Genomic DNA, 576,716 nt, shown 5'->3' with positions numbered 1-576,716 from the left:
GCCACTAACAATTTTCTTGATTAAAATAATAATTCCCTTAGCACTAATAGATTTAACATTTTAATTTTGTATTGTGAACGTTAAATGTCTTTTCTTGGATTGTTTCAAACATCTGTGAAATGACCCAACTCATGAAACAACAATTAGTGTGGAAAATCAATGATGTTTTAAGGTCGTACCAGTAGAGGTAAACCGCTCGGCAGTGAACTTTCTAGACTCTTCTTGAAGGTCATCAGAATATAGAAATGCTTCATCTTTGTTGAGTTTTAAGATGAACAGCTCACTTGATCATCTTCTTGTGGTAGAAATTCTACTAAAGTGGTTCCTGACAGCGTAAGTTGTGAGTACTCTGAGCATTCAGTCTCTTCCAGCCTGATGTTACACTCCACTTCTTACTTCTTATTCCAGAAAGTTCTGTTCAGTGTGCACATGGCTCATTCATGGCCCATTCACAAGATAGATGTCGATTTTATGATTTTTATCTCCTCTTGTGGCTGGAATAAAACTGTACCCATGGATTGAAAAATGGTGGCAGACCTAAGAAGTTTTCTTTGGCACAGCAGCTGAAAAGCATTGGATCAGATATTAATATAAACATCCTGGAAAATAGAAGGCAATTATGATATAAGTAAGAAAATGACAAAGGGACAGCATTAGAAGGAGAGCTAGTTAAGAAAGGAAAGCCCTGGGTGCTTCCTGTGTCTTTGCCATTAACTCTTGGGCCCTCCCGCCTCACGTGAAATTCCTCATCTGTAAAACAGGGTGGTTGAATCCAGATAGATCATGTATGTATAAGAGGTTAGAACACGATCAGGATGAATTCCAAATCCATGTGTTCTAGTTTGCTAGCTGCCGGAAAGCAACACATCAGAGACGGATTGGCTTTTAATAAAGGGGGATTTATTTTGTTAGTTCTTCAGAGAAAAGGCAGCTAGCTTTCCACTGAGGTTCTTTCTTACGTGGGAAGGCACAGGATGGTCTCTGCTGGCCTTCTCTCCAGGCCTCTGGGTTCCAACAACTTTCCCCTTGGGTGATTCCTTTCTGTATCTCCAAAGGCCTGGGCTGAGCTGCGAGTGCTGAGATGAGGAATGCTGAGCTGCTTGGACTGTGCTACGTTGTGCTTGCTCATGTAAGCACCCGCCAATTAAGTCAAACATCATTCATTGCAGCAGGCACGTCTCCTAGCCGACTGCAGATGTAATCAACAACAGATGAGGTTCACGTACCACTAGCTCATGCCACAGCAGCAGAACTAAGTGCCTTCACCTGGCCAAGTTGACAAATGAATCTAACTGCCACACCATGGTATATTGATCTAAACATAAAAAAAGAAAAAAAAATGCCAAAGGAAAAAGCTGTGGGGCATTTTTTACTATCTTGAATGTGAGTAGCTTTTCTTAGTATAATATAAGCCAGGGGGGAATGCAAAGACTAATAGATTTAATCAAATGAGAAGTTTAAATGTCTACATGATTAAAGACACCATCAAGATCTTTTTTTGAAAAACCATACTATAAAAAAACACATGCACAAACCTGAAAGACTAAGAATTAATATCCTCAATCTATAAAGAGTGCTTACAAATCAAAAAGAAAAAGAATACCACAGTAAAATGTGGCAAAGGGTAGGAACAAGCAATTCATAAGAAAAGAAACACCAGTGATAATAAACACAAGAACGTACTAAAGCTTATTGTTATTTAAAGAGATGCAAGCTAAAACAAGACAAAGTTATCCTATCTTGCCAGATAGCATTGATACCCAATGTTGGTGAGGGAGTGGGGAAATGTGCGCTCTCAAACACATTATTAGTGATAGCATAAATTTATTTAATCTTTTAGAAAGAAAGTTAGCAAGAGCTGTTAGAATTTTAGAATTGCCCTCCTAAAATTTGAGTCAGCAATTCCAGTTGTGTTTCTCTTTTTTAAAAAATTGTTGAAAAATTATACAAAGATACTTGAACAAAGATATCTCAACCTTGCTTTTTAACATAAAATACTGGATCTATCCTAAATGCCCATCAGTAAGGAACTGGTTTAAGTACTATACCTCCATAAATTTGGAGTACTATGTAGCTATTTGAAAATGATAATTAAGATCTGTATGTACTCATAGTTAACTACATTGTTTTTTAAGTTAAAAAATAGCTTGTATAGTACACCACCACAATGTTTTAAAAAGAAAAAAAAAAGAAAAAGAAAAAGAAAAAAGTGCATATTATGTGTCTGTGTGTAAGATAAAAATGCCTGAAAGAGCGACCCAAACTTAACATGGGAGAATAAGTATATTGGTGATTTTCATTATCTAATTTATAAATATTTGACTTAATTAATGCTTTTTGCAGTGATTATGGCTCAATGTTTTATCAGAAAACACTTGCAATTTATAAAATAAAATGAAAGGTTTGTTAGATGATTTCTGAATAAATCTGAAAAAGAGGCTATTATTCCTGGGATAACTTTACATTACTCAGGAAGAATATCAAATCTTTTCCTTTGGAGACCTTCAGCATGGTACTTAGTAGCTGGGCTCATGAAATGATTTTTGAATGCATAGACAGATGAATGAATGGATGGATAAAAGGATAGGTGAATGGATGGATGGATGGATGAATGGAAGCATGGATAGATGGATGGATGGGTGGGTGGATGGGTGGATGGATGGATGGATGGATGGAAAGAGGGTGGATGGATGGTTACTCAGTTATCAAAGATAGTTTCTTTTTTAAAAATATGAGGTAGACATCCTTCCAAAACTGCCAGGACTATTGTCTACCAGGGCTTTTGAAGTTTGAGCCTCACAAACAAAAGACCTAACAAGAAATCTAGACAATGTGAGACAACGACTAAAGCAGCTCTTCTTGGCTTAAGACAAAACTTTCCCCATCATGTACAGTTTTCAATGGACCCAAGCCTAGCCTTCAGTCATTCATTACTGTAGACAAAAAGGGGGCAAAATTGACTCAAAGTGCAAATGGAGACCTTATAATAAGAAAAACCCCACTGGGGAGACTATAGTATCCTTGGAATATTAACTTTTTCCTCTGGTATATATAAGATATATAAAGGAATTTAACTGATACTATCTTATCCCATAGTCCAGAAAAGGCTAAAATGTGTAATTACCCAAACATGTCTGGACCACTAATCATAATGTCCCCAGATTTTCTTATCTCACTGCCATATGTCCTTGCGGGTCCCCCTTCATTATTCCCAGGAGTCTTGGAGGTCATTTCATATGTTCTCTGTCTGTCACATATTGTCTCCATGCTGAATCCACCCCTTCCCTCCTCCCTTGTCCCAGCTACTCCTTGCTGATGTCCACTGATCATAAAGAACTTCAGAGGACCTCATTGCTGCCACTGCTGTCAGAGACCAGCATGAAAAAGCAGTGGGGGACTAAAGCAGTGCCACATTCCACACAGAGGTGGGAAAACATCAGTGTTCTAGGGTGGGGTCACATTGGCACAATTTAGGGTAAAAATGAATGATGGTTATGAATGCGAATAGGCAGTTCATAGAAAAGGAAATCTGCATGGCTAAAAATTTAAAGCATGTTCTAGCTCCCTAAAATTCACAGCTGTGAGCATTAAAATATTAATGATCTCCACACCTATCAGATTGATAATAATTAAAATAAACAGGCAACCTTGAGTGTTGGGAGAAATGGAAAAAACAGGCCTTTGATGGGAGTGAAAATGGATACAAGCACTGTGAAGAGAAATATGATGTAGAAATGTAGAAAAGTTGGTGATGCTTTACTTTACACTCAAGTGATTCCATTTCCAGGTGTATACTCTAGAAGAAAAATCTCACACAGTTGCTTGAGGAGATGGGTAGGACAGTATTTATAGCATTGTTGCATTAGCAAAAAAACTGGAAACAGCCTAAATGCCCATTTAGAGGATAATGGATAAATAAATGGAAGACTATTTCACAAAGCAGGTGAATGAAATAAAGCTACATGCATTAAGGATAAACCTCAAAAATGGGATGTTGAAAGTTGAAGGCTGTGTTGAGTATTATCCCATTTATACAACATTTCTATGCATACGTACATTCACAGAAATGTACAAAAACATAAATTCCAAAGTTTTCCTAATGATTACTTCTGGAACAAAAGGGAGAAAATGAGAAAGGAACAGATACATAAAGTGTTGCAATTCTATTTGACATGTTTCATTACTTTAGAAAACTCTGAAACAAATAAAGCATGATGACAAGGTATTATATAGATGAATATATTTTCTGTTATTCCTTATTTATTTCCATACGTTTATTTATATTTTGCAATAATGTGGTAGATACAATCTAAAGTAACCCCCAGGAGTCACGTTCTTATATAATACCCTCTCTGTGACTGCAGGTAGAACATGTGTCTTGCTTCTAACCAATAGAATATGGCAAAGGTGATGGGATGTCCCTTTTGTAATCACATCATGTTATACAAGATTAGATGAACTAGAGTGAGACAACTTTGCCAGATTTGAGAAGAAAGCTGTAAGGAGGGCCACGTGCCAGGAAATCGTGGATGGCCTCTGGAGTCTGATTGCTGCCCTAAGCTGACACCACGTAGCCACAAGAAATGAATTTTGGCAATAACTGAATTTTTCAGACTCCAGACAAGAACTCAGCTTTGGCCAATAGTTTATTGCATTCTGATAAGACGTTACCAGAAGGCCCAGGAAAGCCTAACTGGACTCCAGACCCACGAAGTATAAAATAACAAATGTGCACTGTTTTAAGTCACTAAGTTTGGGTTAAGTTTTTACACAGCAGTAGAAAATGAATACTAATGAACTATTCGTGTAAATCAAAGTCAGGAGTTCAGAGGAAAACCATAAAATTGTGATCTCCCCAAGTTTAAGGTTGAAGAAAGAAGCGATTAGCTGGACAAATATCCCCAACATGAGAGTCAAGGATGACCAAGATATCTGTCTGGGCTTTTAGCAGTTTTGGAGTAGTAGGCAGGTGAGAAGTGGGGTGCCAGTGGGTTGAGGAGCAGGTGGGAGTTGAGGAAGTGGAGAGGACTAGGAAGTTTATGAGGAAGGGAAGCTCAGAGGGAAGGAACGACCAGCTGCATGGAAGCCTGAGGCTGAGGGAGGTTTGGTGGTGTGGAGTTTTCTTTTATGAATCAGGAGAAACTTTAGTATGTTTTCTTGGGTATCTCAAAAGCTCGTATTCATAATGGGATGGCTTTGCACAAAAGGCTCTCAACTCAGACTGTACATTAGAACTACATGAGGAACTTGCAGAAATGTGCCCCCCCCCACACACACAGTTGTATTTCCATACAATAGAACAGTACTCAACAATAGAAAGGAATGAGCTACCATTATCTTCTACAATACGGATGAGCCTCAAAAACATTATACTAAGTGCAAGAAGCCAGACACAAAATACCACATACTGTGGGATTCCGTTTATATGAAATGTCCAAAAAAGACAGCTCTACAGAGACAGAAAGTAGATTCACAAACTTTCTCCACTTATTTGTCTCCAGGTCCTGGCTCCCGGAAGTTCATCCCTCTTGTTGGAGGTCACGCCATCCCTCCAGGTGGTTCTCACCTGTGGCATACTTTTGAAGATGACCCATGGCTGACTTCCTTCCATTGGAAATGCAGGGCAACCTTACTGTGTGAGATCTGGGGACTGCAAACTGTTCTGGGCCACAATCTCTCATCATTCTGCTTCCAACCAGCATCTTGGGATTTTAGGCATGTGTCAGCTAACAGTTACTTTACTCCTCAAGCTTCAGGGCAAATAGTTGAACCTTTCTCTTTAACTCCCATACCACCCTCCCACCACCATGCCTCATGGCTGGAAATGAAGAGAAGGGAAAAACTCATCAACACTCCAAAAACTCTCTCTCTAAAGACACCTTCACTCTCCAGTTTCTTCACTCTCTACTCTCTTCACCTACTACATGAATCTTTAGCTTTCTCCCCCATAGTCTAGAAGCTAGGAAAGGACTAATGCTACAAAACCCAGTTTGGGAGCCACCCTTTTTGCAAGTCCTGCAAAGCCAAGCACCTGACTTAGAATAGGGGGACTCTTGACCCCTACTGCTGTCAGCATTGGGAACTCATCCAAAACTCTGCAAAAAGGACACTCTGGTTTTAACATCCTGAAACATCCATTTCATCTCATGTTGGCTAATTGTAGCATCCAGAACGTGTAAAGACCAAATTGTGATTTGAGTACATGTGTTTCTTCCAGGTAAAGACATGAATAAATAAATATGTTGCATTCAAAGGAAAGGTGGGCTCAAGCAATGGATCAATAGCATTAAGACATTGTCAGGGTATAAGGTGATAGTGAGTGTAACTTGAAAGGGTTTTCACTTGGACATAATTCCACATGGCAGTGCTGACGGGATGGATGCTATTCTAGTTTGCTAGCTGCTGGAATGCAATGTACCAGAAATGGAATGGCTTTTAAAAAGGGGAATTTAATAAGCTGCAAGTTTATTGTTGTAAGGCCATGAAGATGTCCCAGTTAAAGCAAGGCTACAGAAATGTCCAATCTAAGGCATCCAGTGAAAGATACCTTGGTTCAAGAAGGCCGATGAAGTTCAGGGTTTCTCTCTCAACTGGAAAGGCACATGGCAAACGTGGTGATGTCTGCTAGCTTTCTCTCCAGGCTTCTTCTTTCATGAAACTTCCCTGGGGCCATTTTCCTTCATCTCCAAAGGTCACTGGCTGGTGGATTCTGCGTCTCTCTTCAAAATGCTTACTCTTTTAAAAGAATTTAAAAGGATTTCAACAAACTAATAAAGACCCACTTGGAATGGGTGGAGGCACATCTCCATGTAATCAAAAGTTAATATCCACAATTGGGTGTGTCACATCTCCATGGAGATATTCGAATCAAAAGATTTCAACCTACATTATTGAATAGGGATTTAAAGAAATGGTTGCTCCTACAAGATTGGATCTGGATTAAAACATGGCTTTTTTAGGGTACATAATCCTTTCAAACCAGCACAGATGCTGTTTTGAAATATCACCCCCCAGCTTTTCTCATCCAGAAACACACACTGGTTCAATGAGGCAATGTCCCAGTTCAGCAAGCTCCTTTAATGCAGAAAAAAAATCCAAGAGTTGGATGAATCAAAATTCTGCCACATCCTGTGTGTAATCTGAACCTTGAACCATCAAACTATGATACATTCTGTTTCATGGTCACATTTCTGTTCAGGCAATAGTTCTAAAACTGAAAAATTTGAGGCAGCCCATTATAAATTCTTCCCCTTGAAATACACAATTGATTATTCTCTAGCACAGTGGTCAGCAAACTTTCTTTTTTAGCCTTTGCAGTCCATACGGTCTCTGTCACAACCACTCAATTCTGCTATTGTAGCATGAAAGCAGCGTAGACAATATATAAATGAGTGAGCGTGGCTGTGCTCCAATAAAACTTTATTAACAAAACAGATGACAGACAGGTTTGGCCCATTTTGCAAGGTTCTGCTCAAACCAATTGGACTATTTGTCAAATGATAGTGAATAATGCTTTGAAAAAGATAGGCTATATTTTTCCAAATAGCCTTGTTTTCTTGGAGTCTTATTGATTGATTGACCAATAAACTGTGCATTTTCAGGAAAGGACTTTTGAGATACTCTAATAAACGTTAATAGATAGGAGCCAATGGATAGGGAGATATTGAAAATGCTGGAGAGGGGATTATTGATGGAGCAGAGAACTTGAGAACCCAGGAGGGGGCAACTAGAGAACATGTGAAAGGGCTTTCCAACAATGATAAGGGAGGAAAGGAAGAGAAATTGGAAAAGAGGAATTCCCCTTTGACAAATGGCTTCCACGACAAAGGAATCACGGCCATCTCCTCAGAGGATGGTAGACAGCCAGAGGTATGAGAAAAGAAGAGGCTTGAGATTCCCATGATCGATAATTGGGAGAAAGCTGACAAGGGGCATGGAAGTCCTGGAGACCAAACACAATACCACCTGCTTCACCAGGCGATGCTAAGTGTTCAGATCTCGCCGGGTCAACTGGGTATCTAAGAATTCTGGAATGTCTGGAATTCTAAGGAAGAACCTTAGAAATTCTCTAAGTTTGCGCAAATGACAGAAGACTATCACTGATTTCAAAGGTTGGTTTTATGGGGTACCCAAATGTGACATTAAAAATGATCAATTTCGGCTGCGGTGGTGCAGTGGGAGAGTCCTCGCCTGCCATGCCGGAGACCCGGGTTTGATTCCTGGAGCCTGCCCATGTAAGAAAATTAAATGAATAAATAAATAAAAGACTCTTAAAAAAAAGATCAATTCCCATGGTAGAGATAGATGTGCTTCCCTTATTCATTCTCCTTCTACCTTTCTGATCACCTCACATAGAACGTCTCAGTCTGGTGCTGGTGCATCTTTAACACCTCTCTGAAATGTGCCATTTTCCTGTTTAACACATTGGGCAAGCCTCAGACTCAGCACTTCCAATGTGCAACAGCATCTGAGTAGAATGTAATATCGTGGGTTTGTACACCTCCTCTTTACCTTCATGGTTGTTTTCTAATTACGGCAATTGGCAATTGGCTTTCCATTCATGATACAAGTATATCATAAATATTATATAAATTTTCCTTTTAAGTTCATTTAAGGCAAGTTATTTTAAGGAAAATATGGTAAGTAAAGAAGTCCACAGCTAGTACAAACATGGCAAAATAGAGAGGGTGTTATAAGAGTGAGCCAACCCAGAGTGGGGGAGATATGCCAGAGAAGGAAAGGAATTTCTCCAAGATGACACAGCATGCTAGAGGCTGAGCTGGAATTAAATAGCAAGCCTCTCTATCCCTAATCCTATAGTCTTTCTTAGACACAAAGCCTCACTCTCACCCAAGACGTCCCATCTATTTGCATTGTATTGTTCAAAGCAGAAACCTCATCAGTGACCCTTTTTCTCTCTCTTTGCAGAGGTGCACCTTGTTAGGAAATAGAAGCCTTCTCCATCAGCCCTCTGGGGTAGAAAATGTAGGAAAGGGCCAGTTAGGGTCCAGGCTCCGGGATCAAGTGCTTGAAAATAAGTAAGGGAGATTTGGGGAAGATGCTGAGGGTGAGGAGGGGGGTGGTAGGACCTGAGCTGGGGATGGGGGCTTCTGGAGGCCAAAGGGCCAGGACCACCCGGAACCCAAGGACAGAGCCTGTGTTGCCCATTTCTCAAATGGAAATTGCTGCTGTACTGTTTGTTCAGGAGAGTTATTTATTTCGTACATTTGTTTCATGCACTGTTCCAGGATAGTCCCTTATCCTGGAACACAGACACTCAGTGATAATCTGTAAAATGAGCCTGAGGGATGCTGAGTCAGAGAGAGAGAAGTGCAGGGGGAGGGGTGCAAAGCTAAGGAGAAGAGAGAAAGACTGCATTCACCAAGAGGGCAGGGACTGGGTCTGACTTCCCCAGTATTTCTCCAATGGTTAGTCCTTGGCACATAAAAAATCTCAGTGTATACCTTTTGAATGAATGGATAAAGAAGAGATAAGAAACATTCATGAGTAATCATAATATAATTTAAATAGCATTGATTGAGCACCTACTATAAGCCCTCAAGGTATGTTAACTGGTACCACTATCACTGGTTCCACTGAATTCTGGGCACAGTGCTGGAGCTTTATTGAATAATTTCATGCACTCTTCATCATCCTTTGGGGCAGAACATCTTGGTGCCCCATTTTACAATGGAGGTAACTGAGACTCAGAGAAGTTGAGCATTTTGCTCTTCATCACACAGCTAATAGAACGGTGAAGCCAAGACCCCTTCCAAGTCTATTTCTTCCCCGAAGCCTGGGGTCTGTCCCATACACAGCTGTGCTTGACCATGACACCTAGAAGGGCAGGTAGGCTCAGTGAAACAATGTTGCATAGAGGAACCTACCAATGGATGTCAAATCAAAGAGATAGCTGTTATCATCTGTTAAAAAAGAAAATCAACATCAAACTTATTGGAAAGGCAGAATATGAGAATCTGACTGGCCTGGGTGTCTTAGACACATCCCCTAGCCTCTCTGAGCCCTTTTCCTCATCTGTACCATGGAATTGACAGTAGCACTAACCTCATGCTGTGGCTACAAGGATTAAATGAGATTATACACATAAAATAGCATCACACCCAACACAGGCTAAGGCCTCCAAAAGGATAGCTATTAAAGTCGAAGAAGAAGGCAAGGGCTGATCAAAGATACATGGACATAGCTACTGACACGGATAGAAAAATGCTAATTTCCTTCCTTCCCAACAATGTCCGGTGAATCCTGAAAGGGGGCCGTTTTCAGGCCTGCAGGGGTTAACCCTAACGAGCGCACGCACACGTGTGCACACACGCACAAAGGCACACACGACTGCCCTTTGATCCGCCTCCGAGGCAGGAATTGAGATGGAGTCTGCCAACTGTGCAGACATAATTGCATTTTCTTCCTGAAAGAGGGTCTGGTACTGAACACCTGTGATGCAGCGCTACGTGCCGGCCAGGCTGTCGTGCAGGCAGCGGTGGCACGGGCAGCGTGCAGATTTGGGGGCTCTGCGGCCCGCGCAACACAGCCAGCCCCTGGCAGGTCCCTGGGTGCCCCTTCCAAACGCCACTCCCATCCTGGAAATGGAATGCCCCACTCGAGGGTGGGGGCAGGTTAGAGTTTTGCAATTAGTCTCTGCTCAGAAAAGAGGGGTCCTAACATTTTCCTGCTGTCCCACGGGGTGGAAAACAACTGGTGGCTAAGAGCGAGAGTCTTTGAAAAGCAGGAGCCAAAGTCCAAAATCAAGCTCTGAAGTTCCTGGTTATGTGACCACAGGCAGGTGCCAGATGCTCTCTGGAAACTGCCCTCCTCAGCTGTAAAGCATGCCCTGGTACCATTGAGCGCTTGCAGGATTAAAGAGGATGATGTATATAACGTACGCAGCCACTACCTGGCAGCAGGTGCCTGATCAATTATAGCCACTATAATTAGAATGATTCTTTCATTTTACTGGATAAACCTTTACTTTGCATCTACTACGTGTCAGGTGCAAGGCTCGGAGGCCGCGGGCAAGCCTCTCAGGCCATATTTCTGCTTCTGTGGAGCTTAGATGCTGGTAGAGAGAGGAAGCATGAAAAGCAATGACATAATTCCAGCCCAGAATCAGTGCTTTGAAAAAAACAAGACAGGATGATGGGAGAGAAAAGCAGCTAGCAGTGGGGATCCCTACTTTAGCCAGGCTAGCCAAGGAAGCCTGAAACTATTGCAGAAGAACCAGGTGGCAATTACAGGAAGATGGAGGGATGTGTGTTCCAGGGGACCAGCAAGTGCAAAGGCTCTGAGGTTGGTCTCCCAGCCATCAGGGATGAAGTGGCCGAGGAATTCTCTTGAGCTACAAGCTACCTTTCATCTGGGTTCATGAAAGCTGGGTTCAACAGAGGTTTGTTGGATACCCCAAGGCTCTAAGCCAAGAGCAGAGAGAAAGACCAACACCAGATGTTCCATAAAACATGCTGCAGGGCGGGCCGCGGTGGCTCAGCGGGCAAAGTGCTTGCCTGCTATGCCGGAGGACCTCGGTTCGATTCCCGGCCCCAGCCCATGTAACAAAAACGGAGAAACAAAATACAATAAAACAAGAAAATGTTTAAAAGATGTTTCCCTTTCTTCCTCCTTTCCTTCCTTCTATCCTTCCTTCCTTCTCTCTGTCTTTCCTTAAAAAAAAAAAAAAAAAAAAAAAAAAAAAAAAACATGCTGCAGACTGCTTTATTCACTCTACAAATATTTATCAAGCACCTTCCATGTATCAGGCACTGCACTGGATACTGGGCGAGACAAAGGTAGCTCTGGATGGTGTTGCCTTCTAGACTTGTGCCCACCTTATGTCCCAAGCTCCAAACCCAGGGTCCAGAAAACAAAAGGTGCTCAGCTAATATTTGCTGACAGAAGTAATAAAAATTACAATATTTGTTGAGTTCTTACTCAGTTCTTCTACACCATAAACATTTTAACATTTCATTTTCATGACAGCTATTGGGTACGCTTATTTCCCCCATTTCACAGGGGAAACTGAAGCACAAAGAAATCAACTTGCCTGGGATCACACAGCTAATAAGTCAGGATTCAAGCCTTTAGCATGCTGGCTCCATGACCCTGCTCTTAACCATCGCCAGGATCTGTAACTCTCCTGATTTGCCTGGAGTTGTTCTGGTTTTAGTGCTGAAGACCATGTGTCCTGGACAAATTGGGACAGTTGGTCCTTCTAACAGGATGCAGAAGAAATAAATTTTAATATGTTGAGTAACTACAATAATAAATGCATGCATACCTATAGAGGTAGCAAAAGAAGGGAGTAATACATTCTATCTGGACATAAAGAAACTTTAAAGTAAGCTTCCTTGAGGATGGGACATACAAGATGGGTTTTGACGAATGAATAGAAGTTTTTTCTTTTCCTTGTTGGATAAGATATGGGAGGGCTTTATAGGCAGAGGAGAAATGTCAACAAAATGGTGTGGGGAGTGGATCCTTAACAAGTGGGGATTATTGAAGCCTTGGAGCTTTGAAGCTTAGTTTTCGAAGTCAGAGAGGGACATAGTCAGATTTGCATTTTAGAAGGATCATTTGTGGCAGCTTTGAGGAGGATGGCCTGGAGGGCTATGAGGCTACTGCACATAGAAGCTAGAGATAGTGAGGCCCTGAGCTCGAGCAGTGGCACTGAGATTGGAGAACTTAAGTGATGCTTCCATGGAGAAAACTTTGCATAGGAATCAAAACCTTTAGCAGTGGTCCAGAGGTAAAGAAGACTTTTAAAACTAATTGTCCCTGGTATCACAGGGACTAGATATCCCACCTGACATCCAGACTTGCTCAGCCAATGCCACCTTTTCTGTATTTGAAGGGCAGCATCACTCACTAAAATTAACGTTCCCCACTTGCTTTATCCACTCAGTCACTCATCCATTCATTCGATAAGTACCACCAACTCTTTGCTGGGCACCGTGCTAGCCATGGGCATTGAGGGTCTGCAGCAAACCATGTAGGCATGGTTAAGCTCTCTTGTCATTTTCACTCTAGTGAGAAAATAGATAGTAGATTATCAAATGCACCTAAAAAAAGAATTGTACATTGTCAGAAACTACGAAAACAAAATAGGAAGCTAAGGGAGCGAATGGCCTCAATTTAAACTGGAGAATTAGGGAAATCCTTCCTGATCTGAACAATGATCAGGGGCTAGACAGGTGATGATTACACCTGTGAGCATTCCAGGGAGAGGGAGCTGATCATGCAGAGGCTCTGAGGTGGGAAAAAAGCTTGGCATGAACCAGAAGCTTCAAGAACGCCCGTGTGGTCGGAGCAAAAGGATCAATCCAGCAAAAAAAAATGAGATGAGGTAGAGAAGTGGGCAGGAACCAGTCAGGGGCCTGCCCCAGGAAGGGAGTTTGGATTTCATTCTAAGTACAAAGGGAGAACCCACTGGAGGGTTTCATTAGGGGAATGAATGTTTGCATTTCACAAAGAGCTCACTGGAGGCCGGATGGAGAACGGATTCCAGGTGAGCAAAAGTGCCGCAGGGGCATGGAAGAGGCCGTTCCAATAGTCCAGGCAAGAAATGACATGAATCTGGACCAGAGTGGAAGCATAGATGAAGAGGAGTGGACGCGATGGAGATGCAGTGGAGATTTGTTTGGGAGAAGGTAGATGCTTCCCATTTTGAAAGATCATGTTGAAAAGAAACCTCTGCAAATGGCCCCACCATCCCCCCAAGTTACTCAAGGAACCTGGAAACCATTTTTTTTCTTGAGAGATGATTCTCCACTGATCAGGGATTAATTGCTGTTCAGGGTCTCCTAAGGCCCCAATTTCTAAGGAAGAGCAGACAGTTTCCTACAACTTTGACCTCGTTCTCCTTCCCGAGGGCTAAGCAGTGAGTGGACCAGAATCACTCACTTCTCTTTTGCTGATGTTGGTGAGAGCAAAGCTCAGTGTGATCAGTTCCGTGGTTCGGACTTCTGGAGTCAAGACAGAAATAAACCCCATGAGTGGTTTTCACATCTGCACAATTAGGCAAGTCTTAAACGGTACAAGATATGACTCTCAATAACTCCAGTGGAACTCTCTCTCTCCAAAGTAAGTTTTCCATCTTTTTTTCCTCTCTCCTGTTCCATGGATTTCTCCTTAACCCTCTGGAGTTCAGCAGGGGCACACCCATTTTCCCCATCTTAAATACACAAGAAGCAGAGGCAGAGAAAAGGTCTCATTGAAGGGCAGGCATAGGGGATGCAAGAGTAATTCAGTGGTAGAAGTCTTGCCTGCCATGAGGGAGACCCGGGTTCAATTCCCAGTCCATGCACTTCCCAAACAAACAAAGAAACCAACAAAAACAAACAAGTAAACAAAAAATTCAACAAATGGTGCTACGGTAGCGGGATACTCACATGGAAGAAAAAAAAAAAGAAATGCAACCCTGCCATACAGCATGCAAAAAAAAAAAGAGGGTGTGGGGGAAGCAGACATAAACTCTTCTATCATAGTTGCTACCACTATAAGTCAAGTTTTTAACTGCAAGCAACAGAAATCAACTCCAGGTGATTAAAACAGAAAAGAAAATCATTTAAGTCTACTAGGGAGTTTTCGAATTGCCAGGAGGACTGGAGAGCCAAGTTTGGGGATTCTGGGCCAGGATCAATTCCAGAACCACACAAGGAACTGGACATCTGAGGCTACCAGTGCCACTGCAGTAGAGGACACTCTCGGTCCCTGCGTCTTCAAGCCGACAAACGTTTGCAATGGATAAAGCCTTGGTCACCACCTGGGACATCCAGCTCCAAAGGAGGCTGCAAAGCTGGGTCTCTTCCACCAAGACCCATAAGACAGGGAATTCCTCGGACACGGAGAAGAGTTTGCACTAACGAGGTAGCTTGTGTCCTCTCTGCTGCCATTCATTGTGTCTTCTCTCATAATAGTCTCTGTCAGCATGGATTGCTGTAACCAGGGAGGGATCTGGGTTACAAAGATGAATGACAAGCTCGCTGCCTTCCCAGAGCTCCCATTAAGCAGGAAAAAGGCAACTGGAGACAAAGAAAGTTCAGCAGCCGGGATTGTGGGCAGAGCCAGCCTGACCCAGGAGGTGGGAGATGCGGGTTCCCAGTCCAGTCTGAGCCTTCCCCAGTTCAGCAGTGTGAAGCTTTGGGGTCTCAGTTTTCTCACCTGTAAAATGGGAATAACAGTTCATGGACTACCTTTAAAGGGCGGTTCTGAAGTCCAAAAGACAGGATGCAGTTGACGGTGCTCTGTGAAGGTAAAATAGTCATTGCAGTAGGTTGATTGCAAAACTGGCCGCAATCCCCCGCCTGTGCCTGCATTCACACCGTCTGCAATGTGGCTTCGCAGCTCCTTTCAGAGTTTCTGTTCGGGATGATGGAAAAGTTTTGATAATGGATGGTGGTGATGGTAGCATAACATTACAAATGTCATTAACGCTGCTGAATTATATATTTGAGTGTGGTTACAAGGGGTAATTTTAAGTTATATATATATATATAAAACTAGAATAATTTTTTTTAAACTATAGACTGGACAACACAAACTAATGTAAGCTATGGACTGTAGTTAATAGTTAAGTATAACAATTTGTTTCATCAGTTGTAGCAAAGGCACCACACTAACACAAAGTGTTAATGATGGGAACACTGCGTGTTTTGGGGAAGTGTACGGAAACTCTATATTTTCTGTAAGCCTACAACTCCTCAAATAAAAGATAAATAAATAAATAATAGAACGATAGCATCTTTTTTTCCCCATTTCCTGAGCCAGGCTGGACTTATGAGTTGTTCTGGCCCATGGGATACAGTTAGACGAGATTTCGAGCCTAGATCTGCAGACCTTTGCTTCCTTACATGCTGTCAGGACCCTGTCACCACCTTGGGAACAGCCTGCGCTAGTTTAGGGCAGGGAGGGGTCTGCCCGGGTGGGAGGCCAGCCTGAGCCAGCCGAGCCCACTACCAGCCATGAGAGAGCCCAGCTAAGACCAGCGACGCTTCCTACGTGATCCCCCAGGCAATGAGAGAGCCCAGCGAGGCCAGAGAACCTCCCAGCAGCGGCACAGATGGCTGCTGTTTCCAGCCATTGCGTTTCTGGATAGCTTGTTGCACAGCATTGTGGTGACAATAGATGATGGATACAGCTCAGTAATCCAGGCTGCAGAACATAAGACTCTGTTGCTACAACATGAGATCAATTCAAATACTACATATCACTTAAGAAAAAAAAAATTAAATAGGTGCGGGCCGCAGTGGCTCAGTTGCAGAGTTCTCACCTGCATGCTGGAGACCCTGGTGCTTGCCCATGCAAGCAAAAAAAAATCAAATAATACTGAGCGGACTAAAGCAGGAGTCAGCAAACTTTTTCTGTAAAGGGCCAGTTAGTAATATTTTAGACTCTGTGGGCCACAGGGTGACTGTCCCAGTTACTCAACTCTGCCTTTGAAATGAGGAAGCCACAGACAAAATACAAACAAATGGGCATGGCTGTGTTCTAATAAAACTTTGTATGCAAAAACAGGCAGCCAATTGAATTTGACCCAAAAGCTATAGTTTATTGCCCCCTGGTGTAAAATAAACAGCATTAGTCCTTCTTTTCTCTCCAACTCCCACTATTAACCGATTTTTTGTGTGTATCCTCCTAATCTTTTTCTACACATAAATTTCCTTTTTAAGCATGCATACACGCAAATGGATGTCACCACATAGAGTACATTCAGGATGTATGTATTTGCATTTTTCTCAGAAAGTTTTGGATAGTTTTCTGCATCACCACATATGGGATGGCCTCATTGTTTGTTTTGGTGTGTGTGTGTCAGGGTGTGTGGTCTGGGACTGGAACCTGGGTTTCCCGCATGGAAGGCAAGCATTCTACCAATGAACCCCCCATGCACCCCTCTTTGTTATTTTTTTTGTTTTTGCATGAGCAGGTACCGGGAATCAAACCCGGGTCTCAGGCATAGCAGGTGAGAACTCTGCCTGCTGAGCCACCATGGCCCACCCCTCATTGTTTTTAATAGTAAGGATGGACCATGATTTATTGCTGGGTTGTTTAAGGTTGTTTTCAGCATTTTACTCTGTAAATGAATGTGGGAATGAATGTCCTTCTATAGAGAAGCCTTTGTGCAAAGGATGGGCTGATTTTCTTCATGACCCTCATCTAACAGCATTCGTTCAAAAGCATATTTAATGCCTGCTAGAAGCCTGGCATTGTGGTAGGGGCTGGGGGGTCCAGAGATGAAGAAGATATGGACCTTGCCCTTAAGGCACTTACCACACCACCCAATGAAAATGTCAATGAATTTCCTGAGCACTTACTATGGGCCACGCATAAGTCACATGAATTCTACCACAGTCCCACTTTATAGATGAAGAGACTGAAGGCCAGAGAAGTTAAGTAACTCAACTGAGTCCATACAGCTAGCAAGAGATTGAGTCAGAATTCAAACACAGGCTCTTGAGCACCCTGCTTATAGCCAGGAGACAGGATAGAGGTGACTCTGTAAATGGGGCTCAGAGAGGGGAAGGGAGGACTCTTAGAGAAATCATGGAAGGCTGTCTGGAAGAAGTGACAACTGAGTGGCATCAAAAAGACAAGCTTTATCTAGTAGATGAAGAGGGAGAGGGAATACCAGGCAAACACAGGAGCATGTCCAAAATCACGGGGTTGGGAATGGAGGGCTTCTCAGCCTAGCTGAGGACTCTGAACTTTATCCTAAAAGTTATGAGGAACCATTCAAGGGTGTTTAAAGCAAGAAGGTAAAGATCAAAGTTGCATTTTTTTAAAAGATTGCACTGACTGCAGCATAGAAAATGGATTAGAGAGGGCTGAGGTAGAGAGCAGAGAAAGCCATAAGGAAGCTGCTACACACGTGGGAACTTTGACTTCTTGGAAGGGGCAGTTTTTGCCTTGTAATAAAACACAACAAGTGGTTTCGGTGCTCAAGAGTAGGTTACACCAATGCAGCAAGAGCAGGAGCTCAAGAGTTCCTGCAAAAGCCAAAAGCAGACTCAGGTCCTGCTTTTCTCCAGGATGTGAGAGCCATTAGCTGACTGCCCAGTGTGGGGAGCCTGCCTCATCCCTGGTTCATTTCACACCATGCCCAGAAAGCCTCAGGCTGCAAGTAGATGACCACAGGTCACCCAGCCTTGGTGAGAGGAGGGCATCTTGGGCAGTGGCGTCCGCTTCCATCACCCCCTCAGCTGGCACAGCAGAGCCCCAATCTGCGGGGAGCCGAGCCATGTGGCCGTCAGAGAATGAATCACTCCAGCTGGTTCCGGCCATTTTCCCCAGGAGGCAGAGGAGCCCAGTGGAAGTGCATCCTAGAAAGGCAGGGGACCAGCCTGGCAGCCTGCCAGGGGCTGCCAACCGTGGCTGATGGGGAGGATGATGCCGCCATCCACCCCACTGACCTCGGGGGCAGGGAGAGGGCGGCAGGAGAGAGCTGCGGGAAGGGTTTTGCTCTCTCTGCAAGACACAGCAGCCACCGGGTGGGAGACAAGACACCAATGGTCAACTCATAAAGTTCAAGAGAGCAGCATCTTACTTACCCTTGGCAACTAAAGCAACTAAGGATTTACCAGGCCAGGAGCTGTGCTGAGTACTTCATATCATCATGCATGCCAAGATATTTTAGAGCTATTGTTTCATTTAATCCTCTAGAAGAGGGGCCAATGAAATCCAGCCCGAGGCCTGACTTAGTTCCAGCCACCAGCTAGGAATGGTTTTAACATGTTTAAAAGTTTGCAGGAAAGGAGCAAAGAATATGTGACAGAGACAGTTTTTGACCTGCAATGCCTAAAATATTTACTATCTAGCCCATTACAGAAAAAGTTTGCTGCTCCCTGCACAAGAATATAAGCTCAATTACAGCAAGATGGATGTGTGTGTGAGTGTGAGTGTGTGTTTGTCATGGATGTGTGTGTGTGTCCCCAATTCCTAGAACAATTCTGGCATCAACATATTTGTGAAGTGAATGAATGAATGAATTTTACCTATGAGATAGACATTCTCCTTAGCCCAAGTTTACAGATGAGAAAACTGAGGTTCCGTGGTGACTGCGTGACTTACCTATATCACAAAGCTAGGAAGTGCCTGGGCTGCAATTCAAACTCAGGCAGTTATAATTCAAGGCCTGGGTTTCTAGTTGTGGTGAAAAAGCCTAGTGTCCTAAGCTGAGAAGCTGGGACTGTCTTGTATTGCCATGGCTCCTTATATGCCCCCTTTCCGGGCATGAGAATCACCTGGGAAACTTGTTAAAATTCAGGTCCCCAGGCTCTGACCTTTTGGGATTCTGATTCCATAAATCAGAGTGGGGCTGGGGAGGCCAGGTGGGTAAAGAGGAAGGAAAGTGAGGAGACAAACATGGGAGAGGAAATTCGGGGGTAAGATTAGGAGGGGGTATAAGTTTCTGGTGTGTGGTGAGCATGTAAACTCACTTCTTCATTCCCCCAGAGGAAACGATTTATGTGTCATAAATTCTTGGTCACCTCTGGGTGACTGTCTTGATTTTCCAGGGCTGCTGTGACAAAAGCACACACAGGTTGGAATTTATCAGCTCAGAGTTTTGGAGGCGAGATGTCCAAAGTCAAGATGTCAGCAAGGCTATTCTTTCCCCAGAGTCTACGGGGTACCGTTCATGGCACTCCACCATCCCATGGAGACCCCGATCTCTGGCTTCTCCTACTTCTGGATTCTACTGACTTACGGCTTTTGGTATTTCTCTGGATTCTGCTGAGTTCTACTTCTGCGTCCTATTTCCCTTGCTTATGGGGACTCCAGTCACATGGATGAAGGCCCACCCTGAGTTAATCTGGCCTCATCTATATAGGGTCTTTGAAGTTCCTATTCACAAATGAGCCCACGTTTTAATAATAACCTCTTCAAAGGTCCTACTTACAAATGGGGTCACACACACAGGATGGTCACACTCACTTGGACATGTCTTTGCAGGGCACAAGTTTTAATCCATAACAGTCCACCTCCCAGACCCCAAAAAGATATGATCTTCCCATATGCAAACTATACTCACCCCATCCCCAAAGCCTTAAAGCCTGAACTCTAAGTCCAAAGTCTTATCAAAATCAGTTATGGGTATGGCCCATTCTGAGACAAAATTCTTCTTCTGAAGACTTGTGAAACCCCAAAAAAAAAGTTGTCTGCTTCCAAAATACAGTGGAGGGACAGACACAGGATAAACATTCCCATTCCAGAAGGGAGCAATCGGGAGGAAAACAGGGTTCATGGGTCCCAAGCAAATCCAAAATCCACCATCTAATTTCCATTAGCTTCCAAGATCTGAAAATCCTCTGTGGTTCACAGCTTTGTCACCCAAGTCTGCTGGAACAGTGGCCTTACCCTTTCTAAGCTTTGGGTTGAGACCTCGATCTCCTCAAAAGCTCAGGCTTAGGGCTCACTGTCTCTGAGCACTGGGTTAGCAGCCATGCTCTCCCCAAATAGCAGGGCAGAAGATTTACCTCCTCCAAATCCTGGGGTGGGCCTGAACTTTCCAAATGCCAGGGTGGAAGCCCCACCCTAGTCAAGGGCTGGGGCAGAAGCCCCTCTCTCTAGGCCCATGGAAATTCCTTGTGCCCAGACCTCTGCTTCTGGTTCTGCCATTGAAGTCATCCTTCCCTCATTTCACCTCATCTCTGTCATCTTCTGTCCAGGCTGGCAGTGCTTCTGCTCGTACAAAGTTCTCAGAAACCTTGTTGGCTTTCTGGGCAATTCAAGGCGGTTCAAGCCATCGGGCAAGAAAATCGTCCACAGAACCTTCCTGTATAATTGCATTTCTACTCCTGCCTCCTCTGAGATGGCTGACTGGATACCTGTTCAACCACTCCCTCTTTAGCAAAGGGCTGTTGAGTCACGTCCTTGTGCACAGCCCTGTTCTCTGGGGACTCACTTCCCAGAAGCTAAGGGAGGGCCCCAGTAAATCTGCTTCTGGCCCTCATCTCAGAGCACGCTATCTGCAAAGGCTGAGAGTTTTCCAAATTGTCCATTGTTGATTCCTTTGTGCTTAACAGTTCATTCCTCAGTTTATCCCTTTCCTTTCTCATTTTACTATAAGCAGCAAATAGAAACCTTGTAAACACTCAAGTTCATTGCTTACAAGTTCTGCCTTCTATTTGACACCAGAACACCATTTTGCCAAGTTCTCTGCCACTATATAGCAAGGGTCACCTTTCCTCTGGTTTCCAATAACACAGTCATCCTTTTCTTTTAAAACCTCACCAAAAGTATCTTTAACACACATATTTCTACCAACATTAGAAGCTTTCTCTGTAGCACTCTTCACTTTTTTCTCAGTCCTCACCAAAATCACCTTTAATAGCTATACCTCTACGAACATCTCTTCAAGGCAATGTAGGCTTTATGTATCAAGCACCTCACAATTCTTCCAGCCTCTACCCATGACCCAACTCTAAAGCCACTTCCACATTTGTAGGTATTTATAAGAGCAGCACCCCACTTCCCAGCACCAAGAACTGCCTTAGTTTGTCCTAGGGCTGCAAGGACATATACCACCCACTGGTGGTTGGCTTAACCAACAGGAGTTCATTGGGTCACAATTTTGGAGACTAAGAGTCCAAATTCAAGGTGCCAGCAAGGACAGGCTTTCTCAGACCTGCAGCGTTCTGTCGGTGAAAATCCTCCGACACATGATCATAATCTCTCTCTTTCTGGCTTCTACGACTTCTGTTTCCAAAACCATGAGACAGTAAATACCTATTGTTTAAGTCAACCCACTGTATGGTATTTGTCATAGCAGCCAGGCAGACCAAGGCAGTCGCATAAATAACTACTCTAAGGAAGAGACGTTAATTATTTGAGAAAAGGATGGATTGAGGGTAGGGAGTTAGAGAATGCAGAGCTGATCCCTGGTGGGAAAGTCCAGGTCACATTGCTTATGGTAGTACAGACTGCACCAGGCCAAATAGCAGACTTATCTAAAACGGAGTTTGCACAATTCGGATCCAAAGATCTCCACTAGAGTGCAGAACTTCTGCCTTATTGAGGACCTTAGAGGGAAACAAAAAAAGCAACATACTACAAGCCACACCCCAGTTAAAATCAATTTAATTTAGTGAATAGTTTTTTCCTGTATTACTGATTTTTAATTTATTAGCAGATCTTATAAAAGGCATTCAACAAACATAGTCACATTTATATTGGTCAAGTATCTTTTCACAGGTAAAACAGTTAAGGTAAAGAAAGGAAAGAGAAGCTGTGAAAGAGAGAACAGATGGGAGCAGAAGGAAAAGGAGCTGGCAGAGAAAAGAGAGATAGCACATGGAGAGCTGGCACACAGGAAGAGACAGAAAGGAATGAGAAGCAGGTGGGATTTGGGAAACGTGGGCTTAGAGGCCACACAAGCTTGGGTTCTACCACTCAAAGACAACTGCCTCAGCCAGGGTTTGTCAAAAGGAGAAGAACCACTAGAAGATACATAGATTTAGATGTAGATGTAGATGCAGGTGTGGAACCAGAACTAGGAATAGATACATAGATGCTATTGATGTATGGATAGATAGAAATAGATAGATGATAGATAAAGATAGATAGAAATAGATATAGATAGATAGATAGAAGGATGGATCGATCAATACAGAGACAGACAGACAGATAGATAGAAAGATAGGCAGATAGATGATGGATGATAGAGAGACAGATGGACAGACAGACAGATAGCTAGATAGAAGGGGAAAGAGAGAGAGGATGGATGAATGGATAGAGATTTAGATTTAGATTTTTAGAGAGAGATTAGACCTTACACAATTGTGGGAGCTGGTTGAACAATTCTGGGAAGGATCTTTTTTTCCCTGTCTGTTACTAGAGCTTGAAGTCCACAGAGCAGGCAGTTCAAGAAGGGAAAATGGATGAAAAGTGGGGCAGAAAAAGGGCAGGCTGGAACCCACACGAGCAAGCTGATGCTCGGGTCCATTCTTGGGAGCAAGCGGGTGTGAGAGTCCTGCAGAAGCCAGCTGAGGGAGGAACCAGGGAGAGGGGGCGGTTGCAGCCCAGCTGCTACCTCACACCAAGGAGGGAGCCAGGAGCTAAGCAGCACCACGCAAGCGACAACATGGAGCTTCCACCCCCCAAACCTCAGACCAGAATCTCTTTCGTGCCCCACCTTAACCAGAAATGTTGGGAAAGGGGATTCTAGAAAATGTAGTTCAGTCTGACCTGGTGACACATTATAAATCTACCACCACAGCACTGGAAGAGGTTTTCTGTTTTTGGGGGGAGTTTGGATGAGGGGAGGGAAGTTGAGCTGCTTTGTTTATTATTATAATTACTATTTATGAAATGGAAGAAAAACAGTACAAACTGTTGTGGGTTGAATAGTGTCCTTCCCAAAATAGATGTGTTAAGGCCCTAATCCCCTAGAACCTTCGAATGTAGCATTACATGGAATTAGGGTCACTGCACATGGAATTCATTCAATTAGAATGAGATCATACAGGAGAAGGGAGAGTCCTTAATACAATGTGACTAGTGTCCTCATAAGAAGAGGAAATTTGGACAAAGAGAGGGGAGAACACCATGGGACAACTGAGACTGAAAATGCCAGGGATTTCGAGCAAACCACTAAAATTAGAAAAGGCAATGAAGGATTCTCCTCTAGAAGCTCAAGAGGCAGCTTGGTGCTGCCGACACCTCGATTTCTGACTCCCAGCCACCAGGGCTGTGAGACAATAAATTTCTGTTGTTTTAAGCCATCCAGTCTGTGGCGCTTTGTTCCCACAGCCCTAGGAAACTAAAACAACTGTTAAAGATAATCAAAAAAACAACAACAGCAGATGAAACAATCACTCTCGTAAAAATATAAAATAATCACATCAATGGTTTTATTTCATTCATTTATTAATGAAAGACCCAAAAAAGATGTTACAACTGATTCAAAGAAGTCAAGGAATAGCCACTCATATAGGCAATCAGGATGACTGAAATAAATTTGCTCAATATATGGAAAACTGGCAAATGGAGAGGATAATAATCCACTGCACTCCACCAGTCAAGATTCCTTTGCATTTCTATGGATGAGACTCATATGCATTATGATCAGTTTTCAACAAATTTTAGAGTTGCACAATAGCTCATAGACAAGGAAAGGGGGAAACAAGCCAGATGGGTTAGATAGGACACCCAGTCATCTTTTTGCTCATTTCAAGTCTTTCACAATTTTCCTACCACTGGTAAGTTCTTACCAACTACTCCAAGCAAATGATGGGCATTAAAACCTTCTAATAATGCTATGATGCTGCTACAAACCCTCACTGACTTGGGAAAGCCAAGATAGAGAAAGGTGGCATGACTCACCCAAGGTCACAAAGCCAGTAAACATCAGAGCCAAGATTCAAACCTGCTGTCTGGCTTAAACATTCTGCTCTGGGGTACCCAATTTAAATGTGCAGTGCATGGGATGGGTTTGGGGGAGGTAGGTATTTTGTCACAGACGTTTAGAATTTGTCGCCAATGCATGGTGTTCTAGTTTGCTAGCTGCCGGAATGCAACACACCAGAGACGGATTGGCTTTTAATAAAAGGGGATTTATTTTGTTGGTTCTTCAGAGGAAAGGCAGCTAACTTTCCACTGAGGTTCTTTCTTACGTGGAAGGCACAGGATGGTCTCTGCTGGTCTTCTCTCCAGGCCCCTGGGTTCCAACAACTTTCCCCGGGGTGATTTCTTTGTCCATCTCCAAGGGCCCGGGCTGAGCTGCAAGTGCTGAGATGAGGAATGCCAAGCTGCTTAGCAATGCTATGTTGCAATCTCTCGTTTAAGCACCAGCCAATTAAGTCAAACATCACTCATTGCAGCAGACACGCCTTCTAACTGACTGCAGATGTAATTAGCAACAGATGAAGTTCACATACCGTTGGCTTATGTCTGCAGCAACAAGACTAGGTATGCTCAACTGGCCAAGTTGACAACTGAATCTAACACACATGGTGATGATAAAAAGTACATGCACTCTTAGTTTTACTATTGGTTTAAATTTCTCTGCAGACAATAACACCATCCCTTTATTACCTGCTCCAGAGCAGACCTTCTTATCACCCTTCCCCTTGATTTACCTTCTCCACCTCTTCTCTCATCATTACACCTGCCAGTGTGTAGCCATTATGCCAATCTCTGACTTCGGAATTGCTTTAAAGGGGGATGTTAACTGAGGAGTTGAATTTCTCAGGATACTAGAGGGACTTTTGGAGGATGCAAGGTGAGAGACGAAGAGGAGAAGGGAAAGGAGGAAAAGAGCTGGGGGTCAGGGAAGGAAGAAGGGACAAGATGAGGTCCCCTGTTAAGAAAACATGGTGGGTGAATACATTGATGCTTACAGGGGAGTCTGGTTGGGTTTCTGTAAAGGGCGTGAGCTGGGAACTGCCCTCCTCACATCCATGAAATCTCCAGAGAAAATGGCATTGCTGTTAATGCTCTGAGGAGTTTGTCTCTTTTTGGGGGGGTATGTGAAAGAGTATGGAGCCCACCGGCCTCCAGACAAGGTGGGAAAAAGCAGGGACCCCACTAGGAGACCCAGCAAGCCTGGGTCCACTCCATGACAGAGCTGGCATTGAGATTTGTGAGATCAAATATGGAGTGGGGCTGGTATGGAGCAGGAAGGCCAATCAGGAAGTTCTTCTCGTGGGAATACCAAGCAAAAGAAACTCCTAAATGACTTGCACCCTAAAGATTCCTTCATAGCAGAAACCCGGGACCCAGCCCAAAGACTAACCCAGAGTGGGCATTCAGTGCTTACTTGAATTAAAAATAAAAAATGCATGCTTATCCATTTACAAAAACACATATAAACAAGGTTGGTCTGAGGGTTGTGGGTTATTGTCAAACTGTTTAGCATTGTCTGCCCCCATAACCATGCTTGACTAACTGTAAAAAAAAGTTAAAAATAAAATAAAAAACTTTAAAAACCATGTATAAGCAAAAGGATATGAATGACATATTAGAAATGGCATCCATAGGGACCTGGAGAGATTTAGGGTAAAACGGATTTAATCAATAAGTAATAAAACAAAAAGGGGGCTTTGTGCAGGCATAAGGCAAAAGGATGCAGGAATAACTCAACTGATGGCCCTCGAGGTCCATAAAGAAAGACGGGGAGGGAAGAAAGAAGGAGGAAGAAAGGATGGTTGATGTGTGAATGACAAATTCACCAAGAATGAAAAGAGGCCACAGGGAGGAGGTGGATTAAGAAATCTTCCAGAGGAAGTCTTTGAAAGTTGGCCAAGGATAAAGAAAATCTGTCACCATTGGCTGCCTTGGCGAAAAGCATCCAGGTAAGAATGGATGGGAAGTTTGTCATTGAAAGCTTTTGGCCTTTTGAATTTTGAACCACATGGAAATGTTGCCTTATTTAAGTATAAACTATTTTAGAAAAAAATTTTTTGGGGAAATTGGTTAGATTAATAATGGACAGGAAAGGGCTCTCCAAGTGTCTCCCTCTTTTGCAGACACTTGGGAAATTCCACTTCCTTTCCTTGAAAAGAGCCAGAAGGCCAGTGGTTCCCTCCTTCCCAGCCTTGAAAGTGAAGGTGGAGAGTTTGCTCTCCTCCCAGACACCTTTTCAAGGGCTGTTGCAGTTGACCACTGCATGTCTTGGGAGGTGCCAATCCCAACAGCATAATGTGGATGGGTTGTTCAGTGCCCAACCCACACAACCGTATAAAGTGCTGCCCTCCTTCCCCCACAGCCTGGCCTTCCCCAGGGTATAAAATGATGATCAAGTTCACAGCCTAAAACAGCTTCCACCACGAGTCTCTGTTCTGTTTATTCAAGAGGGAGTTTATGAACCTTGGATGCTCCCTGTCCATCGAAAGTAAGGCAGAACAAAGCGAGGTCTTCTCCAGATGGGCTCATCCTCCCTCCGGCCCAGGGCTTGAGGCCCCTCGCCTTGCGAACAGTCCCCCCCCTCCCCCGCGGGTGAATCGCCTCTGCCCTCAGCAGCCGAGGATGATCCGATGCTCCGTTAGCCGGCTCCGGGAATTCGATCTGAGAAGGGTGGCAGGCTCAGGGAGGGCCGCACCCTGACCGCTCAGGACCTGAGGCTCCGGCTGGGAGAGTCAGACCACAGCTGCTTCTCCGGAGGCAAATGGGTGGAGCCGGCAGGCGCGCCCCCGCCCCGGCCTTCTCTCCCCAGGGGGAAAGCCCCCCGGACCAAGTCCAGCCCGGCCCGGAGTATGTCCCCGAGAGGACCCATCTTCCTGAAAATTCTCTCCCCCATCCGGGGCTCGTGGTGACCAAAACCCTACCATTAGACAGCTTGTCACCGACCACCAGCAAACTGCAGGGTCAAACCCAAACTTCTCGGCATGCATGCCGAGGCCCCTGGGAATCTGCTTCTGTTTCTCTCCTGCCAATTGGGAAAGATTTTCAGACCCCCCAAACACAGCCTCTTCCCTCCTGCCCTTTGCGCATGCTCACTCCTCTGCCAGGAAAGTCCCCCCAAGGTAGGGCATTAGCCAAATCAAACACAGGACATCCCCACAACAGGGTATCCTAAGGCCATTCACAGTGACAGAAGACTATGGAAAAGGGCTACAACATATTGAGAAAAACTGGTTACAAAATAATAGCAGCACCTAATACTTATTATTTATTTCTTATAATTTGACTCTTATAATGTATGAGTTTGCAATTTATCTGTCATAATTTATTACATATTTATTGTATTATGGTTAAAAGCACTTGCATGTAACAACCCATGGAATCCTCAAAACAGACTTCGAAAGAAGGTGCCTTTATTAGGGACCATTTCACAGAAAAGGAAGCTGAGGTTTAGGCAGGTTATCTAATGTGTCTAGATTAGGTGTCTCTTAATAGGCTGAGCTGGGATTTGAACCTGTGCAATTTGGATTCAATGTCTGCACGCTTCATCGCCACACAGTACTGTATCAATCAGAAGGAGTTTGTGCAACTTGATCCTGTTTTGTAAAGACAAGGGGAAAAAAAAAAGAGGGAGATGGTTTCAAAGCATTGCAGTGCTATGTGCCAAAATGTTCGCAGTGGTTATCCCCTGCTGAGGGCATTTAGGAAGAGGGATGCTGCGAGTTGGTTCCCTGGGAAGCAGCCTCTAAGCTGGAGTGTAGCAGGAAGCGCGTCTATTCAGGAATAACCTTGAGTCCAACACTGCAGGGGAAAGGAGGGACTGGAAGCAGGAAGTGGGCAGAGAGAGGGGTCTGGCTTCATGCAGGGAGCTCTGCATCTAGAAGATCCTTCAGAGTACTGAAGATCGAGGTAGCCAGGTCTTTCAAGCACTGAATCCATCAGCCACTGGACGTGGGCCATCCCAGGGATGACGTGACAACGGGCCGGGCAGTGCTGTGCAGCCCAGGCTGTCCCCTCGGCTGGGGGTCTGGGGGGTGCAGCACAGTAATCCCACAGATGATTTTAACACTCTCCCTTTCATGTGTCTGCATGTCCCACAGTTAATGCATACCACTTAGGTAGTAAGAAAAAAAAAAGCAATTAAAAGGAAATAAGTCACCAAACCTCAGTTGCATCAAGGCCAAAGGAAAGCTTGGCTCCAGTTTCTGAACTGAAGTGAGCCAAAGCATAAAGAGTCCAAAAGTGGAAGATAATGTCCATGTCAGGCAGTAAGTAGCAGATGCCTTCCAAGACTTCTTGGGAATAAATATTAGACCAAATTCCTGCACGTGAATCAGCTGGAAGCACTCCAAATTTAGAGTTGCAGAAGCTGTCAGGTGTGAGAAGGACTTTGACCAAGGGTCCTGCTGGCCAGATCATCTGGACTGAAGGGGGCACGGGCCAGCTGCTTTCCCCTACCCCCAATGTGGGGGTGATAGATTAGTGCCTGGTGACCCCCAGTTGAGCTACAGTTTTTTAGTTTGTGCCCTTGGCTCCAGGCTTGGACATGTGTTTTGCATTGGCCAATGGGACGATAGCAAGCATAATGCAAAGATCTCTCCTCTCTCTCTTAGATCCCAGCTTCCATGCTGTAAGGAAGCCCAAGCTATCCTCCTGGAGAGACACGCCATGTAGCAAGGCCTTGAAAGATGACATAAGATGTGCTAGGAGAGACCACACATGAAGAGTCCAGCCAAGCTCCCAGCTGAACACAACCCGAGTGACCCAGTCCATGTGTGTGGAGCAGAACTGCCCAGTCCACCCACAAATCATGAGCACTTGTAACTTGTTATTGTTTTAAGCCACCACATTTTGGGGTGGTTGGTGGCACAGTGATAGGAAATGGAAGCAGCAAGACTAGATTGGTTTAGAAAGAGACCAATGGAAAAGTCCAATTATCCAGATTTGCCTTATCCTGGCCCTGCCCATGTGCTGAGTGTCTGCCGTTAAACCAACCCTACTGCCCACCTGCCACACGGCCATTCACATGTAAAGTTCCATGCAAGGAGACCTCAGGGCTATTCAGAACAATGTCCCAGAGCACTTGTTCTGAATTCCAGAAAGGCAGCTGAGAACATGGGCTCTGGAGTAAGTCTGCTGAGTCCAAATTTCAGTATCCCTCCCCACCAGCTGAGTGAACTCTCTGAGCCTCAGTTTCATCATAAGCAAATGGAGTTGCTGACAGTTCTCACCTTTCTATTACTGTGGTGATTGGATTAGTCATTGCAAGCAGCCCTCTCTATCAGAACTCTTGCTATAGAAGTTGAGGAACAAAATAGATTTGTATAGCTGGTGAGACCTGTACATAGAACAGTATCTGGCACCCGGTAAGTTACTGTTGTAAACCACCTCTCTTAGCAGTCTTGTGGGATTTAGGGCTGCATGTCCCAGGTCAGAGATTTATAACTTTAGTGTATTTCAAAATCATCTGGATAGGCAAGCAATGGTGGCTCATTGGCAGAGTTCTTGCTGCCATGCCAGAGAGCCAGGTTCGATTCCCGGTGCCTGCCCACGCAAAAAAAAAAAACAAAAACCATCATCTGGGGGATCCACACTACAACATGGATGAATTTTGAAGCCATCAAGTTGCGTGAAATAAGCCAGACACAAAAGAACAAATATTGTGTGATCTCACTGATATGAAATAATTAGAATAAGCCAACTCACAGAGTTAGAATCTAGAATATAGGTTACCAGGAGATGGGTTGGGGAATGAGGAATGGATGCTTAATTTGTACAGAATTTCTACTTAGGTTGATTGTAAAGGTTTGGAAATGAATTGTAGTGATGGTAGCACAACACTGGAATGTAATTAATATCTCTGAGTGGTATGCGCAAAAGTGGAAATTTTGAGTTGTATGTGTGTGTTACTATAATAAAAAGTTTTTAAAAACTCTTCTGGGAGGGTTCATTAAAAAAAAGCCTCTGGGCCCGACCACCCTAGAATCTGATTCCTCAGCTCAAGCTGGGGAAGGGGTAAGCTTTTAATTAGTCTTAATCAATCAAAATAAGGCATGCCCCTGACAACTGTTCTTGGTCCTGGTAAGATCACTAAATTGGCCCAATCTGATTGAAGAGAAGAGCCATAATCTAGGCATGACCATGAGATTTGGGGCTCTCCTGCTGCCGTGAATGCCTACACGTGGAGCCCCAGTTGCCTCTGGGGACCCCCTTGCATCAACAAGGAGAACCAGAATGAGGTTGGGGCCAGGAGGGCAAAGAGAGAGAGATGGAAAGAGTCCGGGTCCTTTGACATCATCAAGCTGCTGATCATTCCAGCTCTGGGTGATTAAAAAGTGCATTCCCGAGCAAGCTTGAATTGAGATTTTCTGCCACTGTAGCTAAAAGCATCCTAATAGATAAATCTTTTTTCATAATTTTCAACACACTACTTTTTGCTTGTTTAATTGCCTGGTGCCTCCAGATTTTCCCATTAGACTACAGACTCTGTGATGGCTCTCAGAGCCTAGCAGAGTGAATAGCTCATAGTAGGTACAAATACATGAAAATGAGTAGATGACATCATTATGCTTTAAGAATGAGAGAGAAGGAAGCAGGGCATCCAGTGAGTCCTGAGACATAGCCTTCATTCTATCCCAACTGCGCTTCCACATGTACTGAGTACAGTCACTGAAGTACCTTCCTAGCTACTGCAAATCAAAATCATGTTTACTTGTCCCCTTTTTTTTATTATTACTTAAAATTTGGAAATGTATGTGAGTAAATGCATTTGTCCTCTCTGTAGCTGTCAGCATGTTAACATTCACCATCATCCCAGCTACGCTTCAATGCATCTCTGCACAAACCTCTCCTAGCACCACCCCTGAGTCTTCAACTCTCAGACCCAAAGGAACAACTCGTCATATCCCGAAATGGGCCACCCACTGTTGGAATACAGCCTTCCTAAATATATTAGTTATCTACTGCTGCATAACAAATTACCCCAGAACTTAGTAGCTTAAAACCACAAACATTTATCATCTCACAGTTTCTCAGCATCAGGAATCTGGGAGAGGCTCAGCTTGGTTGGCTCAAGGTTTCTTGTTAGATTGCAGTCAAGCCATATGCTGGGCTGCAGTTTTCTAAAGCATGAGGGGATCTACTTCCAAGTTGAAGGGGACGGCTGTTGGCAGGAGCCTTCACACCCTCACCAGCAGGCCTCTCTATGGGCTGCTCACAATATCACTTCTTTAAGAGAAAGCATACGCATCCAAGATGGAAGCTGCAGTCTTTTTATAACCTAATCTCAAAAGTGGCATACCATCACTTCTGCCATATTCTGTTGATTAGAAATAAAGCAGTGAGTCCAGCTCTCTCTCAAGGGAAGGGGGATTAAGTTCCATGTCTTGAAGCGAAGAGTATTAAAGAACTTACGGATATGTTTTTAAAACCATGTCCACACTCGATCCTTTCTCTCCCCACTGAATGCTTGTCTCCTGGGTTTTGAGAAAGCCACAGTTTAAGTGGGCTGCTGCAAAATAAAAAATCAGCACCATCATTATAACTGTCACCATCATAATTGTTATTCACAATGGAGAATAACCATATTAATTGCTACCATTTTCTGAGACTTACTATGGTCCAGACAGCAAGTTAACAGCGTTTCATCCTAATATATAGGTACTATTATTATCCCCGTTTATAGTTGAGGAAACCAAGCCTTGAGGAAGTTAAGTGACTTGCACAATATCAAATAGCTAAAAAGGAGAGAAACCAGGATTTGAACCCAGATTTATCTAACTGTTCATCCTCTTAACCTACTCTATACTGCCACCCACTTTGATAATAAAGGAAACTCCACCCGTCCCAGCAACCAGATCAGGTTTCCAGATCACAGGCAGGAAAAATGAAACTTTGAAATCAAAAGTCTAAATTAGAGGGTGAGATGGTGGCTCAATGGCAGAATTATCGCCTGCCATCCCAGAGTCCCAGGTTCAATTCCTGAAGCCTGCCCATGCCAAAAAAAAAAAGGATTAATAAATTAGGGAGTGAGAGGTTGCAATACACACAGTACATGCAAGCACAGAGCCAAATGAATGAAAGGAACCCAAAGAACAGTCCCAATGCATGCAAATCTTTGCAGATGTATGTAAGTGCCTATTTATGCAAAGGACCATGCCCTAAAAGCAAAGGAGAAAAGGAGGCAATTTTTTGGAAAGCAAAGTCGTGCTCTTGACTTGCCTTGGTATAGGGTTCTCATTGGGCAGAAGGAAAAAACATCTACATTGAAGACTATGAGAAAAGTTGCACCAGGGATGGCATCCAGACGTTGGAAGGAGTCCAGATACCTGAGATGAGAGAGGCCTGGCTTATTTGGCTTCCCAAAGCTGCCAGATTCAATAAATTAAGAAACATCAGTACAGAAAAATCTTGTCTGCAAACAAGTGCCGTTTTCTTGCCCCAAAGGTAAATTAGCAAAAGCTGAGTTGGAAATTGTTCTCAAACTTTGTTGTGCGTTCAGCTCACCCAGGGTCCTCATTCAAAGTGCACAATTGCATGCCCCTCCTCAGACCCTCCAAGTCAGATTTTGGAAACCTGCGTTCCCAAATAGCATACCAAGGTGATTCTGAATCAGGAAGCCCACAAGTCAACTTTTGAGAAAATTGGCATTAAAAAAGCAAAACAGAGTTTAGGAGCAGACAGCCCTGAATTTGAATCTCAGCAATGTATTTACTAGCTGTTGTGACTTTGAGTGGTGACAAAGTCACAAGGTCAGTGTCCTCCTCTGTAAAATGGAGCTAATTTTAGTCTGTCTCCAAGGGCTGTTGTGAACACTGAATGGGATCATTCATTGGAAGAGCTTGGCATGATGCCTGACACCCAATAAAAACTCAGTAAATATTTGGAATTGTTCAGATCATTCTCTCCTGAAAAGAGCCAACCTAGAGTCTCCCTCACCCAGTGTCCCAGTTGGTTTATAAAATAGGGGCTTCCACTATGATTAGGTGAATAACCCTTTACTTTTCCTCCCACCTCTCACAGACTCTTCCCCTCTGGGAGGGGGAGCAATGGGTCTGATTGGAAAGTTGGCACAAATCTGAGCTCTGTGGGTCCATTGTTCTCTTGGAGGGTGTGCTGGTCTGAAGCTATCATGTACCCCCAGAAAACCCGTGTCCTTTAATCCTCATTCAGTATTGCTGGGTAGGATCTTTCTGATTGTTTCCATGGAGATGTGTCCCACCCAATTGTGGGTGATAACTTTTGATTAGATGGTTTCCATGCAAATGTGTCTCCACCCATTCAAGGTGAGTTGCTTACTGGAGCCGTGTAAGAGGGAACCATTTTGGAAAAAGCTTTAGAGCCACCAGAACCAACAGAGCCCATTGGAGCAGAGGGAGAATGACTCTAGGGAAGCCTTATGAAACAAGAAGCCTGGAGAGAATGCTAGCAGACATCACCGTGTGCCCTCCCAGCTGAGAGAGAAACCCTGAACTTCATTGGCCTTTCTTGAATGAAGGTAATCTCTTGTTGGTACCTTCATTTTGAACATTTTCACAGTCTTAGAACTATAAACTTGTAACTTAATAAATTCCCCTTTGTAAAAGTCATTCTGTTTCTGGTATTTCGCATTCCAGCAGCTTGCAAACTAGAACAGATTTTGGTTCCGGAGAAGTGGGGTGCTGCTGTGGTTTGCAAATACCAAATATGTTGGAAAGGCTTTTTAAATGGATAAGGGGAAGATTCTGGAAGAACTGTGAGGAGCTTGATAAAGAAGGCCTAGAATGCTTTGAAGAGACTGCTGGTAGAAATGTGGACTCTAACGATGCCTCTGATAAGGCTTTAGAGAGAAATGAGGAATGTGCCATTGCAAACTGGAAAGAAGGTGACCCTTGTTTTAAAGCGGCACAGAGTCTTGCAAAGTTGTGTACTGCTGTTGAATGGAAGTTAGAATCTAAAGGTGACAACCCAGGATGCTTTTAGCTGAGGAGATTTCCAAATTAAATGTGGAAAGTGCAGCCTGGTTTCTCCTTGCAGCTTATAGTAAAATGAAACAGGAAAGAGATAAGCTGAGAACTGAACTCATGGGTATAAAGAAACCAGAAATTGATGATCTGGAAAATTCTGACCTTCTAGAAATGGAGACCGTGAGAATAGTGCCCCATGTGAGGATTTAACCAAACATGGAACCAGTCAGCCATTTCAGAAAAAGCCAGGATTGGAGATGGGGCTATTCAGGAAGGATTTGTGGAAAGTCTTATTGTCTGATGGGCTTGATCCCAGCCTACTGTATAGAAAACCAACAAGAGTGTTGTGGGATATTTATAAAAGGAACCATTGCCAGTCTGGACTAGAAGAGACAGAAAAGGGACAAATTGAAGGAAAAATATCTTCAAAGGCAAAACCATGGAAGCTAAGGCCTGAAGCCAAGAAACCACGGGCCAGTAGAGCAGACCCACCCATGCACGTGGAGAAGGTGAGTTTGCCCCAAAGGCAGAGGGTGGGCCTTCCACCTCGCTGTTCAGGAACAGTTGGGCGCCAGGCCTTGGAGTTGGTGGAGCACATCCCTTGGGGGTTAGGGAGAGCCTGGCTATACCACATAGTTCTGAAGGGGTTGAGTGTGTGCCCAGGAGATGGCAGAGAGCCTGGGTACAGCCTGATGTTTGGAGAGGTGGAGCCGAGAACAAGGTGGTCTCTCCAATATCCCCCAAAGTTGCATTTGGAGAGAGCCAGGCCACTGCATAGGCCATTGGAAAGGGTGGGACTGCCCCTTTCCAAATCACCAAGGATAAATGACACTCAGACTTTGAAATCTAATGGTATTTGCCCAGCAAGTTTACAGAACGGTTTAGGTCCTGTGACCCCTGTGTTCCTTCCATATTCTCCCTATGGAAATGGGAATATGTATCCTATGACTGTCTCTCCTTTATATATTGGCAACAGATAACTTCTTCTGAGTTTTACAGGTCCAGAGCCAGGGGAGAATTTTGCCTTAGGACAGACCATGCCTATAGCTAACTTTGATGAGATTTTGTACTGTTTCTGACTTTGTATTGTATTTGAATTGTTACTGAAAGGGTTTAAGGCTTTCTGATATTGTTATGGAATGAATGTATTTTGCATTTGGAAAGAACATGTCTTTGGAAGGGTCCAAAGGTGAAATGTGCTGGTTTGAAGCTATTTTGTATCCCCAGAAAAGCCATGTCTTTTAATCCTCATTCAATGTTTCTGGGTGGGACCATTCTGATTGTTTCACCCAATTGTGGGTGATGGCTTTTGATTAGATGGTTTCCATGGAGATGTGTCTCCACCCATTCAACATGGGGTTGCTTACTGGTGTCCAGTACTAAGAAGGCTGATGATCCTACAGGAACCATTTTGGAAAAAGCTTTATAGCCACCAGAACCAACAGAGCCCACACAGCCAGAGACCTTTGGAGCACAGGGAGAATGTCCCCAGGGAAGCCATATGAAACAAGAAACTGGGAGAGAAAGCTAGCAGATGTCTACATGTTTGCCACCTGCCATTCCAGCTGAAAGAGAAACCCTGAACTTCATCGGCCTTTCTTGAGTGAAGGTAGCCTTTTGTTGCTGCCTTAATGTTGACATTTTTCATGGCCTTAAAACTGTAAACTTGCAGCTTAATAAAGTCCCCCTTTTTAAAAGCCATTTTGTTCCTGGTATGTCATATTCCAGCAGCTTCCAAACTAAAACAGTGGGGGGTTAAATGTTACTGTGCTCCTAACCCCCCCACACTCTCCTCCCTCCTCCCTCCCCTCTTTTTTTCCTCTCTCTCTTCCGTCTCTCCCCATAAGAGGTTTCACATGAGGGTCTCAAGCTCTAGACCAGATTGGAGTACTAAGAAGGCTGATGATCCTACAGGTCCAAACTACGCTCTTCAGATTAGCCAGTGACAGGCCTGATACTTTGTCAATTGCTTTAATTGAAAAACCCAAAGAGCAAAGGGCTGATCATATGTCTGAAAACCCAACGACCAAGTGTCTGCCTTCTGGGTGCCTGTCCTCCTCCCCCAATGTCCATTTCTAGTTCACAGGTTCCCACTGAGACCAATCCTTCAGTTCCAATAAACAATGGCAACCAGGTGCATGCATTCATTTAGCAGCTCTCAAGATATCCTTGCATGGAGCATCCTTTATTTACTTGAATTATGACTTTTTTTCATCAGTTCTTAATCAAGTGGGCCTGTGTGTGCAAAATCATCAAACAGAGAATAGTCCTCACAAACCATATCCAGAAAGAGGAGCCCAGGCGCAGCCTCATTAACAATTAATAATCAGGTTTCAAAGAGGCTTTCAAAAGCATGTAATATGTGTTTATAAACAATACCACTGTCCAGCCAGCTCCTGTGAAAACAGCAGCTGCATCCACAGGCTTCAGGCCTCATGCCAACCATACTGCATGGCACTTTATGTACGTTCATTATCACATTTAATCCTGACAACAACCTCTTTGCAGAAGAGGAGACTGAGGGTCAGAGAGGCTAAGAAGAGGCAATATACACAGCCAAAAGTCACATGGCCCGGATACAAACTTAGGTCTCTTGCCTCCAAAGTCTTTCCTCGATCTCTTTATACACACCACACCATTATTACTTCTTTGACGGTTGTCATGTACTCCCTGGATTTGAAAATATGTCAAGCCAAACAAACCCAGAACTGAATGGGCTAGTTTAAAACTTAAACTAGGTTCAAATCCTCCTCTTCCGCTTGCTGGTTGTGTGATCCTGGGCAAGTCACATAAACTCTGTAGGTCCCAGTTTCATCAACATTAAGATGGGGTAATAATTCTGGCCCTGATTATCTTATGGGGTTACATGAGTGCTAAATAAAATAGTTCTCATTAAAGTATTTCATAATCTGTAAGAAACTGATACTACTAATTGATGCTTTATTAAAATATTTTTGTGTAGTAGGCAGATTTCTTAGATGGGGCCGAGAGATCTCTGTCTCCTTGTACTCAAGCTGTAATGTACTGCTCTCCCTTTGAGTGTGAGTGCAACAAGTTTGACTTGCTTCTGATCAATAAAACAGGACAAAAGTGATAGGATGTCACTTCCATAGTTAACTTACAAAAGACTGTGACTTCTATCTGGCTAGCCGACTTTATCGCCTGCTCGGCTTGCACACTTTGATGTAGCAAGCGCCATGTTGGAGACGCCAATGTGGCAACAGATAAGGAACTAGGGGCCTAGCAGCCCGGGAGGAACAAAATCCTGCCCCAAACCATGTGAGTGTGGAAGCAGATCCCTCCCCAGTTGAGCCTGCAGATGACGAGACACTGGTCAGTACCTTACTGCAGCTTGTAGGAGGCCCTACAGCAGGGGACCCAGTTGAGTTCTGCCTGGATTCCTGACCCATTGAAACCCTGCCATAATAAAAATGTGTTATTGTTAAGTCGCTAAGATTTGTTACGCAACCAGAGATAACTAATACACCAGTTCAATCATTGATTCATTCAAATATTCACTGAGCACCTACTACATACCAAACCCAGTGCTAAGGCTGAGGAGACCGAAACAACGAAGGCATGGTCTGTATCCTTGGGCTCCTCAGTCTAAGGCAGGGTGAGACACGCACAAGCCCAGGAGAAACTGCATGCAACCCACGCGCACAAATGCAGAGGCAAAATGCATATAAGGGCATTCATCAAGATGCAAGTCGTTGGGTTTAAAAATGTAAATTCATAAAGATAAGAATTAGTAAAAGAACAAAAGAAATGAGAGAGAGAAAGGTGAAACCTAAAAGTCTATCTATGGGAAAATGACAGAAAAAAAGAAAGAAAGAAAGAAAACAAAAACACAATTATAATTGTACTCCACGAAGCAGCCATTACAACAATTGAGTCAACGTACATCTATGGGCATGGCAAAAACTCCAACTCACATTGTTGGCCAAAAATTTTTTAAAAGCTGATATCAGAAAGAAGTATTCAATATGATACCACTTAATCTACTCCTTTTTTGTGTGTGCACTGTATGGCGGGGGTCACATTTCATTCTTTTTCCATGTGAGTATCCCCTTATTGCAGCACCCTTTGTTGAACTTTTCTGTTTTGGGTTTGGTTTTTCGTTTGTTTTTTTCTTGCTTGTTTGTTTGGGAAGTGCCTGGGCCGAGAATCGAACCCGGGTCTCCCTCATGGCGGATGAGAATTCTACCGCTGAAACTACCCTTGCACCCCACTAAAAATCCACTCTGACACACACGCACATAGTAGGACTGATTTCCTACGAACGTATGTAGAGAACAGTGCAACGCATTGGTTAAGGGCACAGACTCTGGACTCAGACTTCCTGGGCTTAAATTCTGCTTATACCATTTGCTAGTCATGTGACCTTGGGAAAGTTTCTTAAATTCCTTCACCTTCAGTTTCCTTGTCTGTAAAATGGGGATTATAATGGTATCTACGTCAGCGTTGTTGTGAGGGTTAAATGAGCTGCTGCACTGTAAATTCTCAATGTGTTCACTGTTGTAAATACTAATACAGTGGTTATTACTATTAATATGAATACTATGTTATTATTACTATTAAGTCTATGCTATTAATAATATTGGTATTATTAATAATACCATTATTGCTATAACTACCAGCTGTGTGCACCTTGGGAAAGATGAGAATGGAGAACAAAGGGGTGTTCGGACCTATCTGCAAGTTGCAATTTTTTACAAGGACAATGTTTCACCTATTGTGTAACCAGCAATCGGCATCAGTAAATCAGCCCAGGTGCTCTGCTATCGTGGGGCCCAAGGCAGGAAGTACTTATTCCCCAATGGTGGGAAGGTGTCAGAGCACACTTCCTGGACATTGCACCTCACCATGGGGTCACACCTCCTACTCATGCTTTCTCCATATACAAGTTCCCCTCCGAGTTCCCTATAAACGGTCAACAGGATTTCCTGGGAAGCTGGGCAAGAGCGATCCAAGGGACTGCTTCCAAAGCATCCCCAGAACCCGGCCAGTCCCAACCTCGTCTGGCTGAGCATTCCAGGATGCCCACAAGTTCTTCCAGCCCCATGGAGCTTCCCATGAAGTAACTCCTCAGAATGAGCCATCCTCCCAACTCAAGGGTGCTGCTGCTGACCACTGCTGAGAACCTGAGTCTGGCAAAGGGGTCTGATGGTGATTGTGATGGGTGACCCCATTCCTGTCTGCCCTGATCTGCCAGGTCACTGGGCTGGAGGTGGCTGTAGACAGGAGCAAGGAAAACCCCACTTGGGGCGGGGACTTCTTAGTGGAACCAACTAAATCCCCCCAAAATGGGTGGGCCACGGTGGCTCAGCAGGCAGAGTTCTCACTTGCCATGCCAGAAGACCCAGGTTCAATTTCCGGTGCCTGCCCAGGCAATAAATAATAAATAAATCCTCCCAAAATTTTAGGGCTCAAATCACAACTGAGATCTCATTAACTCCACTTCTAACTGACTCAGCTAAGTGCCCATCCTGAATGAGTAACTCCTTTCCAAGCAATAAATTCACCCAAAGAAAGCAATTAACTGGACCCATAAAGGTAAGGGGGAGCAGAAAAGAAACATTTATCAACAACCTTCTAATTACTTGCCCATTTTTCTTTCCTGGTTGTCTTGTAAAGACAATGTCTTTACTATTATTGCCCATTTTATGTATAAGGCTACACAGTTAAGAAGCAAGTGAATTTGGTCCTTGTCACATTATTACACCCATTTTGCAGATAAGGAATCGGGGACTGGGGAGATGAGGGCTTATGATTACCGAGTGGTGGGGTCATTCTTTCTGAACTCAAGTACAGAGTTCTTTTCCCTGGTTTGTGGCCCAGAGACAGAGGCAGCTTCTCTTCCTCTTCACAAGCCACCTGGAGGCTAGATCAGCCCTTGCCTGATTCCCTACATCACATGGCTTCTTGAAAGGTGGTCCTGGGTTCACCCACAGCAGAATCAAACTAGGGAGACTGCTCCAATGTAGAGTCCTGTGACTCCATGCCCCACCCCAGTCACTGAGTCACACCCTCTCCGATGCAAGGTCAAGAGTCTGCATTTTAAGCAACCCCCCAGAAGGGTCTGATGCCCGCTTGAACCTGGGAGAACCAGACCATTGTCTTTCTTCCCTCGTGCCTAGTACATCTTGATCCGTGAAGGACAAGGCAGCTTTTGAAATAGCACAGTTTTATATTAGTGAGCCAGATTTTTAAATCCATCATCATTTTACATTTATGAAGCTCATTTTTGTCCCCTTCATCAGAAGTCTAAAGGCTGCAGCCTAGAGTCTGTATTTGGCCAGTGCTTTATTCTCCCCACCCAAAGTTTTGAAAAAACCTAGTCAGGGCCCTAAAGACAGAACCTGGGTTCAAATCCTGCTTCACCGCGCTCCAGCTGTGCCACTTAAACACTCTAGTTATTTATCTTGGTCTTCTTGGCTGCCAAATGGGATGATCATAGTTCCTGCCTCATAGATATGTGTGAGATTAAAACCGTGCGTTGAGAGAAGGCTTTTAGAAGAATGTATGGCATAGAATAAATACTCGGGAAAGGTTAGCTATTAATATTAAGATGTAGGTTTCCAGATTTTCTTTTTTAAAAAATCAGACAATCCGGTACAAAAGGCTCACATTTTCACACGGCAGCACTTAACTGGATCTACGCCACATCTGCCCTCTTTGGCCTGGAGCTGCTGTCACTTCCCGCAGAGAGCTTTTCCCTGGTCATCCCTCGTGGGCATTATTTGGTCACTCCTAGCATTTGTGTTGATGACTCTGCAGGCTTAATTAAAAGCACGTGTCCAAGACAGATGGATGGAGTGGGTGGATGGATGGACAGATGGACATGGGTGGACAGATGGATGGATGGATGGATAGACGGGTAGACAGGACGATAAGACAAATGGGGCAAAACGTTAAAATTGATGAATCAGGGTATCTGGTGGAGATGGGGAATAGGGTTCTGTTGACGTTCTCGCTATAGGTTTTGGACTATTTTCACAACTGTCCCATAAGTTTGAAATTATTTTAAAATAAAAATTTTAAGGAAAAAAAAGCATGTGTCTACACTACTGCCCCTCCCCAGGAGTCACAGGTTTCAGTGCTGTCATCCTGCGCCACCAGCCTAGGGCACACTCAGCCAGGGGCCACTCTGGAACTCAGCGCCCACATTCCTGGGGTTGGACCTGGAGCAGGAGGCTTCCCAAGCCTCTCAGAGCAGACCCTGCTCTCCTGCCTGGCCTCACTGCTTACTGCTCTCTGACTCCAACTTCAGCCACAATAGGCCATTGCACTCTTTCAGCAAAGTAGTGCCATCTCTCGTTCCAGGTAAGCCCAAACCTAGCAAGAGTTCCTTCTAAGATCTTTTCCCCCAGCCAACTCACCCATTGTCCTAGTCTCAGCCCAAATGCCACTCTCTCCAATGTGCGTTCCTCCAGCCCATGAACTTCCCACCCTCTTTGCATTCATGGTGTTGAGTTTTGGTTGCCTGTTGATTTTATCTCCCCATGTAGACCAGGAGCTCACACTATGCCAGAGTCTGTCTGGTTCACCATTGAATCTTCAGTCTGTCTTGTTCACCATTGAATCCTAACAAAATATTTAGCACATAGCTGATGCTCAACAAGAGACAAAAGAAGCATTTACTAGCACTTACTATATATGAAATTTCACAACCGTATGAATAGGTATCACAAACCCTTTTACAAATAAGAAAACTGAGGCTTAGAGAGGTAGATGATGTGTCCAAGGCCACTGAGCCAGACCCGGACTCAGCAAAGTTTGCCTACAATGGGCCAGTTAGTAAACATTTTAGGCTTTGTGGCCCATAGAGGCTCTGTCACAACTATACAACTGGGCCATTGTGGCAAAAAAGCAGTGGTAGACAATACATAAACACAGCTGTGTTCCAATAAAACTTTATTAACAAAACAGACAGTGGGCCAGATTTTGCCCATGGCCTGTAGTTTGTGAACCCCTGAACTAGGCAATGTCCTAAGGGAGAGCGAAACCCACATCTGTCTGTTACATACTAAAACCTCTCAGGCAGAACGTTGAAGAAGGTCAGAGGAGTAGAAAAAATGGTCAAGGCCCAGAAAGCAACACTGGCTATAGGAAAGGCCAAAGCAAATAGAGCCTATCTAATCATGGGAACTCACAACACAAGCTGCCCTAGTAAAATTCATTGAGCACCTACTGCATGGCAGGCTTTTGCCAATTATTCAGGATCCCCAAGGATAAATAAGGCCCCAGGCCCTGGCCTCTCTGAGCCTGCAGCATAGTCAATGAAATGATACCTATGCGGCTTCTTCCATTCATTAAATATTTATTGAGCACCTACTATGTGCTACAAGTGAGACTACAGCAGTGAACAAATCAAGGCTTGGTCCCCTGCTTTTAGGGAAGTTACAGCCCAGCTGCAGAAAGGGACATGAAATAATAATCACACAGATAAATATTTAATTACAAATTGGGACAAATGCCATGAAGGAAAAGAACACGATGCTATGAGAGAGGAGAGAATAACCAGAGAAAACTCATTTAGGTTGAGGGGGCTGGTCAGAGAAGAGCTCTCTGGGGAAATGGTAAATGCCCCCAAATGGAGACAGTCTGGCAGTTCAGAGGAGGGTTGGGAAAGTCAAGCTTCTGGAAGGCCGTGACATTGGAACTCGACTTAGAAGGATGGGTGGGAGTTGGGTGGGCAGAGACCAGACCGCCACACGCAGCTGCACAGGTTGTGTACTGCACAACTCCAGAGGATACTTTCACCTAGACATAATAATGCCCCCTGTTGTTGTGCAGGGTGCAACTGTAAGCAGCAGCACTGGGATGGGGAGAAAAAGCATGCCTAGAAGAAGCAACAGGGAGCAAGGTGATGGCTAAGAGCTCCTTGATTTCACCAGGACCCGGTTTAAATATTTCATGTTCTCTATTCTGCCTCCCCCTTCCTTGGGCTGCAATTTGTGCATCGTGGGGCATTTCTGGGCCTCCTCAGCAGTCATGATGAATGCCCCTCTCGTTGCCTGCATCGATTAACCCCAGTGAGACCCTTGTCTGGCTCCTCATCAACCCTCCTTCTAGCTGCAGTGTGTTAAGAGGGTATTCAGCCCCTCACTTATTACTCCCAGCTTAATAAGCTGGCAGCAAAAACTTGCTGATATAAAATTTATTTTTATTGAATTTGACTGTCCCCGAGCCTGCCCTGCCTGTCCAACTAACTTGTCCTAGTGGCTGGAACACTCTGGATTATTGTGTTACAGTTTCGTTGACAGGCTACCTGTTCGTTCATTTCTTTGAACTGCAAGTTATACTCCCCTCACCCTCCACTGAGTGGGAGCAGGCAGACCTTCCACCTGCGAACTCTCAAGCTGAGCTGGGTGAGAGCTAAGCCAGGGGTCCAAATTCATATGTCTTCCAGGACCAGTTGGGTATGGCAAATGAGTGAATTGGGTGAGAAGACAAGAGGGGATGATGAATTGGAGAGCCCAGTCCCCACCCCATGAAAGGGGGTGGCCCTACGTTGGCTCTCACCTCTTGTTGCCATGTACACATGAAGCCAACTATGTCCAGCTCTTCCATTTTCAAAGGACCCGGAAAAATGGGATTGGGCGTATGTGTGAAATTCCTCAATTTGAAATATTTGCGACCCATCTTTTTAAATGTTTTTAAAATGATGCAAACCAAATAAATTATACCTGAGGGTCAAATCGAGCTCTTGGGCCACCCGTTTGCAATTTCTGAGCTAGGGGATGCTAACCGTCTGGGAATAAGACAGCTTCTCCTGGAAGAAACCACAGGTTCTTTGTCCTGAAAGAAACTAGCTTTTGTAAGGGGTAGGACTTAGTGGTTAGGGGAACAGACTTTGGAGTCAGGGAGACCTGGGTTTAAATGTAGTCTTTATCCGTTGTTAGCTGTGTCACCTTGAACAATTCCTCACTTTGCTGAGTCTTGAATTTCTCATCTTTAAACTACAGGGAAGTCCACCTTCCTTATAGGGTTGCCATGTGGAATTCAGACCACCCTTTAAAGTTAGGCATGGACAATGAGACTGGCTTTGACCAATGGTGTAAGCACAATGATATGAATCACTTCTAGGCAAAACTTTTATGAGTCTATGTACAATTTGCTATGTCCCATTTCCTATCATGGGACCATATGTCAAGATTGGGGCTGCCATCATTCTAGAACCCACAGGAACAGTGGAAGAGCACATGCCACTGCTGACCTTAGGCCATCATATAGCATGAGTAATTACTACAGCAAACCCTATCTTGTCCTGACTGCTATGCATTTCATATAGTTGTCATAAGGTTAAATTAATTATTACACATAGAACACGTATGGAGGTATAGTACTTAAACCAGTTCCTTACTGATGGGCATTTAGGATAGATCCAATATTTTATGTTAAAAAGCAAGGTTGAGATATCTTTGTTCAAGTATCTTTGTACACGTACAACAATGCCTAAAATGTAAGTCCCTGTAGTAATCAGCTTTCTTATAATGTTAAATAACCCTGTGCCAGTTTGAAAGGATGTATGTACCCTAGAAAAGCCATGTTTTATTCTAATCCCATTTTGTAAAGGCAGCCATTTCTTCCAATCCCTATACAGTACTGTATGCTTAAAACTGTAATTAGATCATCTCTCTGTAGATGTGACTCAATCAAGAGTGGTTTTTAAACTGGATTAGGTGGATGTATCTCCACCCAATCAGGTAGATCTTGATCGGTTTACTGGGATCCTATAAAAGAGAAAACATTTTGGAGAAAGAGGAGATTCAGAGAGAGCAGAGAATGCTGCAGCACCATGAAGCAGAGAGTCCACCAGCCAGCGCTTTGGAGATGAAGAAGGAAAAAGCCTCCTGGGGAGCTTCATGAAACAGGAAGCCGGGAGAGAAAGCTAGCACATGCCTTTCCAGATGAGAAAGAAGCCCTGACTGTGTTCACCATGTGCCCTTTCACTTAAGAGAGAAACCCTGAACTTCATCGGCCTTCTTGAACCTAGGTATCTTTCCCTAGATGCCTTAGATTGACATTTCTATAGACTTGTTTTAATTGGAACATTTTCTCAGCCTTAGACCTGTAAACTAGCAACTTATTAAATCCCCCTTTTAAAAGCCATTCTGTTTCTGGTATATTGCATTCGGCAGCTAGCAAACTAGAACAAACTCTAAAACTGTAGTGGCTTACGACCACTAATTTTATCTTCTGGTCGCATGGGGAGAAGCATCTCTTATCAGAGATGAGACCAGAGATGTGCCATTCTCTTGGCAGAGGGAAAAGACCAAGGGAGCTGGCAGAAATGGGCAAATAGCTTTAAAGCTGCTCAGACATCCATCACATCACCCACAGGGCCAGACCCAATGTCAATAGAATGACAGCATGGCTCGTCCCATTGGGAGCTACTTCAGTCTTGTGGCAACAGGCAGGGAAGGATAAGCCTTTTAGAAGGAAGTGAATAACTGGGAACAATGAAACAATCTAAGAGCCCTCAGCAAAAACAAGTTCTTATGCTTTTCATATATGGCAGAAGGGGTCAGAATAGTAAGAGGTGTGGGCTCTTAGATGCAAAGATATATGAAAGGATGGAGAGTCTTGGGAAAGGCTGGTGGTCTGTCCCTCCAATTGGGCCCTTAGAGATCAAAGCTAAGGCAGCAGCCAAAGGAGATGTTTTCATCGTACCTCAGAAGCAAAGAGCGACACACATGTCTTAGGTCCATTGGATACAAACTGTGACCTGGAGTAGCTGAGAAAGGCTTTCTTCCTACACTGTGTTTAGGACACCACAGAAATGGACTCTTGTTTCTGAGCATCAGCTATTTCCTCACTTTCATGGTTTGTCTCTTTTCTTTCTTTGGCTGGTGGGGGTGGGGGAGACGAAACTCCTGACCAGGGTCTTGCCATTTTCAGAGGACACAGCTCCACTGTCACCATGAATGCCATCTCTTCTCGTGTCTCCTCATAACAGCCAGGATCAACCAGCAGCAGAGGGACAACCAAGAAGACGGCTCAGCAGGACACATGAGGCACCCCCAGGACTGCAGGGATAATGGAGGCCCCCCAGAAACCACCCTCTGGGTTCCACTGGGGTTAATGCCAGCGTTGGCATGAGCCAACTGAATTGTCCTAGTAAAGAAGGCCCCACTGGTGTGCAGAGGCTGTTGGACCCCATAAAATCAGGTCTCTAGTCAAATCTCACATTTTTAAGGACAGCAGGTACAAATTGAAAAAAATTATCTTTGGGCAGGAAGATTTCAGAGCACGCCGCATGACACTCACAAGCCCTTTTCTCACCCTGGCAGGCTTGAGGAAAGGGGAGTGTCGCAAAAGTTAAGGCAAAGGTGGCAGCTTTGACTGCTGGATGGGGTCAGAATGGGGCCGGGAGAGAAGTAAAGGGATGGTGACTTTTCCCTGCTGAGAGTCCCTAAAGGTAGCCCATATACTCAAAGGAGGTGAGTAATCATGATTTGGACGTGAGGGTTACCTTAATATTCAGTAAGAATTATTATCGCCATTTCTAAAGCTTATTATTAGGTTGAATCATATGGAATTGCTGGCAATTGACCATCTCTGGCCTATAAAAATGGCAATTTCAAATGGTTCATCTTATCATTTGCTGTGCATTGTGCTAAGTGGTCAACATGTGTCATCTCATCCAATACTCATTCCAACCCTCTGAGGTACGTCCCATTATCGTCTCCATTCTGCAGAAGAGACTAAAGCCAATGAAGTTAAATTATTCGCCCAAAGTCACCTAGCAAATAAGTGGCAGACCTACACTATAAGTCCAAGTGCTCCGAATGCAGGGCCCAAGCCCTTTACCACTGGGCCTCAAAGCGAGGTCCGAGAACTACCAGCATCAACGTCTCCTGGGAGCTTGTTAAAAAAGATAGAGTCTTCGGCCACACCCAAGACTTAATCAGACTTCATCACACCCTGACTTAATCAGAGCCTTTTTAACAAATCCCCCAGGTACTCCTGTGCACATTAAAATTTGAGAAACAGTATTGCTAGAATATTCCATCTTCTGGGTACAAAGAAGCACTTGCTGGGGCAGTTGTGAACAGGGGAATGTACAAAGTCATACAAGGTGGGCATAAACGCAGCGTGAAGGGAGGGAGCTCTGAGCACTGCCGTCCCCTCCTCAGCCCCCTTCCCACTATCAGGACACAAGGGCTTGAGCTGCCTCCTCCTTTTCTTTCCCAGTATCAGGAAAGGTGCTTCTGACTCATGGGGTCTTGGCATGCTGGCCATCGGTTGGGACAACTGAGCTCCCGTTCTCACCTTGTTTACCTTGGCTGTTTGGAGCCCCTTGGTTGCCAGCAGAAGTCACCACAGTCCCTCTGAGCTTGACTGCGGATGAAATTAATTCCTCCAGAGCTGAAGGAACTGGGAGGGCGGGGGCGCGTGAGCCGGGCTGGTAGAGCATTGGCAGCAGCTGTTCCATTTGGGGAACTAATGAGACTCTAGGAAAAACCGGCTGAGGGATGCCAAGTACTTGTTTGCTGGTGGGGCTGATATAGTCTTGTTCAAATTGGACAGCAATGCAAAAATGTCCATCAATTTTTGTTCAATTTTGCAGCTCCATCTTGCGTTTCAGGAGAAGGATTAAAACCGTGCCTGTCCCTAAGCTACCCCTCAGCTCCAGAAAGCTTCAGGGAACACAGGCACCTTACAGTGTTGGGTGTGCCAAAAAGACCACTTTTCTGAACCACCTACTGACCCACTCACCTCCAAGCCCTGACCTCACCTCCCCCTAAATGTATCTTCAAAATGGGCTCTGTGCTGCCTTTTGTAGCCAATGCATATCTCTCTGCAGCATGTACAACACTTAAAAGGTGCAAATCTGGGTGGACACAAATATAACCTAATAACTGAAGTTTATTATCTTTCCGGACAATAAAATACTTCTATCTGGAAGCAGTAGATTTAATCCTGTTCGACTGAGGATAAGTGTGGACAATTGAGGGAAAACTCAGTGAAGTCAAGGTTTTGTGGGTTACTTTACGATCTGCTCTGTTCTGCGTCGTCCTTCTAGTTGCATCTGATTTTCGGGAGGCTTACTCGGCATGACAGCATTGGTGAAGGGAAATATCTGCCCCTTATATTATCCTTTTGGTGTTCACTGGAAACTTGTGCTGTCTTATCTTTAATCAACATAATGACTCCTTGTTGACATCACAGGGACCTCTTAATGTCTTCTGGCCTCCATTCAGCAATGGGCCGCCTCCCTTATTCCCTTGCAAGTCTCTCAGTGCCCAAACCATGCTGACCTTGGAAAAAGAGGAACTCATTCTCTTCTCCCTGGAGGTATTGGGGATGGTCAGGACTCAAGGAAGCTGGCTCTGACCAGTCTACTCAGATAATACTTGCAGTTATCTCTTCTCCACCATTCCCAGCCAGGCTGGGGAGGAACTTTTCTACGAGGCTTGACAGCTGAGGCATTAAGTTCTTTTTGCCTTTAGATCCCTAAAGCCACCGATTCAACCCCATTCCCCTGGAGACAATGCCCCTTCTAAAAGATACTGATGGTAGATTGGATTTCCCGAATACAGCCACAACAGTATCTCTCATTCCACATGCTCTTCTTACAACGTGACCTTGGCACTCCATCCCTTGAGTAGCGAGGTCTATGGTCCCTTTCCTTGAACCTGAGCAGAACTCTGTGTCGGCTTTCGGCCAAGATAAGGCAGAAGAAATGCTTTGTGACTTCCAAGCCTAGCTCATTTAAATTCCATGCATTTCCACCTTCCTCTCTTGGAACACTTGCTCATGGAACGGAGACCCCACCCTATGAAGAAGTCCACACAGCCCATACTGAGGAACTCTGCAAGGTCCTTGGCCCATAGACCAGGCTGAGCCCCCTGCCAGCGGCCACCTTAAAAACCGCTCCCCCTGCCATCCTCCTGCCCCACCCCCCATCAAGCTGTCCAAGGTAACACCACTGAAGCAGAGAGGAGCCTTCTGTACCCAGCGCTGCCCAAATTGCAGAATCCTGAGCAAAATAAATAATTGTTGCTTTAAAGCCATGAAGTTTGGGGGTGGTTTGTTATGCAGCAATAAATAACTGATACAATGCTTATCACCACCTAAGTCTCTTGTTCTCCTTTCTCTCTTATTCCAGGAAGATCTTATCACTTCTCCAGCCATAAAACTGGCTCTTCATCAATCCTTTTGAATCTTTTGATTATGGCATAAACCTTACACCCCAACCTCTTCAAAGACTTAACTTTTAATACCATAAAAAAAAAAAAACCTGACTTAAAAAGCAAAAGCCTTGGTTTTCAAAATTATTGCCAGGCATTTAGAGTATTACCTTTTTATTCCTTCCTTGTGCATTCCTGCTGTAACAGTCTCCCCCTGAAGAAGGCGGGTATGGAATGCTACAGCCTGAAATGGGGAGGACAGTAATAAAGGAATTTCCAGGAGTGGTGGAGTATACAGGATATTTTTCTTTCAAAGTATCATATTATCTGTACCAAAGCAGATGCAAATCTCCAGTGTGCAAGATCATCTCATTTCATTATTCTCTTTAAATCAACTTAAACCCAACTCTAGGACCCCATCCCACTGACCTGGTGGGCAAATCAACCACATTATTATCAGAATGCTTTCCCTGTTCACTGCCTGCTACCCCTGAGGGTCCCACGAAAGAATTGCAGGCTTCCTCAGCCCAAGCTCTTCAGGCAGTCCTCTCTGGGTTTTGGCCCATACTGTCACTGCTGAAATGCACATTATTTAAATCAGTCAACAGATTTTCTATGATAGACCAGCTAATAAATATTTTAGGTTCTGCAGGCCATATTGTCTCAGTCGCAACTACTCAGCTCTGCCATTGTATTCCAAACCCAGTCAAAGACAATTGGTAATAAATAAATAAATAAATAAATAAAGTTCATGGCTATGTGCCAATAAAACTTTATTTACACAAGCAAATGGCAACTCATCATTTGCCTACCCTGGATCTAAAGTGATACAAGTCCCTTGAATTCCTGTGGTGTTCTGTTTCTGCCCCATGTAGGGGCATAGAAATCTTTGCCAAGGTGGAAAACTTGGTTCTTAGGTGAATTTTACCAAGGCATCACCTCCAAAAGCCTGCCATCTAAAAGATGCTGCCTCTGAGTGAAGCAGAGGCACCAACTAATCAAGTGAACTGCCAACCTTTAGCCTCCCCTGTCCCTGGGGCTCCGTCTTCTCTCTGACCTTGCCCCCCAGCACCGTCTTTCCTCCACCTCCTCATTCATCTCTTCTGTTTTTTTTTTTTTTTCTTTTACATTTTGCGAAAGATTGGAAGAGTCTCTGACTTTAAGTAGAATCTTCTTTCAGTCCTGTAAAAACCCCTGGGAGTTAGGAAACCCAGTGCCTGGCAACCTCTTGGAATGGAGAGGGGGAAAATAAAGGTAGAATGAACGCAGATTAATGTATCAATGTATTATCCTGCCTAACATTATATTATACTTATCTGTTTACTTGACTTTCTTCCATGCATGTCATAAGCCCCTAGAGGATAGCGAACAAATCTTACTCAAGGCTGGCATTCGGCTCAGCACCTGGCACATTATAAGTACTCCAGGAACATTTATTGAATTAAGTAAAGCTCATACTGCAGAAATGTATGAATTCCCAGAATAGTTCTCAAAAGTTTATTTAGCACTAAAGTAGCTGAAGATGTCCATGTTTGCAGTTCTGTAAGTGGTGGAAGGCAATTCCCGTGAGTGCTAACATCTAAAAGATGGACTAAGGGACAGTCTTTAGGTTCAAGGCAGATGCACAAGTAGGATACCCATAAACGAGGAGGGTGACAAGCAGGTTTAATAACAAGATGACAGACAGATCAACGGAGGAATTTATGTAGATTCTAACCATGATGCTGGGCCCTTTCAATGGCTTTTGAGGTCAATGAGACAGTTTTCTGTGGTATTGGTCTTGTCAGTTCAAAGCTAGAGCTTTTCCATCACTTTAGTAGAGATCTACCACCCAAACGACGGACACACTGCAGGTCTGGTGATTACTGTTTGGGGGCTCTTATGTGAAAAGGAGAAAAGGAGAGGAACTATTTTCCTTCAGTAGAAGAGTTGGGAAAGACGTGGGAAACAGAGTGGCAGTTAAAGAAACGTGGGTGAGTTGTGTGTGTGCCAATGAAACTGCTGAAAGTAGAACTAAGACTTAGGTGTTCAGAGAGAGAAGGCTAAGTGCATACAACCCCCACAATCGCCCGGAAGCCTCCAGGAGGTGCTGTGGCTCTAACTCAGCTTTGGAACTGCCCTGAGTCTCGTTGGGATCCAAGAGAATATTGCGGTCACTCGGAACTGCCCAGCTGTCTGCTGTAGCACATCCCTGCTCTGGCCAGGAGCACCTTCTTGCCTCATGGAATGGCTCACAGCTGAGTCCAGTTGTGGCCCTGATCAAGTGACAGTGTGGAATTTTACCTGAACCCTGTAATCCTGGAAAGCAGCATAGGGTTAAAAGAAATCTCCCACCCACTATGCCACTGTCCCAGGAGGCTTTAACCTCTCCTTAGCTTGACTAAACTTTAGGCAGGCTTGTTCCTGACCCTAGGCCCCTAACATCAAACACCCCGGCCCTCACAGAATCCAGATGGAACATGTTTCTACCTGGCTCAGATGGCAAACTCAGGAGATGACCCTCTGTAATGGACACACTCCATGGCTTGCCCTCACCCTCCAGCCCTCTTCCATTTGCTCATACCAGTCTTTAAAAACTAAAGACTCGTCCTAAAAAATTGTTTGTTGAATGGTGAAAGAATAAATGGGGGCTGAAGGACCCAAGGAACGAGATGATTTAGTTACTTAGAGCATCTGAAAGAGGCAGAATCAAAATCACTCATTTAATCAAGCAGTTTATAGTAGGCACATACACGACATGAGACCTCTTAGGCGGAACATGGCACCGTTTTGTCATGAATGAGCCTTCATCTTGGATCTGACTTGATTCCCGTGGGACATCCCTATAAAATCTCCTAGTGCTCTGCCAGCCGAACAGTCTCTATATTAACTAAGTACCTTGCCCCGAGGAACCTGGGGACCCACTGGAAGGCACAGTGTCCTTGGGTAACCAATAATGAGGAATCTAGTAGAGCCATAAGCCACTGGCTTTCCCTTTGAATTACTGGGCAATTCCAATCACCGCACCTACACCCTCAGCTCTCATGAGATATAAATCAGTGACTTGAATCCACCACCTTCTCTGGCTCTTCTGAGTAAATTCATCTTGTTGGTGTGTGTCAAACCTTTTAGAACCTCAGGGTTAGAAATCAGAGAAGACGAGAAATTTGATGTTGAGGACAAGCCCCAGCAGTAAATCAAGAAGAGATGAAATTATAGGTGCTGTCTGCAAAGTTCTTTCTCCTGTGCTCAATGAAAGATCTGCAAGTTCACCCTTCCAAGCTTTTGCCTTTATGCCATCTGGACACGAACACTTTTCCTGGGAGGGTCCTGAAGTAGGGGGATGAGAGAGGGAGAGGGAGGGAGAGAGAAAGGGAGACCCCTGTAACAAAATTTCCAGGAAACACACTACTATTTGACTTTTTGCCCTTGGGATGAATATTTGATCTCTACTCTAATCCCAGGGACTGAACTGAAATGAACATTGGCTACTGCCCAGCCCCCTCTCATCTTTTAGAAACCATAAGCTCTTCTTTTGAGAAATTGCTCCTCCCCATAAAACTCCTTCCTTTCTTGAGAACCTAAAGTCATGGTTTCCAAGTGTTTTTTTTTTTGCACACTCCATTAATAAAACATGTATAAGCATGTACTCCCCCAATGTATGCATGCATATGTATAAATTATATGCATGCCCTATTGAATGGATATATTGAATAATTATAAAATATTGAAGGGGCTGAATTTTAAATGAAAAATAAAGAGAAATAGAAGTCTAGGTTTTCTTCTCACACCCCAAGGGAAGTCTCCATTTTGAAGTCCATTGCCCTAATAGGCTGAGCCTTCAATCTTGGGGCTCACCCTTATGAAGCTTATTCCTGCAAAGGAGAAGCTAAGCCTACTGATAATTATGCCTAAGAGTTACCCCCAGAGAACCTCTTTTGTTGCTCAGGTGCGGCCTCTCTCTCTAAGTCAATTTGACAGGTGAACTCACTGCCCTCCCTGCTACGTGAGACTTGACTCCCAGGCGTGCAAATCTCCCTGGCAATGTGGGGCATGACTCCTTGGATGAGCCTGGACCTGGCATCATGGGAATGAGAAAGGCTTTTTGACCAAAAGGGGGAAGAGAGAAATGAGACAAAATAAAGTCTTAGTGCCTGAGAGATTTCAAACAGAGTTGAGAGTTTATCCTGGAGGTTATTTGAAGTGGCTAGAAGTAGCTGAAACTGTTGGACTGTGTTCCAGTAGCCTCAATTCTTAAAGAAGACTTTATACCTATGTAGGTTTTACAGTGACTGTGTGATTGTGAAAACCTTGTGCCTAATGCTCCTTTCCATCCAGGGTATGGACAGATGAGTAAACTATAAATAAATAAGGATAATAAATTAATAAATAATAGGGGGAGATAAAGGGTAAAAATTGGATAGATTGAAATACTGTGGGTCAATGAGAGGGAGGGGTAAAGGGTATGGGATGTGTGAATTTTTTTTCTTCTTTTTATTTCTTTTTCTGCAGTGATGAAAATGTTCTAAAATTGATCACGGTGAAGAATACACAACTATGTGATGATATTGTGAGCCATTGATTGCATAATATGTTTGGACTGTATATGTGTGGATATTTCTCAATAAAAATATTTGTTTAAAAAAAGAAGTCCATTGCCCTAAATAAGGAAGGTCTCTTAAAGAAAATCTGAGTGTAAATAATTTATATAAAATAATATTCCTTAAGGGGATCCTTGGTTAGCTACCCTACAATAAACAAACTATGAAAATCATTCTGTTTTAAGCCTCAAACCCCCCCAAAAAACCACTTGTACAACCCAATGTCTTCTTAAATCTTAACCCAACAGTTGAGGATCCCTAAGATCTTGCTGTTTAAAGTATGATTGGGTGACCAGCAGAGTTGAAACCACCTGGAAACACATTAGAAATGCAGAACCTCAAGCCCTACGCCAAATCTACCCCAGACCTCCCAAATTCTGGGTAGTTGTCTGCACATTAAAGCTTGGCAAGCCCTGACCTAAGACATAATTTCCCAATCATAAGAATCACCTGCAGTGTATGACCAAATTAACAACCTCCCCACATCTGGCTCCCCAGGATGGGCTACCTAATGGAGAAGAAAGTGAAGGCAGAAAAGCCTTTCAGAGTTAAAAAAAAAAAAAAAAAAAAAAACAAACACGGGGGTGGGGAGCTAAACATAACTGCTGTAATAAAGGACCATCCCAGAATTGAAAAGAATAAGGAAAACAGAACCCTAAGTGAGGGAAAGAATTTAAACAAATCATGGGTGCTGGGGAGAAAATCCTGCACAGAAACAAACAGAACAGATGAAAATTCCCAGAGAAAGGAACAAACGAAAGGAAACTTTCCCATGGAGATGAAACAATTACACAAAAAGTACAATCTTAAAAATTATTTTTGCATCTCCAGGACAAGAATCAGATGAAGAAGAGCTGAGAAAAGTTGATCAGTTAAACACCAGCTATTCTAAAGTCTAGAATAAGATGAACCAAGTGTCAAAGAAGAGCCTTAACAGAAAGGAATCTGCAATAAGACCCTAGGCAAGAGAGAGGAACTGGCCTTTAGAGTTACATCATTGAGATAATCAGATGCTCACACATCAGCAAAAATTACAGACCATACTAAGAAATGGGATATGGCTCAATCAAGGGGAAAAAAAACTTCATAGGAGACATAAAATTTGGAACAACTAATAAAAGAAGTTCAAACAATCTCCTAAATCAATTCAAGGAGATGAAGGAGAAAATGCATAAAGAGACATAGGATATTAAAAAGATAATGTGTGTGCATAAAGAAGAATTTGAAAGTACAAAAGAAAAGTAACAGGACTCATAGGGATGAAAGGCACAATAGTAGAGATTTAAATACACTAGAGGCATAAAACAGCAGATTAGAACAGGCAGAAGAAAGAATCAGCAAATTAGAAGACAGGACAATTGAAATCATAAAGTCAGAAGAACAGAAAAAAATAGAGCAGTGTCTCAGAGATTTGACTGACAGCACAATATACACAAACATGTATCATTAGTATCCCAGGAGGAAAAGAGGAGAGAAAAGGGGCAGAAAGAATATTTGAGGAAATAATGGCTGAAAATTTCCCAACTCTAATAATGACATAAATATACACACCCAAGAAGTAAACTGTAATCCAAACAGAATAAATCCTAAAACCTTTTCTGAGACACTCACTAATCAGAATGTCAAATGCCAAAGATAAAAAGAGAATTCTGGGAGCAGCAAGAGAAAAGTGATTCATCACATACAAACGATCCTTGATAAGCCTATGTGACTATTTCTCAACAGGAGTCATGAGGGCAAGAAGACATGATATGATATATTTAAGGTACAGAAATAGAAAAACTGCCAGTCAAAAATTCTTTATCCAGGAAAGCAGCCCTTCAAAATGAGGAAGAGTTTAAAATATTCACAGTTGAGCAGAAAGTGTGAGAATCTGACAACAGAAGACCTGCCCTATGAGAATTACTAAATGGATTTCTACACATCGAAGGGAAAAGACGGGAGTGACCAACTTGGAGTAGTATGAAGAAAAGAAGATTATCAATAAGGGTAACAAAAACATTAAATGAGAAACCCAATAGTACTGTATCCTAAATTTTAAAATAAATGCTTAACTTTTTTATTGTGAAATATAGTATATATACAAAAAAGCAATAAATTTCAGAGTATGTTATAATAAGTATTTATAGAACAGATATCAGAGTTTGGTATTGTTTACAGTTCCACAATTTCAGATTTTTCCTTCTTCTTGCTCCAAGGCACTGGAGATGGAAAGAAATATCAATGTAATGATTCAGCAGTCATACTCATTTGTCAAATCTTATCTTTTCTGTTATAACTCCATCTTCTCCTTTGTTTCTTCTCCTTATCTTTAGGAGTAGTTGGCTACGCTGATTCTAACTTTTTCATGTTGGAAAGAGCTGTTGATCATATGGGATAGGGGGATGGAACCAGCTGATGTTCAGTTGAAGAGGCTGGTCCCTCTGGGTTTCAGGACTTATCTGACCTAGGAACCCATCTGGAGGTTGTAGGTTTCTGGAAAGTAATCTTAGTTGGTGAAACTTTTGTAGACTCTCAAATTCGGTGTCTTGCATGAAGTTTTTTCTTTATTCCCCTTGACTAAGCTAAAGAGTTAAGTGCTCTTTAGCATTGACAGAAATGGTTTTGGATGGTGTTAGGCAGACCATGGTAAATAGCAATACTTAACTGAAGCTTGCATGAGAGTAGCCTTCAGAATAGACTCTTGATTCTATTCAAACTCTCTCAGCCACTGATACCTTAATTTATATTTCTTGTCCTCCTTTTGGTCAGGAAGGTATTGTCATTTCCATGGTGCCAGGGCCAGGCCCATCCCTGGGAATTATGTCCCATGTTGCCACGGTGACTTTTACCCCTGGATGTCATGTTCCATGTAGGGGTGAGGGTAATGATTTCACATGCAAAGTTGGGCTGAGAGAGAGAGAGAGAGAGAAAGGCCCCATCTGGGCAACAAAAGAGGTTTTCTGGTAGCAACTCTTAGGCATAATTATAGGTAGGCTTAGCTTCTCTGCTACAAAAATAAGCTTCACCAGAGCAAGCCTCAAGATCAAGGGCTTAGCCCATTGACTTGGGAGTTCCTACAGTTTGAGACAGTATCGGGGGTTTCCCTATTGGTGAAGCCTAATAGTTTCATATTTTTCCTCCCGTCCCTTAAGGGACTTTGCTAATACTTTTAAATTTAATTTTAATGCTCAACATCCTCTGGGATGTATCCAGGTATTACATTAAGCTACACAGAATTAAAAGCACTCATTCCCATTCTGGTAGACATAGTTTGTGTAATATAAACCCCCAGGGTAACCACAAAGAAACCATATTTTAAATATGCAGAAAAAAATAAGAAAGGGCTCAGTCAGACACATCACAAAATATCAACTATAAAGAAGGAAATGCAGGAAAAGAGAGGCAAAAAATATAACATATAAAAGCCAAAGAACGAAATGGCTGAAGTAAATACTGCCTTTACAATAACCCTGAATGTTAATGAACAAAACTTTCCAATAAGAAAACAGAGTGGTAGAACTGATTAAAAGCACCACCCAACTCTATGTTGTTTACAAGAGACTCACCTTAGACTGAAAGACTAAAAAAAGAGGTTGAAAGTGGCTGGTTGGAAAAAGATATTCCATGCGAAACAGTGTTTGTAGGCAAAAAGCTATACTAAAATACAGGGCAAAATATACTTAAGGGAGAAATAGAACACCTCTGCGGTCATGATTAGAGACTTCAGTGTACCACTCTCATCAGTGGAGTGTCCAGGTGGGGGAGAGCTTGAATAGCATGGTGGATGGACTGGACCTAGCAGACATCATCAGCCCATGGCACCCCAGGGCAACAGGACGTGCACTCTTCTCGAGGGCATGGATGGTTCTCCAGTGTGGACCACGTGTTGGGTCATGGACCGACTCTCAGTAAATTTTAAGACATGGAAATTGTGCAGGGTATCTTCTCTGACCATAGTGGAGTGAGGCTGAAAAGCAATAACGGGTGGGGCGCTGGAAATTCTATGGGTGTTTGGAGGTTAGAGAGCTCATTCTTGGAAATCAGGGGGTCATGGAAAGGGTTGAAAGTGAGATGGGTGGATATCTTGGGAGTGATGAAAAGGAGAACACAAGTGCCGTCAAGGTGGTGCTGAGAGTAGAGTTTATAACCCTAGATGCTTAGTTGAATAGGAGGAAAGAGTTGAAATAGGGGACCTGGCTACATACCTGGTGGGAACTGGGCAAAGAACAACAAATTAATCCTCTATTTCATGCATGATTGTTCTGTAAAACCACAACTTTTCTAATAAACTTACAAAAAAAAAATCCTCCACTCCCAGCCCAAACCTACTCAGTCAGGATCTTCTGTGGCAGGACTTGGAAATTTGTATTTTTATAAGAGACTCAGAGGATTCTTAGACCAGGCAAATCGGACACTGCTGCCTACCGGGGGTTCTAGCTATGGCAACTGTTCAACATGATGACTCTAAAGGGACAGTGCACAAGAGGGAGTACTGAGCCATACACTCAACAACTACAGCCCCACCTTTACACTCACCTGGCTGAGCTCAGTGCCCCGGGTGGTAGAGGATGCCACACTGGGAACACACTGTCACCTTGGGATTCACTACAAGCAAATCTGGGCCCACAAACTCCCTGGAGCTCCCTAGAACCCCACAGCACTCACTGCAATAAGTACCTTAACTTCCAGGTGGGGACTGTTTTTCCCTCTTATCATTGATGAATAGAACTTAAAATGGACATGACGTGAGTTTTATGCAAAACATCTGCCCTATCTTACATGCAATGAAATCACAAATAGGAGCTTGAAAGGAAAACGGAATAAAATAGTCACAGGGAAGTGTCAGTGTTAGAAGTTTGAACTGGAGCCTGTCATTTCAATGACTGATTAAAATGACAGTCATTTCATTTGCTCTTTTGTATACAATCTCCCCTGGACATGCCTGCTTATTTAAACCAAAATAATTCCTGAGCATAAAGTAAAATCCAACTAAACCTCTGTCTGGAATAGCCAGTCAATCTCAGTAAGCCAAAGAATTTCAATAATCCCAACTAGTGAGCTTTGGGTTATGGAGAGTGTTTCCTCTGAATATTTCCTTGCCTGCTTTAGTGTCTCAATTTTACTGCACAATAGCAACCCCGTTTCACAGAAAAGAAAAAGAATGAGGACAGGTTAACTATCTTACAATGATAATGACTACCATTTGTTGAGTTCTTATGACATGCCAGGCACTGGGCTAGATATTGAATGAAGGAAGTGCTATTATTATCCCCCATTTTAAACTCTGAAGCTCAGAGAGGATAATTAATTTGTCCAAGATCATTGTGGTTGGCAACTGGCACAGCCACAACTAGAACCAAAGTTTGGGCTATTCACCTCTGCGTTATGCTGCCTCCTTTTCCCAAAAATCACACACCTGGAAATGCCAGGTGCTATTCCTCATGGGTTGGTAGCTATCTGGAAGCCCTCCATTCAATCAGCAAAGATCTATTGAGTGTTTACTATACATTGTGCATGATGTCAAATTCTGAGTATCCATAACCTCCACCCCAAAGTATTCACAGGGTAGGCAGGAGTTAGACAGAAGTGCGTTGGTATATCTAATTAGATATGGAAGACCATAACTGTAAATTAAATGTTGAGGCCCAGAGAAGCAAGCAGACAACTCTCTCTGGGTTAGAGGGATTGAGAGAGCTTCACGGAGAAGATGATGCCTGAAAGATGAAAAGTGGGGTTGACCATAGCTTCCAGAATTCCCTGCTTCTTCTTAGAATTGGTGCTTTCCCACCTTCATCCATAAGAGATGTCAAGTTCTTTGACCTCAGGTCACAGTCGATTGGCCCTGGAATGGCCACTTGAGCCAAACTGGGCCAGATGCCAAGTGTTTGGTTGTTGTTGGGGATGGTAGAAATATCCCACAGAGAGCAACAAATGGCCCTCACCCAACTCATACTTGGGGGCTGTGATGGTTAAGTTCATGTATCAACTTGGCCAGGTGATGATGCCTGATTGTCACTGTGGGGTATGTTATGGACTTCAATCATCAATTAGTTGATTGCATCTACAATCAACCAAGGAGATGGCCTTAAACAATGAGGGAAGTCTCATCCAATCAGGAGTTTGCCTTCGACAAAGAGAAAGTCTCATCCAGTCAGGAGTTTGCCTTCAACAGAGAGTAATGTCTCACTCAATCAGCTGAAGGCCTTAAAAGGAGAAGTGACAATTTCAGCAATCAGAAGGGAGAATTTCCATCTCTACTTCAGCCAGCCAGCTTCCCTTAGGAAATTCATCAAAAACCTTTATCAGAGTTCCCAGCCTGCAGCTGCCCTGCAGAATTTGGACGTGCCCATCCCCACAGTCAAGTGATTCAATTCCTATTAAAAATATCATAATATTTACATACATATAAATGTACATGTACATATCCTCTCAGTTTTGCTTCCCTGACTAATACAGGCAGCCTCTTTGGCAACACCTTTGTTTTCTCCTAGATTCCAGCCCCCAAAAGACATGTCCAACTTCTTCTGGGTGACCCCAGCCCAGGGTTCTGCCACTCCCACTACTTCCTTGTACTTTTCCAGCCTTACGGATAGTGGTGGCTTCCTGCTTTGGGTTGCTTCACAATCCCCTGTCTGGTTTCCCCAGCTCTTCCTCCACCTGTTATCAATGGGTATAGAAATTCCCTCCATTTTAAAAACTTGGACTCCTTGCTGTTTTTTTTTTTTTCTTTTCTTTTCCTGCTTGGACCCCAGTGGATCCAGGAGGCACTGATTGTGCTTTGCTCTCCAAAAGCAAACAGTGCTGAGAAACACTGCTGGCTGGGCCAGAGCGGGTTTTAAAGATGATATCCTTTCCTGGCTCTGTTGGAAGAAATAATGAGTTTAGCAGAGAAAGCACTTTGCTTTGAAAGTGAGCCTTTCAGCAGTACGTGACCTGAGCTGATGGATGCTGTGTGCCATGGAAGGGAGATGGAAAGGGGGAGGGCAGAGAGAGGAGCGGAGAGGGGGGCAGGGGGAGGTTCCCAGGGGCCCGTGGGAACATCCCACCAAGCCAGGTTCTGTTCAATGCAGAAACAAAATAATAACTATGATAATGCTAAGTGTCACATGCTATAATTAATAAAACGGTAGTAACAAATATACCGAAAGCTAAATGCTTTGCATACTTGTCTTGGTGTTTCCCAAACTTGCTTTTTTAAATCACCGATTCCTGGATCCCATTTCAGATTTATTGACTTAGAGAAAAAAGCAGAGAATCTGCATTTTGAGGAACAGTCAAGTGAGCCAGTACGAGTGGGGGGAAATATATCATTGTATCTTATTTCACAACATACTTGTGAAGTAAATATGCTTTTGTCCATTGAATAAAAGGGAAAACTAAAGGCCAGAGAGGCAAAGAAACTTGAGAAGGTCACACAGCTAGAATACAGCAGGGTCAGGATTTATTCTCGATTTATTGTCCATCTCCAGCCAGCCGTATCCCTTTCATACAATTCTTTCAATCATCTCCTACCTCTCAATAACCGCACAAGATAGGGATTTTCATTTGAGGAATAACTAGGAAGTAGGACAAGGATTTGAACCCAAACATCCAGCTTCTTATCATGTTAACCCCACTCTCCTTTTATTAAAAAAAAAAAAGCGGTTTTATTGAGATATATTCGCACACGATACACGGCATCCAAAGTGTACCATCAATGGCTTTTAGGATAATCACAGTCATGCATTCATCACCCCGATCAATTTTAAAGCATTATCATTACTCCAAAAAGAAAACCCCACCCCTTAGCAGTCACCTCTCAACCCCTCTCTCCTTCCTCAGCCCTACATAACCACTAACCCAATTCTGTCTCTCAATTTATACATGTAAATACAAATGGATCATCTAATATGTAGTATTCTGTATCTGGCTTCTTTCACTTAGCATAATGGTTTTATTTAATTATTGGGTGCTTTTATTAGAGAAGTTACAGGTTTACAGAAAAGTCATGTAAAAAACACAATGCTCCCGTATACCCCCGACTGCTGACACTTTGCGTTAGTGTGGTACCTTTGCTATAACTGATGAAAGGATATTAAAATATTACTGTTAACCTCCATACATAATTTCCATTAGGTGTTTTTTACCCCACATGCCACTCTATTATTGACACCTTGTAATAGTGATGTACATTTGTTATAATTCATTAAAGAACGTTCTTATACTTGTACTATTAACCACAGCCTATCATCCACGGCAGGGCTTGCTGTGTTATACAGTCCCATGTTTTGTCTTCTAACTCTCCTTCTTATGATAAACACGACCCAAAACTTCTGCTTTCAACCACATCCACGTACATATCTCAGCACAATTATACTCACGATAATAAGCCACCTTCCTTTTGATCCTAGCTTCTCACTATGTTCACTGCTTCTTGGGTCTCTCTCCGGTGTTTCCTGCAACATGGGCCAGTGGCTATTGTCCAAGCCCCACCCCCTCTCTGGTTCTATGCCTTGGAGCAGGAGATGAAGTAAGCACAAGTGAAAGGGCAATGGAAAAACCAACGTAATACTAAGTCTCAACCCCATTCCATGTGAACGCTATTCTAATCATCACAACCCTAGGAAGGAAGCACCACCATGAATCCCACTGGGCAGAGAGGGGGCCAGGCCCTCTCTGAACATGGTGCCACAATGCTTGGTGGGGTGCAGAGGGGTCAGGCGGAGTCTTAGAGAGCACCACGGTCAAGTCAGTGGAGCTGAGGCCAGTCTTCAGGTGCCCTGCATGTTTCTCTCGGACTCTGGTGGTTCCTGAGACTCTCATAAACTCTCACCCAAGCATACCAACCTCAACTCAGCCACTACACTGAGAGCATGAAGTATCTCCTGGATATTGACTCAAGAGAAATGAAACATATGTCCACACAAAGACTTCCAGCAAATGTTCATAGCAGCACTATTTACAATAGCCAAGAAGTGTAAGTAATTTAAATGTCCATAAACAGGTGAACAGATAAACCGCGGTGTATGTGCACAATGGAAAACTATGCAGCAATAAAAAGGAACACACTACATTTACAAGCTGCAACATGAATGAATCTCAAAAAACATTATGCTGAGTGAAGGAAACCAGAGGCAAAAAGCCATCTACTATATGATTGCATTTATATGAAATGTTCACAAAAGATTAATCTATAGAAATAGGAAGCATATTAGTAGTTAACTGGGGTGGGGTGGGAATGGAGATGGATTGTAAATGGGTGTGAGGGATTTTGGGAGGATGGTGGAAATTACCTAAAACTGAATTGTGATGTTGGTTGACAACTCCTTAAATTTACTAAAACTCATTGAATTGTATGTTAAAAATGAGTGAACTTTATGGTATATAGACGACACTTGAACAGAGTTGTGAAACAACAACAACAAAAGAATTGGGTCAGAGGCTAAAAGGAGGACCACTTCAGCCTTGAATCCAGCAGTGGGGCTACAGCCTCCAGGAGACACCAAAGGAAGATCAGTCTCCAAGGATAGGAGCTGAGGACAGTTGAGTCTTCCCCATGCAGAAACTCTCCTTCCAATGGATCTTATTTTTTTAAGGAAGGTAATGTTCTCCTTTACTTCCAACCCCTCTTTCCCCCTTCTACCCATATTCCTTTATTCCCCAACTGAGCATTGTCTTGGAAGTTTCCCTCCATAGGAATCAGTTGGTCCCTCAGAAAGCAATACTCCAGCAAGTACTTGCAATGTGTGTCCATATCCCTTTCTACTCATGATGGGGAAAGAGGATCGGCCAAGCAGGCAAATTTCCAAGGGACCAGGACTGCCAAGGGCAGATGTCTCGTGTGAGTCCAGGCAGAGTGGAGTCTGAAAAGTGTCCATTGGCTTTGAGATATTAAAAGTCACTGGTAACTTTAACAAGAAGGTGGAGCCTTCATCCTAGGAAGGAAGCATATTAACTATCTATTATTGGGCAATAAATTATCACAAAACTTAGCAACTTGAAACATCACACATTTGTGACAGTTTCTGAGGGTCAGGAATCTGGGCGTGGCTTAGCTGGGTCCCACAGACCATAATCAAGGTGTCTGCTGAAGGTGGGGTCTCATCTGAAGGTTCGAATGGGGAAGGGTCTGCTTCCAACTTCTCATGGACGTTGCAGGATTCAGTTTGTTCTGGGCTGTTGGCCAGAGGTCTCCTCAATTCCTCACCACATGGGCCCTTGTGTTTGACTGCTCCCTTCATCAAAGTATGCCAGCTGAGAAAGCAATAGAGTCCTCTGACAAGATAGAAGCCACAATTTTAATCACAGCAGGGACACCCCCTCAATATTGCCATAATCTCTCAGGAGCATGTTGCTCAATAGGAAGGGATTTCACAAGAGGTAGGGACCAGGAGGTGGGTTGCTGGGCCATGTGGAAGCACACAGGAGGGCATGTTGGCCACAAGGAGTAAGACAGGGAACAAGAAAAATGAGTAAACCATATTGCATGCTAGATATAGTATATCTAAAGGAAAAATAGAGCAAGGACTAGGGTTAGGGAGCATGGGGATATAATTTTAAAAAGAGTAGTCAGTGATGCTTTCCAGAGCAGGTGACATTTCAGCTAAGACTTGAAGGAAGGGATGGCATGAGCCTTGCTAAAATCAGCGGACAGAGCCTTCTGAGAAGAGGGAACAGCATGTGCAAAGGCCCTGGGGGATGGAGTAGGAATGAAGTGTTGAAGACCAGCATGGAGGCTGAACTAAAGTGAGGGAGAGAATGAAAAGAGATGATTTTGAGAGGTAGTAGGAGGCCAGGTCCTGCAGCCTTGTGGAGCTCTGCAAGGACTTTATCCTTTATGCTCAGTGAGACAGGAGCTGCTGCAGAGATTTTTGGTTTTGTTTTATGGTAAGATACATATAACATAAAATTTGTCTTTTCAACCAGTGGCATGTGTTACATTCAGAATGCTGTCCAACCATTGCCATCATCTATTTCCAAAATGTTTTCATCAGCCCAAACAGAAACCCTGCACCCTTTAAGCATTAAGTCTCCCTCTTCCCTTCTTCCATCCCCTGGTAACCTCTAATCTACTTGTGAATTTTCCTCTTCTAGATATTTCATGTAAGTAGAATCACATGATGCTTGCTCTTTTGGGTCTGGCTTATTTCACTCGGCATAATGTTTTGAGTAGAGGAGGGAGCAGGTGCTGGATGAAGTGCCAGACATGGGGGAAGCCCTGAATTTTCCTATTCCACCCCACTTCCTCGCTTCTGCTGGAAAGGATGGCAGCAAAGGCTGGCTGAGGGCCAGACAACCAGCTGGGACTGGGCAGATGGGAGCGCGTGCCGGACAACACATTTCCAGAGGTTGTCTGGGTTGCCTTGGCAACAGGGGCTTCCAAAAAAACTCCCCAGGGTCTCCCCAGGCAGCAGCAGACCTGGTCCGTTTCTTGTAACCTGGCAGCAAGCAGACATAAAGAAATCAATTTATTGGCACAAATGGGCCTTCAGGCTCCCACTCTTATTCCACGAGAATTCTATTTAGTGCAGCACTCACCAGAGCTCAGCATGCAGTAGATTCATTAGCAATATCCCTGCAGGGAAGGGGCCTCTCCTGAAAGGGACTGGAGGGCCTCCCCACACTCTCAAAGTAAAGCGCCCAGCCGGCATGCTCATGGCTCTGGGTTTGAATCCCCACTCTGCCACCCATTAGCTGTGTGATCTTGGTCAAGTCACTTAACCTCTCTGAGCTTCATGTTTTTCTTAGTTGAGTATGTGCAAGGATTAAATTAGTTGATGCATGTCATGTGCCCACCACCTCCTCTCATACAGGACCACACATCTTAACTGCCCCCAGCCTACCCTCCCCCTCTTTCCTGAATCCTCTCCCTCACTGCCTTAAAATCTGTGCTCAAATGTCATCTCCTCAGTGAAGTTCCCTCTGCCCACCCTATTTTAAACTGCAACATCTGGAGTATCCAAGTAACCAATAAAATGTGAAAAGGAGCTCAATTTCATTAGTGATTAAAGAAATGCAAATTAAAACCAAAAGGCATACTTTTCCTTTGCAACCAAATTTCTGGAGAAAAAAAGTCTAGCTGTCATTGGCAAATGCTCTGAGAGCTTCCTCACCCTCCACTCATTCCACCTAGGCACCAGCTTTTGATGGAAGAAAGGGGAAAAAAGGGAAAAAAAATTGAGAAAATTGAGTCCTGCTTGTGGACAGAGACCCATATAATTGCTACAGGTGCCACAGACCATCTGAACCAGACTCTTGTTAAAATTGTATTGTCTGTGACCTTAAACATGGATAGAAATATTATATTATACCGAAAGCATGCAAGTGTTACAGCTGGGATAGAAATCAGATAGTGGTTGCAAGGGTCTTGGGATGGGGTAGGAAGAGGGGATTGGTTGCAAAGATGAGAACCAACCTTATGAGATGATGATAATGTTGTGTATGGTGATGGTGGCGGGGATAGAAGACTGTGTACATGGGTCAAACTCATCAAACAAGAGCTGAAGTTTATTGTAAAGTATACCTTAATAAGCCTAACTTTAAGGCAAAAAAAAAAAAAGAAACAAAAAAAGGAGTCTACCTTCACCTCCGTTTTCTCTCCTCTTCTGCAATCCTGAGCCCCCTGCCATCTGTCACAGCCTCTAAAACAGCTCTGCGGGGTGATCACCAATGACCTCAAGGGTGCAAAATGCAATGACAAGACTAAGTTGGCAGCTCCAGGGTACGGTTCCCCCACAAGAATCTTTGAACAACTAGCAAAAACTGGTAGAGTCATCTTCCTCAGAACCCAAAAAATTAGTCAAAGAGTTGCAGTAACTGGTGAGTGCCTAACCAAGAAAACACAGTCTTAGGAAAAAAGTAGGAAAACCTCATGTTGTGCTTGCTGGGCTCTCCACCTCTCTCTCCCTGGCATGTGTGGACTCAGCCTGTGTTCTAGTTTGCTAGCTGCCAGAATGCAATATACCACAAACAGAATGGTTTTTAAAAAGGGGAGTTTAAAAGTTGCTAGTTTACCATTCTAAAGCCAAGAAAATGTCCCAATTAAAACAAGTCTATAGAAATGTCCAATCTAAGGCATCCAGGGAAAGATACCTCGGTTCAAGAAGGCTGATAAAGTTCACAGTTTCTCTCTCAAGTGAGAAGGCACATGGCGAACACAGTCAGAGTTTCTCTCTCATCTGGAAAGGCACATGGAGAGCACGGTGTCACTACTAGCTTCTTCTCCTGGCTTCCTGTTTCATGAAGCTCCCCGGGAGGTGTTTACCTTCTTCATCTCCAAAGCTCTGGCTGATGGATTCTCTGGTTCGTGGTGCTGCAGCATTCTCTGCTCTCTCCGAGTCTCCCATTTTCCAAGACATTCCCTCTTTTATAGGACTCCAATAAACCAATCAAGACCCAGCCAAATGAGTGGAGACATGTCATCACCTAATCCAGTTTAACAACCACTCGACTAAATCACCACATCCAGAGAGATGATCTGATTACAGTTTCAAACAGACAATATTGAATAGGGATAATTCTACCTTTATGAAATGGGATTTTGATTGAAACATGGCTTTTCTAGGGGACATACATCCTTTCAAACTAGCACAGCCTGTATCCCCACTGTGATTTCTGACCCTGTGCCGTGTAACTCCTATTTGCATGCTTAGGTGCTTGTACATTGGGGCCAATCCATTGGGTGGTAACCTAGAAGACGGAACCAGGAAACTCCTCTCTGACTCACCCTACCAGAACTTGCCCTGCAGGCAGAAGCCACTAGCATACAGCTAGTGTGAGAAACAATTAAGTCAAGGTGGCTTGGGGCAAAGGATTGTCTGTTTTAAGTCTTACAACAGAGCAAAGCAAGGGAGGAGAAAGTATATTTCTTAAGGAGTATGGGGGATATTCAAGTTCCTGTAAACAGAGGAATTCCCGAGGTCATGAGTAACTAGAAGCCCAGCACACAATTCAGAAGGTTCTGAGAAGAGAGAGAGGACACTGCACTGCACATTCACCTTGGTTGATCTTCTTGATAAGAGGGCTAAACTCTGAAGGAGAGCACCAGCCAAGGCAAGCCAGTTTACAAAGACAGTGAAAGGATGTTTTGCATTGGTTGGTTGGTTTTTGTTAGCTCCAAGCACTCAAGGAAATTTCTGTCATATCACTAGCCGGATACAAACTTAAGGAACAGACAGCACAGGAACTAAATCCCAGAGTTAGCACGTTAAAATATTATACTATACAGTGTACAACAGAATATTACAAGACAAACAAGACACAGGATATGATGACTCATCTAAAGGAAAAAGATAAAACTCCAGAACACTGATGAAGAATACCAAATTTTGGAAAGACATTTAAAAAATGATCTTCAATATACTCAAGGAGATATAGGAAAACACAGAGAAAGAAATAAAGAGCATGAGGAAAACAATGCATGAACAATATGAGAACCTCAGTAAAGAGACAGAACTTCTAAAAAGGAACCAAACAGAAATCCTGGATTTGAAGACCACTATAATTTAAATTAAAAATTCTGTAGTGTGTTTCAACAACATAAGTTATGGAACTGGCATAAGAAAGAATCCATAAACTCAAAGAAAAAAGCAATTGAAATAATTCAGGCTGAGGAGCAGAAAGAAAATAGAATGAGAGAAAAAAAAGAGTCTTAAAGATCTCTGGGGCACCATCAGGCCTACTAACATATACATTGTGAGAATCCCAGGAAGAAAAGACAGAAAAGGCATATCCAAAGAAATTGTGGCAAACCACTTCCTAAATGTAATGAATGACACAAATATGCACATTCAAGAAACCCAATGAAACCCAAACAGGATAAACTAAAAAAATAACCACAACCAGTGAGGTTGCAAATGATCCTGCAACCTGTAGTTAAGTGTATACTTGGAGGAATTGAATGTGGGGCTATATTAGGTAGGGTTCTCTAGAGAAACAGAATCAGCAGAAGACATCTTTAAATATAAAATTTATAAAAGTGTCTCACATAACCGTGGGGATATAAGAGTCCAAGATCTGTAGGGCAGACCACGAGCTGGCAGCTCCAATGAAGGTCTTCAGTGAACTCTCAGGAGAGTCTGGTTGGGTGAAGCAGGAAGACTGACTGTCTCTTTCAAATTCCCCTTAAAAGCCTTCTGGTGATTAGATTAAGCATCACTCACTGCAGAAGACACTCTCCTTAGCCAATTGCAAATGCAATCAGCTTTTGGATGCAGCCAAGGTAATCATGATTTAAGTCTGTGAAATTACCTTATAGCAACAGACAGGCCAGCACTTGCCCAACCAGACAACCAGGCACCACCACCTGGTCAAGTTGACACATGAACCTGACCATGGCAGGGGACATGAATGGACATCTGGACACTGTTCTAGTTTGCTAGCTGCCAGGATGCAATATACCAGAAATGGAATGGCCTTTGAAAAGGGGAATTTAATAAATTGCTAGTATACAGTTCTAAGGCCAAGAAAATATCTCAATTTAAAAAGTCTACAGAAATGTCCAGTCACAGTTATCCAGGGCAAGGTACCTTGATGTTCAGGGTTTCTCTCTCGTGTGGAAGGGCACATGGCAAACACAGTCAGAGTTTTGCTCTCATCTGGAAAGGCACATGGCAAACATAGTATCATCTGCTAGCTTCTTCTCCTGGCTTCCTGTTTCATGAAGCTCCCCAGGAGGCATTTCCCTTCTTCATCTCCAAAGGTCGCTGGCTGGTGGACTCTGCTTCTCATGGCTATGTGATTCTCTGCTCTCTCAGAAATCTCTTTCATTCTCCAATGTTTCCTCCTTTATAGGACTCCATAAACTTATCAAGACCCACCCAAATGGGTGGAGACATGTCATCACCTAATCCAGTCTAACAACCACTCTTGATTAAATCATATCTCCGGGGAGATGATCTGATTACAGTTTCAAGCATACAGTATTGAATAGGGATTATTCTACCTTTATGAAATGGGATTTTGATTAAAACATGGCTTTTCTAGGGTACATACATCCTTTCAAACCAGCACAGACACTGTATTAATGGTGGCAGCATTACGATTTGCAGTGGATGGAGGTGGCCTAAAGGTACATCAACTATGGAATGGAAGAGAACACTGTGGTGCACATATACACCCTGAACCTTGAGGATAGTATGTTGAGGGAAATAAGCCAGAAATGAAAAGACAAATAACACCTCACCAGTATGTACTAACTGTAATATGCAAATACTGAGAACTGAAGTTGAAAGCATAAGTTATTGGGGAAAGGCCTATTGTAAAGTTTCCTTGATTGTAAGCTCTACAGCAGTCACATCTATTCCAGAATGGTAATTGTTATTTCTAAATTCTGAGATGCTGAGCTCTGTGTGTGTAACCTAATTATTCCCTGTAACTTTGGGTATCTGTGTGATGCCTGAGGCTGAGCTCTGCAGCTATAAGGGTCAGCATCACCCCGCATAGCAACTACTAAAAACACTGATAAAGTGATCAGACTTCAATTAGAGATATGAATGAGGCTGATCTGGTTTGGACTAATGAAAAGCAGACTTAAGGGTCTGCTTAAGGATGATACTGGCTGTATATTAAAACTTCAACTTCTATGTGACACCAAAGGAAGAGGTGTTTATTTGGTGAAACATTTATATTTCCAGTAGCAACTATCCAATTTAACCTGTATGGTTAAATTATTCCGCTTATTCAAACACCATACTTACATGGAACCTTGAATAGGAAATGAGATCTTGTTTGTTTTGTGTGATGCCCCAATAGATCCCAGAGTAATCTGACTTTAAAAGTACTTGCAAAGTTCCCTTGTGGGACTGGGGAAAAAGTGGAAATATTAAACTTCCCCACCTGGGGAAGACCTGATATTCTCACAATCACTGGGGACTGCCAATTTGATGGGCCAGGCTATCAGTCTTGGGGCTTGCCCTTATGAAACATATTCCTGCAGAGAAAAAGCTAAACCTACTTCTGATTATGCCTATGAGTCACCCCCCCCCCACCCAGAAACCTCTTTTGTTGCTCAAATGTGGCCTTTCTATCTAAGCTGACTCCTCAGGTAAACTCACTACCCTCCCCCTTATGCTCCCAGGGGTGTAAATCTCCCCGGAAATGTGACATGATTTCTGGGGATGAGCCTGGACCTGTCATCACAGGATTTGATCTTCTTGACCAAAAGATAGAACAGAAATGAAACAAAATAAAGTTTCGGTGGCTAAGAGATTTCGAGTAGAGTTGAGAAGGTATTCCAGAGGTCATTCTTATTCAATATACAAATATCCATGTTCAGTTTTTGGTATTGGAGTATCAGAACTGCTACAGGGAAATACTTGATACTGTTGAACTATAATCCGACAGGCTTGATTCTTGAAGATGACTGTATAACTATATAGATTTTAAGGTGTGGCCATGATTATGAAAACCTTGTGACTGACACTCCCTTTATCCAGGGTATGGACAGATGCATAAGAAAATAATGACAAAAATAAATAAATAATGGGGGTAGGGGTATATGGGATGCTGTGACGCTCTTTTTCATTTTTATTTTTATTCTTTTTTTTAATAATGAAAATGTTCAGAAATCAATTTTGATGACAAATGCACAGATACATGATGATACTGTGAACCACTGATTGCACACACTGGATGATTACATGGTATGAAAATATATAATATATATCAACAAAATTGCATTAAAAAGAACCACACCCAAACAAAGTACATGAATACCAAAGATCTGGAAAAGTTCCAAAAACCACAAGGGAAAAGTCATAAGTTACGTACAAGGGAATTCCAATAAGATTAAGTTCCAATTTTTCATCAGAAACCATGGGGGCAAGAAGACAGTGGGATGAAATATCTAATGTTATATCCGATGAGACTGTCTTTCAAAATGAGGGAGAGATTAAGACATTCCCAGAAGCTGAGGGAGTTCACCACCACCAGACTTGTCCTATTAACAATGTTAAATGGAATTCTTAAAGCTAAAAGGAAAGAACAGTAAAGAGTGGATCAAAGCAGCATAAAGAAATAAAGACCCCCAGTACAGGTAACCATAGGGGTGATAATAAATGCAATACTACTGTACTGTATTCTTTCTATGTAACTCCACTTTTTAATTCTTACTGGTTCTGAAAAGCGAACAAATAAATCCATGGTTTGAGACATATATATGTATGTGATATTGAAGTTAAGATGGATTCAAATCAAACATGATTGTTATAGATTTAAGATGTTATATTTAAGGCCCAAGGTATCCACAAAGAAAATATATGAAAAATATACACAGAAAGAAATGGGAAGGGACTCAAAATGGTGCAATATAAAAAAATCAAATAAATATGAAAGTAGGCATTAATAGAGAATTGAAGGGCAAAAAAAATTGTAAGACTTACAAAGAACAAAGAGCAAAATGGCAGAAGAAAGATCATCATTATTAGTGTCACTTTAAATGTAAATGGATTAAAGTCTCTAGTCAAAAGACAGAGATTGGCAGAATGAGTTAAAAAGCATGACCCAACTACATGATGTTTGCAAGTGACTCACCTTAAATTCAAAGACACAAGTAGGTTGAAAGTGAAAGGATGGAAAAAATATATCATGCAAATAGGAACCAAAAGAGAGCTGCGATAGCTATACCAAGACCAGATAAAACAGACTTAGACCAGATAAACAGTCAGAAACTGTTACAAGGGACAAAGAAGATTACTATACACTGATAAAGAGGTCAATTCAACAAGAATATATAACAATTATAAATAATTATGTACCTAATGGCAGAGCCCTGAAATATATGAAGCAAATATTAACAGATTTGAAAGGAGAAACAGCCAGTTCTACATTTAGAGTAGGTGATTAAAATATACCATTTTCAATAAGGTATAGAAAATCTAGACAGAAGGACTTCACCATGAAAGTAAAAGGACAACATACAGATGGGGAGAAAATATTTGGAAGTCACATATCCAGTAACAGTTTAATATCCAGAGTATATAAAGAAATCCTAAAACTCAACAATAAAAAGACAACCCAATTTAAAAATGGGCAAAAGATGTGAACAGACATTTCTTCAAAGAAGATATACAAATGGCCAATAAGCACATGAAAAGATGCTCAGTACCATTAGCCATTAGAGAAATGTAAATCAAAACCATAATGAGATAACATTTCATACACACAGTAATATCAACTATTAGAAAAGAATAAATGTTGTAGAGGATACAGAGAACCAGGAGCACTTGTACATTGTTGACAGGAATCTAAAATGGTACAGCCACAGTGAAAGACAGTTTGGCATTTCCCCAGAAAGTTTAAGTATGGAATATGACATAGCAATCCCACTTTTAGGAACATATCCAAAACATCTGAAAGCAGGAATTCAAAAAATATTTGCAAAACGATGTTCATAGCAACATTATGCACAATTGTCAAAAGATGGAAGTATCCCAAGCACCCATCAACACATGAATGAACAAAATGTGGTATATTCACACTATAGACTATTACTCTATGTTCTAGTTTGCTAGCTGCCGGAATGCAACACACCAGAGATGGATTGGCTTTTAATAAAAGGGGATATATTTTGTTAGTTCTTCAGAAGAAAGGCAGCTAACTTTCATTTGAGGTTCAGTCTTACGTGGGAAGGCTCAGGGTGATCTCTGCTGGTATTCTCTCCAGGTCTCTGGGTTCCAACGACTTTCCCTGGGGTTATTTCTTTCTGCATCTCCAAAGGTCTGGGCTGAGCTGTGAGTGCTGAGATGAGGTTGGCTGAGCTGGTTGGGCTGTGCTACGCTGAGTCTCTCATTTAAGCACCAGCCAATTAAGTCAAATGTCATTCATTGCAGCAGGCATGCCTCCTAGCCGACTGCAGATGTAATGAGCAACAGATGAGGCTCTCGTAACATTGGCTCATGTCCACAGCGACAGAACTAGGTGCCTTCACCTGGCCAAGTTGACACCTGAACCTAACTACCACACTCAGCTATAAAAAGGAATGAAGCTCTGACACCTGTGACAACATGCATGTACTGCATGACCTTGAAGACATCCAGTTGAGTGAAATAAGCCAAACCCAAAAGTACAATGTATGTATGATCTAATTGATATGAAATAATTCAATTATGCAAAGTCATAGAGTCAGAAACTGAATATAGATTACCAGGGACTGGGGTTGGGGAGCAGAACTGGAAGTTAATGCTTAATTTGTACAACATTTCTGTTTGGTGTGATGGAAAAATTTTGATAGTGGATGGTGAGGGTGGTAGGACAACATTGAAAATATAATTAACACTATTGAATTGTGTATTTTAAACTGTTGAAATTGGAAATTTTAGATTGTATACAAAAATAAAATACCAAATAAAAACAAAACAAAACAAAAAACATAGACTTTAACAACACAAAGAGTGTTCTCTAATGTAAATGATGGGCTATAATTAATATTTTAATTATAATGATATTGCTTCATCAATTGTAACAAGGGTACAGCACTAGGAAACATGCTAATAAAGGGAGTACTTTGAGAGGGAGGGGTTCTATGGGAACTCTGTACTTTCTGCATGATTTTTCTGCAAACCTACAACTGCTCTAATACAAAAAAAAATGCAATAGACACTTTTCAGGCTGTGCTTTTTGACCTCTGATTGGGAGACCAGCCCCTTGGAATCCCACCTCAGTTGGATCAACTATCTTAATTAGTTGGACAGAAATCCTAGGGGACTTAGTGTCCCCTCAGCACCCAAGCACTATTGAAAAAACCAAGAGCAGAAGAAAAGGCAAGTGCTCACAGAACTTGCAGGGCAGTTGTGGAGTCAGTATGTGTACACATACCAATATAAGGTGAAAAAACATGCGGGGAAAATGACTTAGACAAAGACAGGTATGTGTTCAGTGGAGCTGCGTGGTGGTGTATCCACCCACAGACAAAGAGAGTGTGAGCTGTCTTTGAGTGCCTGCGTCATAACAGAACACAGGAGTCCACGAGGTGGAGATCTGCTGCTCACCCACCCTGCAGAAGCCCTGAGGTTAGCACCATAGGCAGATGACGAATCCTCCATGACAGAAAACTCAGAGCTGCAAAGAGAGAAGCTGCTGCAGTGTCAGGAAGAGAGAGGGTCTACTCCTTGGCTGGAGGAAAGTGAGCTAGGCAAGGAATTATTTCCCATCTCCCATTCATCCCTTAATTTAAGAGCCTTCTTCTCAGGGAGAAAAAGAATTGAAAACGTGAATGAGGGGTTGAGAGCCATGGAGGATAGAGAGAGCTACTTCAAAATCTAATAGGATTCTTGCCTGCCATGCCGGAGACCTGGGTTCAATTCCCGGTGCCTGCCTATGCAAAAAATAAAAAATAAAAATAAAAAAAAGTAAAGAAAAGAAAAATCTAATAGGAATTGAAAAAGGAGAGATAAGAGATGCACTATTTCAGGACAAAATGGCTAAGAATGTTGCAGATCCTTGGAAGACAAGTATTTTCAGAATAAAGAAGTTATCAATTTGTGAGTGGGATGAATGAAATTAAATTCACACACACACACACACACACACACACACACACACATCATAGTCAATAAAGAGAAGATTTTTTAAACAACCAGAAGAAAATGATAGACTCTGTATCAAAGTGGGATATATTGGAAGATTCTGTCAATCTCCAGAAGGACAGGGTAGTAGCTGGGGTGACTGGGTTCAGGAATTTGATCACCATCCGGGTTTTCTCTCTCTCCCCTTCTGTCATCCTCCTCCCTCTGCCTGTTGCTGATATGACACACCCTTCATCATAGAAAAGGATTGCCCTGCTGTCCCCACTTCTAATTCAAAAAGAAACCCAGGGAAGGACTCTGATTGGTCCAACAGGAAGTCATGTGCTCACCCTTGGCCAATTGGCTAGGAGGAAGGGATATCTCAAATTTAAAATTTCCATAAGAACCTCAAAGAAGAAGTAGAGTAAGGCAGAGCAGGAGAAGCAGTTCATCAAAGGAATGTCGGCAGGTGAGGGTGGGATGGAGGGGTGAGGTATTCCCCCAAGAAACAGGAGGAAGACTGGGCAGACAAAACTACATATGCTGCCTGCACTACCTTTTCTGTTCCTCTGAGAAAGGACATAGGCCAATTCCTGGATTTACTTTTAGCCAATACCCTCCATTCTCTGTTAACAGCAAAGTATAGAGATCACGGGTGTGGGGTCTGGAGCAAGACAGCCCAGGTTCTTATCCCAGCTGTACACTTACTAGCTGTGGGACCTCGGACAGGTTATTTAACTTCTCTGTACTATGGTTTCTTCAACCATCAAATGGGGACCTACTTCTAGGGTTGTTGTGAGGATTAAATGAACATATTTAAGTAAAACTGCTTAAAACAGTGGCTGTTGCATATCAGAAATTCCAGGTATTATTATTATTATTTTAGAGCAATCAGTATAACTGTTAGATGAGACGGTACAGTACAACATAGTGGATGTAATTAAACTGCTCAATTATATATTTGAATGTGGTTATGGGTTATGTAGTTGTATGAAATTAAAAATAAATAAATAACCACCAGGGGACTGTACAACACAGAGTGAACTCTAATGGAAACTATGAACTATAGTTAAAGCAATCATAAAGTTCTTTCAACAATTGCAACAAGGGTACTACACTAATGCAAAGTGTTAATAGGGGGAGTTATGTGGGAACTCTTCATTTTCTGTAAAATTTTTCTATAAACGTACAAATGCTCTAAAAGATTGTTTCTAAAATAACAAAAGATGAGACAGTAGCACATGGTCTCTCAACTGTGGCACTATTGACTTGGGGGCTGGATGGTGGGGTAGGGGTGGAGGGAGTGGCTGTCCCGTGCACTGGAGGATGTTTAGAAGCCTACCTGACCCCTACCCACTGGATCCCCCAGGTTGTCTCCAGACAGTGCCAAATGTCCCCTAGGGACATATTCACTCCCGGTTGAGAACCCCTACTGTAAAGAGTACACCAGCCTGGGAGTGAAGAGCCCTGGGGTCTAGGAACATCTCAGCCCCTCCCTTTATCCTTGGCAAGTTACGTGACCTCCCTGAGCCTCCATTTTCTTCCTTAGTTATCTCCTGCCTTTGGTCCCCACCTCCCAGGGTCCTTAAAAGAACCAAGTGAGACAATGGATGCAGGAAGTGCTACGGAAAACAGAAAACTCTGTGGGTCTCCCAGTCCCATCCCATAAATTTACCTATTCTCCCAGGTCAGGAAATCCAGCTTCGAGGAAATGAATGGTGAGAAGGGATGAGAGAAGAAAACTCACGAGTGATTACCACGGGTTCACAGGGATACATTCATCTCCTGATGGGATAACCACTAACAGGTCAGTATTATTGCTAGCCCCATTTTACAGGTGGGGAAATTGAGGTCTAAAATGGTTCAGAAAGAAGCCCAAGCCATTTTTTCCCAAGGTCTCTGTGGGTTTGACTCATTCCCCCTGAAATAAATCTGCTTTGAAGGGCAGGGAACAGCAGAGGACCTATTTGTACCAGATACTGGGAAAGCTGCATCTTCTCTCGCCCTTACTACCGTCCAACAGAGAGATTCTTGCACCCATTGTGCAGATGCGAAAATTGATGCATGGGGAGTGTATTAGTGAGGGCTCTGTAGAGAAACAGAATCAACTGGAAATATTCGTAAATACAAAATGTATAAAAGTGTCTCATGCAACCGTGGGAACGTAGAGTCTAAAATCCACAGGGCAGGCTGTGAAGCTGATGATTCTGATGGAGGATCTGAATGAACTCCACAGGAGAGATTCGCTGGCCGAAACAGGAAGAAAAGAGCCTGTCTCTTCTGAATCCTCCTTAAAAGGCTTACGGTGATTAGATTAAACATTACTCATTGCAAGACACGCCCCTTGGCTGATTACAAATGGAATCAGCTGCGGATGCAGCCGACATGATCATGATTTAATTCTATGAAATGTCCTCATACCAACAGACAGGCCAGTACTTGCCCAACCAGACCAACAGGTACCACCACCTGGCCAAGTTGATACATGAACCTGACCATGACAAGGAAGTTAAATAACATGTCTGAAGTTACTTAGCCAGATTTGAGCCCTGTTGAAAGCCTATCCTTTCCACATACCCTCAAAGCCAAGTGACAAGTGAATGCAGCTGCTTCATGAGAAGATTTTTGCCCTGGGTCAAAGCGAAAGTCATGTTGAGGTCATAAGCAAACTCATTTGGGACCATCCAGACTCTCTCCTCTCCGCTACAACTCTCCTGTCCTCCAACACAGCCTGGAGCCAAGCACGCCTCAGTCGGGAAGACAACCCCAACATCCACCAACTGAGCTCGTACTGGAGCAGACGCTCCATAAATCTCCTCACTGCTGTCTGGCTGGGTTCTATCACACAGCTCACCATGAACGCTCACAGACAGCGAGACGATGCACTGGAGCGTTCCTAGGGGCCTCTCCCATGGGCTCTCTGCTTCCTTCAGTGTGTATTCCTCTCGACACCCCACTCAGCTCGTTCTCCCCAGTTTCTTAGGAGGGTTGAAAGGCACCAGGTATCAATCGCACAAGCTGAAGATCATGTCCGTGGCAACCTTTTGTTCCGCAAACAGTGACTGAGCCCCACAGGCTCAGGGCCTGGTGCCTGGAAGAGAGAAATGCCGCAGACACTGTCTCCTGTGCCTCCCTTTCTTTATGTGAAAATAGGGCTAATGCTAGCACCTACCTCGTGGTGTCACTGTGGAGATTCGAGGAGAGGGTGCACTTAGCCCAGCATTTTGCAGGTGCTCGATAGACTGAAGTTCTCAGGTATATCTGTAGGAAGGGGGTGAGGTTGCTCCATTTATACTCACATGGCCCCACCTGAGGCTGAGGCACACCTGGGCAGCAGGTGGCCACGGAACCTGGTCAAACCGTATCACTTCTACGACATGGGCTACTACCAGGTTCAAATGCAGTAATACACACCAAATGCACTGCGCAGGGTTTGCTTTATTAATCTTACTGCTGTTACCTATTCTCTTTAAACTTTTTATTTTGAAATTACTTCAAACTGACATGACAATTGCAAAGATAATACAAAACCCCTAGACAGAACTCTAACACCCACCCCATCACCATCACCAGATGGCAGGTCCACCAACCTTTTTTTGGGGGGGGGCGGGGAGCGAGGGGGCGCTGGTGGTGCATGGTCTGGAAATCAAAAACCGGTCTTCTGCATGGAAGGCAAGCATTCTACCACTGAACCACCCATGCACCCTGAAGCTCCACCAACTTTTAACATTTGGTCATATTTGCTTCATCATCTATCTATCCATCAGTCCATTTGTCTCTCTACCTATCTATATCTACTCATTTATTTCCTGAACATTTGAGAGCAGGTTGCATGCATCAAGTTCCTTGAATACATAATATGTCCATGTACATTTCCTAAGCACAAAGATGTTTACTTATGTAACTATCTTAAGTGTAGTTATTGAGTTCAAGAAATTTAACATTAATATAAAGCTTATTGTCTATATTCAAAATTTTTCATATGTCCCAATAATATCCTTTTGGGCCTTTTCTCCTCCATTGTTAGATCTAATCCACAATCATGTACTGCATTTAATTGCCATTGTCCTTTTAGTTGCTGTTTTTTATTATTATTATGGAAACATATATACAACATAAACTTTCTCATCTCAGCCACTCCCACGCACACCATTCAGTGGGATTCATCACATCACGACGTTGCAATGCCCTCACCGCCAGCCATTATCAGAACTTTCCCTGCACTCCAAACAGAAACCCTGCATCCTCTGTGCACTAAGTCCCCATCCTCCTGCCCCTGACCTCAGCTGGCCCCGGATAACCTGTACCCCACTTTCTGTCTCAGTGAGTTTGCACAGACTAGCTGCTCCCTATATGTAGCATCATACAATAACCTGTCTCTCTCGGTCTGATTGCATTACTATTTTAACTAACATTTCTCAAGCACTATTCAAAGCACTCTGCACACATGAATCCATTTACCCCTCAAACAGTTCTGTGAGGTGGGGTGTTACCACCTTCATCCTCATTTACAGACAAGGAAATGGAGATGCAAGGAGTGGGAGTCAGTGGGCGTGAGTAACGCAGGTGGGATGTGAGCCCAGGTAAGCCGACTCCTGAGCCGTCTGTCCTAACCACTCTGCCATTATAAGCTTTCCCCCACCCTGCCACCTCTCTAGATTGGACAAGGAGAAAATGGGACTTCGGAGAGACCAAGGCCACATGCAGATTCTATTGAAAATACATTACGTAAGGCAAAACTCATAGATAGCTCAAAATCCACCTTGAAAATCCCTTAAAGAGCATGGCTCTTGGTATCCTTCGCTACCTCCACCGGCCAGTTTTTCCTCCAGCATCGAAAGAGGATGGCTGACCCTTCAGTCAAGCAACTTAAAAATTACCCGGTTGGGGTTGTTTTGTTTGATTGCTCCATGGGGTGATATTTTGGCCAAGCTTGCCTAGTTTAATTCCCATTAAGCTAAGTGGATGATGTGGTTTCACCAACCTGTGTATGGACACGCTGCATAAACGATAAAGTGTTATAAGGATGAGCTAACACCTACACGGCCCTTATCACATGGCAGGCGCTACTCTACATGTTTTCCTTATGCTGATACATTGCACCCTCCCACAGCCCGAGGAGGCAGGTTCTGTGGTCATCAGCCTTGGCTTACAAAGGGGGAAACTGAGGCAGAACTTCAAGTGCTTGTCTTGAGCTGACCCTATATGCTTTGGCTCCAGAGTTTATCCTCTCAGTCACTGTCCCTCCTGCCCCTCCAAGGGTCCCCGGACAAAGGTTGACCGTGACTCCCCCTCCCCTCCCCTCCATGCGTCCAGCTGCCTCAGAAGAGCCCCGGGGCCCTCTGGGAAGAAGCCGTCTCCCTGAATCCTCTCCGAAAGCTAATTCAGCCATTTACTCTCAATTTGTAGCGGATGCTGTCGTCTCTCAGATTTCAAAGAAGATGAATGCAGGGGTCAAATTGGATTAAAAAATTTAATTGAATAAGACAGAACCAGACAGCTTGATGGAAGACTCTGATCTGATAAAGGGAGGGCAGAAACGCGTGCTCCCAATGCCGGGTGCTGCGCGAGCTGTCTGGGACCTCGTCTAGCCCCTTCTCCGCAGGAAAGCCATTTATGCCAATTACGGGTGCGACGGCCCAGGGGTGGGGGGTGGGGGAACTGTCCCTAGGCATTCGCCAGCCGCCCTGACCCCTTCCTGCCCGTCCTGCCCCCAGAACTGTGCCCTGAAGGTTTTTAACAAGTGGGTCACTGATAAAGCCCCACAACCGGCTTTGTTTGGTGTGCACGGCAAGTTGTTTGGGTTTGCTTTCTTTTTAACCAGGAGATGTCCTCTCTTAAAGTCTGTGTTAGCGGTTTCTGTTAAGCCCTGCCACACCCGGGGGGGGGGGGGGGTCCTCAGACCAGTAGCATCGACGCCTGCTTGGAACTTGTTAAAAATGCAGATTCTCAGGTCCCCCAGCTCAGAATTTGCATTACAACATCCAAGTTCGAGAAGGGCTTGCGTGAAGACAATGGCGCCCCTCAGCATCGTCAGAAAGGGCCTAAAATGCCAAGTGATCAGGCACCACCCCCAGCCCCCAATCCCCTTAAATGACAACCTCTAGGAGGGGGACCCAGCTATCAGTATTTTATTTAAAGCTCCCAGGTAATGCCATTGTGAAGAACCGGGTGGATTTACATCGGGTTATCTGGGTACACTGGGCTTCTTTTTGCACATGGCATGAAAGTGTGGGGACCTGAGCTCTTCAAGACCACACCCGGCCCTCCTCCTGCATTTTCATAACCTGCCGGGTACCACGTACCTAGGAGTTTGTGATCCTGGAAATGTTTAAGTCCTTGAAGTTCCTGACGCTCTTCTCCTTCATGGGCTCTCTCCCCCGGCCCCCCAGCTCCCCCTCTTTTAAGAGACCCATTATCAAGAAGCAACCATGCCCACATTGAAGTACAGACCCCAAAGAACCGAAAGCAGAGACTCTGAGACACACCTGTTCACCAGCGTTCAGACCAGCATTAGTCACGATAACCGAAAGGTGGAAGCAGCCCAAGTGCCCATCCAAGATGAACGGAGAAACAAAACGTGGTGTAGCCACACAGTGGAATATTATCCAGCCATAAGGAAGCGCTGATGCATGCTACAACGTGGGTGAATCTTGAAGGCATGCCGTTGAGTGAAATAAGCCAGACACAAAAAGACAAATACTGTATGATCTTTGCTTATATGAAACACCTAGAAGAAGCAAATTCATAGAGACAGCTCGTACATTATAGGTTACCAGGGCCCAGGGTGTGAAAGGAATGGAGAGTTATTGCTTAATGGATGTATGGTTTCTGTTTGAGGTGATGAAAAGTTTGGGGCAATGGATGTTGGGGATGGTAACACAATACTGAGATGGTAATTGATACCGCTGGGCTATACATTTCAAAGTGGTAAAATGGGAAACTTTGACTTGTATATATGTTACTACAATAAAAAGTTTTTTTTGGGGGGGGGGGCAGGCATGGGCAGTCGAACCTGGGTCTCCGGCATGGCAGGTGAGAACTCTGCCACTACATCACCATTGCCCGCCCTACAATAGAAACTTTTTAAAAACAGGCAGCCTCGCCGTTTTTACTAAAGTAAATATGCACCCAACCTATGAGTCAGCAGTTCTACTCCTAAGTATACAGCCAGTAGAAATGAATGCATACATCCACAAAAAACTTGAACAAAAACATTCATAGGAGCTTTATTCATAAGGGCCCAAACTGGAAACAACCCAAATGACCACACAGAAGAAAAGATAAACAAATTGTAATGACATCCATATAAGGGAAAACTTCTCAGCCATAAAAAGGAACAAAAACTACTGTTCCGTGCACAAATAAATCTCAGGCTTATGTAGAGGGGAAGAAGCCAAACACAAAAGCATACATGCTGTATGATTTACATGAACTCTTCTACAAAGCAAGATTAATCTATAGGGTTAGAAATCAGAACAGTGATTCCCTGGGGTGTAAGGGAGAATTGACTGGAAAGGGTCATGAGAGAACTTTCTAGAGTAAAGTCAATGCTCTATATATTCATCTGGGGATGGTTATGGGGGTACATACATTTGTCAAAACCCATCTGTGCTGGTTTGAAACAATTATGTACCCCAGAAAAAGCCATGTTCTTTAATCCTGATTTAACATTATAGGGTGGGATCTTTTTTATTGTTTCCATGGAGATGTGGCCCTCCCAGTTGTGGGTGGAACCTTTTGATCAGGTGGTTTCCATGGAAATGGATCTCCACCCATTCAAGGTGGGTCTTAATCTGCTTACTGGAATCCTTTAAGAGGCAACCATTTTGGAAAAAGCTTCAGAGCCAACACATTCAGAGACTTTCGGAAATGCAGAAAGAACATGCCCCTAGGGAAGCTGTTTGAAACCAAAAGCCAAAGGTTCAGGAGATGCCACCCCTGTGCCTTCCCAGCAGACAGAGGTGTTCCAAACCCACCTGCTTTTCTTCAACAAGGAATCTTTTTCCTGGGTGCCTTAGTTTGGACATTTTTATGCCCTTAGAACTGTAAACTTGTGACTTCAATAAATTCCCTTTATAAAAGCCAACCCGTTACTGGTATATTGCATTTCCAGCAGCATCAGCAAACTAAAATACCATCAAACTATACTCTTAATATCTGTTCGTTTTACTCCATGTAAACTATACCTTGATAAAGAAAAAATCTTAGCCACTAATTTTTTTAAAGCCATCAGGTGGTGGGATGTGTGTGAGTTTGGGAATCAGACCACTGTGAATTTGAGTCTTGACTCCTCTGCTTTCTAGAGTGTGACCTCCAACAAGGGAGGTCCAAGAGTCAAGCCTGGAAAAATGAGAAGAGAATCACTGTGGCCAACATAATTCCATTCCCCACCCTCTTTCTCCTTTGTTCCCTCTGAACACAGAAGAAGAAAGTGAAACCGACACTTTCCCAGCCTCCCTTGCAGCCAGGAGTTGCCATGTGCCCAATACTTACAGTGCAGCTGGATGTCTGCTCGACAGGGAAGTTCTGGAAGACACTTTGCATGTCTGAAGTTACAGCTAATGCCATCCTTCCTTCTCCCTCTTTCCTGCATTGAAAATAAATATGATGCTGAAATAGACGAAACCCTCCTTGGTGGTTGGAGTTATGTAGCCCAGAAAACCATGTTCTTAATCTTAATCCATAATCCATTGCTGGAAATGCAATATTGGATTTGCATTTCCTGTGGGTGTGAACCCATTGTAAACAGGAACTTTCGATGAGGTGTGGCCCGACCGAATCAGGATGGGTCTGAATCCTATTACCGGAGGCCCTGTAGTCAAGGCCATGGAGGGAACAAGCTACATGAGAAGTAAGAGGCTGGAAGTCAACAGAGCCCAGAAGAGAAAGGAGAAGACGCTACCATGGGTGCTGCCATATGACCAGAAAGCCAAGGAATCCCAAAGATTGCTTGCCACTCCGAAGACGCTGAGCCCAGGAGATTGCAAGCCTTCCAGCCTCTGTAAAAGTGAGCCAATAAATTCCTGTTGTCAAGCCAATCCATTGTATGGTATTTATTTTAACAGCTTGGAAACTAAAACACCCTCTTTTGACCAGGAGGTAACAAACACTTAGAAAAAGCCGTGAGAACTCAAGAGATGACCCTGCTAAACCAAGGTCAGCAGCTGCCCACTTCCAGACCTCTATCTCCATGAGAGAAGGAATCACCTGTTTCTTTAAGCCTCTGTGCAACAGGCTGTAACTTCCTTGCAGCATCTCTAACTGATAAACTATCCATGGCCAAGGACTTCCATGAGAGAATCTATATGAAATCATAAAACTCAGGGCAGACACACATAAGGTGCTCAATACATGTGAATTATCTACTCCCAAATGCTTTGGCAGGAACCTGGACTGATGCACAGGGAAGACAATATAAAAAGACAACATGTTAGTTTTTTCTTTGTTTACTCTACGTAGGTAATATGGGCCTGTGTGGAAGACAGTATAATGTCTCCTCCCAAAGACACACATGCCCTAATCTCTAGAACCTGTGAGTGTGCTATTTCCATGGCAAGGAGAAACAAGAGAGCAGATGGAACTGAGGTTGTCAATCAGCGGACATTGAGATGGGGAGATGGATCATCTGGATGGGCCCCATGTAATCACCAAGGCCCTTAAATGGTGAAACAGGGAGGTGAGAGAGTGAGTTTCAGATTGATGCGATGTGAGAAACACTCAACCTGCCATCTTGGCCTGGAAGATGGAGGGGGCCATGAGCCACGGAATGCCAGCTTGAAAAACCTGGAAAAAAGCAAGAAGATAGATTCTGCCCCAAAGCCAACACCTAGATTTTAGCCCAGTGAGACCCATTTCAGACTCCTGACCTCCATAACAGTAAGACAATGTGTTTGGGTTGTTTGAAGCCACTAAGTCTGTGCTAGTTTGTTACAGCAGCAGTGGGCAACTGATACAGCATGATTTGGAGGGTGAAGTACACACAACAAAAACCCCTTCTCCCACTGGGATTAAAAGGCTTCAAGTGCTCTGGCCAGAAAAACTTCCTGCATTTTGTTCTGGCTGGTGGCTACACAGGTGTATTTGCTTGTAAATTTTTCCAGCTGGCAGCGGACAGGGTGCTGTCTATAGCAGAAGAGCGGACAAGTTCTCAAATCAGGAGGATGTGCAGATGAGGTGCAGAAGCCAGCATGTCTAAGATATCTCCACCCTCTGGCTACCCTCCCCACTTGTCTTGCACTCGTGACCCACACTGCTTCCTCTAACACCTTTTGACAGCCGTTTTGCCACTATCGCCCAGGAGGATCATGCAACTATTTGCCAAGGTGGGTAATTACATTGTAATTGATGTAATTATATTACATTATGAATGTAAACTTTATTTACACCTGTTGTCCCAGGGTAATTATTGCCCTCCCCTTTCACCCTCGAAAGTTCTCCAGTATAGATGATACAATATATAGCCACCAACCTGCAAAAAATTGTTGGAAGATTGGCATTTGGGTGCATGGGTGGTTCAGTGGTAGAATACTCACCTTGCATAGGGGAGACCTGGGTTCGATTCCCGGACCATGCACCCGAAAAAAAAAAAAAGAATGGCATTTGGGGAGTATGTACTCAGGGGAAGAAACCGCAGTGCTTCTGACTTACTGCAAAACAAACAAGAACGACAAATCCCCCACACCATTTGGGTCTGACTGCACTCACCCTCTCTGCCCCGCTGACCACGCCAGCTCACTCAGCACGGGGATGAGCTCAGAGCAGCCAAGGAAGTGGCTCTCTAAAACCTCACTCACGTCCTGCCCTGAAGCCCAAAGCAAACTGCGCACATCATCCTCCGTGGGCAGAATCTGTGCGCTTAAAAGCATCACGTGGGCTCCATTCACTGTAATTAACCACCTGTTCGGTGGCACAAACCAGCCCCACCCCCGACCCCAATCTTGAGGCATTTCTACGAGAGGCCAGCAAATTTGGTTGCCACTTATCCTTGGGCTGAACTTTTTTCTCCAGCTGGCTCACTGGCATCTTGCCTTCCCAGGCTCAGAACACAGTCGATTTTCCATCCAACCACCCTAGAGGCCCTTTTGCAGGAGTGAGCTTGTGAACTCGGTCCAGGGCTGCCCGATGAGGGCTAGTTTCCAGACGAAGGGTAACAAACACACAACAGTGTCCCCATTTTGGGCTCAGATCAGGGGAGAAAGTAAAACAAAGAAGTCACCCAAGAAGGGGATAACAGTTTGGCTTGTCCTCCCTCACCAGGAGCCCATCTCCTACCTGCCGTGGGTATCTCTTGGTTTTGCCCCACCCCAGCATCCACCCACATTCTGGAAAGGGCGTGCTCATTTCCTTTTGGGGAACCACCTCTCCCCAGTTTTCAGATCGCCGGTGTCAGGTATGGCCAGCCTCGCCTCAGGCTCCAGGGCGGACATGTGATCCGGGACTGGCCAATTGGGATATTCCAAACCCTTGACAACAATGGCTCGGGCATGGACACAAGACTCAGATTGGTTCAGTGGGAATAAGCCCTGGAAAATTTCCCAGAACTGTGGGGAAAGAGGCTCTCGGTTTACCACCCCCACACCCCACTAGGGTTGTGAAGCTGGCAGGATGGACAGCCAGAGCTATTGAAAACAGCGGAACCAGAGAATTTTCCCGGGACCTAAGCGCCCAGAGGAAAGCAAAGGGAGACGGCAAACTGATGATATCATATGAGTTCCTGAGAGCCCTGAAGCCATGATGTTTCCGTTAGCTATTGCTACAAACCTGCTGTGTTCCAAACCACCCCAAATTTCAGTGGCCTGAAGCCTTGTACCATCTCCCAGGCAAGGCTAATCAAGGCTTGGAGGCTGGCCGCAGCGCTTCGGCTCTGCTCCCCTTCTCTCTCGCCTTCTCCCTGGAAGCATCTGGCAATGGCAGAGTCAGAAGATAAAGAAAAAGCAGGCCAGGCATCTTGGAGCTCTGGCTCAAAACCCACACAGCACCGCTTCGGCCTCATTTCATCGCTTACGGCAGGTCACACAGCTGAACGCGGTCCAGAGAGGGAGACTGTGTCCCACCCAAGGGTTGGGAGGGCACTGCAGAATTACTTGGCAAAGGGTCTGGATACAAAGAGGGACAAAGAAATGCGACCAAACAATGTACATATGCCCACTGATTTTTTTTTAATTATATGAACAAATACATTTTATTTTTTTGCTTGACCCTGGACAAATTCGATTTCTGTCATTTGCTACCAAATAGATATCCTATAGCATTCCTTATGCCCTATCCATTCATTCAATTATGAAACAACACATAACGTTTCCCGAACCACCCCACCCCACCCGACATGGGTGCCTTTGGGAACCTCTCAGCCCTCCTCTATCCCATGCCACAGACCTTGCCCCAATGAGCCAGCTCACATATGTCTCGAGTTTTGCTTCTCAAAATGGGATGGCTGAGCGTCAATGCCAGCGTCACCCGGGGGCTTGTTAGAAATGCAGAGTCTTGGGCCCCACCCCAGACCTTAGGACTCAAAATCTGCATTTACCAAGATCCCCGGTTGATGCCTGTGGACAATAAAATTTAAGAAGCACTGCTCTGGATCCTTGGTTTTCAAATTTGGCTGCTCATGTGCCTTGCCTGGGGAACTTTAAAACAATACAGATGCCCAGGCTCTGCCCCACACCAATTAAATAATAAAAAAAAAATCACTGGGCTGGGGGTGAGGGGGCTGTAAGGGGCAGATTTCCACTGTGTTTAAGGCTTCGCAGGTGCTCCTACGTGCAGCCGCGGTGGAGAAGAACCGATCTGGGGGAACTGGCTGGAAAGTGTGAGCAGCTCAGCAGTGCTGCCCTCTTCTGGGAAACTCTGTGGAAGTGTCTAGCGGGGGGCAGGTGGAGTCGGAATTAGAGGCAGCGTTCAATGCCCAGCACCCCCACCATGGCCGTGTCACCTCTCTGATGGATCCGGGAGGGCCTCCCTCGCTGCGCCTCCTCTTTCTTCCTGGTCTGTTCTCCAAATGTCTCCTGCCCGTCCCAGGTTCACCAGCCCAGGTGAGAAGCATCAGGTTACAATAACAGTCCGGAGAGAGGATATTTCTCAGGCTTGAAACCCACTTTCCCTCTGGGACCTCTGCCCCCACCTCCGCGTGCTCACAGCCAGGAGGCTGGTCCCTGTTTCAATCAGAAGGACAGAAACCCACCTCAGACCAGTGAAAGCGCAAGTGGGACTCTAGTTTGTAAATACCGGAGTTGCTACATCCAGGTGGGAAAATGTCATCAAGAGGCTGTCCCTCTCCAGCCCTCCTTTGAGAGCTTCATTCTTAGGCAGAAAATCTCTGGGTCACTGGAGAGGCAGCCACTGCCGACCCCCAAATCACATATTTCTAATTTGCAATTGAAAAGGAAATAAGGTGGGTGCATTTCCCAGGGAACAAACAACTATGTGTTTATCCCGTTCCAGCTGCTCGTCTTACAATGCAAAGAACACACCTCCAACCAAGAGGTGAGGTCCCCGGTCCCGGGTCTCTTGAGTCTGGGCCAGGGCTGGTGACACCTCAACAACCTTTAGAGAAAGTGATGCCACATTTCCACCAAGGCTGGGCCATGCCAGGGATTCGGCTTCTGCCTAGTCCTCTCTGGCCGCTGTCTCAGGAGGCCACCGCATTGCAAGGAATATAAAAATCAGTTCTCTGCACGGTGATGATGGCTGCACAACATTGCAAATGTGATGAGTGCCACAGAACTGTACACTTAACGCGGTTAAGGTGGAAAATTTCTGCTGAAGACGCAGCTGCCCGTCAACCCCACATCCTATGAGGTCCCAAACCCCAGAGCAAGCACACACGGGCACCCAAACCCAAACCAAGTCCTCAGGTATTGAGTGGCTACCGTGGCAATGAGACCTGAACCACCTCAGCCCCTGCGCGAGCACGCACAACCCCCTGGCCCAGACCCCTACAGCGAGGAGAGTTATCGATTCCCTCCCTGACCAGCCCGGCTCCCTCCCACCTCCGCTGAGCATTTATTCCGCAGCAATACGGAGCAGGGCTTGGCTCCCGAGCCATCAATGCCTAGGGTTCAGAATCCAGTGGGGCACCCTTTTGAAGGGCTCTGACCCCCTTAACTGAGATCCCCAGGGCCGAGGCCTGTGTTTGGGGTGAAGATGTTCCACCTTACAAAGAGCCAGGGCTAGGTGGAGCAGGAGCAGGAAGGTTCCAGAAGGAAACTCGGACTCAAGCTGCTCCACCTCACCCACAGACGGAGACACGGGGATGAGAGGGTGTGTTTCATCCATCACATTCATAGAGATCAAAAGTGCAATCATCATGGACAAGGGGCTAAGCACCCTCGTTTTATGAAGTGTTTCTACAAATAGACACTAAAAAGACCAATAGTTCAACAGCAAAAGGGCGGGAGAGAGGCCCAGAGAGTTCACAGAAAAGGAAATGCAAATGGTCCTTAAATATATGACAAGGTGATCATTTCACTCACCGCAAGACAAACTTAAGTAAAAGGACCCATCCTGGACGTGGAGAGACCGGTGAGAGGGCAAACTGGTGTCACCCTGGGCAGGGATATTTGGTGATCTCTTTCAAAACGACAAGCACCTTTCATCTTTGAGCCATCAGTTCCCCTCCGAGGAATTTAACCAGCTGTTATAACTGCACATGTGTGAAGAGATTTAAGTACAAGGATATTCACTGCAGTGGGGTCTGTAGCCGTAAAATATCAGAAGTAATGCATTTCCCAGTAGGAGACTAGTTAAATCAACGACAGTGCACCCTTACTGCAGAATGCTATGCTATGCACCATTTAAATAAAAGGGGTCAGATCAATGAAACACTCCCAAGACATGTTGTTAAATGAAACAAATCAAGGCACAAAACAGTATGTGTGTATGTGCAGGTGCATTTAAAGTCAAAACTATTTGCAGAAATGATCATTTCATAACCAGCAATAATAATTTTTTTCTTAATTTGTCCTTTAGATTTAAAATAAATGATTGCCCATTGAAAAGAAGTTTCCATTTTGAAGATATTCAAATTCAATGCACACACAAACTTAACTGATATCTCCTCATATTGCATAGATGGTTCCTAAAAGATGCCAGGGCACAAGCAAACTGATTGCAATGGTAGCGAGTGAGAGGAAGTGCAAGGAATTGAGTGAGAAGGAAACGTACTTCTCAACCTGTGCTTTTCTGCACTGTTTGATTTTTTTTACCATGCAAACATTCCTACTTAAAGATGTTAAATAAAATAAAAGAGAAAATTAAAATTAAGCAAAGCCACTTTTCTGTGAATATGCCCTCGCTTTACAGATGGAAAACTGAGAGCAGACAAGGGAAGCTCCTCTTCTACCCACAAAGCCCACAGCTCCGAGCCCAGGTAGAACTCCACCCTCTGGGCTCCCAGAATCCTTTGCTGTTCCCTGGGTTAGAGCACAGACACCACCACATTGCTCAGCCTAGGCCATCAGCTGGTCTTTGTCATTTTTGTGCAATCATTTATCCTGTAGCCAATATTTGCTGAGGGCTGACTATGTGCAGTCCTGGGAATAGACTGATAAGTCTCACGGTCAAGGTCCCTGTCCTCATAGACAGGGCTGCCATGTATAATCACACAGGTTGTGCATTACCTGGTTCCGAGAAGGGCCATTCACATAGACTGGTTTAACTTGTGTCCTCTGGGTTTGTGCAGTGTACAGCTTCTCTGATGTACACAGTGGCCCTGCTAATATGCCCAATAGCCCAGTCGGAAAGATAACAAAGCAGTAAGTATTTCTTTTAACTGGAATCAGGGTAATAAAGAAAAAGAACCAGGTGTTATGAAAGAGAACAAAAGGAGGACCCTATTTTCGATGGGGAGTAAGGGTCACATAAGCCATTTCGAAAAAGTGACGTTTAAACCAAGAGCTTATATTCATTAAGAATTGTGTTTAGTTGCACTAACAGAGGCGTAACTTCAGAGCTTTAACAAAACAGAGTTTCCTCTTCCTCTCATTCTGTGAAAAGTCAGATGGTGGGAAACCCAGGACTTGGTTTGGAGACCCCACACAGTGGTCAGGAACCCAACCTCCTTCTGTGTCTCTGCTCCACTATCCATAGCCTGTGGCTTCCGTTCTCCAGTTTGCCTCATGGCCCAAGATGATTGCTAAAGCCCCAGCCATCATGTCTGCATTACACACAGCAGGACAGGGTGAGCACCTTACAGAAATAAGGAAACACTCCCCCAACTCACTTAATGAGCTGATTTAAGACTTATAGAATATCTCATTTTCATCTCATTGTCCAGCAATTGTTTACGTGGACACATTATGCAAGAGAAGCTGGGAAATGTAGTCTCTAAGCAGGGATGCATTGCCCGGGGTTGTTATTAAGAAGGAGAAATTGGTATTGAGAGGCAACTGGAGCCTCTGCTGTAGACTGGAAGAAAAAAACGCAGTTCATTAAGTGAAAGAGTTGGGGGCAGGTGGAGTCGATTCCCAGCAAAAGGAAGTGCAAAAACTCCAAGAAGAGAAGGAGGTGGGAGTGTCCTTAGAACTGAAGGGAGGCCAGAGTGCTGGAGCACATTCAGTGGGAGGGAGCGGTGAAGGAAGGAACCAGTCCCCTCATGCACATCAGCAATCCCAGTTGTTTACCTTCCACTCTAGCTAAAGCCTTGGAGTCAGACCTATGTTCATACTCCAATTTCCTCTCCTACTAACTGGAAGCTCTTGGGCAAATCTTTTAATGTCTGAGCCTCCCTTTTCTTATCTGTAAAACAAGAATACTATGGGAACAACCTATCCATGTGTTATGTGGATTAAAGGAAATAATGCACGCAAGGAGGTTAGCACAGCACCTAGCACCTATTTGGCATACATTATTCATTATATTCCTGGCCAAAAGGACCCATGCAACTGTGACATGTTCAACAGTCAACACTGCCTCTGACAACTCACCGGGCACATTCCAGTGTTCAAGGGATGGTAACAGATGGTTCTTTGGAATTTCTTCTAGTTTCTCTCCTGAGACCTCCTCCCCCATGCCAGCCAACCGCAGGTCTACCCAGCTTTCCGATTACTGACCCCAACAGCAAGATAGAAATGAGGGTCCCAGGTGGGAACAGCCCCTCCTAAGGAGCAAGTGGATACCCTCCTCCGCCCCTACCTCCAGGGGCCTGGTTAGAGTTCCCAACAGTCTCTCTACCGTTCAGACTTAAACAGTGAATTAGCTCAGCCCCGATGCAAAGATGCTTCCTGCATTGAGCTTTAATAAAGCTATGCATAGACTCCAGGAGCCACAGCCATTTATATCCCCATCGATTTTCTAAGGTTATTTTTATTTGTCCTCTTCCTGGTGAGGGCTGTGTGTATTTTGGGGGCTGGGGCTGGCTTATAAATAATTAAATATGTCAAGTAAATACTAATAAGAGTGAACACTCATTAGGCACCTAATGTGGTGCCAGAGATGGTGCTGAGGGGCTTTGCCTCCACTTTCTCAATTTTACCATCACAATCACCCCATGGGTCTGTGTACTCCATTTTACAGAGGAGAAAACCGAGGCTCAAAGGGGTAAAGTCAGATCCCCTAAGAGGAAGCAGAGCTGACACTGTGAAAAAGAGTTTGGCAGGTCCTCAATGCGTTAACCGTAGAGCTTCCATATGAATTTCCAGCAATTGCAAGTTTCCAGCAATTCCGTTCCTAGATGTAAACCAAAAAAATTGAAAATAGTTGTTCAAACAGAAACTTGCACATGTGTATTCCTAACAGCACAATCTACCACAGCTAAAACATAGAAATAATTTGTGTCCATCAGCTAATGAATGGAGAAACAAAATGTGATATAGCCAGGCAGTGGAATATTATTCAGCCAGGAAAAAGAATGGCCTTCTGATACATGCTACAGCATGATCAACCCTGAAAACATCCTGTTGAGTGAAAGAAAACAGACACAAAGGCTGCATGTCGTATGATTCCATTTATATGAAATGTCCAAAATTAGGCAAAGTTGTACACACAGAAAGGACATTAATGGTGGCCAGGGAGAGGCGAAGGGAAGAATGGAGAAAAACAGTCTTTTAGGGATAGTGAAAATATTCTGGAATGAGATAATGGTGACAGCTGCCCAACTCTATGAATGTACTAAAAAACACTGTATTGTTCACTTTAAAATCGTGAATTTTATAACATGAGAATTGCATCTCAATTGGGAAAAAAAAAGAGTCAGAACAGGGGTTCAACCTCAAGGCTGTCTGAGCCGAAGCCTGTGGGTGTGAACCCCTAAATCCATGCCATGTCCCAAGTGGCTTCCCTCCCTCGGTCCCCACTCTTTAAGCATTCTGGAGTCCAGACAGGGAAACATTAAGTTCCTGAACTGAGCTGATGGTTTGAAAATGCCGATAGCCCTTTGTGTTAGTTAGATTCAGTTGTCAACTTGGCCAGGTGAGCATACCTAGTCTTGTTGCTGTGGACATGAGCCAACGGTACGTGAACCTCATCTGTTGCCAATTACATCTGCAGTCGGCTAGGAGGCGTGTCTGCTGCAATGAGTGATGTTTGACTTAATTGGCTGGTGCTTAAACGAGAGATTGCAACATAGCATTGCTAAGCAGCTTGGCATTCCTCATCTCAGCACTTGCAGCTCAGCCCGGGCCCTTGGAGATGGACAAAGAAATCACCCCGGGGAAAGTTGTTGGAACCCAGGGGCCTGGAGAGAAGACCAGCAGAGACCATCCTGTGCCTTCCACGTAAGAAAGAACCTCAGTGGAAAGTTAGCTGCCTTTCCTCTGAAGAACCAACAAAATAAATCCCCTTTTATTAAAAGCCAATCCGTCTCTGGTATGTTGCATTCCGGCAGCTAGCAAACTAGAACACCCTTGGATTCTGCTGTAAGACTGGACGGGCTCACCCCCCGGCCTGGAACCCAGCACATCACAATGGGGGTGCCGTGTTAAGCGATTTTTTTATCACACCCCCAAGCGAGGTGGGCCAGGGAAATCTAGAGGCCAGCGTATTAATTACAACTGCCAGATCTGGGCCGGCCCCTCCCAGGTTCCAGAAGGAAACCCTGTGCTCACGAATCTTGCTAAATACTAGAGTTGAAACTGCTGAGACCTAATGGCCTGTGCTACATCGTTATTAATAGAAAATAACTTGTCCTTTTCCCCCACAGCTCCCCAATTTCCACCCCATCCCTGCCCAAAACAAAAGGCAACATGTTCTGGCTCAAAAGAAATGGGCTTCAAAGCTTAAGCATCTTGGGTTGGACTCCTGGCACCATTTGCCCATGGAGGGACCCCAGGCAGGTAGTTTCATTTCTCTGAGCCTCAGTTTCCCCTCTGTCTAGTGGGGCTAATAACTTCTGCCTCTCTCAAGTTTATGCTGGATACTGAAAGACACCCTCTCTGAACATTCTGGAGCTCAGCACACATCAGCCATTGTTAATTGCATCATTAGATGAGTTGGATCTTTTCCACATCATTTCCCTATGACACTGAGATTTTGGGGGGTGCCAGGCAACCAAGTGGCTGGAAAACGATTCTCAAATATCAGTGCGCCTGAAAGGCTTGTTTGTTTGAAATGCACGTATCCCAAGCCCCAGTGATTCTGCATTTCTAATAGCCAAGTCAAGCTTTAAGACTTTCAAGGAGTGACTCTTGGCCTTGGCTACACACTGGAATTTTTTTTATTATTTAATGCCTGGATCCTACTCCCAGAGAATCTGAGTAGTTGGTCCCTTGTGTGAGGCTTGGGCTTTTTAAAGCTCCACAGATGATTCCGATGTCCAGCCATGGTTGAGAACATCCCCTGTAAGCCAGTGCTTCTCAGATTGTGGTCCCAGGACCTTTACCACCAGCATCCTGGGAACTTGCTAGAGATGCAACCTCGCTGTCTGCCCCCCACCCGGGGGTGAGAGCTCCAGGGCTGCTCGGTAAGGTTTAAGGACCGCCACCACAAGGCAAGTTTATCCCCAGATTGCATGATGACAGGGTCACATGAAGGAGACACTTGTTGTTCCCTCCAGATTCTGATTCCAAGGGGCTGGAATGGGGCCTGGGAATGTGTTTTATTTTTCAACAAAGCCTTTTATTAAGTCTCTCATGACATTTTCATAGTCCAGACAGAAATATGTGGGCTCAATGATAGCATTCAAATTTTTTTTATTAGCACAATTGTAGGTTTACAGAAAAACATGCAGAAAATACAGATTTCCATATACCACATACACACACACGTAACTTCCCCGTTATCAACACCTTGCATTAGTGTGGGGCCTTGGTTACAACTGATGAAACAATATTGCTATAATTATTATAGTTCACAGTTTACATTACGGTTCACTATTTGTGTGGTTTTTTAAATTTCTTTGTTTTTTAATTTTTATCCAAGTAACATACATACAACCTAAAATTTCCCCTTTTAACCACATTCAAAATAAAATAGAGTGGTTTTAATTACATTGACAATGCGCTACAAATTTTTTTGGCATGTTTTTAATTGTGAGAACACATGTAAAACATAAAATTCGCTCTTTTCATCATTTTCAAGTATACTATTTAGTGTCATTAATTAATTTTGGTTAAGTACCTTAAGTACCATCGCCACTTTCCATTACTAAACATTTTCATCACCCAAAGTAGAAACTCTGTGCCCATTAAGCAACACCTCCCCATTTACCCCTCCCTACCCACCCCATAACTTCTGATTTCCTTTCTATCTCCACAAATTTGCCTATTCTACATATGTCACATAAGTGAAATCATAGAAACATGCATTTTATAAGAAATGCCCGAGGAGGCTCATCCTCAGGGAATTTGGGGCAACACCAGCTTAAACAAACAGTAGGGCACTAAAAACCCCACCGCCCTCTCAGGGCCACCACCAATCCTCAACCTCAGGGTTTGTATTCATTTGTTACAGAAGCCGCTTTAAGCACACGGAGAGCTTCTTTAACTAGATAATTGCTTTTGCAGCCAAACCACCATTACCTCCGCACTTGATTTTGACAATAACCCAAGCGAGAGAATATTCAAATATATCTCTGCTATGGTGTGGGCCTCACCCCAGATTAATCAAACCAGACCCCCGAATTGTTCCAAGCTCCCCATGAGTCCACTGACCGGCAGGGGTCGCTGCGGAACGCCCACCCTCCGGATTTGATGGGCGCTTGTTCCCCTCGGGCTCCTTCGGCCCACCTCAGCCTAATCGGATCTTGCAGAAATCCTGAGCCAAGAAATCCAAAGCCTGCCTCGTCCATGCGCAGCTGCCCCCGTAGCCTCCTCTCCCCCAGTCTCCACCACTTCTCAGCCTGCCTTTCCCAGGCCCCTCTCCCACCCTCCTCCTCACCAGCTGGCACCTCCTGGTTGCCAGGTCCTTCACACACGCAGACCCCTCCACCCCAAATGGTACTCCGCTTCCCAGCCCGGCACAGACCCACCCTTCTTTCTGCCCAGCTGAGGCTTGTACGCAGCCGTCGGAGGCTGCGCTAGTCTGGGCCTCCCTGGGACCTCGGGATCTTTGCCGAGACCCCAGTACCCACGATTGAGTGATCCCATGGTCTCCTACCCAACAGCCATGCCCCCCCCCCCTTCCTTAAAACAGCTCCCCAGTCTCGTACAGGTAACAAGTAATCAAGCAGGCCGGGGAAGGGAGGCCCGGCTCCATGAGACACTTCCAAGCCAAAGAGTCCCGGACCCAGTGCCTCCTTTTTATTTGTAACGCTGCTATTACGCCCCATAATGTGAAATTCAGGAATACTTACACACGCATTTTTTTTAAATCAAGATAACGGCCAGACTATAATATAAAGAAAAAAATAGAAGTTGTTTATTATAAAAATAATACGCATTTCAATACATAAATGCTCAGGTCCAGCTACCCAGAAGACATGGATAAAGCTGTCAGACGCTTGCACCCGGTCTTAAAGTCACTAAAACACATAGCCACGAAAGCTGATGGCACGGCAGGCTGACCAGCACCTCAAACACCGCCAAGCCAGTTGCCACCAGTGATGTGAGCTCTTAAAATGGTGCATGAGTACCCCTTGTGATGCTCGGTGCTTTGGCAGCTATCTTGAGACCATGAGGCAAAGACCAACATTTCACAGAGATATCGCCCAAGTGTCCTATAGTCATTGAGCTAATGCCCAATCTCTGCCTACCTCCAGACTCCCTATTTTTTATGCAAATTAATCAAAGGCCTTTATTGTACAAGCCACTATTATTTTGAATCTCCTGTTATTTGCAATCAAACGCATCTTTACCGATAGACGTGGGCCCAACAGGCTAGTAGAGGTGGGTAGAACAAATTTCAAAGATTCAGGCCATAAAATGATATGATGTCTTTATTTAATATTACTCTAAATATGCCCCACAAAACCAAAAAACTGTGCATAGGGTATGAAGGATTGAGACTTACAAGATTAAAGACTTTTTTTTTGGTTGTGGGGACACATGATACAAGATGGCAAAAGGAGATAACTGTTGAAGCTGGTGGAAAGTATACTATTCTTTCTACTCTGTGTATCGATTGTGAAAATTATAATTTTAAAAGGTTAACTGTTAAAAAAAAAAAAAAGATTGGCTCACTTCTCCCCTGGAACCAGGCTACAATTGTTATTTTGTTTTGGCTGTCAGAAATCTGCATTACAAAACAGGTTGCTGTGCATTTGATCATTGCAAGAACCCTCATCAACAGAAACTAGGGTGGCCAAATATTAGGGAAACTGGAGGACATTCCAGGCTGGTGGCTGAGCTCAGCAGTCATGGCATCTGAAAGTTCAAGGTCATGCTGTGCCATTTATTGATGGACTGTGTGACCTTAGGGAAGTTCCTAACCTTTCTGAGCCTCAGCTGCCACCGCTGTAAAAAGGGGATAATAATGGTGCCCGCCGCTTGATGGTGGTGAGAAACAAATGAAAATAATGCACTCAGGGAAGAGCAGCTGCTGCAGTTGTTATTTTATTTTGACTTCTAATCTAAAGTCAAGGTTCTCAGCCTTCTCTTACCCACCCAGGCAAATGACTAGATGTTCTCAGACTTTAAACCTGTTATTTCTGAGCCTTCCATTCTGCCTTCCCCTTCCTGCCCAACCCAACATTAACATATAGTGGACCTTTATAACCCGACAAAGACTGGGCTGGGCTCTCCATTTCGGTCATTTCCCTGAAGCCATGATATTATTATGTCCATTTTGCAGAGGAAGGACCTAAATCTCCAAGAGCTTAAGGCTATACAGCCAGGAAGTGGCCTCTGAGATCACATATTCCTGATTCCCCAAAGTTGAGGTCATTGGAAAATTTCTCCCAACACAGACATTGAGAGAGGAGAACAATAAAGACCGCCACCTGCCCCCCCCAGACAAACCCACTTTTTAGTCTCTACGCACATGAACATACCTCTATTCCCATTTTACAGATAAGAAAACTAAGGTTCAAGATCTACAGGATCAGCAGAGACAGACCACCGTTTTGATTCCACTTCCTGGACTGTGCATGAAGCTTAGATCTCTGGACTCTCAATCCAGTGCTCACTTAGCTCTGTCCCACTGTCTCTCCAAGTCTCCCCTTCTTCCAGTGGCTCCAGTGGCAGAGTCACATGGTGAAAGTGTATGGGTCCAGGGATCAGAAGGTTCCCTTCCAGCACCTCTCAGCTGGGTGATCCTGGACCACCACTTCCCTTCTCTGAGCCCCAAGTTCTATATCCCACCCTAAATCCTACGTCTGTCATCATCTCAACAGGCCCCCAGGGTAGAGTCCCCTCCTTCTCTCCCACCCTGATCCCCCATTTCCTCATGTCAGGAGCAGAAGGTGGAGAAAGAAGGGCCATAAAGCACAAGGAAGGCTGCTCTTTGCCACCAGAAAATGCTGTCCCTTCAAGGACAGAGAAAAACAGACCTGCCTTAACCACTGGCACCCCAGGCTCCCTAGAGCCGGGCAGGGAACCACCGAGGACAACCGTGGGAAACACTGCCACCCTGTGGTCGCTGTGCTCCACTGCAGGGGACTGGCCGAAATAAGTCCCCCATCGGAACCACCGGAAATGAAACACACGCTGTGTGCCTCGGACTGTGCTGGGAGCTCTGGGATTTGCAACAGCCATCAGCCCAGATCCCCACTCTGGAAGAAGCCGGAGTTTCTCAGGCACAGTGGAACCTCATTGGGTCTTGGAGGATGGCACATACAGAAAGACCTAGAGGAGAGAGAGCAGCGTGGGATTGCACAGGCTCTTTCCTCTACCAGGAAAACTTTACCCCACATGACCACGGGGCTCCCTCTCTCGACCTTCTCATTTCCCCACCACCCTGTCTAAAACAGCAGCGCCTGGCTCTTGCCATCAAATGCGCTGTACGTTTTATGTCTTCTGCTCATTGTCGCGCCCCCATTAGCACATCAACTTCAAAAAGACAGGAGTTTATGTTCTTGGCTGGGTCCTGAGCACCTAGGACACTCCTGGCCCAGACCAGGTACTCAATACATATTTATTGAATGAATGAATGAATGAATGAATGAACATACTGTTTCAGTGGCTTGGGCAAGCCACTAAACTTCTGTCTCAGTTTCCTCAACTCTCAAATACGGATAAAATCAAGCCCGTCTCACCTGCCCCATAGGATGGCAATGAATCGAATGAGTAATCATTGGGGCTCTGATTAACACGTTGGAAAGCATGAGGCAGATGTGGATTACAAGAATATCCTGTTCAACACAGCACTGCTCAGCAAAGAGTCTGTTTTCCTCTGAAATCTTCTTTCCAAAATAGATGCTTTGCCCCGTGCTGGATAGCACTGGACACACAGCCAGTGGGCGCTCGGGCCGGAGCCAGACCCGGACGCGCTCAGCCAGTGAGTGTCAGCAAATCTTGCTGCAAATGATCTCTGCAGCAAGGCGCCCAAGAGTCTCCTGGGGGAGAGGGTTCCCTGTGTGTGTGTGTGTGTGTGTGTGTGTGTCTCACTCTGTACCTCCTTTCTTTCTCCTGTTTATTTTGGGTTTCGCAGATCAAAGATGGCTGGTGAGAGAGCCAGGCGTGCCATAAAGATCAGAGGGGTGGGTGGCACTGGGTGGTGAAGTTAAGTTTCCAGCTGCTCCAGGCTCCTTCAAAGAAAAGGTTTCGTTAGTTTCCCACTACTTTTGTGACAAAGTATCACAAACTCGGTGGCGTTAAACAGCACCGCAGTGGATAAAAATGCGTGACCCAACTATTTGCTGTCTGCAAGCGACACAACTTAAATTCAAAGACATAAGCAGGTTGAAAGCAAGAGGATAGAAAAAAGTCTATACCTTGGAAGTTGTAACCCAAACTTGACATACACCATAATCTTTTTTTTCCCCTAATTTTATTGAGATATATTCATAAACACAAATCATCCAAAGAATTCAATCACCGGCTGATAGTATCATCACATAGTTGGGTATACATCCCCGTGATCAATTTTAGAACATTTGCATTGCTCCAGAACAGAAATTAGAATAAAAAATAAAGCCCAAGTCCTCCCATACCCCTTATCCCCCCTATTGTTGACCCTTAGCATTGGTGTAAATTTGTTACTGTTGGTGAAAGAATATTAAAATATTACTGTTAACTATAGTCCGTAGATTGCAATAGTTCTATTTTTTCATATACCCTTCTATTTCTATTACTGTTTTTTACGTTTGTAGTTCATTCAAGAACTTATTTACGTACATGACTTTAAACAACCCCTTTCAATCAAATCCACCTACAACACATCACTATTGCTTATAATCCCAATAAGAAGCTGTCTTCACTTCTGTTCATTCCCAAACACTCGAGTTCAAACTCCTTAACAAAGTATAAACTTTTTAATATGCCATTCGATTCGGTTTGCTAGTGTTTTGCTAAGGATGTTTGGGTCAATATTCGCAAGGGAAGTTGTTCTGTCATTTTCTCTTCTCGTGATGTCTTTACCACGCTTTGGTATGGGAGTCACGCTGGCTTCATAGCATGAATTAGGAAGTGTTCTCTCCTCTTGAATTCTTTGAAAAAGTTTGAGATGGATTAGTATTAATTCTTTGAATGTCTGGTAGAATTTAACAGTGAAGTCACCAATCAACTGTGAAGATGGAATAAACACATCTGCAGGCATGAAAATTCTGTATTACGCTGCGGTCACTCTGGTAATCTGATTCTCCCACTCTTCAGTGTGCCAGACTAGGTACAGAAAGGGGGGAAAGCAAAGAGAGAGCAGGGGTGCAACAGAAGGGGGGGCAGTGAGGAAGAGGAGGAGGAAGAGAAAAGTACTAACAAACAAAGCACCTGCAAAAGAGAAAGAGAGAGAGAGAATGAAGGGTGCTTTGTCTCCAAATCTCTTGTTACATGCCAGTGGGAAGCCAGAAGCTGCTGCTGTCAAGGCCAAAACTTATGCTTGAGTCCCTGTTCATCCCTCAAAGATCTTCCAGACTAGAAAATACAAAACAGAGAAAGAAAATAGCCGACCAACCAAAAAACAAAAAACAGAGAAGGGGCACACTTGGTGTCCCTGGAGATGCTGGTGTAAAGGCTTCTGAGAGAAACTGAGGCACGACGATCTCCCCATCTCAAGGTCCTCAGCTGAATCACACCTGCGAAGTCTCTCTGCCGTGTAAGGTGGCATAGTCACGGGTCCCGGGATTGGGGCACGGGCCTCTTGGGGGGCTGTTATTCTGCCTTCCACAGTGGTGAAGGGGCAGAGCGGGACAAGATCAGCCTAAAGTTCAGGTTTGGCAAACATCCTCTGGCGTCCTCCGGGAACTCCTTTCCACTCTTCTCCCACTGCCACCAGCCCATTCTCCACCCAGTCCCAAAACGATGGCCACAGCTGCCCTGTGCCTGCCCAGCTGACACCTCCAAGCTCATCAGGCTAGAGGTGCTATTACCAGTATTTTCTCAGATGAGGAAACTGAGGTATAGTGAGAGGTTGTATAACTCTTCCAAGTGATAAAGCTGATAAAGATGCTCCCATAACTCAGAATAGAATCCAAACTTCTAACCGCAAAGTTCTACATCTGTCCCCTGCCCTTCTCCCACCTTCACTCCCCTCAACTTGCCCACCTTGCTCCAGCCACTCTTTCTGGCTCCTCCCTTCTGACCCTCAGACATGTGAACTCATTCCCAACTCAGGGCCTTTGCACATGCCATTTCTGCGGCCTCAACTGCCCTTTCTTCTCATCTTCCACCCCTGGCTTCTTCCCAGCAGTCAGGTCTCTGTCCACAGAGCCCTCATCCAAAGGAGCCCTCACCCACACCCACTGCTTTCTATCACATCGCTGTATTTTATTTCCTACGTAGCACTCAGCATTCTCTAAAATTATTGCAGTTAGTTTTATGTGCTTGATTATTTCCTGTTTGTAATGAAGGTAAACTGCAGGAGTCATCTTTGATTCTGCATTCCCCGAACCTAGAACAGGGCCTGGCAAGGAAGAAATGTTCCTTAACCATTTGCTGCATCAGGGAGCCTAGAGGGGCTGCTACCACCATTTTTCAGGTGAGGAAACTGAGGTATCCAGAGAGGTTCGGTAACCCATCCACGTCATATAGCTAACATGTGGCAATGGCAGGATTCAAACCCAGGCCCCTCTGACCTGACATCGCAGTAGGAGAGGTTAGGGTGACTCTAGTGGAGCTGCATTGATGTAAGTTATGCTGTATTAGTTTCCTAAGCATATGACTAATGGGTGGCTTAAAACAACAGAAATGGATGGTCTCGGCTCTGGAACTAAAAGTCCGGAAATCAATGTTGGCAGGTTCGTGCACCCTCTGAAACCCTGTGGAGAAGCCTCCCCTGCCTTGTCTAGCATCTAGGGATTGATCAGCAATCCTCAGCATGCCTTGGCTTGCAGCGGTAGCATTTCACCCTCTGCCTCTGACGTGGCATCTTCTCTCTCGGGTCCTGTCTGTCTCTTCTCTTCTTAGATGGACACCAGTTATATACTGGGTTAGGGACCCATCCTACCATGTGGGTGACCCCTAAGTCACACCCTGCTGTGTGACCTCGTCTTAACTGAACCAGTGCCATCTGCCACGACCCTATTTCCAAATCAAGTCACATTCTGAGACACTGGGGGCTAGGACCTCAACGTACCTGTTGGGGGACACAACTGAACCCCTAACACAGGCCCTTGGGTAGCCCCCCTTCCACCTTGGCTTGGCTTAGCCACATGACCTGCTTTGACCACCGGGACATTAGCGCGTGTGATGTCAACAGAGACTCGCATTGAGACTCATCCCCCTGGAACTCAGCCGCCCAGGTGGCAGCAGGTGCAAGGACCCTGCTGGGGAGAAAATCCGCAGGAAGAGAGGTGCAGGCAGATGAGAGGCCGGCTCGGACAGCCCAGCCCAGCCCAGCCGGCAGCGTCGTGAGCAAAGCAATGGGTGCCTTTCATTTCGGAGTAGTTGATCACTCGGCACTCAGAACCTGCCCTGATGTGACTTTGTATCCCTGGCGGCCATCGGGGCCAATCGGGTCACATGCTGATCCACCCGTTAGAGCCCAGCATGCCCTGAGAGCCAGGCTGACAGCATTCATAACGGACCCTCAGGAAGTGATGGGCTCGCCTCGATTCTTCTTAGAAAAGGACCAAAACTGAATGAACACCTGAATTAATTAATAAACGAGCATTGAAAATACTATTGGTGACCCCCTCTAAGAAAAGATCCCACGTCACAGCCCAGACTCCAGGTCACTCTGTCCTTGGGGAAGCCTGGGCGGAACAGAAGCCATCGGACGAGAAAGCTTTCAGGGCCCTCCTTCTTCCCGACCTGCTCAGTTATCACAAAGCCCAAAGCCTGAGACGCACCAACGTGCCACCAGAATAAAAAAAAATTCCAAGTCTGACGGGAGATGAATGCAATGGGCAGGATGAAGAGAGCGGCCGCCACGTGGGAAGCCCAGGACCCGTGGCCCGAAGGCAAGGAGAAAAGGGAGCCTCAGGAGATGGGCCCTGAATGGCAGCTGGAGAGAGAACCTGGAGGGTGACAGGCCTATCTACCCCAGCGCCTCCGGGGACACTTGGGGAGGTGGCTGGGTGTGGCAATGGGGCGGGGACCGTGGCTGCCCCAACTCCGCGCTCTGCAGTATGTCCGGGTCTTGAGTCCCGGGGTGGGGGGAACACTTCCTCCATCCGGGAAACGGCGTTGCCCACTTCATAGTTAAAGCTCCAGCTGCCTCCTGGACCCTTTGGGTTTCTGATGGCAGGAGACCAGCAGGCAAAGGAAGGGGTCTCCATCCTGGCAGGGAATATTGACTCTGACCCTCAGGAGAAGGGAGGGCTGTCTTTGGACAAAGGGGGCAGGAGGGAAAGTGTTTTGTCCCCAGATGACTCCACTTGGCCACCTCGCGTCCATGTTGATGGGAACTGGATAAGCGCCTGGGGAGCAGGGGCTCAGGGCCCTCGGGGAAGAAGTCTTCGTCAGCCCCAGGAGTGCACTGAGACGAGCAGGGTACCCAGCCAAGGGCACCTGGAGTGGATAACAGAGAACGGAGATGATTTCCTGAGTTCCTAATGAATGACCGAACCTAAAGGTGGGGCGGGGGAAGCCCAGAATGTGTAGCCAGTTGGCCATAAATGAGGAGCTTGAAGCAGGAACAGTCTTGGGGAAGAGTCCCTTACTCCGAGTCTGATATACCCCGAGCTGTTAGAGGCAGAAATGAATTGCGCAAGTCCCCTTGGGGGACTGGGAGAAAGGAGGAAATATTCAACTTCCCCACCTGGGGACTTCCTGATGTTCTCGCAAGCAATGGGGACAACCAAATCAATAGGCTCAGCCCTCAATCTTGGGGTTCGCCCCTATGAAGCTTATTCCTGCAGAGGAGAAGCTAAGACTACTTATCATTATGCCTAAGAGTCACCCCCAGAGAACCTCTTTTGTTGCTCAGATGTGGCCTCTCTCTCTAAGCCAGTTTGGCAGGTGAACCCACTGTCCTCCCCACTATGTGGGACACGACTCCCGGGGGTGCAAGTCTCCTTGGCAGCGTGGGACAGGACTCCTGGGGATGAGCCAGGACCCGGCATCACGGAATTGAGAAAGCCTTCTTGACCAAAAGAGGGAAGAGAGAAATGAGACAAAATAAAGTTTCTGTGGCTGAGAGAGTTCTTCAGAGTTTATTCTTATGCATTATATACATATCCCTTTTTAGTTTATGATGTATTTTGAGGTGGCTGGGCAGAAGTACTTGGCACTGTTGAACTGTGTTCCAGTAGCCTTGATTTTGAAGGCAATTGCATAACTATATAGCTTTTCTTTTTTAACTATATAGCTTTTACAATGTGACTGTGCAATTGTGAAAAAAAATTTTAATACACATAGAAGCATATTATACATACGTACATCTATGGGCAGTAAAATTATGTATCTTATGTGATAAAAAAAAAAAGAAAAAGAAAAAGAATTGCATTACGCCTTCCCTCCAAGGGGTCAAGGGCTGTTCTCAGGTGGGGCCTGCAGAAAAGGATGCCTTTCAAGGGACAAGGGACCCTCTACCAAGGCAATGTAAGACCCCCTCCTTCTTTAGCACACAACCCGGGGAAGTGGAGGAAATGGGTTTGATCAATCAAGGATGACGGTTATAGGGCAATGGAGGAGATGCAAGTGCATGGGGATTTTTTTCCTTCTAGCTTCAAGAGTGAAAGTTCATCCTATACGCTGAAGTATCTGAAAGGTCGTTCTTCCATGCACGCGGGGTTACCCTTCCTTGCCCTATTCCCCGTAGCTGCGGAGGTGCCCCAGGCTCCCCTGTCCAGCCACAGCTCCAAAAGCACAGCCCCAGATCCAGGGGCCCCAGCCTCAGCCATCTACCTGTCAAAAAGCCCTCTCCCCCCATTTCCCAGCCCTGACCCTGGGCCCAGGACGCAAGCTCAGATGCCCCCTCCCCTCCTAGCTGTTCCCCCGTGGGACCTCTGCAGTCCTTTTTGTCAGCCAGTTACACTCAGCGCCATCCCAAGGCATCAGAAAAGTCTTACTCACTTTGAACCTCACACAGAAGGGATATACTGGCGAGTGTTAAGCCTCTTGGCTGCTCACGAAGACAAGTGGCTTTCGGTGGTGGGCCACAGCCACCCAAGGGAGGGAGCCGACGATTAAATAACTGAGCTCAGTTACCCGTTCTCCAACCTCCTGCCAAGGGCTTCCACTTGGCAGAAGCCAGAGGGCAGGGGAATCTGGTGAGGTGATTCACCAAGGTCAGCTTCCTGGGACATCGAGCAGGGTGGGGAAGGGCAGACAGGACAGACAGATGTCAAATACTCGTGCCCACCTCCTCTCTCCCACTGTAGGCTCCTGGAAGCCTGCACCGTTTATATCTGTCATGAGAGGTCAGATTATGCTGCAGAAACAAACCTGCAATGCTCCATTGTATAAAAGAACCAAGTTTCTTTCTCATTTGATTGCAGCATGAGTCTGTGCTCACCGTGGTCACGCAGCCAGCCACCATCCTGCAGATTTAGTCTCCTGGCCAGAGAGAAGACGTACTGGAGGATTTTGCACTAGGGACTTCCTGGGAGTGACACCCACCCCTCCTGGTACAACCCACTGGCAATAGGGTGCAGCCACCCACAAGCAGCCTGAAGGTGCACTCACCACGTGTGCAGAGGGCTGCAGGCTGGAAATATTTGGTGGCCAGCACTAATGGCTTGTGTCCATTGCATCCCTAGCACATAGCACAGCACCTAGGTAATGTTTGTTGATTGACTAAATGAATACCATAGCAGCGCCACTGTCCTGTTGGCATCAGACTGGATGAGTGAGAGTAAACCAGGTAGACCGAAACCATGCTTTTCAGGTAGGAAAAGCATGACAGTAAAAACTATTATAAGAAAATGCAGCCACGAAGAAGAAGGAAGCAAGAATACCAGTCACTGGCAATCAGAGGAGTCGCCCAATGCGGAATGCAGGACCAATCAAGGGTGGCAAACTTCAGAGTATAAAAGGAGAAACACATCACAACGCGGGAGGATATTTTCTTCAGGCTCTTGAAGAAAGTGTTTCTTTCCCTACTTTCCCCTCCTCCCGCTTCCTCTTTCCCCCTCCCTCCCTTATAATAAACCCTTTCAACCTCAAAAAAAAAAAAATGCAGACATGTCCAGTGTTTATTTATTCACTCAACATGCATATATTTAGCACAAACTATGTGCCAGGGGATTTTCAGAAACCCATCCATTCCAGCGTCTTGGCAGAGAAGGGCTCTGTATCACTCTGGGATCTTGTTTGCAAGCAACAGAAACTGGCTCTGGTTAATTAAGCAGTGAAGGAGCTTGGTAAAAGGGTCAGAATGCTCAGAATTGTCTGCACCCAGTGGGCTCCAGAGAGGAGAGGGTGGAGTCTCCAGGGGCAGGGCACTGGGGAAGTGGCAGGTGGGGGTGAGCCGCCCCCTCGTCCTGTGCTCATCCCCTCTTGCAGGACCCGGCTGGTTCTATCTTTGTCCTTCTCCTCGCACCCCACCCCCAGCCCTGACACTTCTCCATCCCTGCCCTCCCCCCAGCCCCATTGCATAACTGTCCCCTTATATAACCCAGGTCACCGCAGCCTCCCCCCAGCCCCACCTCACAGCTCCTGCCGCAGCCTCGTCTGTCGGGTACAATCTTTCACAGTTGGCTGGACCAAGCCCTCAGCGAGAAATGTGAAGAGAGAGAGAGAGGAGGAAGAGGAGGAAGAGAGAGAGAGGCCATGCCCAGCCCCAGCCCTGAGCTGAACAGAGTGAGGCCCAATTGGCAGGAACGAGCTCCAAGAAGCTGCTTCTGCACACCAAGTCCTGGCTGGTGGGCTGCGGTCAGGGGACTTGAGCTGGTTTCCTGACAATTAACCTCTCTTTGCCTCAACTTCCACTTCTGTAAACTGCAGATACAGCACACTTCAGAGTTGCTGTGAGGATCGAAAATTTAGTATATAGAGCAGAGCCTGGCACACTACAAATGTTGTAGAATTGTTTGCTCTTCCTTTTAGGGAGATGACCCTTGATAAGTATATCTTGAGCAGTGGTTCTCAGACTTTATATTCTCTGGAATTCTTAAAATTGATAGAGGACTCCAAAGAGCTTTTGTTCCCATAGGTTCTACCTACCAATATTCATGATCTTTGAAAATAAAGCCAAGGAATTTTTAAAATATTCATTTAAAAATAATAAACCCCCCAAAATAAAAAATAATAATAAACCCATTATATAGTAACAGAAATCAAATATCACTCTAAAAATAGCAACTGTATTTTCTAAAGCATAAACACAATTAGTGGGTGGTCTAAGGAGGTGTGACGTTCAGTCAGTCCTTTAGGGCAGTTAGCAAATAGCCAGGAAGTTTCTGGAACAACTGTTTGGGAGACTTCCATGACTGGACACACATTGTACACCAGTCTGGAAAGGGTGGGAGGGCTGGGGTCACAGTGCAGAACTGTAAGTCTCCCAAACTGTGGAGGCCAGCACCCCTCCCCTTCAAGCACAGCAGGCTGTTTGGAGACACTTCCCTGTGGGGAAAAGAAGCAGTCTCTACTAGGAGCAAGGCCAGGAGAGATCAAGCAAGCTCCAACTGAGGAGTTAATTAACCAATTCAGTCTGCGGAATACAAGCTCTGAGCACAGATATACCCAGAGCAAGCAAAAAAGGAACTCTGAGATTTCTTGCCTGCAGAGAGGAGGCAGGGATGATTAAAAATATGTACGTACAGAAGCTTTTGGAGTCATCTGAGCTCAGAATACTGAAAAAAGGGCTGTGCACCAAGAAAAGGGGCACAGAGAGTCAGGTACCAACTCTGGTTCTTGATTGGCAAACCCAGGAGATTAGGGACTGACTCTGAAAAGGTTTTTGTTTTTGTTTTTAAACACTTTTAGCAGCCATTTAAAAAGCCTCAAGCATTTTCCTTTGTCAGTACTGACCCTGGCAAGGGTGGACTTAAGGCATGTCTAAGAGTAAAGTAATTAACTGGTCATATGAAGGAGGTAATTCCCTAAAGGGTGCATCTTCTCTAAGAAAAGGAGGGGGCAGGGCCCAGCACCAGTGGTAGCTCTCATTTAGAGAATTCAGACCCCGGGGGCTGGAAAATAGAAACAGCTTAAGCCTGCCTTCCACCTCAGCCTCTGTCTCAGCCACACCCCAGGTGGGGACAGGGTCTGTTGAGAATTAAAGGCACTGTGTCACTTTATGCAGGTGGGGAGCTGTGGGCTGACAAGCGCCACCTGCTGGGAAGGATAGGAAAAGCACAGAGTCAAGAGGCTTCACAGGAAAGTCAAACAACCTCCCAGATCTTACCCTCAGGAAAACTTAATACTGATTTATACCCTCCTCCTGACACCTGGGCCTGCCTTGTTTGGGAAAATCTGATTAGGGCCGATCATATCTGGGGAGACCCTTTTGCAAAAAAAAGTTTCCATATAGTCAGGGCAAGATCCAGTAAAATAAGAGCAGAAAACTTTTGCTCAGTTAAATGGAAGCTATGCTAGAGGTCTAGAATAAGTTGAACTGAAGGCCAAAGAACAGACAGAGAACAAAGTCAACCAACAAGACAACACTAAGTAAAAGAAAATAACATCCAGAATAAACTAATCAGTGAAATCAGAGGCCTAGACACCAGCAAAAAATCATGAGTCATACAAGGAAAACTGAAGATATGGCCCAGTCCAAGGAACAAACTAACACTTTAAATGAGACGCAGGAGTTGAAACAACTAATTAAAGATGTTCAAACAAATCTTCTAAATTAAATCAGTGAATTGAAGAAAGGCACAGCAGAAGATATTAATTATATAAAAACTATATAAAGAAGACAAGATCTTCATAAAGAAGAACTCAAAGGCTTGATAAAACAAATGGCAGAACTTATGGGAATGCAAGGCATAATAAGGAGAAATGAAAAACACAATGGAGACATACAATAGCAGATTTGAAGAGGCAGAAGAAAGGATTAAGGCAGAAGAAAGGACAAGATATCTAAAATTCTACGCACAAAAGAACAGTAAGGAAAAGAATGGAAAATATGGGCAGGTCTCAGGGAATTGAATGACAACATGAAAGCACAGGAATATACGTGTTATGGGTGTCCCAGAAGCAGAAGAGAAAGGAAATGGAGCAGAAAGAATAATGGATGAAATAATCACTGAAAATTTCCCAGCTCTTATGAAAGACATAAAATTACAGATACAAGAAGCAGAGCATACCCCAAACAGAACAGATCCAAATAGACATACTCCAAGACACTTACTATGCAGATTGTCAAGTGTTAAAGGCAAGGAGAGAATTCTGAAAGCAGCAAGAGAAAAGTGATCCATCCCATACAAGGAAAGTGCAGTACAACTATGTGCAGATTTCTCAGCAGAAACTATGGAGGTGAGAAGAAAATAGTAAGATATATTTAACATATTGAAAGAGAGAAATTGCTAGCCATGAATTCTATATCTGGAAAAGTTGTCCTTCAAAAATGAGGGAGAGTTTAAAATACTTTCAGACAAGCAGGTATTGAGAGAGTTTGTGAACAAGAGACCTGCTCCATAAGAAATACTAAAGGAAGCAGATAGGAAAAGTCAGGAGAGAGAGATTCGGAGAAGAGTGTAGAAGTGGAGATGATCAGTAAGGGTAAGAAGAGAGAGAGAGGGAAAAAAATAAGATATGACATATAAAATCCAAAAGACAAAATGGTAGAAGAAAGTACTGCCTTTACCAGTAATAACATTAAACTTCAATGGATTAAACGCCCCAATCAAAAGATATAGATTGACAGAATGGATTAAAAAACAGGACCCAACCTGTGTGACAACTAAGACTCATAGTTCTGCAGCTCTGAAAGTCAGCATTAATACAGCAACTGTCAAAAAGGCAAAAAGAGATCAGACTCCGATTAGAGATATGAACAAAGCTGATCTGGTGGGAACTAAGGTAAATCAGAATACAGGTTAAAGGATGATTATGTCTGTATCCTAAAACTTCACCTTGTGTGTGAGACCAAAGGAAGAGATGTTTATTTTGTCCAAAATTTAAATTTTCAGTAGCACATTATCTAACAGTACCTATCTGGCTGTTTTATTTAAATAACCTAAATACATGGAGCCTAGAATAAGGAATGAGATCTTGTAATTTTCTATAGCTTAATGTGATCCCCTGATACACTCCAGAGTATGTTGGGCAGATAATAAAAAAGTATTTGCAAAGTCTCTTGAGGACTGAAGAAAATAATTATGAAACTATTAAACTTCTCCACCTGGGAAATTCCTGATACTGTCTCAAGCATTAGAGACTCCCAGGTTAATAGGTCAAGTCCTTGATCTTGAGGCTGGCTCTTAGGAAATTCATTTCTGTAAATAGGAAGCTAAGCAAACCTATAATTATATCTATAAGAGTCACTCCCAGAGAAACTCTTTTGTTGCTCCGGTGGGGACAATCTCTTCTCTAAGCCCAATTCTGCCGATAAACTCAATATTCCCCCATGCAGGACATGACTTCCAGGTGTGTAAGTTTTCCTTGCAACGTGAGACATGACTCCCAGGGATAAGCCTGGCCCTGCCTGGCACATTGGGATGACAATGCTTTCTTGACCAAAAGGGGAGAAAGGAATGTAACAAAATAATGTTGCGGTGGCTAAGAGATTTCAAACAGAGTCCTGAGGCTATTCTGAAGGTTACTCTTATGCAAGCTTCAGCTAGATATTGCAAGTCACAATGGTATAACAAGTCCCAACCAACAGTATCCATGTTGACCCTAAAGAACACCCAGGGCTCTAGCAGAGACTCTGATAGTTTGACTCAGTTTATTTTCCAGAAACCTAAAACCTCCAGACTGTTCTTATGCCAGAGAAGCCCTGAAACCCAGAGGTACCAGCTTCTCCAAGAATATCAAACTGTTGCATTCCCCAACCCTATAATGTCGACATGCCTTCTCAACATGAAGAAGTTAGAACAGTCATTGCTCTGATATCCCTAATGATTGAGAGAAGGCTCAAAGGAGAGAGAGAGGGGTTGTAACGAGAAAACAGTATTTAACAAATGAATATGACTATTGACTCATTATATTATTTTTTTGTCTCCAATATATTAGAGCAGCTAGAAGAAAATATCATATGTTGAAGCCTGTTCTATAACTACTTGTTAAATGTACTTTGAAATCTGTCTCTTTTCTGAATACATGGTATATTTCACAATAAAAAAAAATGTTAAAACAAAAAACAGGACCCATGTATATGCTGTCTACAAGAGACTCACTTTAGACCAAAGACAAAAATAAGTTTAACATTGCAAGGTGTTGAAAATGGGATGGTATATGTAAAAAATACAATCAATGCAAACTAAGGTCTGTAGTTAACAGTAACACTGTAATATGCTTCCATTAATTGTAACAAAGGTAATATAGCAAAGCTAATTGTGAATAAGAGGGGGGTGCAAGGGAGGGGTCAGGATCCTTGGTGTTGCTGTTTCTCCCTTTTTTATTCTTCATTTTTTTCCTCTTCCTCTTTCTTTATGCAAGAAATGGAAATGTTCTCAGATTGTGGTGCTATGTGTTTCTGTAGCACATTATCTAATTTAACCTGTATGGTCAGTTTATTCAAACAGCAAAATTACATGCAATCCTGAATAGGGAAGAGATCATGTTCTTTTGTACAGGTTAATGTAATACCCCCAAAACATCCCAGAGCAATTTGGGCATAAAAGAAAAAAATATTTGCAAAGTCCCCTTGAGGGGCTGGGGGAAAACGTGGACCTATTAAACGACCTCACCTGGAGAATTCCTGATATTCTCACAAGCATGAGGATTCCCAATTTAACAAATCAAGCCCCCCAATCTTGGGGCTTGCCCTTATGAAACTCATTCCTGCAAAGGAAAAGCTAAGCATACTTATAATTATGCCTAAGAGTCATCACCAGAGAACCTCTTTTGTTGCTCAGATGTGGCCACTCTCTCTAAACCAGTTCTACAAATAAGCTCACTACCCACCCCTCCCTACATGGGACATGACTCCCAGGGATAAGCCTGGCCCTGGCATTGTGGGATTGGGAATGCCTTCCTTGAACAGAAAGAGGAAAAGAAATTAAACAAAAAAAAGTTTCATTGGCCAAGAGATTTCAAATAGAGTCAAGAGATCATTCTGGAGGTTATTCTTATGTATTATATAGATATTCCTTTTTAGTTTCTAGTGTATTAGAATAGCTAGAAGGAAATACCTGAAACTGTTGAGCTGTAATCCAGTAGCCTTAATTCTTTTTTCAAATACAACTTTATTGAGATATATTAAATTCACATAGCATGCAATCATCCAAAGTGTATAATCAGGGGTTCACAGTATCATCATATTATCTGTGCATTCATCATCACAACAGATTTTTGAACATTTTCATTACTCCAAAAAAAAGTATAAAAGTAAAAAGAAAAGTGAAAAAAGAACACCCAAAACATCCCAGACCTTCCTTCCCCATTATTTATTTATAGTCTTTTTTCTCTTACTAATGTGTCCAGACATTGAATAAAGGGAGTGTCAGTCACAAGGTTTTCACAATCACAGAGTCACACCTTAAAAGCTCTTTAGTTATTCAGTAATCTTCAAGAATCAAGGCTATTGGATTAAGTTCAACAGTTTCAGGTTTATCCCTCTGGCTACTCCAGTACATCAAAAACTAAAAAGGGATATCTATATAATGTGTAATAATAACCTCCAGAATGGTCTCTTGGCTCTATTTGAAATCTCTCAGCCACTGAAACGTTATTTTGCTTCATTTCTCTTCCTCCTTTTGGTCAAGAAGTCTTTCTCAGTCTCACGATGCCAGGAATAGGCTTGTCCCCGGGAGTCACGTCCCACATTGCCAGGGAGATTTACACCCCTGGGAGTCATGTCCCACATAGAGGGGAGGGCAGTGAGTTCGCCTGCCAGTTTGACTTAGAGAGAAAGGCCACATATGAGCAACAAAAAAGGTTCTCTGGGGGTGACTTTAAGGCACAAGCACAAGTAGGCTTAGTGTCTCCTTTGCAGGAATAAGTTTCACATGGTCAAGTCTCAAGATCAAGGGCCTGGCCGGTCAAATTGGAAGTCTGCGATGATTGTGAGAAAATCAGATCTTCCCCAGGTGGGGAAGTTTAATATTTCCACCTTTTCCCCCAGTCTCTCAATGGGACTTTGCAAATATTTTTTAATCTTCTGCTCAGATCTACAAACAAGATCTCACCCCCTATTCAAGGTTCCATGTCATTATGGTGTTCAAATAAGCTGATCATGCAAGTTAGATTAGGTAGTGTGCTACTGAAAATATAAAGGTTGCACCAAGCAAACATCTCTTCCTTTGGTCTCACACAGAAGTTGAAGTTTTAAAATACAGTTGATATCATCCTTTACCCTTAAGTCGGCTGTACCTTAGGCCTACTGGGATCAGCTTCATTCATATCTCTAATTGAAGTCTGATCACTTTTAACAGCTGCTGTATGGAGTAATGCTGATTTTCACAGCTGCAGAACTCTAACCCTGAGTCTCAGATGTCACACAGATACCCAAAGTTCCAGGGAATGACCAGGTTATACACAAACAGTTCAGCATCTCAGAATTTAGAAATAACAGTTACAACTCCAGAATAGATATGACTGCTGTAAGAGCTTACAATCTAGGACCCTTTATAATAGGGTCCTTCCTCTGATAACCCATGCTTTCGACTTCAATTCTCAGAGTTTGCACATTATAGTTAAGTCCACATTAGTGAGGCATTATAATATTTGTCTTTTCATTTCTGGCTTATTTCATTCAATATACTGTCCTCAAGTTTCAACAAACTGTACTTAAGTATCAGTAGCCTTAATTCTTGATGATGATTGCATAACTATGTGGCTTTTATGATGTGACCATGTGATTATGAAAACCTTGTGACCAGCACTCCCTTCTGTCTAGAGTATGGACAGAGGAGTAAGAAAATAAAGACAATAAATAAATAAATAGCAAGAAGAGATAAGAGGTGTGGGACATTTTGGATGCTCTTTTTATTTTTGTTTTTTGGAGTAATGAAATTTCTAAAATTGATGGTGGAGATGAATGCACAATCATATGATGATACTATGAGCCACTGATAGTATGATTACATGGCATGTGAATATGTCTCAATAAAATTGCATTTAAAAAGCACAATTAGTGAGATGTGCAACACTGTTTTACCTTTTTTGCAAATTTCTTTGATGTCTGGCTTAATAGAAGACAGCTGTATTCTCATATCTGCTGCTGCATTCAGTCAGCAGTTAGCTGACATGGCATGAGCCACGGGAAAACTCCACTGTACATGCATGAGAGAATGAGAGCAAAAAAAAAGAAAAAGAGGTGAATAAGAGCGTAGCATTGTTGTGGAAATAGTTTTGACTTTGCAGAACCCCTGCGAGGGTCCCCAGGCCACACTTTGAGAATTGCTGGCAGAGGCTCTGATACAGAGGAGAGGGAGAAAGTGGAGAGGAACGGTTGCATTTCCCTGTTTTTACCCAATTTTTGCTCACCAAAGAAATAACAAGGAAGAGCAACTAGACCAGATTTGCTCTCTTGACCCAAATTCCCTCCAGTCCATTTAAATTCAAAATAATTCATTTATAATTATAATAAATTAAAATGTAATTGTAATTTTTAAATCATTTAACTAACTCCTTTAAGGCATGCTTCTGCCCAGGCACAATGCTATGCTCTCGACACCACTGTCTCCATTACAGTTTGCTCAACTCTAACAGCTGGGTGCTACCACGGTCATCCCATCACACAGATGAAGAAACTGAGGGTCAGAGAAACAAAGTGACTTTTCCTGGGTTTCACAGCTGCTGGATGCCATACCGAGATTCAGTCCCCAGTATTTCCGACTCAGGAGCTCTACTCTTAAATGCTATGTTCTAATGTCTCCTCCCCACCCAACTTCAGAATTGTCACATTGGTCCCTGGGTTCCATTTCCAAAGATTCTGATTTAATTGGTCTGGGGAAGGGCCCAGGCATCCTTTTTTTTTTTTTTTTTTAATGATTCAGATGATTTTAATAAACAGGCAGGCTACAGAACACCTGGGCAAAGGGCTTGCTACTCAGAAAGTGTGGTCCTGGGAAGGCAGCCCACCTGAGAGCTCCTGAGACCCCACCCCACCTCTGAGTCAAGCCCATCTACACTGTCCCTCTGGCTTCTCACTTGACCTTGCAGCCCACACCATTCCAAACTTGATAACTGAGCAATGATAAACTGTTCTAAGATTTCTGAACTCTCCACTATGGATGTCCAGAGAAGCCTATTAATAAAGAACCTAGAATTGCAACAGTTTGAACAGCTCTTTGTTTTATGTGGAGGCAGAGACTTGAGTTCACCTTTAGGGACAGAAGTTCTTTGTTTGGGGGAAAACAACAAGGTGCCTTCTAGTAGTGAGATAGTAAAGCAGAAATCTGTCTGAAGTGAGTCGCTTCTGTGGAACTAAAGTTGCTTTGGGAGAAACCAAGAGGAGAGGAGGAGGAAAGGGTGCCAACCCTTGCCATTGACCCTGGGATTGGGTTCAGTCCCTCTGAGACAGAGTGGTGACGGTCCAAAACTCAGAACCCATCTTCATGGGTGGCTAGGGGAGAATGTTAACATAAGGTACTGTTTCAGGATCATGTTCCCTGTTCACCCTGGGGAGGGAATGCCTGGGGCAAACACTGACAGTTGCTGTCTCAACTACCTTTTCTTCCCCCTCCATTTTACTGAGTCTCTTTGTAGAGACTGAAAATACCAAGTGCTCACTTCTCAGCCTCCCTTACAACAAAGGAGGTTAATTGGCCTAGTTCTGGCTAGAAGTCTGCAGGGGCAGGGGGAAGGTTCTAAGAATTATTTTAGCAGAGAGGCTCATGAAAGAGCTATCTTCTCTGAACATTGAGAAAATTCTTTCGTACAGTTAGAGAATGTCACGTGAAGAGCTGATGCTTGGTACTGTGGCAGCCACTTTGTGATCATGAGGTGCCAAGCAGACGATGGCAGAACGGAAGGCTGGGAAGAGTCTGGGTCCATGTTAACACTACTGTGAATGAACCAACTGTGAGATCACGCACACCCCAACTTGTTGTGTGAGATTTAGCCATAAAATCCCTGTTGTTCAGTCCACTTTTTGTCCTAATTCTTGCAGCTGAATTTGTCGTGACAGATTTGGGAGCATTGGGAGACTTCCCCCATAATGGCCTCACAAGAGACCACAAGAGCCATAACCAAGCTATTCTGAGCAATTTTTATGGATCAGAGACAAGGACTTGTGGGAGCTAATGTAGGAAAGGGAGAGCAAGTAGCTGCCACATGGTGACTTGTGGGCTGATTTGTGGGCACAGATAAGGCATCCTTCTGGGGACTCCCAGAAATAGCTGAGAAGCGCTTTGCAAAAGTGACTGAATCTTCTAACACTGTATGTGTCATAAATCACAGTCTGAGTGCTTTAGAGGCAGGAAAAAGTGCAACAATCAATTGGTGATGTCTGCCATGGACACAAAATGGTGGAGTGGCAGTAGTGGAGTGTCCTACACTTACTTACTCGACACTCCTGGCCACTCCACTCAAATGATCCGAAGTGTCCTCCATCCCCTAGAGGAAAGTCAAGTGTGGAATCTCTGGGAAATGTGATGGTAAGAACCTGAGTCCCTGTGCTCACCACCTCTCACTCTCCAGTGAGAGACTTTTCTTCCTCATACATCTGCTCCACTGATCTGTGAGCTCCCTGAGAGCAGAACCCACATCGTGTCCATCTGTCAGCCACCAACGGGGTCAAGCACAGAGCCCAGCACTCTGTAGAGGCGCAAGCAAACTTGTTAGTGGCACCATTGCCTGCCTGGGGCAACCAGAGGAGCGCCGAAAATATCATCCTATCAAGTGCCTGAATCTTCACCATTCCAACCCATGCCTCCGTCGAGTCAAGCTGACGTTTCCAGAAGACCTGGGTGAAATTTCACCTGTGAGGCAATGGGGTGGCATGGACAGAACATGGGTGGGTGTGTTTGCACTCCGCTGCTTACTAACCATGAGATCTTGGAGAAGTCACTGAACCTTTTTGAGACTCGGTTTTGTCACATGTGAGATCAGGACCCTGCCTGCCGACGGTTCTGTGGGTAAAGCAAACTGATGTATAGAAATGGGCTTTCAGAGGTCCAAAGCCCTGAGCAGCCACTGATTTGAGGGATGATCTACTTATTAGCAATGAAAAGAGAATTCTGAATGGTTTGGACAGGGCGTAGATATATTTTAAAGAGGAAAGTGAGGCTGGAATTGAATTATCCACTTAACAAATATTTGATGAGCCATGTGCTGGACAGGGCACAGTATGCAAAGATGCAAGAGAGACATGGTTCTTGTCCTCGCTAACGCAGACCTTCGTTGGCCGGTATGGTAGCCGCTAGTTAGGTGTGGCTACTTAAATTAATCAAAATGAAATAAAACTGAAAATTCAGTTCCTCACTGAATTTTAAACAGAGAACACTTCCTAGAGAGTTCCATTGGACAGTGTTGTTGTTCTCCCCTGTCTAGCATTGACATTTGTCAGCAGAAAACCACGGGCAGCCAGGGAAGCTACTGTTTTTTCATTGGCACAAAGTGGACCAACCCCTTGAGAGCCTGGCACAGGTGCCCACAAGTCCTGGAACCATTCCCTCCAAGAGTGGGGACTGGGCAAGATATGACAACGTCTCACCCTAGAGCAAATGACACTAGTCTAGCGACTTGTTGAGTACATGGGCCGTGGAGCCAGATGGCCTGGGTTGGCTCTGCCAGTTCTCTGACCCTAGGCCAGTACTTTACCCCCTGTGCCTTAGTTTCCCCATCTGTGAAATGCAGATATGAGCACAATCTGGCCTGGAGGTTTGCTGGGAGGATTGGCTTGATTGATTTGATGACTATAAATCACTTAGAGCAGCCAGATTGATTTGATGACTAAATCACTTAGAGTAGCCACCAGGACACGATTGGGTCTACGAAAGAATTAGCTGTGATGATGATGGTGGTGGTCATTGAACTTCTCGGGGAGGAGTGATGCACCTGCTTCTCAAAACCTCCTTTATTTTCTCTCTTTGCTTCCAAATGCTAAACTGACCGTCACAGTTAGGATCCCTCAATAAGACAAGACGGAATGGATGGGAAAGAAAATCTAACCACAATTGTTAATATTGATCAACACACACGGAGGGCTTTCCATGGGCCAGGCACTGCATGAAAGAATTTACACGCATGAAGTCTTTAATTTTCACAACAATCTCAAGAGGCATGTTCCACTTAAATCATCTCCATTTTACAGATGAGAAAATCGAGGCTCAGAAAGGCGAACTAACTTTCCTCATTCAGGAGGGAAAGAAAATGAACTCGGCGTCAGTTCCACTGAACACCACCAGGTGGCAGTGCCCACCCACGGTCCCATTCCGCAATCCGGCGGAAAGGCTGGCGAAAAGGTCCCTAGCCGGTGATTAATGAGCACCTACTGTGTGCCAGGCACTTTTCTAGGCGCTGAAGATACATCGGTGGATAAAGAAGGACCAGATCTCTGCCTTAGTGGCTCTCCCCTTACAATTTCTTTAATTGTAATAACACAATTTTCTTTAAATTGTTTCTTTGAAAATAATACAAGATATTCGCAGAGATGGGTGCCCAAAGGCTGCGTTACTGAAAACAGGCTCCAAGGCCAGAACTTGGAGGTTCGGGAAGGGATGGGGGTAAAATCAGAAAAGAAAGGTTCGCAGCTTCCAAAGATCAGGGGTTGCAGTTCTCCCCAGAAGGAGGTGTTAAACTGCAGCCCATCTTCCTGCCCCGTCCCCAAAGGAGGGGGATCAAGGGGTCATCTCAATGGTACCTGGGGTGGGTCAGATGCCCGTTGAGTCTTAGAGGGCCAGAGTGGGGAGAGGGGAATCACACTGAGAAAGCAAAAGGGGAGGGGGTGGCCCTTACAGGTCTGGTTTGGCCGGAGGAGGGACGAGCTGGGACCGACCCCAGCTGGCTCGGAAACCTAGTCCGAGGCTCCACCAGGGAACCAGCTGCGCTAGTGAGCTGGAACACAGCCTCCCGCGCCCCCGCCCCAGGTCCGGTTGCAGAAGTTATGGACCTCAGGTGACTCGGGGTGCACCCGGAGTAAGGGTTCAGAGATGAGGTGGAGGGCAGCCCCGAGGGGCGCGTGTCCCGGGGTCTGTGAGTGAGTGTGCCAGGGAGAGCCAAGGACGGGCGCGCGCGTGGGTGGTGTGTGTGGTGGGCGCCGGGGCCTTGCATAAGGCCCCAAAGAGGGGTGCACTGTGTGGACGTGCGTGTTTGGGAATGGCCAAGGCCGCCGGCATTGGTCTCAGTGTGCGCCAAGGGACAAACGCGCCGCAGCGCGTTCGCGTGGGAAAGAGCTGCGTTCGGACACGCGGGGAGGAGCCCAAACCGTGACTGTGTGACATGGGTACCCTCGCGGGCTGGGATCCTCGCGGGCCGGGATCCCCTCGGTCCGGAACGCGGTGGGTCTTGGGAGACTTACTGCTCATGAACCCACGTTGGAAAGTGTCCCTCCGTGCGTGTCGTGTGTGTGTGTGTGTGTGTGTGTGCGCGCGCGCGCGCGAGTGTGTTGGCGAGGGGCATTCCTGCGAATAATCTAACTCGGGGTTGTGCCCTGCGCATCTGGATTGGGCGCGCTGTGAGGGTGCACGTGGATTTGGGGTGAGTGTCCAGTGGGACGCTGGAAGGGGGTTCTTCTCAGCTTTCGGAGCAGAGAAAGAAGCGTGCGCCTGGGGTCAGGAGACCGGCTGGGTACTGAAGCGCGGAGCGGGGTCCAGCGCGCAGCATCTGGCCAGACGGGGGCGGGGCTCGGAGGCTCCGGGGGCGGAGCCAGCAGGAGGGGCGGGGCGGCGGGGGCTGCAGCGGCGGGGGCCGGGCCAGGGGGCGCCTCGCGCGGCGGCTGCTCCAGCGGGCGATGCAGTGAGGCCGGACCGGCGCGCGGGCGGGCGCGGGGCGGGGGCCGCGGCCGTGCTGCAGAGATGTGACTCGGGCCGCGGGCCAGCGGGAGCATCGGCGCTGCGGGCGGCGGGGGTCGGTGAGTCTGCGCTGCGCGGATGGGGTGGAGGGCGCTGCGGAACCCCCAGAAACTTTTCCCGCCGTGCACTTGGGAGGATCGGGGGAGTCCGCTTCTTGCGCTTTTCTAAGCTGCCCACCCCTCCCAAGGGGTTAGCCTGCTGGGGAAGGAGATGGGGGACACCGGAGTGCGGGGCCACCTTAGCGTTGAGGGAGAGGAGCCGCAGAGGGCCAGGCTGGGGTCTGTAGGGGGAAGGGGTGGGGGGGGGCCTTGTACTGTGGGGGTCGGTCCAGGTGGAGAGCCGGGTCTCTGGGGAAGGGTTGGGGGCGACCATAGGTAAGTAAAGAGGGGCTGGGGATGTAAAAGGGTCCAACGTGCCCGAGCGACCCGTCGTGGGCAGGGTCCGCGTGGCAGGCTCGGGGGCGCAGAGTACGGACCGGGCAGTGCGAGCGGGGGTCCCAAGGGCCGGGCTTTTGGGGTGAGCGGCCGCACCTGCCGTAGGAAGCGGTAGCCAAGCTTAGAGCCGGCCGTGGCAGCGCACAGCCGGGAGTGGGGGCGCACTGCAGGCTAAGGCAGGCGGAACCGGGACCCGGGGCTGGGGGACAATTGGCGTGGGGGAGGGGGCGGCTTTATACAATGGCGGGGGAGGGTGCTGGCCTTTCTTCTTCGGACCCCGGGGCACTTGGGCCGTAGCCGAAAGAGGCGGCGAGACTGGGGGTGGGGAGCGGGGGGCGGGGGGAGAGGGACACAGCAAAGGACTTGTCCCTCGCTCTCCTTGGGGTGGGGGTGGGGGACACAGCTCCCGGCCCTTCGAGGGCCCCAGCCGTCCCGGGGTCCCTGCCGCCTGGCCGGAAAAGGGCGCACCCGGGAAGAGCTGGTTAACCAGCCGGGGACGGGGCCACCGACCTTGCCCCAGAGGTCTCTCGAGAGCCTCTCGCGCGTTCATTCTCGGGGCCTTGCTCCGTCACACCCAGGCCCAGCCAGCGCCCCCCTCCCCCCAGTCTCCCGGGCCGCGCCGGGGGTGGCTCTTTGGAGCTCGGACAAAGGCCCCTGGAGTGCGGCGGGCAGTGGCGTCCCGGCCTGGGGCCCCGGCCCACGCGCCAGATTGACCGCCCCAACTGCACCAGGAGGGGGGCACCTGAGCGGAGCCCGGGAGGGGCTGGGAGTCCCCGCAGGGAGAAGCGGGGGAGGGACCTGGCACAAAAGCCTGGACACTAACGCCAAGGAGCCTGGATGCCGAAGTTTCTTTGGCCCGGGGCTTGCACAGGATCTGGACTTTGCGTGAAACTGCGTGCAGAAGGCGTGCAAAGAGAATGCAAATCGGCGTCCACCCTGCGGGCTTTGTATGTGGATGTAGTCAGCCCTCTTCCCTCTCGGTTCCCTGCTCTAAGCCTGAAAGGGGGTCAGATGAGTTGAGAAGGGAGGTGGGGGTGGGGCAGTCGCCATTTGGGACACAGCAGCAAGACCAAGGATTTCAGAGTGGTTGCAAAGATAAGCTCAAAACCTTTAAGTCCTTAATTTGTTATTTCAGTAAACGGACCAGCCCCGGGACTGGGTACTGAGGCACTGCCCTGTAGAAAATGGACAAGCCCCGGCCCTCGACGTGCTGGGGGCAGGGGGGAGAACTGACCCCAAACAAGTAAATAAATAGTAAACGGACATACTTGCCTGTGGGGATGGGTGCTTTCCGGAAAATAAAGTGGGGTGTTGTGTAAGAAAGTGACAAGGGCGAATTATGGTTCTGGGGCGTGATGTTTGACCTGAGCCCCACAAGGTTCGGACTGGCCACCCCAAGATTGGGGGGGGGGCGTTGGAACCAGTCAGAGGGCACTGCGGGGGCACAGGTTTGGGGGAAGGAATGAGTTTAGCGTGTCTGGGCACTGAACAAAGGCAATTGTGGCTGGAGCTCGGAGGCAGATGTGTGTGTGTGTGTGTGTGTGTGTGTGTCCAGGAGGAGGGGACCAGCCATGGCTTTGGGGCCCTGGAAAGAAGTTTAGGTTTCGTTCTGCTTGGACCCGGGAGCCGTTGGAGGATTTTCAATGGGGAAGCCACAGGATCTGATTTTTTTTTTTTTTTTTTAAGCTCCCCGTGATGCAGAACTTCCATCCTGCCTCTGGGGCTGGCGAGGAGCCGAGAGCGTTCCAGCCTGTGGGGTCCACTTGGAGCCTGGCCACCCCATGAGCCGACTTGAGGAGTGGCCCAGGTTTTTCACTCTCCCCACTTTTACGCAGTACTTGTCCACCCTCAGTAGAGAGCCCACAGCCCCATTTGTTTCTGACCAGTCAGCACCTCCATGCGATTTCCCGGGGTCCCAAGAAAGCGGCATTTTCTTTTCGGAATTAGGGCCCCACAGGAACCATCCACCCCAGAAAGGGCCGGCCAACGATGTAATTTGCATTTAAATGATTGCTTTTATTTACAGGATTGGAGCTGCTTTGCATATTCATGGATCACAGAGCTTGTGTTCTTGCAACCCTGTTTACTAACCTGCCAGGGTTTTTTGGGTTTTTTTTGTTTTTTAACTCACGAGTCCCCAAGTAGGCTGGTGGAGTGGCCAGCATTAGGAAATGATGATTACGAGATCGTGTAGCTTGGAAATGAGGGTGAGAGGGTGAGACTGCCAGTCTGGGAAAGAGTTTAATGTCAGGAATCCTTGTAACAGTTTAATCTCAGTCAGGGCAGGAAATGCACCGGCGGCTGTAACGGGAGTGGGCTGGGACAGAGTGTACTAAAGTTAGGGCCCTGGCGTGGAGGGGAGCTCCTTGTCCTCATCTGGACCTCTGCCAGAGACACAAGGTGGAGGTGGGGGGTTGTAAGAAGGGCTTAGGCCAGGGGTGCAGTAGAAAGAAGGCCTTGGTGTCAGGAGCTGGGAGAAATGGGTGCTTAGTCTAAATTATGCCTGTAAATTCCAGTAAGCCTCTGGTCAGTTGCCTGACCTCTTTGCCTTCATTTTCCCAACTGGACAACAGGAATCATGATTGCACAGGGGCTTCCTGCATGCCCGGAGCTGTGCTGAGTATTCTTCAAGCAGTATTTCATTTACTCACACCAGCCGCGTGTAGTCAACACTGTCAATATCCCTATTGTACACCCGAAGGTTCAGAGACTTTAAGTAGTTTGTCCAGGGTCACACAGCTTCTAGGTAACCAAGTTCTGTCTGACTCTCTAAGAGGCTTCTGACCTGCTGGGCACTGAGAGGTGATGTGGCTGAGGGGCGAGATGGGGTGCAGGTCAGAATAGAGTGTTTCAGAGCCAGCTTTGAACATTTTATATCTCCTTTCATGTATGTGGGTGGAAGGGCCGGATGCTGGTTCCCAAGAAAATAACCCGTGTCTGTTCTTCGCGTGTCCTGCCTCTAACCCTGCAAGAGAGTCGTTTGATTTCAGGGCACTGAGCCTGGCCAGGGTTCCCCCTCCACCTTCACAGCGGGATTCCCACTGGAGAGCACCTGCTACTGCGAGCGAGAGAGCCTGGGGGTCCCCAGAGCACACCTGCAAAGGCTTTGCACCGCCAGCAGGGTCTGTCTGCTCAGTGTGTGATGGGGGAGGCTGGAGGCTCAGTGTGTGATGGGGAGGTTGTGGACAAACCCCGGGGTGAGAGGCCCCATCCTTTCAGCCCCATTTCCATGGCAGCCACCCCTTCTAGAAAAGCAGTCGGAATGACTATTGGGGACCTCAGATCCACGAGCAGTTGCCAATCATTTTTATTTATTTAACAGATACTTTACACGGAATGCTTACTGCGTATTTGTTTACTGCCCTTATCCCAGATTTGTTTTAATTCTCACGACAATACCGCGAGGCGAGTTATCAGTCCCATTTTGCAGATGAGGCAAATGAGGCAAGAAAAGTAAAAGTCCTCCACCGTCACACAGCTCCAGCAAGTGGCAGGGGCAGGATTGGAAAAGCAGGAGGTCTGGCTCCGAATTACAGGCTTTTCTCCCCTCACATATCACCGTGGAGGGAAGCCGGGCAGGGAGAAGCAGACGTCCAGCGGGGTGGGGGCAGGGGTCTCCACTCTGGCATCGCCCGCCTTCTGCACACAAGGAATCTTGCCTGCATTCTTTCCAGCCTCGGCCTGCCCCAGCTTGCGGAGGAACGGAGCGGGCTTCACCACCTGCCAGGGGTGCTCGGCTCCTCTGCGGGCTTGTGTGTGTGCATGTGTGTACAGTGCAGTGTGCCTGCCTGAGAGCATCTGAATGAGTCACAGTTCTGGGAGCCTGGCTGGCAGTGAACGTAATTAGTACGGGAGCCGAGTCTGGCTCGTTGGTTCACATTTATTCAGATACTCCTTTGAGCTGCCGCACGCCTGCATCCCACGGGTTTGTTGCTGTCTATTCAGCCCATCCCAAGCAGTCCTGCCTCGCGCGGACTTGGACACTCTAATCTAGTGTCATTTGGTTTGGTGGGGCTCCTGGAGAGCTGCCCAGCCGGCAGTGGTGGGAGGCACCAGGTGGCTGATTCAGCAGGAGGGGACTGGCCTGGTGGTGGGCACAGCTGCAGCCCAGTGGAAGTTGCCTGCTTGGTCCAGTGCAGGGGGTGGCCAGTTGGGGGTTCCCGGCCCTGGGCCATTGCTGCCCCTGCCTAATCCCCCCGTGTTTCCCCGAACTCTGTGTGCATAAGCATGGACTGCCTAGCCGTGGTGACGTGACAGTTAGAGACTGTATTTGTCCATTCATTTATTCAGCTCCTGGGCCGTGAGTCCCTCCCAGGTGCTGGGCAGTAGGGGCCCGGCAAGGGCCAAGACAGACAAGGGCCTAGAGGTGGAGATGGTGGGGAACAGAATGAAATAGTAGTAAAATAAAATAATTAAAAATAGTGGCACATGCTACAAAGACAACAATCTAAAGTGCTGGCCTAGAGTGTCCCGGGGACAGGGAGAGCCTGATGTCAACAGATTGCCCAGCAAGGGCTCCCCAAGTGGCATGGTCAGAGACCTGGTCTGTAGGAAGAGCCTGCTGACGGTGGCATGGTTGTCGGCCTCCTGGCCCCACCACCTTCTGCCCATGTGTCCTTGGACAAACCAGCTGACCCTGTTCTAGCTCAGTTTCATCTCCTGTGAAATGCAGATAGTCGCAGCACTCATCTCCTCGGGCTGTGGGCAGGCCCATAAGGGCGCTTAACACATGATAAGCACTATGAGTTAAGGATGGCTGTTGCCACTGTAGCAGTCATTCCATTGCGGGGCAATTTGGAATCTCCCAAGAACCCTAGATGAGCACAGACTTCATACTGTGTGGCAGAGTATATAACTCTACCCCGTGCCCCAAGCATCGGCACATTTGATCTAGGGAGTGGGGTGGCTGTCATCTCATGGGGGTCTTTAGCAATGTTATGACCCATATGAGACAACTAGACCCCTAAAAAGCCTTCACTATGGTCGATTGCATCCACATGTCCAGATACCGGGTAAGAAGGGCTTCCTGGAAGAAGGGGGCTGCAGGACCTAGGAGGAGTATTAGGGCTTCTCTGTTGGCAAGTGACAGGAGCTTAAGCCAAAAATGAGAAGTTAATCAGCTGATGTAATGCAAAGGCCAAGATATCTGCCTTCAGGTATGGCTGAATCCAGGCGTTCAATGGTAATTAGGATTCTGCTCCATCATTTAGGTGTTGGCTCTGGGTCAGCTTATCATGTAGTTGCAAATATGCCCTTCTCCAGCTCCACGCCTATATCTTTTTAGCTTATCAACCCCAACACAAAGAGACCACCTCTGGGCAGGCCATGGTGGCTCAGCAGGCAGAGTTCTTGCCTGCCATGCCGGAGACCTGGGTTCGATTCCCGGTGCCTGCCCATGCAAAAAAAAAAAAAAGAGAGACCACCTCTTCCCAATTAATTCTAGCAAAAATTCTAGGGCTAATTCTCATTGGCCTGGTTCAGGCCCTGTGCCTGCCCATGAGCCAGTCACCATTGTGACGGGGAGGGATAAATGCTCTGATTGGCCAGACCTGGGTCATGTGCCCATGCTCAGTGACAGGGCTCCGGGTAGCTCTCCAAAGAGAGCCAAGAACTCCTTGCGGAAATGGGAGAAACAGATGCTGGCAACAAAAACAACCGTCCCAGAAAGGAGCAGAGGGTTCCGCTTTCAGGAATGAAAACAGAAAGCAAGAGTGTGTCCATTTCCCGGGTCAGAAGAATTACACGCTTTCAGCAGCTTGGTTGCCGTCTTGTCTTGTGTTCTCAGCTCCCTTGGTTTCCTGTTGGGTCGGAAGGCCGAGCAGGCGGTGGGTGGAGCTGGGAAAGCCTAAGGCCAATTTGCAGCCAGGCTTGGAGAGAGAAGGTACCCCCTTAGGGCCGCTCTGAAGTAGAAGAATGAGGGCTTGGGTTCTTGGAAAGAAGGGATATGGGGTGCAGGCCTGAGGCGGAGAAGTCTGTGGTTTCTTGGCATCTTCCATCAACTCTGTCCTTAGGTTCCCAGATCAGGCTTTCTCCAACCCGCATTAGTGACATTTTGGGCCTGATAATTCTGAGTTGTGGCATCTGTCCTATGCATTGTAGGATGTTGTGCTTCCACCCACTAGATGCCAGTAGCACCTCCCAAGTTGGGACAATGAGAAATATCTCCAGACAAGGCCAGCTGTACCTTGGGGGCCAAATTCACCCTAGTTTGAGCACGTTGGTCTAAGGGTTCTTGGGGGTGGGGCTGGGGGCCAGGACTGCAGAAGCACATGCCCACCTGCCATCCTCCCAGCCACTCTCAGGATGGAATTGGCTGCTGTGTGACCTGGTGGGGCTGTGTGGGGTGTTTCTTGTTGCTACTTGCTAACAAGCCTCTTAATCGCATTTGCCTTTGTTGAGACTGTCTGGGGGAAATCCCCGCCAGGGGCTCTCCACTGAGTCGGTGGACCAATGGCGTGTTGTTCAGACACATCCACTTCTTAAAATTTTGTCTCTTGGCGTGCTTACAGGACCTTGTTAAGGCAGCTCGGGCTAGGACAGTCGTTTTCCGAAGGGTGGTATCCTGGGACATGCCCAGAGCGTATGCAACATGAGGTGTACCAAGGAGCAATTCAAACACTTTAAGAGATAAGTATTTTAATGTTAGGTTTTCGTTTAAGTGAGGCAATTTAAAGGACTCCTGGGATCAGGTGATGTGTGGACGCAGCATAAATTGTCGCAGTGGCTCTCCAGTGGGCAGTGCCATGTCAGGGACCCGGCTGGACCTCGGGCCGATTGCCAACGTCTGGGGAACCTCCTCGTCCTGGAAGTGCCTGAGCGGGATGCTGGGATGCTCGTTTAAGGGGCGCCTCTTGCCAAATGCCTTCTCCTTGGAGCCTGAAGAGGAGGCCTCGGTCGCCGCTGCGCCAGGCACCTTCTCACTGAGCTGCATCAATAATTCATCCCAGCCGATGGCCTCACGGCCAGCCCAGGCAGGACTGGAGACTCTCCTAGGCTCCCCGGAGAGGAGCAGAGTGAGGTGGTCGATAGCACATTTACTTAAGGAAGCCCCAGGGACCCGCCCGCGCTGCTGGCCGGGTGCTGGCTGCAACCCCGCAGGTGGGCGGGGCCGAGGCAGTAGGCCAGGGTGGGAAGGGACCCCTGTGCAGGGGTGGGTGGCATTGAAAAGAATCCTGATGAATGTCCGTCTTCGTCCAACTAAGCAGCATCCCTGGCGCCAGCGAGCCGCGCTCGGGGTGCAGACTGTCCCAGGTTACGTCGCATGATATGTGGAGATTCCTGTGGTTGTCACAGCGGAGGGGAGGGGTGTGCCAGTGGCATCTAGGGATGCTGCTAACCATCGTACAGTGCCCAGGGAGTCATCCAGCCCCAAACAGTGCCAAGGTGGAGAACCCTGGTCTGCAGTGATGGACGAGACAGGCAGGGTCCCTGTTCCCCTCCCCCCACTCCCAGATCTTACCATGGAGAAAAACAAGTGGACAGGGGAATGGAGGGGAGAAACGACGTAAAGGGGCAACTACAGGAAAGGCTTAGAGCTGAGAAGGAAATGGGCAGGGGCTCAGGTGGAGAGTAAAGGGATGTGACCTACGTGTGAGGCCAGTGGGGGAGAAGCGGTTTTCCCTGCAGGGAGGGGATCTCGGGTGGGGGTGTAGGGAATAGGAGACTTGGGTTCTGCCCCTCTCTGGGGCTCTGTGTGGAGACCAGATTGAATGGGGGTAAGCGGCCAGGAGAGTCCTGCAGGCATCCCGGGGAGAGGAGAAGTGGGGTGCCGTGAAGAGGGGTGATTCTCGAGAGAGTCCTGGAAGAGGAGAAAGGAACATGTGAGGGGAGGGAGAGAAGGTAGAAGCGAGGAAGGCAGTCCCCCTTGGCGGTCCTCAGTTTGGAAGGCTGTGAGCCGTCTAAGAGGGGCTGCTTCCGTGGAGCAGCTTGCCTGGAGGCTCTGGGTTGTCGCCTGGAAGTTGGAGATCACGTGGGGGGCTGCCTTGTAGCAGGGCTCCGTGGGGACTGGGTGTGTCCGGTCGTGTGGAGCTGCCGCCCAGAGCAAGCCACCGGTCAGTGTTTGCAGTCACGATGGCAAGCGTAATGACAGGGGAGGCCCATGGCGTTCTCCTTACATTTTCAATTTGTGCCTTTATTTTTGAAGAGCTTTAGATGTGGCACATGGCATAAGATTGAAAGGATATATGGGGAAAGGGAGTCTCTTCCCAGCCTGTCCTCCAGCCCCATGGCCGCTGAGAGGCCGCCGGGTACCGCGGTGCAGGCTGTGCGCCGCACGCAAGCAAGGGTGCACGTGGCCCCGGCTGGGGATGCGCTGCCTGGAGAAAGGGGCATCTTGGCTTAATGCGTCCAGAGGCGCCGTATGGGCGGGCAGGGTTGAAACGAGGTAGGAGTCTGACAATGAATTGATCTTTCTCTCCCCCAACATACCCCTCCATCCACTCGTCTGGAATGTTCTGGCGTCAGAGAGAAAGATGAGAACCCACCCAGCGCTCGCCTTCCTCCTGCTCTTTGCGATCACGTCCGGGGCCTCCGAGAACGCGAGCACGTCCCGGGGCTGCGGGCTGGACCTCCTCCCTCAGTACGTGTCCCTGTGCGACCTGGACACCATCTGGGGCATCGTGGTGGAGGCGGTGGCCGGGGCGGGCGCCCTGATCACGCTGCTCCTGATGCTCATCCTCCTGGTGCGGCTGCCGTTCATCAAGGACAAGGAGAAGAAGGAGCCGGTGGGCCTGCACTTCCTCTTCCTCCTGGGGACCCTGGGCCTCTTCGGGCTGACGTTCGCCTTCATCATCCGGGAGGACGAGGCCGTCTGCTCCGTGCGCCGCTTCCTGTGGGGCGTGCTCTTCGCGCTCTGCTTCTCCTGCCTGCTGAGCCAGGCGTGGCGCGTGCGGAGGCTGGTGCGCCACGGCAAGGGCCCGTCGGGCTGGCAGCTGGCGGGCGCGGCGCTGTGCCTCACGCTGGTGGAGGTCATCATCGCCGTGGAGTGGCTGGCGCTCACGGTGCTGCGCGACGCCAAGCCGGCCTGCGCCTATGAGCCCATGGATTTCGCCATGGCCCTCATCTACGACATGGTCCTGCTGGCAGCCTCCCTGGGGCTGGCCCTCTTCACGCTGTGCGGCAAGTTCAAGAAGTGGAAGCAGAACGGCGCCTGCCTCCTGCTCACCGCCTTCCTCTCCGTGCTCATCTGGGTGGCCTGGCTGACCATGTACCTCTTTGGCAATGCCGAGCTGCGCCAGGGCGAGGCCTGGGGCGACCCCACCCTGGCCATCACGCTGGCGGCTAGCGGCTGGGTCTTTGTCATCTTCCACGCCATCCCCGAGATCCACTGCGCCATTCTCCCGGCCCCGCAGGAGAACACGCCCAACTACTTCGACACGTCGCAGCCCAGGATGCGGGAGACGGCTTTCGAGGAGGACGTGCAGCTGCCACGGACCTACATGGAAAACAAGGCCTTCTCCATGGATGAGCACAATGCGGGTAAAGTGGCTCGAAGCTGCCCGGCTGGGTCAGGCCCAGGGCCCTGTGTTCCCCAAGGGCTTTCTTCTCTTTCCAGTGGGCATGGGTGGTCCCGGGGGCGGGGGCACCTGGTAGCGCAGGGTCTGCAAGGGAGGGCCCTGAGATGGATTTTTATTTTTTCCCTATCCATTGCCAGTGAAGAGATGGGGATGTACTTTCTATTTGCCACACTCCTCACCACTCCCTAATGCCGCCCAGCCAATCCGCTGTAACACACTAATTCCCTGGAAGCATTTGAGTTTGCAACCTATGTGCTAGATGGGTGTAAGGGCGCCCAAGGGGGATTGCTCTTGTCCCCCTCCACCACCTCAGTTGCTAAGAGTGAAGGAATTTGGGCCCTGGCGTCGGATGTCCTAGGTTCAATTCAAATCCTAGCTCTACCACTCACTTCCTAGCGGTGTGGCTTTGATTGAATTCCTTTACCTCCCTGAGCCTCAGTTTTTCTTATTTGCAAAACAGAAATAGTAAGAGAATCTCCCTCGTGGAGCTGTCGCATGAAGTAATATAATGGGAATAGTGCTCCCACTGTACCTGGTGTGGATTTGTGTGTCTCTGAGCTTGGTTTCCCTGAGAGCAGAGCCTGAGACATGGGCCTGGGAGCAGGCAGTTTGCCAGGGGTACATTCTGTGCAAGGCGGGTGGCAGGGAGAGTGAGACAAGGAAGGCAGCACCCTCAGACCGGTCATTTAATGAGATGGTTTCAGTGTGGGCCACCGGGACTCAGCCCCACTGGAATGTCTTTGAGGACACATGGAGAAGGAGGCCTCAGAGCGAGCACTGGGGGACCAAAGCCCCTGCGATGAAAGTTGAAAAAGTGTCTCTTAGGATCATGACATTTTCTTTTTTTTAATCAAATACATAGAAAACGCACTGTATTCTTGAGGAAGCTGTGTTGGCACAAATCCGCCAGCCTGGCCTGAGACCATTTGAAATGTAGAAAGACCTCTGGGTATAAGCAGGAAGTAGGCTGAGAATTAGCCATCATTTATTGGCCACTAACTTCTTACCAGGTACCGTTCTATCTCATTAGTCCTTCCACCACCGAAGAGGGGGGTCCTCGTGTTATCCCCAACTTATAGATGACTGACCTAGCCAGCTCACCCTGACTCCCCTCTTGGGGACGTTCACTGGGGACCTGACATGGAGGTGGTTTTCCAGAAGGACTCTGAGTCAACCTTGCTGAGTGCTCAGGCCCAGGACGCAGCCACCAGACCTTCCCTCCTTCCAACCAGAGTGTACCTGGCTTCCCCGCGGAAGGGATTCCTAGCAGCCCCACCTCAGGAGAGAGCTGGGGTACCTAGTGTGTCCTCCATCAGAGCTGCCCCCTTTTTTACCAGGAAGCCCCAGGTCAGCCAATCCCAGTCTCTTGAGAGGTTTGGCAGAGATGGCAGCGTCAGCCTGGCCAGTATGGCTGGCTCCCTGGGTGCTAGGAGAAAGGGGGGGGGGTATCAGGATAGGGAGGTCGTCTGGAGTCTGGGGATGTGGTTAGCAGAGACCAGTTGCCTGGCCAGTTCCGGGGGTTCTGGTAGAGCCCCCTCTTCTCTGGCTCCTCCTAGAGCAAAATCCACTTTATATGAGACCCATGGGCTCCCATTGGGCCTCGAAGGTTCTAGGAACCTCCAAAATGAATGCAAAGTTTTGTACATTTATGTTTTCCTCAGGAATTGATCTCCCACTTCTTTTGTGACCCCAAAAGGATAAGAAGCAGTATTGTGAAAGCCTGATGGTCTGATTTCCTTTGCAGTAAAGCAGAAATGCCAGAACTTACCCAAGTATGAGGGGCTCCAAAAGTAGGACAGCTAACCTTCACTTGGGCTAAGCATGGCCAGGTACCATCCTGAGCCTTTAGTGGCTGATCTCATTTAATCCCCACAATAGCCCTCGGAAGTTTAGACATTAATATCTCCATTTGGCAGAGGGAGAAAACTGAGGCACAGAGAAAGAGGCCAGGTGATTTGCCCAAGAAGTAGAGCCAGCATTTGAACCCAGGTGGGCTGGCTCCAGCGTTCACATGCTTGATCAGTCTGCCACAGAATTACCCTTCTTTTCTTAAAGCCCTTTCGTGTCCATCATCTCACCAAACTTTCAAGACAACTCTGTGTTTAGAAAGTTGGGGAGCGTGAGACCCATTTTACAAAGCCGGGAAACTGAGGCCCGGGGATGTCAGGTACCTTGTTTGAGTTCAAGCAGAGAGGGAAAATGTTGGTTTTCTGAATCCCATTACATGCATCCTTTTTGGTAAAAATGCAGCCAGTACCTAGGTACCTGCATAAGAGCCAGTGATCAAAGGGATCTGGGTCTCATCTTGGCTGGCAGGATCAGGACTGACAAAAGGAGGTAATGGGGGGCAGGAGCTGTCTGCGAGGCACCCCGTGCCCTGCTTTGTTTCACACTCAGAAGCCCCACAGAGGGGCTAGCATGGCATCCTAGCTGGAATCGCCTTTGTGCTGGAAACCCTTGCTGTACTGACTGGAGAATCTCGTCATGCTCTCTTGCAATGGTGAGAGCAGCTGCTGGCATCTTTGGTACTGAGCTCGGCCAATCTGTATTTTAGGGAAATAGGCCCCATGAGGGGTCTTACACCGAGCCCTTGGGTCTTATAGAAGATCAGTGCCCAGGAGTGATGCTTCTTTGCATCTGAGCCTCCCTGCCAGACTTCTGGTCTCTTTCCCTTGACGGTACATCCCTAATGTCCTCATGAGATAGGAAAGGCAGTCCCCAGGCTGGCCTGTGGCTCCGTCGAGCCCCAGTGGCCTCCATTCCCATATTTCCTTTGCCTAAGTGAGACCGCACAGATGCTGCACCCGACTTCACCAGCCTGCTGCCTGTTAATAAGTAGCAACACGTCATGAGGTATGTGCTAAAAGATTAAAATACATTAAGAGATGTAGCACCTCGGCTCTCATCTTGGAAAGTATTAACAGGGTGCATTCGATGTTAACCTTTCAAAGGACTGAGAGAGGAAGATGGTCTTTCCTTCTGGTGAGGGCCTGTGGGCTCTAAGATCTCACTGGGGCCCAGGGCTGTTGTCAACATTGACCTTCTGCTCCCTGGAGTTGGCCTTGAGGGCAGGGCCAACCTGGCCTCATTTGCAGGATCTAGACAGGAGAACACTGGCGTGTGACCTACACACTTTGATTACTGTGGGAGTTCACCTTGCCGGTGAGCCCTGCTTGCCTGTCAGAGCTGACCCTGGTGGAGTGCTGGTTGGATTCTTGATGTTGCACATAAAAAAAAAATTCCTATTTGAATTGGCTTAAGCAGCCAAAGGTATGTATTGAGGTATGGTCTTCAGGAATAGCTAGATCCAGGAGGCTCAAATGATGACAAGATTTGGGTTCTCTCCCTCTCTTGGCTCTGTGTGTCTCATGGCAGCACACAGCTCCAGGTTTGCCTCGAGTCCCGACAGAAAAGAGGTACACATCCCAGGAGGCTCAAGCCAGAGCCTAGGGTGGGCTCTGATTGGATGTGGTTGCCCTCCCCTGAACCGCTCAGCATGGCCAGGGAGATGTGATGCCTTAAATTGGCCAGGCCTAAATCGCATGCTCATCTCTGAAGCCAGGGGAGAAGGCAGCTGTAGCCTAAGTTCAGGGGACTTAGAAGTGGGAGCATTGGTCCCCAGAGAAGAACCACAAGGAGCTTCTATGGAGAGGGACCCTCAGGACACGGCACCCCACAGACAGGTAGTAGAGCTGAGCCTTTGTTTCCTTGTTTGAAGCCAGCCCCTAACCCCACTCATAGATGGCCCAGATCTCTGCTGTATTGTCTCGTCCTCCCCCTCCTCAAACAGGTCTCAGCTAAGAATTGAGACTAGTGGGTCCACGGACTGTCTGTCACTTCCCCCAGTGCTGTTGGCTCCCAGCTACCTCATCTCTGCTTCCCTGGAAAGGCATCTCCTTGCTCAGCCCCCTGCATACTGAGCTTCTTGAGGCTTGGACATGCTCAGGCAAAAAAAGGTTCTCTTAATATATCCTGAAACATGCATTCCCCACCCCAATTTCTTTGGTCTTGCCTGGGCTGAGTTACCTCTAATGTGTAAAAATCCAGGTTTCTTCTAATGGTGGTTAAAAACAGAGTGTCTGGAGCTAGTCTGGAGTGAAGGTAGAGACCACATTGTCTCTGCCTGGGTTTGAATGCTCAGCGGCCACTTGCAAGCTATGTGGCCAGTTATTTCACCTCTCTGTGCCCAAGGTAAAACAGGAATAATAAAAGTACCTATTATGCTAGGAAAATCATAAATAAGGTAATATCTGTTAAGTCCTTTTCTCAGTGTCTGTGCCTGGCCCCTGGTTTGGGTTGCACTCTGAAGGTGTGATTTTGGTCCCTACCCTAAAAAAATCTGTAAGAACAAGCTCTGTTCCTTATTTTTGGCCAGAAAAAATGATTCCATTCAGGGAAGGCTTTTAAGTGAGGCTTTTCTTAGTACTTTCAAGGAGAATGAAGATAAGGACGATGTGAGACAGACTTTTGGTTTTATTTGGTTTTTCTTTAGGAAAAAGTCTAGCAAAATAAGAAATAGAAGAGGAATAAAAAATTAAAAGAAATAAGAAATACTGTTTACCCACCTCCCAGAGATAAAAAGCGCAAGCCTGTTGTGCCATTGGATTCCCTTTTCATTCCAACACGGAGTTGGTGGGGTTCTTTCTGTGCCCGTCCCCTGCCACTTTCTGCTGGAGGTGATCACAGTCGGGCACTTGTTGTGTGTTCTCAGGGTTCCCACCTCTCTGTGTCTCCAGAATCAGTGGCGTTTTGATGGGACGGTGTCCAGCTTTCCTTGAATGGCATTCTGTGCACGTCCAAGGAGCCCATCCGAGGGGTGTCACCCCTGGCTGCAGGGCCTGGGGCAGGGAGGGGATGGAAAGAGCAGGGTAGATGGTCACCTCTGGCCTGTGCCCTGAACTCCCCAAACTTCCTGGTCCCACAGAGCTGTCAGGCTCCAAGAGAGAACAAAGCCCCTTTGTGACTTTTGTTTTGAATCAGGCTTGTGACAAAGGGGAGGAGCGAGCGGAGGTGGCTGTGGCTTACCCAGAGTGTGGTGTTATTGCAGGGGAAGCAAACAAAATGGTGTCTCTTTTTTCTTTTTCCTTTCTTTTGTGTGTGTGTGTGTTTTGTGTCGCCATTCCCTCCTTCAGCTCTCCGGACGGCAGGATTTCGCAATGGCAGCTTGGGAAACAGGCCCAGCGCTCCGTTTAGAAGCAATGTCTATCAGCCGACGGAGATGGCCGTTGTGCTCAACGGAGGGACTGTAAGTATCAAGATGTGATCTGGCAGGAAGCCTGAGAATGTACAGAGTTGGGGAGCAGCTTCACCCGGGACAGACTGCTCTGTGGCCTGCCAAGACGGTGGCTCTGTCCACACCCCGTGCAGCTAGAATGCATGCAGTGCTGACGTTTTCCTTCTTTCCCTGTCCACCCCCTGTCTCCACGCACGGGAAGTACACTTCCTTAACCACCTGTCAATTCCTCTGAAAGAGCCCGTATTTCTTGGGACCAGTGACTCTCTTGGCTTTCATCCTACATTGCCCCTGCCCTCACTGTAGGAGACGACTTATAGGAAAAGCTGAGAATTAGGGAGCCCCAGCAGGCTTTGCTGCCATCCAACCCCCACTTAAGGTGTAGGTCCCCCATTCTTTCCTGTATCTTTGTGCCCCCTGCTGGGCTCGGGGTTCCCCCACCCCTCACCGCCCTCCACTCCCTAAGAGATGTCTTAAGAAATTGGCACGATTACTACTTCTCTCCTGGGAACACGAAAACGGCTTTACTATCTGAGGCCAAACAGACCTCAAGCAGAATTGTCATCATGTGAGTTTTGCCTCTGTGGTATGACATCATTGTGTTTCTCCAGCAAACCAAAGATGCACTCTCATCCCATGTTTAATTTCCAGACATAGCTACATGCTTCTTTCAGAAACCACTACATGAGCCAGTTTACATGTGTAAATTGGATTTCCATTCTTTTTATCATATGCCAACTCCATAAGCTGCCTGAGTAGCTTTTCTTCTTCTTCTCTTTTTAAAATACAAGTCAGGGATGGTGTTTGATCTCTAGAGGGGACTTTTGGTTTTCTTGGCCTTTGGAATGGTACGCCAGGCAATGGTTTGCACTGGCCTGTAAAGAGCTCCAGGACAAATAGATGGACAGATTTGCATTCTCAAGACCCCCTGCCATCCTCTGGGCTGTGTATACTGTCCCATGCCAAGAAAAGCCATGCCCCTGACTTGCGAGCAGTTGGCCTGTTATGTTGGAATAAGCATGGTTTAGAAAATTGCTTCACCAGTCACTCTTAAACCCTCCCGTGCCTTTTCAGAATGAGAGTGTATAAAAATACTCCAGGTGTAGAAAATGAAGCAGGTTTCTGGGTGAGGAAACATAGTCAGGAGGGGCAGGTGACCCCAGAAACAGGGAACTGCCCCTCACAAGAACAGGGGGCTGCAGCACTCACAGTGGCTGCTACTTTTCTTGGGAATTACTTAGCCGGTTTAAGAAAAAGCCGGTGAGCATATCTCTAGCCCATTGTGAAGTAATCCATTTCTAATGTTGACTTTGCAAAGAACAGAGTTCTCAGTGTGTTATCCTTGTTTCCAGATCCCAACGGCTCCGCCAAGTTACACTGGAAGACACCTCTGGTGAAAGACTTTAAAAGTTCCAGAGAATAAGACTCTCTCTCTTACCGATTTTATTCCCTGGCTGTGTCTTTCTTGAGGGGGAAATTGGTAATGGTAGCCAAACGGGGCCGCCTCGCAGCCAGGAGATTTGGAAATCCCAGCTAGAGGGATTTCATGTAAATGTGAACACTGCTGAACTGAAAAAGCTAACACCAACTGCCCTGCCCTGCCACACACACACACGTAATACCAAACCAACCTCAATCCCTGCAGAAAAGAAAAATAATAATAAGCAAAGCTAATTGCCGATAGTATTAGGCTCATTTGAAAGTGTAGCTGGGAAGGCTGTTTCAGCCTCTGGGGGTCGAACAGAACCAAATTCACAGCTGGTGGGCCAGGCTGGTGTTGGTTGACGGTGGCAGGGGGCCAAGGGGCACCCCCCAACCCCTCCCCAGTGAGGGTCCTGCTCTTGGAGATGATCATATCAGCGAGGGGCTAAAGGGGGTCAGGAGCAGTGAAGGAGGTTGTGGGGGTGGCTCTGTGGCCAGGCCCTGCTGAATTGTGGGGTGAGCTTTACAACCAATAGTGGTGGAAGGACCTTGGCAAGTGCCAAAGAAGAAGGATATCTGGGCGTTTACCATGACTGTCACGTTTAGAAAGTGGTGGCCAGCCAGTGTCCCTTCTGTGGGCCTCTCAGCCCTGTACCCGGGTCAAGAAACTGAGCTGGGCCCACCCACCCTCTTCCTCATAGAGCCATACAGATGTTCCGGCTTGGGACAGCAGGCTGAAGACTTTCCAGTTTGCCATCTCTCCTTCCCTTGTCCCTCCATGCCCCTTCCCAAGTTTTTTTCCCACATCCATTTCAAAAGCTCACGCAGGTGGAGGGACGCTCCGCAGCAGGCTTTCCACTGATGCTGCCACGTGGTGGCTTCCCAGGGGTGACTCTAGGCTGGAGGGGACATCCTGGTGCCCGGCGTGCAGTGTGTTTTCAGGTGTCCATGGGGACCGAGCAGTGGATGCGATGGAAGGTCCAGAGCTGATCACTTAGGGTTTTCTTGCTGTTTTGGGGGGGAGAGCACACGGGACATCTTTATCTCGTTTTCTGCGGGTTCCATGAAAATGGGCCTCTTCGACGCCCATCATTTTCCTCGTGGTCTCCACCTGTCCTGAGCAAGTCATTCCTTTGTCATTTCCCATTGCAGACATCTCAGCTGTTGAAAGCCCCATGCTCTCTGCACTGTTTGGCCAGCAGAGTAACTAGCCACGATTTAAAGCAACGAGTTTTAACCTGGCAGCCAGGAATGTGTAAATGAGGGTGGGGCCTTTTGCATATACTCTACTCACTGTATCGCTTTTTCTATAAGACAACCCCATAAGCCTTTAACCTTTAAAGAAAATGAAAAAGGTTAGTGTTTGTTCGGGGTGGGGGGGGGTAGGGGGAGGGCCCGGCCTCTTCACGAACAAACCCGCCTGAGCTGAGAATGTTTTAATAAACCTTCTGATTTTTCTCGCGGGCCGAGTCTCTGCTCTGTCCCCTCTCCCTCCTCACCCTCACCCTTGGGGAGCACTGGGACCTGCGAGGCCAATCTGGCCATTCCTGCTCCGGCCCCTTGGAGTTTCCCTCCCAGCTAGCACAGTTCCTTGTATTTCCAGGCATGGAGGAGAGAAAGCATGGCACAAGAATGCCGCCCCTACCCGACCTTCCTTCTAGAACCATCCCCCCCCCCATCCTGCCCCCACCCAGAGCATGTGCTTGCTTCTAGAGAATCAGATCTCAACCCTCTGGATGAGGAAGCATCACTGGGAGGAGTTGAAAATGGAGCATTGGAGTGGGGGCGGTGGGGGGCGGTGGGGGGCGGTGGTGGGGGTTGCATGAAGACCCAGTATCCTGCAAATAAATGTCCAAGGACCTCGGTCCGATCCAGTGAGAAAGGACAGCATTCCACATTCTCGTGCCAGGAAATGGCTGCCCACCCCTGCTCTCTGGAGTCCTTTGGAGCTCTCTGATTTCTCAGCGACTCGGTCTGCAAGGATCTCCTTGCGGAAGGGAGCCTCTCCCTCAGTCGTGACCCGTCCTAAGTTCTTTGTCGCCCTGACATACTAAGGGGAGCACCGCGATAATGGGTGCGAGTGGAAGGTGACTTCGCACCACCGTAAAAAAGGAACCATCTTTAAGCCATGGAAACCTCATTCAATGAGACTGCCCCCATCCATGCCCCCACCCCACCCCCCTTTTTAAAAATGTCTGCTACATTCTGCATTTTTAATTATCTGCTTTTAAGATGGAGAGTAGGCGAAAAGACCTCACTGTTGGGGCGGAGGTGGGGAGTGGGTAGAGAAGGGAGAGAACTGTTACTTTTCTGAGGACTTCACCTAACCGGTACAGAGAAGCATCTCTGCTGAAAGACAAAAGTCAGCTGCCCCCACGGAGCCAAGTTTAAACACAAAATTAAACGGCACCTCTGTTTGAGACCTGTTTATGTAAACACGACTTGTTTGGGCAAAGTGACCTGGAAGGAGAACATCTGTGGCCACCGTACCTAATTGTAAGCACAAATCTTTCTGCGTCCAGTTATTAAAATCACTTTGGGACTATAACAGCCACTTTGCCGCCACCCCCACCCCACCCTACCCCCACCACCCCCCACCTTTGAATAGAAAACTGTCATTCCGTCTGGATTTCTCCACTGGAGATGGAGGGTGGGGAGTGAGGGAATCAGCTCCAGGAACTTACAGAGTAGGGAGTTCTGTATGTCTCACGGGATGCCAGGACTTAAGGTCCGGTGGCTGGAAGCTGGGAGTGCAGTGCTCTTACCGCAGGTTCCGCGGGGACCAGTGAACAAATGGGAAAATCAGCTTGGTCTTCAGTCAGCAGGTCCTTGGTCAGCCAGGACCGAGTTGAAGGCTCGGGCCAAATCCTGAACCGAAAGGGAACATTGTGGCTTTTATAATCCAATGATGGGATATTTATACCAGCTTATGGGAGCTCTCAGCAGGTGCTTTTTATTCATTGATAAAGAGCTCAGGCTCGTTTTTGATAGATAATATATATTTATTAAATGTATTAATGTGTGTTTTATAATGTACCTTATCCTCCCCTGGCTGACTGTAGCATACTTAGAGAAGAGATCATTAAAGACATATCAAGACAATCAATATGCACCCTAAATGTATATATAAATATTACAAATTTAAAAGGTTGTAAAGCATGGGCAGATAGGTTTTATTTTCAAAATGCTGTTCTTAACACAGAAATAAAGGCTTTACTATTTACTTAAGATGTGTGGTAGCTTGTCAAAACAACCCGACACAGCCGGATCTGCCCGGAGGCTGAACGTGTGGCGATCCTGGTACAGAAAACTGCAGAACAAATAAGGGCAATAAGTTAACTTACCCATAAGATGGGAGCTAGGTAGCAAAAGTCCTTTCTCTGTTATTTTTGTTTGGGTTTAAAAATCTCATCTTGTTGGCTTTGCATAAAAAGTTAATGGCCAGTTCCTTTGGAAATGATCACAGGCAATAATGTCTTTTGGGGGGACAGGGGGGAGTGTGTGTGCATGGGCCGGGAATCGAACCCAGGTCTCCCATGTGGCAGGTGAGCATTCTACCACTGAACCACTCCTGCACCTGGTGGTATCTTTTATATGAAAAGAAGAGTCAACCAGGTACACTTAAAACCCAACATCAGAGGCTTGGGGTTTAAGTGAAAATGTGGCTCTTTGCCTTAAGTGGGAAAACTGGGAACAAGAGTGCCTCATGGTCTCAGGGAGCTAGAGCTCATTGTGCATTTTGAGGGCAGGCAGTGGACGAGGCTCCTCCTCGGAACCATCTGGATGAAAGAACAAAGTGTGGGGATAATGCAGAAAGTTAAGACTGGCCCTTTCTTAAGAGAAACTATTTGCACTAAAACCAGTATGCAACAGACCCTCCTAACTACATGGAATAGATCCTGTTCTCACATGTACTCTCGTCACACGGTAGAGGGAGCATGATTTGGGCATTTTACTCGCACTGGGTCAGTGGAGCGCAGACTGGAACAGACAGGGACAGTGCTTAAGGCGGTGGGGTCTTGGCTGCATCTGCCTTGTCATCCTCCATTTTGCATTTCACTGCAAAGAAATGAAAGAGAAAGTCAGGACCGACACGTGCCAAATAGACTTGCCAGTTGGAAGCTGGAAATGTTTCCATGTGGTGAAGGTCCCCACCAGGCACCCACTGCGGTTCTGGCCCAACAGGGTCACCGGCCGAGGAGTACGAGCCCTTTGTGCACCCAAGTTACAAAAGCACAGCACACCGTGCCCTTCAAGCCAGTTCAAGCAAAGGCCAAACGTGTGCTTTACGGGTTCCTTCAGGGACTGAAGGAGAGAAGTCTTACTAAAAGATGAAGGCAGATTCCAGACTTGCAATGTTGCCACTCACCCTGACCCCTAAAATAACTTCAAAAGTCTGGGTGTGATTGGGGGTCAATGACAAGGTCGGAAGAGAACCTTTTCTGATATGTCATGGACTGGACGAGAATGTGACTCTTATGATCTCCTGCCAGTCAGGATAGTTAGCTCCCACCATTTGTGGGAGAAATTAATACCAAATTAGCTCAGAGCCCTCCCCCAAGAAATGTGGGCAACCCAGTTCCTTGTGTGGAGGAATGGGACAGGTGGAAGGAAATGGTTTTGAAAAGGCCTTCTCTTTTGTTATCTGTCTTTGCTTCTGCTGTCCAAGTGCTGGCCCCGTATGCGCAGGCCTGCCAGGCTCAGCTGTGCACGGTCACAGGCTCTGGCTATGTGCAGACGGCATGGGTCTACTGGAAAAGGGCCTGGGTGCTGGCGGTGGCGGAGGTTTCCGTGGACCTGTCCGCTGGCCCCTGGCCTCCCACTGCCTGACGGCGCACTCCGGCCAGTCCCAAGATCGGGGGCCAGCTGTCCGCACCCTCGTCTCCCAGGCAGTTATTTCCCAGTGGAAATGGGCTGAGCCCTCTCGGCAGCACAGGTTAGCCCAGCAGTCTTTGAACTGGAGGGTTCCCCATCCCTGGGGATAGACAGACTTGCCAATGAACCTCAGGCATGGATCATTCAAAGAAATCAACTTGCCCATTTCCTCTTCCCATCCGTGTACTTCCTGAAGTTGGGGTGCCAGAGAAGGTTCCTGTAGTTGCAGGGTTTATCTGGGTCCTCCTTTCTTACCTCTGCCCATCCTGGCACTGCTTGGCGTGGGAAACAAATCCTCAGGTGCCAAACAGAGAGGCAATTTGAAATGGAGATGGCCCCAAGAGCCTCCTTTACTTCCTCTGCCTAGTAACTAAAACAATTTATAATGCGTTCATTTGGTTTTGTGTATCAATAATAATCGCACTGAGCGCTCAAACCAGTAAAAATATTTTCAGTATTTGGAGCCTGGGGTCACAGGAAAATCTGTCCAAGTATTTCCAATGTATCTCCCTTTTTTGTTACACACACACACACGTACACCAGTGAAGACCCTATATCTGCATCCAAACACGAATAATGATACAGTGAATGACGGAGGATGGTCCCCATCTTGCTAAGCGCCTTCACAGTATCCCACAGTGATATGCTGGTAAAATGTTTAACCCCCAATTGGGGGGATCCTGATGTGTAGCATTTTCCATCACCCATTTCACACTCTGAGCCTGGCAGCAGAAGGTGGGAAGAGATGCGTGCGTCACGGTGGCCCCCGGGAGTCCGCAGGTAAACGTGTGCAGCATTGTGTAACTTTTAGAGCTGCAAGATCATTCTCCGGGTATGCTTAGGGGCACCATTCTGATCACTGGGAACTTGTTAAAAATGCAGATTCAGGGACCACCCCTGTATGAGTCAGGGTTCTACAGAGAAACAGAACCAACAGGAGGTACCTGTAATATGATATTTCTAAAAGTGTCTCTTGCAACCACAGGGATGCAAGAATCCAAAATCTGTAGGGCAGGTTGTGAGGCTGGCATGCCAACGAAGGGTCTCAACAGACTCCACAGGAGAGGCTCACTGGCTAAAAAAAAAAAAACAGTGAAAATTTCTCTTCTCTCTTAAAAGTCTTAAACTGGTTGGATCAAATCCAACTGATTGGATTTTCTTTGTGGAAAACACAGCTTTAATTGATCGTAGATGTAATCAGTCACAGATGCACTCAACTGACTGATGATTTAATAAACCAGTCTTCTGGTTTATCAACCAGCCCAGGAAATATCCTGGCAGTAACGGTTAGGCCAGGGCTTCCCTGACCAGACAACTGGGCACCATCACCTGGCCAAATTCCCACTGAACCCAACCGTCACAACCTCAGACACAAACTCAAACAGGGGTGAAGCCCAGAAACAGTCTTAGCAAGCCTTCTGGGTGGTGCTGATGAGGCCTAGTTAGAGGCCACTGACCACTTATCACTGCCAGTTTATTATGTTTAATAAACATAAAAATTATGTAAATTAAATCAATTAAATATTAATTAACATAAACATAAAATTTTTTATGTTTATTAAACATAAAATTCCTGTTTATTCAGAGTTCCCCCATGTGGTGCCAATGTCCAGCCAGGGCTGAGAAACACAGACCTTTGTCATGTGTGTGATGCAGAGAAAAGGGACCACGCGGGACTGGACCCTGGCTCAGCAGCTGGCTAGCTGTGTGGCTCCCACGTCTCCAAGCCACTCTGTCTCCTGTGCACCAGGGGGAAGAAAACACCTTGCAGGGTGGTTATGGGAACTCGTTGTGACAACTTTTGAAAGTGACAGCTTTTTCCCTTTTCCCTCTGGGGAGAGTGGGCAGGCCTTAGAGTCAGGAACTTTGGCTTCATCAGTCATCAGCTCAGCTGCTGGTTCTCAGCCAGAGAAACCAGTAGGATGACCTGAAAAGAGCCCAATGGCCTCGCAGAACTGTGTGGTAAGGGGAAACTGACCCAGTGCTGGCAGGCGGCGGCTTTAAGGAATTTGGACACTCAGAACAATTTAGCGGAGTCTTGAATTCCCCTTAATTTCTAGGGCATCTTCTGACTGCCTGTGAGTCTCAACATTTGCACCATTTCAACAAAGCTCTTCTCTCTGGCCTACAACTGGCAGACAGACCCTCTCCAGCTATTAGTAGGATTGGGGGCGGGGGCAGAGGTGGGAGAGTACCAGGATTATTAGCTCTTTGGGTTTCCTTTAGTTCCTGAACTCTGCCTAAAAGAATTCACCTGTGTGCCTTTGTCTAGGTATTTTCCATCAGTCCCTCCCATGCTGTGATCATCTCTTACCCATCCCCTCCACTTTGACCTTGCATAGGGAAAGACCCTTATCATCTCCTTTAGATCCTTACCAAAAAATCTTCAGGGGAGGAGAGCAGAAAGGGCTTCCAGGAAGGCTCCTTCAAAGTGGAGCATCAAAAGAGACTCTCTAGAGGTGATGGACTGGAAGTAAAGATGGAACATGACACCCCACTGTAGAGTCAACCTGGGGAGCTTTAAACAGTTCCAGGGCCCAGCCTCTACCCTAGACAACTGAATTAGGATCCTTGGAGGTGGGGGCTGCCAGCTGGCGCTACCACACTGGAAAACTGATCGGCGTTATCAAGCAAAATTGAATGTGCACATCCCCTCCAATGCCGAAACCCCATACCCCTGCATCCCCTGGAGAAACTCTTGCACACACATCCAATCAGGATGCTTAAGACAGCAGAAGACAGGAACCAGCCCCTATACCCGGAGGGCATCAACACTTGAGTGGATAAATCGTCTGGGATTAACTGTAACTATGTTGTAGGAAAGATGCAAGTCATAGAATAACACATATAGTGATTCTATTTATAGCAAACCTAAATGCTGAGAGATGCCTAGAAAGATGAAAAAGCTCCTAAACAAAAGCAAGAGAATGATTTCTCAAAAGTATGGTGCAATGGTGGCTCAGTGACAGAATTCGCGCCTGCCATGCCAGAGACCTGGGTTCAATTCCAGGGGCTTGCTCATGCCAAAAAAAAAGAGATTTTGTAGGGGCAAGAGGGGCTTCCAAAGTGTCTGCATTCTATTTCTTAAGGTTAATGGTAGATAAGTGGATGCTTTCTTTATGATTATTTGTGTTATATCATCACTACTATACGTACATTTCACTCAAAAAAAAAAAAGGAAGAAGAAAGATGCCATATTACTTGAAATTACAAAGAGGGAATGAAAAAGAGCGATTTAGCTGTATTGAGAGGGTGGGGGTGGGATGTAAATAAGCTAAGCCTCATCTGTCATGGCAGGAAATCAGTAGATAATGCTCAAATTGATAGTATAGCCGGTTAGTGACAGAAATGACCACTGAGAAGAGCTAAAAATTCAAAGTGGTGGCCCCTGTGGCGGTGGGGGGAAGGTTGCCGCAAGAGCTGGTGATTCTCACTGAGCCCTGTCGTCTTATCCTATATATCTTTTAAACCATGAGAACCATATGCAAGGATTGCTTTCCTAAAAGTTAAGTGACAAACAAATTCTCTCCTTAATGGTCTTCCTCTGTGTGGTCTTTGCAGATCAGAGCCTTGCACAGGTGGGGACCCAGGACAAGCAGGGAGGGAGGGAGGAGGCGGGAGGCAGGCAGGCATACACGTGCGGAATCACCTGCTGTCCACCTTAGTTTAGAGCCATCATCGTGGCTGGCTGCCAACACCAACAGACATGCCTCGGAACCCCTGCACCCCTCGTCCCTTGGCAAGCTGGTCCCCAGCCAGTCCCAGAAAGGCTGGGAGAGTGGAAAATCCCGGAGAGATGCGCCAGCCCTTCAGCTTCAATTAAAGGCAATGTGACAAGAAAGGCCATGCATACCAATGACACTAGCCTGAAACCTCCTCTCATCCTGATGACCCTCATCCTCTCCTATTCTGGCCAGGGACGGGGGCTGAGGACTCCATCTAGAGTCCAGAGAAAAACCTGCCAGCCAGCAACAGCAGGGTGGTAGGATGGTTATAGGAGAGGAAATTCAGGTACCACAGAGGATGGCCTCGGGCACTCCTTAAAATCACAGGTGCTTGGGCCCCTCCCCAGACCTTTAGAATCCCAAACTCCAGGAGTGGGGCCTGGGAATCAGTGTCTTCCTCTAGTCCCCGTGCTATGGTGTGACCCTTGTCATCTGGGGAAGAGTGTGTTATCGCTCAGGCATCCATCAGTGCCCACTTTCCGAGGACCCAGGTCAACCCGGGTTTGAGAATGGCACCTGCCTCCTCGGGGTGCTGGGAGGGGCAAAAGGGGAAAGGCATGTAAAGCACTTAGCATTAAGTTTGCTCCGTGGAGAGAACTCAAAATATATTAGATCTCAGTATTTTTAGGGCATAGTCTGGGAGCTCACAGTCTACAAGGACAGGCAAAAAAAAGTAGATGGAATAAAAGAACCGAGAGATGCTCAGACTCCCCCAAGAGAAGCTGCTTCAATAAATGGCCCCCGGTCACACTGCTATGGATCCATAACAGTTGCTAGGGCCTGAAGCCACAGAGAAGAGACCAACTCCTACTCTCAATTCAGCAACATATGCATGTAAGAAGTCGTATATGTATATATACGTATATAAGAAGTCTTCACATATTAGTATTTCTAGCCAGTTTCTAGGATCCCAGGTAAATCATATAAGCAAACATTTCTGTGGTCCTTAGTGAGCTCTCCACATATGTGAATGGTGAAGGAACCATTATTTCCCCTGGTTTTACAGATAAGGAGACAGAGGTTCAGAGAGGTTATGTTACCTGCCTAAGGTCACATCGTATAGGCTGTCAGGCTCTCATATTCATTTTCTAAACCTCTTCAGTGTCCTAGTTCTTACAGCCAGGGAGGCAAAGCTTTCTCTAATTAATGACGCCACAACACTGTATATCTGCAACAATTTGGTTGAATCTCAAATGACTTGGCAGCATCTTCTAAAATTAAATCTATGTAAACCCTCTGACCCAACAATTCCACCCCAGGTAACCAGCAACTGGGATATTTATATCCACTAAAAATATATACACAAGAATGGAGCACCATAGCATCATAGCCAATAACTGGATACAACCCAAATGTCCAGTAAGTGAATGCACACACCAACTGTGATAATATTCATACAAAAGAATACCACACGTCCTAATGGAAAAGAGCAAACTCCTGCTATCTGCAGCAATTTGGTTGAATCTCCCAGGTATAATGTTGAGCAAAAGAAGTCAGACACATAAGAGTTCACACTGTGTTTTACATTTATGTGAATTTTGAGAATAAGCAAAACTAGTCTTTGGTGACAGAAATCAGAATGGAGTCTACCTTGGGGGAAGGGAGCTACTGACCAGGCGGGGGCATGACTGAGCCTGCTGGAGTGCTGGATGTGTCCTTTATCTTGATCTGGGTGCTGGCGTATACGTGGATAGAAGATCACTGAGCTGTATGCTTATGAACAGTGCATCCTACTATAGGTAAGTTACACCTTGACAAAAAGTAAAATAAAAAGCTTTAGGAAAATGGGAAGGAACAGAACAGGCACACAAATCTGAGACCCTTTTAATTCAGATCCAGGGCAAAGAGTGTTGCACGCCTTTGCAGTCCCTCGGGGTACCACACCTGCAGCAGAGTATTAACAGTGTTGCATAATTCATCAGGAAATTTGCATTTGCCAGATGCTGGACACTCTGCTTGGGGATTTAAACGCGTATCATCTCATTTAATCTTCCCATCCACCCCAGAGGTAGATGCTATCATCATTTCCGATTTACTTATCAAGAAATGAAGGCTCCAAGAGGTTAGGTAACTTGTTCAAGGTCACAGAGCTAAGTAGGTAGCATGCCAACATTCTGTCCAGGTCTGAGCCCAAAACCCATGGTCTTAACCACCACGTCACACCACTGCAGAGTGAGAATTCAGGCACTTATTCTCACCCAGAATCATTAAAAAAAGAGCTTACCATCAAAAGGTCACACACTTTCTAATTAGGAAAGCAGGGGAATAAACAATGTAAATGACCAAGTTTGTATTTCTCTTCTGTTTTACTGAACCGAATTTTTTCTAAATATATATATATAATTTTCCATTATAAAAGGAATTCAAGTCTATTCTACAACAGGGAGAAAGAAAAATCCCTCCACGTCCCCTCACACTGGAAGAACAACTTATGTAAGGTTTGCTTTCTGAAAAGAAAAAAATGTTGACATTCAGGGGCAAATGTTGATAGTCCGGTAAATTTATCTCCATTTCTTGCCAGTGCCAGATGTTGCGTTGGATTATTTTTAGGAAAGTTGAGCCACCTTGGAAGCCACAAGGCATTCAGGGTGAGACTGACCGTCCTGAATGTACAATAATTGTGGCTTTCAGTTGTCGACTTCTAAACAATGTCACTAAAGTCAACTCAGAGCGAAGTCTCCTTGAAGGCAGTGTTTTAAATGGGAACAGTCAGTGCTGGGAGTGGTTGCATTGTGTTATGCTGAGACAGAATCCTGGGATTTTCAAGTTTTATCCCTAGAAAGGGTGACATTTAGTAACAGATGAGGAAATTGAAGCCCGGACAGGGGAAGGAAGGCTGGCAGCAGAGCCAGTGACAGGCGTCCCAGAACAGCTGAATTGCCAAGAGCACACCTACTGGAGTCAGAGATCTGGGTTTGAATCCTACCACTCTTTATGGGATGGGTGGCCCGAGCAAGTCTCTTTGAAGTCCCGGCTCCCTGTCTGTAAGATGGGATAGCAGGACCCACCCGCCTCGTGGGAGAATACAAGGATGAAATGAAATGAAATGATCCACATTGCCTGTCCATGGAAAATGCTCAATAAAATGATCTTTTGAGAAACGTTTTCCTTTAAATTGTTTCTTAATTATATAAATAATGCAATTACTGTAGAAAAACTGGAAAATGCAGGACTTGAAACATTTTTTTCCTTATCGTTGTTACATCCTGCTGAACCTGCAGCAAGACTCACCTGAAAGAAGAAATAGGGGGAGACCCAGTTGGAACTGCCCCAAACCACCTCACAATGGGGCCTGTTGAGATTCTGAAGAACCCTAACTGTCAGGGCGAACAGTCATTAGGTATTTTTTAGGGGAACTTACAGAAAGCTGTAGCTACCTCAATATGGACAGCAAGATGGCAAGCAGTTCACTCGAATCCTATGGGAACTGCTCTTTAGACTTTAGAGGGCTGGGGGACAGAGGTAACTGAATGCCAGGGGTTTGTGTGCAAGTTTTGGGAAAAGATCTGGCTATGTGCTCTTTTGTCAAAACAAGATGCATTCTGGGAAGGCAGCCAAAGTGCGGCATGCTTCCAGGGAGTTTCGGGAAGGGATGTCTGAAAGGAAGAGAGGGACAAGGTCGGTCCTCAGTCAGTAGGAGACTCTATCTATATATCACGCAATTGTGTAGGTAGATTTTCGTTTATGTGCTATTCCTTTGTGTTTATCCATCCATTAGCATTTTCTTTTCACAGCTCACTTTACAAGGTTAGCTGCATTTCACAGTTAGTTGAACTGCATTAAGATTGGGGCTTTCGCACGACAGCTTAAACAGCCGCTGCCTGCTACCCTGGCCTGCGAAGTTCCATGTCTTCAAAAGCCTGTGAGTCATGGGTGTAAATGAATGCAGCCGTGTCTTGTGACTTTTTTTTTTTTAATAGCTGCATTCTCAGCTGCTGCTGCCACGATGAAACCTTTAGAAATATCCCAGGCATTTGGGGTATAAATGAACTTGAGGTATAAATTGTTCTCATCCGGCTCAGACTGGCAGAAGGGCTGTATATCGATGTTGCCTTTAAGAGAAATAGAAACGAATCCTCCAGACTATTTTTAAAGGCTTCTCCACAAATGTAACAAGTGAATAAATAATTGAGAAATTATTTTTGTCTGCATGTAGGGACCCAGGACAATATTCAACACGCTATCCTAAGAGTTGGCCCAGAACCCACCACAGTCAGGGCTCACGTCAAGAAACTCCAATAACTGACAATTCAAACTTATGAAATAATGAAAGAAGGGGATGGAATTAATATTCAAAAAGTTTCCACCACTGAGTTCTTTCTATTAGGAAGGTAGAGTATGCAGTGAAAAGAAAACATGAATTTTTTAACCTCGGCTTTGGTGCCAAACACATTTCAAACAAACTATATTTTCAGAAAGGATCACCCATCTCATCTATGTCATTTTTTAACCCCCATAAAAGCCTCCTAAATCCATCCACTATCTGTTCATATCCGTTGCTACTAGGTGAAGTGGTCCAGACTCAATTTTCTAGAAAGCCTGTCTGATGCTACCATTGCCCAGCTAAGATTCAAAGGGCTCCATCTACCCTCAGGATAAAAACCCAAGTCCTTCACGAGGGCCATGAGGCCACTGCTTCTGCAGCTCCCCTCTGGCCTTGCACTCTGCTTTTGTCCCATGGCCTGTTTTCAATCCTCCCAGGCTCAAGCCTTTGCCTGAGTCATTCTCTCGTCCTAAAAAGCAACCCCGCTCCCTTTGCCACTCACCTCTCAGAAACTCCAAGCACACTTCAGATCCCAGCTTCAGGGAAGCTGGTTGAGATACCCCTGTTAAAGTCTTTTATAGCACCCTGAGCTTCTCTGAAGCACTCCTCGCAGTTAGTATTTGTATGACTGTTTGGCCAGCCTCTGACTCCCCCACTAGAGTTTGAGCGCCAACAGAACAAGGAGTCGGCCGATCCTCTTCCTTCTACCCCTCCCAGCCTCTGGCCCCGAGCAGGTGTTCAGTCAATCTTTGTTGAAGCCATGAACAAAACCCTACTCTTATTTCCTTCGAAAACCTCAAAGCCCCCTCTCACCGACAGGCTGTCATTTCCTTGAGGAAGGACCCCCATCTTTCTCAGCATGGTAAAGGGTGCTCCGGTTCAGCAGGAGCACCCAGGCTTTGGTTTGAGAGGTAAGGGTTTGCATCCAGGCTCCAGGTGGCATGCTCTTGACCCCGCCAAGGGTCATACCCTCTCAAAGCACCTGTCTCCTCACCTATAAAATGTGGTTCCTCGTGGAACTTACTGCCCAGGGTAACTGTGATATTTAAATACATTAACTGAAATAGCACATGCAAATCGACCAGCAGAGTGCCCAGCACACAACAGTCTCTTCTGGTGACTCAGCCACAGTCTGCCTGATTTTATGGGCTAACCCCCTTAAACCACTGCCACTGTCACAAGATAACCAATAGCAACGAAAGACAACAGCCTGCCTGGGATCTTTCCCCTTTCCTTCTTTTCTTCTGTCTTTCCTTTTTCAGCACCTACTGTGTGTTGGCTGCTAGACTGAAAATGGCAAACAAGCCAGGCAGAGCCTTTGCTCTCTTGGAGCGAATCTGCATTTGAATTAAAAGGTAAACATTTACAATGTATAAAGAATATCTTCAATAGCTACACAAATGGAGTTAAAGGCTCTCAAAGCCATTGCTAGGAAATGATCCTAAGTAACTAAATTGAAATATCTCAAAGATTTGGGAATGAGATAATTTATTTGGTGCCATTATAGCCAAACATTCCTCTTTGGCTGAAGTGAAAAGACACAGTGTCTGCTCATTATGTTCGCAGTTCCCATGAGAGGCCTGAACCCCACCCACCACCTCCTCACTGGGATACAACACCATTTCTGCTGCCCGTCACAACTTTTAATACAGCTAGAAACAATAACAGCAATGATGATGACAATAATAATAACAGGCAGTATTTATTGAGCTGCTACAACATGACAGCTGCTACACTAGAGGACAGATCCTTACGTTGTCTTTCATCTTCAAAATAACTCTATGAAGAATATCTTAATGTATTCAATGTGCAAAAAGGGGGATACTAATAGTTCTTTCTCATCTTAAGTTTCTAACCTCTTCTTGAATATTTTGGCCTTAAAGTTTTCCTTGAACACTGTGCTATATTGCCAGTGATTGTCTTCCACTTTCAGGACAGGCGTAATGTCAGATTTGTGCATGTGCATTGAAGACCTAAGACTTCTTTACCTGATTTATAGTTTTGGCAAGTTTTAGTATATTTTATTGCAGTTTTTCTTGTAGCTGATAACTGTACACTAGGTATCTTCCTTCATAGTGATATGGTATCTCCAAAAGTTATTTGACCAGAAAACACATTTTAAGTGGAAGTTTATTGACTGAACACTAGCAGCATATGTTCAACATTTTGTACCTTTAGATTTAACCAGATAGAAATAAAAGAGGACTAGAGAAATTGCTGCAAAAATTAAAATAAATAAATAAATAAACAACTCTATGAAGGTATTACTACCTCCATTTTTCAGATGAGAAAACGGAGGCTCAGAGAGATTAATGACTTTTCTAAATGAGGAATATGACTCCTCATTTGTCTGCCTGTTTTACTGCTTTTAGGGAAACCACCTCAAAGTTTGCATTGAACATTCAATGTTTTCAATATATAAACTTAGCTTCAGTAGCTGTACAAATGGAATTAATCTCTCTATAACACCATTCTACTGAATGATCCTAAGACATAACTCTGCAGTGCATATAAAAATATAGGAATGAAACCAGTTACCACAGCAGCAGTTAATAATACCGAACTTTAGAAACAAAGTATCAAACAGAATGACTAGATGATGTAGCCAATCATATGTAAAATAAGTTTATAATAAAGGGAGGATGTTTAGAATATAATGTTAGGTGTAAAAAGTCCAGGGACATGTGGGGGGAAATGCATATGGAGTATGATCACAATGATGTAAACTCAAAGATAGAGATATATTTCCAAAAAGATTGACAAGACACCCTTCCATGATAAAAACATTCAGCAAACTAGGAATAGAAAAGAAATTCCCTAACATTATAAAGAACATTTATGAAAAACCCACAGTTAACAGTATAGTTAACAGGGAAAGACTGAAAGCCTTTTCTCTAAGATCAGGAACAGGACAAGGACACCCACTTTCACATTGCTATTCAGCATTGTACTAGAAACGCTAGGTAGGGCAATTAGGCAAGAAAAAGAAATAAAAGTCATCCAAGTTAGAAAGGAAGGAGTAAAACTATCTCTATTCACAGATGACATGATTTTATATCCAGAAAATTTTAAAAATTCCACAAAAAAAACACTAGAGCTAATAAACAAATTCAGCAAGGTTGCAGAATATATCAACATACAAAATCAGGTGTATTTCTAAATGCCAGCAATGAACAATCCAAAAATCAAACTAAGAAAACAATTCTACTTACAATAGCATCAAAAACAGTAAAATATTCAGGAATAAATTTAACCAAGGAGTTATAAGACTGAAAACTATAAAACATCACTGCTGAAAATTAAAGAAGATCGAAATAAATGGAAAGGTATCTTGTGTTCATTGACTGGGAAATTTAATAGTGTCATGATGGCAATATTCCTAAAGAAAGTTACAGATTCAATGTAATTCCTATCAAAATTCCAGCTGGCTTTTTTGCAGAAATGGAAAAACTAATCCTAAAACTTCTATCAAACTGTAAGGGACCCCAAAGAGCCAAAATAATCCTGAAAAAGAAGAACAAAGTTGGAGAAATTCCTGATTTCAAACTTATCACAAAGCCACAGTAATCAAAACAGCATGGTACTGGCATTATGATAGAAACAGACCAATGGAATCAACCTGAAAGTTCAGAAATGAACCCAAACATCTATGCCCAATTGTTTTTCAATAAAGGTGCCAAGACCATCAAATGTGGAAAGAACAGTCTTTTCAACAAAGGGTGCTGCGACAACTGGATTATCCACAGGTAAAAAAATGAAGTTGGACTCTTACCTCACACTATATACAAAAATTAATCCAAAATGGATCAAAGATCTAAATATCAGAGCTAAATTTTAAAAATCCCAGAAGAAAACATAGGGGTAAATCCTCTTGACCTTAAATTTTGCAGTAGCTTCTTGGAAACAACCCCCAAAGCACAAGCAACAAAAGAAAAGAAAAATGGATAAACTGGACTTCATTAAAATTAAAAGCTCTTGTTCCTCAAAGGACACTATCAAGAAAGTAAAAAGAAACCTACAGAATGGGAAAAATATTTACAAATTGTAAGGACTGAGAATGTATAAAGAACTCCTACAATGCAACAACAAAAAGTCATACCATTCAATTTTTAAAACGGGCAAAGGATCTGAGTAAACATGCAAATGGCCCACAAGCTTAACATCATTAGACATCAGGGAAATGCAAACAACACCATGATGTGATGCCATATCATATCCACTGGGATCGCAATAATCAAAATCACAGATAATAAGCAACAAGGGTTGGCGAGGATGTAAAGAAATTGGAAACTTCATATACTCGTGGTGGGAATGTAAAATGGTGCAGCCACTGGGGAAAGCAATATGGTGGTTCCTCAGAAAGTGTTTCAGTTTGTAAAGCTGCCAGAATGCAATATACTAGAAATGGAGCGGATTTTAAAAAGGGAATTTATTGCATTACAAGTTTACAGTTCTAAAGCTGTCTAAATTAAGGCACCAACAAAAGGTTACCTTCATTCAAGAAAGGCTGATGCCTTCTGGAACACTTCTGTCAGCTGGAAAGGTACCTGGCTGGCATCTGCTGGTCCCTTGCTCCTTAGCTCCATTGCTTTCACCTTCTGTTCCCATGGGCGTTCCTCACTTGGCTTCTCCAGGGCTGGCTTTCATCTCTCTGCTTCCCTCAGCTCGCTCCAGGTTCTGGCTTGCTTTAGCATCTCATAGGAAGGCACATGGCAGCATCTCTCTGTCAGCACCTCAAGCACCTCCAAGCATCTCTGTTGGCTCTAAAGCAACTGTTCTCCATGTGTCTACATCTGAGGTTTCTCTAAAATGTTTCTCCTTTTGAAGGACTCTTGTAAACTAATCAAGACCCACTTTGAATGGGTGGAATCACATCTCCATCTAATCAAAAGGCCATAATGGGTTGGGTGTGGAAATAATGTATTCAAAAGGTTACACCCACAACTGGGTTTAGTGTCACATCTCCCTGGAAACAATCCAAAGTTTCTCACCCTAAACAATAGGTCTGGCCCCCACAAGATTGCATCAGGATTAAAACATGGCTTTTCTGGGGTACATAATAGTTTCAAACCAGCACAGAAGCCTAAACCTATAATTATCAGGTAATTCAGTAATTCCTCTTCTAGATAGATAACCAAGAAAAATGAAAACACATGTCCTTACAAAACTTGTCCATGAATGTCCATGGAGCATTTTTCGTAATAGGCAAAAAGTGAAACAACATAAATGTCCACCCAGTGATGACTGGATGGATAAAATGTGATCTAACCATACAATGGATATGAAAAGAAATGGAGTCCTAATACATGCTAAAACATGGAAGCACCTTGAAAATGTTATGCTAAGTGAGAGAAGCCAGTCATAAAGGACCACGAATTGTGTGATTACATTTATATGCAATATCCAGAACAGACAAATTCATTGAGACAAAAATAGATTAATAGCTCCTTAGGTTAGGAGGTGATGGGTAAGAGGTGCAGAGTTTCTTTTGGGGTGATGAAAACGTTTAACATTGATTGTGGTGAGAGATTCACAACTCTGTGACTATACCAAAATCATTGAATTGTATGCTCTAAATGGGTGAATTATATGATATGTGAATTATATCTCAAAAAAGCTGTTAAAAAATTAAAGATGGCACCATTTAAATAGCGGGCATCTCCGGGTACTGAGCCTTAGAACTACCCTCTTTTTATTCCAACTTCTCTACCAAGAGCAAGCAGTACTTTTATAATCTGTTAAGAAAAACTTATTTTTAAAACATCTGTTAATGTAAGTGCTGGCGGCATTCTCCTTCCCCACAAAGCTGATGAAATTCACACCTCAGTAAGAGTTTGATATGTCCTAATGACAACAACTGCTTTTGGGCCAGGCTTCTCAGTTTCTAATGTTCTTTCATATACGTTGACACATCTCAGATTCACAACCTCTCTGTGTTATAAACAAGGCAAATACCTGTTTTCTTCCTGAATGTATTTATATACTGCTTTCTCCCTAAAGGAATTTGAGGTAGCTTGCCACAAAAGAGAATTAATAAATGGAAAAAGAAAAAAACCGTCTGAGAAGAAATGCAATAATTGCAACAGATGAACTTTAAGTTGAACCCTGAGTTTCCTGGCAGACAAGACAAAAAGGAAAAGTCGTGGAAGGAGCAAACCATTTCCTCGGGGAAAGCAACATTTATCCTGGTACTATTTGCCCAATGACATTTCTCTTGTTAGGATTTCTTTTTTTAAGTGTTTAATGGAGTTCGGCCCCGATAATGTTTTCCTAGAAGATGCTGAAGGACATTTAACATGGCTGCTTCCTAAAGCTACCTTGGCTTTTTAAGTCAAAGACATGCCACCTTGGCAGATCCTGGTAAAATCTAAGCTCGTGGGATCCAAATTTTGATCTGATCTAATCAGTGTCTTTTTTTTTTTTAACTGCCACTCATGATTGGAATACATTTTACACACACACACACACATACTTGCTAAAACAAAAATATCACCAAAAAGTATTTCCCTTACTACAGAACTTGCTGGTATTTTCTATTTCATTTTTTAAATGCTTGTGGCAATACACTAATCAATGTCACCATTCATGGTTGTAAAACCTTTGCTCTAATATGATCCAAAAATAGTATGACTTACAAATTCACTGATCATTCTTGAGTAACATGTGCGAGGCCCTGAACTAAGCATATTACATGCACTGCTTCAGCTGAGTCTCCCTAGCATCCAGCAAGGGGGTACTTCCATTATTTCTATTGTCCAGATGAGGAAACAGAAACTCAGAGAGGTTAAGTAATTTGCCAAAATCCACACAGCTAGTAAGACTATGTAGGTGACATTAGCCCTCCTCTGTTTAGTTAAACCTTGACTCTTGACTCTCATTTAGACTTTTAGGGGCATGTTAATCTCATATTACAGTTAAAAAAACAAAACAGAGGATCAGGAAGGTTAAGTGCTTTACTCAAGGGCACACAATTAGGAAGTTCACAACCGGGGTTTGATCACGGGTCCTGAGACTCCCAACCCAGGACTGTGCTGTTATAAGCTCCTCACCCCGGATAGCTTCAAATGTCACTTTGAAACCTCTTAACTGACTTAAACGGAATGTTTTTTGAATCCAAAGCTATTGCTGGGATCTTGCAGCTAATCCATAGTACTGGGGCTTTCTTCTAATAGCCTAAGAATAAACCCATGGAATCACTTTCTCTGGCCTCTAGCCTTGACAAGCCACCAGATGCCAAGAAAAGCAAATGGAAGCAACCCCAATGCAAATGGCATTGGTAAGACACAGCAAAAGCCTCCTAGGTCTCCACTACCTCCCTCCTATTCGGATGGGCAAAATAAAGAGCTTTTAAAACTATTTTTCCAATACACCAAAGTATTGCCAGCCACAGTGCAATGGGTATTTTTTTTGTTTGTTTCTTGCTACTTTTCTGTATTTTTTCATAATGGTAATGTACTTCTTTGATAATGGGGACAATTTTAAAATTATTTTAGAAGGAAACAGTCTGTCCTCCTTAACTTCTAGTCTCCTAGGTCTCTATACTTTAAAAATATTCCATGTCCTGGACGAATGAGGGTTGAATCTGCAAAGACACTTTAGCTGCTCAGGTCTAAATTTAGATCATGAGGAAGATTGCCAAGCAGCAGCAGCATTGGGCTGACACTCACAGAGAGAAGGCAACGCTACTAGGCAGGCTGGATGGTTGCCCTTTAAGGCAGGCTAACAGGCGTGAAGGAACACGTGCTTTATGCCCTCAGTGATGTAATCGGACATTGGAGCCTGATGGGCCTGGTATGAAACCAAACACCAACTGATTTCTCCCTAGCAAATTTAACTCCATAAATAATATCTGGGGATTGCAGCAGAGTGAGGAGGTTAAGGAGGTTGGTCTCTGGAATCCAACTGTGTGGCTCTGCCACTTTTTTGCTGTGTGACCTTGGGAACATGGTTCAGGTTCTCTGTGTCACTGTCTCTTCATCTAGGAAATAGAGACCATAGGAGTGCCTGTTTCAAAGGGTGGTGGTGAAGACTGAGTTATGACCAGTGAAGTGCTTAGAACAGGGCTTGCTTCGTAATAAGCACACAGTGTAGGTGAACAATTCTTGTTACTAATTTTAGAAAATACACATAATCAAAAAAAGAAAAACAATCACCTGCTGTTCTATTTTAGAAGGAGAAAAAAACAAGCAAAAATCCATCAATCTCCCATATTATTATCACCAAGAGAAAATTACCATTAGTATTTTGAGATTATGTTCTGGTAGACTTTTCTTTCTTTGTAGAAATATAAAATCCATATATTTTCCTTTCATTTCTTTGTTTGTCAGTTTTTCAAGAGTTCTGTCCACTTTGAATTGACCTTGTCCATAAAACTGGATGATTTGGGTAGGGAGTTGTATAAGACAGATTCAGCAGATTCGTTTCTGTAAACAATTTCCATTTCTTGAAGGTTGATCACAGACTGGGTACTATTCTAGGTAATGGAGGTAGAGCAGTGAACTAAATAGGCCACAAGAAAAAAAAATCCCTGCCATCATGGAGCTTATACTCTAGTGGATTTGGACAGATAAGAAACAAAATATCTCATTAGAATCCTGAACGAGGCACCGCTGGATGTGACAAGTCCAAACGCAGTGACAGGAGAGACCCTCACTCCAAAACATATGCCTCCTGCCCTCCCAAGGCATGTCATGCCAGAAGAGGCAGAAGTCATCCACACGCAAGGACAAAATGCGTGAGGGGAAGATGATGAAAATAAAATTTGGTTTATGTCTTTGCAAACATTTCAACCTTAAGAGTCCTTAGGCCCAGCCTAGTAGTTAAAATAAAATTACTTGAACAGAGCAGCAGGCTTGGACAAAGCTGGGGCGTGGCCTGCACTTGACCTGCCGTCACCCAGAATTTCCTTTTGGAAGCACCTCCAGGTGTCTGTACACACACGGGGACTGAAATCCTCAGCTGCCTCTAAAAGCACCGTAAGCACCTGGGTCATCAGTCCAGGCTGTCAAATGGGGGCATGACCATCCGACCAGGTTTGCCAGGACAGTCTGGTTGATGCCTGTAGGACCGGCTTACTTATTCTTAGGACCCCATCACTCTCACATGAGTCCTGGCTTCTGTTATGACATAGATCACCTGCTGGGTAGGGACTGAAAATAACCCAGACGTGGTTGGTTTCCCATGGGCACTCTTGGTTTTTTACCTCACGCCCATTTGGGGCAGGAATTTGAATTTGGACATATCTCCAAACATATTCATGAGAACATATTCATGAGAAATGGATGTTTTAATGAAGATTTCATGAGGGGACGGTGAAGGACAATTACATCACACATATATAATCATATTTCACAAAAATTCTCCTTTAAACATCTCGTCTTTTCCTCCAAACCCTCCTAAATTGCCAATGACCCAACCTATGCATTGCTCTTCTCGCCTTCAAGCTCTAACACCACCACCCCCCTTTTACTCCTTGCCCTCACTTATCACATCCCACTTGCTCCAACAAAAGCTCAGTTCGAAGAACAACCATCATCTATTGTTCCTGCCTTCAATGTTGAGGCCAAACTCCCAAACCCAACAAACTACTGATACCAGCAGCAGTTTTTCAAGGCCTGGATTTACTTAACCCATGGGCTCCTTCTCTAGGGGCAGAAGATACGACAGGAAACACAAATCAGATTTCCTGCTCTGTTGTTACAGAGATTTCCTGATTCACTCCTTGCATTTTTCAGAGAAGAAAACAAGGCACAGAGCCCTCGCCTAACTGGCCCATACAACTATGCTCCAGCATTGGGATTGGGGTCTCAGATCCCCTGAGTTTTGATTCAAACGAAATTGCTGGAGTGACAAGAGCCTTGCAGAGGAAGGTTTTTGAATTTGAATCCAAAGCTATTGCTGGGATCTTGCAGCTAATCCATAGTGTTGGGACTTTCTACTAATAGACTAAGAATAAACCCATGGAATCACTTTCTCTGGCCTCTAGTCTGACATATCCTTATAAATTTCCCCCAGGGAATGCTAATCTGCAGCCAGGATTAAGAACCAGGGCGGGAGGTAATTTCCTGGAGTAAAAATTTTCTTTACTTTCCTTTAACGGTTTGAAAAATATTACTAAAACCAGCTACTAGTTGATCACTTGCTTTGTACCATGGAACTGTTTAATACAATGCATGGGCTATTTTATTTAACCCTCCCAGGAGCCCTTGGCCACAAGTCCTATAATTGGCCCCCTTATAACAGGAGAAAACTGGGCCTCAAGAAGATGAACCACTTGCCCATGGCTACACAGATGGCATGAGGCAAGATCCTGTTTGCTTCAGACCTCAAAGCCAACATTCCTTACAGCAAGAGTGACCATCTATTGAGGATTATGTCCACTAGCAATAGCAGTTCCCATTTCCTGATCCCTTATTATGAACTAGGTCAGCCTCCAATTCATTTATTTCTCATAATGACCTGATGGAAGGGCTACTTATATGAGTATTCCCATTTTATTGCTGTGGAAACTGAGTCACAGAGAGGTTAAGCAGCCTGCCCAGGGTCACACAGTTGATAGATGGGAAGCTTAGACCCATCTGTTCCACAAGCCTTCCAGAGGTTTGTAGATTTATCTAGATTCTACAACAGCATCCTGCATCTGTCAAGAAGGGCGCTGAGCAATCATGAAGGAATGAAGCTAATGCACTCACAAGTGTCCATTTGCATCAGCTTAAATTTGGGATCTTGAACTTTGGGGGAAAACCATTAAAAAAGGGAATCATCTTTGCCTTTACTTCTTAATATCAGCAGAATAGTAGAGGTTTTTTCATCCTTTCAATAGAAGGCAGGTACTAGCTGTGCAGACTGATGAATTGTCAATGAGAAGATATAAGTGTGAAAACCGATGTCTTCCAAAGAGCCCTACTCGCTGGTGGATCTTAAAAATAGAATTGATGAAAGTTGTATCAAGGTATGGAGTCACTGGATTTCTCAATCAATTGTAATATTTTTTGCAGGTTATCATGGAGAAAGAACTAGGGTTTGAGGCGATATGAGAGAAACAAATTAAAATGAAAATGGTACTTTCGATTTATAGGTATATTTCTTCTTAAAAAGCCATGGCATTATCAAAGCAATGACCTCATTGAGAATTATTACTAGGCATTTTTTTTCACTTTACAAGTAGGGAAAATGAAGCGAAGATTATGTCACCCATCAAAACTCCTGCAGGGGGCGGGCTGTGGTGGCTCAGTGGCAGAGTTCTCACCTGCCATGACAGAGACCTGAATTCGATTCCCGGTGCCTACCCAGGCAGGAAAAAAAAAAAGTCCTGCAGGGGCTTGGAGGCATTAAGTATTAATTGAGGCAACATTTTTTGGATAACAGTATGGTAATTGCTGTTTAAACATAATATATGCATGTCCTTTAACCCAGCAATTCCCCTTCTAGGAAGTATCCTCTAGACCCCTTCTCCAGGTGAGCAAGAATATATCTACAAAGAATGTTTTTGTGGAAGCATTGTTAATAACAGCGGTTCTAGTTTGCTAGCTGCCAGAATGCAATATACCAGAAATGGAATGGCTTTTAAAAAGGGGAATTTAATGAATTGCTAGTTTACAGTTCTAAGGCTGAGAAAATGTCCCAATTATAACAAGTCTATAGAAATGTCCAGTCACAGGCATCCAGGGAAAGATACCTTGGTTCAAGAAGGCCGATGAAGTTCAGGGTTTCTCTCTCAGTTGGAAAGGCACATTGTGAACACGGTCAGGGTTCCTCTCTCATCTGGAAGGGCATATGGCGAACACAGCGTCATCTGCTAGCTTCCTCTCCTGGCTTCCTGTTTCATGAAGCTCCCCGGGAGGCATTTTCCTTCTTCATCTCCAAAGTTTGCTGGCTCGTGGACTCTCTGCATCTCATGGCTACATCATTCTGCTCTCTCTGAATCTCTCATTCTCCAAAATGCTTCCTCTTTTTTAGGACTTCAGAAACTAATCAAGACCCACCCAAATAGGTGGAGACATGTTGTCCCTTAATCCAGTTTAACAACCATTCTTAACTAAATCACATCAACCAGGGAGATGATCCAATCACAGTTTCAAACATACAGTATTGAATAGGGATTATTCTACCTTTATGAAATGGGATTTATATTAAAACATGGCTTTTCTTAGGGGGCATACTTCCTTTCAAACCAGCACAACAGCCAAGTATCCTACTCATTCAAAGGGATTTGTTAAGGGAAAAGTATGGTACAGATCTATCATTTTTATGGAGCCACTAAAAATAAGGAAATAGATTTGTATTTATTGACATGAAAAGATGTCAATGATATATTTTCGGGGGAAGGAAAAGCAAGTTACAGTGCAGTAGAGATAATATGGGTCCATATTTATAAATATAAATGTATATCGATAAATGGAGGAAGAAAGTTTAGAGTCTATCACACTCAAAAATGCTTGTCTCTGGAAATTGAGTCACTGATGATTTTGACCTTGTTTAGTATGCCTTTATGTTTTGTTTTGTTTTTATAATTTGTAATCAGTACAAAATGATAGAATATGTTCTTGAGTCCAGAAGCCATTCCTGGACCCAGACCAGGGTATTCCTTGCACTTAGGTCCCCTCTGATGGCAAAGCCCTTCACTGCTCCTCAACTCAAGATGGACAGGGATTTGGAGGAAGGGAAAGGAATACATCTACATCCTTCTCCACTTAACCTTGGCTTCCTCCTCCAATGGAAATGTCTCCCAGGAACACGGTTGTAGATCCTGTGGCCTTTGGCTTAGGGACTCAGCCTCCGTCATACCCAAACCTCCCGTGTCCCAGAGGTCTGTGGTCATTTCCATGCTAGCCTGGACTCCCTGGGGCCTTGCTGGGAAGCTTTATATGGACCAATGGCCCTACTGGGCGTGCGGGTTAAGGGTGCTAGATAACACCATACAGGGTGAGCCTGGCCTCCTTGAAATCAGGCAGATCTGGCCCCTGGCTCTGTGACCTCCTGCCAAACAGGAACCTTCTCCAGCCTGGCCCAGTCTCCTCATCTATGAAATGGGAAGGAGACAATTACATGGTGTATTGTGTCCTCAATATAAAAAAAAGTTTCTTGGAAGCACTTGTTCCTGGAGCTCAGATCTTCTCTCTCACAAAGAGGGCACTGTATAAAGCAGTGAGCACCATCCTTTCTCTAAATATAATGGGTATCTTAGAATCACATTTGCTTCTAGAGGAAAAAGATATCACCTATCTGAAAGGGCAGGTGTGAGAATCACATGGAAACCTCAGGGTTTAGGGCAGTGCCTGGCACATGGTTTACCCTTGATAAACTAGAGATCTTCCTTAGGCCCAGCCACCTTTCTCTATTCTCCGTCACATTCCCACGAAGAGGGTAGGAAGGAAAGAACTAAGCTTCAGGGGCATCCTGAGCTCACAAGCATTTGATGTGGCCAAGATGTGGAGCTTCCTTTAAGAACATCCTTTAAGCTAAAGGGAAATCCTAAGAGTGGTATGAGTTAGGGTTTATCATTACAAGCCACACTTAGAATACTATAATTAAAATCTGAAAAAGAAATGTCTCTAATTTCCACCTCCCACCCCCACCCACCACCCATCTTTTTCCTCTAGAAGGAAATGTGGTTCTAAGACACCCATTATATTTAGAGAAAGGATGGTGCTCACTGCTTTATACAGTGCCCTCTTTGTGAGAGAGAAGATCTGAGCTCCAGGAACAAGTGCTTCCAAGAAACTTTTTTTTATATTGAAGACACAATATACCATGTAATAATCCTATTTCCTTTATTGCTGTGGCTTCCAGGAATCTCATAGCCATATTTCTATTTAATGTAGGAACATTTTTGAGGCTATTATTCATACTGTATAATGTATTGGGGAAGGGCACAGGACTTCCAGAACAATTTATGCACACAGTGAGTTAGGTAACAGATTCTATTTGCTTCTTTGCTTTGACTCTAGAAATCTGTAGCAAGTAGAAGTCTTGCAGTAAGCATTTTTTCTTACTATCGCTAAGAGCTTTATTTTTTCCCAATCATTGATTTTTCCTTAACCGGATACTACATTTGTTTGTTTGTTTGTTTTTTGGCATGGGCAGGCACTGGGAATCGAACCCAGGTCTCTGGCCTGGCAGGCGAGAATGCTGCCACTGAGCCACCATGGCCCACTCCGGATACCACATTTATTTTAAAATATTGTATGTATTTCTCTAAGCTACTACAAATCATCTTTGTAATGAGGTAGGGAATAAAAGGTAAGCAAACAAAAAGTAAACAATACATTGCCCACCCTCCTCCTTCTCTTCGTAATATCAAGAGGAAGTGATAGTCACTTAATTGAAGAGTATATATTATATATATATATTTAATAGAATACACATACACTTATATGTCAGAGAAATGTAAGCTGATGTTAAGAAAATTTCTACAGCTTTCCCTTATCCATACTAAATTTCCAAATAAACTGTGGATATTCAATAACAAAGCAAATTTGAAAACAATTTCTGACTATATGACACTCAAAACATGCTATTAATCTAGAAGGGATTTTTGACCACATCTTCCTTTAGATTATGTTGGCTGTGATTATTCCCAAGCACATTTTAAAGTAATTCATGCAATTGTCCCAGTGAAGACAGACTCGGATAACTTCACACCATTTCTGTTTCAGAAGGAAATATTCTTAGGGACAGCCTCTGACTCGGTGCAAGAGGACACAAGCCAACCCCGCCCGCAGCTGGTACTCTTCTCCCCCAGTTCTCTTGTCTGCAGCAAGGTTGCTCCAAAAACTGAACTTGGCAAAATGCATCCAGAACGTAACCGCTAGAAAACAATATGGGTACACCGGCATCTCCTTAAAAATCAGATCATGTCTGTCTACCGGATGTGTATATCAATGACTTTGCTTTTTTTAACGAGGTTTAAACTATCTTTTTCAATTGCAATCACTCCATTCCTTTTTATTGTAAGCTGTAAGGAGAATTTGCATGTGTTTAACATCCATTCTCAAATCGCTTCATCCGAGGTCACTGGGGCTCAATTACGGTATCACCCCCAAGGCTGGGGAGATTTATCTTCTAAACCTCCACACCACCCAGACTCACAAAGTTTGAACTGGGAAGAAATTCTGTAGGGCAGGAGCTTAACAAAAGGAGTCAGCATCAAAAATGGACAGCACAATACTACCTAATTGTAATGTAATTATGTTAAAACACTGAATGAAGCTGCATCTGAGCTATAGTTTTTTTGTTTGTTTTTTATATATATTTTTTGTATTTTTTATTTTTATTTTTTTCTCTATATTATCATTTTATTTCTTTTTCTGTTGTCTTGCTATTTCTTTTTCTAAATCGATGCAAATGTACTAAGAAATGATGATCATACATCTATGTGATGATATTAAGAATTACTGATTGCATATGTAGAATGGAATGATTTCTAAATGTTGTGTTAGTTAATTTTTTTTAATTAATAAAAAAAAAAAGGAGTCAGCATGATGACACTTGAGGGGAACAAAAAGTTCTACTCCACTGGGTGGGTAGCACATCGTCCCTGAGCTCATCTACCTAGGTTTAGTTATCGCAGACACAAGCAGCAAGAACCCGGTAGCTGGGACAATAAGAAATCATACATCATGTTGTGGAAAATTTCCGAGCAGTCTGAGTCTGACGGTCGACTCCCAAAAAAATGGCTTGTTTTTCTCGCGCTCCTCAGTTTAGAGCACAGGACAGCGAAAGAGAAAGCTAGGTCCCAGTCCCAGACCAGCCACTGGCCGGGTCGCCCTGGGCAAGTCCCTCCACTGTCCTGGACCTCTGTGTCTTCATCTGTGCAATGAAGCCCAGAGTGTCTGCCATGAAATATTTAGAGACCGCCTGTTCTATGCCAAGCCCTGTGCTAGGTGTGGGGGTAACGTGATAAATAAGACAAATATGGTCCTTGCATGGAGCCCCCAGGAAGCTTAGAGTCTAGTGGAAAGATCAATCCACAGATATTGTAATACACAGATATTGTAATACTAAATAATATAATAACCAGTGTCTATGAGAACTATGTGTCACGACTTATTCTAAATATCATCTCTCGTATTTCTCTAATAACAGCCGTATGAGAAAAGTACTGTGAGTCATCCCATTATACACACGGGAAAACTGAGGCTTAGTGAAGTGACAGAACAGAATCACACTGACAGAAGGGCTAGAGTGAGGATTCCAAGAGCAGGTCTAGCCGATCCCAAATCCTGGTCTGGTCTTTGCTGTACTGACTTCCCTTTTAATTGACTGTAAATCAGAGCCCAGATTTTAGAATTGTCTTTAGCCTCTTTTGCCTGAGGACCATTTCAAAGCCTCCCCGTAAATGCGAATTTACCCAGCGGTTCCCATTCAGGCATTAACTGAAGACCACCCTGTGCTTGGAAAGAACAGCTCCTTGTGATGCCCTTGGAAAGCAGCAGCCATGGTTCATGGGGGAGCAAGCAGCGGGCGGCCGAGACATGAGACAGGAATGCCTTCCCCCGCCATGCTGCTGCTGGCCAGCTGAGGGGTGACACACGGTAAACCCACTCTCCCTGCTTCACAAGTCCAATCAATCAATCACCCCGCAGCAAATCAGCTATAGAGAAGAAAAAAATCAAAATAAATAAGCCTCTGCACTTGACCTTTAAACTGATTACAGCTTTGATTATCTTCCTATTTGGAAGTGAAATAAAATGGCAATTAAAGGCAGGAGAGAGGCTGTGCTGGGCCTGCCAAACAATGACAGCTCAACTGATTTTTTTTGATTGACACATTCTTTATTGTGAACGCTAACAGTTTGTGATCTAATGCCTATCAACCGCACATTTTTAAATATATATTTTCTTATTACAGAAGATGTAGATTTACAGAAAAATCATGCAGAAAATACAGAGTTCCCATATAGCCCCTCCCCCCACAAACCCTTTGTATTAGTGTGGTACCTTTGTGACAATTGACGAAAGAATATTACTATAATTGTACTGTTGTCCACAGTTGACGTTAGGGTTCACTGTGTATGTTGTAGTCTTATTTATTTATTTTTTCTAATTTTTATTTTAGTAACATATACACAACCTAAACTTTCCCCTTTGAACCGCATTCAAATATGTAATTCAGTTCTGTTAATTATGTTCACAATGTTTTGCAATTATAACCACCATCCATTACCGTCATTTGAGTTGCTTCCGTCTTTTGGCAATTGTGAATAACGCCACCATGAACATCGGTTTGCAAATATCTGAAATGTCCTTGCTTTCAATTCTTTGGGGTGTATACCCAGACATGCGATTCCTGGGTCATATGTTAATTCTACACTTAACTTTTTGAGGAACTGTCAAACTGTCTTCCACAGTGGCTACATTGTTTTATGTTCCCCCAACAATGAATGAGTGTTCCCATTTCTCCATATCCTCTCCGACACTTGATATTTTCCCAGCTTTTATTTTTTAATAGTAGCTACTATAATGAGGGTGAAATGGTATCTCATTGTGGTTTTGGTTTGCATTTCCCTAGTGGCCAATTATATTGCACATCTTTTCACATGCTTTTTGCCAATGTATATCTTCCATGAAGAAACGTCTTTTCAAGTTTTTTGCCCTTTTTTTTTTTATTGGTTATTTAACTTTTTGTTGCTGACTTGTGGATTTCTTTATATATTTTAGAAATCAAACCTTTGTCAGAAATGTGTTTTCCAAATATTTTTCCCATACTGTAAGTTGTCTTTTTATTTTCATGATGAAGTCCTTTGATGCACAAAAGGTTTTAATTTTGGTTTTGTGGATTCTCCCTATTGTTTTTTAAAATTTTTCCATTACTTTTATCTCCACTGAATTCGTATTCTTGTTATTTCCTTCTTTCTGCTCATAGTAGGTTTAGTTGATTCTTTTTTTTTCAAGATCCTCTAGTTGTGAGGTTAGGTCTCTAATTTGAGATCTTTCTTCTTTTTCAAAGAAAGCATTTAAAGCTATAAATTTCCTTCTCAGTATTGCCTTTGCTACCTCTCTTATGTTTTAGCATGTTGTGTTTTCATTTTCACTTGCCTCAAGATATTTCCTAATTTCCCTCGTGATTTCTACTTTTGATTCTTTGGCTTTTATCTTGTACTTTCCTTGTCCCAGCCCTGAAATCAGTCATTTCTCCAGTGAGCCCCAATTCCTGGAGAGGTAGGCGTATTCATTGCTTCTAGAATTTTCATTCAATAGCATTGGTATTTCTAAAAGCTCCCCAGATGATTCAAATGTGCAGGCAATATCAAGAGTCACTGGCTAATGGAGAAAGAGCCTAACTAGCACCTTAGTAGATGACTGTGGGAAGGATTGGAGAAAAGAAACTGTAGAAGTCATGGGGTAGTGCCCCAATGCAGTTATGTTCCAAAACATGCCTAAAACACATTAGTGGGCCAGAAATCAATTTATCAGGTCATGTGTAGCATTAAAAAGTCTAAATAGAATAGAAAATACCAACATGCATTTTTTGTTTGCTAATATTGCTGGATTGCAATATACCAGAAATGGGATGGCTTTTAAAAAGGGAATCTATTAAGTTACAAGTTTACAGCTCTAAGGCCAAACTAGAGCATCCAGAGAAAGATACCTTGACTCGAGAAAGGCCATTGTCTGCCACATGGAAAGGCGCATGGCTGGCATCTGCTGGTCCTTGTTCCTGGTTCTGTTGCTTCCAGCTTCTGATGCCAGTGGTTTCCTCTCTAAGTGTCTGTGGACCTTCACTTAGCTCCTCCAGGACAAAACTCTGGGTTCTGGCTTGCTCAGCATCTCATGGGAAGGCACATGGAGATGTCTGCTGGGCTGTGCATCTCCAAAAAATCCGTGTCTAGGTGTCTGCTCTCTCTGTCGGCACTCCAAGCATCTTTAAATGTCTGCACCTCTGTCAGTTCTGAAGCAGCTGCATTTCTCCAAAATGTCTCCCCTTTCAAAGGACTCTGGTAAACTAATCAAGACACACCTTGAATGCACGGAGTCACATCTCCATCTAATCAAAAAGTCACACCCACAATTGGGTGTGTCACATCTCCATAGAAACAATCCAAAGTTTCCACCCCATAATATTGAATCAAGAATAAAAGATACAGGGCTGCCCCCATGAATTTGGATCAGGAAAAACTACCTGGCTTTTCTAGGGTACCTAACAGTTTCAAACAGGCACAATGCATTACATGTAATAAGAGTATTTTTCTGAAAACTTTTGTTTTAATTAGGCATATATGAAATTATCTGTACATTTGTGTGTACCTGATTGTAAAATAAAATTATTTCTTACTGCATTACAGACCAAAACGATTGACAGCTTCTAGATTAGAGGAGAGTGCTATGCTGCTGTCTTCTCTTTAAGGTAAGGGGTAGTGGTGATAGTGGTACTTCACCCACCTAAGCCTTAAGGCAAAGAATAGAAAATCCAGGAGAATCACTCAAAAAGATTGGGGTGTCTTCAAGAAAGGGAGGCTCATGCCTAATTACCTGGTTGGATGTCTGCTTTAAGAGAAGACTTGAACAACTTCCCTCTGTGCTCATCTGAGCTGGTCAGTGTGAACTTGAGGGAGAAGGGACCGAGAGAGTGAGGCAGGAAAGAAATACAGGTATGCACCATTTATTTCCTGGGTTTCAGGTAGACTCTGCAAGGTAATTTGAACTATCTTTCTAATGCCTGGCCATTAGAGGGCTGGCCATTGAGTAAGGAGACTCTAAGAGCAAGAGGCTGGGAATGAAGTGGCAAGGATGGTCATCTAATCAAAAAGCCACACCCACGATTACATATGTCACAGCTCCATAGAAACAATCCTACGTGTTTATTTCCAAGATTCCAACAGTGCACATCTATCTCTCCAATGTAGATTCCTAAAGATAACTGCCTCAAAGCATTTGTTTCAGACCACATGGATGTCTCTATGTTACCATACAGACATTTCTCATGTGAATGGAAACTTATGTTTCTCTAACTATTTTATTTTTTTTCTATGTCTGCAATTTTACTTCTCCTCCTTCCAGATTATTGGTTAAATAAATGACATTAAATCCATACTATGTGGCCACTGAAATCATGAGGCCACTGCCTAGCCCTTGGCTGGAATGACAGTTCACAGAATTTTAAGAGAAAAGGTGGATTATATAAAAGGATATGAAGATAACCCCATTTTTAATAAAATATGAATATGTATTTATTCGTATCCTTTTTACTTGAAAAAGTACAGTAGGATACATACCAAAATATTAACAGTGGTGGTACTTCTGTTTTCCCCTCTTTTTTGACTATTGTTTTTCTCATTTTCCTACCATGAATATGTAGTAACTTAAAGTTTGATATTAAAAGAGGATGAAGGCAAATAGGACAAAATGGTGACATTTGGTTATGATTGCTGATGGGTGTTTGTTAGATTATCCTTTGTATTTTAATGAGTACATCTGTATGTTTTTTAATTCTCAAGAAAGGTGGAAGGACAAACACAAAGCACCATTTAAATTCAGACTCACAATCAACCATTTAGAGGAATAAACTACTCATCACGTTAATAGACACCGTGCTTCAAAAATGATGGGTAATTTTTGATATTTTGTAGCTTAAAAAAAAAAGAGAGAGAGAGAGACCTGAGACAGGGTGACACTGAGTTTTTCCCTGGGGGAGGGAAATGACCCCATGGATTATGTCACATCACCTCTGCCATTCCAGAGCAGAACTGTGACATTCAGCCACTTCCACCACAGGCGAATTGAGTTTCAGGATGACATGAGGATCCTGTAAAACCTTCAGAGGCTTCTTTCTTGAGGCTGGGATAAGAATCAGGTTTTTCCTAAATAAGCTAAGGACTCTGAATCAAGCCACTGACCTTTCTGTTCTTGTTTGGTCCAGAACACTTCAACTCGCTGGCGAATGGACTTGTCCTCCCGCAGTTTCTTCTGCCACTGGCGCAGTTCTTGAATCTCAGGATGGCAGCGAACCTGAAAAAATCCCCATAAAGCTTTAGTTCTTTTTCTATCTACTTTTAGCTTTAGTTCTTTTTCTATCTACTTCTATACGGGAGCTCGTTAACCAATGAGCCCTGCATTGAAAACATTTTACAAATCAATTTGATTTAGTTAAAAAAATTTTTTTTAGTTTGAAATAATGTCAAACCTACAGGAAAATTGCAAAACTAACACAGAAACAACACATAGGACTGCAATGTACCTCTCGCCCAGATACTTAAATTTACCAACTATTAGTATTTTGCCACATTTGTTATATCATTCATTCTTTCTACCTCTATCCGTCTATCATCATTTTTTAAACATTTGAGAGTAGGTTGTACATATCATGTTCCTCTAACACTTACCATTTCCATGTGCATTGCCTGAGAGCAAGGACACTCACTCCTGTAACAACCTTAGGTACAGCTATCAAGTTTAAGGAATTTAACACTGATATAAAGCACACTGTCCAAATTCCAATTTTTTCAGTTGTCCCAACAATGTCTTTTTGGGCACTTTTTCCTCCATTACTAGAACCAATCCAGGATCATGGACTGCATTTAATGGTCCTTGTCTCTTCAGTCTTTCTTTTCTTTTAATTGTGTTAATATACATACAACAAAATTGCCCATCTCAACCACTCTCAAGCACACAATTTAGTGGAATTAATTACATTCACAATGTTGTGTGATCATCACCACCATCCATTACAAAAACCAAACAGAAACCTGCACCCATTATGTATTATGTACTGCCCCCTTGATTTACTTTTGATTTGAATTGAATTGCCATCGTAAATGAATCATCATTTTTGTAAAGCACTCAGGCTATAAATACAACATACTTATCATATTTTGGAGACTCAGTATGGAAAAAATAGAATATCTCATTAATAACTTTTTATATTGATTACAGGTTGAAATGATAATATCTTGGGTATATTAGGTTTAAAAAAGAACACTCCTTAAAAGAATTTCACCTGTTTCTCTTTACTTTTACTGTTTACTCCTGTTTACCCCTTACAAATGAAGGTGTAAGGAAATTTACAATTACACACATGGCTACCCTATATTTCTGTGGGACAGCACAGATCTAGAGTGTTTTCACCTCACCATTAATATAGCAAATCTCCATACAACCTCATTTATGCTCCAATGCTATGTAAGCTTTAGGAGTATGTTTCATTTACAAAAATGTAATCATCAAAAGAACCCAATAAGGGAGGAATGAGCTGTCCCTATTTTACAGGTGAGGAAACAGAGTTTAAGAAATATGCTGAGTCATGCAGCTTGGAAATGCAGAACTGGAATTTAAATTGGGGCAGATGGGTTTCAGCTGCCTTCAAGGAAGTCAACGGTCTACAAGAGAGGAAGAGTACAGAAATAAGGCTTAGTCTGAGTAACAACATCAGTGAGTCCCGGGGCCTGTGGGAGCCTACAGAAGGGCATTCAATTCAGCCTGCAGCGCACAGGAAACACTTCCTGCAGGAGAGGCCACCTGGGCTGGGTTTGAAGGATGAACTAGAGTTAGCTGTGGGGAAGTGGGGGTGGGGGTCGGGGGTAATGATGTTCCAGGGACAGACACCAGCCCTCCAAAGGCATGGAGGTGTGACAGTCCTGGCTACTCAAGGAACTCCATGGAGAGAAAGCAGTAGAGGGCACTGAAAACCCCAGAGCCACTCATTCCCTTCCTTGCCCTGCTACATCCACTTCCTAGAGGAGCTGCCTTGGAAAAGTGGATTCTCAGACTGGAAGTCACTTTGGGTGCAAACTTGAAGGTGAAAGTCCCAAAAGAATGTGGCGAGATAGCCTAAGACACAAAAGGTCACATTTGCCACAGAAATCCCCAAGATGAATGTTTCCTAGCTGAGCTCTTTAGATGAATTATTAAACGTTTATTAAACTTTGGGGTTTTCCCTATTTAATCTTTCCATTCACGTAAAATGGGGTAGGAGCTTTATGTTCCAGGGAGCAGTTACCTACTCTGGCATCAGTATAGGTAACTATGAAGATCACAAGCACCATGTACCCGGATCGGTGGACCCCTTTCTAAGCAGTGACCCTCTCCCGGCCATCCAGGGGACCCAGGACCCAGAGGGGCTGGTCTGTTTGCTCCTCTCCTCTGGTTAAAGCCACAACTCAGACCAGTTGCTCTGACTGTCAGGCACTGGTGTTCCAGCTGCTGGGAGGGATCCAGGACAAACTGGAGCAGAACTGAAAATTTCACCCACCTGCAGGATGCAGACCTTAAGGGAAATTAGTAAAGGGGGCTCAGGGCATCAGCTAACTGGAGAGCACATCACAACCCTGTTCACTTGGGGTTGCCATGAAGCAGGGCTAAGCCTTCCACTTTATTGTACCCCATCAGGTCTTGGAGCTTCCTGCCCTGGCCACTGGGACCCTAGCTTCCCACTGTGTAGGAATGTTGGGGTCAGGGGTCATGTCAATCCCTCCCCTCCCAGAAAGTTCCTAGGTTCCTTATGCAAACTGATCTAATGCAACTACAGAGCTTTCTGCACCAAGAGGAATTTGGAGAGATGTCCTTTTGTGAGCCTGGGGAAAGCAGGCACCCATTGAACTGGGCTAATCCCGGTCATTATTATCATGATTAGGGAATCAATTTAAATGGCAGCAGTTGTGCCAATCAGCAAATACCACAGAGGACAGCATACTGTCGAACGAATAAGCACTGTTATTGCAAAACAAAGGCTCCCTCACCAATGGCTTCCACTTTTGCTTCTTTATAGACCATCTGGTCTTTCGAGATAGGCACCCTGAGTGTTATATACCTTATTGCATGCTTGACTTTGGAATGAGGCAAGAAAGAAAGCTCCTTTATAGGCATACAAATTTCTCCAAGTACATGTGAAAACATCAAATTCTCCCAATTACATATTACTCAGATGAAACCAAGACAGGATACCATATTGGTTAAGAAAGTTGACTGTGGAACAGAAAGTTTGAAGTCAAATCTCAGTCCTGCAAGTTACAAGCTGAGCCATCTTGAGCAAATTATTTAAATTCTCTGAGCCTTAATTTTCTCACCTATAAAATGGAATATTAAAATATTTCTCTTATTGGGTGGTGGAAAAACAAACTGAGATAATACATGTAAAGTGCTAAACAGTGTTTGACACATAGTAAGCTCTCAATGTATAAGCAATTTCTTAAATCAATTAATAAATTAATCAAAATAATCTAGATTCAATTCTGAGGTTGAAACCCACAATTCACAAAATTGAAAGTAAGCCCTCCTCCCAAAGGTTTACAAAGTATCAAATACAAAACTGATTTTAAGATCGTATAACCTAGGGCATTAACCATCTGGTAGCGAGATGTTGGGGCTGTGCAGTGGTGGCTTCAAGATGAGAAGAAGAGAGGCTATTTCCTGGGAGTCTAAGATTATCTTTCATAGATCTCTACTTCTGCATTCCTCTTAGCTCATTTGTTTTCCTGGCTTTTTGGTGAGATAAACAAAAGTATCCATCCTCTCTGGATGATTCCCTGGAGTTTTTCTAATTGCTCTGGAGAAAGATACTGGAAAAGTATTATAATGGCTAGTCCTTCAGTAATGCTCCTAAGAATGGGGAGGAGATGACTCATGGAAGGTTCTTGCTACATCTTTGCTGTGCCCTGACATACTAATGATTATACCGAAGGGTTTTATACTCAAGAAAAGCAGATTACAACATAAAAGAAATACATGCTCACAAATCTCTTTCAATCACCTAATAAAATATTCAGAGGTTCCAACTCTCTCATGGATTCTATTTTCTCTTTGTAAGTAAATCTTGGGATTTCCTTTCAGATCTTTGGCAAAACAAAACAAAAGTTGATTTCTCATTCTGGTGGTTATTAGTGTTCCTTATTGTTTTACTGAACTAACTTTTAAAACCTGGAGATATCCTATGTTCCCTTGTATTGTGGAAATTAATGATACTCATATGACATATTGCCTCTTAGAAGTTACTTGGGGCTTTCAGGGAAGATTAGAATTGCATTCTAGAGAACAATTTTTCAAACAATGAGCTGTGGCCCATTAGTGAGTAGTAAATTCAATTTAATGGGTTGTGAAATAGCATTTTAAAAATTGGCTTGAACAGAAAGTATAGAAAATAATAGTTATTCAGTTATGATTGAATAAGGATCCTCTTTACCTTTGATAATTTTTTTTTGCCTCAAAGTCTATTTTACCTGTTATTAATAATGCTATATTAGCTTTCTTTTGGCTATATTTGTGTGGGATAGGGTGCTGGCTTGAAAGGATTATGTACAGTAGAAAAGCCATGTTTTAATCCTGATCCAATCTTGTGGGTGCAACTATTTCTTTTAATCCCTATACAATAATGTAGGTTGGAATGTTTTGATTAGATTATCTCCATAGAGATGTGGCGCCCCCAATTGTGGGTATTAACTTTTGATTAGATAGAGATATGACTCCGCCCATTCCAAGTGGGTCTTGATTAGTTTACTGAAATCCTTTAAAAGAGGAAGCATTTGGGGGAAAGTCCCTTTTAGAGCCACGAGAACCATGACAGCCCACACCAGCTCTCCTTTGGAAAACCCTGAACTTCATCAGCCTCTTTCAGTGAAGATAACCTCTTGCTGGTGCCTTAATTTGGACATTTTTATAGACTTGCTTTAATTGGGACATTTTCAAGGCCATAGAACTGTAAGCTTGCAATTTAATAAACTGACCCTTTTAAAAGCCATTCAGTTTCTTGCATATTGCATTCCAGCAGCCAGCAAACTAGAACAGATATCTTTTCCATCCCTTTACTTTCCACCATTTGGGGTCATTCTGCAGTGCCTATACCTATATCATAGAGGTAGATTCTTTTAAATCCAATTTCAAAGTCAGAGAAAAGCTCATTCTATTTTTATTTATTGTGATTAGGGATATATTTGTATTTATTTCTCTCACCTTATTTTGTCTTTTATTTATCATGATTTTTTTCTCTCCTGCTTTCTATTCTATTGAATTCTCTGTATTCCATTTTTCTCTCTACTAATTCATCAGTTCTTTTTCTCTTTCCATTCTTCTTTATGTGCTGTTAAACATGTAATAAACAGCTTAAAGTAAAAGACTAGTCTCCCACCAGACATAACAAAGACTTTAGAATGCTTTAGCTCCATTCTTTCCACTATCAATTTTCATATTATTGTTGTCTAGTATTTTAGTTTCACCTTATTTATTCCCCATTGCTATTTTTTTAATAGTCAATACCTATATTACCTTTCTCATTCACCATTGTTTCATGCATCCCACTTCTTCCTTAAGGTACGATTCCTTCCTAACTGAAGTACATCATTTAGTAGTTCTTTCAGTGAGAAAAGTAAGTGTCTGAAAATGTCTTTAGTTAGCTCTTGGTTTTTAATAATAATTTAGTGTATATAATTCTAGGTTGAATGCTACTTTCCTTCAAGAATAGAAGATACTATTTCACTGTCTTCTGGCAATACTACTGCTTATTAGAGGTCTATAGTCAGTTTCCTTGTTTTTTGTTTTGTTTTATTTTTTGTAGGTAATTTTCCCTTTTAGATTACTTTTAAGGCTTTTTCTTTGCCTTGATATTCCATAGTTTCACCATGATGCATTTTGGTGCAGTTTTGTCATTATTTATCTAGTATACGATTCATGTTTCTTTAACTTTAGGATATTCTTATGCAATATCTCTTTAAATATTGCCTCTCCCAAATTTTTTCTATTGCCTCCTTTAGGAATTCCTATTAGGACTAGTTTGGACTTTCTTATTCTATCATCCTTATCTTTTAACTGCTTTTCACATTTCCCATGTCTATCTAGCTGAGCATTTTAGGTGATTTCCTCAGATCTGCTTTCTAGGTTATTAATTACTCCTTCAGCCATGTCTATCTGCAGTTTAAGTCATACCCAAAGTATGGTCCATGAATCAAAAACCAAAAAAAATCAGCATCACCTGGTAGATCATTCAAAATGCAAATTCACTGGCTCCACCAAATACCTATTAAATCAGAATCTACTAGAGGCTGACACACCTTTCAGGTAATTCTGATGCCCACTGAATATTATGAAGCACTGCTTTAGCCCATTCATTATTTTCCTTCTAAAGATTATATGTAATTCATTTACAAATCTAATTCTCCCCTTTTTTCTTCTATTCTTTTTTTCTGGTAAATCTCTATAATCACTTTAAGCACACTTGTTTCATACTGCCATTCTTGCAGGGCTAGATTCCCCAATTGGCTGCATCTAAAAATTTTCTCCTTCCTTGTTGGTTTATTTTTTATCATGAACTCATAACCACTGAGGGTCTTAGTTCCAGTGCCAAGTTTGTCCAGGTCTAAGATCATGTCTCTTATTCAGATGTCAGTAAATTTTTTGTAAAGATCAGATGGTAAATCATTTTGGCTTTGTGGACTACACAGGCTCTGTCACAATGTCTCAACTCTGCCATTGAAGTACAAAAGCAGTCATAAACAATATGTAAACAAATGGTGGGGCCGTGTTCCAATAAAACTTGATTTACAAAAACAAGCAGTAGGCCAGATTTGGCCTGTGGGCTGTAGTTTGCAACTCATGTGCTTATCTCTGAGTGGGCATTATAACCCTAACCTCCAAGTTCTCTTATTGCCTTATCCATCTCTATCTATTATAAAAATATTCTTATTTTAAGACTATTTCCCAAATATCTGCTGATATTGAAATCACTTAGGGTACTTGTCAAAAACAGAATCCCAGGCACTTACCTGTATTCTGTTTGGGTAAATGTGAAGTGGAATCCAGGCTTCAGTATGTTTAACAAGAACCCATGTGGTTTGAATATCTGACAAGTTTGGGAAACTCTGCTCTAATGGAAGAGAATGCTAAGAATGAACTTAATGTTTTACAACTGATAAAGCAACTGCCCTAAACATCTGTATGACTTTCATTTCAATTCTTACTTACAAAATACCACATTGATTATTGCAAACCCTTAAAGCTGAGTCAACAGGACCAGCTTAGGCCATTAGCATATGGTCAGGAAGCATGGTTTATGTGACTCATGAGCAGCAGCTGCTTTTTGATGGCATGGTCATTTTCTCAGTGCAGGATCAAGAAAGGTCTTCTCCCAGGAAGTCACATCTGTTTTTATTAAAGCCCTTCTACTAAAAAGGCCAGATCATAGTACATTCTTGGGGAAAAAAAATAGCATTTCCCCCAACAGCTCAGTAGGGACAGATCAGATAAAGTTCATCCTACCTTTCTTGGAATTTGTTCACACAAATTATCAGGGGATGAACAAGTTGCAAAAGCATTTAAGGTATTTGATGAAATTCCCAGATAGTTTACAGAGTTAAATGACAGCAAAATTTACTATGGATATTATTGCACAATGCTTTCATATCTTCCTTACCATCAATATAGCAGGGCTGACATTTATGGACTTCTATGAGGCGGCACTGTTCTAGATGCTTTCTAAATAATATTCTCTTAATCTGCAGAATAACCTGATGAAACGTGCACTATTTCTATCCCAGGACACAGAGAGGTGTAATAACTGCCTAAGCTGCAGGTGATATAGTCAGGACTTGAACCCAAGTACCCTGACTCTACAGCAGTGGTTCTCAATTCTGGTTACACATCAGAATCACTTGGAGTAACTTTCCAGCAAGTTTTGGTTTAACTGATCTGGGGTATACCTTGGGCTTCAGGATTTTTATGTGCCCAGGTGTTTCTAATGTGCAGCCAAGGTTGAGAGCTACAGCTCTAAAGTATGGACACTCAACCACCCTACCACTGGCTCTCAACCTGTGGTACCCAGACAAGCAGTAGCAGCATCACCATCACCTGAGCACTTAGAAATGTAAATTCTCAGGTCCTCACCCAGGCCAATTAACTCAGACATCTAGGGGTGAAGCTCAGCAATCTGTATTTTAACAGGCATTTCAGATAATTCTGCTGCAGATTAAAGTTTGGGAATCACTGCACCATGCCCCCAGTGACTTACATCTCCCTGGATGCCAGTCCCTTTGAAAACACTGATGCTTACCACAGTGAAGGTTATCCCCTGCCCCCACCAACAGCTAGGACTGTGGCTTGTGTTCCTATAGCTTCTATTGATAGCTTGTGTTCCATCAATAGAAGGTAATGGAAGTGCTGTTGTGCAAGTTCTAGAGTCTAGGACTCATGAAGAATTGAAGTTTCTGCTTTTGCCTCTGCAATTATTTGAAGCTGTACCCCAGAAAGACATGTTCTCAGAGTTAATTCATTCCTATGGGTCTGAACCATTGCAAGTATGACCTTTTGATGAGGCTTCTTCAGTTAAGGTGTAACCCACCTCATTCAGGATGGATCTTAATCCTCTTTATAAATAGAATGAATACAGAGAAAGAAAAGCCATGGAAGCAAGAAGCTGAAATCCACAAAACGCAGAAGAGAAGGGAGAGATCAGCAGGTGCTGCCATGGGTCTTGCCATGTAGCAGAGGAGCCAAGGATCGTCAGCAGCCAGTTTTTGGAAGAAAGCATAGTGTTATTGATGCCTTAATTTAGACATTTTCTCATACTCTAACCATAAGCAAATAAATTCCCATTGTTGAAACCTAACTCATTTCATGGTATTGCTTCAAACAGCCTAGAAACTAAAATATCTTCCTTGGACTGTTTCTACCATAAGGTGAGGAAGCTGGTCTGGCCTCCTGGGGGACGAGAGGCCATGTGGACCCCAGCCAACAGCCAGGACCAAGGCCCCCAACATGGGAGTGAGGCCAGCTTCCAGCTCAGTCTGTTCGCCAGGGGAAAGCAGCTGCATGAGTGTGTCTAGCAGAAACCAGCAGAACCACACAGCCAAACTACAGAATTGTGAAAAACAACAAACTGCTGGGGTTTTAAGTCACTAGGTTTTAGGAGGAGTTACTACTTGGCAAAAGAAACGATGCAAACAGCTATGTAATTTACTTATACACTTTGACTTTAAGGGAAATTAGCAAGTCCTTTAAAGACAAGGATGCTAGGAAAGTTGGGAATTTGGGAAGTGGGAGTACCAGTGGGGGTACTAGGTGCCTCATATGCAGAGGTGCCTCATATGCAGGGGTGGCTTCCTAGGCATGTGAACTGCATAGTCACACAGGGTCAGGAGCTTAGAAGGGTCTCATCTTCATTTAATGCTGTGCTGTCACCATCTTGAAATTCTTAATAATTTCTGAACAAGGGGCCTAGCATTTTCTTTTTGCACCAAGCACCTCAAACTACGTCCTGCTCATAAGCAATTTTCTCATTTAGTCCTCACACAACAAACCTAGGAACTAAGAGTTAATGATTAACATCAGGCCACATTATATAGATAAGGAAAATGAGGTTCAGAGAAGTTAAATGCTAATCCAGGGTCACATGAGACGCTCGGGTATCTCAAACCCCCAGCCCCAGTGCCCACCCACTGTGGTGAACCGGGTGTGAACCACTGAGTTAAACCTGGAGTTCACTTTATCGGCCTTTAGCGCATACTTGGGATGCATTGTTACTGAGCAAATAAGAAGGGGAAGGTTCTGCTGAAAGCCCAGTGAATTAGCAAAGCATTTTCCAGATACATGAAGGAAAATCCATTTGCAGATATAACCCAGTATTTTTAAACAACTGTAAGACCAGGCAGGGGGGAGGGGAAGGGCCTGGCCTGGGAAGCTAGGCCCAAAGCAACCCAAACTCACTATTTATAGCCCTGTGGCCTATTTCAGCCTACCAGGTGGCTCTGAAAATTTTCCTGAGAACTGGGCCTGGAAACCAACAATGGAAACTAAGCACCTTCATTCTGAGGGTTCAGCTGGGAATCATGCTGGGCACAAACAAAGGTTTTTCTGGGAAGCTCAAGGATGTTTTGAAAAACAGGATTTTTCAAAAACTCTTTGATAAAGTATAAAAAAGCATGGAAGGAAAACCATCAGGAAATCAATAATCAGGAATATGTTCTTTAGGGAAGCCAATGCATGGATCAGATCAAGTTCATACAGAACTAATGTTTACAGAAGTCTTAACTATGTGCCAGGAACCATGCTGAGCACTTGACATGCCCCATTTCATTTATGTGCTCACCTGGAACCTGGGGAGGGTAGCACTGGCATGCTTCCCACTTTATAGGGAAGCAAAGTGAGTCTTAGGAAAAATAAGTAATTTGCTGAAGGTCATGGGGCCAGTAGGCTAGAATTCAAGCTTGCATCACGGCCTTCACCTCAATTCCCCAGGCTGTCACCCATAGCCCTGCTTCTCAAACTTGCACATGTAAAGACTCACTGGACCTCTTTACAAGGCAGATTATAATCCAGGAAGTCTGGGGCAGGGCCCAAGGGCCCATCTCATCCTTTCCCAGATGGTAATGATGATACCTCTGGTCCCTGGACTAAAATATGTGCAGTGGGGATACAACATATTGCAATAGTCTCCCTTCTTCTACTGTGTGTGTGTGTGTGATGCTTTTCTTAAATTTTTTTTAATGAGGTGACATTTACATACCATACAATTAACCATTTTAAAGCGTTCAATTCTGCATCATTTAGTGCATTCACAATATTGTACAACCACCACCTCTCCTTAGTTTCAAAACTTTTTCACCAGGGAAGGCCACAGTGGCTCAGCAGGCAGAGTTCTTGCCTGCTATGCCAGAGATGTGGGTTCAATTCTCGGTGCTGTCCATGAAAAAAAAAAAAAAAACTTTTCCACCTGTAAAGAATCACTTCCTATTCCCACCTTGCCAGGGCCCCTACTACCATACTTTGTTTCTATGGATTTACCTACTCTGAACATTTCATACAAATGGAATCATACAATATGTGGCCTTTTATGGCTGGCTTCTTTCACTCAGCATAATGTTTTTAAGGTTCATCCCAGGTTGTAGCATGTATCAGTACTTCATTCCTTTCTCTGGCTGAATAATGCTCCATTCTGTGGATATACCACATCTGTTTGTCTATTCATCTGCTGATGGCCCTTTGGGTTGATTTCATCTTTTGGCTAATATCAATAATGCAGAGATAAAGATTCCTACAATCTGCTCTTTATATAACAGCTGGGTTTTTTATAGTTTCCACTGCTGTATAACAACTCCGAAACATGGGGGTGTGAAGCAACAACAAACATTTATTATCTTACATGTTTTCTGAGGATTAGAAACCCAGGAGCAGCTTAGTTGAGCGGTTCTGGCTCAGGGTGTCTCCTGAGGGTGCAGTCACGATGTCAGGTGGGGCTGCTGTGTCATCTGAAGACTCAACTGAGTTGGAGAATTCACTTCTAAGCTCACACATGTGGTTTGCTGGTCAAGCAGGCATCTCTGTAGGGTCCTTGCTCATGACACAGCAGTTGGCTTTCCCCAATTGAGAGAGAGAAACTAAGATTGCAGTGTCTTTTATCACCCAAGCTCTGCCATGGCCCACCATTCCTTCTGCCATGTCTTAATGGTCACACATAGCAACACTGGTGGAATGCAGTAAAAGACTACACTGAGGTATAAATTTCACAAGGTGGGGATTTTGGGGAGAGGGGGTCATCATGGATGCCAGCTGCCACAGCATCCCGGTGAAAAGTAAGTTGGATCATGTCATCCTCTGCTTAAAGCCCTGTCATCATTTCTCATCAGGGTCAGAAGAAAATTCAAAGTTCCACAGTCTCCATGAAAGCTCACATTTGGCTCTCTTGGACCTGGTCCCTGGATATTTTTTTAACCTTATCTTCCACTCACTCTCAGTTCATTGTAATACAACCACACTGGCGTAACTGCTGTTTCCCTAATACAACTAGCAGCCTCCTTCTCCTCTCAGGCCATTGTACTTGCTTTTCCCTCTGCCTGCAATGAGCCTCATTCAGATATTTGCTCAAATAACATCATCTGAGACAGGGCTTCCCTTTCCATACACATTATCTAAAATAGTAGTAGCCCCCATTATTCTATAGCTCTTTTAGTTTGCTTTATTTTGTAGTAGATTCTTGGTTAGCAGATGTTCATTCCTTCTCTCTTCCACATACCTCCATCTCAGGAGTGTACACTCCTGCCCCACTAATGCTGGATTTTGGCTATGTGGCTTTCTCTGGCTATTGGAATATGGCAGAAGTGACATGTGTCAAGTCCTGACCTAGCCATTAAGATACTATGTGTGTTGTTGCTTGCCCTTCTGCGAGTATGTGACCTCTGCCATGACAAAAGCTGACCCTGGTCTCAGGAGAATAACAAACCCTGGAACAAACCTGAGCAGAACCCACAACCTGGAATCAAGGGTAGGAGAACCCAGCCTAGAATAATGGACACCTGGCTGAGATGCAGACTTAGGAGTGAGAGGTTGATGTTCATTGCAAGCCATGGGTTTTGGGGTGATGCATTATGCAATCTTATTGTGACAATTGCTAAGTGATATCCTTCCTGACATGATATTACATATTTATTTATCTGTTTATGGTCTATTGAAAGGATGCAAACTCTGTGAGGGCAGAGATTTTGTCTTATTCCCTGTGGTGAGCCTAAGTCTAGCACAGTGCCTACCCACCACATAATGGACACTCAATAAATACTGATGAATGCATATTAATGAGTGAATTCTTCTAATCATAGCCCCTGCTTGCTTAACCATTATGATATATTGCTTTCAAATTAGATGGAAAAATTGCGAAGTATTAAAAAGCAGTTGTCTTGTCATGTTGAATGAAATAAGTCAGACACAAAAGGACAGATAGTATATGATCTCACTGAAACAACATAATTAGAATAAGCAAATTCATAGAGCCATAATCTAGAATACAGGTTACCAGGGGCTGGAGTGTGGGTAGGAATGGGGAATTAAGGTTTAATTGGTGCAGAGTTTCTGATGGGTTGATGGAAAGGTTTTGGTAAAATGTAGTGGTGATGGTAACACAACACTGTGAATGTAATTAACAGCACTGAATTACATATCTAAATGTGGTTAAAAGGGGAAAATTCAGGGGGTTACATATGTTGCTAGAATAAAAATTTAAATAAACAACAACTACAGGACTATATAAACAATAAGGGAATTCTAATGCACACTATAGACTATAGTTAATAGCATAATTATAGTAATATTCTCTCATCAATTGTAACAAAAGTATGCTAAGGCAAAATGTTAAAAATGGGGGCTGTATATGGAAACTGTATTTTCTGCATGATCTTTCTGTAAACTGAATTAAAAAAAAAAAAAAAAAAAAAGCTGGGGCCGTGGCCAAAAAAAAAAGCCTCTTCAACAAGAGGAGTTCTAAACAGCACACCCTTCACAAGAAAAATAAGACACACCCTAACACCCCAAGCCGTGTGCCATCGTCTCTGTGTCACGCTTCACCTGGGTCATATCAGAGTCATCCAAAACTACAAGTGACCCCTGCCTGAGAACGGAAGTGTGGCTTTGAATGACACTGGCTCACCTGACCAGGCGGCTGTCCCAGGGGAAAGCCAGAGAGGTGGCTGAAGAGCGGGCCACAAAGGGAGGAAATGCACCCGCCCCCTGCCTGGACCAGCTGCACCAGGGGAACTCTGGAAAGGAGGAAGAGGAAGCAACCCTATGGGGAAGCCAAACCCCACAGGGAAAGCAGAAGAGAAAAAGGATCTGGGCCTTAAATCATTCATCATTGGGGTTTTCTGAAGAAATAAAAATTGTAATTAACTCCTAAAGGATTCTTCAGTCCTGCTGTCTCAGGGCTCACTTTGGGTTGGGAGTGATTTTGAACGAGTACATGGTTGGCCAAATTCCTGTCTATGAGCTGCATCGGGTAGTTTGTTTTCCTTCCGACACAAAATGCTCTGAATAGGTCTACATGTGCCGACGTGGAAAGCTGTCCTCCAAGCTAAATGAAAAGGCAAGTTGCAGAGTGGCTGAATAGTGTAAGCCCATATGTATTGGTTAGGGTTCTCTGGAGAAACAGAATCAACAGGGAACACTCACAAATACAAAATTTATCACTGTCTCACATGACCGCAGGAATGCAGAGTCCAAAATCCTCAGGGCAGGCTGTGAAGCCGACGATTCTCACAGAGGGTCTGGACGAACTCCACAGGAGAGGCTCATCAGCCGAAACAGGAAGAGCCTGTCTCTTCTGAATCCTCCTTAAAAGGCTTCCCGTGATTAGATTAGCATCACTCCTTGCAGAAGACACTCCCCTTTGGCTGATTACAAATGAAATCAGCTGTGGATGCAGCTGACGTGATCATGATCTAATTCTATGAAATATCTTCATTACAACAGACAGGGCCAGCACTTGCCCAACCAGACAAACAGGTATCACAACTTGGCCAAGTTGACACATGAACCTGACCATGATACCATATTTATAAAAAATAAATCTATCTCATAGTTAGAAAAAAACGCAATTTAAGAAATGTATACAATTGTTCATATATACAAAGGGGAAACACTGAAGAGACAGCCACCAAACAGGGTGGTTATACCTGGAGAATAAGTTTAGGATGGGGCAGGAATGGAGAGTTTCACATTTTACTTTAAACCATTCCTATGTGGTTGGATTCTTGTTTATATGAGTATCTGCTCTTTTTTTTTTTTTTTTAGCTTAGCCATAGGCATATTTAAATAAAGTATCCATATAATCATTGTAAAGCCTGTGTTTGTGCAGTAAGTTTCATAAATCAATTTAAAATCAAGGGAACAAGGAAAAAATAGTATCGGCTCTTTTTTTGCTGTAAGTAAAAATATCCCTAAAGACTTTTTCATACCAAGATGGCCATTTATTTCCAGGCCTCAACTAAGGCACTGCTCCTGTCATTATTTCCGGAGGTGGTCAGAGGCTGTTGTAAAATGGCATCTCACGCATACTGATGTTTTCCAGGAGCCAGGGGGTCCTTCCCTTGCTCTCTGATGGGATACTGGCTCCTGAGCTGTGCTGTAATTGTATCCTGGGTGCCATGCCTCTGCTTCCTTTGTCTTTCTAGTGACGTCAATGTTTACTTTCTGCAAACACACTGACTTCATCCACCCCATGAGGAACCAGTGGCTTACAGCAGTGCCCACCTCTGCTGACATCATCAGTCTTGGGATGGAGTTGTATTTTACCCAGCTCTCTGCTCCAACTACATCAAGCAATCTTCTAATAGCACATGTAAAATGGACCAGGAAAGGTAGCTCTTTCCATTTGGTCTTTCAACCTTCTCTCATTTGTGCAAGAGACAGAATCTCTGGTACTTTTCAAATATGAAAGACACTGATATATAATTACACCCATACTGATACCATTCGTTTTGCACAAAACACTTTCTCATGTGTCGCCACATTTAAAAACATTTTGATCCTCATGATAACCTGGTGAGAATGGGCAGCTATTTTTTTTTTTTTGGCTTTTAAAAAGGAGAGTTTAATAAGTTGCAAGTTTACAGTTGTAAGGCCAAGAAAATGTCCCAGTTAAAACAAGTCTATAGAAATGTCCAATCAGAGGCATCCAGGGAAAGATACCTTGGTTCAAGAAGGCCGATGAAGTTCAGGGTTTCTCTCTCAAGTGAGAAGGCACATGGTGAACACGGTCAGGGTTCCTCTCTCATCTGGAAGGGCACATGTGAACACGGCGTCATCTGCTAGCTTCTTCTCCTGGCTTCCTGTTTCATGAAGCTCCCTGGGAGGCATTTTCCTTCTTTATCTCCAAAGGTCGCTGGCTGGTGGACTCTGCTTCTTGTGGCTATGTCGTTCTGCTCTGCTCTCTCTGAATCTCTCTTTCTCCAAAATATTTCCTCTTTTATAGGATTCCAGTAAAGTAAATCAAGACCCACCCAAATGGGTGGAGACATGCCTCCATCTAATCCAGCTTAACAACCACTCTTGATCAAATCACATCTCCAGGGAAATGATCTGAATACAGTTCCAAACATACAATACTGAATAGGGATTAAAAGAAATAGCTGCCTTTACAAAATGGGATTAGGATTAAAACATGGCTTTTCTAGGGTACGTACATGATTTCAAACCAGCACACCATCCAAAGTGCACAAATCAGTGGCTCTCAGTATAATCACAGAGTTGTGTTTTCATCATCATAATCAATTTTAGAAGATTTTGATTGCTCCAAAAAGAAAAAAAACCATATGCCTTATACCTCCCTATTACTGACACTAAGCATTGGTGTAGTCCTTTGTTACAATTGATGGAAGAGTATTATAATTTTATTACTGTTAGTTATAGTCCATAGTTTGTATTAGGTGCGTTTTCCTCATATACCACCCTTATTAACACCTTGAAATGATGACATACATTTGTACTGGTTCAGGAAAGAACATTCTTATACTTCACTATATTATATAACCCAGGTTTCATCCTCTAGCTGTTCTTCTGGTGAAATATGCAACCCTAAATTTCCCCTTTCAACCACAATCACACGCACAATTCAGCACTATTAATTGCACTCACAACAATGTGCTACCATCGCCTCTATCCATTCCCAAACATTTACAATCAACCTGATTAAAAATTCTGCTCGAATTAAGCATCAGTTCTCATTCTCTACCCTCATTCTATCTTCTGGTAACCTATATTCTGGCTATTAACTCCATGAGTTTCTTTATTATATTTAGTTCATGTTATTGAGATCATAAAATATTTGTCCCTTTGTGTCTGGCTTATATCTATCTCTTCACCACTATTCTTCCTTTCTCCCACCTTTCTTTTCCTTCATCCATCCACCTATACCACCATCCAACCATCGTTCTATCAAACAGTCTGTCCATCCATCCAGCTGACCATCCAACCATCTGACAATCTCTGTTCATCCACCCACTCATCCGTCCATCTTTCCATCCTTCCATCCATCGAGCTCTCCATCTTCTACTGAAGGAACTCTGTACCAGGCTGAGACATGTTGATGTCGTCATCTCACTAGCAAGACAAACCTGAGCACAGATCATCTCCGCAACTTATTCCAGGCTTTACAGTCAGGCAGATGTGGGCTCCAGTCCCGCCCCGACACCTTCTAAACTGTATGACCCAGGGCAAGTCTTTGAGCCTCAGTTTCTTCATCTAAAAATGGCGAAGACAGTTCCCATCTCGACAGGGTGTTGATTACTGTCTCGGTAACGCATGCAAATGAGTGGATGGTTGAGCTGTCCTCGGCTTCTTCCCTCTTTGTCTTCCCAGTGCCAGGGCTTCCCCCATGTTTCAGAGCCAGGCTTGTTAGAGTTTACACCATTGCCTGTTGGTTTTTCACCAGCCCATGGAGATAAAGCCAAGGCAGAAAAGCTACATCCGCCGGGTGGGCGAGCAGCTCAACCTCGCCATTCCCTTCCAGGTACCGGGCTAGGGGGCCGGCCGGGGCGAGGGGAGGGCGGCTCGCGCCTGACGCTGGCCCGCCCCGCGCGACCCGCAGGGGAAGCCGCGGCCGCATGTGACGTGGGCCAAGGCCGGGGCTCCGCTGGACGCCTCCCGCGTGCACGTGCGCAACAGCGACTGGGCAGCTATTTTTGAAAAAACATTTTTATTGTGAAATATAACTGTTCTAGTTTGCAAGCTGTTGGAATGTGATATATCAGAAATGGAATGGCTTTTAAAAAGGGAAATTTATTAAGTTGCAAGTTTACAAGTTCTAAGGCCATGATAATATCCAAACTAAAGCAAGGCCATAGAAATGTCCAATCTAAGGCATCGAGGGAAAAATATCTTGATTCAAGAAGGCAATAACATTCAGAGTTTCTCTCTCAACTGGAAAAGCACATGGCGACATCTGCTAACTTTCTCTCCAGGCTTCTTCTTTCATGAAGCTCCCCCAGGGGTGTTTTCCTTCTTCATCTCCAAAGGTTTCTGGCTGCATAGGCTCTGTATCTTTTTCCAAAATGGTTCCCTCTTAAAGGGCTCCAGTAAGCAACCCCACCTTGAATGGGTGAAGACACATCTCCATGGAACCCATCTAATCAAAAGTTACCACCCACAATTAGGTGGGTCACATCTCCATGGGAACAAACAAAAAGCTCCCACCCACCCCACCCACCCTACCCACCCCCAAAAATAAGTAAAAACACAGAAAAAAAAGAAAAGAAAGAAAAAGCTCCCACCCAGAAATACTGAATGAAGACTAAAGGACATGGCTTTTCTGGGGTCCACCACAGATTCAAATCAGTACAATAACATATAGACAAAAATTTCAAAGTACATTTTAACAAGTAATTATAGAACAGATTTCAAAGTTTGGTATGGGCTACAGTTCCACAATTTCAGATTTTTCCTTCTAGCTGTTCCAAGTCATTAGAGGCTAAAAAGAAATATCAATATAATGATTCAATAGTTATACTCATTTGCTAAATCATAACTTCTCTGCTATAACTCCTTCTTCTTTTTTTATCCTTCTCCCAATCTTTATGGATATTTGGATTATGCCCATTCTAACGTTTTTCATGTTGAAAGAGGTGTTGACAATATGGGATAGGGGGCTGGAACTGGTTAATGTTCTTGAAAAGACTATCATCTCTGGGCAGCTATTTTTATTCCCAATCAACAGAGAAAGAAATTGAGAGTCAGAGTTTAGTGATTTGTCTTGATCATCCAACTGGTAGGTAGAAAAGTCAACACCAATCCAACAATGGATCTCAACCCTGACTGCAGATAAGAGTCACTAAAGGGCTTTAAAGAAATACCCATTGTTCTGGTTTCATTATGGTCAGTTGAACAAGAATCTCAGGGGAGTGATGCTCTGGGTATCAGAACTTAAAAATAACATCTTTCCACCAGTGACCTTGATGCATAGTGAAATCATTGCACTCAATCATAAGGACAAACAAACAAGTCTTACATAAAACTCAAATGTATTTCTTCATCAGCAGGCTTCAGGAATCCCTCCTTGGTTCTTCTGTTGGAGTTATACAGTGGGATACTACTCGGCAATAAAAAGGAATGAACTACTGATACACACAACCACATGGAAGAATTAATGCATTAAACTGAATTCAAGAAGCCAGACTCACAGGTTATATATTGTCTGATTCCATTCACATGACATTTTGGAAAAGGCAAAACTATAGGGGTAGAAGACAGATCAGTGGTTGCCAGGAACTAATGGTGTCAGCAGGAGTTCACTACAAAGGGGAAACATGAGAAAATTTTGGAGGGATGATATAAATGGGCTATATCTTGATTATGGTGGTGGCTAGATGACTATGTAATATCAAAAGTCATTTAAAAGGGTGAATATTACTGTATGTAATAAACCTGATTAACACATACAAACTCAACATGAGAAGCTACTACATACCCACCAGAATGGCAAAAATTGAAAAGGATGATCGTAGCAAGTGCTGATGAGGGACATGGAGTAAGCGGATCTCTCACCCATGGCTGGTAGGAATGCAATATGGGTGAGAAAAAGGGAACATGCGTGGAGGGCTCTGAGAACAGTCAGACCTGGGTTTAAGCTTTGGCTCTGCCACTTATCAGTGGATGATGGCCAACAAGTCACTTATGGTTCCTAGGCATTGGTTGCTCCATCTATACATCTATACATGAAATAACAGTAATACATATAAAGGGTCATTATAAAGCATAAAGGAGATATCATTTATAAAACACCTAGTGCAGGGTGGACCACGGTGGCTCAGCAGGCAGAGTCCTTACCTGCCCTGCCAGAAGACCCGGGTTCGATTCCTGGTGACTGCCCATGTTAAAAAAACAAAACAAAACACTTAGTGCAGTGCCTGCCACACAGCAAGTGCTCCAAAATAGTAGGTTTTTCTATTAATATTATCGTCGTTCTTGTTATAGTCTTCCCTGGGATTATCAAGGGGTGGAGGAGCTCTGGTTTTTGCAGTGCCAGCACTGTTCTGGGCTAGCAAAAAGCCCTCAATGCATATTTGTTGAACAAAAGAATGAGCAAATGAAGTCCCATATCAATGGAAGGTGTCAGGCCTCTTTCTGTTTGAGATGGAGGCCAGAAGGGGTGGCAGCAGCCGTCATTGGAAACCTTCCACTTTGAATATGGGAGGTCTAATGTTTGAATTCTCAGTCTAAAATCAAGGCTTCTACATCTGTTGAAAAGTTTAGGGATATTATTTTACTAACTCAGTGAGACTTGTACAGGTGGCCTCCGAGTCCCCCAACAGCTTCTAAACATTTTCTACATGTTATAAAATGCTCAAAACCAGTTTCAGATACTCTTGGCCTTAGTCAACATAGTTACAAGCCCTTTCACAAACACATGTGAGATGGCCTAAAGAAAAGGCCTCTTTGGGATTCGGGTTTGGGAGGGAATGTGCTAGCTAAAATGGACCGAGGCTGTATTTAGGAGCCAGCAAATGACAAGGGGATCCCATGGAGAAGAGAAATCCTCCTTATGGAGTTACTGCTGGGGCCTCTGAGCAGGGATTGTTCATCAAGTCATAAAGTGTATCTTCAGCCCTGCTGAAGCCACGGAGACATGAATATGCACCATCAAGAGGGGAGCTGGTGGTAATTTGATGCAATGCCCCATTTTTAGCATTCCTTTTGCACAACATAATGTCTGACTTTTGCTGGCAAAGTCTACCCACCTGCCAGGAGATATCAGCAATAGGAAGAGAAATCCTGAATGAAGAAAACCTTTCCTGTCCAATATTGAGATGAACTAAACATGTCCTGGTACGCCTTTTCTTTTATCCAGTTGACGCCCTCCTGTCCAGCCTGCTTGGGGGGATGCTAACTTCCAAAAGCACATTTCATTTCTCTATGTCACAAAATCCAGTGAAGAGGTGGTACACAAAATCCAATAATAAAACTTATACTTTTCTCAAGTGTAATCTCTGGAGGGATTAATAAGCACAGCTGTTGAGTTCGAGGATCTTGGAGCATATGCAATTTCCCACAAAAGTCCATGTTTAAATGCCTACATAAATCCCAGAGATGGGTCTATAAAACAGAACACTGTTCGATTCCTGGTGCCTGCCCATGCAAAAAAAAAATAGTTTGCTCTTATTCTCAAATGCCGTCATTAGAGAGATCACTTAATAAGTCACTCATGCAAATAATTATTGAGGATCCCGTTGTGTGCCAGACACTGTGATAGGGGCTGAGGATAGATGGATGAAAAAGTTAAGTAATGGAGCTCACATTGCAGTCAGAGGAGACAGTCAATAGACAAACAACTGAAAATCTACTATAATGTCAAGTAACTGATATGCGACAGGAAGAAAATAAAGCAGATTCAGAGGCTGGAGAGTGACAAGAGGTGTTATTTTAGAAAGGCGGCACGCCCAACATACATCCAAGAAAAAAACTGAAGCAAGGGAAAGTGCCATGATTGATAGTTACAGGCCGAGAGAACAAATAGCAAGTGCAAAGGCCCTGTGACAGCAGTATGACTGATGTGCTTGAGACTCCTCAAGGAGGCCACCAGATTGGCTTTTTTAAAAAATGCCCTACTGTGGAAGATAGAATGAATAATAATAATGAGGACAATAGTTAATATTTAATGTGGATTCACTATGTGCCTGACACAGTGCCAAGTCCCTTACTGGGACTAACCATCTGATTCAATCTTCACAGAGGGCAATTATCAATATTTCCACTTTACAGACAGGAAACTGGTTCAGAAGTTAAATAAGCTGCCCAAGGTTATCCAGTCCCCAGATGTACCTGGATTCAAACAGGTCTGTCTGCTGTTAGAGCCCAAGTTATTAACAAGGTGCTGTTGGACTGGTTTTACCCTTCCTAGAGTAAAGTCTTTCCATTCAGCCATAACATTCAAGATCAGTAAAGTAAAGGCTAGTGAAAGGAACGTCAACTGACCTTTCAAGAAAAAAAATTGTAATGCCCAATCACCCCACCAGCTGCCTGCAGTGCATAAAACTTTCTCTTTCTAAGTGCAGAGCTTTGAGATGGAATTTCAACTTTCTGTCGAAATACACGGGAGGAATTATAAAGCCTTTTTTTTTTTGTATTCTTTGAAGACCCTTTCTTTAGATGCTTAAATTTTATTCTGAACTATTTTCATCATCCATTTTCTACCTAACTTATTATATAGGTCATCTCTACATAGAAAGGAGCATTCTTTTAGCTTGGTTTAGTTTTTTCAAAAAGAAAAAACACCTACCATTTTCATTTAGGGTCTCAGGATACTTTGAAGAGAGAAATGTCAATATTTCACTCTTGCCATTTAAATTGTCAGCTGATCAGATGCATTTTCTCTAATTCAGTCAAACACACATGTGGTGTGAAAGGCAGATTTTTCTGTTCTTAGACCCAAACTGTTGTCCAAATGACATGTAGTCTGTTAATTCTCGTCAGTTGAGACTGTAACAGGAAGTCCATAGGCAAAATAATTAAACCTCCTCACAATTTAGAATATTATTGAGGATAAGTGCTCAGTTCTCTGACGCCCATTCACCCATTACCACCCCATTCCCCACCCCCACCCCCACCCCCACCACCAGGTCAAAATAAAAATATTCTCAGGAAGACTATGGAACAGAAAACGAGGATTTTGGCTTTTCAGAATAATCTCAGTACGTTAACAATTGGAGTAAAATAAAACAAGGAATACTTCCTGAGTTTTATTATTGTTTCAAAATTGCAGGTTTAAGCATGCAAGTACACACACAAATACACACACACATACAAATAGTCCAATGAAGCCAAATTTTAACTATAGTAAAAGGGTGGGAAAATTATCAGGGTTGATTTGATGTAGATTTCTAAGTCTTTCTTTTTTTTAATAAAATTTGTATTCCTTTGTAAATATATATATATATATTCTTTGCAGATAATTTTAAAAATAGAAAAATTTAAAAACATCACCTCTTGTCATAACTCTGAGCAACCACAATCATATTTTATATATTTCTTTCTAGTCTATTTTCTAAACACAGCTCTTTATTTTTGCATAATAATAAACAATGTGCCCATGAGACATTTTGTTCTTTTTTCACTTAGTATACTATGGGCAATTTCCATTTTTATATCACTCCCTATATTTATTATTTTTGGTATCTGCATAGTATTTATTGATGTAAATCCCCCAGTGTATATTTTATTACTACTATATTATTGAATATTAATGGCCTATACTTTTTACCTACTCTAAAAGATGCTGCACACTTTCAGGAAGAAAGCTGTCAGGTTCTAGAACAAAAGAGTAGTGTGTCTGGGTTCTATCCAGATACAATCTCCAACATCTCATCCAGCGTCCAAGAGCAGAAGGTTTATATCACCTACAGATTAAGAGTTGCCCAGGACAGTGGAAGTTAAAAAAAATTGTAATGAATTGCCCTGCATCACTATCCCAGGCTTCTGAAAGCTTTAGAAATCTGTATATGGTTGTGAATGGTGTCTCCCAGAGTTGTGCAGTGCACAAACCCACACAACTGAACACAATAGCCCTACCTCTTTACATCCTCCAGCCAGTGCCCACACAACTCCGCCCTCCCCAGACATGCTTCATGCTTTCAATTTCTTTGACTTTCTCTCTCCACTCTACCATCAAAACTCTACTCTAGGGCTCACTTGCATGCATTGCTGGTGGACACGTAAGTTGATCTAGAAGCTAGACCAATTAGCTTCTCTAGGGGATAATGCAGCACTAATTATCAAAATTCTGAAAAAATGACTGAGCCATCTTTGAGCCGTTGATGCCACTTTTAGCAATAGAGCTTATCAAGAAAATCAAACAAGGGTACACACATATGAACAAGGACATTTTTCATAACACAGTTTATAACAAAAGAGAAAGCTAGAATGTCCAATCACCTATGGTAAAATAAGTTATGGTTCAGTGTTTCACAAAAAGAAGTATCATGGAATATCAAAGGAGTAACATTTTGAGGAAGATCTTTGTGTACTGACAAAGAAAGATATTCTCAATATATTATTAAGAGAAGAGGGCAGAAAAACAGTGTATATCATCACAATTTTTGTGAAAAGAAATGTATTTATAATTATATGAATAGGAAAACGTTCTAGAAGGATGAACACCATTAGGTAAGTTGAAAAATAATATGCATTATCTATTTTTTCAAAATTGATATGCATTACAAAGCAATTTTTTTAAAAAGCAGATGTTTTAGAAAAATTTACTCCTGGAGATGGGCTTCCTCTCCCGAGCAATGGCTGAGGCCCTGGCTGATAGAAGCCAAAAATCCTTCCCTGGGGCAAGTTAGGATGAAAGCACTGCATGGGTGTACCCAGATTTTCACTTTGTGCCAAGAGCCTCCTTCATGTACAAATAAGCAAGAATCTAGAAATTTTATGTTTAAAAATTGTCATTGTTGACATTCTACATTGTAAGTAACAAAAATCTATCTTGAAAAGGATTCATTGGTATAGCTGAATCCACATTCTGAAACGGTGTCCCCAAGGCTCAGCCTCTCCTCTCAGCTCCCTTCTCTGGCAGATTCTGCCCACAGGGACAAGATGGCAACCAGAAGCTCCAGCCTGACAGCCGGGCCTCTCAGCAGTCCCAGTGCAAAGAGGGCTGCTCTGCCTAACAACTCCAATGAGAATCCCAGCATTGAGTCTCACTGGGACTGACTGGCCTGACTTAATATGCTCATCACTGTAAGCCAGAGGGATGCAATATTTGAGTGTCCAAGCTGGCACAGGCCCACCCCTCCAGCCAGGATGTGGTCTGACCAACTCTAAAACCCTGGACCCTGCTTATACCAAGCTGCTTCCCTCTGAGGGCACCTCATCTGCCCCTAGACAAAGGAAAGAACGAGCAAAGTATAAATGCACAGATTCTCAGTGTTCTCTGCAGGTGAAGATCAGGAGCGCCTGTCTTTTTTTTTTTTCAAAGTTTGCAGGCCACAAAGGAGCTGTTGAAACAACTTGCACTGTGATTGATGGTCTTTGTGATTCTCAGCTGTCACAGTGCCTGGCAGGGGGTTGATTCTGGGAAGAGGCTGGGATTGCTGAACTTAATGAATGCCGCTCTGAGTGTCTAGGCTAACCTAGACAGAATAAAATAAAAGCAATAAGCAGAAGGCATAAAACATTACAAGCCCTTATAGACAGAATAAATATTCAGTGAATTTATCTAGTCTCTGCATCCCAAACCATTCAAGAAATTTCAATTTGCTCTGGCCCATGAGAACCTCATTTGAACTTTATAAGAGAGTAGGGTTTCCCTATCAATTGTTAGTTAATGCATTTTGGTATTTCATAAATAGAAGATCACCACTTGATGGGGTAGAATAGGACTTATCACAAATCACATGTCAGAAAGGAGCATTTTCAGAGCACTGGATTTCGTTCACAATATCCAAATGGATTTTCTTTTTTAATACCCAGTTTTGCATGTTGGAACAATCTGGCTTTCTAATTGCTAGTTTAGTGTTGTGATAAAAGTAACGAGAGAATGTCTCCTACAAAAGTGCTTAATGTCTAGTAATAAGTATCAGGAACTTATTTACAATGCTAATTATAAAGCCACAGTGACAAGGAAGGGTTCACTCAAAATAGCCATTCACATCACATGACAGTTCTGCTAAAAAGTATTTTTAGAAGATGTCCAGCTAGTTTTGTGCGAGATGAATGCGGATATTCGATTTGGAGATTTTAAACTTCATAGGAGGGATAATAAAAACTACATGGGAAAAAGGGGGAAAAGAAATATAACAAATAAGGTATCAGTGGCTGGGAGAGTTCAAATAGCGTGAGAAGCAACTCTGGAGATCACTCTTATGCAAGCTTCGGTTAGACATTGCTACCTACCATAGCTTGCCAAAACCCAACCCAAACCATTCCAGCCAATCCTAAAGAACATACATGGCAATATATAGGATTCTACAAAGGTTTCATGCACTAGGGTAACTCTCCAGAAACCTGCAACCTCCAGATGGGTCCCTGGACCAGATAAGTCCTGAAATGCAGAGCACCCAGCCTCTCCAGAACATCAGCTAGTTCCACCCCCCATCCCATAGGATTGACAGCCCCTTCTAACATGAAAAAGTTGGAATGGGCATAACCCAAATACCCCTAAGGAGTGGGAGAAAATATGTGTTACTTTTCACAAAAAGGAAAAAAAAAAAGTCAATTGTGATGATTAAAAAAAAAAATCCTTCTAGCCTCCAGAGTTCTGGAGCAGCAAGAAGGAAAAATCTGAGATAATGGAATGGTAGCCCATAACAAACTCTCAGATCTGTTCTCTAACTACTTGAAGAACGCTTTGAAATGGTGAATGGTCTTAGCACTGTTATAAAAACGTAAGGATTTTTTTCCTGAATTTGCAATTCTATTCCATTGGTTTATATACCTATCTTTATGTCAGTACCACAGTCTTGATTATTGAAGCTTCTTTTCTTTCTTTGCTTTGTATAGATATTATACAAGAAAAAAGTTTCCAAAAAAAGCTACAAGGAAGTGGGTAAGAAGAGAGAGCATTTGCCCGCATTCTTGCTGTTAGGACACTATCACATTTCATAAATTCTTAAGAATCCCTTCCACTGGTTACAGGAGGATGTTTAATGCTCATATTTAACTCTTACTGCCAGAATTCAAAACTCAAAAATTTCTATCAAAAGAACACACAGTCAAAAAAGTATAAATGGCTTGTTCATATCATTGCTTTTTCCTTATTTGTTTATTTCATTCAAGTAAAATTTACATACCATAAAATTCACCCTTTTAAAGTTTGCAATGCAATGCTTTTTAGTATATCCACAAAATTATGCAACCGTTACCACTATCTAATTGCAGAACATTTTCATCACCCCCAAAAGAAGCACTGTACCCATTAGTAGTCATTCCCATTTTCCCCTCCCCACCTACCTGGCAACAACCACTAAGCTATTTACTATCTCTGTGGATTTGCCTATTCTGGCCATTTCATATAAACAGAATCATACAATGTGTGGGTTTTTGTGTCTGGCTTCTTTCACTTAGCATAATGCTTTCAAAGATCATCCATTTTGTTGCATGTAAGTTCTTTATTCCTTTTTATGGCTGAATAATATTCCATCATATGGATAAATGATTTTTGTTTATCTATTTATCAGTTGGTGAACAGTGGATTGTTCTCACTTTCTGGCTATTATAAATAATGCTGCTATAAACATTTGGGTACATGCTTTTGTGTGGACCTATGTTTTCAATTCTCTTCAATATACCTAGGAGTGGAAATGCCAGGTCTTATGGTAACTCTATGTTTAACTTTTTGAGGAAGTACAAAACTGTTTTCCAAAGTGGCTGCACCATCTTACATTCCCACCAGCCATAGATGAGGATTCCAATTTCTCTGTATCCTCTCCAACATTTGCTACTTACTAGCTTTTTAAATTATAGTCATCCTAGTGGGTGGAAAGTGATATCTCATGGTAGTTTTGATTTGCACTTCCCTGATGACTACTGTCGAGGGTGTTTTCATGTGTTTATTGGCCACGTATGTCTCTTCTTTGAAGAGCCGTCTACTTGAATCCTTTGTCCATTTTTAAATGAGTTATTTGTTTTTTCATTATTGAGTTGTATGAATTCTTTATATATTCTAGATTTAGACCCTTATCAGATATATGATTTGCAAATATTTTTTCCATTCTGTGGCTTTTCTTCTTCACTCTCTTGACGGTGTTCTTTGAAGCACAAAAGATTTTCATTTTTGATGAAATTTGATTTGCCTATTTTTTTCTTTTGCGGCTTATGCTTTTCACACATATCTAAGAAACCATTGCCTAATCCTAGTCATGAACATTTCCACCTTTGTTTTCTTCTAAAAGTTATACAGTTTTAGCTCTTAAATTTAGATCTTTGATCTATTTTGAGTTAATTTGGTAAGAGGTTGGGGTGCAGCTGCATTCTTTTGTATGGGATATGCAGTCGCCCCAGCATCATTTATTGAAAAGAATATTCTGTCTCCACTGAATGGTCTTAGCACCGTTATAAAAAATCAATTACCATAAATGTAAGGATTTTTTCTGAATTTGCAATTCTATTCCATTGGTTTATATACCTATCTTTATATCAGTACCATAGCCTTGATTATTGCAGCTTTATAGTGAGTTTGAAATTGGGAACTGTGAATCCTCCAACTTTGCTCTTTTTTTTTTTTTAAGCATTTCTATATGAATTTTTGGATCAGCCTATCAATTTCTACAAAAACAACCCAACTGGGATTCAGTTAGGGATTGCATCAAATCTGTAGGTCAATTTGAGGAATATCACCATCCTTACTCTAGCAAATTCTAATCCATGAACATAAGACGGCTTTCCATTTATTTTGGTCTTCTTTAATTTCTTTCAATGATGCTTTGTAATTTCCAGTGTACGAGTCTTGTATCTTCTTGGCTAAATTTATTCCTAAGTATTTTATTCTTTTTGATGCTATTATAAATGGAATTGTTTTTAAATTTTATTTTTGGATTGTTCATTGCTAGTGTATAGAAATACAATTGATTTTTATGTATTAATCTTGTATCATATAACCTTACTGAACACATTTATTCATTATAGTAAATTTTTAGTGGATTCTTTTAGGATTACTCATATACAAGATAAAGTCATCTGCAAATATAGTTTTACTACTTCTTTCCAATCTTGATGTCTTCTATTTACTTATTTTTGTCTAGTTGCCCTAGATAAAACCTTCAGTACAATGTTGAATTGAAGCGGCAAGAAGGAAAAGAAGCTATCCTTGTCTTGTTCCTGATTTTAGTGTGAAAGCATCCAGTCTTTCACCATTAAGTAGGATGTTAGCTGTTGGTTTTTCATGGATGCCGTTTATCAGGTCCTAGTTCATTGCGAGGTTTAATCATGAAAATGGATTGGATTTTGTCAAATGCTTTCCCTGAGTCTACTGAGATGGCTATGTTGTTCAAATTGTTTAAATTAAACAGCAATCATATTACATTTACTTTGTAAAAAGAAATGCATTCAGTACATACAAGGCTAGACTCTCCCTAATTCTTTCCTGATTTTCCCAGGGTACCCCCTGCTGTCAAATTGCTGTGTTTCTTTTCAGATGTTTTCCTGCACATGTACATATATGTAGTTACCTATGGAAAATATACAATATTTTAAAATTTAAAATGCTAGAATATTGAATTTATGGATTTGCAGATTGCTGGTTCCACCAGAAATATGACTCATATATCTTTCCATGTGAGTGCATACATATCTATGTTTTTTAAGGCTGCAAAATTTTTCATAATATGAATCTACCACAAATCAATTTACATTTCCCTACTGATAGGCATTGTGCTAGTTTGAAAGGATGTATGCACCCTAAAAAAGCCATGTTTTAATCCTAATCCCATTTTGTAAAAGCAACCATTTCTTCTAATTTCTATTTAGTACTGTATGTTTGAGACTGTGATTAGATCATTTCCCTGGAGATGTGACTCAATCAAGAGTGGTTGTTAAGCTGGATTAGGTGGAGCTATGTCTCCACCTATTCGAGTGGGTCTTGATTAATTTACTGGAATCCTATAAAACAAGAAACATTTTGGAGAAAAGGAGATTGAGAGAGAGCAGAGAATGCTGCAGCACCATGAAGCAGAGAGTCCACCAGCCAGCAACCTTTGGAGATGAAGAAGGAAAACACCTTCTGGGGAGCTTCATGAAACCGGAAGCCAGGAGAGAAAGCTAGCAGATGATGCTGTGTTTGCCATGTGCCCTTCCAGCCGAGAGAGAAGCCCTGACTGTGTTTTCCATGTGCCTTCTCACTTGAGAGAGAAACCCTGAACTTCACTGGCCTTCTTGGACGAAAGTATCTTTCCCTGGATGCCTTAGATTGGACATTTCTATAGACTTGCTTCAGTTGGGACATTTTCTTGGCCTTAGAACTGTAAACTAGCAACTTATTAAATTCCCCTTTTTAAAAGCCATTCCATTTCTGTATATTGCATTCTGTCAGGTAGCAAACTAGAACAGACATTTACATTATCTTCCATCTAATTTCTTTTTATGCTAAATTTTACACAAAATAAAATAAAGGGATAAAAAGAGAGGTGATAAGCTCTCATATTCTGTGGCAGAGTATGTCCTTCTGTCATAGTTACAGAATTCCACTATTTTTAGGAGGGCACATGTGTCCTCAGAATAAGGACTCATTTTCTAGTTTTACTTGCTACTAGATGTGGCCATGTAACTAGGTTCTGGACAGTGGGATATAATTAGAACTGTCATGGGGCATCTTCTGGGAGCTTCCTTAAAGGATAATTGTCATGTATCATTTGCCTCTTCTTCTATGACCCCCCCTCCTTGGTTGGATAGTTGGTTGAAATATGGATTGAGGTCCAGATCTGGGGTGACACTCTTAGATCGTGCAGTGACCTCAGGAATGGAGGTCACAAATGGAAGCAAAATGAACTAGAAGGAGCCTTGGTCCCTGAGGAGTTCAGGAGCTCAGCAGAATTACCTCCAGCCATTTATGATAAGAAATTAAAATCTATTTTGTTTAAGCCACTGTTACTTTGGGACTTTGTCACTTGCAGCTGAACTTCAACCTAACTGATACATGGTCTAAATATGTTAACTTGGCATCAAAGCCCATCACCATCTTCTAGAATCTCCTTCTTTAACCTTTTCTCCACAAGGACCTGGAATGATTTCTGTTGTGCCCTAGCTCCCAGCCTCAGAGCCAGCCCCTAGCTGCACCTGTGGACTCGTGTCTGGTCCTTTGCTGTTTCCTCTCCCTGGGATGCCCGCTCGGTCCCAACTAACCACACCTGTGTCCTGCCTTTCTATTAAGCCTGAGATCAAGCCTCTTTTCTTCGGGGAGCCTTCCAAGCTCACCTAAGGCATCAGATATCATTTCCTTCGAGTGAAGACTTTGGATATTTCCCATTATCTGGCCACCTTCAGGTATGTTTTCAAACACAGGTGTTTGAACAATTTAAACTTTCATGCAATTGACATCTTATGTACCTTGATGAACATTTCTAGCTAATGTGTGATATTGGTGCTATAAACACAGTTAAATTTGGGGCCCTCTGACATCTTTTTTTTTCCTGACATCTTTTCATATAGCAGTGTTTTTTTATGCTGTGCTGAACTGAGTTCAGCTGAGTGTGTATGGGGTGGGGAGTGCTTACTGTGTGAAAGAATCAAGGACAGAATAGTTTTCCTTTTATTGTTATATTTAGGGTTACATACTTAGCTTCTGGGTATAATATTGTTTGAAAAAAGGGCTTTTCTGTTTCAAAAATTTTCAGAAAATCACTTTTTTGCATTTTGTTGCTATCATTTCATAAAAAGAAATAGAAAAACAAAATTGCTGATTCTGGTGTAATGTGTCTCACAGATGAATTGCACTGACGACAAAGATGGACATCAAGACGCTTGGGAAAGTCAAGAACCTTTTACCTCGGCTGGGCATCACCAGGCTTAAGCTAACTGCTGGCATTCAATTATGAAAGAAATAGACCACACTGATAAAATATGTATGAAATGCTGAAAATCTAAGCCACCAAAGATTGCATCTAAATCGGGGGCTGTAATAGGGGGTTTTGGAAATGGTTTTTAACTTTCTAGGAACAGACAGCTCCTTATAATGTACAAATCTATCATTTAACTTTCACACTTGACTTACACCCATGTTTTCAGGAATGTCACATTTCTGAAATATTACGTTTACTTTGTAAAATAAAAAGTGTTTGGAACATAACGAGGCTAGAGCCTCCCTAATTCTTTCCTGAAACACAATTGATTTTTATGTATTAATCTTGTATCATATAACCTTGCTGAACACATTCATTACGGTACGATTTTAGTGGATTCTTTTAGGATTGTTTATATGTAAGACAATGTCATTTGCGAAAGAAGTGGAGTGGCTGGGTAATCTCACCTGTGACAGTGAGCGCCTTGGATCAGGGACAGTCCTATGTAAGGGCATCTAACAAACATTTGTTGATTGATTGCCACTCATCAGAATTACTCTAACTTCTTGATAGATAGCTCCTGGGGGCACAGTTGCTCACTGTATTTCTCCTACACCAGCTCTGGAGAGCGGAGCTCAGTATGGAGACCTTAGCCTCTATCTATGGAGATCTTTGGCCTTTAGATAATCATGTAAACCCTCTGAGGCCTTTACCTGGGGCCAAATAGGCCACGGCTGATCTCAACTACAAACTCATTCCATTGACATCAGACCTTTAGACTTGGTGGAGCCGTGTTGCTCCTCAGAATGGGAGCTTCGTGTTTACCTGGCAGCTTGTTAATATTGATATTGTAATCGCCAAATGATCGGAGAGGTTGTGTACCCATTTTTAACACGAGATCCACATGCCACTGTCATATGACTGGTGAGGATGTAAACAAGTACATCTTTCTTGAAGGGCCACCGCCAATGTGGCTTAGGGCTTTAAAAAGCAACTCATCTGAGGTAGCTCAGAAGTTTAATCTCAGTATTATTACTGTATAACTCTACGAATTTTTGTGTATTAGTTTGTGCATTTGTGCACATCACCTTATGAATTTGTGTATGAAATGATGTACTCCTAAAGTACATAGACAGCAGGAATTAAAACAAAATGTCTGCGGCGTCTGCTTGCCCTTGGTCATGTCCTCAGATCCTCTTTCTGGTCACGTGTGTGGAAGAGGAGTCCTCTGCTCCTGTCCCATCTCAGATAAAAGAAATTCCATACCTTCCCAGTGTTTGCTGCCCATCCCCATAGTGTGCTGGTTTGAAAGGATGTATGGATCCTAGAAAAGCCACGTTTTAATCAAAATCCCATTTCGTAAAGGCAGAATAATCCCTACTCAATACTGTGTGTTTGAAACTATAATCAAATCATCTCCCTGGAATGTAATCCAATCAGAAGTGGTTGTAAACTGGATTAGGTGACGACATGTCTCCACCCATTTGGGTGGGTCTTGATAAGTTTCTGGAGTCCTATAAAAGAGGAAACATTTTGGAGAATGAAGAAGATTCAGAGAGAGCAGAGAATGCTGCAGCACCACGAAGCAGAGAGTCCACGAGCCAGTGACCTTTGGAGATGAAGAAAGAAAACGCCTCCCAGGGAGCCTCATGCAACAGGAAGCTGGGAGAAGAAGCTAGCAGATGACGCTGTGTTCACCATGTGCCTTTCCAGATAAGAGAGAAACTGACTGTGTTCATCATGTGCCTTCTCACTTGAGAGAGAAACCCTGAACTTCATCGGCCTTCTTGAACCAAGGTATCTTTCCCTGGATGCCTTTGATTGGACATTTCTATTGACTTATTCTAACTGGACATTGTCTCAGCTTTAGAACTGCAAATTAGCAACTTGTTAAATTCCCCCTTTTAAAAGCCATTCCGTTTCTGGTATATTGAACTCCTGCAGCTAGCAAACTAGAACACACAGTAACTCCCACCTTGCTTACCAGCCCGTATAATCTAGAAACAAAGAATATTCAGGGCTTAGATTTTGGATGGGAGTCCTCTGAGACTGCCGGCAGTGAAAGTTGTGTCCATTTCTCAGAGGCTCCAGTGCTTTCTTGGATGTCATTCGGAGTTTTCCACTGCTACAATGCTTTGTTAAGGGTTGAATTGTGTCCAAAAAGATATACCGCATTCTTAACTCCCAGTCCTGTGAGAGTAACCTTATTAGGAAGCAAGGTCTTTAAATTGTGATAAATTAGCACAAGGCCAAATGGGATTAGGATGGCTCCCTAATCCAGTGTGATTGGGGTCCTCATAAAGGGAGAAGACACACATTACGGCAGTGAAGACAGGGAGAAACTGAAGCGCTGCGGCTGCAAGCCAAGGAAGGCCAAGGATTTCTGGCAACCAACAAAGGCCAGAAGAGGCAAGGAAGGGCGCCTATAAATTTCAGGGGGAGCATGGTTCTGCCGACATCTTGATTTAGGTCTTTTTCTCTCCGGGACTGTGAGAGGGTAAATTTCTGTTGTTTTAAACACCCCCAATCCCCACCCCAGTTTGTGGTACTTTGATATGCAGCCCTAGGAAATGAAGACACACTTTGATTCTGTAACTCCAGGGCCAATTCTAAGAATTCCTCCTCTATAAAAAGGCAGACAAATTTGCAAAGATGAACTACACAAAGGTGTGTAATGCCACATTTACTATAATAATGGGACACTGAAAATAACTTCAAAGCCCCCGATAGGAAAATGGTTAGAAAAGACACGTCATAAAAGAAAAGGTTATTTTCTACATGCTGAATATTTACACGTTATCCTATGTATGAAGATTTTTAAAGATTGGAAAGTTTTACACCAAAAATATTAACAATGACTATCTTCAGGTGATAGAATTATTGGTGACTCAAAAATTTTTATTAGCTTTACCTGAATTATTTAAATTTTCTCATTTTTTCCCCTAAAATTTACACGTATTGTTCCCTGCATGTATAAGATACTATTTTTTAGGCAATACAGGACAGTCAACCCAACTTTAAAAGGGTGAAGTGCACTTTGAATGGCAATTGCAAAACAAATTTTGGCAAAAATACTGAATCACTCTTCAGTAACTTTTATAGAGAATCCTAATTCTGGAACTCTGAGTGATGATATTTTAGGATTACAATCAATCAAGGGTTTCCCCCTGGGCCTTCCATGTCAGACAAATTCCCTGAGCAGAATGCCATGACTGCCCGTGACTTACCAGATAACCCCTCCAGAAGGACTGAATGTAGAGCGCGGCTTCCTCTTCTACCAACAGGAGGGAGAGCGGGATTGGCGGCCGAGGGCTGGAAAGCAATAAAATGGTCATATGCCCGTGCGAACCCATCCTTCAACCTCTGCGAGGCCTTTGGCAATATAATGGTCTCACTGATTAAATGCCTCATCCATCCCCAATCTTAGAAAACAATGTGTCATTTTTTTATAGAATTGTTTATGCCTGAGTTAACATTTCTAATATTTAAATCTAGGATGGATTTTTTTTTTTTAACCACATAAGCTTAAATTACTGGTTAGTTGACTCTTCCTTTGCTAAAGTTGCAAGTTAGTCCTGAAGATGCAACATACATATTACTGACAAAAGACTAGGTGGACCTGATTCAAGAGACCCAGGAAAAGTGATCTTTATATACTGCTTTATCATTAAGATGTAATAAAGGCACTTCTCCCATCTTTACATGGAAAAGAAATAAAGTGGTCCATCTCTTTCCTAAAAGCAAAAAAATTGGACCTTATCTCTGATTAGTGTGTATTCCGTGGTAATGTGGTTTAAATGTATGAATATTTTTAAGTGAAATTCCACTCTTACATCTTAATAAGCAATAGACTATCTCAAATGCTGAGTCAGTTTATAGTGCCTACTTTTGTGGGATTTTTTACATCAAATTATCATAGGGGTTTTTGATTATAGATAACACATTTTAAAATCATGGTTACATGCTATTTTCTTTTCCTGAGTTTTATTAAGGCATTAACAGCTGACAAAGTCTGATAAGTTGGATTTAATTCTGTGTCTTTGCTTCCCCAAAGCATGGGTACCTCTGAAAAGCAAAGGCCAAGACCTTTCAGATATAGGGCAAAGAAATAAACCTCTGAAAAAATGTGGATCACACAGAGGCTGATCCCAGGAGAGAATTCCCAGAAATGACCTTGCAAGAACAGGATTCCCAAGTGCCCTAACATCCCTGACGGCAGTCATGCTCAGAGCTTATGCTGCTTCTCATAGTACAAACACATTGACTAACCTGCACAAGGCCACCCAGTTTGTAGGCGGCCTGATGAGGGTCTGGACCCAGACCAATCCATGCCAGTTTGAAAGGATTTATGTGCCCTAGAAAAGGGATGTTTTGATCTTATTCAATCTTGTGAGTATTCAGTACCATAGGCTGGAAACTTGATTAGTTATCTCCATAGAGATGTGACTCAATCAATTGTGGGTATTAAACTTGATTAATGGAGACATGTCCCCATCCGTTCTATGTGGGTCTTGATTAGTTTACTGGAATCCAATAAAAGAAAAAGCATTTTGGAGAAAGCTTCAGAACACTGCAGAACCACAAAGCAGAGAGTGCACCAACCAGCAACTTTTGGAACTGAAGAAGGAAAATGCCTCCCAGGGAGCTTCATGAAGCAAGAAACCTGGAGAGAAAGCTAGCAGACGCTACCATGTTTGCCCAGTGCCTTTCCACTTGACAGAGAAACCCTGAACTTCATCGGCCTTCTTGAACCAAGGTATCTTTTCCTGGATGCCTTAGGTTGGACATTTCTATAAATTTGTTTTAATATGGACAACTTCACAGCCTCAGGACTGTAAACTAGAAACTTATTAAATTTCCCTTTTTAAAAGCCATTCCATTTCTGGGATATTGCATTCTGGCAGCTAGCAAACTAGAACACCATCTGATCCCAGAACCCAGGCTTCTCTCACGGTGCTGAGCTGACATTCCACACCTCACCCAGGTAAACTCCTGCAAAGCTGCCCAGCCTGGCGCAGACAACTGCAAAGCTAACTGAGAACAGCCCATGATTCTCCAGGATCTGGTGTTGTTTTCCTCCAAACTTTGTCTAAGAAGAAAAACACTGACAACAGTAACAAATAAAACCACCTTAATACAGTATATTTGTTTAAATGAATGAATGTCCTTTGAAATCATTCCAGAATCCAAGAAATGAAAGCCAGAAAGAACCCTCAAGGTTGTCAAGATCATTTCTAGTGAATACAACATGGTTTCCTGTCTCTGGTTCTTCACCTGGGCAGGATCAGGTAAGGGAAATTCTTCTACTTCTTTGAAGAGGCAATTATACCCTCGAAATTATATCATTGTTAGAAACCTTTCCCTAATGTCCAGTTTCCATTCTCATTCACGTAATGGGGGAAGGAAGGTTTCTGAAAGGGGAATAGTTCTGGTTTTGTTTCTATCGTTTGCCTAATATTCGGGTTTCTTGTCTATAACTGAGCCTCAGTATTTGCTGAAGGCCCCTACTGAAGACAAGCTGGCTCCCTGCTTTCCATGTCCAGTGTCTCTCTTTATCCTTTGTTTTTATTCTCTAAATCTCAGTTCTGTGATGCCAACGAATCACATCCTTAAAGAATTTCTCTTCACTAGTTAAAAAGCAACGTTCTCCAAAATGACCCTGGTGTTGCTAAGGAGACACTGGTGTATTAGAAGCGAATAGATGAGAATAATGCTATAATGCATTCTCACTAATTTATACTCACGGAGTGCTTTCTAGACTCCCCCAGCCTTGCTCCCTGTGCTCCAGCCCTGCCGGCCCTTTCATTTCCTCAAATAGGCCATGCTCCCTCTCACTTTCGGGTCTTTGCACAGGTGCTTTCCTCTGCCTCCAATGTCCCCTAACCCCTCCAGGGCCACCATGTAGAATTGTGCTGGTTGTTCTCTGCTCCAGGCACCTAGTGGATGGATCAGAGGATGGTGAAACCCAACCCATGATCTGCTCGCTGAGCTGTGTTCCCTGGTCTGGGGATGCATCTAGCCTAGGGAAGGGGCACCATTTCCTAGCTTGCTCAAAGTTTCCATAAGACCTTGGGGGTGGGGGACTGACATCTCTTTCACCTGGTTCACTCTTAGCTCTTCCTTCGGATCTCTACTCAAATGTTATTGAAAGATGACCTTTGATCAGGTCAGGCTCCATCGAGCTCCCCATAGATTTCCTTCCTGGTGCTTGGCTCAATTTGGAGATAGAAGCCCACATGACTATCTAATCTTGCTTGAATCCTCTGCTGGGCTGAAAACTTCATGAGGGCAGAGCGTGGGCCTGTGTCTCCTCCTCTTGGTCTTCCCAACTCTCAGTAAAATGCCCAGCACATTGCAGGCACTCAACAGATATTTGTGGACTGGACAGGTGGTTGTCTCTGTGACCGGTACTGTGCTAAGCACTTTTTACAATTTATTTCATTTAATCCTCGACAATTATAATGAGCTCTTGTTAGCCTTCTTTTGCAGTTGAGGAAACTGAGGCTTAGCAAGGTAAAGTGATTAGTTCAAGGTCACCGGCCATTTCCTGTTGAAAGCTAAGTTTGCTGGGAAATACGGGAGGGTATCAGGGAGAAGCAAAGCCGGCACACGAGGTCACCAGCGTGGAAATTGGACTCCAGCAGCTACCAGTGTAAAATGGAAGAAAACACAAGTCTTTTGCCAGAAGAAAAAATAATTAGGGAGAAAAAAAGAAAGCCACAATAATAGAAAACGCTTTCTCTATTAACCTTTATGATAATGAACTTGACAAATATTCATTTGTCTGAATCTCCGCAGAGAAATCATTATGTCAGTTCAACTAAACAAAGTGGAGTTTGTTGCTTGTATCTGAGAGGAGAGCTGACGGCGTCTTTCTGTTTAGTCCAATTTTCCTGTTTCAAATGTTTTACTCTATTGATGCCGTGAAATCCTCGAAGTAACAGTATTCCTGTTTTGGAATAGCAATCGGAAAGGAGAATAGCAAATCTTAGGGCACAGCTAGGCTGGCTCGGGTAAAGGGCTTTCATCAGTAATGAACCCCTGACCCTCTTTGCATCATAACAACATCCCCGAAAAGAAAATGAGATTTCTAATAGGCCTTTAGGCAGTAGTGCAAGGTCACCTTTGGTGACATCGCTGCTTTCATGGCTAAATAATGGGGCGCTATCTAGTTCCTGGACCAAGAATGAGGATGAGAAAGGCTCGTTAAATCAAGGGCTAAATGAAAAAGGCCATGATCTTCAGACAGTAGTCCCGGGGGATTATCCATCATTTCAGCAGGCCAGCTTGAAGGGAGGGAAGACTTGCCAGGCGTGACTCTGTCTTTTGGAGTCAGTGCATCTGGCTTCAGGTCAAATCAAAATCGAGAGTGAGCAGGGATGATGGCTTATCACCAGGGAACGGTGCAGTGGGGTGGGGAGGGGTGGATGAACGTGTCAATCACAGGGGACGCCGCCCAATCTCCTCAGGGCTCATATTGGACATTCCCACAGCAGACGTATTTTGCAGGTTCAAAACAGGCCCAGCAATGTACCGCTGAACCTGTTTCTGAGAGAATGTGTTTGACTGGCAGTCCTCATTTGTCATGTCCTTCACTTTTTTTCCCCAGTGTGAATGAAATATATTTTACCCAGAAGAATCAGTGCTGTGCTTCTGAGAGGGAACTGGAATTTATTTTTCCCACTGGGTCATGTGTGTATGCATGCACAATTCTTTCTCCCTTTTCTGGATGCTATGTAAAAAAAATTGCAGGACATGGGAAAAGATACACTACAGCCTGTTTAGAAAATACATGCTGAGAGAATCTAAGAAATTAGTCTTTTATCAGTTTCTCTACCCAATTGTAAGACAAGTAAAGAGGTGTCATCCACAGCAGATTAGAGCAAAAACTTGCTTTATATTGAAAATAATGAATCTCTGGATCCAAATTTTATCTACTCATTAGGTAAGAGATGAAATTGTTTTCTTGGAACCTGAAAGCACCACCCACGTGTAAAGCCACTAACAAAGATGGGCCAGACCCTGAGACAGCCACCATTCCTGAAATCCTGCAGCAGCCCCCTATGTGATGGTGTCCACCCGCCACACTCAGCAAAAAAGGTATTCTCCCGTCCTTGCCTTCAGCCTTAACTGGTTTCCCAAACACTGTGTTCACATTCTTGAATTATGAACTTCAAATATTTGGAAGAAATATAATGGAGATGAATGGGAATGGCGCTTCCGGACATATGGTGACTAGCCATTAGGGTGGATCCCATAGGACGCTTTCAATTCCAGTCCTCTGGAATGCGTGCACTCGCTCCAGAAATCAGGAAAGAGGCCAGCTGGATTACTCTCCGGAAGCCTTAAAGCACATTCAGAAATCACAGCTCCTAGGATGTGATCTTGCTTTCGCCCCCTCGTTAATCTCCACCTTGGAGACCAACAAGCAGTTATTACCCACAGCATCAGGCTGAATCATTCTCCTGGTTAAACACAGAGTCAACTCCTATTTTACCGACCCTATAATTGGAGGCAGCATACGTGCCCAGATACCAGTGCTCACTGAACAACACACCCCAACACCATGTGCTCATCCCTGTGAGTTTCACATATAATGATCTTAAAAAACAGGGCTGCAATACTGAATTTTTTTATATGTAAAATGTACCCAGGGCGCTGTGCTATTTAGCCTCTTTGTAACTGGTCACCATGGGTTTTCTCTAAAGTGACTTTAAGAAAACATGAGTGGGGTATTACTTTTCTGTTTAATCACGTTTCAGTAGAGGAAATCCAGGTTCCTGGGCAAAATATTGCTGGGGTTTCTGATGTAGGTATACTAACAGATCATTTACATGTAACAGTCTTTAGAGCATTGATGTTTGGAAATAAGCGACGATATTGCAATGGACATCTATATGATTGCCTGACCACGATCCACTGCCCCCTTCTTCTTGTAAGAACCCTAATTTTCTTTTAGGAGAATTATCCTCCCCCATACTCAATGCCCATAACCTGGTGGGACTGATCCTACCTTCCCACACCAAGAGAGGGCATGTCACCCAGATCTAGTCAACTGGAGTCATAGTGACTGGTTGAGACCCAATTTGGGCCAATGGGAGTCAGACTTTCACTTGAACTATGGTGCTCTCTCTCCACGGTGGTTGCCAAGATGATGGGATGTAATCCTGGGGCTGTCAGAGACCATCTCTGCCACCTCATGGACAGAGTACCTGGGAATAAAGTCAACAGTCCAAGACACCCTTAAGAGATGGTGAGTCCCTGAAACCAGGTATATCTGTAAACTTTTCAATTACATGAGCCAATAAATTCTCTTTTTGCTTAAATCTTTTTTATTTTTGTCATTGCTAGTCTGGAAAATAGTCAAACTAACCCAAAGAGCATCTTAAAGAGGTATATGCATTGACTTACATAGTTCTGATACCTTACTTTGAATAAAAGGAACACCATTCCATGGATGAACAAGCTGTGGTACATGCATGCAGTGGAATATGCCCAACAATTAAAAAAGGAATACAGACTACTGATACACACAACAACATAGATGAATCTCAAAGGCATTATGCTAAGTAAAAGAAGACAGTTAAACAAAGATTATATAGTGTATGGTTCCATTTATAAGACATTCTGTAAAAGGAAAAATTACAGGGACTGAAAATAGAAAAATGTTACCAGAGTTTAGGAGTAGGGGAAAGGTGTGGCTACAAAAGATTAGCACAAGGGAATTTGGCTGTTAGAATTATTCTGCATCCTGTTCGTGGGGTCACTACAAGAATCTATCAATGTGCTAAAACTTATAGGCACACATCAAACTGTGGTTAAGTTTAAAAACACAATGAATGTTATTCCTTGTATACCAAAGACATTTGAAATAGCAATGTAGCCTTTTGGGCAAGTCAATCAATTCCTTCATCTGAAATGATAATTATGTAACCCTTCAATAATGCTTCATAATCTCCAGAGATCTTTAATATCTAGTATCTGGTGAGCTACACAATAACTTCATCAGTTTCTTCAACCTCTGCTTCAGGAGAGAAAAGAGAGGCTCAGGAAGATTGAGTGCTTTGCTCAAGGTCAGATCTAAGCCTGTTTCAGTGGTGAGACAAAAGTTTACTCACTGATCCAGCGTAACTGGTATCTGTTTGTGCTGACCCAACATCCATTCCCCTTTCTTCTGGAAACAACACTTGCAAGGGTGATTAAGTTAAGGATCTGGAGATGGGAAAGAGTACCTTGGATCTTCCAGGTGGATCCAATGATATAAGTACAGGTGTGCTAATAAGAAGGGGGCATAGGAATTTAGTACCACTGAAGGAGGAGATGTGATGATGGAGACAAAAATAGGAGAGATGCGAGGAAAGGGTCACAAGCCAAGGAAGGCAGCCTCCAGAAGGAATCAGCGATGCCAACAGTGAAATTGATCTTGTCTTTCTGACCTCCAGAACTATCAGGGGATAAATGGATGTTGTAGCTTTCATACCATGTGTGTATGAAACCAAGACACCAATTAATAAATGGCGGAGCTAAGACTGAAATCCAGATGTGTTAACCATGCTGCCTCACTCAGGCTCTCGGAGCTTGTTTCCAAATAGTTCCATCTAGAAACATTAGGAAGAAAGGGAGGAAGCAGTACTGTGTGCTGTAGAGAAAGGGCCACCCATATGTCAAAAGTTTAGTGAGAGGGAAGCACGCAGAGGATTTATACATCTCAGCATGTCCCAAATTCAGGAAACAGCTCTCTTTCCTTCCTCTGTTTGATGATGAATGTTAATATAAAAAGCAAAGACAATTTACTATCCTCATGAGACTCTCTAGTCTCTGAAATTACTGAGACAGAAATCTACCTTTTTTCTTTTTACAGCAAAATAAAGTTAAAGGATTTTCTTCTATCTGTGGGACATGACAGCAAACACTCTGCCATGCCTCCATTTAATTATGGTCTTTGGTGGAAAACGCATGCAGCTTCCTGTGCTGTTTTGAAGGCATAAGCATTTTCAGCCTCACTGTTAATCTCAGCACAAACAGGTCATCATACTGCTGGTGCCTGTCCTCAAATGGCACGGTGACACTTTTTCACTTCAGTTGTTGGTCATAAGATACCTTTCACCGACATGAAAGTATCGTGGATCTCTCTTTCTTTCTTTTTTTTTTTTTTTGGTCCAAGGATAGAACTTAGCTGAAAAGATATTTCACCCAAAGCAACCTTTCCTTCTCTCTTCTAAAACACAAGCTTTGTTTCATTGAAGGTCTCAGCTTTAATACTGTCTTTCATGAGCCTTCTCCCCTGAGAACTGAAACCAGAAAAGTGACAGTATACTTTGTTCCTCAGGCTTATTTCATTATTTACTTTTTGCAGATATAGCTGAACAATTTTCAGGGCAATTCTTTATCTGTCAAAATGAAAATTGAATTTTTTCTTGTTCTTAATATAATAGCACATAATTTTATTGCTTCTGTTTGGGTGGTTAAATCAGAACTTTATACTTCAAAAGAGGATGGTGCTGGGTTTATAAATAGGAGTCAAGCTGACAGGAGAGATGACATAATCCACCACTACTGAAAGGTGGGGAAGAAAACACCCTCATTAAGCTTTGATTACATCATATGGTGGATTGTGTTATTGTTCCCAGTTATTTGCCTCTTTTCCTCTAGGAGAATTGTGCATCCCCACCCTTTGTCATGTGCCTGGTGGTTCTTCCCTGTGGGAGTCAATTTCCTGGTACCAATGATACTGAGCTTGGCCATCTGACTTGCATGAAATGTGAACAGACTGAGAAAAGCCATTGCATGGTTCAGCCATTGCTCTTCTACCCTGGCTGTGAAACTGAGGAAGGGGTTGCTCCTTCATCTTGGGTCCCAGAATGAAAAGACATAAGACATGTGGAGCTGAGCACAGGGTGATATGCCAGCATGTACAAGAGGAGGAACAAATCTTTGCTGTTATAAGGCACTGAGATTTGGGATTCGGTTATTACTGCAGCAGAACCTGCAGAAAGCTGACTAATATAGAGTACTGAAAGGCAGTTGAGGCAATACCATGTAGGAGAACTTATCAGTCAAAGTTCTTTCATTTGCAAGTATCAGGAATCTAACACAAATTGACTTGAAAAAAAAAAAAGCATTTATTGGTTACCTTCACTCAGAAGGTACTGAGTTGGCCCTAGGTTTAGTCAGGGGCTCAAAAGAATGCAATGGGACTCAGGCTCTCTCCACCTCTCAGTGCTGCTGTTAACTCAGGCACAATATCTCCAAGTGCTTGCCCCCAGCTGCTCATAGCTTACAACCTCAAAGCTCCAAGTGCAGTGGAAAGGAAACTCTTTCCTGTTTGCTTCTTGTAAAATCCCAGGATTATCTCTGATCAGACCCATGTGGTTAGTAATCACTGTGATCAGAAGGATTCACTGCCCTCATTGGGCAGACTTGGGTCACACACCCAACCCAGAGTTAGGGATGGAGTCAGCTCACCAAATTACATAGACCAAGAATGGGAGAGGGCGATCCTTACAGGAACATAGGGAGTTCTGTAACCAGAAGGAGCAAATCAATGCAGGGCTAGAAAAAACACAAATGTCCACTACAGAAAACAAGAAAGTGATAACATAACTGAATTAGGGAGAACCCCACTTATTCTTGGAAAAACCTACCTTTGCTCCCCTTTGTCACCCAAACCTACCTTTGCTCCCCTTTGTCACCCATATGTGACTCTTAGTGTTGATTAGCTTAGAGGTGGGCACTTACCCCAAGTTGAACCAATCAGAACGTTTCCCTGGAGTGTTAGGGGCTGGACTTTAAAAAGCCAAGCTTGGAACACTTTGCTGCCATGGGGACTGCAGAAGCAATGAGTCCAGAGAGAGAGAACAAGACAGACACACAGAGAGGAAGGGAGAGGAGACAGATGAAGAAACTGAGTGGTATTCCCGCCCGTGGTTCTGAGGGTGTCTGTGCCCATCTGAGTTCCTCTCCTTGGGCTCAATCAGACACTCAAGTATAATTATAATAAATTCTTGCCTTGCTTAAGCTAGCTCATAGTTGGCTTGCTATCATTAACTAATTTAAAAAGAAAAACCCTCTGCCTTCTGTAAATTTAGGAATGGGATGTTCTAAGCAAAGGCAAAGTAGTCATGCACCCCAAATATAACAAAATCGAAGAATGGAATAAATGTCCATTTTTTAAATCAGTTTTTAAGTCTTAAGGTAATTTTGCAGAATATTGCAAAAAATAGATACTTAAAGTAGAAAGCAAAAAGTCATCCATGTTCCTGCCATTTGGAACAAAATATCCTTTTGAAAGACTTTTTAGTTCTAGAGTTATTTAATTACCTGATAAGCCTTGATCTTAAATATCCCTGTTTACTGTATAGTTTAGTTTATTTAACAAATATGTGTGTTTAATACTTGATAAATCTTAGCGATTTTTATAAACTTGAGATAGTTTTTAAGTTTTATCAGCGTTCTTGACCATACAAAAAAAAATGCCATGAAGGGGGTGCAAGGGTGGTTCAGTGGTAGAATTCTCACCTGCCATGCGAAAGACCTAGATTCAATTCCTGGTCCATGCACCTTCCCCTCCAAAATTAAACAAACAAGAAAAACAAACAAACAAACAAAATTCAACAAATGGTGCTGCAATAAAGGGATACTCAAATGGAAAAATAATGAAATGTGACCCTACCATACAGCACACACAAAAATAATTTTTAAAAAACCACATCATTAAAGAGAAATGGATAACCAAGAAAAGGGTGGGCAGAGCGAAGAGTATGCTAAATTATGGTGGACCCATGCGAGAAGGGTCCATCATCTGTGTGATAAGCAATTGGCAGCCACCTGGGACAAATTCTCCCAACTTACTAGTTGTGATCTGACAATATAATGACCTCAAGCACTGAAGGCTGGTTAGATGTCTTACCAAGAACCCTCAAATAAGAACTAAACTTAACCTTTAGATGGCTCCCAAGGTTGGCAGATAGGGTTATTTGAGGCTTAAATGCTCACCTGCACATATCATACAGTGGAGTTCTAAATCAGTACATAAGCTGAATATCAATCACATTTGTTCAAAAATTTCCCCTACATGTCCTCAAATCATCCACACAAAGATCTCACATTTTTCCATCAGTCTCACCCAGCCCATCTTCTCCCAGCCTTAGCACTGATCACTTTAATTACCAGACGATGTGAGAGGCAGTAGAGCAGAGCCCTTAACCATGACCTCAACAGCCTGGACCCTGGAGCCAGGCTGCCTGGGTTCATTCCTGTATCTGCTATTTACTAGCTTGTGATCTCGGGCAAATAGCGTAGTTTCTCTGGGCCTCAGTTCTTTCTCTGAAACATGGCTGTGGCAGGGACAGCTGGTATTTGTCAGTGAATAGCCATGTGTTCCCTTACATCTGCCAGCCTCCCCTGCAGTTGGTTTGGAGCCATGCTCTGTGGGAGAGGGAGGAAGGTTGAGAACTTTCTGGGCTGAGAAGGTTAAGAACTGGGATGCCTCCTCCATTCTTTACTTCTTTGGCTTCAGTGACCTCAAAGGTCATATCATCCAGATGGTATAACTGTAATGGTCAGCGTGAGCAAGAAATCAACTGTTATTGGGTTAAGCCACTGGCCTTTTGGTATTGTTTATAACTGCAACCTAGCCTAGCTAACCTGACTAATGAAAGTAATGGGATTGTGATTGCTTTGTAGGGTTGTCATGTGCGTTAAATTTTGGTAATATTTGTACACTGCTCATTGTACATAGTAACACTATATAAAGGCTTGGTAGGTGGGTTAGTAGAAGGAAGTCATTGCCTTATGAGCTGCCGGATACAAAATATAATGATGACAGAATTGAGTCATATCTCCCATTTTTGTGCTTCACCTACCAATTGGAATGGCAAGGGGAATTGCTCACATGGGGCCACTTCCCTCCATGGAAGTCACTCAACGGAATGGTCTCATCTTAGAAAGGGTCATCACTGAAGACCATCACATCTCAATCTCCCAAATTCCTCTCTCCCACTGCAATCTTCTTGTCCTTCCATGTTTCCCACTTACTCACTTTTGTTTATATTGTTCTTTGCCCTTGACAAGACCATAGTTTGGGAAGGTTATTGGTGTCCACCTAGAACAGGGATCAGTAAACTGCAATCCATGGACCCAATCCTGACCACCACTTCTTTTCATAAATAAACTTGTACTGGAACATGGCCATGCTCATTTGTTCACACATTGTCTGTGGCTTTTCACACTACAATGGAGTAGTTGAGGAGCTGAGACAGAGACCGCATGTGGCTTGCCAAGCTTAAAAGATTTGCTTTCTGGCCCTTTACAGAAAGTTTGCTGACCTCTGACCTAGAAAGCCATTTTCTTGTTCCCCAGGCAAGCTGAGATGATTGGATCCATGTTCTTTAGGGCAGGCCCAATGTTCTGGTCAGGCTCATCTTCCCATTGTTGCTGGAGAGAACTGGCTTTGAGGATGGATTGGAGGGAAAGAGGGAGAGTGAGGCTACCTTCAGGGACCAGTCTCAGGAGGGATGACCAAGGCCTTTCCAGCATCGAGAACATTCTTACTGCTTGGGCCTGTACCTGACACTCTCCCCTTGCTCCAGAGCCCCTTTCCTGCTAGACCATTTAAATTTCTCACCATGGATCTTGTGAAAACTCAGCTTCCCACTGTCTGTCACTCCAGCCATTCGATGGATAAGGACAGCCTTCCCAGTTCATGGCCAGTGGGAAATACCTCTTTGCCCACTGCACATCTGCCATTTAATCAATTGCTCATGAGGAGCTTCAAAAATCTCATTTTTTTTCTTTAAATTTTTTACTCTGAAAAATTTCAACAATACACAAAAGTAGATAGAAAAAAATATAATGAACCCATGCCACCATCAGCCAGCTCCAGTGATACTATTTTCCATGTCATAGTCCTTCAATGTTACTTCCCGTTGCTCATGTTATTTGGAAGCAAATCCCAGACATCATCATATCACTTTATTCATAAATATTCCAGCATGCTTCTCTAAAAGACAACTTTTCTTAAATAAACATTTTATTTTGAAGTAATTTCAAACTTATAGGACAGTTGTAAAAATATTACAAAACCTATACAGGGCGCCCCAACACACCCCGCAACCAGATACCCCAACTTTTAACATTTTGCCACATGTATCGTAAAGGTAACTTTTTTACCATGACTGTGAAACCATTTATCATTATTAGAACTTAAATAAAATAGTAATAATTCCTTATGTCATCTGCTATCAATTGAGTCAAATTTTCAATTGTCTCCTAATTTTTTATATAGTCTGTTGGACTCAAAATCCACAAATGGAAATTTAAAAAACAAACAAACATATTTTCTTGAGTCTAAGATGGATCCCACTATCCCCATTTTAGACTTTCTGAGTTTGGTACGATTCTTACTTTCAATGTGAACACATAATGTAGTGGGTTTTTTCCTTCCTGAAAATTAGGTATAAATCATTAACATCTTTATTAAATTAAATCATTAAAATCTTATCATTTAGAATAGATACTAATTTATGAGAAAAATATAAGACATTATTTTTAGAAAAGTTAAAAGTGCTTTCACTTGTACCTAAAACATCCCCTGGGCCCATTCTAGACCTTTTATGATATCAGCTTTGCCAGTCTCCAGCTCTGATTTTACCCAGCCATCTGTTTTCTCCACCCCCTTTCCAGGGTTGCAGAAGGTTGTTTGAGTTGAGCACATGAGCAGACTGTTTATATGCATCACAGATTCAGGCCATCAGCTGGGCCAGCCCTATTTATCCCTAGCTGATTCCCTACAGGTTTCACTGCAGCAGCTGTTGCATGCCTTGTCCTCACACCCCAATCAAGCCTCCGGAACCGCAGCAGATGCCTTCACACCTACAGAGCTGAGCAGAAGGACACTGCCTTCCATTAACCTTCTCAGTTTTTCTCCTCTCTACCTCAAATTGTCTCTTATTCTTAAGCTCTGGTCTCAGAGGAATAAATATATGCCTTCTTATATATCTGTATGTGTGCATATCTGCATAGAGAAGTATCTGAAAAGAAGTTCACTAAAATATCAGCAAAGGTTCTATCTCGGAAGTAAGCTCTTAAGCTATTTGTCTTTTTCTTTTTACTTTTCTGTTTGGTTTGAAAATTTTTTTATGAGTGTGTACCATTTTACAAAGCCCATAATGCCATTTTAAAATGTAAGTGATTTCTAGGAAGGGGGACCATCAATGGCCACATCTCCTTAGGGAGTGTCCCTCCCTACCAGTCATGTCAAATCAACACAGACTCTAAATTGAAACTTTGGCTTGCTTTGTAAACACAAAGGCAAGCCCTGGCCACCCTACCAACCACCTGACTTACAGTTAAGTGCTCTCTTCACAGAACTTCTGGAACCAGCTCTGGGATGCCCAAGCTTCAGCTTTTGCTTATCCTGGCTCAATCCACATGTTTGCCATAGGGATCTCAAGATTCCCAAACAGATGTCTCCCTCAGATCCCAATTCTAAGCCTCAGGTCAGTGTTTCCAATATGACTATCCTAGAGTTATGTCAATCACAATGTGTCCCAGGCAGGAATCTTTACCCTTGAACCTGCTCCTCTGGATAGGTCTCTTCTCTTCCATTTGCCCAGAAGTAACACTCTCCCTCTCAGGCACACCCCTCCTTCACCCCTAAACCCATCCTTTGCCAACCACCCATTCTACCCATCCTATACCTCTCCTTTTCTACTTCCATATCCTGGCTCACTGGCTTGAGCCCAGAGCTGTTACTGTAGCCTTCACTCCAAGTTCTCCCCAGTCTCATGTATCTCCTACACAGTTTCCAGAGTTATCTTGCCAATACAGTGTTATCACATTATGCCTCTGCTCAAAAACCTTTGGATGCTCTCTTTTGCTTATGCAACAGTACCCAAACTTCATGCTTTTACTGAAAACCATCCCCTGTCTGCCAGCATCTCCTCCTCTATCCCTACACCCTTGCATGCCCTATAAGCCAGGTATGCTGGTCTTCCCCACAGTGCCTGGACCATGTCTGCCTTCTCCCATCTTTGTGTCTTTGGCCTGGAATGACTTTTTCTGCTTATCACTCTTCTCAAGGACAGTAACAGCCTCTATTTACCATCCATTCAACTGTCACTGCGTGCTGGGCCTGTTCATGACCCCATTAGTGTGTGGATCATTTCACCACATCTTCACAACAACCTCATCGTACCAATGAGGATACTGAAGCTTAGAGAACAGTGCTTTCAAAATACGCTCACAAATTCTTTGATACTTCTCCCTTCAAAAGGTAGGGACTAACTACTCACCCTTTGAATGTAATCCTTGAACTGCACTCAGTGACTCACTTGAAGCTAACAAGATGCGGTAGAAGTAACTGCGTTTGACTTCAAAACACTAAAAAGCACTGTGGCTTCCTCTTTGTGTTTGAGTCTCTCACTTTAAAGGAAGCCAGTCACCATGTTGGGAGGTTGCTCAAGAAGCCCATGGAAAGGCCCATATGGGGAAAAGCTGAGGTTTCCAGTCCACAACCAGCATCGTGTAAGTATGCCATCTTGGAAGCAGATTTGCCCAAATCAGTTAAGTTTTCAGATGACTGAACCCCAGGTTGATATTTTTTTTACTGTAACTTCATGAAAGACCCTGAAACAGAACCACCCAACTAAGCTGCTACCAAATTCCTGACCCACAGAAACCATGAGATAGTACAGATTTGTTGTTTTAAGGCATTAAGTTTTTGAACAATCTGCTAGACAGTAATAAATAAGCACTTGCCCAAGGTTATTTGGCTAATAAGAGGTAAAACAGATTTAAATACTGTTTGTCTGTTCCCAAAGCTCATGCTCTTAACTCTAACCAATACTACCTGAAATATTAGTTTTTACTTTACTTCCTTTAAATATTTAATAGTATCTCCTTCACAATTCATCTCCCTCCAACCTGTACATTTAAGCCCTGCTCAAACCATGCTCCTGCCCCCAATCTTCACCATATTTGAAGACCCATCTCACTTCATTTTCAACTTCCAAGCTCTAGAATCTCAGCTTTAGCACCAAATCCTAGGGTTGCTGTGAAGATTAAATAAAATAACATGCATAAAAGCACTTAGCAGAATAATTGCTCAATAAGGTTGGCTATTATTATACTACTTGTTATTTCCAAGAAACAGCATTTCTTCTTCCCTATGGATGAGATCTCAAGCCCAGTTGTACATTAGAATCAACTAGAAAACTCTTTTTTTTTAAATACCAATGCCTGGGCTATACTCTGAAAATTCTTATTCAATAGGTCTTAGATAAGGCCGGGCACCAATATTTGTGCAAAGCTCCCCAGATGATTTTAAAGTGTAGCCAGGGTAGAAACCCATGGATTAGAGCAGTGGTTCTCAACTAGGGGCAATTTTATTCTCCCCAGGGGACATCTGTCAATGTCTGGAGACATTCTTCATTGTCCCAACTGTAGGGATGCTACTGGCATCTAGTGGGTAGAGACTAGAGATGTTGCTGAACATCTCACAATGCACAGGATGAACTCCCCCACCCCACCTCCTGCTCAAAGAATCATCTGGTCCTAAATGTCAGTAGTGCCAAGGGAAAGAAAACCTTTATTAGATATTGTCTCCTCATGTTGCCCTCATTTTCTTCAAGGACTTTGGCTCCCATTTGCCTCTCTGACTCTTTCTGCTCAACAGTATACTCAGAAAGGCTATAGCACCTGGATACTTGCCTCTCAAGAATAAATCTGGGCACTGACTAGCTTGGCCATGACCCCAGGTAGTCTGGCTCCAGGTTGGCCAGGAAGGGCCCTTTGGATGGTCTTTTGCTTCCCTATTTTTTTTTCAATGTTTTGTTAACACTGTTATTGCAACACTCACTACAGAAATTACAGTCAGTTGTAAACATCTCTCGTACCCCAATCCATCTTTGTTTTTTCCACACCACCAAGCTCTGTGCTTGGCATTTGGTAGGTGTTCAATAAACGCTTATTGCATCAAATGAATTAGATTAGTATCATTAATTTTTATCATGCTTCTGGGTATCCCTTTGAAAGGTTATGGCAGTAGAGAATATAGATCCCAGTTAAAGTAAGAGCTCCTGTGATTCAGTTTCTCTGGAGTCCAGCTGAAATCATTGCTGCTGCTCCTTTGCAATATATATTTATATAAGTTGTCAAAAGAAGCTAGCAACCATTTTAAATTAAGACACTTGTATAATCAAAGACTAAAGATTTAAGAGAACTCTTAGAGAGGTTGTTACATTGTGAATGTAAGTTCTCCTATTTTTAAGATTCTCTTTCATTGATTATTATGAGTGGGAAAATAATGTTTAATTTTCAAAGCAAAGTCTCAAATTGGAAAATGATACCAATATAGCCTTGTCCTATGCTGCCAAGTCCACTCAACTGGGAAAGAATAGTCCCTTTAACAAATGGTGCTGGGAGAACTGGATATCATACGCAAAAGAATGAAGAAGGACCCTTACCTCATACCTTATACAAAAATGAAACTCAAAATGGATCAAAGACCTAAATATAAGAACCAGGACTATAAAACTCCTAGAAGACACATGGAAACATCTTCAGGAGCTTGTGTTAGGCAATGGTTTCTTAGACTTTACATCTAAAGCACAAGCAAAAATAGAAAAAAAAGGTAAATGGGACATCATCAAAATTAAACACTTTTGCACATTAAAAAACTTTATCATGAAAGTGAAAAGACAACCTACTCAATGAGAGAAAATATCTAGAAACCACATATCTGATAAAGGTTTAATATCCAGAAAATATAAAGAATCCTACAACTCAACAATAAAAAGACAAACAACCCAATTTAAAAATGGGCAAAAGACTTGAATGAATAGACATTTCTCAAAAGAGGATAGACAAATGACTAAAAAGCACATAAAAAGTGCTCAACATCATTAGCTATTAGGGAAATACAAATCAAAACGACAATGAGATACTATTTCACATGCACCAGAATGGCTACTATTAAAAAAAAAAAAACAGAAAATTACAAGTATTGGAGAGGATGTGGAGAAGTAGGAACAGTAATATATTGCTGTAAAATGGTGCAGCTGCTGCAGAAGACAGAGTTTGGCAGTTCCTCAGAAAACTAACTATAGAATTACCATATGACCTGGCAATCCAACTACTAGGTATCCCAAAAGACTTGAAAGCAGGGACTCAAACAGATGTTTGCACACAGATGTTCATAGTGGCATTATTCATGACTGCCAAAAGGTGGAAGCAACCCGTGTCCATCAATCGATGAATGGATAAGCAAAAAGTGGTATATATATATATATATATAAGGTAACATTATTCAGCCGTAAAAAGAAACGAAGTTCTGAGTCATGTGAATCTTGAAGACATCATGTTGAGTGAAATAAGCCACACACCAAAGGACAAATATTATATGATCTCACTGATATGAAATAATTAGAATAAGCAAACACTGAAGCAGAATCTAGAATAGCAATTACCAGGGGCTAAAGGGTGGGGGTAGGGAACATGGAGTTAATGCTTAAATTGTACTTAATGTTTAAATTTCTATTTGGGTTGATTGTACAAGTTTGGAAGTGGATGGTAGTGATGGCAGCACAACATTGTGAATATAATTAAAAACAGCACTGAATTATATACATGAATGGGGCTAGAAGGGAAAAATTTAGGTCATATATATGTTATTAGGATAAAAATTAAAAAAAGAGAAAACATAGGACCGTACAACATAGTGTATCCTATTATAAATTATGGACTATAGTTAATAGTAAAATTATAAAAATGTTCTTTCATGAATTATAACAAATGTACCACACTGATGCAAATTGTTAATTATAGTGTGGTATGTAGGAAAAAAGAAGGCACCCTAATGTAAACTATCGACTATAGTTAATAGTACAATTACAATATTGTTTTACTGTAACAATACAATATTATTTCATCAATTGTAACAAAGGTACATGGTGGATGAAATTTTTTAAACCTAAATATTTAAAATAAAAAAACCTTGTAATAAGAAACAAGGTTTTCCAATGTCCTTCTCTTTTTAATGTATAGCTAATCTCAGATTTTTTTTTAAAAATCTGGTAATATCTAGAGTATTTTAACTTTCCAAACTGAGAAAGTCAGCCAAGAGTCGATTCAACTTGACATTCTCAGGAAGGGCCAATTTAAGTAAAAGATGTGACGCCTGAGAGCTGAAGGTCTAATTTAAGTTCATCCACTCTGTTTAATATGTGGTTTTGCAAGACTCACTCAATTTCCTGATGCCTCAGTTTCCTGACATTGTTCTTATAAAGGGTGGAATGGAAACATTTTTAAAGCAACAGGCTAAACATATACTATTTTCTCTAACTAGTACTGTTTTTTCTTAAAACTGTTCCTTAAAACAGTGGAACACTGCTTGAATTTTACCTTCTAAGTAAGGTCTTTCCTGACCTCTCTAAATAAAGTTATGTCCCCTTAATACTACGTATTCCCCTTTCCTGCTTTATTTTTCTTTATCCCACTTCTGCCATCCCCATTAGACTAGAAGTTGCAGGAAGGCAGGGATTTGCAGCTAGTTTGTTCACTGCTCTATTTTCAGCACCTAAAATAATGTTTGGCACATAATAGGTGCTGAATAAATATTTCCTACATGCCTGAATAAATTATGCAGTCTAGAAATGAAATACACTATATGCTCATCAAAAGGCATGCACTAAATGTAACTGAATCAATATGGCTAGATCTCAAAAACGCACATTTGCACTGAGTGAAAACAAGTTGCAGAATGACACATAGAGTTCCTCTTTACTAAGATGGAGCTGGTAATAGGCATTGTTATGAGAACTGAAATAATTCCTTCATGTTAAATGCTGAGAACAGTGACTTGGGCACTTAATAAATGCTATCTGCTTTCATCATCATGATTTTTATATCCATGATGAAGAAAATAGCTCATAGAAAGCTGTATTGCTAAATTTACATGGATGTAAATTAATTTTATGTAATTAACTTTAAGAGATCGGGAAGGATGCACAACATGCCTGATTGATTACATCTGTGAGAGAGACAAGACCTAGGGTGGAATGATGATCAAAAGAATTTCAACCTCTCATCTTCTAGTATTTTAAATGGAGAGTTGATGAATGAATTACTCGAATAACTAAAAAATAATATTTAGAAAAATTTAGTAGGTTTCCCTGAGGTATAATGACCTTCAGAGAGAGAAAAGAGATGAATTACTTAGGATAAGAATTTTTTAAAGCGGTTTTATTTCTAAAGTGCTTCTTGAAAAATCACTAAATGGACAGGATGTGCTTACACTAGACTGGAAATAACCAGAGGAAAAAAGAGCTACAAATATAACTGGCCTGGGGTCCTGGGTGGATTGCATGAGTTAGTTCCCCTGGATTGAAGAAAGCTATCATTAACACAATTTTAAAATTAGAAATTAATTGTTTGAAGCCTTGTGTAGCTACTTACTGGTGCTTCAGCCACTCAGCCACAAATGGAATGGAGAAGAATTCCGTGAACGGTTCATCTATCCTCTTTGGATTTTGACTGGTCATGGCGTCATATGTTTGATTGACACAAAAATAATAAACAAAGTGAAGTCAATTGTTGCTATTTTGCTTGCAAATTAATATCATTGAATTCTTACGGTCATTGGATATTCCAAAACATGAACAACTTACTTGTATAACCACTCAGTCAGAAAATCGCAGGCAATGAATTTGGTTCTTTTTCTCTAAAGAGAGAAGAGAGAGTTAAATTACATATTTACATTGACCACATGCCTGAAAAGGACAAAAGAAAAGAGATTAATTGAATGCTTGTGCTGGAGGAAATATGCATGAATCCTTTTTGAGGTACATAAGTACATTAATAAACAGTAACTCAGGCAATGTAAAGAATTTCGAAGCCATTTCTCCAGTTATCTTTGGATGAGCATATTTTCTGAAAGCAGACACTAATAAAAGGACAGTATATGTAGTAGAGGTTTACTACATGCTTTTGGAATTATCTCTAGAGGATTTTTTTATTTAAATCTAGACTTTGATTCTTGTTTCTAAGTAATTGTATTTATTGGTTTCCCCCAATCCATCAAGCCCTTAGAAAGCAGAATTTCAGGGGGCCACCTTCAAATGTGAAAGCCAAGCAAGTGGATATCATTGGCCAGTGTGACTGACTTTGTTAGTTATCCACCCAACATCCACTCTCCACTTCATCTTTATTAACAGAAACCTGGTTGCTTCCAAATGGCTAATTTGCCTCGCCAAAAAAGAACTACATTTCCCAGCCTTCCATGCAGTGAGGAGTAGCCATGTGACACAGCTCTGCCCACTGGGATAGAAATGGATGTGTTCCAGGGATTTCTTTCCCAATATAGGAGCTGCCCTTTCTTCCATGAACCTTCCCTCTACTTTTCCATTCTGGGGCACAGGCTGGAAGTGGAGCAGCATCTTTTGGACATGAATACAAAAGCCTCATGCTAAGGACAGTGGAGCAGGCGGGAAGAGGGAGCCTGAGCCTTTGATGACTCCTCAAGCCACAGGACTGCCCTGGGCCTGCCCTAATCTGGTCATCATGTTATGTGAGGAAAATTAAACTTGGTTTATTTTTGGTTTATTTGGTTTATTACCACTGTTCTTGAGTTTTTCATTACATGCAATTGAATGCAGTTCTGAGGATAGATAGCCTATAAGCCAAAAGGGGGATACAAGCCATGGAATAATGGAGAAGAAGGCATGCTGCAAACAGGAATGGGGTAGAGTCTCCTATTTCCACATAAAGTCTTTTCTTATACCCCAAATAGAAATCATCAACTCCTTTTAGAGAATTTCTTTGGAAATTGGGAGATAGTGAGTCCCTGCTCCGCTTTTCGAGAAAGTAGGGGCTAAGCACTGACTAAGTCTAGAGGTCCTGGATGCATGTGGAAAGATCCTTCCCAAGAACAAAGGCAGAGCATGCTGAAATTCTCGCTTGCCCCATCAGATCTATTTTTTTCTACCCTGCTGTGTGCCACAGAAGGCTTATTTTATCATTAGCATCAACAAGCTTCCTTACTATTTAGCTCAAGCCAGACAATGGGAGACAACAGCAGGAGATGGAGGGTGGGAGGAAGTGGGGAGAAAGGTGGGGTATGTATTCCCCTGGCTTCCTCCCTGTTGGGTAATGAGTCGGCAGTACCTACACGTGCATCTACCAAAACATCCACCCCTGTCTGGCTCCCTCTCCTACAGCTACTGCTCTTACTAAATCTGGAAACTGCTCTCTTCCTTTGTTCCTTCAGGCCAAGGAGAGGGAATGGTTTTCCAGCTATTACAAACTCTGGGTGCTTCATTTCTTGCGGGTTTCCCTTAACCCTGCTCACACCTTTGCAAATAATTGCATCAGTAAAATCTTCTCAATCAGCCCTTCTTGAGTGGGCTTCCAGTTTCTTACTGGAAGGCTGCCCAAAAGCAAAGCTGAGAGATAGAGAGCAAGACAATGTTCTGATGCCTCAAGTCCCAGCCATGCCTGAGTCAGCTGCCCCAGCTGGAGTCCTCAGTTACATGGGTCAATAAGCCCACTCACCCCCTTTTTTTTTTTTGTTTTAGCATAATAACAACAATAATAAATGACTTTAGAACCACACTAGCTAGATACTAACTACTCTATTAGGCCCTGTATCACTAGGTACTTCTATATGCATCTTCTCATTTAATCCTCATGACAACCACCTTACAGGGTTTTCCCAAATGAGAAGAATGGTGGCTTACAGAGCAAGTGCTTTGTCCAGTTAGGAACAAGGAAAACCTTCCCAGAAGTTCCCCAGCAGAATTCTCTTCAAGGCTCATTGACTCAAAATGCAGTACAGGCCCAGTTTAAATTAAACCAATCATGGATCACCTCCCAGGGCAGGAGAAGAGTCCAGCCACTCCTGAAGGATACAGCAGCTCTAATGAGAGCAATAAATTTGGGGTTCTATTAGCAAGGAAGATGGAGATGGGTATCGGGAAAACTACCAATGGCAGATTCCTAATGACATTGTATTAGCCCCTGGATCCAACTCTGACTAAAGCCAGAATCCTCTGGACTTTTCAGATATAGAAGCCAATATCTTCCCTTTTTGGCTTAAACTAGTTAGAGTCGGTTTGTTTATTGCTCATAATAGAGTTTTAACTACTATTCCTTTCTTCTTTAATTGGCTAACTCCCATTTGCCTTGGAAGATGCCTCCAAGAAGCCTTCCTAAGTGTTTTCACCCTTATCAGTTTCGGGAAGGCTCTCTCCCTGATTCTCTGTGTATCCCTCTGCACAGCACCTCAGACTGTAACATAATTGTCACCCACATGTCTATCTTCCCAACCAAAGGACAAACTCTGAGATGAGAGCACACTCTTTTTTTCCTTCATATTCTCAGTGCTCCACTGAGTGCTTGTGCAGAGGAGGTGATCAATGAACACTGAGAAAATGAATGAATTAATTCACTATTCAACCCTCAAGCGTCAAAAGCAGGAAAGAACTCAGTGCACAAAGATTCTGGCATGTAAAACTGGGAATTGCTAACATCATTCTGGACAATTTCCCTGCACTTTCTTTCCCTGCAATGGTTTATTATGAAAATTTTTCCCTTTTGTTTTTTACCCTTTCATTTTGAAATAGCCAACTCTCCTTTAGAGTCTAAAATGAGTTTGAAGTAAAGATTGTAGTGAAATTGATCCTCACCAAAAAGGGAAGTGTTACTTAAGATTGTTCGTGGAAAGCTTCCCTGCAGCTGTTTGTAAATAAAATAGGGTGATGCCTGAGTTGCTGGAGCTTACATGCAGGTTTTTAGCTCATTGCTGAAAACATTTTATTAAAAAAAATTATGCACGGCTGGCCAGGGTAATAAAATGAAATGTACTAGACCGTGGAATGGGGTCTTCCAAGTCTTCATTGTAAGGTTGGCTTCCCCTTCAAAAGCCATCTTTAACCAAAATAAGAAAATACTTGTGCAGCAATGCAAATATGTAACTAGCATGAGTGGCTGTACAATAACTTAAACAATCTGGCAATTGTAGGATAGCAGTGTCCCTCTCTTGTCCTACAAAAGATGCATTGTTCCCTTGGCATTTACTGCACTGTTTGGTGGTAAAGATTTCTTCTATGAAGGGAATGCAACTCAACTTACTCTATTAAATCAACTTTAAAAATAGCCAAATAGTCTCATGTATGAAGGTCATGCAGACAGATTTAATCACTTTTGATGCAAAGAAATAAAATGGAAGAAATTGTGTTTTCCTTCTGTCCTAGGCAAGTGTGGACGTGCTGTGCATACTCAGACATGCAGAACAGTGGGGGATATTGTTCAGCTCTAGTTTAGTTTAAAAATTATCTGCTGGGGAACTGAAAGAGAGAAGGAAAAGCAAATGAAAAGTTGTGGTGAGTGAAGAGATAAGAGAGGAAGTAATGGAGAGAAAAAAAATTAAAGAGTGAGATGAAGAGAGTGTGGACCCCCTGGGTAGGGGGTTATGTAATGTGGACAAATTGACTGAGTTCATACTTCCTAACAAGCAAAAATGCACAACTTTGGGAGAGCAGAGGACACAGCTCAGGCAATCTCAAACAAGATTAAAAGGCAAAAAAAAATTTTTAAACTGACATTAAAAGAAATAGACCAAGGATCGAGAAATGAGAACATCATCATGTCATCATGTGTCTGCAACTTGCTTTGAAATGCAGCCACAAATAAGATGGATGGATGGAGGGAAGGATTGATGACAGGTAGGTGATAAAATAAAGCAAGCAAAATGTGCATTGTAGAATTTAGGTGGTGAATTCACTCTGAAATTCTTTCACATCTTCTATTTGTTTGAAATATTTTTATAAGAGAATTTGGGGCTAGGGAGAACACCACCATGAAAGATCCAAATCTCAAAGACAGAAAGAGCAGAAATTAATTAAAAATTAATTTTTAGGTTGGAACAAATACGGTGGCAGATTGGAGGACTGAAGACTGGGAAGAGAAAGAACTAGCATTTGAAAGTAGTTGCATCTGTATCAGTTGACTAATCTAATTCCACCCCAAAAAGAAAAGTCAGAAGCAAATGCTCTTGCAGTGTTGTGAGTACAGTGTGGTTGGCTGTGATATTGTGTTGGCTGAGATTCTTTGGATTTGCAATGAATAGAAACATGCTCAGTTTACCACTATCACTGAGGCTGTGTAAGTTAGGTTAGGTTAGATTTTGCTGCAATAACAAACAGCTCCCAAATCTCAGTAGCTTATACCATCTATGATTTATTTCTCATCCAGTTTATATGAACATTTCAATCAGCCTTGGCTCTGCTCCAGGTTGTTTTGACTCTGGGGCCCAGGCTGACAGAGCAGTGTGTATCTGAAATATTCCCTCCTGGCAGAGGGAAAAGAATATGGCAAACCATGCTTTGATTCTATATGTTTAGCAATGACTTATGTCTCACCCATTCACCCAGAGTCACATGACCAAGCCTCTCTCAGAGAAAGGCCAAAAATATTTTTGAACAATAATATATTCTACTCCAGGGGGTGACTGTAAAGGTAGATGGGGTGATAAGGAGAACAAGAAACCATCCACTGCTGCAGAGCCAGGTCTCATGAAAGCCTTGGATTAGTGTTCAGAGCTGTTCTGGGCACAAGAGAGGCCCCAGTTGCCCATCAGTAGCTCTGGTGTCCTAACGAAAGTTCTAGTTTAGTCCTATATGGAACTTAGCTCCTTGGCAGCACCTTCTTTCTGTATTTGCTACATCTTCTTCTGCTGCTCTTTCACTCATTTTCTCTCTTCTCTCGGCTTTTGAAGTTTTCCACCTGTCTCTGGGTGTCTCTCTCATTCACCTGTCTCTGGGTGTCTCTCTCATTCTGTCCGTACCACCAACTATGTCACTTCTATGTAGTCTGGCAGCTCAACTCCCTGGAAGGGAGAATCTGATAGGGCTGCGAAGATACACGAGAGAGCAGGCCTGTTGGGCAGAGCCAGACCATTTCACAGCCACTTGCCATCCTACAGTGGCTGCGCAAAGGGCCTGGCATTTATTCCTAGTTCAGTCACTTGTGACTACGGTAATGGGGACAGGGACAAAGCAAGGTGCTGCAGTTAAGGGCTCTGAGCCCGGCTCACATTTAAAATATCACCAACTCCTTCCCAAGATAAGGTATTACTTTCAGCCCCCTGAGAATCCCCAGACATGACAAAACTGATCAGTAACTATGATCCTAAAAATGATCAAACACTTGGACCAGAACCAGATACCAAAACATCTCTCACAGTATTCAAACAGGTGTTCACATTTTTTTCACTGTTAGACTTTCATTAGAGAAAAACATTACTTCGCAAAAGAAGTTCAAAACATGTATTATTAACACAAAACAATGACTAAGATTTGCACACAGCGGCTTCTAAAAGTGACCTTGATTAAAAGGAGTAATGCTAAAATAATTTTACCACACCTTTCCTGCCAGAATCTATTTTTTCCACTCCTTACAATTTTTTTTTTCAAATTAAAGTCAAAGGTATTTCTCATTTCCCTTATTGGTCAAGGCCATGAAATGGATTTTCTTCCATTACTTACCAGCGCCCTAGTACTATTAAATAGATATTTAGGTATTTGGTTTAAAAGAAAAGAAAAAAAAAACAATAATAAATGAGTACTAGATGGGCAAAGAATGTAAAAAGAAAAAAAATTTTGTTTTACTAATGATTCATAGTAGCACATTTTAGCATTATGAGCTCATCAAGGGACTTGTCAGGAGTTAGAAAGTTTCCTGAAACCAAGAATTGTTTACAATACTCTTCATTGTAATGGAATTTGAGTAACCAAAAGCCAAAAGGGAAAATTTTATATTGTACGGAATAGGATAGGAAAATAAGTGGAAAGTCTTAACTGCCTCTATCCAGACTCCACATTTAAGGCTGAGATAAGGTTTAGTTCCAGTCACCATTTTACTCATGCGTAAAACTCTTCTGATTTCTTTTGAAATTAAACAAGGTGTCCCATTCCAGTTTGATCCTGTTCAGCAAATATTTACTGAAAACCTACAATGTGCCAAGTCCTGGGCTAACCCTAGAGGTAAGGGAATGAATGAGACATGGCCCCTCTGTGGTTACTCAATGTCCAGCAAACAACCCCCTAAACCCCCAAAGTGGGGAGTAGCTGAGATGGGTGGAAAAGATTAACCCCATCTCCAGCTCCCTACATCACAGAGCTCCTGATTCAAACCAATCCTGAAGCCTTCACTTTCTATCTCAAAACCATTTAGCTTTCTGAACCAGTAAATCTATCTTATGACTAAGCCCCAATTGTCTATTATCTTCCACATAATGAACTCTAACCAAGAGAGCTACACAGCATCGCTTCCACCTTCTTTTGATAACAGCAGCCTAAGTCCCTTTTGCGGATCCACTTTTCCCTAACTCTCCAGCTATGTGCTTTGAGTGGGGCTCCTTCGCTGGCCAAACAGCCCATGGAAAACCCCTAGTCCCAAGATTTGAATCAAAAATAGGTAACTGGCCTGAGTTGGCCCAATTAGAGGGAAACTCGGGGAAGAGACTTTCTTTCTTCTTTGCTTGAACATTATGGGATATAGGCTGGGGACAAGATACTGATATTGTGTGGGGGCGGGGGGACAGGTTGCAGGGCCACCTTTTTGAGGATGGAGTCAACCCCGAGGAAATAGAATGAAGAGATGGAGAACCAGGTTAGGACAGCATCAACCGAGCCCTCAGATTAAACTGCAGCAGAAGATGTCCCCAAGGTCTCTCATCTATGGAACCAAGAAACATTCTCTTTTCTGCTTACATCAGTTCAAGTGGAGTTTTCTGTCATTTGCAGGACCTGCCCTCAAAGAGTTAACTCCAGTAAATACAGGAAGTTAGCTCTGCCCCCTTAGCGCATGCAGCTGAAATAAACTCATTTGACTTTGCATTACTTTTTACTGCTAATAGAGGAATTTTATCAAAAAAGTGTTTACCATAAAAATCGTTAGCTTCTCTCTGAGTCCCAAAATGCTTTCAGAGATGCATCCAAAAGAATTTCCAAGTGAGGTTTACAAAACAGCCGCTAAACCAGCTCTGTTTAACACGGCAGCTCAATGAAGCTCTAATTAACTTCTCATCTCTTGGGTTCCAATTACGCTAATCCAAAGGCAAGGCCGGATATCAGGGGATCACTTAAGAACACCGACCCAACGGTAATGTTTAAACTTTATGATGATATTTACATATCTCAAACTTAATTTGCTCCAGAGGAATACAATCCAGTAGGTAGTAGAACAGGAATTGTATCATAGCCTTTTTATGAACCTTCAGTAAGAAGAATGTTGAAGGTCTTTTATTGCTATCACACATATATAACACAAATTTGTCATTTAACCATTTTTCAGTATACTGTTTAGTGGCATTAAATAGGTTTACAATGTTGTGCTACTATCACCACCTGGATGGTCTAATTTAACGATTGCTCAGCTGATTTCCTTCCCCCAAACCTTTTCCCCCTTCTAGCCCACCTAGGCTTTGGCCAGTGGGACACCTAGGAGGGCAGCTGTCACTGTACTGTCATAGGGGAATCAGAAGTTAGAAGCAGGCAAGTCTTCCTGATGAAAACTCTATTTCCACAAAAGCTCCTTTTTCAGATCAAATTTTTGTTTTTGTTTTTTGGCAAACCTAGCTCCACAGGCAGGCCTCCAAGAGACCAAAGGGTCTGGAGAATTCCCTTCAAGACCTGCCCTCTGCTTGGAGAAGGCACATCAGATCCTGTGCAAAAGGAAGCTTCTGGCATAGCCTCTGATGATTTGTCTGTCCTGAATCATATCCCCGTTCCTGCCTAAAAGTAGATGTATTATTTCTCTCACTGTTGACTTATCTCTCCTCCTTCTTGCCTTTCACATGCTGGCACGTACCTCTCTCCTCTGTCCCCACCTCCCAAATATTGATAATAATGGCAATCAGTTACTGAGCACGCGCATGTGCTAAGTGCTTACACAGGCCATCTCATTCACTCCTCGCAGTAGCTCCCACGGGGTGGGTACTTCATTATCACCCTCCCCATTTAACAGATGAGAAAACTGAGTCTCATAGAGTTTAAGAAATCTTCCCAGGGACCTAGAGCCAGCAAGAGTTGGAGAGGAAATTCAAGTTCCAACTGTCTTGCTCCAGCTCTTATACTTTTATCACAGTACTCTGTCCCAGCTCTCCAGATTTCTGAGTCTTATCTCCCACCCTTCAACCCCCCCCACCCCGTGGCCAGTCTCAGACCACCTCCTCCTCACATACTGCCCTCCAGCAGCCCATTCCTAACTCAGTGCAAAACCCTAACCTGGCTTCTCAGGTAAATTTAATCAGAAAAGAGGAATTTAAAATAGTGCTAACTCTAATGTAAATGGTGAACAAAAGCTGTTTTCAGGTCCATTTGAGCTAAAGTAATATGAATAAAATAATCTTTCCAAGAGGACAATAAATATTAGCTTCTGCTACAGAAATCCTTCTTCTTAGAAGCTTTTAAATTTCCCACTATATAGTTAAGAAGAAAGCGACAAGTCAAAGGTTATCTATACTGGCTATCAAGACGGTGTTAATGTAGATATGGGGACAGTAAAGGGCCACTGAATTACAAATGCAAATGCCACAGGGGGACGTCGAAACTTAAATGAGGGGTCCGGGTCAGGTGAACACTGTAGCCAGCTGGAGTGGGAGGGACAGTCCCACCTGCAGGGGGCAGCAGCGTCTCACCTTCACCTGTTAACATCCTAGAAACCTGGGTCCGGATTGCCAGGTATTTTTTTTTCCAAGAGAAGATGGGAGTCTGGATTTTTATGTAAAATTGCTCTATTTAAAGAAAGAACCCTATGTCTGGATCACACTGATATCAATTTCCTGGTTTTGATATTGTACTTCGGTTATATATAATTGGGAGAAAAATGGGTGACAGGTACCTGGAACCTATCTGTACTATTTTTGCAACTTTCTCCAAAGTTAAAAACAACAACAAAAAAAAACATTGTGAAGTTTAAAACAAAAACCACATCTTTGGGTCTTAGATTTGCACCGTGTTCTATGGTGTGTGTGCAGGGGTGTATGTATGTGCTTTTGATGGTGTGAATCTATTGTGTACCCCAGAAAAGCCATGTCCTGTAATCCTCATTCAGTACTGCTGGATCAGACCTTTTTTTATTGTTTCTATGGAGATGTGGCCCACCCAAATGTGGCATTAACTTTTGATGAGATGGTTTCCATGGAGATGTGTCTCTACCCATTCAAGGTCGGGTTGCATACTGGAGTCCTTTAAGAGGGGACCATTTTGGAAAAAGCTTCAGGGCCATGAGAGCCACTAAAACCAACAGAGCCAACAGAATGGAGAGAGTCCCAGGGAGGCTGTTGAAGATTCCTGGAGAGAAGCTAGCAGACTTTGAAATTTACTTTTCCAGCTGACAGAAAAACCCTGAACGTTTTCGGCCTTCTTGAACCAAGGTATCTTTCTCTGGATGCCTTAATTGGACATTTTCATAGCCTTGTCTTAATTTGGACATTTTCATAGTCTTAGAACTGTAAATTTGCAACTTAATTAATTCCCCTTTTTAAAAAGCCATTCGCATTCCGGCAGCTTGCAAACTAGAATAGTGCTGTTTAAAATAATGTCTTACTAAAAATATATTGGTGATAAAAAGAAGAAAACAGATACTAATCTGATTGGTACACCTTTCAACAGAGTTGAAAAGAAAACAGAAGCGTCAGAAGCAATGTCACCAACAAATACAGCTTCTGAGTCTCAGTTTTCTCATCTGTTAAGTGGAAAGGATGAAATAAGAGAAGGTGTGAGGATGAAATTGAGATACTTATCCACACTGGCTCCCTGCAGAGTGACACTCTGAACTCACAAGTGACTTACAAATAGCCTTTGGGATTCTAACATGCTCATAAGCAATAGATCCTTCTGTTCTGTTACACTTTGTATGATGAATTACTTTTCTAGTTGTGTTCAAAAGTACTGTAAGTATCATGCAGATGACCTCAAGTGATGGGCTTCAGTTTTTAAGGTTCCCTTTGAGCTTATAAAACACTCCTCCTTTGAGGAAAAAAAACGAAGCTGGAGGTCTCACGCTGCCGGACTTTAAGGCATATTATGAAGCCACAGTGGTCAAAACAGCATGGTATTGGCATAAAGATAGATATATCGACCAATGGAATCGAATAGAGTGCTCAGATATAGACCCTCTCATCTATGGACATTTGATCTTTGATAAAGCAGTCAAGCCAACTCACCTGGGACAGAACAGTCTCTTCAATAAATGGTGCCTAGAGAACTGGATATCCATATGCAAAAGAATGAAAGAAGACCCATCTCTCACACCCTATACAAAAGTTAACTCAAAATGGATCAAAGATCTAAACATTAGGTCTAAGACCATAAAACAGTTAGAGGAAAATGTAGGAAGATATCTTATGAATCTTACAATTGGAGGCGGTTTTATGGACCTTAAACCTAAAGCAAAAGCACTAAAGAAGGAAATAAATAAATGGGAGCTCCTCAAAATTAAACACTTTTGTGCATCAAACAACTTCATCAAGAAAGTAGAAAGGGTGGGAATGTCAAATGGTGCAACCACTGTGGAAGGCAGTTTGGCGGTTCCTCAAAAAGCTGAATATAGAATTGCCATACGACCCAGCAATACCATTGCTAGGTATCTACTCAAAGGACTTAAGGGCAAAGACACAAACGGACATTTGCACACCAATGTTTATAGCAGCGTTATTTACAATTGCAAAGACATGGAAACAGCCAAAATGTCCATCAACAGAAGAATGGCTAAACAAACTGTGGTATATACATACGATGGAATATTATGCAGCTTTAAGACAAGATAAACTTATGAAGCATGTAATAACATGGATGGACCTAGAGAATATTATGCTGAGTGAGTCCAGCCAAAAACTAAGGGACAAATACTGTATGGTCCCACTGATGTGAACGGACATTAGAGAATAAACTTGAAATATGTCATTGGTAAAAGAGTCCAGCAGGAGTTAGAAACAGGGTAAGATAATGGGTAATTGGAGCTGAAGGGATACAGACTGTGCAACAGGACTGGATACAAAAACTCAAAAATGGACAGCACAATAATACCTAATTGTAAAGTAATCATGTTAAAACACTGAATGAAGCTGCATCTGGGCTATAGGGTTTTTTTGTTTGTTTGTTTTTTGTTTTCTTTTTTTTGTTTGTTTGTTTTTTGTCTTTTTACTATTATTACTACTTTTATTTCTTTTCTCTATATTAACATTCTATATCTTTTTCTGTTGCGTTGCTAGTTCCTCTAAACCGATGCAAATGTACTAAGAAACGATGATCATGCATCTATGTGATGATGTTAAGAATTACTGATTGCATATGTAGAATGGTATGATTTCTAAATGTTGTGTTAACTTTTTTTTTTCCGTTAATAAAAAAAAAAAAAAGAAAGAAAGTAGAAAGACAGCCTACACAATGGGAGACAATATTTGGAAATGACATATCAGATAAATGTCTAGTATCCAGAATTTATAAAGAGATTGTTCAGCTCAATGACAAAAAGACAGCCAATCCAATTACAAAATGGGAAAAAGACTTGAACAGACACTTCTCAGAAGAGGAAATACAAATGGCCAAAAGGCACATGAAGAGATGCTCAATGTCCCTGGCCATTAGAGAAATGCAAATCAAAACCACAATGAGATATCATCTCACACCCACCAGAATGGCCATTATCAACAAAACAAAAAATGACAAGTGCTGGAGAGGATGCGGAGAAAGAGGTACACTTATCCACTGTTGGCGGGAATGTTAAATGGTGCAACCACTGTGGAAGGCAGTTTGGCGGTTCCTCAAAAAACTGAATATAGAATTGCCATACGACCCAGCAATACCATTGCTAGGTATCTACTCAAAGGACTTAAGGGCAAAGACACAAACGGACATTTGCACACCAATGTTTATAGCAGCATTATTTACAATTGCAAAGAGATGGAAACAGCCAAAATGTCCATCAACAGACGAGTGGCTAAACAAACTGTGGTATATACATACGATGGAATATTATGCAGCTTTAAGACAGAATAAACTTATGAAGCATGTAATAACATGGATGGACCTAGAGAACATTCTGCTGAGTGAGACTAGCCAAAAACTAAAGGACAAATACTGTATGGTACCACTGATGTGAACCGACATTAGAGAATAAACTTGGAATATGTCATTGGTAACAGAGACCATCAGGAGTTAGAAATAGGGTAAGATAATGGGTAATTGGAGTTGAAGGGATACAGACTGTGCAACAGGACTGGATACAAAAACTCAAAAATGGACAGCACAATACTACCTAATTGTAATGTAATTATGTTAAAACACTGAATGAAGCTGCATCTGAGCTATAGTTTTTTTGTTTGTTTTGTTTTGTTTTTTTATATATATTTTTTATTTTTATTTTTTCTCTATATTATCATTTTATTTCTTTTTCTGTTGTCTTGCTATTTCTTTTTCTAAATCGACGCAAATGTACTAGGAAATGATGATCATACATCTATGTGATGATATTAAGAATTACTGATTGCATATGTAGAATGGAATGATTTCTAAATGTTGTGTTAGTTAATTTTTTTTAATTAATAAAACAAACAAACAAACAAACAAAAAAACACTCCTCTTTCCACTACCCTCACGTTCAATCTTTTATTTCAGGAAGAATTTTGTTCTTATTTTATTGCTGCATTTCATAGCAGCTGTGCCAGCCACTGAGCTAAGCACTTTAAAGGCATCCTCTCATTTAATCAGGACTAACACCTTACAGAGCAATTACTATTATATTTCTATTTTACAGAGAAAACTGAGGCTTACAAGGTTACAAGGTGCAAAGCTAGCACGGTCCAAGATCACAAATCCAGGAGGAGGTGAGACTCAGCCCGAAACTCAGGTCAGCATGGCTCCAGGGCTTCAAAGGGCCAGAGAGTAAATAATTTGTGCTTGTAGGCCATACAGTTTCTGTAACTACTCAATTCTGCCTTTGTAGCTTAAAAGCAGCCAAGGACAATATGCAAAGGAATGGGCATGGGTGCTTTTCTCATTTGCAAAAACAGGTGGCAGGTCCTTCAAGGGGAAGTACAGCAAATCCATAGTACTTGACTTCTGAAATGGAGGTTTGTTTTCAAGAAACCTTTATTTTCCCTCTCATCTCTATTTCCCAGATAACATTATTCTAAGGGGTTGTTTTGGTTTGCTAAATCTGTCAGAATGCAATATATGAGAAATAGGTTGGCTTTTACAATAAGGATTTATTAGCTTACAAATTTTACAGTTCTTTAACACCATGAAAATGTCCAAATTATTGCATCAAGAGGATGATACCTTCTCTAAAGTCAGGCTGCCGGCATCTGGGACATGGAGGGCATCTGGCATATGACCCACCTCTGCTGGTCCTTCTCTCCCACATTTTGTTGCTTTCAGCTTCTGGTTTTAGTGGTTTCCTCTCTCAGCTCCTCCACTCTGGGCTCTTTCTGTGTATCCATTATCCTCTCATTAAGGACTCCAGTAAAAGGATTACAACCTATCTTGAATGCGCTGGGTCATATCCCAACTGTAATAACCTAACCAAAAGGTCCCACCCACAACAGCTCTGCATCCATAGGAATGGACTAAAAGAACATTGCCTTTTCTGGGGTACATAACAGCTTCAAACTAACATAGGGGTTAATAGTTTAAACATCTTTTGGATCTGGAACTATGTTTTTCCTGATCCTAAAAGGTACTGAGAGAAATGCAGTACTGTAAACAACCAAGAAGGTAGACGTGATTTAAGATATGTTCTTTTTCAAAAAAGAATCCATTAGATGTTATTTTCATTTCTATTTAAAAACGGCCTCCATTCTTTAGACAGAAATTCTCAAAAGAAGTCAGGGAGACTTTCTGGCTTTTTTGTCGTTGTCATAAGCTTTGATTCTAGCAGCTCTGTAAACTATGTAGCTCTCTCCATGTTGATTTCTCAGGTTCTAAGCTTATCATCATTTCTAAGGTTTATGCTTTGATTTTTGCATATATATGATTTTTTGAAAGTGCTAGTATTTTTTAAATGATCAGGAAAGTCCATCCTTATGGTCACCTGTAAAATCCAGAAAGTAGTAACAGTGATACCATCCTTCATCCATTCAGGCAACAATTGGTCACCCAGAATGGGCTGTGGGGAACAACGTTCCTTTTTCCAGACTTGCTATTTTCTAATCATAACAGCAAACATGGATTGAGGGCTTTTTATGTGCAAGGCACTCCTTTAAGTTTTACTTAACTAATTTATCCTCACAACAACTTCATATTATTATTAGCCCTAACATATTATTAAATTGTTATTATTCGCATTTTGCAGATTAGAAAACAGAGGCTTCTCCCTCTAAGCCAACTGGCCAGGTGAACTCTCTGTCCTCCTCTCCTACATGGGACATGACTCCTAGAGGTGTAAATCTCCCTGGCAACACGGGACATGACTCTTGGGATTGATCCAGGACTGGGCATCTTGGGATTAAGAAAGCCTTCTTGACCAAAAAGATGAAGAAAGAAATGAGACAAAATAAAGTTTAGTAGCTGAGAGATTTCAGATCTAGAGTCTAGAGGTGATTTTGGAGGTTATTCATATGCATTATATAGATATCCATTTTTAGTTTTTAGTGTATTCAAATAGCTAGAATACATGAAACTGTTAAACCGTATTCCAAGAGTCTGATTCTTGAAGATGATTGTGTAACTATATAGCTTTTACACTGTGATGGCGTGATTGTGAAAACCTTGTGGCTGATGCTCTCTTTATCCAGGGTATGGACAGATGAGTAAAAAAATAACGACAACCCCCCCCCCCACACACACACACACACACAAACAAATAATGGAGGGAAGATAAGGGGTAGGAAAAATGGGGGTAGAATGCAATACCAGTAGCCATGGGGTTTTTCTTTTTATTTTTATGTCTTTTTCTGGAGTGATGTAAATGTTCTAAAAATGATCATGGTGATGAATACACAACCATGTGATGATATAGTGAGCCACTAATTGTAAACTTTGGATGGATTGTATGGTGCGTTAAGATATCTAATACAAATATTTTTTAACAAAGAAAAAGAAAGCAGAGGCTCAGAGAGGCTAAATACCTTGTCCAAAGTCACTTACTAGCAAATGGAAGAAGAATTTGAACCCAGACAGTCTGACCTCAGAGCTAGCCCCTTCACAACCAGCCTCATTTAATCCTCTCAAGAATGCTGCCTGTGGTTTACAATTGAGTAGAAGAGGGAGTTCCAGGCAAATTAAGTAATTTCCCTGAAGCTACCAGGCTAGATAGAGCCAGATGCCAAACCTACCATCTGCTGCCAAAATCCACATTTAATTTCTAAAATAGTGTGTGAGGTAAACTGTGAAAATGGCTGCCATTCTCCACCCTTCCATGTATTCAGACCCTTTGCAATGTGACTTTACAGCACATCCCATCAAGAGGTGGAGTCTATTTCCCCATACCTTGAATCTGGGAACTGGGTTTTTTTTACTTGCTTTGGCCAAAACAATTTATGGAAGGAGACTGTGCCAGTTCTGAGCCTTACTCTCAAGAGGCCTTGAAAGTCTTCCACCTGACCTCTGCCCAGCCACCCTATGAACAAACCAGGGTTAATCTGATGAAGGATGAGAGACCAAGTCATTCAGAGATGATCCATTTGGCACCCAGCCTACCTGCCAGCTGACCACAGCCATGTGAGATAATATGTCAGTGCCAGAAGAACCTCCCAGCTGAGCCCAGCTCAAATTGCTGACTTATAGGATCGTGAGCTAAAGAAGCAGTTTTTGTTTAAATCCACTTTTAAAAAAACCCTCTACTGTACTAACATATATACAACCTAAAATTTGCTGTTTTAACCACTTTCAAGTGCACAATTCAGTGGTATTAATTATATTAGCAATATTGTGCTACCATCACCTATATCCATTACCCAAACTTTTAAATAATCTCAAACAGAAATTCTATACCATTAACTCCCCTTTCTCCTCATTCCCTGGCTCCTGGTAACATACAGTCTACTATCTTTCTTTATGAATTTGCTTCTTCTAGGTATTTCATATTAGCAGGATCATACAGTATTTGTCTTTTTGTGTCTGGCTTATTTCATTAAACATAATGTCTTCAAGTATGTATATGATATACATATACATACGTTTTTGTTGTACGTAATAGAAGTTCATTCCTATTTGTGGCTGAATAATATTCCATTGTGTGTATATACCACATTTTTTGTTAATCCATTCATCTGTAGATGGACACTTGAGTTGTTTTTCACTCTTAAATTACAAACTTTTGAGGTGGTTTATTATACAGTAAAAGCTAACTGATGCAGTTTATAATACTTAAAATGTAATTTAAAGCCAAATGGTAGTGTCCCCCTTATTCAGTGGTCAGTAGAGACCAGCCATCTGGCACAAACCATGCTCACAAAAGCAAGAGGACAAAGCCTCAGGCCAGTGAAGGAAAATCCTGCCACAAAGCTACTGACCTTTATTTTGTAAGCTATGAGTTCACTTTCAGGTCAGAGCTTGTTGATTTTTTTTTTAAACCCTTGTTCTTTGAGTATGACTTTGATTTTTAGAAACAAAAAGCAACTCCTAGCCAAGTTTGGGGAATGACGTTTTCAATGCTGCTTTTTTTTTTTTATTAAAAAAAATTACAAGAAAGAAACACAAACATTCCCAACACATACACTCAGCAATTCACAATATCATCACATAGTTGCATATTCATCATCATGATCATTTCCCAGAACATTTGCATCAATTCAGAAAAAGAAATAAAAAGACAACAGAAAAATAAAAAACAGAAAAAAAAATTTACATACCATACCCCTTACCCCTCCCTTTCATTGATCACTAGTATTTCAAACTAAATTTATTTTAACACTTGTTCCCCCTATTATTTATTTTTATTCCATATGTTCTACTCATCTGTTGACAAGGTACATAAAAGGAGCATCAGACACAAGGTTTTCACAATCACACAGTCACATTGTGAAAGCTATATCATTATTCAATCATCATCAAGAAACATGGCTACTGGAACACAACTCTACATTTTCAGGCAATTCCCTCCAGCCTCTCCATTACATCTTGGTTAACAAGGTGTTATCTACTTAATGCGTAAGAATAACCTCCAGGATAACCTCTCAACTCTGTTTGGAATCTCTCAGCCATTGACACTTTGTCTCATTTCACTCTTCCCCCTTTTGGTCAAGAAGGTTTTCTCAATCCCTCGATGCTGGGTCTCAGCTCATTCTGGGATTTCTGTCCCACATTGCCAGGAAGATCCACACCCCTGGGAGTCATGTCCCACGTAGACAGGGGGAGGGTGGTGAGTTTGCTTGCTGTGTTGGCTGGAGAGAGAGGCCACATCTGAGCAACAAAAGAGGTTCTCTTGGGCGTGACCCTTAGGCCTAATTTTAAGTAGGCTTGACCTATCCCCTGTGGGGTTAAGTTTCATATGAACAACCCCCAAGACTGGGGGCTCAGCCTATAGCTTTGGTTGCCCACACTGCTTGTGAGAATAACAAGAATTCAACTTGGGGAAGTTGAGTTCTCCCTCATTCTCACCATTCCCCAAAGAGGACTTTGCATATACTTTTCCGCTTACTGATCAAATCACTCTGGGATTCACTGGGGCATCTAGCTGGACAAACCAACAAAATCTCATGTCTTACCCAAGGTTCCATGTACTTATGTTATTCAACCATGCTATCTACATAAGTTATATTAGGAAATGCACTAGTTGAAATATAAATCTTGTACCAAATAAACATTTTTTGCTTTAGTCCTACACATAAGTTGAAATTTTAAAATATTAATTACCATCTATTTTCAGCACCCTGCAGTAATGACATTCCTTTGTTCTTCCTCATGCAAAAACATTTTTAAAATTTGTACATTTAGTCACTGTCATTATACACTCTAGACAATCCTAGATTATACCATCTCAATCTTTGTCATCATCTTTCTTTCTGATTTCATTTGTGCCCCCAGCCCTCTTCCCTCTATCATTCTCACATTCAGTTTCATTCAGTGTTTTAACACAATTGTGTTACAGTTGGGTAATATTGTGCTGTCCATTTCTGAGTTTTTATATTCAATCCTGTTGCACAATCTGTATCCCTTCAGCTCCATCAATGCTGCTTTTGATAAAAAGAAAAAGGAAAGAAGCATGACTCTAAAGTTATAATAAGGTTTTCTTGTACAGCTTACAAACTGGATCTGAGAACAATTTCAAGAGTTGCAAAGGGAAGTATTTTCAGTACTCACGACTTCCTCACCATGAAACAGTAGAAATGAGTGCAAAATTCTGGAGCCAGACTTCTGGGTTCAAACCCTGGCACATCCTCTTAGTGGCCATGTGAACTTGGGAACTCTGGGCCTCAAGTTCCTCATCCACAAAATGGGGAGGATAAAGCCACCTTTCACAGGGTTGTTGTGATGATTAATTGAGCTCACATGTGTGAGAAAGGGCCTGGCATAAGAGGAGGACCCTACAAATGACCGTTATAAAAATATCATTGGCCATTGATGAATGGGTCTACCTCCTGACACTCACTTAGATGGTTACTGTTTGGTAATGGTTGTGGTAATTAAGCAATAGTCTTCACTTAGAGCCATCATTCATATTTATGCGCTAAATTCCAAAATGTGAAATTGGGATCTGCTGTCTGGACTCCTTTAAATGTCCTGATCTGTAATCAAACATAAAGGGGGGGTGGGGGGGTGTTGACTGAACTCAACTCTGACCTACAGGAGGCTTCACCACAGGCAAATAACTTGTAACAGGACATTTTTCAGGTAAAAAGCCAGTTACTTCCACTAGTCATCTACCCAGGATAAATGAAAACATATGTTCACACAAAGACCTGCACATGAATGTTCTTAACAGTATTCCCAAAGTGGAAAAAAACAAAACAAAACAAAACAAAACTGCGGTATGTCCACACAATGGAATATTATTCAGCAATAAAAAGGAACGAAGTGCCATTTTGGGTATTGAGAGTGGTTCTAGAGGAACAGAATTTAAGTCTGAGTTTTCTGACTTGGTTTCAGAGTTTCTGAAGTTGATCCTCTAATCTGATTAGATCAAAGGCACTAATGGCTCTATTTCCAATGCTCAAGATGGCACTGAGAATCCAATGCATGAATCGGCTAAATAAAGATGGACAAAATATCACCGTTGCATACAGCGATTCAAATGCTTCTAAAAGGAAAGGCTCTGGGCAGCCCTGTATTTGATACCTTAGGATCTTTTTGTTAAGTTAATGATTCTAATGAGATTAGTTGACTGTTCCTAAATATGTTGGACCTCAAAAGCATTAAACTAAGTGAACGAATCTCAAAAATATCACACTAAGTGAATGAAGACAGATATGATTCTATTTATATAAATATCCAGAAAATATAAATCTGTAGATATAGAAATTAGATTAATGGTAGCCTGGGGCTTGGAGTGGGAATGAGGAGTGACTGCAAATGGGCATGAAGGTTCTTTTTGAAATGATGGAAACGTTCTAAAATCATATTGTGCTGATGATTGTACAACTCTGTAAATTTGCTCCATTCAAAATGAGTGGATTTTATGGTATGTAAATTATAAGCCAATGAACTTGTTTAAAAATGTTTCTTAATAGGGTCCTTATTTAATGAATTAGTTCTGCTGTCCTTGCTTATCCAGTACATCCTACTGCTCCACCTTTCCCATTTCTCTGGTTCTGGAACAGGTTTATCTCTACCCCTCAGCACCTAGGACATTCTCCAACCCCCACTTGTTTGGAAACCTGTTTAAAGCATTTTTTTTCCTGCATCTTGACTACCTCAACTCTCTTTTTGGCAGCATTTTTGGCTATATGCCCTTTAGGATCATGGTGTCATACCTGGGGTAAAAAGCATTCCTGCCCCCTTTGTTAGCCTGTGGACTCACCTTGAATGGAAGACCATCTGTGGGGTCTATGTCTGACCCACTTTAGAATCAACTAAAATGATCCCTCAGCCCTTCTGGGGAACAATGGAGAATTATAGAAAGTAAAGAATATACTATTACAAACAACTATGAAGCCACCACCCACAATGGACAACTGTTAACATGTTGTCATATTTGTATAGCTTAGTGATATAAAATAAGTAAAACATTATAGAATATTAATTTCTGTTGTCCCACATCCCGAGTTCCAATCTCTCTCCTCCTACTTTCCACCCCAGAGGTCACCATTATCATTTTGATCATTATATATCTACTTATACACATGGGTATCTAGGAATAAGACATGTATTTGTGTGTGTGTCCTGTAACTTGCTGTCTTCACTCAACAATTTGTTTTTAGATCTAGCTATGTGGATTTTTTTTAAAAGAGGAGGAAAAACTTTCATTTTTTATGGAAAGGAGAAGAATGTTCTCTAGGTCAAGAATCAATTTTATGTCAGTTGTACAAATGTCTAATTTAAGAAAGAAATGAATACTTTGATTCAAAAGGCTCTAAAATATTTCATCATTAAGAAAAGTGACTTCAGGTTTTAAAAAAAGCAACACATTGAACTAATATAAATCCATGAACCTAGTTTATTATTCTTCACAAAATCCATAATTAAGTACCGTTAGGTTAGGCAATATATCCTTTTCCAGCATTTGGTCAGATCAGCTAAGAAACCTTGAGCAAACCATACAACCCTCCAAGTCTCAGGAACTTTGTCTATTAAAGAGGGCACTGGGGGCAGGCCATGGTGGCTCAGCAGGCAGAATTCTTGCCTGCCATGCTGGAGACCCAGGTTCGATTCTAAGTTCCCTTTTATATCCCTTCCAACCTACAGATTTATAGAGAACTATCAATCTTATGTAATCCTTTTGAGAATGAAGTGCTTCATCTCAATGTATTTTCAGATCAATAAAATCCCTCATTTAATTACTAAAGCTGTATTTTTAACATTTTAAATTTTACTTTAAATTTTATTCTGAATGTTTTTCCCAGTCATCTTCCCCGTCACCTTAAAAGAAGATGAGGGTGGGTAAAAGGATAGTTCAATGGTAGAATTCTTGCCTGCCATGCAGGAGACCTGGGTTCGATTCCTGGTCCATGCACTTCCCCCAAAACAAACAAACAAGCAAAATAAACAAACAAAATACAACAAACAAACAAAAATTCAACAAATGGTGTTGCAATAATGGAATTCTCACATGGAAAGATAATGAAATGTGACCCTACCATATAGAATACAAAAAAAAAAGATGAGGTATGACATCATCTCTTAACTTCATCATCTCCCAGACATAGCAGCTGGCAGGAGTGATCAGCAGACCTGGTTTGGACCCTGGTTCCAAGTCTTTGCAACTATGGACCAAACTCTTGAGTCACAAAATGAGGAGGATACCAACTGTCCTATCTCTTATTATTTTAAAGATCAACCAACTTATATCAAAATATCTGTAAAATACAAATTACCATACAGACATAAAAGATGAGTTTGGTGGACCCAAGTTGACTTTCTCCTCATATAAAGCCCAGATATTTTTTACAAAATATATGTTCTTCGACAGGACTTGAGCATTTAGGGTTCTGATCGTTTGGTCACCTGACTGATTTCCTGTAGCCATTTTGTTCTAATTCCTATTTGCTGCTTTATCTTTTAATTGCAACAGACCTGAGTTTCAGTTTGTCTTTCTTAGAGTCTAGAAATCTAATCTTTAAATAGGAGGAAACCAACACCCAAATGTCTCTCTGTTACTTTAAAAAATGTGGAATCACTATTCTTTTTTTTTTTTTTTTTTCTGTATGCTGTATGGCGGGGTTCACATTCATTCTTTTTCCAGGTGTGTTCCCTGTTATTGCAGCACCATTTGTTGAATTTTTGTTTGTTTTTATTGGTTGGTTGGTTTTTTGGGAAGTGCATGAGCTGGGAATCGAACCTGGGTCTCCACATGGAGGTGGGAATTCTACACTGAACTACACTCACATCCCCACTATTCATTTTTAAAGAATGGTTTCCTAACTAGGCTAGGCATTAGACTCACCTAGGAAGGTTTTCGAAAATTGTATTTCTTAGAGATTGTGATTCAGTGTATCTTTGGCAGGACCTAGGGAAACTCTTGTTTTTCAAAAGCTCCTCCAGGAAATTTCAATAATCGATTAATTTGGGTCTCACAGCTTTGTCCTCTATTTCTTCTCTAGGATTTTAGTAGCACCTAGTTTGTTTTTAAATACAAATATTTCTCCTTGCATTAATCACAAGCACATTCAAGTAAATTGCCCATGAGCTTGGCTCAGATCCCAGGATTGTTTTCTGCTTTACTTGTAGTTGGTCCCAGGTACATGAAGACCATCTTACTACAATTGCCACTGTGAAATAAAGGATGGTAGAACTCGTCCAAATAACAGAAAGATGGCTAAGCTAGCTAATCAGTATTATTATAAACCATATGGATAATTTATCAGCTACAAAATATTACATTGTATGAAAAGATTTATTAATATATCCTCCTGTTGATGGACTTGAAGGTTGTTTCCATTTTCTTGATATTTCAAGTAATGTTGCATTTTAATGTCCTTCTTCAGAGGTGTTTGTACACAAGAATTATTAGTTTTTCTAGCCTGGGTAAAGACTCATGAAATTTCTAGATCATAGAAATTGATATGTGTATTCTCAATTTTAGTAGGTTCTGCCAAAACTTTTCTCCAGAAGGGTAGCACCAATTAATTATTCGCTAGTGCATGAAATTCTCTTCTCCACAGTTCCATCTCCATTTTGCATACAGCCAAACATTTTGCCAATCTATGAGAAATTATCTCATTGTGGTTTTATTCTGCATTTCCCTCATCAAGAGTGAGGCTCAGCATCTTTTGATTTGCTTTTGGTTATCTGGGCAGCCCCTTTTGGTACTCTTCCTGATCATATCCTTTGCCCATTTTTCTACCACGTTGTCATGCTTTCTTATTAATTTAAAGGAATTCCTCATAGTCTGGATACCAACCTGTTACATGTGTTGTAAGTATATAGAACAGATAAGTAGATCAAAGAGAAGTCAATTGAAGACAGATCGACAGGTGATGGAAAGTGCCTGGACTGGGAGGTTAACAGGGATTATGAATGAACTATTGTAATTCCACGTGTCCACACTAGGGCCTAAAGACAATAATAATGGCAACAGTCAGTTCAGTTGTTTATTGAGAACTAACTATGTGCTAGGTTCTGTGTTAAGCACATAGCCATACAATCTAGCTGGATGTTCAGAACAATCCAGTGAGATAGATAACATTATTGCCCCTGTTTTATAGACGAGAAAACCGCGGGTCAGTGACATGAGTTCATTCAAATTACTTTAAAGCATCTTTGAAATCCACCCACCTCTTTTCATCCTCACTGCCACCACACAATTCCTAGCCACCTAGACGATGGACACCACCTTCCTAACTGGTCTTCCTACCACATTCTGACCTACTGCAGACTTTCCTTGCAGCTGCTTCTTAAACTGCTGATCGGATAGGGTCCCTCTCTTCCTTAAAAATCTCTAATGTGGTAGTTCTCATGGAGAGATACTGACACCTAAGAGGTATTTTTAAATTCTGTGGACATTTTTGGGGTTGTCATGATGTTTAGGAGGAACTACTGGTATTTAGTGGGCAGGAACCAGATATGTTTTATATTCTGCAATGGGCAGGATGGTCCTACACAACAAAAAGCTATCTGGTATCCTAATTGTTTCCAAATACCCTACCGGATAGTGCCAAAAAATTTGTTTATAATTATCTGAGCCTGGAACCGACTTAATTCCATTTAATATATAAACACAAGGTCTTTTTGCCTGGTTTTAATGTACATTGATTTTTTTCAGGAACTATCATGTACATCAAGAGAAAAAAAATATGTTATGACTTATTGAAAACCTGAGTTTTTTGCCACTTTAGAAAATCAGGTCATCAAGGAAAAAATCCCTTACAGTATTTGAGGGACTGATCCGGCATGTGTGACTCAGTTTGCCTTTGTAGGTGGTTGCATTCATGATCTGTTGCATTCATTGGATATACAGATGCAAGCAAAGGACTACTTCATAATGTCTTCTCGTATAGTTTTACCTAAGCATTTAAAAAATGCATATTATTCATATTGGAAATTTTTTTCATTTTATTTCTCCTTTACATTATGGTTAGAAAATTATGTTGAGTTGGGGAAAAATTATTGTGTAGACAGAGCAATAGTTTGTTATGATAATGGCCCCTAATCGACCACGCCTACCTGGGTCCATGCCCCTTTGTAATGTGACTTTGCCACCACTTTCACCCATCAAAACCTGGAGCCAGTTTCTTAGTCTCTGGACTGGCCTTGCGAGTTGTCTCGACCAATGGAGTGTGGGGAAGATGTTTCTGGAGTTCCACAGCCTAGGCCTCACACTTCTGGCTTCTTGGAAAGCTACACTGGGACCAACATGCTGTAAAGAAGCCTGAACTGGCCACCTGCAGGATGAGAGGCCAGGTGGAAGAGAACCCAAGTGCCCCAGACAGTGGCCAGCACCAAGGCCGCAGACAGGGGAGTCAGGCCAACTTGGACCTCCCAGCCCAGCTCAGTCACCAGCTGAAAGCAGCCACCTGAGTGAGCCTAAGTGAGACCAAAGAAGAGCCAAAGGTCAACCCAAAGAATCATGAGAAATAATAAATTATGTTTTTTTTAAGCTATGAAGTTTTCAGGTTGTTTATTCCACAGCAACATAGCAATCATATAATTCATAGATTATACTATCTAGGTAATTTAATTTCAGATTAGCAAAAAAAGGAGCATTATAAAATGCTCTGGTAACCCACTGCTTTAATGATTCCCCATACTCTTAAAAGAAACTCTACATCCTTTCCCCTGGCCTACAAGGCCCTATGTGATCTGCCACTGCCAATTTTCATCTTCTCCCATCTCTTTTAATCACTCTGCCCAAGTCATACTAGTCTTTTTGTTCCTGGAATAGGCTATTGAAGTTGGCAGTACTGAGTCATTAAGTAAGTTTGAAAAGAGATGTACCAGAGGATGTAGGTGCCAGATTGCTACACATTAAAGAGAGATCAAAAGTGAAAAAAATGGAGGTAATATGTTAGTGAAATGAAGTCAAGAAAGGGGAAATAGCCTAAATGAGGCAGCAGGGTCAAATAGATGGGCATCAGAACCTTATTTACAACTTCTATTTTTTCTGATTAGAAAAATAATTCATACTTAACTTTTTACATTTCAAATGTTACTGAAATACCAGAATAAACAGAGAAGACCAAAGACCTCAGAACTTTCATCTCTGCCCCAACATCATATGTGACTTTTTGTTCACTCGCTATTAGAGTCACATAGTATTAGCGAAATTCATTTGTCTTTTTTATGGTCTGCATATGCTGCATAAATTTCCTGAGTTTACACACAGGAAATGTGACTACAGTATCTATAGTTGGTCCACAGATGGACTTCCACTAACTATTTGTACAAAGCAATCATTTCCCATTCTTTATCTTTCACAGAGTATATTTGTATAACACAATGTAAAATACTGCTAGCATTTCATAGCAAAACTAAAAGGCCCATTTATATATTGTCACTTTAATGCCATACAGATGTCATTTAAATTTCCTCTGTGACCCTTCTACACACAGCTGAAAATAATCAACTGGGAAAGGGTTAAATATATCTTTCCTTGCTAAACTCATGCCATGAAATGCGCAGGGTCTTAATCTAAATTCTAAGGTTGAGATAATTCATGAAAATCATATGCTTAAGGCTTATTCTCCCAATTGTAATCTCCCCAAATTAATGGATGAAGAAATATCTGTTTATTTAAAAAGCCAAAATTTGATTCTGAGCATTTAGAATATTTAAATGAACAAACTATTTTATTAGGATCTTTATCAAAGTCAGTGAAATTTAACTCACAATACTGAAAATGACATGTAAAAAAAATTGGTTTATTAATGAATCACAATCAAACTAACCAAGCTTGCACAGTCTGTCTGAGGCAGAGTCGGGTTGAAAACAAAGTCTGCCAGATTCGGAACCACTAGACAACATACCAGGTGCTGCTTTATGGGTGTGCACAGATAGACAGATACACTCACACACACGCCCCAGGCCTGTACTGATTGGCCCAGTGCTCCTAAGGTATTGCGATTAGGCGTCTCCTCTTGCCATCTCTCCTTCTGCTTACTTACCCTGGTCTTCCTCAGAGTTTCCACTACTTACAGGACAACCCAAATAAAGGGCCTGTGCTGGGTCACCACCCTGATTCCTACCCAGCTTCTCACTCCTCTCCTACACACCTCCAGACTCATCTTTAAAGACTGGAACCTGGCTCTACCTTTGGCAAGTCATCAGAGTGCCCTGGCTGGCTGGTCTGGTGGTGAGACAAACAGACTCAGGAACCAGCTTACTTGGCTTGCATCTTGGCTCCGCCACTTAGTAGCTATGTAGTTGACTTTGTGATTTAGCCTCGGTGCTGCACAGCTCTCATCTGCAAAAAGGCACTAACAAAGGCTTGTTGAGAGGTTTATCTGAGTTACTGCAGGTAAGATGCTTAGAAATGTGTCTGACATACAGTTAGGGGCTCTGAAAGTGCTAGTCACCACTCTCTTGCATTCCGGCTTCTTGCCCAAGCCTCCGCTGGCTCCAGAGTCCCTACAGTTTGAAAGAATTTGCTTCTTGTTCAGCTCTGGCCCCAGGGCAGTCTCTCCTTAGACCACCTCCCTCCAGGAGTGGTGGATTCAGACACAGCAGGTGCCGTTAGTAAATTCTTCTTGCATGCGATCACTAGACAAGCTGAAAAAAGGCCTGCCACCTCCACGGAGGGCTCCCATACTTTTATCTATCTTAAAAGCCAGCCCTGATTCTGGAGACCCACATTCATTCATCCATCCAGCTTCTTCAGTCTTACTAAGTACCAGGCCCTGCTGGAGCTACGTCAGAGAACAAAACAAAAAAATAACGAAAGCAAGGGAAAAAAAACAATGAGAAGTCAGCATTTTAAGGGCACAATACATATCAGCAGTTATTCTTGAACTACCTGATATAAATGCTGTTTCAAGATAGAATCTAAATGGCTTCAATAAACAATGAATTATGCTGCTGTTTAAGAGCTGTTTAGATGCAAGTTAGGTTGTGGGTGGCAGATACGAGGGCTACGCTTATGAAATTTGGCTGGAGGCCGGCTCTCATTCAGTTTAAGCATCTATTCCCAGTGACAGGATGTGAGGAAGAGCTGAATTGAGAAAATGTAAATTCGCTGGGCAGATGTGGACGACAGGAGTTCCACATGGGTCTGAGTGTTGAGATGGCAATCAAGTAATTTTTAAATTACATTAAAGTAATGTAAAGTCTGCATGACTAGGGGAAAAAACTGATGGAATCAGATTTAATGAAAAAATCCTAAGTGCGGAAGTGAAAAGTTCAGAGTAACTCACCCACCTGCCACATTTGCAGCATTCAACATACTGAGCTTCAAAAAAAATACTGAGCTCCCCAATGGGGAGCAGGGGTCAGTAGTAGACTCTTATTGGAACCTGTGACCAAACGTAAGTACTGCCCCTCCCACTCCCAGTAACAACCTGCAGAAAAGGCTGGCATCCCCTTTAACAGGAAGAAACTGTGGCTCACAGATTCCTTGGGGCCACTCCTCCAGGAAAAGGCTAAACTAGATTTGGAACTCAGGTGTACCTGGCTGTTTTTAAAGCTTATCCATTCAGGCAAGGTAGCCATTTTAAGGAGCCACATTTTGTAATTCCCCCACTCCCACCCCCTGATGATCCCTTATACGATTTTAAATTTGAATGCTCCACTCTAGCACTCTGCAGCATTTGAGATTGGGACCGTTTTCATTCAGTCCCAGCAGCAGTTTGTCTGCGGGATGTCCAAGATGACATATGAGTCAGCATAAGGATGCCTCATTAATCTCTAATACAAATAGCAATGTGTCTGACTCCTCAAAAGTGTTTCAGCACTGCCTAGAGGCTAGAAACTCTGTCGAGCCCCCTCGTTACAAAATTATTTATGAGCAGACATTAGATATGTAAGCTTCCATGTAAAGTCTTAATTACTGCCCTTTCAGCTGGTTTTTGCACCTTCTCAAGGGGTATAAATGAGATGAATAGCAGCTGAATAAATTAGAGTAAAGGCTGCACAATGGATTATAGCTGCCCGAAGACCTACAACTGAATTCCCAGCACCAGATTCACCCTTGCTCTTCTTCCTCATCCATTTTTATTTCAGAATAAAACAGAGTAGACACAAAGGGGAGAGTTATGGGAGAGTTATTGTGCCCCCACCCCCTAAAAATATGTTGAAGTCCTAATCCCTGGTACCTGACTGTGACCTAGTTTGGAATTAGGGTTGTTTCAAGTGGAACTAGTTCAGAAGGGATCATACTGGAGTTGGGTGGGCCCTTAATCCAACATGACTGGTGTTTTCTGAGGAGAAGAGATGTAAAGATAGAGACACTCAGGAAAGACCATGTGAGGACAGAGGCAGAGACTGGAGTGATGCAGCTATAAGCCATGGAACACCAAGGATTTTGCTGGCCACCACCTAAAGCTAGAAGAGACAAAGGAGGATTCTACCCCTAGAGCCTCCAGATGGAGGCTGGCCCTGCTGACGCCACGATTTCAGATTTCAAACCTCCTGACCCTGAAATAACAAATCTCTGTTGTTTAGTTTATGGCATTTTGTTTCAGCAGCCACAGAAAACTAAGACAGGGAGGAAAATAACACTACCTTAGTTCACTGTTACCCTTCACCTACCAAAGCCTTTGCTACCTGTCTGGGCTTTTCTTGAGGAAAGGGGCTGTGTCTTGTGCTCTCTGGGTCCCTGTGATTGGCACATGGTAGGGCTCAGTAAATGTTTACTGAATGGAACTGATCTTGGGTTACTCAGCCTGCTTGCAGATACTCTTTACACGTATTCAAAGAAAAGATATTTCATTATACTGATTTCATTGTTGAGTCATTACAGTCCATCCTTTTGTTCAATCTAATAAAAGGCACAGCACACTGAATATACTTTGGCTAACAGACAGAGAGATACAATCCCTGAAATGTGACTTGCAAGACAATCAGTTTTCCTCCTTTAGCAGCAGGAACAGAAGCCAGAGACCCCTCGGTTAGCAGGGGCAGGCCCAGAGCTCTGCTCTTGGGTTCCCAAACTGACTGCCATTCCACTCAGCCATACCCTGCACCTGTTTAACAGCACATAGAAGAGGGCAAGATCAGTTATGAAGAGTGGACAAGAATTAAGTTGCCATGCTGAACAAGCAAATGAAGAAATACAGATATGAATTAGAGACATTTTAGATTTTGTAAGCTAAGGCTAGTAGCAATCTGCTCTCTTGAAAATAGCTATGAGTGAAAAATCAGCATTTCCCAGGGCTATTCATAGCTCATCGGCCACTAATTTACAGGGATGAGCAAAAGCCCAGGCTCTAGGCTCGGCTGGGGCTTGGTGGAAGGTGTATCCCTTTACTCACTAGCCGAACGATCTCAGGTAGTGTTCAATCTCTCTGAGCTCTGTAAAAGGATGCTGATGAGAGGATCTGGCCTAGAAAGTTACAGTAAGGATGAAATGAGACAATGTGTGCAAAGCACCTAGACCAGTGCAAACACCCAGTAGGAAACAAATGAATAAGATTGCTTCTCTGACTATTAATACTAGTACTACTATCAGAGCAGAGGTCAAATCACAGGTGAGTGGATAGCAGTTTCCTGGATATGATAGTTAGTACCTGGACAGCTGAAGTTTATTTCCCTCAGCTGAGTACCCTCTAGTGTTAATGAAAAATGGCATCTGTTCATTATGGTCTTTCCTGGTTTCAACAGGACAGCCAGGTCTGCACTAGCAAGTCAGGAGGAAGCAATAGGTTTGAGGTTCACTACATTTGAATTCACTAAGACTGTGTCCTAAAACGAGATATTTCTGACAGAGAAATGTGAAGAAGATCATACTAGCCTGTCTTTGTGGGCTGAGAGGTGCTAAACTCCCACCTCTATCCCTAAGGGATATGAATAGTGGCTGAATTGCATCTCAGTGGGTGTGGGGGCAAGTTGCAGGATGTTTGGCTTGGCTTTGCTAGTGGGCCATGCAAGTTGTGGGCCAGAGCTGAACTGCTCAGGGAATATCAGGATCTGCCTGGAGAGAAAAGAGATGCTTCTAGAGATAATTAATGAAGTGCTGCTTGGTAGGTGTGAACAAAACCCTCTTCCCCATCTTCCCATGAGATTTAGCAATAAAATAGACTTTCCTCATTACATCATGGAGATGTGGAGATGGATCTGTTTTCCTGGAAGCTGATCAAGTGCTGACTTGGGCTCCAAGTGACCAAGGAACAAGGCCACTCAGGTAACAGGTGTAATCTAGCTTACCTAGAGAGCACCTATTATGCTATAATACAAATGATAAATTGTAAGTTGGTATTTTGAGGCCTTCCTATGTCCCCAGGACTTCATTTCATCAGCATGACGATTCCACAAGCAGGTGTTATGGTCGGCCTCTCTCTTTTTTTTTTTCATTCTCCCACTAGTTTATTATTAAATATGAGGCTCAGAAAGATGAAATTCCTTGCCTGAGGCTGTGTAGCTAGCTGGGGTGGCAGTGCACTTCAAAACCAGGCAATTTAGACTCCAGAGTTTTGCTTTTACCTACTAGGCTATAAACCAAAGCCTGATTTACTAGTTAACTACACAATTAATATGTGAGGGGGTGTCAGGCTGTGCCCTTTACCACCCATTGCTGTCCAGAGTTGACAAATCTCACCAAATAAATGAATATCTTCTTCCTTCGCCCCTCCAGGGGAGCCCAAGAGAACAGCCTTCCCAGATAGAAGAGGACTGGATCTTGGTCAAGAACATACAAATAGCAGTGGTCCCAATGTCAAACTGTCCCCTCAATTATTCAGCATTTACTGAGTGCCATCTGTATGTTTACCATATGCTAGGTATTGGGAGTAGTGTTGCAAAAATAAATCAGAGAGAGGATCTGTTATCAGGCAACTTCAAATATCAGGGGAGAAAGATGTGTAAAATCAGGTGTATTTGTGGGGTAAAATTATCTTATTCAAGAATGTCTTAATTTGCCATAAGATGAGGAGCTGATAAACAACCTGAAATCTGAGAGCTGGAATCAATTACTTCCAGTTTGGACCCACCAGGGAACTGAAGTCAGGAAGAGAATCCGTGGAACTAAGTTTGGAAAATCAAATAGAATTTAGATATGCAGAGAAGAAGGGCATAAAGTTTTTTCTTTAGAAAAGAAAGAGGAGGAGGAGAAGAAATACAGAGACTGTGGATTGGAGGCCTGTTGGGAGGCCCTGTGTGGTCCTGCTGGCTGGAGGGTATTGCCAGTAAGGAGAGCACAGTGAGTTGAGACAGGAAGGAGGGAGGGAAGACGGCATGGTCTAGGAAACCAGGCTAAGGATCTTGGCTCCTTGTATGGATCCATGGTTCTCAACTTGTGTCCTATGACTCAGGGAAAACCCAAACCCTTCTCTCCACATGGTGTGCTGCCCAAGTGCTAGTCAACATCTCATCAGTCATTTCTGTGTGAACTAAAGGCACACTGTCACACGGGGCCTGTCAGAAGGAATGCAAGGCTGAGTGACTCAGGTGGCCGTCAACTAGGGGAAGGGAGAACGTGGGGTAATTAAGACAGAGGAAGGGCAGCAGAATGACAAGGCAGTAAAGAATTTACTAAAATCTGGGAAAACTCTGTCTCCCAAGTATATAAAGGTAACATCAAGGCAGGGCAGGGACGTTAGGCAGGAAGGACAACTGAGCAGGTGGGACCATTAACTGTGAAGGCTTTTATAGATGCTGAAGGTATTCAACTGACTGGGGTTTGCATTGTAACTACTGCCAACTTCTTTAGTTTTGTTTTGAGAGGTTTAATTTGGATTCAAGCCCTTCTTCTGCCATGCACCTTTGATCATGTCTGTGAACCCCTCTGTCCCTCTATTTTCTCACCTGCAAAATGGAAGGTCATAGGGTGCTGTGAGGTTAATGATCAAGCATTTAGCACAGAGCAGACACTTAGAAAATATTAAATGTTATTGTCAATTTACTTTCTTCCTGGGGGGGCATCCAAAATTCTAATATTCAAAAGTGTGCAGGTAAGATGCTCACACTAAGTATCCTGTGAACAACTGAAATAGAAGGAGCTTCTTGGGGTATTTGTGCATGTGTGGCAGGGGGTGGCGGACAGGATCAGAACTCAGTTTATACTGACTGAGCACTTACTCCACACAGTCCTCTTCCAAGGCAAGTTAAATGCATGACATTTTGCATGAGATGGAGAGCTTTGCCAGCACAGGGGTAAAAACAAGAACTTAGGAACCCAGAAATCAGACAGATCTCACAGAAGCAGGCAGGGAGGCCAGGGAAGACAAAAAACCTCTCTGGAGCGTGAAGGGCCAGACAGATGGCAGCACGTGTAGATACAACTAGATGTTGGGACTGACCTTGGGGAAGTGACCCCAAAACAGGATTTTCCCCAAAGGGATCATTTTGAGGATGGCATAGAGATCAATGAGTTGCCATCTGATAAAAAAAATTAATTATTGAGAATATAAAAATAAACAACTGACCTCAAAACATTTTTCTTTCTTTGCTTGGTGAAGCAGGCTAGACAGTCCAGGGAGAAGAACTGGAAAGATGAAAGTTTCTAAATATTCTTTGGGGGAACCTAAAACAGACAAACCAACAACCACTAAAAATCCCCAATGACCATAGTTAAACGATAGGAAATATTTGCTTCTGAACCAAACAAGGTACTGCCCATTCAATAACATGATCTGAAAAGTCATACTTTATTCCCAGCTGCTGAGTAGGATTATATTACTGAAGAAACTTAAACTGGCTCTCTGACCCTCTGCAGTCTGGAAGGGATATAGGCTGGATGCTGCCCAGGGCCAGGTCCACCAGCTCTGAGAAAGAAGCTGGCACAGGGAGGAAGGCAAGGATGCAGCGGCCTGGGAACGTGCTGCGGATATCTGCCATATCTGCTTCCCACCTCCCTGAGGCTGGCTCTGTCCACGCTGCCTACCTTTTGGGTCTCCTTGCCTCTGCTAAATCTCTCCTTTTTGTTTAAGCTCATTTGAGTAGGAATTTCTCTCACTTGCAACTGAAGAGTCCCAACTAATAGATTCATCAAATTTTTAATTGAACAAATATTACTGTAATTACCGTGGGCCAGGCACTTTTCAAGAGCTTTGAGAATGCAAGTGAACAAACGTGCCCCAAACACCTGTCCTCATGGAGCTTATATTCATTCTAGCAGGTGGACACAGACCAAGACAAATGTGCAAAATACGTTTGCTGGATGCTTTAAGTGCTTTACAAAAAAACATATCTGAGACTGGAGATAGGTGGATGATGGTATTACAATTTTTGTTGTTGGTCATGGAAACCTCACTGGGTGGATAACATTTGAAGGCATGAGTCATGTAGACATTTGGGGAAGAACATTCCAGGCAAAGAAACAGCCATGCAAAGGCCCTGAGGCAGTAATCACAAGGAAGCAAGTGTGGCTGGAGGGAAGTAAGCAAGGGGAGAGTGATAGGAGCTGAGGCCAGAAAGGAATTGAGAATATAGTGTATAGGGTCGGAGGGCCCCATAATAGTAGCCGTGGTAGACCAAGGCCCAACAGGGGGTGCAGAATAAACCAGTAGCAGGGAGCCTGGTGTGGGGAGGCCTGAGGAACAGAAGCCTAGGAAGGGAGGCCTGAAGTTGACCCTTCCGGCTTCTACACAGGAAGTAGGGCAGCACAGTAGCTCTTTCTACTTTTGCCATTTTTCCTTCCTCATTTCCCCCTTGGTACTTAATGTAGTCTTGTTATTTATTATCTTTATTTAAAGATAGGTAAGTGGATAAAGTGTACTTCTCTTAAAAATAAAAAATCAGAAAACAAATCATGTCTTATGTGTGCGGTCTCCCCGAGGTTTATCTGCCCATTCCCATCCCTGCCCTGTGGTTTCACAACATCACAAGATAAAAACTATAAAGATAGAATCTCACTTCCTTACTTACATGTTTTTGAATCGCTTGTTTCCAATTTAACTTGAGGGCAGGGTACAGTTGGGATCACAGCAAAATGGGGAAGTGAAAAAAAGTGGTCTGCATTAAAGCCATGGAAAACCGTTTCCTCCAGTGGTGAAACCTGGTGGTGATGGGGGAGCAATTTATATAGTTTGAATAACTGTATGTTCTTTTATACCCTTGCAAAGGGATACAGTTCTATATTAGGCTTTCAGTTCTGGGGTGGGGTGGGGGGCACACTGAGCACAGACCTACATCTCCCTCCCCTACTGAGATATCTACAAAATGACAAACCCCTAATAGAGAAGAGAAAGGGAGGGCTATCCGTGGATAAGAAATTTCCAAACATTTCTCAAAGAAACAGGGCTGAAGTCTCTTGACAGATGAGAAGTGGAGAAGAAACAGCCCAGACTACATGGGAGGAATCTGTCCCATAGGACAGAAGTCCATCTTCTCCCCAGAACACAGAGCTGGCAGGGATCAATGAGAGTGGCAATGAGCAAGGGCACCCTAAATAGGGGTCCTAAGTGCAAATGTGGCCAAGACTCCACAGGCCTCCTGCCCACATCACCCCTTCTTCCGCTCCCCCTCCCCTGCCAAAATACATAAAGCTTCCTTCACACCCCTCTGCCAATGAAAGACTCTTCTGTAAATAAATGTGAAAAAAACCACCTGGGAAGGAGTAGGTACCCCAAAGATAAAAAAAAAGCAACAGCAAATAAACTCTGTCCATTAATTTTGAGGCCCACAGCTCAACCAAAAAACACCACCTGCTCACCCTGAAGAAATATCTTCCAAGGAACAATCACTCCCCATGAGCTCCCAGGTAGTGCTTTCATTCACAGAAGAGGCCCACCCAGAAGATAAACCCACGTGCACAGCAGCAGCAGAAACCATTAATATCTGTGCAACAAGATTCACTCAGGCCCCCATTTTTGATTTTGAATGAACAATGAAAGTTCTCTAAAATCAACAGCACAAAAGACAAAGATCAAGATAAAGGAACAGAACAACAGACCCTGGAAGAAGCACAAATAGTTCAGGGAAGAGAAATGTACTTAGGATCTTCAGAGAAATCCGAGAAAGACTTGCATCCATAAAGCAAGAACAGGATGCTATGAAAAAAGGAACAATCACAGGACAAAAAGTGTTTGAAGATCCAAGAATCTCTATCAGAGGCAGCTCCAGAGACTTAGGTGTGGGTCCCATCCCTGCAACCCTGCTCCTGTCCCTTTCCCTCTCAGGGTCTCAGATTTTTTATTTTAATTCCATCAGGTCCTATTTTATTCCAAAGAATATTTCCCAAGGACTCCTCTGCTGGCTGCCTAGTCCTTGGCCCTCTCTCTTTGGCATAGTCTTCATCTTCCCCTGACATACACAGAGAAGCTTGTTCCATCTGCAACTGTCCCCAACGTGGACACAGTGCGATATCCATCATAAATGCCTTTTTCATTTAGGATCTCATGTGAGCCCCACAGAGGCCCCATAAGTTAGTAATGGATCATCCGTTCCTTTAACGGATGCAGTAACTGAGGTGCAAAGGGGTTACATGACATACTTTAAGCCACACTGTTAGTAGCAGAACTAGCATTGGCACCGAGCGTCTGACTAGCTCTAGCAGCTTCCCCTCCATCCTTCCTTAACTCAGGTCACAGTCCGATGATTGCCTGCTATTGGTGCTGTTCTCATCTATGAGCCATTAGTTTAGTTTGAGACCTTGGTGATACTCACAGTAGCCATTGGTTCTTGTTTGACTTTATATCCCTCTGGAAAGGGAGGCAGCTCAGCTTCATACTCTAAAGGAGAAGGGAAAAAATCCTCATTTCCGTACTTCATTGCATTTGTAATGAGATTTTAATTTTCCTTCTTCTGAATAAAACATTCTTAAATTGTATTTTGGTGGATGGTTTACAGAAACCATTAACAACTGTCCATATTGGTTAATATTTAATGTGAACTATCTTATTCAAAATGGTAAGAGTTGAGGTCCACGGTGGCTCAGCAGGCAAGAATGCTCGCCTGCCATGCCAGAGGACCTGGGTTCGATTCCCGGTGCCTGCCCATGTAAAATAAATAAAAAGGGGGAAATTAAAAAAAAAAAAATGCTAAGAGTTGACTGGCCTCTTACTTGAGAACCAAGGCTTTATGTAAGAGTCTGAGATTCTTTTCCTAAGGGAGCACAACTTCAGACTTGATCATTACAAAGAATAAGAAAGGAAGAGAATGGGGAGAACGGTTAAGGGGAGACACTTGTAGCAAACAGGGAGGTGAGTGGGAGAAAAGGAAACAGAGAATATGATAGGAGGACAGAGTAGAGGGGATAGAAGAGAGACAAGCCATCCCATGAAGCTACGAGGTTGGGCTTGAAAGCGAGAGTGCAAGACTGTGGGGCCTGGCTGGAAGAAGAATCCCATAAACCATTGCTACTCAAAAGTATGGTTCATGGGATGGTGCTGCAACGGTGGCTTGGGGGCAGAATTCTCATCTGCCATGCCAGAGACCCGGGCTCAATTCCTGGAGTCTGCCCATGCCAAAAAAAAAGTATGGTTCATGAACCAGCAGCATCAGCATCACCTGGGAGTTAGAAATGCATAATCATGGGCCCCACTCTAGATCTACTGAATCTAAATCTGCATTTTAGCATGATCTGCATCACGTGTAAATATATTAAAGTCTGAAAAGCCCTGTTATGAATTCCAGTAGTTTTCTATACTGGGGAGCTTTTTGAAAACACCAATATCCAGGTCAACCTGAGAAACTCCAGTTTAATAGGTCTGTGACAGGAGCCTGGTTATGAGTGTTTTTAAAGTTCTCCAGTTGATTCTAATGCAGTGAGGAGGAGGACCATTTGCCAAGTTTCCAGGCTGATTACAATCTGTTAGAGAGCCAAATGCAATGAACATTCCATAAATGTTCAATTCGACTCTCCCAGGGTAACACGACTATTGCTGAAAGGGATAGAAGATGCTCATGGGATATATCAGTTACCTCCCTAAAGGAAAGGCAGAACTATTTCTGGGAAGGCCAATGTTTTAAAGGCTATTTCATGGTCACTTTGCACTGATGAAAAGAATTAATTTCTGGGCGAGATAATATTGATGGGATACAGATTTTCTGAACACAAGTTTTGTTCCTTACCTAGCTACATATGAGGGAGTGGAACACTTTTCAACTTTTTTTTTTAACCCCTTAGTATCAGGCTGGGAACAAGTCAGCCTGCAGGTTATAAGCAATTTTTGTCCCCATCTCTATCTGTGTTAGTTTTCTATTGCTATGTAACAAATTACCACAAACTTAGGAGCTGGAAACAATGCAAATTTATTCTCACAGTTTCCATGGGTCGGGAATCTGATTACAGGTTAGCTAGGTCCTCAGCTCAGGGTTTCATCAGGCTGAAATCCAGGTGTCAGCTGGGTTGGTGATCTCGTCTGAGGCTCGCAGTCTTCTTCCAAGTTCTCTGGTTGATGGCAAAATTCTGTTTCTTGCAGTTTAGGAGTGGGGACACCTGACCCTTGACACCAGACCCCTCCGTAGATGTGGTTGCTTGTTACTTCAAAGTTAGCAGAGGATCTTTCTAGTTCGAAACTCTCTGACCTAAGAGGTCCCCTGATTAGGTCAGCACCACCCCTCCCTGCCCCTGCCCCAGGATACTCTCCCTTATTGAAAGTCAACTAATTAGGGATTTAATCACATCTGGAAACCCCCTTTATAGCAACACCTACATTAGTGTTTGATGGAATAACATAGAGGTGTACACACTTTGGGATAGGAATATTGATGACTATCTTAGATTCTGCCTGCCACACCAGCTAGCTCTACCACTGCTTTCCTCTCAAGTAAGCAGGTAAATTCATCTCCCCTCCCCCTCTGTCTAATAATCACTGATTCTCAGTTTATTTGGGTTAAAAATATACATTTATAGCTCTGATTGCAAAAGCAATATATGCTTGAGAGACATTTCAAATAATATAGCATTATCTTAATTAGAAAGTGAAAGTCACCCCTAATCCTATTCCAACCCCATTATCATTGTTAGATTTGCCACAGATCTAACTGAATCTTTTTCCATGCATCTACCAACGGATTAGGGCAAATCCAAGTGTACACCCCATAGCACTGTGTACTTTTTCTTCGAAACTTGAATCATTTTACCTTTGAAATTTGTCTATACTAATGGACGTCTCTCCTAACAGTGTTGCTTTATGAGGGCAGGATCCAGGTTTGTTTGTGCTCCCCATCATATCCCCAAATATTTGGTGCATGAATGAATGAATGAACAAAAGTGTATCACACCACACATGTGGTTCAGAAAGTCACTTTTTACTCTTCACTCATATTTATTGAAAATCCACTAAGTGCCAGGAACTTTCTAGGCATGGAATCTCGGATCTCTTCAATGCTTGTACATATGTGGACATACCATATGTATTTAACCAGCGTACTCTTGGTGGGCATCTGTGTTGTTCACGGTTTTTTTCTTAAAACAATGCTGCAGGGTGCACAGGTGGTTCAGGGGTAGAATGCTCGCCTTACGTGCTGGAGACCCGGGTTCGATTCCCAGACCATGCACTACCCCCCCCGCCCACACACACAAAAAAATCAATGCTGCAGTGAACTTATTATACATTTATCATTGATCTGAATGGGTGGAATTGTTCTGTCAAAGAAAAAATTATCTTAAAATTTGAGCACTGCAAAATGCTCCTCCAAAAAGTTTACCAGAATTTACATTCCTAGTAATGAGACTGCCTGTTTCTCAAGGATATTATCAATCAAATGATATTACATTTTATTTGCATTTATTATTTCCTTACCATTTTTATTTTTTCAATGAAGCTTCTTAGAGGTTTACTTAAATTTGATGAACAAGATACTAACCTTTACATTATAAGGCTATGAAATATATGCACTTATAATGATTATGTAGACATAGTAAAGCATGTAAGGGTTAGAATGTGTTTGCTACTTAAGCCCTCTGTAATGTTTAAGACAAATCTGACATATTTGAGAATCTGTCAGGTTTACTTTGCAATTTCAATTTGAATGATGCAATTGATTACAGATGGTGTTTTTACTTTGGAAGACAAAAAATTTTTTTATTATATTTGCAAAAAGAACTGAACTCTTAATTTCAAACAACTTGATTTAACACTTCTACAAGTTTAATTATAAGATTCATGAGTCACTTAGGTGCTTAGAAAAATTTGCTGGGTAGCTCCATTCTGCATTAGAAATAGTTAAGGAAATCAGATATATTAGTTTTATAAATGTAATTTAAAATGTTTATAATCTTTTAATTACCTAAGCTCATAAACTGGATTAACTGTTAAGGGGAATTTAATCCATTATATGCATGTGAAAATGAACATTAACCTAAGAACAAGTAAAAGCAATTGTTCTTTTATACAACAAAGGCAATATTCTGAGACAGGCAAAGCAGAATACCCAGGGCCTTGTTGGCAGTGAGGAACCCTTGTGCTAAACTTGGAACTTGTCACCTCTATCTTTCTGGGTTGTAAGATAATTAAATGTTTTCATTGCTTAAGCCACTATTAGCCAAGCTTCTATATTCACAGCTGGATATGTTCCTAACAGAAACAATTAAAATGCTACACTCACCAACAGTGAGCCTATTGGAAGGGGATGGACCAGGAAGGTAAAGGACTTGGAGTGAATGTGAAGAACATTTAGTAGGTATACATGACAGCAAAGGATCATACAAGGTGCTGGGGGAATGGCTAAATTGGGTAGAAGAGCTTATGTTCTGAAGAGGGAGATGTACAGCAGACTATGGTTAGGAGATGGGTGAGTGCTGCTGCAAAGGGCTGCCCCAGGAGTTCAGGAGCCATGGAAACAAGGGGCTTCTACATCACCTTGAAGAATTATGCAAGGCTTTCCAGATGAGGAGCCACTTGGCTGAATCTTGAAAGGTAAAGATGAGAAGGTAGAGATGTTCCAGCAAGAGGCAAGGTCTGTGTAAAGGCACAGAAGTGTGGAACGGTATCATGCTCTTTCAATTTGCTAAAGCTGCCAAAACGTAATCTACCAAAAATGGGTTGGCTTTTAACAAAGGAGATTTATTAACTTGCAATTTACAATTCTTAGGTCATGAAAATGTTCCAATTACGGCATCAATAGGATGAACCTGGACTCTGAAGAAAGGCTGCTGGCATCTGGGACACCTGTCACATGGAAATCGCATGGCTGGCATCTGCTGGTCCTTCACTCCTGGGTTCTGTTGCTTTCAGCTTCTGAGTCCAGTGGCCTTCTCTTTGAGAACCTGTGGGTTCTCTCTTAGCATCTCCAGGGCTTTTCTCCCTCTGTGTGTTCTCTCTCCCGGGGTTTCTCTGAGCTCTTTCAAGGTGTTTCTCTCTCTAAGGTCTCTCAACTCTTTCTGTCCTTTATCCCTTTTATAAATGACTCCAGTAAAAAGGATTACAACTCACCTTGAACTGGGTGGGTCACATCTCAATTAAAAAAAACTAACCAAAAGGGCCCACCCACAATAGGTCTGCACCCACAAGAATGGATTAAAAACATGGCTTTTCTAGGGTACAACTTCAAACCAGTCCAGCTGCCCTGGAGCCAGAGTTTCTTGTGGCTACAAGTGCAGAGTATACAAAAGTGGTACAGCACCCTGTTTCTTGCCTCAAGATCTTATTTAAAATGCAAAGGCCAGGAACTCCAAGTGGAACCTGATTCTTCACATCAGAGAAAGAGTCCAAGAATCTGCTTTTAATAAGTATCCATGAGATTTTTATGTAGGTACCCCTGTCCCCACTTGGAATCATGCTGGTATCACGTTTGAGGGATTGAACTGGAGCATCAAACACACCTGAGCTTGAGCCCGGTTCTGACATTTGCTTTGGGATGTTTACTGACTTATCCAAGTCTCAATTTCCTCATCTATACAAAAGGCAAAATTCTCAACAAGTTGCAGTGGAGTTTTAATGTGAAGTAAAGCACCTAGCACGATTACCTGGCACTTAAAGAGCCATTCAATAAATGTTTGCCATTAGGATGATTTGGGTGAGTAGTATGTGATGAAGCTAGAAAAACAAACAGGAATCAGGTCATGAAGGGGCTTACATACTGAACTTTCCTTTATCGTGAAAGCTATGAAAGTTATTGGCGGTCACGGTATGATGTAATCGGATTTGAATCTTAGAGAGGTTCCTGCAGCAGAAATAGGGAAAAGGTCTGGAAGGGGGCCTAATTAAGAAGCCACAGCAGACATGCAAGCAGGGTAAGTGCCTGATATAAAGGGAGCTGCCATGAGGACTATTGATGAGGGTTAGGTGAGGCTATGTAAAACAGGAAGAACCCATAGCGGAATTGTGGAAAGTGGAAGGGAAGTGAGATTATTCCGTGTCTGGTCTGGGGAACTGAGTGAATGTTGGCAATATTCAGTGAGGTAGAAAAGAAGTTGTTGGTGTAGAACAGGCCTTGGAATTATGCTTGGCCCAGCACTTAAAACTGTTTTCAGGACCAGGAAGATAAATGTTGTTGATTGGATATATGAAAAGAATTTCATTGGCATGATAAGGTTAAAGCTAGTCTACTTTGGGTTTGTAATGGAATGAGAATGAAAGGTGTGAATGAGAACACTGTGTTCCTTCCAGAAGTCTGGCTGAGAGGAAGAGGAAGACAGACAAGAGCTAGAAGAGGATATGGGGTCAATGATGACCCGTAAAAGCTTCAGACTCCAAAGACGATACTCAAAGGAGTTGGGAGCTATGATGGTTTGGAGCTGTATGTACTTCAGAAAAACACGTTTCAAAGTTAATCCATTCCTGGAGGTGTGAGCCCACTGTAAGTAGGACCTTTTGATAAAGTTATTTCAGTTAAGGTGTGACCCACCTCAATCAGAATGGATTTTAATCCTCTTACTGGAGTCCTTTATAAGAGAATGAAATTCAGACAGAGAGAAAGCCATGGAAACAGCTGAAATCAGCGAAACCTGGAGGAGAAGGGAGAACAGCAAACTCCCCTATGTGCCTAGCCATGTGACAAGAGGAGCCAAGGATGGCCTGTAGTTGTTCTTCGAGAAGAAAGCATTGCTTTGACGACTCCTTGATTTGGACATTTTCCCAGTCCCATAATTGCGAGTGAATCAATTCCCGTTGTTTAACATGACCCATTTCATGGTAAATGCTTTGTGCAGCCTAGGAAACGGAAACAGAAGGGAAAAACCAATAGAGAAGTTAAAGATGTAGGAGAGGAAGTGAGTGACAGAGCAGGATCCTGGGACACCATGAGGATGGTACCACAGGAAAGGTGGAGGGATGAGCTGTGGATGGGGGGGGGGGTGGACACTCTTATAATTGAGATTGAAAGAGGATTTAAAAAAAGGATGTGTGCAGGCAGAAAGAAGTTGGTTGATCCCCTTCCCACCCTCCAAGTGTCTGACTCTTCTCAGTGTCTGCTACGTGGTATAGCAGAAGGTTTGAGGAGGTCAAAATGTGGACTTGTAGTTGTGATGTAGGAAGAGGGCACAGATGGATGCTGATCGATGAGCAGCACCAAGAGCCAGCTGGTGTCATTTTTCTCCAGCTGTGCTCAGCTGCTGTGCTGGGAGAACAAACATAGATTCTGAATTGTTGGTATCTGGCAGGTGGGATGAAGGGCAAAGATTTTACAACTGCTCTGAGGGGTGAGGCAAGAGGTGTCTGAGTGATTAACTGAATCCAGGTAATAATGAGGATGTGGAAAGGAATAAAACAGCATGTTCAGTTAAAAAACTGTACATCCTCAATCTTTTGACTCTGTCTTGCTTAAAACCACAGTTAAATATAGTCAAAAGTCACGATTAAGATTGGATCAGAAACCTTGGCAGTAAAAATTTATTGATATTAACACATATGCCTTTGAAAATACAAAGCTCTGTATGAGTTGTCATTGGAAAGGTGAGAGAAAAAACTGAAGAACATTTAAACATTTTGTGACAAGTTACAAAGGCACATAAACACCAAAAAGACACTAGCCAGGTAGGATAAAGGTCTTGTTTCAGCAGGTTATTTACCTATTTTGTATCTTGTCAAGCACTGGCTGGGGACTGAAATGGGCAGCCATCGAGGGTTTCTATCAACTCTGAGGCGATATTTTCCTTCTTTCTGTGTTTTCCACCTTTCAACTCATTACTCTCTCCTTTTATTTGGCCCATACATACACAGTGCATTCATTCTTCCCTTTCAACAAACATTTACTGACCTGCACTGCCCAATGCAGTAGCCACTAGCCACGTGGAGGTGAACTTATTACAATGAAATAAAACAAAAAATTCAGTTCCTTAATTGCGCTATTATTTCAAGTGCTTAACTGCCAAATGTGGCTACGGAGCTGATGGCACAGATGATTTAAAATTCTCTCAGAAAGCCCTGTTTCAGGCAGCTGAGGTAGGGATGGTTGCCTCGAGAACGACAAACTTGAGTCCTTGACCTTGGCAGGAACTTAAGAGCCCAGTGGAGGGGGAAAGAAACAAATCACCCAACGTTATTTATTAACAGCTTTTTGCTGTATCTCGGGCAGTTTGCTAAGGCACTCTCTCAGAATATCTGGTTCCATCCTTCAAGGCACTCTCAGAATATCTGGTTCCATCCTTCCAACACCAGGAAAGAGGTCTACCCTTATCCCCATTTTACACAAAGTATGTCAAGTTAAATGTCTAAGGGATCTGTGTAGACCCGCAAAAGGGGAGCGAAACTCCGTCTGGGGGTGTGAAGGATGGTCAGAAGCGGGAAGGGATTAAATCCCAAGTCTATTTACACCAGGGCTATTCAACATGAGGGCCAGAGACCACCTCCATCAGAATTTCCCGCCGAAGTGCAGATTCCCTGGATCCCACCGGAAGCTCTGCGGGCTGGGTCCTGGAACCTACGCTTTCCGCAGCTTCGCCTCAGCGACTCTTTTCTACTCACGAAAAGCGGTTTGCCAACAACTAACTAGTCCACACCACACGGTCCCCTTTCATTCCGATTCGCCCTGCCTGGGACCCTCCTACGGATCCCGGTCGGAGACCGCACTGAGCGACTTCGGGCAACCCCCTCGGAGCCTGTTTCCCGGTGCGGAAAATGGGGGGCCCGGCGTGCACGTCAACCGCCTGGCGCACAGTGGGTGCTAGGCAAACGCCGCGCCTGCCCGGCAGTCCAGGTGGGTCCCGCCCCTCTCGGCCGCCCGGGCCGCCTACCCTCGCAGATCTGCTCCCACAGGCTCTTGCCCGGCGGCTGTGTGCCCTGCCCGGGCGAAACGGGCAGCTCAGGGGACACAGACGACACGGTGGGCACCGGCGTCCTGGTGGTGACTGACGACTCGGGAGAGCCGGCGGACTCCTGGCGCTGACCAGAACGGCTCGACACCTGCGGCGGCGCAGCCATGGCCGCGGTTGCCACGACAACCGTGCGAGCAGAGCGGCTGCGACCCGGAAGAAGCCAGAACCCGCGGGGTCGGGTTGGCGACTCGAAACTGACTTCCGGGTCACGGCCGAGCGGTAGCTCACGTGGAGGCGGGGAAGTCTGGCCTACGGGTGAGTTCCGAGGGCTGAATGCTGGGGGGAACGGCGCGGGGGGCTGGGGCTGGGAGCTGGGGGCTTTCGCCGTGAAGGCCAGGAAAAAGCCGACGACCTGCACTTCCAAATTTACGCCCCTGAATCGTCCGTGGGTACCTGTCCCGGCCTGAGGCCGTCGCCTCCAGGAAGTCTTCCCACCTTGGAACCGGATCCCCCGGCCAGTCGACCCCTACGTGCTTAAGAGAAAGCTTTGGCTCAGCGAAGCCAGTGAGGGCCTGACGCTGCTGCTTCGTTCTTTTGTTTCGGGCTAGTGATCCTGCGGTGGGAGTGGGGGTGACGGTGCCATTGCACACAGCATAGACTCTAGGTCTTGCGAGCCGGGTTGGAATCCCAGTTTTGCTCTTTGTTTGCTCCGGGACTTAGGGCAAGTGAATTAAAGTCTCCTAGAGTCAGTTTGCAAGTCTCTGTGATGGGATGTTCACATCGATCCTCAGGAGGCTACCGCGAAAACTTAGGAGAGCTTTTGGAGAAATAATTTGTATTTGAAGAGGACACCTCCATAAGATTACTTTCCTTTTCCATCCTCTTTGAAAGAATGAACATATTTGGAGTCGAAGGATGGAAGGGGAAGATCCTCTACGGACCCCTGGATGGCAGAGACGGGGAGGATACCCCCACCTCCACCCCCGTGGTTTCTTTGTTCTTATCAGCTCTCTTGAGACTCACTGCGCATCCTGAGCCTTGGCTCCCCTGACCCTACCGTCTCCTTTGCAAGCCCCTCTTTCTCTGCCCACCGAACTGTGTTATTCCCTGAGGTCCTGTGGCATGACCATTCTGTTGTTAGATTAATTACCGTCCAAAAGCACTTCCTAAATTTGTATGTCCAGGCGGGTTGTCCCTGAGCCTCAGACCCGTGAATCTACTATCCACTTGGATGTCATAAGGCATCCCAGGTTCAGTCTGTCCAAACCAGCCTGTCTCCTCCAGACCCCTAACCACCTCCTTCCCTTCAGTGGTTCCTTTGTCTCAGGGATTAGTACCACCATGCCCAAACTGGAAACTTTTGTTCTTTAGAAACTCTCCTGACAACTGGTGAGCCAGGTTAGATGTCCTTTGCCACCCTGACTTTACCACTATTCTTGTATTTATCACCTGCCACTATTATCACACACCTTTCCCTCCTTGCTGGCAGGTGTTTTAATTTGTTTCTCTCTGTACAGTATGTATTCATTCATTGAGTATTGAGCACCTACTATGTGCTGGGCACTGAGCTAGGCTCTGGAAATACAGCAGGTAAGGAGACAGAAAATGTCTGTGAAACTAATGAAGGAGTGTAGTTATTCTCTCGACTGTCCAGGTGCTCCTGGAGCAGGTTATGAATGAACTTGAGCTATAGCTCAGGCGTGGCATGGCTTGGTGTTTGAAGCTGCTGAAAGTAAGCCAGGCCAGGGCAGACCCACTGGACACTGAGGGTGAGGAGAGTTGCAGGATAGGGAATCTACCTCCCACAGTCCCAAGCTGGGCACAAGCCTCCTGTGAGGTGATACTTTGTTTCTGAACTCTGCAAGTGGCTTAGTGTCATCTAGTTCAGGAAGCCAGGAAATGGGCAGTGACTGGAATGAGAGAAGTGGGCCATTTGGAGGCTGGAGTGTACTCAAGGGCCCAGATTCTTCTCCCAGGCACTCCCGTCACTACACCTGCTGATGGCTGTCAGGTGGGAGTGTTGGCCCAGTGCTGCCACATCTTTCCATTAAAAAAAAAAAGCTGGGCCTTCTAGGTTTTTGTACGCCATCTCCAATAATTGAATATTGGCAACTAATTTGAAATTCTAAAAACAGCGCATCAAGCTCACAGGCCAGATGTGGCCCCTTGATCTGTTTCACTTTTATGAAGGGGAAAGCTGAGTCCCCGTTAAGCTAAGGCCATACGGCAAGAGAGTGTCAGAGTCACTGTTTGAGCCTGGATCCCTGACTCCTAGTTGGGGCTCTTCTCACCAGACCTTGCTGTAGCAAGTGACAGCATCACTGTTGACCAAATGGGGAGGGAATGCAGAGGAAAATCACCTAGGGTGTAAGGAAATTCATTTGTAGACACAAAGTTGGAGAGCTATGTAGATGAGCCAGGGGTATGGGATTCATTGTGCCACCCTCATTGCTTTTGGGGGGAATTGGAGAGAAGGGCTGACCTCAGGTTCTCTGTCCGCTTCATCTGGTAAAGGTAAGTCCATGGCAGCAGGGACTAATCGATATGGCTTGATTACAGTGGTATCCTCAGGGGTTGGCACGGGGTAAGCAGGTGAAAAATATCTGTGGATTGAATGACTGTAGAATCAATGAGGTCTCAAGCGTGGATTTCATAGATGCCTTCCAATACCCCTTTGAGGAAGGAAGTGTTACTTTTCCCCATTTTCCAAATGGGGAAATCAAGGCTCAGGGAGGTTAGGTGATTGACTGAAGGTTAGAGAGTAGGATTTGGATTTGAACCTAAGCCTGCCTGTATTTAAAATTCCCTGCTCTTTTTTTTTTCATTATTATATGCACCTTTGCCCCGGAGGAATTATGACCATTTCCTCCATCATCTAACATTTCAGACCACCTGCTCCAGGAAACATGGCTGTTGGTGATACCCAGCAGAATTGTACACGGGTTGGCTGGACATGGGATAAGATAACTTGTACTATTTCCTTTTCAGAAATGATCACCAAGGCCTACAAAGTAGACATGGGCCTGGGGGTCCCAGAGAAAAAGAAGAAAAAGAAGAAGAAGGTGGTCAAAGAACCAGAGACTCAATATTCGATTTTAAAAGAAGACAGTTATTTCACTGAGGTTTCTCCTAGAAGAGCCACATCCCCCTCAAAGAATGTGGTCTGGGGGCAGGTCCCAGAGATACCTGTTATGAAGAAGAAGAAGAAGAGAAAGAAGGGTCACAACAGCCTCATCTGCGAGGACCACCTAGAACCTGAGACTGTATTGCAGGCCAGATGGTCCGAGAAGTCGCCCAGCTCCAGGAGGCAGGTTCTGGGTTCCTCTGAGTTCCTCCACGGGGAGAAGAAAAAGAAGAGGAAGTCCTTGTCGACTCTGGCCGTGTCCCCTGGCTTTGGGAGGGAGACCTCCCCAGACCCCCGGCAGATTGAGGAGGTGACCAGAGTTGGCAAGAAGCTCAAAAAGCACAAGAAGGAGAAAAAGGCCCAGCGCACCGCGGCCTGCCCAGCCAAGAGCCCTTGGTGCTGCGAGGCCGGGGACAGCCTCTGCGCGTATTCCGCAGGGAGGCATGGCGAGGAGCAGGCAGCCTTGGGGCAGAAACGAAAGCAGGAGAGCCCCAGGGAGCACAGCATCAAGGTGAAGAAAAAGAAAACCCACCAGGAGAGAGATGCCCGCCCACACCACCCCGAGGGCTCCCGATCCAGGGAGAACAGCCCAAGGAAAGGAAATAAAAAGAAGCCAGTTAAAGTCGAGGCTCCAGATTACATCCCAATAGGGGACGGCCCCCAGGCCCCCGTGAAGAAGAAGACGAAGTCCAAGAAGCTGGCGGAGCAGCCGGGCATTGAGGAGCTGGCTCTGAAGAGAAAGAAAAAGAAGAAGAGGAGAGAGAGTGTGGTTGTGGGAGAAGCTCGTGACGAGGTAGGCTCTCCTGAAATGGAGCTGGCCTGGGAGAATAAGGGTGAGCGTCAGGAGTGTGGGTGGGTGTGCGTGTGTGCTTGTGGGTATGACATGCACCCTCACACCCTCAGGCTTTTGGCTGCAGAACCCTGATTAAACTCACTTCACCCAGCAAAGGGGGTTTATTGACACACATACCTGGAAAGTTAAGGGTCAGCCGCCTTCAGGGGTGGCTCGATCCAGGGGCTCAGTATCATCTACAATATGGGCATCCTTGTTGTTGGAACTTGATTACCCAAATTCTACCTGAACACTGGATCCAAATAAGGTGGGGTCAAATTTTCAAATGAATCCCTCACTTTCTAAACTCTTGCCACATGCGATCCAAAATTGTGGATCCTAATAGTTTGAGATAATGTGGTATACATGGCCCGGTATACAAGGTTTATGAATCCAGTGGGTTTGGATGGCCTGAGCTTTCCAAGCCCTGGGCTTGGTGTTTCTCTGTCTGTTTCTTCCTGAACAAGCTCATCCTGACACCAGAACCTGTGGCGGGATGGCTCCCAGCAGCTCCAGGCTCTCATAATAGCAGCTCAGTCACCCCACAGGAAAATGTGTGGCCCCTCTGAAATGATGGCAGGAGAAGTCCCAGGGCTGCTTTCTCAGGCCAGGATGGGACCTCTGGCTGGAGGCCGGAGTCTAAACCAGAGTTTGGGGAGCCAAGGGGATCAGCGCCACCTAAACCACTCAGAGTGAGATTGGTAGATGGCCATTTCAGAGAGGAAAACCAGAGTCCTGGTACCGGGCAGGAGTGGGTACGGGCCCTTCTCTCCTTTGAGTGGTGGGGATGGAGGCGGAGGAGAGCACCGCCATTCCTCAGACTGCTCCCTCTGCACCACCATCTGGGCTGGTGCGTCCTCAGGGCAAGAGCCAGGTGGCACTGATGGCCATGGACCTGAGCGCTCACTGAGTGCCAGGCTCACTGCTGTGTACCCTCCTCCTGCTGTCTGGGTGGCGAGTCCCTTATCCCTTGGGGAGAGGTAGAGCTGGGCTTTACACCCAGGTGGTCTGGCTCCTGAACTGGAGTTTTTATTCCCATCTGAGAAGTCGGTAGCATCTGGGCCCAGCAGAGACTCTCAGGTTAGAATGAACTTGGCCGGGGGTCAGACGACCTGTGCCCTGTTCCCAGCTCTTCTCCAGCCAGCAGGCGACCCATGGCCTGCTATTCCCTGTGGCTCTCATGTAATCCTCGTAGTGATGGGTACCGAGCTCCTCTGAGGGGCTGCCCCTTTTATTGCAGGGATGAGACCCCTGGAGCTGTGCCGTGGGCAGGTGTCTGGGGAGGACAGGGATGGCCTCCATTCCGGGGCCGACACCTGGTATCCTCCCTGCTAGGTTTCCCCCGGCCGTGCCTGCATCAGTGTAGACTTGGTTTCTCTAGTATCTCCCCCTGATCAGGAACTCTGAGTCTGGAAGGAGTTCTGGAGGCTTTGGAGCCCAGCCCCCACCAGATTCTAGTCCCTTCTCCCAGGTCCCCAGGGCAGGGGTGGCAGTCCCCTCTGCTTAATACCTCAGTGGCGGGACTCTGCCTCTCCTGGACCCCTTGGAGTCAGGTTGATGCACATGGGCTTCAGGGTTCCCAGGGGGGATGTGAGTGAACTGGGCCAGTAAGGATTGTCACACGATGCCAGATGCCAGGTGAAGAAGGCGTCATTGCTGAAGGACGGGAGAAGAAGGGCTGGCCTGCAGTCCAATGGCTGGGTCGGGGCAGGCCCAGGGAGGGTGTGACACGGCAGGAAGACCCGTGTGGGGCAGCCTGTCTCAAGCCCTGGGAAGAACCTAAAAGCCCAGGTGGCTGAAGCCAAGTGAGCACGGGGCGAGGGGAGAGCTAAAGTGGGCAGAGGCCAATCAGTGGGGGAACAGGAGTCTGGATTTTTAGTGTAAACAAGATGGGGGCCTCTGGAGGGTTTGGGGTTGGGGGGATATGACATGATCCAGTTGAGTCCTAACACTCACCTGAGCTGCTGTGTGGAATGGACTCAGGTGAGTGGACAAGCAGGGATGTAGAGATGGTCACAATCATCCAGGTAGGAAAGAAGGTCGTGGCCAGGGCTGTGGGGTCAGGTTTGGGTGGTCAGTTTAGTGGCTGGACCCCGGGCTGGTGTACTGAGAACCACGTGTGAGATGTATACCTGGTGCCAGGTGCTCTGCTAGGATTTTTATGTAGATATCATTTCTGTGTCTCACAGTTTCCCTCCAAGATAGTTGATATTTCTGTCTGTTTGCAGACAAATAGTCCAAGGTGCAGACGGGGTAAGTGACTTACCCAGAGTTACACAGCTTAGTGGCTAGGCCCTCCCCCGCTATCCACAGGCCCTGGGCCTCTCCCCTCTCCCGTCTTGCTAGTTGTGGGAAGTCACGTGGCGTGTGGCAGGAAGGAGCCCTGAGTTAGGGCCTGACCTTGTGGTGGTCATTTCAGCTCTCTGTTTTGGATTCTGTCGAATGGGTTAGTGCTGCATTTGGGCGGGGGGGTGGGGGGGGTAGGGGAACATGAAGGAGAAAGGATGTGAAGAGCTGAGTTGACTGTGAGATGTGGTATAGATGACCGGGCTTCGGGTGCTGCTGTGGTCTCGGGGTCTCTGCTGGACGTGGTCCTGCTCTCATACCAGCTGGGCTGCTGGGCAGAAGCCCCTGTCAGCGCACGCTTGGGTCTCTGACTTGGTCCTCTTGTGCAGGAACCAGACCCAGACCTGGAGGTGGTATTGGAAAAGAAAGGCAACATGGACGAGGCGCACATAGACCAGGTACCGCACAGCTCCTCCCTCACCTTCCCGCTCCACAGAGACACCCCACCTTCTGCCCCACCCCCCCCCCTCCTGTCAGGACACACCTCCTGCTGCCAGGGCCGTGGTGGAGGAGCCAGCTGGTCTTCCACAGCCCAGGCCGGGGTTCTCTTCCTGGGACCCACTGCAGTGCGGTGCATTCCTGAGACCCTGCAGCCAGGCCATGGGATACCTGCGTAGTCAAGTCCACAGGCTGCCACTTCATGGATGGAGACGTTGATCCATCATAGTCCTGCTTCTTTTGTGTCCAGATCCCTGGCAGACATGTCCTTTGTGGGAACTGGACTTTCTGGAATTGGAGTGTTTTTAAGATCCCAGATCCCAAGGCTTAGCAGGGCAGAGTCGTGTCTGTATGCTTTGGAGTTGGACTGCTTACAAACCTGGAGACCTTGGGCAAGTCACTAACCTTGCCGATCTTCAGTTTCCTACCATAGCCTAGTGGGATACCACTAGAAGGTTATACAGCTTTTTCTGCCACGTTGACTCTTGTTTTATGTAGTTTTGAACTATGTGAATGGAAACCTTATTTCTCAGCCTGTAGCAGATTGAAAGGGCCACAGACGGGCAGCTGAAGTGATGCCTGAATCCCTGGGAGGGAGATGAGGCCCTGGAAGGTTTTGTATTGAGCAATAGAGTCATTGGGGCTCTAATAGTGGCCTTGAGTTGTACTAGGAACCATATGTAAAATGTATACCTAGTGCCAGGTGCTCTGGTAGGATTTTTATGTAGATATCATTTCTGTGTCTCCCACTTCCCCTCCAAGAGAGTCGATATTTCTGTCTTTTTGCAGACAGACAGACTGAGGCTCAGACAGGGTAAGTGACTTGCCCAAGGCCACCCAGCTAGTTAGTGGCAGAGCTGGGATTCTAACTAGCCTCTGCCTGACTCTGTAGCCTGTGTCGTTTCTAGAACACGATGTGACCATCACAAAGCTTAAGTATGAGAAGGCAGGCCCTTGGACCGTGAATTTTGGACCATTTCCACCCCAGACAGTATTGCAAACAAACAAAAGTTGCAATACCAAAGGTGGGTAAGCTTCAGTTTCTAGGAAAATTCATTCTTCTGAACCCCTGGCTTTTTTGTGCCACAGGATAAATGCGGTCTGTCTGTTTTAGCCCGTGGGACTCTAGCTTTTGAGATGCTCAGAAGATGCTTTTGACAATTGCTTCACTCACTGTTTGTAGTAGAGGGAAGCTGGGGTTCTACATCCTGTCCACTTCCGTTCCCCCAGGCCCTTCTCTGAGTTTCAAGCTCCAAAGAGAACTTCTATGTCTTTTCTTTCTTTTTTCCTTCCCCCTTGCACAGATGAGGCGAAAGGCCTTGCAGGAAGAGATTGATCGTGAGTCCGGCAAAACAGAAGCTTCTGAGTCCACGACATGGGCAGTAAGTTGAAGGCTGGACCTTGCGAGGCAGGTCCAGAGCCCTGGTCCCTCCTTGCCTTGCCCAGCAGCTTGCCTCTGCAGGAAGAGTAGATACAGGGGGACAAGCTGGTCCAGGCCCCAGAGGTGGTACAAGCTCCCTCGGCCGCAGAGCTCGTCCACAGCTAATCCCCTTCCTTATACAAGGGGCACCTGCCCTCCTCCCTGCTGCAGAGCCGGCCCAGCAAGATAAGCAGCCTAAACCTTTGTCCTCGGCTCTAGACCAGTGAGGCGTCCTGTAGTGTAAGTCACTGAAAGCAGATTACTGGGAGCTGTTTCCAGCACTGCATAGTGCACTTGGAAGGCTGGTGGATGACAGAGTAGGGGCATGTGCAGGGAGGAGGGTAGGCCACTCTAAGGACTGGCCTCAAGATCTGGTTTGAATGGGCGATTCCAAACTGGGCCTGAGAAGATGAGATGGGAGGGAGTCGGTGCAGTGACCTCAAAGCCTGGCTGCTCAGAAGCCCAGCTGGCTCCCAATGGCCATGTTCCCAAAGGTATCTCTTCACCCCTTAGCCATTCAGCTGGGTCAGCTCATCACGTCCCTGAGCACCTGCTGTGTGCTGGGCACCCACGTGTGAAAGCAGACAAGTCCTCCTTCCTCTTGGCTTATGTTCTAACCATCCATTCAGAGTGGGTGGGATGTAGTGGGAAACAGAACAGCAAGGAAAGAAAGAAGGTAGTTTCACCCAGCAGTAGTGTTTGGAAGAAAGAAAACAAAAAATGAGTGAGAGAGTCACTGGGAGTGGGTGCCACATTGGATGGGGGACTGATAGCCGCCGAGAAGACACTGGGACAGAGATGTGAGGGCGAGGAGGTCCAGCCCTGGAAAGATGATGGGAAGTGAGAGACATCCCATCATGGGGGACAGCAGCTGCAAAGCCATAGATGGGGAAGGGCTTGGAGTGGTCCAGGAAGAAGGCCAGTGAAGGCTGAGCCGTGGCGAGGCTGGGCCTCAGCAGACCACACATTGTGTTCTCAAAGCAAGGGAAGTGGGAGACCCAATAGAAGACTCTGTCAGCCTGCAGGCCGATGGCTTAGACTGTTGATACTGGGCACAGGGAAAAGAAGAGCTTCGTGATTTGTTGTGGAGTCTCAGTCCTATAGAACTTGTCAGTAGCCTGGATTGGGGAAGAAGGAAAGAGAAGATTCAGAGATAACAGGGCTCACCTTCACGGCTCTGTCTTAAGCCTTCAGAGTGTTCAGGAAAGAGCACTGGATTTGGATCAAAAGATCTGGAATCTCTACCTGTCCCTCCCACTTTCTGGTAGTGAGATTCTAGGCAAATAACTTCTCTCTGAGCCTCAGTCTCCACAACTTTAAAAGGGGATGCATACCTGGGCCCAGTGAGGAATAAAGCAAGGTGGTCTTGCTGCGTGTTATGTGTCTTTCCTTTGTGTGTCTCCTTTCTCTCCGCTGCTTTGAGCTGAGGAGGGCTGATAGGACACCCTGTGTGAGTAGGGTAGGCCAAAAGCCAGGGGCAGCACCATTCAGAGCCAGTGGCTCCAGGGACCATACTTGGGAGAACCAGATGGCAGGAGAGTGGTTCTGGGGCACATAGGCTGGGACCTACCTTGCAGAACCTAGAGCCACTGGACCACTGAGGCGTATGGGGTACGGTGAGAGGGTGGCTGGGGGGTCCCTGGATGGCTCAGCAGCCCTCAAGCTGGCTTGCCCAAGACCAGCCAGCCTCCTGGCAGCACCCTTTCCAGAAGCATTCAGCCCCAGGCTGATAGGCCCCGGGGCTATCAGGTGGTCTCTTGCTCTAGAAATCGCAGGTCTGGGAAGCTGAATTACTCCTGTGTCTAGGCCACTGTGAAGCCAGGAGAATTTCATACCAGTTCACTGAGACCAGCTGTGGCGACAACTGGTTCTCTCTGTTCTTGTCCCAAAGTGACCTGGAAATAGTGTAAGGCTGGCATTTGCCTTGTAAATGGGCAGCCCCAGGCAGTGTGGAGGGCAGCATTCTGGTTGGGTTGGGATGGAAGAATTGCCAGTGAGTTATTGAGGACTTCAGATGTGTCGTGCACTGTGCTCTGGATTTGGGGTATAGTATCTGACTTAGTCTTCACTGCGGGCTTTTAATAGATGAGGACACTGAGGCTCAGAGAGATTGGGCAACTGGATGGTGTCACAGGTGGGGCTGGAGCCTGGGTCTGCCTGACTTCAAAGCTGTCATCTCAGGGAGCAGGGCTTTCTCACCTCTCCCATGGATACAGGAGGGAAAGGGGTCTTTCCTTCAGCCACTGCTTGGAGGGCTCTTTAGCATTTTCTTTCACATGGGTGATGTAGAGAGCTGTGACCTGGAACTGGGACACCCAGGTTCCTGGGCTGGCCCAGCCTCTGACTTAGCCACTTGATCCTTCACCTCCCTGGGCTCCACTCCCTTCCTGCTGCAAAGTGCACCTCTTCCAGGAGGAGAAATGCACTTCCAATTGCCACTTCCCCTCATCTACTCTCCAACTGACGGAAACCTTGTGCTGACCGACTGGCAGCCAGCTGATGTGCTTTGCCACGAGTTAGTGCAGAAGGATTAAAGCAGAAGGGCAGCTCGGCAAGTAAAGGTGGGCTCTGGTGTTGGCCAGACCTGAGTTGGAATTCGAGCAATGTTATTCATTAGATTTGTGCCCACCATTAAGCTGCAAACCTCCATTTCCTCACCAGTCAAGTGAGAATAACTTTATTCCCCACAGGGCTCTTGTTGGGATTAAATAAGACAGTCCACAGACTAGGGCTAAGTAGGGTTTCCTGTTAGCACCAGGTCTGGTACAGAGTAAACATTTCCACCAGCCAAATTGGGGAAAGCACAAGGCTTTGGAATCCAGGAAAATAACCACTTTTCTTCTAATACAGGGAACCCAGTTTGGCCAGTGGGATACTGCTGGTTTTGAAAACGAGCAACAGAAACTGAAATTTCTCAAACTCATGGGCGGCTTTAAACACCTGTCCCCTTCGTCCAGCCGCCCCCCGAGCAGGGTGGGAAGGCCCACCATGGCCCTCAGCAGGAGGGCGGCCGACACCCTGCAGCAGAGCCTGCAGCGAGACTATGGCCGGGCTCTGAGCTGGAAGCACAGCCGCGGCAGTGGCCTTGGCTTCTCCACTGACCCCGCCAAAGTCTTTTATATTGACAGGAATGCTTCCAGGTCCATCAAGTATGAAGATTAAACTTGAGTGTCTTGTTTAGAAAGTCTGCCAGAACGACTTTTATTATTCATTTATGCAGCTGAAAGCCATGTGCTGGTTGTCTCAAATGGAACTGCTGGGAAGATGCAGAACACTGTCTGGATGTACCTGGAGTAAATGGAGTGGGGACAGCTCATGTTTCAGGATCCAAGTGGACCTCTCAGTGACTAAAACCTGTTTTTTGCCCTAAACGTTCCACATTTGTTTGAAGACATCAGTGTATGTAAATAGTAGTTACATTTATCAAATGTTTAGTATGTGCCAGGCACTACTAAGTGTTTTCCTTGCATTATTGTATATAATGGTCATAATTCTATGAAATCGGTGCTATTATTACTCCCATCTTACAGATGAGGAGACTGAGGTTCAGGAAGGAAGTAATAAAATTGCCCAGGCTCACCCACGTTAAGTCACTGTCCAATACTGTGATATCCCCTCCAGGGAATTTTACCAGGTATTTGTGATGAGAATGTCTTTTTGGTTTAAGAAATTGAAGTTTTATTGCACATTTAAATCTCAAACAGGATGTGGGCTGATTGGGTAAAAGGGATTGGCAAGCTCACTTCCCTCCTTCCTGTCTTGGGATAGCTGCCACTTGTGAAATGTCACCAAGCAGATGTGACCAAGCTTCCTGTGCTGCTGGAAAGTGTGTTTCAAGACCAGACTTGCCTTTTCTAGCTGCCTGCCTTAGATCCAAAGTGCTGGGCTTGGACTAAATCTTCTTGTGCTTTAAGAGGATGGTGCGCAAGGCATTTTGGAGAGTCTAGTTAATCCTTCAAATGAACCACTGCAAATTTCCAGGTATATGTTTTATTTGGCCCTTCGTGATCACCATAAAGGTTACTTCTGTGGTTGAGGTGGAAGGTAAAAAGTCACAGATGTGGAGTGATGACACAGGAAGTTACCTCATAGTTGTGGGGTCAAGTCCCATCACTTATCAAGCCTAGGCTCTACTGTAGGCCTCGGATTTCCAAGTACAATGACCTGAGTGACACATGGCCACCTTCTTTCTGTCCACCTAGCATCCATTCTTCCTTCCCAAACCCAGGCACTCATTGGGTTTTTTGCATCACTAGGCATGAGCATCTCCTACAGACATCCCAGGTCAGGTCTAAGCGTCAGGAAATTCAGTCTCACAGGACAGAGGTTCTGATTTAGGACAATGATTCAGCAGCTCACCAAGGAAACATTTTCCTTCCTGCTCCATCATCCTTCTTTTGGCTTCATCACACTGGTGGAAATGTGGCTGTATGTAGCATTTGCAGGCAGCGCATCAAGACACTAGAACATTCCAGAGGAAGAAGGAAAACCTCATGGCTGTGAGAAACTTCCAGAAGCCCCTCAAGAAACTTTTCATCATGACACATTGCCCATTTCTGTACCAGCCCTTGACAGGAAAACAACAGTCATTCTGCAGCCAGGTGCCCCATTGGGCAGAAGCAAGACATCCACTTCAGATGCCGATCTTCCTGGGCCCTGACCCCTGGCTGCTGAGGACTGGGCAGGTCACATGAAGCATGTGCTGGCAAGTGTCTGGGCTACCTCAGGAACAGGAACTTGGCCTCATTGATTCACCACTGCAGTGCACAGTGGAGGAAGCCATCTAGATGCCTAGAAGGGTGGGGTTTTGCATTGATGGGCACTCCTTGCACCGCCTTCTTGTGTGGGGAGTATATGCCTCCTCGGTCAACACTTCAGGAATCCACTCCATGTAAAATGGAATCACCCAACCATTTCTACTCTTAAGAAGCTTCATCTTGCTGAGAAGTCACACTACAATTTAGGTAAGCCTTGGCTCATCAGGAAAACTGCACTTGGCTGTCTTTTGGGCATGATTCCAGAAGGTAGGGACCAATAGTACATTTTCTTTTTTTTATTGATTTTTAAATTTTTTTTATTAATTTTTAAAAAAATATAACAAACACATTCTTAACATATGATCACTCTGTACTACATATATAATCAGTAATTCACAATATCATCACATAGTTGCATGTTCATCATCATGATCATTTCTTCGAATATTTGCATCAATTCAGAAAAAGAAAAAGACAACAGAAAAAAATTCATACATACCATACCCCTTACCTCTCCCTTTTATTGGTCATATCATTTCAATCTACTAAATTTATTTTAACATTTGTTCCCCCTATTATTTATTTTTATTCCATATGTTCTACTTGTCTGTTGATAAGGTAGATAAAAGGAGCATCAGACACAAGGTTTTCACAATCACACAGTCACATTGTGAAAGCTATACCATTATACAATTATCTTCAAGAAACATGGCTACTGGAACACAGCTCTACATTTCAGGTAGTTCCCTCCAGCCTCTCTGTTACACCTTGACTAACAAGGTGATATATATTTAATGTATAAAAATAATCTCCAGGATAACCTATCGACTCTGGGATCTCTCAGCCATTGACACTTTGTCTCATTTCTCTCTTCCCCCTTTTGGTCGAGAGGGTTTTCTCAGTCCCTTGATTTGAGTCCCAGCTCATTCCAGGATTTCTGTCTCACATTGCCAGGAAGGTCCACACCCCTGGGAGTCATGTCCCATGTAGACAGGGGGACAGCAGTGAGTTTGTTGTGTTGGCTGAGAGAGAGAGGCCACATTTGAGCAACAAAAGAGGTTCTCTTGGGGGTGACTCTTAGGCTTAATTTTAAGTAGGCTTGACCTATCTTTTGTGGGGTTAAGTTTCATTTGAACAAACCCCAAGATTGGGGGCTCAGCCTATTGCTTTGGTTGTCCGCACTGCTTGTGAGAATATCAGGAATTCTCCACTTGGGGAGGTTCAGTTTTTCCCCTTTCTCATCATTCCCCAAAGGGGACTTTGCAAATACTTTTTACTCACCACAGTCCATTTTCTTGACCCCATCTAAGCCTTGGTGATGGGTAGTGCCCATTAAAGGGTGAGGCTCAGGCCTTTTCCCTCCTGCCATTTAATTTAAATAGTTTCTAATAGGACTTGACTTTCTGACTAGTTAGAACTCTATTTGGATAATGTTCTAAGAGCTCTTGTTCGGTGACAAGGAACTTCTCAATGTCTGTTCCTGAAGTGGGGTCTAACCAGAGAAGGATGGGCAGCCAAGGCAGCAGGACACGGAGTGTTCCACAGCAGGGACTCAGTCCTGTCTTAGCCTTTTTTGTTGGTGCTGGTCCACCATCACTCACGTGAGCAGGTCCCTTATCTGCAGTCTGCAGTCTTGGAGGAGTTACTGCCTTCTGTGGGTTGGGGCTGCCCCTCTCTACTGTCCTCCCCAGGCTGCAGGGTTTTCATTGTCATTCCTCACCCAGGTTTCCTGTATTCACCTTCATGTCTTGACTTTGTGTAGAACACAGTCTGTCTCTGTTGGAACAAGGCAGTTTGGGGCCTTCTGGGAATTTGGGGAAGATTGGGTGGGAGGGGGCAGTGTGGCATCCAGCATGGCAGGATCTTAATTGAATATTGAACAGCCCTATTCTCAAATCTAGTGGCCATGTCTCCCTCAGGGATTTCTCACTGACTGATCCTCTTTCTATGGCAAGTTCCTTTCCTCCTTAAGATCTCCCATTGTCTCTCAAATGTCATAATTCTTACTTTATTCCTTGGAATGATTCCTTCTGTCTTCGCCTCCTCAACCCGGCCCTGAGGCCACCTTTACACAACCAGCCCAGCCCATCCAGAGTGTTTTGCCAAATACAGTTCTCAAATTGTGTATTCAGCCTTACAAACAATTAGAACTATTTAGCTCTTAAACATATTTGGAATAACAGTACCCCCCCCCCCACCCCAACTCTCCCCGGCCCCGAGATATCCATGTCCGAATCCCCAGAACTTGTGGATACACTTGAGTGCAATGTATCTCCACATTGCAAGGCAAAAGGAATTAAGGGCACAGATGGAGTCTAGGCTGCTAATCAGCTGACCTTAAAAGAGGGATTATTTTGGATTATCCAGGTGGGCCCAGTGTAATCACAATGGTTTTTAACTGTGGAAGAGGCAGAAGAGTCAGTGTTGGAGAGACTTCATGTGGGAAGGTCTCACTGGCTATATTGTTGGCTTTGAAGAGGGGAGGGGCCATGAGCCAAGGAATTTGGGAGGCCTCTAGAAGCTGGAAGAGACAAGAAAGCACTCTCCCCTAGAGCCTCCAGGAAAGAACACTCCCTGCCAACCCCTTGCTTTTAGTCCATTGAGACTCATATTGGACTTCTGACTTCCACAACTGGAACTCATTTCTACCTTATTTCCAAAAATTCTTGGTTGGATTCTTTATTTCTCATCCTTCTGAATGATAGACTTCATCCCATAGAGCTGGGGGTAATGGGCTGGGGAAAATGTTCCACCAGAACACACAACTAAGCTTCCACCCAGGCAGGGCAGCAGGTGATTGGGAAGGTCCCTTGGTGTAACAGATCCCTAACGTGATGTGAAAATCCTACTCCGGTTAATGTTAGCACACTATCAATTCACTGAGCCAGACCTGAGAGCCAACACTGTCCAGCAATTGCAGTCTCAAAGCTAAAGAGATGACTTAAAAAGTACAGTTTTTGAATTTGCCAATTTTTTTCTTTTAAATATAAAAGTGGTATATAAAATCATTTTAATGGAAATATCAATTTTGTGAAATAAAGGTCATTTTTTATCTAAACATTACCACAATGCTGAGCTTTTGTGAGTTTTGTCAATAAGGTGTCATTGTCAGGTTGGCCAGAAAAGCCATTTATTCTTGGCCCTAAACGATTTCATTAAATAACTGGGTTTATATAAATTTATTTAAAAAGTTATTTTTAGCTCCTTTTTCTTTCTGAGGTTAATTGTGTGTTGTGATCCTGTGTTTTGTACACAAAAGATAAAGTGATGAAATATAGTCTATGCCCAGCATGTATTGTCCCAAAGCACGACAGTTTGGGGCATTTTAACCCACGATTTGGAGGTATTTTCATGAGGAGTGGGTGATAGGCTGTGGGTCACCAATATGACCCAATGTTATTACTGACTCATAAAATATTGGGGGTGGCAGAGGTGGAATTCTTGCACAGTGGGTTATGTTTGTAAAAAAAGGTTTTTTTTTTTTAAGAAGGAAAAATAAGATGTTGGTGGACGCTCGCTAGCAATAATACAAGGACAAAACTGGCGAGAGAAAAGTAGTTACATGCTATATAGAATTTATGGCTGAAAAGTAAACTGGTCTGCTGTGTTTCGACATGTCTCTTCTGGAGGAAGAATGTCAAAAGTCATTAAATGAATGGTCATGAACATAAAATATTCCTTCAGGATGTTTATTCCATTACATAGACTTTCCATGGAGGCCACAGTTAATCTCAAATGTAACTTTTCTCGATCCACCAATGTATTCTTAAATCCAATCAAAAACTGCTTTTGATATAAAAAGGAGTAAACTGCCTTTTATAAGACTTCAGGCCCTCAAATTACAAAGAGGGAACAGTGGCTGTTTAGAACTGGACTGCTTTTCAAGGTGGTTTTTCCAAAATATGGAAGAGGGGAAAAAAAGACCTTCAGAAAAGACATTACTTGCATTCTTTTGTTTCTCTCACTAAAAGCCCATTTGACTCTTTGCTACGGCTTACTGCGAACCTGAAGGCCACCTCCACTTAGCAACACCAAGATGCAGCTTCTCGGGAAATAATCAATTAATGCTCTGAAACCCCTCCCCACTTCACTGTCAGAATAATCTGGGCAGAGGCTCAAGCGTAAACCAATTTGAATACATGTAAAAATGAAAGCACAAAAAAATCTCGATTCCAAGTGGAGTCCAGGACAAAGACTGTCTTCCTGGACTTGGCCTCAGGGTCCCACGGCCAGGCCTTGGAGAGGCCTAGGAGTCAGGTCCTTGTTTGCAGAGGGAGTCTGAGGGCCAGCTCAGTCAAATGACTCATGTCTGGCTGTCTGCTTCGCTTCTTGATGTATTCCAGAGTTTTCACCTAGGAGGAAAAAGAAAAAACAATTTCCTTTCTGGTTTGGAATTCTCTATCCCTGGACTCTAAGGCTTCAGCAAATGGGCCATTAGGCTTTCTTCTTAGAGACTAGGTCAAGTCTTTTGAAGGATGAGAAGGGAAGAAACCAGCAAAGTCTTAAAATAAAACTTAGATTAGGGCAGATTAGTGGCTTAGTGGCAGAATTCTTGCCTGCCATTCCAGAGACCCAGGTTCTATTCCTGGAGCCTGCACATACCAAAAAAGAAAAAAAAAAAGATGTCTTTATATGTGTAGACTTTTATTCAGAGGGAATAAATGGGTCATGCTATGTTTTCTGACCCTAGGATGTGACCTGGCAGCAATCTTGGGCCTGGAGCCATACTAGAAGGTGCAGCCAGGGCAGGTGGCTGTGTTGAGGCCAGCTGCCTGACTAACCCCGCTCAGCCGAGTCTGGTCTGAGCCAACGGCAGGTGTGGCATACTTGGTCAGGGGCCCTCCAAGTGCCTCACCATGGCCCTGGTGTCCGCACAGCCATGCCTCTGCGCCAGGTGCCACAGGTTGACGGAGAGCTGGTTAAGCTTGTTGTTGCGCAGGTCCCCATGGGCCAAGATGCTGTTAAAGAAGGAAAGGCCCAGGGAACTCTGGCGCTTCAAGGCCTGAAATAGAAAAGGGAGGTTACAGTCTCACACTGCAGCTCAGGATGGTCCCAGTGGAGATGCCACGGACAGTGTCATCTCTGCAGTCGGTCATGCCTCAGCTTCACTGCCACCTCTGCCACACATGTGCTGTAGGGTCTTGGGCAAGCTGCCTCACCTCCCTGTGCCCCAGCTTCTTCCTCTGTAAAATGAGAGTAAGGTGGTTCCTACCACACAGGGATAAAATGATGTTAAAGCAAGATGATGCTAGTAAAGCTCTGTGCCTCATATATGGTCGTTACTCAAGAAATGGAAACAACTGAGTGACACTTTCCTGAGCCTGAACACCCAGTATGGGACCAAGGAATGAAATTTACCAAGCAGTGAAAAGCCCTCTTGCTTTAATAAAAGTAAAATTTTACAACTGAAAGGCTAAACAATTTCTCTTTGAGATGTGTCCCACACTACTCAAAGTTTTTGTCCTTTGCCTGCTAATAAGAACCAAATCCTGGCCACCAACAGAGCCCAGGTCCAGGCTTTATGGGAACTATTATATGCTCAGATGCCAGAACTGTCCTCTCTGGCTCATGATCTAACTTGAGAGGTACCTTCCAGGTGAAATCTCACCAAAATGTTAGTGCAGAACCCCAGGTTTAAAGGGTGGAGACAGAAGGGGAAGACCAGGCTCCAAACTGCAATGACAGGCCAGGGAGAGAGAATACATCATTCCAAAAGTAAATGAAGGAACCTGGAGAGGCCAAGTCCACAGGTTAGGGAGCTTAGTGAGTAACACACATCACTTGACTATGCCAGATCCCGGAGAGCCATATCCCAGGCCCTTGCTGGGTGGTCTCGGCAGGCCCCGCCAAATGCTGCGAGGGCCTTGTGTACCTGCTCCACTTCCTGACAGCTAACAGGCACGGCGCCCTACCTGCGCTCTAGCTGGTTTGTACTACGCTTTACAAAGCTCATTCCATCTACTGTTTCCAATTCTGAGGCAGGTGGACAGAACTCCAAACGGTGCCATCTCCTGGCTATTCAGGAAAACATGAATCCAGGAACTGCTGTGACGGGGTTATGCAGATGTAATTAAGGCCATGGATCTTAAAATGCGGAGATTATCCTGGATTACCAGCAGAGTCAGAAGTGGAAGAGTGAGGCACAAGAGGAGGGCAGGGAGATTTGAAGTTGGAGGGCCTGGCCCGCCATTGTTGGCTTTGGGGATGGAGGAGGTCCAGGAGCCAAGGAATGTGGGTGGCCTCTAGAAGCAAAATGATTCCTGGCCAAAAGCCAGCAAGGAAACGGGACTTTGCATCTAAAACCGCAGGGATCTGGATTCTGCCAGTACCAAGTGAGTCTGGAAGCAGATTCTCCCCAGAGCCTCCTGAGATCAGTCCAGCGAGGTGACGCTGTGATTTGGACCTTGTGAAAAGTGAAGCAAAGAAACGAGTCCAGCCACGCCTAACTTCAGAACTGCAGCATAATAAATGGGTAGTGGTGTAAGCTGGAAAATTTGTGGTTATTTGTTACAGTTGCCATAGGAAACAAATACACCTTCACTTTGCGAAGGAGATGCCTGGAGCTCGGAAAGGCTAAGTAACTTGTACAAAGACCAAGGCTAGCAGGAGGCAGAGCAGGGATTTGGGCTCTAGCTGTCGGACTCTGGAGCCTATGATCACACCTACACCATGTGCCTTGTCCTGCCCCAGTTTTTAAGATGCTCCCCTAGATCCCTGGTCCACTCCCTATTAGGAATCCACATTCCAATCCCATGCAGCTTGCCACCCGCAACTGCAGTTTTATCCAGGGAAGCAGGAATGGTTTGACTTGACTTGGAGCAAAACCTATTTTTTTCCAGCTTTTCTCTACTACCCTTGGTGGATAAAACCAACCTATCACTCATAGGTCCATCTGTCCATCCATCATTCCACAAATATATAGACAGAGCCCACTGAGTGCCAGACTCTGCTATCGCCAAGCCAGTTTACTCCCTGTGCCCTCTTCCAAATTCAGAATTTTAAGCCTGTGAAAGAACCAGCCAAGGGGCATCCTCAAATGCAGTTGGGTGAGGGTGGCCAAGTGACAACTGAAGAGACTTGGGGCCCCCAAATTGAACCTACTTTGGCAATGGCCTTGACTGGGTGGCAGACCCGGAAGCAGCTGAGCCGACAGAGAATGGCCTAACAAAGTGCAGGGTTGTGCCGCTCAGCACCCTGGCAAGCGGCAAGAGTGCCTGCGCCTTCCTGACACTGTCACTTCTGTCACTTCTGGTAGTGGCAGTGAGCTGCCTGCTCTAGGTGCAGTTCTTTTCTCATACAACACAGCTCTGCACTGATCCGGAAGCTGCCTGGAGATCACTGGCCAGTGGGTTCCAGCCCATTCTGCTCGCCTTTTAAACCGGCGCTCATCTGACTCCTGGGAGAACAAGAAGGCCTTGTGTTCTGCTTAGATCTGGAGGACCAGGCTAAAAGAAAATTCTATTTCACATCCAATAAAAGCCTCTCTGAGAGAAGCTCCTCCATTTCATTGAAATGGGAGCAATTTTTTTTAAAACATGAAACAAGGAACACAACATCTAATTGGCTATTTCTCCATTCTGTATCTTTTAAGCAAGTATTTTGTCCTAAGAAGCCCAATTTGCACGCGTTGTAAATGCCAGAGCCCATTTAAAATACCATCATTAGAGACATGTCTGAGGATAAGGGAGCAGGCCAGTCAATATTAAAAAGCCCAGAAAAACCCACATGTTAGCAAAAGACTCAGATCAGGGCCATGCACCTCCTTTTTTGTCCCCAGCGGTTTTAAATAGAAGAGTTTCTTTTCATTCTTTTCCTCTGAGAATTGTCATTTCAGGAAGCTCAAAGGGTCTGGCATGGTTCCCAGCTTCACCACACCCAAACAAACAACTTCATAAAGCTCTTCATTAAAATAGGGCTGGCTGTTTCGTAGGGATTTCAAGGACAATTTTGGCAGGGCTGCTGCCAGCACTGAGCAGAGATGGGCGGCTCAGGGCCGCTCCAGCATTTGTATTTTGCAACAGCTGGAAGCTGTTCCCACCCCACCAGGTGGAGGGGAAGCTGGCCTTGCTCTTCCTAGGCTGGAATATGATGCTCTTGGGGTTACTGCTTTAGGAGCCCCTCACCTTGGGGCCCCTGCCGAAATGTGGCCTGTGCTGAACTTCACATCACAAAGATGGTGTGTGCAATTTCAACTCCGTCCACCCATATTTTTCTAATAAATGTGTGCAAGGACAGACAATGGTAATAAAAGTCCCTGGTATTTATGCAAGTTGAAATGTCCTTTGGAAACATTCCATCTCACAGTACTTATCACCATCACTTCCCCTCCCACCTTAAAGAAAGTGAGGAATCAATGTTAAATAAAAATAGTTCCAAATCATATGGTTCTGGGTTTTATTTTTACTGTGAGCTTGACAGTTCTAGGCTATGGTCCTTGTGCTGTCCATGGCTGTCTCTTAGTTAAAACAAACGGACAAAAATTGCAGCCTGTTGCATCAGTGAAGAAATGCATTTTGAATTACCTTGCAAAATTTGGGAGACACAATTTGCCAAATGCACATTACTTCACTAAGATGTCCCTGGGCTGGAAGCTGGGGCTGGAGCTAATGGTGTTAAGAAATCAGGGTAAGGAGCTAAGAATAAGTTTTCACGGGGGCTGGGGTATGGGAATCCTTGCTGGAGAGTGGGGAGGATAACAAGCTAAAGATGCAGGGATCCATTCTCCTGCAGGGTATAAAGGGTTCTCCTGAAAAACACTCCAGCTCAGAAAAAAAGACTTGGAACAACCTTGCTGAGTTTCTTGGACAGTACATGTTTGTAAAAGGACCTTCCTTTGGGGGCAGGGGATTCCTCTTCTAATACCCATAGGTTTAATGAGCCCATTCTCCTAAAGAAGAAGTTAGGTTTCCAATGCTGAGCCTTTCACGGGCTGCCAGTGCCCTCCATGCACTAAGTTCTCAGAGTTCTGGGCACTGAGGCCTGAATCCAGGAGCCACACACCCTCCCTTCCCAGCAAGGTGCTCCAAGGGCTCTGGGGTCCCCAGGGCAGTAGAGTTTCTCCACATTTTGTTGAGCAGGCAAGCCTTGACTAACCCGAAAGCAGGACCTGCAGGCAGCATCTGGATGTGGCAGAGGTCATGGGGAATGGAGCCCCAGAAAAAAAGCCCCCACTCTCCTCTACTTGCATGACTACCCAGAGAGAATGGGAATCCATTCTGGTTATACTGTGTGTACGTGCATGTGTGTGTGTGTGTGTGCATCTATAGTAATTAATATTTTTATGAGTTTATTATTTATGGAATGGGGAGGGAGGAAATGAGTATGAAATAAATTGAAAATCCTGTTTTATCTTTTTTTGTTTTCAAAGTAAATGGATGGCTTCAAAAGGGGCAAGAGGTACGGGAGCAAAATCCAGGAACAAGAAAGAATCCAGCAGACAGAGAGGTCTGGGAAAGAGCAGTGGGGGGAGGGGAGTGGTCCAGTGCTCGAGCAGGAGCAGTGGGGGGTGGGGCTGGAAAGCCACTGGGGACAGAGGAGTCTGAAGTCCGTCTCATGTTCAGGGAAAGGGGTGTGAGGGGGATGACAGAGAGAGAGAAGGCCCCTTCCTACCAAGATGAGGTTAGGAACCAGTCGTCAGCTTGTCTCTTGCTAGGTGAGGATGAAAAAGGTGGGACACTCCAAGCTTCAAGCAAGCAAATCAGAGAAGGTGGAGAGCAAGATCCAAAGGAGGCATGTGGAGGTAGAATATCAGGCACCAACTTGAGCCCTGAGGTGGTGCCAACTTTTCTCCCGCCTCCCCACCCTGACCAGGAAGCAGCTTTAACGCAATAAAGGAGACCTGCCAGTGCCCAAATGACCACCCAGTCAGGCCTGGACAGGGACTCTGGAAACCATCTGTCACTCACATGTTTGGGCCAAGGCTGCAAAAATGGAAGCCATGGTTAGCAGAAGTTAGAGAAGGGAATCAGTTAGCTATCTAGATTAAACTATATGTAGTTACATTAAAATCAATCCATCATCTATCTAGCCACCTGGACAAACTGCTCTGGATATAAAAAAGATGCAACATTTGATAAAAGGAGGTATCTTGTGGGCAGGAGCATTGCTTCTAGAAGATGGCCTTGGCCATATTATGTAGCTACCTCTGTAGGAATTCAGTTTCCTCATCTGTAAAGCCGGTCCCACCTCACTGGACTGTTAAGAGGCTTAAATGTAATACTTTGTGCAAAATGTTCAACACTGCACATAACATTTAGGGCTTGAAAAACATAACCTACTACTGTTATTAACTAATAACTACACGCCACTTCTTAAGAGACAAACGGAAATGCCTTTGTTGAGGAGGGCCAGCAGGGCAAGGGTGGGTGTTCCAGCCTGGTAATCCTGTTAGAATCCCTGCTGTTCTGTCATGACCATTGGGACTCTGGATGCACCTCTCTGAGCTTCAGTTTCCTTTTCTGTTCAATGAAATATTGTGAACCACAAAAGAGTGGAGGAATAGGAAGCACATGCTATTATATATTCCACATGCACTGACTGAGCACCTGTTGTATGCTAGGCTCTGGTCTAGGTAAGGGGGATGTTGTGGTATGTGACAGGGGGATTCCAGAGACCCTGTCTCAGGCTTGGCTGAGCCAAGACTCACAAGATCCCTGATGTCAAGGAATTTCTATTCTATGGGGGAAGTAGGCAACTGGGGAGTAAAACACACGTGGAGCACAATTCAGGCCGTGACAGAAGTACAACTGAGATAATAGGGGACTAGGGAAGGTGGCAGCTACTTGGGACTGGGGCTCAGGGAAGGCCTCCCTGAGGAGGTGACCTTTGAGCTGCAAAGCAAATGATGCTCAGAAAGGATCATGGGACCCAAGGCAGGCGCATTCCAGGCAGAGAAAAGGGTAGAAGCAAAGGCCCTGGGATGCCTGATTAGCGATTTATACATATTAATTACATTAAATATTCCCATGGAGTAGTTTCCTTCCCAGGATGAACCAATGTCAAATCACCCTGGAGATGCATGGGGTGCGGGTGGAGGCGGGGGGGAGCAGGCAGAAGGCACCTACCTCATCCTTCGCCAGGGTCTTCAGATGCTCCAGGATCTGAGCCATCACCGTCTCGCAGAGCTTGTTGTTTTCAGCCAGAAACTTGGTGTCTCCCCCGTAGAGGCTGTCATTGGAGTCGACTGATGGAACAAACAAGAGCTGTGAGATCCCCAAGCCTGCGGCCATCCTGGCCAGGGAGGGGTGGCCACGTGTCCCGTGGTGTCAGCAGATGGCAGGAAATTGTGGCAGGGCAAATGGAAATGGAAGGCCTTGACTTTGACTTCCCTCCTCCCTCCTTCCTGCCTATCCCAACCGACCTTCATACAAAGTAGGGAGACATGGGCTGTTTTCCACCTTGGCTCTTTTTACTCAATGTTATATCTTAGATCTATTTCTGTATCAGTGTATACAGACCTTTGCATTGTTTTATGACTGAATAATATTCCACCATATGGGTGGGCCAGAATGCATTCATTTAGATCCTACCAATGGACGGGCGGTTCAGTTTGTCCTGGTTTTGGCCTAGACCAGCCTGCTGTAGAAGCCACAGAGTCCATAATAAAACCACCACCACTTTCCCTGCACTTCTGCATGAGCTTGTACTCCTTTTCTCCCCAGATCATATTTTAGCTGCTTTAACCCCTAACTCCCAAATGCCAACTTGAACATGCTAAATGTTGTCATTTCACCTGGATGTGAAAAAGCGGCACTCTCTCTGAGGAGCCCAAGACAACCTTAGAACCCACAGGCTGTCGGACAGCTCCAAGGAGCACAGCTCATGCTAAGTGGACAAGAAGCGGGGGAAGAAGTGCCATGGCAGCTGTTCGCTGCTGTTGATCTGGCCGAGGTCGAACATTCGGCCCAATGCCCCACATGCGGTGACACCTGATAACCTGGGGGCCATGCGGATGCTGGGGGGGGGGGGTGTCTTCATCACTACCCCAATCTAAAGAATAAGTGAAAAGCATGCGGTCTCTTATGCACATACAAAAAGAGAGATACCATTTGTAGGAAATCAGAAATACATCAGGGTCTGTGGACTTGTACATACAAACAAGTGGTGACATCTATAAGCAAGGGACAAATGGCAGGAGGCTTGGCCTGCAGAGGGGCGAGGCCGAGCACGAGAGCCTGGGTGGACAGCCACATCGTGGTGTAAGTCACGGGCCAGGTCAGCATCTGCACAGCAATGCTCCCCCTGTTCACGCACTACAGAACCAGGGGTCACGTCCAACAGGGGCTTTCCACGGAGACCAAGAAACACCAGTGGTTGAGGGACAGGAATGGCCTCTGAGCATTTAAGAAAGTGACTCCTATTAGGGTTACTAATAGGAAAACTGGCAAATAACACAAAATTCAGTACACCAGAAATATATTTATCTGGCCTAAAATTTTAGGAAAAAACATCCAACTTTACTCATAATCAAGAACAGAAAACTAAAACCACTTTTTAAGAAAAATGATATTTCAGATTAGCAATGGTGAGAAAGAATGATAATTTCCAGTTTTGACGTGGATCTAAGAAAACTATTAGTGAGACTATAAGTTTGGAAATGGGGACAATAAATATACAGACCCTTTGACTTGGGAAAATCACTCCAAGGGATTATCCTGAAAAACTATCCAACAGATACACACACATGCCTTATTAAAATACTTATGAAGACAATAAAAGTGTATGATAGTTAACTATTATATACTATAATATACTATCTATAAATAGCCTATAAAATAGACTATTAATAAAAGCTAGCTACACTATACTATAGCCACAGTATACTAATAAAGATAGCTGTAAAACATTTTCTTAGAAAGTTACCAAACACTGGGCAGGCCACAGTGGCTCAGGAGGCAGATTTCTTGCCTGCTGTGCCAGAGACCCGGGTTCAATTCCCGGAGACATGGGCTGTTTTCCACCTTGGCTCTTTTTACTCAATGTTTTATCTTAGATCTATTTCTGTATCAGTGTATACAGACCTCTACATTGTTTTATGACTGAATAGTATTCTACCACTTGGGTGGGCCAAGATGTATTCACTCAGATCCTACCAATGGACGGGCGGTTCAGTTTGTCCTGGTTTTGGCCTAGACCAGCCTGCTGCAGAAGCCAGAGTCCATAATAAAACCACCACCTCTTTCCCTGCACTTCTGCATGAGCTTGTACTCCTTTTTCCCCAGATCATATTTTAGCTGCTTTAACCCCCAACTCCCAAATGCCAACTTGAACATGCCAAATGTTGTCATTTCACCTGGATGTGAACAAATGGCACTCTCTTTGAGAAGCCCAAGACAACCTTTTTTTCGCCCATGAAAAAAAAAAATTACTGAACACTATACATAGTATTTTATATATATATATTATATATATCACACAGATATATATATTATATATTTCCTAATTTGTAATTTCCTATAAAACAATTATTTTTAGTTTGAAAATCTGTATTTATTTTATGTATCTCCTATAATCTGCTTTGATTTTTTGGGGCATGGGCAAGTGAAAACATGTAGTAATTAACTAATAAAATAATTTCGGGGATGCTTTATCTTTATTTCTGCTTGCTATTTTAAGAACAATGTTCTTCCTTGCCTTTACATATGATGTAACAATATGTTTCTTTCCCTTTATTATTTGTCTTCTTTCCCCAACTGCTTATTTTGAAAAAATGTCAAGGCAATAGAAGAGTGGAAGAAAATAGTACAACAAACACCTGCCTTCCACTCACCTGGAATCACCAAGTGCTCACATTTGCTACATTTGTGCATGCTATTCTAATTGCTCTCTTTTCCTACACCTGCGCACACACACGTTATTTTTTATGTACCATCTTAAAGCCAGTGGCAGGCATTCTGCCTAAGAATAGGGAGAACAAGAAATTTCCATGTTCCCAGCTTCTCTGTCACATGGGTCATTTTAATCCAAGTCCTGACTATCCCCCGTGGGGACTCGCTTGGCTGACACTTTCCTAGGCTGACTGACACAGGCTGGCAGTAAAAGGCCCTGGACCGCAGCAGCGGCTCCCAGATCAGGATTGCTAAGACGGTGCTGGCTCCTGGGTCGCAAGTACTATCTGCCATGTTGGGGGTGGCAGTTATTCTTGTAAGAAGCTAAAGAATTTGATTCAAGCATTTCTACCACCTGATTTTGCCAGGCAGCAAAAGTGCAGCTGGTGAAGGAATTTCTCACGTCTACTGCTAAGGACCAGAATAGCTTCTGGGATAAAATCCCAGTCTTCCTCGGGGCTGGAATCTCCTTTCACTCTGACTGGCCCAGGACTGGAGAAGGCCAGGGCTGCCCAGGGGCACCCACCCAAGCCACAAGTTTCCTGCCCAGAGGAGCCAGAGGTGAGTTTTTAACTGCCTGCTTGCTCACACACAGCACCGGCTGCATCGGAGTCTGCTCTACGCTGGGCTCTGGGCTGTGAGTCAGGAACTGGGGACCAGTGGGAAGCAAGGCAATGAGATCTAAGTGGAGCCCTAAAAACTGAAGTCATGAGAAAAAGTGGAAAAGGGGATGGGATGGTCGAATTTTCCACGATAACACTTGGTGGTAACAGAGCGGGGAAGTAAAGGGTGAATTGGAGAATTAGAATTAATTAGGTCAGGTCAGAGTGTGGAGAAGCCTGAGAGCTCTGAGGGAGGAGGGGCAAAAATGATGGCCCCAGCAAATGGCCACTAAAAATAACCCATCAGCTCTGCATCTGTCTGGTCTAAGGGTCACAAACCCGCATACTTCAGGGGCCTGACAGGTGACAAGAATGAGTAAGGGAGCTACATTGGCTTCAGAACAGCATCTTAGGTTGCACTCTACCAATAAAGGCACATTCTAGCTACATATACTGAAAAACGTTGGTGTACAGGAATATTCTTCACATCCACAGCAAACATGCTCTTTCACGTGCTGGGATTAATGCTCCAGGTAATTCTAGAATGTTCTCTTTTTATTAACCTAAGAAGAAGACAGCTAAGATGCTCTTTGTAAATGCAAAAATTCTTTAACCCCTCTTTTTTGGGAGTTCTAAGCCATGCTGACAATGTCTGAAGGCTGCCTAGGATAACAAAGGGAGTCGAGAAAGCACCCCACCCCCCAACCCTACCCCCAGGCCCTGCAGAGCTGCCTGAGGCTCCCAAGGTCTCTCTCTTACCAAAAGACACATCAGGTCACAATTCTGCATCCAGAGGTAACACTGCTAGGCTAAGAAGAAGGGGAAAAATCCATCTTCTTTTTTTTTTCTGTCTTCATCTTTGAAAGCTAAAAAACTAGGCTCCTTGTCTATTGAACATAGTCTGAGTCCCTTTGCTAGCAGTGTGGCTCCTGCAGTCCTCCCTGACAGTTTTGTTCAGAGAGAATTAACTGCATTTACTCAAGGAAGAGCAGAGAGAGAGAGCAGGGCAAAGCATAGTCCCCTGGCCTGTTCTCTGCTTACAAGCCTGCTTCCATGTAGTGCCTTGTCCTCCAAAGTTCATCATTCAGAGCCTTCAACATGCACTTGACAAAAGAGGAAATCAAAATGCCAGTAGGCACAGAAAAAGGGGCTCAACCTCATTAGTCACCCAAGAAATGCAAATTAAATGCCGCCACCAGAACACCTAAAATGAAAAAGACTCACAATACCAAGGGTTGGGGAGGATGTGAAGCAACTGGAACCCTCAGACATGCCCGGTGGGAGTGTAAACTGGTGCAACTATTTTGGAAAACTGTTAGGCAGCATCTAGCAAAGCTGACTATAAGCAAACCCTATGAGTCATCATAGTTCTACTCCTTGGGCACGTACCCAACAGAAATATAAACCATACGGACAAGAACATCCACAGCAATATAATTCATAGTAGCCAAAAACTGGAACTGGAAACATCTCAATGTCCACCCATAAGGGGATGGATAAGTAAATGATAGTTTACTAATACACGGGGACACTGCACAGCAACTCAAAAGGATGAACTACAGAGACATACAACATGGATTAGCTTCAAGACATAATATTGAGTGAAAGAAGCCAGACACCAAAGAATACTTGCTAAATGATTCCATTTGCGTAAAATCCAAAGCTGGCAAAGTAAGTAATAATACCAATAGCCAGGAGCATGGGATAGCTCTGGGGAGAGGAGCAGCAGTTCTGATCAGAATGAGGCTCGAGGGGGTCTCCTAGGGATAGTGATGTTCTATCTCTTGATCTGGGTGGTGGTTCCCTGGACATGTCCACTTTGTGATCACTGGCTGTATATTTTATTGTATATGTATGATACTTAATATAAGCAATGTGATTTTTTAATTAAGAAGGCAGTGTACTGGGTGTCTCAAAGTTCTGGGCCTGAATCCCACTTCTGTCACTGACTAGCCATGAGCTCTTGAGTAAAACCACTTGGTCGTTCTGCACCTCCCATGGCTGCTGGGTAAAATGGGGAGACAAATGTCTGTCCTCATAGCCATGCTATAAGGACTGATGGAAAAAAGGCCCATGGGGAAGAGAGCAGTGCCAGCTTGCAGAGGTACAAATGGTAGCTATTCTCATGGACATTAACCCTTCCTCCTAAGTTACACTGTTATTGTCAGCCCCAAATCCCACAGAGAAAATTTCTAAAGGTTACAAGAGAAGGCCATTCCTGAGCATGGCAAATTTGTTCACTGAAATTTCCAAGCATAGAGATGATGTTTTAAATTCTGAAGTTATATAATTACTAAATAAAGTACTTTTAATAACGGCCACTTTTTGGAAACCAAAAATTGGAATAGAAGGGGTCTGACAAGCAGGGAATACTCAGGCTCAGTGGATGGAGACCTGGCAGTGGGACTGCCCCATGTGGTGCACATCCAGGACATGAGAAAGTGTCCCCAAACTCCTAAGTGCTCAATGGCTGGTAGCACGTGGGGGGAGAGGGCCACCCCTCTCTTCCAGAGCCTCTGAACTAAGGGCTTGCTGAACCTAAGCGTCACCTGAAGGTCTGGTTGTTAAGACACCTGCCAGGGCCCACCTGAGAACGTGGGTTAGCAATGGGCCTGGGATGAAGCTCAGGCAGGTATATTTTTAACCATCTTTCCAGGCTATTCTGGGGCCCACCAAAGATACCACTGATCCAAGAATGTTTCTCCAAACTTGTGCAATCAAAAAAATGATCTGAATTGGAGCTGAAGGGATACAGACTGTGCAACAGGACTAGATACAAAAACTCAAAAATGGACAGCACAATAATACCTAATTGCAAAGTAATCATGTTAAAACACTGAATGAAGCTGCATCTGAGATATAGGGTTTTTTTTTGTTTGTTTTTTTACTATTATTATTACTTTTATTTTTTTTCTCTATATTAACATTCTATATCTTTTTCTGTTGTGTTGCTAGTTCTTCTAAACCGATGCAAATGTACTAAGAAACGATGATCATGCATCTATGTGATGATGTTAAGAATTACTGATTGCATATATAGAATGGTATGATTTCTAAATGTTGGGTTAATTTCTTTTTTTCCATTAATTAATAAAAAAAAATGATCTGAGATGCTCATTAAAGGGACACATTCTCAGGTTTCTTCTTGGGGACTCTAGGATGGTGCAGGATGGGTTTCAGGAATTTATATTTTCAAGAGTTGCCCCAAACCAGGTAAATTTAGTGAAACCTTGGATAGAAGGTCACGGTAGCTCAAACATAAGAGGGAAATAAGAAAAATAGAAACTGGCAACATTCGATTTGCCTTTCATGAAGTTCAAGTGCAATACAGCACGGTGCAGGGAGATGGCTACCTTTGTCTATGTGGTAGAGGTAGGTCTCCTGGCTCATGGCGGACAGGAGATGCAAGACACAGGTGTAGATGCGGATTTTATCATCACTGTTGTCCTCCCAGGTATAGTCCTGGATCACGTTGAGAAGCTCTCGAACAAGAAACAGGACCCCATGTTCAGGATGATCCTGGCAGAGAATGAGAAAAAATAAATCATCCCAATATGAAGCAGCAAAACAACGACAGCAGCACAGAAACCAAGATCCCTCCCTTTAGCAGCTGTAGGGAAATTCAAGTGCCAGTTTCTTTACAAAGGAAAGCCTCCTCAGTAAACAGTAGAGAAGAAAATGGCAAAACGTAGTTAATCGCCATGCCCACCAGTTCATCTGGGGAGATGAGCTTCAAGAACTTCCTTTTCTGAGTCTGAGGAATGGGAAAGCAAAGCTACCCATTAGCTTAATGGCCTGTTGCCCAAATTAGCATCTTTTTTTTTTTTTAAATAAGTGGCAGTAAAAGAAGTAAATCCTGTTTCTCCAACTATAGAAGCAAGATTGTGGGTCTTGTAGCAGATGGAACAGAAGCCACCTCTCTGGTAAAGCCTCCAAATTATCGTTGTCATCCCTAATGGCACCAACTTTAAATAGACTCTTTTTCTTTGGTTGAGAGAACATTCAACAACATCAACTGCCAAAGTGAGGACTCTCTCTGGGGAGAGGAAAAACCCAAGAGGTAGTCACAAAGTTTATAGCAAACAGTGTTGCTCAGATACTGGAAGGAAGGAAGGAGGGAAGGAGGGTGGGAGGGAGGAAGCAGTGTTGAGATGAAAAAAGGTGAGCAGCCTCAGTTCAGTTCCTCAAAGGTATATATGACTACATGACTCCTTTGCTTAAAACTCTCCAAAGACTTCTCATCCCTACTGAATAAGTGCCTGATTCCTTATGCTGACACGCCCCACCCTGTCGGCTTTTTGACCCAGTTCATGCCACCCACCCCTTTCTCACTCCAGCATCCTTTATTGTCCATCAGGCCTGCTGTATCATTAGAGTCCTAGAAGGAGCTGGTTGCACTCTCAAAATGATTAAATGAGGAAGGTTCGATGAAGGGTAATTTATGAAGAGGTGGGCAGGGTGAAGGGGACTACAAGGACAGGGAGACACCCAGGAACTGGCAGTACTGGGAAGCAGCACAGAAAGGACAAGGGGCAGGGAGCAGGGTTCTTGGGATCTAGCAAGAGCTGCAGCCACAGGAGGCCATGCGACAGGAGCCGTGGCCTCCAGTAAGGGACAAAGTTCCATGGGCAATCGTGGCAAGCATGGGGATATAAATTCCCCAGCCTCTCTCTCCTGTTCTCCATGTCACCAGTGCTTCCCACCAGCTGAACCACTTGGAAGGTGAGGAAGGAGGCTCAGGTGACACAGTCCAGAGGTCAGTCTCCTGGGCACAGAGCAGATGGGGGGCAGAGGATGTGACTAGGGAGGACCAATGGGCACTACTGAGCACTCGAGCTCTAGAGCTAAAGACATTCTGGCCTCCTGACTTTGCTGTTCTCTGACTGGAATTTTCAATCAGGACTTGGCCAGACTGGCTTCTGATGGTCTTCCAATCTCCTATCCCAGGTTATCTCCTCCACCTCAATCCAGAGACCCCTTTGCCAGGAACCTCTATCACAATTCATCCTGCCTTATTTTCTTCAGAGCAGCTCTCATCATCTGAAATGACTGAATTCATTTGCTCATTGAACTCCCCAATGAGTACCTCCTGGTTTACCTATCTCTTTTCATACTAGCCCATAATCTCCAGGAAGGCAGGTACCTTAGCTCCCTGTTGCCAATGGAATGCTACACAGGGCTGTCCAGTTGCACAGTGTATTTTGCTGATGGCACCTCTGGGAGGGAAGAGTGTCCCTGGGTAATGGACAATATGGATCTGTCCCCAACCCCTAGGATAGCATGGAGCACATGGAAGGCACTCAGTAAATACCACTGGGTGAGTTACACTTTTTGAACCCCTTCGATGTGCCAGGCGCTGAGTTGTTAGCTAAGAAAAACACGACAGTTAACATTTATGGTAGCTTCCTTTGCTCTACTATTTTCCAGGAATATATGATTACAACCCCCAGTGCACAGATGGGGAGATGAACCACAGAGAGGGTCAGTGGCCCTCAGTCACGCTGCTGGCAATGGAGGACCCAGGATCCAAAGCCTGGCAGTCTGGCTTCAGAATCGAACCCAGGTCCTCTGGCATGGCAGGCAAGCATTCTTGCCTGCTGAGCCACCGTGGCCCGCCCCAGAGCAGACATTCTTAACTACTAATGCTCTGTTTACCTGACTCTCTACAGATGAACTAGGCATGACTGACTTTCTAAGGCCTGCTAATCAGGGAAAGGCATACAGGGTTTCAACTATGTCGAACACAAGCATGGAGGACGAGGAAGGCTACAACTGAGGCAGGAGGCGATTCATGGCAAAGCCAGTGCTGAGTGCGTACATATACCAGTGATACATTTGATGGGCGAGAATGATGCTGTGAGTTGTTTTTGTGTCCTCTTCCATTTTGTTTTGTGTCTGTCTTGCATTTACAGTCATTCTCAGCTGGCAACTTCCTTCTGCCTTTCTTTGCTAACAGCTGTTTCTAACTAGGCTATTTTGTTCTGCTGTGTGGACGTTAAAATGTATTTTATTTAAGGATCTGCCTTGGAAATAGACAACAATCTCAAAGTTTCAGTAACTTTATTTCAATGTTAATGCTATAACTATAGCAGGAAACTATTCAATACACTGTCAGAAAGGTGAAAGTAGGGGCATTAGAGATGGAAAGGTTTGTAGTAAGCCATTTCCATGAGCCTTTGGTCATGACTAAAGAGACCACAGATTATTTCCAACCTTTTGTACAAGAAAGAAATTTCCCATGATATCCATGCTTCAGTGGTTGTAAAAAAATTTTTTTAATTGTACTTTGATGGCTCAACACCAACAACTAAAGCCAGGCAGAAATAGAGTTTTTAAAAAGAAGGAAAAAAAGGGTTATGGATTTGATGGCGCTCTATGAGGGAAATGCTTCCCTCTGGTGCCCCTGGCGAGGCTACCTCCCAGAGGGCAAAACAAAGAAAGGCCTATGAGGCAGCTCCCAAAGGGTGCCTAAATTCTATCATCAGCGATATTTCCTTGGATTTCTGGTCTTCAGGAATTCTTGGGAGAAGCAGGAATATTCTGGTAGCGACCAACTTCCCAGGAGAGCTACGATGAGGCAGCAAAGATGGCAGCTGAGCACAGATACCCTGGCTTCAATCACTTCTTAGCTGGCAACCCTGGGCAAGTTACTTCACCTCTCCATGCCTCAGTTTCCACTTCTGTGAAATGAGGCTAATAGCAGGCAGGTTTTCAGTGACATGTGTAAACTGGTTAGCACTGAGATTGCTTCACTGTAAGAGGTTACATAGTGTTGGCTCAATAAATAATAAAGCCCTTTAGAAAAGGAGCCAGAACTCAGGTGGTATCTGATGAGTGGGAAGGGAAGGAAGGGGCTCTAGGAAAACGGAGGGGGTGGGTGGGGAGGGATAACAAGAGGAGGCAGAGTTCATCACCGGATGAGAGGTGTGCCAGTTTGAATCTGTGGTGTACCCCAGAAAAATCATGTTCTTTAATCCTCATTCAATATTGCTGGGTGGGAGCTTTTTGATTATCTGTGGAGATGCGACCCACCCAATTAAGGGTGGTAACTTTTGATTAGATGTTTTCCATGGAGATGTGTCTCCACTCATTCAAGGTGGGGTTGCTTACTGGAGCCTTTTAAGAAGGAACCACTTTGGAAAAAGCTATAAAGCCCACACAGCCAGAGACCTTTGGAGATGAAGAAGGAAAATGGCCCCAAGGGAGCCTCATGAAACAAGAAGCCTGGAGAGAAAGCTAGCAGATGTTGCCATGTTCGCCATGGCCCTTTCCGGTTGAAAGAGAAATCCTGAACTTCATTGGCCTTTCTTGAGTGAAGGTAACCTTTTGTTGGTGCCTTAATTTGGAGAGTTTTATAGAATTGTTTTAGTTGGGACATTTTCATGGCCTTAGAATTGTAAATTTGCAACTTAATAAATTCCCCATTTAAAAGCTATTCTGTTTCTGGTATATCACATTCTGGCAGCTAGCAAACTAGAACACGAGGCTTACCCAAGCCCACAGAGGCCAGCTCCCTGCTGTCTCCCAGCTCCACCTGGCACTCCTCACCCTCCCTGTGCTCTAGTTCTCATGGATATCCTCAGGCCCCCCACGGGTACAGGGCTCCTTCCCACCTCAATGCTGTTTCCTCCACCCAGAAATGCCCCTTCCCTCCCCCTCTATTTTTCATCCTTTGGTTTCAGCTCAAATGGTACTTCCTTGGGGAACTTTCCTGATAACTCTCCACCCTCAATTGTGAGACTCTTAGAGCTCCCCGTAGTTCTTTTTTGTTTTGTTTTTTTGCATGGGCAGGCACCGGGAATCAAACCTGGGTCTCCAGCATGGCAGGCGAGAAATTTGCCCCTGAGCCACCATCACACTGCCCTCCCTGTAGTTCTTTATGGCTCTTTATACATGTAATTAAATGTGGCTCTATTCACTTAATGTGGATGGGAGGCAGGGGACAGGGGATGGGGAAGACACATTTTTCTTGTTCACTCATGAACTTCCAGATTGACAGATATTTGTGGGAAATACTGAATGAAAGAAAGAAGCTTAGCACTGGGACATCTTGCCTAGAGCTGAGCCTTGCCACATGGATAAGAAATCTAAAAGATACCTTCTTGCTGTATCCTAAGTGATTAGTGTCAGAAAATTGATGGTAGTAGCTTGTCCATGTATTACAAATTGCAACTGAATCAAAATCAATACTCTGAAATCATGGTGCCGAACTTGTTCGGTCATTTCCACTTTACTTGGCCTACCACTTGGTTGTCAAATGGAATGCTAGTTCTTATATACAGAAGACATCTGCAGTCCTGTGAGAGGCTGGCCACAACTGACACCAAAGCAGAATGCTCCAAAACGTGCTTGGCAAGGTGCACTGCCTGCGGAGGAGGGAGGGCTGTCCTGGGTCAGCGTGCCCACTGCACTTTGTAAGTAAGAATAAAGCAGGCCAGGTCCTTCATCTGGTCTCAAACGGCCTCAAATTTTTCTAAACAAAATTATTCATAATGTATCAAACCCATCCTTTAAAAGCTGTGACACAAAAGGTAACAAGCCATTTGAATCAGGTAAAAGTGGGAGATGGCGAATCTTCTTCATGCTAAATCTATTCACAGCAGGCATGGCTCACTTCTGGCTTATCACACCACATCTGAGCTCCTTTAGCGCTCTGTCTAATCACTGACCATCCTGCGGCCCCTGCAAAGCCAACCGGTAGTTATTAAAGCTGTACCCTTCGAGGAGGGACAAAGGGTTATTGGTGCCGAATCCCTGAGTATAGAAAACATGCTGTCCACATTTCAGGCTCATATCCTACAGTGGTCAGGACAGGTCCTGGAGTAGCATGGACCTGGGCTCAGATACCAGCTCAGCTCCACTGCAGCTGGGCAACCTTAGGCCTCTTCTACACTAGGGCTTCTAAAGAATTCCTACCTTGCAGGGTGTGAGAGAGGATTCTGAGAGTCTGATTGATGATGAATTACTGAGCCTAGCCAGGGCACCTAGGGGAAGTCACAAATGGCTACTATTCTTTCCTCATTATTGGGATGAAACCCCCAGTAAAGGCATGTGGGTCAATACCAGGGACAAGGGGCTAAAACCTGTGGAGAGCAGGGGACATTTCTACCAACACCTAAGGGCCAGGCATTCAAAAGGGGATTAATGGATCTGGAGATGCCCTAACAGAACAGGGACAGGGGGAAGCTACTCCCCACTGTGGCCAACTAAGACCTGAATTTTTCAGAAGAGCCACAAATCTAGGTTTTTCTTGGATCTACCAGTTTTGGAAGGTGGACAACTGATTCCAAATGTTTCCCATCATTATGCGGACAAAGAAATGTGTCCACGAGCTGGATTCAGTTCACTGGCCAATGGTTTGCAAATCACTTGCATACCTATTATTTTCTTCAATCCTCATGGAGCCCCATGAGGGGTGTATTCTGATGCCATTTTGGAAAAGGTGACAACTGAGGCTCTGAGGGGCTTCAAAACACTCGAATAGTCACATAGCTATTTAGTCGTCCAGTTACGACTAAACTCAAATTTCTGACTCTGAGGCCAGGTTTTCCACCAAGGCTTCAGAGACCTGTGACATGGAGAAAGCTCTAGAGGCAGAGGCTGAAGGCACTGATATTAAAGAGCAAATTATTTCAATCAGTTTCCTCATTCAAAACTCTGACTTTTCTTTTGTCCTTTACTTGACAGATAACTAGGTTAATCAAAGAGAGAAAGTGATTATAAACTACTAACTAGGGTACCTGAAAACACTGAAATTAAGCATGAAGTCAAGGGAAGTGGAGGAGGTAGACGGTCCACTCTAGAAGCTGTGGCCCTGGCTGCGGGACCTGGCCTCCCCGCCCCACACCAGGCCCACTGGGCTCCCTCCTGAGAATGTGGAATTCATGGGAGCTGGGGTTCTTGACTTTGTTTAAACAATGGCTTTATTGAGATATAATTCATATCATATGGCCCACCCATTTAAAGTACACAATTCAATGGTTTTTAGTATATTCACAGTTGTGCATCGACCAACACACCTAGACCATTTTCAGTACTCCCCAAGGAAACCCTGAAACTATGGGAGCTGAACCATTTTAATGGCCAAAGCCTAGAGCCATGTTTCTCAAAGTAGGGTCCTAAAGCCAACTATACCCAAAACGCTGAGGGGTTTTCAAGAATGCCGATCCCACAGGCCTATCCTGCTCTACTGAGTGAGACACTCTGGGCAAGGGGTCAAGAATCTGCATTTGAGCAAGCACCCAGAGATTCTTATGAACATTTGGCTCTACTAGGGATTCTAAACCTATTTTGTGGCATGGAACCAGTGGCAGTCTGGTGAAGCCTATGGACTCCTCAAAATACTTTAATGCAGAAAAATACATAAGACTAAGGAAACCAATTTACTCCAATACAGTTGTCAAGATATTTTTAAAAAGCATCTGTCCTACTGTAATCTGTGGCTTCCTTGTGGATGTATTAAATAACAGACTTAGCAATGGACTTAAATAAACTGTACTTATTAAGTAACAAAATCATACATAATATTCTGAAATGTCTTTCACACCTGAAATGTGTTATGAACCTATCATTGGTTTATTTTGGTGACAGAGTCCCAGCTGCTGCTACTACTGTTGTGGCTGGTTGTCTGTAATTTATAATTGAATGAAAGGCTGAATTTCACTCAGAGATTTGTGAAAATAAGATGTCATTTTGTTTTCCTAATCCAAATTCACAGTTGCTCTGACAGACTACCAGAAGAAAGCAGACCCAGGTTAAGCAGGAAGAGGACCCAGGAATTCCTACTGCTGGGTCTTCAGAGCGCCCTTGATTGCATCCAGCCCAAGCCTGACTGCTCATCTCTTACATTTCATGGGAAACCCCAGAATCCTTCCAACAAAGTCCCTTTTGACCTCCACTATCTGTTTGGTATTATTACTTGCCATCAAAAGAGTTTTACCATCACCATCACTATCATGACCATCACCCCCACCAACACGACCATCACCACCCACCATCACCACCACCACCACCAACATCACGACCATCACCACTGACCATCACCACCACCACCACCCACCATCACCACCACCACCATCACGACCATCACCACCCACCATCACCACCACCACCACCATACCCCCCCCACCACCAACATCATGACCATCACCACTGATCATCACCACCACCACCACCACCACACCCCCACCACCACCACCATCACGACCATCACCACTGACCATCACCATCCACCATCACCACCACCACCACCATACCCCCATCAACACCACCACCACCGCCACCATGACCACCATGACCATGACCACCACCCCCACCATCACCATCATCACCCCCACCATCACCACACCATCATCACCACCACCACCACCCCCACCATCAGCTCCATCACAACCACCACCATCACCATCACAACCACATCACCACTTTTCTAATCCTTTTAAGTGATTACTAAGTACTAGGTACCACTCTAACCACATTATGTGATTTCACTCACTCAATCCTCACAACAACTCTAAGAGTTGTTATCCCCATTTTATAGATGAGAAAACTGGCACCAGTAAGAGAGATATTTGCCCAAGACGAAGGAGCTGGAAGGGACAGCCCTGAAGCCTGAGCTATCACCTTGGCAGTGTAGAGGACTTAATAAATTCATCCCAGGAACAGCAAGCTCAGAACATACATTGAACAATTCAAACGTCTGACCAGAAAACCAATAAGAAATATCCCATAGACCACAGACCATCCATCCCTGCACTTTTTTAGGGTTAAGAATATAGATAAGGCAGATCAAAGAAAGGTACTACCCATGGGCTCTGTGGGAATTAACCTACCGGTACTATCAATAAAGTAGAAAAGAAATTGCAGAGGAATTCCTGAAGAAATGTTTCTGATGGCCGCATCTTTCCATCGATATTAATCATTTTTGGAACTTCAGGAATGAGGCTTATAGCAGCTTTGAAAAAAGCGTCCGCTGGAAGGCAAAATAAAAGAAAGAGAAAGAAAAATGAGAACTCTGGAAAATCCAGGATCTGCTTTCTTCTTCACGCAGCCTGGAGGCCTGTACTGAGAAGTACAGTGGAGTCAGGCCAAACAGAGGACCTAATAAGCTGGCAGGCTCTAGAATAAGTCATATTTGCAAATCTGGACACCATTAACTGATCTGGTGGAACATTCAGTTGAGAGGGCACTGCTGTTGACATTAAACATTTCAACTCAAAGAACCTCAGTCAAATTAGCTTTAGCTTATTAAATGAAAATAGTAGGTAGCAAATTTTTACAGTAAGCCTAAAAATCAGTCACAGTCGCTGGAGCTGAGGGTCGCCCTGGATTGGGTCACTGCCTCTTCATGGCCACCCGTGAGGAAGGTGTTGCCTTCATGCCCACTTCACAGACAGGGGAATGACAAGTGGAAAGCGAAGTGGCTTGCCCTAGAACAGTATTGTGTGGGGGCAGAAAGTCCCAGAGTTGGAGCTCGCACCCCGCACCCCATATTTTATCAAGGAATGCAACTGAAAATGAATGAAGGAATGCACACACATATACACACACACAGAGCTTTAGAGACATCTGAATGGGGAACAGTTCCAGAGAATCATTTGGAAAATGAAGATATTTTAAGAGGTATAAAGTCATATGTAAAACTAAAGGACTTCAATGGGTGGGAGGAAAGAAGGAAAGAGAGAGAAGGAAGGAGGGACAGAGAGTGACACGGGAGTAGGAGAACGGGAACAAGAAGGGGGGGGGAGGAAGGGACGGTGAACGAGGTGGAGAGGGAGAGAGAGTCCTCTGTAAAACTGCCAAAGTATTAACTGTGAGAAAAAAGCCTCAAGGTTAAAAGAGACAAAACACTGACCTGACAAATGAAATTTAAAACTGCACACTAAGATCAAACATTTTCATGGTCCAAGTACAGTTCCACTCTGAAACAATTTCCAATGAAGCAAGAGAAAAAAAACACTTGAGTGGTTTACAGCCTCTAGAAGTTAACCGGGAAGCCCATCCAGCACCCCAGAAGGGCAGCCACAGCAGCCACGGCTACCTTCCTGGGACCAAGGCCTGCGTCTGAGGGGAAGAGTTTGAGCCTGAGGGAGGACAGTGGCTGTCCACCTTCTCTTCCTTCCACAAAGGAAAAAAATGCACGTCATGGAAAGACACTTCTCTCACAGCTTTCTCAAACAGTGAGCTCTGCTCTGGAAGCTTCCTTATCATGCTGTCTCCCAAATCCCGCTCTCACACTCCCCTCAGCAAATTTATGAGGTGCCACTCTCCTGGGGATTGTGGGTACATGGGAAAGGAAAAGGGGGGGAAATGAGCTGACAGCCTAACTGTGGTAATAAGACCGATATAGTCACACTAATTAACACCTTTTTACTCAAACCCTGTGATGCATTGTGGTCTGACTTCAGTCTTGTTGGGGAGAAAGAGATAAACTTTGGCGGCTCAGGCAAAAGCAACAGATATTGATTCTGGTCGATAAACTTACAGAGAGAGTCCGAGGCTGTAGGGTTTTCTGCCTGGGCTGACAAATAGTAGTAAATGGCACCATTTATGGACCCCCAGCAGCTCATGGGCCCCAACTTTAAGTATATCACGTTCCTTATTGTCATGCAGCCCTATGGGAAAGGGACAATTGTCTCCATCTCCAGGTGACGATCTGAAGTTCCAGAGGCGAGTGACCAGGATGAAATGGCCCAGGGCTGGCCGGACACTGGGCTGAGTGGAATTCAAAGCCCACCACCCCACTTTCATCTGGAGAAGAGACACAATCAGATTTGTGTTTTCAAAAAGTCACAGCAGAGAAGGGGAGGGAAAGAATTATGCAAGACAGGCTGGCAGAACTTTTTGTAACAGAAAGGAAATAAGCCCGAGTTTCTCAGCAGGCAGAGCCAGGGAGGAGAAATTGGAGAGCAGCTCCAGGAGACTAATGAGGCGGCTGCAACACACAGGAGGGAGATGCAGGGGGAAAGTAAGCACCCCCCCCAACCCCCCAGCAGCTGAGAGCTGACTAGGCACCAGGCACCGTGCCAAGGTGCTGACAGTTTACCATACAATTAAAAGTCATGAAAACCCTGAAGGCCAGTTTTCCCATTTTACATCTGAGAACAAAACTCAGAGAGGCCGGATTTAAATCTAAGTCCGACTCCAAAGCTCAAGCCCTCCCCCTCAGTGCTGCCCTCCATGCAACAAGTCAGTCAAAGCCACGAGAAAAAGCGAACCATCCCACCTGATGAATTTGTGTGGCACACTGCATTACTCTCTTTGCTTTGACTGCTGGGAAGCTTGGAGCTAGTTTTCTTCTTTGGTTGGAAAAGCCTTCCTAGCCTATGTTTCTGATCTGACTCTTTGCATATGCAACTTAACCTTGTGTTTGTTAACAAACCAAGAGCCTCTGAGCATAAAAGTCACCTTAAATCAAGTTGGGGTGGAAACTGGGTAGAAATCCTCAAGTATTTGCCCTGTGAGTCACAGGGGATCCAGGGCACTGGGCTGACCATCCGTTCTAGATCCCCAAAGTGGAGCTTTTCACTCTCCTGCCTCCACACACGTGCTATAGAGAAGGCCATGGCCTCAGACAGCTTTAAGGTGAGGGTCTAATAAGCATTATAGTGTAACGGTCCCCAATTCCAGCATCTCCCCCAACCCCACATTTCCAGCAAAGCCATCACCTTGGCATTTTGCAGCTGAGCTGAGCACCCCCTGAAGAAGCAGATGGAAGGGGAGTTCATGAGCAGAGCTGAACCTACCCCTGACATAGCCCTCTTAGCGTATGGGCCGGCGTGTGGACTCCATGGGTCTGACTGGGTTTTCTTTCTGCAGAAAAAGCCTGCTGGCCCCATGTCTCTGAGGACGCTGCTTTCTGGGGAAAACATTGCGTACGTAATGGAACAAGGTGGAGAGCTTTTCTCCACGGGAATGAACATTCTGCAACTTGAAAGACAATGTTTTTATTCTACTTACACGTGTGTTGCCAAGTGGCCCAGAGAATGTGCCTATTATTGTGCCTCAATAAGGAGGAACTCTGTCCCAGGGCTCTGTACCTCCTACCCATCCCACCCCGAGCTCATCCTGAAGGAGGCAACTAAAATAAACAGCTATTTAAGGGTTGGGGTAAGGAGTGTTCCCAAGCAGATTTTTTTTTTTTATTTCTAGCCTCAGAAGACTTGACCCATAATAAAATCTTTTATTTTTGTATGCTGCATGGCAGGGTCACATTTCATTATTTTTCCATGTGGATAATTCTCTATCGCAGCACCATTTGTTGAATTTTTTCGTTTGCTTGTTTGTTTGTTTTGCTTTTTGGGGGGAAGTGCATGGACCGGGAATCAAACCTGGGTAAGAATTCTACCAATGAACTACCCTTGTACAGTCTCAATTTTATTTTAATAATTAGAACTCAATTCCTACTGTAGATTACAACCATTTTTCCTCGACATTTAGAGTTCAGAATAATCATGTCAACATCATATAACACTTGATTTTGTAGTTATTTAAAAGCCATGGAAAATAATTCAAGTTCAAATGGATTAGGTATGTTAAATACAAAATCATCTACGGGAACCCTGGTTCCTAAATGGGACTAGCTGGAGTGTACACTTTCAAAAGGGTCAATTTTATGGCATCTGAATGATATCTCAATAAAGCTGTTATTAAATACACACACACACACACACACACACACACACACACACACATACAGAGATACCCAGGCCCCGCCTTAAATGTACTGAGTTATACCATCCAGTGTAGAGATCTAGAGATAAAACTATTTTAAAAACCTATCTTTGAATAGGTAAGAGTTCCATGATTCAAAAGTCTAAAGGTAAAAAAGAACATACAGTGAGAAGTCTCCTCCTCACAACTGTCCCCCAGCTATCCAGTTCCCCGTCTGAGAGACAAAGAATATTTCCTGCTGTTAAGCATACAACAGAAGCAAATATATTTTTTCCATTTTCTTTGTTTTTACACAAAGAAAGCATATAATGACACTCACTTGCACCTTCCCACTTCACAACGTATCTTGGAGATTATCCATCTCTGCATATAAAGTGCACCTTCATTCTTTTTTACAGCTACCAAGAAGAATCTGGTCCCTCTGTTTTTCAAACAAGCTGTTCTAGTGAATTTATAATTAAAGAAGTTTGAAAAAAAATGTTTTAAATCCTTCAGGTAAATGCAGAAATGACTTTAAAAGGAGAAAAAGTGTCTGTTCTGAAAGGCTTAATCTTGAGGTATTCCATAAGAAGTAAACAAAAATAGTCAATGACAGTGAAAATCAGCCAAGACAGATCACCTGGATTATTTCTTAAATATAATAAGCAAAGGCCAGGGATTTTCATTAGACAATTATCATGGCCCATTCAGTCATTTTCCATCTAAGATTTCAGAGCCTCCAGATTTCCCAACCTGGGCAGTTTTAAAGTGTTTGCAGAGCACCCAAGGAGCATTATACTTCAGAAACCTTTATGAGATCATGAAAAAATCAAATACGCTGGGTGTGCCTGGGTAGCTCAGTGGTAGAATTCTTGCTTGCCATGCAGGAGACCCGGGTTCACTTTCCAGCCCATGTACTTCCCCAAAACAAACAAAAAACAAAAAAACAAAAATAAAAATTCAACAACTGGTGCTGCAATAACGGGATACTCACATGGAAAAAGAATGAAATGTGAGCCCTGCCCCATACAATATACAAAAAAATAAAAATAAAAATAAAAAACACTGAAACACTGAAACCCTAGCGAACTCACTGCTTGCTCACAATTCCAATAGTCAATTGGGGGCTGGAGATAAGGAATAAAAAAAAAAAATGAAACAGGTGAGGAGTTAAGAGAAGCTGCAAAGAATAACAGGTGAATATATTAGATAAACTGTTTATTTAAGTTATTCATGCTTCTTAGCCGCTGGGATGGTTTGGAATTGTATGTACTCCAAAAAACATGTTCTTAAACTTAATCCATTCTTGTAGGTGTGAACCCATTGTAAGTAGGACTTTTTTTTTAATTAATAAAACAACATACAAACAACAAACACACAAACATTCTTAAATACAAACATTCCATACATGGTATACAATCAGTGGCTCATAATATCATCACATAATTGTGTATTCATTGCCATGATCATTTTTTTTAACATTTGCATCACTGCAGAAAAAGAAATAAAAAAGAAAAAACTCATACATACCATACCCCTCCCCTTCCCTCTCATTGACCACTAGTATTTCCATCTATCCAATTTATTTTAACCTTTGTTCCCCCTATTATTTGCTTATTTTTTATTCATTACTTTTGCTCATCTGTCCAGACCCTAGTTAAAAGGAGCATCAGACAGAAGGTTTTCACAATCACACAGTCACACTGTAAAAGCTGTATCATCATACAATAATCTCCAAGAAACAAGGCTATTGGAACACAGCCTTGTCCAGTATTTCCCTGCAGCCACTCCAACACAACATAAACTAAAAAGGGGACATTTAAATACTGCATAAGAATAACCTCCAGAATAACGTCTTGACTTTGTTTGTAATCTCTCAGCCACTGACACTTTCATTTCTCTCTTCCCCATTTTGATCAAGAAGGTTTTCTCAATCCCTTGATGCCAGGTCCCGTCTTATCCTGGGATTTCTGTCCCACATTGCTAGGGAGGTTTACACCTCTGGGAGTCATGTCCCACAGAGAGGGGGAGGGCAGCTTAGACATGAGAGGCCACATCTGAGCAACAAAAGAGGTTCTCTGGGGGTGACACTTAGGCCTAATTTTAAGTAGGCTTAGCCTATCCTTTGCAGAAATAAGTTTCATAGGGGCGAACCCCAAGATCGAGGGCTTGGCCTATTGATTTGGTTGTCCCCACTGCTGGCTAGAATATCAGAAAGGGAAAAGCTGAATATTGCCCCCTTTCTCCCCATTCTTCCAAGGGGACTTTGCAAATACTTCTCTATTTCCTCTCCAAATCTCGCTGGGATTGATCAGGGCATCATACTAACCTAGATAAACCAACAAAATCTCATGTCCTATTCAAGATTACATGTATTTATGGTGTTAACTAAACTGACCTTACAAGTGAAATTAGGAAATGCACTATCCAAAATATAAATTTTGCACCAGGTAAACACCTCTCCTTTTAGTCTCACACAGAAGTTGAAGCTTTAAAACATGGATGATATCATCCTTTACCCTGTCTTCTGATATACCTTAGTCCTACCTAGATCAGCTTCATTCTTGTCTCTACTTGATGTCTAATCACCTTTTCAATTTTTTAAACAGTTCCTGTATAGAGTAGTGCTGACTTTCATAGTTTCAGAGCTCTAACTCTGAGTCTCAGGTGTCACATAAAACCCCGAAGTTTCTGGAAAAGACCACGTTATATACAAACAGCTCAGTATCTCAGAATTTAGAATTAACAGTTTTACCTCCTGAATATATGTGAATACTGTAAGAGCTTACCATCTAGGACCCTTTGTAAGTAGGACTTTTTGATGAGGTTTAGTTAGGTTTTGGCCCACCTCAATCAGAACGGGTCTTAAACCTATAAAAGACTGGAGTCTTTTATAAAGGAAGGGAACTCAGATAAAAGAAAGTCACAGGAAGCAAGAAGCTGAAGGTCAGCATAACCCAGATGAGAAAGGGGCTGCCAGGAGAAGCCACCATGGACAGTACCATGTGGCAGAGCAGCCCAAAACCAAGGATCACCAGCAGCCAGCCCAGGAATGCCAGTCTTCGGGAAGAAAGCATTGCTTCGATGAATCTTGATTTGGGCTTTTTCCTAGCCTCAAAGCCACGAGGTAATAAATTCCCATTGTTTACACCAACTCATTGCATGGTATTTGCTTGAGCAGCCAAAGGAAACCAAAACAACTGGTATAAATATTTGGGCCAACTTTGGGTGAAGGTATCTTGATAACAACCTGAAGCTCAGCTGGAGAAAAAATGAAAACAAGCCATCAGTAAGGGGCTCGTTAAATAAATTATTGTACTGCCATACTGTGCAAATTATAAAACTAATAAAGAGAACATGATAGGTCCACGTTTGTTATATAAAGGTATATTAAATACAAAAATTTGCACATCTGTCTATATGACAGTCTGCATAATCCTATCTTTTTTTAAAAAAGAAAAGTCTATATATACTTAAGTAGATGCGAAAAAGGTCTAAGAAAACAGACAAACTGTTAAGTGTGATATAGAAGTGGTGGGTGAGGGCAAAGAAAACAGGGATCTTGTACTTACTACTAAGTTATTGTTGTAGAATTTTGGTTTAAATTTCTAAAAATAATTTTTCTTTAGCATACAAAGGCAATACAAGTTGGTTGTAAGATTTTCAATTATAGAAATGTACAGAATAGAAAGTGAGGCAGTAAAGCGGGCAGGCAGATGGCCAAACAGAATTTCTGAGAAATGCCTCCTTCACCCTTTCCCAGAGTAGGGCAATCTGGGGAAGGGAGGGGGGAAGGAGGACAAGCGGCTGTGGACAGGAACCCTCCTGCTCTCCTTAGGGAAGGCTGCCCTCGGCGCCTTGTTTGCAGAAGGTGACACTAAGCCGAGGTGGCACAAGTCCTCCGGGGACATGAGATGCTGCATTGTGGATGACCCAGGAAGGTTCCTCTCTGATTGGCCCCTCTATGAAATGAGTCATACTTTAAGGCTCAGGCCCCTTAGACAGCTCCACTGGTGAGGATTAGTATTCTGAAGGCTTTTGAAGACTTCGTACTAAGCTAAACCTACTTATAATTATACTTAAGTTACCCCCAGAGAATCTCTTTTGCTGTTCAGACGTGGCTTTGCTCTGTAAGCCAATTTGGCAGGTGCACTCACTGCCCTTCCCTCTACGTGGGACATGCCTCCCAGGGGTCTAAATCTCCCTGGCAACGTGGAACAGAACTCCCATGAGCCAGGACCCGGCATCATGGGATTGAGAAAGCCTTCTTGACCAAAAGGGGGAACAGAGAAACGAAACAAAATAAAGTTTCAGTGGCTGAAAGATTTCAGAGTTGAGAGGTTATCCTGGAAGTTATTCTTAGGCATTACACTGATATTCTTTTTTAGTTTAATGGTGTGTTGGAGTAGCTAGATGGAAGTACCTGAAACTGTTGAACTGTATTCCAGTAGCCTTTAATTCTTGAAGAAGACTGTATAACTATATAGCTTTTACAATGTGACCGTGTGATTGTGAAAACCTTGTGTTTGATGCTTCTTTTATCCAGGGTATGGACAGATGAGTTAAAAAAAAAAAGATAATGATAAAAACTGAATAAATAATGTGGGGGGGATAAAGGGTAAAAATTGGGTAGATTGAAACAATGGTGGTCAATTAGAGGGAAGAGTAAATGTTATGGGATGCATGAGTTTTTTTTTTCTTTTTATTTCTCTTTCTACAGTGATGCAAATGTTCTACAAATGATCGTGGTGATGAATACACAACTATGTGATGATATTGTGAGCCACTGACTGTATACTTTGGATAGACTGTATGTGTGTGAAGATTTCTCAATAAAAATATATATTTTTTAATAAAAAGGGCTTCCCACTGCTCCAGGGCCTTCTCCAGCTCCTTAGCTAACTTAGGGGCTGGCAGCCTCCCAAACACACAGCCTCTAGTGTCTGGTTTGTGACCGGAGACTCTGCATATGACTCGGTCTGTCTGAACAATAGGGTGCCACATTCTAAGAGATTAAAGTATCAGTCGATTGGAAAACTGTCAGAAAGCTTCACAATGTTCAGAATTAAAATGTAGGTTGCCCATTGGCTGTGGAGACAAAAAGCTGGAAAGAGCCCAAATATCCTTTGAAAAGGTTTGGGGATTAAAAAAAATGAGAGTGGGGATTTGGGGAAATAAATTATAGAACATCCAAACAAAGAGAAAGAAGTAGAAGACTGGACAGCCATTACTAAGAAGGGGGTGGACTGTATGTATGAGAAAGGCCAAGATTCTGTTATGTGAAAAAAGCCCACTTCAAAACACTATAAGACAACTCCATTTCTGGGGGTGAAAAAGAACATGGATATGTGAAAATAAACAGATAGATGGGGGGAGGGTAGGAGGAAGGGAGAAGAGAAAGGAGAGAGAATACGAGAATGAGTGAATATTTAATGGCTATACAAAAGAAAAAAATATCCAAACTGTAAACAGTGGATTGGGGGGCTGGGGGGGGGGAAGGTGTTGGCACTGCAGATTACTAGAGACTTAAGTTTGGAGCATTTCGCTTTTTTTTAAGTCCTACATTTCTGAATTGATTAGAGTTTTCTTCAAATGAGCATGTAATATATTTATGATAAAAATCACCCTTTATTCTAAGAAAACAAAGTCAGTCCTTTTAAACTATAACCTCTGAGTGTGAGCACATCTTTCTGCATCCTTGGTGCAGAAAGATTTACCTGAATCCTAAAATGCAATGGTTAGGAGGTGACCACCTTCAGAGAGGGCGTTTTATTTTTCTAAACAATGCATTTGGTGAGGGCTGATGTAAATCTCTATTACTTGTCAGTCATAAACGCCCAGGGCTAAACAAGACCTCAAAGGTAATCCACACCACTCCAGGGTCAGCCCATCCTAAATTCTCCTAGACAACTCAGAAGTGCAGCTGTCCTAGTCCAGGGATCTCTAAGAAGGAAACATCACAATTTTTCAAGACAAAATGTTCCAAGGGGTGGAAAGAGCCACATGCCTTGAGTGTACTTTATTAGAGGGGTTCTGGCTATAAGGTCTACAGTGAGGCCTATAAGCCTCACTGCTAAGCATCTTTGCAGTCTGTGACATTGTCCATCTCTCTAGGTGCAGGTTTGGAGTCACAATGTCGATACCATGGAAATGACTGTATAAAATGCAGTATTGGACAAAAGCAAACTTCGCCTGCAGGGAAGACGTGTTGTCACCTAGTGATGGGGTAACTTTGGGTAAAACCTTATGACTCAGTTAACCACAGGCAAATTATCTACAGAGACTTAATACTATTTATTACTTAACTGTATGTTTGTATTAGAACTTGCTATTATAACAAGTAAGTTTGGGGATTTAAGGACTACTGGTTTGGTAAGATTGAAGGAAGTATGAATGTCTAGGGAAATTAAATACATTAATGTTTAACTGTTGGCAATGGCAGCTTAAGCTAACCTTGATTTTGCAGCAGGTAGATGCAGAATGCCATTAAAATTCACTCAGCATCCACTCTTCATGTGAAAAGTCCACTTGAGACACGTAAATCACTTCTCATTTTCAGCAGTGCCATCAGGAGGCTCCGCTGTGCCCTCCCTCTTTTATCTCTGAGTTGTCAGGGGCTCTCTCACTGAGCCCAGCACATTCAGTCCTCACGCCACCTAACTCTTACCTCCGGGAACAGAGGAAAACTTTCCTTTTGGTCCCCTTCAGTAGCTCACATGAGGGGGTGAAGATCTCTCTGTGAATATTAGGCTTGGATTTTCCCAAGCAAAAAGTATTAGGTTTTCCTTATCTTAATTCCAGTTCTTTGATTCCTAAACACGTTTAGCTAATGTTCAATTTGTAATAATTGGTCTCTAGCAACCATACTCAGCCAGGACTGGAAACAAAACCTTTTATTGGGGTTGAGAGGAACTAACCTAGCTGTGAGGAGGCAGAACGGTTATAAAAGCACTGGAAATTAGGAAAGGCTTAGTGTGAGCTGGATGCTTCCAGGAACGTTGCATCACACTTCTGAGCCTTGTCTTGAAAGTGAAGATACAGCACTTATACTATAACATGTACTGAATAAAAGCTAAACTGCTTTGAGGAAAATTCGGTTCTCTCAGCACTCAGGCCTCAGGCTCTTTTTCCTTGCTCTCCTACTCATCCCATCCAGACATACCATTTGTCCCAGCCTCCAGTCCTCTCTGCTGTTTCCTCAGCCTTCAATGCCCGTTTCCCCACTTCAACATAACCCAGATCCTACCTTACCTTCTAGGCCACCTCTTTTATGAATCTTTTTTTTTTTAATTTTCCAAGCTAAGGGTCATTTCTCTCTCCTCTAAAATTCCCTGGCATGTTACATATGCACACCTTGCGTGGCGTTTACTGCATGCTGCCTTGTCTAATAATTGTCAGCAGGCTCTGTCTCCCCTACCTGCATATGGTGTCTTTAATGCACAATGTCTGGCATAATTCCCATGTAAAAAATGCCAGGAAATGGTGGCAGGAGGCAGCAAATAATAGTTGCTCCATTAGGAGATGGGTGATCTTAAGTGGGAGACTCATGCTTGCTCCTTTTCCATGGGTCCCATCCACCCTGGGCATTTATACTTTCAAAGGTGGGTGGATGTGAATGTGGGTATGAGCTCTGTGCCATCCGCCCACCTGTACATCAGTACAGCTAAAATAGCCAGTGGTGTTCACATTCACCAAAGAGGCCTCAAGGACTGAGAAGACAGACATCAAATATATTCTTCAGAGGATGGTTTGTGTCAACAGGACTACTAAATAAGACATTAAGCATAAACTCCAAAGGCTTGGTAAATGGACAGAGAAATTTCTCTCCTTGTGCCAAATCCCAGCAGGACCTAGTCTACATGCAGGGTAGGGTAGCAAAAGGAAAAGAACTGGACCTCTTCTCTAATAAGACTCCATTGGCATCCTGAGCTGACCTGGCTGAAGGTTCAACAGGAGTTTACTTGTCGGGCTGGACCCAACCCTGGCAAAGCCACAGTCCAATACAAGAAGGTAAGACTGAGGCTGGACTAAGCGAAGAAAGAAAATGAATTATATTGGGGATGTTTTATTAACCAGCTGAAAAAGAAGTTTAGGAAGGCAAACAAAAGCAGCCTACTCCCATGAGCTTCATTTAATTTATATTTAGTCTTCCCATTGCAGTAACCGAATGCATTATTTATTGTGGCCAGCAATTGCTACGTGTGGCTTTAAGAACAACAGTAATAGGCTTTTAAGGTTTAGCGCCACAACATTTAGAGATGCAAATAAAAATCATCTGATAAATTATTAAACACGAAGCAATGCTACACTCCAGCACCCTGCAGTGCCTTAAAGTGAGGGATAAGTCAACAAGGAGCCAGGAATTCTAACCCTGAGGGTACCATCTTGGACAGAATCCTTGCATAGTGTCATGGTTGTTGTGATGCTGCTTATCCTGCAGTGTGGACCAAGGGGCATCAAAGGACGAGGGCCAGCTGAACAGGCCTGGCCAAATGGGGAGTTCCAGTCAGGGTTCACCCTGGTCTGGCTTCATCCAACAAGAGATGGTGGTGGCTCTGGGTCTTCTCCACAGCAGAGGGCTGGGGAAGACCATGTGGCCAGGAGAGGCGGCATGCAACTGCACCCTGCACAAGCCCTGATATGAGACTGAGAACTCATCAGTGATCCTCATCAGAGAACGGCGGTAGTAGGGGTGGGATTCTAGGACGGTACAAGTCCTCAAAGTCCCACTTTGGTACTGCTGCTCATTTGGAAGAATCTTCCTGAAGATTAGCGTCTCAGCTGGGAGAAGACATGGCTATCAAGGAAGGGCAGGTGTGTGATGTGATACAATGTAGTTCCTCCATACGGGGGCTGGCTCAGTGGGGCTGGATGGTGGGTAGGGAAAGGTCAAGACTCCCTGGTGACAGCCATGGAGACTGATGTAGATGCCGCCTAGATGGGAGACACCCCCCCACCAGCCCAGCTCTGCGTAGACTACCTGCCAAATAGACCCAATGGGAGTGAGAGGTTTCAGAGGTCTTGAGTTTCTGAGGCAATGGTTTGCACCAGAGAGTAGACTTCTGCAGCCAGGACCTGCTCTTCTATGCATCTGAGCAGCAGCTGACACCTGTTCCCTCTGCTCAGCCTTCCTTTGCTCTTGCTCTTTAGCACACAACTTTTAGGCATCCTCTGCTGAAGGCCATTTTCTCAAAGAAGCCTTTCCTAACCACAAGCCCTACCCCAACTGAAAATATTAGGCGTCCTTGTTATCTTTTTTTCATAAACCCAGTTTTTTTCCTCATAGTACTCTGTCTGCTTCATCCATCAGACTCGAGACTCCATACTGTCTGTCAGGCCTGTCATAAATGCCTAGCACACTCATGCCACACATACACCAGGGGTCCAATATGTATGCAATGGATGCAGGACTGAAGAAAGGCACCAACTGTGATGGTCTGAAGCTGTTATGTACCCCAGGACATAATCCATTCCTGTGGGTGTAGATCCACTGTAAGTAGGATATTTGGGTAAATAGGATCTTAAATTAACATCTTCATTCAGGGTGTGTCTTAAATCTTCTTACTGGGATCCTTTATAAGAGAATTAGTTCAGACAAAGTACAGAGAAAGTCATGGAAGCAATGAAACCCAGAAGAGAAGGGAGAGACCAGCAGACATCACCATGTGTCTTGCCATGTGGCAGAGGAGTCCAGGACTGCAGGCAGCCAATCTTGAGGAAGAAAGCATCGCCTCAATGATGCCTTGATGTGGACATTTTCAAAGCCTCAGATCTATAAGCTTATATACTAATAAATTCCTGCTCTGGTTTGCTAGCTGCTGGGATGCAACACATCAGAGACGGATTGGCTTTTAATAAAAGGGGATTTATTTTGTTGGTTCTTCAGAGGAAAGGCAGCTAACTTTCCACCGAGGCTCTTTTCTTACATGGAAGGCACAGGATGGTCTCTGCTGGTCTTCTCTCCAGGCCCCTGGGTTCCAACAACTTTCCCCGGGGTGACTTCTCCAAAGGCCTGGGCTGAGCTGCAAGTGCTGTGATGAGGAATGCTGAGCTGCTAGACTGTGCTACATTGCGTTCTCTCATTTAAGCACAAGCCAATTAAGTTAAACTTCACTCATTACAGCAGACACGCCTCCTAGCCGACTGCGGATGTAATTAGCAACAGATGAGATTCACCTACCATTGGCTCATGTCCACAGCAACAGAACTAGGTGCTTTCACCTGGCCAAGTTGACAACTGAATCTAACTACCACAATTCCCATTGTAAAAGTCAACCCATTTCTGGTATATTGCTTTACGGAGCCTAACAGACCAGAATAGATTCTGGTACCAGGAAAGTGGGGTGCTGTTATTACAAACATTTTTATAAATGAGTAAGAGGTAGACTCTGGAAGAATTGTGAGGTGCTTGAATGAAAGAAAAAAAAAGGCCTAGATTACTTTGAAGAAATTATTGGTAGAAATATGGCTACTAAGGTATTTCCAAGGAAAGCTTAGCCGGAAATGATGAATGTGACATTGCAAACTGGAAGAAAGGTGATCCTTGTTTTAGAGTGGCAGAGAATTTGGCAAAATTGTGTTTTGCTGTCAGATGGAAGGCAGAATTTGTAAGTGACGAGCTTAGAAATTTAGCTGAGGAGATTTCCAAGCTAAATGTCAAAAATGCAGCTGGCTTCTTCTTGCAGTGTATTGCAAAATACAGAGGAAAGGGATAAGCTGAACTCTTGGGCACAAAGAAACCAGAAATTGATGGTTTGGAAAATTCTAGGCTCCCAGAAAACAAGTCCCCAGAGAACAAGTCCCCAGAGAAGAGTGCTCCATGTGAGGATTTAACTGACATGGAACCAACCAACCATTTCAGAGGAAGTAAGAGATGGAAATGCAGTCATCCAGGAAGGATATGCAGAAAAGTCCTATTGTCTGACGGGTGGTACCCTGTGTACTGCTTGCATGTTTTTTCCGAGATCGGTATGAACGGAACCACTGTCAGAAAGGACTAAAAAGGACTAAAAGGACAGAAAAAGAGACGGAATGAAGGAAAAATGACTTCAAAGGCAGAACCATGGAAGCTGAGGTCTGAGGTAAAGACACTTTCTCAGTGAAAGAGAAGGGACCAAGCCATGTGTGTGGAAGGCGTGAGTTTTCCCTGGAGCTCACAGAGGGTTCAGAAAGAATATTACTATTCCAGGGTTCTTAGATGTCTGAGTAATTGTGGAGAGGCTGGTCACCATCCTGTTCAGCCACCACTCCGATGCTAAACTAAAACATCTACAAGAGTTTAATCTTAAGCAGCAGAATTCATAGAATCCTCCACAAGAGCAACTGCTTCTAAAACATGTTTCTGGGGAAGAGTCTGGGCTCAGGTGCTCTATCTGGAAGCTTCACTGCCAGGCAGATCTAGGTTTGAATCCTGGCTTTGCCACCTCCCAGCTCTGTGGGCTTCTACAGCTGCTTGTCCCTCCACAGCTTGGTGCCATCAGCAAGATAATGGTGAACATGATATATATCTCACTGGGTGGTTACAAGGATTAAATGAAATGATATGGGAAGATCTTACATGTTCAGGGCCCAGTACAGGATAAGCATGCAAGAACCAGCAGCTGCCCTTCTTAACCATGAGCCAGATAATGTACGTGAGCTTCTGCCAAAAGAGAGACTCAGAATTCAAATGGCTGCTCTGCAGCCCTTTCTTCTACACTGCTTGTCCTCCCAGGCTTTAAAGCAGCCAGCTTCAAATTCCATCACATAACACTGGGGAGTTTGTTATGAGATTCAAAACTCAAGTTACAAAGATGTACCGTTGTATGCTATTTATTTGCATAATTTAGAGTGGATCCAGTTATCTGGTAACGTCACTCACTTGCACTTTGATATGTGTCCTTTGGCAGGAGAAGAAAGAGAAGAGTAACAGTGAAACACTCCAGGGTTTGCTCAGCAGTCGTGGCAATGAGGGTCCCTCTTAAGAGTGTGATACAATAAAGTAAAACCAAATATAGTACGGCAGGTGCAAGTCCCCAGAAGTTGAAAACTCTGTAAAACAAAGTAGAACTTCAAAAGGTCCTTGGATAGCAGTCATGTCTGAAGACTTTGATACCCAAAGCATCCCAAGTTGAATTAAACACAAGTGGCTGTGAGAGGGGGGACATGATGGCTTTATAACTGGCCCAGAATATCCATCCTAAACATTGGCAGCCAGTGGCGAAGAGTTAACCCTGGCATAATCCCATGATCTGAGACATTAGGTGGAAGGAGTGGGCATAGGGGAAAGAACCATTATGAAAATGCTAGTCAACCTCCAATAGTGCTAAAGAAATCCCCAAATCATTCACACAGGCTTTCCTGCTTGGACACTAGGCTAGCCAGTCTATCAGAGTGATGAACGAGCACGGGCTTGGGTCAGACAGATCAGAGACCAAGGACTAGTTCATCATAAGTAGACCTTTCTTGGGCAAGCTATGTGACTGCTCCTTGTTCAGATTCCAAGTATGGAACGAGGACTCAATCTCAGGAATGACCCTCTGTGGCTGTGGGGAGGATTAAATAAGGTAATACGTATGCAAAGGGCCCACCACATTGCAAACACTCATAAATGTCACCAGGCTTTCTTCAACTCTTGGTGTGTGGCCTGCTGTGCTGGATGTACACCTTGTACCGGGCCTGCAGGGACTCTGCCTCCCTGCTCCTGGAGCACTCCACTCCGGCAGGTGATTCTCAGCCCAAGAGCTTCCCCCAGCTCAAGTGCTGAGCAGCCACAGAGTCAGGAAGAGAATGTTCCCAGAAGCAGCTCCCAGCCAATGGTAGATGAGAATATAAGGTGGGGTGTCAGAGGGCTTAGCACAGTGGTATATTCAACTCCATCTCCCCAAGGTCCCCAGTGGGAAAAGATCTCAGTCACCTGTGGCAGTGACCTGCTCACAGATTCACTCTTTAGGGGTTTCCTTCCCTCCCTACTACCGTACTGATACATCCTGGAATCTCTTTCCAAATAAACTGCCAGTGCTGATTCCAGGCTCAGGGTCTGCTTCTGCATCAAGCACAGAAAGATCAGTCTTGGGCAGAGTTTTTTTTCTCTATAACAGGAAGCTACAGGGCATTTTTCCTCAACAGATAAGATTCTACTTGTGTCTCAGGGGTTTCCAACAAATACCAACACCAACAAAATAACAATCAAAAAACCGACACGAATCTGCTATGATTGAGCAACCCTAACTTCTAAAATTCTCTAGGCCTCCTTAACCCATGGCGTCTCAGCTGCTAGTCCTGGCCTGAGTTACATTTACAAAGGCTCTTACAGGCAACCTCTCTGCCTTACAATCTATCTCTATGATCCATCTGATTACAAACGTGTGTGGCCAATGTGCTTTCTACTAAAGAAATAGACTTATTCATCACTTTTCTTCTTTCTTTCTTAAAGGAAAGAAGATTCATCACTTTTCTTCTTTCTTTCTCTCTCTACACACACACAGAACTGAGTCAGCTTCCCTAAGTGAACAAATGCCCAAGAGGAGAGAATGTTGGGCTTACCTTGGGAAAGGCACTGGTTGGCCAAGGCAACCTGACCGGAATGCAGGTAGAGATTGAGCCGAGTGAAGAGTCCCACCAGGGAGGGGATGGTGATGAAGCAGTAGGCAACGCAGGCCTGGAGACAGGGGAGAGACGCATCAGGTCTGTCTTGCCATCATGGTGGTTTCATCCTTCTTCCTTCTTTCACTCATGGAATGTTTTCATTTAAGGATTTAACCCTTAAAATGGTAAAGCCCCCACCGAGGCTCAGTGTTTCACTCTTGCCTCTGCTGCGTCTGACGATTTTTGGGGAGAATGGGGAAGGGGATGTGAATGGGGTAATGTATGAAATGCGAATCCTCATCCAGCATTGCAGGAAGTAAACAGAAAACAACTAATACTTATAAGTTAAGAACAGCTGGGTAAACCAGTTACTTCAAAATACGGAGGAAATTAGAAGAAGAAATTGCTAAAAAATAAAAACGGTTTGAGGTGGCTGACTCTGAGGAGAGGAGAATGAGGTGAAAAAGCAGAAATGGGATGCATAATTTTTCTCACTGTAATCTTTTTGGTCTTATTTCATTTTTAAAAATTTGTACATACATTGCCTTGATAAAATTTTAAGCAGCTTACTCAGGAAGCTGATATTTTTCTTCCCCCAAAGTTGAGCATAACCCTTGTAAAGGGGAAAAAAGTTATCAGACCATCCAAATTACAGGCAGAAACCAGAGATGGAATTCAACGGGCACACAAAAATACAGTTCTGTCTCTCAACCACTTCCTCACAACACATACTAACATTCAGATGGATTTGATCATTTCTTTTGAAAATATTAAGAAAATTGACCAGCCCGTAGATACTCAAGGAAAAATTAATCTGAGAAATCAATACTAAACCACTCTTATCATGACGTATTTGTCTTTTTCTGGGCATAGCAATTAAATAACCTGAAAACAAAGTAACTCATAGGAGTTCAAAGTCTGAGAGTTCATATCTTTTGAACATACCCGGACAAATGCAGCCGTCTTTCTGGAATGATTTCCTTTCATTACTTTTCGTGTTTCCATTGCCAACCGGTTCACGCTCTAGATTTGTTCATAAATAAAACAAATGGTAATGAGCTGAAGGCCAATTCGGCTTAGGGTCTTCGACAGAGATTTGGACACTGCCTACAAGTTGGTGAGAACAATCTACTTGGCACTGAGACTGGATAGTACTGAACCCTGAAATCCCAAAGGGGTCATCAGGCCTTAAGCAAACATCTCCAAGAGGGGAGAAGAAAAGGGACTCACTGAGCTAGTCATGCCTAGCAACCGTTATCTGCTGGTTAATGAGTGGCCAGGGTTCACTTATTCCAGTTCTAGAAATCCTACACGCTGAGCTTAGAGTTCTTAAGAGAAGCATCCAAATCTGCGAGAATGCCGTACAATTTAACTATGCGAGACTAACCACAATAAAAGAGAGAATAACAGCAGCCATCATCACTCACGAGGTAGCAGGCGCCTTTTGGTAGCAGGCGCCATTCTAAGAACTGTACATGCTTCAGCTAATTGAATCCTTGCCACCCTCTGAGGTGGGAACTCTTACCACCCCTGTTTTACGGATGAGGTCTCTATGCATAGGTCATCAGTTTAGCAATGCTAAGTGACCTGATAGCCACAAACAAATAAATAGAATGATTGCTTCAGAAATTTACCTGAAGCAACTGAAGAGCCCTAGGGAACCTCTGCACAGACATGGAAAGTCTGGGTATGGTTCTCTAACCATGCCTCAAGGCACCCCAGGGTGGCTGCAGCAAACTCATAAAGGCACTACATTTTTTTTAGGGAAATAGCACTATTCAATTGTTGAACATCTTGCCAAGCACTAGTTTGAGGTAGCTCACAGACTCAGAAATGGACAGTATTGCATTTCTTTCCATGGTATCATATCTTTTGCAATGCTGGATTTTGAGTAGTTGCTGGGATAAAAAGCAAAAAAAGAAATGAGAGTAGCAGGGTCCAATTTGATTCTGAGATCTGAGAAACAGTGCAGTGTACAACAGGTGATCACACTGCATTAGTTAGTAATTGTGCTTATTTAAGAATGAAATAAAAGCATAATTTTTCTTCCAGTTTAGGTATACTGTTTTTTCAAATGGCTACCAAGATGTTAGGGCATAAATAGTTAAGTCATTTGAGCCTATTTAATAAACAGAACTGTTATTTAATTCCTTTGGTCTGGGGACACTGTGAAAAGTCACTGAGAGGCCCCATGATCCAAGAAAGTCTGGGAATCTGGTTTGGGAAACAAAGGATTCTAGGTTAGTATTTCTAGAAATAATTCATCTGTGCAAGTCACATAACTCTTCAGCATGCAGAAATAGAAATAAGTTTCAGAGAAAATGCAGTCAATAAAAACCATCCAAAGATTTAAGCAAAACTGTAGATTTTATTAACTGTTGAGAAACCACCTTTTGCACCCTAGAGAACAGCAGCAACATGAGGCCAGACTAAGATCGATGTCTGGCACACAGATGATCAATAAAGATTTGTTGAGAGAATGAACGAACGAATGAATGCAGATACTCACGTGAATCAACTGTACAAGAACGGGTTCCAGGTTACAAAACATTGACCTGGCTTCAACATAAAAACTTAGCTGTTGCTCAAAATCACGGCCAAAGGAAACCTAGAATCAAGGAGAGGAATGTTGAAAAGGACAAAAGCACATGACTGCAAAGGTTTTTCTGGACTCTGTGTGGCTGGGCAAGCGCTGTGATGGTTACTCACCAGAAATCTCAGAGATTTGAATGGATGGAAATTTAAACGCAACATGAACACAAGCAAACACATGTACCCTGGACTATGCTCTATCAAGAAAAGCTTTACATTACTCCAACCAGTGTATGACTGATAGAAATATTACCCTTACTAACTCATGTGTGACGTGCACACTGAACTGGAATATAAAAAGGTCAAAGGGTATAAACCAGAATCTAATGATGTAAATAGGATTTTCCAGGCTGAGAGGAAATCACTGGAAATGAAATAATGGAATTTTGCTTGTCAGCTGTGGCCTTTTCACAGAACATAAATTTGGTTATTGGGAACCATTTGTCAGAGGGGTTTTCCTAACAAAAGCTGCACCTTTCGGCTTCCTGACAGAGATTCTGACCTCAGCAGTTCACCGGTGGCTGCCAGAGTCGTGGACTAAAGTTTCTACGCCATTAAAACTCTTCTCTCATTTCTTCAAATTTATGAACAGCTGGTTAGTAGGACAAAGCTTACTGCTCTATTAATCATTTTTATCCAGAGGCGGCTTAACGTTGCTATTTCCATTACAGCTATCGTATTTCACATCTTACTACCTCATATTCTTTTCCACTATAATATAGTGACTTTCATACATAGCCATAAAAAGGATAAATACCATATGATCAGTATATAATTCAAGGGCAGAGACAGGGTGTCACCCAGTTAAATCCACAGGTATGTTTCTGAACAAAAGCCTCAAAAGTTTCCATCAACATTGTTATTTTACCCACAGAGTCAGGGGAACAGTTATAACCGACCCCTGCTGTTGAACAAGTCACAGTTTCAAGGTTATTTTCAAAATGATCTGGTCATTTTCATTTTGGTCAGCTTTGGCCCTGATATTTTTATTAAAATAGAGGATCCTGGCAGCAGTGGGTATTTCAGCCTTGCACACCAAGTCTTAAGACTGATTGTTCTGGCTACCACAGTGTGATGGATAGTTTTTTTTAAAGAAGGCTGCAATAATCCCTCCACTCTACTTGTCCTTTTGCAGTGTCCCTCAGCCACTCTTCCCATCAAGAAAAGACATCTATTTCCCCTCTGCAGGGCAGGCTCCGTGATTTGCTGTGACCAACAGAATATAGCAGAATACAGCCGAGGTCTCTGTATGACTTCTGAGCCTCCGCCTTCAAAGGCCTTGCAGCTTCAGTTGTTGCCCTCATGGGAAGCCAGCACCAGGTAAAAGAGCTCAGTTGAGATTACTGAATGATGAGAGAGCGCAGGAGAGAAAAGAGGCCAGGTGGATAGGAACTGCTACGTCTGGCCAGTAAACAGCACCCAAGCCCCATTGATGTGAGTGAGGGAGGCAGTCTCAGATTCTCCAGCCCAGATCCTGCTGCCTAAGTTATCACCACATGGAATAGCAAGGCTACCTAGCCAACTGGCAGAATAGAATCATAACAATTAATAAATCACTATGACTCAAAGCCATTAAGTTCTGGGGCGAGTTGTTATGCAGCTATCTGGCTCTCTGCCCAGCATCACTTGGTAATGGCATGTCACTCGCTACAGGGAACCCCTTCTCCCTGCTCTCAGCCCGTGCGATTCAGGTTGATGAGGTATGCATGGGTCTCCAAGGTGCGTTTGTCCCCCCTCACTCTAGTAATCCATTCGGGATGGGCCCATGGCCCAAGTTAATCTAAAGAGGCTCAATCCTGGTTTTTTTTTGCTAGAGCTCCTGCTGGTGGACTGAAGAGCTGGAGGGAATGGAAACCTAGAACCCTCAGGAGGAGCAAGCCGGCCTGATGGGGAGGTGAGAGGAGCAGAAAGCTGAGCCAAAGAGGGAGATGGGCAGCAGGTCCTGATGACATCACTGGAGACCCCGAGTCCAGCTGCTCCTTCGGAAAGTTCCATCCTTGGACTTTTTTGTCACATTAGTGAATAAATTTCCCCTCCTACCCTTTATTTCTTTTCTTAAGCCAGTTTGTCTTGGCTCTCTTTGTCCCCAGGGGAGTGCTGGCTAATGTAAGACATTTTCTACTTTCATCTTATCTCAATAAAAATGAAAAGCACCAGGGAACATAATGTTAACTGCTTTCATTAGAATAAGGATAAACAATTATGTCACATTTCCAAGTACACTAAAATTTCTTTCCCAATACTTACCATTTTTATAAATCCATTAATCAAATATGCTAGCATTCTTTTCTCATCCTCAAGAGTGAGTGCACTAAAATCAATAATTGTACATAATTAACACTGAGGTAATAAATGAAAGTTTCTAAAGAAAGAAATACAAAAAAGGAAGCAATTTAACAGGGAAGAACATTTTGCATTTTCTAAAAAACTCCCAACAGGGGGAAGGGGGAAGTATGTTTGGTGATACGGAGTGTTTATAAATAAAATATAATTAACAAAAACAAAACCGAAAAACTTCCCAACAGGCTATATATTTGTCTTCTAAAGAAAATATGTAATCTAAACAAACAATAATTAAAATGTTTCTCATCTCCCTCTGGGCCAAAGATGCCAATCTCATGAAATATATATTAATCAGGAAAAGAGAAGGTAACTTGATCTTCTTTGAACTTTGGGCAGCAAGCTCTGACTTCAAATTCTCTATTTCAGAGAAATTTTGTTCAACAATATACTACAAAATTTTAAACATACAGCAAAGTTGAAAGAATTGCACAGAGAACACACCCAAGATTCTATCAGTAACATTTTATAATATTGGCTTCACCATTATCTACTTCCCTCTCCATCCATTGACCCAGCTTATTTTTTAGGATGCACTTCAAAGTAAATTACAGACTTCAGTGCACTTCTACTTAATAGAAAATTTAACACAAATGTTATAAGAAAATAAGACCTCACAGTTTTGAGTATACATGTGAAGCCTTAAAAAGGAGCTTCCCAAAATGATTGTTTTAAATGTTAGGAGCCTGGGAAAAAGAGGAATCAAGGTTTTTGTTTGATGGTTCATTCTAGAGGGAGAATGAATTTTGGCCACAATTATAAACTGTCCTCCAACATGCAATGTCCCCTTCATCGTCTGGGACCACAGTCTGCAGCCTCCCTCGCAGCTGGGTGAGCCACGTGACAAGCTCTGGTCAATGGGATGCCAACGCAAGTGACGTGTGCACATTCTAGGCCTTGACCCTACAAGCAAGCTTTTGTCCTTCCATGTCCACAGGCTGGAAGGACCTGGTGGAGAGAAGCTGGCTTCCACCAGGCAGACAAGGACCACACCCCAGAAGAATAGCAGAGCAACAAAATAGAATGAACCCTGGATGACGTTCTAAAGTACAGTTTCTTTACTCACACCTTTGGACTCTCTACCTACTCACAATCTTGCCCAAAGGGGGAAATAAGCCTTCTATTTTATTTGAGACACTGTCATTTGTCTCCACAACAACAGCCAAAGCAGTGTCTACTGCTGTAAGTGCCATTCTGAATTTTTTTGCATGTGTGCCTTTATTTCTTTTTGTCTACCTAAAATCTACCAGTTCTGTTTATAACAGTCTTGCTGTTTTGAAAGTATTAAGAGTCAGGGAAATAAAGGACTCTGAAGTTAAAAGAAAAGAAAAACAATTCATCTTCTTGCTGATTAAGTCCTCAATTCTTGTAACATTTTCCAGTAAGACAAATTGCCAAGTTTATAATTTCTTTGGGGAGTCACAAAAAAAGGATAAATTGCCTTAAGCACAGTCAAATGAAAACATGTTAAAAAAAAAAAAAAAGCTAGAATGCAAAGGAGTGATAATTTGGCCTTTGACCCAAAGGTAAGGCCTGTGCATAGGTCTGATCCTCAAATATACTGATCAAATAAAGTCATCCCTGCAAGGAATGCAAGCAATTTAACTTGAATTTCAAATAATTGGCAAAGAATGATATAAAATTAAAATGCTGTTACTGTATGAGTGAGCTCATTATTATACTATCTGCTGCTCTCAGAAGTTTCCTGGAGACTTGGAATTTGAGTTCACTTGGATGAATCCAGTCCTTCCTCCCAACAGAAATCCCTTTGTATAAACATCTGCCATCTCATTTTCTCAAGCAGATTACTCTCGGCCTCCCTCCCCTTCTGTTCTGGAATGTCCTCATCAGCAAGACCCCTGATAGGCCTAATAAAGTAATATTCACAGGGGCAGCTTAAAGCAGGAACTCCCAAATGTAATATTATGTGGCATTAAGACCCAATCCACGTTATTTTGCAGCTTTCACTGCAGCTTACTTCACAGAGTCGTGCATGGTCTTGCAAACGTGCAGCAGGGCGTTCAGAATGACGGGGTCCTTCGTGGGCTCGTGCTGATGCCTAAGACACGAAGATAACAGAGAAATCTACGTCCACGGAGAGCGATGGAAAGAAAGCGCGGATTTGGTTTTCATCTACCGTACGATTTGAGAAACAGCAAATCATCTGATTGGCATTTAACACAATCCAACTGGCCAATAAAGGGCAATGTTCTAGTACGTTCTTATTCTTTTTTAAATAGCAATTTTGCTCTTCTGCACATTTATAGCTTTTCCTGTCTTTAAAGTCATGGTAAAACCGCTACAGTTTCTAAACCAGGCAAAGGGCAAGCCAGTTTTCTTACTATGTTTCTTATCCCCTTTAAAGTTGTCTGCAACCTGTCCATAACTGTGTGAGGTAGGAGGTAAAATTATTAATTTGGAAACTTCTTATAACAAATCTTTCTATAAATAAAGTAGGCATATTTGTTCAAACATATGGAATTACTCTTCTAGAAAGATAACACAAAGAAAGCTTTAAAACATACTCAAGAAACATTTAACTCAATTTTCTGAACTCTGGGTTGAGTTCCATATTAAGCGACTACGTAATATTTAAAGTGACCTTAACATTTTTTTTTTCTACTTAACCCTTGTCCTAAAATACAACACATATGAAATCACAGGTTAAATAAGCTAGTTACATATTTTTTTCTAGTATATTTTAAATATATAACTTACAAATTTCTTTGTGTGCTGGCTAAAATTATCTCATATACCATCAACAGTAGGCAGTTTTGGGAAACAGATTTAATCAAGTTAAAAAAAAGAAACTAAATTTGAAAACTGATCATAAATTAATGAGCTGTAATCTAAACACTGAAGAGGGAAACCTTTCCAGCTCTGGTACCTTCAAAAGTGTGTCTTGATTTTTATCTTTTAAAATGTCACTCCCCAAGTAGCCCATCAAAAGGTTACTCCTCCCAAAAACATAATGCAACATAATGCCAGCCAGGTTCCTTCTAATTACTACTTGATCTTCTTAAGCACTAAACTTTTATTGTAATTTGTTGTTTTAATGTGGTTTTCCTTCCAATCTTATGCTCAGATCACTAGTCCTCAATTTACAGAAATCAACTTATCAACAGGTTTCAGAGCCCGCTTGGTCATCCAGGCTTCTAATACATTTTGTTACACTTACTTGATGAAGGCTTCCATGATGCATTTGCAAACCTCCACCCTCACACTCTCTTTTTGGAACATGTCCAGAAAAGGCAGAAATTTTTCCTAAAAATAAAAAAAAAAAAAAAAAGGAAAAAAGCCTTCTACATGCAATTTACACAAGTAATTGAAGGCAGAAAATTTGTGGAGTGCTTTTTCTTTGGAGGTCAAAAACAGAGGAGGTGTTCCTCTCTCTGAGAGGGGTTACCTGAAAGGAGATGGACTTGAATGGGTTTCATTAGAAATTATTATCCTTAAAACAACTTACAATCCTGTGATTGCATAGAAAAGGAAACGAGAAGAGGGAAGGATGCCAAGAAAATGGGGAGCAAAGGGAAAGGACAGAGAACATCCTAGTACCTAGAATCACCTAGACTCGCCAGAGCGCTGCAGCCAACTCCAAGGAGCGTTGCAGAATACTTTTGGATTTGGGGTGGAAACATAATAATCTTCAACTCTTTCAGGAGACAATGACTAGCTCAAGGCATCTCATAATTTCGGCATTAGACTGCATGATTAAAAGCCAGGAGAGCATGAAAATCAGTGTGGAGGAGGAACTAAGGGTAGATGCCCAACTTGATTCCAAGGTTTGAGAAGTTATACAGGGCCATCAGGTATATCCACCCTTTCTAATTCCGGTACCTTGATAAATAAGTAATGAAGGAATGAAACAAAAATGATATTTTTCTTGCAATGTAGGTGTATTATTTTTTTCAAATGACTGCTTACATAAATACTTCTTAAGTTGTTTAGACCTAATTGCTATATGAAAGAAACTGTTAAGTATTTCTGTGTACCTGGAGCACTATGAAAAAATTACTAAGACATAGTGAACCAAGAAAATCTGACCTGGTGACAAATTTCCAAAGATTATTAAGAAATGTTACTTACCACTGAGAAAAGAACTGAGAAATCATGGAAATGGGCGATAACCTTCTTAATTATTGACTGCAGCTGAGAAACAAAGCAACAAATACATCTTCTTTAATGAAACGAGTATTCATGAAAAAGGCAAGTCTCTTTCACAACCTGCAATTACAATTATAATATGGTAAACCCCGGAATGGTCACAGAATAGGTAATTATGGTTAGGGCAGGCCTCAGTCCAAGGTTGTCCTTCTTACTCTTCTGAGATGCTAGGAAGCATCTCCCCTCATCCTTAGCCTCGATCTCCTCATCTACAAAACGGGGATCAGAGCAGGACTTACCTCATTAGGACACTGTGAGGAGTAAATACATGGCACCTGTAAAGTGCTTAAAGCAGTGCCTGGCCCTTAGACAGTGCTCCATTAATGTCAGCTGTTAGCATTTGAGGGGTTGTCAAACTCAAACTTTTCCTGTAAAGGACTATACAGTCTGTCTTAACCACTCAGCTCTGCCACTGTGGTGTAAAACAAGCCAAAGACATGTCAACGAAAGTGTGACTGTATCCCAATAAAAGTTTATTTACAAAAACAGGTGGTAGGCCAGACACAGCCAGCAGGCTGGCAGTGGTTTGCTGACCCCTATTCCAGCCCACTGCAGCTCTGTGCTGCTTGATTACTTCTGTGGAGGGGTATCAGTGGGCCAGTTTGCCAGCGGGGACAAAAGCATGGGTCTGCCCCAGGTACCAATGCCCACTGCATCTCAGGGCAAGGTGGAAACAGGATCCAACCAAAAGGACAACAGGGCAATGGCCCAGGAGACTCAAGGAGGGGCTTTTTCTAAAATATAAACCCCTATCTCTGGCTGCTGTCAAGAAGAAAATTTACTTTCAAGAACACTGCTTGTACTAAACACATTGTTATTTAAATCATTTGCAAAGGAAATTGCTATGTTCTAAATAACCCAGCGTACTGAGTGAGAGGTACAAGCTCCCTCTCATGCTTCAGCAGCTTACTGGATCAGTCAAACAAATTATTAACGGACCTTCCAAACTTCAGGACAATCAGTGCTCCAAGGCACAGAATTAACACACTGTAGTATTACCTGGCTAAAATAATTTCTGAAGTCTTACCAAAATAACTAATCCTTTTAAAACAGGAAGTGTCTTTAATACTTAAGTGTAGCTATATACAACGCATTTCCTGATTTTTAAAAATAGATTTTTTCCCTCTCAACATTTCATTATGAAAATTCTCTAACATAAAGAAAATTGAATTATACAACAAAATGTCCATTTTACTCACCACTTAAGAGTCTACTTTTGTTAATATTTTGCCACATTTGCTTTGCCTATCCATCCAATACTAGAACTTATAAACAGTCTGCATGCATTTTTTGTTTTTTATTTAGAAATAATTTCAAAGTTGCAGAAAAGTTGAAAGAATAGTACAGAAAAGCCCTATATACACTTTACCCAAATTCCCAATTTTTGACATTTTGCCCCATTTACTTTATCATCCTCTCTCATTATAAAACATACTTCCTCCCCAAGCCATATGAAAGCAGGTTGCAAACACCATGTCCCTCACCCCTTAATACTTTAGATGTATTTCCTAGAATAAGGATATACTATATTTCCACTGTACCATTATTGAATTGAGGAAATTTAACACTGATATAAATACAAAACTTTTAGCGAATCTATTATCCATGTTCCAATCTTGTCAATTGTCTCAATGAATCCTCTATAGCATTTCCCCCTCCCTTCAGTCCAGGACCTAGTCCAGAATCATGTTGCATATTTCTTTTTCACATCTCTTTAATCCTGTGTTTATCTGGAACAGTTGTTCATTCTTTTTCATTCAAAACATAGATATTTTTGAAGAATGCAGGGCAATGGTTTCATAGCATGTTTCTCGATTGACCTTGTCTGACAGTTGCTCACAATTACACTCAGGTTATGTGTCCCTGGCTAGAATGCTAGCTGGGGGATGCTGTGTCTCTCAGGATGTCACATCTGGGGGCACATGATGTCCATTAGGCCCTCATTGGTGATATAAATTTTGATCAGCCGGTCAAGGGACTGACCAACATCTTCACTCTGTGGGTACTATGATTCCCCTTGCAATGAGCACATGCTCTATGGAAGATCCCGTGAGATATGCAAAGACCCTACTCCTAACTGAACCCTATCCCTATATTCTGCATCTATTCATGATTCTTGCCTGATCTTGTCTTTACTGTGATGGTTGCGAAATGGCAATTTTCCGACTCTACCATTTCTTTCACCTTTTTCAGCTGGGATTCTATTATAAGGAAGAGCTCGTCTCCTTTCTTCCTCTAAACTTCTCCCTCATCTATTCATGTATTCATCACCAGAATGAACTCATAGTCTTCTAGTTAATTCAGTGAGTTATAGTCCATTACTGTCCTTATTTAGATGCTCAAACTGCCCCAGCTGGAGCCTGTGGGAGCCCCTCCAAGCTGCCTTGTGCTCTTTCACGGGTGCCCATAGTTTTTTTGAGCTTCCTTACTTTCCCGTACACACACAGGCACAATGTTCTAGGCACATCTTGTACCTTCCCTGTGCCCACCCTGGAGTAAACCACTTCTCCAGAGACCCAAGCAGTTTTATTTTTCTTGACGTGGTACCCAGTTAAGACAGGGGTTTACTGCCAATAAGAGCTGCTGCCCTGAATGCTGGCTGAGCCCAGGACAACTTTTATAAATTGCTTTTAGATGAGTCAGAATAATTCTTTCTTTCTATTAGTACAATTCTTTTCTCTCTTGGGACTACACTGTTCTAAAATGTTTATGTTATCTAAAAGTTTCAATATAGTCTCTAGCAGTCAAGATTTTGCTAAATATTCCTCAATAAAATTTCTAACGCACATTAATTTTCATATGCCTGAGGTCTTTACAAGTGACAAGCATACAGCCCATCTATTCTACACTCTTTATTTATTCAACAATATTTACCCAGAGCTGCTATGCATCAAGCATTATGCACAACCGTGAATCGTTTGCATCGCATCAAGCAAAACATCAGGTATTCAGTGGCCGCTCAGCAAATAGTAATAATGAACCTTTTTAACTGGCAAAAAGTAAAAATTTCTTAGATTAATGACACGTGAAAATTCTAAAACTCCTGTAAGAATATGCAATTAATTGTCTCAAACTAAATGAAGTTCAAAGTCAAGCTCAGTAAACAAGCTCCAAAACATCATGTTACTAAATAAAAAATAAAATCTTAAGTAAGTCAAGCATTGCTTTACAGTAGGTGCTCCTGAGCTGGATTCTGTACCACAGGGGGGAAAACTGTTACAGAGGACGCTACTGAGTCAACTGTCAACATTAGAATATGGATAGGGGAACAGACAAGATAGTGTATCAATGTGAAATTCTCTGAAGTTGGCAACTGAACAGTGATTATGGACAAGATGCCTAGTTCTTGGGAAATACTCAGTGAAGTTCTGAGAGGCAAAATAGCATGATGTAAGCAACTTAGTCTCAAGTGATTCAGAAAAAAAGCTTACATTCACACTCGTATATACATATGTTTAAATGTAAATAATGTAAGTGTCTATGTACGTGTGTGTATACACACACCGAATAATAAAGCATATATGGAAAAATGTTAATGGTGGTTAAATCTAGACACAGGGTATACGGGAGTTCTTTGTACTACTCTTTCAACTATTTTTTATTTCCAAATAAAGGTTGTTTTTACTGAAAAATATATAGGCACCTTTCTCCCTGGTGATGTCAACAAAGACAAAGTTTATTCAGCATTTATCATGTACTGGGCAACCAAGTCAAGGCTATGTCTTGCAACTCATTTAATCCTCACAACAACTCTGAGGAGAAGGACTATTATTATGCCCATTTTACAGGTGAGAAAACCGAGACACAGCAAGGTTCAGTAATGCGACTAAAGGGTACCAGGCGTAGATGTAGCAGAGCCAGGACTCAAACCCAGGACTATCTGACCTTATGGCCCAACCCATGCAACAAGCTTATTTAATTCAGCAGAAGAAAACCCCTAGCAGAGTTGAAATGAGAAATACAAGTCTGTTACCTGAGGGTAGGAATCTTCAAATGCGCGATCTGGGGTCATGTGCTTGATGACATCAGCCAAAACGGTGTTCACCTCTCGCTTCTAAGTGGGGAAAATAAACCAAATAGGGCATTAGACAACTCATTGCGGTTTTTACCTTTTCTCGGGGGGAAGTTTAACACTTGCAGACTCAATCGATCATAAACTCCCAGGAAACAGTTTTAGAGATTCTGCTGAATATAACATACGAGGAGAAAACCACAGCACCGGTCTAATACCACAGCCTCAAAGATGGCAATGTCTCCAGTGAGCCAGGACTAAAACACTGCTCTCAAAGTAGATGTCACACTGACCAGGGTCTCCCTAGGGGATGGCTACAGCAGTCATGCCTGTCCCCGGACCCTCCCTCAAACCCTGGGTGGAGACTGCAGTGGCAGAGAGCACTGACTTGGCCCCTTATGAGCTATCTGCCCCCAAATGTTCTCTTCATCTTTGGTATCTCTATTGAGGGTCAACGAATTACAGTCTAAATCCAACCCATTACCTGTTTTTAGATGGCCTACTAGCTAAGAATGGGCTCCCCATGTAAATAAAAAAAAGAAGAATATTTCCTGCCAATGAAAATTATATGAGATGTGAATTTCACATATATAGTTTTATTAGAACGCTGGCATACTCACTCATTACATATTTATCTCCTTATATATGGCTGCTTCTGTACTACATGCAGCAGAGCTGAGTAGCTGCAACAGAGAGCTTACAGCTAGCAGAGCTTCAAATATTTACTATCTTACAAGGCACAGAAATTCTGCCTTGATTCCTTTTCGGCCACTGTCAGATTTAGTGTGGTCCTGGCTAAGTCACTTTCCTTCTCTGAAGGAAAAGCCTCTCTTCCTCATCTCTGAAATGGGGAATGCCCATGCCAGAGTTTAATAAGCATTAAATGGGAGAGGAAACATAATGGTGACTCTCTGTAGAGCATTCGTTGTTTGCCAGGCTCCTTACCTAGAAGCCTCATAGCAACCTTGTCAGGAGGCTGTTACAATTCTCTTTAGAGAAATAGGAGATTCCAAGGCTGGGATAGGAAATATATAAAGGAGCCTGGAACATCCTATTATAACAGAAAGCAAGGAAGGCATCAAAGACTCCTGAGAACATGTCAAAAGGCCTCAGGAGCCAGCATGAACAGGCCCCCACTGGACAAAGATGGGACGATTTGAGCATCAGCAAAATAACATCACTGCAATGGATTGAAGCATTTCAAGTATGTTTCAATTCATGCATTCTTAAATACAAACAGCAACTCCTTTGGGGATGCCAGGGGCCCTATTCTTTATTCTAAAAACTGGGAAATAAAAAGGACAGAACACAAACATCAATCCGCCTTTCCTGTACAAATGACTTCAGAGTAGCCAAGTTGCCAACAAGGGGAGTTTCCCCTTAAACAAGTATTGCAGCTAACCCATAAATAAAGAATGATACACTTGGAATATCACCATTTTGCAACCCCCGAATAAACGATGAGACCCAGGGGATGAGCTCCAATGGTGCTCACAGCAGAGAGGGAGAGACAGCCAGATGTCCTGAGCCTCCCGGGAGAAGCACCACGCCATTCAGGGTAGAGTCATGCCAAAACATAAAATTACGTCTCTAGAACAAACTGACAATTTACAGGAAATACTGGAGGCAGAGGAACATGTTAAACACAGTATAGGGATGCAATCAGCAAAATCCAGACTGGGAAACTCAATGGGACAAATGGCCCAAATACTTCAACAAATAAATTATAAAGGGGAAAAAAGGGGAGGAGGGGTGGGAGAGAGAGATCAACAAAGAACCTACAGATTAAAAGAAACTTAAAAAGCATGCCCAAGTCACTCCATGGATCTTACTTTAATCTTGTTTTGAACAAATCAACTAAAAAAAATTATAACTGGGGAAATCTGAACAGGGACCACACATTTAATGACATTAAGGAAAATTAATCTTTTTAGTTGGGATAATATATTGGGATTTTGTTTCAAAAAAGAGAGTCCTTATTTTTTAGAGATACATAATGAAATATTGACAGATGAAGTGACATGATGTCTAGGATTTCATTCAAAACAACCAGGGGTTGGGAGAAGTGATAAGGACATAAATGAAACAAGATTTGTCATAAGATGATAATTCTAAAAGAGATCATATGTTTGAACATTTCCATTATAAAAAGTTAAAAAAAAATTTGGACACAAGGTACAAAATCAATAAATGTTACATAATGCTGAAAGCGAAGCACAATCAATTTTTGGTGTTAGAGGGCTGGAGAGCAATACCCAGTGATTACCAAGAGAGTTTCTGGAGGTTAGTTATTTCCTCTTGCTTGTTCTGGATGGTGATTACATGGGTAAAATTTGCAAAAATTCACTAAGCAGTAAACATATGTGTTTTTCTGTATATATCTGACACTTCCATTTAAAAAGTTGGTTAAAATAAATAACTCTGGCAAAAGCATCTACATTCAGCTTTATCTGCTTCTAAAGCCCTGCTCTTTGACAAGTGCAGTATATCCCAATCTGGGGTTCTACTCTGTGTCTAGGGAAAAAAGTACCTCTGTTTGTGCATGAAAGAAATTACATGTGAAAAAAATTACATACAAGTCAAATACATGTGCTTTCTAGATCCTCTTGGAAAGCTGCAATACACTCAACAAATCTAAGGGGTCTTATACTGAAAAAAATTGTCTAACTTTGTAAAACGGAGCTTTCCCTAAATTTACATGTGAACATAAAACACTTTAGTCATAGTACATGTATTACTGCCTCATCCTACTTTGCTATAAAGGAATAAACAAATAGTACTGTAAAATGCCCAAATGCCAAAACTAGACTCATTCACTATTATAAACACACAATATATATATATATATAATTCTTCCAAACACAACATCACAGTCACACATACCGTAAAATGCTTGCAGGTGTATTCTACCCACACTTCAGCACAATTAACGTAGTCCTACAAAGAAAAAATAAAAACTTCCTTAAAATAAGGACAACATGGGTACCTTACGGCAAAAATTTATCACGCACAACTTCCCTCAAGGCTTTGGCAAGAGATAGGAACTTCGAAAGTGATTCTCTCTAGAAAACTTTGGCCCACTGATAAATTTTACCATGAGAAGAAAGCCCAAGTTGCCCAAAGCCTGAGACTTTCATTCCAGAATAATTACTTGGGCCAACATGGAAATCTGGGAAGCTCTAACAAGCTCAGAAACTCAGGAGAAACAAAGGATGGTGCTCTCAGATTAACAATGGGGAAACTAATGGAGGATCCGATTGGCTGAACACTTAAGCTTTGCTTTAAAGTGTGATTTTGCATGTTCTGAGGACAAACAAGCTACCTTAAAGAAACAGTCCACTTATCCTATGGAGGGGTGGTGATAAAAAACTGTGTATTAAATTCAAGACGGAGGAGGCCCACAGAGAGGCAAGTTGATGTTTACAATGATAATGACCAATTTAGGCTGCCTGCCCAGAAAAACATACAATTGGGGAAAAAAGTGGTCAAGGGAAAATATAGTCAACAAGTGCATTTCACTTCGTCCTTTACCTTTTCTGTTCTGACTGTGTAACATAGAGACAGAAGAAATGGGGAGAGGAAAAAAATATTTTATTCACATAGGAAAAGCGAGGAACACTGGAAGGTCTAACTGGAATGCTAAGAAGGTAAACTTTACCAGGTGAGTGTGAAGTTTAAAAACTGGAGGAGATTGCCAGTTCGAGCTTTTGATATAAGGTTGCTTTGGGCCACTGAGGCAATGGCCAGCCCAGTGCCAGGGATAGAAAGTTGTTTATTTGTTCATTTAAATTTTTACTGTGGTAACATAAATACAACACAAAATTTCCCATCTTAACCACTTTTATGTGTACAATTCAGTGATTACCAATTGCTTTCCCAATATTGTGCCACCATCACCATCATCATCCATCACCAAAACTCATTCATCCCCCCAAACAGAAACTTTCTACCCCGTGAGCAGTAACTCCCCACTCCCCACCCCAACCCCAGCCCCTGGCAACCTGTACTCTACCTTCTGTCTCTATGAATTTTCATATTCTAGTTATTTCATATGAGTGAAATCATACAATATTTGTCCTTTTGTGTCTGGCTTATTTCACTGAACATGATGTCTTCAAGGCTCATCCCCTACTGTAGCACTGTATCAGAATTTCACGCTTTGTTATGGCCCTCAGAAGGTTTTTGACTTACAGATCCTGAATAAGATAGTCTAGGCAGTCAATCTGTGATAGGTAAAATAAAGAGTTCTAGCAGCTGAGGTTTAGTGAGCATTTTGCTAAACTATACTAATGCAGATGGTTTTGTGAACACATTTTTTGGGGGTGCATGGTCCGGGAATCAAATCCAGGTCTCTGGCATGTAAGGTGAGCATTCTACCAGTGTACCACCCGTGTGCCAATTTTCCTAAATTGTCACTATTCTTAATATACCATTGTAAATCTCGTAATTAGTACAATCAACTATAATTGTGCTCAGTTTATACCCTTTTGGATAAATGACTGCATCAAATGCTACACGTCCATATTCAGTTATTTGTTGCTAGTAAGAGAGGGATGGACAGCACAGGGCATTGTGGTGTCTGACCAAACGGTCCTACAGTCTCCAAGTCAGCCAGGACCATTCAACTATTGGCAGGTACAGAAACTGCCAACATGATGCCTGAAAGGATAGTTAGATCTGAAACCCAAAGCGATATTCATGGCCAGCATGACATGTACGATGGTCTCTATCATCAGTTGTCTGTCTTCCTCAGATTTCCTACAACTAAAGCATGGGGTGCCAGGCTGCAGCTGACTCCACTCAAGGGATGGAGACTGGAATTCCCTTTTGCTAATTACTCGTTTGACCTGTTGATCTTCAACTTATGAACACCTTATAAATCTCTTCTCTCAAATCCAAATACTAGAGACTGTTGCATTTTGGATGCTCTTTGCAAAGCTAAGTGTCTTTTAAAGTTTCAAATATTTGTCATTTTATACTTTTAGTGCACCTTGAGGCCTCAAGATTCAGACACAAGTGGGATACAAAAATCAAGGAATATGGGGGCAGAAGAGTAGTTCAGTGGCAGAATTCTTGCTTGCCATGTGGGAGACCCAGGTTCGATTTCTGACCCATGCACCTCCTTCCCCTCAAAAAATTTAACAAATGGTGTTGCAATTATGAGATAGTCACATGGAAAAAAGAATGAAACATGACCCCTACCATACAGCATACAAAAAAAAAAAAAAAAAAAAACAATGAATACATCTTTAAAGCTACTAGTTTTCCACTACTGGCAAACAAATAAGAAAATTAAAATAAGCAGAATTTGAAAAACAAAAGTATAATTAGTTAAAGGTAACTTTTTAAAGAAAAAGTAAACTGCATTAACTTGGACAAAAAAATCAGTCTAATCTAAGGTTCTAAACAGTCACCTACCTGTGGATTCTTCAATTTAGTGATCACTTTCCAAGCTTCATTCAGAATCTGAAGTCGATCACTCTCAGGAGGATCAGCCAAGGCCAAGTTTAACCCCAGTGAGCGAAAAAGGAGATGCTAAGAAAAATAACAAACTGTTACATTGCTGGCAATTTTAAATCAGAGCAACCTGACACTTAAAGAACAGAAAAGGCTGTAAAATTAGTTTGACTCAGGGTTAATCTTCTAATGGCCTCTTGATGAAGTTCTAGCACAGACTTACATGAATGGGTCAGACTAAGAAACTGAGAACACAGCTTCACCTGATGGTTCTAATTTGTGGCTTAAAATAGTTCACTGGACAAAGCTTTTCAGAAATACTCAGTGAAGATAAACTTTTGAAGATATGAGACTAAAGCTTTTCCTAAATAGTTCACAGTGAGCTGATTTGATAGACTTAGGACTCATGGGGGCCTGATTCACAGCAATTACATGACATCTAACAACCAATCTCTAACTCATCTGCCACCCCATACTTCAGAAACAGAGCCTATGCTTGTTTGCCTCCTGGCCCAAGCTGCCCCCAACACTGGACTCTCTCCCTTGAGAGCTATCCAGTAAACACTGCCCATTGTTCTCCTGCTGGGCATCAAGTCAAGATACTACCTTGGGGAAGCCAGACTCATCACACTCTTTAATCATGCCAATGAAATCCATTGATCTGGTGGCAATGAACTCGGCTCGGAATGCTGACATCACGGAATTCAACAGCAAGGCACTGCAAGACACAAGCCCCCTAAGTCAGCAGAGCTTCCTATTAATGAAAGCCACTTGAATTTTAGGATGCATATTGACAGGATGGATGACTGACACTGACAGCCTTTTAATAGTAATGTTGGAAGAAAAAAATGAGAGACTGGAGTAAAAAGGCAACCTCTAGAGACATAGTATTTTGTACATATTTGAAAGGTGATAAATTTTGAATAAACTGGATAGATGGTAGACAGAAGGACTGATATAAGCAAGTAAACAATCAAATCCATTTAAAGAGGAGAAAATCAACCCTCAATAGGTGGGTATACTAATAAAGTAACAATATCTATTCAAGCTGTAAATATATATCCACATCTATAAAAAGACTGTTTTAAGCACAACAGGCAGTAGTGAACAAAAACTATTTACTGCTGCTTGCACATCTACCACTGAATGGAGAGAAGGGAAACCTCATATGCCCTAGGGACAGAAAGACTGAGTTCATCCGGGTTCTACCACTTATCACAGCCCCATGGGAAAAGGCCTATTGTTGCCCCATTTTACAGAGGAAGAGCCTGAGGCACAGAAAGGCTAAGTAATTGGCACAAGGTCACATAGCAAAGAAAGGGTAGAGTAAGAACTGAATCCAGGCATTGGACTCCAGCACTCTTAAATGCCATGCTGCCATTTCTCTTATCGCCATGCTACCTGTTCTCTAACATGCTATCCTTTCTCTCACCGCCATGCTATCCTTTCTCTCTGTCAGCTCTCTTGCCTGTAAATGCATGCCAAGTTCAATTTCCAAACCCAACAATCAACTTCATTTCCAACCTCAAGCTTTAGGGATTTTTAAATACTTACTTGTTTCCTAGTTTCTTACATCTCTCCATCATCTCAGTTAGCAGAGCCTAACAAAGTGAAAAAATAATAATTAAAATGATCAGGTTGGAGAGTCTAATGCAACACTTCTCAGTAAGAGATTTCCATGTAATACCCTGAAATAAATGTGGCCACATACCCATTTATATAGTTCTCAGTACTTGGTGGGGATGGGAGGTTAGGGGAGGAAGAAAAACAAATTTACTTTCATGGCACTGGGTATGATGGATAAGAGCTTGGGCCCTGGCACCAGGCACAGTGGGGTTCTAGGCAAGCCTCACCAGCTACTTGGGCAAGCCGCCTGCCTTTGCAAACCTGGTTTCCTCGTCCTTATGTGGAGGCCGAGCATGGTACCATTCCATACACAGGACTACTAGAGGACGGTGAGATGGGGGCCTTGTGTTCTAGGGTACCACTCAGAACAAGAAGTGACTTATTCCCCATCTCTCCTACCAAATCCCACCTCCACCGTCTCCCCCATTTCGTATCATGCCCATCCGTGATGGAGAGAAATGCTTTGCACTCACGACCTCCCTTCTTGCAACCACCCACAGGTAGGCTCTCAGTGATCCCATTTCACAGATGAAAAAGTGAGCCACAGCATGAGGTACTTTCCGGATGCTCATAACAGCAGACCAGCCTTGAACCTGGGCAGCTTGGCATCAAAGGCTGTGCTCTTGCCCAGATGACCTCTCCACACATTTTGAGGCATTATTTTTCCAAAAGGAAGTAAATGCTGTACTCCTTGGGAGACTGTTAATAGCTTTAAAGCTATTGTAGGACAATTATATATCTTTAAAAGAGCTTCTGCTTTAAAAATAAATCAATCAATGGGGAGGAGGATCCTTCAGGGCAGTGGGTTGGGGAAGGTTCTGAGTGGTACAGACAAAGTCAACCACAAGAAAAGAGAATAACATCCGCCATATTGAGCATTCGCCAGCGCCAGGCTAAGGGCCTTAAATCCCTCTTCTCATGGACTCTTCACAACAACCTTGTGAGGCCCAAGAACACCATCCCCACTTTACAGATGAGGAAGCCAAAGCTCAGGTAGGTTAAACCACTTTCTAGTCAGTATAAATTCAGTAAGACTGAGATTTATATCTAGGTCTGACTTGGAGGTTAAAAAATAAAGCAAGTCTTTCATGTGATTGTGCCTTCTCCAGCTGGGTCCCTTTGTGTCCCAAGGTGTTCCCTGAATAATTAAACTGAGAGCTGCCTGTACAAAGATGGCTGACACCCCCATTTCCAGAACCTACTCAGATTTCTGTACCTGCCCCACATAAATCAGGTTGGGTCCGGGACAATCACAGTGGTGTCAATCCCTTGGCCGGTGGTCTGGGTTTAGGCAAGGGAACAGGATCCATTTCTAACTGTTGAGATGGGGTGGGCAGGCTTCCAGGGGCTTCAGGGAAAGGTTCCCTCACTCTTAAATGAGGGCCCAAGGAAATGACAACTCTCCATATTTCTGCCTCTGGATGCTGTCACATCTGGATGTGATGTCTGGAATGGCTGCAGCCACCTTGTTGCTAGCTGGGGACGGAGAAGAGTGTCAACCAGAAGCTGCCTGGGCCTGATGCCTGCACTTGTGTAAGAGGACATTTTTGTGTGAGAGTTATTTTTGAAAGGCATGTCAGTAAGGTGGTTTATTCCTTGCAACTAGAAGCATCCTGGCTGAAGATAAAATTGATGGTGTAACAAATGGCTTCCCTGACCAATCACGGGGGATTTATATCTGAAAAGTCATTCTTTTTGCTTTTTAAAATTTTATTAATTTACATACAGATTTATTATATATATATATATTTATTTTAACCATTTTTAAGTGAATAATTCACTGGCATTAATTGTATTCACAATATTGTACTACCATTATAACCATCCATTACTAAAACTTCACCACTCCAAACAGAAACTCTATACCCATTAAAAGCAGTAACCCCCTTCTTCCACTCCCTCCCTCCCAGCAACCCTCTCTCCTGGTATCCTATAATCTAGTTTCTCATGTATGCATTTGTTTATTCTAGATATTTTACTTTGATGGAATCATAATATTTGCCCTTTTGTGTTTGACTTATTTTGCTTACCATAATGTTTTCAAGATTCATTCATGTTGTAGCATCATGTGTCAGAACTTAAAATTTTCATCTTAAAGACCATACCAAAGTGGTTTTGGGAAAAGATGGAAAAAAAAAGAAAGAAAAATTCTATATAATTAACCCAAAGATAACCACCTACCCCAATATACACAAGCAATGCCTCATTTAACATCTTCCTATGGGGCAACTTCAACGTACTAGACACTATTTCAGATACTGGGAACACAGCAGTGAAGAAAACAGAGAACGCCATACCCTTAGGGCAGTCATCCTCTCAGTGCCACATGCCCACCCCCTTGCACCCACCCATGAACTCACGAGAAGTCTTGGCCCACCACTGCTGGAAAGATGACCTAAGGCAAATACCAACATACGGGCAAAACACTGTGGCCAGGAAGATAAGACAAAAGTTTTAAAACATTCTTTTTCACCAACCATGAATGCATTAAAAATGCATCCAAGAACTTTATTCTCCAAACAATGGAAGGCTCTGTCCTCACAGAGGAAAAGCCATAAGGAGCCTGAAGATTGTGCATCCCAGGCAGGTCTGCTGGAGGTTTGTTTGCTTTTTTTCTGAGAAGTGACAGGATTGATTATCTTTGGCAAGAACTAGAAGAACAATAGTTCAAACCAGGATGAGAAAGAAACAAGCCTTTTGGCTGAGATAAAACCACTGGAAAACGCGCAGCTCAGCACATTGAGCTTTCAGACACAGCAGAACTTGCAGATTCAGAAGATTCATATAGCAGGTATTTGTTTAGTGTGCCAATCTTTTTTTTAAGGCTTTTTGTTGCTGTTGTTGCCCTTACATTTAATCTATTTAAACTGCTTTGTAAAAATTATAATATTAAGGAATGCTCATAGACACAAGTTCCAACGAGAAGGGCGTGCACCAAGTGGAACCTCCCAACTCCACTGCAGGCAGTCCCCACTGCTGGAGTCACCACTGGCAATGTTCTGGTGCTTTCCTTCCTAGATCATAGCCCTATGACTATGTAGTTTTGTTTTGTTTACAGAAGCCTGGTGATTTTTGTGTTCTTTATTTCCTTACAAAAATAGGATAGTGTTATATATATACTGGGCTGTAACTTTAGGTTGCAATCTGCCTTTTTTATTCAACAATCTAGCATGGAACCCCTAGTGCACACAAATCTATGTCACTATTTCTAATAGCTGAGGAATCCATACCATGACATTTTTTTAAATTGCCTCTAATGGATGGACTTTTAAAAAAACTTTTGATTTTGAACTAATTATAGATTCATAAAAACTCACAAAAATAGTGCAGAGAGGTCCCATATACTCATTGAAGACCTCTCTCCCTGATAGCGCCACCTTACGTAACTAAGGGACGTTATTAAAACCAGGAAACTCATTGCTGCGATATAACTAATGTGACCATTTCACCAGTTTTTGTGTACACACACACACACTCTGTTTTTTTGGTATGTCTTTGTGTCTAATTCTGTGATGATTCATTACAGATAAGGTTTTATATAACCATTACCACCTTTGACGAATTTTAAAGGTTATTTCCAGATTAGGATTATTTAACCACTTCAAAAATATAGGAAAAGAAAAACCAGTAAGGCCTGTGCTGCATTTCTCTTTTCTAAACAGAGATGAACTCACATGCAGTCCAGGCAGTGGTGTCCTTCTAAGAGGGAAATTTGGTAAGACACACAGACATGGAGGGTGAGAAGACATGCGAAGAGAGGCAGAGATGGGGTGATGCTGCCAAAAGCCAAGGAGTGCCTGAGGCAACTGGAAACTGGGAGCTGCAAGGAAGAAGCTTTCCCTAAGCCTTATGAGGGAGCCCAGCCCTGTCAATGCCTTGATTTCAGACCCCCAGTTTCCAGAACTGTGAGAAACTAAATTTCAACTGTTTTAAGCCCCCTACTTAGTGGGGCTCTGTTATGGCAGCCCTAGTTCACGATACACTGCTGAAATGGTCCTTTTTGATTGTGATCTTAAGTAAGACACTTGCTGAATTCTAAGCCTCAAGTTCCCCATCTCTAAAATGGGGACAAGAGTAGTAGCTAGCCCAGGGAACCTGTGAGGGTGAATCAAGACAGCTCAAGTAAAGCAATGAACACAGAGACTGGCACAGAGGAAGACTTAAAAACAGGCAACTGTGTTAAAGGCTCAAAAGCTTAGTGCCATTTGACTCATCTCCCTCTTTCACTATTAATATTGAATAAAGCTATTCTACCATCTAATACCTCCAATAATGATTGATGGTCCTGAAATTTTCTTAACAATATGTGGAAATAGTTGTTATAATGGTAAGTGAAAAGAAAGCACCATAAACATTATACAAAGAAAAATTCTCATCTACAAATACACACAAAAAAATTATAGAGAGCATGAGGAAGACTGAGATTGAAGTTGGAATGTACCAAACGTCAACACCGACCAAGTATCCATGATAGGAGTTTAGTTGGCTCTTCTTCTCCCTGTAACCTTTCTATATTTTCCAAGTTCTTTCTAATTAATATGCATTTTTGTTAATAATTTTTCCTGATTATAAAATTACCTCTTACCCATTCCATCTCTTGGACATGCATGGCTACCAAGAGCTTCTCTGGCATGCTTCTGCTAATGTGATCTTCTTCAAGTACCACTTTTTCAGATCATTCCCCTGATCAAAAACCTTCAAGAACTCCCTGCTCTCCACAACATTCTGAACAAACTCTGCAGCCTGGACTGGTGCACGCTGGTCTGTGCCTAGTCAGCCTAATTTCTCACTTTTCCCCAGCAGCACTGCCCTCCACCTCATGCCTGTTACCTACTATTTGTGCAGGTCCCTCCCCTTGAAAGCCTTTCCTTTACCTGCTCTCTGCTCGTCTCCTGGCCCTCAAATTCAGCTCAGGCCCCTTCCTCTTCAATGACGCCCCTGCAGCCCAAGCATACCACCACCATTTGCCAGGCCCTGGGTCACACACTGACATGTATTGACACAGTCACCCTCGCAACACCCTTAGAGGAAGGTTCGATCATCAGACCCATTTTACAGTTGGTAAAACTGAGGCACAGAGAAGTAAAGCAGCCCAAGGCAATACCGCACAGTTTGCACCCAGGTTGGCCTGGATTCCTTCCTCAATCCCAGCCTCTACTGATGCACTTTCCTCTTCCCCCCTTCAAGATTCAAACTCTGCATTGCACAGCTTAGCAAGGAAGCCATCAATGGGATTCACACCGAGACAAAACACAATTGATGTCAGAGATCAGACCTTGCCTTCTACACCTCCCACACCACAACACCTGACAAAGAGCTGTTGATTGAGAACAATTAGAAGCTGATCAAGGGATCAGTTTCCACTGCCTAGAAATCAGTTTTATAAAATGACTACTTTTCTCAGCAGCACTTTGCAGAATACACTGCATAAATGTGCTTTTTATTTACAACAGCTTGATTTTCATTATCGGAAGGTAAAAGCAGTCCTTTTTTCAAACAATGACAAAAAAATAGCCTTTCTGAACATCCTTGATTTGGGGGCAATTTTAGATTTCAATTTTGAATTTTGTACATCATATATACTCAGTTGAAGATGATCTTTCTCATTAACCTTATCTCATTCACCTGCCACATATATCGCCAATGGCTAACACTCAAACCTCACGAGCCCACTACATCGGAGACTTGGCTTCTTAAAATACACTAAGTTCTAACCCCAATAGACCCACTACAGCCACTGTCAAAGAGCCTTTAGGCATCACGGTGTCACATGCATTTTGCTACCATGTTCTACCCTGACATCAATTCTACATTTCGAAAATGATTTTTTTTTTTTGCAAGATGCTGCAAGATCTTTATTTTAGTGCCCCAAGAATCAGAGCTTATTATTATTCAGGTGACCTAATTTTTTAATCACTTCTTCTGGTACAATAATGATTTCCTAGAGCTTGACACCCCAGGAAAGCTCTATTCTCAGCTTCTGCCATCCTCTGAGAATACTGGTGCTTAAAATAAAAGTAAGAATGACTTCTGACACGTACCTCTTGTTTTAAGTCTGATTTTGCTTTTCATTAAATAAGGAGGGAAAAATAATTGTTCTCATTTTCAAACCCATCAATCCTGTTCTATATTTTAGTCATTCAGTGGAATAGCTAAAACAGCCCTCTTTCCAGTCAACTTCACGGTACCTCTTCCCAGGAGCCTGGGATGCATGTGGTTGCTGAGACTGCTGAAGATCATAGAAAATAGGCAGCATGTTTTCAAACAATCTTCCATTTAGAATGGCTTGGTTTAAAATCAATGTACCTAATAGCAAAAATTTCCCCTGAAACACAAGCTATCCCTGTTTTTCTCCTCTTACTTAATTTGAAAAAAAAATAATACAAGTAATGCATTATACTTGCAGAAGGGTTAAAAAATAGAGAGGCATAGAAAATAAGTTAAGATGACTGAAAATCTCATCCTCCAGAGATATTTTGCCATATCTCCTTCCCAATTCTTCATAAAGATACAAAAATCCTTTTTGCAGTTGTGATGTCACAACAAATGTTCAAGAACAATGAGTAGGGCCCAACAGTAAAGTGTTTAAAATGCATTATTTTATTTGGACTCACAACAGACTAGAAAATAGGAATTATTATTATTTCAATTTTACAGATGAAAAAAACAGGCTCAGAGGAGTTAGAGACAAGTTATTTGCCCTCTATTTTACAATGGCAGCTACTAAGCAACAGAGCTGAGACAAAGTCCAAGCACTTCACTCCAGAGTCCAACTCAAACAGCTAACAACCTTGCCACTCATGACACCCACAACAACATGACTTTCACTTTCTTTTTTTCCACTTAATATATTGTGACTCTTATGTCCACCCATACAGATCTTCATCTAAATGGCTCCATCACATTCTACTGAAAGCATTTACCATAACTAACCAAACCTCTTTTGACAGAAATTTAGGTTGCCTCCAATTGTGCACTACCATGAACAAATGTGTGTGTGTGTGTGTGTATAGGGGGGTATTTATGGAATAAATTCCTTTTTTTTTTTTTGGCATGTGCAGGCACAAGGAATCGAATCGGGGTCTGTGGCGTGGCCGGCAAGAACTCTGCCTACTGAGCCACTATGGCCCACTCAATTTCTATGGAATAAATTTTTAAAGTAGGATGTCTTGGTCAAGATCATGTTCTTTGTTTTGTTTTTTCCCCCCCTTTGGGGCTTTCAACATGTATCTGCAGCTTCGAGGAAGAGAGATGTTTGAATTTTGCTTTGCTCTTTTCCTTCTTTTGTAGCAAGTTCCCTTTTTCTCCTCCCCACGGAATAATTTCTCAACCCCTTCCTGGGGAAGACAAGGAAAGCCTCGTCCATCGCAGTGATGACTGTATTTTGAACTGGCATTTCACTGAAATTGCTTCTCAGTCATGGAGACGAAAACAGTATTTCTGCTATGATTCTGATGACATCTTAATGCCTGACAATGTTTCAATTAAACATACAAAAGAATCCCATAAAAGCAATTTAATGTCTGAGCTTCTCTTTCCTTCTGTAAAATAGGGAAATGATGTCTGCTTTATTGATGGTATTGCTTATTATGACCACAAAAGGAGAAGATGAAGTGAAGTGAACAGGCAATAAAGCCCCCTGGTCCCAGAAAGATTGCATAGGTTTGTATCTAGTCACCACCACTGTCTCGCCACATGACCTTATCTAAGCATCAGGCCTCTCTGAGCCTCCACATGCCCCTCCCAGGATTGTTGGATGGTTGAAGGAGATAATCTGGAAAAAGCATTAAGTACAGAACCTGTCACAATGGTGAACCCTCTATAAAGGCTGGCAAGCATTTATGTTGCTGTGGCTCTTATGAAAGGTCCCTGTAAACGCTAAAGAGCAGAGAAGTACAGAGCTGTTAAGATACGGAAGAGAGAGGAGCCCCGGCATTCCTCCTCAGAGATGAACTTTCCACCGAAGCTACCTGGCATTTACCTCAGGGGCATGGTAGGAAATGCACTGGAAAATCCAATCCATGGCAGGGGAGTACAAGGGGAGGTAGGACGGGAGCTCCACACCCTGGACCACCAGCTGGTTCTGGACTGTGTCTCCATGAATCTAGAGGAGACCAAATAAATATATAGAAAAAGAGGAGAAAATTGTATGACAAAGAGCATATAATTCATAGACTGTGCATACTTGGAAGCATATGGACGGCCCCGAGAGAAATAGCCTGGTTTCTCAGTTTTTGTTTTTGCTTTTCTTAAAACTCAAAAGAACACACATGACGTTTCCCATGTCACTGAGCTGAGTTGTGGGAATGCGCACTGTGGAAGAAGTCATCTGATAAAAACGGAGCCAGCAGATGCCAAGAAGAAAGGGTGATCAACTAGAGACATTTCTTGTTAACACATGCATATCAATCTCTCTGCTTGTTCAGTACAATCAACACATTTTAATGGTCTACAACTGACGCTAGTGTAATTTTCTAGTGTTTACACATTTAAAGAGCTTCAAGGCATTCTTGACTTGGAAAACCAACTGGAGTTTTTTGAATTTGTTATCATAAAACTGTTAACATCCATTAGCTGTCCTTATAATGTTATCTTACCTGCTTAAATATAAGGAGAAAATCAAAAAAGTTTTTATTTAGGCTTTCTTTGAGATGTGGAGCCACTTCTATTCCCACCTGCAGCCAAACAAAACAAAGTAACTTTGAGAAGAAAGAACAGCTTACAAATAATGTGTACAGTATGATGCCACTTTTCGAAGTTAAAAAATTACATATCTATCTATCTATCTATATATACACACATATATAGAGAGAGGTAAAGTCTGGAAAGACAATTTTTATTTTTTTGCTATCTGCTTTCCTATACAATGTAGTGCTTTTATAGGAAAAGCCACAGAAGCTATTTTTAATGAAAAAATTAGGGCAACATGTGCACTAATCATCTTTGCAATTTCCCAAAAGTAATGAATATATTTCTGAAGAGATGATCAACAGAACAGATCAATACAACACTAAGGTGGAATATACTCTCAATATTGCATATAGAATATTCTCTTTCTCTCTAAAATTTGGTAAACACACGTGGTTGTACTCATTTGATTTCGGTATGTAAGAGAGTCAGCTTGGAGTTCAGATGTTGCACTGTACTGGTGTATTGTTAAAAGTGATACAGATTCATTCCTTGCTGGGCAGACATGGAAATAGATACAAGGAGAGGTAGGATGGGAGCTCCACACCCTGGACCACCAGATACAACTTTCAATATATTTTAAGCAATTTTATATAAGACAAATATGAAGTATTGCCATGCTATAATCCATTGGCTCCTGCATTCATTTGTTCAGAAACCAGATTGTAACATTTTTAGCTGAAGAAATTTACTAAGCATCGAGAACGTGACCAGAGCCCTGGGGATAAATGGAAAAGCGAAGGTATGAGCTATGGAAGGGAGCTCACATGTTTAAAACAAAACATCATGACACTCCTTAAAGTGAACTACTCAGATATATCTCAATTCCAAATTGCTGCTTCACCACAAACATAACTTCCTAAGGGACACTACTTTTCTGGGACTCAGTTCTTCAAAGACAGACAGATTTCTGCCGCTCTCCTCCCCCTATTCAGAAGTCATGAGGATTAATAATAGTGATGTTTTTTAGATGGCTGTGAACAATTTCCTTGTGAATAATTATGTGAGAACCATTGGGGCATTAAATTCCAAGGGATGCTCTGTGGCTAGTGGATACAGGAGGGGATGTTTCCATGGGGAAAAAAAAACATTGCATCAAAAAAATACCAACAGAAAGTCAGATCCACTTGCACTGTGTTGAGTCTATTGTCTTTCCTTCCACTTACTCATTTCGTAGAAAAGGCAATAATTATCTGTTAGGCAACAGCAAAGAAAAGTGGACAAGCAGTGGCAGTGAGCTGAGAGGGCTGTCTTAGAAGAGGAGTTAATCATACTTTCCTTCAATAAACAGCTTTGAGCTCCCCCCACACCCAACCCACTCACCGCTCCTGTTTTGTTTATCTCTTCCAATCAAGTCAAATGAGCAGCTTGGAAATCTGCTTGGGTCTAAAAGATTTCTACCCCGAGTAGCAAGGATAGTTGCTCGAGATTTCCATCTGTTGTTTGTGTCTGCTGGGCATTCATTCCCAATATTTCTTGGATCAGGAAATTGGATTTGTCTTTGAAGTATTAAATCTTCCTCTCAGACCATTAGGTTTCTGTTGGGGCAGGACTCACCCCACCCTGAGTTCCAGGTGAGTGGGTGCATGACCCAGGCCTGGTCAATAAGCATACCCCATCTCCTGATCACAGCAATGGATCTAGGGATGGGTAAGTGACCCAAAGTGATCCAATGAGAATCAGCCCTGAGACTCCAGCTGAACTATGGGGAAAAAGGTACTCTCCACTGGGGTTCCTAAGTTGGTCAGACAGAAGTTGCAACGGGCCACCATACAGAAAGAGCAAACCACAGAATGAAGTCAACTCAGAGGACAGCAGAGCTGAGTGATGGAGGGAAAGGACAATTCTTGATAACATTCTTTTGAAGTCCTGGATCTAGCCATGCCTGACTATCCTGGACACTTCAGACACACAAGCCAATAAATCCCCCTTTTTGCTTAAAGAACTGTGAACTGGGCTTTTGTCCCTTGGAATGCAAAAGTCTTATTGAAAGACTATTGACTACCCAATCAGGGGAACTGGCGCACTGCCTGGACTGACAAAAATGATTTCCACAGACATAATGTATTTCACTGCCAGTCTGCCTAGGATGGGTCTGCTTTGCCTTCTACATTTCCTCTTTATGGTCCATGTTTTAAAGTTACATCTGTCATTCAAAGATACTTTATATATGCAATGGACATTATCTTTTGCCTAGCTCATGTCCCTTAGCTCAAATTTTAAATTAAACATGTTTGCAAGGAATGAGTTTCACTCCACTCTTTCTGGTTTCCTTTCAAAAATGAGAACCATCTTCACAAGATATAGTGATTCTAAACCTTTATTACTCTATCATTCAACTCATATCAATATTAGTTCAAAGAATTTGTAGTATTCTACAGGGTAAAAACAGCAGAGTTCTAATATGCAATGAATATCCCTGCATCTCTCCATAGAGGATCCAGTAGAGTGTTTCCTACATAATTTTCCTTGTGACAAACCAAAATTTGAAGCTCTCAGAAACATATGTGATACTCCTGCAAGTTTCAAGCAGATGGCAATGTACAAACACTCTGGACTCTGTTACAAAGAGGGAACGGGTCACCTTTAAAAGGAAGGTTTTTCCTTCCATTCTCAATATCAAGGAACAGATGTATGAATAGTTTCCTTCCTAACAGATACCTGTTATTCACTCTGAGGACAATGATGATTTGATTTCTTTGTGACACTTGAGAACACAGAGCTGCTATCATCTGCTAAATGTCATATAAAAACAGCAAATCAAAGGCTCCATGTTCCCTCCTTCTGTCTTGACAATAAGCGCGATCACCTACAGGGGAGGCAGGGACTCTGTCTGAGGGTCATCAGGATCCAACCAAACGGGCAATAAGCCCTCTTCACAGTTAACAGTGCTGATGGCACTAGGGGGGAGGGCTCTCATGGAAACCCCAGTGGGCAGGCTGGCAGAAGCAAAGCCCCTTTGGGGTTGAAAGAAGTCATCATATGCCCTCCATGGACTGCGTTTTTCATTAACAAATATTTAATCATTCTAACTAGACGTTTCACGGTGCTTTAGAGGAGAGGATGGCCCAATGATTTACAATCAGCACCACCCTGCCCATCAGAGCAGTCCCCCAGGGCTGGCCTGAAGCCCTCTGAGGCCAAGCTGCAGCCGACTCCGGGGCCTATCATCACCTGGAACCCCTCTCCCTACCAAACAGCCCTCACCACCTGGCACTCAGAGAAAACTCTTTAAGATGAGGACCAAAAAAAAAAAAAAAAAAAAGCCCTCACAAAACCAGCAAATTCAAGTCAGAGGGGAAGTACATTTCAAGTCAAAGAAAAACAACTTATCAGCTTAAAGGCCCTGGAAACCTTGACAATTCAATTTCCTCCTTCCCAGCAAGGACTGAGAAACAATTAATTCTAAAAACCAGCTCATCTGTAAGAAGATGACCTTATACACCCCCTAATTAGAGTGACAGTAAGTTGGTCTACTTTAAAATGAATTTTTAAAAGAAATCCTCCTGCTCCACTTTCTGTAGAAAAGCCATGTTCTAAAATTAGCTGCTAATAACGTCCTTCTTCTAGTGACTTAGGAGGTGGTGGGAAAGGAGAAGCCTTGTGTGCACAAGTGCACATTCAGGGGACAGGACAGAAGTGCGCTGGTGACGTGGCTAGCTGCAGGCAGCAGCCTACCCGGCACAGATAGGCTCTGGCGTAGACAGACACCAGCGGGTCCCCAATGCCTCTGATCATGCACGTCAATCGCGGCAGACACTCTGAAATTCCTCTGTTAAAACAAAAAGAGGGCAACATTACACCAGGTGTGAGAACTCTCTGTTCTTCCCTTTTTAAAATAAAGCTAAAGCTAAACCTTCTAAATTTAGAAGAAGAAAAAGATTAAGTTTCAGGAATGAACAAAGGTCATCATTTCCATTTTCTAACGCAAGGTAACAAGTCTTTTCTTTCTCAACACAATTCATTCATTTAATGAGGCACTTCATCTTGACCATTTCTCTGTCCGGTGTTCACCCACACTTTCTTTTCTTTTTGAGGTCTCACTTATCTTACTAATTGTACAGCTTTTGTATTCTATTTTCTATCAGCCAATCATCCCTTGATCTTCTCTTGATATTGTCTCCCTGTCTGTATTCCTTTGCAATTTACTGTCCTAGGCACCCACCCACCCACCCTTCCTAGCACCTTACATTGGGCTGGCATTAGAGAGCCCAACATCAACATGCATTATGATTTCTTTTTCCTGCCACACGGGACTTTCCTTGGGCATTATCCTCCCTAAACAGCGAGGCAAAATAACTTTCTTCAGGATCAACATTATCCCCCAAACTCTACCAGGCATCCTGAGAACCAAATCAAACACATGTGGGATAAATTCTAAAGCAGATTCAAATATTTACTATCTGCAGTGCACTGTGAGTCAGCTCCTGCTTCAAGAAGTTTATTTTCTAAGTATCCAACACAACTCAGTGTTTCACTGGCTCAGCAGAAAACACATCTGGTTCTCCCAAGTTCTATAAACTACTCTGAAAACAATGTATGAGATGACCCAGAGTAGGACAGGGCTTAGAGACAGCGACTTTTCCTTCTGACATCAACATCATCGTCATCATCATCGTTATCGTTGTCATCAACAGCAGCACTGACACTTAGTGTGGGCCTACTGGGTGCCAGGCGCTGTTCTCGGTGCTCTTTGTGTGTCTCATAGAACACACACAGAACTCTTCTTAGCGCGTGTTCACAGAGGAAGAGACTGAGGCTCAGAGACGTTAAGTAACTAACTCAAGACCACACAGCTACTAAGTGGGGGAGCCAGGATTCAAAGCCAGTTGGACTGATCTTTCAAAAGTCACTCATGCTCTCCTACCTGGAGTTTTCTTCTTAGTAAAATGGGGACAAAAAATGGTGTCTCTATTTCATTAGGTTTCCAAGGGAATAAATGAGAAAATGCACACGTGGTGCTTGGCACCACATCTGCATACAGTAAGCATTCAATGAGTGAAGGCCATACCACATCTGCATACAATAAGCACTCAGTAGGTGATGGCCATTATTACATGGCCATGATAATATATGTGTGCATGTGTATGCATAATTTTTAGCAATTTCTGTTTCTAGACATTTAAAAGAACCTTACGTTTTGGAGAGGAACTTGTTACATTTCAGAATGGATGCTTCCACATAACTATAAAACGTTCTGTTAAGGAAGACATTTCCCAGATGGTCTGTGCCCTATGGGGAAAAAGACTGAACTATTCATGAAAGAGCCCTAGGCATGGATGTCTTCAGGAGAGATGGACTACAACAACCCTCAACAACCCAGAGAATTAAGTTAGCTAGTGGCTTGTGGTTTCTATATTTGATTTGTGAGGTTCCGTATGTATTTAAAATAATTTTGGAAAATGTTACATGTTGATTTATGGTTGCATGCTGAAATTTAAACTGGATTTTGAGCATTTCCAGCCTAGGTTGATGAGGAAAGAATGAACTTTAGATAACCGAGATTCAATTTGTGTGTTACTCAGATTCTCTGTTCTTCGATATCGGTATTTGTGGAGAAAAGCTTGATTAACTCTGTTCCTTTTAAATTCTTGGAACCAGAGAAAACATAGAAAGATGGAGCATTTTAATTGAGAGACTTAATGTGGAAATGTTGCTAAAGGAAACAAAGGCCTTACACGTGGCATCAGATTCAAAGTAAAAAACAGAACATTATTTAGAGAGAGTAAGAGTCAAAGGGCTTCTAATATGGCTTGCCTTGTGTTTTCAGGCTAGCAACCATATCAGAACCAAATCTTCAACAGGAATTTCAAGGCATCCCATCACATGGCTTCTATTAGCAGTGCAACTCTTTTAGCCTATCTTTGAAATCATCAGACCAAAAAAAAAGGATACAATCTTGGAATGAGTTCCCTGATGGAAGCAATCTTGAAAAACCAATTTAAGCATGTTTCTTTGGCCGTGTCATTCACATTCTCTGGAGAAAAGTGATCTGTAATACAAAAACAATACCCATCAGCCCTCGCGAATTCTCGGGATCTGCTATGGCTGGTAGGGTCCTGGGAGAAGGAGACATCATCATGGAGCAGAACAAGGAGGGGGAAACTCAGTCCTTTCACATCTCTCCTTCCAAGTATCACTGCTACTATTAGAAAAAAACTGAATGACAATGAGAGCTGACACCCATAGCGATTTTCTAAGTGCCAGACACTGTTCAGAGAGCTTTACAGATGTTAGCTCATCTAATCCCTACAACAGCCCACTCCTGGTACGTACTTTTAGTAGCCTCTTTTTTAGATGCAGAAAGTGAAGCACACAGAAATTTAGTAACTTGCTCAGGACACACAGCAAACAAACCAAAGAGATGGAATTCTAGCCCAGACAGTCTGGCTCAAGAGCCTAATTCTTAGCCACTGCCTCTATTATAATCCAGAGGTTCCTGGGTGCCCACAAGTAACTATGATGATATTTCTTTGGGAACCTGCATCTGTAAGAGGCAATGTGATCTACGCTTTGTGCTACGCATCACAAGGGCCATACTTGAGGTTGTAAAGCAAGGCCCTGAGGTGAAAAACCAGCCAGAATTAGGTCACCAGCTCAAAGGTAATGCTCTAAGATACAGGTTTTACTTATGGCAAAAACTGCCAGTTGATCCCATTATCTGCAGAACTCTCATTTTTCTGCTGGGCATACGGCCATCCTTGCAGCGAGAAGTGGCCACGTTACCAAGTTCTGGCCTCAAGATGTAAACAGAGGTATCATGTACAGCTTCTGGGAAGTATCTTTAAGGGAAGGGGCTTGCCCTCCTTCACACCTTCTTCCTTCCGACTGGCCAGAATGCAGACACAACGGCTGGAGCTTCCTCAGCCATCTCGAACCATGAAAGCAAGAAGAGAAAAAGGCCAGGACCCCTGGTACCTGGAACTATTATTACTTTGAATATTTTGTCACTGGTACCCAAGTCTGATCCTGATATACAGCTTAACAAAGAACAGAACAGAGTATGGAAAAACTAAAAAAAAGAAAAATCCTACCAATACCAAGAAGGAGTTCTGGAACTCCTATATGAAAATGATTTCTTCTAAATGATTTCCTCAGAGAGTGGAGCCCCCATCCCACCACTAGATGCATTTCATACCTCTAGGACTTAATCAAAAAGGGACAAATAAATTACTTTTGAATACAGCAAGTAAATCTTAGCTTGATGGTGCTTATCTTGTCTTAAAGTGAGTTATTTATTTTTTGCCCCTGATTCTGCCACTTGGTAGTATACAACTAAGGTGATCAGAATTCCTATGGAATCAGCAGAAAGAAAAAACTCTAGGATCTTCAGTAGCAGAGAACAGTCACTAATCACAGCTACACATATTTTTAATTGCAATCTCAAGTATTTTTGGGTGTTCTGGCAAAATTTATCCACTCAAGAATTACTTATTTGCTATTTTAAAAAGGATGGGGGGTGCTGTTATGAGGGCAGTTTAGTGGTAGAATTCTCGCCTGCCATGCAGGAGACCCGGGTTCATTTCCCAGCCCATGCACTTCCCAAAAAATAAACTAACAAAAACAAGCAAACAAAAAAAAAATCCAACAAATGGTGCTGCAATAACGGGATACTCACACGGAAAAAGAATGAAATGTGACCTTTGCTATACAGCATGCAAAAAAAAAAAAAAGGATGGGAAATCACCATATTTCCCTTCCTGGTTTGAATTCATGCATATAAAGAAATAACTTTCAAGTTTCAAGAGAATTGGATAGGAAAAAGATTAAAAGTTACCCTTAAATTCATTTGTCAATCTTGCCTTTTGGAAAAGGGAGAGGCAGGGCTAATTTCCCTTCACATGACTAAATCATGTTTCTTGGAATTCAAAAGTAAAAATAGGTCTGTCACTTAATGAAATCCTTCACTTTACAGCTGAGGGAACTGAAGTTCAGCAAAGGGTGGGACAAATAGTGATTCAATCTGCCTGAGAGAGCTGAAAATCACACTAGAAGTTGAACTGCTCTGGGCACACGCATTGACTACAATCTATACGATAATCTGCATATATCAATGCAAAATCTTTATGCTTTCCTTCCAGCTCAAGAGATAATTTAGGAAAAGGATTATGGTATGCAGTACTTAAAAATCTTACAATGAACTAAACGTTACATTCCTTTATTTAATTTGCTCAACACAAATTTCCTAAGAGCCCTCTAAGGGCACTGTTCTAGACTCTGGGGATATAATAGGGCATAAGACAGACCCTGACCTCATGAAACTGACAGTCCAGTGGAAGAAAACACATAATAAACAGGAAAAAGAATAAGCAAGCAAACAAACAAGATATTTCTGGTAGCAGTCAGTACTATGAAAGATGTAGAATTAAGTACTAGAAAAGAGTGATTTGAGGGGGGAAGAAGGGCACATTAGATAAGATGTCATGGAAGGCTTCTTCAAAGGTGACATTTTAGCTGAGCCCTGAATTACAAAGAGGAGCCAGCTCTGCTTAGGTGTGGAGGAAGTGTATTCCAGGAATGGAAACAGCAAGTGCAAAGGTCCTGAGGTAAGAATGACCTTGGGATGGTCAAAGAACAGAAAGCAAGCCAAGGTGGTGAGTAGGAAGGGGTGGAGCAGGAGACCAGTCAAAGGAGGCTGCCCAAACCAGGTAATGCAGGACTGCAACCTTAGTGAGTGAGGAGTTTAAGAGCTTTTCTAAGTGCAACAGGGAACTCCCTGAAGGGTTCTGAGCAAAGGAATGGTATGACATAATTTCTACTTTAGCACTTGGGTTGATACGTGGAGAACAAATTCAGCATTTGGAAATTAATTCAGAAGAGACTTCAATGTAACAAAACGCAGAGTTGCTCCTTCCAGTTCCCACTTAATTTTCTTTTTCAGTGCTTCTTTTTTCAACCCTGAACTGGAGATATTTTAGGAGGAAGAAAAGTCTAGCTTTCTTTCACTTGCCAAGTGAAAGTGCCCCCTCTCAGCAGTGTGGGAACTTTACATAACAGTGCTTATAGGGCTGTGATGTCATCTTAGTCCATAGGTGCCTGGAAGGCCAGGTCAGTTAAGGACAGACAGATGCAGTCTCAATCAGCCATGGGGAAAAGCTGAAGATGGGAATGTAAACAGTTTATGGTTAGAATCACAATATGATAAATGGAAATTACTTCCCCCAAGATGGAAATAAAATTATTTTACCACATGGAGTAATGGATTCTTTCAAACGTATGCTGAGATTAAGAAATGCTGGGAAAAAATTACCACATCTAGTAGTGTGTACTTTTCATGAACCCAAAAGACACTAGTATCTTTCTAAACTCCTAAGAACTATACCTTGGCTAAAACTCCCACAGGCATAGGGCTCAAATATTAAAGTCACTAGTTAGAGCTTGATTCAAATGGAAAGAATGAGTTCAAATGCCACCAGCTTTCTCCTTATGAATGATTTCTTTAGGCAGAATTTGCACAGTAGATTTCAAAGGCTTCCTTCATAACTGAAGAGTTGGCCCCAAGATCACTGACACTTTTGAGTTTTGTCCCTTTCCCTCTGGTTCATGCAAATGAAAATTTTAACTGAAGGGAAAAAAAGAAGAAAACAAAAGGCTGATTTTCATCACTCAAGGTAAAAATGTATTTTGGGAGGGACGAATTTTAGTGATTAAAGTGCTAATTAATATATTTAGACAAAGACTGATAGAAGTAAGTAAAGAACCTTTTACTTTTAACTTTTAGAAGTCTGGGTAGGGGGTAACTCTTTAGTAGTATTTCCTGTATTGGTCCTAAAATCTCGGTACAGCCAGTGAAAACTGGGAATAAAGGGAAATGATTGCAGTAGATGCAAATGCAGATAATGGAAATATTTCAAGTGGTCAGATTTCAAATAATAATAAGAAGAGCCTGTATAAAAAGAGTATTTTTTAAAAATATGGTCACTGCCAAAAAAAAAAACACTGATTTGGGTTTAATTCCAATTACAGGCTGAGTACAGTTCACTGCTGTGGGTATAACATGGAGTACCAGTTGACAATTGTAAATCACGCAAATGAATCCACATTTCCAAAATCATTAAGCTGGCAGAGAAGAAGGCCTTTCCAATCTGGCTGGCTCCTGAATACTTTTCCAGGCTTATTACTTCCCATTCTCATTCCTGGACCAGGGTATGAGCTGTTTAAAACCATCATCACAGGAATAATGCAGGGGAAGCAACAGAGACAGCAGCACCATTCAACAGAAACAGAAGGCAAACCACCAGTGTAACTTCACATTTTCAAGAAGCCATGTGAAAAAAGATAAAATGAAACCAGTAAGATTCATTTTAATAATACATCTGATTCAACCCAATTCATCCAAAATATTATCTTTTCAACATGTAATTGATGTCAAAAAATTATTAATGAGATATTTTACAATCTCTTATTTGAACCACAGCTTCAGAATCCAGTGTGTTTTTTTTTTTTAGCACTCACAGCACATCTCAGTAATTGGATAGGCCACATCTCAGGTGCTCAAAAGCCACACGTGGCCGCCAGTGATACTGGACAGTGAAGGTCCTGAACTAAGAGTAAGGAGGCCCTTGTTAGCTGAGACCCTGGGCAAATCCTTGACTTGGCTGGCCCAACTATAAGACAAGATGATTTCCTAACAGTCTATGGATTTCTGTCTCTTAACTGCTGAGAAAAGTGCACATTAAATGGTGGTAAAAACAGACAGATTGATACAATTTAGATCCTGTTGTGTATTTACTGCTGCTGACATCTTCTCTTCATTTGCAGAAATCCCATTGCCAGGAGCAGAAGGAAGAGAAGTAAAGGTGAAATGAGCTGGCTGCCCTTAATCTGTACAGATAAGGATGTCTCCTTATCTATATTCTAGCCCTGCTAGAAAGAGGAGCTAAAAGGATGGATAAAAGCAACAGGAAGCTGCTACTGAGAGCTCCACATACCATCATCACTTACATGACAAAAGAAAAATGAGAATAATTCATAGTGTAGTTGTCCCATTACAACCCTCCAAGTATCGAGGAAAATGATTTGGTGTAAAAGCTCAGCTAAATGGAATTGTAACACCCTTTGATTCTTGCAGATTCAAATGACTTGCCCACAGTCCTAAGTGGGGCTGTTTTTAAACCTTTCAATGTTGTCAGCAGACAGAGATTATCAGAAAGTTGTAAAGGTGTTTCTTTTGCTTAATGTAGTGTCCTCCTCAAAATAAAAAAGTTATCAGGCCTCAGTCAAGGACGTATCAAGCTAGCTTTATATCAACCTTCTAATTTCAACTCAAGGGCAGAATGAAACCAAAGTTACCTGGTAAGACGCTGCGGTTATCCACACACATGGAGAAGATGCGCTCATACACTAACTTTCCTGCGGAGAAAAGCACACACCACATCAGCGCCCACGGTCAGGAGCACAAGCTAAATAAACTTTGTCAGGGACTCGGAGACCCTGTCGCCCAGACATGCTTTAACTCATGATAGTATACTGCCACCTGGTGGGCGGCATTTTACACAAGGTTTTTTTGCTTTTGTTTTGAATAAAAGAGGAGTTTTACTTTCTGTGAGAGGCAGGAAAGAGATTCTCCTTCCCTCTAGAGTCTGAACTGAAACACATGGCCAGAGGAGACTCAGGCAGCTCAACTCACTCAACTGAGAATGGGGTTGTACAGTTAATCCAGGCTGCTAACGGACAGCTTCCCAGCCCCACTGCAACCCGTTTCCTTCGGCCTACACCGCAATGGTCCACGAGGTGTTTCAACATTTTCTGAGTGAGTTATTAACAGGTAAAGATTGGGAGAAGTGACATGAAATCCAGACTTCCTGCTTTTTCACATGACACGGGCTGTCTCAACAGTCTTGAGGAATATTATTTGCAACAAACCTAAAAATGGCATCTAGAGAAACACCATTCTACAGTGGGAAGCAGGGAGAGGGCACTTTGGAAAGCGCTGAAAGCAGGTACTTTGTTTGAATGCTGGGTTTGGAATAGGTGAAACATTCCCACGGCTCAAAATCAAAAAAGAAGGTGCTGACGGGAAAGCTTCTCTTGGCTACACCACCATCCTGACCAACTGCTGAAAGCAGCCACAGTCTGTCTCTTGTATAGCTTCTCATGTTTCTTTAGGCAAATACAAGTGACTAGGAACATTAATTCTAATTTTTCCTCCTTTCTTACTCAAAAAATAATGCACAAACACTGTTCTGTAACTTGACTTTTTCAGGTAATGCCATAGCAGCTCTGGAAAGCTCTGACTGAACGAGTTCGAATTTCCTCGCTTAATAAGGCCAGTCAATAGGTCAAGAGTAACCCTAATTCAATATGCCACACTGTAACTGATGATGACATCTTTGAAAGGTCCCATTTGCAAATGGGTTCACATTCACAGGACCATGGATTAAGAGCTGGACATGTCTTGACGGGGACAGGATTCAATCTCCAACATAGCAGCATATCCTGGAAAGCTTTCCCTGGCCACACACGGACACAACCTCATTTCTTTTTGAGCATTCTATTGTACAGATGTACTATGTATTTTTTTAACCAGTCTCCTATTTAGGGCCACTTCAGCTGTTTCCAATCATGTCTATTATAAATGGGATGAATTCCCAGAGGTGAAACTGTTAGGTCCAAGGCATACACATTTGTCATTTTCATGACGTACTAAACTTCCCTCATTAACAAATATGCAAGAAATAAGGCAGGTGCTTTAATGGCAGAAGGATTGAAATTTGAGTCCCGGCTCTGCCACTCACCAGCCAGCATGTACTTGGGCAAGCTACCTGTCTTCTGTGTGCCTTGGTCCCCTTGTCTAGAAAAGGGGGATGATAACAGACCCTCCCTCACAGAGCAGTTATGCAGACGAGGGGACTTACTGCCTGTAAAGCACACAGAACAGAGTCAGGCACAAGTCAGTTTCTGGGTAACAAGGCCAGCAGGCCTCTGTGTAACATCCTGGCCTGCCAAGGTACTGGGGAGCCACCAGGAAGGGCCAGCAAAGTGGCTGCCCAAAATTCTCACAAGGTGAATGCACTGCTGCCTGGATCTGGCCAGGCTTGCAGGTCAGAAACCGGATGACACCCAGGGACAGTGACTCATGTAAAAGGAACTTGCAGGAGGCTGGCGAGGGGAACTAGAGAACCAAAGTGTTCACACACCGTGAGAGACAGAATTGCCAGGAGGACAGACACAGCCGCTGGCGTCTCTCCCTGATGATGCCCTCGTCCCCAACAGATAGCTGAGTGTGAAGACAAATGGAGGCAAGAGTGGCATATAACTTGATGTCTATTCTGAGAGCCTAATGCATCCATCCATTCCTGGCCACTTCTCACCATGTCCACTGTCTCCCTTTGTCCATGTCACCTGCAGTTCTCACCTGAAGTGCCAAGACAGTCTCCTAACCTGTGTTCCTGCTTCCACCTCCACAGTCCAGTCTCAACAGCGCAGACAGAGGGAGTCTGTGAAAACCCAAACTGGAGGGAGGGTGTCCCCCCCTTGGCTCAACAGTCCCTCTGAGTTAAAGTCAGAGCCTTTCCAATGGCCCACAAGGCCTGCCGTGAAGCTCACCACATTGTCTCCTTCTTCTCTCTGCTCACCCCACTCCAGCACCCACTGGTCCCCTCACGGTGACTGAGGTCTTAGCACTGACCGTTCCTTGGCCTCACCTCTCCATCCGCCCCCAGAGAGCCCTGAGCTCATCACTCACCTCCCTCACGTGTTTGCTCACACGTCACCTTCTCAGCCAGGCCTCCCCTCTCTGCTATGTCGGAAGCTGCAGCCCACTGCCTCCCACCCAGGCGCCTCAATTCTCCTCACTCTTTGCTATTTCGTCTGGTCCTCCACAGCACTTATCACCAACTAACATACAATCAGGTTTATTTATTTGTTCTGTAAATGCTCTTTCACTGGAACATAAGTGCCACAAAGGCAGAGATTTTTTTATCTCTTTTGCTTATTGGCCCTCCCCAGTGCCTAGTAGAGTGTCTGACACCCTCTCTGGGCCGTGTGAGGCAGACACGTCTCACACTTCGCTAAGGATATTACCTCCTTTTACTCATTTAGCATCTGTTGCCCTTTCTTCTGGCAAGAGCATTGCCCTTTTCTTTTTTAAGGTGACCCAGACCTGGACGATCAGCATATTTTATCCCCTGGACCCCACAACTGGCTCAGTGGTTGACGTGTGATCCAAGCCAGGCCAATGAGATGGAATTCCAGGACTTCTGTAAGGATTATTGGAAAAAGCTCTTTCCTTGCCATGGGACCACTAGCAGCAAAGCTGACAGAAGCTGGCAGCACCTGGTGAAGCTTAAGAATGAAGTCCACCCAAGGGAAAGCACTACAAAGAGACAAGGTCCTGATAACATTGTTTAAGTTCCTGGATTCCTGGATTCAGCTATACCTGAAACCAGACACTATCCCTGAATTTTGCAACATACACCAATAAATACCCCGTTTTTCTAAGGCTATTATAAGACAAGTTTTCTGGCACTTGTTCTAGCTAATACAGTCAGACCTCCAGTCTTCTGGACAGGACTAGGATACCCAGAACTAAATGGGTTGGTCTGATTGACATTTGATTGACCCCTGACACAGGAGCTCTTTCAATGGATAACAGACAAGACTTCCTGGGTTGAGAGCCCACTGGTCCTTCCTTGATAACACAGTATCTCTGTTCTGACTTCCTACATTACTTCCCAGTACCTTTGGGGGTACTTCGCTGCTGGACATCACATACAGTGTAGGGGATACATGGTTTGGGCAAGTGCTAATGGCATGATCTTGTGGGTCAACTGACTACCACCAAGCAGCACTGGGGCCTCCTGCTCCCCCAGCGGGGTTCCAGCTGATTCTCTTCAACCTAGACCCCCAGGCTCCCAATGGCCATTCTGCCTGCAATGTGAGAGTGGGCCAGGGGCAGCCCCAATGGCAAGGGAAGACCTCAAAGGAGCTATAATGGTATCCAAGTGTGAGACTAAGGTCTGTGACTTGGATTAAGGTTTCTAGAGTAATCACAGAGAAAAATGGATGTAATTGAGAGATTAAGGAGGCGGAAGTGATATAGAACTTGGTGATAGATTAGACACGGGGTTTTACACAAAGGAGAAGGCTCTCAGATTTCCAATTTGGGCAACTGGGTACACGGTGGTGCCATTTTATGAGAAGGAGACCCACTGTGGGTAGGGAAAGGGGCTGGGAAGAGATGCCATGTTCAGTTCTGAGCAAAGTGAGTTCCAGATGCTCTGAGATGGCAAAGAATTTAGTCAGGGCATGTGTTCCCAACTTGCCCCACTTCCTACACTCTACTCTACTAGCCTCTCAGGTTGAAAAAAGTGGAACAAAAGATGCTTTCAGAGCCAGCACCCTCACTGGCATGTAGAGAACCTGGGCTGCCCTGTCACAGATCTAGTTATTTAAATCATAACGAAACCTAATTGAAAGCAACTCTACCACTCAACTCCTGACAAAACAAACCTACTTCCCAGACCTAGAATGCATACGACTGATACTTACCAAATGTATCAAGAATGTCGGTGATGAGGACAAATTTGCTTGGGTAGAACTGAATGACGCTTGTGTCTGAAAGAAGCTTTGAACACTAGAAAAAGAGAAAAGAGAAGAAAATTCACTCGGTCATGTCTGATGTGGCTGGGACCCTCCAGGCATGGAAAATTAATGACTTCTACAAAAAGTGAAAACATTCACCATTTGCCAAACCCTGTGCTAGGCACTGGGGATGGAAAACCACAGCGCTTTTGACAAAGGGAACCAAGCTCTGTTTATCTTTCCTGAAGCAAAGACACTAGTACCTCACTCCAGGAAAGCCACAGGACTAAGGGAATCTTATCCAGAAGAATCCTGTTCATACACTGAATGATTTTGGGTCAGGACTCAAAAACACTGGGAGAATGAGTGACGTCTCCCCTAGCAGAGTCCTCGCAGGTCCACTGTCAGCCCCCCTGCTCACTTGCAAAGCTTCACTGGCCTATTTCAGGATGGTCTGGATTCTTAGGCATTCTTTTCCATTAAATGACCCCAGTAAGTCCTCAGGATTTCTTAAACCAGCATCTGTCGTTTGTACTCGTTCCCAAACTTCCCTCCAAAAGGAAACATGACAGTCTTCCAAGAGTACATGTGTTTCTGGAACCACTCTGATCTTCAATGCTGGGAACATTTCAGATTTGCAGAGAATTGTCCAATTTTTATCCTATCCCCAAAGGATCAGTACCCTTAAAAGGACTGTACCCACAAACGTGGCCCCCATCACCCCAGATTCAATCATCCTTTATCATCAGAAATTTTTAAAAAGCTATTTTCATTTTGAAAAATCAATCTTAACGCCCTAGAAGTCTTCACAAATTCCTATGTCAGCATGAGTAACTAAATAACTTTGCCATATTTTATAATTCCAACAGCCAACCCTCAGAGAAATGTCACATAAAAATAAAAATTTGGGGACATTTCAAAAGGGTGCTGTAACATGAATTTCCAACATGCAGAGAATGGATAGATGGAACATTCACTGCATCATGAGGAGGATGACATGTGTTTTCAGTTTGGTGGTGTTACCCAATATCTAAACTGAGCGAGTCACCAAGTTTCTTCCTAGTATTACGTGCCTCAAAGTAAACAGCTTGGCTGATTTGTGAAACATCCTCTTATGGCCCAAATGTTATGGGAGGGGGCAGAATGTAAGCTGTTAAAACAATGGTGCTGACACCAAACGTGGCATCTGGATGTATGTGGAATTCCATTTCCTGACACTTTGCTTTGTACTTTTCCTATGACCTTTATGAGGCATCCAACTTAAACAATCACCCCAAGAGATTTCATGCTGGAAAAAAAACAAACAAGTTGGAATCCTAGAAACTCTTTACAACACAAAGATCTCGGACCCTAGGGAGAAAACATCTCCTGAGCTCCTCAGTAGAGCCTTGCTTACAGCACCTCTCTGAGAGGAGTTACCACCCACCCATTAGCGAGGTTAGAGAAATTAAACTGAAGATTTCAAATTACACACAGTTGGAGCTTCCCCAACCTCTGTATACCGCATTTATCCCAAGCTGGCTTCACAGAACATATATTTTATAAGGATAAAAGGAATCAGAATTTTTTTTTAATCCAAAGTAAAAAAGCCTTACTAATCTTAGAAACTGAAGTTACCTTTTATAATACTATTTTGAAGATTCCACAGTTTTGATGCAGTTTCCTAACCGTGTCTGTGAGAATGGGGCTATCATTAAAAATACAGATTTCCTACTCCATACCAAATATATGATCAAAATCTACAGCAGAGACACCTGGGAACTGGTATTTTGTAACAAGGGCTCCAGGTGATCGCTATGTGCAAACAAACTTGGGAAATGCTGGTTTAGTGCACTCCATAACTTTAGAGTACCCCGAGTGTAATAAGCAACTGTGTAAACCTACTGCTTTCAGCTTTAGAATCATCTGCAGAGTTTTGGTTGTTTTTTAAAATAATGACTCCTGCCATCACCCCTACTTCCAAGATTTTGATAAAACTGGTCTGGGGTGCAACTTGGATATCATGTTTTCCTAAAGCTCCCAAGTCATTCTATTGTGCAGCCAAATCAGTTGAAAACCATTATTATAAACACTTACTACATGACTACCTGATAAAATATTTTGCCTAAAATAAACACTATTGAATTTATTAGTGGAAAAATACTGAAAAGGTGTTTTTATTTATTTCTAATGAGCAGTATTTTAGAGGGGAACCAATAGTTTCTAATATTAGGTTTGGGTATTTAAGAAATAAATGAACAACTAGAACAAATAGGTAACTGAGATGACCTGTAGCTGAGTATTAAGGATGGATGGATGGATGGATGGATGGATGGATGGATGGATGGATGGATGGATGGATGGATGGATGGATGGGTGGATGAATGGATGGATGGATGGATGGATGGATGGATGGATAGGTGGATGGATGGATGGATGAATGGATGGATGGATGGATGGATGGATGGATGGATGGATGGATGGATGGATAGGTGGATGGATGGATGGATAGGTGGATGGGTGGGTGGATGGGTGGACGGGTGGAAAGAGAGAAGAAGAAAGGAAGCCAACTAGACATCTTAGAAGTCAAAGCACTATTAGTCCCTGGAACATATGAAAAAGTCCAAAAATAAGAAAACTATAAGCAACATAACAGAAATATGCATGGGTCTTTTACAGAAGAAACTAGAACTCTTATATATTATTGGTGGGGAGGTAAAATGCACAAGCCCCCATGGAAAACTGGCAATCTCTTAAAATGTTAAACAAACTTACCAGCAATTCCACTCCTAGTAGTCTACCCAAGAGAAATGAAGACATATATTTGCATGAATATTTACAAATGAACATAGTGACATTCTTCAAAATAGCTTGGGAGTAGAAACAACACAAATGTCCATTAATTTGTGAATGGATAAACAAAATGTGGTTACTCATAGGATGGAATACTATTAAAAAAAGAAAAAGCACAGAACTAATGTATACTACAACATGGATGAGCTCCTAAAACAACACGCTGTGAAAGAAGTGAGATAAAAAGATTATATAGCGCATGATTCCATTTATATGAAATGTACAGGAAAGGCGAATTTATAGAGTCAGAAAGCAGATTACTTATGCATGGGGCGGAGGATGGCAAAAGTTTGACTGCAAACAGGCTTGAAGGAATTTGGGGGGTGGTTATCAATATGTTCTAAAATTGGATTTTGTGACGGTTGCTCAACTGTATAAATTTACCAAAAATCACTCAACTGTACACTGACAAAGGTGAATTTTATGGTATGTAAAATATACCAAGATCAAGCTGCAAAATGCACACATACACACAAAGCAAAAAATAAAATAAAACCACTTTATTTCAAAGTAAATAAGGGGAATGATGCTTATTTCTCCATACTCTGCACCTTGACCACTCTTTCTGGATTAAGAAGGCAGACTTTTAAAGTACTGAAAGGAAGAGTAATTACTTATAAGCAGATATGGAGTTAATTAAACACTCCCACAGTTATTTTCTTTGAGAAGACATGAATCAAAGCTCCCCCAGATGTAAAGCTCTTAGAAGTCACAGTTCGATACTACAATAATCTATGGGGAGATGTTGCCAATAAAAATATTTTGAAAAAAATGCTTGTTAGTTCAGATATCTTCTCACTTGAGTGCTACAGCGAGAAATTCATATCATGTGCACCCAGGATGAGAGGGCCCTTTTGCAGGAATATTTTCTTTATAAACTAACAAGAGTGGTTGAAGGAAAAAAGGCTAGGGTTTGCCTTTTGGAGTCATCTTAAAATAACTGAATGTCCAGTGTAAAGCCTGCCAGATTCTTTTAACCTGCCCTCAAAGAAACAGGCAAGAAAACAAATGTCACATTATCGTGACACTAAGCAAGAATGGGATCTGTCCTTCAGAACTAAAATGGCTCATGAGAAATCTGTTAACTCTGCTCTGAAAATGACGATGCTTGAATTATTCATTTTACAGTATACATAAGAGTATGTTTTCCCAAGATAAGATGATCTTAAGGATCAAAAAACAGAATAAGCTATTTTCACTACAGTATCTACCTTTATGATCCAAGACCTGTCAGTTTAACAAATGTACCTCTCCTAATACTTTAAACATTTTTCCTTGTCACATAATTATGCAGAATATGCATACATCAGGGACACACAGCCATCAGTCCCAAAGAGATAATGCCAATCTGGTCCAGGAACCTCCAAAAAAAAAAGTTGCTTACTCTTCAGTCTATATAAATCATAAATATGTGCATTGTGCTGTACAACCCCAGGGAGTGTAATTAACACTATAATCTAAGATAAAGGGTGGAACTGTGCAGTACACAACCTGTACAATGAGCTGTATATGATGGCCCTAGGACTAGCTGTCCCATAAAACACAAATTCCTAATCATAGTCTTTCATAGGAAGTATGTGAAAATGCAATAGGTGAAAAAAAAAAATAGGGTAAGACCCTTAAGGCAGGCCTGTGAAAATCCTAATTACCCACAAAGGATTTTTACAGGGAAAATTCTACAAAAACTCACAAGACCTGACCTGGATGACTATTTTTAGAGCCTTCACTTTCTGGTCTGAGGCCCAGGCGTCTTTCAGTGACTGGTTGAGCTCCTCTATGCGGTTCACATAATCCTGTTGAGTCAAATTCAGTAGCTCCTTTTGGGATCCCTGTGGGCAGAAGGGAAGGACATAAAGGTACAGCAGGAAAAACACTGATCGACCACCATCCCCCCCCACCCCCCCAGGAAGAATACTCAGTATCAGCTGAGCTTCGGTCTCAAAATGTTCTTCATTTCCTCCACCAGGACTGACAGTATTTGTTTTGAAATCTAAAACTTTTTCTGAGTGTTCTTCAAAGATGGGCAGAGTACAGTTGCTTTGTAGGAAAGTCAGACCTCAGCCAGGTTCCAGCACAGCCACATACTAGGTGTATGATTCTGGGAAAGATGCTTTCCTCTCTGAGCCTCATCTGTGAACAAGGATTTAACTCACTAAGCAATAGTTAGTAAGAGAGCCTTGTGCAAGCCAGGTATGGCGTTGGGGGGTCGAGGTACAAAGGTGAGCAGAAATAAATTACTATTGCACTAATGGAGCGCAAGATCCTGAGGACCCCACTGTAAGAAGTACCAAAGCTTCACCTACCACCAAGGAAGAAAAAATGTTGATCTCCAATGAGCACCAGTTGTAATATATGCCTTGATTTCAGAGATATTAAAACGTATAGGAGGGTGGTGAGAATGTGGCTCAGCAGGGAGAATTCTCACCTGCCATGCCAGAGACCTGGGTTCAATTCCCGGTGCATGCCCAGGCGAAAAAAAAAAAAAAAAAGTAGAGGAGAAAATGTTCAACTTGGAATGGAAGAATTATGACAACGAAGGAATGGGCTCTAGACTGGGGTGGGGTGGGTGGCTCAGGAATGAGTTCCTGGAGGAAGTGACACTTGAGACGAGCTTCCAGATGGACAGGAGTTAACTGGCGGGGCGGAGGTGGTGGTGGAAGAGGGCACGGCTGAAAGAGGGGAGACCACAGCAAAGACCCATGGCAGAAGACAGCAACACTATGACAGAGACCAGGTAACAAAGTTGCATGAAGACTTAGCACAGTCCCTGGCACAGAGAAAGTGTTCAGTAAACACATTGTTTATGCAGCTCACATGAGTGAGGGTCACACAAACACACATGAGGAAACCAGAAACCAGGCCAAACCTTTTTGTAATGAACATACCCTACAATCCTAAGCAAAGAACTACTTGTTAAAAAATAAATACATAAGAGTGGAAGGTTCAGGGAGCTCAAACTGATCCCAACTGGTCACTTGAGCCAAGAGGATAGGTGAGCCAGAGACTTCTCTGTCCCCAACCCACATGAGTGGTGTGGGTGGACAGGCTAGGAGCAGAGTGGTGAGTGCCCCTTCTCAGCTGAGCAGTGAAAAGCAACCCTCTCTTCAGCCCAGCTCTGACAACCTGGGAAGCTAAATGCTAAGACAGCAGTCTTGTGAGATGTATCTGTCACCTGCACTGGATGTGTCATGTGTGCAAGAAATAAACCTTTGTTATATTAAGCCACGAAGACAGGAGGGTTTATTTGTTACACAGCATGGTCAGGCCCTATCCTGACTTATATGATACAGAAACCTGAGCTGTGAGGCAGCCATCTGTAGCTGTGGACAGGGAGAAACAAGGAAACCAGTCTGCAGAGAAAAATGAAAGAGAATCAGAGAAAGAATTTCAGGGACATGAGGCTGCAGGGTCCCAAAAAGAGACAGAGAGGGCAGCCGCCATGTTCCTCACTGGCTTTTCGGTTCTTGGCTCCAGGCTGTTTCGGGTTTTAAGTAATGTCCTGCATCCCTAATAAAGCCCTCATTTTCAATTTAAGCCAGCTCCAGTTTTCAGATTCTTAAAAACTAAAGAGCTTTGATTAATTAAAACCCTCAGCAATTCCCTTATTGCCAGCCAAGGTTGGCCTACAGCATGTGGGCTGAGGCTCTCTAAATGACTCAAAAATGTCTCATTTCTGAATTGGAAAATAAGCAAGACATTGGACTCTGCTCTGGTCTCAGAACTGGGAAGATCCCAGAGAAGTGGCAACTGCCATCTGGATGGCCCTTTGTGGTTTTCAAAGCATCTGCATTCAATCGCCACAACTATTCTTTATCCCCATTTTATATATGAGGAAAGATGCATGGGGAAGTTAAACACTGAAGGCCACCCTGTTAGTGAGAGGTCAAACTGAGGCCTCCAGGTTCAGGCTAAGGATAACAGGAGCTAACCCTTACAGAGGGCACACGTGTGCTGGGCACCATTCTAAGCCCTTCATACCCACTGACTCATTTAATCCCTAAAGCAAGCCTAGGAGGCAGGGACAATTTACCATCTCATTTCACAGGTAAGAAAACTGAGGCACAGAGCTGTGAAGCACCTTGCCCCCAAATTACAGAATTGCTAAAGGGTGGAGCTGGGCTTCAAACCCAGATTACCTGGCTCCAATCTGTCCTCTTACCCACGATGCCCTGGTGATACTCCCTAAATGACCCCCTAAACGATACTCCAGAGGACATGGACTGAACCACCTTCAGGCCCAGGCCAGTGGGTTCAGGAGGGAATCCGATGGGGAGGAGTGGGGCATCCTAGACAATGAAAATCCCAATCAAATGCAAGAACGTGGTGCCCAGGACCGTCAGGTGGTTTCAAGAGAAACCAGAAATCCGGATTTGTATTTTAAGTTTACCTAATCCTAAGAGTTGACAAATGGTTCTAATTTTTTTAAAGTCTGTGCAAGCCAATTGAAAGACCCCTATGGGTCACAGTCAGCCAGCAGAGTGGCCGATGCAGCCTTTGCTGCAAGGTCTGATCTTTCTCCTATACCACGCCGTGCCCAGGAAGATGACCCTGTCCCCAGATGACCTGGGTTTGCTCAGGCATCACAATGAGAAAAGCTGCCTTCAGAAAACCAGCCCAAGTCACTCTCCCATGAGCTGGTCCAACTGCAGTGCTGGCATCCTTCCCCGGACTGAGTCAGTGCCTCAGGAGGCCCAGACCCAACGCGCAGGCTTCCTAGGATAAGCGTGGCTAGGAATTAATCAAAGAGCAGGCCCCGAGACGGAGCTTACTTGGCAGAAGAGAAAAGCATCACTCCTCCCCATGCTCAACAAATGACTGGCTCACCTCCTCAAAGTCATCCAGCTCCTCTAGCCTGGTCCGAACCTTCTCTGACATTGCAGAGGTGGCGCTTCCAGCTTTGCCTAAATAGAACAGATTTATACCGCACAGATGACTTTCCTCATCCACCAATACCCCAGACGGAAGGCATAACAAAGATGTCAGGAAACCGTAGTTACAGAAAACTCTACAAGACCTGGAAAACTACTTCCTTATGGGATCAAAGCTCCATAGGAAACATTTCCATTTAGAAGCTACTCCAAGTAGGCTAGCCTCAAAAAGGTTAACCCATGCATTCGACATTTACAAACTCTTCACTGTATCATTGTTTATTCACAGAGAATGCCGATCCAGAGAAGGATGCCAAAAATCCGTCATTTGTTTGTTTTCCCTGCACAAAGGGCCCTCTCACGCTCATACTACAGTGCTGAATTGTTGTGCCCTCATACTACCAAAACAACAATTTCACTGTCTGCTCAGAGGTGGAGACAGTGGGGCTTCAAAGCCCTTTCTTCAAGCAAAGAGGACCAGCTGTACCTCCTTCCAGCATCTGTCAGCACAGTCCTTTTCCATCGGCAGGGACCGGAGGGCAGGAATGAAGGAAAGGACTCCAGGACGTGGGGCCAGCCATAGGGCACGGGTATCTGTCAAACCAGCCGCTGCTCTCCGGGCCTCCTATTTCAGAACCTTTCCCCATTTTAAGGGGCATCTGCTCCAGTTCTGAGCTCCGCATGGCTCACATTCACTCAGGCACTTGACCTTTCCTACCAAGCTTACTCTCAGGAAACCCAAGTTTCTTCTCTCTTAAGGTACTGGTTCTCTGAGCTGGTGTTGACCCACAGATGCATCTGTGATCAGCTGAGAGCACACAGCAATAGTTTAATTATTAACAACTACTAAGGGAAAGACATTTTTCTAGCAATTTGCCTTTCTTTGCCTTGATTCTCTCTTTTGCTTAATTTTGAAATTTACCATGTACAGAAAGTAGATAAAACATCCATGTACATTTTAACAAGAAATTATAAAACCTTTGCAACCACCATCCAAGTCATATATTATCCTACTTCTGTCATGAAAAGTTCCTGAAATTTACCCACATTGTTGCATGTAGTTGTAGTTCACTGGTTTTCATTGTTTCGTATTTTCCACTGTATGGATATATCATGTTAATTTCTTCACTCTATGGTCGACGGATATTTGGGTTGTTACTTCTTTGGGGCTATCATGAGCAATGCTATGATCATTTCTGTTCACGTCCCCTGGATTTCTCTAGGGCAGTGCTCTGCAAACTTTTATACAAGTCAGTTAAGGATGTGTTAGATTGCAGATTCTGCTCGGCAGGTTAGGGGTGGGGCCTGGGATTCTGCATTTCTAATAAATATTTAGGTGATGGCAATGCTGTTATTCCTGGACCACACTTTAAGAAGTTTGGCTCTGGGGTAGGGTTGACAAACATTTTTTGGTAAATGCCAGATCTAAATATTTTAGGTCTTTCAGGTCACGGGGTCTCTACTACAACTACTCAATCCTGCTGTGGTTGCCCCAAAACAGCCACAGACAACAAGCAAACAAAGCATGTGACTGTGTTCCAATAAAACTTAATTTACAGCTGGACTTAGCTATTAGATGTGCAGGGGTCGCTAGATGTGTCAACCCCTATCCTAGTAGGGAGAATGCTGAGTCAAAGGGTAGGCCCACCTTCAATTTTATAGCTAATGTATAAGCATTTTACAAAGGGTCTGTGCCCTTTAACACTCCCCCCCCTCCCCCCCCGCAGCGTCTGAGAGTTCCTATTGCTCCACATTCTCACACCATCTGGAAGCGTCGGTCTTTTTGATCTTTCCAAACTGGTGGATAGGCAAGAGTATGATTTACTTTTGTGTGGTTTGGGATCACTCAAAGTTATGCCTACTCTCTTGATTTCTAATGTGTGGTCTCACCCTGGAAAGAATGGGGGTCAATTGCAGCGGCCACAATAGGGACTTGCCCACAAGCCACAGCCATGCTACCCTGCACCCTAGTGGCATATGAACCCTGGCAGTGGTTGCCAGTGGCATCAGAATCACATGAGAGCTTCAAAACAGGAACATTCAGGTACCTACCCTCTAGATTAATTCAATATGTGAAGGGAGGCCCAGTGGTCTGCATCTGTGTAAAAGTTCCCCAAGTGATCCTGCTGCACAGCCAGTTTGAGAGATCTTGGTCCAGGGTTTCTGACTTTGTGTCTTAGCAAGGAAAAGTGAGAACTGCTATGTTCAGGAACCAGTGACGAGTAAGACCGAGCTGACTTACAGATACGTCTGGGGTCAGGTGAGAGTACGCTGCAATTATTCAATGATGATTACCTACTAAAGCAGTGAAGTTTTCAAATAATTTGCCTCTTTTGCCTTATCTCTTACTTTTTCCTCATTTTAAAACATTAAAATTTACAAGGGACAAAAACTTAAGATAAAGGAAAGGATCTCCAAAGGGAGAATTCCAACCATTACCTGGCTAGAGAGAAAGACACTTAGATGAGGGAGATGATTCCTTTATAACTAAAATCAAAGAGTAAGCACATGTTTTATTTCTAGTACCCTCTTTGATCTTTATTATATTTATTCTCTAAATATGTATTTCTAGTTTTCTATGTTAATACACAATTTAGGATATAAAAGCTTCTACTGAATTAAAAAGAAAGATCGAAAAATACATATAATTTCCTCCTTTGTAAAGCTATATTAAAAGTAACAGGAAAATTCTACCACCGAAATAAGAACAAAAAACTTACCTTTTTCAGATCCCATAAACAGATTCTGCAGAGACATAAAAATTAATTAATAATTCAAAAAACTTACGGATTTTATGATTTAAAAAACATATAGGAAAAGAAAAAGAAAAAAAACATACAGAATACTTCGATCATTACTCAACTAATACTAAGGCACTACGGCGCATCATTTTCTAACACAGCCATTTATCCATCCAAAATGAAAGTTAGAAACATTCAGTCAAAGAAGGAACACACAGACCACAAAAAACTACTGAAGAGTCCAAGTTTGTACTCAATTTAAGGCTGTCAACATGAGCCAATAAAAAGCAACATTTTCTGATAGGACGGATGCATTTAACTTACTTGCAATCAGGGTTGCTCAACCTCAGCACTACTGCCATTTCGAATGGGTAAATTCTTTGTGGTAGGGGCTGACCCGTGCACTGCAGGGCGTTAAGCAGCATCTCTGGCTTTACTGCCTTGCCTTGGCCTTTCCCATCCCCAAATGTCTGGGGGAAGGAGGGGGCAGGCAAAAATCACTCCTGATGGAAACCATTGCTCTAAATTAACGTTATGCATTATTAATTTTCCTGAATTAATAAATAATTTCAGTGGTCCAGCAGTGCTGCCTACCATTCTGCTCAACAAGTGCATGCCCTGCAGAGAGCGGGAGTGAGAAGGGCCACGCAGAGCCTCCTTGTTGCCGACCCACTCCACCTTCTCCCTCTAACTACAGCCCCAATTTTTAGATGGGCACATTCTAACTCAGGATAAAAGCCTACATTTCCCACTTCCCCCCACATCTAGGTACAGCTCGTGACTAGCTTCAAGACAATTCAATGTAACTGGAAATGTGGAGGAGCCTCCTTAAATGGGAAGGGTTACATCTTTCTTGTGCCCTCTCCCTCTCTACTGACTTGGACATGAAATGACACACTAAGTGCGGTAGAACAGTAAGACAGAAAGAGCCCGAGGTATCCCCAGCGACCAGGGAGCTGCCATCCCAGCCCTGGACAACCTGTCTTTAGATCTCTTTTCAGTGTAAACAGAGATGAACATCACTCTTGTTTACGTCATTAGGGAGGACTTGGGTTTTAAGCAACCGAACCCACTCCTAACTAAAAGAGGGATGAAACTGCTGGCCCCTTGGTGGGTCTCAGTCATTTTAAGCCTTTCCCAATGTGGGTAACTTGCCAAGTGTGTCTCCAGGCAGAGCCAACAAATTCACCTGGGGTCCACTCAAAGAAACAGTCAGACAGCCCCAGACGGAAACCCAGCTGGGTGGGAGTTAACCACGCAGCAGTATGCCCTCCTCCAACGTGGCAATCTCCTTACTTCATATCTCAAACTTCCCCCAAAGATGGGACTCCACTGCTCCATGTCTTTCTCTGAACTGTGCCATATCCCTGATCCTTAACTCAGTTTTCAAGAAACCGTTCAGCACTTTTTCTCCCAATTAACACTGACATAATAGGTGAAACTTAAAAAGCCCAGGAGATAGAGCCATCTGACAAAAAGAAATTAGCACTAAATTTCAAACAGATACTGGGAGAAATGCCTACTACTACTCACGATAGAGAGCTTTTCTGTGGTCGTGTACCGGGCGAGGATTTCTCCCCGTTTGTTGGACCAAGGCTCAAAATCTGATCCTACAATGGAGTTATCATCTCTATCTCGTTTCTTTCTGGAGCCGTCCTAAAGAAAAGCAAGACAACATCTTCAACAACAATGAAACTTCATCGTAAAAAAAAAATGTTAAAGCAGAAGGCATATAGCCCCTCACTATGGAATAAAATAGATCTGCCTAAAGTTTGCCTTTGATAAAAAAATGTTTCTCAGGCCATTCCACCGTAAGTGGCCAATGAGCATATACAAAAGATGCTCAGACTCATCAAGAATCTATGAAAGGCAAACGGAAAGAGACCATTTTTCAATTATCAGACTGGCGAAGTGAAAAAGGACTGATAATATACAGGGCAGCAAGAATGCAGGGAAGCAGTTACTCATAAACATTGTTTGTGGGAGTGGACATTGGTAAAGCCTTTTTGGAGGACAATTTGATGGGAGCCATCAAAACCTTCTTAGCTCATTAGTGATCTTCTAGGAAGCTAGCCTGCAGAAATCCCGGCATACAGACAAAGATGTATGTAAGTTTAAGGAACACTCTGAACCACTGTTTGTACTGTAAAAAAGCAGAAACAAACTATATGTCCATCATAGGGGAATGGCTAATTCAAGATGGCATGAACATTCTACAGAATACTATACAGCCATTCAAAATCACACGATTATACTGTAAGTAAACTAATATGAAAAGTTCTTCAGGATATATAGCAAAAGTTAAAAAAAAAAAAAAAGAAAGCAAAGTGCAGAAGTATAAAGATAGTTCAATTGCATTTAGGTTAAAAAATAAATAAATGTATGTGGTGTAGCATACGATGATGGCTGAGAGCATACACAGACCATGAAGTTAGACCAGGTGGGTTTGAATCCCAGCTTGGATGTGATTTAACATCTCTACTCTCTGCCTCTTTAAATAAGGATTATAGTAGCAGTTAAAAAATAAAACTATCAGTTAGTTTTAAAATAGAAACAACTTGACCAAAACTCTGTCAATTTTGAGGCCCATTAAAACAAAATTCAATGAGAAAAAAAAAATGAGGATTGTAATGCCTTTTTTGTAAGGTCGTGAGAGAAAATGGAAGCACTGAGAAAAACAAAGCCTGCCAAACAGTAAGTTGCTGCTACTTTTCCTGTCATTCATTATGTGGATAAGAAGGTGTATGTAAATGCTCAGAAGTTATGGTCATAAATATCTATGAAATACAAAGAAAAAGCAATGGAAGAACACGTTATGCTGAAAACACAGATGGGCGGAGAATGGAATGAAGCACATTGGTCAACGGAAATTTATCTGTAGTGACTGATTGTTCCACATCGAAAATTAGTGAGTTACTTATCTACTTGTATAAAAATAAATTCAAATGAAGGAAATACAAAAAGAATGGAATTGAAATAAAGAATACATTTTAAAAGCAAGAGAAAAGGAGAAAAAAGGTCAAAGAGAATGAGAGCAAGAAAGGGGAGGAGAGAAAGAGGGAAAGGGATGAAAAAGAGGAAGGAAGGGAGGGAGGAAGAGAGAGAAAGAGAGATAAGGAGATGGAGAGGGAGAGAGGGAGTGAAAGAGAGGAAAGAGGAAAGAAGGGGGAAGGGACAGACTTTCAGTCAGGGCATGTTACCAAGGCAGCTGCAGTGGCTGAGGGATCAGCTGTGGCTGCAAACATGGAGAGGGGGTCGGTCCCATCCAGGACGCTGCTCAGTGGGTCCACCATGGAGACAGAGGAGGAGGAAGACGTGGAAGAAGTACTTCCTTTCCGGTTCACCTTCTTTGTCTTTGATTCTGTGACCTGTGGAGAAAATTTGAGGAGGCCAAATAAAAGTCTATTACTTTCCCTAAAGAAACACTCAAATGCTTTCCTTTCTTTCCTTCCATTAGCTGAAGTGACCATTCATTTGCAGCAGCCTTCCTTGGGATGTTTAGTTTTTGTGTGTGACAAATGGCAAGCTTCAGAATCACAGCTGTTGAGGAAGGAAAAGCAGGGAGTAAGGGTGGGAAAGGAAATTCTGTAAATCAAAATTCTTTATGATTTACAAGAAGATGATCTGACTTCTTATAGGGCTTTGTGCCAGTCTGAATCTGTTCGGTACCCCAGAAAAGCCAAGTTCTTTAATCCTCATTCAATATTTCTGGCTGGGAGCTTTTTGATTGTTTCCACGGAGATGTGACTCCACCCAACTGTGGGTGGTAACTTTTGATTAGATGGTTACCATGGAGATTGGTCTCAACTCATTCAAGGTGGGGTTGCTTCTTGGAGCCCTTTAAGAGGGAACCATTTTGGAAAAAGCTTTAGAGCCACCAGAACTGAGAGAACCACCAGAACAGACAGAACCCTACGGAAGCTATTGAAGAGGTCTGGAGAGAAAGCTATAAGAAGTCACCATGTCCCTTTCCAGCTGAGAGAGAAACCCTGAACATCATCAGCTCCTTGAACTAGGGCATCTTTTCCCTAGATGACTTTGAATGGACATTTTTATAGCCTTGCTTTAATGTGGACATTTTCATGGCCTTAGAACTGTAAACCTGCAACTTAATAAACCTCCCATTATAAAAGCCACTCCATTTCTGGTATACTGCATTCCAGTAGCTTACAAACTAAAACAGGTTTTATGACTCAAAGTGTGAATCCTGGATGAGCAGCATCAGTATTACCCATGAACTTATTAAAAATGTAGAATCTCAAACCCCACCTGAGACCTACTGTGTCAGGATTTGCACTTTAATAAGATAACCAAGTGACTGGTAGGGTAATGATGCAGGATACTGAACATCTCGAAGGACATGTGCTCTGAAGACAGTCTTGATGGCTCGGCACAGGCATCTCATCTCCACGGAGCACAAATGCCCAACTTCCTCCTTTCTGAAGAACTACAACCACTCTACCTTCTGGTGGACACTGGCCCCCAGCCTCCCCTAACTCCCAAGGACTGGATCAGGGTAAACCCTTGAGCCAAGAGAACCTGACTGGAGTCTCTTTTCTGGGAATTTAGGATCAGTAGTCAGAAGAGCTAGTAAGATTCCACTCCTTCTTTAAATGAGGAACCTATGAAAACAATAGTGGTTGATGGGCAGGGATGGACACTCTGTATATAGATTCAGAGGGAAGCAGAGAAAACCAATCTCCAAAAAGGGAGGAGAGAAGAATGGAGGGACACAGCAAAATGAAGGAGAGAGAGACAACATTGGTGCTATTTGTTGTTTTTATCCACTCAACATCTGTTCTTCCACCTCCCAATCTTGATATTTTAAACATTTTTGGGGCAAGAAGTCCTTCCCAGTGTCAGTTTCTGCAGGCAGCTCCCAGGGTAGGCATTAGACTAACACAGTTAGTCAGCTTATTCTATGGCCTTGGTTACCAAGATTGGTTCAGAGAAGAACACATAAACCAGCTGAGTAAACAAAAATGGCTGGAGAAGAGACTCTCCCTGCTATTGGTGCTGTGAATCTAGCAGGACAAAAGGCTGGAGTTGCTGCAGCTATTCTGCTACCACCTAGAAAGTGAGTTCCTGAGAATGGAACTAACACACTCATTGGGTCAGCCATGGGCTCATGAGCCCATGGGGTATTAGAGAGGACCTGGAAAGCTGTAAACATCTTTATATGTTCTCATGTTTCTGCCATTAAGATACTTTATATAGGGCAGTGCAATGGTGGCTCGGTGGCAGAATTCTCATCTGCCATGCCAGAGACCTGGGTTCAATTTCCGGAGACTGCCCATGCCAAAAAAAAAAAAAAGACACTTTATATCCTCCCTGTCCACTGGCACCTGTCTGTCAAGCACATCTTCATTCCACTACGACAGCCACATAGTTCCTATTTCTTATGAATTAGAAAGTCCCAACCTAGCAGACAGAGATCACCTATGTCTCTTGCCTGCCTTTTCTTTGTTTTTCAATAAGAAAAATAGAAAGGGTGGGGGGTGGTGGTGCAGTGGCAGAGTTCTCTGCTGCCATGCCAGAGACCCAGGTTCAATTCCCAGTGCCTGCCCATGCAAAAAAAAAAAAAAAAAGGATAGACTAAGATGCTATAATAGGAAATGGCATCCTAATGGTAATTAGAGTGATACATTATATGCCAATTAGACAAGAAACAAAGATATATGTTGGATAAACACCCAAATCAGGAACAAGGTCATCCCATACTATGACTGTCTCACTAATATGAGAAAGGGAGAGAAAATGGCTGTGGTTGAGGCCAACCAAAAAGACCCAGGAACCCTGTCTGTTATATGCAATGAGAGTATCATTTACAGAGGGCCTTCACAAGACTTACAGTTATGGGTTTCAGTGGGTGATAGTCCCCAAACTCCAATGGCACGGTCTCCAGTCTGCATGATGCAAATTCAGCTTTGTAGTTCCTATTCCTGGAATGCCTGGTGAACACCAAAACACAGACACTAATTGGTTGATAGGAACCCATGAAATACTAAAAACTTCCTCAATGATGTAGTAGTTTATAGTGGAACAATATTCCCACCAAGACCAACAAACTGTTTTAATTGGCTTGAATGCATAAAGAGCTGCCAAGATATATTGGACTTGCAGAGCCATGCTAGACATGAGAATGAAGGGAAACTCATTAACCAACTTCTATTGCCCAGTTTTTCCATCCTAAGGCTTTTGTTGATTCTGGGCATGGGATGAAAGGCTGAAGCCAGCAGAGGGCAGCTAGTAGGCGGCAGAAAAGCCAAAGAGGCTTAAGGAAACCTCACAGGGCTGGGAGAGACAAATTAGAGTCTGAGGCTGCCAACAGAGCCAGGACATAAGGGAAAGGCTTCTGAAGAGGAGGGAGCTCAGAGAAGTAAGAAATTCAGTGCTGGTTTCCCTCTCTAAGTATTTGCTAATTAAGCTGGTTAGGGTAAGAGAAAGAAGCCAAGTAAAAGCAGTTAGAGGACACAGTCTTCACAAGTTCCACGAGGGCTTAACTAGGGAAGAGAAAATTAGTGAGATAGAAAATAAAAGGGGAAAAATCCAGACTGAACCATGGAGCAGAAGAAGGATGGAAAGCACAGAAAGAAAAAAAGCCTAAGAAACATAAAAGGCATGAAAAAAAGTTCTACAACTCATATACTGGAATCCAAATGGGGAAAATAGAAAGAGGCAGAACTAATATTTGAAGAGGTGATAGCTGATTTTTTTTTCCAAAACTAAATACAGACATCAAGTTACTGCTGCAAGAGACATGTGTGCCCCAGGCAGGATAAGCATAAAAACAAAAGGCAAAAAACACATTTGAGGTCAATATAATCAAATAGCTAAAAGCCAAAAAAGCGCTCTCAAATGCAAAATTAAGAAAGAAAACATATTATTCTCAAAGGAGCAACACTAAGACTGATAGCTGTCTTTTACACACCAAGGTGAGAACCTAAAGACAAAGGAATAATAACTTCAAAGTGCTGAAAGAAAAAAATCACCAACCTAGAATTCTATCCCTAGTGAAACGATTCTTTAAACAAAGGGCAAAATACTCCAATCAAGAAACACTTAAAACAGCATCAGCAGTAGAACAACAGTAAAAAAAAAAAAGCTAAAGATAGAAGGAAAACGATCCCTGTTGAAAACAAAATACAATACACATAAATATCACACATGCACACAAGCAAAAGAGTAACAAAAGGTTAAAGTGTGGATAAAACTAAATGAATATTCTGCATGCAAAATAATAATAATAACAACAACTTAAGATATTTAAAATGCATAAAAATTTCACAATAAAAGGCCAGAAGGGGTAAACTGAGTTAAAGTATTCTAAGACCTAACACCGTCTGAAAGTGATTAAAGTACTACTTTTTATTAGACTCGAACAAGTCAAGGACGCAGGCTGTAGTCTGCAAGATAACAGAAACAAAGGTAGTGAAAAGGATAATAAGCTAATAAGGAAGGGAAATATAAAAATACTTGATTTAAAAAGAAGTGTGCATAGGTAGTTTAGTGGTTAGAATGCACGGCTTCCAGGTGTGAGACCAGGGTTCAATTTCCGGACCATGCACCCGCCCCCAAAAAAGAAGGCAAAAAAGAAGAGAAAAAAGAAACATAAAACAGGAAGAATAAATAGAAAACAGATAATAAGATGGCAGATATAAACTCAAATATATTAGGCCAAATACAAATAACTAAATATCCAATTAAAATACAAAGACTGCAAGACTGGATAAAAAACAAAACCCAACCATATGGACACACTTTAAATATAATGAAACACAAAGGCTGAAAGTAAAATGATGAGAAACTGCATACTATAAAACTAAACCACAAACAAAACAAAAAAAGAGGGCAGGCCACGGTGGCTCAGCAGGCAAGAATGCTCGCCTGCCGTGCCAGAGGACCCGGGTTCGATTCCCAGTGCCTGCTCATGTAAAAAAAAAAAAAAAAAAAAAGATTAATACAACTATACATAGATTCAGAAGACACTCAGGCAATCAATGAAGAGACACATTCCATATAACAGAAGGTTCGATAAATGAGGGGGATAAAATAATTCCAAGTTGGTATGTGCCTAATAACATATATTCAAAATACATCAAAGCTAAAATTGACAGAACTAAAAGAAGAAATGTAAAATCCTAGAGATAGATTTTAGCATACCTCATTCTGTATATAGAATAAGACAAAAAAATTGAAAAATAAAAAGAATATAAAAGAACTGACAAAACAATGAATAAACTTGACCTAACTGGCACATGATACATTGCATACAACAGCAACAGAACATACTTCCCTTCAACTGAATATACATTCTGTGTTAGTTAGATTCAGTTGTCAACTTGGCCAGGTGAGCATACCTAGTCTTGTTGCTGCGGACATAAGCCAATGGTACGTGAACCTCATCTGTTGCCAATTACATCTGGAGTCAGCTAGGAGGCGTGTCTGCTGCAATGAGTGACGTTTGACTTAATTGGCTGGTGCTTAAATGAGAGAGCACACAGCCTAAGCAGTTCGGCATTCCTCATCTCAGCACTAGCAGCTCAGCCCAGGCCTTTGGAGATGCAGAAAGAAGTCACCCCGGGGAAAGTTGTTGGAACCCAGGGGCCTGGAGAGAAGACCAGCAGAGACCATCCTGTGCCTTCCACGTAAGAAAGAACCTCAGTGGAAAGTTAGCTGCCTTTCCTCTGAAGAACCAACAAAATAAATCCCCTTTTATTAAATGCCAATCCGTCTCTGGTGTGTTCCATTCTGGCTGCTAGCAAACTAGAACACATTCTTTCTAAGTGCATGTAACATTCAGCACATGCTTAACATAGGATCAGCAATCAGACTCCTAGCCATTTATCACAGAGAGGTGAAAACTATGTCCACATAAAAACCTGTACATGAATTTCTGTAGCCACACCTTTATTATAACAGTAGAAAACTGAAAAAACCCAAATCTTCTTCCACTGGTGAACAGTTAAACTGTGGCACATTCATACAATGGAATACTACACAGTAATAAAAAAGGAACAAACTAATGGCACATGGAACAACTTGGATGGATCTTAAGGACATTATGCTGAGTGAAAAAAAGCCAAGCTCAATAGGTTACATACTGTATGAATCCATTACTGAAATCACAAAATGTTAGACATATGGCAGATTACTGGTTGCCCGGTGTTAGGGAGGGGGTAAAGGATAGGAGGGAGTACACAAAAGATCTTTGTGATGACAAAGCAGTTATGTATATTGATTATGGTAGTACTACATGAATCTACACATATGATGAAAGAGCACTGACCTACACACTCACACACACACACACACACACACAAACACACACACACACAAATAAGTGCACATAAAATTGGTAAGGTCTGAATAAGGTCTGTGGACTGTCAATCAATCTCCTGGTTTTGATGCTGTTTTATAGTGAGTAAGGTGCTACCACTGAGAAAAATAAATTAAATCAAAGAAAGGAAATAAAGAGCAGAAAATGATGAAATAAAAAAAAATGTCCAATAGAGTATATCAACAAAGCCAAAGGTTTTTCTTTAAAAATAATAAATATTAGTAAATTCCCTGATAAGACTGACGAGGGCGAGAGAAGGCACAGATTATCAATGTTAGGAATGAGACAGGGAATATCACTATAGATCCCACAAGCATTAAAAATATCATGAAGGCTTTTCTGCTGTGCCCAGTGGCTGCTCTCGGAAAGAGCAAGTTTATGAAACCCAGGAAGGTGGTGATGGTGCTGGCTGGATGCTACTTCGGATGCAAGGCCATGATCATGGTCAAGAAGGCTGATGAGGGCGGGCCACGGTGGCTCAGCAGGTAAGAATGCTTACCTGCCATGCCCGAGGACCCGGGTTCGATTTCCGGTGCCTGCCCATGTAAAAAAAAAAAAAAAAAAAAGAAGGCTGATGAGGGCGCTCAGATCACCCTTACAGCCATGCCCAGGTGGCTGGAATTGACCATTAACCACACAAAGTGACAGCTGCCACGGGCAAGGAGAAAATCACCAAAAGATCAACAGATCTCATGCCCACAGGGTACTCTCTGTGGATACCCCTTGGGCAAAACTATTGTCAACAAGGAATCTTCAGAGACCCTGTTTTGAAATGTGCGGCCCAGCATGAAGCCAAGGTTAAGCTCGAGATTCAAAGATGAGCAAAAACAAGTGGTTTTTCCAGAAGCTGCATTTTAGTATTTTCTGTTTCAATCATTAAAAATCCATAACACATGTGTGTGTATATATATATCACAAAGGATATTATGAACAACTTTATGCCAATATGTTTGGACATTTAGATAAAATGGATAAATATCTAGAGAAAAGCACAACTTACGAAAACTAGCAGAAGAAACAGAAAGCCTGTGTAGCCCTACAGCTATTAAATAAAGTGAATCTGTAAGTAAAAATGTTCCCAAGATAAAATAAATTGGGTAGATGGAAACACTAGTGGCTAATCAGAGGGAGGGGTGAGGAGTATGGTATGAATAAGTTTTTTTGTTTTTCTTTTTATTTCTTTTGCTGGACTGATGCAAATGTTCTAATAATGATCACGGTGATGAATATACAACTGTGTGATGCTATTGTGAGCCACTGATTGTACACCATGTATGGAATGTTTTTATGTCAAGAATATATGCTTGTATGTTAAGGTTTTACAATAAAAATATTAAAATTAAAAAAAAAACTCTCCCAAGATAGCTTCACAGGGGAGTTCTTCCAAACATTTAAATAAAAAATAATTTTATACAAGCTCTTACAGAGACTATAAAAAGAAGAAAATCCTTCAAACCCCTTTTCCTTTTGAGGTCAGAATAACCTTGATATCAGAACCAGGAAAAAAAATTGAAAGAATGGGAAATTACAGGACAAGCTTTCTCATGATTATAGATGCAAAAATCTTATATGAAATAGTAATATAGAAAACCAAGCAATATTACAAAAAGGACAACATCACAAGCAAATTGGGCTTGTTTCAGTGTTACAATTTTTTAAAAAGGGTAAAATCATGACTCACACAAAGATTAAAAAAATGAACAAATGTTAAACATTTAATTTAACTCATTAATGAGCAACTGGTGGGCTGTTAACAACCAGCTCAAAGGAGAACCCAAAGAACAGACAGATGCATAGAGCTGCACGGTAGGCAGTTTTAAAAAATGGCTGTCACCCAACAGTTAATAGTACAATTCTAAAAGTGTGCTTCCATCAACTGTAACAAATATACTGCACCAATCCAAGGCATTAATAATAGAGAGGTATTTGGGAATCCTGTGTGTTATGCATGATTATTCTATAAACTGACAATTTCTCCAATAAAAAAAAATAATAAGTAAAAAGAAAAAAAACAAATGCCCCTCAATGGCTCTGCCTCCTAGCTTTCACACTGTGTAATCCCCTTTCCTTGAGTAGACCTAGAGACTTGCTTCCAAGGAACAGAAGACTGCAAAGAGGATGGGGAATCACCCCCTGATTAGGTTATAAAAGCTGATTTCCACCGTGCAAGACTCTAATGCCTACATGGCTCACAGGCTTTGACAAGGCACAACACTGTGCTAGAGAGGACAAGGTGGCAAAAAAACAGGATGGTTTTCCATTCAAGCACAAATTTTCCCTACACCAGGAAAGTAGGTTGGTTTAAAATTCAGTGTAATTTACCATACTAACAGATTTGAAGGAAAAAATCTTACATGATCATCTTAATAAAAAAAACCTTTCTGCTGAGTTCATAGGTAAACCAGACTTGAGGATTCTGTTTTTCACTTCCAAATCTAAAACATTAAGCAAAAAGCTACTCCATCCCATCTGTCAAAAGAGGTGAAAAGGACAAAGACCATGAGTTTATAGTGCAAACTTAAAAACATTCTGAAAAACTAGAAAATGAAGACTATATGGTAAAGAAAAAATGTCTCATTGGAATTAAAGGTAAAATATAGGCTTTGTCCTTGAGAACATTTGGAATATCAAAGAAATTTCTCTTAACAGTAATTAAATCGTTAACCTCTCGATACTCAAGTAAAATGTAAGCAATCAGGATATCAGAAAGCATTCCATTTTTGGAAAACTCTGGTATTTTGTTAGAATACTTTCACACCATAATTCTTATGACTCCTCTGATCTCCTTGAATAATTTAAAAACAGTTCAATGTAGATGAAAACTTGAGAAAAGTTTTGTAAATTAATGATTAATTTCAATTAACAATGAAAAATACTTAATTTTTTTTTTTTTTTGGCACATACCAGAACCTTATTTCTGCGATGGGGGAGGTAGGAGAGGGAACAGGAAATGTTTTTTAAATTATTTTCTTTACATCTCTGCACCTCTATTACAAAAATTTAAGGCTATCATGGTTTACTAGATTTTTAATTTTGAACTCACATGGTTAACCAAACTCTTTTCTGTATGTGATATATCCATACACATAATTTTAAGACTCTAAAGATAGTCACAGGGGTGCATGGGTGGTTCAGTGGTAGAATGCTCCCCTTCCATGCTGGAGACCTGGGTTCAATTCCCAGGCCATGTACCACCACCCCCCCCAAAAAAACTAAACTAAAAAAGACAGTCACAGAATCTCAGTGTTAGAAGGATCATAGGTAATTTCATCCGTATGACCCTCCCTCTCCTTGTCCCCTTCTTGAACCTTCAAGCAGGAGGATGACTAATCCATTCTGGAAAGACCCAGGCACTTCCTGTTTGTAAAATATCACATTCCAGAAAACCAGCTTTTCTGGGTACAGGGACCATTTCCCGCCCCCAGCCCCCACCCCTAACCCCTCAAGGGAAAGAAGAAACACAGCCCACAAACTCCGCCATTTCATTTCCTTGGCCTCCAAGTCCTTTGAATCCATTGCCACACACCTCCCCCTCCTCCCCCATCCCCCCCCCACTCACTCACAGCTTCACAAATGGGCACCCAAAACCTAACTGTGTCATTCAATAAGTTAGCTTTCTCCAATATTCTCTACTAACCCAGAAACCCAAACCAGCACAAAATAATAGAGCTCATATGTAACTTCACTTCTATCCTTTTCTAAACAAATCTGGCTTTCGGGTAAGGAAAGGAGAAGAGCTGGTTGACAAGATGAATCAGCCTCTCCTTTTTTCTTTTTTTAAGGGGATACCACACTATCTTACCCAGTTCCTCTTGGCCATAATGACAAGAGATACAATGTCTTGATCTTCCAAAATATTACAACTGAAATCACCTATGAAATATTTTTCCAAACTCCCTTTAATATGCTATCAGCCGACCCTTGATTTTATTTTTTTTATTCTGTAGAATAAAACAAACAAGACCCAAAAAGATAGATGAATTTGAATAATAATCACCAACAGTCAAGGTGGAGTTTTTAAAAATCAAATTATACTTTTCTTCCTTTCAGAGCACTTTTAACCGTATCAGTTGTCAAGACAAGCAGGATTTTAAAAGGCTAACTTAATAGAAAGAACAGAAAATTTAACTTGACCTGAAATTGAGTTGCCAATATATTTTTTACCCCATCATAATTACCAACAAATCAATCCACAGCTGAGAAAAGCACTACATCAAAAGAGTAGTGTGATTTGTCATGGAACGACCAAACAGCAGCACTGATTTGGAATGGGTTTACTGTCTGCCAGGCACCAGGCCAAGTTTTTTGCCTACATGTCCTCATTTAATCTACCCCATGATGCAGGTACTATAGAGAAACTGAAGCCACGGATGTGTCAGTAATTTGCCAAAGGTGATAGGAGCAGCAAGAGACAGAGCCAGATTCTAAAGTAGGCAGTCAGATTCCCAGATCCAACAGTTCTACAGATCTTCTCTACTTGACCTAGAGAAACTTAATAAGCCACATCCAATTTTTTTTTCTTCAAAGGCCAAAGCTTTGAAATGAAATTTATTTTTTAAAAAGTTTGGGGGAAGGGGAGGATTCTTTGGAAAGAAGTACTGCTCATGGAAATAAACCTATAAAAGAAAATAAAAAAAGAACAAAAAGAAGGCCCAGGACAAATAACTATTCTTGATTTCTTGTCACTTCTTCCATTATTTCCTCAAATGTGCTTTCTGATTGTTAGCATTTCCTGCGTTTTTAGACCTTGAAGCAGTTCTTCTTCAGTGCCTGGGCTACTTGACTTTAGTAAGGCCAACAGCGACCTCCAGTGGGCATTTCCTCAAAAATCTTTACTTCTCTGCATCCATCCACCCAACCCCCACCACCACCCCACCACCCCATTCCAGCTAACAAAGCCTTCTCGGTAAAACATGTTCAACCACTGCTGACGCAGATGGTAAAAATAGCCCATACTCTCAACCACTGGCAAGGCCAAATACTGACCTGGCTCTTTGGAATTTGACGATGATAAAGGGCCAGCCCTTCAAACCTCTTCTGGGTATATCTGGCCTTAGCAACCCAAAGTGTAGATTTCCCAGCAGTGGCATCACCTGGGAGATTATTAGAAATGCAGAAATCCAGACAGCGCTAGACCTACAGATCCATCTGCATTTTAAGTAGATCCCCAAGTGACACATGGGCACGTTAAAATTTGACAACTTCCCATTTTTTAATTACTTCCATCTGATAATACAAATACATAGCAACTGCAATACGATTTACCAAATTTGATTATACTAGAAATGCCAAAATCCACTAATGATTTTTTTCTCAGCTATTTTAATTCTCAAGCGATTTTTATTTTCATTACTAATCACATTATCTGGCCACACAATTTTTTTTTCTGCCACAGTAATAATATGCTACCTCCTCCAAAGTTCTTTAAAAAGATGGAGAAATTCTGACTTCAAAGGGCAGCAATTTCAGGTCTGCAATCTACAGGATTAAACAGGAAATATAATTTGAGGTATACTGGGCATCTCACATCTTAGACCATACCAAAAGATATCAGGGATAATGAAAAATGGGGGTGAAAGAAGCAGGCAGGGAGACTCATGACACCACAGCAGGGTTTGAGGAGTCTGAAAACCCAAAAACCTCAGTCCAGAATCTAGACTTAAGGATTTACTGGCAATAATGAGCTATGAGATCTTAGGAGACAGGCTCTGAGCTCCAAATACCTGGCTCCAAATCTCAGCTCTTCTTGTGGGCTGTATGATTTTAAGCAAACCGCTTCATCTGCCTCCATTTCTTCGTCTGGAAAGTGGGGCTGTTATAAGGATTAAATGAGCTGTTGCAAGTTAAGCACTTAGCACACTGCTTAGCACAAAATAAAGGTTCAATAAATGTCAAAATCATGACAGAGACCTTACAGAAATAGAGTTGGATACTATGAAACGCATGTCAACAAATTAGATCATAAGATGAAGTGGAAAAATTCCTTGGAAGACATGAGGTACCAAAACTAACTCAAGAAGAAATGGAAAACCTGAATGGGACTGCAAAAAGTAAAGAGATCGAATTAGTAATCAAAAAAGTTTCAACTAAGAAAAGCACAGGGTCATATGGCTTCACTGGTGAATTCTACCAACCATCTGAAGAAGAATTAATGCCAACTGTTCACAAACCCTTCCAAACTTCCAAAATGAGGAGGTAAACTTTCCCAACTCATTTAGATCAGTAGTATGCTGATTAGTATTACCAAAACCACAAAACCAGGCAAAACATCACAAGACAAGAAACAGACTGATAGCTCTTACGAAGATAGATACAAAAATTCTCAACAAAATACTATCAAACCAAATCTAACAATATATTAAAAATTATATATAGTGGGATTTATGGCAGGGATGCAAGGTTGGTTTACCATGTAAAAATCATTAACACCATATTTATAAAGAACAAAAACCACACATCATTTCAATATTTGCAGAAAAAGCATTTGACAAATCCAACACACCCTCATGATAAAACCACTCAACAAACCAAGAACAAAAGGAAACTTCCTTAGCCTGATAAAGGAAAAATTCAGTTAACACTATACTTCATGGTGAAAGACTGGATAATTACCCCTAAGACTGCTAAAAAGATAAGGATATCCACTCTCATCACATCTATTCAACGCTGAACTGGAAGGAAGTTCGAGCCATGGCAATTAGGCAACAAAATGAAACAAAAGGCATCCAAAAAAGGAAGAAATAAAACTATTCTAATTGACTTTGCATATAGAAAATCCTCAGGAACCCAATTATTAGCTTTAAATTATTAGAGCTAAGTAAAGTTCATAAAGGTTGCAGGATAAAAGACTGATATTCAAAAATCAATCGTATTTCTATACCATACCAATGAACAAATCAAAAATGAAATTAGAAAAACAATTCCATTGAAATTATACTTAGGAATAAGCACCATGCTAGGCAACGAGCAGACAACAATTTAGAAGATTCAGTTCCTTTAAGTGAAGAAGGAATGAGTCTAGCTGTGAAACCGAACAGTGAATGTGTGCTGCCACATGGAAGGAAAAATGCTTGGAGCACAGTCAGATTAGGAACTGTCTTAGTTTGCCAGGGCTACTATAACAAATATCACACAATGGGCTGGCTTAAACAACATCAATTGTCTCATGGTTTTGGAACTCCAATAGCAAGGTATCAGCAGGGCTTACCTTCTCCCTGGTTGGTAGCGTTCTAGTGTTGGTTTACCAAAATCCTTGGGTTCCCTGGCTTGCCTCTCTGCCTCCCCTCAAATGGCGATGAACTTGTTCTCCTCCTGTGGCTTTCTCTGACTTCTAACTTCATTGTTTTCTGGCTTCTCTGACTGCGTCCAAATCCTCTCTATAAGGCCTCCAGTAATATTGATTCAATTTTGCTGTACCTCAGCTAAAAATAGCATCTTTAAAAAGTCATATTTACATTAATACAGAGGATCATGTATTAAAAATGTGGACATGTCTTTTGGCAGATATCTGATTTAATCTACTACAGGAACTCTGAGACCCTGAATACTAAAAATTTTATGGAGCCTCTCTCTGTTTGTACATTAGAATAAAAATATCAGAGCTAAAAATTTACTGGAATACGGAGACTAAAATAGCATCTTCCTGCCCTACAATATACCATATACAAATAGTAACTCAAAATGGGTCAACTTACACTTAAGTATAAGTGCTAAAGCCATAAAACTTAGAAGAAAACATAGAGGTAAATCTTCATGATGCTGTATTAGACAATGCTTTCATAGATATGTCATCAAAAGCATGAGCAATTAAAGAAAAAAACAAACAAATGGATTTTATAAAAATTTAAAACTTTAGTACATCAAAGGACATTATCAAGAAAGTGAAAAAAAATGTTTGGAATGGGGGAAAATAATTGCAAATCATGAAAAGAGCTTCATATCCAAAAAATAGTACGAAAAACTCTTACAACTCAAAAACAAAAAGACAAGAAACACAAATAAAAAATGGGAAAAGGACTTCTCCAAAGAAGATATACAAATGGCTAATAAGCAATAAAAAGATGCTCAACATCATTTCTCATTAGGGAAATGCAAATCAAAACCATAAGGAGGTACAACTTCATAAATTCTAAGACGGCTATTGTCAGAAAATGGAAAATAATAAGTGTTGACAAGATGGTGGAGAATTGGAACCCTTTTGCATTACTGATGGGAATGCAAAATGATGCAGTCACTGTGGAAAACACTTTGACAGGTCCTCAAAAAGTTAAATATAGAATTACCATACGGATCTGGCAATTCCACTTCTAGGTATATGCCCCACAGAATTGAAATCAGAGACTCAAACAGATACTTTATACTCCAGCATTACTCACAATTGCCAAGGGTCCATCAACAGAAGAATGGATAAGCAAAACACAATACAGTCATACAAAGGAACATTACTCAAAAGAAACGAAGTCCTGATGCATCCTACAACATGGATGAACCTTGAAACCATTATGCCAAGTGAAATAAACCAGACACAAAAGGGCCAACAGTGTATGGTTTCACTTACATGAAACAGCTAGAATAGGCAAATTCATAGAGACAGAAAGTAGATTAGAGATGACTAGGGTATGGGGGCTGAGGTGGGTTATATGGAATAAGGAGGTATTGCTTAATGGGTACACAGTTTCAGTTTGGGTTGATGGAAAAGTTGGTGGTGATGATAGGATATCACTGAGAATGTATTCAATGCCACGGAATTGTACACTTAAAAATGGTTAAAAAGGAAAATTTTATGTTTTATATAAACATATGGAACCATAGTAAATTTTTAAATAATGCCAAGAATATTAACTAAATTCAAAATAGTCCCAATAAATTGTGAGGTTAAAAAAATTGGTTAAAATGACAAATTTTGTAATCTATTTCATCACTATCATTTTTTTAAAAAAAAGCATCTTCCTGGATTTTATTACAATATTCCAGAAAAATTCATTGAAGCCAGGTGTTTTTATTGCCTTTGATGCTCAAGCCTTGTGAGAGTTCCTAAAAGGGGCCTATGTTAAACACAATTCAGGGTTTTAGAAGGGCTCACAGCAATCTTGACTTTGTGAGTAAAGGAGGGCGTGAGATGGAAGCAGTATCTTAAGGATTACCCAGGTCAAGGGAAAGTGGGGAAGGTGATTGTTTATCAAGCATAAAACCTGAAAGTCACACCTGATTATTTCTAAGGCCTAAGGCCTCTTCCATTTGCTCAGTCACTCATTCATTCAATGTACACTATTTCACAATTTGGAGAGAAAAATGGGAAAATTACCTTCCTTTCTGAGGTGCAGGGGGAACTCATACCCCCAGTTATTTCCACTATCACCATCACAGCACGTCTGAGTTCTCCAAACTCCAGTCGTCCCTGGCTACACCAGACACAAGAGCTCTAACACACGCTGTTTTTTCCTGCTTGGTGAGCTCCCAGTCATACTCCAAAACCCAACTAAAGACTCCTTCTCTCCGAAGCCTTCCTTGAGCCCCCGGGTGGCGTCTGATCATTTCTTTCTTTGTGCTTCCCCAAATGCCTTCTTTGAACATCCCTCTATTGTGTGTCAGATTATCAGCTCCTTGGGGCCAAGGAATATGTCTAAGGGTCTCTATCCTCACTGCTCAACGAAGTGCTCTGCACAAAGTAGGATGCAAGACAACCATTTTGCTGTGTCCATTAGCTTCATCTACCGCCCCCAACACCCGCGCCAACTTCTGGGAAAGGTGAACGTTGGGTTTTCTTAGGGGAATGAATGGGGATGAGGCCGTGGAAGGTGCGGGGAGGGGAGGGGAGATGAGAAAGAATCAAGAACCCCATCCTTCCGGCTTCAGGGAATTTTTCTGGAGTGGGGAAACAGCCGGTGGTCAAGACGATCTGGGGGTGGGGTGGGAGACCACCAAAAAACCCATGAGAAAGCAATTCACTCACATGCACACCCACTCACACAAGCAGAGACACACAGGGCAACAGAGAGACCCAGAGGTTCTAAAGGACACCCTTCCCCATAGCCCAGCCGCCGACTCTTCCTTACCAGGGAAAGACGGCCATCTTCAGCAGTCACATGACCATCTATAACGGAGCCACCGCCCCTTTCTTCCATCCAGACCCCGCCCCTGCCGCCATGATTATGAGGGTCAGGCGCCCTGCGGAACCGTGCAGGCCCGTCCGTCGGCGCCATGATTGTGAAGGGCAGCCGACCCGCAGAGCTGTGCCTCACACTCGGCAGGCGCTGTGATTGGGAGGGGCCGGGCCTTTTCCGAGGATCCTGGGCGTAGACCCCACCGGCGCCATGATTGTGAGGGGCAGATCGTGCCGCCAGCAGAGCCCGGCTGCTTAAGCCCATGTGCGCCCTCTGAGGACCAAGAAGGATCCAGAGGTCGGCGGAGCGAACAGGGAAATCGCGTCTCTGAGCTGCAGGAGGGTTGGGGGTAACCACCAGGAGGTTGTGCCGCTAATTTGCTGTAAGGTTTAGGAAGGCCAAGCCCCGCCCTAGGACGCTGCTTTCCCCTCTGAGTATCACAGAAGTTAGGCCATTCCAGCATCTCCTTGCCATGACTAAGAATCCGAGTCTCTAAGCACTGGCCTAGATATACACCCATAGCCTTTAATTGAAACTAAACGTAATAGGGAAAATTGGAGTAGTATTTCACCTCACTTGGCACAGCTGTACTCTGTTATGAAGGTAAAGATTCATTTCAATTACAGACCTTATGCGTGCTCCAGTGTTTACTCGACCTGTAATAAAAAGAAAAAATAGATGAATGTCCAGATGCATTCACAGGATAATTTCCTCCCAGCTTCCATCTACTCCATTTACTCCTCACTGCAGCCTCTGAAATAAATACCCATGTTCCAACTCAGCTCTTAAAAGGCTCAGGGTTGACAACAGCCCCAAGACCAAAGAACACGCTTGGCACAAAGTTACACATGAGTTTTATTTAGGGCTTACAAACAGAAGATTTTTGCAGCGAGCGGCTGTTTGGGAAGCCAGTGCCCCACAAAAGCATGTGCATATGCAAAGGGAAGCTTATAAGGGAAGCTTATAAGGGTTTAGGACAAAGGCATTCCATAGGATATGAAAACAGAGTTTCAGCGGGATCTCACGATACAAGCGTTTGGAGATTTGTTATCAACGTTGTAGGAGCCAAGTGTTAAAACAAGACCTGCAGAATTTGTTGGAAGCAGCTGGCCTCAGGATGGTGGCAGTAAACTGTGGAGATTGTTATGCAGCGCAGTCTGGGAGGAAGAGAATGTTTACCCCAAATGGTTATGTTAAGTATGGAAGAAGAGAGCACTGAAAAATAAGCTCTCTGTTCTTTCAAGAAATGCATGCATGCCTTTTGTCACTCTGCAGTATTTAAGTAGGCTCTGGATAAGAATAAAGTTATCCGAAGTCTGTCTGAAGTAAACTCAAGCTTCAGACCCGCTGAGCCCATCTGTGTCTTTCTTTCTTTCTTTCTTTCTTCCTTTCTTTTTTTCTCATCATTCCTTAATATCCTTCGAGCTCCGTTTCAATAGAAAGCAACATTTGGCGCCCAAGGTGGGGCTCGAAGAAGAAGACGCCAAATCAATATTAAGAAACCAAGGAAAAGTCTCATTAGAGGCACGTGTGTCCAGCCGACAGAAGAGGACTCGAGTCATATTGGTAAAGTAAGCATTTTCCTTGGATCATCAGCGTAACGGGTAATCATAATAGGCGCTGGAGGAGTATGTGTGTGTGTTAAAGCTACTGGGGTGCCTGTTAAAACATCTGAATTATTAAGCTTGTTTGATCTCATTCAAAAACATTGTTTTTGGTTTCAGCCTTAAGGCCATAATGTTTTAAATCTTAAGTAATGGAAATTGGTTATGAAGGCTTTGCAGCGAATATAACAAAACGGGGAAAATATTCCTGTTTCTATTTGGTTATTGTGTTCAGTCAGGCAATGAACTACCTGGCTCATGCTTTGTCTTAAACTCTAAGTTGTGTTTCTTCTCAATCTCCCACTACCACTTCTTACCCTGTTTCGACAGTTGCTTGAGCCGGACTCGGCAATTGGTGCCCAAACAGGGATCTAATAAGGGAACTCTTAAAGCATAAAGTGAGGAGATGCTCCAGGGTCATCCACTACAAATACTACAGGCGGGCCTTTGTGGGTTGAGCAGTGGCCCTTATCTGTAGAGAGGTGGCTCTGACTCGGTTGAGGCTCTGACTCAGTTGGTTTGGGAACAGTTGGGAGCAGGATGTTTAGAGGAGTCTCGTGGTTCTTGGAATTCTCCAATATTTATTGTAGGAAGGAGGTCCGGAAAATGGAGAATGTTGACTGATTTGATAAAAGTTGATACTGTGGTTCAGCCTATGGAGTCATTGCAGCCTGGCTTGCCCACACCAGTTGTAATTTCTAAGAACTGCTTTATTATGATAGATTTTAAAAATTGCTTCTTTGCCATGCCTTTGGCAGAGCAGGATAAAGAAAGATTGGTTTCTGGCCTTGTTCTTGATGGGCTGCCTTTATATAGGGATTCATGTACACCTGAGTCAGAGAGTGTTCAGTGAGAAAGGTGCCATACCAAACGGGGGTCAGTGCTCATTGATGGTTCCTGTGGCAGGTTGGTCCCCAAGGGGGTATGCGGTTCGGGATTGTAGTTCTGACTCAAGGAGTTCTGTTAGGTTACCTTTGTTTAGTCTGAATGATTATTCTATGAGATTTATACCAATGCTACAGGTAAAGTCTTGTGACGGAGAGTGGGAATGGTAGCCCCATCTTCTTTTGTTGGCTTAAATTCTCGACAGGCAGTGGTTTGGAGACTGGCCATGAGTTTAGCTCCTATTCATGCTTGAAGAAGAGATATATTTTAGGAATTTTGAGACTGAAGATTCTCATTAAAAACTATATATTGGTTTTTTGAATGTGCATTAACTGAATTGTTTTAAGTATTTGACATTCTAGCATTTGATTTTGCTGGTAATTGTGTGTGGTAAAGTATTTGTTTGGAATGATGGCTTGGGCATGAAGGATGTGGGGAATGTATTTTTATTAGTAGGAAGACAGAGTAGTTTTATCCTAAAATAAAATGAATGACTGTTGCAGAGTAAGAGGAGTGTGGGACAAAGCCTAAACTAATATAATAAGTGCTGAGGGTTTGTAAAAATGGAAATTATGGTTAAAATCAAGAAAGATTTAATGAGTCTAAAATAACAATGTTTTCTTGAACTCTTAGCCTGTTCTAATGAAAGATAAAAAAAAATTTTCTAAATAATTAATTAAAAAGCAAAAAGTCTGTGTTTTATCAAAATGACTAATGTTAACTTTTATCATGTTGTTATCTGTATGAAAAATACTGATTTTCTCCTGGGTATCATTATACTGGCAAAAAGCTTCTTTTCTTGCCCTAAACCAGGTGGCCTAATCTATTAATCTAAGTAATACTATAAATGAATCTATTACTGGCTAAATAATATTCAAATTATATAAATACCTAAATTCCTTTAAGCCAAAATACTTTAATGCTTTGTCCAGTGTTTATATAAACTATATATGTATAAACTAAATTTATCCCAAGATAACCATGGTTTATATTGGAAGCAGATCAGATTTGAGGGCTGAATGCAAGGAAAAAATATACTTGTGGAGTCTTTTTTGTTCACCTGATGTTGCCATTACATGCAACTGATGTTGCTATTGCATGACCTTGGTAAGAAATAGTTAAAATGTGCACTCTTGCTGGAAGGACTGGCTATCTTCCCAGAAGGAGGTGTACTTTAATAAAGATATCTAAGTCCCAGGAAGCTCCTCTTGGTCCCTAGCCAGTTCCCAGAGGACCCAACTGGGCCCAGTCATGTAAGCAAATTGGAATTTAACCACAATTATAAGAAAGTTTCATAAAACTGCATGCAATGAATTTAAAATTAGCAAAAACACACAGCCAATTATAAAGAATCCATATTCCTGCATTCCTTTTCAATCAATTCAATGAATTCAATTTTAAAAATCTGGTCATTTACTATAGGTACACATCACTATTGACACTCTGCTTTCATTTTTGCTACCTGCCACTTTAGGAATTCTTAATTATATGTTACAGAGCCTGTTTAATATTTTACAAGGAGATTCTGATTTATTAAGCGCATGGTGTGTGAAATCTATTTATCTTCAATACCTCTTAACAAATAGCATTAAGTGATTTTAAAGGACAAATTAATAATCATTTACTATGTCAAAACCTTTACAATTTTTAAAAAAGAATGCAATGTATTTTGCCTAAATAGTTCGGGCTTCCCCGTTAGCTATTACTGTCTTTACTGAAGATAAAATAAATGGACAGGCTGCGTATGTCACCCCAGAGGAAAACAAGTTAGAAAACACCTTATACCTCAGCCCAGTGCACTGAATTAATAGCTGTAATTCAAGTATTGCAAAATTTTCCACAATCTCTTAATATTGTTTCTGATTCGGAATAAGTCTGCCAAACAGTTACTCACATTGAGACAGCGTCTTTGTTTAAAGGAAATGAATTGTCCTGAATGTTTTTACATTTACAAATATTAGTCAAAAGTTGAATTACTCCCCTTTTTATCATCCATATAAAGAGCTCATACCAATCTTCCAGGTCCTTTGTCATTACAAAATCAGCCAGCAGATACTCTTGTGGGGGTAATGCAAAATCCCACAACATTTCACAAATTAACTCATATCAATAGCAAAAGGCTGTGAAAGAAATTTCCATCTTTATCTAAACAGCAAACTCAGGACATTGTTAGGACTTGTCAAACCTGTGGACCTTTAAATGCACTCCCATTTGCATCAGGGATTAATCCTCGAGGTCAAAAAGCAAATGAATTATGGCAAATGGATGTTACTCATATTTCACATTTTGGTAAAATGCAATATGTACATGTTATCATAAATGCTTGTTCTCATTTCATCTGGGCTACCGCACAATCTGGAGATCATTTTTGCCATGTTCAATCACATTTACTTAATGCTTTTGCTGTTATGGGATGCCCTCAATCTATTAAATGGACAATGGTCCTGCTTATTATACAGGAAAGTAATTTCATAAATTTTGTACTACTTTTAATATTACTCATATCACAGGAATTCCACATAATCCCTCAGGGCAAGGAATTATTGAACGAGCAAACCGGACGCTAAAGTCTATGCTCTTAAAACAAAAAGGGGGAGATGATGATCAGGAGGATGATGCTGTGAAAATAAGTACACCTAAAGATCAGTTAGCAAAGGCATTGTTTACTCTAAATTTTTTACACATTTATGATAATTCATCACAGACTCCTGCGGAACAAATTTTAGTAATTTGGAAAAGAAAAATGATACAACCCAAACAGAACTGCAGCTGCAGCCAATCTATTGGAAAGATGTTAAAGGTGATTTATGGAAACCAGGAATGGTAAAGGTATGGGGGTAGGGGTTTTGCTCTTGTCATTGCAGATGACGGAACCTCAGTTTGGATTCCCTCGAAGAGAATAAAACCCAGACATGTCAACCCGGATGAAAATAACTAAATGGGTAATGTATATTATAGGACATATAACTTTAATTGCTGAAGGACAGGGACATAGTCGTACTTATTGGGTTTATGTTCCTAACCCACCTCTGCTGTGGGCCCTAACATGGGCCAATCCAACGTCACCAAAATATCTAAATACTAGTTTAGGATTCCCAGGTCCAGTAGATTCTAGGCTTCCAAAACTACTTAAAGAAGAAGAAAAATGGTGTCAAATTTAACTCTTCCATTTTAATAAGACCTGTATGCATAACTCTGTGGAAACAAATGATATTTGCCTGTTAGATGGGAAAGAAAGTTGGAATGGATGGCAGTTATGTCATATGGATTGAGCGGTTATCATAATTAATGATTCCTATGGAATTGTAAGAGATGCAGCCCCTGTGGGGTCTCCCATCTTTAACTTGAAGATAACTGAGACTATATGTACAGGCAAGCTAAATCAGGGTTTAATTCATGGAAGATGACTTGTGCCAAAGTCATGGGATGATAAATATAGCATTAGTCAAAGAAATTGACAGAAAATTTTCCTAGGATTGAGACCAATTTTTATAGCCAATTCTAGTAACTATAGCTTCTCTTTAAATAGCAGCCATAAACACTATATACAAATATGTATTAGAGATCCATATATGTTTGTTAAAGGTCATATACATAGAGGAAATCAAACTTTTAATTGTGAGAATTTTTCTCTATTCACTTGTATCCAAGCATTTATGTTGCAGAAAAATGAGATGATTGTAGCGGCAAGGAGAAGAGGTATTTGGCTGCCAGTGCAGATGTCAAGATCTTTGCAATCCTCTCCAGAAACACATATACTGATCCATTTGGCAAAAGAATATCTAAAAAGGACTAATAGACTAATTGGACTCATTATTGCAGCTGTCATTGGAATCATTGGAAGCATCACAGCGGCTGCAGTCACTGAAACTGCATTGCATCAAACTATACAGATGCAGCATTGTTAGAAAAACACCAGTGAACTGTGGCATAGACAATCTCATTGGTGAGCAAATTAATAATAGACTAAATGATATAGAAATGACATTGGTTCATATTGGAGATCAAATGTATAATTTAAATTTTTTACAAAGTTTAAAGTGTAAATGGAATGAGAGCAGTTTTTGTATTACCCCTTTTAACATATAACCTATCTGAAATAGAATGGGAAAAGGTAAAAAGGCATCTTTTAGGGCTTTCAGATAATTTAAGTCCTGATATCTTAAAATTACAAAAAAAGGGATATTAGAATTATCTCAGAATAATTTACATGTAGCCTTATGGAGGTGATGTTACACAATCCCTTACCCAAGAGCTAAAAAATCTTAGGTTTGGGGCTGTTAATACTCTTTCTCTTCCTCCTCCACTGTGTTAAACAACAAATAATCAAAGTCAGAAAGCGTGACTGGTAGCCAATGATGGGTAAGACCCTTCCTTCAAAGCCTAAGGGCAACCTAAGACAGGCGCGGTCACCTCAGCTTATAAAATAAAAAGGGGGAAATGTAGGAGCCAAGTGTTAAAACAAGACCTGCAGAATTTGTTGGAAGCAGCTGGCCTCAGGATGGCGGCAGTAAACTGTGGAGATTGTTATGTAGAGCAGTCTGGGAGGAAGAGAATGTTTACCCCAAATGGTTATGTTAAGTATGAAGGAAGAGAGCACTGAAAAATAAGCTCTCTGTTCTTTCAAGAAATGCATGCATGCCTTTTGTCACCCTGCAGTATTTAAGTAGGCTCTGGATAAGAATAAAGTTGTCTGAAGTCTGTCTGAAGTAAACTCAAGCTTCAGACCCCCTGAGCCCATCTGTGTCTTTCTTTCTTTCTTTCGTTCTTCCTTTTTTTCTTTCTCATCATTCCTTAATATCCTTCGAGCTCCGTTTCAATAGGAAGCAACAAATGTGATCACGAACGGGAGTTTTAATGCTTTAAATAATAAGTACATTCTTTCCTCCTTGAGGCCTGTTGACCTTTAACTCCTGTCCCAGTCATGTAGGCGGTTATGTGTAGCAATTACGCTCAATATTTAAGGGGAGTCAAAGCCCTGGGTCTCCACAACCCATTATCACCCATGGTGAAGAAACTAGAGTTCAAAGAAAGGAGGTTAGTAAGTAACCAGTGGGTGACTGAACCAGGATTTGAACTATGACTCCAAACCGTTGTTTAACCAGTCTAATGTAGGAGATTATTGGTTAATCACAAAATAGCATCCGATCCTAACTTTTCACCCTTCTACTTTTTATTCTTCTTGTCTTTTCTGGCAGGAAGACCACAAGCTCAAATAAGCTTCTCTGGAAAAGGTTCTAGAATATAGTCTCAAATATATTCTCAATATCCAGCAGAGGATGGAATATGTAGATTAGCTCACTGCATCCTGGTTTCTTCATCTATTAAAATAGGATAATTCTAGATATTAATGGGAGATTATAAAATGCCCTGCACATGGTCAGCACTCAGTGGGAGCTCTACATTATTGTGCAGCCAAAAGAAGCATATCTGACCTTCTGTGATATTTGTTTTCAGAACTTTTCTTTCCACAGCACACTATACACTAGTGATTTTCACACTTGAATGTGCTAGCCCACCAAAGGATCTTGTTGAAATGAATATTCTGATTCAGTAAATCTAGGGTGGGGCCTGAGATTCTGTATTTCTAAAAAGCTCCTGGATGGCATGCTGCTAGTCCCTTTGGATACTACGAGAACCTAGAGGTTTTGGGTGGTGGAAGGGTGCCAGATATCTCAGGGATACAGCAAAGCAGGACCACGTCTCATGCTCTCAAGCATATTCAACCATACCCACTTATCAAAACCCCTTTTGTATCAAGTATATTAGATAATGGAAGTAATCCTGAAAGATTGCTGAAACTTATGTAGTGTGAATAGCTAAGGGATTCCTTCACCATAGACTGAGACATGTGGAAGCTTCTGGTAGCATCTTTGTCAACATGCTCAAGAAGTTGAAGAACTGGGGTCAAGACTAAGATAACTTAGAATACAGGGATAAGGAGGGCATTGTTTATATTTTACAACTTCACCTACTCTATGAGACCAAAGGAAGAGAGGTTAATTTTGTCCAAAACCTAAATTTTAATATTCTGTAGCACATAATCCAACCTGCCTGGATAGATCATTTAAACAACCCAAACATATGCAGCCCAGAATAGAAATGAGAACTGGTAATTCTGAATAGGTTAATGTAATGCCTGGATAGTCCCAGAGTATATTGAGCAGATAATCAAAAAGTATTGGCAAAGTCCCTTGAGAGATGGGAGAGAAAACATGGAACTATTAAACTTTATGACCAGGGAAACCCCTAATACTGTCTCAGACATTAAGGACTCCCTAAGCAACAGGCTAGGCCCTTGATTTTGAAGCTTTCTGTTATGAAGTTTATATATGTAGCAGAGAAGCTAAGCCTACTTAGGACTTACAAACACAGGATTTTCCCAGGTGGTAGCTGTTTGGGAAGTCAGCGCCCCACAAACTCACAGCGTGCGTGCAAGAGGCAGCTTATAAGGGTTTAGGACAAACATTCTGTGGGATATGAAAACAGTTTCAGCAGGATCTCATGACACAAGGGTTTGGAGATTTGTTATCAACAGTGATAAAAGGAATAAGTTACTGAGTTACTTCCAGAAAACCTCTTTTGTTGCTCAGATGTGGCCTCTTTTTCTCTAAACCCAATTCTGCAAGTAAAATCATTACCCTCCCCAACACGTGGAACATGATATCCAAGGTGAGAGTCTCCTTGGCAATGTGGGATATGACTCTTGGCACTGTGGGATTGACAATATCTTCCTGACCCAAAGGAGGAATAGAAATGAAACAAAATAAGGTATCAGTGGCTGAGAGAGTCCAAATAGAGTCGAGAGGCTATTCTGGAGGCTACTCTTATGTAAGCTTCAGCTAGATATTGCTATTTATCATGGCTTGCCAAACCTCAACCAAAACCATTCCTGCCACCCTAAAGAACACCTAGTGCTCTATCTGAGATTCTACAAAGGTCCCATGCACTATGATTACTTTCCAGAAACCTACATCCTTCAGATGGGGGCCTAGGCCAAATAAGTCCTGAAACCCAAAGGGGCCAGCTTCCCCAGAACATCAACTAGTTCCATCCCCCATCCCATATTATTGACAGCCGTTCCAACACGAAAAAGTTAGAACGGACATGGCCCAAATACGCCTAAAGAGTGGGAGAAAGATCAAGGAAGGTGGAGTTGTAACAGAGAAGATGGGATTTAACAAATTAGTATGACTGATAAATCATTTTTTTTAATCAAAACATTTTTTTTGTATGCTGTATGGCAGGGGTCACATTTCATTCTTTTTCCATGTGAGTCTCCTATTATTGAAGCACCATTTGCTGAATTTTTGTTTTTTCTTTCATCTGCTTGTTTGTTTTTGGGAAGTGCAAGAGTCGCGCCATGAATCAAACCTAGGTCTCCTGCATGGGAGGCGGGAATTCTACCACAGAACTACCCTTGTACTTCACTGACTGGTGAATCATTTTATTGATATTTCTTTTAGTCTCCAGCGTCTTGGAGCAGCTAAAAGGAAAAACCTAAACTTGTGGAACTGTAATCCATACCAAACTCTGAAATTTGTTCTATAACTAATTGTTGTGGTGTGCTTTGAAATTTATTGCTTTTTTGAATATGTTACTTTTCATAATAAAAAGGAAAAAATATAGGGCAGGCCATGGTGGTTCAGCAAGCAGAGTTCTTGTCCGCCATGCCAGAGACCCAGGTTTGATTCCCAGTGCCTGCCCATGCAATAAAAAGAAAAAGAAAAAATATATAAAGGAAAAAATAAAAGCTGTAAAACAACAATAAAAAAAATAAGAAGCTGAAGAACTCATGACCACAGAAGCACCAGAGACGGAAGAGAACAGATAATCAACGAATAAATAGGTAATATTTTATTGTCAAGTATTATTTTGGTGATACATGACTTTTGCCCTCAGAGCTGTCATTAGAAGCTGACCCAGGAGGAGATTCTGCATCACCACGTACCAGTTTGATTTGTTATATTCAAATGATTAAAGGTTTCCTTTCTAAAAAAATAATTTTTATTACCTACCTATACATAATATATTTTATTTTTATATACCCACTATGGTTCCTTAGAGATAAAGCATTCCAACTCCATTGGCTTATTTTTTGTAGCTTTTCATTTGGGTGGTGGGGTAGTTTCTGGTTGTTTGTGGGAGTGATCCCTGAAAGGAAAAAAAAATGTCCACTCCCAGGAGAGGTCCTTCCATTTTAAGCTCTGTATGAGTAGTTAAGAATTTCAAGGCAAATCCACTATTCCCAACATAAGAAGTGAAAGGTGGCCATAGCAAAGTGAGGCACTCTTCCCACACTGCCTTGCAGATTATCAAATGTAACATCTTCTCAATAGGAGATAAACTGGGAAGGATTTTATTCTGGTCACATAGTTGATGAGGCACCAACAAGATCAGGCTTTGTAACACTAGGGCATGGATGTAGAATTTCCCAGTGCAAATCAGCAACTCTGAAGTAAGTTTCAACCTTACTATTCTTTCCCTTCTCCCTCTAATTCCCCATTTGCTCTTTAGCAAGCTTCCAGCTCCTAAGAAGCTAACATGGCATTTCCAGCTCTATAGTTAACATTTGCCTTCTGAAAAATCCAGCTCATGTCAACTCAAGTGCTGAATAAGCACTGATATAGGTTCCATATTAAAAAGTGGGATATGGGACTTTTAATTGTAAAAAAAAATAATTATATCACAACATTTATCTTATGACCAAATACTTTTTAATATCTATCCCTTAGTAGTCCTTTCCTTGGTAAATAAAAAAGACCATACCAGATTTACTTTAAAATGAAAAGTTTATTTTGCCTTTTGCCTAGAAGCAAAACTAATGAAAATTAAAGTATAAAAATAAATACAATTTACGTTAATGAACATTCCAAAGTAAAAATAAGAATAAAAATAATGTAATATAAATTAAAATCCATCGAAAGCACAAAACAGTGTCTGGCACTTTGATGAGAAAAGGCTGTGAACATTAAAAATGCTGTATAAAACACACAAGTTTTTACCTTGAAATTAAAAAACACTCAAGTTTTCATCCTTAATCTAATACTAATTTTAACTTTCTCCAAAACATACTATTGTTTTAGCTAATTTGCACTGGTGTACACAAAACTTTCAGCATGTATTCTTCTTACTGGAGAGACCCATAATGATATGCATAAGCTGTATCCTGAGTTTTCAAAATGATAAAGCACAGTTTATCATTTTAATAAGATAATAATTTTATACACTTTGCCTATAAATGAAAAATTAGTAATTCAGACCCTTTTGACTTCTAATTTTCTGGCTCATCCATTTTTTCTGGTCATCGTGTAAACGATACACCCCTATTAAGAAAATCAAGTTTATACCCAGAATAGATTATTATTTTCCGTCTACAGCTGAGTGCAAAAGTTACATTTCAAATGGATCAGAAACTTGGAAAACAGTCTTTATCTCCATTTCTTAAAAGGATATTAAGACTATATAGAGTCTGCATTTTCAAAATAGCCTTATCTCTTTAAAATTCAAGTTAGAAAAATTAAATGCACATAGTTCCAATTTTATGTGAGAAGCATAAAGCCCTTTTTAGAAATGGTGTGATAAATTAACAGTATAATCCTCTTTCATAAAGTCATGTTCCCTTGGTAACAATTATTGGTTGATATATTTAATGAACACATTAGTGATGAAAAAAGTTAAACATCACCACCTCTAAGTAATGCAAAATTTCAAATGAACAGTATTACTATTCCATTTGAAAATCTGAATTTATTATTATATCATATAGCCCTTTATTCTCTCCTAAATCAAGCATGCTAGAAAAAGCAGACTATGAAGAAACAAATATATGGTCTAAATAGAAAGTTTAAATGCATGCAATGTGTCATTCTTATTTTAATAAAATGGATATAACAATGTATTCCTAAATGCTACATTCAAGAAGATTGTGCTATCCTCTTCAAATTTGTTACCCTCCACAGAAGGAAGGATTTTATAATCTAGTGGATATGCTTCTAATAGTACGAGGGCAGCATATGGGAAATCAAACATTTCTGGAAGACTAGTCATTGACATGAATATGTACTTCTAACCAAAACAGTGACCCACAGCTCCTTCTGTGGTTAGTTTTAGGTGGGTCATGATAAGCAGGCAAGTGTTTTATCATATGTGATTATACTGTGGGTTAAAGAATATACAGATTGAGAACTAATCAGCTTTTAAATGTAAAAAAAAAAAAAATGGGAAAACGCTCTTCTGAAATAATTTTTCCTTGAATAAAATAATTTGTTTAGCAAAGTCAGCAATCAGAATGCAGATGAATGAAATTTGTCAGAACTTATTTGTACTCTGTCACACCTTTTCAGTATTTTGTAAAAATAAATGAAATGTCCTTTAAGTTTACAAAAAGGGTCTCTGCAGACATCTGGGCATGTAAAACAAATTATGTCTGTACAGATTAAGCACAGGGATGAGGCAATTACTGAACATTATTTTGCCTTCACTCAAACCAAATATTAAAAGGAAAATGGGACCTGGGACAGTAATTAGCGAGACTGATCAAATTATCAGAGATAATCGCTCACCCTTTCGACATCACTTGGTATGTGTAATCTGAGTCCAGGTTAAATAAAAGGTCTTGGGCAGGGAAGATAATATGGATAACACCCCCCCCCCACCCCCCGTTTATCCTAGTGAATGTTGTCTTCTTAAATTGTCGCAACATTTGGCCGCTTTCTTTGGGTTTTTCCTGCATACGCTCCTAAAATTAAAGCAAAACTAATATTATTTACCAACATTAGTTTTTCTATAACAATACCATATGATGAGTGCTTACTATATACCAGGCACTAAGCTAAGTAATATACATTACCACATTTAATCCTTACATACAATAATCCTGTGGGAGAAACTGTTACTACCGTTTTAAGGATAACAAAACTGAGGCTAGGAGAAAAAGTCACTTGCCTAACATAACTGAGATAGAAGGAGGGATGCTGAGAACACAGTTCCACCTGACTTGCTCTTTTACTTAACCATTTGGTATTACTACCTCCTCCTCTGCTTTCATTCATGGTTTCTGAATTTCGTTATAAACTCTCAAGTCAAGCACAAAACATCAAATGAGCAAAAATGTTTTAAACATATGACAACAGAAATAACAATTTGTGAAAACTACACACTAAACGATTTTTTTATCATTCCATTCTACATATCTAATCAGTAATTCTTAATATAATCACATAGTTGCATATTCATAATTTCCACACTAAACAACTTTAAATGATTTGCCACAAACAACATCTTAGAATTCTATTTCAGTCAAAGAGTATTATATTTTATCATCATAACTAAAAATGAGTTTTCTATAAATTTCTTAATATAGGGTTTATTCTCCACATGGGTCAAATCAAAGCAAACTTTCAAATTTTTTCAAAACAATCCAGGCCATTAAAAGTCTAAGCAGGAAAGAATAATCTATTTAAGAGCTACTTATAGATCACTGTATTAAGTCACAGCACAGTAATAAATCATATGCCAAATTCTCAGTGTACGTAAAATGATAAAATTCTTTAGTTTCTTTCAATTGTTTATACATGAATCTTTAGAAAAACAGAAAAGATTTCTGTAATTGTTTAGATACACATTAACCATACATGTTAATTCAAGAGTTAAGTTCATTTATATTAATAATATGTTGCAGTACAATTCACCCTCAATAATTCTAAATACTGTACTTCACTGTACATCATTAACCAAAATGACAGTTCACTTATACTGTTGAGTATTACTGAACAGAAACAGTAGTTGGTACTAGGTGTGCAGATTTTTACGTGACAAAAGGTGGAAATGAATTGCATGAGAAAAGAACATGGAGAGTGGTCACTAGGGCAACTTGTATTAACAGATAAAAACAATACTAATACTTCAGTGATGAGACAACTAAGATTTATCACAATATATAACACTAAGAAAGATGGGAAAACTGAAAATGTTTGAAAATTCCACCTAACTTCACAAGCAACAGATCTGGTGTGTAGTCTGAGTTCTGAGTTCTTCCAAATGGTTATTTTTCAAAACAGCTGTTTCTGACTGCCTCTAGAGTAAGCAAGATCTTCAACAGGTTATCTCCTTCAAAACAACTCCATTGACTGTCACAATGACTTCCAAAAGATGAATTTTAAGTTATCCTATACATATACATATTTACAACATTATCACTTATACTCACTACATATATACAAAAGGCCGGCAATCATTTCAAAGTTAAAATCAATTTTTTATTACCTCTTTGAATATAATTGAACAAATCATGATAAAATGAAAAAAAGTTACATTATTTGTCCCCTCCTAACTTGGAGGAAATCACTAAGTAATAAAAGTTCTAAAATATGCTTAGTTATATAATTAATGGGAAGATTAGAATTGGTTAAAGATTTACTCTTCAATGCCCACTGATTAACATTGTTTTAAATGTGTAGAAAGTGGTATAGTTAAGGCAGAGCATTTCCAAAGTATTTATAATGGATCATGTAATTTAGTGAGCATATCAAAGTGTCTTTAAAAAGATACCTAAAAATATTAAAACAGCAGATTAAGAATTTTGGATTAGCTCAATATTGAATGTCTTCTTGCCACCATAAAACAAAGTTTTTACACATTTTTTACTTTAGCCCTTAAATAATTCTCGAATAATGAACATCAGGAGAGATTAAGCTCAAGTTTCTTACTGAGCAAAAAATTAAAGAAAAAACAAAAATAAAACTTACCCCCTCCCACCTGGCATATTCGCATGTGATCTCATGTCAGATGGAGAAATTTTTCATTCCCTTTATGCACAGATACAAACATTCCTGGATGATACACCTCCCCAAAGCTGACCAGACATACTTTTGCTTAGACCAGCTTAGGTATCAGCGGATCATGATATTTTACACATTTATAAAAAGATTTTCTAGATTAAAACATGGATAAGTTCTCAAATTTTTCAAATTAAAAAATACATAGTGCTCTTCATGGACTCCTTACCGAAATTAAGATTGGAAACAGTTTTATCTAACTGCCACAAAATACCAACACAAATGATCACTACAGGAATGAATGAATATGCCAAATTTATGTGGCAAGGAAAGACAAACAATATATCCCACTTAGATGGCCTGAGTTATAGGACAGCTTGTGTACTTCTTTCAATTGAATGGGCTTCAGAGACTGGTTTTCTACACACCTGACACAGGCGCTCTGTTAGGCACTCTGCTCTGTGAAGACTTCTGTCTATTTTGCACAACCCCCTTCACTGATGTCTTAGGGGTTCTAATTGAATATAAAAAAATAAGTCACTTGCATTAGAATCTAAATGTTGAACATTCCAAGAAGGCAACCACACTGTGTCAACTGTTCAACACACAAATAAGCTTGAAAAGAATTTAAGTCTCATGCATGTGCACAGTAAGGAAGCTATACTTTTGCTTCTGCAAGAACCTGTAACCACTGGCTCATACTTTGTTGGAGAATCACTTGGGTAACACTGCACTTACTATATGGACGTTGTTTAAATATATAATGAGTAAAATAGTATGAAGAAAATGGTAAAAACATGCCAACATAAGATGACAATTAAAATACAATACACAACAGTACACCCAGAGAACTATCTTTGAAAACAAAATAAATGTACTACAACTTTTAAAAAGATACTCCTAATGTTATAAAAATATCATATTTGAAAAACAGTTATCCTTTATGTAAAGAGTACTAAAATAATATTTGTCTCTCTAAAAACTAATCTTGATTTGAATACTTTTAAATCCCCATGTGTTTGACATACTTACCCTTGTCTACTAAGTAGCCTGTGAACAGGAGCATTCTGTCCTTGGTTTGGCTGAAGGACTCTGTTGACAAAGTAAATAAAAAATTAATCCAGGTCGTTCAGTAGTAGAAGGCTCACCTTTCATGCAGGAGACCTGGGTTTGATTTCCAGACCATGCACGCAAAAAAAAAAAATTAATCCAAAAGGATAATTCTGTTTTGTCCCTTTTACTCTCCACGGATGAAAAATTGTTAACAGTGAGATTGAAGTCATCCATTTAATGACTATATATTACTACAAAGCCAAGTATATTCATTGAAACATATTAATATGCTACTTCAGTTTAAGTCCAGTACCTTTTGAACAGGTACTTTAGGTTTTTATCAGGAAATACCTATGTCCAACGTAAGTGTTACTTCTGGTACTCTAAGATAATTCATTTATATACGTTACAAAAGCCAACTTTTCCATTCAAACATCTGAGGCAAAAAAATAACACTCTCATTTTACAAGAGAGGACACAGGCCAATAAGTACCAAACTGTGGTACTGTCGACCTAGCAGGCTCAAATTTCTACCTGAGATAGAATGTACTACTGAAAGCTCTGGGAGCATATGGTCTGGCACACGACCAGGCAAATGACCAGGTGTTAATATGGATCCTGAGCCTACAATCCTCCAACTCAGCAGTGAGCATTCTACTTAGATAAAGTAGAACAAAGCTAACAAAAGAAAAAGCTTGAGATTTATAAAATTTTATTATATATATATTAAAAAGTAGCCTTTCACTGAGACAGTGATTTTTCTCACCTTGTTTCAGAAGGATTTTGTTTAACGAGAATTTTCTTATTTGGCATGCCCATTTCAGCCGCTCTAACACAATATAAAAATAAGGACACAAACAATATATTTAGAGAAGGGAAAAAAGGCATGGTTAAAAATGTTGATAAAGAATGATAGGAACAAAACATCATTTAAAAGTTGATGTACTACCTTAACACATGCACCAAGTGTACTAAAGACAGCTTTCAAGAAAGCAAATATTTTAAAAATATTTATGGGTATTCTTCCCATTAAGTTTCTCCTCCCATGAAGTTTTCAGAATATATCAGAAATAGAACATATTTATAAGATATGCAATTTAACACTGAATAAGGATTAACTGTTTCTAAGGTTGTTCAATCAGTTGTCAATTATACAAGTTAAGCATTGATGAATTAAGCAGTTAATAAATTTATCTAAAGATTAGTTCCGATTCCACCACTTTATTTTAATGAATCTCTTAATATAAAAGAGATTTCTATCACCTTGGCCGTAGAAAAGTTAGCTGTCCTTTATGTCTAATTCAAATGTACCAACAGACCAGGAGATAACTAAAATGAACTGGTTTGATAATAACTAATGTGACATGGCACAAAGAAACTTACTTCATGTATTTCTTCCTATCAAGAGACTTCTGTGTTGCAGCTGAAAGAGCCACTCGTGGGCTTTTCATTTTATCCTTTAAAATACAAAAGTAACAAAGCTCTAGTGGCTCCAATAATACCACTTATATTATAGTATAGGATGATCCCTAACTGCACAGAAAAGCTTCTCTTTATTACTATTTTTAACTCTGATTTGGTTATTCTTTATAATTGAAGCAGTTCAATTTTTAAACAGTAATTAAAATTATCTTTCCCAATGAAATACCACAGATTTTGCTTGTTTTTCTTTGGCCAGGTACACAAAGACCAATGATTCAAACCACAGACCTGATCAGGAAACAGTATGAAATTCTTTCACCAATTTCTTTTAAACTTTCCACAGATTTAAATATTGCTGGCAATCCTGGCAGTTATCTATGGTTAACAATTATAGGAAGGCTGCTGAATTCAATAAAGAATGGCAATTAGTTACAATTACCCCACATCCAGAATAGCCTTACTTATTAGAAAATCATTCAAACACACCATTTGCCTGAGCATTTTCTCTTTGCGAACTTCTCGATCATGATGCAGAATAGACATTCTTTCAGCTGCATCCATTACAAAGAATATGTCGTGAATACCATACAGGGCAGCACGCAACTAGATTCAAAGGAAGAAAATATTGTAACCATCACAAACAGATGAGGTTAGAGTTCAGTAGTACTACATACACTTATTTTATTTACAGAAAACCTGAAACCTATTTTCATCAAATGAAGGGAGAGAAATATAACATTCCTGTTTCTTAAAAGCCTCAGGATGAATTTACCTGAGCTAATACTCTTTCCTGAAGAGAAGCATCTTGGGCTGAAACAAATCCTCGCTTTAATGGTGCTTCTGAGTGAAAACTTCTTATAAACTCCATAGTGTCCTAAAAAAAAGAAAAGGCTCTTTCAAAAACCATTTTTCTAGAAAGATTCATGATCATTGATGTTTCCTTTTGTTCTTTTTCTCAGTCAATCCCAAAATAACTAAGACAAAACTGTTATTTATTAAAAGTCAAACAGCACACTCTTTAAAGTGAGCCAAAAAAAAAACCAAATAAAGCTACTACTTCATACACAACTTTTTAAATTATCTGAATGAGATTAATAATCGAACTTCTAAAAATGCCTATAATACACTGACTAAAAAAAGTTTGATCTGCCTAAATTCTGAATTAATCTGCCAGCCAAACTGTCAAAAGAAGATGAATAGAATCGAGACAGAAATGCAATACAAAAATTTGACAATTTCTTTACTTTCACAGTTTGTCGAAGTTGTTTCAGCTTTTCTGTCTGCATAAGACGACGAGTTAGAAACCCTTTTGCCACTGCAGTTATTTTGTTAAATTTCACTTGTACTTCTGGACTGAAAACCTAAGAAAAAAGACAGTCAAAATGTTTAAGAATCACAGCATTAACTCAAATCTTTTCTTAATCTATTATAATGAGCTAAATTATTCTATATTGATATGTTCTGTGTAGTTTTATCTCTAATAAAAGCTATTTGATATATGACAAAAATATTCATGCTCATTTGTATAACCTAATATAACTCTTTAAAAAAATTAAGGTTGCCTACCTGAACCCAGTTAGTTTTGACCCTTCCAAAAGGCCTTGCTACTGAAATTTTGGTCAAGCCACTAGTTGATGATCCCCAGAGGTAGAATGGTGCTTCACTGGCAGATCCAAAACTATGCTGCAGCACAGAATTTGTGAAACCTAGAGAAATATGTATATAGCATTACACTTGATGTCATATAATCAGAATATGCAGAACATCCAAACAAACACATAACACTCATTAAATAAAACAACTGCCCTCTGCAACTGATCCACATGCAGATTTCAAATATTTATGAATTTTAAACTTATACTCCAGATGGATCTTTTCACACAAACAGCATCTCAGGATAATTGAAGACATGAAGATAAGCTCTTCTAGGGAACGGGGAATTACATGTAATTCAAGATCACTTGGGAAACAGCAAACTATATTTACTTGGAGCATGTCACCTGCTGCATGAAAGAACAATGCCTGGACTGTGAGTCGAATTTCATGATATTTTCCTCACTAAGGTGTTCTTTTCTCAGCAACACTTGCTCACCAGTCTCTGATCTGTTGCCACCATTTCATTTTTCACTGGTTACTAAGCAGCTAGCAAATAGCAATGGGTTGGACATAGAATTACCTGATGAAAGGAGCTACAATTTTGAAGTGTACAGAATAATTTTTTTAGATGGAAAAGGATTTTTAAATATATACCAGAGTCACTTATTTTTCTCCACTCTAACTCCACCGCATTGTTAACGTCCAACTCAGAGACTTCTGCTGTTATCGCCTTCTTCTCTTTTAACATTTTCTCCTGTTCTTCTATTTCCTGCAGGTTGATAGATTATTCTAAGATGCTAGATCTTTGTTCAATTGTTTTAAAAAATCCTATCATTTTAGGCTTAGCCAAAATTTAATGGAATTATTAACAAATTATTATGCATTTCTAATTCTCTTCCCTCAAATAAAAGCATGACAATCATTTAATCATATTTGAAATGTGATACATTAACTATAATAATCATAAAACAAGTGTCCTGCCTCTTGTGATATTAGCTGTTGCAAAATATGTATTTTGACATCCATTTACAAAATACCTTTTTATAATATTTTGAACCAAGAATAAAGTACTCTTTTTGATAAGTTGTACAATTACTTTTAGATAAGGATCTAAATAGTAAACCTCACATTTGGGCAATAAAAACACTATCCATGCATCAAATATATAGGAGGTAAAATACAAATATCCGATACACGACCAAAGTCAATAGATAACCCCTGCTAAGTTGTACTTACCATCCTTGCACCCCCACATTTTAATTTCTCACCTTTTGCAATCTTTCCTGTTCCCTTTCCTGCTCAGCTATGAGTAGTGATAACTGCTGGGCATGCTGTTCTTCTAGTCTTTTGCGCATTTCTTCAAAAGCTAACATCCTGCTTTTTAGCATCTCCTCGCCTTCTGAAAAGAAGTATATCCCCTCAAATTCAGCATATTTACTACAAATCTAATATCTGGTATTTTCCATCAATTTAAATTTTGCTTCTAAATAGAGAATATTCCTTAATATGATATAATGTGATCAAGAGGCAGGCAGGTTCCTACTTAAACTACATTCTCATTTTGCCACTCCCTTACTTCATGCTATCACATAAAGGCCTGTACCATATATCTCATCACCTCTCCTACTCATTCACAGATCCCATCATGGTCTGAACTGATGTAGCCAAAACCATATATTCAGTCAAGATTCTCCTTACTCCAATTAACTTCAAGATGAGATTCTCATCTGGACCTCATCTCTATTCCTTTGACTCTTGTTCTTCTCCAGGATCTCTGGTTTTGGAGCTTGCAATTTTGTTTTGATTTTTAGAACATATGGTTCTTTGACTATGTACAGTTTTCTCAGCTTAAGGTTCCAAATATACTGGATTAAAATTCCAAATATTTAAATTATTAACTAAATGAATTTATTAAATAATTATAACTATTTAATTATTATAACTTAATATAAGTTATAATTAAATAGTTAAAAATTAAAATTAAATAGTTTAAAATATTAAAATAATTAATATAACTTATATTAATAATTATAACTATATAATTATTAAATAATTATAACAGGTTTACTAAATAGAATGTGGAGAGACATACTGAAATGTTGAAATATCATCACACAGATGTAGCATGTGTATATTCATGGATCTCCCATAATTCAACTAAATTAAAAAAATCCTTTCCAAATAAAAAAATGATTTTCATTACAGATAAGTATATTATATGCTATTGCCCTGCTATGGTCTTCCTATGTTTGTTCTTTTTCCTAAATGTGTTTTATTCCACTACAATTTGCATTTGTTTATATATAATTTTTCAGAGGCAAAGGAAGCTGAAAAGTAGGAGTTGAATTATAATCTTCAGAAATAAAAAAAAAAACCCTCAGTACAATCACTGAACTGGCACCAGTAGCTCATGCAGTTATATCTTAAGAACTTTATACATAAAGTTCTATTCAGAAGAGGGGTTCACTTTGACAGCAACCCAACTGGCTCCATGATTAGCTGCACTGACATTATCTCGCACCCACTAGTCTTGCTCTTATTAAAGCACTGCCAGAATTGTCACTCCATTGTTTTTGTGTATTTGCAATATTCACTGTGGCAACACCTAGCCATGCTATACTGTCTACTTACGGGACTGAATTTGGCTCCCCAGGTACCAACTGTTGTTTTTATTAGAGCTGTTACAAAGTTGCATCGGTTTTAAGCAGTCTACCCCAACCCTATATTTTCTACAAGCCCTGTTATTTTTAGTTTGCCACTTTATAGAATGCATGTGGTTTTTTTCCCCCAGGAAGATATATATCACATTAGAACTGAAATATCTAAGACTAAGATATGAAATATCTGTCTTCTTTATATGTCTTCTACATCAGTAATAAAGTATTGACCATGACAACAAACTAAGGAGTAATAAAAAAGAAACAAGTTTTGGAAACATGCTGCTAATATAACACTGGATGTGGAAGAAATTAAAAAAAATAATTATTATCAGTAAAGAAACCATTCTCAAAACAGCATTCAGAGATCCTTATTTGTGATATTTTCTCTAATAATTTGATGTTGAAGTATTTATTGATACTACTACAAGTAGTAGTAGGCCAACTACATGAAGATCTCATTAGAAGTTAAACAGCAGACTGACAAAAACATTAGAAACCATAGTACAAAAGGAAGACTCCACAGCAACAGACCAGATTAAAACTATGAGTGATGTTTCTTGCAAGAACTTTTTTTTGCAATCATTAATAATATCCTCTATAATACCAAGTGGGCTGTGAAAGCTTCATTAATTAAATTTTAAAAATTTTTAAAGAAAGACTACCAAATGGCAATAAACTATAGCTAATTATATGCTCTCTAATAAGGTAAATGCAATTAAGTACCTTGATAAACAGATGGGAAAAACTTTTTTTGCAAAAAAAAAACAACTTTTTTTAAAAAACAAAGGTGCCAGCTGCTTTGCGGGCATTGAATGCTTCAAAGCTGTCTTACCTTTGGAACTATTTTCTACAATTTTATTCTTGTTAACGAAGACAGATCCCTTAGGGTATCTTTTTTCCGGCAAATGCTGCCTTTCCTGTTCAGCTATTCCAGTTGTCACGTCATAAGGGCAACTTTCTTTCTGCAAACTATCAATATCTAAGTCAAGTCTCCGTTTAACTTTCTCAAAACTATTTTCCAAAAAGAGTTCACTCTCACAGGACACTGTAGGTGTGTTCATCTGCTGTCTGTTATTCTGATTCTGCATCAGTAAAGGAGATGGGTTTTTTACATCATAAGACTTATTCAGCTCCATCTGTAAATTGCAGGAGTTGTTCTCTAACATATTGGCTGACTTGAGTTCATTCACAGTTCCAAAGTTTTGGTTTGCTGTACATTTACTGGTGACATACGGTTCATACAATCTTGGCACTATGGTACAAGCATTGTCCATTTTGTGTGATCCTCTCCCATCAGATGTTAACTGATCTTCCATGGTAGCAAGTCCATGAATAACTTTATTTTCTAATTGATTTCCTGAAGACTGACATATTTGGCTTGATTTACCTAAAACCATTTCCTCTGTGGCTTCCAATGTACTTCCACTGTCATAAACCTTGCTTGAACAAACTCCTGCTAAATCAATTGGTAATTTTGGCACAGTTTCAAGTACATTTGTTTTTTCATCAGTATCTTGAACAACTAAGTCCACTGCTTGTTCTTTTCCTTTAGGGCTTAATTCACAGGCATTTATTGGGTTATTTATAAGTATATGACAAGCTGATGATGGCCTAGAACGTCTTCGATGCATTTTAGGACTCATGCTTGGCTCCGGACTAGGTAATTTGGCATAAGAACCAGTAAGATTTCTGATAACATTATTCTCAGAAACAAAAGTGGGAATGACTTTAAAGTCAGAATCAGAATCTAAAACGGTGGAATGGCCAGTTTGTACAGGTAAGTCCACTTTAGAAAAGCTAGCTAAAACTGACGTATTCATGATGCTTGCTTGAGCGGAAGCACCTTGGCAAACAATTGAGTTATTAAGGCGTGGTTTGTCAGGAATAACTGAGCCACAGTGTTTGCCTATCAGCTGGGCCTTCTCCTTTACACAGTCAGCCACCTTAACACCATCATTTTCTTTGTCTGAATGGCTCTCATTAACACTCTTTTTCGCATTATTTCTCAGACTGCGTCTAAATTGTTCTCTTTCTATATAGTCCTTTGATTTTTTCATCAGATTCTGAAGACTCATTGTGTAGGGATCTGGGATGACTTCTTCCAACAGTGATGGACCCTGTTCTTTTGTTGCGAACAGACTATTAGAAGTCAGAATCTTTAGTGAGGTTGCTGAAGAGGTATTTAAAGAAGCATCATTTACTCCATGGCAAATATTTGAATTATCACATTGTTTCAGACAACTAAATTCTTCTGAGTCTCTAGGTATAGTCACATCATTAGATTTAAATTTGTTTTCATTTTCCAAAGGCAAATTTCCTATCTTTTCTAGTTTTGCTGAAGTAGAGTTTTCAGTGGGGCTTGGCAAAATATTTGGAAATGTAGCAGGAACATTCGAATTGCTGACTTGTGAATTAGAGAAAACTGCTTCAATCTCCCACTGGTCAAAATCACTGGCATTAGGTGCTTTTCTAACCTGAAAAAGGAAATTTAAAAATTATTATTTCCTCATTGCACTAAAAAAAGCCTCTGATTTCAATGTTTTCTTAAAATGCAACTGAAACTGAAAATTCAGAATTCTGATAATTTAACAACACAAAGATGACCTTTTCTATGGTAAAATTTAGAAAACATCTATTGGTCATGTTGGTCTACTTATTAAACAAGATTAAAGAGAAAAAGGAAATTATCTAATTGGAATCAAATATATACCTACACATACATAGTACTTTCATGTATTTTTATATGTCATTTAATCTCAGAATAGAAGCATTTCCTTAACTTTCGTCTGGTATATGTCATTAACATCACTAACTGTTCCTCCTATAAGCGCTATTGTCTTGCGATATCAATGTATGAGAAAAATAGCAAGTAATTAAATCTCAAATATAAATGATTTCCTCTCTAACAAAGATTAATTTTCCAGGACACTGATTAAACAAAAATAATTTAGTAATAGGACTCCTGACTTCTAAATGATGATTCTAAATTTTAACTAAAATCCCTCTATAAAATGAAGCAAATTTATGGTAAATGATTGCTTGCCCATGTAGCTTAAGTTGCTCAAAAATAAGAAAAATGTCAATACCAAATTCATTAAAACAATATTTGATTAGACTGATGGTCAATTAAAAGAACAATATGTTAATTCAGTTTTAGACAAGGAAAATAAGTAAAAATGTCATAGATTAAGTTGAGAAAAATTGTATACACAAGAGATCTAACAGAAAAATAAAACTGCATTTTATATCTAATTTGACTTCACAAGAAATATAAGTGAACAGGATGATTTCTAAAGATTACACATCCATTTACTAAAGTGGAAGAAATCATTATCATGATATCATAGGAATATAGGTTCCAGAATCCTGAACATTAAAATGTGTTTTTAGGTTGTTTTTGTTATGTACTTGTTTTTCTTCTAGACCATATGGCACTCCTGTTTTACTTTTCAAATCCCAAGACATGTAATGGTTCCAAGGTACTATGCAACAACAGTATAACAAGATTTAATAGCTTAGTCACAACCTCAGGCCCAAAATAAACCCAAAAGGATGGAAATATATATATATATATATATATTCTTGGATTTCATGAAATCCAAGAATATGTTCATCAGTTTAAGCAATATAAATTATTTCCTTGAATAAAATATTTCACATTTATGATATTCAGCAGCTATGTTTTTTCGTATACCACTAAAATGAGCCTTTGGTTATATTAGTTAAATTTTTTTAAAAATCTGTCATAAAGTCATAGGTTTTAAAGGTGAAATGGATCTTAGAAATCTATTCATATCATATAAAATTTCTCTACTGCATAATTAATTATCTATAGTTCAACACTGTATATGATCTTCCCCCCTCTTATTTCTGACTTATTTTGCCTCACCAAATGTCCCACAGATTCATTCACAATGTTGCATGCCTTGCATATGATCTTTTAAAGAGAAAATTCTCAGATTCAACAATAATTTTATTACTAGAATATTTGATAGCTCCCCTCAAAGAACCAATAATGCTATGCCATATTTATTTCAATAATAAAAAATATACACTAAGTCCAAAACCCACCTTACTGTTAAATCAGCACGTCATCTTTTTATTTAATATGAACAGTAATTTTAATCTACAAATTAAAATCACAGCATACTACACACAGAGAAATAAAAGTAACAATAGAAAATATCCTAAGGTTGACTATACATGTGTCATCTAGTATGAATTACAAAGACAAACCACAAACCCTTAAGAGTATGAAAAAGAAAAACAAAATAAAAGATGCAAGCAACAAAACAGTACTAATATACAATGGCAGAAATTATTTGTTCAATTTAATTTGTTAGTTTTTCTTTTTAATAAGAAATAATCCAGACCTTAAAACAAATATATTATTTATACAACTTTAAATTAAGCTAAATGAAAATAATTGCAAAGGTGCAGGTAAGTTTAAATGAATTTACTTTCAATTTAGGATACATCTAGACAATTCTATTTATGTACTCTAAATTGCATCTGTGCATCTAAAAGCAGAATTTTCACCAAAAAAAAAAAACAAAAACGGGGGGCAGTTATTTTATTTATTTTGCAGAGAATGAGAATAAGGTCATTTAGTCAAAAGTCTAATTAATTCAGGAGTAAACTACAATGATCAATTCCATCATTTTGTGACTAAGAGTTTAATGTTTTTAGAGTCATAAGATACAGACAATAAGCAATTATACTCAGTGCACGGCTCCATTGTCTAAATATCTAATTCAAGCACTGAGCTTCACTAACACGAGTGAATATTTTTTGGAGTAACTGAAATGAAATATCACAAATTACAAAGCTTCTCAAATATAAAAGTAAACTGCAAATATATTCCGGTAAATTAGTAAGTACAAACACATTTCTGAAAATTATCATCAATGCTTACTGGTAATAACTTTATGATTTTAATTGTAATCTAAAATATCTTAAATTACATACCTGAACATTTTCAAGAATCTCCTGGACACGAGTCAATAAAGCTTTCTTCTTATTAACCTGCTTTCTTGCTTCTGCATCAAGTGCTTTCTGCTTTTCTTGTTGCATTTCCTTTCTTCTCTCAATATTAAGCTGGAAAACATCATAGATATGTAATTATTTCTCAATTATAGAAATATAAAAACAGGAAGTTTTCAATGAGGATGATAAAAATATGTGCAATAGATAAAACTAATCTATGGTTTAAGAAATAAGAGTGGTGGGGGTTAGGGGTATGACTGGGAGGGAGCATGAGATCTTTCTGTGGTGATGAAAACATTCTGCATGAGTGTACCTTCTGCATGAGTGTACCTTCTGCATGAGTGTACCTTCTGCATGAGTGTACCTTCTATGAATGTATCAAAACTCACAGAACTGTAACACTTAAGATTTGTGCATTTCACGGTATGAAAATTATTCTTAATAGAAAAAAAAATTTTTTAAAGGAAGGAAAAAAACCTGTTCACTCATCATATGCTCTAAAATGACAGAGATAAAATTAGTGCTTCTGGCCACTACTGAGCTTTTCATTTGGCAATGTACTTCACTGGATTAGGTAGATTCTCTAATTCCTAATCTTCTACTTAATACACGATTTCTTTGCTGCCTCAAGAAAATGTCCAAAGGTTTAATGAAAAATGAATCTGATAATGTTCTATTTACTTACAAAATCAGAACATATTTTGTTCCATCAGAACATATATCTTCCAATAAAAATATAATATACCTAAAATAATTGAAGGCTTTGAAGCATTATATTGTTTTACAGTGGATTTAAATCCTTATTTTAAATTTGGGGACATTTAGTCACTATGATCAAGAAGATTAAACTTACACACTGGAAAAACATACAAATACAACAAAAACTTGGATTAAGTTCCATAAACATCAGATTTTGCTTATAAATAAATAAATAATGGAGTCACAGACCTTAATCAAGAAGGCTCAGATATTCTGGTTCATATTAAATTATCAAGCAATATGTCATCAAATATCTTATAAAAAATGTTGTTTAACAGGGAGCACAGCATAAGAAAGAGGTCCTTTAATCCTATATAGATTATTGTAATGCCTGGAAACATCCTAGAGTATATTAAGTAGATAATCAATAAGTATTGGCAAAGTCCCATAAGGGAGGGGTGAAAGAATACAGAACTATTAAACCTTATCATCAGGGAATCCCCTGATACTGTGTCAAACTTTAGGGACACCCAAATTAATAGGCCATGCCCTCGATCATAAGGCTTACTCTTGTGAAGCTTATGTAGGTAGCAGAGATGCTTAGACTACCTATAGGCATGCTGAAGAGTTACTTCTGGAGGACCTCTGTTGTTGTTCAGATGCGGCCTCACTCTCTCTAAATACAACTCGGCAAGTGAAATCATTGCCCTCCCCACTACATGGGACATGACATCCAAGGGTGAAAGTCTCCCTGGTGATGTGGGAGACAACTCCCAGGGATCAGACCTGGCACCGTGGAATCAACAATTCCATCCTGACCAAAAGGGGAAAAAGAAGTGTAATTAATAAAGTATCAGTGGCAGAGAGAGTTCAAATAGAGTCGAGAGGCTACTCTGGAGGTTGCTCTTACGCAAGCTTCAGGTAGGCCTTGCTACCTATCATAACCTGCCAACCCCTAATCAGGACAACTCCAGTCAATCCTAAAGAACACCTAGAGCAATATATAAGATTCCACAAGGGTTCCATGCACTAGAGTAACTTTCCAGAAACCTACAACCTCCAGATAGGCCCCTGGTCCAGCTAAGTCCTGAAACCTAGCCCGGCCTCTCTAGAACATCAGCTAATTCCATCTCCCTACCCCACATTAGTGACAGACTCTTCCAATATCAAAAATTCAGAATTGCCATAGCCCAACAACCCTAAGGAGAGGTATGGAAAGATCAAAGGTGACAATGGAGTTATACATAGAAGATAGGATTTGACAAATGAATATGAATGTTGAATCTCTTTTAATCTACAGTATTTTAGAGCAGCTAGACGTAAAAACCTAAAATTATGAAATTGTAATCTATGTTTAAGTCTAAAATATGTTCTACAACTAACTGTGGTGCTGTGCTTTGAAATTTACAGTTTTTTTGTAAATATGTTATTTTTCACAAAAAAAGAAGGAAAAAAAGTTGATTGTGATGATAAAAAAATATTTAAGCCCTTCTATATTCTGGAGCAGTTGGAAGGAAAAATATGAGAGGACTGTATGGTAGCTCATGAACAAACTCTGTGATCTGTCCTGTAACCACTTGTTGAAGAGTGCTTTGAAAACTATTGCTTTCTTGTTTATTTGCTTTGCATCTATGTTACCCTATACAATAAAAAAGTTTTTAAAAAAAGGGAAAAAAATGTTTAAATTTTCTTTTTCTTATTTGCATAGTACCAAAGAATCATCCCACAGTTTATTTGCTAATTAAAAACGGGAAAATGTGTACCTTTTAAGAGCCTAACAGCAATTACCACTATATGCAATTATTCAAACTAAATATCACTAATGGGACAACTGGGCATTATACAACTACTGATATAATTTACAATAAAGTACACAATATCTTTGCCAAAGAATTCGCACCAAAAATGTTTAACCTAAATCTAATCAAACTTTGAGATTCAACTTCCAGTTTATAGGAAGGACAGAGAATAGAGTAACAAGTTAAACATCACCATGAGGAAATAATAGGAAAAATCCTAAAATTAGGGCATTGTACCAGACAATACCATTTTTAAAAAAGGTAAAGGACTGTTACAGAGTAAAAGAGATTAAAGAAATAAAACAAGCAAACGGCAAATGAGGAAAATGGACCACATATTCACACAGCAGGTAAACTGCAGAACAATCATTTGAGCCCTGGTCATAAGGCTCGAGTCTGGGCTTGTACTCACTACTCTGCACTGGGAGCATACTCGCTGCAATGATTTACAGTAGACCCTGGAGATCTTTCCATGCCAGCACACTGAGATCTACTTTAATCATTTTAATGGTGTGTATGAAAATTTATAAAATGAACCACAGTTAGTCCACTATTTATAGACATTTAATTTGTTTATCAATCTTTTGCTATTTTAAACAATGCTGTTATCACCTTGCTCGTATTTCTTCGGGTACATATACACATATAATTGTAGGACAGTCCTCGAAATGAAATTGCTGAGACAAAGTTTATGTACACGTCTATATTATGATAGAGCCCACCAAACTGCTCACCAAAAAATAAATCAACTTATTCTCTCAGCAAAAGTGTATTGAAAGTGCCTTTTTTCATACAATCTAAGTATCACTGGGTACTATCAGATCTTTGCCAATCCAGTTGGGAAATGCTAACTCATTTCATTATTTCTTTAATTATGAATAAGGGTAGGCATCTTTTCAAATGTTTATACACTTTTCCTTTTTTTCTGTGAAGTGACTACATTCTTTGCCCACTTTTATATTAGGTTTTTTTATCGATTTATAAGTTTTTTTATACATTAAGGAAATTAGCACTTTTATATGTTACTGATACTTTTCCAGTTTTTATAAACACAATTTGAAAGGTCATTTTACTCATATTTAAAATAATTGTTCACTAAAATTTGCAACTTGCTTTAAGAAGATAATCATATCAAGTGTGGATCCAAAAGATTTCACCAGTTGTCTTGCACATCTTTGATATGCATATTGTGAATTATACCAAGCAATTACCTTGCTTTATCTCAGGTAACCCTTTCCCTGCTCTGGGAATCAGCATATTCATAAACACACAGTTGACAAAATCGAGGGTAGAAGATGTTTAATGTCTGAGCAAGGCTAATCACTTAGTAGGTGGCAGAGGCAGGTGGACTCAGGTTTGAATCCAAGTCAATCTGCCTTGAGAGCTTGGGCTATACCGTCTATACTGTCACCTTTCAGCTTCTGTGCTAAAACATAGTTAGTACGCATCTAAAGACAACTTATGAAAAGGAAAAGAAACAGCTGCTTAAGCTGGCATTTTTCAAATAATGTGTTACAAATAATTTTTCAGAAAGGCAAATTCTTTACTCATCCCACCTCATTTGGCTTTTAGTCCTGAATACCAAAAATATTTAAAAACATGTTTCTCAGCCCAGCTAAAAAATAATTTACTGATAAAAGTTGGAGTCGTTTAGTGGATCACTATAGGAAAAAATCATTGAAAAATAAAGAACTTTTACCAGTGGAGAAAGTACAGCCACTCCATGGAAGCGAATAAGTGAGATGCTTTCAGACTGGGCAGGTAGAAAGCTCTCTCTGGAGAGTGATGCCTCTTGGACTCTGGCAAGACTTTTCTCACAGAACTTCTCATACTCTTCCATCTTCCCACAATCACACTGCAAGGGTAAAATATGACATTTTTAATACATTGAGAAAAACAGGTCTCAAATACTTGGTGACTTCTGTACAACCATGAAACGCTCCTAGAGTTCCCAATTCTTAGAAGTGGCCTTCCCATAATTGTTTCACTGATCAGAAGCTAATTCTTGGGGACAGGAAAGTAACTCAAGAGTCTACCCAGGTAAGCCTTGCTCCTTATTTTATATATTTCTGAAATATTTAAATGTAAATTAATCTTTAAATATAGTTAGTTTACAAAGTACTAAGAGCTCACCAGTAAAATCTTGTTAAAGAAAACAAAGTTCTGTGCCACTTTATTAACTTCAGATTGTAAAACAGAACATTAGATTTTCTTTAACAAGCCTTATGTACACACCACAGGAAAAATGATATCATTCAAAGGCAGAAATGCTTTTTTTAGCCCAAAAAAGTTTAAGAGGCTCTTTAAATAAAAGAGGACATTTACTTTTAAAAAGTTCTTCTATTATAGAATGCCTGCCTTCCATGTGGGAGACCTAGGTTCAATTCCCGGACTATGCACCCCCCACCAAAAAAGTCCCTCTATTATGAAGTTCAAAGGCTTTTAATCGCATATCTTAAGAATATAGTTTTAGGCAAGCACTAACCAACTCTGAGATGAAAATCATTCAACTTTGGTAGAAATTCTATTTATTATTGAAAATTGGAACCATCACCAAACTAAAACAATCAGGCCAATAAAAGCAAAAATTCTGGGAAATGGTGATGATAGTAATGAAAATACAACTAACCAGGAAGGATTAGAAACCATACACATTCATCTAGAAAGCATTAAATATTTATTGACTGCCTACTTGTATAGCATTATGTGCGGCACTGTTTCCTTTAAATAAGCAAGGAGAAATAAAAAGACCTTATCAGAATCATAACCGGTAAAGGTATAAACTGTGAAAACAGAAAACCTAACACAATCATTTCCTTTAAGTGTTCATTTTAAAATAATTACCTACTTAGAAAAAGAAAAGGCAGGGAAATTGAATTCATGATTAGGACACGCAACGATGAAATAAATTAGATAGAATTTGATACTAGTCTAAGCCTCAAACTACTTAAGAATTCAATACAGAACAGTGCCAGGAAAAAATATAGCTAAATTAGAAATGAAGAAAAAGAATATTCAAATTACGATTAAATTATTTTTAAAATGTTCCTGCTTCTGATGAACTGGTAGTCTTATCAATAACAAAATTTCTTCCTACCATCCCATCTATTGTAATTATTTCTACAATCAACTTATGTAAAGGGAGCTGAATTTTAAAGAAATGGTTCCTTAGAATATGAGTGATATATTTTGCAATCTTAAATTCACAGAACAAAAGTAAAAAACAAAATACTTTCCTGCATGATAACCATATAAGACCTGGCTTTTCATTTAGATTTAAACTCACATAAAAATATCTTCACCACCAAAATATGCAGTAACTATCAAGTAAGAGAAATTCAAATGAACCCATTTTTGTTAAAATACTTCAAAACATTTTTAATATAATCATGCACCATGCATTCAGCATCACACACAAATAATGCAAATAGATAATTACAATTAATGTAATATACTTTCTCTGGATAGACAAGCAAAGCATGAAATTCCATTTTAAAGTTCTGGGAAATTTAAAGAAATAAAATATCTTTATGACAACAATTTTGTTTTTCTTCAAATAGATGTACCTCGCTGCTTTACTAATACAACGTGTATGTCCTTTATATTACAGATATACGCAATATATTATCACAGCATATTTTATGGCATGTGGTAGTATATTAAACATTCAAAAGAAAAAAGTGCTAATTTGAAAGTTAGGGAGATTACCAATTGATCCTAGAGCATGACTGGATCTTTCTTATTCTTCAATATCAATTTAGATGTCCTCCCAACTTTCCCCATCTAAATTAACCCTGCCTCAATCACTATCACTTTTCCCTGCTGTTTCCCAATTTTCACAGCACTTACCACTATCTGAAATTATCTTGTTTATTTCCTTGGTTTTTGTCTGTCTTCCTCCACCAAAACGTAAGTTCCATAAGCACAGGTAACTTCTCAGTGTTGATCACCACTGAATCCCCATTAAATAGAACAGTATCTGCACACAGTAGGCACTTGATAAAAGTACTGAATAAAAGAATTACAGTAATTAGCTCAAACAACAATATAAACCAGGAAAAGAGTGAACTATATAGCAAAAGAGAAAGCAGTAAGGAAGAATGGAACTTAAAGAATGATGATTTATGGATGACCCTAGTCTCAAGAGAATCTGAAATTACATATTCAATATATGTAATATATTTCAATCTGTAAACTTGAAAGGCAATCCTTTAAAAGGTGTGCAGTCCACATTCCATATTGAGTAAGCGAGAGGGCCCTACGTTTCTCACACTACAATTACCACAGTTAGCAAGGCTTTATTCTAAGGGAGAAAGACTGAGAGCAACCCCAACCACAAATTTACAGCCCCATACTTTACTACTGGGCAATACTCGTCCACTTCAATGAACAATTTGTCAGCTACAGCATGTTCAAACATGCCTTGTCTTCTCCATTTATACCAAACAAGTACTACTGCCCCTTCTCCATGAGCCTTTTGGTAAACCCCATGCTATCTGCTCCTCACCAGTCCTCTGCCAGAAATGTCACTGAAGGGAATGGTAAAAGAAACAAGAGAACAGATCCTGTCTTATTTTCAGATCCTCTCTGGCTGTTAATCCATCAGTCCTCCACAAAATATAAACTTCTTATAGAGGCAGAACAGGGGTTGGTTTCTTATTCAGACATATACTAGCCGTGGGCTCTTGGCAAGCCACTTACCATATCTATGCCTCAGTTTCCTCATCTGTAAAATAGAGGTAGCATATCTGTCTCAAAGGGATTCTGTGCGAATTCAATGAGGAAATGCAATGGAGGGCAATTAGAATGCAGGTCACGCAGAAAGTCATCAGAAATAGAGGCTGTTTGTACTATGAAGATGATGATGATGATTTTTATCACTAGGGGAGTGCTTGGTTCCTGGTAAGATTCAAAATGTGATTTTTTTAAAGGGGGACATAGAAAGGAGGGCAACAGCTTCCTTCTCTGTTTCCAGACCCCTCCTCTTCAAATTGCCAAATTGGGGGGAGGGCGGAAGGGCACGGGCTGGGGCTACAACTAGACAAGAAAAGCTAACACCTAGCAACATCAGCACAATCAAGAGAATATGCTTGATTATCCTCACGTTTATGCCCCAAAGACTAGCAAAAGCAGGGTAAACGGCGCTCCTAGTGCCTCTGGTTGTGGTAACCGGCGTTGAGAAACGGCCAGTGCACACTGGGGACCCCTCCCTCTCCATCAGCGTGGGAAAAGAGAAACGGCCCCAAACAGCTGGGCAAGGTTTATTTTCAAAGGACCCCGTGCCCTCACCCCAGAGCCCCAATCCCACCTCTCCAAGCTCCTCGAATACGGCTCTATCCCGAGGGCCCACCAAAGCGGTGCCAGCATCCGAGCATCACCTCCGCGCCCGCTGCCGCCGGCCCCCGGGACTGCCGCCTCACCACACCCGGCTGCCTTTCCAGAAGCTCGAGGGTCCCGGAACCCAATATCTGACTTAGGGCTCAGTGCTTAGCTGCCCTCAGCAACGCAAGGCGCCAGTCCCACCTCCTCCGGTGGTCTGTCAGCCTAGATATGCTCAGGATAGAGCCCCTCCTCACGCACACACCTGGTTCCCCCACGGCCGGGTCAGCTTTTATGCCCTCGCCCCGGGCCTCGTCGGGAAGCAAAAGGCTCAATTGGTAGCGACAGAGCGCAGTTCGGTCCACCGCCGCCTTCTCCTCCTCTTCCCCGCCATATTACGGATCTCAGGCGGCAACGCGGGCTCCTGGCAACCGCCACGGTAGCCGCCGCCGCCGCCCCCCAGGCTCCACCTCCCAGGGCCGGCACTTCCGGTGATTGCATCTTGGGCCGTTGACGCTGTTTGGCATCCAGTAAAACTACAATCCCCGAGGTGCATTGCGCGGCTAGTGGTGCTCAGGCCCAATGACGAAGGACGACTTCCTTACGGCGAGCGCGGTGCACGCCGGAAGACGTAGTCTTCACTGTAAGCAGTTCCCTCCAAATTTTTATTACCGTCGGAACGCTCCTTAAAGACTGAAGTCCCTTGAATTATTCATTGAAGTTTTCATTTTTTGCTTATCTGTATAGACATTTTCTGTGTGGTCGTTGGAAAACATTGCATTCATCAAAATGATTTCTCCGTGTTTAAAATATTGCTGAATCAGCAGATGCCAGCTCAAAACCTTAAGACATTCTTACCCTTTTGCAAATAAGTTGGAAAAGACGTCCAAAGAAGAAAGGTAACAGGTACAAGATGGCAAAAAAGCCCCAGGTATTTTACCAAAGTTCTCTATCCAAACAACACTCCACCCAGCTTTTCAAAATATGATTTAGTGGCCTAAATCATTTCCTAACTCAGCTTTAACTTCTTCCTCTCTTTCTGACCCTACTTTCAGTGCTATTTTGCACGTGTAAAATGGAGATTTAAAAAATACTTATCACAGGGTAGTTGTGAGTAATGCAAAATGCCTGGCATATTAACCTCCACTCTTAGCCCCTAGTAAAAGGAGAAGTAAGATTAGGAGGAGCAGTAGCAGTAGAAAGGTCACAGGCCTAAAACTGGGGTAGCTTGATATCAGCCCTGACTCGGTCATTAACTGCACAAAGCATTTCACCTCTCCCGGCCTGGGTTTCTCATTTATAAAGTGAGGGATCTTTAAGCCCCCTTCCGATCTTGCCTCCTTTGTTATGTTCTTTTATTTCTTCAGAATCTGAAAAATCCTCCTAAAGTCGACTGAAATTCGTCTCCGAAGATAGTATTACCTACTGAAGTTCTTGTGAAAGTAAATGTGAAAACGCATAATAAAACATTTGAGTGCTCTAGAATTGCTAGCTGTACTTCCTGTCATTTGCCCTCACTAGAATGTAACTCCATGAAAGCTGGGATTCTGTCCATCCTCTTCGCTGCTGTGTCCCCAGCACCTGGACGGATGGTTGGCATATCTCGAATTGAATTGAGTAAATGGTCTCAGCGTCCTGCTGCTTCAAGGCCTCCTGGCCTCAGTTTCTTTGGGAACATAAAGGAGTCACTAAGATCCCTTTCAGTCCTACAACCGTACGACGGATCTTCTATCTCGCCCTTTCTCTCCTACCCAGCCTGGAATCCGTGTGGACGCCCAGACCCCAGAAGAGCCCAAGGCCACTTTGGAACTCGAACCTGGGCCCGCCTCCGTTGCCATGGCAGCGGCTCCGCCCCCTAGTGCTGGAGATCCCGAGCTCTGATTGGCTGGATAGCCGGTACCGCTCCGGATGGACCGGCAGCCGCCATTGTGCGGCGCGGGTCCCCTCAGAGGGTGCCACCTCTGGCGAACGCCTTGGGCTCTTCACTTCGACCTTCGCCCTCCCGTGCGGGGAGCCCGGCGGGTCCGGGACTCCCGTCCGTGCCGGTGCAGGCGCCGGCATGTGGCTGTGGGAGGAGCAGGGGGGCCTCCTGGGCCCCTTCTCCTTCCTGCTGCTGCTGGTGCTGGTGGTGACACGCAGCCCCTTCAATGCCTGCCTCCTCACCGGCAGCTTCTACATCCTGCTGCGCTTCTTCAGCTTTGAGCCGGTGTCCTCCCGCAGGGCCCTGCAGGTGCTCAAGCCCCGGGGTCGCATCTCCGCCATTGCCCACCGCGGCGGCAGCCACGACGCGCCCGAGAACACCCTGGCTGCCATTCGGCAGGTGAGCTGCCCCCACGCCTCGGGCCACACCGCCCCTTCCGGGGGCTCGGACCTCTGCTTCTCTTTTCGGAGGGTCCCCAGTCTCCTCAGGATAGTCTTCCTAGCACCCCCCTCCCGCTCCCATTCATCCACAGCAATGCGTTCCGATGACCCTTGATCTCCCCCAGGGTCTGGGAAAACTCCCGACCTCAGGTATTTATGGAATACTTCAGCATGTATTTATAGAACGTCTGCTAAGTGTCAGGCACTGGAGCTACCGCCATGAATGAGACAGGTAGGGTCTCTGCTTTTACGGAGCTTACATTGGAGTGGGGAAGACTGTCTTAAACAAGTGAACAAACAAGCCAGATACTAAGTGCTGCGAGAGGTGCAAGGAAGAAGTGGTGTAATGGCATTAAAAAAAAAACTGGTGGCAGGGGTTTGGGGGGAGGGGTAGTGGAGAGTGTAGGTTATGCCAATTAAAGTAGGGTAATCAGGGAAATCCTCAGCGAAGAAGTGACATTTGTACCGAAACGGGGATTAGGAAAAAAAAGCCAGCCATAGAATCTGGGGAAGACTTTCCAAGAAAAGGGGACACCAAGTGCGAAGATCCCGAGGTGAGAATGATCTTGGAGTTTTCAAGGAACAGAAGAGAAGTCAGTGTATGAATGAAATAGGAAATGTCATCAAGTCGCCTAGGGTCTAGGTCAGCAGTTGAATTTATTTTAAATGGATCACCCTTAACAGAAACTGGGGCTTTACTTGTGTTCTAAATGACCTTAGTCATCTCCTTATCACCCCACCCACCAGCCCAAACACACACACCCTGGCAGCCTGACTGGGCGGGGTTAATCAATTTCTACTTCCCCTTTTCACAAGGTATTTCTTATACTTTTGATCCCTCCCAACTCCTGGTGGTCTCCTGACTTCACATTTTGCAGCTTGCATAGTAAGAGAATTTTTCAGTTGACTAGGCCCTTTTGCATACATAGAAATATATCTGATCCTTTCATTTCTTTGAGACATTATTTTAACATTGAATGGATGAGAAAACTGAGACTCAAACGTGCACATCTCCTTCCAGAATTCACCTTTTCTAATTCCAAGCCCAGTGCTACTTGTCATCAATTAGAATATGGTCCAGGATGTAAATAAAAACTTGGACTGACTGTCCTTTCTTTGTGCAGCTGGAGGTAGGCTTGTGCAATGAGCAAGTTACTTAAGACTCCAAACAGGATTCTTACTAGGGTACAGGCATCAAGGTCCCTGGGGCATAAAACTGAAGAAGGCACTCACTCTGAGTTGTGCAAGTATGGATCAGTGTCTCACAATTGAGTGTCTCCTTGAATTATGCACCCAGGAACCTAAAGTTGTGGACCTGTAACCCATACCAAACTCTGAAAACAGATGTTCTAACTAATTGTTATAGTGTACTTTGAAATGTATTGCTTTTTTGTATATGTTATATTTCACAACAAAACTTGTAAGAAAAAAGAAAACTGCACCCAGAGTACCTCTCCTCACCCCGTCCTCCAGCCCTTACCTCAGTTTCCCTTTCTGTAAAATGAGAATATTTCCCATTTTACATTTACCCTCTAGGTTGTGAGGATTCAGTGAGATAATCCACGTCAAGTTCTTGGCCTGTGGTAAGACCTCCACAGACATAAGCTGTTTATGCCAGGTATTCAAAGGTGGCTAGATTCTTTAAAATTGCCTTAGCATAAAGGTAAAAAACAATTAAGTCTGAAGAGGAAAGGGTGTTAGGAAGGCAACCTTTGAGTCAGTGGAGGGCACCTGAGTTTAGGGTTTATAAACCAAGTTAAATTTCTATTATGAAGGAAGAGAGACAGTAAGAGTAGCTTCCCTAGCCTTCCATTTAAAAATAAATCCAAAGATACTGAAGAATGTGTTTTGCATTCTAAACTTAAGTTCAGAGAGATTGGATGATGCATAGCAGATAGTATTGTCATGAAAAGAAAGATGTTATTTACTATAGGAAAAAAGCAAATAATTGTCATTGGCTTCCATTTCAACTTACCTTTGTGTAAGTTGCCTTAAAGTACAGCACAGTGCTAACTGAGGACAGAAGGTACTGATGCATATGTACTGATAGGGCATATCTGATTGAATATAAATCACAATTAAGGGATATGTATGTGAAACACACATAACACTTGGTATTTCATATCCCATTGTGTTACACGGCAATTATGGCTAAATTCCATTCACGTTTTGAACATTTCTGTTCAGCATATCTTTAATATATGTCATAATAATAATAAACATTGTGCCAAATTGCTTCCTGGTCTTAAGAGGAAATGAGATGGGTAATTCAGCTTGTTAGAATGTAAGGTCATTGTTAATGAAGCCATCACAGTATTAAGCTGCCTACAGAAGACAAGAAATACATAAACTATATTTTTTTACTTCAAAAGAAATACCTAGTTTAATCCCATTGAGTTTGTTTTTTGTTCTGTTCTTCCCTGCTTTGCATGTTTGCAGCTCATGTTTTGTATTCCTAAAAACTGTACTATGTTAAAAAGTATCAAAGAAGACTGTCAGTTGTGGAATTTCCAGTAAATTACAAACTTTCTAGATATAGAAGGAAAAACTTGACAGATGTGAAATGGGTGTATTCCAAAATAGGTATAGTATTATGAGCCGTAACTAAGGAATGAAATTATACCCAGAGTCCATTCTCCATACAGCAGCCAGAGTGCAGCTTTAGAAGTATAAATCATATTATATCCCAGCTTTATTTAAAACCCTCTAATGATTTCTTGCTGGATAAAATCTAAATGCCACATTGTAACTTTCTTAAAACCCTTTGCCACTCTGCTCCAGCTACCCTGGATGTTTGTTAGTATGCTTTTGGCTTCATATAACAGAAAATCCACCTTAAAATATCTCATACAAGAAGGGGACTTACTCTGTCTCGTGACAAAGAGGTGTGTATATGTGAGGGTTGGCCTCCAGGATGGTTAATTCAGCTGCTTAATCTGTGGTTCTTGAGATCCTAAATTCTTTGGATCTATCTGCTCTGCCATCTGCAGAATATTTTGCTGGTCCTCAGTGTTGTGAAGGAGTCATTGCAGTCCAAGCATCGTGTTCTTGCACACCAGCGTCCAGTCTCAAGCAGACTCCATACTCTGAGCACAGGAGAAAGGTGAACGTTGGGGGCAAGAACAGTCTATGCCAACAGAAAAAAAGGGCCTCGATTTTAGGCAGGCTATCAACACTGGGGTGACTCACGCCTACTTTGTGGCCTTCACATTATACTTGATATTTCTTCTGTTTGGAAAACCTTTGCCTAGGTCTTTGCATAGCTGGCTCCTTTTTCTCATTGAACTCTCAACAAAAATGTCCTATTTTCAGATAGGCCGTCTTCCCTGACTGCCTTGTTTAGCAACCCCCACCTGTCTTCTCCTTCATATTATCCTCAATTTTCTAACTCAAAACATTTATCTCTATCATTACTTGCATATAAACATGTCTGTAACTTGTTTCTCCCCACTTAAATTAAGATCATGAAAATAGAGACCTTTTCTCTGTTGTTCACCATTATCTCCTCACTGCCTAGAACAGTGCCTGGTACATATTAGGCACTCAATAAATATTTACTGGAAGGATTGTGGATTGTGTACAAATAGCCAATAAGCACATGAGAAAGGATGCTGAACATCATTATCCATGGGAAAAATGCAGATCAAAACCACAGTGAGCTACCACTTCATAACCACTAGGATGACTATAATAAAGAAAAGACACAGTAAAATTGGAATCTTCATACACTGCTGATGGGAAAATAGCCTGTTCCTCAAAAGATTATAAATAGAGAGACACTGTATGACCCAGCAATTCCACTCCTAGATACATACCCAAAAGAATTGAAAACATACATCCACACAAAGACATGTATCTGAATGTACATAACAACATTATTCATAACAACCAAAAAGTGAAAATAACACAAATGTCCATCAGATGATGAATGAATAAACAACACGTGTTGTAGCCATACACATATTGTCTAGCCATAAAAAGGAATGAAGGTGGTGCCTGCCCATGCAAAAAAAAACGAATGAAGGACCACTGATGCATGCTACAACATGGATGAACTTTAAAACATTAGAGCTGAGTGAAAGAAGCCATTCACAATAGACTATATATATAGTATAATTCCAATAATGAAATGTCCAGGATAGGCAAATTCATAGAGACAGAAAGTAGATTAGTGGTTGCTTAGGGGTAGGGGTGAGTTGAAGAGAAATGGAGGGTGGCTGCTGAAGGTACAGGGGTTTCTTTTTGAGGTGATAAAAATGATCTGAAATTGATTATGGTGATGGTTGAACAGTTCTGTAAGTATAATAACCATTAATTTATACACTTTAAATGAGTGAATTGTGTAGTATGTGAATTATATCTCAACAAAGCTAAGAAGAAGGGGGGAAAAGGAGAATTGTGATTTTAAACATCATCAGATCGCAAAATCACTACTTATCCCATTGCCTCTCTGTATTCTGGTAGTAGGATCTGGTTTTCTTTATTGTCAACAAACCCAAATTAAGTTCTTTCAATGTGCTAAGTTATATTGTTAAAATATATATATTTAAAGTGATACAAATATAGTGAATTTATTAAAGCAAACATTCTTTTTTAATCAACTTCAAAAAGTGTAATTGACATAGTAGAATACACATGTTTTAAGTATACAGTGTGATGAGTTTTGATAAATATATACACCAGGATTATTAGCACTCCAGTTCATTTTAATGACCCAAGAAAGTTCCTTTGGACTCCAACCCCAGCCCTACCTCGGCCCCAAGTCAACCTTTGATTTGATATCTATCACTATACTACACCATACTATTCTATTACTAAATTACTACTATAATTTCAAACAAACATTGTAAGTAAAATAAAAATATAATAAAATTGCAGTATTTCTGTAAACCAGTTTATATGAAATTTGTATGTTTAGAAGAAAAAATATTGTTATAAGATAAATTTCCCTAAGTATATGAAAAGATGAGCATGAAGTATATACTAATACATAAATTCAAATGGGGGTTCATCTTTTTGCTTCTATGACTGGAATAATATAAAAGTATTGATAAAGACTATTTAATGCCACCTGGTTTAAGATACTCTAGTGAGTGTTTCTTTTATAGAGCTTTGGTTATATCTTTTGTTTTTGGCCTTAATTACATACTCAGAAGACCAAATGTATGAACTACTCACTAGTTCTGGTATTCTTACTAAACTCCTCAGTCTCACCATTGTTTTATATTGTAGCCAAATGAAGATAGTCCTCATGCATGAAAGTATAATCAAACTTAATCATAGTGCCAGCATCAAGGAATAAAATAAATATGTGTTATTGTGAGAGAGATGCACTCTGTATACTGAAAATGTGATTTTCTTTTACCTTCTAAAATATATAACCCATGTTGATTTATTGGTACATTCTGTCTTTAATTTAGAAAAGACATGCCTTTTAATCTCTTGTCAGTATAGACATTAGTGTTATCAGAATGACTTTTCACTAAGACCAGTCATAATAGCTTATATCAAGGGCCAAATCTGAGCCAGGCGCCAAGCTTGGCAATTTGTAACTAAATCCTCACGACAACTCATTATAGAAGAATCATCTTAAAAGTGATGAAACTGAGGCTGGAGTAGATAAGTAACTTAATTTAGATGACATAACTAGTTAGTGATGGAGTTGGAATTTCAACCCATCCTGTTTTGATATTTGAGGAGGGTTGGGCAGGGGGAGTCTTTTTTTTTTTTTTTATTTAACATAACAACATACAAACACAAACATTCTTACCATATGATCATTCCAGTCTTGATATGTAATCAATAACTCACAATATCATCACATAGTTGCATATCATCATTATGATCATTTCCATCAATTCAGAAAAAGAAATAAAAAGAAAACAGAAAAAAATTCATAAATACCATACCTCTTTACCCTCCCTTTCATTGATCACTAGCATTTCAATCAACTAAATTTATTTTAACATTCGTTTCCCCTTATTATTTATTTATTTTTAATCCATATTTTTTTTTACATGGGCAGGCACTGGGAATCGAACCTGGGTCCTCTGGCATGGCAGGCAACCATTCTTGCCTGCTGAGCCACCATGGCCTGCCCAATCCATATGTTTTACCCATCTGACGATAAGGTAGATAAAAAGGAGCATCAGACACAAGGTTTTCACAGTCACACAGCTATATCATTGTGCAATTATACAATGCAAAAGCTATATCATTATGCAATCATCTTCAAGACACATGGTTACTGGAACAAGCTCTGCCTTTTCAGGGAATTCCCCCCAGCCTCTCCATTACATCTTAACTAAATAGGTGATATCTATATAATGCGTAAGAATAACCTCCAGGATAACTTCTCAACTTTATTTGGAATCTCTCAGCCATTGACACTTTATTTTGTCTCATAAAAATAAAAAATAAAAAAATCACTCTTCCTCCTTTTCGTCGAGAAGGTTTTCTCAATCCCTTGATGCTGAGTCCCAGCTCATTCTAGGATTTCTGTCCCATGTTGCCAGGAAGGTCCACACCCCTGGGAGTCATGTCCCATGTAGAGACGGAGAGGGCAGTGAGTTTGCTTGTCGTGTTGGCTGAGAGAGAGAGGCCACATCTGAGCAACGAAAGAGGTTCTCTTGGGGGTAATTCTTAGGCCTAATTTTAAGTAGGCTTAGCCTATCCTTGGTAGAGTTAAGTTTCAAATGAACTAACCCCCAGATTGAGGGCTCCACCTATTGCTTTTGTTGACCCCACTGCTTGTGAGAATACAAGAATTCTCCACTTGGGGAAGCTGAGTTTTCCCCCTTTCTTGCCATTCCCCCAAGGGGGAAATACTTTTTTATTCACTGTTCAAATCACTCTGGGATTTATTGGGGCATCACTCTGGACAAAACTACAAAATCTCATGGGCAAGGGGGGTCTTTATCATGTAAGTGAAAAATCAAACTTTGAGACTTAGAAGAAAATATGGTTATTTATCTTAATAACATGGGAGTAGGAAGTGATTTCTTAAACAAGGTAGAAAAATCTCCACCCATAATGGAAATGTTTGATGAATTTGACTATATTACAAAAGACACAATAAATACCAATGACTAATATTTGAGTGTTTACTCTGTCCTAGCACAGTGCTTTATGTTGTTTATAAATATGTGTAATAAATATAAGAAGACATACAAGGGAATGATACACACCAACTTTAAGATGGTAATTCCTCTGAGGAGGGAGGAAGAGGGGGTGAACAGAAGAATTTTAGCTATATCCGTATAATCAGTAAAGTTATAGTAGTTAAGAGTACAGTTGCCACACATCCTGGCTGTGTGACCCAGGGCAAGTTTCTTAATCTCTCTTTGTCTCAGTTACCTCATCTGTAAAATGAGCATACTAAGAGTACCTGCTGTAACATTGTGGAGATCAAATGAGTTAATACATTTAAGCACTTAGAATAGTGCCTGGCAAATAAGAAGGCTCAATAAATAATAGCTACTACTATTTTTTTCTAGGGCAGAGAGGGATTACAGCAAAAATGAAAGAAGATCGCATCTGTTATCTTATTTACTGCCCTACTCTGCATATTACAATAGACCATAATTAAAAAAAATTTTTTTAAAACTTAAACTTTGATCATAATGAGCATTTCACATCTTCACTGTGATGAGAAATCCAAGGAAGGAAACATTGAACAGTGTGTCTCAGAGGAGCAGGGCCCATAAAATTTAATGTTCAAGTTTTCCTTTTAGAAAAATTCAATATACCTTCAGGCTTACCAACTTATTGGCCAACAGCCAGTGCTGCTCACATAAACAAAATGTAAAGTGTCCCTTGGAAGCAGGTGTGGTGTTTCTGCTCCACAGGGTGGCACTCAGTCAACAAAACAACAGACTCATCTTGTTTATGCCAAAGTAGTGAAATATCTGACTAATCACAAACACAGGGGAATCATGAATGCTACTGCACCAAACAAAGAGTATACATAAACGGAAATTTGTTTAAATACTTGTTAGCCATTAATGACCAACATAGTTAAGGCAGCCAGAGAAAACTGAAGTTCCAGAAGTCTCCCCATCTGCCACTGTGAGCAAAGAAAGAATAGAGAAACTGAAGTTTTATAAATGAATTTATAAATGTAGAAGTGCAATAAGACTCACACAATGAAAAATAGAAACAGGTTGGGATGGCTGTTCAGTGTAGGAAGGGGGAAAAGTCAGTAAGAGCTGTCTGTTAGTCAGCCTTGTTAGTCTTCTTGAATGTTTAGATTGTAGCATGACATGTGGCCATTTCACATAATGTTGTTGATGTTTTTGTTAAGGCAGCTAAGAATGGAGCAACAGGTGTGGAGCTGGACATTGAATTTACTTCTGATGGGATTCCTGTCTTAATGCATGATAACACAGTAGACAGGACAACTGATGGGACTGGTCGGTTGTGTGATTTGACATTTGAACAGATTAGGAAACTTAATCCTGCTGCTAATCACAGGTTAAGGTAAGTGGTTTGTTGTCGGTTAAAGCTACCTTTCAGCTTTTTATGGACATCACAGATGAACACTGACACCTTCTAATTACATCTACTCTTAGGAGAGTTTTTTTTTTGTTCTGTTTGAAACTATATACAGGTGCCAGGAAATAATGAGCAGGTGCAAGGAAAACCAGAAATATAGCATGTATGATTTTCATCTTTTCCTACTGAGGCCAAATGTGATCTTGGAGTATTCTCAATATGATACTCTATCTAGTCAGTAACACAACAGTGACTTTGTACTGTCATATAAATTATAGAATCATGGAGCCTGAAAGCAATTGCAAGAGTTTACCTATCAATTTCCTTGCCTTCAGGCACACCAAAAAACAAATGAGGCATTATTTAAAATCTAAGAGAAAATGTCAACTTTTAATCTAGCCCTTTTAACTCTTCAGGTCCTTGTAACAAATTTCTGAAATACCATAGGATGCTGGGAGGAGGTGTCTTAGAAATCATCTAAAGTAACACTATCTAATAGAACTTTCTGTGGTGATAGAAATATTCTACATCTGTGCTTTCCAGTATGGGACGTATGGCTGTTGGCCACTTGAAATGTGGCTAGAGCAACTGAGAAACTGGATTTTTAACTTTATCCACTTTAAATGTAAATTTGAATTTAAATAGCCACATAAGGACACCTATTGGATAGTACAGGCCTGATCACTCCTGCTTTTAAATATAATCCTAGAAAAATTGATTAACTTATTCAAGGGCATATAACTAATTCATAGAAAAGCCAGGACTAGAATCTAGACATCCCAATTTCTAGCCGAAAGAAACTTCTATCATACTGTGCTGTTTCTGGTTACCCCCAATGATTCTGAACTCTGTGAGAATAAAAATTCTCTCAGGTATTGAATCTTTCCCCTCCTGGAAGAATTTAAAGAATAGCTTCCAAAGTAAATACATCAGAGCTAATCCTATAAGATATTCCACAAGAAGAGAGTTCTAAATCAAATAAATTTGGGGAATACAAGACTCTAGGTGCACCTCTTGGGTGATCTGACATTTGAACACGGATTCACAGTACACATCTATGCATTCTTACCTTTAACTTAGTGTTTTTAAACTTATATAACCACAGTACCCATACCCTATGCCTCCACTCACATACCTTTTCCACCCCGTCACAGCTATAAACACAGCTTTGGAATTGGTATACTGGGTAAATGTGCTTTAGAATATGATCATTTAAATCCCTCTCCTCTTGTCTTTGTTTTACTGAAAAATGTGTACTTCTTGTTAATTATGTAATATCAGTGCTCTGGACAATTTTCAGTACTCCTTGAGCATATTTGACCCACTGATTAAATTACAGTCCTTCCTAAAAGATGTTATACCTTATTTTTCTAGAAACCTGAAAAAAAATCTATGAAAGGAAATCCTACTATAGACTGGAAAGAATATTTGTAACACTTGAGAATTCTAAGTCCAAGCTGCTGGAGTTAGTCTTTACTGTCATCAGATATTTCATTGCTCTACTGTATGCAAGGGAAAGACTGGTTTTAATAAGTAACAACATTACAGCTAAGAAGTCAAGTTCAAAGTCAGCACTTAAAATGAAAAATTTTTAGGGTCACTATCACCCTTAAAAATCGTATAAGAAGGTAACATATCAGAGTCGATATGCCATCTGAGTAACTCTGATACACCAATATTTGTTCCAAAATTGGGACAAATTTGATTGAACACCAAATGAAGTATTAGCCTGTGTTTGGGACCATGTTATAGAGAAAAGTAGGTGTTTTCTCTAGAATTGGGCTCAGTGCAGTGAGACACTCATCCTGCGAGGGGGCCTGAAAGCCAAGACAGGCCCACAGAACAGCACATTCCAGTCGCTGTCTCTTAGTCCCAGGAATAGGCACTGATTGGAATGACTGCAAGAATCTCCTGCACTATTTGAATTATCTTCCTCTTTTTTAAAAAAAAAGCAGGATCTTACAGTTGAAATAATATAGTTGAATTAGCATAAGGTAAATCAGGGATAATGAAATTTCACTATTTTAAGAAAAGCTGGTTGTGTGTCAGGCCCTTAACCTTCATTTTCTTTATCAGAAAGTTATTCATTTTACATGGTTGCACTTGAATAAATACATAATAATAAAGTTAACAGATTTAGGTATTTCCATGAATTTCTCTTGCAAAGGATTCAGTTAGGGCAATTATAATCTTAAAATTAAATCTATGAGGTCTCCAAAGGTGGCATATACATTGCCAAATGTAGTTAGTCATTATGTTATTAATTCAGTGGAAATTCAGTGATTACCTAAAAACGAAATCACTTTTATTGTTGTTGCTGTTCTTTGGTCAAGAGTGTCTGTAATTTGGTTCAGAACTGTTGTAATTATCCTTGGACTTTGGATGGTTGAAGAAAGGAAGTTGGGGAAAGCACTCTTTCCTTTTGATTAGGAGACATTTACAAAATGTCTGCTCCTCTAAACTTTTATCTTTTTCCTACAACGTACTACTTCCTTTTCCCTCTCTTATAGGAATGATTTCCCTGACGAAAAGATCCCCACCCTGAGGGAAGCCGTTGCAGAGTGCCTAAACCATAACCTCACAATCTTCTTTGATGTCAAAGGCCATGCAAATATGGTACTGTTTATACCATGGACTTCACTCTTTTAAAAAGACATTTAATTGCTAGTCATTTCCAAAATTAACCATATAGTTTATCCTTTATTCTTTTTTCTTAAATTGCTTTTACAAATTACAATATATTTGATTCATGGAAGTGTGCAATGCAAAAATCTGCATCTTTATAAGGAAACAGTAAATTATAAAACTGAACCTTTTAACAACTCCTGTTCTACAATCAGCACAGAAGGGAAGAGTCAAGTTTCTTTTATTTGCATAAATCATTTACAAAAGATGTTAAATAAACAGTAAAGAGGCACTTCTGGAACAGACCACTCAAATGACCTAATAAAAAGGAATTCAGGAGTTGGACACAAAATCAGTTATATCTGGGTGATTAGCTAAGGGTCTTAGATGGATAATTTTAAGTACTACATTTAAAGAGAATTCCTATAATTTAAAACTTCTGACAGCTAACAGGATTATCTTTACATATATTCATCCCTTACATTAGATTTCTGGTATAGTTTTTATGTTTTTTGAGTAACTATACTTTCATCAGAAGATTACTGTATTTTCTTTAAAATATGACATTCTTAAATAAAATTTTGCTTAAATTTTAGACCATATGCTTTTACCATAAAAACATTATTGCAATAGACATCAATGAGAAAATATATTGCAGATTATATTTGTTCTCTTAAAACCAGCTTTTCAAGTGTAAATACTTTTCCCCCCATTTGGACAAATCAGTTTATTTTTTTCCCCTAACAAAAATTATAATCTGTAATGGGCAGCTACTGGTTGAGAATTCTGGTGGTGCCACTTTTTTCATTAATCCCAGGATATAATTGAAGATGGTTGCTCTTAAAAGCTGAAATGTGAGCTTAAAGATATACTCTAATTTTTTTTTAGTAAACCCCCATTTTTTAAGAAAGAGGGGACTGGTACTGTAGGTTAATTTACTAATCTGGTAAACTGGTAGTTGTATATATTCAGGATTTCTAGTCAGTCTGCATCTGAATCACTTGGAGTACCTATTAAAAATGTAAATTCTTGTGCCACACCACCTACGGAAAGGCTTCTGATGGCGGTCAAAAGAATATGCATTTTTAATGAGCACCTTCAGGTGTTGTTGATGATGTGACTCATATTTGGGAATGCTCACAAGCCCTACATTTCGTCTACACTTCACTGATTTTCATGCCTATCTCTTAGAAGAAGAAACAACGAAGGAAAACAAAGCCAAAATCCAGCCAGTTATTTGAGATTTCTAGGTTGGGTGTGCACAGACGTTTGGCTGTGTTGAGGTAGAACATGGTGATCCACTTCACTCAAGATGATGGTACTGGTGTTTGCAACAAATAAGATCTAAGCTAATACAGTGCAGTAACCAAGATCATGGACTTTGCAGGGCAACAGTCCTGGATTAAGCTATGTCAATAATCATCAGTTTCTTTGTGAGCAAAATGGGACTAAGAAAAGAAACTACCATAGGGGTTGTTGTAAGGATTAAATAAAATAATATAGGTGAAGACTTTACTAATATAGGTAAAGACTTTCACATAATACTTGTGTTAATTCAATAAATGTTTTAAGAACATAACACCAAAAAAACCCTTTTATCAGCATGTCTTTTTAAGGGTCTCCCACTAAAAAGAGATTAATATAATATCCTAAATCCTGTCTAAATGACTAGAGCTTACTTAATAGAGTTACCAAAAAATGGAGTATTCTATAGAGCCCAAACTCTAGGAAGCATTCAGTCAAATAGTAAGAAAGCAGCTTGGACTCTTTAGCTTTGACATGGGTAAGTTCTATGTTGTTGTTTTAAATTTGAATGTATTTTATTGCCAAAATTTGATGATGAGTTTGTGTGACTTCCTAAAAACTAGCAGTATTTCAGGCTAGCAAAACTGTATTCCATGCAATGTCTGGTGGATCCTTTTAGTTGTTGTTAGCTTCTAATCATGCTCACTAACCAGATCTATTAGTTCACTAGGGTTGCAAAATGTCAGTATTTTAATTCTTAACATTTCTTTTCCCTTTACTAACTGGACTATTTCTATAAAAAGAAACTTCTGTTCCTCTTAGGAAGAGTTGGGCGACTTTTCCAGTTGCCCTCCCCCTTGTCCCGGTGATTCTCGTTCCATATTGGTAATGGATATTGTATCCTCTCACTTTAGGGTAATGAGAAAATCTCTGTAGTTCCCAGGCTGGATGGCTCATGCCTCATCTATGAAAGGCAGAAAAGTGGTGAAGTTATGGGTGGAAAAGGACTCTTCCTAGTGTATACAAAAGAATTTTTAAATTTTTGCTTCCAGCATCCACTGACCTGCAATCTACCACACTTCCCAAAAGTGTGACAAAAGAGTTGTCTCTCAATAGGACAGTAAAGCAGCAATACCCCAGCTTCTTCCTTATCTATTGTCAGTGTGTTTAAAATGTAACCCATTTTCATTCCAAACTCAGACTAAAGGACCAGCCCCATCCAGGGTTGTGCTCATGGCAGAGGGAGAGGGCAAAATGCAGAGTCAAATTACATAGTTGCTCTGGAATCTATTGCTCAGACTGGACATGAACCCTATGCTTATATTCAATTGGCCCTTGTAAGCCCCTCCTAAATATTGTTGGGCTGAAGAGGACTATCCTTCTCACAGGAGCCCTGCAAATCAACTGGCAATGGAGAAAGATGAATCCTCAGACTGGGAGGGGTTGAGATGGGCAAATTATTGTGGAAAATAATAGTCTACCACACCATATGTGTAAATGAGTGCATATATAATTGAACAAAATTTCACAAAATAATAATTACCTTACTACGAAAAAAAATGTAACCCAATGGATAATGGAGTCTACCGATTAATCTTTCAACATCCCCAATTATTAGCAAACTTCTCATTTATTTGAGAGGTTGTACTTAATATATAATAGTTAATGTCTGGGACTTTCACTCTTTAAAGATTTTAAATACATGAGTCTCTCTGTTTTACAGGCTACTGATGCTCTCAAGAAAACTTATATGGAGTTTCCTCAACTGTATAATAATAGTATTGTCTGCTCTTTCTTGCCGGAAGTTATCTATAAGGTAAAATTCAGGATTTTTATTATATATAATGTGATGTTAGTTGGTGGTAATAATGGTCATTGACCTCAATAAGATCAATGCCTATTAAACTGAACTCAATCAAGATCCTAGTTAAAAAGCTTCTTTTTTATAATAAGAGAAATTTGGGAAAGGGAATGTACTCATACCCCATTTTTAAATACGATGATCCCTCTATATCTCTATCTTTTATGTTGCCTATAAGCTCATTCAGATTACTTTAGTAAAGTTTCTCAGAACAAAAAGGAATTATGTAGTCCTACTTCTGCGATAACAGCAGAACATAATTAAAAAAAAATAATAACTTCATTCTGAATAATTGGAATGTAAAGGTGTACAGAGTAGTATAATGAGCTCCCCTTACCCATCATCCAACATTTTTCGTCCATATCCCCCTTTAAAAGTGATTGTGTTTTAAAATAACATAACTACAATACCAATATTCTAAAAAATTGTTAACAATAAGTCCTCAATATCAAATATCCAGTAGTTTATTAATTTTCAGTAGTCTCGGAAATGTCATGTGGTCTTTGTTTTTTTGTTAGTTTGTTTTTTAAAATTGTTCATTTGAATCACGACCCAGATAAGGCCTGTGTTTTGTAATTTTAAGTCTTAAAACCTGCAAGTTCTCTTTCCACCTCTCTTCTTTTCTTTGTGATTTATTTATTGAAGAAACCAGATTATTTGTTTTACAGGGTTCATCCAGGTCTGTATTATGCTGATTATGCTGCCCTGGAATAATTTGACCTATTCATCTCCTCTGTATTTCTTGTAAATAGGTAGTTAGAGCTAAAGACTTGATCTGATTAGATTTGGCAAGATAATTCATAGGGTGGGGGTGTTTTTCTATTTGGAGGCACGTAATATCAGGTGGAATCTTTTCTTATTATATTAGCTGCTATTGGTGCTCAGTGGTCAAATTTGTCAGTTTACTAGGAGGGTTTGCTAAATGTTGATATTTTAATTCTATCATTTCCTCATGTTTTAGATAGAGTACTTATGTAAAAAGAAACTTCTCATCTACTAGTTGGTTGTCCAGTAAGCAGAATAAATGCCTTATTTACCAGTTTCCAAAATAAGGAAATGGTTCTATAGTATTCCTTAACTTGATCAACAGAGTCACTGTTATTGAGCGGAATCAAGTCATGGATATTCCAGACATTTGGAATTACCTGACCACAGAACCAAAATTACCTGACCACAGAACCCTTTAAAATGTAAGATACTAGGCTTCCGGAAAGATGGCGGACCGGAGTGGAGTAAGTTCACTCCTGCTCCATGAAACAAGATAGAAGATGGGGAGAAAATGCCCAGGACTGCAGGTCCCGGGGTGTGAGTAGTCTGGGAGAGTCTTTAGGCAGTTTTGGGGGAGAGGAGGATTGGGGGAGGGAGTGGGTTGGGTGACCTGGATCCCCACCAGGCGGGCTGTGGCATAGTAGGGAGGTGTGATTGGAGGAAACTAACCTTCTTCAACTCCAGCCTGCATAGCTGCCGGCTGGGGAAACCTCCCCACGTGGTTGTGGTGGGCAGTGCCTGCGGGGAGCCAGAAGGCTGGTGATCATGTACCATGGGGTGGGCCAAGTGTTCACCCCAGAAGGCTGAAAAAGCTGGCCTGCAGTCGAGGTATCTGGCAGCCCACCAGCGGTGTGGATCAGCTGATCCCCCACGTGCTGGTCAGCTCCCCAATCCCCCTGGAAGATACCCACCCCCCTAATGAGCAACCCCACTGCTGAGCATCCGACCAGGAGTTGCTCTGGCCAGGAGGGGTGGGGCTGAAGGAGGAGGAGACTCAAATGCACCATCTTCTGACCAGACACAGTAAGTGTAGGTCAGCTGCATCAAACAGGGAGGGAAGAGCTTGAGGGAGTAGGAGCCTCATAGTCACCATCTGCTGAGGAGAAGGGTAAATGCAGGCAAGCTAACTCCCTCTCTAGCTAGGCCTTTATTTTTATTTTTTATTTCATTTTATTTTTTTTTTTTTTCTTCTCAATAGTCCTTTTTATTCCCCCCCATTTTAAAACATATTCTTCATACATTTTTATTAGTAATATAATTGTCCTTTTCATTATTAAAAAAAATTATTATAGTTATTGTGTATTATATTTAACTCAATTTCTATATTTTATTTTACATATTATTTTTCATTGTGCCTTTATTTCTTATTTTTATTATTTCATTTATTTTTATTATAACTATTATTGTTTTTCTCTTAAATTTTCTCTCCCTCTGGTGGACAACAGCCTGACTTCACTCCCAATATGTCCTGGGGTGTCTCATTTTAATTCTGTGCCTACTACTGTTGAGGTTTATTTTGTTGTGGTTCTTGTTTTTGTGTTTCAAGTTTTTATTATATCATTATTTTACTTTATTATTATTATCATCTCTTTTTTCTTTTCTCATTCTTTGTGTGTGTGTGTGTGTGTGTGTGTGTGTGTGTGCATAGGTTAGAAGTCCACCTTAGGTCTCCACTGGGGTAGTCAGCCATTCTGCCACTGGAGTATCTGTGTACTCTGGCCTTATAGTAGACCCATAAGCTGAATTGTATCCCCTACATGAGATTTGGACTTTGATTTGACAAAGAGAATAACTGACAAAGTGCAAAAGGAAACATTCAGCAAAAACCAAATAAATGCAAAACTTTAAAAGCGTGAAGGAAACCAACTTGCATAATAACCATATCAAGATAATCAAATGCCCCGAATACAGCAGAAAATCACAAAACACATGAAGATCCAAGCAGAAATGGCCCAGCCAAGCAACCACATCAAAATTCCAGAAGGGACTCAAAGATATTAATAAAGAAATAAAGGATATCAGGAAGACACTAGAAGAGCATAAAGAAGAATTTGGGAGGCTAAATAGAAAAATGGCAGAGCTCAAAGAAATGAGACCAAATAAAAATATACTGGAAACATATGATAGCAGATTCAAAGAAGCAGAAGGAAGAATAAGTGAGCTAGAAGATAGAACAATAGAACTAGTATGCACAAAAGAACAAATGGCAAGAAAGATGGAAAACATGCAATTGGATCTTAGGGAAATGATGGACAACAAGAGGCAAAAAAATAAAAGAATGATTGGTGTCTCAGAAGGAGAAGAGAGGAGTAAAGGGTTGGGAAAGTTAGTTGAAGATATAATTAGAGAAAACTTCCCAACCCTTATAAAAGACATGAGTATGCACATCAAAGACCCCAGCAACCTCCAAATAGAATAAATCTGAACAAGCCCACTCCAAGACACATACTAATCAGACTGTGAAGTGTTGAAGAGAAACAGAAAGTCCTTAAAGCATCACGAGAAAAGCAATCTACTACATACAAGGAAAAACACATAAGACTGACTTCAGACTACTCAACCATGGAAGGGACCATGGAAGCAAGAAGGCGGTGGTATGATATTTTTAAGAACCTGAAGAGAAAGGCTTTCAACCAAGAATTCTTTATCCAGCCAAGTTGAGGGAGAAATTAAAATCTTCAAAGATAAAGAAAGATTGAGAGAGCCAATCAACATAAGATCAGCCCTACAAGAAATACTAACGGGAGCCCTGTCAGTTGATGAAAAAAAAGATAGGAAAGGGAGGTCTGGAGGAGGGCACAGAATTGAAGAATATGAGTAAAGGTAATTTAAAGGAAAAGACAGATAGAAAATAATATACAGATCTGACAAAAACTAAAGGACAAGATGGTAGAATCAAGATCTGCTGCTTTTACAGTAATTACTTTGAATGTTAATGGGCTAAACTCAATTAAAAGATACAAACCGACAGAATGGATCAAAAACATAATAAATCTGTATGCTGTTTACAAGAGACACATCTTAGACTCAAGGACACAATTAGATTGAAAGTGAAAGGATGGAAAAAGATCTTCTATGCAAACTGTAACCAAAAGAAAGCAGGAATAACTATACTAATATCATACAAAATAAACTTTTAAATGTGAACATGTCATAAGAGACAAAGGAGGTCCCTACATATTAATAAAAGGGGCAATTCACCAGGAAGAAATAACAATCATAAATGTGTATGTTCCCAGTCAAGGAGCTCCAAAGTACATGAGGCACATATTGTAAAAACTGAAGGGAGGTATAGACTTCAATACACCACTCTCTGCTATAAAAAGAAAAAACCACACAGAGGATCAACAAGGAAATAGAGAACCTAAACAATAAGATAAATAAATTAGCTATAACAGACATATATAGATCATTAGATTCCCAAACACCAGCATACACATTCTTCTCTAGTGCACATGAAACATTCTCCAGGATGGATCACATAATGGGACATAAATTGAGTCTCCATAACTTTAACAAGATTGAAATTTTTCAGAGCACTTCCTCTGATCACCAAAGAACCAGAGCTTTCACAAATATATGGAGATTAAATAACACTCTCTTAAATAATCAGTCAAGGAAGAAGCTGCTAGAGAAATCACTAAATATCTGGAGACAGATGATACTGAGAATACAACATATCAAAACTTATGGGATGTGGCAAAGGCAGTGCTGAGAGGGAAATTTATAGCCCTAAATGCCTACATTAAAAAAACAAGAACAACAACAATAAAAAAAAAAAAAAAGAACAAGCAAAATTTGAGGATTTAACTGCTCATCTGGAGAATTTAGAGAAGGAACAACAAACTAACCCCAAAGCAAATAAAAGAAGAGATATAGTAAAGACTGAAGCAGAAATAAACAAACTGGAGTATATTAAAACAATAGAAAGAATCAACAAAACTAAAAGTTGGTTCTTTGAGAAAATCAATAAAATTGATGGTCCCCTGTCTAGACTAACAAAGAAGAAAAGGGAGAGGACACAATAAGTAAAATCAGAAATGAGAGGGGGTTGTGACTACAGATCATGAAGAAATAAAAAATCATAAGAGAATACTGTGAACAACTATATGCCAACAAACTAGATAACTTAGATGAAATGGACAAATTCCTAGAAACACACAAATTACCTATACTGACTCAAGAAGAAGAAGATCTCAACAAACCAGTTACAAGTAAAGAGATCCAATCAATCATCAAAAATCTTCCCACAAAAAAAAGCCCGGGATCTGATGGCTTCACAGGAGAATTTTATCAAAGTTTTCAGAACAAGTTGACACCAATCCTGCACAAGCTTTGAAAACATGATGAAAAATGAACACTACCTACCTAATTTTATGAAGCTAACATCACTCTAATACCAAGGTCAAATAAAGACAATAACAAGAAAAGAAAGCTACAGATCAACCTCCCTAATGAACATATATGTAAACAATCTTAATAAAATACTAGCAAATTGTATCTAACGACACATTAAAAGAATTATACATCACGATCAAGTGGGATTCATAACAGGACTGCAAGGGTAGTTCAACATAAGAAAATCAATCAATTTAATACAGCACATTAACAAATCGAAAGGGAAAAATCACATGATCATATCTATTGATGCTAAAAAAGCATTCAACAAAATTCAGCATCCTTTCCTGATAAAAACACTTCAAAAATTAGGCATCGAAGGAAACTTTCTCAATATTAAAGGGCATATATGAGAAACCCATAGCCAGCATCATACTTAATGGTGAGAAATCGAAAGCTTTCCCCTTGAGATTGGGGATGAGACAAGGATGCCCATTTTCACCACTGTTATTCAACATTGTTTTAGAAGTACTAGCTGGAGCAATTAGACAGAAGAAAGAAATAAAAGGCATCCAAATAGGAAGTGAAGAAGTAAAGCTTTCATTATTTGCAGATGACATTATCCTATACTTAGAAAATCTTGAGAAATCTACAGTAAAACTGCTTGAGCTAATAAATTCAGCAAAGTGGCAGGATACAAGATTAATGTACAGAAATCAGTAATGTTTCTATACACAAGCAATGACCTATCTGAGGTGACAGCTAAGGAAAAAATTCCATTCAGAATAGCAACCAGAAGAATTAGGTATCTAGGAATAAGCCTAATCCTGATGTCAAGGTTTTATACACAGAAAATTACAAAAAATTGTTAAAAGAAATAAAAAATGGCCTAAACAGATGGAAAGATCTTCCATGCTCATGGATAGGAAGGTTAAATATGAAGATTTCAATTCTACCCAAGCTGAGCTACAGATTCAATGCAAAACCAACAAAAACCCCAATAACTTACTTTGAAGACTTGGAAAAACTGGTTATCAAATTTATATGGAAGGGAAAGAGACCTCAAATAGCTAAAGATAACCTAAAAAAGAAGAGCAAACTGGGAGATCTATCACTTCCTGACTACTTATTATAAAGCCACAGTTGTCAAAATAGCATGGTACTGGCATAAAGACAGAAAGACTGACTAATGGAATAGAATCGAGAATGCAGAAATTGAACACTAAATTTGTGGACATTTCATCTTTGATAAGGCCCCCAAAACTACTGAATTGGAACAGAATAGTCTTTTCAATAAATGGGCATGAGAGAACTGGATTTCAATAGCCAAAAGAATGAAAGAGGACCTCTACCTTACAAAAATTAATTCAAAATGGATCAAAGACCTAAATGCAAGAGCCAGTATGGTAAAACTTCTTGAAACAAATGTAGGGAAACATCTTCAAGATCTGGTAATAGGAGGTAGCTCCTTAAACTTTATACCTAAAGCACAAGCTGTGAAAGAAAAAATAGACAAATGGGAACTCCTTAAGATCAAAAGCTTCTATGCCTCAAAGGACTTTGTTAAAAAGAGTGCCAAAAAAAAAAAAAGCAGGCAATGGTGGCTTAGTGGCAGAATTTTTGCTAGCCATGCCAGAGACTCGGGTTCGATTCCTGGAGCCTGCCCATGCCAAAAAAAAAGACAAAAGGTGAAGAGGCAGCCAACTCAATGGGAGAAAATATTTGGAAACCAAATATTGGATAAAGACTTAATATCCTGTGTACATAAAGAAAGTATACAGTTTACCAACAAAAGAACCAATAACCCAATTATAAAATGGGCAGAGGAAATGAACAGGCACTTTTCTGAAGAGCAAATACAAATGGCTATAAAACACATGAAGAACTGCTCATCTTCATTGACTATAAGGGAAATGCAAATTAATACAGCAATGAGCTATCACCTCACACCTATAATAATGACTGCTATTAAACAAACAGGAGACTATAAATGCTGGGAGAGGATACAGAGAAATTGGAACACTTATTCACTGTTGGTGGGAATGTAAAATGGTTCAGCTGCTGTGGGAATTAGTTTGGTGATTCCTCAGAAAACTAAATATTGAGTTGGCCTAAGACCCGGCAATACCAGTACTCAGTATATACCCAGAAGAGTTGGGGGCAGTGACACAAACAGAAATTTGCACACTGGTATTCATAGCAGCACTATTCACAATTGCCAAGAGATGAAAACAATCCAGGTGCCCATCAAAGACAAGTGAATAACAAAATGTGGTATATACATACAATGGAATATTATGCAGCATTTAGACAAAATGATGTACTGAAACATATGACAACATGGATGAACCTTGAGGACATAATGCTGAGTGAAATAAGTCAGACACAAAATGACAGATACTGTATGATTCCATTATTATGACTCTGATGAAGCCACCAGTGTTTTGGAGCAGCTAGAAGGAAAAATCTGAGTTGAGGGCATGGCAGCCCATGACAAACTCTGGGACCTGTTCTGTAGCTGCTGGTTGAAGTGCTTTGAAAATTATTACTTTTTTTCTTTTCTTTCTTTGTATATACATGTTATATTTTACCACTAAAAAACATAGGCAGTTAGATTAGATAAATAAATTTGTAATATTTAGATATCTAAATATTAGATAAAATTTTCTGAAATCAAAACTTTGAAGATATTTAGTAACATAGCTCACTACTATAGCAAAGTTGATACTTGTAAGAACTTTCTACTTGTTATTTTGAGAACAGTCAGTTTTGACAGATGATCAAATGGTATCTAAGTTAGTGTTTCATACTTAGAATTTAAGAACTTTGCTATCTGAATATGTAGATTTTTCCCTTGTTGCCTTAATTTTAAATTGGTTTATGAAACTTCCTGAGCTAACACAGGCTTTACAATATATGGATACTTCATTTAAATATGCCTATGATCAAGCTAAGATATCCATTGTTGGTGGTTCTAAACATACTGTTTGTTTTCTTAAAAAAATTTTTAAAAAGTAAGATACTTTCTCCAGAAGGGCATACAGCCAGCCCAACACAGACTGCAGGAAAGCCATTCATGTCTCCATTTCTCCTTTTGCTTCTCCACTTCCTCTGCCTCCAGTCCCATTCTCTCATCACATATCCTTCTCTTTCCGCACTTCTTATCCTTCTTACTCCACTTCCCCACACCTCCCGTTCTTCCCCAGCCTCCCTTTTGCTCTGGAAAGAATTGAGCTAACTAGCCCATCTTGAAATGAATATGGTTCCATTCTCGAGTTCTAATTATCTGAAGCCGGAATTTAAAATGACATCCAATTAAAAGTTTATTCTTGTGACATCATTAAAATATGACCCCACAATTGAAATATTTCTTATTTTGAAGATAGGATTGCAGTTCTTTTAGGACTAACTGATGTTCTTCTTTGTACTGTGTATTAAACACTTTGCATCCATCCCCTTCTTTTCCCAAAGGGCTTATGTTAGAGGACTTGTTTAGTAACATGGAGGCAGGGCACCAGCAATGGCCGCTGCCTCAGAACACGCACATTGCCTAAATCTATAAAACAAAATAGAAGTATTGGACTTAAGATATGATCATTATTTTATCTTCCAAAATTCCTTTTCAGATGAGACAAGCAGATCAGAATGTAGTAACAGCTTTAACTCATCGACCTTGGAGCCTCAGCCACACGGGAGATGGGAAACCACGCTTTGATTGTTTTTGGAAGCAGTCCGTGTTTGTGATAATGGACATCATGCTCGACTGGAGCATGCATAACATCTTATGGTACCTGTGTGGAATTTCAGCTTTCCTCATGCAAAAGGATTTTGTATCCCCGTAAGTTGGAAGGGTTTTTTTTTGGTTTGCTTTTTTGTTTTTTTCTCTTTTCTTGACACACTTGAATGTTCTTCTTGGAAAGAAAGGATTAACAGAGCAGACAGCACGAATTGGTTTCAACCTGCAAAGCCCACTATACTTCTATTAAGCTTGAATCCCGCTAACTTCTTAAATGGGAAAGTTCGCTTTTTCCAAATCAGGTGATCAGAAATTCTTGTTTTTTTAGGGCATTTTAAAGAAAAAGTAAATGTGCCGACTTGTGATGAGAGAGGGATTAAATTTCTTATGATTGGCTCCCCTTGAAAACCAACACAGGATCTAGGGCAGAGCCACAATGACAACATCCCATAGACCCTACCTCCTCTTCCCTTCCATCTTCCTCCTGCTCCCCTATATAATGCAGGCCCTGCACCACTCCCTAGCCTGTTTTCAGTCTCTGAATTTTTCCTGTGGCCATTTTACTAGTATTCGAACTGATTATCTGCTTAATAGTCTATAAGAGCTTGTTTCCTAGTATTTTAGGCATGTATGCATTTATTCAATAAATATTTGTCAAGTGCCCACAGTATTGCAAGGACCTGTATGAGGAAACAAAGCTAGGGTCTCAGTCATTGTGGCATTTGCAATTAAATGGAAGAAATAGATTCTAATCAAATAAAAAAATCCAGTAAGTATAAAATTACAGCTGAGATACATGCTCTGAGAAGAGAACAGTGTGCTTACGTGCAGATTCTAGACAGTTAAGATCTGAAGGGGGTGAGGATTTAGGTGTGAGAGAGGGCTGCCATCCTGGTCATAGGAAGACACACATGCTAAAGAATTGTGGCAGGAGCATGGTTCTTTCAAGGAATTGGTGAAAAAAATATTTTGCAGCACAGAAAAGAAGAAGTGTGGTGTGAGACAAGGCCAAAGAAACAGGCTAAGCTGGGCATGTTCTCGGTGGCTGTGTCAAGGATTTTTTTTTTTTTTTCTGTCTTTGTTGAGCTACTAAAGTTTTTTGAACTGGGGCTAAGGGGAAGAGGTTCATGGCATGATTAACTGGGTTTCGAATGCATCCTCAGTTGCAGTGCAGAGGCCAGTTAGGAGGCTATTTCTAGATACTAGTGACCATTACACATTCCTGGGGCAACTGGGTATTATTTTGACAGGATTGGCTTTTTCTTCTTTTTCCAGGGCCTACTTGAAGAAGTGGTCAGCTAAAGGAATTCAGGTCGTTGCTTGGACCGTCAATACCTTTGATGAAAAAAGTTACTACGAATCCCATCTTGGATCCAGCTATATCACCGACAGCATGTTAGAAGACTGTGCATCTCAGTTCTAGACTCGGCCTGTGGAGGAAACATGGGTTCAGAAACTGCCTACTGGCCTCATGCAGGGATATCAAAGTAACCTGTATGCTAGCCCAAGTCCTGAGAGACCAGGTGGTTCTCACAGCAATAATTGGTAATTGCAGTTTTACCTGAACAGAGCCAAACCTGGCCCACTGAATGCCTGAGTTCAACACCCTTGCTCTTGGAAAGTCTGGGTCTGAGAAAAAGCACACCTCCTGGCCCCAACCTAGCTGAGGTACACAACAAGACGCAGTGAGGATAAGCACAAATTGATTTGTACAATATGAGGATACAGATATAAATGCATGGGAAATGCATGATTGCTCCGAGTTGACATTTTAAAATTTGCCACACTTACATGTACTTATTTAAATAATTTTTATTCACCTACATTAGCATGTACTGTAGACACCAAATTTGTGGCCATACTAATAAAATCATTAAAAGGAACACCAAGGGAAAACTGAGTACCTACCTCATATCTGAAGGCAAAAGAAATTTAAGGAAGTCACCATATGTATCCAGTGAACAGCCCCTAAAAAGACTTCAGTGTCCACAATCAGGGTGGTAGGGAAGTTTTGAAATCAATCCAAGGAAAATATTTATGAAAACTTGAAATAACAGTTTTGGCATCTTGCACTTTTTTAGGCTTATTAGTATGTTCTAACATAGATGATCATAGGATGTCTAGATTTGCCTCTTCATTTTACAGATTAGGAAATAAGACCCGTGGAAGGAAGGGGTCTGGCTTAAAAATTACACAGATGGTGACATAGCAGAGCCTGATTTCATGAGCACTAAAACTTCTCAGTTATTTGCCAGCAACTGTACAAGTGTTTACCATGTATTGTCTTATTTAACCATCACAAAAATCTTATGGCGGAATTAATCAACCTCTTCTTACTAATGAGGAAACTGAGGCATTGCAAAGTTAAAGTCACTTACCCAAGGTCTCAGAGTCCATAGTAGAAGTGGGATTAAATCCAGGTCTGTCTGACTCTAGAGCCTCTACTCTTGACCCTGCTCAGTGTCTGTCTTTATAATGAAGAACCCTTGATTCCCCACTTAGTGCTCTAAGCTGCTAAGGTTTTTACAGTGATCTGAAATAACATTATTTAAATAGCATTATTTAAAATGAAGTAGAGTTTTTTAAAAATTGCAAAGCTGCCCCTCCTAGCTGACCCTCCCCCACCGTCCATCCCCGTCTGTGGCCTTCATCACTGCCCCCAGGTAAGTTGTTGCTTTCCTCCAAAGAGTCACCAGCCTCACCCAGCAGCCAGGCAGTGTACTTTGGAAGGCCACCAGCCTACACAGCTAAATGGAAGTGAGAGGCAAATTGAGTTTTGTGGCAGTTGGTCTTGGTAAGGATGTGGTAGAGGGGTTTAGAACGTTCAATCAACATCTGCAGAGACATTTTCCTAAATTCTAAAATTAGCAACAAGTCAAAGATTGATCCAACAAATGGAATGGATATTTAAATTGCTTGTACTTCCATTCCATGTCACTACTAGAGTAACAAGGGAGGAGAAAGTGACCAAAAAAAGCTGAGGGAGGTGAGGGGAGCACCAGAGGAATCTGGAATAGAAGTAGGTTGCCATAATAGGCAACCCACATGGTTATCTTTAGTAGTGGACTTGAGAAAGGCATCGCCTCCATGTTATCCTTTGAAATAGTAATGGACCACTGCAGCCAACTCAGGTGCCTACAGGGGCCAGGCTATTTACATAAACCATGGCCCAGGGAGTGGGGAGGTAGGAGGAGGCAGAACCTTGGCAAACCAGAGTACAGGTCCAGCCTATAGTGGGGAGCTACCCAGATCTGTTGACCAGATCGACTTTTTCAAGAGAAGCCTGAAATTCGGGTTTTTAAATATGAAAATTATAAATGTAGTTGCATATTGGCAACTCATTTAAAAATGTGAGACCCAAAGAAAATACTACTGGAGGATTAGTTCAGCCCTTGGTGTACCTTCTGAGACTGCCCAGCAGCTGACCAGGAAGGAATTCTCTAAGGGGAAGAATAAATAATACTCCTTAGTATGTTGTGTGAAGTCCTCTGTCTCTCGATCCTTGTCCCAAGTCCATTTTGCCCTTGACTCAGTCAGGTCCAATTAAGGATTTAGGTCCCTTGCTAAAGTGACCTGGACCTTGGAAGAAAGAAGGTGTTAAGGATGCCTATTAAGCTCTTACTTGGGAGGCTTAGGAGTTTTAAAACAACATTTGGGATCAAAGAAAGCTAAATCTGAATTCTTGATCAGCAGTTCATTAACTAGTAATCCTTTGGAAAAAATAGGGGTGATACTAGTCTCTGTCTCATAAGGTAGTTGTGCTTAAGCAAGAATGCAGGTAAAATGCTTGTTAATAACTAATGTTTATTGGCATTTATACCTACCAGGCACTGTTTCAAATACTTTTATGTGCATTAACTGCAAAACTACCAAGAAGTAAATTTTGTAGTTAAGGAAACAAAGACAAGGAAGTTAAGTACTTGCCTGAAATCACACAGCAATGATAAAGATTCGGACCTAGGCGCTCTAATTCCAGAGCCCACACTTAACTCCTTACCATCATGCCTGGCCCAGAGTGAGGACTCAGTATCTTAATTGTCCTTAGCATTCATTACAATGCCTGGCACCTAGTAGATGCTCAATAAGTGTTTATTTAAGGAATTAATGTGATATTATGGGAAACTTCCTTGACGAAACGAGATACAGACCTAGAGAGATGAAAAGTTGGGACTCAAGATAAATGATTCAGGATTCAGCAGCATCAAGAGGCCAGCCAAAGTCATGAAAGGTTTGTATTCTTTCCAGGAAAACAAATGTAGATTGAATTCAGACCCTCCGAATTCATATGCTCTTTGGGCTGTCCTGTTCCTTAGGATATTGGAGACATAGATAACACCAAAAGGCTTAAGAAATCCACCACTTTGATTATACAGTACTCCTTCTCTTATTTTAAGACTGGCGCCTGCGGTCTCTAACAAGAATTTCACCAGGACTGAGATACTCTTTATTTTTATTGGATACAAATTTTTCAATAAGATTACACATGACTTTCATAAGAAATAAGGGCTACCACAGGACAGTAAGCCACAGCTTTGAGGCCAAGGAAGGATATGAAATAATGTTCCAAATAACCACTCAAACCCTCTTGGCATGGAGTGATGATCACTGTAGGGTAAGTTTATATGATGATTCACAATGCTGAAGATTAATGACAGCATGTGCCCTATTACCAAATTTTCAGTTATGCTTAAAAGCTAGCATTCAGCAGAACATCCGGTGTTACGGAGAGGTTGGGTATCAGCGAGGTGCAATGGTTCTCAAAGGATGCTGTCCTTTGACATGTATTCAGCTACAGCATCAGCATCCCTGGGAACTTGTTAGAAATGTAAATTCTCAGACCCTACCCCAGAGCAAGTAAATCCAGAAACTCAAGAGTGGGGCCCAAAATTCTGTTTTAACAAGGCCTCCAGGTAATTCCAATGCATGTTCAAGTCTTAGAAACACTGAACTAGGGAATCTGCCAGGCCTTCAGAAGACCCACAGTCCTTGCTTTTGCTACTCTCTATCTCTGAAAACTTGGACAAATAATTTAGCCTCTGTGTGCCTAAGTTTTCATCCTCTGTCAAATGGAGAGATCATAATATTGGCCCCAATTTGTTTTTTAGCAATGTTGTTAGGAGGTTCAAATGAGAAAAAAAAAGTGCTTTGAATAAAAAAATCTTAGCAGTGCAATACTATGGTTATAAAGATGACATGAAAACTACATATGGAGAAGCTCGACTACTGTCCTATTCAGTGTGGGCCCCAGGCACAGTGTGGGCAATTATTAGAAAGGTAGACTCAGGCCCCACCCTGCACCTCAACTAACAAGATCCCCAGGGGGCTGGAGCTTGGAAAGCATGTGTTCAGTCACACTACTCAGGTACACAGGTAGAAGGCATTTCTCTTCTCAGGCAGATGCAAACATGAGCAGAACAGAGAGGGCCCTTTTTCCACACCTGATCACCTTACTCAGGGGCATGTCACAGTTAATGAGATACCTAACTGCTGTGAAAACGGCCCAACTTTGAGAATTTAGGGAGGGACTGCTAAGTGCCACTATACTGAAAAGCAATCCCTACCATAGAGCTTCAGTCTTCTCATAGGTCCTCATACAAAGATTATAAAAATGTATTCAAGTATTATAACACTTTAGTTCCTCTATTATTTTGGCATGGGCAGGCATTAGGAATCGAACCCAGGTCTCTGGCATAGCAGGTGAGCACTCTGCCTGCTGAGCCACCATGGCCCACCCAGTTCCTCCTTTTATAACTGCACTTCACGCAAAATTATTTCACTGTCTCATAAGAAATGACCTGGACAATTCACTGCAATTCAAATTCTTCTAATTTGAATAATTAGATCCTGCTCAATTAAAAAAGTCTATCCTTTTTTATACTTAAAACGAGGGGGCTCTCCAGCTCTCAAGCGATTATCTGAAAGCATATGTTACTTTTATAATTTTGAACTAATTAAAGTAAATGTCGGAAGAGGAGGATACTGAAGGTCCCCTGAAGTTTGATGTACTTTGCACAAATATGTGATAAGCCCCCAGGAAGCTCTTAAAGCCAGATGCATTTGGGAAGAACTACTTTGCATTCTAGTTGAGTAGTTCTCAATCCTGGCTTCCCATTCAAACCATCTGGGGAGCTTTAAAGGAAAAATGCCAATGCCTGGGGTCCTGTTTCCAAATGCTGACTGAATTGGTCTAGAGTGGGGCCTGAGCATGGTCGTTGGTTACCAGCTCCTGTGTGCCTCTGTACGCGGCTGGGGTTGAGAACACTGCTGTCTAGGGAGAGGCCCTGACAGGACTTGGTGACAGTCACGTTAACCAGACTTTCCCCTATTTCAAGGTCAAGTGTTAAAAACATCCTTCCCACATCCAAATGTGTATGTGAAACCTACACACTAGATCTGTCTACTGTGTTTACACCTCCAGGGGAAGCAGGGGCTGCAGTGAGTGGAGACAAGGGATGGAGGTGACAGGAGAAGCTTTCCAGATACAAGCACTTAGAATGTGGTAGGCAAGCAAAAATGATGAGGGAACACTTTTAGAAGGCGTTCACATTTCAGTGTAGAAACCAAAGAAGCATAAACAACCTTACAACACCACAAAGGAAAAACATTGTGCAAACATCAATTCCATGAGGCCACCTTTACTAACCCCACGGACAAGTTAAATTTCCCGTGCTTATTCTTCGCAGCACCAATCACAATGGTAATGAATTATGGCTTAATTATAAGTTGATGTCTAAATTAACCTGCTAAACACTAAGCACCATGAGATCAGGGACTGTGCCTTGCTTGTTCACTAACTGCTCACCATCACTTGGCATTTATTTGTTGAATGAATGAATGAACAAAAGAACATGATTTGTAATTGTTTAAATTTGAAACAGCTACCAAAGATGATACCCAAATGCAGTTGGTGAAGTAAATGAATGAATGGATAAGTGAATGAAAAAAAAAGAATCAATGATTGAACACTGGTTGGGTCTTAGGTTTCAAATACATTGTAAGTATTTTCTAAATTCAGTTCCAAATAGATTTCATGACAGTGATTACTTAAGAGGAGATTCCTCTCCCCAAGTAATTTGATAATTGTAACTTTTTGGACCCTTCAGTTTTAAGTACCTTTGCTTGTCTTGTTGGCAAATACACAAAAAACACAACAGGCAGCTTTAAACATAGAGTTCATAGCAGACACCTCTGGTTATGTTTCACTTTTTACAATATGGGTATGTTTTTAGTTCAAAGTCGTGAAAAAATGCAGAGTTCACATTCCTGATTGAGGATCACATTTTTATTTAGGCTGGACCACTCTTCTTAGCACCCATTTCCAAACCTTGCCAGGAAAAGCAAAGTGACTTCTGATTTGAAGTCCTGGAGGAGAGATTTCTAAGGGCCAATAATTCATAGGCATTATCATATCTCTTGAAGACAAAGTACATCATCCACAGGTTATCTCTTCTCAGGTTTTTATAGGCTAGTTTAAATATTCTAGCTGTCTTTTCTAGAAAACTCAAAGTATTTTGTCTTGAAAAATCATCAGTTCATTCACATTTCAAAAACAGCAATTTTTGAAATGCTAGTTAGTTTCCACTCTTGGCTAAAGGCCTGTGATTCCCCTTCTGGGAAACTTCTAAATGCCCAGATGTCATGAAGTTGTTCCATTTTTATCTTCTTTCCTTACTTGATTGTTGTCTGGGTACCACACAATCATTAGGCCTTTGGATTATCTTCTTGAATTGATCGCCTAAATCGCAGATCTGGGTTTGACAGAGGGAAGAGAAGTTAATGCAAACACACTGTGCCCCATCTCTGTAAGGAAAAGACCAAATTAGTTTTCAAGATCCCATAGCTCCTTAGGCCTCCACTGCCTCCTTTTTACTCTTTCAATTCTCCTGAAACCATTGGATTCCTTCAGAAAAAGCTATTCAAAAAGATGAATGGGGTCTGCTTGTTTGTTTCCTCCCCAGCATTTATTCCTTTTCTGGCATTAGCACCAGATTTTCTTTGGGAAACCACCTTCTCCCCACTCTTTGACCAAGCCTCTGAATGGGGCACCACCTACAGCCACAGATGAAACATGCAGCTCAGATCTAGCCAAAGAATCATCACATTTCCATGGCCTCAGCAAGTGGTTCATGGATGGACATATCATTCAATAAGATCCAGGGAAAAACTGTAAGATTTCTGGATATCTCACTCTTTCTTTCTAGCCTTGAATCTGAAAAGATACCAGAAGCTGATAAAGTTGTCTTGCAATTACTTAGAAGAGCCTGTTTGAGAAAGGAGTTGACATGGAATAGTGCTGAACAGAAAGATAGAAACCAGGTTCTGGTGACATATTTTGAGCCCCTCCTCCTAACCATGCCTAAAACAAGAGTTATACTTGGATTTTTTGCTTAAACCAGTTTGTATTGGGTCTTGGAGCTGAAAGGATAACTGATACATGAGCATGCCATGTGGATAAATTAGTGTCTTATTCAATGCCAGACTGATCACTCACCAGAAGCAGCGCCACATTCCCCTACATGCAGAAAGCCTTGTTGCTGAAAAAGAAGAAAACATACAACCTCATCATCAAAGGAAAATGTAGATTCTGGGTCTTACTGCATAGTTGGTAAGATTTGTGAGCACCCCTACCATTTTAAAATTAAGGGGGTACAGATTAAGTCCAAGGCTCAGCCATAAAAATATCCAATATGCTTTATTTAGTTTTAAGTGACAGTGAGTCCATTCATTCATTCATTCATTCATTTCACAAATAATTACCTAGCATTTCCAATATGGCAGGTAATATATTAGGACCAGGGGCTTCCAGATCTGGTTTCCAACTTCATAGAATTTGAAGTTGGTCCACTTGCTCCCTTACTGAAATCATGTGACAGTATTAATTTGCACAAATAGTAAATTACACAGCAGTCCTTTCTGTTGGGATCCGTACTTCTAAAACTAGTAGCATTTAAATTAAAGTGGATTTGCTATTTATCAGTATTTTCCAAGATGCTAAGGAAGTCAAAAAGTGCTTTGGACTTAGAAAGAGTAGGATTCCCAGGCATCTCATACCCTCTTGGTAGGAATGTAAATGAATAAAATCTTTTTAAGAAAATGATATAGCAATATCTTTTAAAATTATCATATGCGTGTCTTGTGACAAAAAACTCATGTAAAATAACTAGATCATAAAAAATTCAATTACACACTATTTTTGGTAGTTACAAAAAAAAACTGGAAATAACCCAAATGTCCAGATATATGCAGCAATAGAGTTACACATATTGCTGAAACAATAGAGTACTATGGGGGGTGCAAGGGTAGTTCAGTGGTAGAATTTTTATTTGCCATGCGGGAGACCCGGGCAATTCCTGGTCCATGCATTTCCCCAAAACAAAGCAAACAAACAAACAAACAAATTCAACAGATGGTGCTGCAATAATGGGATACTCACATGGAAAAATAATGAAATGTGACCCCACCATACAGCATACAAAAAAGTAAATATCACGTGAGGGAAAAAATGTTATGATACTATTTTCATAGTGTAGCCCCACTTTTGTAATAAATAAATAAAAGTGTTAGTAGATGCATGTATGTTTGCAGATGCCTGCAACATCTGGAAGGGTTGGGGGGACGTCTGGAAGAACATACTCTCAGTTAATAGTGGGATGAGATTACAGAGCACTTTTCATCTCAGTGGGATCTACTTCTTTATTATTGGTATGTATTAAACAAGCAAGAAAGCTCTAGGAGCGTAGAGGCTTTATTTTCTTCACCACAATAGCCCTAGCACCTAGAACAAGGCCAGGCATGGAAAATGTTGAATGAATGAATATTTTTTTATATATAAAAGATATAGCGATGTTTTAAAAAATAGGTATGATCTTTTTTTTCATGTGATCCCAAGAGCTTGGTTGGTCTCTAGTTCCCTGATGCCCTTTTCACAAGGAGGCAAGTCTGTGTTCCAGGGGTCCCAAGGCAGCCTGCAGTCTCACCTCCACCTCTCTCCTTTCCAGTGTGAGTGAGCTGGTATTCCCTTTTTTCTCCATATCCTGCAGCTTGAGCAACTTTTCTATCAGGAACATCTTATCTTTGCCCTCCTGCCAAGAAGAAGAAAACCAAAACAAAAAGCTATAGGGAATGAATGATGGTGTGGGATTGCAAAGCAATTGATGGAAGGTTGATTTTTAGGTAGCTAGGGTCCCAGAATTTGGATGCAATCTGCCGCCATGTTTTCTCATGATGAAAGAAAAGACATATTTCATAGCAAAGTCAAATTATCCCCCATAGCCCTCCTCCATTATAATTCTCCTCTAAAGCAATATCCCTAGCATGCTTAAGTAGTAGTCTTCCTCTAACTTGCTGCTAGAAGCAACTTATATGCATTGTCTGGCAGCCTAAAACAAATGATTTTCAGTATCCCCCTTGCATGCTTTCTGCCGCAGGGCCAGTTGGGACAAATATTTATATATCTGGGTCTGCTCTGTCCTCTTGTTGAGAATGCCAAAACTTATAACTCTGCACCTAAGTACATCAAATATGTTTTATTTGTCAAATTTAATTGTGTTCATGGAACAGACCCAGATCAATTCCCAAATTGGGAAGGAGAGCAGAGAAAGGGGGTGTGCCCTTCTAGAAGCATGTCATCACCTTTCTGTGAACTGCTGCAGAAAAGAGACTGGTATATCCCCTTGTGTGTTGAGGAGGTACAGCAAGCATGGATGGTTGTCTAGCTAGGTCAGCTGTGGAAGTCCCATTTCCCATGTCCATTTCTCCTTAAACTACCATCCACTAATTTCACCATCTAGCAGGAGATCTTGCCTGCGACAGTCATTGCTGTGATACTTGTTCCATGGTGAGGATTTTCTCTTTCCCTCATTTTTTCTATATCTGTTAACTGGAATTCTTCTCTAAGAAAGAGTTGTCCCTGGGAATTGGTATTTTTAACAAGTTCTCCAAACTGTCTGGATGTAGCTAAGTTATTTGAGAATCTCTGTTCCATAGCAGCTGTTTCATAGTCTGTTGTGAATCAGGATTACCTGGAGAACATGTAAAAAATGTAAATTCCCAGGTTTTGCTCAAGAGATTTTGATTCAGAGAGACAGGACTGCATTGTTTACCTGATTCTAAGGCCACCATATACGAGCACTGTAACTTAGGGCAAGTCACTTCACTCTGTGCCTCAGTTTTCTTCATTTTAAAATGGAAATTCTAAAAATATATACATTTACCCCAGAGAGGGTAGTAAAGATTAAATACGAATTTTTATCCAGCACAATGTCAGGCATCATGTTAGCACTCAATAAAGGTTATCCGTGGCCATATCGGTTATGGAGGGGGGCTTAGGAATTTGCATTTTAACAAGCACCCAGGGATTTTAGATAAAGAGGATCATTCTTTGGGAATGGCTGACCCAAAGTCTTCCTGGCCTTTTTTGTCTAGATTCTTTTAGAGGAAATAGCTCATCCTTTGTGGTCCATCCTCTGGGCAAGACTCAAAGTGGGAGGCTTGTGCTGATGCTTATGGTGTTTCCCTAAGATGACGCCATCCAAGTACCCAGTCACCTGGCACTGCCCATATGATTCAAGCTTTTAAAATCAAATCCCTCCCATACTGAGATCTTCATAAGATTTGCCAAATTATTCATATCTCTGCAACAGAAAAATATTGGTGATGCTTCTAGGAACAGGGAGGGGAAGAGCATAATAACTAATTCACATCTTTTCCTTCACACTCCAAAAGAACGAAACTAAAATGATCTGAAACACCAAAGATTCAAGTAGATAGAACACTGGGGAATCCTGCTTCTTTCCTATGCTTTTAGACACAAGTTCGTGTATCAAGGTTATTTGGTGTTTAGAAGAGAAGGAAACCACTCCAGTAAACATGAGCACTCCTATTTCCCATATCATCATCTCTAAATACCATTTGACCAGGACTCCTTGAAGAAATGAGTGATTCCGGTTCTGAGACAGGAAATGAACAAGATGAGCCTGGAACATTTTGTCCTTCCAGAAAGCAAGGAAGCTATCAAAGACTTCTGGAGTCATGTCAAGAGAACCTAGGGTGTGTATGTGTTTCCACATTTATATAAATCTGCAATATATATATATATATACATATATATATATATATATAAATAACTAAAGAAACAGTGACAATTAAATGCAATACATGATCCTGGACTGGATTTAATAATGGAGGAAAAACCCCAAAGGACATTATTGGGTCATAGGAAAAAATTAGAATATAGACTCTAAACTTTATAGCAATATGAAAGTTCCTAAACTTGATAACTGCACTTAAAGTGGTTATATAAGGGAATATCCTTGTTCTTAGGAAATGAATGTGTAAGTATTAGTTGTTTAAGGAATATAATGTATACAACCTACTCTCAAATGTTCAAAAGTTTATAGATAGATGATAGATAGGTAGAAGATAGATAGGTAGACAGACAGACAGACAGACAGATAGCACAAATGTGACAAAATGTTTAAATCGTTGGATCTGGGTATCTAGAGGATTAGGGGTGTACTGGAGTTCTCTGTATGGGTTTTGTATTATTTTTGCAAGTGTCCTGTAAGTTTGACATTATTTCAAAATAAAAAATTTAAGAACAAAATCTAGGAGCTAATGCCAAAGGGTTTCCATTAGTAAGGGATAAGATTATTTGAGCATTAAAAAAAGTGACTGTAATTGAAAGAAGTCATCAATAGATTTAAATCCATGAATCCAATTGATACTTATAATCTTAAAATCCTTATTGATTACATTTGGAGGTTGCTAAGACACTGACTCATCATTTTGAAAACTTGTAACTAAAGGGAAAAATTGGGGCATACCCTGCTTTTCCTCTGTGAAGTGTATTTCAGGGTAATCCAATAGTTGATGAGAAAAAGTTCTTTTTTTATACAAGAATTTCAGCTAATAAGTTCAAAGGAATTAGAGAATCAGAGTATCATTATTTTGCAGACCCTACTGAAATAAATGGATCTTCTAGGTGATACTCATCAAAAGCTGCTAAATCCATTAAGTAATAGGATAATGGGGAATTTTATGATGGATAGATTAAGTTAACGAACTTGAACCCACTGGTCACTCTTGACAGCCAAAAAGAAAAGAATAGAGACAATCAGACAACAGACTCTCTTGAGATGATGCCCTTAGGTATTCATAGCATCACCTGTAAAGTGTTCTGGGTAAAAATGTTGAACCCAAACCTGATCAGGTCTCTAGCTCAAACCACTAGTTTCCAGGAAATACAAAGGAGAAAGAAACATACTAAACGATACCAGCAGGTTGCAAATCAGATATGTACAGAATATGGGGAATACTACAAGAAAAATAATTTGGTTCTTTAAGAATAAATGGCAACAGAAAGAGGCAGTTAGTGAATTGTTATAAATTAAAAGAAACTTAAGAGACATATCAACCAAATGCAAGGTGCAGTCTTTTTTTGCATCCTGATTTGAACAACTGTACTGTAAAAAGACAATGGGATGCATGGGGAAATTTGAACATGGACTGGATTTCAGATTATATTAAAGAGTTGTAAGTTTTCTTTTAGATATAATGATGGTATTATGATATAGAAGTGTTTACAGATGAAATTATATAAAGATTGAAATTTGCTTTAAAATATTCCAGAATTTTGCAAGGAAATGTATATACAAATGCTGACTATAATTGAGGTTGGATGGTGAGCATTTGGCATTCATTGTACTCTTCTCTTTATTTTGGATTATGTTTGGAAATTTCCATTATAAAATATTTAAAAGGAGGATAGTACTGGAGAGGTCCAATGAGACTTACATTAATGATCTGTTCGTGAAGCAGTCTGATCATAATCTTCCTTCCCTCTGTGATCTGCCAGTAAAGATAGGTGATGATTCTAGAAAAGAAGAGGAAAAAGTGTAACAGACCCTCTTGCCAATGATTTGCAAGCCTCAGATTTCAATTGGGTGTAAAGGCACTGTGATATTTGCTTGTTAATGGATTTGGCCCAAGTATGTTCTTGAAAAGTTGCATCAGGGCAGGTTGTGGGTTCCATACATTAGGGCGGTGGTTCTCAACCTGGCTGCACCTGGACTCACCTGGGATGCTGTGGCTCTCAGCCCTATTAATTGAGCATCTCCAGGCATGGGGTGCAGCCATTAGCATTGTTGAAAGTTCTACAGGTGAATGTTTAACTTGGGTGAACGTAAACATTTGGAAACGGATAGAGGTGACAGTAGCACATTATTGTGTGTATCAGTAATAGTGCTGAATTGTATGTGAATGTGGTTGAAAAGGGTTGTTTAGAGTCATGTTTGTCACCAGAAGGAAAGCTAGAGGTTAAAATATGGGAAGGTATAACAGTGAACAATGTCTGTGATTAATTATACAAACATAAATAAGCTCTTTCATGAACCAGAACACATGTGTAACACTTTTACAAGGATTTAATAATAGAGGGCTATATGGGGAAAATGTTCCCATTGCAAACTATGTTAACAGTAACATCTTTAAAAAATATTTTTATTGAGATATCTTCATGCACATATACTCCATTCAAAGTATGAAATCACTGGCTCACAATATCATCACATAGTTGTGTATTCATCACCATGATCATTTTTAAAACATTTGCTTCACTCCAGAAGTGTAAACAAAAAGAAAAGACAGAAAACTCATACATCCCATACCTCTTTCCTTCCCTCTCACTGACCACTAGTATTGCAATCTACCCAATTTTTTTAATCCTTATCTCCCACTTATTTATTTTTTGTCCTTATTTTTGTACTCATCTGTCCATACCCTAGATAAAGGATGCATCAGCTACAAGGTTTTCACAATCACATGGTCACATTGTAAAAGCTATATATTTATACAATCATCTTCAATAATCAAGGCTACTGGAATACAAGTCAGCAGTTTCAGGTAGTTCCCTCTAGTCACTCCAAGATGTTACTGTGATTAATTATACAAATAATTAATCTAAACTAAATTAAAAAGAGATATCTATATAATGGATAAGAATAACCTCCAGGATAGCCTCTCAACTCTGTTTGAAATCTCTCAGCCACTGAAAGTTTATTTTGACTCATTTTTCTCTTCCACCTTATGGTTAAGAAGGCTTTCCAAATACCGTGATGCCGGGTCCCATCTCATCCCCAGATGTCATGTCCCATGTAAGGGGAAGGGCAGTCAGTCACCTGCTAAGTTGGTTTAGAGAAAGAGGCCAGATCTATAGCAGCAAAAGAGGTTCTCTAGGGGTGACTTTTAGGTATAATTATTAGTAGGCTTAGCTGCTCCTTCACAAGAATAAGTTTCATAGGGGCGAGCCCCAAGATTGAGGGATCAGCCTACTGAGTTGGCTGTCCCCACTAGTTGCAAGAATATCAGTAATTCCCCAGATGAGGAAGTTTAATATTCCTTTCTTCCCGGTCCCCCAAGGAGAATTTGTTATTATTTTTTTTATTCTCTGCCCAAATTACTCTGGGACATATCGGGGCATCACACTAACCAGTACAAACCAATAAGATTTCATGCCCCATTCAAGATTCCATGTAATTATGGTGTTCAAAAAACTGACCATACAAATGAAATTAGATAATGTGTTACCCAAAATATAAATTTTGCACCGAATAAACCTCTTCCTTTGGTCTCACACGGAAGCTGATGTTTTAAAATATAGGCCATATCATCCTTTACCTTGTATTCTGATTTACCTTAGTCCTATCCAGATCAGCTTCATCTCTAGCAAAAGTCTGATCACTTTTTCAGCTTTTTAAACAGTTGCTATATGGGGTACTGCTGACTTTCATAGCTTCAGGTCTCTAACTCTGAGTCTCAGGTGTCACACAAATAACTGAAGTTCTGGAGAGCAACCAGGTTATACACAAATAGTTCTGTATCTCAGAATTTAGGGAAAAAACGGTTACAACTCTGGAATATATGTACTGCTGTAAGAGCTTCCATTTAGGACCCTTTACAATAGGCCCCCAAGAGTAAACCATACTCTTGACTTCAATTCTCTGTGTTAGTATATTATAATTAGTCCGTATGAGTGAGGCATGATAATATTTGTCTTTTTGTTTCTGACGTTTCATTCAAAAAAATACTGTCCTCAAGGTTCATTCACCTCGTTGCATGCCTCACAACTTCATTCCTTCTTACAGCTGCTCAGTAGTCCTTTGTACGTATACACCACAGTTCCCCCTTCCTTTCCTCAATCGATGTACCGTTAGGCCACCTCCATCCATTGCTAACCGTGAATATTCACAGTAACATCTTAATATTCTTTCATCAACAGTAGCAAATGTACCACACCTATACTAAGGGTCAGCAATAAGGGAAGATAAGGAATTTGAGATGTTTTGAGTTTTCTTTTATATTTTGACTTTTTATTTTTCCTTTTGGAGTAATGAAAAGTCCTAAAACTTGTTGTAGTGATGAACGCACTGCAATATGATGATATTGTAAAGCCACCGATTGTATGGTGTTTGAATACAGTGCAATAAAATTGCAATTAAAAAAAAAGCTCTGCAGGTGCTCTAAGGTGCAGCCAGGGTTTGTGAATCACTGCACAGGACAGTGTGGCTTGAACTTTAGTGAGATAAGATTTACTGAGGATTCTGTTAAAATGTAGCTTCTGATTTAGGAGGGTCTTGGGTGGGGACAAAATTTCTGCATTTCTGACCTGTTTTCCACTGATTTAGAAGTTCGGATGAGCAAGGCCGTTGAACTCATCATTTTAAGAAGGCCAGTGGTAGCCTGATGTTGGGGATGGGGCAAGGTTAGACCCAGGGTCTAGCCCACGCCTGCTACTAACAGGCTCTGTGGTACCATCTCGGTATATCATCCCTTCTTTATTAAGTCTCATCTCTCCCATCAGTAAAATCGGGGGGTGGGGGGGAGAGGGGTGGCTCTCGAATCTAGATCAAACGGGTTCGGAAAGACTGTGTTTTTGAGCTGTGCCTCTAATTATGTGGAGTTGCCATCTCAAATGTTATCAGGACTAGGGACCACCATTATTGGGCCAACCAATTATTTCCATGCAAGAAAAATGGGCCTAATCTTGGCAGATCATCTACGATTTCACACATAGATGTGAAGGGATTTGAGATGTTTTGAGTTTTCTTTTATATTTTGACTTTTTATTTTTCCTTTTGGAGTAATGAAAAGTCCTGAAACTGGTTGTAATGATGAATGCACTGCAATATGATGATATTGTAAGCCAAGCTTACTTATCTGAGGAGGTGAGATAAAACATATCTGCAGATGAGCTTTGGCCCTGGGGGTGCAAATTTGCTGTCTTTGCTCAACACCATGGTGCCTTTTGCTTTTGAAAAATGATTTGCAATTTATCTACTTTATAGATAAATCCAGCTTGCCTTTATTGGTATCCTTAAAGTAGGAGTGCCTAAGGCAGACCTACACATCTTTTTCCAGCGTGGTGAGCTACTATAAAGAGAAAACATTGACATACTGGAAAAAAGCATGGGACACATGGACAATCAGACCGGGGCCACCATTTATAAGAGGGAGGATTTCAGCTTCCTTTTCTATAAATGGTAATAATAATAATAGCTGTAGATGTAAAATGGTAATAATGATAATCACAATAATAGCTGTAGTAGTATTACCAACTTAACTTCCTTGGTGTGGGGTGGGGGGTATCAACTGTGGTCAATAGAGCGACAGATTATCTGCATAAGGTCAAGTGTGCACAACTGAAGGATTATTCCTCTCAATACTCAGCCCTGGCTCTCAAATGAGTGGTGAGACCAAGCATAGGAAGGAGGCCAGCCGAGAGAAACTACCAAGGAGGTAGATTTCAGAAACAATGGAAATTGAGCACACTCAACCATCCTTGCCTAAAGGTATCTCCATGGTTACCACCCAGTAAGGGTAACCCATGAGAGTAAGAGATCCAATTGAGTTCAGAAAGAAGGAAGGGAGTACTTATTAGATTTCCCAACAATGATATGCAGGGAAAAAATGTCTTTTCTCATACAATTAGTGTGGTTAGGAAAAGAGGCACCACTCTCACAGTTATGGCTGTAACAAAGCCAATGCTGCAGATGTGGCAGAGCACATATCACAAGAAAGTGACCAGTTTGAGAAAATCTCCAATGACAACAGTCAATATTTGCAGAAGTTTCCAAATATTGGTCCAAGAGGACCTAAGAATCACTTGGGAGAGCTTATAATATAGATTCTTTGATTCCCTAGGAACAGACCTACCACTGTATCCAAATCTCCAAGGAAGGAAAGGAGGTGGGGGTGGTTTTCAGTTGGGAAATTCATGTTATTGTAAAAGCTCCTGATGTGAATTTGAGAACTACTGCCTATGAATGAAGACATTGACCCTGACCTGCCTCTGTGTGGATGAAGGAATCCCACAGACCCTTAGAGCTGCACCCAGACTTCAGAGGACATCTAATCTATCCTCCCATCAAATGCAAGATTTCTTCTGGAGGCGCTTTTCCCAAACATCAGTCTTTGGGCAACCACTGTCATGATTTTTTCCTTATTATCACCTGTACTTTTCTCTACTTAACATTTTTCTTTACAATGGCTCAGATTTGGACATAAATGTATTCCTTATTTGGATCTCATTATCTACCCACATTCCCCCTTGATGATTTCATCCTGTCTACTGGCTTGAAAGGCCATCATATGCTGATAAGGTTCAAATCTTTAACTCCAGCTTGTACTTCTTCCTTGATCTCCAGATTCTTACAGACAACTACCTCAACACCTCTCCTTAGATATCTGACAGTAACCTCATATTTAACATGTCTACAACAGTTCCTGCCCCACCTGCTGTCTCCATGGGCTCGGGTAATGGCAAGTCCATCCTTCAAGTCACTCAGGTAAAAAATCTGTTCACCATCCTTGACTCCGTCTCCCATACCTCACAATCAATCCTTCCAGAAATTAAGTTGGCTCTACTTGCAAAAGATATCTTGAATCTGACTACTCCTCACCAACTTTAGTGCTGCCATCCAGATATAAGCCACACCTGGGCTATAACAAAAGCTTCTGAAGCTAGACACCCTGTTTCCACCTCTTGCCCCATCCGCAGTCAATTTTCAGCACGTTAGTCGCAGCAATTATTTTCTAACCTAAGTCAGATCATGTCACTCCTCTGCTGGAAATCCTGCCATAGTTCACCGTAAGTACAAGCCAAAGTCCTCAGAATGCTCCCCAACCCCAGCCTTCCATTGCTAATCTGACTCTCTCCTTTCTCTACCGTTCACTCCCCTCTAAAACCACTGGCTTGCTCACTGGCCTCAAATTCACCAAGCATGCTCCCATTTTAGAGCTTTCTCACATACAGTCACTCTGTCTGGAACTCTCTCCCAATATAGGTCTATGTCCCTTCGTCTCCATCAGGGGACCACATCATCCAAGCTTCCTTCCCCTCTGGCTTCAAGTTAGGTACAACCATTGAGAGGCACCAGCACAAGATTGGAGGAAAAGAAAGGGGAAAGGCTGGGCATTAATTTCCCTTGCTTCCGACCTGCCTGGCCACTGTTCTGAAAGTGGCTCCTCTACACAACAATTCCTTAGGGGTGGCCCCTCTCCATGGCCCCAGCAATTCCCAGTCTCTGGTAACACTCTTCTCTCCCTTGCTCCTTTAGGCCTACGGGCCACAGAGCCTTCCCACCTTTGCTTCCCACAGGGTGCTTCACCTTCCCTTGCTGCTTCTATTAATCTGCCCACACCTCTGTAAATATTCTTGCCATGAAATGTTCTTTAAAGTCTTGAGTGAACCATCTGTTTCCTGCTAGAACGCTACAACTAATACAACCAGGATAAACTCTGTCCTGTCAACAAAGATAAAGGCCAAATCAGATGAGAAAGCAACAGAACAAAAAGTGATGTCACTATTATTATTATTATTAGGATGCCAATCTCTACCATTAAAATGGGTCCTGTTTGATTTGGCCTAACTTTTAATGGAACTTACTGGTTTTTTTTTTTTTTTGGTAACATACACCCTTCTTCCAAATACATATTAATGTATCTGAAATTGCAGTGTATCTCACAGTTGAAGCATACATTGAATATGGTAGTTAGTGTTTCTGATTTCCCAGAAAGCTGTCATTATGTTAATGACACCTCTTACCATTGATGGTGTTTTGATAGATAAACATTCAGAAGCAATTACAATATCCTACCTATCAGTAATGCCCAAATCATTTTTTCCCCAAATGACTTTAACATGTGGCCATCTCAGAAGGAATCATACATATGTTTTCTAAGCATGCTTGCATCCATTTTTTTCATTTTATCCTCATATCTTCTCTTAAAGAGAGTCAGAATAGGTATTGCTTTCTTTACAGAACAGGCCTAGAAACTAGGACAAGAAGATATCAAATAACGTTGCTAAAAACCATCATTCAAGGCAGATTCAGGATCATCTAGAACACTGAGCTATGTCGTATTGCTTTCTCATCTCGTACCCATGACGGGCCCCTCTGCCACCACCAAGACCAGCTGCTTTTGGTTTTCCCTACAGGTTTCCCAGATGCTCCACTTACAACACAATAAGGGTGAGGATGAAAAAGAAGTGCACACTTCCGATGAGGTTCTGATAGATCCAAACAACCCAGAGGTAGCCAGGCCTGTTCCTTAGTTTATCAATCCAGCTGTAGATGGCGAAAATGAAGAAAGGCAGACTTCGAAAGGGGCCGCAGTCGGCTGAAGGCTTCAATCTGGTGAGACACAGGGCAGAAAAGCATTGCTAGCACAAGGCCCAGGGAGAGCTTTTCTAGGATCAGCATGTCCTTTCTGGACTTCTAGTTGGGAACAGTAACTCTTGCCTGCTCCACCCTCATTCCTTTTCCAAAGGAAGCGCTGCTGCTCCCAACTTCAGCTGGAGCGTTTTGAGCTCACGTACTGCACTCTGGACCAGATCCTGAACCAATGGTGGCCAGTCCATAGGAGGTGACTATGTGGTAGCCTGGCTTGAAGAAATGTACTGGGGCACTCAGATTCTCTTTCTTGAGAACTAAATTAAGAAATGGGGAGCCCATTAGCTATGGAAGCTGAACCTGAAGTTTGGATAGCCGTAGGCATGCCATCGTTATGAACAAGAAGTGATTAGAGGGCAGCAAGGAACTGGTTAGGAAGAGGGAGAAAAGAGGATAGGGGAGAGAAGCAAAGAGATCATGAAACACAGTAACTGCCCTGCTACTGATGGCTCCAGCTCCACTTGTACTCTAAAAACCAGCTCCCTCGTTTGTTCGTTCATTCATTTTACAAAGTTTCATTAAACTTCTAGCAGGCTAGGCAGCCCCCCGGGGATTCCATAGCAAATAAGACAGACAGGATCCCTGCTCTCTCAGGGTTATGTTCTAGTAGGGAAGACAGGTCATCAATGAGTAAATAATTAGAGAAGCAAACATTTTTTTTCTGACTGTGAACAATGGAATAGAGAAAAAAAACTCAGTTCCGAGAGAGGGAAGAGGTGAGGACTGAGTGCAGACAGGATGGTCAGGAAGGACAGATCCGAGAGATAATTTCTGTGCTGAGAACAGGAAGTGAAAAGACGGCACAACCTATACAAAGAAGCAAAGGGCGTGGGGAGAGCAGTCCGAACAGAGGACCCTGCCCTGTAGGGAAGAGGCCGCCGGTCCCCGGAATGAAGTCAAACAGTGTGGCTGGGGTGCTAAGGGGGAGGCAAGGGTAGAGAAGGTAGGAGAGACCCAGACAGACAGGGCCTTTCAGTTTGCAGGGATGAAGTTCCATTCTCGGTATCGAGGAAGGGCCTCTGCACCTGGGCAGCGTCAGGACACTGCGGAAGTAAGGAAGTCACTTGGGTCATGACTGTGGCCATCCTGGTGCGTGGTGACCAGTCTAGGATGTCTCCCTTCTCTTATTTTTAGTGTCTGTTGATTGCCAAGGGATTTGGGCTAAACATTTCCCTACCCTGCTTGCAAAGCAGCACCCCCAGACCCCATCTCCTACCTCCAGATGGTGATGGCCAGGGTGCTCAGGACCCCCACAAAGGAGGGGAAAAAGAGCAAAAAAATGAAGAAAGTCATCATCTGCGAGGCCCGCCAGGCTTTGCTCGGAGGCTGGAAGTTCATCATCAGGCTGACCTAAAGGGAGACACGCCGCCCATCTGCCATCCACTCCCGGGGAGCCAGGCCTCAGGGACCCACTCACCCCCAGACCGGCGCCGGCCTCCCGATCCCCTCCCCTGGCCCTCCCAAGTCACACGTGGTTAAACAAGGCAGGTTGGTTCCCGCTTCCGATGGACTCACTTTTTTGACATAAAACATGATGAAAAGAGTCATCATTTGGATAAGGGGCAGCAGAGGGCAGAAGAAGACTCCAATCCTGTAAGGGAGAGTGGGTGAGTATGAGCCCAGAGGAGACACAGATGGGAGGGGAAGGGGTGTGGGGAGAAGAGGGGGGAGGGAGAGCACACCCACCGCAGCAAACCCAGCAGAGCCCACTCAGACCCAGCCAGCCTCACTGCTCTCTGCCGAGCTTCGGAGAACCCATTCTGCAGACAAGCCCATCCACGCAGCGTCTAAATCCCCAAACGTCTTTCAGCAGATCCAAACCTTGAGTGTTTCAAAGTGTGGGCAATGTTTTCCCCCTTCATTCCACCCTCTGGGACATTAAAGAAAGTTTGAGGTCCTATAGGAACAAGGAATTAAATTGTACTGAGCTACCCATGAGAAAGGCATTCCCTCTGCACCGCTCCTTTAAGGCTTCTGAGGGCCAAAAGAAGGAAACCTTGGTTTGGTGCTAGAATATTTTGAACTCCTAACATATGCCAATCTCCCATCTTAAAAAAAGAAGGACTACGTTTTAGACTAAGGGCAGGCAGCAGCATCTGGCTAGAAATTAATAACTATTTTGGATGGAATTGCTTTTATTTTTCTAGTTATTTGCAATATAGGTCAAATGATACTGGATTTCCATTTACTATTGTAAAATGAAGACTCCTTTTGAAAATGCAGTTAATGTTAAAAAGGCAGGCAATTTAAAAGAAAATGTTAAGTAAATTTTAATATTTTAGGTGAAAATATGAAGTAAATAATAATAGGTAAAAGGCAGGTCAGAGTACAAATAACTGAAGATTGGGAAACACTTTCACCTCTACCATTATCCCTAACATACACTCCCACTGTCATTGTATTACCTGCTTTTAAAACTTATCGTTGAAGGCAGTATTCTCCTAAAACCTGCAGAGGTTAAATCTGTAATTGCCATGGAGAAAAGAAAGGATATATCCATGGATATGCTTTTGATTATGCTTATTCCTGACTTATTAACAAAAGGCACAGAGGTAACAGTGGCCATTCCCAATGGCAGCTTTCTCCCCTCACTGCTTATGTCTCCCTTGGGAAACTCTGTCTAATGGTCAGCAGTATAGGGTTCTAGAATTAAACAAGCCTAACACAAAGTAAGCACACAGTAAATGGGAACTGAGATCATTAATTACCACCATGTCTTGTATGGTTTACACATATTATTTCTCAAACAAAACAAAACTTAGGGGTTGTCATAAGGATAACAACAGCCATTATATCCCCACTAAGAAGAAATTTCTGGATCAGGTACTCCCTAAGCACTCACTACATAACATTTTCTCATTTAATCCTCACCACAACCCTGTGAATTAGGTACCACTACCGGCCATTACCACTACTACCCCATTTATAATTTAGAAAATTAAGGTTTAGAGAGTGTTGAGTAATTTGCCCGAAGGCAAGCTATTAGTTGAGAAAAGTATGAAAGGTCCCCTGTAAGCCTCCAACTGCTCTCAAATCTTAAGCTGCCAGGAGGTGATCAGGTAGGGTACAAATGTAGCAGCCAAATTACCTAAAGTAAAAGCCCTTCCTAGCTCTAAAAATGAACTCCTTCACATTAGGGAGTTATTTGCAAACAGCCAAATCAGCCAGAGCAACTTTATCCCAAAATGAAGGAAAACAAAAACAGTTCACAGTTGTATGGCATATTGGAATCTGCAAAGCAGTTTTCATAGATTGTCTCATTGAATCCTCAAACGTGATCCGAAGGCAGCTATCACTGTGTACATTTTACAGAAGAGGAGACTGAGGCACAGAGCAGCTCAGTGACCCACCATCTAGGGAGAGGCAGAATCAGCACCAGAATCCAAGGGTATCAAACTCCAAATCCACTACTTTCAAATTGGCAACCTCCCACCAGATGGAACGTGGAGGTGTAATGCACCATACAGAATTATCATGTTAAGAGAGATAGATAGATAGACAGATAGATAAAATAGTCACTGGCTATTAATTTGAACATTCGGAATGAACCTGTAAAAAAATTTGATGCAACTAGCTGGCTATTCTCAAGACACACACACACACACACACACACACACACAGTTGCTAAAACAAAGGCCCCATGAGGTGGTACCTCAATGAGTGAAGCAGGCTACATACAAGAAGCACACAGCCCTCTCTGCCTTTCTGTATTTTCTCATTTCTATTGGGATATGGATGCAAAATAATATTTTCTACCAGGAGAGGGCAACAAGAAACGGCAAATCAGTTCTGGGAGGTAATAGTTCAAGTTGGAGACTGTGACAAGTACCGAGTTGAAGGCCTAGCCCAATGTTCCCAGGAGGAAAGATGAGCCAGATCTTTCCAATTCTGGAGAAGGAAAAAAAAAACCAGAGAATCTTAATTTTATGGGGAAAACTCCTGAGGTTTAAAGTACTGGTATTTAATTTAAATTTTTAGAAAAAGTACTGTGTGGCAAGCAAAACACATCAGAGGCTGAATACGGCCAGTGGGTATTTAGGTTTGGATCCCTACTCCGGGGTCAAGCAAGGTATCGTAAAGGAAAGGAACAGTCTGGGATTTCTGTCTGTGCTTCTCCTGCTGGCTGGGCTTTGGTATCACCTGCGCCACTTTAAAAACAATGGATTCTGGGACCTCACAACTGAGATTTGAGTCCACAAGCTGGGTAGGACCCCCTGGGCATGTCTCAGAGTCTCAAAACTTACCACACCAGGGTTTGTGCGTAGATCAGTTCTAAGACATTTCTTGCAATATCAAACTCCTGTACGCCAAAACTCGTGATAAATCGCATCCCGATGATTCTGCAAAAACATACTGAGGTGAGTATACAAACCTTCAACCCAACAACCAACAATCATCAAAAGAGATCCTCACCAGTTGTGAATGAAATCATAAATTCCCTTGCAAACGTTTGAAAAGTTCCAAGGACAAGTACGCTTTTGAAGAAATAATTTCTTTCCTTTCTGATTTTAGTGGGAACCAACATAATTAAAGAGGGACTTGTTATATTCAATTGAGAGAAAATGGATAAATGCAATGCATTCAAATGGGATATTCCTCAAGTGGTTTAACCAAGACCAGAGAACATTTTTACCTGAATAACTTAGACCATCCTACCTGCCATCTTGTTTATACCACCCTTTACTTATTAAACCTTTTCTCATGGACCGGATCAACTCAGCAGCCTCCAGTTGAATTAGAACAAAAATGTTTCATTTTGGTTACTGTTACCCAAATTAATGGTTTAACAAGGTCTCCATTTGCCTTGAGGTATCCTGAGACCCGCTTGCTCTCTTCACACAGAGGATTTGCCAGCAAAAAGTTTCTGTCAAAAAAACTTTTCGGGCGGGCCATGGTGGCTCAGCAGGTAAGAGTGCTTGCCTGCCATGCCCGAGGACCCGGGTTCAATTCCCGGTGCCTGCCCATGTAAAAAAAAAAAAAAAAAAAAACTTTTCACCTTTACATCCAGCCCTGGGATATATCAACGTGTCAGAGGTTGAAATAAGAGTGAGGAACTGGGTGAAGAAACGTGGCATTCAGCCTACCCATTGAGGACAGAATTGTCATTGTGCCATGTCATCTCATCACTAGAACCAAATCAACAGCTTACAGAAATATGCAAATGTCTACAAAGAATGAGATGCCCATCCTATTATTAAAAATAAATGAACGTCCCTCTGCTAATAAACCTTCGTTCCCCACCACGTAAAATAAAAAAATTAAAATAAATGAATAAAAAAGGGACACACATGGGCCAATGACAATAGTGCCTCAATTTTGTACACCTGGGGTCTAAAAAACCATTTAGAACTTTAATTAAATGAAATTATAACAATGAGGTAAATCTATATGTAAGAAAGACCTGGAAAGATGCAATGTTTGCTTTTAAGAATAATACGTTGCATACACACAGCAGTATATGCATAGGAAAAATCCAGAGGAATATATATTAAACTATTAAAATTACTTATGGTGGATAGGATTTCAAATGGATGTTGGTTTCTGGCTCTTATTTCTAGAATATTTTTTTACATGGGACAGCTGAACCAAATGAACTATGACAATAGGGCTGTCAGGTCAAGGTGAGATTTTAGTTAATTCAGAGAAAACAATACCTCAAAGGACAATAGACTTAGAACAATACAGATTTTGAGTACATGAGGGACCTGTACTACCCACATAACTAGGAATCTGATTCTGGTACTTATTACTCAATACTGACAAATGATTACCTCCTTAGAAACTCCCCCAGGAAAGAATCTGCTAAAGAGAACACGAAATCCATCAGAAGGAGCCGGTAGATTTCCTGGCCAATGAAGGTTTCCCAACACTGGAAGGCAAACAAGAGTCAGGATATGGGAGGTGGCTGTAATATAGCCGAATTTGCATCTCCTCCTGGTGCCCTGCTCAGGCTGGCTGCTCAGTTTAACTGGACCCTTGTATACCCAGAAAAGCAAACCCATCTCAGTAAAAATGCACCATTTGGCTAAGATTGCTTTTTGTCTTTCTGAACCCTTTTTTCCCCATTAAAGCTTGCCCTCCTCATGTACCAAAGCATTCCCTTCTCACTATCTCTACCCTTAAAATTTTACATCTGTCCTATCCCCTCTGGATCTCATTTCTCAGCCAGGGCTAATCAGTTTATTTGGGAGAAGGGGATGTCAAAGAAAAATAATACCTTCACTCTTTTTGCTTATAGACTGTGCTGGTTTGAAAGGAAGTATGCCCCCTAAGAAAAGCCATGTTTTAATATAAATCCCGTTTCATAAAGGTAGAATAATCTCTATTCGATACTGTATGTTTGAAACTGTAAGGAGATCATCTCCCTGGATGATGTGATTTAATCAAGAATGGTTGTTAAACTGGATTAGGGGACGACATGGCTCCACCCATTTGGGTGGGTCTTGATTGGTTTATTGGAATCCTATAAAAGAGGAAATATTTTGGAGAATGAGAGATTCAGAGAGAGCAACACTACAAAGCAGAGAGTCCACCAGCCAGCGACCTTTGGAGATGAAGAAGGAAAATGCCTCCCGGAGAGCTTCATGAAACCAGAAGCCAGGAGAAGAAGCTAGCAGATGATGCCATGTTTGCCATGTTCGCCATATGCCCTTCCAGATGAGAAAGAGAAGTCCTGACTGTGTTTACCACGTGCCATTCCACTTGAGGAGAAACCCTGAACTTCATCGGCCTTCTTGAACCAAGGTATCTTTCCCTGGATGCCTTAGATTGGACATTTCTATAGACTTGTTTAAATTGGGACATTTTCTCGGCCTTAGAACTGTAAATCAGCAACTCATTAAATTCCCCTTTTTAAAGGCCATTCCATTTCTGGTATATTGCATTCTGGCAGCTAGCAAACTAGAACATTGACCTTCAGGAAAAAAATCAATTCATATCTATTGGACTAGAGGTTTAGCAGACTTTCTTAGCCAAAGCAAATTGGAAATTTGAATTAGCCTGTTTATGAAACTGGGGGTCCATAACCTCAGCAGGCAGTGCTTGATATGAGTTGATGGACTAGTAGCTTTTTTGTTCGGCTGAAGGAGGAGAGGGAAGTTTCGGGGACACAGCACAAGATGGATGGATGGATGGATGGATGGATGGATGGATGGATGGATGGATGGATGGGTGGGTGGATGGATGGGTGGATGGATGGGTGGATGGATGGGTGGATGGATGGGTGGATGGGTGGATGGATGGGTGGGTGGGTGGATGGGTGGATGGATGGGTGGATGGATGGATGGATGGATGGATGGGTGGATGGATGGATGGATGGGTGGATGGATGGGTGGATGGATGGGTGGATGGATGGGTGGATGGATGGGTGGATGGGTGGATTTATAGATGGTAGAATAAGAGGATTTGCTCTAACCAGCCTAATTTGTATGGCTGGTTTTGAACCTTTCTGAGAAGTTAGAGAGGAAAGGTGAGTGTGCCATGTTTATATGAAACATGGTTTGAGTCTGGACACAACCTGTGCTCTTCTGGGGCCCAGGGACAAAGGGTAGAGTTGGGGAGAGGTCCCTGATTCCCTGATTCCACTTCTGAACAGTACCCTGCAGGCCCAGGAAGGCTACCAGCTAAGGATGACTGTGTGCTTTAGAGGTCTGTTTTCATAGGGCAGAGGCTTTCCATTGAGAAGGCCAGAGAGGTTGGCTTGCTTCTGAACCCACATGGGAGAGCACCCTCAGATACTTGCAGATTTAACTGGGAAAGACTCTCTGGGGTGAAGGAGGGCTGAAAACTAGAGATCAAGTGGGGGAGGACCTAGAATGATAGGGGTTAGGACATAGTTGTTACAGCCATCACTCTTCTGCTTGCAGACTGATGAAGCCCAGGGCATCCAGGTTAGAGAAAAATTGGAACATCAAGGATCAAAAGGATCCCTTCCAAAATTCCAAGGCTGTTAGCACAGATTAGTATAAAAATTACTAGCATCTGTTGAGTGCCCATAAAATGCTGGATGCTGTGCTTTTGCTATCCATGACATTGCTTAATTCCCGTCTTATAAATGGGAAAACTGAAGCTTAACAAGCTTAAGTAACTGTGTATGAAACAGCCATTCTTTGAGTTAGGTCTGCCTGGCTCTAGAAGTTGCCTGCCTAACACAAGAAACTGTGTTGGGACTTCCCACAGGCCACCCTATCTTGGAATCCAGATTAGCTTTAGTTCTCTTCCCACAAGGGATGCAATGTGGAATAGGAGGTGCAGTTACTCTTTAGAAACTTATATTTTCCCAAACTTAAGACAGAACAGTCTGGAAATCTCACCTGTTCATCAGACAGGGCCACAATGTTGAGCCAATAGTAGCAAAGGATCCCAATGATTGACATTTTCAGAAAGATGTTTCTAAATAAAAAAAGAAAAAAACAACTTTTACCCTGGTGTCAGGTATGCATACTCCTCACCAAATTTCCTTCTGGGTATGTGGCAGGACTGTAATTACTGTCTCTTCTCCCCCATGACTGGGTGGGGCCATGTGAGTAGTTATGGTCAATGAGTTGTGAGCAGAAATAACATGTCACCTCATGTCATCTCTAGGCTTGATCATTTAATATCATTGTGATACACTCCCCACCCCCCACCCGACCAGAATTTACACTCTTCCTTCTGGAATGGCAACCTTCAGTCTTCAAGGTGGTAGTCACTCTGAGCAGAAGCTCCCTGCTGATCCACATGGATGTGTGTCACAAAAGCAAAAAATAAGCCTGAGTTCCAAGCCAGAGAGTTGGGGGGTAGAGGTGTTTGTTACCACAGCATAACTTAATTTATTGTGACTGATACACCCTCTTTCAGTGCATCTCCAAACAATTTGATTTCACTTCTCATTTTAATAGTAGTAGTAAACATAACTAATATTCACTGAGTGCTAACCATGTACAGGATACAGTGTTAAGCCCTTTAGTGACTTTTCCCCCTTAATCTTTACAACAGGTATTTAGTATTTTATGTCAATCTTATCAGAGAAACTGAAGCTCAGAGAGATGAAATAACTTGTTCAAGGTCACCCAGCTTGTTGCAGGTAGGACAAAGATTTAAACTCAGGAACAGATCTGATTTAACAGCCTGAACCCTTACACCTGGTTGCATGGACTAATTCAATGTCTGTGAGTTTTAATATGGTTCTGGCATAAATGTGCCAAGGATCATGCACTTAGACCAGGAGAATGTATTCCCCAGACCAGGAGCATCAGCATCACTTGGAAACTTGTTGGAAAGTGTAGTCTCAGGTCCTCTAACAGACCTATTGAATTAGAAACTTGGGATGGTGCACAGTAAGCTCTGGTTAAGCAGGCCTTCCAGGTGATTCTGATACATGCTAAAGCTTAAGAGCCACCATGCTAGACTTCAGGAAAGGAGGAACTAGATCTGCCTTTTTTAGCACTGGATCCCAAGCTCCTTGCACAGTGCCTGACCCCTAATAGATTTCTAATACCTACAGATTCAATGCTTTTTTTTTTTTCACAGAAGCACAGCTCTAGGTTAAACTTAAAAATCACCCTCTTCTTGAGGCAGGACAGAATAGGGGATCGAGGCTGCGGTCCCTGGTTCCTATCCAACTCCAAAAGAGTTAATGCACAGCTGCAAACTTCACAGGACAAGAATTTCCCCTAAAGCCTGAACTGCTCCCCCCAAGTCATAAAGCTTATAAAATCATGGGCATGAAGCGGAATCTTAGCTAATGACAGAAAGCCTGGAGTCATAAAGACTGTTAAACATCTGCCCCTAAACAAATTTTGAGTACATGATGGAGCTTCACAAGCACTGATAGTTATCACCTCCTGGAACAAAAAGATAACTTGTGTTCAAAGATTGAGATGGAAAATCATGGCTGTAAAACCTCCCTAAAAAAAGACAGATCCACACCACTGGGATGTGTCTCCTTTGAGCAGATCTGCACTAATCCTTCAGCATGTACTAACCTTTCAATAAACATTACTACTCACTGCTGCCAGCACTCTCTCTCATCCCTGAATTATTTCCTGTGATGAGACCCCTGAACCTGGAGTGGGCTTGGCTGACTCTGGTATCAGCAGAGCCCCGATTACATCTTTTTGGCGAGCCAGCCAGGAGTGCAGCACCTCCCATGTAAGGCACCAATCAATGGCATCTGCTCCCTCAACACTGATTCCTGTGGCTCCACTTGGCCTTTTCTTCTTATCTACTTTTCCTGGCCACCACCACTGTCCTTATTCTTGTCACTCTCAGTGGCCTCTGTTTTCCTCCTTTCTAGGTGGGCTGCTCACAATGATGTCCTCCCCTTCCTTCTGCACTTCGGATGCATTCCCTCTTTTCTACCCCTCTCACATCCCTTTGCTTCTGAATACTAATTCTAGGTACTTTTTCCTCCATCTTTTCTGCTGTTCTTCATCTTTTATGCAGACTCAGTGCTGGGTTTGTGTTGTTTTTTAAGAGGGAGACTTCCTGTGGCGCAGTAGTTGTTAAATTTCCAGGAGACCATCCTTATAGCCCCTCAATAGATATATTTTATCCTGGCCTTTCCCCCTCCTATTCCACTCCCTTGCCCCAAAAGAAATTCTCCAGGATATTCTTACCCATCTTCTTCCTTGCACATGACTTTGTATGAATCTCACTAAAACCCCTATTCTCTCAAAGATATTGAACTTCTCTTCCCAAAGAAAAAGACAAATCTTAGCTTAGTCAAGTGGGACCCCATCCCTTCAAGTCATCTGTTTGTGGTGGTTTTTAGATCAGGTCACACACAAGGCTTATCAAAAAGCTTCCTGCCCCGATGGTTGGGAAAGGAGCAGAAGTTTGGCTCAGAGCTGCTGGGGTGAGAAATCTGGCTCATGAGCCCTCTGAGCTTAGCAGGCAAGGGGTGCCCCCAGACACCTGTCTCCCAAGTCCCAGGTTTTCTCCCCCATGGGGACACCTGGGGGCAAGAAGGTATTATAGGGGATTCCCTCAGCTGCAGGACACATGGGATGCTGGGCCTCAATGAGTGAGTATTCCCCCATCTCTCTTTCCTTTTCAGAATATGGGCAGTGCATCCGGCATCCTGAAAAACCGGCATGACCTACTGGACCACCAAACTAAAAAAGAGAAAGCTGATCTCTTATTGTAATTGCAATCTCTTATTGCTTAACCTCAATATTACCTGAAGGTAGAGTGGAATGGCCTCAAAACGGCACTCTTGGCCTTAGCACCATTCCCCAATCAGATCATTTTGGCAAAAGGGAAAGGAAGTTATCTGAAATTCCATATGTTCAGCTTCTCATAACTCTATATCAGGCCAAGGCCATGAGAGGAATTTGTAAAACGTGTTATCTTTTTTTTAATTAAAAAAAATATATGACAAGGAAGAAACACAAACATTCTTATCATATGATCATTCCGTTCTACATATATAATCCATAATTCACATCATCACATAGTTGCATATTCATCATCATGATCATTTTTTAGAACATTTGCATCAATTCAGAAAAAGAAATAAAAAGACAACAACAAAAAAGAAATAAAACGAAAACAGAAAAAAATTATACATACCATTACCCTTTACCCCTCTCTTTCATTGATCACTAGCATTTCAAACTAAATTTATTTTAATATTTGCTCCCCCTATAAAATGTGTTATCTTAAAGGAGAATGAAAAGATAAATCCTTCTTATCTTAGGAAAAGAAGAAAGAAAGATACAGTAGGCCAAACTCCTAAAACTTGAAGCCTCCAAAAGACTCTGGGATTCCCCTCCCCCAGCCTAGACCCTGCACCTACCAGACCTGAGGCTCCCATAGGCCCTCCTCACTTAAAGGAAGAGGCTACCAAGCCCACTGCATCCCCTCCCTATTCAAGTCCAGCAGGACAGATTCCCTACCACCCCCTGGTGAAGGAGAAAAAGAATTTAGAAGGAAACGGAACATACCCTCTCTGAGGAGTGGCCAGTGGGAAGATGGGAACTATAAGAGCTCATGTCCCTTTTTCTCTGAGTGACTTACCCCAGTGCAAGACACAATTAGGGAAGTTCTCTGAGAATCCCTCTAAGCTTCTGGAGGAATCTAAAAACCTAGTCCTAACCTATGAGTGCATGTGGGGGAGGGAGGATGTTCTAGTCAATCTCTCCTCTTGTTGTACACCTAGGAGAAACGAGGATATGGGCAGAAGCCCAAGGACACACAGACAAGTTGTATGGGTGACAGCCAGCGAGGTACAGGGCTGGGAGGAAGGTTATCCCAAATGCAGACCCCAGCTGGCACTATCAAAGAGGGCGACAAGATCTTGATGCAAGGGACCATATTGCTACTTGCTTAATAGAGGGTATGAAAATTTGTATTATGAAGCCTGTAAATTACAACATGCTACAGAGCATAATTCAGGAAGACAAGGAAAACCTTGCTTTGTTTTAGGGGAGACTACCGGAAGCTATGAAAAAGTATACCGACAGAGACCCAGACTCTGGGGAAGGGCAGATCACATTAAAGACCTATTTTATAAGCCAGTCAGCCTCAGACATAAGGAGAAAACTTCAGAAGATCTCATCAGGGCCTCAAATGCCTACAAATGAACTCATGACTACTGCCTTTTCTGTCTTTAATAACCAGAACAGGACTGCAGAAGAGGAGAGGGCGAGGAGAGATCAGAAGAAGGCAAGGTTCATAGTTCTAACTGTAAACAGTAAGAAGCCACCTCAGGGTCACTCTGGGCAGAAGGTGCCCAGAGCCTGTCATTGGCGTGGAGAGTTGGGGGCACTGGAGGCGACAGAGAAGGAACCCAAGGATGAAGAGAGAGCCCTAGAGCCTGTTCACAAGGCAGGAAGGCTGGACAGCGGGCCTGAGAATGCTTCAAGTCTCCAAAAGGAGCACCCCAAAACTGGTCTGAAGGGGTCCGGGGCCAATGGCTCTCTGGATCTTGCCAAAGATCATCAATCTCATCAAGTCCTAGGTGACCTTTTACATGGTGGGAAAGACCATTAATTTTTTAATTGATATGGGCACCACATATTCTGTCTTAACCTCTTACTCTGGCCCTCTCCCCTCAAAGAGGAGTAGATGGAAAATCTCGTGCTCGAGCCTTCACCTCACCTCTCCCTTGCTGAATTGGTGATATTCTTCTAAGTGATCAGTTTTTAATAAAACCAGAGTCCCCACCTCACTTCCGGGTAGGGATATACTAAAGGTATTAAGTGCCCAAATCCAAATAATAGGCTGACTGCCAAAGCAAGAATCTGAAATCCCTATTGAAAATATTGTGGCCTTAAGTATGAGGTTAGCTGGGACTTGGGTCCCTCCCTTCAGAATTAAAGCATCAAGCGAAGCCCAGGGTCTGGGAAACCAACTGCCTGCGAAGTCCCTCCTATTGTAATCCAGGGCCAAACGGGTTTACCATTTCCTAGAATAAGACAGTACCCCCTTAAGCAGGGTGACCTTAAAGGTATCCGACCTGTCATCCTAAAATTCTTAAAAGTAAGACTTCTCATCCCCTGCAGGGCCTCCTGTACCACCGCCATTCTGCCCAGTAAAATGCCAAACAGGACCTTCTGGTTAGTACGAGATCTTAGAGCCATGAACCAATTTGTCACTCCTCTCCACCCTATCGTACCTAACCCTTAACCCTCCTCAATAAATCCCCCAGCTCCACCATGTGGTATTTAGCTCTCCATATAAGGGATGCTTTCTCCTGCATTCCTTTACTCCCAGACTCTCAGAGTCTTCTTGCCTTTGAATGACAAGGGCTGGAGGACACAGTCCCAACCCAGCTCCTGTGGACAGCTGGACCCCAGAGGTGCAGGGACCGGCCTCATCTTTTGGGAATGCACTAGTGCAGGACCTAGCCCTTCTGCATTTAGAGTCTAGCTCCCTTCTTCAACATGTGGATGACTTATTTTTTTTTTTTTCTTCAAAAACCTTATTTTAATGGCTGTATAATATTCCATCCCAGTTCCATTCACCATGCTCATTGCCCTGTTGCCAGGAAATTAGGTTGTTCCCCCCTTTTTAATTTTATATACTTTTTTTTGTTTGTTTGTTTGTTTTATTTCTTTTATTTTTTTATTAACGGAAAGAAAAAAAAAGAAATTAACACAACATTTAGAAATCATACCATTCTACATATGCACTCAGTAATTCTTAACATCATCACATAGATGCATGATCATTGTTTCTTAGTACATTTGCATCGGTTTAGAGGAACTAGCAACACAACAGAAAAAGATATAAAATGTTAATATAAAGAAAAGAAATAAAAGTAGTAGTAATAGTAAAAAACAACAACAACAAACAAACCAACAAGCAAACAAAAACAAAAAAAACCCTATAGCTCAGATGCAGCTTCATTCAGTATTTTAACATGATTACTTTACAATTAGGTATTATTGTGCTGTCCATTTTTGAGTTTTTGTATCTAGTCCTGTTGCACAGTCTGTATCCCTTCAGCTTCAATTACCCATTGTCTTACCCTGTTTCTAACTCCTGCTGAACTCTGTTACCAATGACATATTTCAAGTTTATTCTCGAATGTCCGTTCACATCAGTGGGACCATACAGTATTTGTCCTTTAGTTTTTGGCTGGATTCACTCAGCATAATATTCTCTAGGTCCATCCATGTTATTACATGGTTCATAAGTTTATCTTGTCTTAAAGCTGCATAATATTCCATCATATGTATATACCACAGTTTGTTTAGCCACTCGTCTGTTGATGGACATTTTGGCTGTTTCCATCTCTTTGCAATTGTAAATAACGCTGCTATAAACATTGGTGTGCAAATGTCCGTTTGTGTCTTTGCCCTTAAGTCCTTTGAGTAGATACCTAGCAATGGTATTGCTGGGTCGTATGGCAATTCTATATTCAGCTTTTTGAGGAACCGCCAAACTGCCTTCCACAGTGGTTGCGCCATTTGACATTCCCACCAACAGTGGATAAGTGTGCCTCTTTCTCCGCATCCTCTCCAGCACTTGTCATTTTCTGTTTTGTTGATAATGGCCATTCTGGTGGGTGTGAGATGATATCTCATTGTGGTTTTGATTTGCATTTCTCTAATGGCCAGGGACATTGAGCATCTCTTCATGTGCCTCTTGGCCATCCGTATTTCTTCTTCTGGTAGGTGTCTGTTTAAGTCTTTTTCCCATTTTGTAATTGGGTTGGCTGTCTTTTTGTTGTTGAGTTGAATAATCTCTTTATAAATTCTGGATACTAGATCTTTATCTGATATGTCGTTTCCAAATATTGTCTCCCATTGTGTAGGCTGTCTTTCTACTTTCTTGATGAAGTTCTCTGATGCACAAAAGTGTTTAATTTTGAGGAGCTCCCATTTATTTATGTCCTTCTTCAGTGTTCTTGCTTTAGGTTTAAGGTCCATAAAACCACCTCCAGTTGTAAGATCCATAAGATATCTCCCAACATTTTCCTCTAACTGTTTTATGGTCTTAGACCTAATGTTTAGATCTTTGATCCATTTTGAGTTAACTTTTGTATAGGGTGTGAGAGATGGGTCTTCTTTCATTCTTTTGCATATGGATATCCAGTTCTCTAGGCACCATTTATTGAAGAGACTGTTCTGTCCCAGGTGAGTTGGCTTGACTGCCTTATCAAAGATCAAATGTCCATAGATGAGAGGGTCTATATCTGAGCACTCTATTCGATTCCATTGGTCGATATATCTATCTTTATGCCAATACCATGCTGTTTTGACCACTGTGGCTTCATAATATGCCTTAAAGTCAGGCAGCGCGAGACCTCCAGCTTCGTTTTTTTTCCTCAAGATGTTTTTAGCAATTCGGGGTACCCTGCCCTTCCAGATAAATTTGCTTATTGGTTTTTCTATTTCTGAAAAATAAGTTGTTGGGATTTTGATTGGTATTGCATTGAATCTGTAAATCAATTTAGGTAGGATTGACATCTTAACTATATTTAGTCTTCCAATCCATGAACACGGTATGCCCTTCCATCTATTTAGGTCTTCTGTGATTTCTTTTAACAGTTTTCTGTAGTTTTCTTTATATAGGTTTTTTTGTCTCTTTGGTTAAATTTATTCCTAGGTATTTTATTCTTTTAGTTGCGATTGTAAATGGGATTCGTTTCTTGATTTCCGCCTCAGCTTGTTCATTACTAGTGTATAGAAAAGCTACAGATTTTTGAATGTTGATCTTGTAGCCTGCTACTTTGCTGTACTCATTTATTAGCTCTAGTAATTTTGTTGTGGATTTTTCTGGGTTTTCTACATATAGTATCATATCGTCTGCAAACAGTGATAGTTTTACTTCTTCCTTTCCAATTTTGATGCCTTGTATTTCTTTTTCTTGCCTAATTGCTCTGGCTAGAACCTCCAACACAATGTTGAATAATAGTGGTGATAGTGGACATCCTTGTCTTGTTCCTGATCTTAGGGGGAAAGTTTTCAATTTTTCCCCATTGAGGATGATATTAGCTGTGGGTTTTTCATATATTCCCTCTATCATTTTAAGGAAGTTCCCTTGTATTCCTATCTTTTGAAGTGTTTTCAGCAGGAAAGGATGTTGAATCTTGTCAAATGCCTTCTCTGCATCAATTGAGATGATCATGTGATTTTTCTGCTTTGATTTGTTGATATGGTGTATTACATTAATTGATTTTCTTATGTTGAACCATCCTTGCATACCTGGGATGAATCCTACTTGGTCATGATGTATAAGTCTTTTAATGTGTTGTTGGATACGATTTGCTAGAATTTTATTGAGGATTTTTGCATCTGTATTCATTAGAGAGATTGGTCTGTAGTTTTCTTTTTTTGTAATATCTTTGCCTGGTTTTGGTATGAGGGTGATGTTGGCTTCATAGAATGAATTAGGTAGTTTTCCCTCCACTTCGATTATGTTGAAGAGTTTGCGGAGAGTAGGTACTAATTCTTTCTGGAATGTTTGATAGAATTCACATGTGAAGCCGTCTGGTCCTGGACTTTTCTTTTTAGGGTGCTTTTGAATAACTAATTCAATCTCTTTACTTGTGATTGGTTTGTTGAGGTCGTCTATTTCTTCTTGAGTCAAAGTTGGTTGTTCATGTCTTTCCAGGAACCTGTCCATTTCTTCTAAATTGTTGTATTTATTAGCGTAAAGTTGTTCATAGTATCCTGTTATTACCTCCTTTATTTCTGTGAGGTCAGTAGTTATGTTTCCTCTTTCATTTCTAATCTTATTTATTTGCATCCTCTCTCTTCTTCTTTTTGTCAATCTTGCTAAGGGCCCATCAATCTTGTTGATTTTCTCATAGAACCAACTTCTGGTCTTATTGATTTTCTCTATTGTTTTCATGTTTTCAATTTCATTTATTTCTGCTCTAATCTTTGTTATTTCTTTCCTTTTGCTTGCTTTGGGATTAGTTTGCTGTTCTTTCTCCAGTTCTTCCAAGTGGACAGTTAATTCCTGCATTTTTGCCTTTTCTTCTTTTCTGATAAAGGCATTTAGGGCAATAAATTTCCCTCTTAGCACTGCCTTTGCTGCGTCCCATAAGTTTTGATATGTTGTGTCTTCATTTTCATTTGCCTCTAGGTATTTACTAATTTCTCTTGCAATTTCTTCTTTGACCCACTTGTTGTTTAAGAGTGTGTTGTTGAGCCTCCATGTATTTATGAATTTTCTGGCCCTCCGCCTATTATTGATTTCCAACTTCATTCCTTTATGATCCGAGAAAGTGTTGTGTATGATTTCAATATTTTTAAATTTGTTAAGACTTGCTTTGTGACCCAGCATATGGTCTATCTTTGAGAATGATCCATGAGCACTTGAGAAAAAGGTGTATCCTGCTGTTGTGGGATGTAATGTCCTATAAATGTCTGTTAAGTCAAGTTCATTTATAGTAATATTCAGGTTCTCTATTTCTTTATTGATCCTCTGTGTAGATGTTCTGTCCATTGATGAGAGTGGTGAATTGAAGTCTCCAACTATTATGGTATATGTGTCTATTTCCCTCTTCAGTGTTTGCAGTGTATTCCTCACGTATTTTGGGGCATTCTGGTTCGGTGCGTAAATATTTATGATTGTTATGTCTTCTTGCTTAATTGTTCCTTTTAATAGTATATAGTGTCCTTCTTTGTCTCTTTTAACTGTTTTACATTTGAAGTCTAATTTGTTGGATATTAGTATAGCCACTCCTGTTCTTTTCTGGTTGTTGTTTGCATGAAATATCTTTTCCCAACCTTTCACTTTCAACCTATATTTATCTTTGGGTCTAAGATGTGTTTCCTGTAGACAGCATATAGAAGGATCCTGTTTTTTAATCCATTCTGCCAGTCTATATCTTTTAATTGGGGAATTCAGTCCATTGACATTTAGAGTTATTACTGTTTGGATAATATTTTCCTCTACCATTTTGCCTTTTGTATTATATATATCATATCTGACTTTCCTTCTTTCTACACTTTTCTCCATGTCTCTCTCTTCTGTCTTTTTGTATCTGACTCTAGTGCTTCCTTTAGTATTTCTTGCAGAGCTGGTCTCTTGGTCACAAATTCTCTTAGTGACTTTTTGTCTGAGAATGTTTTAATTTCTCCCTCATTTTTGAAGGACAATTTTGCTGGATATAGGAGTCTTGGCTGGCAGTTTTTCTCTTTTAGTAACTTAAATATATCATCCCACTGTCTTCTAGCTTCCATGGTTTCTGCTGAGAAATCTACACATAGTCTTATTGGGTTTCCCTTGTATGTGACGGATTGTTTTTCTCTCGCTGCCTTCAAGATCCTCTCTTTCTCTTTGACCTCTGACATTCTAACTAGTAAGTGTCTTGGGGAACGCCTATTTGTGTCTAATCTCTTTGGGGTGCGCTGCACTTCTTGGATCTGTAATTTTAGGTCTTTCATAAGAGTTGGGAAATTTTCAGTGATAATTTCTTCCATTAGTTTTTCTCCTCCTTTTCCCTTCTCTTCTCCTTCTGGGATACCCACTACACGTATATTTGTACGGTTCACATTGTCCTTGAGTTCCCTGATACCTTGTTCAAATTTTTCCATTCTTTTCCGGATAGTTTCTGTTTCTTTTTGGAATTCAGATGTTTCATCCTCCAAATCACTAATTCTATCTTCTGTTTCTTTAAATCTGTCATTGTAGGTATCCATTGTTTTTTCCATCTTTTCTACTTTATCTTTCACTTCCATAAGTTCTGTGATTTGTTTTTTCAGTTTTTCTATTTCTTCTTTATGTTCAGCCCATGTCTTCTTCATGTCCTCCCTCAATTTATCGATTTCGTTTTTGAAGAGGTTTTCCATTTCTGTTCGTATATTCAGCATTAGTTGTTTCAGCTCCTGTATCTCATTTGAACTATTGGTTTCTTCGTTTGACTGGGCCATATGTTCAATTTTCTGAGCGTGATCCGTTATCTTCTGCTGGCGTCTGGGCATTTAGTCAGATTTCCCCGGGTGTTCGACCCCACAGGTTGAAAGATTTTTCTGTGCAATCTCTGGGTTCTGTTCTTCCTATCCTGCCCAGTAGGTGGCCCTCGTGACACACGCCTGTCTGTGGGTTCCACCAGCGAAAGTTGCTGTGGGTCCCTCAACTCTGGAAAACTCTCGCCGTAGGGGAGGTTCGGCAACCGAAGCGTCTTGGAAGAATGCCAGCCGGCCCGGGGTTCCAAACGCGGGGAGGGTCGCCGGCCGTCGCAGCACAGGAGAGCATCCGGCCAAATTAGCCAGTCGGCCCGGGGCACCAAGCGTGGCGGGAGGGCGCCAGCTGTCGCAGCCCGGGAGAGTGCACTGTTCCCAGCCGACGGGGGAGTCACGTGTTTGGAAGGGATCCCCCGGTCACTGTTCTCCGCAGTCTGGGGATTTCTGACCCAACTATCTCAGTTGTTCCGGGGGGCCTCGTGTGGTGGGGGCACCAGCCGCCGCGGCCTAAGGGGACCGCCTGTCCAATTCTACCAGCTGGCCCAGGAAGATGGAAGGGAGGGACTCCGGTCGCTTGCCGTCCCACCCAGGAAAGCCCGTGCCCCTTGGTGATCTCACCGGAGCTGGTTCTCCCAGATAGTCAGCCGTTCCAGGATGGGGTACGCTGTCCCTTTGGTCTCCCTCGTGGCTCCGGGAGCTGCTCTGTATTATCTCCACTCCCCCAGTAGCTGTTCTGGAGGAGGAAAGGTGAGGGTGGCAAGGCTGTCGAGGCTGGTGGCGGAGGAGCATGGTGAAGGCAGGGGAAGAGGGCACCGTGGTGCTTGGAGAGCAGCCGGAGCAGGAGGGGGAGGAGAGGGGAGAAGGAGGGCGGGCGGCTCGGCTGCTGCGGGGCGTGGGCGCCGCGCGGCGGGCCGGCGGAGAAAGGTGTGGATGACTTATTAATATGCAGTCCTACTAGGGAAGCCTCCCTCACAGACACAAGTTCCACCCCTAGTTTCTCAGCTGAACAAGGGTACCGAGTTCCACCTTCTAAAGTTCAAATTGTCTTGCAAAGTCTTCTTAACCTTGGGTTTGTCCCCACTGCAGGGGATTGCTCCTTGTCATCCCAGGGAGTCCAGGCTATACTCTCAGTGCCACTTCTGAGACAGAGGAACAATTAAGAGCCTTCGTGGGGATGGCAGGATATTGTAGGGTCTGGATGCCCCGATTTGGAGAAATTGCGCAGCCTCTGAACGAAGCCGCCGAGGGACTGGCTAGTGCCCCCTTAGAGCAGGGAGCAGAGCAGCCCCCGCCCTTCACCGCCCTCAAGGGCACTCTCCAAGCCTGCCTGCCCCGGTCCTGCCAAACTTAGGTAAGCCCTTTCACCTACCTACACGTGACTGAAAAGAAAGGAATAGCATGAGGAGTCTTAGTATAAAAGCTTGGAAACTTTCCTCACCCTGTGACATACTTTTCAAAGCCATTAGATGCCACAGCGTGGGGGGAAGGCTGCCCTGCCTCCAAGCAGTAGCACCACTGTCTCATTTATAGAACAAGCCCCCAGGCTGACGTGGGGACAACTCTTTCCGTGTCTACCCCCACCAAAGTCAGAGACATCTTGGAGGCAAGGCGACACCAGTGACTTTCAAACAATAGACTCCTGACATATCAGGCCCAGATATTTCATGCCAGAGGTGCAAATTCAAGTCTGTACCACCCTGAACCCGGTTATCCCGTTGCCTATAAACCCAGATCAGGAAAGTACACCCGAGTACTCATACACAGAGACACCAGCTCAGAATTATTCTTGCAGGCCAGACCTGCAAGACCTGCCCCTAAATATCCCAGAGTTAGAAAGGTTTACAGGTGGGAGCAGTTTTGTGACAGGAGTTAGAAAAGCAGAGCACGCTATTGCTTTCCTGCAGGCAGTCATAGAGGCAAAGCGTCTACCCCCTGTGACCTCCGCCCAAAAGGCCGATCTCAGAGTCCTCACTAAGGGTTTAACAGGAGCTGCTAGAAAAAGTTCGTTTTTATATTGACTCTACACAGGCTTTCTTGTGCTGCATGCCCGCCGAGCTATCTGGAGGGAAAGAGGGCTGCTCACTAATGACAAGTCCCCTATCAAGCACAGACAGAAAATTCTCAATCTGTTGGAAGCTGCATTGCTCCCCCAGGAGGTGGCAGTAATTCGCTGTCCAGGGCATGAAAAATCCAACTCTTCAGTGACCAAAGGAAACAGGGCAGCAGAGCTGCTAAGGTAGCCATCCAGGACCCAGTCACTGTGCCAGCATTGGTCCCTGACTCTCTCTTCCTTATTACTCCTGTTTACATCCAGCGGGAGGAAAAACTAAGAAAAAGATCAGAGTATATATGTAAAGCAAATGGATGATTTACTAAAGAGGGAAAAATTTCCCTGCCTAGGGGAACTTTCAGGGGAAAGTTCTCCAAGACCTCTCTCCTTTGTGCTCTACTATTCCTTGCACCTACCTCTCATTCTATCTGAACATCTCTTAAAAGGCCTCTTAAGAGGCTCTTTACCTGTTTCATCCTTGGCTGTGCCCTAAAAAATTATAGACCCACTATAGCTTGGCCAGCCAGCAGTACATGTTGGGGAACTGCAAACCTTTCCATTTCTCCAATTGTCAGTGCAAAGAACCTTAGTCGTGTTATACATGGAGCCCCATAGACTCCTTCCCAGGGACACTTACCTACCTTTTAGGTCAATTTAAAGCTCATCAACCTACACAACACCTCCTATTACTGGTGCTATATTCTCTGAAGTAACAATAGCCCCCAATACCACTTCCCTTTTTTGCATCAAATCAAATTTGAATAAGGGTCTCTACTTGGGACAAATACCACCTAATTTGTACAAATCCATCATTTAAGTCCCCCCCAAATGGATAAACTTGGGACCTCAAAGTTATAGCCACAAGCCCCAAAAGCCAAGCCAAAGGGACCCCCCGAGAAGGAAACCCTGCTTCCTGCCACAACCCCAACTATTTCCTCACTGCTAAGTTAGATGAAGCAGCATCTATTTTCTTGAACCAATCCTGAATTAGCTGTCAGGACAAAACCCTATCCTGCAAAACAGGCCAAACCTCAAAGTTTTCCTAAAAGCTACTACTCAATAAGAAGAGTGCTGTAGGGTAGGCCACAGTGTGGCAGGCCCCTTTGTTAATATGACTTAGCAACAAAAGGCCACCTGGCACTTCTTCCCATGAGCACCCTGAGGCACCATCACCCCACTTTCTCCCATAACTGCCATTCAAATGAGTCTTTCCAAAATACGCCTTCATGCACAGCGGCAGATAAAGGCAATGACACCTGTGGAGTAACCCCAAGACCAGTTGGATGACCAGCTGCCCGTGCGACTTCAATCTGTGGGCATCTCGCTACACTCTACTTTGATGTCACCCTCAGAGCAGAAGGATTATTCCTTCTCTGCAGAATTAGCACCTGCTGACTTTACCCAGCAATGGACTGGCTCTTGCTCTTTAGCCTATGCTAGCTCAGAATTATCCTATTTATCAGACTCTGACTCAGTTCCCTTTTCCCTCCTTTACAGGGTTCTCCTGACCAAAACATGCATTTCCTCTCTTAACCCCTCTTTCACTGGGCACCACGCTCACAGCCACTGGACTCGGTGTAGGAGGAATTTTAACCAGCCACCAATTCTACCACAATCTCTTCTTAGAGCTCACACATGGTGTAAATTCTTGACCTCCTCCAGACCCAAAGAGAGTCTGGAGGAGGTCAAGAATTATATAAACAGGTGAGCCTTGGATGCATTCACTACAGCCCAAGAGGGAACTTACCTCTTCTTACAAGAAGAGTGCTGCTTTTATGTCAACCACTCAGGTGAAATTCAAGAAAACATATGGGACCTTTGGGAGCATCCCAACAAATTAAAAACAATGCTGGAAACAACTGGTATCCCTTCCCACATCTGCCTGATCTAACTACTTGGATCCTCCCTTTTCCGCGTTCTTTAATTCCTTTTTTTTTTTTCTCATTCTTATGTTTGGCCCATGTATATCTAACCTGCTTGTTAAATTTGTTTCCACCAGACTGAAAACAGTCCACACTAAGCTCATGCTCACCGTGAATATCAAGCTATTCTGGACCAGAGCCAGCCTATCCCCACCGTTACTAGAATAGAGAAAGAGTTTTACACCCTGGCAGGTAGGGCCTGCTGCCCATCAAACAGCAGGAAGAAATGTCAGAAGTCAGACCTCCACCCCTCAGATGAAGGTGTCTAACGCTTTCAGAGGGGAGTTGAGGCAGGACGGAATAGGGCATCGAGGCTGTGGCCCCTGGCTCCTATCCAGCTCCAAAACAGTTCATGCACACCTGCAAACTTCATGGGATAAGAATTTCCCTTAAAGCTCCAAAATCCCCCGAAGTCATAAAGCTTGTAAAATCATGGGCCTAAAGCAGACCCTCAGTGAAGGACAGAAAGCCTGGGGCCATAAAGGTTGTTAAATATCTGCCCCCAAACAAATCTTGAGTATACAGTGGGGGTCCACGAGCACTGACAGTTATCTCCTCCTGAACAGTGAAGACGCCTGATGTTCCAAGTTCAAGATGGAAAAGCACTGCTGCAAAACCTCCTTATCAAACAAGCTAGTTCCACGCCACTCAGGACGTGTCTTGTTCTTGAGCACATCTGTGCTAACCCTTCGGTATGTATTAGCCTTTCAGTAAACTTTACTACTTACTGCTCCTCGCCCAATCTCTCCTCCCTGAATTCTTTTACGTGATGAGATCCCCAAACCTGGAGGAGGACTCGGCTGATTCTACCATCAGCAGAGCTTCAGTTACATTCTGAGCTGAGTAAAGCTTATCACAGATGAGAAAGAATTACGTATATCTGAGCTTTCCATTTTGTCTTTATGTAGTGAAGATTTCAGATTTATATTCTGTGAAGCAGTACAAATGGTTAGTATACATAAAAAGAGATAATTAACCTCAGTAATGATCTGAAAAATGCAAACTAACAGATTGGGTCAAAAACCTTGAGCGTACATGCCTACCACTCCACTCCACCACCCAACGCTGCTGAAATGACAGAGAAGTTAGAAGATAAGAGATCCACAAAGCAATGGAAAGCAAAAAAAAAAAAAGTTTTCACAGCCGAAGTAGGAACATAGAGGCATTTATGGAAGATAGAAAGCAGAAATAAAGGATAGAAAGATCAAAAGATGAAAGGGGATTGATGGAGAAAAAACATTGGAGAAAAACCCTAGTTCAAAACAAATGCAGCCGAGGACTGCTTCTGAGGTGGGAAGTCCTGGAAATGCCCAAGCTTAGAGATGACCCACACAAAGGATCGCACAGGGGAGCTGGCTGATTAATTGACCAGCCTAGATGTTCAAATACCCAAAGCAATACCTGTGGAGTTTAGAGGCAGTTAGCTTGAATACAGAAGCCTTGGCCCATCCAAGCTAACATTCAAGTGGAAAAGCAAAATAAAATATATTTGGACATGCAAGTATTTATTGTTAATGAATATGTTTAAAAATTAATAAATCTAAAACAGGGATCTCGATTATTTCTAACCATAGAGAAGAGGCATGTGGTGGTGTGGGACTGAGTAGAAGTGAAGGCTTGCGAAGACTTTTTTTCTGCAGGAAAATAATGCACATACATATTAGATTTAAACATGGATCTAAAAAAGGGTTGGAAAGTGTTTTTGATAACCATTAGTAAATATTTTCAGCACTGCAGGCCATAGAGTCTGTTGCAATACTCAATTCTGCCAGTGATTGACTCATTCATTCATTCATTCATTCACCAATTATTCTTGAGCAACTATATATCTCAGTATCTGTGAACAAGGCAGAAAAATTTCCTCCACAAAATATAGCGGAGGCAGACAATAAATTTTAAAAGTTATATGTTAGTGCTAATGTAATTGCTAAGAAATGCTAAGAAAATAATAACAGGGTAAGGAGAGAAGGGGTGACGGGGAATGTCCTTTTTATGGGGTGGTCAGGGAAGATCTCTCTGAGAGGGCAACATTGGAGCAAAATCCAGAACAAAGTCAGGAAGCGAGCTATGGTGGCTGTCTTTGGGAAAAACATTCCAAGCAGAAGAAAACAGCCAGTGCAAAGGCCCAGAGGTAGGTGTGCATTTGGCACGTCCATAAACAGGCAGGATGCCAGTGAGACTGGGGGACAGTGAGCCAGAGGGGCCCAGGGTAGGAAATGAGGCTGGAGAGCTGGCCAAGAGCCAGGTCCTAGAGGCCGTGGTAAGCTAAGGGTGCTGGAGTTGATCTGTAAAGAAACTCAGTCCACACGATACAGGCCTATTATTATAAACACCTCCATAAACAGGAACCAGCTAGGCAAGACATAAAGAAAAAATCTTGGGTAGTTTTGTGTTTTATCAAATCCCTGAAGCCCTGCCAGGACATACAGGGCCCTTATGGGAAGCACAAAAAGGCAATCCCTGCCTAGCCAATGAATTTACCCAAAGCTACCCCACCCACAACAGCCTCTGGGTGGCTGAATTCCCAAAAAGTGCTTCCTGGCAGATGCAGTGGGCACCAGGGCTTACGGTAACTAATGGGAACACTGGATGGATTTCAGTCCCCATACAATGCTCCAGCCAGGCACCTTTGTGCAGTGTCCAACCTGCACATCTGTACAGCTTATCCCCCAAAAGAAGCATGCTCATCCTCAGGTTGGTAGCAATTAGGAAAGGAAAGCCATTCCTTTGAGCAAAAGGCAGATACACACCATAGCTCTATTTTCTCAGGGCTGGTCAGATTTTAAGGCTATTAACCCCTGCAACACACACACACGCTTCACTCTTGAAATCCCTCCTGAGGAACGAACTTTGATGCTTCAGCATCATCCTCCTTTCTAGCTTCTGTGCCAGTTCCCTCCGTGGACGCGGGACCCCCACACCTACCGGATCAGGAGGACGTAGACTTCGTGGCGCGGCAGTTCGTACCTCTCCACCAGCCCGAACATGGAATACAAGCGCGGCACGGCCAGGTTGATGCAGGACACAACAAACGGCAGCAGCAGCACGGCCCCGGGATTCTGGTGCTTTCTCAGGAACTGCAGGGGATGAAGGGAGAGAATGGAGATGCAGGCTGTGTGCGGGACCCTCGCTGCCTCGCTCAGAAGACCCCCGTGCCAGGAAAACCCCACAGGTAGCTCCTCTGGGGTCAGCCAACAGGCTACCGACTATGGAGCACACAACCTGTGCTAAGTGCGCCCCGCATGATGGGGTTAAATCCTCACCACTGCCCAGCAAGGTGGGTGTTAATAGATTTCACTCACCTGGTGGGGAAGCCGGTGCCCAGGGTCACCAAGCTAGGAAGGGGCACCTCTGAGCCCAGGTCTGCCTGAGCTCACCTAGCCATCCCATGGCTTTCCCACTAGAGCTGAATTGTGGCGCCCGGAACCCCATCTTTGCAGGTCTAACTAAGGTGTGGAGCTGAAGGTGAGATCATGCCAGGCTGAGGTAGGTCCTAAATCCCATGACAGTTGCATTATAAGGGAAAGAAAAGAAGACACAGAGAGGCAGAGAAGAAAGTCAGGTGGAGCTGCACTGCCACAAGCCAGGGAACGCCAGGAGCCACGGAAGCTGGAAGACACAGGCTAGGGAGGATTCTCTCCTAGAGCCTTCAGAGGGAGGGTGGCGCCGCCAGCACCTTGCTTTAGGACTTCGGGCTTCCAGAACCACGAGAAAATAAATTTCTGTTGTTTGAAGCCACCAAATTGTAGTTATCTGCTACAGCAGCCACAGGACATGTATCCACTTACCAAGAGGTCTGGGGCAATAAAAATGGGTTTCCTCTAGACTGGAGCAACTTGAGGACAGAGCGAGGCATCACTTTGGAATTTCTTGTCCTCGCTCCTGGGCGGGGTGGGGGAGGGGGGTGTTTGCGTTGTCCCCGGGCCCCCAGCACGGCTGCGCTGTGTGAGGTCAGGAGACCGCACGCTGGCGTCTGGCTCACAGCTGAACCTGGGCTACCCTTCGGACAGGAATCCTTGCGCAGCTGACCCACAGGCCGTGGGGAAAGGGATTCCCAGTGGGTCTCCTACGTATTTTGCACCCTTTCGGCTTGAATCCTGCCTCCATCTCCCTTTGGATTGGTTGTGCAAGTCCCACTGGCACTTTGGGCAGCTTCTTAGAACAACTGGGGTTCACAGGCTGCTCCTGCACCCCCACTTCTACGCTGCAAGGTCTAGGGCCAGACGCAGCTGCTCTGAGCCCCCCCTCCCCATCTGCATAAAGCCAAGATTATTATGGAACCCATGGGGACTAGGCAAGGATGAAATGAGAGTAAGTAAAACAAGGGCTGGCCCCAGGGCTGCCAGGTGGCACAGTGGGGGTGGGCGGGTGCCATTCACATTAACTTGTAGAAGTTAGAATGAACGGTGTCCCAGTTCCTGCCTTTGTGCGAAAGCTTCTCATTCGTTTATTCATTCACTTGGTTGAGCCACTACTATGTGTCAGGTGTCAGGCCAGGTTCTAGGATACAGTCTTTTGAAGAAGCAGAAAACTAATCAGGCATCCCCAGTGTTGAGTGTGATAAGGGCACAGAGGGAGCTGGCAGAGTCAAGAACACCTAACCAAGGGCGGTGGTGGTGAGAGAAGGCTTCCTGGAGGAGGTGGCCTCCATGCTGAGGTCTAGGGGAGAAGGAATAGTTTGTTAGATGAAGGGAAGTGGGGAGTGGAGAACGAGTTGTGCGTCTGCAGGGAACGACGGTCGAATTAAATTAGTGTTGCTGGTGAGGGAAGTGGGTGGTTGTGGGATGTTGAGGCTAGAGATGTGGCCCAGGGGTCAGATCATAAAAGATCTGTCACTCATGCCACGGAGGATACCTTTTATTTTGAGGGTAATGGGAAGCCATGAAACACAGAGGCATAATAAGCTGATCCTCACCACACTTCTAAAGGTCAGTAAACTTGACACAAGCAGCTCCTTTTCCAGGAGGAAGTCAAAACCTACAGTGAAACAGCACTTGGCTTAAATTGCCGCAGCGAATTTGTCTCAGAGCCGTAATCACTTTAAAAACCACCCCAGCACTTCTCCATCAGCTGTAGGGCCAGGCGCTGGGTAGACCCTCCACATAACTTATCTCTAATCCTGACCACACGCCAACAAAGCCAGGCATTATCCTTCCCATTTTGCAGATGGGGAAGATTTAATAACTTGCCTAAATGCATCAGTTTACAATATCTGTTGAGCATCTTCTCCGTGCTGGGCACTGTGTGAGGCATTTGGGTTATAATAATAAAGGAAGAAGTCCGAATGTGAACTCATTTCTGCAGCCCCAGCTCCCTTCTCTCGTGTACCAAAGCATCTCCCTCTGCAGCGCGCATTCCCATCACCGGGCCAGCCAGTCAGGGGAGGGACCTGAGTGTCTACATTAAAAAATACTGTTTCCAGGTGCTGCTGATGCTCCTGGCTGGGGACTCCACCTTGAGTCGCAGGCTCTACACCGCTCTCCCCCTAGGGCATCCCATCCCTTCACCTGGCCCTCCTTGCTCTGGACCCTGGAGCTCCAGCTTCCCCAGGAGTTACCTCTGAGTTTTCCTCCGCCAGGTAATAAACGGCCACACAGCAGGCAACGGCCATCCCGGTAGAAACAACCCAGGCTGCCACGTGGGCAGACAAGCGGGTCAGCCGCTGTCTTAGCGTTAACTTGATATTCTCCTGTCGGATTTCTGACAGGTTCTCCTAGAAAGACAAGGAATTGATGTTGACCCACCAACCCCTCTCCGTCTACCCTCTGCCCACCACACCTGAGACACAGGCCATCCAGGGTCTTCAGGCAAAAAGGAAAGGGAGAGGGGAGAGAGTCAATGATGGGTGTGGATTGTGGGGGATGCGCGGGAAAATCTCGAGTGGGGCCGAGAAGCCTCATCACCATCTCAAACACATTTTCCATCTTAGAGGAACAGATGGGACTAATAAATTGGGACCATGATCTTGGGGAAGCCAAGTTGAAGTCACTGAGCTCCTTCTCGAAGAAGAGGCTGGGAATTTACATGAAGAAGAAATAAACCCCTGCAGCCCTTTCATCAAAACCCCTTAGTTTAGAAACTCTGCTCGTTCTTTCTTACAATAAGGCTTGTTTCTGTAGAGTAGGATTTCTCAACTGTGTCACTGCTGACAGTTTGGGCCAGATACTTTGTTTTGGGGGTTATTTTGTGAATTGTAGGACATCTGGCAGCATCCCTGGTCTCTACCCACTAGATGCCAGTAGCACCCCCACAGCTGTGACAACTAAACAAAATCTCCAGACATTGTGAAATGTCCCCTGGGGGGGCAAAGTCCCCTCTGATTGCTAACCACTGCTAAAGAGAGATAAAGGATAAAAGTAATTCTTCCAGACACAAGAGAAAATAAGTTGTCGGCAGCTTCTGCTGTAGGTCCCTGTGCTGGTTTGAAGCTGTTATGTACCCCAGAAAATGCCATGCTCTTTTTTTTTAATTAATTAACTTATTAATTTAAAAAATTTAACAAATGAACTAAAACATTAACATGTGATCATTCCGTTCTACATATCTGATCAGTAATACACAATATCATCACTTAGTTGCATATTCATCATTTCTTAGAACATTTGCATCAATTCAGAAAAAGAAATAAAAAGACAACAGAAAAAGAAATAAAACGAAAACAGAAAAAAAAAGGATTATACATACCATACCCCTTATGCCTCACTTTCTTTGATCACTAGCATTTCAAACTAAATTTATTTTAACATTTGTTCCCCCTATTATTTATTTTTATTCCATGTACTCTACTTGTCTGTTGACAAGGTAGATAAAAGGAGCATCAGACGCAAGGTTTTCACAATCACACAGTCACATTGTGGAAGCTATATCATTATTCAATCATCCTCAAGAAACATGGCTACTGGAACACAGCTCCACATTTTCAGGCAGTTCCCTCCAGCCTCTCCACTACATCTTGAACAACAAGGTGATATCTACTTAATGCGTAAGAATAATCTCCAGGATAACCTCTCGACTCTGTTTGGAATCTCTCAGCCATTGACACTTTGTCTCATTTCACTCTTCTCCTTTTCGGTTGAGAAGGTTTTCTCAATCCCTTGATGCTGAGTCTCAGCTCATTCTAGGATTTCTGTCTCATGTTGCCAGGAAGGTCCACACCCCTGGGAGTCATGTCCCATGTAGACAGGGGGAGAGTGGTGAGTTTGCTCGTTGTGTTGGCTGGAGAGAGAGGCCACATCTGAGCAACAAAAGAGGTTCTCTTGGGGGTGACTCTTAGGCCTAAATTTTAATTAGACTTGACCTACCCTTTGTGGGGTTAAGTTTCATATGAACGAACCCCAAGACTGGGGGCTCAGTCTATAGCTTTGGTTGTCCACACTGCTTGTGAGAATATCAAGAACTCAACTTGGGGAAGTTGAATTTCTCCCTCTTCTCACCATTCCCTGAAGGGGACTTATGCCATGCTCTTTTAATCCCTTCCTGTGGGTGCGGATCTACCATGGGTAAGGCCTTTCAGTTGGGTTATTTCAATTGAGATGTGACCCACCCCATTCAAAATGGGTCTTAATCCTTCTATTGGAGTCCTTAATGAGAAGATCAAGGAGAGGAAAGGCCAAGAGAACTCAGAGAAAAGCTGAGAGATGAAGCCTCTGAGGCCAGAAGCTGAGAGCAGAGGAACCCAGGAGAGAAGGACCAGTACATATCGGTACCTTTCCTTGTAACAGAGGTATCCCGGGTGCTTGGCGGCCTTTCTATATAGAAGGTATCCTTCTGTTGATGCCTTAATTTGGGCATTTTCTTGGCCTTAGTACTGTACATTTACAAATGTATCTAATTAATTCCCATTGTAAAAGCCAACCCATGTCTGGTATATTACATTCTGGCTGCCTTAGCAGATTGAAGCAGACCCTAATAACGGATGAGCCAGTCCACCCACCTGACTTGCTAGAACAACAGCCCGGTCATCTTTACATGTGAGGCTGTAGACTGGGGGCCAAACAGCCTTTGCCTCATTCCCAATTTCTTAGAGTCAGAAGCTCAGCCCAATATTTTAAAAAGCTGAATCCATTCTGAGTGTGATGAGTGATTGGAGCACTGAGCCATGCAAATCTCTACCCTACCTGGCTCACCACATTCTAGGCAAACCGGAAGATGGGAAGTGCTTCTCCCCCCGTATCCCCTCCTCACAGACTTCCCAGGCCTCCTCTGAGCACTGGATTCCTGGTTCATTCCAGGTAAGACAGCCCACAGCAGCTTTCAGAGGCTCCTAATTTAATTTTTCACTTGATATGACACAAGCCTGTTTCAATCCACCTCATCACTCTTGCAAGTTGCCAGTCATCAGGTTTATGGAGAGTTTTCAGGTCTCAGTCCTTTACTTATTGCATTTAGTGACCCATACAATGGATGCAGCTTCATTTATTTAATCATTCCTCTATCCATGCACTATTGGGTTATTTTATACTTTTTTCTTGCTATTCAAATAAGCAGCAATAAACATTGTGTTCCTCTGACGGCATTCTCATGGGATTGGGTATCTCAGCTTCAGCACTACTGACATTGAGGGCTGGATAATTGTTCTGGGGACTGTCTTGTAGATTGCAAAACATTTAGCAGCATCTCCGGCCTCTACCCACTAGATGCTAGTAGCACCCCAGTCCCCAGTTGTGCCAAAGTCTCCAGACAAATGTCCCCAGGGGAACACAATTGCCCCTCACTGGAAACCACTACCCTAGGAAAAAAATTTTAATCTTGAACTGTGGGGTCAAGAAGTATGCATGATTAAAATGTTGATATAAATTGCGAAGTTGGGGTGGGCCACGGTGGTTTAGCAGGCAGAGTTCTCGCCTTCCATGCTGGAGACCCGAGTTTGATTCCCAGTGCCAACCCATGCAATAATAATAATCATACTAATAAATTGCTAAGCTGCCCTCCAATAAGGTTGCACCAATGCCATGTGAAAATGGCCATTTCCTTACACGATCACCAGCACTGGGCATTACGACTGTTTTTATTTTTATTTTTTATTTTGCCAATCTCGTGAGCAACAAAAAATAATTCATTATTGTCTTAAGAAAAGCTATAAATGTACTAGAGGAGGGAAGGAGACTGGCCATGGAGAAGTGGGTGTCAGCGGCTTGCCTTACCCTTATCTCGGTGCTAAGGTTCTTCTGTTTCAACTTCACAGCTTTTTCGTGGGTGACGGTGAAGTCCCAGCAAAAGATAAGTTTAGTGATCCCTCTGGAGTAAATATGGGGGTTAATGAAATTGTTCCGGAAATATCTGGCCATGCTAAGGAAGGCAGAAACCAGAATACACAAGGGTTATTACACAAGCAGGGATTAAAACAACGGAAAGTTCTATCACTAATGGTGAAAGGCAACTTTAAAGAGCTCCCCCCAGCTCCTACCTGAAACAGTGTGCTCATGAGTGTAACGATTAAGAGCGCTGACTTTGGGGTCAGACCAGCCCAGCTATGCCACTGAGTGTCTTTGTGAAATCAATGCATTGTTCTGAGCTTCAGTTCCCTCATCAGTATAATGGAAATCACAATAGTTTCAACCTCATACATTATTAGAATTGCATCAGTTTCCTACAGCTGAGCTGGTATAGCACATTGCCAGAAACTTGGTGGCTTCAAGCAACACAAATTCATCATCTTGCAGCTCATCAGAAGTCAAAAAATGCATCTTCAGGACAAAAATTAAAGTATTCACAGAGCTGGACCCTGCAGGACCCTAGGGAAAAACCTATTCCTTGCCTTCTCCAGCTGCTAGGGACTGCTCACATTCCTTGGTTCACGGCCTCAGCCAGCAATTGCCTCACTTCAAGCTCTGCTCTCATCATCACACCCCTTTCCTGACTCCAGTCCTCCTGTCTCCTTCTTATTGTGATTGGGTTCGTGGGATTAGGAGTTCTTGGGATTGGACATGGACATCTACGGGGGAGGGGGCATTATTCTGTCAATCACAAGAATCAAAGAAGCGCTTAGAATAGTAAGTGCTTGGTAAAGACAGCTGGGGAAGTCAGGAGGGTCCTGAGAAATCAAGCACAAGGAACCCTCCGCAGAGCATCTGGCACATCACAAACTGTTGAATGGAACGGAAGCTGCTTTTTTGTGCCACCACTGAGCATTTGCTGTATAAGAAATATTTCCTAGCTTGATAGAACAAAATGAAACCTTGTGTTGAGCATTAGCTGTATAAGAAATATTTCCTAGCTTGATAGAACAAAATGAAACCTTGTGTTAGGTTGGATTATCGTATTGGAGGCTCAGTGCATTTGTGCATTTTCCATCTGTTCCCCTCGTTCTCAACTCTCCACCAGGTCCTTCTACCTCGAATCATGGCATCCTGATCTTCAGACTCACAAATATCTTACAAAGCACTCAAATACCTCTCTTCCTCTACCTGAACTCATTATTTTACATGTCAGGACAAGGGGAAAAAATCAGGCAGCAAAAGAAAGACAAAATCATTGTTTCCTGGGTCATATCTGAGTCTCCTGGATTTTGCCAAAATCTAAAATTTCCTTGAAATCAGAAAACACAGATGCTCTGTACCTGTATAGCAAACTGAAAAAGCAGACGATCAGGCTGACTCCGATTGTGAATATGTAGGCCAGCTGCATGTCGTAGGACACCCCGTTACTCCCGTGCTGGATTGTAGAATTGGTGTAATAGCCATAGTACATCACGGTGTCCCTAAAGTAACCCTGAAAGGGACAATGAGCCCTAAGTCAGGCGGGTCTCTTGAGGAAGTGGGCGGTGTTGACTTTTGTCTGCAAGAGGCTCAGCCAGGCAATTTAGACCACTTGTCTGCCAGGCAAGGAGCACTCAGGGGCACTGAGACCCTACATGGTTCTTGTCACCGGCTCTCCACGCTGGAAAGAAGTTACAGACCCATGTAATTTTCTGGTGCAGGGGTCAGGCTGATACCCCCCCCCAACCCAGGGGCCAAGCAAAGCATCACCAAAAGTGGGACAGGTGGCCACCACGTGTCTCCGTCACCTGTTATGTATTATGGTAAACAAAAAGATGTTTAGTATAAAACAAATCAAGGCTACAGATCTAAATTTCAGCTTAGAGGAAATAAGGAACTAGAGGAGCAGATTAAGAGAGACCATAAGGAAAACGGGGACCCCCAGAAGGCAGGTGCTAGGGATTGCATCATGTGCCCCACAAAGGCGATTCAAGGCCCAACCCCAATTCTGAGGAGATGAATCCGTTTGTAGGGAGAATCTTTGAATTAGTTAGGATGAGGTCTAACTGAGTCGGGGTGAGGGTGGGCGGACATGAATCCAATATGCCTGGAGTCTTTATAAGCAGAGGAAACTTGAACACAGTGTGTAGGAGTGAGTAAGGGACGGAAGGAGGCAGACGGCCATGTGACGAAGGCGAGACTGAGTTATGGCTGGCGGGAGAGCCACCTCCAAACACCACACACTTCAGAGGCAGCGTGATCCCTCCCATACCTTGGCTTTGGACTTCTAGCCTTCCAAATTGAATGACAAAAAATACTTCTTGTTGAAGGTCAGCCAGGCTGTGGTATTTGGTACAGCAGCCTTGGAAACCAAGATGGTAGGATATAAAACTCTATAGGACAACTGGCCAGGTTTATGCAATAAGCCAATGACAAGAAAAAGGAGAAAGGACATGGGGGAGGAGTGGGGGCTAGAGGGATTGTTCAAGATTAATAGAGACTTAACACAAAAAAAACTATTGAATGAAACGTGTGGTCTTGGATTGGATCCAGGACTGAATAGTCAAGCTATGGAAAACATTTCCACACATGGGGACAATTTGGAAAATGTGATACAATCTAGATTTCCGAGGCTGGGAACTTTTTAAAATGTGATAATAGTATTTGGTTGCTGGAAAGTGTTCTTATTTTTTAAAGATGTGTGTTGAAGAATTCTGGAGTGATATGTCCTGACATCTATAATTTACTTTAAAATGCTTCCAAAATTAATAAGATAAATATAGCAAAATGTTAACCATTTTAAATCTGGGTAGCGGATATATGGGTGTTTATTATGCTACTCTTTATTTTTCTATATGCCTGAAGTTTTTCATTATAGAACATTTTTGTATATAAACATTTACACAGTAGTGAGAAAAAAATTGATGGAGAAATTAATAGTAGTAATCCCATTTCAAGATATCTATCCCAAGAGAAAAAAAAATTGGTGGAAAAGGAAAAAAAAAAAGACAAACAAAAGACCATACTCTGAACATTCCACAGCAGGGGTTGGCAAACTTTTTCTGCAAAGGGTCAGATGGTAATATTTTTGTCAGGTCATATGGTCACTACGGCAGCTACACAGAGTGCCGTCTGGGCAATATGTAAATGAAGGGGTGTGGTTGTGTTCCAATAAAACTTTACTGACCCTAAAATTCGCATTTTATTTCATTTTCATTTCACAAGATGTCATTCATCTTTTGATTTTTTTCAGCCATTTAAAAATGTAAAAAAAAAAATTCTTAGTTCGCAGGATGTATGAAAACAAGTAGCTGGCTAAATGTGGCTGGGAGCCCACAGTTTTCCAATTCCTGCTGTACCGAAACTCAGGGGCAGAAATCCCTTCCAGGAGGCGAACTCAGCAGAACAGGGGCTAAGTGTCTCAACAGAGAACTGAAGAAGTAAATCATGGCTGCCCTTAAAAAGAATTACGTGGATATACATAGAGGCTCAGACACACAGCGAAGTGAAAAAGTTACAAGATGAGACTTATAGTGCCATCCTCTCTTCTTTTCATTTTTCAAAAGAATGAGTATCTATCTATATCTATCTATTTAATCTATATATATATACACACATATATATGTGTTTGTACAGGAGGGAAAATGGTCTACAAGGATACTCTCTGAAATGGGGAGTTGGACAAGTGAAGAGGGGTAAAGTGGGCTTTTATTTTTTTGCTTGCTTTCTTCTGTATGGTAGGAAATTTCCAAAAGGAGCATTGTATTTTCCAGAAATAAAAATAAAAAAGAAAGAAAAGATAGATCTATAAGTATCAATCTGGGAAGATATCCACTACATATTGTTAGATGGGGGGGGGAAGCAAATTGTACACAGTAGATAAAGAATAATTCTGCTTTTGTGAAAATAAATGGATGCATATGTACATGCACATGTGTACATGACTGTATCGTGGTCTCGACAGCAACACATCCAACTGATTTACAGTGGTTACCTCTGGAGACAGACATTTCACTGCCGTGTATATGGGTTACTTTTGGGGGGGAATTGCAAGCACCCCCTCTCCCCATGAGTCGATCCCAGGCAGAATGAATACGCTGGACGTGAGACGAGTAAGGGGCTTTGGTTTCCAGGGTGCTGAACTGGGTGGGGGTGGGGGTGGGGGTCCTGGTACAGGGGCAGGGGAGAACTTACCCCGCCGGTGAGGAATTCCAACCCAGTGAACTGGAGGGTGTTGTTTTGAGGCTCGGTAAACTGCGGGATTACCATGAAGCTGAAGTTCACAATGAAGGAGAAAATGTTGAACTTCAAAAGCCACCGCAGGAAGTTGAAATAGGACAGCACGCTGGTGCCAAACCGGCCGCCGATGACCTTGAGCGTCCTGTGCCACAGGCGGCCGTAGGCGAGGAGTTCCGCCAGGCTGCTCTGGGACCTCCGGTAAGCCTGCAGCGAGGGTACGGGGCGGGCTCCCGTTCACTCTGCACGCAGCACCCGGTGGAGCAGCCCCGCCAGGGCCTGCCGCCCGCCGGCGCTACCTGTTCTGCTCTGCTGTTCGGTTAGGCAAAGGCGTTTGCAGTCTGGCAACTCACTCGGCAACCCCTCACACCTTCCCTCTGCCACTTTGTTTCCCCATACCTACCCTGACCCGATTTCTACGGCTCTGGGTGATGAGAGAGAGCACTGGAATTGGGTTCTTCTTCCCCCGACAGGCATCCCCCTTTGGTCCTCTTTCATCCCACTCTCCTACCACCCCGTTGTCAGCCCCCGGCCTTGCCCCCCTTTACTGGCTGCAGTAAAGGCAGACTTACCAGTGAGATGGACTTCAAACACTGAGTACAGCAATTGAGCTCAAGGATATGATGGGACTGTTTAGTCTTCTCTTTGTCAACAATTTTCCTGTAGGGAAGGGCAGAAGGAAGTGAGAAGTACCAGGGCTTCATTCATTCATTCATTCATTCAAAAACATAATTACTGAGTGTACAGGAAAGAGCAATACTCCTGCTTCGTGGTGCTGACATCCTAGCTGGAGGCGAAAGACAATATACAAATAGAATAATAAATAGGTAAATCACATAGCACTTTTAGAGGGCAATTTGTACTGTGGGGAAGAAGGAAAAAACCAAGAGCGGGGTAAGGAAATGGGAGATGCTGGGGTGGGGATCATGTCATAATCTTAAACAGGGTGATATCTGAACAGAGTCTTGAAGGAGGTGGGCGGGGAGCCATAGGGATAAGGGATGTTCCATGCACAGGGAACAGCCAGTGCAAAGTCCCATGGCAGGCAAAACAGCAAGGGGTGGGGTAGGGTGGGGGTTGGAATGGAGTGCACAAGGGGAATGGGGGAGGACATGATGACAAGCTAAACCAGTGGGTAGAAGCCATGGATGCTGCTAAACACTCTACAATGCAGGACAGTCCCCCAACAAAGATTCATCAAGCCCAAAATGCAACAGGTGGCCAAGTACGAGAAAACCCCACTGCATGGGTTTCATAAGGACTCAAGCCTTGACTTCATGATACAGGGAGCCCCAGCAGAGTTTGAAAACCAAGGAGTGCTTTGAGGAAGATACAGGCACGGTTAGTCTCTTTATCTTTCCCCGAACTCGCCAGAGCTGTTTGATTCCGAGACCTCCTGGGTCCACTTCAAATGTCCACCTGCACGCTACCATCTTTGAAGGCTCAGCTCAAATATCTCCCTGGCTTTGCCCAGGCCATCACTCCCACTGAATTCTCTCTCTCTCTCTTGATATGGCCTGGTTTTCCTTCTGCCCTTTTTACATTCCTTAGTGCCAAGTCTGTCTTGCCTCTCAGACTTTGTAATTTATCTTTGCAACCCCTTAGAAGAATGTGTGTGGTTTAGAAATGGTTTCATCCACTTGACTAGTTACTGCTAACTATTACAAATGACAAAAAAAAAAAAAAAAAAAGAAAATGAAAAAGATTGAGAAACAGTCAATGAAAGAAAGGGCTGAAGGTTAAAACAGCCCTCATTTTGTTTTTGAATTCGTGGATTGAAGCTTCTGGGGTCTCTTAGACTTTTTTGAAACTTTTCATTTTAGAATACTATGAGACTTAAAGAAGAGTCACAAAGATGGTATATAGAGTTCCCGTAAATTCATCACCCAGTTTCCCCTGTTAACATCTTACATTTCCATGGTACATTTGTCAAACACCACTAGTAACCAAACTCCAGGCTTTATTACAATTTCACTCATTTTGTGTTTTTTGGGGGGGGTTTTTTGGCCATGTGCAGGACTCCTGTTCAGGAGACCACATGGCATTTAGCTGTCATGTTCTCCTTAGTTCCTCTTGGCTGTGACAGTCTCTCAGGCTTTCCTTGACAATTTCGCAGAGGAGTGGTCGGGTATTTGGTGAAATGCCCTTCAATTTGGGTTTGTCTCTCTTTCTCATGGTTAGACTGGGGTTATGTGTTTTAAGGGAGAATCCCATAAAGGGAAAGCTCTCTCCTCATCACTCAGTTTCTCTTTGGGGATGTTGACCTTTATGCCCTGGCAAAGCAGTGTCTGCCAGCCTTCTCTACTGTAGATTAATCTTTCCTTTCCTTCCCATACTCTACTCTTTGGAAGCCCATCATTAAGCACAACCCACACTCAAGCCAAGGGAGTGGAGACTAAGCTCCACTTCCTGGAGTGGGGAGTATCTAAATTATTTGGAATTCTTTGGTAGGGAATATATGTGTCTCTTCTTCAACATTTACTCAGTCCTATCTTTTTGAGGTCTGGCAAAAGTAGAAGCTGGAGGTTTCTGTGAAATCTAGGAAAGAAGAGAAGCCTTTGAACTATACCTAAGTTTCCTTTTCTCCTCCATGGTTCTTGGCTGGTTCCTGATGATTTTATCTCTCTCTCTAGATGTCAGGGGTATCAAAGATGCGATTAACTTTTGTTCTGCAGAAGAAAAGAAAACAAATAGATTTTCATGTTTTCGCCTGAAGAGAATTCTGTCGTTGAAAGACATGGTGCTGCAGTTGGAGCATATTTTCAAAGAGCAAGGAAAGAAGAATATAATGAGTTGGGGATTCCCATGATCACAAATAAAAACAAGAGGAAGCCATGTGTATTTGTCAAACCTTGAAGACAAAGCAAATGATAATGTTTGTACCCAATTCCAATTCGATGGTTTTCTGTTTTGCCACGACAAAAACTACTTGGCAAAGCCAACAAGATCCTGTTTGCTTTGGAATGCATACCTCTCCTCTCTCATCTTAATATCTCATGTCCCTCACTTTTGCCCTCTGTACTCTAGACACTGGGACCTTCCTTATAGTCCTTGCCTACTGTCACATGCTTTTCTGCCTCCTTAGAACAGACTCCCCCCTTTTCTCCTGAGAACTCTTACTCACGTTTTCAGATAGTATGGCAGGTGAGGTTGGTTGCCTGCCCCCAAATCATTCTCTCCTTCCTAATGGAGTCCTGAGTTTGTATGGGAATCTACCCGTCCCCACCTGGCCCTGAGCTTCTGACATAGGGGGTGTCCTGTGGGTCTGAGCTGATCCTAATGGTCCTGTCCCCCTTGACAATGACGGGCTTAGGCATGGGCAAGTGACACATTTTTGGCCCATGTCGTTTGAGGGGTGGTGTGCTGAGGAGTTTCTTGGAAAAGGTTTCTTTTTTCTCAATTGATACTAATAAGGTGTTGGAGGTCAAATCATGTCCCCTACAAAAGACACATCTGAACCTTAATTCACATTGCTATGGGTGTGAACCCATTTGTAAATAGGAGCTTGGAGAGGTGTTATTAGTTAAAGTGAGGCCGGATTGAATCAGGGTGAGTCTTTATCCATCCACGGGCCTGGAGGCCTTATAAAGAAAGAAAGTTTGGCCACAGAAGAGCAGACACAAGGGGAGGGCTTGCCACATGAAGGAGGAGTGCTGTCGCCAGAACGCTGTCGCCAGAACGCTGCTGACCCCTGGGGAAAGCACAGCCCTCACGACATCTTGACTTGGGACTTCTAGCCTTCAGCACCGTGAGACAATAAATTCAGTTTTTAAGCCAAGGCATTTGTCACAGCAGCCCTGGCAAACTGAGACACGTTGAAAGGACAGATCCATCTTCCTCTGCCTGTTGAGTTTGCACATCACACCTGGAACGGCTGCCCCCATCTTCTAAGAGTCTGGGAAGCCAGCCGCGGGGCTGGGATGGGTGAGGCTGGAGGAACGGCAGGTGGACAGAAGGAGTGGACTGGCTCCTTGCTCACATCACTGAGCCAAACCTCTTCATGGAGGAAGCACTGTGTTTATTTTAAAGACGTCATTGAAGTGAAAGGGGAGTGCCCCAAAAATGACCACCAAACCCCTCTAATAAAGACAAGGAATTTGCGTCTCTCCTGGGAGGCAACGGGGAGTCATCTGAGAGGGAGAAAGGATAAGAGGGGAAGAGGGGGAAAACATGGAATGGGGGAGAGTTAAGGGACAAAACCCATAAAATACTTTCATGGGAATGGGTATTTCCTCCCAGAAACTATTGAGAGAAGCTAGACTTTCCACTTGGGAAATTTTAGGTTGGTGCAGAAATGCCATTTGTCTTTGACCTGGGGAGCTGAGAGGTAGAGAGCTCACACTTGGTTTCACAATGGAGAGAGCACAGAGGCATCCTGTGTTGCCTAAAACCAGGCAGGGGAGTGATAGGACCAAAGCAGGTCAGTAGAGTGGTTGAGGATGTGGGCTTGGAAAGCAGCCAGACCTGTAGGTCCCAGATCTACAGCTACTTGCTGTGTGACCTCTGGCAGGTTACTTCATCTCACTGAGCCGCAATTTCCTAATCAAGCAAATGGGAATGAGAATAATGCCTACGTAGAGTGTGTGAGTAAATAAAATGGAATTCAATGGATAAAAAAAGGCAGTGCTCAGCAGAGAGCCGGGCATATGAAGTGAACGTGACCCAGACAAGCTCTCAGGACGAGGCTGCTCTTGGGGAGACCCCACCTTCATCCCTAGCGTTCTTGGGTCATGTACCAAACTTTCAACCTACTTGACTTCTTAAAACTCAAAATCCCCGTAGACTGCTTGGAAGCCACCTCTGCTTCCTTCCTAACACCTCTCCCCAGTGTTTCACTACCTTGAACAGTTTCATGTGATGTACAAGAAGCGTCTCCACCCGTGCATTCTGGGATGTGAAGGGTCTGAGAGACCGATTTGTTCAAAGATGAAAACCGTGGCACCCGCTTGCTCTTTTTGTCATTTTGAGAGTCTATCATGTCCATGTCAAAAATTGATGAGAACCTGTTGAGGCTTGAGTTCACCAGCGTTTTATCTGGAAAAATCGAATTTGCAGATGAATGGCTTTGGGCCCCTGATGGAACATTCTCGAGCTCTATGATGATTTCATTCCCTTGGTCATCAGACAGCATCTCTTGCCTGCTCCACACGTGAGGCTCCGTGGCCGAGGGCTTCCAAAGGCCTCAGACAGCAGTCACACGGGCATGGCTGGGAACTGTTGGGACAGTGATGAGTAATCGCAGAGAGACGTGGCATTCACATTTCCTGCAATGCCGGGATGAAATCGCCAAAGCCAGTCACATTCAAATCACAGCCTAACTCCCCACATCTACGCTCAGAGAGGTCTCCTTGGGAGGAGAGGGAGGTTTTCCTGGAGAGAGTTCTGTCTCAGTAGCTAGGTAAGAAATCGGAAACAGAATCCTTCATTAAGACAATAGGATTCTACAAATAGAAGGCAGAGATTCTTCTAAATGATATACAATCAAAGGACAAGATTTTCTTTTTAATTTGTTGCCTTTGGCCTACAAATTAGATTTTATACTTATAATTGTATAGACCCATAGCAATCCAGTAGGGTTTACAGTGACCCAGTCGCTAGCTCCTGACTGCCCTGGGGAGGTGGGGGGCAGACACTGCTATTTGCCTTCTTAATATCCACTCTCCCTTTTCCCCATGCCAGCAGAAGCCACATTTCCTTTAGAGGAAGGTATACTGTGCTCAGTTAAGTTCTCCCAGCATCCTTGGTGGCTAGAGAGTGGACCCATGACCCAGTTTTGGCTGATGCTCTTTAAAAGGGGACAGTTTTGTCTGGCTTCACCTTTTGCCCTTCACCATTCTTCCTTCTTCCTGCCTGCAAGCAGCCCATTTTGAAAACAGGAGGACAAACATTCACAAAAGCCTAGAGACAGTATCAGTCCTTGAAGCCAACACAGGCAGAGCTGCTGTACAAATTTTGGACTCTCTCCCTCCAGACTTCTCATTACATGAGAAAATAAATCCCTTTATTGCTCAAGCCGCTGTCCTGAATCAGTGTCATCCACCTGAACACAATTCCTATCTGATAGACCTAATTCAAAAGCCACCTTGCCCTAGTGGTCTACCTAATGGTTGGAGAAATTGAAGCTCAGGAAGCCTTATTCTCATCACGTGACAGTCTTGGACTAGAACTCCAGAGTCCTTTTCCCCCCACCAATAATGATGCCCCTAAAACTACCTGCCATTGCAGTGGGCCCACCCCTTTAAATAGAGTATCTCATCGGACTTTCACACCAACAGTGGTAGATTGGATCATGCGGCATCAGGTCCTCCATGATAACACGTTCAAGTCCTAACTCCACTCCCCAGTCATGTGGGCGTGAGCTCATTTGTGAATGGGATTTTCAAAGAGCCTGTTAAGATGAGGCAAACTGAGTCTTAACCTGACCTCAGTGGCTGGAGGCCTTATAAGCTAGACTCTGAACATGGACATACAAGTCACAGGAGGAGACAGAAGGAAGCAGCAAGCTGCCACCAGGATGCTACAGACTTTGGGGAAGGCATGGCCTGCTAATACCCTGATTTTGGACATCTACCTTCCAAAATGTGAGTCAATAAATTCCTGTTGTTTGAGTCAAATGGTTTGTGGCATTTTGTTATAGCAGCCCTGGCACACCAAGACATGGAGCCTTGAAGTAGGACTTTAATCAATGCCATCTTTTTAAATGTATCAGTCACGGCATTCTCTTATATCATTCTTTCTTTTTTTAATAGCTACAAAAACTGAAGATCATTCATTTCCCGGAGGTTGCCCATGCCAAAAAACAAAAACAAACAAAAAAAAACCCTGAAGACCAAAGAGGTAATTTGCCTAAGGTCACAAACTAGCAAGTAGTAGAGCTGGGACTTAAATTTAGGTCTGTCTGAAGCCAAATTGGGGACTCTTCACCGCTTCAACCCAGGCCCTTCCTATAACAAGGCCCTAATGCATAATTCATTCTTTCACAAATGAATAAATATTTATGTGTGCCTACTATATGCCACTTTCTAGGTGTATCGCTTAACCCATCAAGATGACACTTTATTATGAGTCTGTCCATCAGTTAATTGTACATGGTTTGAGAATCAAAACCAACACAAGGCAAAGCCGTGAAGAGGGCCGGGTTCACTTTGGTTCTTTAATTCTCTCTCCTTTGGGATTCTTTTGTACCAGGGGCCAAACCTCGTGTTGCATAAGACTCAGCATTCTTAAGATGTCAAAAGGCATTTCCATTCCCCAGTAATTAAAGCCATTCTCTGTTCCAACCAAACCCAATGGAAGGTATGAACATTATATCCCCATGCTTTTGCCTCCCAAGGAGCAATGCCTGACCCTTGTGAAACACGCATGCCTCTTTGCAAAGGCTCTTGAAAGGTGAAAGCTAAAAGTTATCATCCAGGCTATGAGGTCAGAAGGTGGGAGATGGTTTTAAACCACAGGCTCCCTCAGTTTACATTATAAAGATGACTCAGTTAGTCCTTACTGCTCATAGATTTGCCTTCTGGTTTCAGCATTGCCTCGCCTATCTCCTCTGTTGCTTCCCTTTCATTCTCAATTCCTGCAACTGCTCAGATGTTCTCACCACACACGGGGGCACTTAAAGGAGTTTCCTAATTGATTTCACTGCTTTCTGTCTTTCCCCACTCCAAATGGCTCCTGCACTCTACTATCAGAAAATGTTTACGAGTTCTCAGGGAAATTCTGATCACTGCACCCTCCTCCCCACCAACATATACATAAGCCGTGGGGCTAAACATGCGACTGCCCTGCCTCTCTTTCTATGGTAAAAATGACTGGACCGTTTTGCCTGCCATGCAGGAGATTCAAGTTCGATTCCTGGTCCATGCACTTCCCTAAAAAACAAACGAACAAACAAGCAAAACAAACAAACAAACAAAAATTCAACAACTGGTGCTGCAATAATGGGATACTCGCATGGAAAAATAATGAAATGTGACCCGGCCCTACAGCATACAAAAAAAAAAAAGAAAAAGATTGGACCAAATGTGAGCCTGTGCTATAAATAGGGCTGGGCAGGGTCCTCCCAAGGCATTGATTGACAGGCCCTGGGAGAAAGAAAGGCTTCTAAGGTGGTGACTAAGCTGATGGGGTGTGTCTCTGGGCCTGCTCCCAGGGCCGCGGAGAGACTGAGGTCAAGAATCAAAGAAAAGCTGAGCCAAGGGAAGACGAGAAACGGATGGAGAACAAGAGTCTAGGTGGCACTGAGGCCCAGGTTCCTGCAATTCATTCAACAAATAATTCAACAAATAACTCTGGAGTACTTACTGCACCGGACACTGCTCCAGGTGCCAGAAGGCAATTCTAACTTCAATTCTGTCATTTTCCCTGTGTTTCTTCCCACAACATGAACCAATAAATCCCCCCTGGGCTTATGCCCATTAGAGTAGGGTTTCTGTTCCTTGCAACCAGAAGACATCTTGGTAGCCATAAGGAAAGAAATCCTGCATGTCTAAATGAGAAATGAAGCAAGTTCAGCCACACCAGAGGCCAGGAGAAAGTGGCAGTGTCTGGATGGCTTTGAACATGTTACTTCTCCAGAGCTGACATTTTTCTTTCCTTGTTTAAAGCTCAGAACTTGAACGTGTAGTGAAAGCGCATGCTTAAAGGAAGATGAGTGAAGGCAATCTGCAAAGGAGGAGAAGCCCGGGTCTGATTTTTTGGCCACTGTCCATTCAAGTCTTACCTTGGGGTGACTTGTGCCAGTCATTTCCAGATAATGGTGGGTCTCTATAAGGGTGGTTGGGGCTCTGTTCATCTGCAAAAGCGGGGTTCACTGCAATGAAAAGGAGGCAGATATTGCCAATTAATGAAATCAGTGAGTGAATTAATTAATGAAATTCCTGAGCATATAAAGGTTAGTAAATCTCAGACCCTATCCTCAAGGTGCTAACAGACTAAAATGATTGAGGACGTGGGTGGAAAACAGGCAAAAATATTCTCAGAGTGCTATTAACTAAAAATAGTTAAATGATTTTCACTTGACTACAAGCCATGGTTAAAAATAATTGTTACACTGAGCCCTGGGTCATACCTACACATATATAAGTAGAAAAGAAGTTTCACAAGACAATACGCTGTTTTACTCCATTAAATGCACTCTGATACATTCATATTCTTCAAATAAGTAATAATTTTGACCTCCAAAGCTAGGTTTGGACTTCATCCCGACTCTTGGAGGTAACCTCTAAGTCTTTGGAATTGCCCTCGATAGGAGCGTCTTGTTATTCCTGGTAGGTCCACACCTCCCCCATCCTTGACAGTGTATGCTAAGGAGATGACAGGGTGGGGGCAGCCTCACAGTCAGTCTTAGGGTGGGGGACCAACCACGTGATTAGGGGGTTGGGGCTTGGAGCCAGGTCATATCAGCTGGACCTGGGAGGGGGCTACAGATGGTGTTCAGCCAGGGGAGCATTGAATCCCCCCAGTTGTGTCGACATAATGAAGCTCCCTGGACACTCTGAACTCTTGAAGCTTGGGGCGCTTCCATGACGAAGATGCACCGCAGGACGATGTGTCCAGACACCACGTGGAGAGGACACGGAAACATGCATCTGAGACCCTCCCACACCTAACCTCCTGCATCACTTCATTTGGCTGCTTTTTATTTGTATTCTTTTCACTATAATAAAGCTATCATAATATGCATAGTGCGTTTGGTCAGTTCCGTGAGCCGTTCCAGCAAATTCTTGAACCCTCAAGGAGGTCCCCCCAACGGGATGGTGGTGCAAACTCCCGAATTTGTAGCCGGTCGGTCAGAAGTGCAGTTTGTCCTGACCCACCCCCAGCTTGCAGCTGGTGTCCGAAGGGCAGTTCTGTAAAGGACCTCCCTTAACCTGGCACAACTCTGGGGACTTAAAATCAGAATTGAAGTAACTGTAGTTGCTGTCAGAAGTTACTACAACCCAGCAATATTCCACTCTATTCTATTTCTTTGCTTCTTTTTTTTTTTTTTTTTTTGGTGGGGGGTGCATGGTCTGGAAATTGAACCTGGGTCTCTCGCACGGAAGGCGGGCATTCTACCACTGACCCACCCATGCACCCAATTCTATTTCATTTTTAGAAGTTAATTTCACAGCCCATTAATAGGTTACAACTCAGAGTTTGCAAATTTCCTGTCTAGGTGATTACAGAGCCTTCTTCCAGCTGCAATATTTTATGATGACACATGAATGTGTTTGAAATATGGTGTGATTTTCTTAGGGACAGAATCTATTCTCAGTATCTACATAACAGTGACAAATTTTGATGAATCTTTATTTAATCTATAATAAATATTCAAGGCTGAAGTCCTCAGCAGAGGAAATGGAGCACATTTTGATGGGAACAATGCTCAAAATTATATTGCAGGAGGTTCTGGAGTTTGCTGCCTGGGGTCAAATGCCAACTCTATTACTTACTAGCTGTGTGTCCTTGGGAAAGTTACTTAACCTCTCTGAATCTCAAGTTCCTAGTCTGTAATAGAGAGCTCATAATAGGACGTCTGTATAGGATTGTTATGGAATTAGCTCTTTAATACATGTGAAGTATTTAAAATAATACTGGTGCATTGTTAGCTATTAATATATATTAATTATTGTGATAGACTGTTGTCCAGTAACGTTACATCTCCCTCCAAGGTGGCTATCTCCATTGATATTGGGCTTGGTCACATGAGTTGTTTTACTAGTGGACGATGGGCAGAAGTGACATTTTGCCAGTTTCAAGCCCAAGCCTTTGGAGACATCAAGCCTTTTTGCATGCCACTTTGAGGACCTCCAGCTTATACCATGTAAAGAAGATGCCGCAGGTAGCCCACTGGTGACCCGACTTAAACAGAACCTGTGACCGGAGCTAAGCCTGGTTGAGCCCTGTCTAGTTCAGCCAAACCCCAAACAACCCCAGAGATGTGTGAGTGAGAAATAAATGTTGATTGTATGAAACTGGGTTTTGGAGCTGTTTGTTACGCAGTATTACTGTGGCATCAGCCAACTCTACAGCTATTTTAGTTGTTGCTGCTACAGATTCAGTTAACATTTCCCAAGCATGTACTGTGCGCCAGGCCCTGTGACACCGGGAAAATCACCTAAAGCCTTGGAGGATTCACTGATGAACACGGGTTATCCTCCAGGAGCGTGTAGTTTATCAGGAAGGGGTGACCCTGGACAAGTCATTGCAATATTTTCTGGCAAGGGCTATCATCTTTTTCCTACAATGGAGCCCAAGAGAAATCCACACCTGATTGTTTTGGGGTTTTGTTTGTTTGCTTTTTTTAAGTATCTTAATTTCCAGTGTTCTATAGAGAGTGAAGATACGGAATCTGTTTGTATTTGCCATGATTCTATCTAGCAGGGTAAGTAAAAGTTCAGGCTTTGGGTTGAAAAGCCTGGATTTTCATCCCGGTTCTATCAGTTTAGTGGCTTTGTGACCTTGGCGACGTTTCTGTGTGAGCCTCAGTTTTACAATCTGTAACAGAGAGTAAGAGGGCTGCTCACCTAAAGGTGGATTGTGCAGGTTAAACGAAATATTAAGAGTCAACTATGTGGCAGAGTCTCCAGAGCATAGGAAGCATCGAAAAATGCCTTGGCATTAGCAGTTCCACTTGTATTAAGATAGAACAGCAGGGAGACTTCCTGGAAGATGGCGGCTTAGTAAGACGCGCGGATCTTAGTTTCTTCTCCAGGACACCTACTAGGGGAGTAGAAACGATACAGAAAGTGCCCAAAGCCACAACAGAGATAAAAAAGACAGCGTACCCCATCCTGGAACGGCTGACTGGCTGAGAGAGGCAGCTCGGGTGAGATCGCCGAGGCGCGCGGGCCTTACCGGGCGGGGTGGCAAGCGGCCGGAGTTACTCCCTTCCCCCTTCCCGGGCCGGCTGGGAGAATTGGAGAGGCGGTCCCCTGAAACAAAGACGGCTGGCGCCCACACCACGCGCAGCCCCCGGACCAACTGAGAGAATTGGATCGGAAACCCCCAGGCCGCGGAGAACGGTGACGGGTGGGGGAGGCCCCTTCCAAACCCGTGACTCCCGGGGAACGTGCACTCTCTCGGGCGGGCCGCTGCCGCTGGCGCCCTCCCGCCACGCTTGTTGCCCAGGGCCGACTAGGAAATTCGGACGGGCTCTTTCCCTGGCTGCGGCGACCAGCAACCCTCCCTGCGTTCGGACCCCGGGCCGGCTCAAGCCGTTTCGGCTAGCGAACCCCCAGGACGGCGAGAGTTTTCCAGTTTAAGGTCCCACAGCACCTTTTACTGGTGGGACCCGCAGACAAACGGGTGCCACGAGCGCCACCTACTGGGCAGGATAAGAAAAACAGAACCCAGAGATTTCACAGAAAAATATTACAACCTTGCTGGGTCCAACACCAAGAGAAATCTGAATAAATGCCCAGACGCCAGCAGCAGAAGATAACTGTCCACGCTCAAAAGATTGAGAATATGGCTCAGTCAAAGGAACAAACAAATAGCTCAAATGAGACACAAGAGCTGAGACAACTAATGCTGAATATACGAACAGAAATGGAAAACCTCTTCAAAAATGAAATCGATAAATTGAGGGAGGACATGAAGAGGACATGGGCTGAACATAAAGAAGAAATAGAAAAACTGAAAAAACAAATCGCAGAACTTATGGAAGTGAAGGATAAAGTAGCAAACATAGAAAAAATAATGGATAGCTACAATGATAGATTTAAAGAGACAGAAGATAGAATTAGTGATTTGGAGGATGGAACATCTGAATTCCAAAAAGAAACAGAAACTATAGGGAAAAGAATGGAAAAATTTGAACAGGGTATCAGGGAACTCAAGGACAATATGAACCGCACAAATATACGTGTTGTGGGTGTCCCAGAAGGAGAAGAGAAGGGAAAAGGAGGAGAAAAACTAATGGAAGAAATTATCACTGAAAATTTCCCAACTCTTATGAAAGACCTAAAATTACAGATCCAAGAAGTGCAGCGCACCCCAAAGAGATTAGACCCAAATAGGCGTTCTCCAAGACACTTACTAGTTAGAATGTCAGAGGTCAAAGAGAAAGAGAAGATCTTGAAAGCAGCAAGAGAAAAACAATCCATTACATACAAGGGAAACCCAATAAGATTTTGTGTAGATTTCTCAGCAGAAACCATGGAAGCTAGAAGACAGTGGGATGATATATTTAAAATACTAAAAGAGAAAAACTGCCAACCAAGACTCCTATATCCAGCAAAATTATCCTTCAAAAATGAGGGAGAAATTAAAACATTCTCAGACAAAAAGTCACTGAAAGAATTTGTGACCAAGAGACCAGCTCTGCAAGAAATACTAAAGGGAGCACTAGAGTCAGATACAAAAAGACAGAAGAGAGAGATATGGAAAAGAGTGTAGAAAGAAGGAAAATCAGATATGATATATATAATACAAAAGGCAAAATGTTAGAGGAAAATATCCAAACAGTAATAACACTAAATGTCAATGGACTGAATTCCCCAATCAAAAGACATAGATTGGCAGAATGGATTAAAAAACAGGATCCTTCTATATGCTGTCTACAGGACACACATCTTAGACCCAAAGATAAACATAGGTTGAAAGTGAAAGGTTGGGAAAAGATATTTCATGCAAATAACAACCAGAAAAGAGCAGGAGTGGCTATACTAATATCCAACAAATTAGACTTCAAATGTAAAACAGTTAAAAGAGACAAAGAAGGACACTATATACTAATAAAAGGAACAATTAAACAAGAAGACATAACAATCATAAATATTTACGCACCGAATCAGAATGCCCCAAAATACGTGAGGAATACACTGCAAACATTGAAAAGGGAAATAGACTCATATACCATAATAGTTGGAGACTTCAACTCACCACTCTCATCAAGGGACAGAACATCTAGACAGAGGATCAACAAAGAAATAGAGAATCTGAATATTACTATAAATGAACTAGACTTAATAGACATTTATAGGACATTACATCCCACAACAGCAGGATACACCTTTTTCTCAAGTGCTCATGGATCATTCTCAAAGATAGACCATATGCTGGGTCACAAAGCAAGTCTTAACAAATTTAAAAAGATTGAAATCTTACACAACACTTTCTCGGACCATAAAGGAATGATGTTGGAAATCAATAATAGGCAGAGTGCCAGAAAATTCACAAATACGTGGAGGCTCAACAACACACTCCTAAACAACGACTGGGTCAAAGAAGAAATTGCAAGAGAAATTAGCAAATACCTCGAGGCGAATGAAAATGAAAACACAACATATCAAAACTTATGGGACGCAGCAAAGGCAGTGCTAAGAGGGAAATTTATTGCTCTAAATGCCTATATCAGAAAAGAAGAAAAGGCAAAAATTCAGGAATTAACTATCCATTTGGAAGAACTGGAGAAAGAACAGCAAGCTAACCCCAAAGCAAGCAAAAGGAAAGAAATAACAAAGATTAGAGCACAAATAAATGAAATTGAAAACATGAAAACAATAGAGAAAATCAATAAGGCCAGAAGTTGGTTCTATGAGAAAATCAATAAGATTGATGGGCCCTTAGCAAGATTGACAAAAAGAAGAAGAGAGAGGATGCAAATAAATAAGATCAGAAATGGAAGAGGAGACATAACTACTGACCTCACAGAAATAAAGGAGGTAATAACAGGATACTATGAACAACTTTACACTAATAAATACAACAATTTAGAGGAAATGGACGGGTTCCTGGAAAGACATGAACAACCAACTTTGACTCAAGAAGACATAGATGACCTCAACAAACCAATCACAAGTAAAGAAATTGAATTAGTCATTCAAAAGCTTCCTAAAAAGAAAAGTCCAGGACCAGATGGCTTCACATGTGAATTCTACCAAACGTTCCAGAAAGAATTAGTACCAATTCTCTTCAAACTCTTCAAAAAAATCGAAGTGGAGGGAAAACTACCTAATTCATTCTATGAAGCCAACATCACCCTCATACCAAAACCAGGCAAAGATATTACAAAAAAAGAAAACTACAGACCAATCTCTCTAATGAATACAGATGCAAAAATCCTCAATAAAATTCTAGCAAATCGTATCCAACAACACATTAAAAGAATTATACATCATGACCAAGTAGGATTCATCCCAGGTATGCAAGGATGGTTCAACATAAGAAAATCAATTAATGTAATACACCATATCAACAAATCAAAGCAGAAAAATCACATGATCATCTCAATTGATGCAGAGAAGGCATTCGACAAGATTCAACATCCTTTCCTGTTGAAAACACTTCAAAAGATAGGAATACAAGGGAACTTCCTTAAAATGATAGAGGGAATATATGAAAAACCCACAGCTAATATCATCCTCAATGGGGAAAAATTGAAAACTTTCCCCCTAAGATCAGGAACATACAAGGATGTCCTCTATCACCACTATTATTCAACATTGTGTTGGAGGTTCTAGCCAGAGCAATTAGACAAGAAAAAGAAATACAAGGCATCAAAATTGGAAAGGAAGAAGTAAAACTATCACTGTTTGCAGACGATATGATACTATACGTCGAAAACCCGGAAAAATCCACAACAAAACTACTAGAGCTAATAAATGAGTACAGCAAAGTAGCAGGCTACAAGATCAACATTCAAAAATCTGTAGCTTTTCTATACACTAGTAATGAACAAGCTGAGGGGGAAATCAAGAAACGAATCCCATTTACAATTGCAACTAAAAGAATAAAATACCTAGGAATAAATTTAACTAAAGAGACAAAAAACCTATATAAAGAAAACTACAAAAAACTGCTAAAAGAAATCACAGAAGACCTAAATAGATGGAAGGGCATACCGTGTTCATGGATTGGAAGACTAAATATAGTTAAGATGTCAATCCTACCTAAATTGATTTACAGATTCAATGCAATACCAATCAAAATCCCAACAACTTATTTTTCAGAAATAGAAAAACCAATAAGCAAATTTATCTGGAAGGGCAGGGTGCCCCGAATTGCTAAAAACATCTTGAGGAAAAAAAACGAAGCTGGAGGTCTCGCGCTGCCTGACTTTAAGGCATATTATGAAGCCACAGTGGTCAAAACAGCATGGTATTGGCATAAAGATAGATATATCGACCAATGGAATCGAATAGAGTGCTCAGATATAGACCCTCTCATCTATGGACATTTGATCTTTGATAAGGCAGTCAAGCCAACTCACCTGGGACAGAGCAGTCTCTTCAATAAATGGTGCCTAGAGAACTGGATATCCATATGCAAAAGAATGAAAGAAGACCCATCTCTCACACCCTATACAAAAGTTAACTCAAAGTGGATCAAAGATCTAAACATTAGGTCTAAGACCATAAAACAGTTAGAGGAAAATGTTGGGAGATATCTTATGGATCTTACAACTGGAGGCGGTTTTATGGACCTTAAACCTAAAGCAAGAGCACTGAAGAAGGAAATAAATAAATGGGAACTCCTCAAAATTAAACACTTTTGTGCATCAAAGAACTTCATCAAGAAAGTAGAAAGACAGCCTTCACAATGGGAGACAATATTTGGAAATGATATATCAGATAAAGGTCTAGTATCCAGAATTTATAAAGAGATTGTTCATCTCAACAACAAAAAGACAGCCAACCCAATTACAAAATGGGAAAAAGACTTGAACAGACACCTCTCAGAAGAGGAAATACGGATGGCCAAGAGGCACATGAAGAGATGCTCAATGTCCCTGGCCATTAGAGAAATGCAAATCAAAACCACAATGAGATATCATCTCACACCCACCAGAATGGCCATTATCAACAAAACAGAAAATGACAAATGCTGGAGAGGATGCGGAGAAAGAGGCACACTTATCCACTGTTGGTGGGAATGTCAAAGGGTGCAACCACTGTGGAAGGCAGTTTGGCGGTTCCTCAAAAAGCTGAATATAGAACTGCCATACGACCCAGCAATACCATTGCTAGGTATCTACTCAAAGGACTTAAGGGCAAAGACACAAACGGACATTTGCACACCAATGTTTATAGCAGCATTATTTACAATTGCAAAGAGACGGAAACAGCCAAAATCTCCATCAACAGAAGAGTGGCTAAACAAACTGTGGTATATACATACGATGGAATATTATGCAGCTTTAAGACAAGATAAACTTATGAACCATGTAATAACATGGATGGACCTAGAGAATATTATGCTGAGTGAATCCAGCCAAAAACTAAAGGACAAATACTGTATGGTCCCACTGATGTGAACGGACATTCGAGAATAAACTTGAAATATGTCATTGGTAACAGAGCTCAGCAGGAGTTAGAAACAGGGTAAGACAATGGGTAATTGAAGCTGAAGGGATACAGACTGTGCAACAGGACTAGATACAAAAACTCAAAAATGGACAGCACAATAATACCTAATTGTAAAGTAATCATGTTAAAACACTGAATGAAGCTGCATCTGAGCTATAGGTTTTTGTTTTGTTTTGTGTTGTTTTGTTTTGATTTTACTATTATTACTTTTATTTTTTTCTCTATATTAACATTCTATATCTTTTTCGGTTATGTTGCTAGTTCTTCTAAACCAATGCAAATGTACTAAGAAATGATGATCATGCATCTATGTGATGATGTTAAGAATTAATGATTGCATGTGTAGAATGGTATGATCTCTAAATGTTGGGTTAATTTCTTTTTTTCCGTTAATTAAAAAAAAAAAAAAAAAAAAAGAGAAGGGATAATTGGAGATGAAGGGATACAGACTGTACAACGGGACTGGATATAAAAACTCAGAAATGGACAGCACAATACTACCCAATTGTAATGCAATTATGTTAAAACACTGAATGAAGCTGCATGTGAGGTATAGGTTTTTTGTTTTTGTTTTTTTTGTTTTTTTTCTTTCTATTATTGTTTTAATTCTTATTCTGTTGTCTTTTTATTTCTTTTTCTAAATCGATGCAAATGTACTAAGAAATGATGAATATGCAACTATGTGATGTTATTAAGAATTACTGATTGTACATGTAGATTGGAATGATTTCTAATTGTTTTGTTAATTCTTTTTTTAATTAATTAAAAAAAAAAAAAGCTAAGAAACTTAAAAAAAAAAAAAAAAAAAAAAGATAGAACAGCATTTCTCAATGGTTGTTTTTCATTATCAACCCTCCAAGGAGTCTTTTTAGACATTTTTCCTAATTGCCCATCCCCCATGGAATTTTAATAGCACAAATACACTGTCTGTTTATATACCATATGCATATCTGTGCTTTATATGTAAAAACAGTGAGTGTTTCCAACTTCCCAAAGAATAAATTTTCACCCCCTTGGGGACGATAGCCTCCATACATCCACATCAGGAACACAGAGCATAGAAGTTTAGCCTGGCTCTTCGGTAAACAACTAATATCTGGGCTCCTGAATGAATTTTTCTATGCAAATGTGTAGCAGTCAGAGCTTTTCATTAGTGCAAGTGAAAAACACTGTCCCTTCCTCTCTGCCTGCTTCAAAACCTCCCCCACCCATCCCCTCACCCCAGACTCCCCAGTCCTCGGTCTGCCCCTGCCAACGCTTTGATCACTCTGTCTGTTCTTGGCTGAACTCAGTCTCCAGTCTCTGACTCCCACAAGTTCTAAATTCCTTGAGTTTTTTCTCTTGTGTAATGAACTGGCTTCCATCAGGTAACGAGAACTTTTCTTGTCCTGGAAGGGGAGCCCTGCTCTAGAGTTTTCTTTGCTTTGCAGACCTAAGCATCTCACCTTCTGCAGACAACAGATTCTGAGGACGATGTGACTTTCCATGTCCATTTGCTAATTTTTTTTTAGTCATGCTCTGTTGGCTTCTTCTCCCCATTCAGGTGTTAAGGAAAGTGAAGATGTAGCCACCCCTTGCCACCTTTGTCCCACCACCCTGCAAACAAGTGCCTGGCACTGTGCTTAGACCCCTGCAGGTTCTGCATCCCTGAGTGCTGCCTGTCTGAACACTTAAGCACGTGCTCCACTAAAGCCAGCCATGGGCAGCTCAAAGCGGAAGACAATCAGTGATGGTGTTTGCCCAGGTTGGTGTTTTCAATTTTTAAAATTCTTTTGGGGGGCAGGCCACGGTGGCTCAGCAGGCAGGAATGCTTGCCTGCGATGCCAGAGGGCCCGGGTTCGATTCCCGGTGCCTGCCCATATTAAAAAAAAAAAAATGGAAAAAAAAATTTACAAAATTCTTTTGGAGCATGTGAAAATCATAAGTTTTCATATGAAAATCCATATTTCTGACTTCTCTTAAAATCTGAAAATCTGGCCATACCAAGTCCACGTTCCCATATAACCACAATGGAACAGACCTGCAGGCAAATCCCTCATGTAAGTGCATGGCAGACGCTCCTCTGTTGTCCACAGCCCCTAACTGGCCAATTCAATGGATTGTGATACTTGCTTGGTTTCTCTAGACATGGCGTTCTTAACCGTTGAAGTGAAAGTGTGTGTTTGGGGACTGAGAAAAAGGGGATAAACCAACCGTTCCATGGCTATGACTCCTTAATAATTGTGCCCCTAAATCGGTTGAATTTTACTTTTTTCCAAAAATATGATCCTCATTTTAACAAATGCTTACCATAGCCGTTTTCTGGAGCCCCAGGCACAGAGTGACCATATGGATTTGCCCTTGCCATGGATGTCATTTCAATGTTTTCTGGGTCATCTTCATTCTCTCTCCCGAGGATACCCAAGGGGCCATTGGCCCCGTGATGGACTGAGGGCTGGATCTGAGATGTTCTGGTGGACACCCTGAAATCCCAAAATGATGGGTCACTATCCATCTAGTGGTGTGCTGAGGATATCCATTCATCCATCCATCCATCCATCCACTCATCCACCCATCCATTTACCCATTCATCCATCGATCCATTGATCCATCAATCCATCCATCCACCCATCCACTCATCCACCCATTCATTTACCCATCCATCCATCTACCCATCCATCCATCCATCCATCCATCCATCCATCCATCCATCCATCCATCCACTCATCCACCCATTCATTTACCCATCCATCCATATATCCATCCATCCATCCATCCATCCGTTCATCCATCCATCCATCCATCCACTCATCCACCCATTCATTTACCCATCCATCCATTCATCCACCCATCCACTCATCCACCCATTCATTTACCCATCCATCCATCTACCCATCCATCCATCTACCCATCCATCCATCTACCCATCCATCCATCCATCCATCCATCCATCCACTCATCCACCCATCTATGAAGCCAGCCATTCCATAAATGTTGAATTTGTAGGTCAGTCATGGACTGGGGAGTGAGAGTACAAAAATAAAGACATGGAGAGTCTACCCTCATGAGCTCTCGATACAATCTGGTAGAGCTTCTTGGAAATGACCACTAACAATAATAAGTAGAAAGTGAGGAGTATCAGAAGACAGACTCAAGAAGTTCAGAGGAAGCTGAGAAGAATTCTTGTTGGGTGCTCAGGACAAGGAGGAAGGATGGATCTGGAAAGACGGCATTTGACTTGGGATTTTGAAGGATAGATTAAAACCTAAAGAGTTAAGGGGAAGGCATTCCAGAGATGAAGACCAGCATAATTGAAGGTGTGAGGACAGAAAGTGCAGAATGTATAAGAGGATTGTTAAGAAAATCAGCAAACCTGTAACAACAGTTCTCAATTATATATATATATATACCATTTCCCAAGCCTCACCCCCAACAATTAAATGATAATCTCAGGAAGTTGGGCCCAGGCATCTGCATCATTTTTTAAAGTCCCCAGTTTATCAGATAATTCCAGAGATCAGGTGGGGCCAAGAACTACTGAACTTTTCCTGTCTGGGGTGATGGAAATGTTTTGGTTTGGATGGTGGTGATGGTAGCACAAGATTGTGAATATAATTTAAATCACTGAATTGTACACTTAAAAGTTGTTAAAACGGGAAGTTTTACATCATAGATAAGTTGCTACAGTAAAACCTTTCAAAAAGTGTTTGAAGTATAGCAAAGGATGGATTTGGGCCTGTGAGGAAATAATAACTGGCAGGAGAAAAACAAAATACCATTGACCTAGAGTCTAGGGTCAAGGTAGGGAAGGGATAGGAGAAGCAGGAGGCATCTAATCAGGCTGGCCTTTCTTTGACAGGCACCTTCCATCGGCACAGTACATACTCATTCATAAATGCTCTCATAAGTGGGGAAGCATGGACAAAGAGAAGCAGAGTGACGGTATCAAATGTGTATTTTGGAATTATGAATTGGACAATGGGAGATAAGACCAAGGAGGTTTGAGCTGGTCTTGCTAACCTTTGCTATTTAGAGCCCGAAGACATTTTGACATGTCTGCTGCACATTCAAATCCCTTGTCCTTATTTTTAGAAAAAATGCCAGCCATCACTTTTTGTCACATTCGTGAAAATTAGTAATAGAAATAACAAATGAAAAATAAGGCTTGGATTGGTTAAAATTGTGATGGTGAAATTTGGTATTGATTTTTTTAATGATCATAAAATCACATCATACTGGTAACAATGAACACTGAAAAACCTAACACAGACAATATTGGACTTGGTAAAACTAAACTATTCAAATCAACACTGTCACCGGCCAGTATTGCCTCTGGTAAAAGTTATCATTGACTAAAAATTGATGGAAAAATAAAATCCTCTTGAGGAAATTTAGGTGAAACATGAGCCATGAAAAATTGGGCTTAAAAATAATCTTCAAGGAATACTCACAATGGTAAAAACTATATTCGATAAAATTTGATGAAAACAACAAGGCAGAAAATCAATGAATCAAATCTGCTGTAAAGTTTCCGTGAAAAGTAATCAATTCTGATGATAACAATTTCAGTAAAATAGAAAAAGAAAGCAGAAAAAACTTGGGAGTGGCTTTTTTAAAATCTTTGTATTGAAAAAAAAACAACCAACAATTGAGGAATTAAATTGACTTCATAGAATTAGATCTTCAAAAGATTTTCTTCGTAAAAAGACATCAGTGTCGAGATAAATCTGGTTAAAATGTTTGGATTCATCACTATCAAGTCTCTACTCTAACTTCAGTGTCAAGATCTCAAGGTCAAAAGAGTGTGAATCTAAATGTCTTGCATGGATTGCACAAGGAATTAATGGGCAACTGCGGGAGGAAGTCATCCAAGCAAGAGTGATGAAAGATTGAATTCAGGCAAAGGCTTGAGACCTCAGGCTGTTCCATGGTCTGGTCTGTAGGTGGGTATGGAAATTTCACCATAATTTGAGGTCATAGAAACCATCATACAATGTCCCCAGCCTAAACCACACCCACCAAGTCCCCTTTACTTGGCGATCTAACACCTGCCACCCTCAAGGGAAAGAGATAGCTGTACTTACCCCCTGGTCATTTCTGAGGTCTCAGAAGAACCATAATGACTATTACCCTCAGCATCTGGGTAATCAGGCTCTCCCCAAAAGTTTGGAGAGTTCTGATAAGACTCAGCACTGGGATAATCTGGCTCTCCAAAAAAGTTTGGAGGGTTGGGTTGATTCTCAACACGTGGATAATCAGGCTCTTCCAGAGAATATGTGTATGGATTGCTTCTGGAACCAGCATATCCTAGACTCCCTCTAGAGCCTGGCTGGTTGGAATTGGCTCTGGGACCAAGCTGATTAGAGTCACCCTGACCTCCAGGGTAGTCTGGTTCTTCCAAGGAGCCCAAATAATATGGTTTTGTTCTGGAACTTGCATAGTTTTCACTGCTTCTGGAACCTGGGAAATCAGGAATTTGTTGAGATCCAAGGTAGTCTGGTTTTCTGTATGAGCCTGAGTCGTATGGGTTGCTCGAAGAGTCAATATAATCTGGCTCTGCCAGAGAGCCAGGATAGTCTGGACTTGTTCTAGAGCCATTAGAGTATGGATTTCTTATGGTCCTGGAATAGTCTGGATTGCTCTGAGATCCAGGATAATCTGGCTCTGCCAGAGAGCCAAGGTAGTCTGAATTTGTTCTGGATCTTGCGGAGTATGAGTTGTTCCTAGTGCTTGGGTTGCCTGGATTATTCAAAGGACCTGAAGAATATGGATGATTCTGAGTTTTCAAATACCACTGCGTATGGTTCTGAGGCCCTGAATAGTCAGGGTAATCCGGATCTTCCTCGTACGCATTATTCCTGTAATAGGCAGACATGCTGGTACAGACTCTTCACCCAGGAGTGTTAAAATATCCCCGAATTCGCAATTTCTCAGAGATTTTTTTTTAGCTGTAAAACAAAAAGGAAGGACAAGGTCAAGCTTTTTTGTTTCTTCCCTATAGAGATTACTAGTTATCTTTGAGTTTTTGTTCTCCTTTTTTTTCATAGTGGGGTGCATGGCTACCCAGAAGAAAGACTGTTTCCCGGCTTCCCTTACAGCTAGGTCGTGAAACTGGTCAACGGGATGCAAGTAGAAGCGAGATACACAACTTCCATGCTGTGCTCTCTTAAAGGGAAGGGGCACGCCCTTCCTGTCTAGGTCTTCTTACTTCCCGTGGGCTGCAATGTGGAAATGATGGTGTGCCATCCTGGGCCACGCGTCCCAAGGCAGCACCCCAAGACAGCAGCAGCACAAGATGGAAGGAGCCTGAGACGGCGAAAACCTCACCGAGTAAAGCTCTCATACCAACTCAGACCCATATGTGACAAAGAAATTTTTATATAGTGTAAGCCACTATGCTTTGGTCGCCAATACATGCAGCCCAACTTACATCCTGACCAATCCATTCCCCCATCGCATGTGGGAAGAGACAATGAACTGAAGCCTTAGAAGGAACAAGGACTGTTTCAGCACTTTGATTAAAATTGTGGTTCTAGGGTCTAAAGTATAAATCAGTATGAATGCACAGAGGAAAAATGGAGGAGATAATTGCTGCAACTCCTTCCAGTCTGAAACTATGGATGAGTTCCATGAACCTCTAATCTACAGACACAGCCTACTCTCAAAGCAGAAGTGATAGTGTTCTCATTTCTGAGTGTGCTGGATATCTTTTGGTTTTACTTGCCTTTTATCCATTTCTCCTTCTTTTTGCATCAATACCCTGATCGTTCTCTAGGGATCTGTCCCTCCCCCACTCATGGTCCAGGTAATTCAGGAAGGGCCCATAGCATTCCTGACGCAAAGGATGGTCACATGACCCAAGCCTGCCAATCAGGGCCATCCCCCCATCCTGGGCAGAGGGTCTGGTTCAGGAGTGGGAATGCAGGGCCCAGATCAGTCCTCAGGACCTCGACTGGACTTACTGGGCAAGAGATGCTCTTATTTCACTGGGGATGCTAAGGTGATGGAATGTAAGCCTGGAGTTTCTGGCATAGAGTCAGGGGGAATAAAGAAGAAAATAATAAGGGAGAAAATCTGAAAGAGAATCAGTAGGATTTGAACAGCACAATTATAAAAATGTGTTTTCAGCAATCGTAACAAACTTGCCAGACCAATGCAAGTTGTTAATAATGGGTGCTGTATGGGAACCCTGTATTTTATGCGTGATTTTTCTGCAAACGCACAACATCCCTAATTAAAAAAAAAAAAAAGAATCAATGGGATTTGTTGGCTGGCTTGATAGAGAAAGATGAGAAATAAGGAAAATGAAGAAACTAATATCTCTATAGTTTCAAGCCAGGCTGTTTAGAAGAATGGTGATAGCTTTGAGAGAAGGAAGTAGAACATTTTTAAAGTTCAGCCAACTTCTATAAGTTTATCCCTATGCTACAGGCAAGGTTAGACTTTTTGTTGAGTAATCAGAGTTAAAGACAATATTAACCTTCTGCAATCACGTACAGCCTTAGAATGTTCTTTTGCCAACTCAATTCCATATTTCTTAGCATACTGGAAATCTGTTTGGTTTGATTTTGTCCCTGCCCAGCATCCATTTCTCTCTTTTGTGATAACACTTCAATGTTCCTTGAGTAACCACCCCCTTCTCACTCTCAGGTATGAACATGTGACCCAATTAGAATTTATTTTCTTCCTGACACAGTGATTGGGTCAGACTATATAACCCAATCAGAGCCAATGAGGTCCAATTACAGGAGTCGTTAGAACTGGTGGGAAGATAGAAGCCTTCTCTTTCCATTAGGAAGTTAGAAACCTGAAGCTGCTATGGATGGCCAATTGAGAAGGCCTGCCTGAGGGTAGGGAGGAGAACAGAGTCAAGAGGTAGGTGGAAAAAACAACCAATGCTGATGACATGGTTTAACCACCTGAATCCAGCCATGCCTGAAGGCTGACAATTACTTCATTCATGAACGAAAGTAAAGACTTTTCACTAATACGTTGAGTTTTGCAAATAGGAACACCTATATAAATTGTCTCTGAGTTCTATGAAGAGTAAATGCTGTGCTTTATTGCAGCTTATTTTTCATAACACAGAAATTGAACCCATTCATTTATTTACACTAAGACTAGAAATGAATATATTTATGGTCTGGAAACTTTGATGGCCCACCAAAACCCAAGTTATTGCATCTAGCGAGTTAAATGATGTCTACTATAGTTAAGAAATTGAAAATGGGTACAACTTTACCAGCCCAAGGAAAATGAATATGTCCATTAAAGGCAGAAAAATGAGTATGTCCACTAAAAGGCAAAGAGAATGTTCACAGGAGCATTTTTTTTCCATTGCAGCCAAAAATTGGAAGAAACCCAAATGTCTTTCATCAGCAGAATAAGTAATTAAAAAGTGGCACATTCATACAATAAATATGACATAAGAACTTCTGCTACATGTAACAACAGGGATGAATCTCACAGATGTAATGATGAGGGAAAAGAGTTAGACACAAAAGGTTACCTACTGTATAACATTTATACAAAGTTCTAGAACAGGCAAATTAGTAAATGGTGATAGAAGTCAGAACACCAGCTGCCTTGGGGAAGATATGGGAGGTAAGTGATGACTAGAACAGACATGGGGAAGGTTTCTGGGGTACTAAAAATGTTATTTACTTTAATCTGGGTGGTGGTTACATAGGGTTGTGTGAGTGTGTAAAAATTCATCAAGTTGTACACTTAAGATCTGTGTACCCCTTTGTAAACATATTACTCATTAATTTTTAAAAGGAAGATTAAAATTAAAATGAGCTAAACCAGAAGCCATAAAAGAAAAACTCTATTTCTCCAACAGGCCATGGCAGCACTTGGAAACAAAAACATAAACAAAAAACTAAGAGTTCTGGCTCATAAACCTTTCCAAATTTATGTATAAATGTGGTGGCTTGAATTATGTACCCAGACAAAAGACATGTTCTTAACCTTAACCCATGTCCCTGTGCATGTGAGCCCATCGTAAATAGGACCCTTTGAAGATGTTCTTAGTTAAGGTGTAGCCCATCCTGATTAGGTTATTCCTTAGTACTGGAGGCCCTATAAAGAGAAGTTACAGGAGGCCACATAGGAGTCAGGAGCCAGAAAAAAATGTGGAAGAGCAGACACCAGGAGAGATGGCCCACCACGTGGCGGGGGTCCAGATGGGAGCTAAGGGACCCCAAGGATTGCAGCAAGCCAGAGCCAGATTCGATTTTGGACTCCCAGTCTTCCAAACTGTGAGCCAAGAAATTCCTGTTGTTCAGCCAATTGCGTGATATTTGACACAGCAGCCTGGCAAACTAAGACAATAAATCACAGAAAATCTTGATCAATGAAACCAAAAGCTAGCTCAAGACAGGAGATATTACCTGAATTGAATTGTCTTTATGAGGCCATAAATGAAAGTAGCTTAGGACCCATCCCTTGGCCTTGTTTAGAATGGGGTTTAGTGCCCTCACTGGCTGTGGGACTTGCAAATGCCACTGAACCTCCCTGAGTCTATTTTCTCACCCATAAAATACCAAAAATAATATCCCCTAGGGTGCTTGGAAGGAAGGGAGGAGATATGGCACATGAAGCAGCTGGCACCAAGGAAGAAGTCACCAAACGGAAGCTATTATTACCACTATTTTTGATGTGTAAACTCTGCCTAACTTCCAAAATATGCATTGGTGGACAACAAAAGTCACGTATTCAATTAGAATATGATTAAAGAAATAGAATATATTTTATAATTGTGTAGAGGGAGAAAAAAATTCTACAAAATTCTTGGTTTGACATAGTGACTATAATTGAGAACTCAATTTTGCTGTGCACTTCTTAGTAGCCAAGCCTAAGTGAGAACCGTGAAAGATAATCTAATACTCACTAAATGTAAAAAAAAATTAAAAATTAAAAAAAAAGCAAGTATACCTGTTTTTTAAGGGGACCAGATTTCTTCCCAGGATAAATTTCTGAAAAGAATTTATCATGAGAACCCTTCCAAAGCAATCAGGTAACAGTACAGTAAAGCCAGAGCTCAAGGTCACAAGGAACCAAATGGCTCAGAAGCTCCAACAATTCCAGGATGAGCTGCCAGAGTAGAGTGAGATGTAGACTGCAGAATCTCCTTTAGGTCATTGCAAGGAGCTGTGCAGCCCTCTTGCGGGAAGGCAATGTCATATGGCTATTTCTGGAAAAATGGGCTGTGAGCAAAAGTGTCACTTCCAAGCCAAAGCATTTAGGAGCTAAAATGTGATTCCTTTTCCCCTGTTATAGCAGCCACAGACATTCCAGATGGGTTCTTACATGGCTAATGGAGCACAGCCCACCCCTACCAACTTGTCATAGCTTTTCGTGAGCAAAAAATAAGCTTTAACGTGTTGAGCCACTGGAGTTTTAAGGTTGTGTGTCAGTGCAGCAAAGCTTAGCAAAGCCTGACTAATACAAGACCATTGGCGTCTCTGTTTTGAATCTTTAACAAAACACACTCACACTAATACCAATGTCATATGGGATCAGGCAACAACTAGTTTCCAGTCTGTTGGTACATTTCTTCTGATGTCATTTGACAGGAACTTGGGTGTTGGGCAGCTTTTTCACAGTCTAGGAATGAAAGGTGCTCTAACAAATATCACCTGCACTGTTACTAATTACTAAACAAAGAGCTAAGTCTATAGAAATTGGTTGGGGAAGAAGAGGAAGGAGAAAACAAGAATAAGGAAGTAATTTTGTACTGTTGAATGAAGTGGGAGTGGTTTATGAGAATCTTATTCTTAGTTTCCTATTAACTATTAGTAGAATCAATTAAACACCCTACCCTTTCAAAGGAATGATAAATTTTGTGCCTTGGAGAAAACACAAAAAGATACTATAATTTTTTTTCTTTCAAGCTTTGTTTCTCAGTTATTTACACAATAACGGATATTTTTAGAGCATCTTACTCTAAGTCCTCCTTTTTTGTGCATAATAATAGGAATTTATTCGCTCACAGTTTCAGAGTTTAGAAGGCTTGTTTCTCCCAGGGGTGGGTATCTTCTGACTAGCCTGCAATCATTGGAGTCCCTTGGCTTTTCCATTACATGGCCATGTCTTCTCCTTTCTCTTCTGGATTCTGCTGAATGGCAGCTTCTAGCTGCCCCTGCGGCTCCTTTTTGTTTGTTTGTTTGACTTTCACTCTGTTTATAAAGGATCCCAGTATTCTGGATTAAAGCCCAACTTGATCCAGTTGGGCCACACCTTACTATCATCTTGAAGAGATCGTATTTTACAAGAGCCCACACCCACCTGAACGTGGACTAAGACCAAGAAAATGTCCAAACTAGGGTGCACGATTCAAACCACCACAAAATCAGCAGACGTCCAGTTGAGGCCATCCCAGATCACCCAGCTATGACCAATCTGCCAGTTTACCGTAGATAGATCAGCGCGCCCAGCAGAGATCAGCTAAGTAGGTACACAGCCTAACAGTCCAAGAGACACACAGAATCATGAATGAAATAAATAGTCGCTACTTTAAGCCACTAAATTTGAGCATATCAGTAGCAAAAGCTAACTGACACATTTACTAAATTCTTCCATATTCCTTATCTCACTTTACTCCCTTCATTACAAAAACCCTGTAAAGCAGGAAGGACAGGGATATTATCTCTATGTTCTAAGGGGAAGAAATTGAGCCCCAGAAAAGCTCAATGTAAGTCCTCCTTTTGACATCTCATTTAGAGTTTTGTACTTCACTAACAGTGCTTTTCAATCACTTTCCTTCTAAACCTGTCGTTTGATACTCCCTTCTAGAGCTTGCAAAGTTCTCTTGTTTGATATAACAATCTTGCACTTGTCATTCAGCTGGTCCAGGAGTGTTCAGAGGACAAATCACATCCTAGAATTTTAACCAAGTCACATTCCCTAGGCCATTTATCTAGATCTCAGCTCCCTTTTAGCTCTCCCAGCTCAAGACAACATAAGCCAGGGCAAGCCACCCACAAGCTTTGTTGTGCAGTTGTCAAAGTGATCTCACAAAACATAGGGAGTCAGTTTCCCTGAGGGTTGTCAGGCTAAGCTTTGTGTTTAATAACAAAACACTGGAAACAATCCAAAACCCTATCAACAGGGGATGTACTGAATGCGTTTCAGTTCATCTGCCCAACAGCATATCCTGGAGCTCTCTAAAAGAATGCCATACATATACCAGCAAGAGACTGCCACAATATATTGTTCATTGAAAAACTAGGTTGTAAACCAGTTGTTTTAGTTTTCAAAAGCTGCTGGAATGCAATATACCAGGAATGGAATGACTTTCAAAAAGGGAAATTTATTAAGTTGCAAGTTTACAGTTCTAAGACCATGAAAATGTCCAAACTAAGGCATCCAGGGACAGATACCTTGATTCAGGAAAGACCAATGGGTCCAGAACACCTTTGTTAGCTGGAAAGGCACATGGTGACATCTGCTAGCTTTCTCTTCTCATTTCATAAGCGTTCCTCAGGGGCGTTCTCCTTCTGCATCTCCAAAGGTCTCTGGTTGTGTGGGCTATAAAGCTTTTTCCAAAATGGTTCCCTCTTAAAGGGTTCCAGTAAGCAACCCCACCTTGAATGGGTGGAGACACACCTCCATGGAAATCATCTAATCAGAAGTTACCACCACAATTGGGTGGGTCACATCTCCATGGAAACAAAACAGATCCCATCCAGCTATATTGAATGCGGATTAAAGGATATGGGTTTTCTGGGGTACATAATAGCTTCAAACTGGCATACCAATATTATTGCAGTCTCATTTTTGTTAATAATATAGAAAAAAGACCTATGAGCAGCAGTTTTTAATTTTTGTATGTTTATTGGTTTGTTCGTTTTTTTGCATGGGCAGGCACTGGGAATCGAACCCGGGTTTCTGGCATGGCAGCAAGAACTCTGCCACTGCGCCACCACCACCTGCTCCTGAGCAATCGTAAAAAAAGAGTTCATTGAATCTATATGTACCCCCATGGAACAGTATTCATAATATATTTGAAAAAAAAAAAAAGACAGAGAGCATGTTGCAAAAAAATGCAGATGACGGGATGTCATTTTTGTAAGTAACATCAATAAACAAACCTTGTTAGCATTTGTGCAGGGAATGAAATCTGTAGGTTAAAGCATTAGTAGCAATTATATTATGAGAAGAGGCATGGATGAAATGTACATGTTGGTCATATTTGAATTTATATAATAATTGTATATTTTTTTATAATTTAAAAAAGATTTTAATCAGGATAGTCTAGGCATTAGTGAAGAAAGAAACCAGTTGTGCATGTCCGAGCTGGGTTTAGCATCAGTAGCATCAGAAGCCAGGCTGGCTTCAGCCACGATTTTGAAGAACTTGCCACCGATCTTTAGTGCCCTCTCTTTCTTTTCCTTCCTCTTCTTCCTTTCCTTTTCTCTTAGGATTGCCTGCTCCCTCCAAAGGTACTGGAATCCTGCAAACTCCTCTCTGACTATCCAGGGTCCTGCTTTAGGATGCCCTTCCCAGCATCAAAACTACCTAACCTACATGGAAGTATCTCGAAAAACTGTATGTGGAGCAAAAGAGGCCAGATGCAATACGTACAGACCGTACAGGAAGTTCAGGAACAGGCGAACCTTCCGGAATGATAAAAATGCTCTCTATCTCATTTGGTTGATGGTTACACAAATGCACGTAACTACAAAATCTCATCAAAGTAAAAGTTCAGATCTGTGTATTTCATTTTATGTAACTTACAGCTAAAGAAACAATACTGATAAATTTTTCGAAACGTATCTGTCCTGGGTCTCATTCCTGCAAATGACTAAAGCAGCAGGCTTCCAGTTTCTAGTGAACCAATTCAGGGCAAGGGGTTTGCGCAATAGCCTCTCAGGCAGCTGTGTGAACAAGGAAGAAGAGATTTCTCGGGGCAGTGCCTCAGGGTTTCTGACCCCTTCCTTGTCTCCAATGGAGGAAATGTCAAAATCCTGGTACTCGGCATGAAGGATGTTGCAGGCTGCAGTTTGGGGCAATATCCGAGAGAAATATTTAGCATTGGTCAAAGCATACATAATAAATATGTGCCAGGCTCTGCTGTAGGAGCTTTACCTATAGAGGATTAGCCCACTGTATCCTCACCAGGCAAGTAGGTGTGGTGGGTGGAAGAGTGAAAAGGGTCTTCGCAGGTGTGACTTGGGTTGAGCCCTACATCCCATGACAAGGGTCACCATTGCAATTTTAACCAATCCAAGTCTTATTTTTCATTTGTCATTTCTATTAATTTTCATGAATGCGACAAAAAGTGATGGCTGGCATTTTTTCTAAAAATAAGGATAAGGGATTGGAGTGTGCAGGAGACATGTCAAAATGTCTTCCCGCTCTAAATGGCAGGAGAGCAAGAGTCCATAGAAGAGATGTGGAGAAGACAAGGAGAAGGCCACGGGAAGACGGAGGCAGAGGTTTTGCAGCCAGAAGCCCAGGAATAGCAAGGATGGCTGGCAGCCCCCAGCAGTGAGGACGGAAGCGTAGAAACTTCTGCTGTTTTGAGCCACCAAGTTTGTGGGAATTTGTTAGGGGAGTGCTAGGAAACGAAGACAGTAAGGGTTCTTGTCACTTCTGTTTTACAGGTGAAGGAACTAAGTCACAGGGAGGGTGAGTAACGTGGCCATGGATGTGGCAGAGCTGGATCTGACCCCAGATGACCTGTCCCTAAGTAGCACAGGCCTCCACCATCCCCGTGGGAACAAGGACCGAGTCCGCTTTGCCGGCGGTCAGTACATACCTGTGAGATGAATGGATGAATGAATGAATGACCCTCCCCACTCAGGGGAAGTGACCACCTGTTCTACCTATGGATATGAAAGACAACCTACTCCTTTTCCTGCAGGAAAAGCCCACTCCTTTCAGCTGGGACAGTGTGGGGCAATGGCACATCAGAAATGATATAGGTTCCTCTCCTGTGCTGGAGAGAAAGAAACTCCACTCCAGAGGCTGGGGAAAGCTGGAAGCTGTGTTTCCAGGAGGAAGTAGGGAGAGGTCACCACTAAGCAGTTTTCCAAAAACTACACATTATTAAAAGCTTGTAACTAACAACGAGCATGGGTTCTTAACCTCCCTCCAGGTTAGGGATTTGCTTTGGGTGGGACAATCTCATATCACTGCAGGTACAACATCTCCTATCTGCTGGGATCTATGAAATGATCAGTGGAGAACAAGCCATCCGTGATGGAGACACGACTTTTCCCTACAGCACCGGGACAGGGTTGTTCTCCTAAAGCAATGAGTTCTTGGTTCAAAGCCATCAAATGAGTCTGTGACAAGTTACCAGATTAGATTCTAAGGCCGCAGGGTGGACTGAGCTACTTGGACTCAAACTTTGGAGGTCCACACTCGGCTTTCCTGGGGACTCCATTGATCCCCCAAAAGTCCCATTTCCCCAACCCGCCCTCCTCCTGGGTGGGACAGCGCCAGCACCTCCTGGAACCCCACCCCATCCAGATGGTAGCTTCTGTCCTTGTCCCTAATCTCCTTTTCCATCTCCTGCTCAGGCCAAGGGGTAGAACATCGTGGCCATGGAGGCTATGAACTATGCCAAGTTTAATTCTGCAATCGAGGCCATTTATTACCTGCAAGAGAAGGAATGAGAGAAAACGAAGCCAGGACTTTGTAAAATAGCAAACCTGACCACCACAAATGCAGAGAGTCCCCCAAGAGGAGGCAAAGCAAGGCTGCAATTTCTCATTTCAGCTGTAGGTCTTATTGCCTAAATGGGTGAACGTTGTTGGGCCAACACGTGATAAAACCTTTCGGCCTGAATGAGGCCAACATTTTTCCTGTTAGCTACAATCCTGTAAGTGACATTTTCCACATCATCATGCCAGAAAGACAATCAGGCATTTTCCTGCTTTTTTTTCCCCTGGGTTACACCTTTCCGCTTGCACAAAGGTCACTGCAGAAAGCTACCATAGAAAAATAAGAATTGTAAGGTAGGTCTCTCCTAAACTAGGATTTCTCAGCCTTGGCACTATTGAAACTGTGGGCCAGGAGGGGGCGTGGCGGGGGGGCTGTCTGTGCATTTTAGGATGTTTAGCAGCATCCTGGCCTCCAACTATGAGACATCATAGCAATTCCTAATTGCAACAACCAAAAATGTCTCCAGACGCTGCCAAATGTCCCCAGGGACAAAAAATTCTTCCACCTCCTCCTATTTGAGAACAACTCAGTTCAGCAGACAGAAAAATGGGAAAACCTAAGAGGGCCTCCCAACTCTCCAAGTCAATGATGTAAGGAGAAATTTTACAGGAAAGAAGGAAAAAGGAAGCAAAGCAGCAGGGTGACTTTTTTCCTTAAGGAGAAAGGAGTGGACATTTTGGATGAAAGTGAAACCTAAGTTAGGAAGCAAAATGGACAAAGGAAGAAAATTTGTACTTCTGAGATAATCTTCACGTTTTGGGGGTCTGCTCTGAGCCAGGCAGGGAGCAGAGTCATGGAGAAGGAGGACTCTCCACGCCCCCATTTTACAGATGAGAAAACTGAGGCTTAGAAGGACTGGGTAACTTTCCTGTGTTCTCACAGATGATAAATGGAGGCAGGAATTTGAATTTGAGTACATTACTACTCTGAACCTTCCACTTAGACTTGCTTTTTATTAATTTCCTTGCTTATTTATTTCTTTATGTACATTGAAAACTCAATGATGATTGCTCAAGCACAAAGAGGAAGAGGGACAGAGGTAATCCCCCTTTAAAGATAGAAAATAAAAACAAAACAATTCTGATCCAGATAAGAAGCCTTTACAGAAAGGAAAATAATGAGCAAAGATAAGGTAAAAAGATGTAAAATTTTCCCAAATCACAGTCACTACAAAAGGAAAAGTGATTTTTAAAAAAAGAGTAGAACCCTAAAGTATTTTGTCATAGACGAAAAAGAAAAGAAAAGAAAAAGAGCCAAGACTCTTTTTCTGTTTTAATTTAAAGTAAACTATGGAAGTTTTAAAATAAATCAAAATTAGCTACAATCAAAGCTAACCAAGTTTTTGAACTGTGTCTCTGAGTTAAAACCCAAACCTCAAAGCAAACACAATAAAATCTATGAAATGTTGAATATAGGTTTGCAGCCATAAAAGCAAATTAGAAAGCCGGCACGACTGAACACGTCTCTAACCTCAACTCCACGTGACAACGGTGGCTGAGAAACATGAGACCTCCGTGCCTACCCTCCTGCCGCGGTGTCCGATAGCAGGGACACAAAACCTGGGGGACTGAAAGAGAGCAAAGAGGATTGCCGTGCTGCTACGGAGAACTGGACTTCCCGGGAGCTCCAGAAAAACTAGATTGCAAGATATAAGTGAAGAAAAAAAAGAAAAAAAAACTAAATAATCTCCCCACTGCCACCCCAGCTCTGCTTAAAATCCAATGGCTGCTAGAGAATGGGGAGCAGTTGCTGGATATGTGCAGAATTCCGAGCCAGATGGAACATAAACACTTGGAAATAGATCAAAGTGACAGCTGCACGTTACTGTGAGAATAATTAAGTGCTGAATGGGGTGTGAATGCAGTGGGAGGGGACGTTTAAAGTCACGTTCAACACTAGAAGGAAAGTTGGAGGTAAAAATATGGGAGTGTATACCAGTGAATCTTGGGGTGGATGATGACGGTGATTAACTGTACAAAAATTAAAGAATTCTTTCACGAACTAGAACGAACGCATGGCACTATTACAAGGGCTTAATAATATGGTGGCATATGGGGGGGGGAAGGTACCTATAGCAAACCACGGGCTATAGTTAACAGTAACATCTTAATATTCTTTCACCCAACAGTAGCAAATGCATCATGCCAATACGATGGGTCAATAATGGAGGTGGGGGGGAACAGGGGATGTGGGAGGTTTGGGGTTTTCTTGCTTATTTTTATTTTTTCTGGAGTAATGAAAATGTTCAAAAATTGATCAGGGTGATAAATGCATAACCATGAGATGATACTGTGAGCCACTGATTGCATACTTTGGATGGTTTGTATGGCGTGCAAAGATATCTCAATAAAATTGCATTTAAAATAAAACCAAAAAAAAAAAACGTTACCACACTAATCAAAATGTTAATAATAGGGAAAACTGGGGGAGAGGGATACTTGGAAGCTCTGCACTTTCTCTGCCTTTCCTGTACATGTACAACTGTTCTAATAAAAAAGAAGAAGAAAAGACTATAAAAAAAAATCCAATGGCTTTTCATTGAATGTTGTATATCAGCTATCTTTCCTGGTATGGTCTGGAGAGGACACCATGAACTGGCCCCTTTCCTTGTCCTTCATTCTCCAGGGCTGGGGTCAGCACACGTTTTCTGTAAAGGGACAGACGCTCACTGTTAGAGGCTTTGTGGCCACTCCGTCCCTGTCACAGCGACTCACCTTGGCCGCTGGCGTGTGAAAACAGCCAGAGACGACAGGAACACAAATGAGCACGTCTGCGTTCCAGGAAAACTTTATTTACAGAAACAGAAACTTCAATTTCATAGAATTTTCATGTGTTACAAAATAGTCTTCTTCTTTTGATTTTTTTCACCACTTTAAAATAGAAAAACAAGTCTCAGCTCAAAGGCTGCATTGAACCTTAGGAGAGTTTGTCGACCCCCGTGTCAGATGGGCGGGCCTTTCCCTGGGCCACGGCCTTCACACCTGCTGTTCCATCTGTCTAGAAGGCTTTTCCCTCCACTCTTTGCCTGGCTAACTCCTTATGTCTGTTTCCTTGGCTGCCCAAGCAAGTGCCATGCAGTGGGTTGGCTTACACAATGGGAAGTGATTAGCTCGCGGTTTTGAGGTTAGGGAAAAGTCCAAATCCAGACATCGTCAAGGCGATGCTTTCTCCCCCAAGTCTAGTGTTCTGGGCTGGCCACTGGCAGTCTTCGATCCTTAGCTTGTCACATGGCTGCATCTCCTGGTCTCTCCCTTCTCTTTTGGGATCCGTTGATACTCAGCTTCTAGCCACTCCCTCTGTGGCTTTCTGTCTGTCTGAATGTCACTGCGTTTATAAAGGACCCACGATAAGATGAAGCCCCTTCCTGACTGAGGCGGCCACACCTTAACCAAAGCGACCTCAGCAGATGGGCTCACGCCCAACCTTGCAATGGGCTGACGCCCACAGGAATGGATTAGGTTTAAGACCCTATTTTTCTGGGGTGCACAGAAACCCTCCACCCCACATCTTCACAGTCTCAGCTTTCAGGCCAGTTCCACAGAGATGCCTTCCCATCCCTCCACCTTCAAACGGTCCCCCCAAAGAGTATCCTTCCTGCCCTTTTCTCCACAGAATTTATCTGTTTGTGATTAGATATTAACTTCCTGTACTCATTACTCAACATCGACCCCCCATTAGACTGAAAGCTCTGTGAGGGCAGGAGCCAGTCTATTCGTTCACCAAATGTGATGGGCTGAACTGTGACCTCCCCAGAGGAGATGCTCAAGGCCTGACCCCCGTCCCACAAGTGTGACCCTGTTTGGAAATAGGACCGTTGATGATGTTATTAGCTAAGATGAAGCCGTACTGGGTTACGGTGGGCCCTACTCCAATATGAGCGGAACTTTGGATACAGACAGACAGACAGACAAGATGGCCACATGATGGGGACAGAGAGAGAGTTGTGCTACAAGCCAAAAAATAATTGCCATGGGCGGCCAGCAAGCCGCTGCCAGGACCTACGGGCATCACAGGAAGCCTGGCCCTGACTCCACCTTGATTTTACACTTCTGGCTGCGGGAACCTTGAGACAATAAACTCACGTTGTCTAAGCCAAGCAGGCTGAGGTCCTTTCCAGCAGCCCCAGGCCGCGGCCTCCAGCACCAGGCATGGCACACAGAAAGCACTCAATGAGTAGGAGTCGGATGAATGAATGAATGAATGAATGAAGAAGTGTTGTCACTCAGAGCTCTTGTTGGTGTCATCCATAGTCCAGCGCCCATTCTTAGCCGCCGCCACCCTCGGCCAGTGGGAAGGAAGTGGGGGAGGTTTCCAAGCAGACAGACACTTCCTATCCCAGAGTCCCCATCTGGCAAAGGAAGGTTTCCCTCTCTTCCACATGCACCCCAATTATAAACTGAGAATTGGTGATCAGTTCCAGGATTCCCAAAGGGATCATCTCCCCCACAGGTCAGGCAGTAAATAACATGGGATCTCCCAGCAAGAGATCTTCTATCTTCTCCCTTTTTAATTCTCATTCAATCCTTCTGGTTAGCCACAGGATAAAGTCTCCAGCTGGTGCTAACCTGTCTTTAAGCCTCTCTAAATTTGCTAAACTCCCTTTTCCAACAAAGACAGACAAAGCCCCAGGCTCAGAGCCTTCATGAAACCACAACACATGACAGGGATTCAACTATCTTATTTTTATTCTTTAAATTAACATACAGTGTTCTAGTTTGCTAGCTGCTGGAATGCAATATACCAGAAACAGAATGGCTTTTAAAAGGGAGAATTTAATGAGTTGCAAGTTTACAGTTCTAAGGCCGAGAAAATGTCCCAATTACAAGTCTATAGAAATGTCCAGTCACAGGCATCCAGGGAAAGATACCTTGATTCAAGAAGGCCGATGAAGTTCAGGGCTTCTCTCTCAACTGAGAAGGCATGTGGTGAACACAGTCAGGGCTTCTCTCTCAGCTGGAAGGGCACATGGCGAACATGGCATCGTCATCTGCTAGTTTTCTCTCCTGGCTTCTGGTTTCATGAAGCTCCCCGGGAGGCATTTTCCTTCTTCATCTCCAAAGGTCACTGGCTGGTGGACTCTCTGCTTCATGATGCTGCTCTCTCTGAATCTCTTTCTCCAAAACGTTTCTCCTTTTATAGGACTCCAATAAGCCAATCAAGACCCACCCAAATGGGTGGAGACATGTCATCCCCTAATCCAGTTTAACAACCACTCTCGAGTAAATTACATCATCCAGGGAGATGATCCGATCACAGTTTCAAACATACATATTGGGCAGAGACCATTCTACCCTTACGAAATGGTATTTTGACCAAAACATGGCTTTTCTAGGGGGCATACTTCCTTTCAACCCAGCACATACAGTAAAATCAATGTTTTGGGGTTTTTTTGGTACGCAGTTCTGCATATGTATGGAGTTCTGTAACCATGGTGATAATCAGGATACAGGACAGTCCCACCCCCAAAAAACTCCCTCGTGCTACCTGTTTGTAGTCAACCCCTTCCTCTGTCCTCAGCCCACCCTGATCTGGTGTCTGTCCCTACAGTTTTGTCTTTTCCAGAATGTCATATAGATGTAATTGTGCAGTGAATGAAAGGCTGGTTAGAATTTAATTATATGGCTTTGCTTCCCCTGTGAGTAATCTTACAATAATCTTATTTATGGCAAGTGACACAGGCTTCCCATTTACAATAGGAACATAAAGCTTACTTTTAAAATAAGTGTGTTAGATAGTAAGAAGAGATGGCTGGCTAATAGTATGCATAGAAAGAAGAGGGACAGCAATTAATAAGGCAGAACACAAATGACTAAAATTTGGGAAACAATGGACCTTATGCAATGTATAGTCACACACACACACACACACACACACACACACACACACACAGAACACAGTACCAGACTGTAATTCTAAGAACTTTGGTTAAGAAGAAATCTTATCTTCTGAGGCATATCAATTCACTCAAGCTTCCTTTTCCTTTTCTTTATTTTAAATTTGATTGTGATAACATATTTCTAAGACAAAAATAACATTTTAACCACTTTTGTGTGTACAATTCAGTGGTACTAATTACATTCACAACGTTGTGCTACGATTCCCACCATCCATTACTAAAACTTCCCTTTCACCCAAAACAGAAACTCTGTACACGTTAAGTAATAACTCTTTATTACCCCCGGGCCCCTGGTAATCTCTAACCTACTTTCTGTTTCCATGTTTGCTTATTTTATGTAGTTCAGATAAGTGGAATTATACAACCTCTGTCCTTTTGTGTCTGTCTTATTTCACTCAACATGATGTCTTTAAGTTTCAACTGGGTTGTAGCGTGTATCACAACTCCGTTCCTTTTCATGGGTGAATAATATTCCATTTTATGGATATACCACATCTTGTTTACCCATCTGTTGAAGGACACTTGGGTTGTTTCTGCCTTTTGGCCCTCTGAAGAATGCTGCTATGAACATGGGTGTGCATATATTTGTCTGGGTCTCCGTTTTAAATTATTTTGAGAGATTATCTTAATTCATTGTTATAAAAGCTAGGGAGCATTTGCTACTCCAGTGGTAAACACAGGATATTATTCTATTTGCTCGGTGGATTTCTGCAATGTCTAGGGTGACATACTTCATGGGGTTAAAATTCATTTTCATTTTCTCGCTTCTAACTCTTTCTCATTGGCTTAACAGACTAAAAACTGTATATTCTCTTTGCATTCATAAAATAGCATCACCTTTCCTCAGGAATTAAACAAATGACTTGGAAATTTAGCACATTCCTTCATTGAAGGAAAACATAGAAAAGAGAAAACACTAAGATGTTTTGTTATATTTACACTTTTCCCCTCCTCTCCATAGCTTTGACTTTGCTCTCTTGCAACCACAGATCTTACTTTTCCTTCGAGTCCCAGAGCCTACCCATGCTAGGAAAAAAATAAATATATATTTTCTAGATCTTACTTTCTGGGTTGTCTAAATGTATAATGTTGTGTGCCTGGCTCAAGGGCAGAAATACTTCTCTGAAAAGCCCAGTGAATTTTAACAAATGTTTAGTTATGGAGAAGGTTTGCTAAGTGAGGGATTGGAGGTATCACCCTCCCATGCTTCCAAAAGACTGTTTAGATTGCCTTTATTTCCTTGTTCTAAGCTTTACACAAGGAGTTCCAATGCATTTATTTGCAATAGTGTAGGTGATGACAAAGTAATCATTAAGCTAACAGGACAAGCCCATAATGAACAATGATGCGGGTGAAAAAAAAAAGCAAGACAAACCTCCCTGAGTATTAGGTATCCTGGTGCCTGGGCAGCTGCTCACGGCTGTATGAAAGCCATCAATGTTTGTGTTGGAACTGTCTTTCCAAGATCAAGTGCCTGAGAGAGGAATTGACGCTCTGAGAACTGCGATCAAGAAAGTTTGGTTGACTCTTCAGAATGGTGAAATAGAATCACCATATGATCTGGCAATTCCACTCCTTGGCAGATACCCCCGAAGAATTGAAAACTGTCTGGCCCTGGTACCATGGGATCAACAATGCCATCCTGACCAAAACGGGGGAAAAAACAAATAAGTATCAGTGGCTGAGAGAGTTCAAACAGAGCCAAGAGGCTACGCTGGAGGTCACTCTAATGCATGCTTCAGTTAGACATTGCTACCTATCATAGCTTGTCAAACCCCAACCAAAACCATTCCAGCCAATCCTAAAGAACACCTAGGGCATCATATAAGATCCTACAAAGGTTCCATGCACTGGGGTAACTTTCCAGAAACCTACAACCTCCAGAAGGCAATAAGATAAGTCCTGAAACCTTAAGGGCCCAGCCTCTCCAGAACATCAGATAATTTCATCCCCTTATCTCATATTATTGACAGCCCCTTCCAATAGGAAAAAATTAGAATAGGCATGGCCCAAAAACCCCTAAAGAGTGGGGTAGAAAGATCAAAAGTGAAGGTGGAGTTATTACAGAGAAGGTAGGGTTCAACAAATAAGTATGATTGCTGAATCATTATATTGATATTTCTTTTAGTCTCCAATATCTTAGAGCAGCTAAAAGTAAAAACCTAAAATTGTAGAAGTGTAACCCATACCAAACTCTGAAATCTGTTCTACAACTAATTGCTGCGATGTGCTTTGAAATTTATTGTTTTTATGTATAAATGTTATTTTTCACAAAAAAGAAAAAAAAGTGATTGTGATGATAAATAAACAGCTAATATGATGACATTGTGAACCACTGATTATATACTTTGGATGCCTGCATGGTATGTGAATATATAATACATATCAATAAAAAATACATATTTTTAAAAAACTATCAAAGGAGAAAGTGGAGTTATAAAAGAGAAGATAGGATTTAATAAATGAATATGAATCTTGAATCATCATATCGATATTTCTTTTTGTCTTCAGTGTCTTGGAGCAGCCAGAAGGAAAAACCTAAAATTGTGGAACTGTAACCCATATCAAACTCTGAAATCTGTTCTATAACTAATTATTGTGGTGTGCTTTGAAATGTATTGCTTATTTGTATATAGGTTATTTTTCACAACAAAAAAATTGAAAACAGAAACTGAGCAGATGCTTGCAAAAACAGATGAGTTCTAGCGTATTTTCAAAGTAAGAAATGGGGAAGTTGAGATGATGGTGTTAGCAAATATCACCAATTAATCTCCACAAGTAAAATGAAAAAACTAGAATGGAAAGATTCCTAGGTTGACATGGTGGTCTGAAGTACCTTCAACCCCATTATATTAGCTGAGCTGCCGCCTCTGTTACTATAATCCTTTCTTGGTAGGAAATCCATGCACCCATTCATTCTCAGGGGTCTAACCCTTATTATGACCCTAACCCTACTCATGCAAATGCCACTTCAGAAAAAGGCTTTCTTGTATTTAAGACCACGCCCAAAGTAGGTGACACCACTGGCCTTGGCTGCAAAGCCTGCTAATGCAACCGAATTGCAAACCTTTGCATTCAGGAGCCAATACTCCGTTTGAAGTGCAGGATATGGGGCTGGCTTTTATTCTGTTTCAGAAAGAAATTGGGGGAAGTCTTGAGTCTAAAGCAGTGGTTCTCAACCAGGGGTGGTTTTGCGTCCCAGGAGGCATTTGGCAATGTCTGGAGACGTTCTTGATTATCGTAGGTGGGGAAGAGCAAGGGTGCTACTGCATCTTGTGGGTGGAGGCCAGGGATGCTGCTAAGCAACCTACAATACAAAAGACAAACCCTACAACAAAGACGTATCTGGTTCCAAATGTCAATTGTACCAAGGGTGACAAACCCTGGTCAACAGAGGACCACCTAAGGCAGAGCCAGTAGATCTTTCCATGGTGATGGGGTAGAGAGTCCCAGGTGACCAATTCATCCTGGTTTGCCCAGGACTTTCCCGGGTCTAGCACTGAAAGCCTTCTCAGTCCTTGACAAACCAGGATGGTTGGTCATTGCAGCCTGGGTCCCACTCTTCAGGTTTGAATTACTGGGCCTGGGGTGGGACCTGGGAATTTGCCTTTTTATCAAGTTTCCAGGTGATTTTTCTGTACACTAAAGTTTGAGAAGCACTGTGGAACAGCTAGGAATGGAGGCTGCAAAGGAGCAGGCAGAGAAGAGGTAAAAAGGGAATTTGTAGGTTCCTTGTGCCTTAGCAGCTCAGCTCTTTCTTGCCTGGCTGGATGGCCCTAACCCAGCCCTGGAGAACAAGTACCTCTTTCTCTGGATGGCCAAGCCAACACATGGTGCAAATCTTGGCTACTGTACTCATTGAGACCTGTTAGAAGAAGTGGGCTCCTCCCCAACCCAACAAGGAAGAACTCAGCTTTCCTGGAAACCTGGAGGCAGCTGAAATCCCTCCTCCTCCCCTTCCTTGCTATCAGTGGACTTAGAACCCCGCTGAGAGCAGTGAGAAATAATAACACTTAATACCCCCTTTGACTAGGGATCCAACCTTTTCTCAACCAGTAGATCACAGAAAGGCAGGAGGGGACAATAAAGCTGGGCTGAGTTTTATCAACACCCTGCAAGTCTGTGTCTATCTAAAGATGCCTTCTTTTAGAGGAAAAATAACCCCCTTTTAGATTTACCTCTGGGGCTAGAAGCTTAGTTTTTAATCAGATTAATTCAGGTTCCAATGATATAATAGTCCCTATAATGCCTATTTCGACAAACACTATTTAATTCAATCCAAGTATTACTGTTCCAGATTTGCAGAGGGAGACAAATGATAACAAAAACAACTAATCCATACATGCCAGACACTGTTTTAAGAACTTGGCAGGCATTAACCCATTAAATCCTCTTCACAGCCTTAGGTTATTATTATGCTTGCTCTACTGTAAAGGATACTGATACACAGAGAGGTTAAGTAACTCAGTCAAGGAAACATAGCCAGTAAGGGATGGAGCCTGGATATATACCCAGGCAGCCTGATTCAAAATTGGTACACAGGGCTTCTGGTCAACCAGGATGGAGAAATAAGATGCTCCAGGGTACCAATCCCTCACAATCTTAGAACAACTAGCAAAAACCATCTTCCTCAAAATTCTGGAAAAGAACTACAAGTTATGGCAACTGGGTAAATACCACACCAAGAAAATGCAGCATTAAAAGCAGTAGGAGAAGCTTGTGGCGACGCTGCTGGGCCCCTCCCCCACTACCTGCCCGGCGCAGCGTGCAACCAGCCTGTGCGCCCACTGCAGGGCCCCTGGCCCTGTCCACAAAGGAGCAGAGTAACACCTGTGTGTATACTGGGGTACCTGCATGTCAGAGCCAATCAGGTGGCAGTCCGAAAGACTGAATCAGGAAACTCATCTCAGGTTCGCCCTCCCAGAACTTGCCCTACAGGCAGGAGCAGCTTGCAGAAGAAATAGTTCAGTCAGTACAGCCTGGAGCAAAGGATTACCTGTGTTAAGTACTACAACACACACCCAGGATGGGGAGAAAGGCCATTTCATAAGGAGTAAGGGGACAGTCAAATTCCTGTACTGGAAAATTCCTAAAGCCATGAGCATGCACAAGACCAGAATAAGACGCAGGCTCGGAAAAGGCTGAGGGAACCCTGCATTTCATATTTGCCTAGGGCTCATCTTCTAAACTCTGAAGGAGAACACCAGTCAACTCAGACCCAATTAGCAAAGACTGTGAAAGGTTTTTTTTTTTTTTTTTTTGCATTGATTTGTTTTTGTTGTTGTTAGCCCCTGGCATTCATGGAAATTTCTGTCATGTCACTATTTCAGTACAAGCTCAAGGAACAGACAGCTCAGGGACTAAATCCCAAATTTAATACTTTAAAATATTAAAATGACAGTGTGTGACAGAAGATTACAGGATGAAATCTTTTGTGCTGTGCTGATGATGGCTGTGCTGGTTTGAAAGTGTTGTGTATCCCAGAAAAGCCATGTCCTTTAATCCTAATTCAATATAGTACGGTGGAAACCTTTGATTAGATTGTTTCCATGGAGATTTGACCCACTCAATTGTAGGTGTGACCTTTTGATTAAATTACTCCATGGAGATATGGCAAGGTGTGGCTTTTGGACTAGACGGAGATGTGACTCTACTCATTCAGGGTGAGTCTTGATTAGTTTACTGACGTTCTTTAAAAGGAGAGACGTGTTGGAGAAAAGGCAGTTGATTTAGAGCTGACAGAGACACGCACATTTGGAGATGCCTGGAGAGCAGATAGAGCAGACATGACACATGGATGATTAGTGATGCAGAGCTCAGCTGATGCTGCCTTGTGCCCTCCCATGAGATGGTAAGCAAGTCAGAACTCAGAGTTGCATTCCAGAGGAATTAAGTGAAGGCCCACAGATGCTTAGACAGGAAACCACTGGAACTCCGAAAAAGAGCCAGCAGATAGTCGCCACGTGCCTTCCCATGTGACAGACATCAGCTTTTCTTGAGTCAAAGTATCTTTTTCTGGATGCCTTAGCTTGGACATTTTTATGGCCTTAGAACTGTAAACTTGTTACTTAATAAATTCTCTTTTTAAAAACTCTTCTGTTTTTAGCATTTGCATTCCAGTAGCATTTAGCAAACTAAAACACTGGCCCATTCAAAGGAAGAAGATAAAAATTCAGAAGCCATCAACAAAGAAGACCAGACTCTAAGATATTGGACAAATATATTTTTTAAAATGTTCCTCAGTATGTTCAAGGAGACAAAGGAAGACAAAGAGAAAGAACAAAAGGATATCAGGAAAACAATGAATGAACGCTATAAGACTCTCAGTAAAAAGATGTAAATGTTAAAAAGTTGAAGACCATAACAACCAAAATGAAAAGTTCCCTAAAGTGTTTCCACAGCAGATTACAGCTGGCAAAAGAAAGAATTAGTGAATGCTAAGGCAGGACAATTGAAATGATTCAGGCTTAGGTGTAGAAAGAAAAAATAATTTTAAATGTAAACAGAGCCTAAGAGACACATGAGACACCATCAAGCAAACAAATTTACACATTATGGAAGTCCCAGAAGGGAAAGGAAAGAAGGAAGGAAGGAAGGAAGGGAGGGAGGGAAGGAGGGGGGATGAAGAAAGAAAGAAAAGGGCAGAAGGAATATGCAAAGAAATAATGCCAGAAAATTTCCCAAATTTAATAACAGGGAAGTGTATGTACATTCAAGAATTCCAACAAACCCCAAACAGGATGAACTTGAAGAAAACCACACCCAGACACATAATAGTCAAACTGTTGAATGTCAAGGACAAGAAGAGAGTTCTGAAGCCTGCAAGACAAAAGCAGCATGTTACTGGGGGGGGGGGGGGGGGGGGATCCTGCCCAACAAGACTAAGTGCCAATTTCTCATCAGAAACCATGGAAGCAAGAGAACACTGGATTGAAATATTTAAAGTGCTGAAAGAAAACAATCGCCAACCGAGAATTTTATAACTGGCAAGACTGTCTTTTGAAAATGAGAACAAGTTATGACACTCCCAGATAAGCAAAACGTAAGAGAGTTCATCTTCACTAGACCTACCCTACAAGCAATTGCTAAGGGAAGTTCTTCAAACTGAAAGGAGAGGACACCAGGCAGTGGAGCAAATGGCACAAAGAAACAAAGCTTTCCCCTATAGACAACCAAAAGGGTGATTATAAATGCTAGTACTATTGTATTGTATTTTGGGGATATAACTCCACTTTTTGCATCTCATAAGTTCTAAAACGCAAATGCATAAAAACCAACATCCCCTATGGTTTGAAATATACAATGCATAGAGATATAATTTGTAAAGAATATAACAAAAAAGGTGAGGGTGGGAGATGTGCGGAGGGGTATAGGAACAATACAAGTGTATGTTATCTAAGTTAGGTTGATATCAAATGTGACCGTTATAGATGTAGGATGCTAAATTTTAGCTCCATCATATTCACAAAGAAAAGATATAAAAAGCACATACAAAAAAAAAAAAAATGAGAAGGGGGCGGTGCAAGGATAGCTCCATGATAGAATTCTCGCCTGCCCTGCGGGAAACCCGGGTTTGATTCCTGGAGCCTGTCCATGCCAAAAAAAAAAAAAAAAAAAAAAAAAGAAAAGAAATGAGAAGGGATTCAAAATACAATACAAAAAATTAAATAAATATGAACATAGGCATTAACAGAAGAATTGAAGGACAAAAATGGTATAAGACTTACAAAGACCATGTGGTAAAATGGCAAAAGGAAGTGCTACAATTATCAGTGGCTGCTTTAAATGTAAGTGGATTAAATGCGCCAGCCTAAAGGCAGACATTGGTAGAATGGATTTTTAAAAGGCTGACCCAATCAATGCTGCTTTCAAGAGACTGACCTGAAAGTCAAAGACTCAGGTAAGCTGAAAATGAAAGGATGGAAAAATATATACCACTTCAGTAGAAGCCAAAAGAGGTAACCATACTAATATCAGATAAAATAGACTTTAGATCAAATGCAGCTATGAGGGACAAAGAAAGTCACTATGTACCAGGATAGGGACCAATTCTTCAAAAAGACATTAACAATGATAAATATGCACCTAATAGCAAAGCCACAAAATATATGAAGCAAATATTGGCAGATCTGAAGGAAGAAATAGTTCTACATTAATGGTAGGAGACTTCAATACCCAACTTTCAATAACAGAGAAAATGTCTAGAGAGATCAATAAAAGATTTGAATGATAACTATAAACCAGCTGGACCTTGGGGCATATATAGATCACTTCTGCCAGCGGCAGCAGAAAGCACATTCTTCTTCAGTGCCATGGATCACTCTCCAGGAGAGATCACATGTGAGATCACAAAACAAGCCTCAATACAGTACAAATATCGAAACCATACAATGTATCTTCTCTTCAGTAATAAACCGGAGAAGGAGAACCAGAAAATGCACAAGCTGAATTAAATCCATTAAACGAAGCACTCTTTAACAACAAATGGGTCAGAGAAGGAACCACAAGGGAAATAAGGAAACATCTTCAGGGGAATGAAGATGAAAACAAAACACATCAGAATTTACGGGATGCAGAAAAGGGAGTGCCAAGAGGGACATTTAAACCTCTAAATGTTTATAGAAGAAAGATCTCACACCAGAGACCTGCCAACTGGAGGATCTAGGGGTTGGGAACAGTAAATGTGGGCCCCAAATTCTTCTCGTGAATGATAGAAATAGGACTTTCTCCTTTTTTTAAAATGATGCCCATCCAGATTCAAAAGCCAGAGGAAATGGAACTTGTTTGCTCTGACATTCTGAAAAATACAGAAATCTTACTCAGTCTCTTCTTTCTCTAGATAAGAAGTCTCCTTCCCAGAAATCACCCTCCATGGTGATTAACATTTCAGCAGCTGGGATTTATCTCTGGGAACATTGAACCTTATGCTGGAAATAAGCTGAGCATGAAAATAGTCCAACCTCCCGCTGCCCAATGCGAGATGTGGCAAACAGGACGTATTGGGTGATTCATGGAACCCTTGGGAAGATATTTACACCTGCAGCCTGCACCCAGCTCCTGTGGAGAGGGCTCTTTCCTGATGAAACATGACTATTAACTCCACTTCCTTGATATCAATTCCCACCGCTCTCTTTTTCCCTCTCCTGGAATCTAATCAAACTGCAAAGATAACCATAATAATAAGGATAAAGACAGCTTCACTTACGAGTGCTTGCTTTATGCCAGGTACCAGGCTATGCCTTTTACATGTACAAGCAACCGAATCCTCAAACAACTTCATGGGGAGATGGTAACTGCGTTTTAGGATGATTAACTTGTGGTCCAGAGAGGTTAAGTAAGCTGCCCCAGGTCACACAGCAAACCGAGGCAGAAGGGCAGAAGGGAATTCAAACCCCTTCCTCTCTGACGGCAGACTATGAACTTTCACTGTCATCATCTTTACCAGAACAGAAAAAGGAGAACAAGAAGGAAGAGGAGGTAGAGGTAACATTTTCTTATTACTCTCCCATTCATCCCTGAAAGTGGGAACTCAGGATACTACCCATTCTGCAGACAAAGAAACCAAGTTCAACCAGTTATAATAACTCACCCCAGTGTCTCCCAACCAGAACCCAGGGATGACCAAACTCCTAGCCCGACACTCAGCCCTGAGCTTGTTCTCGTGACCAACACATTCTATTGCCTCTCGTTTCTTTGAGCCTTTCTTTCACCCAGTAGATATTCATTGAGCATTTATTCTGCACCTGGAGATAAGGAAGAGGATGGCACCAGTTTCTGGCCTCCTTCCACGGCATATACCCAATGTTCCCCAGTATTCCTGTGACCCTCCCCACCCTATCCAGGCACCCTCTCTTACCTGCCCTCTGCTCCGTAGGAATCTCAAAGCCAAGGAAACAGCAGATCCTCTCTTTTGTTGTTGTTCTTTTCTCTTTTTATGAACCCCTAAGTGCCGTCTTTTTCCGCCTTTGGGCCATGGCCCTTTAAATGGAACCCTGCTTGCTTTCTTGGTCACACCGCTGAGCTGGACAGCCCAGCTCCCGGGGCGACGTGTCCCAGCTCCTGGCAGTTTACGTTATCCTGGGGAATCAGTGCTGCCCTCAGCCAATGAACAACCGGGTCTCACGGGTTAAGACGCAGATCACCCTTCGAGCCCCTGAAGTGGCAACTGCCCTTTGACCTTCACGCGGAGCAGTTTGCAAAGGCGGAGTTCTAACGCGGGGTGCAGCCTGAGCGCTTTCCTCCTGAATCCCAACCCCTCCGGCTCATTGATGTTCTTTCGGCGTCAGCGCCACAGAAAGGCCAAAGTCCTCTGGGAGGTAATTTTATTTCTTGAACACCATAAGGAAGTAATCTTTTTTTTTTTTTTTTTTTGGCCCTGGGAAGTGAGGCCGAGTGGGAAAAGTGAACGAAATGATTTGTTTACTGGGTGTGACATTAGTTTGGGACGGTTTGGCTCACTAGGCTTGTTCCACGGGTCCATCCCCCTGAGCATCGTTGTGCCAACTCGGGCTGAACGCTGCCACCCTAACGGCACGGTCCTTCTAAGAATAAAGGCCAGGCAGCCTGGACGCAGCCGGCTTTTCAAGGAAGGCCAACTTGAATCCAAATCCTGACTCCAGGTCTTTAAGACTCCAAGGCTGAACCCCTCCCAGCTTCCAGCTTCCCCTCTCACCTGCAAAATGAGCACAGTATACGCTAGCTCTTCAGGATATTGGTAAGAGCTAAAGCGGCTAACCTTTGTGGAAAAGGTGCACTGTTTTACTGCCAAGGCTATTTCCAGCAACTAAGGCTCAGTGTACCTAGAGATAAACCCCAGCTGATGGAATCGAATTACCCAGGTGGGTAACCTATGGGAAGGAGACTCCTTATTCCCATGGAAAGATTTAAGCAGGTAGACAATCCCAGGCTGGCTACAATTTCAGAAAGTTGGAGCACACGAGTTCCTTTTCCTGTGGCATTTGAATGTGGGTGGGTATCATGTAAAGGAAAAAGAGAGTGGCCTTTTTCTATCACTCGCAAGAAGAGTGCGGGGCCAAAGGTTACTGTTCCCAGCCTTTGGTGTATTTGGGTCCACGTTAAATGCACAACTGAAGCTTTCTGAAGGAGGGACTAGATTTTGTCCGGTGGCAGAGACTTGATTTACAAACGGTACGTTCAGCGGAAAGGCCTTCCACGTGGGAGCAGATGGGGCTGGTCTTCAGGGAGATGGTTTGATTTGGCCCAAGATCTGTAAGTGAGAGGACAGGTCCCGGGACACCGGAGCCGGGTTCCTGCCTGCCCATCAGATCAGCGCCCTGCCCAGCCACGCCTGAGCCCAGGAACCCGGACCAGCCGCTCCTTTAGTGTTTATCAAAGCCCTGAATTTGTTTGTATTTTTGATTCGCATTGCCAGGCATCACATTTTTTATCTTCACAAAGTCATAAAAGAGATACACATGATAAAAAATCGTCAGTGATGATTGATGATATCGTTTGATGACAAACGATAGACCCTATCAATTAAATGTTTTCCTCTCCTCTCTCCTACACCAAATCCCACCCCGCAGAGGTAACCAGAATTATAACCATTTCTGTTTCTAGTTCTTTCGCTGGTTACTTCCAAAACTCCATTGCATGTCCCTAGTACACACTGACAATGCTGAGAAAGGCAGCTCACTTATACTTTATTCCCTGTCCTTTCTCTGCTCTTCCTTTTCCCATTTCCTTCCCTCTCTCCTGGTTTTGCCTTAATTGTTACTGTTTCTATCTGTTCCTTTTGTAGCTATAAATCAGGGTTCTGCCGCCTCAGCACTAGTGAATGGGCTGGTTCGTTCTCTGCGCATTCTGGGGGTTTGCAGCGTCCTGGCCCCTCCCCACCCCACGCCAGCACTGCCTCCACCCCAGCTGTGACAACCAAGATTTCTCCAGGCATTGTGAAAAGTTCCCTGGGGACAAAATTGCCCCCAGTTGAGAGCCACTGGTATAAATGATATAAACTTGTGTAAACTTTGCACAGTTTCTCTTAACTCCGAAAGACAAGGAAATTGGCATCCCTCCACTTCCCTCTAGGAACGTCCTTTTCCTCTTCTATTTCCTACTTCCAGAAACTGCACCATATTTTTACATATTATGGTTTAGGACACATATATTCTGTCCTATGAACTACAATGATATGTTCCTTGTTTTGTCTGTAGGTGGATTATAAACTAGCAATAGGGGTTGCTTCTGGAACCGGGTAGCTAGTGGACAGATGTGGAGAGAGAGAGTTTTCAATATATTTAGTTAGGCATCTTTTGGATCTTATACCATGTAAAAGTGTAACATTCAAAAAATAAATTTGAAATGGAAAAATGATCTCGTGTGAATTGCACACAGTTTGGATAGTATGGTCCCATTTTTGTTAAAGACAAATAATACATAATACATTTTAGTATACTTCGGGGGGCAGGTGAGATACATACATGAAACTATAAACAGTAATTACCGCTAAGAAATGAAATTGCACAGAGTTTCTCAACTCCTATGCAAATATTTTTGTAAGGCATGCATTTAAAAAATACCTTGCATATATGTTTTTAAAATCAGATGAAAACAATAGCCAGTGTAGAAAGAAAAAGGAGTAATTCACTGTAAGTGAGGACAAGTTTCAGAAGTGAGGTAAGGAAAGAAGAACCTTCTAGAAGCAGCAAATGCTGGGTGTGTCAGACACAGGGTTCAGAGATCCTACCTACATAGGAGCTGATGAGGGAATCAGTCTGGAATGAAGGAGGGATGAATTGAAATGGAGGGTGTAGAAATGGAAAGAAATGGGCAGACTGGAGAGAAGAAAAAATAATTCTGCATCACTGGGCAGGTTCTTAATTTCCTAGAGCCACAGTTCCTCGGCTGTAAAACAAGGAAACTGTAATATAAATATCTAACATTTATCATTTTGTTGTGCTTATTACCACATACATATTGATCATAATGAATCCTCACAGCAACTCTAAGGAGTTGGGGTTTACTGTAATCACCGCATTTCACAAGTGCATCATTAGCAGCACAGAGAGGTTAAGTAACTTAGCCCAAGGTCACACAGCTAGGAAGTGGCAGAGGCAGGATTTGAACCTCCACAGTCTGGCTCTGAAGCCCAGGTTCTACAGATCACTGGAGCTGGGCTTGGCACAAAGTCTGGCACCTGGTAAGCCACAACAACCACAATTATAAACAAAGACTAGGACCCTCCCCCTCGCCAGGTGGCCAAATTGAAGGATGCGGTGCCCTAAGCAGAAAGCCCATGCAAGCTTTCCGGTCCCCAGAAATCGCCCTGGCACCCCACTCTCCAACGAGTTGTCGGATAGAGACCCCAGGAAGGAGATTCTCTCGATGGGAAGGGGTTCAAGGATGCGGTGCTTTGTTTAATCCTCCCTGGAGAGTTTTTATTGCGGGGCAACTGACCCTAAGGCCTGGAGGAAGAGGAGCACCAAGCATCAAATGAGAGGAGAAGGGACAGCGGCCACTTCCTATGCGCCAGGCACTGGGCTAACTGCTCTCTAGCCGTGAGCCCACATAGTCCTGCCAGCAACCCAATGAGGCCCTGTTATTGAACCCATTGCACAGATGAGGGAACTGAGGCTCCAAATTCACCAAAGACCCAGGGTTGGGACCTGCCCAAAGCTGATGTTTGAACGCAGTCTAGAATACCCACGGCGGGACTGTCCTGCCCGACCTAAACTCCTCCTCTCAGAAGCCAGAGGGGAGTGACCACCACGGAGAGGACATGGGGTCCTTGCTGTATAACAAAAGATGGGTGGTCCTGGTGACATTCCCCCCTGCACCCCAGGTGGAGAACAGGGAGACCGGGTGACCACTCTCCCTCTGCAGAGAGTGGGGGAGCTTCCAGAGAGCAAACAGGGCCTGCTGAAGGCAGGAAGCTTCTTGGTCAACTCTGCCCCCTCCCACCACCACCCCTTCCTCTGCCTCGTGCCAATGGTCCCTTTGGCTGTACCATCTCCTCCACTTTTGCAGCCAGGGGCCATGGAAGCTCACACTAATCGAGCACCTGTTAAGTGCCAGGCCCTGTTCTCACCTTTATTTAATCTCCATAAAACTATATGGTGTAGTTACCGTTATTGTTCCCATTTTACAGATGGGGAAACTGCGGCACAACAGAGTTAAATAACTTGCTGCATTCACCCTGCTAGGAGGTTATGGAACCCTGATTGGATGTCAGGACTGCACAGAGTTTGGATCAGATAGACTTGGATTCAAATGTTGGTTCCTCCCAAATAACGGATCAGTGGCTTGGAGAGCTCAAATAGAGTTGAGAGGCTACACTGGAGGTCACTCTTATGCAAGCTTCAGTTAGACACTGCTACCTATCATAACTTGCCAAACCCCAACCAAAACCATTCCTGCCAATCCTAAAGAATACCTGGAGCATTATATAAGATTCTACAAAGCTTCCATGCACTAGGGTAACTCTCCAAAACCTGCAACCTCCAGATGGGTCCCTGGACCAGATAAGTCCTGAATTGCAGAGGGCCCAGCCTCTCCAGAACATCAGCTAGTTCCATCCCCCTATACCATATTATCAACACCCCCTTCCAACATGAAAAAGTTAGAATGGACATAGCCCAAATACCCCTAAAGAGTGGGAGAACGAACAAAGGTGATGTTGGAGTTATACAGAGAAGGCTGGGTTTAACAAATGAGTATGAGTGCTGAATCAGTATATTAATATTTCTTTTAGTATCCAGCACCTTAGAACAGCTAGAAATTGTGGAATTATATCCCATACCAAACTCTGAAATCTGTTTTTTTTGAAATTTATTTCAACTGATTTTTTTGAAATTTATTTCAAAACAAATTTTTTGCTTTTATGTTTATTGCTTTTATGTATATATGTTACTTTGAACTTTATTGCTTTTGTGTATATTTGTTATTTAAAGAGACGAAGGAATATAACAGAGAAGATAGGATTTAACAAATTAGTCTGACTGCTGAATCATGTTGATATTTCTGTTGGTCTCCAGTGTCTTGGAGCAGCTAGAAGAAAAATTGAAAAATCGTGAAACTGTAATTCATACTTTAAAATCTGTTCCATAATTACTTCTGTTAAAATGTACATGGAAATTTATTGCTTTTTTGTATATATGTCATATTTCACAATAGAAAAAAATGTTTAAAAAAAAATTATGGCTCCTCCACTTACCACCTGGAGAGCTCAGGCAAATTAACCACGCTGAGCCTCAGTCTCTTTATCTGTAGTATGGAACTAACAGTCCTGGCCTCAGATGGGTGTAGGGGAGAAGCCAAGACTACTTATAACAAGGCCTCAGAGTTGCTTCCAGGAAGCCTCTTTGTTGTTCACATATGGCCTTTCTAAAGCCCAACTCTGCAAGGAAAATCATTGCCCTTCCCCTCTGTGATACAAGACGTTAAGGGATGAAAATTTCCCTGACAACATGGGGCTTGACTCCCAGGGATGAGTCTTGTCCTGACACTATGGGATCGACAACGCCTTCCAGATCAAAAGGAGGAAAAGAAGTGTAATAAAATAGGGCATCAATGGCCAAGAGAGATCAAATGGATTCAAGAGACTATTCTGGAGGCTGCTGTTATGCAAACTTCAGTTAGATAGTGCTAATTGCCATGTTTTGCTAAACCCCAATCAACTTCACTCCTGTTGTCTCTTAAGAACACCGAGGGCTGGAACTGAGACTGTATAAACTTTCATGCCCTAAGTTTGCCTTCCTGGAACATATAGTTCCCAGAGGGTTCCTAGGTCAGATGAATCCTGAAACCCAGAGGGACCAGCCTCCCCAAGATTATCAATTAATTACATCCCCCATCCTTCAGGGTGGCCATCCCTTCTCAACATGAAAACGTCAGAATAGGCATTCCCCAAAGATCCCTATAGATTGGGAGAAGGATTAAAGGAGAAGGAAGAGGTATAACAGGGAAAATGGGGTTTAACAAACGAGTATGGCTGCTGAATCGCTATTTTAATATTCCTTCCAGCCTCCAGTGTTTTGGAGCAGCTAAAGGGAAAAATCTGAGTTGATGGAATCATAGCCCATGATAAACTCTGGGATCTGTTCTGTTAACCACTTGTTACAGTATGCTTTGAAAATTATTGCTTTTTTGTTTCTCAGCTTTGTATATGTGTTATATTATACAATAAAAACATAAACAAAACTAATATGTGCTCTTTATTCATTCAACTATTTATTGCGCATTTACTATGTGCCAGCCATGGGGATGCATTTGCAAATAAAACAAAATCCCAGCCCTTGTGGCTGCACGATTTAGTTGAGAGATGCTTATGTGCCTTATGTGTGTTCATCTTCACAGCAGCCCCATAGGGCAGATACTATTATTGTCCCATTTCACAGATAGGGAAATGGGTGGCAGAAGTCTCTTAATCCTGTTCATCTCTCTTGGAAGTGGCAGGACCTGGATTAGATGCTGATGTATATAGTCTCTGGGATCTAACTTCCTGGGTTCAAATCCTACTGTCATCATTTATTTGCTGTGAGCAAGTTACTTAACCTGAGACCCAGTCCCCTTATGGGTTAAATGGAACCAACAGGCCCTCTTCAGGAGTTGGTCCTAGAGCGATACTAACACCCAACATTTAGGGAGCACAGTACATAAGGCTCACAGAAACCCCAGGAGGCACGACTTATTATTGCTCTCTTTTTAAAGAGGTGGAAACTGGAGACCAGAGGGGGTAAGTCACTTGCCTAAGGGCGCACAGCGCCTACACATTGCTTCCAAAGCCCCAGCTCTGACAACTGGGGATCTGAACCGATTCACCGTAGATGAAAAGCTCACCGTGTCCTGCACGGTTGAGCAAACGCACGATAAATGGATGCGATTATTCTTTTCTTCCCACAGCCGCAGGGCGAGCCGCGCGGGGACAGCAGAATGTGTGCACTCCTCCGAAGCTTTCTTAACCCGGGCGGGAGGGGACCCCGCTTTCGCAATCCTCCCTCCTACTCCTGGATTCCTGCTCCTGGGTTGTCCTCCCCCCCTTCTCGCGCCCCCCACCCCGTCCGCTGCTACACCTGGCCACTCCGCTGCCGCCACCCCCGGTTGGGGACACAGCCCGCTGGGGCGCCGCGTTCTTCCCGTCCATCCACTCTCGGACCCGCGGAAGGGGGCTCCGCCAAGTCGCCCCTTCTCGGCGTACAGAAGGGAAGACTGAGCCCCAAGCTCCGGCCCCAGACCCTGGCGAATCCGCCTCACCCCACGCCCGCCCCATGTCACCTGCTCCTGGCGCGCTCCCGCTGCCTCCGCTTCTCCTCGCCCCTCGGCGACCAGCGGCCACCGCCCGGTGCAGCCCCGCGCCCGCGCGCCGCAGCTGGACTTCCTGCCTGGAGCAACCGGGCGCTTTTTTCTTGGAGTTGAGCCGAGTTCCTGGGAGAGCTGGGTCAGCGCGCCTGTTGGCATCCGGCCTCGAGCTTGCATTCATTCTTTCCCGCCAGGGAGCGGACCTGCCAAGAGCCCACCAGGTGCGAGGCGCCGGCTTGGATGCTGCGGGCACCCAGGCGAGCCAGAAGGCGCCCGGGCTCTGCGGAGCGCTGGAAACGCGGCTTCAGCAAACTGGGACGTTTGAAAAACTTAGGAGAGAAAAAAGAATGCAAAATAGCTCGATAACGGCGCTGGTCTAGGACAGGGACTTTTAAGGTGTTCCTAAGCGCCTCTTCTGGCTCTTGGTTCTAGAATTCATTCAGCACCCCCCCCCCCTTCAGGAAACACCTGGGGGAGACCTAGTGTGCCCTGCCGGCTGCTGGGGGAACAGAGTGGTGAGCAAAACCACACTCTTGGTGGCCTCAGGGTCAGATCAGATCAGAGGAGGGAGGCTATGAAAATGTGAAATGACGAAAATACAATTATGATCATTGCAACAAAGATGAGGTTCAAGGTGTTGTGAGGATTTCCAACTGGGGAGATTTCAGGGAGGTCAAGGACAGTTTCCCTAAGGAAATGGGGCTTCTGCCGGCATCTGAGTCAGAGTGAATCCGGGAGAAGGGGAGGGGAGCACAGACAGCAGGAGCCGCCAGCCAAAGGTCCTGTGGCAACACGTCACGTGGCAAACCTGAATTTATTTATTTATTTAAAAACGTTTA

At 42.4% G+C, this 576,716-nt stretch overlaps 7 protein-coding genes, 1 long non-coding RNA gene and 1 pseudogene across 31 annotated transcripts; 5 read left to right on the top strand and 4 right to left on the bottom strand.

Annotated features, from left to right (window-relative positions):
* Window positions 1–121,288: 121,288 nt before the first annotated feature.
* On the top strand, window positions 121,289–137,952 carry GPRC5B (G protein-coupled receptor class C group 5 member B). Of its 3 annotated transcripts, none has more exons than XM_077141716.1 (4): window positions 121,289–121,388; window positions 130,227–131,240; window positions 136,411–136,523; window positions 137,864–137,952. In XM_077141716.1, exons 2-4 carry the CDS (start codon window positions 130,235–130,237, stop codon window positions 137,906–137,908), a joined length of 1,164 nt encoding a protein of 387 aa, XP_076997831.1. In that variant the 5' UTR covers window positions 121,289–121,388; window positions 130,227–130,234; the 3' UTR covers window positions 137,909–137,952. The 3 variants fall into 3 exon arrangements, with proteins under 3 accessions (XP_076997831.1, XP_076997829.1, XP_076997830.1); XM_077141714.1 differs by lacking the exon at window positions 121,289–121,388 and adding an exon at window positions 127,097–127,491; XM_077141715.1 differs by lacking the exon at window positions 121,289–121,388 and adding an exon at window positions 127,293–127,474.
* Window positions 135,746–271,415, bottom strand: IQCK (IQ motif containing K). Of its 8 annotated transcripts, none has more exons than XR_013168047.1 (10): window positions 271,195–271,415; window positions 262,740–262,804; window positions 261,000–261,129; window positions 259,559–259,680; window positions 226,620–226,672; window positions 226,408–226,485; window positions 206,181–206,265; window positions 171,634–171,745; window positions 141,843–141,992; window positions 141,074–141,243 (listed from the first exon to the last, which is right to left on the bottom strand). XR_013168047.1 is itself a non-coding variant. In XM_077141722.1 (10 exons), exons 1-9 carry the CDS (start codon window positions 271,379–271,381, stop codon window positions 141,937–141,939), a joined length of 888 nt encoding a protein of 295 aa, XP_076997837.1. In that variant the 5' UTR covers window positions 271,382–271,415; the 3' UTR covers window positions 141,074–141,243; window positions 141,894–141,936. The 8 variants fall into 8 exon arrangements, 7 of the variants coding, with proteins under 7 accessions (XP_076997832.1, XP_076997833.1, XP_076997834.1 ...); XM_077141722.1 differs by having other exon boundaries at window positions 141,894–141,992; XM_077141718.1 differs by lacking the exons at window positions 141,074–141,243; window positions 141,843–141,992 and adding an exon at window positions 135,750–136,116.
* On the top strand, window positions 271,135–287,390 carry KNOP1 (lysine rich nucleolar protein 1). Of its 5 annotated transcripts, none has more exons than XM_077141711.1 (5): window positions 271,137–271,530; window positions 274,204–275,132; window positions 277,847–277,915; window positions 279,260–279,337; window positions 282,596–287,389. In XM_077141711.1, exons 1-5 carry the CDS (start codon window positions 271,380–271,382, stop codon window positions 282,743–282,745), a joined length of 1,377 nt encoding a protein of 458 aa, XP_076997826.1. In that variant the 5' UTR covers window positions 271,137–271,379; the 3' UTR covers window positions 282,746–287,389. The 5 variants fall into 5 exon arrangements, with proteins under 5 accessions (XP_076997828.1, XP_076997824.1, XP_076997826.1 ...); XM_077141708.1 differs by having other exon boundaries at window positions 282,226–282,713; XM_077141710.1 differs by lacking the exon at window positions 271,137–271,530 and adding an exon at window positions 271,547–272,805 and having other exon boundaries at window positions 282,226–282,713.
* A 417-nt stretch (window positions 287,391–287,807) lies between these two features.
* Window positions 287,808–402,146, bottom strand: VPS35L (VPS35 endosomal protein sorting factor like). 4 transcript variants are annotated; one of them, XM_077141704.1, is made up of 31 exons: window positions 402,021–402,146; window positions 388,477–388,576; window positions 385,826–385,993; window positions 384,159–384,281; window positions 382,605–382,629; window positions 379,841–379,917; window positions 376,717–376,845; window positions 372,152–372,236; window positions 367,952–368,011; window positions 362,555–362,651; window positions 361,797–361,844; window positions 360,338–360,431; window positions 356,569–356,646; window positions 355,953–356,075; window positions 347,900–347,946; window positions 346,952–347,063; window positions 346,307–346,423; window positions 343,772–343,825; window positions 340,850–340,930; window positions 336,799–336,861; window positions 335,888–335,973; window positions 334,688–334,768; window positions 332,617–332,680; window positions 330,287–330,385; window positions 328,723–328,800; window positions 327,736–327,850; window positions 310,392–310,531; window positions 301,914–302,079; window positions 295,196–295,314; window positions 288,988–289,134; window positions 287,808–288,484 (listed from the first exon to the last, which is right to left on the bottom strand). In XM_077141704.1, exons 1-31 carry the CDS (start codon window positions 402,035–402,037, stop codon window positions 288,386–288,388), a joined length of 2,892 nt encoding a protein of 963 aa, XP_076997819.1. In that variant the 5' UTR covers window positions 402,038–402,146; the 3' UTR covers window positions 287,808–288,385. The 4 variants fall into 4 exon arrangements, with proteins under 4 accessions (XP_076997819.1, XP_076997820.1, XP_076997821.1 ...); XM_077141705.1 differs by lacking the exon at window positions 402,021–402,146 and adding an exon at window positions 401,270–401,663; XM_077141706.1 differs by lacking the exons at window positions 382,605–382,629; window positions 384,159–384,281; window positions 385,826–385,993; window positions 388,477–388,576; window positions 402,021–402,146 and adding an exon at window positions 381,937–382,525.
* On the top strand, window positions 392,344–392,845 carry LOC143667809 (large ribosomal subunit protein eL27 pseudogene; annotated as a pseudogene).
* Window positions 402,147–413,360: 11,214 nt separating the features above from the next.
* CCP110 (centriolar coiled-coil protein 110) lies at window positions 413,361–437,371 on the bottom strand. 5 transcript variants are annotated; one of them, XM_077141699.1, is made up of 17 exons: window positions 437,136–437,371; window positions 436,253–436,450; window positions 435,401–435,559; window positions 433,251–433,406; window positions 429,036–429,164; window positions 424,900–426,541; window positions 422,676–422,803; window positions 422,062–422,176; window positions 421,378–421,517; window positions 421,056–421,172; window positions 420,584–420,685; window positions 420,298–420,414; window positions 419,773–419,846; window positions 419,156–419,218; window positions 418,369–418,428; window positions 417,765–417,850; window positions 413,361–415,298 (listed from the first exon to the last, which is right to left on the bottom strand). In XM_077141699.1, the coding sequence occupies exons 4-17, from the start codon at window positions 433,389–433,391 to the stop codon at window positions 415,246–415,248; spliced, it is 2,967 nt and encodes a 988-aa protein (XP_076997814.1). In that variant the 5' UTR covers window positions 433,392–433,406; window positions 435,401–435,559; window positions 436,253–436,450; window positions 437,136–437,371; the 3' UTR covers window positions 413,361–415,245. The 5 variants fall into 5 exon arrangements, with proteins under 5 accessions (XP_076997814.1, XP_076997811.1, XP_076997813.1 ...); XM_077141696.1 differs by having other exon boundaries at window positions 422,676–422,806; window positions 437,136–437,370; XM_077141698.1 differs by having other exon boundaries at window positions 422,676–422,806; window positions 436,253–436,315; window positions 437,136–437,370.
* LOC143667458 (uncharacterized) lies at window positions 437,311–438,339 on the top strand. The gene is made up of 3 exons (XR_013168046.1): window positions 437,311–437,513; window positions 437,618–437,801; window positions 438,238–438,339. It is a non-coding gene; the product is annotated as an uncharacterized LOC143667458 (long non-coding RNA).
* A 411-nt stretch (window positions 438,340–438,750) lies between these two features.
* Window positions 438,751–464,180, top strand: GDE1 (glycerophosphodiester phosphodiesterase 1). Of its 3 annotated transcripts, none has more exons than XM_077141701.1 (6): window positions 438,752–439,190; window positions 447,534–447,709; window positions 450,235–450,340; window positions 453,318–453,410; window positions 462,188–462,399; window positions 463,573–464,180. In XM_077141701.1, exons 1-6 carry the CDS (start codon window positions 438,930–438,932, stop codon window positions 463,718–463,720), a joined length of 996 nt encoding a protein of 331 aa, XP_076997816.1. In that variant the 5' UTR covers window positions 438,752–438,929; the 3' UTR covers window positions 463,721–464,180. The 3 variants fall into 3 exon arrangements, with proteins under 3 accessions (XP_076997817.1, XP_076997816.1, XP_076997818.1); XM_077141703.1 differs by having other exon boundaries at window positions 439,082–439,190; window positions 447,538–447,709; XM_077141702.1 differs by lacking the exons at window positions 447,534–447,709; window positions 450,235–450,340 and having other exon boundaries at window positions 438,751–439,190.
* Window positions 464,181–469,560: 5,380 nt separating this feature from the next.
* On the bottom strand, window positions 469,561–568,883 carry TMC5 (transmembrane channel like 5). 2 transcript variants are annotated; one of them, XM_077141694.1, is made up of 21 exons: window positions 568,478–568,883; window positions 542,135–542,998; window positions 539,361–539,533; window positions 528,500–528,589; window positions 522,350–522,449; window positions 520,353–520,440; window positions 519,739–519,987; window positions 516,906–517,057; window positions 515,491–515,635; window positions 511,905–512,060; window positions 509,273–509,424; window positions 491,339–491,417; window positions 488,798–488,895; window positions 487,271–487,366; window positions 484,542–484,617; window positions 484,243–484,376; window positions 482,814–482,987; window positions 476,092–476,170; window positions 472,275–472,379; window positions 470,789–470,831; window positions 469,561–470,045 (listed from the first exon to the last, which is right to left on the bottom strand). In XM_077141694.1, the coding sequence occupies exons 2-21, from the start codon at window positions 542,923–542,925 to the stop codon at window positions 469,999–470,001; spliced, it is 3,027 nt and encodes a 1,008-aa protein (XP_076997809.1). In that variant the 5' UTR covers window positions 542,926–542,998; window positions 568,478–568,883; the 3' UTR covers window positions 469,561–469,998. The 2 variants fall into 2 exon arrangements, with proteins under 2 accessions (XP_076997809.1, XP_076997810.1); XM_077141695.1 differs by lacking the exons at window positions 528,500–528,589; window positions 539,361–539,533; window positions 542,135–542,998; window positions 568,478–568,883 and adding an exon at window positions 524,620–525,237.
* Window positions 568,884–576,716: the final 7,833 nt, after the last annotated feature.

Source organism: Tamandua tetradactyla, chromosome 23 (genome assembly GCF_023851605.1).
Source record: "Tamandua tetradactyla isolate mTamTet1 chromosome 23, mTamTet1.pri, whole genome shotgun sequence".
Taxonomy (NCBI): Eukaryota; Metazoa; Chordata; class Mammalia; order Pilosa; family Myrmecophagidae; genus Tamandua; species Tamandua tetradactyla.
This window is presented reverse-complemented; position numbering and strand designations above follow the sequence as displayed.

What these genes read in the sequence shown, in the direction of transcription:
- VPS35L (XM_077141704.1), bottom strand. An exon ending in AGCTGGATGACTTTGAGGAG is followed by an intron (nt 376,846 to 379,840) that starts GTGAGCCAGTCA and finishes TTCTGCCCACAG; the next exon opens with GGATCCCAAAAGGAGCTACT. An exon ending in TTCTCCTTATATTTAAGCAG is followed by an intron (nt 356,076 to 356,568) that starts GTAAGATAACAT and finishes GGTCTCCTCTAG; the next exon opens with ATTCATGGAGACACAGTCCA.
- KNOP1 (XM_077141708.1), top strand. Translation starts at nt 271,380, where the DNA reads ATGGCCGCGGTTGCCACGACAACCGTGCGAGCAGAGCGGCTGCGACCC. An exon ending in CGGGGAAGTCTGGCCTACGG is followed by an intron (nt 271,531 to 274,203) that starts GTGAGTTCCGAG and finishes TTTCCTTTTCAG; the next exon opens with AAATGATCACCAAGGCCTAC. An exon ending in CTGAGTCCACGACATGGGCA is followed by an intron (nt 279,338 to 282,225) that starts GTAAGTTGAAGG and finishes CTTCTAATACAG; the next exon opens with GGAACCCAGTTTGGCCAGTG.
- CCP110 (XM_077141696.1), bottom strand. Translation starts at nt 433,391, where the DNA reads ATGGAAGAGTATGAGAAGTTCTGTGAGAAAAGTCTTGCCAGAGTCCAA. An exon ending in AGGAAAGAGTATTAGCTCAG is followed by an intron (nt 420,415 to 420,583) that starts GTAAATTCATCC and finishes CTTTGAATCTAG; the next exon opens with TTGCGTGCTGCCCTGTATGG. An exon ending in AGGCTACTTAGTAGACAAGG is followed by an intron (nt 417,851 to 418,368) that starts GTAAGTATGTCA and finishes ATATTCAATTAG; the next exon opens with AACCCCTAAGACATCAGTGA.
- TMC5 (XM_077141694.1), bottom strand. Translation starts at nt 542,925, where the DNA reads ATGTCTGCCTATTACAGGAATAATGCGTACGAGGAAGATCCGGATTAC. An exon ending in TCATGTTTTATGTCAAAAAA is followed by an intron (nt 484,377 to 484,541) that starts GTGAGTCCATCG and finishes GTCTCCCTTTAG; the next exon opens with GTCAGCCTGATGATGAACTT. An exon ending in GGAATGTGGCGCTGCTTCTG is followed by an intron (nt 470,046 to 470,788) that starts GTGAGTGATCAG and finishes TGTCAAACCCAG; the next exon opens with ATCTGCGATTTAGGCGATCA.
- GDE1 (XM_077141701.1), top strand. Translation starts at nt 438,930, where the DNA reads ATGTGGCTGTGGGAGGAGCAGGGGGGCCTCCTGGGCCCCTTCTCCTTC. An exon ending in CCCTGGCTGCCATTCGGCAG is followed by an intron (nt 439,191 to 447,533) that starts GTGAGCTGCCCC and finishes GTTTTTGTTAAG; the next exon opens with GCAGCTAAGAATGGAGCAAC. An exon ending in GCTGCTAATCACAGGTTAAG is followed by an intron (nt 447,710 to 450,234) that starts GTAAGTGGTTTG and finishes CCTCTCTTATAG; the next exon opens with GAATGATTTCCCTGACGAAA.
- GPRC5B (XM_077141714.1), top strand. Translation starts at nt 127,320, where the DNA reads ATGTGCCCATGCTCAGTGACAGGGCTCCGGGTAGCTCTCCAAAGAGAG. An exon ending in AGAGTGTGTCCATTTCCCGG is followed by an intron (nt 127,492 to 130,226) that starts GTCAGAAGAATT and finishes TTCTGGCGTCAG; the next exon opens with AGAGAAAGATGAGAACCCAC. An exon ending in CATGGATGAGCACAATGCGG is followed by an intron (nt 131,241 to 136,410) that starts GTAAAGTGGCTC and finishes TCCCTCCTTCAG; the next exon opens with CTCTCCGGACGGCAGGATTT.
- IQCK (XM_077141717.1), bottom strand. Translation starts at nt 271,381, where the DNA reads ATGGCTGCGCCGCCGCAGGTGTCGAGCCGTTCTGGTCAGCGCCAGGAG. An exon ending in GTGGGAGCAGATCTGCGAGG is followed by an intron (nt 262,805 to 271,194) that starts GTAGGCGGCCCG and finishes CTTCTCCTTTAG; the next exon opens with AGTATGAAGCTGAGCTGCCT. An exon ending in AACAAGAACCAATGGCTACT is followed by an intron (nt 261,130 to 262,739) that starts GTGAGTATCACC and finishes CATCACCACCAG; the next exon opens with GTTTCACCACTGGAGGAAAC.